The 530,481-nt window shown below is 37.2% G+C and overlaps 6 protein-coding genes and 1 long non-coding RNA gene across 7 annotated transcripts; 4 read left to right on the forward strand and 3 right to left on the reverse strand.

The window, feature by feature from the left end:
- Positions 1-66,928: 66,928 nt before the first annotated feature.
- Positions 66,929-67,807, forward strand: LOC124155050. Its single transcript, XM_046528794.1, has 2 exons — positions 66,929-67,181; positions 67,268-67,807. The coding sequence occupies exons 1-2, from the start codon at positions 67,004-67,006 to the stop codon at positions 67,480-67,482; spliced, it is 393 nt and encodes a 130-aa protein (XP_046384750.1). The 5' UTR covers positions 66,929-67,003; the 3' UTR covers positions 67,483-67,807.
- A 12,381-nt stretch (positions 67,808-80,188) lies between these two features.
- Positions 80,189-100,579, reverse strand: LOC124156075 (probable 18S rRNA (guanine-N(7))-methyltransferase). The gene is made up of 6 exons (XM_046530387.1): positions 100,407-100,579; positions 100,176-100,213; positions 99,912-100,090; positions 92,961-93,154; positions 84,271-84,515; positions 80,189-80,568 (listed from the first exon to the last, which is right to left on the reverse strand). Exons 1-6 carry the CDS (start codon positions 100,443-100,445, stop codon positions 80,424-80,426), a joined length of 840 nt encoding a protein of 279 aa, XP_046386343.1. The 5' UTR covers positions 100,446-100,579; the 3' UTR covers positions 80,189-80,423.
- On the forward strand, positions 85,307-90,021 carry LOC124156077 (hemolymph lipopolysaccharide-binding protein-like). The gene is made up of 3 exons (XM_046530389.1): positions 85,307-86,267; positions 86,922-87,173; positions 89,797-90,021. The coding sequence occupies exons 1-2, from the start codon at positions 85,997-85,999 to the stop codon at positions 87,056-87,058; spliced, it is 408 nt and encodes a 135-aa protein (XP_046386345.1). The 5' UTR covers positions 85,307-85,996; the 3' UTR covers positions 87,059-87,173; positions 89,797-90,021.
- A 49-nt stretch (positions 100,580-100,628) lies between the features above and the next one.
- Positions 100,629-101,918, forward strand: LOC124156076 (dnaJ homolog subfamily C member 30, mitochondrial). The gene is made up of 2 exons (XM_046530388.1): positions 100,629-100,709; positions 100,882-101,918. The coding sequence occupies exon 2, from the start codon at positions 101,023-101,025 to the stop codon at positions 101,665-101,667; it is 645 nt and encodes a 214-aa protein (XP_046386344.1). The 5' UTR covers positions 100,629-100,709; positions 100,882-101,022; the 3' UTR covers positions 101,668-101,918.
- A 20,780-nt stretch (positions 101,919-122,698) lies between these two features.
- Positions 122,699-138,688, forward strand: LOC124156078 (hemolymph lipopolysaccharide-binding protein-like). Its single transcript, XM_046530390.1, has 4 exons — positions 122,699-123,113; positions 129,747-129,776; positions 134,873-135,121; positions 138,436-138,688. The coding sequence occupies exons 1-4, from the start codon at positions 122,837-122,839 to the stop codon at positions 138,591-138,593; spliced, it is 714 nt and encodes a 237-aa protein (XP_046386346.1). The 5' UTR covers positions 122,699-122,836; the 3' UTR covers positions 138,594-138,688.
- A 3,241-nt stretch (positions 138,689-141,929) lies between these two features.
- On the reverse strand, positions 141,930-257,713 carry LOC124156079 (dipeptidase 1-like). The gene is made up of 11 exons (XM_046530391.1): positions 257,559-257,713; positions 163,122-163,392; positions 153,490-153,646; positions 152,494-152,626; positions 151,913-152,063; positions 151,003-151,087; positions 148,322-148,498; positions 146,807-146,891; positions 146,603-146,678; positions 144,062-144,257; positions 141,930-142,416 (listed from the first exon to the last, which is right to left on the reverse strand). The coding sequence occupies exons 2-11, from the start codon at positions 163,373-163,375 to the stop codon at positions 142,243-142,245; spliced, it is 1,488 nt and encodes a 495-aa protein (XP_046386347.1). The 5' UTR covers positions 163,376-163,392; positions 257,559-257,713; the 3' UTR covers positions 141,930-142,242.
- Positions 257,714-257,884: 171 nt separating this feature from the next.
- Positions 257,885-443,722, reverse strand: LOC124156080. The gene is made up of 4 exons (XR_006864263.1): positions 443,394-443,722; positions 365,722-365,871; positions 308,130-309,139; positions 257,885-257,964 (listed from the first exon to the last, which is right to left on the reverse strand). It is a non-coding gene; the product is annotated as an uncharacterized LOC124156080 (long non-coding RNA).
- Positions 443,723-530,481: the final 86,759 nt, after the last annotated feature.

A 530,481-nucleotide genomic window follows, 5' to 3' on the forward strand; every position in this document is an offset into this window, starting at 1 on the left:
GAGAGGGTAATTACTTTCCCGATCTTGGTAAAAAGTATCCTATCGCTCCCTACTTACGACGCATGTCACTTCCTCTCCGCCTTTTGTGGCGTGAAGCTAGAAAAATATCACATGAATGAAACGGCATTACATCACGGATAGATATTCAGCACTGCATAATACAGGGTTCAACGTTTTCCATTTAGATAACTATGCCCTTATATTTCCATTACTTCTTCAACCCTAACTTTTAAAGGTAATCTTAAGAAACTAAGGCCGTTGAATTGCCCATACAATAACAATGTGCTCTCTTTTCGAAGCTTAAATCATGAACACTTTTAATGAATTCAGATGGATGGAGAACGATGGAGATGATGAATGGAGAACACCTCGCCCTTAATGCTACGCCATATTCCATAAGGTCACTCGGATTTTTCGCGATAAATATTGATTCATTAAGAGCATTATTCATTTATTTAGCCATACGTACCGTAGTGGACGCTCTAAATTAATAATAATGGACTATAAATCGAAGAGCATATTGTATCAGATGACTGTTGTTGTAAGAGAATTAAGAGGAGCAAGCTGTAAAGATTGGTCGTAATGCGTATGAAAGTAATGGTTCCGGTATAGCCTTGCTCTCAGTAACTTGACTTAACTTACTACGTAACTGACTTAGGGAGTTGAAAACTTTGGGTGAGCGTCTGTGGGTTGAGCTACAACTTAAAATGACGTAGCAATACGTAGTATACCCCATTTTTAAGAAAAACTAAAATTTATCTTAACATTTACCTATTGCTAGGTAGATAGTTTTATCTATCGAGGCTCATGAAAATTATCGTAAACTTTATCACGATATCACGATTGATTCGCGGTTTGTGCTGCGATTGGTGGAATATCTACCGTGTCATAATCTGATCTGGTTCATATTAAGTCAGGTTACGCCAAGCTATGGTGTGGTGTTTAATTGGGGCAGACGCTTAATTTGGGTTAAGTCTTCCGATGTCAATGTGTCCCGAGTAACCGGAGTGGACTACATATCGGTAAAATGCATTGATACACGGAAGATACCGAGATAACATCAATACCGGATGTGTTGATATGGGTTTCCGCGGAGAGGTTTACTAAGCGCAGCTAGGTTTCTGGGTCGTCCTCCACGTCGATTCATCTTCATGACGACAGTTTCGCCGACGTTGTACAGTGGGTTGAAACCGAAAAGAGCTGGCCAAAAATGATTTTTTTCACTTTTAATTTTGGAAAAAAACACTTATATTTTCTGATTATAGAGTAATCAGTGAACACCTCGCTGACATAAATTTATTTCTAAGAAATTTTCTTCAAGCAGGAAACGTCTGTGAAGTTGATATAAAATCATTTCAAAGTTTTTCCATATTTTTTGACAAAATTTAGTGAAGTATTTTACTGCAGTTGTGTTTGCCTTTAAAATGCCTAAATTTAAAGCATGCCATGATAAATATGAACATTTTTAGACTCCGTTGAAGTGAAAATTTTAATTCAATTCCTAATTTTAGCTACATTTTATTTAACAATTAAAATGCCCTGTTTTTTCAAGTATTTTTAATATAGTGGAGAGGAAAACTTTATGTTTTTCACTTTATGTTTCACACCGCATTATAAAACAAAGTGTCAATTTTAATTACCAAGAGGAAAATCCTGCCCCAACCTGCAAAGCGTTGAAGTGGATGCAAGTTTTTTGTGTTACATAGGGTTTGGTTTTGGCCAGGTGCGCCTGGATTCGCCGATTTGTGGAAGAGTTTCTTCCGGGCTTTGGAAAGATAACTAGAGAGGACAGAGGACTAGACGAAACCAGGGAAGTCAGCTATTCGCTCTCCAACGCCATGAAGATGCCCGCTGCATCGCCGGCGAAACTGTCGTTACGAACATTAATCGACGCGGATGACAACCCGGAAAGCTATCAGTGCCTATTAATATCGGAAACACATCGACTCGTATGAATCCCTGTCGCTTGTATCCATGATATCGCAACGCATAATCTTGCACGGATTCATCTGTGTATTACGCTCCTCACCCGTAGCTTGGTGAGGACGTAAAACGCGGTCGCTCGTAGGAGGAAGTAGATGCCTATCTGCCCGGAGGAATGGCGTGTGATTTCCTCCTCAATGGCCTTTGCAGCCAAGCCTTTCTTTGAGCGCGTGAATATTTATTTTTTCTTATTCATGTCTTTTCTTTTTATTATTCACGTTTCCATCCTTTCCCTATAACGCTGTCTCTTCGGGATTCCCTCTCTCACCTGTACCGTAGCAGCAGGGAGAGAGGGGCGGGCAAAGGAGGGGAGAGGGATGGTTAGCGAGGGGAATATTAAGAGTCGCTTCCGAGAAACGGAATGGAGCCCGCAACACCGATTGTTCTGTGGTCTCGCCGCTGCCGGAGCGAGCCGGGCATTCCCCTCAATTTCGCGGACGAAAAAAAAACACTGTGAGCCTCCGCTCACGAAAATCGCGTATACCACGAATCAATACCCCTCAACATTTCTGTGTTATCGTAATGCATAATCGAAATTGGAAATGGTTTAAGTCGACTGGGAAAGTCAAGGGAATACCAGTAAGTCATTCCGTCCCGGCGCACCGGGTGAAAAAATGACAAAAGTGTGGAATGAGAAGAATCCTCATCCTCTCAGTTGGAATGGGAGATTGAATGGAGCACCGTTGGTAATAATAAGGATTAACTTTTGAGGAGGAGACCGACAGCTAAGGTCAATTGGGCTATAAGGAAAAGTAGGGAGGGAATGGTGGATAGAAACCCGGCGTCGGCATTAAATTGCTCTCAACGATAGGAGCTAAGGGGACCACGGCTTAACGTTCCATCCAACGGACGATGTGTTGTACTTGAAGTGCCCAATACAAGCTTAGCCTACTCTTAACGAAAGGCGCCAAGAGGATCACGGCTTAACGTCCCATCCGATGGACGGAGTGCTGCGCTTGAAGTGTCCTCCACTCAACATTCAAGCAGGGTTCAGGCCGTCTCTGAAAAATCTCTGCCACCGACGGTATTCGAACCCGGGCCTCCTGGGTGGTAAGCCAAATCTCGAGCCACACCAACCTGAACCCCCGTACCGTTGTTAATGATTAATAAAAAGCAATGATCAATTACGTTTGTCTTTATTATTACGGCACAATGTCCAAAATTTTATGTTTAGAGAGGTCATAGGAATTTTAAATCCTTTTAACACGCATTCACAGTAATTTTAAGTCTTTCAACCTCGTTATTTATCGAAAGAATTCAATTTTTTCGCTAATATTACCGTAACAAAATTCCGCCGCGACCGTAGCTACTATACTTCCCGCATCCATTTACACCATATTTATAGCCAGCATTGCCCTCTTATCCAATATAATGTTTTGTATCACCCTAAATAAGTTTCCTCGCATCTCTGAAATACATATTATTAAACAGTGTCATCAATTTATTAATAATCACGAATATTTAGACTTGTGGCCAGCTTTTTTTGTGCACTTTTCCACGGAGAGGCGCGGCGATTGATTCCCTTAAAGAAAATTAATATAACGAGAAGATGCATTCAGAGACTGGTAATAATTATTATAACACGTCACCGACCGGATAAACTCCGTTCAGAAGCACTTACCTCGGCGCAACTGGACCTATTATGAACCAGACTAATTAAATACAAATTACTTCATCCACGCGACAAACCGCGCATAAACTGTGAAATCGATTTTAGAACACTTTCGACAGTTTATAGACATAGGCGATAATTATAGTAATTGACATTACTATCTGCCTATCCAATGGTTACTTTTGGTCGAAATTTGATATTTTCTCAACTAATAACTATTCCAGGTCGAGTTACGTCTTTTGATGCTGTAAACCAGAAGATAATCTTCTCACAATTTCTACTCTATATTTTAGTCAAGTTAAGCTGTTGTGAACGAGGCTAGTGGAAAAGTTCTATAGAAACGCGATACGCTTATTTTGCTTTAAAGTCCTTTAGCGTTCGTGGGAAATGCGAATCAATACTCCTTATCGTTCGAACTTCACAGATATTCGGCGAAAGAGAGTTAAAATGTGATCGCTATGCTTCAAATTTAGCTTATACACGAAAACATTGTATTAAGAACTATTTTTAAAAACTTTCATAAATGATTGTAATATTGTTATAAATTTGATTTTGAATAAAGCCTCAACTGCCAAGACCAGCGGTGCAGCGAGGGGGGTGGTTTTGAGGAATAAACCCCCCCCCCCAGAACTCAGTGAAATTTTAAAATTTAATCCATTTTACTCAATTGGATAAATATTACTCATAGAATAGTGTAAGGATCAATAAATTATCCCTCAGCAAGCCGTTTAATCACCATTTTGAACCATTTATCTTAAACATTTTCTGGGGGAGGGCACCCGCATCTCCCTTTTTCCATACCCCCTGTATTAGTTGCACCTCAAACCCCTCCCCTAGCCTTAATTCCTAGCTGCGCGCCGGGCAAAGACCACCCTTGGCTTTGTGGGAATGGATTAATAATAATAATTGCCTTTATTTCCATATACAAACTTGGTCCTTATAAGCCATATGGCTTGTAAGAAGGTTATAGTTATTCAATACAACATGTGGCACATTGAGAGCATAGCATTTATATTACAAGTTTCAACTTCAACTTTAGGGGATTTTAAACACACCTAAGATAATTTAATATATTTTGTACATTTAAGATTAAAATAAAGAAATTGCAAGTTTACAATATCACTTATTAACCAATCTTTCACTTTTCTTTTAATTTCGGCCAAAGATTCTCTCATGATTATCCAGAATATGAATTTATTCTCTTCATGTTCATTTTTATATCATAAGTTTTCCCTTTTAAGAGCTTTTGAATGGAAAAAATCAGTACTCAATCTGGCACTTGAGTAATCATATATCCAGAATTACAATTAAAATAACTCCATGTATCAGAATCACTTGATATTTGGGTATATTCTGTACCCACGCTAGTAATTCTATCCCACAGTTTTTGACCTCCTTCCCCATATATTTTCCTTAGTAATGGTCGATTAGTTAATGAAAAAATCCAAAAAACTTCATGCGCATGGACAAGAGTGACAAAATAGCTATTCTCATGTGGTAAGTTTATTGTACCATGGACATTTTCATATACAGTCGATCGTTGTTTCGAAACTATAACAAGTGACATCAAAAGAGTACCGAGATGGATAACTACCTCGTAAATCTGTGATGAAACTCAGTCGCACACGTTGGTATTCCCAACAGAGTATATCGATGCCCTCGTTTCCATGAAATGTCCAATACTCTCTTAATCAACACCAAACTGTCAACAAACTTGGTCCCTCAGGTCTCAACTCACTCCAGTCTCTTAACTCTGCTGCGGAAATTACATCGTTACTGCTGATATTGAAAGTGACGAGTTCATAACTTTCTCTCCTCGTCTAATTTCCTGCGCGAAGCTCTATTTAGCTGTTTTAATCTAAAGTTTTCCCCTTTCCGCTTTGGACAGTTAATTCTGCTCGCTGTGTTTGTCGTTGGTTGGTAATTTACTGAAGAAGTAAATGTCTGCCGCGGCCAATTAAACCACGTGGGAGAGGTCAATTAAACCACGAATCTATATCGGTTTGGTATTTTAAAGGAACGCATTAACATTATATTTTTCAGTGATGGTCAGAAAATAGGCAAATGTCGTAATAATTGTCGTAGAATAGGTACATTATAATTCTCCAATATTTTCCGGTAAATATATTTTGTCGTTTATACCTGCATCCATTCCTTTTTTGAAATAGTAATAATAATTGTAATGTTTTTCAGGAATTGAATCTATTGAAGTCACTTTGAATCACTTTGTAATCGCTTTCTATCAGCCATCTTTGTCGAAAATTGCTAGTGGGTAGCGTCTTCATACTGTGCATAAAAGAATAGATGGTAAGCAAGGTGATTGGTTAAAAATTACAGCGAAATGAAGGATGTAAAAATTTCTGTAGATGAAACAGAGTGAATTCAATTTGAATGGCCTTAACGTTATGACGGTGTGTCATCACCATATTGTTTTAATCTCATTTTTTATTGCCATGCGAAAGATATTTATGAAATGCAACGCGGTGTAATAAATAAATGCTTTAAATGAAGTACATAAGTGTAAAGACTGGCAGGAACTGGAAGTAGAAACTACATTGCGAAAAAAAATATACCATCTTAAACACAATATCTAATCACATCAGTTGCTCAAGAAAATCTTCCTAAACCCAAATAAATTGGTGCAGTCACTCGAAAAATAGTCATATATTTAAATATTGTTAGTTCTGGTTTGTAACATTTGTATCTTATTCCAACAAGAAATGACAGGGAATAAGTTACGTAAGTGAAGTCAGGTTAATTTAAGATTATGCTCTTGGCAGCTTTAGCAAATAAAGTGTTAGCATTTCATTGGTTTACTGACTAGGTATTGTTTCAATAGCAATATGTACCCGATGCGGCTTTCTGGGATTATCGCTTTAGCAAAAAAGATATGATAAATGGGGTTTCAAAAGCATAGTGCAATTAATTCGTAGTCAAGTAGGACACACGTACAGTAAGAAGTGAGAGTTTGAATGAAAAAGAGCAGATTAATTTCTTAATAAATATAAACTTGGACTTGAAACATAATAGTTACTACATCAAAGAATAAACTTTATTTTTTTGTGACTAAGCAAGCAGCCAAGGATGATAAGTTACGAGCTATTTAATTTTAGCGGTCCAGACATCGCGATTGAGGTTTTCCCACGATATTTTTATGGATATTGTCATAGTTCCATTATTTTCTTATTCTTTGCCCAAAGCGGCTCAGAGCAATGTTTTCCCGGCGTGGACTTTTAGTGGTTTGTGTCTTTGTCCTTTATCCTTTCTCCTCATTCCAGGCCACAAAATAAATGTACAGCCATTCCCAAAGAGCACTAGTGGCCAAGTGTGGGGAATCATACTGATATGAGGCTTATCTCGGGAGAAAATGACTTTTACCCGTCGAAGTCCGCGCGTCCTCCTTTGTCAGGGCGGCCAATAGTTATCTGTGACCTTAACATTGAACGAGCGACTGGAAAATTTTCGAATTTATCTGTTGTGCTTCTGGAATATCTCTAAAAACTCTAATTCGGTAAAAAATGATAAAGTAATGTAAAGTGTTGCTCTTTTGTATACAGTGAAACCTCTGTTCTCGGAAACCTCTGAGTTAAGGGCAATATTCAACTCCCCGGAAGAAGGATTGTATACAGATACAGATAGAACCTCTTGTATACGAACTTTCCCTATTACGGACACGGACAGTTTTTTGGCACAATTTTTCTATTTTGTCGTCATCGTCATGAGTCTTCTGAACAATATCCCAAAAATTGAGTTTTGTTTAAAATAAAAGTATTTCAATCACAATTTAAATTCCTACACTATAACACTTGAGGAGTAATATTTAGCGAAAAAATGAGGTTTCCTTTAGGTCACCTCCGACTTACGGACACCTCTCAATTACGGACACATTTTAAGGACCGTTAGTGTCCTTATATAAAAGGTTTCACTTTATATTTAAGAGTGACGTATGTAATATATCGTGGTCGGTGGAGAATTTCTCTTTTTGAATTCGATTAAGGAGCTCGAATTTATAAACTTATTTTCATAATACCCTATTTAAAATTGAGAATAAAAATCTGTCTGTCGCAGGCCCATACCCAAACATAGGGAAATCCCTCTACTCAAACTACTTTCAGTAATTCCGTGAGGCATTTTGGGGGGGTGGGGTCAAGCCGATTCTCACCTATTCTCAGGTTGGGGGGGGTGTTAAAAACCATTATTCGCCGACCCCCATTTCTCCACACATGTGAGGTTGGATCCTAGATTTTCAACTGTCCCCGTTGAATCCGAAAAATCGTTGGAATCCAAAGGCTTCTAAATTTTCTACCAACCCCTTACAAACAACCTCAACCAAACGTTTAACCCCCCCCCCCCCTTCATTCACACCATAGAAGAGCAATAGAAGAAAGGCACGGGGTCAACCACCCAGGAGAAGGAGATCATCTGGACGAGGACTCCATCCGGACGACCACAACGCGAAAGATGACAGTGAAGGCGTGCGTGATACCCTCACCCACTATGGAATTTTTCTCTCCCTCCCCACCCTCATCCTCTTCCGAAACCCTATAAAACGAACCTTCCCCAACATCCCTCGCTATCCCCACTTCTCGACTCCCAAACTCCAGCCTCCGCATTGATACCTCCCTTTAAGCACCACGACGTTTATAAGGAAGAACTCTTAATACTTATGTTGCTCTTGACAATGTTGTTTGTTACAACGAAACGCGTCGTGTTATACTAAAATTCAGTTCAAATATTGCAATGTCTAATTTTACTAATTTTTCAATTATCCCTAGGATATCGGTTGGCGGTCTAGGATTTGTAGTATTTGGTGAAATACAATTGGAACAGATATGGAACAATATGATAAGAGACACGGTTTCAGGCGTTATTTTGTGGAATTGCTTCATAATAAAATAAAATAATTTTGTTTTATTCCACACTTTATTTTAATTTTATAATAGCACGACCCGGGTTTCAGCATCTAGTGCTATCATCAGGTGCCCCGGGTCGTGAATTTAAAATTAAAATAAAGTGTGGAATAAACCAAAGTTATTTTATTTTATAATTTGATGTGATTTTCCTAAAGCAAGAGTTCACGGTTGGACATTTTTAAGCATGAGCCAAATAAAATTATCAACACAGAAGGTGGCTATGTTTTGGCGATGTTCATTTTACAAACTATTGTATGTGTCAAAAGAGTGCAAATAATTTATACGCATGTGATTGAAATGTCATAGAATTGATTCTAAGAGAGTCTCCTCATTTACTTTTCCTTTATTGCAACTGATGTCCCTTAGAACGTGTGAAATTATTATTTTTTTTCATAGATTAAGTGTTAGAGAAGTTTTTCATCTACTTTACTTCGTAATTTTTTGTTTATGAATTATTTTTAAAATTAATTTTCGAATTAATAAAACAAACTGATTGAATTTTTTATCAATTCTCATTAATTTTTTTAAAAGGCAGTATTGAAGGGTATTATTTTATTTGGTTAGTATTTCTGAAACTGATGTAATCCGTTCGAATAAGAAAGAACATTTAATGTATTTCAAAATGTATTTCGGTAAAGCTGTGAGGCAGATCATTGATTCGTATGAATAATAAGAACAATAAAAATGTCTCGATTTTCTCTTGAGATTTAAAGAATCACTAACATTAGAATTGGAATGGAACAAAACTGTCAACGTATATCCCACAACATGTCCTCTCCGTTCTGAAAATAACAGCCCCCCCGGAACAAAAAAACTGGTGCATTCCTTGAATTTTTTCGCGGAAAAAGTTAAACTGGAAATGGGACGAGATATAAGTAATTTCTCATCCTCCTAAATGAATATATTTCAAGACCTCAGGAGTGGAAGTTACGTAATGGGAAGTCTGGCCCCTGCGGTCTGAAAATTGACTCAGAAGTCGTGAGGAGTTGAATTTTCCGGGAGCTGTGCAGGTATAACTACTTCCTCGCATCCGTGCGGGTGAAGGTCACCAAATCGTGGTATGTAGAACTGGAAATACCACATTGTGAAATTGTGAGCCATGTCAAAACAAATAGAACGTGGCATCGTAGTCGTTGAATCTTGAGGTAAATTATACTATGGTTTTAGCATAGAATAGTGCACTTTCACGAACCGTTAGTAAGTATATGTTAGTATTTAAAGAGCTCAAAATGTTGTAATGACCAAGAAGGCATGGATTTGTGCGGAAAAATTGGAAATGTCGGATAGCAGGAAAAAAATCTAAGGAAATGTTAAACTATTTATTTAATTTCTTAACATGCCCTTTAGGACTGGGAGTATAATCAACTTTGTAGCATATTTTTATGAGACACTATGTAAAATGAAGGCACTAACGTTCTGCGTTCTTATTTATGAATAACTGATATAATAAAAAATCATATTATTTATAAAAGGTTAGTGTTGTGGAAAAATATTTTGGGGTTTTTAAAATACTTTGAGCAACACTTATGCATTTTTTAAAGATTTTTTTTAAGATAAGTGTTTTCAGATCTTTGATATTCAAAGAAGACTTGGTCACCTTGCCTGAATGCAAAATTCACTCTCGAAAGATTGGAATGTGTAAGATCAATCTTTTTCAAAGGCCTAATCGTTTCTAATAAGCTCAATCGTTTCCTAGGCAAATAAAAGATGATACTGGTTCTCACCAGGTGTTCATCTACGTCCCCAATATCACAGCACTCAAAGTTCCACTTCCATCGATTCAGTTTCAACCAATTATTATTGTTTGCTAGCAGGCATATTAACCATCCATCACCATACTTGAATGAAAATAGTGAAATTCCGTAGAGCCGCAGGGAGAAATTTCTAGTTAAAATAACTTGGATCCAGGTTATATTTTATTACATTTTTTGGCAAAATGTGGACCACCTCGATTTCTGCTCACAATCACTATAACATATAGTAGATGCTAATCTGACTAGATCTACTAAGTTTTTAAGCAATTGATTTTTTTATAATTAAATACAGGGAAAAATTGACCGTGGGACATTAGCTTACCATGATTTCTAAGAAGGTTTCACCAAGATTGGGGTGGTAGTTTTAGCTACATTTTTTCCCCGTGCAACAGACAGAGTTATGAACTGATAATCGTAGCATCATCGTTATCAGATTAGTGTACACATGTGACGTCATGACTTGCAGAGGCACTCGAAATAGTCTTGCGAAATTATCGATTTCCCCTCGACTGATAATGCATTCACTCTGTGGTATGATATAAGAGGAGTGTTTATCTCACCATTGAAATCTTTGTTCAAGCTGAATCCCATACTTCCACCAGTGCTAAGTTCAGATATATGATGAAGTCCATCCCCAACTGCGAACAGTGCCGGTGATCATGGTGTACGAATACGGGTACCGGTCTGATGCTTTCCCGGGGTATGGTGGTTTTAACTAACGGTGCTCGGGTGTTCCACCGGATAGTTTCCTCCATGACTGCCGACGTTTCGGGTACGACATGTAGGAGATTATTCGGTGGAACACCCGAGAAGCCTTATCTACTATCGGGTACTTTTGTCTCCCATTATAGGAGTTCAGCTTTGACACTTTATATTGTCCAGCCTGATGTCCAGTCACTATATAATAGTGACGAGACATTGACCAACTAACACTTAGGGGTCTGGGGGTATGGAATACTCGCCAGGGTAAGCGGGAGTTGAGGGTACCCTCCCCCAGAAATAATTAAGATAAATGATTCAAAATGGTGAGTGTTACGGCTTTCTGCAGGATGAGTTCAACAGATTCAGGCTTCAATTGGTTGACTGACAAAATTCGTGGAAAAGTGCTACGATATTTTATTTATTTAAATATTTCTGAAGGATATTTTATTAATCCTTACTCTAGTCTAAAAGTATTATTAATCCAATTAGGTGAAATGAGTATTATCGCCCAAACCCCCCCCCCCCCCCTCGCTGCGCCACTACTCGAAGGTATGAGTTTTCCTGATTATCCGCAACAGGGAAAACTCGCGGCTAATACGAGCGCTTAATTCAAAGTTTCTGTAGTTAAAAAAAAATGGTGCGATTTTTACCTAAACATCATCAGCAATTTTGGGTCCAAAAATAATTACATCTTAACTGGTAAGTCATATGACTTGAGGGGTGAAAGAGGGGAAAGATGTTGTTATATAAGCAGAAGGGTCATATTAGTGCGATTACGCCCTTACGAGTACAACAAATTAAAATATATGCGATTAATTAAGACATTTCCAGTTTTTTTACGATTGTTTACATTTTAAGACCGGTTATTGTATAAAAACGTGACTTTTCGAACTTTGTGGCTTACCTCGACAATTTCAGACATGAACAGTGTAGAATCGGCTGAAAAAAACTTTTAAAATCACGGCATTTACAGCCGAAATACCGTTAAAAAAAATATAAATTACTTTGGCACCAAAAATAATTAAATCTTAACTGGTAAGTCATATGACTTGAAAGATGGTTGGGTACGGTAGGAGCTCGAGTTGCAGCCACCTCCACGTGGTGAGTTCTGGATCACCCCGACAGCCGGAGTGGCCTCTGTTCTCATGGTGCGCGAAGAGCTGCAAAATTTGGAACACGGAGCCATTTTTTGTAGACGATGTAGCCTGAGCAGTGCGTTGACATTCATAGACTAGATTAGTTCATAGAGATGAGGAGATCCTTACTTTAGCATGGAAGAGAAGAAAGATGTTGGTATATAAGCAGAAGGGTCATATTAGTGCGATTATGCCCATACGAGCACAGAAAATTAAAATATATGCCATTAATTAAGACATTTCCAGTTTTTTACGATTGTTTACATTTTAGGACCCGTTATTGTATAAAAACGTGACTTTTCGACCTTTGTGGCTTACCTCGACAATTTCAGACATGATTAGTGTAGAATCGGCTGGAAAAACTATTAAAAACGCGGCATTTACAGCCGAAATACCGTTTAAAAAACATAAATAACCTTGGCACCACCGCAGGATGCCAACCTACAGGAGAAAATTTTTTCTCTGTTCATTTGGTACCTTGGGCTACATTTTGAAGTATGACGAAGTTTGAATTTCGAAAAAAGTTGATTGATGACCGCCCCCAATCATCAGTAATGTTTGTTCCCGCTGGCATAAGCTATTCGGGGTTAAAATTTCGTGACACAATATTTCTCCACCCAGTATACGCTATAGTTACCTTTTTTCAGTAGCCACAATTAACAAATTGCATGATAGCCTTGATAGTGAAAAAATAAATTTTAATCGACAAGGAACTAAATTTAAGAAACAATAAATAAGTTTCAGGGAACATTGGCAATACATTTTTTTTAGATGAAGAATAAACCCATGCTCTAAGATCTCCTTTACAAATATAAGCAGAGACCAAGAGGAATATTAATTCCTGTCATCTTTTCATGCGTGTATATATTAGGAATATCGTTAAAGTCGTCTCAAAGTGTGGCGTGTTTATGCCTCGTATTCGTTTTTAGATGGGGCTTAACCTTTCGCTTCACATCCATGATTTTACCCACGCCTAGTCCATCTGTTCATGTCGTCATTTGGCCTATTTTTTAATCTAGTGTTTATTTTACTCCACGTGTCAGCTATTTGCTTCTCTCACAGCCTAGCGAGACTTGACTTTTGAGCATCTGTTTGTTTCGTCTATCACTTTTAAGACATCGAACGAGTGACCATAGAAAGCTTATCATTGCATTCTGGCAGTGGGATGGAGAATTTTTGGAATAATTTTCCAGAACTTTCGTAACTAAGATTCCCTTGGGCCTCATTAGGGAGGCTGAATTCTAGAGGACATTTCTGCGTAACCGCATCAATAACTTGGATCAATGGATAAAATACTAAAATGAAGCTTATTTTGTGTATTGTTAAAAATGCCGCAAAAAAGCGTGGGAATCTTGAAAGTTACAAAACAAAATTAAACTTCATTACGTGAAGATTGTTTCATTTATGTGATTTTTTATATATTTTTTTTCTTGCAGTCGGGTCAACCCAGTTTCATTGCAACACAGCAATTGAATTCAGTTAGAATTGCTATTCGTCAATAACTCTTTAGGTTATTAGCTTTGTTTTACTACTCAATGAAATTAACATTTCAATCATCGGGAAAGAAAGAAAAATTATGGAACAAAGAATGAGGGCAATTTGGTCCTTATAGTTTTCAGTTAACATTTTTCAAAGCCATTTAATCCGATCATTGCATAATTATTATTTAAATAACATGATCTGACCTCAATCATAGGATTTATTTGTTAATAACTCAAAAAATGTCCGATTACAAGCCTAAATTGTATTTTTATCGTAATTTTTAAAGTATAATAAATATATCGGTTTTTGGTCAATGGAACGAACATCTACTAGCATTTATCAACATTTTTCTTATTCTAAGACAAGGCCAGTAGAACATGTATAAAAGCTGGTCAAATTACTTGGCCACATCGCGTGGCCTATGGAATTGACGGACATGTGGACTCTAAGAAAGGCAAATCGCGTCCCCGAATGAGTTACGGAGGACAAAATATTGAGGAAGTGAAAAATAAGAAATGCCTATGACATTACATTTTACGGTGAGCAGATGGGAGAGCGGAGTGGAGAGCTACGTTGAACCAATTTTCGGATTGATGACTTATGATGGTGATGATGATGATGGAAGAGTTGTAAATATTGATTTGTTTAATGATAAGTTACTAGGCAGTAAAAATGCATGCTGCCAGACGTGCGGTATCAGAGCGTGTCGTGATCGCGCGACGATCATTCACTCGTTCGGATAAAAAGCTCACGCAGCTGCAGAGATAGTTACCGTCCTTGTTACCGAGACCCCAGAAGTGTTGGTGAGCCTTCCGTTTGTGCAATGCCTTGTAGCATGTTGATTTCATTCTAACAATTAATCTTATGCTTCCTGTTCTATCTGAGCTACTCTTTAGCGTAAAGCAATTGTGCAAAGCTGCACTCATGTGTGTAAAACCACCCATATTTTCTTCTTTGACCATACGGTAGTTTTAATTACGACTTTCAATCTGAAAAATAATTTTGGAGTACAGCTTTCCCGTTCACAAGGCATCTTCAGAGTCAGTGTGAGGTCTGAGTGAGACTATGATATTTTGATAGAAGTAACAAACTTTGCAATTTACTGTGAAATCGTTATTTTTTCTCCTTGCTGAGGACCCCACTTGAATAATACTGTATTAGCACGTATGATGTTTTTTGCGTCATTTACAGTTGTTTTTCTATTCAATCAAGTATTTATAGTTTATTCTTGACATTTTTTCCTCGTTAAAATGCATCACTAAGCCCTATCGTTAAACGTTGAGGGAGTCACTAGTGGGTACAAAGAGGACATCTGCAGAGAGGATAATGCTTTCGCTTTCACATGAACTAGAACCAAGTTCTGGGTCACGGTCCAGCTCAAGGTTATTCCACACAGTTTCGAGTAGCTAAACTGGCGGTGTGACTCCGTAAAATTTCACTAAATCCGCGATAGTGTTCCAAAAGTAGCAGTTGTAGTTGGTAAACAGTCTTCCTTACACTATCATATTATATAACCTTAGCTTTAGAGGATATATTTGATCTCTCTCTCTCGCATCTCTCTCGACCGGTTTTGTTTCGTATTTATTCGCTCAAAATTGCTTGTTACTTACGTTATCATTTTAAAAAATCTCGAGGTGTTTTGATTACACCTTAATCAAAATTGATCACTAACAAAATACAAAACTTGGCAATTGAGATATTACCGAGGTGAGTATTTCAAATTTGAGATAAATGCAAATATGTATAAGAGTTTACTCCTGAAATATTAAAAATGATGGCCAAAATTTCAAACGAATATTTCGTCGTGAAAACTGATTAGTTGAGCGGGAGAAGAACGTCTTCTTAAAGGGACAACATACTGTTAAATTCATAAGAGAGGAGCTTGATATGACCAGGTAGGTGGGTAAAACCACAAGTTTAAGGGGATGGGGGCTTTACTTTGCGTTGTAGTGGGGAATGTAATGAGTGTTAAAGCGATTTCCGCGCGATATTAATCTTCCTTGGAACACGGGCACCAACTGCGCTCTCCAGGAACGACATAGCGAGTTCTTCGCGGCGAAAGCACTTTCCAGAGAACTGCAGCCCATCGGCCAATCGGACTCGTTCAATGGAAGGACGTTAGCGTCTTTCCGGGTTGCCAGCCAAGGTTACGGCTTCTAGCCACGGGTGAATGAGATGTGCTACGCCTGGACTTGGCTTCACGTTGCTTGAATATACAGGGATAGTAGCAGATGTGCTATCAATGTAATTAATCGCTCTAGTGGCCAGGTCGAGCAAATGCATTTGTTTCTTATATTCTATCTTTTTCCCCTCTTCTGGTCGGGGTATTTTGGCCCCGGTTTTCCTTTTCGGTATGAAACTACTTTTATGGCGCTGTATGGATATTTTCCTCATGATAATTTGTATTTTTTGCATGTTTGTAGTGAAGTTGCATGGAAAAATGCATGACCGGTGAGAGCTCGCACCGCCTACTGGCATGTGCATGGATTGCGGACTTTTTTTTTCATTTTACGACTTCGAAGACTATACTCACTCCCTACCAAACGCCATAGAGATGGCTCGTAGGGATTATTATATAGGTCTAGATGTATTCTTCCGCTAAAGCGATTCAGCCTCAGAGGACGTTAAGGCCGTTTTACACGGGGCACGAAATTGGCCAGGTTATAACTGCATTAATTTCTAAAATGACGTGGAATTGCGCGAATGCATGAACGAAATTAGAACAGAGGCTATTTTTCCATCTCACGTCCACGCATTCTCGCATGTGTTATAGCAATTCACCGCTTTACACGACGCGATTTTGACTGCGCCTTCGTACTCACGTCAGATTGTGCAAGTACACGCCCAGGGTAAAACGGCCTTTAGGATTTGCGTGATGATAAAATCAAGCACGTAGCCAGGGAGGGTCCTATCTTAACTGATGTCTGAAGACTAATGTACGTAAAAACTAAAGTTTTTGTACGTAACAACTCGAAGTTTTTTTCTGTTTTCCCTAATTCCTTCCAAAAACTTGTAAAACGTTAGCTATTTAGCAGCAAAAAATTATAGGGAATAGTTCTTAGAATTATTTAAAATCATATCCTTTTTTTAATTTTATTATTTTGATTTCAATTCAATTGTTTTATGGTAAATATTGATTATTATGTACCACGCGGTCATCTGGAAGACATTTTTTGACATTCAAAAATATACATGTAGAAGCATTTCTTACGATTATTTTCTAAAGGTGATCCCAAAAAGATACAAAACCCTCTGAGGTCACCTATTGCTCCCAAAATTAGTTTTGAATATATAAAAATGTTTATAGAACTTAAGAAGTAAGAAATATATTATAAATGAAGAAATATTTCGCGCAGCCAACAAAAAACGCCAGTATTTTTGCGTATGATATGCATAAATGTTTCTACAGATTTGCGGAAGGATGCCACACACAATGTAATTTAATGAGCAAATTCATAATGCGGAATACTAAATAAATGTCGAAAAATATCATGAGAATATGAATCCCGTGATTTGGAGCGAAAAAACAGTCCCTCAACTGCTAGATAATTCTTCACAGGAAACGCTTCGATTACATATTATTATTTGATTAACTCTGCAACGAAACAACCGTGACCCAATTACAATGCAAACAGTAAGATAACTCAAGCAGTGGCCACAAAAGTGAAGAAATTATAAGGTTGGGATTGATATAATTCCTTATCTCAAATACACAAAATTCTACTCGCCCGCCGAACTATAAATGTCTTGTGCAATCTTGAAACAAAAGTGTTTATCTATTCACAACAATTTTAAGCACACTTTTTATAGGGGTGTGTTTTCTTTACAAGTTCAATTTTTTCACAATTTTTGACCTTCCGATCTGTCATCGTTTCTTATAATTCTTTCAGGCGTTAAGATTGAAGTAAAATATTAGAACTGAGAGCAGTAGCATGGATAATTTTGGTTATTTATTTCACTTACCCCGAAAACCGTACAATAAGGCCTTTACATCGGGGTTTTCATCAACAACTTACAACAGACGGTCACACACATCCATGCCTAGAACAAGGGCTACCTATCCTGGCGAGACTCTAACCCGCGACCCTCGGTTTGGTGGCGAGGACTTCTCGCCGCTACCACCGAGGCGTCTGGCACGTATTCAAGTTACGGAATGTAGTTATGTTGCACCTTTTCTGTTTGGAATATTTTTTGTGATGAAACTATTTTGTTTAACAAAAGTTCATAAAAGCAGAAAGTGATTGCAGTTCAATTATCAAACCCTCTCTTAGTCTTTAAGCTCCCTCCGTTCTCAAAAACATTATCAGGGGTAACTTTACTCATGGTGCACCACAATGTCAGACATTTCTTTCAATCACAGCTCGATCCGCGCATAAATTTTGAAATGTAATTTAGAGAAATTGCGATTATTTATCGGTTAGCAAAACTATCCTCCTGTTTGCTGGATAATTTCTGGATAAATTTAAGCTTTCGGCAGCTAATTACTGTCATAATGCGAGTCACAAAATTTAAAGTTATTGTAAAGCAGTAGTAAATAGTTTCGATTTTTTTTACTCCTAATTAATGCCAAGATTAGTCAAATTGTTATGAAAAACGCATTGATTCTTGCATACGACAAAGAATAATTTATGTGTCCCTGAATCTAATACCTTGACGGTGATGCATGGTGGAAAAGAATTTCAACTATACAGCATTCACAATATCTGGCTTTCTACAACGAAAAAAAACTGCATTTGATAGCATGATGGGATAGTTAGTTGATTATATTCAAACCTAATCTTATAATCGAAAAAATTGATTTTTTTATTTTTATCATCGTCTAATTTTTGAATTATTAACATTAATAAAGTTTCCTGTCCTTTAAAAAAAATCGGCCGTGAAAAGTAGTTGACGTTTATCTCCGCTACCTTCCAGCTTTTGTGATGGCTACGAAGAAATTTGTGAGACGCAAACTCATCAAGCGGTGCATCTTTTTCACGAGTTCAACATATATTTGACCGAAAACAAATATTTAAAAACATGTAATAGATTCATCGATTGATAGCCTTCAGCGACTATATAGCCATTTACAAGAAAACAACTCATATTGAGCACGATTTGGTAGCTAATAACTATTTGCTCAGAATGGTTTGTGCAAGGATTTATACTTTATTCCTTTATTGATGTGATTCGTTATCATATGTACCTTTTTGTTACGTAAACTCATGACAAAAGTGTGGTCTAGGGATTTTTGGATGTTAAAATATCCTTTATTTAACAAAACTGAAAACAGCTTAACATCAATATATGAATGTAAATCAAGTGTTCAGACTTCACTTGGTGGAACCAAATAAAGATAAATAAGTGATTTTTTCCGCACTATGTCAATACACGACATAAACAAGCTGAAAAAAAACAAGCTTGCTTTTGCTATCATACTCTATAGAAAAAGTTTGTTGTGTAGATTTCTCGGTAGAATTGGAAGAAAATCGGCAACGTCGATATAAAATGCTGAGTAGTGTGTTTTGAAGTTATTTCAGAGCTCATTCTCGTGTCATTGCCTTCCACTTTGCCCTTGCCTCTAATATATTTCGGTTGAGACGATTGCCCAATGTCTGATATCACTGAGTCCGTTTTTATCACTAAGCTTTCACAAGTGCACTCTCACGAAAAATATTTTTTCATCGCAGACCTATTTACAGGACTTTAAATATTTATTTTAAACGTCCCAAAAACAGCATTTTAGATTTGATTTAATAAACAAATTAACTTTAAAAATAAGCTTTAAAAAATATATATATACAACTAGGCGATAATATTATATATATTGTGATGACTCGAGCAGGGGATAAAAAAAAAAAGAAATAAAATAAAATAAAAGAATATGTTCTGTAGCAATATTTGATTCATTCATCATTATATTAAAAAATTTAGTGTATGTTGTTCGCTTAGTTCAAATAGTGGCCACTACGTCGGCTCTGCCAGTGCCGACTGCAGACGACGTCAAGTGGTTGGGATTATGGGTAGGTGACGACGGATATATAGGGAAACGTCCCCAGGTGACGAGGGAGAAAAAGTGAGACAGTGAGTTGTGAATGAGCAATGCAGGGTGATTCATGCCCAGTTGGTCGCGGACGCAGAGGAGAGAACACCTACAATAGGAAGGAAAGTGGGAAAGGGCCATTTTGGCAGTGGATGACGTCGACGCCGGTTTGAGCGGAAGAAAAGAGGACTTGCCACGAATGAACAAACGCAAGTAGATGTTTGTTCTTGCAGAGTTCCTCTACAAGTTATCCTCACCGGAAAAACGGAAGCGTAAGCACACCACGCCCCAGTCCTTTTTTTTCCCAAAGTGAAACTTTCCAATCCTACGTGAAAGTGTTCCCCAAGTGCGCGATAAATGCTCTCATATTTTCTTCGTGTTATGAAGAAGAACTCATTTGCAATAATCTCTCACTGTCATTCAAGATTCAATTAGTTTTAATTTTCAAGTACTGTTCGTTGAAGAAAAGTAGTATCATTCTCATCAGGGTATTTTTTGTGTGTTTTTGGAAAGTAAAATATATTGTTTCATTGTAATCATCATCATCAGGGTATTTTTTGTGTGTTTTTGGAGGGTAAAAATCTATTGTTTCATTGTAATCATTATCATCAGGGTATTTTTTGTGTGTTTTTTTTGGAAGGTGAAAATATATGTGTAATATGTTAAAGAATGATTTCTCTGGCGTGATCATTCCTTTGCTCGATCTCCTTCCTACCCTATATGTGATGTCGTGTTCCGTCACAATATATACTTATCAGAGGAATTACATTTCCCCATCTTCTTATTAACCACTCCGGTTAAAACTTCCCACTGGTTTTTATAGAATCTGGGTCAATACCAGACATTCAAATAAGACCTATGTGGTGCAAGGCACTGGAAAAACTACGGCGAGAATCATAGAAAACCTCGTAAGTGAACTATTTCTGTCTCTGCTCATATTTACATAGTGGTTCTTTACTCGTTTAAGACATTGTCGTTTGATTTAAGGAGGTTTTTGAATCTTTATATTGGCATTTCCCATTAATTAATTGGTCAAAAATTGTTCATCGGACATACACAATTTTTAAAACTTATTCAGAAAACAAATACACACATTTAATAAGCCAGTCATTGATTTCAAAATCACTACAGCGCATTAATTCGTTGCTTATACTGGCTGAGCGAAATGAAATCTATTCATGGCATTATAACCAGAGTAGATGAGTGATATGAATCTAAAGAAGAGTTAAAAACGCACTCAACAAGTTAGTCCATTGCATTTGCAATGGGGATTGCACTGAATGGAATGAAGCAGTGAAATCGATACCTGGATGCGATAAAACACTGAACATCCGAACTGGGTACCAGTCTATGCACGAAAGTATACAGGTACGTAATCTGAACCAAGACAAAATTAGATAATTCTTCGTTAAAACTTTCGCGGGTACTCGTCGTGTTTCATACTAAACGTTGGACTATGTCGCCGTGTCTTTTATGCGTCCTATGTCCATGTGGTGGCAAAGCCCAATAGTTTTTTATTCTTCTAAAAATTAGTTAAATAGTGAAATATAGTAATCTCCCTGAAATTGAGATAATTCGATAGAACAAGTGGCTATACGTCATTCCATGGTTTCCAGCATCAGCGCAACAATAGAAAGAACAAGAAAATCTCACCTTTTCTGTCGCTGATTAATTATCATCCACTATAAATTTGTAATACAAATAAAAATAGATTGGTGCTTGATGGAATTTACGTGCTCTTGAGTATACATTATCATTAAAAATATGGGTCGCATTGTTTTATAATCTAATAATTAATGTTTCTTTTAGGCTCTATCGATAATTATTTGAGCAAGTGTGAAAGTTATTACAGTGATAAATTTGAAATACGTTTTTGTATTTCTTGATGGTCTAATTAACAATTCAAACGCGCCAATGAATCCATTATTTGGCATGAATCCAATGTCGTGCATAGATTCAGTTATTTTTTCAATCAAAGGAAAATGACGTACCTTTGGTCAGCAAGGAGAAAAAGATTTTTTCGACCGTTATATCTCCGGATATATACACATAAGTTTCTGAACTCTGATAGCGGTAGTACTGCAGCTCTTTTTCAAATGTATTCCGTTAAATAATAATCACGGTACTTTGCCTAGTCAAGTATTGATAATAGAGAAAAGCAATGTAATATGTATTTTTTCGAAAATAATGCAAGGAAATGCCTTTGAAGCTCTCTCAGTGTGCAATTTACGGCAACGAATTACTACGATTCACGGTCTGTTCATGCCCAGTGGTGTAATGAACCTTCACTAGCGTGCTGTCGTGTGAAAGCAGCGGCCAAATAATTCAACCAATTTCAAACAAAATACTCGATGATTTCCGATTTGGAGGCAGTACGTATACCCATCTATATCTACCTCACAAAATGTTAGGACAGTGAATATATCATTGCACAAGATTAAGGATGGAGAAATTTGTTGCTGCATTTAGACTATATTTTACAACGTGTGCAACTAGAACAAGTAAAATTGATTCCTCTTACTATTTGGACGTCTATTCAAGTTTTGAATTCACAGGATAAACACAGTCAATACAAGAGCAAGTTGTACAATTACCTATTTGAATTCAAATGCCATTTATATTTTGTCAAGTTTTGTTCATAAAATTTTGGAAGAGATTGCTAATGAGCTTTTAAATGGACACAATTTCATGCAATTATACTTCTTAAAATCGAATTAATTAATTCTTCCGAATCGTGGACTCAAAGGATTCTTCGGCAAACCCGAATAGTTTATGAGCGCTTGACAGCAATGGGGACGTCATGAGCTTTTTTTGCGCAATTTACTTTAATTTTGGCTCAATTTAGTCTCGTCAGTTCTTTGGATGTTATATTCATAAATACAAAGGTGCATGGCCAGTTAATTTTTTAACCGTAGATTCCTATTGTGAACAGAATATGGAATTCGATTTTTAGAAGCTATTACGGATATTTCCCACCGACTTGTTGGAAGTCAGCTGTGTTGGGTAAAATCTCAAAATGTTTTGTCATTTCAGGATGTACCTGTACTTTGTTTGTGCAAATGGCACTTATCTTCTTCTTGGAGTAAGGATTAACAGAGGGCGAGTGACGTCACTACTTCGGTACCCTACGTACCTCTAACTTCTACATGGCAATGTGATATTGGGTCACGTGACTTGCATGCGATCAGCGATTGGCATACTGTTGTGGTACCAAGAGAAATCATTCAAGTGAAGCTGAGTGACATTTCATTGGTGAGTACATAGTTTTTTAAAAATTAATGTATTTTATTTCATTGTCATAAGTGCCGAATTTTAACTCTAATGTGCAAATATCCAACGTCATATGATAGATATCATTGATAGGTAGAGGTGTAGGTACGAAGACAGCCGCAAAATCAAATTCATGGAGACAGAATACCAGGAAAAGAAATGGATTGTCGCGAGAGAGATTGCGAATCGTTTGCATCATTTCTAGCTGGCAATTAGCCGTGCAACGTCGGCTCGCGGAAATCTTTCCACACTTAGCGTCTCGTGTACAATTAAGTCCTTCCTTGGACTATGCGTGAAGGAAATCACGTGTTTAATTTCCTTTGCGCTTATTAGAATTGAAAAAGGAACAAAAATCTAAGCTCCGAAAAAATATAACGCTCTCTTCAAAGCAAATACCAGGCGAAAGTTCGTTAAGTCTTTACGTCATTGACAAAAATGCGAACAGTGGTATCATTCCACCCAAATAATGTCATGAAACTTGAGGATGGCCGTGTGTTTGGTAAATTCTTAGTGCAATTATTTTGAAAATAAAAAAATAAAACTTTTCTAAGTTTTAAAATATTTTAATTGGAACGACCCGGGTATCTTAAAATAATTACATCTTCAGGTTATATATGGTCATTTAGGTTGTTTCGGTTATGCTACGGAACCCGGATCGTGCCAATTAAAATATATTCAGTGAGCCTAACTAAATTTTATTCTTTTATTTTCCATAAGGCAAACATTTCACAAGGATGAGCCTGAAGAAATCAGCAGTTATTTAGGTGTGCGTTCGTTTAATCTTTACCATTAGTTCATTCTCTTCGCCCACAATGACGGTTACTCCTCATTCATCTTTCTCTCGTTGCATTTTCCCGGTCATCCATCTAGATTTTTACGTCAAATTTACAAGGATTTTTCCATCCGAAAGAAAAATGTACTAAGCTGTTACCGGAAAACTAACTAATTTGTAGAAATTTACATAAAAAATCACCGATCGATCAAAATATAATCTGCTCCACGAGTTTCTTAGCTCTGTATTGGAAATTGTAACTAATTCCTTATTAAAAACAGGTTATAGTAAAAATAGAACGTGAAAATAGCTTGCAAAGACCACGAGTAGCTCAGCCGTACTGTTCAATCTCCATTTCATTAATTTTCGCTTCAAAGATCTCGAAGATCCCCTTCCAATTCCCATATAAGAAATACCATGAAAGTTAAGATCGGTCAATGGTTTTTGTGGTTTTGGACAGAGGAGGTAAATATTTTCTATTGTTTAACCAGAGCACTTCCTTGCTTATTCCTTAAATAGCATTGACACATGGTCTTCCTTTTTAAAAATAATAATTGCCTTTTTTTTTGCATATACAACTTGGTCCTTCAAAGCCTGAAGACTTTTTAGAAGGTTCCATTTATACTACACAGTAGAGTATTGCAACCAAAACATTTGTATTACATTTAAAATTTTATTTTCATATATAAATTTAGTAACAATAATATGATATTAAAATTATTAAGAATTGATTAAACCACAATAGCAGAATTTAATATCGATTATAAATTCCTGGTTATTTAAAGGTGTTTGATGTTCATAGTTTCGCTAAATAACTATTTATATGATACACTGCTAAATAATGAATATTTTTTTCAGAAACTGGCGTACTTTTTGGTATCAAAGTTCGCAGCGTAATATCCAGCGAGCCGTCGAAATTTCTCGTGTCTTTTCCTCTTCCTGCACTCGCTGAGTGAACCTCTTTGTTATCATTAATTCCCACACATTCCAGGGCATCCCCACAATGTAAAAACTTCCTCCTTTGATTCATTTCTCTATCGTGTTGGGTTTCTCGCCATTTCATGGGATCCTAAAAAGCCCCATAAGATATGATGCATCGAAAACTGCTGCGAGTTACAGAAAGCGTTACCGAGATGTTAAACGAATTAGTCTGGTAGCCGCTGGAGACTTGGAGGCTACGCGCTAGGCTTAGATTGCTTGAACAATTGAGAATAGATATCTTTAGTAGAGACATGGAGAGCATCATCTCATAGCCCCGCTATATTTCCTGGACCGACAGAAGCGATAAATTAAGAAAGTTTTTTGCCTAATGGATTGATGAGGGATTTCATATTTTCCCCAAAACCATAAAGGACTTTAATTAATGCTAGTCGTAATTTTGTTTAAGCATGTGTTTTTTTATATATGTCAGGTGTCCTAACACCCCCTGCCACACGCCTTTTTAGGCATCTTGTGGGGTACTATGTAGATGTAGATGAATAAGAGTGTTAACCACAATTTAACCATGTATACCAAGGGACTTAGGAATGTTAACACAGTTTTGCCGTCAGTAAGTGCCACAAACGTGAAAGAATCGTTGAACATAGTTTCCTCTGTGGGTAGAGCATTGTGCACAATGAAATAGTTATGAAGCTGATCAGCTAGTTTTTGATCATAAGTGAAAGTTAAAAGCATTATGAAATACCAGTTGCTCGCTTTTTGCATGCCAATGTAGCATATCGCAATTTTTCGTGGTATTTTGCATCAGTTGCTGGAAAAAATATCTTTTTTGCACTCAGTTTTTTAGTCAAATTAGAGAGAATAAGTTGCTGTATTCTGCTACGAAACTATAATAATTTGAAATGAATGCACTTATTCATTATGAATTGAAATTAGAAATAATGGTTCATTACCGCGTTTCCGTCTAGAAAAAATAAGTTGTAGTATTCTGTTAAAAAAAAGAGTTTGAAAAGAATGCACTCATAAATTTTGAATTGAAATAAGAATTAATGGTTCAGCGGCTACGTTTTCTTTGAAGTGAAGGTGGTGACAAAAATTTAAGTATAGAAGAAATATGGGAATTTCTGTTGGAATGATAACGTTCACTTTTCCGAAAACCATCGTCGACCAACGGGTTATCTCTTGTCTAAGGAGTCCATCACCAATCTCGTAAAAATGTGCTCAATTATAAAACGGACTATCTGTCACACAGGGTTACCATATTCGAGAGTAAAAATCGGCGTTTTCAATCACTCATCGGGTGAAGTTATTTACACTTTACAATAAACGACTGTTAATAAAAGAACGCTATTTTTGGTGCAAGATGAAAATATTTTCGATATAATTGGCCAATGAAAAATTCCTTTCGCATCGGGAAAATGTCGCAGGCGACAAATATTGTTTTGCACTCCAAATTTCGAGATCAGATTTGACAATTAAATGAAAATCGTTCCTAAAGCGAATATAAAGTTTATATATCACGCTTGGCTATTCTCCTATCACTCATACTTATTGATTGCACGTGAAAAACAGCAAAAATTAATTAGGTCTACAATTATATAACCATCAGTGAAAGCAATATGTGACTTATGTGAGTGGTTATTGACCGCAAATAGGGTAGTTTCCTTCATCAAAGAAAACGAAAGTCATTGATTGCGATTCGTTACCCACCATTACTGTATTCATAATATACAAATGATTTCGTTTTAGAAATATCGGTTTAGACGAATGGCAATGGTCCATTTTTATCCTCATTTGAAAAGGGCCAGATTGGCGCCCACGCGATGCCACTCCACGTGACGTAACAGGGACCTAGTTTCTATACGAGAAGATAGGAGTTATACGTCGTCTGAGGTTACCAATGCATGCATGAGGCGCAGAGCTCAGGGAAACATGTCTTAATAATCACTTATTAAAACTGGCTAAGGTCGGAAAGTTTTCTTCATTTGATAAGGTATTAATAATCCTTATTTAAGCCAAGCGCTACCAGCCAGCAGGGTACTCAGCTACCCGCTAGCAGCCTGCGTCGTATCAGCGCTCAACTCGCCTCAAGGTCACCTCACAAGGCGGCAGCGGGAACCAGAAATACGTCACACGGAGAGATTTCCCGACATTCATACTTGCGCGTCGCGTTTTCGCGCGCTAGAAAATTTTCACTTTTCATTTAATCGCGAAAAATAGATATCGTCATTTAAAAATCTAAAATCGTGAAATACGTACTCCAGGAGTAATAATCTTTCGATTTAGGCAATTAAAAATAATAGGAAACCACCCAATTACAACCACGATGTATTTATGCCACATAAGCTCAGGCAGACAGACTCAAAGGAATTCAGGGAAAAATTTGAATCGAGGACTAGTGATGAGTACTAGTCTCGATATTTTAATAGCTTAGGCTATGAGAAAATAACTACCAAATTAAAGATTCAACGACTCTCTTATACAATGTAGATACAGTTTTTTTATAATTTTAATCAATGATCTTATAATTTTGTTGGAAATATCGTAAATTTAATAAATAGCCGAAGACATAAATCAATTCTTTATCTTTCTTAAGATTACTCTTTGACACATTCATTTTATTATTTTCACTCACTAGAATTATTGACTCAAACCTCAAAATTTGACTTGAACTAAATGCTTTTTTTCGCAAACCCTTCATATTTTAATTCTCTGATCTACATTATAAATTCCTTGTTTTGTCTGAATTCTTTGCAGCATATGATTTCTGGTGAGTCCTGTTCCCGGTACATCAATAATCATGAAGGGAATAGCCATATTCACCTTGCACCTCGAAGGCAGGTTTTTTAGGTACCTCGAAGGTAGGTATTTTAGAAGAATCTAAGTGCAAGAGCAACTGCTACCGTAGGAAAGAGTATTTGGCCGCGGTACCCTATCGCCTTCTGTTGGGAAAAGGCGAAATCCGACGCCGGGTTTCTCTACACTCTACTTCCCTACCTTCAACGGTGCTTAAAACCTACGCGATGGATGGCCAAATATCGATTCGAATCCTTTGTATCAGTACCCATTGGGTTATTTTCAAATTTTAGATATAAATACGAAGAAAGTTCTTAACAAGCCATATGACTGGGTAATGAACTTAGTCGAATAAAACTTGATCTTAATACTTGAGGGATTCATAATGTTTGACAAGAAACTTACTTAGTATAACTGCTCCATATGTCACGGCTCACTTCAGTCACATTTAATTATAATAATAAAATGTACCTAATTTAAGGTTGTTTCTTAAAAACTGGCTTCAGATCGGACCATTTATTTTATACATATTCTCTTCGCTAATCACTGTCAATTCCACGAATAATCGGTGCGACCTTTGCCAAAATTATCACTTTGGATGTGCAATATATTTAACCAAGTCCTATTCTATCTATTTCCTGTCCAGCCTAATATATTCAACCGAGTCCGCTTCTATTTATTTCCCATCCAGCACAGCGCATTGTTAATGTTTTTATACCTGTATTGTGCCTCATAAAATATCCAAAACAGAATGTACTATTTTAAGAGTGGGCTACAATAGGCACTATGAACGTCCTGTGTTGATTGTATTCATCCGTCCTCTAAATAGCCTCTTCACAAATAAACTTATCGGTCCGTACTATTCAGCCTTATTTAGCTCATCTGTTGGTCTCCCCTACAAATAGCTATCCGCAAAACAATTTACTGGCTGCATTTGGCAGTTCGCGTTTCGAAGCTCCGTATCCTGGCTAAGTTAAACGAGGGAAACGCAAGAGTTATCCTGTTGATCACTCAGTCGCAGGGAGAGGACATTGCGAAACTTCGTGTACCCATTTTTTCTCGCCTGGCGAAAGCTGTCACCTCCATCCGCGAGCATCACTTTCCCTACTCGGATGGCGGAAATAGAGTTTCCAGCTGCGAAGGGATTAAATCCAGGATGAACCCACTGAAATTTTTTTAAAATGCAGATTATATTTAAGAGTATATGAGAAGCATGAGTTGTATAACTGTGATATTTTAAGTTAATTTTCTGGGTCAATTTTGGTTACCATGGAATATATCTTTTCCTTTTAATTAAGGTGTATACAATGTAACTGGTCACAATTTCCACACAAAGTTTTCAATAACTTTTGGCGAATGATAATATATCATTTTTTTCGTCGTGACTGAAGATGCTGTATATCGCGTGATAAACTTATGTTTGCACTAAACTACGCGTTATTATAACACTTTCGCCTTCTTGGAACCTATTTACCTCGAAGTGCATATTTGGTAATGGTTTTCGCGCAACAGCCACAACTTTATAATCATGGTTTCAGTGACTAAGCCAACCTTGTTGAATCACTATTATTTTGTCATCATCATCATTTCCAGGTGAATTGGGTGAAAATCACAATTAATGTGAATGCTATTTTTCTGTTCTGCAATATTATATTCGGTATAAAAAGTTCTTGTTAAAACTGTAGATCAACATTCTTGATAAATCGTTGCGGAATATGAACGTCGCGATGATATTTTCTGCGCACGAATCTGCACATAAAATTTTAAGTTTTGGTCGTAGGAGGTCTGGGGAAATCAGTCTGAAAAGTGGAGATTTAAAAAAAATTGTTTATATTTTATAGTTTCGAAAGTCTTCAAGAGAATTTAGAAGAGTTTGGCTGCCTTTACGGGAAGGCTCATTGACCTATCCTCAACACTGGAGCAGCTTGCCCAATTTTCTCTGTGGCAATGACGAGATAAAGGAACTTAGCCTTGAATTTCCTGTGAGGCAGACTGGAGTCCTGTTTGCGTTCGATCTGTGTTCATACTCGAGTAGTCGGGCTAAATTTGTTTTCCAAATTAAAATTGGATAGTCAAATTACTCATTCTCGAATGATTCAATGATAACTATCAATAATATTTTGCTTAAGAGGTTTTCCGATATTTTTTGCATATATTAATAATTTACTATCACTTATTTAACCATATATTTTTCTTTCTGACGTTTCGGTTTTAACTACAACCATCAACAGCGCTGTAATAATAACATAAGCATAATGGACGTATTTGCGTATTTAAAAGGAAATATATAAAACTGTGAAAGTGCACAAAACTTATTAGAATACCACACAAAATACCTTCCTACAAATTTTTCTTCTCTCTTCCTCAGGAGGCATTTCAGTTATCGAAGGCATCATGGAAACCGAATCACCGACATGGAATTTATTATAAGGATCTATTCCCACGTAGGCTATCAATTTATAATCAATACCTAGCTAATAACATTTCCAACAATAACCTAGCAATATTAATGGGGTGACGGTGCCGCTGTCGCCTGAGAGAATTTAGGCTACTCCCCCCCTCCTTCAGGCCACACTTCGATCCGGCCTATTTGTGACTAGAATGATCATATATGCTAAATTTATCGGAAGGGTATCTACAATTCCCATCTGCTGTATATCCAAGCACGCTTATTTGCCAAGAATGAGCCACCAGTTTGTGCAGGAGAGGCCTGAAATGCCCATCATTAGTCGCTCAAGTTGAGGTTCGATTCGCTTTCCAGCGAAACGTTTCATCATTGTTTTAATGAGCTTGTTTGCCAATATTTATTTAATATCGATCATGACAGAGCTAGTGATGGGTCAACTGTCGGTCAAAAACGATTTTTCGAGCAATCGATTTTTAATCGAAACGGAAAGCCTATGCCCCGTTCAAATTACGATTGTCCAAGCGATCGTCCTAACGATAGTTGGCCAAACTAGCCGTGTGAATGCATGTCCTGACAATAGTTCACGCAGTTCCGAACGTTGCCACTGTACGATGGTTAGGCGCTGGGAGACCGGAAAAGGAAGCGACAAGAGAAAGACGAAAAGTTCGTGAAGCTCTCTTCGCTCTATTTTTTCGTGGATTTGTCCTGGGTAGGAAGAATATGGGCGGAAGAAAAATTATTCGGTAAATACATGTTGAACACAGTAATATCTTGACCCAGCATACCTCAACAGCTTTGCTAATCGTGAATTTCTCGTTCAATTTAGATGTCAGCACTAGAGTGCAGCACAGGTTTTAACCATCGTTGTTTGAATGCACGATAGTTCCAACGATTGCTGGAACAATCGTAATCTGAACGAGGCACAAGACTTTTCAACAGAAATCGAAATTTGAACGGAAAGACCGATTAATCGAAAAAATAAACGGTTCTTAAAAAAATTGACTTGCACAAAAACATGTTTTTTTATGCGATCAAAAAACATTGCATTTGATACGTGGGAAAAAATCCAAATTTCTACTTAGAATTCGTGCGTGAATTATTAGCAGTAAAAATTTATAAATGCGCGCACATTTAAATTTTAGGATCACCGTTTGGAACCATTCGACATCTTCAAAAGTTTTAAGACTTATCACGTAATTGAGATTCTTTCTTGATGTTCGAAGGCGTGCCTTTTAGTGATGGGCAAAGTCGATCATTTTAGTGATTCAATCATTTTGACTCGAGTCACATAAGTGATTCAATCAATTGATTCAATCACTATGATCGAAAAGACTCAAATGAATCAAGATCGAAAAGACTCAAAGGAATCAAGATCGAAAAGACTCAAAGGAGTCATGATTGAAAAGACTCAAAAGGAATTATGATCGAAAAGACTGAAAAGGAATCAAGATCGAAAAGACTCAATCAATGGATGTAATAAATCACTTTGAATAATCGAATAAATACTGCCTCATCTGCGAAGAGCATTGGTAACGCTGATTGCTATCCATATTATCATTTCATATACTATTTTGATTGTGAATTCCTAGATGAGTAAATTAGATTGCAAAAATGAAGGAAGTAGTGTCATGAAAATATTTGGGAAGGCAAAACTGCCACAGTTTCTTAACACTAATAAAATAATTTCTAACTATAGTTGATCAAAATATAACACAAAATACACCACACACTATGCATGAATCTGATCTGCAGGATAATTTTATGAACGGAACAATAAAATGTAACCAGCTTTAACTTCTACTTCTTAACGTTCTCCTACAGGAGTCATCTTAATATTTTCCTTTTACGTGTATTGGTGATAACTGCTGAAAAACATTTAAGAAAAAGATTACACAAGTATTCAGTTCTTCATAACATAGTATTTAATTTTCTCACAACTATTTCTGCCCTGACGAAAAGAGATCAAGCATCGATCGTTCCAAATTTTGAAACAAACCGGAAACCGAGATGATTGATTTGAAACCGGAAGTCGGAGTGATTGATGATTGATGATCGACTTGTTTAACGAAATGAATCATGAGTCATTTGATTCACCTAGTGATTCAATCTTTTTGATCGAATCGTTCATGATCGACCCATCACTAGTGCCTTTCCAATTTCATCGGCGTTAGAGAATAGTCTATCGCATGGGAAAGATGATATTGTCGTAAGCGGTTTGTGGCGCTGCCTGGACGAAGTGGTCAAGATCGAAGTTGAAAAATTGATTTTGGATCGAAACTCGAAGATGAAGGCTCGATCTCAATTTCATCGATCTTTGTATTTAAAACTCAATTTCCGATTGTGATAGAAATCGATTTTCCCATCAACGTTTGGATCTTGAAAAATTAAGTTGAATGTATTGCGATTTGTCGCCCACATCTCGGGCTCTTTGCGACGAAAAAGCACCGGACTTTACCCTATCGGATATAAGATGTTGACGCTATAAACTCAAGCGAAGTAGACCGCTTCTAAGCTTCTTCTTAGTCATGTGAATTAGCACAACGTGGTTGGTGCGGAAAGAACTTGATATTAACTGGCTGAAAGTTTCTCCCTGAAAGAGTTAACGATGCCATCCAGGACTGTAATGACGTCTTTAACTTATTAAAAGTGGGTGACAGATCTCACGTTTTAATTCTTCAAGCTTACGGGATACTGTCTGAACGTTTAAGAATTTGTTTTGTTTGTATTTTAACATATCTTTCACGTTCATCTGCCGAATTCTTTTGATGTTCTTCGAGCGAACAATCCCAGTCATATGCACATAATACTGCATACCTGATAGATAATCAAATATTACTTAGGGGAAGACCCCTTAGTTCCTAATTTATTTTAGTTAATGTTAGTGATATAAACTCTAGGAAACTTTTCGATTCGTTCGGAATGGAGCGAGAGGCAGCATCAAAAGCCTATCGTCCGCAGCGCCTCTAGGTGGCAGTCGATAAAATTATCGGTGAAATATGGGTATGGAAATCCTAAACATATTTATTCTTATTGAAAAAATGCGGAAATTATATTGAATATTGCAAAGTCAGATGAAAAAAATAATTTTCAAATAATGTTTGTTACCAATGTATCAAAGGGGTTACTCTCGAGCCTACCTGGATGATTTTTCCCCATTCGCCATAAAAATGCGTATTTCAAGGATAACATGGAGTGCAATGAATTTAATGGTCTTAAATTCTTTCAATTTAACGTTAAAGGTGGAAATTTACAACTTGAATTTCGTTTAATTGATGCTAGATGGCGTCGGAGCTCGCAGCCTTTGAATTTACCATCCAATATCTAAAACACTGCCTTCTCTTTACGGGCGTAAAAAAGTGGTCACTTTTTTACATATACAAAGACGTTTTGTAAATATTTTATTTTAATATGTAAATATGAAAAGGTTAGCAAAGATGTTAAGTGAAATGGACCATTACGTAAAACTAGAGATTCCAACCTATCTCAGGATTATTGACCGATGGTAATGATTTCATTTTTATCACAGTATCTTGAAGGTTAAAATTTTATTCCCATTTTAAAGTATCTTTTATCTTAAGACTCGCATGAAAACCGAAACTGGTGGACATCTTTATATGTCTAAAATCGCTTTTAGGTGGTTGAAAGAAGTTGAAAAGGTGTTCACCGGATTCTGAGGGCGCATATTGATTACTGCATCCTTAAAATACTAAGTCTATGTTCCATGGAAGGACAAATGAATATATTATAATTTTGGACTCAATTCCTTTGTAGCATTGAAAGCCTCGAAATAATTTTATCTTACGTTTATATCCTCCTTAAAACATGATTTAACATTCTACTGGTCCGTGACACCCCGGAAATGATAAAAAAAAACAAGTTTTTTCGCTACTACATAAAGTTCTTTGTTTTTTCTTTGGATCTCATGAAACCATATTTCACTTATAATCATTAGAAGAATCATCATGCATATTCATTGGAAGAAGACCATTTAGTTTCTTATCTATTCAAAGGGCTATTTAGATCTTATCCCGAAACACAGCATGTAAAATCTGCGTTGAAGTTGCGGGCCTCGGTGGCGGCGGCGGTGTAAAGTCGTAACCTGCCAAAGAAGAGGTCGCGGGTTCGAGTTGTGGCGAGTCAAACAGGAAGTACAACGCACCGACGCTGATCAGCGCGGGCAACCAGGCGAGCCCGGTCAACGCGGCGAGGCTGCCGCATCAAACCAAAAGCAGTATAGCCAGCGTATATAAGACCAGCGGAGAAGCCACCGCGAGAGGCAGAAATATAAGAGAAGGTGCTAGCAGAACGCTGTGCTAGAGAGAACTGTGCCACCTCAAGTGTAAACCGATTTTTGTACATAATAAAAATCGTACATTGAAAGAGTATTGTTTGCTTGCAACATAGCCTGGCAGCCGACCTTTACAGAGTCCCGTCTGGGTAGGTTTTCCCTATCCAGGGCATGGTTTTTCATGTGCGTTTTTAAATTTATTGTATATCCCGATATGAAATGGCCAATATTAGTTTTGTTTGATTGCTTGGGAATAAAATGTCCTGTATATTTTCGCTTTTATCCTAGGATATCACAAAGTAAACACGTTTGCGAGGTTTCTCACAATTCTGTGCATTATCAAGTAAACGTTTCAGACACTTAAATCGCTATCTCGCCATGGATAAAACTATATAGATATTATGGGTCAGCGGGATTTTTTTATTGGCACGCTTCTTATGACAAGGGTTTCACATTTGCTTGTGATACGGAAGACCTTGGCCCAACAACTTTCAATTTTATCTGATTAGAATTTTACCACCCAACTGCAAAAAAATACAGATTTTGAGCCAGGACATTATCTCGCAGTTTACTCCAACACTCTCTCTCGTACCTACCTTTGTAATTTCTGCGGTGAATCCTATCGGTACGCGTGAGTCAAAGGCATCATAGGAATGCGAGTGACATAAATTAAAGAGAGTTCAATTAAGTGGTATTTTTGCAGTGAACTGCCATAATATTAGTCACGATTAACTGGAAAAACTGCTTCCAATGCCACGCAAGTATTCAATCAAAGCGTTCGATACAATTCGCCATTATCAAGGAAAAATATGCAACGAATGTGTTTTCTAGGTATTTAAGCATTAAAAGTGGAAGCTGTTGCCTGCATTTAATACTGTAAGAACACTGTGGTAATAGCCTTCTTGTTATTTGGCAATGGATGGGGTACTTTAAATTTACTTCCAAACGATAGTGATGAAAAAAGAAAACTGTCGAAAAGGAGGGATTTGCCTTGATTTTTCCACATCAATTGATTTTTCCTCTTAACGGAATTAAAATTGAAGCTATTTTAAGTGCCAGGAAAAAAATTCAAATGGCATCGTAAGTAGGGAATGCTACTTTTCATGAGAATTCTGACGAAGTCGTGAATATCAAAATAATAGTATCCTCGGTATCTCAAAATGGTACCGGATAGAATCTATTTTCATTTATATTACAGCAAAGACTCGCCTTCATTTTGCGGCTTAAATGCAGGTGTTTGACTTTGAGTTCATTTTAGTGAGTTTATTTGTATTGTATATTTGCATATTTATGCGCCTGACATAATGAATAATTGCAAAAACAATCATTAAAAATATTCCACGTTAAATAATACCATTACCACCAATACTTTAATAATGCCGTTGAAACTACGGGTTTTTGCGGGTGCTATCAAACTGAGTGCCTGATAATGAAAATGAAACTTAATTAAATGCTCATGGTAGAGCAAAAACACAGTACAGTTCCACAAACTTTATGTTGCATTCGACTTGTTTCGACGGCTATAGATTCATTATTAAGACAAACATTTCTTTTAGAATTCGTCATGAGAATGACGCTATGGCCGTCGAAACTAGTTGACGGCAACATAAAGTTTGTCGAACTGTACTGTGTGTTTTTTTGTTTTACCATGAATATCTCCTCGTTCCGCCAAGTCACGCCAAAATCAGCTGATTACCTCATTAAATGTGCTCTCATAGTGAATACGTTCCACCACAAATGGTCAAATAGTTATACAACATCATCTCTCGCATCATTTCTATTCGTAAACTGGGGCAGCAAGTGACGACAGTGTGAATTAGATTACAGATGCATTTCTGGCATGAAAATTTCGTTGAAAAAAATTCTTTGATAGCAAATGATATTCTCATCGTTCAAGGGCGGATATTTTTCTTGGGGGGTTCAGTAAGATCTGACTGGCAAGCGGTATTTTCATATGTTAAATTAAAAACAATATGAAACAATTATTCTTCCATAAAGCGTAATTTTAGTATCACCCCCCGCTCAATTATCTCTCCATCCAAACGATTTCTCCTCCGTACTTCCTCTAGAAGTTTCCTCTCCTCGCCCACCATGTCCAGCACGTCGTCGTTCCTCCTCATCTCCGTCCACTTCACCCTCTCCACTCTCCTCCGCACCTACATCCTGTATTTTCTCGCACTACCTCCTCCATTTCCGCGTTTCCGTATCGTTAAGCACTACACCGGATCAAACCCTTAACTAGCCTATTCTTTACACCAAGGGTCTTCAAACCGCGGCCCGCAGGCTAATTTCTTGCGGCCCCTAGAGGCTAAAGAAAATATTTTATCGCGCCGGGCCAGCGAACGAAACTGCGAGGACGCTTGCAACTGCTAGTTACAAGAGATACACTTTGAAATTAGAAAAAGAAAACCAGATATAAAAAAGCAAAGTCAATAATCGCTTTGATTGATTGAGCTTTTTAACCAACAAAGATTATTTCACTTTGAAATTATTTGTTGCTTGTTTTTGTTGATGCCAAGAATAGGGTGGTTTCCTATTATTCTTTTATTGTCTAAATCGAAAGATTATTACTCCTGGAGTACGTATTTCACGCTTTTAGATTTTTAAATGACGATATCTATTTTTCGCAATTAAATGAAAAGTGAAAATTTTCTTGCGCGCGAAAACGCGACGGCTAAGCATGAATGCTGAGAAAATCCCGTGTGACGTTATTCTGGTTCCCGCCGTCGCAAAGTGAGGTGACCTCGGGGCGAGGATGTGTGCGCCGCTGAGATGCAGGCTGCTAGCAGGTAGCAAAGTACCCTGCTTGCAGGTAGCGCTTGGCTTAAATAAGTATTATTAATACCTTATCAAACGAAGAAAACTTTCCGACCTTAGCCAGTTTTAATAGGTGATTATTAAGACATGTTTCCCTGAGCTCTGTGCCTCAGGCATGCATTGGTCATCTCAGATGATGTAAAACTCCACCTACTACTCGTGTAGCATCTAGGTCCCTGTGACGTCACGTAGAGTGGCATCGCATGGGCGCCAATCTGGCCTTTTTCAAATGAGGATAAAATTGACCATTGCCATTCGTCTAAACCGGTATTTCTTAAACCAAATAATTTGCATATTATGAATACAAATGGTGGGTAACGAATCGCAATCAATGTCTTTCGTTTTCTTTGATGAAGGAAACTACCCTATTGTTCGTTTCGGTCCTCCCTGTAAAGTTACGGTACGCAACCATGGAATCCCTCCCGTTTTGGCGGTGTGACGTAGATACACCTTGTGTCTCGTCTCTTCTCTGGGGATCACGAATCGTTTTTCTAACTGCCCATCTGGATCTTTTAAGCGTCTCATTATTGGTCAGAACGATGTGCCGGATTCCTTCTGAGACAATTGAATTCCTTTGACTCGACGAGAGAGTGTGGGCGTCGTTTTAAACGATAGGTACTCCCATAAGTTCGACTCAATTGACGAGGATATTAATCCGAAGGATACCCTATCCATGGCCGTGGGGTAAGACGCGGCTTGCAGTCCTTGCGTTTTTTTTCTTGCGGATGAAATATGGTCTGAAAAAGGTTTGGTAAAAACCTCAGGAGCTGCCCTTGGTTTCTTTAAAAATGATCCAGTAGAAAACTTGAAGGATTTATGACCAGTGTTTCAATTTTTCCGTGCAAATGTACAAATTCAATGTTTCCTCTCAGTAATTGGAGGAAACTGGCACAAGTAGGTATTCCTTAATTTATAAAAAAATGTTCATGCGAAGCTGCATTAAATTTACCTGTTACTGTGCCTCATTTATAATTAAATATTTTATCAAATTCATGGGATTAAATTCTTCTTTTTTTATTTTTACTGCATTTGGTCCTCGAGATATATAATATACACAATTTTCCCGTGTGAGTGTTTCTTTTTTTGTGTCTCTGTGTTTATTGATATTGACTTGAACTATTTATTGTCGATCTGTCAAAGACTAAATCCTTCACGATGATGAGAATGATTGAACTTAAAAATGGTTGAAATTTTTATTCAGCAGCTATAAATGTGTCGAAGGAAAAATTCAGATAAAACTTTTTTCATTTGAAATAACATTCACTTTTTATTATGTAATGTAAGAATGCAAACGAAAATTTGTCTTTTTTTATTTCTCCATTTTTTTTCAATGGGTACACAATGGACATCGAAATTTTTGAGCAGACGCATGAAAAGATATTGTTTTGAATGCGCCTTAAACGAAACAGCAATACTTATTTCTCAAATTATTCTGTCCAGGCTTTGTCGCCAAGCTGCACGGTATTTCTACAGACAAACCTGCATGACATCCGTTGCCCTCTAGGTAAGTTGCAGCGGTTCTCTATAAAATGCCACGAGATCATTTGACTCTTCATGAAATACTTGTCAAAATATTGTCACAAACATGCCAAATTTTACCATCCTTTATAATGTTCGACATAAGTCACAGCTTAAAATTATGAAAATACTGAACCCATTATAACCTATCGTCATTTCCAGTAAAATCAAACATCTTTCATGTGGAAAATATGAAAATTTTCAGGTCAATCACAATCATCAAATAGAGCGTCATATTTTACCATTCCATTTTGGAACGTATATGACCAGTAGTTCATATCTATCTTTTGTACAGTTGATAACACTCAGTGCACACATTTGTAAGTGACGTTTCTTTATGCTGATCAGAAACAACTCTGGGTTAGAAAGTGTTAAAAGCACACTTCAATACCACCTCTTATCAGGAAGAAGACTAGAGTTCGATGTGGCCAAGTTCAGTTGTACCGGGCGTAGTAGAAACGGAATCGTCAGCCATCTGCATGGAGGACAATTCCAGCGTGACCCAAATGGATGAGGCACGCAGAAATACCCGTGGAAACTGAAGGATGGCCACTCACCGAAACCTTATCGGTCGCCTAAAAAAATAAAAGTGGAAGAACGCCCCCGAAAAAAATCATCAAGGCCACCCGCGTAGTATTAAGCGACCAAAAACTCGAAGAGGCGTAATCTTCTCTCCTTCGCTTTGTGTTCTTCGTGGCTCCGGCGATTCCTTTCTCTGACCTTGTCCCCTTTTTGTTATTCCCTCCCCTCGAAAGACAGCAGCAGTGGTAGTCGACAAAAGACAAGCTACGCGCGAATTCGTACCCAGCTGAGGGAGGTGCCGGCCGGCGGCGGGAGAAGGCTTCGTCGACTGCTGGAGTTCTCGCCCTGGTGGAGAGAAAGTGATTTCCTCCTTTCCTTCGTTTGCGAAACCGCATTAGCGCTCCATTCAAACGAAATTGAGTTCGGTCTGTGATGCGCGCGACCCCAATGAATCAGCTGTGTTCTCGGAGCCGTCCCAGTTTCCCCTTTACTAACCCCGATGAGAGATTTCCCAAGGAGAAAGGCAGGAGATCTCTGTATCGTTTTTACCTCCCCTTGTTAACTTGAATTGGTTCTCGGGAAAGTGTGATAAGCTGAGGATTACGACAGGATTCTTTTTTTATAATGAAAATGGAGCCTAAAAAAATATTAGGACGATATTTTTTATTTGGTTTACGTCATGCAAGCATTATGTGATTCTAATCTCCCGATTTTTTTGAATGAATTACCAATTTTTTACATTACGTATATCTACTAGCATCGATAGTTTTCTGCATTTTCCCCATTTAATGTCGCATCAATTAGAATAGCAACAAGCAAGAAATAATATCAACAGTTTGATACGAAGCGTAAGGCTAATGAATATTGCTCATGTTAGGCTGAAATTCATATCTTTTTACACATCATTAGTAATTTATTTTTCTTGTTATGTCCAGAACATAAAGTTTGGCTCTCTCTTTAATCCCGAAAATTTTTATTAGCCTAAACAAAATATAGAAGCCCGAAGTTTTTTCCCTTAGGTTTTCCTGGCTTCAAATTTTATGGCTACCATGAAAGTGCTTTGGGTTTCAATTTGGGTTGAGGTTTCCCACATTTTTCAAAAATATTTTTACCAATGCTAACCTAATTTATTCACTGAGAAAGCAATTTTAGGAATTATTTTCACTCGAATGAATGAATCCACGGCTTTGATGAAAAATGAAACTCCCTACGGATTCATATTTGCGATCTGGATTTGATTATGCATAGGAATGAGCAACTGTATTTCATTTAAGGAAGTCGAAGCAGAGAATGGGAGACGTAACAATGAAAAAAGTTTAGGTAAGCGTCGTTGCGAAAAAATGAGATCTATAAAGGGGATCTTTCTCTACCAACAATGATATAGCAACAGTATAATGAAACAGCACGAGTGTTTGTTTCGCCAGACCACTTTCATTCCATGCAAACAATATCATTGCAAAATATATTCAGTCCGTACGAGGAGTAGTCCTCTAGTGTATGCCATATACTTTTAGGTCAATGATCAATTCTTTTACTACCGAATGTCTGTCTCGAGCGAATTCAATATTCATTTCCTGTTTACTGCTTGAGAATTAATTCAATAGCCGTATTGCGTAAAGATATATATCATGGCATTAAATAACAGTAAATTCTCACCTTTCATCATCTCGTTTAATAGTTTTTGATTTCACTTCTCATTTTTTATCGGTTAAGATGTTACTTTGCATGTTTAGTTTTCAGATTTAAGGATGCTCTAGGAAATAATTTCAAAAGGCGTGGAAGTCGGTCTTGCAGATACTGATTGACTAGCTATTTGAAGCAAAAAAAAGGGATGATATTTGGATTGCAGTCAACAAGAGAATATTTTCAAGGCTTACTAATTTCAAAATGACCCTTTGAAATCATATAAAAAAATTTGGACCTTGTGATTAATATGAAATGTTATGGAAAAATAGAATCTTTTTCAGACTTATTGAATTCATGTGCCAAAAATATTTGAATCTACTCCATGAACTCATGAACATTTAATCATGAACTCTCAACTGAGCATTTTATCGAAACAGAGGATAGGATTTTTTTGGCTCCCCACGTCATGAGTCCGGGTTCAACTCCTGGTTATGTCGGAGATTTTCGGAAGTATCCCAACCCTTGATGTTATAGTTATGCTGAGGTCACTTGAAGTACAGTACTTTACGCTGAAGTGCCGGAAATTATCCTCTAAACCCCTTCGCTCCTATCATTTGAGAGTAGTCTGATGCCGATACCGAGTTTCTCTCCAGCTTTCCTTCCTTACCCTTTCCTCATGGGTCTAATGGCCTAGGCCAGGAGTCTACAAACTTTTCAATGTAAGGTCTATATTATATAATTCTCACATTTATGCGGGCTGAAGAGTTTAAAAAACCAGTAATTTAATTTCTTCAAAAATTGGAGCATAAATTTTGAAATTTTAAAAAATATCCTGTTGAAAAAAATCAGGGTGAACCAAATGGATATTTTCTTTAAGTTTTATACAACCAAATTAGTGTGACGAATGATACTGTTGTTTTGACTTCAAAACTTCATTGAAATCAGGCTCCAAATTAGATGATTCAATTGTAAGAATTGTAAGTAAGCACACAGGTATTCTCCTGGTCTAGGCTGTCAGTCACCTCCTCTTAATACCATTCCATAACATAGCGATACAGGTTGTGGCCTCCATAACTTTCTGTTTTAAAAGACGCCGACTCAGATCTGGCAATACGCCTATGTGAGTGGGCATATGTTGACCTTTGCCATTTGGATTCAATCGTGAGGATGCATCCGCTTCCCTTCGGCTTCAGACGAGAACGTAGCGGATTCACGGGACTCTCAATTCCCAAATATTATCTTCTTCTTATACGTTATAGGGAAATTGGTGCCTTTCGCGTTGAATAGTTTCTTCAAATTTTTCCTCGGTGCCACCGTAATATGTCATTCAATAGAAAAATTAGTTATTTATCACAGCTCGCTTCCTATGACATCAGGAAAAGTTGTGATTCATTGAACTTTGTATTTCGAAAAATATGTTATTGCATGATACTCTCTAAATAATCATGCATAATTTTCCGTTTAACTTACAAACCGGAATTTCCTAGAGTTTACAATAGTCGCCAGTAAAATTGTCACCACTCACGTGAAGAAACTAAACAGAATATCACTTGTTATTGGTTATAGACGTGACAATCCCTTTACTCAGCGTAGATACAAATACTGCGTCACAAATATTTTAAATTGTGATTGGCATAATTTAGCGTATTTTATGTATTTTTTCAGAAATATAACCAGGAAATATGGCAATAATGCTTTTCGATGTTACCAATGACATAAGCCTTAAATTAAGGGGTTGAAGGAATTAAACTATTTAAGTAATAATCAATGGTTAATTTTGTGTATAGCGTAAAAAAATGAATAAATACAAAAACTTTACTCACAATAGAAAGTCATTCATAGATTAAAATTAACGTTTCTAGCGATAATAAGTATCTTTTTTTTAAGAATAAGGTTATTAGTCAGTAAATGTATCGGCAGCGTAAGAATGAATCATGTCCGTAATAGCTGGTGGGACTGGTAATCTTAAGGAGCAGCAATCGGATTTAGTTATGCATCGCTAAAGGCTTCTTGCAAAACGAGTTGAAATATGAATTGAAATCAAGACCTGACATTATAACCGCAACGTGCCACCATTGACTATGACATGCACATGTTTTTACATAACATAAATATGTGAATGACGTCTTTAAGTTTTTTTACGATCCATATGACCCCTGTAAATAATGATATGAAGTAATAAAATGTATATGGTCATAAAAAAAGACTGTCGCAGCTTATGGCCATGCAAATCATATTCCTCTGTTTATATATGATATAAGTCTGTTTATACCTAGTATAAGACTATTATGGAATTACAAGGTCATAGAACTAACGCAAACAGCAGATTATGACACGTAAGTCTGGAAGTCACAGGAATCGCATCCTCTTAGACGTAGCTCCTCTTAGACATTGGTTTGTAATGTGCTGCAAGTTCGTATTGTTATAATTTAATAATAAACTAATATTAATTTTGGTTTATCAATAGCCTTAGCAAGTTTGACCATAATCGAGGTTTATATTCATAAAACACCTGGAAAGAGATTTCATATTTTTGTGTGAGGTAAAAGTTTATTGTGAACTTAATTTAAAATCTACTCGATCTGGGCTTGAAGTGAATGCTGCACCTCACCCGTTTGCATAGCCGTTTTTGATGACTAGTGACTTTGCAAGTTGAGGTTTATGTTTCCGCATTGTTACCAAATGAACGCTCAGACTACATTTATTTATCTAATTTGTGTTTTTAAGAAAAGATTTTTATCAGTAATGTTCAAGACATCATAATGGGTAGTGTCGATGAATATCGTAAATTTATGCTTTTATTCTGCAGATTAATGCCTACAGGGCAGACTAATGCCTACATCCCTTCCACCACTTCCAACCGGTCGCACAGGTGGCATTTCACAGTCGCGTGGCAAAAAAAATGAAGCTCATTACTTTTGGGACAAACCCTGTATATCCCAGACATCTTGAAATGGAATAATATCGCTTGTCACATAAGTTTATCTTGTAATTATGGTAAATGAATGTCAAGCTTGGAGAATAGGAGATGAGCGTTTATGCTCCGGACACTTCCAGCTGAGCGGATTCGTATTGTTGGGCTACTAGATGAGCGGATTTGGTTCGGTGGGCGATTGTTGAGCGTTTTTGTAGTGCGGGTATCGAATGGCAACGCGAGGGAGAAAAGCCAAATGACTGTGGCTCGATCCCCGATCCAGGGTAATATTTTCTAATGGCAATTCATGTTTATAACTCACATAATGTTTGTCAAATGAAAACAGGACTTCGAAGCACATATTCTTCCTCAACCCTACCGTGACTGTCCCAAGAAAACTTACGCGAGCGATGTTTGGGGAATCTCAGCTACCCCATTGGTAATTCATAAATTAAAGGTTGTATTTTAGTATATCCTGTAAGTCAACACCGTGGATCTTTTTTTAATGATATAATATCTTGTTTAATACATTGTAAAAAAATTTCAAAAACAATTTAAGTGTAAAAAAATCATTCGTCGCCCAAATAACGACGAAGTGGTTGAGCTCAAGTACAAAAAAATATCGAAGGGACAAAATAAAAAATTATACAGCAATAACATAATATGGGGTGACTTAGTTACCCTGCACAGTCACGGAAGGGTTATGAGGACCTCTTGTGCTTCGAACTCTTTTCGGGTACGTCATGCCTCCCTTCCGATTTATTGCATTCAACTTTTATCTACGCACTCATATAACATACAAGTTTTTTTCTTCCTGGCAACAGCTAGGTGTGCGGGGTAACTCAGTTAACCCACCAATAAAAATTGAAGTTCTCAAAAACAATTTAAAAGTAAAAAAATCATTCGTCACCTAAATTACGACCAAGTGGTTGAGTTCGAATACAAAAAAAATATCGAAGGGACAAAATAAAAAATTATACAACAATAACATAATTTGGGGTGACTTAGCTACCCCGCACAATCACGGAAGAGTTATCAGGACCTCATGTGCTTCGCACTCTTTTCGCGTACATTATGCCTCCCCTCCGATTCTATCGCCTGCCAGTCACGCTTCCTTCCTCTGCCGTCGTCGGCGCCGACTTCCTAGTCCCTCGAACCTGCTCCGCGGCCTCCGTGCGCACAATAGTCGTGATAGCACCGAAAGAGGGGGAGGGAGGGGGGATGAACCGGGCACCTTTTTCCGGGTCCGGGACACTCCTCTTCTCCCATTGGCTCCGCGCTGCGCCGCTACACCGCCCCCTTCTGACGTACGCCCGTCCTTGGACGGATAGGAAACACGAAGTTGGCTGGAGAAAGCGATTGTAATCTAATAATTATTATCTATTCGATTTCGCAGTAATAGCGAAAAGACGATAGAATGGATGGTCCTCGTCAGTTTCTCTACCATTTTCTAAAATATTTTTCAGACTCGAAATAAAAATAATGATAAAATCACGGATAAAGGTCGTTGTTTTAGTGTAGACTAGGACGTTCATTTTTTCCGCGACTCTTCGGTTGTATGCAATGTCTCGCAGAGACAATGCGTCTGAGGTCTGATATGCGTAGATAAGTGACTTTTATGTATTCATCAAGTATTTTCAAGCATTGTTTGTTAAGCTAGTGAAAGGAAAACTTATCTTATAGAGCCACCTTAAAAATTACTGCATGTGTAAAATCAGTATTTATTAAATTATGAATAAAAGCATTTTCTCTCTTGAAAAAATCAGTGATGTCCGCTGTCACTTGGTTTGACCACTGGATAGTTAAATGATAGAGTTGCGTTTCATGTTCCTCAGTTATGAATTATATTATATGTACTCGGTTCTCGCCAGTTGCCAATATAGATATGATGTAAATATGATTAGTGTTACCTTCAAAGTGATTGTACTATTCAATTATATCTCCTCTTGCCAACAGCGATTTGCACTTTTAAAGTGTCCATTCTCTCGACTCGAGGGACTATTTAATTAAATAAGGATAAAACATGGGACGTGAAACTATGATATGAACCTATTGTAAACATAATATTGAACGCAAAGACGGAAGGAATAGTGTTTTCTTTTGCTCTAGAAGTTTCCCTTGATTCAATCAAGTATAATTTTAAGTAGGAAAAGTCAACGACAGCAATACAGTATTTTTATTATCGTCCAATTCTATAAAATATGTTTGAATTCAATCCCAAACGTATATTACTGTTAAAGGAAACCATCCATCATCATAAGTATGATCGCTACTAAGAGTTAAACTATAATTATCCGCCCATTGGAGTCATGATGCACATCTCATATTTTCTTGCACGTTAACAACTACGAGTCAGTGCAGCGTTGAAATTCAGCTCCATTCCATTTCGTAAGATGGCTCTTTCCAGATCAACCCGTGATGAGGTGTAGCAGTGGCGCCGACTCTATGGGGCCTGAGGGGGCCCGAGCCCCCCCAAAAATTCGTTACAGATGTGAGGAAAAAATGTATATCAGGCTTGTCAATTTTCCCCGGAGTGTCCAGATATCGACATTCCAGTTATCAGGATTCTAGTGTTGATCATATGACTCTTCTAAAATGCTTAAAAAACTTAAAACTTACTACTTATAAAATTTACCGGGGCAAGGTCCCCGGTTTGGGCCCCCCCAATATTTTTTGTAAGTCGGCACCCCTGAGGTGTAGTGTTCTTTTGCTCTAAAAGTAGTGTTTGCTTTCAATATGATAAGACTTGCCAAGTACCTACATTTTTAATGCATCTCTATTTTTTCAGCTTTTCAATGACAAATTCTGGAATTGGGTACAGTGAGTCAAATGAAGCGTCAGCAGCAGTGGCGTATGCCGGGTCTACACTAGTAACTTAAGTGACTACTTAAGTTGGCTCTGTATTTAAGTTGGTAGTGTAGGTGTCACCAGCTTCATTTAAGTACACCCCCACTTAAGTCATCTTAGAACCCAACTTAAATTGCGTAGGCAACTGTTTCCGCACGGTTGAAGCTCTTCATGTGTTGTAAATGGCATATAATACCCATCTCACATCATCCCGTTGATTATGTTCTAAGTTGTGCTGTATTGTATGATTTGGTTATTGAGCGTTCTATTTCGTTAGTTAATTTCTAGTGTTGGGGATATTAATTCGATGAATTTATTTTGCAGTGTTTCTCATCTTATTTTTGGTTTTATTTCCGTGAAAACTAATTGCTATGCCTGTTGCTCACGGTGAAACTCGATTTATAAAACTTAGAAACGTTTTAAGGAATTTTAAGACTGACAATGAGACGACGGCAGAGGATCCGGTAAAACAGTTTATTTTCCATGGTGTCATAATCTAAAATAACGTAAACGAATGCACTCAGTAACTTCCCACACACTGTTATTGAAACTATTGCATAGGGCTTTTATGTTAGTCCTAGGGATGCCGAGGGAGGTAAGATGTGGCGATTTCATTGGACGTGGGAGGAATTAATGGTTGAAATTTAACATCAATGGTTTTAATAAAGCAGTGGAATTTGACTAGCAATAAGTGTTTTTGTTTACGTTATGAATATGTCATTCCACGAAGTCACGCTTAGTAATTCTATATTCCTCTGGCTCCATCACCTCTCGCCATATAGCGTTCCCTCAGGAACTGAAATCGGTCTTTCCTTTTAACCTTCTGAATCCAAAATGGTTAATTCACGGAGTTTGGAAGTTTATTTCAAATAAAAGTCGCTTTGGATCAAAGAATCACTAATTGCTCTCCTAGACCTTCATCTGTCAGCATAACTGTTTCCCGATATAGACAATCACGGTGCTGAAGTCGACTTAAAGCTCAAGTGTAGCTGCCGCACCACATTTAAGATTATATTTAAGTGAAGTCACTTAAGTTAAGTGTGTAGTGTAGACAAGGCAGTAGCTAGGAATTTCGTTCGGGGGAGGTAGGGGGTCCAAAACCATGGGGTAAAATGTTTGAAAAACAGGGTACAAAGTAATGGTTTTAAACTAATTTCAACACTTTTAATAATCGAAAAAACATCATTTGTCAATGAAATATTTTTTAAATTCATGATTTTTCAATTTTTTGTTTTCTTTTATGAAGGAAAATAATTATGTTTTCATATTTCGGAGGGGGCCCCCCTTGCTACGCCACGGATTGAAATCCTAATACTTACATACTGAATTCTTCCATTAGTCCAAAATTCACACAAGTTCTTTTAACTCCCAAAGGCCCGTATCCTTCCTGATCTTCTCTGGGTTCTTGTGCTTTGGTCTTCATCTGAAGACTCTCCTCTCTCGTTCGGCTTTCTTCGAAAATCAAGTGTATTAAGCAAGTACCTCCCGTCGCCTTAAGAATACTTTAATGGAATAAAAAAGAGTATCACCCCCTTGCATTAATTCTAAATTGGTTTTAAATTTTTAAACGTAGCTAAATACTCTTTCGTTGCAAAATGGTTAACATCAACGGTTTTTTTAATAAAGCAGGTTAATATGATAGTTAAACAAATATTTCTGCACAGTACACATATTAGAGCATTTGTTGAAGCTTTTTTGAAGTATAAAGGCGTATCAACTGGAAACTCCATCTTCTGTGGTCGAATCCGAAAGTTAACTTGATTTATGAAACGCGCTTTCGGGGTCAGGCTACACACGTCGGGAGTTGAAAGCCTGCGACTTAATTTTTCTAGTGCACAGGACTTTTTTCTTACAAATTTGCATTTGGCACGGTGAGCCATTATAACATGGGTACTATAAGTGATCTTTTATCTATAGTGGAACCATCCCGCATTGGAATTTCGAGAGCCCATATCGAAGTTAATGAATTTTCTACCATGAAAACTTACAGAAGTTTCATCCCGACTAGTTGGTTGGCATAATAAAGACGGGGATTTACCTTGGATAGTCCGGCTTTCGTCCCCTTGAGATAGACTTCCGATATGTTTTATCTATTTTTGACTTTGACCTCGATAAAGCGCTGTTTTTGTTGAGGCCTCTCAAGGTGCGACAAAGAACTTGTTACGTCCCTGTTCAGGGTGATACTCGCCTCAAACCCGTTGGTACCAGCTACTTAGCTGTGTCCTTCTATTCCGGACCGTCTCAACAATCCTTTTCACTCTTCCAGAAGGGACTGGATCGTACACGGAAAAAAAAGTTTGATTAGAACTATCGATTTCTGATGAAATTTATCAAACATTTGGGTTCATATGGCACATTGAAAAATTCAGTAATAATTACCAAACCAGTTTGATAAATTCAATCAAACTGATTTGGTAATTGTTACCGAAATGGCCACAGCAGTTCGATAAAACGTTCAGAATCGAAAGGATAATAAAACCGATGTAGCGTGCACATGTGAAAGATTGTCTATCCAGAAAACACTGTTCTGATTAAAAATCATAAAATTAGGAGTTTAACTTAAGTTTCTGCAAAAGAAATACAAAAAAAAAGTTGAAAAATAATACGCCTACATGAAGCATTGAGCGTGGGTCCACCGCGTGGTAGCAACGGACTCTAACCACTAGTCTAAATCGGTCGTAAAATTAATCACAACTTCGAAAAAAGTTACCAAACTCAGAATCGTATTAAATTAATTCAGTTATTTTTACCGAACTCTTTCGTGCAATTGACCAAATTATGAAATATCGAAATGTTTGATGAAATATATCGAGAGCGTTTGGTAAAATAAATCAAGTGCCTAATAATTCACATCAAACTTTAAGTGTATTTAACAAAAATACTCCCTATCACACCAGTTTGATAGTTTTAATCAAATCTTTTTTTTCCGTGTAGGAATAAAGGTAACCTTCGAAGAAAGGTGACCTTTTCGAAGAAAAAGTATGATTTACTTCAATGGTGAAATGGACGAATTGTACCATCAGTAACATAGATAAGTACATGAAAGAAAAAAATCAAAATTTATACGTATTGATAATTTGTAGTTTCTACCATTCATTTCGAGGTTTATTAAACTTATTAATTGCACGATAAATCATGAAAAAATAACCTTTTAACCACACTGATAACCAGTGGCGTAGCCAGAGGCGTAGAGGGGCGGGGGGTCCGGACCCCCCCCCCCAAATTTTAAAGGACAGTTATTTTCCTTTATAAAAGAAAACAAAATATTGAAAAATCGTGAATTTAACAAATATTCCTTAAACAAATGAAGTTTTTTTAATCATTAAAAGTGTTAAAATTGGTTTAAAACCCTCTACTTAGTGCCCTGTTTTTCGAAAAATTTCCCCCCTCCTTTCCGACTCCCCCCCCGAACGAAATTCCTGGCAACGCCACTGATTGCAATACTATGAAATCTCAATTCACAGTAAACTATATAGCAAAATTATTTGGTCGGAAGATTAAGTGAGTAAAATTCAGGTGGTTAATTGCGCAGCACATCCACACGGAGACAGTACCAGCCCCGGTAACATGAGCAAATTACCTGTGCAAACAAAATAAAGGACTATTCCAGTTATTCATCATATGTAGTATGTAGACGCAATGGTTGTAATGGTCAAGTGCTACGTAAGCATATATTTTACTCATGCCCTCGCCGCATGTAAGTAAAAATAATCACGAAAAATCCACAGAGAAAAAAATCATTCGCCTGGACGTCATTTTTCTCGGTGGATATTTGAGTGAGGCGGGCGAGATGGCATGGACTGCTGAGCACGTGATGCCACAAGCAGTCAAAATCGTGCGTACAGCGCCACAGCCAGAGAGCAAGGCCTGGACTTAGAACACATTGAGGATTTCGCTATCGAGTAGTTTTAAGTATACCGGGACTACTTTTTTTTAGTAGACAAGGTGATAACTTTTACGGGAGTCTCCCGCAAGCGAAAAATCTACAGGAAAAAATCATTCCCCTGCTGATCTCTGGCTGTGGCGCTGTGCGCATGATTTGGCCTACTTGTGGCATCATATGCTCAGCAGTCCATACCACCTTGTCCGATAGCGTCCACAAATAAAGGCGAACAAGGGAGGGGGGGCGCCATGGTTGCTCAAGTTGTAAGTAAGATTTAAGCATGCAAAAGGTGAATGAAATCAATATTTTAAGGAAACTGTAATGGCTATTTACTAGTTTTTAAAATTATTTGCTTGAAAAAACATATTTTCCTTACAGATATTTGCGATTTTTGCTTCTGGTGAGGTGGGCAGCTGCCTCCTCCTGCCCCTCGCTGGGTACGCCCATGAAGGCGAATGATTTTTTTCTCTGTCGATTTTTCGCACAATTTGTGCATTGCGGGTGACTCCCGTAACAGCTATCAGCGTGGCTAGTCCCGGTATACTTAAAACTAAAAATAATCATTTGCCGAGCTCCAAAATTAAGCAAACTTTTCTACCCCGTAGGTAATACTAGAATGTTGCCAAATTCTCTGCGCAAGATGGTCGTGGCTACATGGATCAAACAATTATTCAAAATGTGTTGCGTTGCCTCAGCTCATTAACACGATGTCTATGAGACAAAAAATGTTTAAAATTATCTCCCCTGCTATCACCTGAAGTATTTCAAATTCCTCCTGAAACACCCTGTATATCAGATTTTCGTTAGCCAAGGCTCAGCTAAATGCTTTGCTGATAAAATATTATATCTTCTGGAGGCAAACATGATATTTCGGAACATGATATTGTTCGGCGCATATATATTTTAGTCATATTACATGCAAGTTTTCCCAGCCGGCAAAGAGGTCATTTTTAGGGTCGAAGCATACTATGTCCTCGTTGAATGACTATGACTAGTGACTTCACTGATGGCTATGATATTTTTTCTAAATGGAGTCTGGATTTAATTTTCATTGAATGGATAATCACAAACTTTTTATTATCAAGCTTAATTGTGTTGTTGTGTGTACTGTTCATTTGCACTGTTGTAATGTGTACTGTTTTTTTTCCAATGTTACGAATATTTTTCCTGCATTTCGATCATTCTCGTAATTGTACCGTTATAAGCATATCAAGTTCTTTTGGGCGAGAGTAATTGGATTCGGAGATAACGCCAAGATTTATCCATTAGCCGTAAACAGAGAGCTCGTGTTCTTATCACTAGTAAGGACATGACTCTCTGAAATGTATCTCAGTCTATGCTACACCCCGATTTAGAATTTTCCTCGAATTCAGGAAGTGGCGAGACTCTCCGCTAAACCATGGAGAGGGATAACACGGGTTGCTATGAGGAAAGTATCACCAACCGGCCGTATAAACAGACTAACTAATAAAGGCTATCTTCCATGATAGTCGTCTTGAATTCCGTGGAAACTTAGGGGCTGATGTAAATTATGTATTTGATTGGCCATGGTAAAGTTTTGCACAATTTTAATTGAGTATCGAATAAACGACGAAAGTAACTTTCTGCTGCGTTGTCATACATTATTAAAGTCGAGGGAATCGGATTTGATGGAGCTGTTTATCGTGTAACGTTGATGTCAAAATTCCTATCGCATACCTCTTTACGGTTGGACCTGGCAAGAGTCGTCTCACGAAATAAAATACAGCTAAATTAAAACTGCATTGCTTCATAATATCACGCAGTTTTTAACCTGTAAGAACATATTTTATGTGCATCATGTTTCTCCTTGGCGTATAATTTTAGTTAAAATTATAATAAAAATCGTACTAGTGATGGCAATTACCACACCACATGCTTTGGCTATCATTTTATCTACTTTGAAAGCCGTATACTTTTTGTTTTCCTTTTAGGAATATCCCCTGAACAATTTTTTTTGGCGGTTAGTTTCATATCTGTTTTGCGCCTTTTCATAGGGGAAATGAATGGTGCCGTAGCTTTCTTAACGTAAAAAAGTTTATCGTCATTCTTTGGTTTTTCATTCATTTTTTGGTCTTATGTTAAAAAAGTTCTAGGTAAACGGTCTACCGTACGTTCGCTGAGAAACGATAATGGAGATATGTTGACAACCAGTTCCGATAAAGCCAATTTATTAAATTCCTACTTCAAGAGCGTGTTCACCGAGCCTTCTGAGAACTCATCCGAGACAGTTGACAATTTCTGCATGCGAAAGATGCCGCCTATTGACATTAGTACGCACGGAATAGAAAATATATTGAAATCGCTCAGTCCAAATGTATCACCTGGTCCAGACGAAATCCCTTCTCGCGTATATAAAGAATAAAGAAATATTTATTGTTCTTGGACCTTTATGGTCCACTAAGAACATACAAGGGCTTACATTCATATTAGAGCTCAGTGCACAGAAGAATAAGATACATGCAAAAAAAATAGAAAATAAATTGTAACAGAATATAGTGGCATATTGGTACAATTACATTTTTTCTTGTAATAGCATTTTAGTGAACATTAGATTTTTAAAAGACATCAGTGATTTTGCGGTTTTGATTGGTTCAGGAATACCATTCCATAGCCTTGACCCAACAACTGAAAATGAATTATCAAATGCAGTGGTTCGATGTTGAGGAACAATTAAAAAATCAGCTGATAATCTAGTTACAACATTGCGATATTTCTCTTTACTCTGAAAAAATTGCATAATGTATTCTGGCTGTTTGCAATTAAAAAGTTTGTATAAAAAAGAGGCAAGCATGTATTGCCTCCTTGTTTTTGCTTTAAGCCATTCTAATTTAGAGAAATAAGGGGATATATGTTCATCTTTTTTAAGATCATAAATGAACCTAACACACATATTTAATTGCCGTTGAATCAGGGTGTTAATCATAGAGAACTAGCCTCAGAAATTGCCCCCGTCTTGCAGTTAATATTCAGTGAATCCATCAAGCAACACAAAGTACTGTACTGAACACAAAGTAGAATGGCTGGAAAATCGCAAATGTAACGCCAATATTAAAAAATGGAGACAAGGAACAGCCATCTAATTATAGATCGATATCTTTAACGTCCATCTCATTCAAAGTCCTTGAACACATCGTAGTCAGCTCGGTAACGAAACACCTAGACGCGCAAAACTTGTTAATGAGAACTCAACATGGATTCAGGAAAAGTAGAACATGCGAAACCAAGTTAGCGCTTTTCACCCACGATATTTTAGTCTCCGGAGAAGACAACATTCCAGTACACGCGATTTTTCTTGATTTAAAAAAAGCATTTGAAAAAGTACCCCGCGGAAAGTTAATAATAAGACTGAAACCTTATGGTCTAGATGAAGATATCATTTCCTGGATAAGAGAACTTTTGAGCGACCGCGTCCAAGAGTAGGTAGTATTAGACGGTGCAGTCTCCAACGAGGTTAGAGTCACTTCTGGCGTCCCTTAGGGTAGTGACATAGGCCCATTACTATTCCTTCTTTATATAAACGACATGGGCGAAGTAAGTTACCGTTATTTGCAGACGACGCTGTAGTTTTCAGATAAATCCGTTCCAGCAAAGATAGAGATGAACTAACGAATGACCTTGCTGCTATCCAAGCGTGGTGCGTTGTATGGCAGTCAGAATTAAATTTTGGAAAAATGCGTCGTAATGCATTTCTGGAAGAAGAATAACGTCCAACAACGTAGCTATTCGGGGCACCCAATTAAAGGCATTTTAATCCGTGAAATATCTAGGAGTTAGATTCAATAATGATATATCGTGGAATAAACATATTCGGGAAATAACCGGTCAAGGTAATCGTAAAATGGGTTTTTTTAAAGAATACATATTACGAAAGTGCGACGAAAAAGTGAGAGAAATTAGCTACTTCTCCTTCGTTAGAGACCCATTTAGAATACGCGGCCAGTGTTTGGGACCCTCATGAAAAAGGCTTAATAACAGAGTTAGAACGCGAAGGTCGTTACGATAGTCTTGTTAGTGTAACTGACCTCTTAGATAAACTCGGATGGGAATCTCTGTCAGACCGTTGATTGAAAAATAGAGTAAACCTTTTAGATAAATTCAAGAGAAGTGTATTTTCTAACGAAGTTAGCCATATCTTACGGACGCCTACATACTACGGAAGATCGGGCTATATAATTAAAATAAGAGAGATAGACTGTAGAGACGACAGATTCAGAATGTCTTTTTTACAACGATCAATAAGAGATTATAACGGCAGCGATAGAACTCATAAATAGATTAGATGACTTGTAGTGTAGCGTAAAACTTAATGCATGTTTCTTAATTTTATTATTATTTCTAACAGCATATGTTAGTATTATTTTTTAGTATGCGTGAAGTTTTTGTACTGTGTGGTGTGTATGTGGGAGTCCAATTGCATGCTGCGTGCTGGTGATTGATCATCCCCTGCCAAACACCCTAGAGGTGGCTCGCAGGGTATTATGTAGATGTAGATTCATTGACATGGGTCCATGCAGTAACTTGTACGATAAATCAAACTTCATCGAATCGGGCATAGATTTCATACTCGATAATCTCGGTTTCCCTACCTTTTCTACCACGATTATAAACATTACTGAGGGCAATGTTCTCACTGAATTTTTTTTTCTTTTTCGGTGAAAAATATTATACTATGCTTGACTGAGGTGCCCCATCATCGGTGTTCGGCCAAACATTCCAGCTTCCGCACTTTCAAAATGCTTACGAATTCAATACAATTGAAAGCGTATTGGACATAAGCCGAGTAAATTTCAATTTAAAAACATCTCCCCTGGACGTTTACCTGGATCACATCAGTAGCTTCGGAGTGCAAACATTCATTCAAAAAGTGGAATACTCCGAAGGTCATTATGCATTCATGAAGCATTTTCCGTCGTTTCTCGTTAATGGGATCGTTGTGAAAATGTCACGTGCTTACAAGATAGCAATCAGTAGCTTGTTTTTATTTAAACTCTTGCGGCTATGGCAATATTTAAATTCAACGACGCACAAACCCTCACCTCTTAAAACTAACAAGCGCATTTCCTGGCGTTACAATTACCATTTTAATCATAAGCCTAAAACTTGGATAAACCTTGCTAATGATATAGTTTCTCATTAGAGTGAAAATAGATAATTTTTTCAGCTGGTGAAAGTTTTTCATTTTTTTCTTTTTTTTTAGAGTTTTTCCTTTCCTTGCAACGAATGACAATTCAACCAGATTTTTCCACCTCATCAGCTGAAACGCATGTCGTGTTTAAAATCGGAAAATTCAAGAATGATGGAGTGGAATTTTTTCCTATTGAAATCAATGCTTGCAATTTTCCACGATTATAAAATTCATTACGGCCTATGTTTCAATGTTACTACGTCATCTTCAAGGTGATGAAGACCACCTTGAAGGTAATCCAGTTAACTTGAAACCGAAGTTGAAATAAATTTTTTAATCGTGGAAAATTGCAAGTATTTATTTCAACCTTCTCTGCAAATCTTTCTCTGAGATTTCCTGTAAATATTTCATGCACTTGGTATTTAGTTTACATGGGATGAGACCTGCAAGGACGATGATGCTAAGCGGATCTGGAAAAATATTAGGCTCATTGCTTGGTAGTTATTTTGCAACGCATTTCTATTTCTACACGGAAATTTATTTACTAGGTACCGTTTAAATCTCCACATCATATATCACGCCGAAGGCGCGTTTCCGCTTTCCTGTTAGACCATGTTTACCATGACCAGTTAGGTAACAGTACAACGTTTTTTGAAACTGATTGAAACACACATTGATACATGATGAAAACAACTGGAAATATTTTGCAATTAGTCCAAATATAAATATATATCTTTTGGAAAAAATAAATCACCTTGATTTAACTTATTCCTTTTCAATATTATTATTAGTTTTGAACGTAGGTTTTCGCAGCGAGGGGCATCGTTGATAATGGCTTCCGGGTGCAGCTGCACCCGGAAGCTATTATTAGTTTTTTTTAAATTTTGATTTATTTTCTTTTAGTGTGTCATTTTTTTCTATTTCATTATTTTTTTTTAATTTTTCGTGGACAATAAACAGCATAGTGCAGTACAATTACAGTAAATTTACTAAAACTAGAAGAAGGAAAGACATAGGATAGACTCGTAAAAGAGTCACTTTATGAGGCAGAAATGTGGTGGAAATCGTAGGATCATAGTTCCAGATGTCTGTAAGAAATGTATGGTTAGTTGCTCTGATTGAAGTGATGATAGTTATATGTACTTAATGCAGGTGCCGTCCTCTTGGTCACGAGGGTGAAAAATGTGTGCTGTCCATTTCTGACACATCCGGAACACAACTTGGCGCCTTTTCTAGGCTAGTTTATTCTTCGAAAGGTGCGCCTAGATGTCCCGGTTAGGTATTCTTTCACCCTGTGGAGCGATGAGGAATTTGCCACCACCTACAGGTCCCGTTCATCGTGATATGGATCCAGACGTCACGCCCGTGAAGCCGTCTTATTAGCGCCGCTGGCGCGGACGAGGTCATCGTGAGAGTGAACAGGGCCTTGGCATTGCCATCCCAATACTTTCTCTCCGTCCTGTCCGCGGTCCCAAAGTGAGCAAACCTATGTTGGCATCTACAAAGCAAGCGTGTACAATGCGAACTATGCGGTGATGAACCAGGTTTCGATCAGGGATGGCAAGTGAAACGAAACGAAAATGTTTCGTTTCAACTCCGGAGGGAAACGAAAATACGAGGTTTATTTTCGTTCCCGCAGCAAATTAAAATCATCAAGGAGTTTAGTTTCGACCCGGAACGAAATTCCCGGGAATGAAACTAAGTTAATCGAAACTCCGCTTATCATAGTTAATTTTCCTTCCCAAAAGTTGAGTGGAGGGGGATCCGCAGTGGCGGATACAGAAAAAACTCGAGGGAGGGGCGCAAAATATATCTTGAGTTACCTTTACTTTTATTCTGATAAAAAATAATCAAGTCGCATGTAGAGTTTGAGACAATTTTAATAAAATTTATTACACACATATAAAATACAATGCCATCTTATGATATAAAAATTTATAATTGTGGTTCTGCAATGTTTGGCAATACGGGCGGCCCCGCAAAGGGGGGGCGCGCGCCCCCTGCGCCCCCCATCTGTATCCGCCACTGGGGGGATGAGAGAGAATAGTTTCGATCCATTACGTCTGACATACGTGTAGAGAGATCAAAACATTCTGCTTAAAAATCGAATGGCCAGTTTGCGTTCACCCTTCTCCCGTTAATAGTAAAAATATGAGTGCCCCGTGCATCTAATGGCGGTAGGCCAAACCTCTACTTCATTCAACTATACCGTACTCGTGTGTGGGTCGACACAAAAATGTTCGTAGGTGAAGCATGTGGTCCCTCCGCTGTAAAGCATTTTCTGCGTTCCATTTAGTTTTGCTCCGAAGTTGTTTTGACTCCGATTTCGTTTCGACCCTGAGTTTAGTTTCCCGGGTTTAGTTCTTTTTCGCTCCGTTTCTGTATTTCGCTCCCGAGAACGAAACTATTGAAATTTTACTGGTTTTTACTTTCGTTTGGTTTCCCTGGTTTCGATCAATCTGAGCCACTAGCTGCCTAGAATACGGGCGTGATTGCTAATAGGGACACGTCCCACTCAAAGTAACTGTATTTCTAGCTGGTTCATATACACTGGTCAGCTTCAACAAAAAATTATTCAATTTAGAATAATTTATTTAGATCTAATTTCGGCTTCTAAATGCGTATAAACAGAGTTTCGAGAATTTATTACCTAAAAAATACCCCCCAAATCCCCGGAATATTTTCTCACCATTCTATAATAGCGGATGAAGCGCATGTATTTTATTAACGTATATTCCCACGTGCCTCGTGCTCTAGTTTAAGAGACACACATTGTTTTTGGACCAGTTAATTCAGCTTAAAAATATTTTCGGACAAGGGTAGATAAAAGAATGATAGCGAGAATTATTAACTGGAAAACAACAAAAGTTACACGTTGTATGTATTGTTGTATGGAACAATATTATTCGAACTTCCTATAGAAATAGCGGAAAAATAACTATTCGAAAATGTAAATAATTATTTCGAGTCATACCTCTGATCGTATTTCCATCGTTACTCCAAGTGCGGTGGAAATTCACTGTCGATTGTCAAATGCTTTATGAATAATAAAGAAAATAAACTTTGTTAAGTTAACTAATATACCTATTTGGAAAAGCGCGACCAGGGTTTCATAATAAAGTTATGATGACTTTATGCTTTATAAATATATAAGTTAACCTAAGTTTATTCTTTCATTTTCTATAATGGAAAGGTTTCACACAGTTAACCCTGAAATCATCAGTAATATTTTCGAATGCTTTGTTATTTTATTTATTTAGTTTTAATTAGTCAATTAATTTAGATATTCCACCGTACGCATTCTCGCCGAAGTTAGAAAATACTAGATTGATAATTTTTCATTTCCTCAACTAACGATGCACGCACCTCTTCCTTTACTTCTTTCATCCCTACAAGATCTTCAAGGATACCTCCGTTGATATAAGTTTTGAAATTTTATTTTACATACGTTTATATGGGATTGTACAATGTAATAAATATCGTTCTCAGTGAGAAAAATCAGGCACGTTTCCCCGGCGTAGACGTCACTCGCCTAAGAGAACAGCCGTAGGTGAAAGCGGCCGCCTCAAATGAACGCAATTGCAGCGTCACCCAAGGCCGAGTAGGCGACAAGGAAGTCATCGTCATGAACATACGACTAGTGGTAGAAAACATTCTTTATTGCAGTTGCGATCTCGAAGACCTATAGAGTGATCAATAAGTAGTCGACAATAATGAAACGGAATATTTTGCTTCGCGTTACCGGCCGCGATCTTTATTATGCTTGCCCCGCTACCGCATTGCATTCGAGCTGACTTATTGCACTCGGTTGGAGTCATTTTATTTCTACGAGTGATCGTATCAAGGTCCTCGGGGTAAATAATATTTCACATGTTAAATCGCATGGTGGGGTGTCCGCGTAACGGTATGGCTCGTCTGAGTCTGACCTGCTTGTATCGAGTGCTAAGATCGTAAGATTGGTTTGCCGCAACTCTCTTCTTCACCTTCTGGCCTTATCGTAGGGACGAATCTACATACATGGGCGTACCCAGCGAGGGGCAGGGAGGGGGCAACTCCCCCTCCCCCCCCTAGAAGCAAAAATCGCATAAATCTTTAAGCAAAATCAGTAATGAATGGAAACGTAAGTGTTCAACAAATTTTCTTTAAACCCACGAAAAATGATATGTATTAGAATAAGATATGTATATAAAATAAAACAATTTTTTCGAGAAAATAATCTCATAAACCAACAAACGCTGTTATAATTTTGTTAAAATTTTGGTTTCATTCACCTTTTCCATGTTAAAATGTCACAACTTGGCGTGCCCCCTACCTAGATAATGGCTTGCCCCCCCTAGTTATGATCCTGGGTACGCCCTTGTATATAATAAGTTTGTAGCTTGTCAGTGTGTCTGGATTTTGCGCAGTCACACTTTAGGGTCTATCTCAGTCGTGCCAAGTGCTACGGGAAGGGGTAAGGTGCGTTCGGCCCTAGGGTAAGTACATACTTACCTTATGGTTCGACGCAGAAATTCTGCACGCACATTTTAGACTTGGTCCCAGCGCTAATGTAGCTCTGGGATAGAGCTGACGTATTTGGTCTAAAATATAAAGGAAAGCCAATGTTATACCCCATTGGAAAAAAACGAATGCTTGCTAAAACCAAATTAAAATTATTTACATTTTTAACGTTTTTCGTTAAAAATTTCGACTTTTCAAGACAAAATGGCGAACAGAAGATATTAACCGATTTTGAAAAAAAACATATCTGAAATACCCACCCGAGTACGCAACTTTTGCCGGGTATTACGATTCGCTCCTAAAAAAAGTGGCAAAACGAGGCACCCTAGCCATCATGTCTTATGATGAGGCCGATTAAGGCGCCCGTCATCGTCTTAGGTTTTTTTTACAAGATCTCTCTACTGACGCCCACTCTTCTTAGCACTTCCTAATCGCTTAATTGATCAATTCATTTTCTCTTCATCATTCTTCGGAGGCACCGCATTTTGTATGCTCCTAGTTTTGATCTCTCTGCTGCTGTTAACGTCGAAGAAACTTACTCTTCAAGAATTTTCAGTACATAGTGAACTTATTTCAGCTTAGTAAAACCACTTGTCTGTTTCCACTTTTATTTAAACCGACCATGGTTTCGGCAACTTGTACCATTATCAAGGTTTGCCACAAGTTGCCGAATCACAAACACAAAGGTGTATCGCAAGTTGCCGAAACCATGGTCGGTTTAAATAAAAGTGTGTGGAAACAGACTAGTGTTTTTACTAAGCTGAATATCAAAGATTTCCACCATATCACGCCGGACACTGTGTCTTTTATTGAACTCATTGCTATCAATTTCCTACTTTCTGCGAGTTTCGGAAAGGACCACGTCGGAAATGCGAATGGATGTTATGACAGATATGATTTTCGGATCTTCTCCCGACTCGAGTACATCTGAGGAAGCCGCTCGAAGTAAAGTATTACTCATGAAGGAGGAAACACGCAGAAATATGACCGGGATTCGATTATTTTCATCTCCATGACAGTATTAAAGCCTTCTGGTAAACCGCTAAACTTCGCCAAGAATGACTCATGCTGCTGGCATTTGAGGAGGCCTCCATGATGATTTTTAGTGCACCCAGGGAAAGGGTGTTTTGAAAACGAGTTGAGAACAAATATTCGCATCGGACTTTAAATGCGTGCAAATATTATTTAAAATTCAGACGCTAGGACGTGCCACTGTTTTCAACGGGTGCAGTGCAATGATGCCTACGCTAATGGGGCATTAGTGACGGATCTTCCTACCCGGTATCTGAAAACGTGGTATCCTAGGGAACTGTAGTATTTTATGTCTAGTCCCCAGAAAATGTGACGAATACTTGGAATTCTACTTCATAATCAGCCCAAACTTTGCTGTACTGACCGGAATCCGGTATTAACTCAAATTAATTTGTCCCCATATTTTATACATGCTTATGAAGTAATCCAGCATAGACTTTGTCGTGACTATTTCGTGAATTTCCTTATTTGAGATTAGCATTCATGCATGAGATTCTTGTTAAAATATCAACCTATCTGAAATCGATTGACGCTATCAGTAATTATTTACTCTGCTATCGAGGAATAAAGGTACCTTTATTCCTCGATAGCAGAGTAAATAATTATGTATATTTTTTTATTTACTTCTGTCATTTACCAGTTGGCTGACAAGGCCAAGGGGTGATTAAGGTAATTGTTTTGAGAGGAGTTTGTCACCAGGGTTACATAACTTTCCGTGGCCCTTACCACTCAGCGGTAATGTATCTACGTATCTGAAGTATGACAGGCTTAGACAAGTGAACTATAGATATTCATCGATTATTTTAAAATAATTTTGGTTTCGGTGGTCAAACTAACTTTCATTGAATAACCATGATAAATATTACCTTATTAATAATTTTTATAATTAATTACCAACCACTCCCTCCCGCTTAATTCGTCACTGCCCAAAAAGCACGATACTATGTAGTCACGATACCACTTATCGAACCAGGATGGAAATTGTAGAGAGATTGAAATGTTCCTGCATCGTTTATTGAGTTCTTCAAATGGCGTATGGGCCTTATAATCACTCATAACTGTATTCATTAGCCATTGGCCGTCCTTACAATCGCCCATACAATTGCCTCCTTCTTACCAAGGTGGCTCTAAGTGTTGCCCATTATCCTCCCGTAAAGGCAACTTTATTTCTGGATCCATTTCTTGATTGCCAAATAGAAAAACATCAATGGAATCAATTAAAAAAATTGTAGAGGTGAGCAGTATAACTTTCAATGGGGCCTAATTATGTTTAATGGAGTATGTTAGTTCACATCCTAAACGTATTCAACGTTTCGACGCACGGCCTGAAGCAGGCGGTTAAGAAAAATTTTATTAACCCTCCATGAATTTATCACTAGGGATTTCTCTATTCCTATAGCTATATTCTGGAATAGAGAAGAGGGTATTCTACAAAAAGAAGAATCAACTTATAGTAGAGAATACAAGGAAACAAATTCGTCTGATGATACATATGGATCGTGTCCCTGAATGGGAGCGAGGCTTGGGCGTTTACATCGGCAGAGATGTTATGAATGGAAAAATACGAAATGTGGTGCAACCGAAACATGATGAAGATTAAATGGATTATAGGAAGCAATGAGGAAGTGCTAAGAAGAGTGGGGGAAAAGAGAAATCTTCTAAAAGTCTTAAAAAGAAGACGTGACGACTTAGTCGGCCTCATCACAGGGCATAATGGCTTCATGAAGACAATTTTCTCGTAGAAGGGCAAGAAATGGTCCGGAATGAGCAATATAGGACATGTTATTGAAATTTAGAAGGGTAAAAATACATCACCATGGAAAGCATAAGAGAGGGAATTGGAGAGCTGGGTCAAACTTATCTTAAGATTGTTTATTGATAATGATGATAATTTATGGAAGTTAAGGTTGGGGTTGGTTACAAAGGGTAACTCTTTGCGGAGAGATGTCGTGGAACAACATATCGAGTGATAAACGAAGATGTCGTATTGCTAAAAATTTTATTTTATCACCTTACAACACATATTTCGATTGCCACCCGTTTTTGAATGAGTACCTTATGATGAATTTGAAGCAAACGAAACACGTGTTGTAAGTTGTCATAACAAAATTAGTGAGCGATACAAGATCTCTGTTTATCACTGGTCACAAAGGATTAGGTATTGGCCGAAATCTCATGTACTGTTTTTGGGTTTATTGCAGGTAAATAAAATAAAGATGTGTGGCCACTGACCGCCGTTTGAGGCGTTCGTTGAAACAGGCGGAAGTTTCATGGCTTATACGGAAAATACTTCTGGTTCCAGGGAAAGGTGGCCACTTGTGGAATTTGGTTGCCGTTTGGGGAGGTTAAACTATAATATGGGTCATCCAACCTCAAATAAACAAACTATTGCTCCTTATGGTATCATATTGTGATGATGAAAATATATTTGGGCCTTTATCCGTCATAAACTGGATACCCCGGGACCATTTTGCGCAAAAAAATCGTGCGATTAATGCCCATTTCGATTTTTTCAAAATTTTGCCAAAAAAAGTGCCTTAAACCATATTTCCTTCTATTTCTCCACCAAATTGTCACAGAGACATGACTTATGGCGTATGACTTTGCGGAAGACATTAAATGTGTAAAAAAATCGGTCAAATTCCAAGAACTTATTATTGATGTATTTCGATGTCCATACTTCGCGAGGAAAAAAATCTATGACGTTAAATACATTGTCCTTCTCAATAAGTGACTCTTCCAGAAGGACGATGAGGGGGGATATCAGTTGTGAGGGTAAGACATGGTAGTCCAGGAAATGAAGCTTATAAAAGTGAAAAACCTTGCAATTTTTTCAAACTGAATCGATTTGCACAAAAATTTGGGATCAGACTAATTATACCCCCTACTTCAAAATCTATATTATGCAAAAGGGCGCTTTTTATTTTTAAGGGGTGAAAACTACCCCTAAAAGATAAAACTTAAAAATGTAAAAAAGAATTTTCAAACTGAATCAATTTGCATAAAAATTTGTGATTATACTAATCTTACCTCCTTCAAAAATATTTTTCAAACCGAATCGATTTGAATAAATATTTGGGATTAGACTAATCATACCCCCTTCATCAAAATCTATATAATGCCGAAGGGCGCCTTTTATTTTTTAGGGGTAAAAACTACCCCTAAAACCTAAAACTTAAAAAAATATTTTTAAAGCTAAATTCGGGTAAAATTTAGTTAAAATAATTTGTATAAATATTGTTTTTTGTTTGGAAAATAATTTTAAGGCGTTTCAACCCATAATAATCAACCCTTATTGGGGGTTAATGTAAAAAAATATTTACCCTAAAAATATAAATTATTTATCACATTGTATCTTTTTATTCACTTTCTTACTCCTTTTATTATGTATTCACGTTTTTCTCTCATGATTTTAATCACAGCACAGAAAAAATATTACAATAGGTTAAACAGAACAAACTTCGTCATGGTAACATAAACAAATAAGTGTATAATTATGTAGACATTACATGAAACACTATCAAACGGAGACGAAAATAAATTTGATTGGTATTTCAAACATAGATCCTTTATTTTTTATGATAGAAAGTTTATTTAAATTGTATTTTGTAGGGTTTTTACTGACTACGAGGTCATGTGAATAAAATTTTTTTCGAGTTTTTAGTTTTGAAAGGGGAGGTATTTAAGGGTTTAAATAAGGTGGAGCTCCCTTGGAAGTAGAGGTTTTAATTATCAATATCTCACCAAATATTTATTGTATAGAAAATTAAAACACACCAAAATATTTGAAAATAAAGAATCTACCATTTATTACTCAAGCATTTTTTTCATATCTCCAGTTTTTTGGAGTTATTTTGAAAAAAGAGCATTTTTAACGAGATTGTATTGAGATTTTCACTTTTTCCTCCAATTTTTTCAAAATTTAGAATTGTAAATTAAGCAAACTTCTAGGATCAATTAAAAATACTTAAATAAAGAAGATTTCTGAAGGGCATTGATCAGTTTTGACTAGTGTGGTAATAAAGAGTTGTTTTCACTGATTTTTTCGTAGAAAAAAGTAGGGACTGATCTCATTTTTAATCATAACTCGCTCAAATTTCATGATAAAAATTTTTTTTCTCATTTTAAGAAAGTTTTTCAAAAACACTTTTAAACAGATTGCATACGATTTCCTCGAAAAATACTTTTATCTCGCTATTTGGTATTGAATCTTTCACATTTAGCGTATGACAAACAATAGATAACCATCAACAAGTTGTAGCTCGGTCCGAATTGGTCGTAAAGGAAATATAAAATAAGATTTTTATTTAATTTTTTACAAGCTACAGTTTTGTAACTAACAATTTTCTAATAAAATTAATACTTTTCTAGTTATTTGCCTATAATCGATTAAAATCATTGATTTTTTCGTCAAAAAACTGTTACTTTCAATCGCAAATAACTCGAAAAATATTAGTTTTACGCAAAAAATGGAAAGAATATTTTATTCTTAGAATTTGTTTTTCTATCGATTTCTGTGGTCAAAATGTAATTAAAATTTTCCACCCCCGAGATGGGGTGGAAACCACCCCCAGGGTAAAAGCGCCCTTCGGCATGATATAGATTTTGATTCTTGGTATATTACCTACTTATTGTGAAAATTTCAAGAAAATCGATTCAGTTTGAAAAACTTGCCAGCCAAAATGCTTCATTTCCTGGACTACGGTGAGTTACCGCGCTGGTTGACGTCAACACTTCTACGTCACTATAGCGATCCGACAGCGCAACTCGCAAAAGCGTTTGTACAAATGGATATCTCTACATGATTTCCACAAAGAGACTATTTATATTTCGTGTGCAATCGGTTACGGGTAGATTCTAACTGTGAAAAAGTTATTCATTTACAAATTGATATTTTTGCGAAAGATTGAAATCGCCAGGCAATTTTGATTTCGAATCATACTGATCTCACAAATCAAGTATACACATTCTTTGAACTCTGCTTTATGATTTCAACCATCTTTTTCTGCGTCCTCCCCGGATATGAAGATGCTATAAATTCATTCCGAGCGAAAGGGTGAGAAGCTATTGCTCTGCGAGGACATTGCTGCATTTGATCACATCCCGTTTCTTTGCTCAGATTATTCAGTACTTGGAGCACTTCATCCGCCTCCATTCCATTTACGCTTACCCAGCTAGAACGAGTGTATTTCCGGCTATTTGTTTTGGAAGTATCGTAAAAAATTTACGCTATGAACCTCTCCGTTTTAAACGGGCGAGATTTAAATAATTCTTGATTTAAACGGAAGCAGTGGCGTGGCGAGGGGGGAGGAGTGCGGGGGGTCCGGACGTCTCCGAAAATCACAATTACTTTAGATCATAAAGGAAAACAAAATATTAAAAATTCATGAATTCACAAAATATTTCCTTGGAAAATGAAGTTTTTTCGATTATGAAAGGTATTAAAATTAGATTAACACTAGAACCGCGGAGGGGGTCAAATTGACCCCTTACGATTTTCAACATGTACATTTCACACTTAATTTTTTTTTCACAAACCTGACATTTTCTGACTTTTAATGAATTGTAGAAAGGCGTATTCGTGCGAAATTCCGACGCTCTAGGACTATTTTTGTGAACACTAGACAACAATATACCTAGAACCGCGGTAGGGGTCATTTTGACCCCTGCTCTGTTGTCGTTCCCGAACTTTATATTTTCGAAGCAGAAATTCACCGCAAGCGTTATTTTCGAAGGTCGAATGTATGGGAATGGCATGGATTACCTCTGTCGTTTCTTATTAGGCCGCAGATAAAGGCAACCTGCCCAGCGGACGCCTGAAAGAATGTGAGAGTCGAGCCGCGTAGAAATGGATCTACGCGAAAATTTCCGGGCACCCCCCTTTCCTCGGCTACCCCCACTCAAGGCTCCTTCCTTCTCCTACCGTGCCTCCCCTACCAGTGTGGCGTCATTGTAGTTGCCAGCTCAATTACATGAATTACAATGTAATACTTCGCAATTCACCCGAATTCATCAGTTTGCGCGGTAGTTCGTCTCGCCTGTTCGATTGTTGCGCTGCATCGCTCAGCGCTGAACGAAGGGCAATACCGTTTCAAGGGTGATACTCCATTCAACGCCCAGCGATGCGTCGGTCAAAGGGATACACCGCAGACCAGGTCGTTCGTATTCTCGAGCAACTTCAGGATGTGCCTGAGGATTGCTCTGAGGCGGAGGATGATCCTGTTGTAGTGTATGACGGCGGCGTTGACGCCGAGGAAGACAGTGAAGAGTCCTTGACTGAAGATTCAAGCGAAGACACTGGTAAGTTTCCTAATTTTTATTTTACTCGCATTCTTTGATAACTGTTACAAATCTATTTCATAAAGCATTTATTTTGTTTGGTACAGGTAATGAAGGTGAGGAGTACGTTCCCTATCAGCCGCCAACCACCCGCACACTACGACGTGTACGTGGTCCCCAAATACAGCCTCCCATGGACCAAGTCGCGTCCACAGTTCCTGCTCGAGGGATGGGGTCGCCCTGGAACTGCCCAGGGCCTCTGCCGTGGTGCTCGGGGCCATCGAGGACGTGGGGGTGGCGATGCTGTAGTCGCACCTGCTGAAGACGACGAGCCGCTTGAGTCTGCTGCTGCCGCTCTCGTGGCCAGGTACGAGGACGAGGTGGTTCTCGCCGGGGGCGAGCTAGTCTTCAATCTTCTTCTTCACTGAGGGTGATGTTCGCTCAGCATGGGATTTGGTGATAACTGCAACTATGCTAAAGCACATGAAGATGTGCACGGAAAATCGGGCTCGTGAAGAAAGTGGGGAGGACTGGTCGGTATCTATGGATGAACTGGAAGCTTTCATTGCAGTTTTGTATGCACGTACGGAGCAAGGAACTTGGAGCTTGACTTGACATTCTTCATTACTGTATGCTTCTCTGCACCAATAAAAGTGTTTCTTTTTTCTTAAATAAATTTACATTTTTCCCCCATCCTCAGCCGAACATATAGTAAAAATGTGAAAAACGCATTATTTGTGCAAGGCAAGTAGCCTATCTAGCGCTTATACCGCCCACATATCATTCAAATTTCATTGTAAATCTCAGATAATTCATTTCACATAGTGCAGTATCCAAAAGAAACCCAAAATACTAAAAATATGGCAAGAAAAGGCGAGGGGTCAAAATGACCCCCTCCGCGGTTCTAGGTATACGAAAAAGTCCGCGGTTCTAGTGTTAAACCCTCTACTTAATGCCCTGATTTTCACAAATTTTTCCCCCTGATTTGGGACCCCCTCAAGCGAAATTCCTGGCTATCCCACTGAACGGAAGACCAATTTATTCTTCATTTTTCCCTCTATATTATTAGCAATCTCAGAGTATGGTAATCATCGTTATTTTACCAGCAAGTAAACAGAATTTGATGTTAACATGTTCAAACAAGTATTACTTTAAAAGCATTTTAAATGATATTAGAAGGATGGGTGAAATTTACGAAAAACAAGCTAGTTGAAATTTTCCTTTTTATAATGTGTTAGAGTAAATATATTTTTCCTGAAGAAATGTTTGAACCATTAGTAAAATTATTTTATATGCTGTACAATATTAAAGCAGTAAACTGCTAAAAGAATTTAAGAGTGGGAATATCGAATTCGTTTCGACGAGTCATCACAAAAACTCTAAACTGTCTACTCAAGATGAGAAGGTGCTTTTAATTTTGAAACATCTTTTTCAATTGAACGTGAGATCCCATTGGTCTAAAAATACTTCATTTTTTATTATATTTTTCCATACGTCAGAAAAATAGAGTAAATGCATTGATTCATGCATCATGATTGAATGAAAAAGACATTGGTGTACTAAGTGTGCAAATCACGATTCTCCCAGTCAGCGTGTATTCTATTCCAGCTATATTCCAGGTAGTTCAGAACGCTCTTACTGAAAATAATCGTTAAAATATACCAACTTAATTGCAATATCCGTAAATGTATCACGAGCGGATTTACAACTATGTTCTGTAGCTCAAGAGTACCGTTCAAATGGCGATTTCGTCGGGTGCGCGGATTGAAAAAGAACTACTTTTTACATCTTTATCAATTACTACACTACTAATAAGCATAATATCATGAAACGTAAAATGACCATTGTAATAGGCGTTTGCTATAACATATGTGAAGTAACTTTTGATATATTGATCGTTTTTGTTGCTATAAAGCCGTAACGCGATGCATTCGAGAATTACCCAGAAATAAGTGTTAAAATTCCGTTTCTGGGTGCATAATGGAATAGTTATCAGCGTAATAATAGTTTTCATACCATAAATGAAAGAGCTTTAGCGTTATGTACTGGGTTTTTTAAATCTAATTAACGATTAGAGTTACTCGTCATCAAACTCGGGTGAAAAAATATTGCAGCGGAAGGAGGGTCGAAGTTTTACGATTGGTTTATAGCCAGTTGCTCGCTTGCGATGACTCCAATACTCTCTCCCACCATTCTGCATCTTGACACCACTGATTTTTTCACCTCCTACATCCCTCGCACATTCAAAGACCTCAGCTGTCGACGAGATCTTTTGTTCTACGCGGAAGAGCCTAGAAAGTTGTTTTCGAAGTCTAGTAACCTTCTTGGAGGCACGCATCGTGACCCTGGAAGAGTGGTCCACCTTGAGGTAGATAAGGGACCATTTATTCCCGCTGTATGGTCTATTCCACTTCTTCAAAGCGTGATTGGGCGGAATATGTAGACGTGAAGTGATTGTGAGCTTCTTTTGTTAGTATTAAAGTATTTCCGGATGACCTTGAGCAATCAAGTAAGGCAGTGGTGGGTTAAGAGGAGGGTGCGGTCATTTCCCTCATAATTTTTTTGGTGGAATTGAATAGATTCCTAGTATTTTTAGATGGCTCTCTAATGTATGTTTTTATTCACCGACTTAACAAGCAATGTTCATAATAATTGATGAATACATAAATGTCACTTATGTACGTATATCAGTACTCATACGTATTGTCGAAATTGGGAAACTGCATGCCCGGAAATGGACTTTGACGCTATACTTACTCTTAAAAATTAGATGAAAGTTAATAAAAAATATCAATTTCGTAAGAAAAAATACCATGAAGAGTGAAAATCCCACACCTTATAAAATTCAATAATTTATTATGCTTCTTTTTCCAATTTTGAGTTTTTTTTTCCTGAAACTTCGATGAATTTTTTAAAAACTAAAATATCCTTTTCGAATAACCATTTCAAAAAATCATCAAATCTCTTTTGTCTTCTGATACATATATTTTATTTATTTTTTATATAACCTCTTTACGCTGTGTTGTAAATAAAGCAACTAACGAAAATTAAGAATTGTACAATCGTAAAAAAAACTTTGGTTCAAGCAATCCGAGTCTTTTTTATTACACTTTTCATATTCGCTTCACGATAGACGCGAGCGTTGTGGGGGCCCCATGAGTCAGGGGCCCTTGGCGATTGTAGACCAGCCGACTTGGCCAGACCGCTCCTGCTTATATCAGTGCTAACAATAAGTAACAACTTCAGGTAATGGATTGAATGAAATTTACGGACAAAGCAATTGATATATTTTAACGATTATTTCGGGTTAAAACGCTCTGAACTACCAGGAACGTATTTGGATTAGATATGCATGATGTTTGGGAGAATCGTGATATTCTCACAGATAACACTAATTTTTTTTCATCTAATAATAAACTTTATTTTTTGAGGAATGCTACAAATATCTATGTACTATAAAAAATTGGATGTCTGTTTGTCTGTCCGCTATACATTTCTATACGGCTGCACGGATTGCAACCAAAGTTATAGTACAGAGGTGCATCTCATGTTCTGGGACCCCGTAGTGCTACTTTCGGTTGCATCTTAAGCGTCCTTTGGGTCGTTTTCTCATCACAGTTTGTTAAATCACGTCACACAACCTCTGCCGTGGGATATCCTACCGGTTTGGCAAACCTCTTGACAGTTCGAAGAGAAAACATGATGCCTATTAATCCTCTCGGTACAAATCTTTTTGCCGTGGCGTGCGTTCACAATACGTTTTCGGTCGATGCATGTACAAAAACACATAACGATGAATGTGGTGGAGTGAGGCATAAGTTGCTCCCGAGCACGGTATACGGTAATCGTTTTTTTCCATTGTTTGCTGTTTAGCGTCTTCTGCTCATCGTCTTACATCAATAGGTTGGTTTCCTATTATTTTTTATTGCATAAATCGAAAGATTATTACTCCTGGAGTACGTATTTCACGCTTTTAGATTTTTAAATTACGATATCTATTTTTCGCGATTAAATGAAAAGTGAAAATTTTCAAGCGCGCGAAAACACGACGGCTATGTATTTGTGCTGGGGAAAACCCCGTGTGACGTCGTTCTGGTTCCCGCTGCCGCAAGTAAGGCGACCTTGGGGCGAGGCTTTGAGCGCTGTTACGACGCAGGATGCTAGCAGGTAGCAGAGTACCCTGCTAGCTGGTAGCGCTTGGCTTGAATAAGGATTATTAATACCTTATAAAACGAAGGAAACTTTCCGACCTTAGGCAGTTTTAATAGGTGATTATTAAGACGTTTCCCTGAGCTCTGTACCTCATGCATGCATTGGCAATCTCAGACGATGTAAAACTCCTATCTGCTCGTGTAGAAAATAGGTCCCTGTGACGTCACGTGGAGTGGCATCGTATGGGCGTCAATCTGGCCTTTTTCAAATGAGGATAAAATTGACCATTGCCATTCGTCTAAACTGGTATTTCTAAAACCAAATAATTAGTATATTTTGAATACACTAGTGGTGGGTAACGAATCGCAATCAATGCGTTTCGTTTTCTTTGATGAAGGAAACTGCCCTATTTTGAGTCAATAGACATTAGGGGGACCAGCCGTTTAGAGTGTTTGTAATGACTCATGAAATCGAATTTGATTTACCTACTCGTAAAATCTTTCAGCAGTTAATTTATTTAATTTTGAATTACATGAATATAATTCATATATGATTCAACATATTCTTCAGAAAAACTACCATCGTAAAATATAGTATCATTTGCACTTTGTTAAAGGGAAAATTTCGAGTTGATTTATTTTAAAATTTCACTCGTATTTTTAATATTAGTAAAATGCTTTTAAATAATGTTTTTCTGAATATATTAACATTAAATTAGCTATTCATTATGTTTATTTCCTATGGTAGAAAACGATACTTAGTATATACTGATTCAGCAATGATTTTGAGGGTTTTCCATAATATAAACTTAAATTAGTTTATTTTAAATGCTACATTCAAAGTGTAAATAATGGGTAATGGATAATCAATAGTTTGATGCCTCACTTATTGACATTTTTCCATTTTAAACAAATAACTTTATAAATCTTACTTAAATGGCTCAGTATAATTTAAATAGTATTCAAGTGTAATGAAAAAAAGGCAACAGCAGTACTAAAAACTTCAACTGGATGTACGAGGTAGGACACCTTTTACCATTACTTATTATAATATCTGTGGAAAAATTTGCGGAAGTGGATGATTTTCGGTAGAAATCATTGTCCTCTATTAGAAAATTCAAACGAAATTTTTTCTTTGTCAAAGTGCGAGCAACCGTTGCACTAAAAAAATTCAAGTAGCTTCTAAATATTGTTCTAACCAGGGACGCAGCTAGGAATTAAGGCTAGGGGGGGTTTTAAGCGGAACAAATTCTGGTGGGTCGGAGGGTTGAGTGGAAACTTCTTACGCTGAGTGGAAATGAATTTTACATAAAATATGTTTTGAATATAAGTGAGTATGTAATAATTTTTTAGTAAATTATTTTTAAATTGAGATTCCTAAATCATTATAAATCAAAATGCATACAGAAAATCAGCATCCCTTTTTTATGCATATTTATCATAAAAAAGAAATATTTTTGTTTTTTGCAAATATATTGGAAGCTTTTTTTGGGTTTGCAAATAGCTGTTATTTAATTGAGAAATTTTCTAACCTTCAGATTCCTTATTAGTCGACGCCTGAAGGATGAGATTCCTCTAGAAAATCACAATGAGAAGCTTTAGAAATCATTATCATTTAAGATCATTTTCATCTGCCACCGATACCGTATGATCGTCTTGTCTTGTTCCTACCTGACTTTAGATCTCCTATGTACGAGGAGAGACCTTCTTAGGCAGCAATTGAGGTTACCGGAATGTAATACTCCTTGTATTTAACTTTCACCTTGGAGAAACAAGCCAAAAATCTCGCAGATTTTGGCCTAGAACACGTCAGTAATGCTTTAAAAAAGGTTTTTTCGAAGCCGGCAATTAGTGCCGTATGTTATGTCAGGAGGAATCCTCGTAATTGATATCATTGGACTTTGTTTACCTTTTCCCTCGCTTTCTATAGCTTTCGTGGTAGTAGACTATGTCCATCGAATGGCTCGTCATATTACACCTCCCCCCACCCCACTTATCCTTTTACCGCTGAATACCACGCCAGCTAATGGAAAAAGAGCATCTGGAAGATGTTTTAGAAGTCGTCTGCCAACAACTACATCTCGCAAAGTCAAGTAGGGCATTCTACAAGGATACCTCCTCAAATGTTATTCTCGCCATGGGGATGCAAGCCACAAATCTCATCATTTTCTCACAAATCTCATCATCATATCATATTTATGAGGAAATAGTACAGTCTTTTATTAGAATAGCATAAATTAGCAAACAAATCAGTGCAGTATAAAATATTTCTTGAATGAAGTTCTTCTGTATAAAAAGGAATAGAAAGAAAAATTAAACTAACTAGTTAACTTCATTTTTGTTTCAGACATGGGACACAAATGATGGGACTTCATGACTTTCAAACACCATGACCTATGAATGAAATGGCTATAAGGGAGTGTTACACTGTCAAACATAATTTTTTTGGGAATATCAACAAAAAATAAGTTATGAAAGATAAAAAAATGATTGTGTATATAATTTCACAATTCAAAACTTTCATAAGAGAGAGGACATAGAATTACAGCTCATTAATTTCTAACAAGACAAATTCCCTGAAACAATTGCAAAGAGTACATATTTCAATACTAGGTCAAAATTAAAGAAAGATTCACATGCCATCAGCAGTATGCAGAAAAATATATGGAGTTAATTTCACTATTAGATCACAATACATACGGGATAGAGAAATTAAAAAATAAAAGAATTCAAAGGAAGCTATTTGGGGTTCTAGCCGGGTGGTCTCTCTCCATTTTGCCGATGTTTCGGAACTCGAGTCTTGTTCCATCCTCAGGGCTGATGAAAGAATGAATTTCAATTTTATTTAATTAATTAAAAGAATTCATTTGAAACATTGAAACCATCTCAGGTTTTCCACCAGTTACCGTAGATTTGCATTTAATAAGATATCCATTTTACCATCATCCAAGCCAGTCCCCTATTCCAAGCATTTGTTTCTTTAGTTAGGAAGATGACCTAGCAATCCCCACTGGCGATGAACCTATGCTTCCCTCTCCCCTTCCCCTCTTTATCAATCATCCTTCCCCGAGTCATCAGGGGTGTTTGCATGTGGGTCTCAAGGCTTGCAGTGTACTGGAGAAGCTATAGGGGGGATTTGATACAATCAAACTTGAGGGAATGGGGTTAATAAAGTTATAGGGATCAAATAAATTAGTAAATACAGTGTAACTTGGTTAGAACGGCATCGGCTGTAACGTCAACTCGGGTTTAACGTCACATTTTATACAGACCAGCCAAAATTGAAAATTTTATGTTGTACGAAAACCCGTTTGTATCGTCAACAAATATTGCGACGCTCGGGTATAGCGTCAAAAATTTTGCAGTTCTTAGGTTGCAAAAGTGGTAGTGTGATTGTATTATGTCCCAAAGTTCATAGAAACCATGTGTAGAAACATCAAAAGCAAAAACAGGTCACAAGCGGGACGTTGAGCTGGTGACGGGATGCAACTCTTTTGTTTAAAGAAGATCACAAATTTTTTTCGACAGTAAAGCAAGATTTTTATTAGGCTATAAAATATTTAATTGTGAATATCATCTTTTAATTGACGTTTTTTATAATACATATTCCAATGTACAAGTTGATTTCAATAAACAGTGTTGTATATAGCAGAACATTTGCGTTTTTACTTAGTCCTTTCACTCAGATTAAAGGCTGCTTTTTTTATAACGTCACTCGGATATAACGTTAAAAATCTTCTGGTCCCTTTGATGACGTTATAACCAAGTTCCACTGTACATCACCTGTATCGGATTAATACTGGCACCCGCTGTTGATATCTTTACTGAGAAGAATGCACAAAGAAAAGAGACATGTGTACCATAGGAAGATACATAATTCTGTTATCTTGAAAAATCAACTATCATCCTCTGACACCACCCTAAATCCAACCACAGTAACCTCTAGATCTAATTTCTCCTAGTCCTTGCTCACTTTCTTTCCTGCAAATATATGAAGCAGCATGGGTGACAGCTAACATTCTTAATATGTACATAATTATTTAAAGGGTACATAATTGTTGACGTGACACTATGAACACTGTATGAACTCAACTGGATGTGTTGAACACCACTAGTCCCCTTGGGCCTTTTGTTACAAGCAGTCTAGGACCATTACTAAGTTTCTATTCTCTTATCCCCTCTCCTAATTGAAGTAAATAACTTAATGAGGTTGAATCATGACTGAACATATGAATGCATCTAATTTTTTGCTAAATAAGCTAAAGGTAATTACAGTGGAACTTGGTTAGTACGTTCCTCCTTAGTACGTTTTCCTCCTTAGTACGGCGATTTCCCTCGGTCCCGGTACCATCCGAACAAAATACAGGTAAAAGAATTTGGTTAGTACGTTTGAAAAAATTGCGCTTTCCTGGTTAGTACGCTCAATTGCTTGCCGTGACGCAACCCGCAATTCGTTCTCTAGTGTCTTCTTAAGGGTCGCAAACGTCTGAATTCATGATTTAATTTATTATTATTAGCCATTTACATTCTTCCATTCATTCCACATCTCTTTCTTCTACCGTAATTTATCCAAATGCATTTCTGAATTCTTGTGACGTGCTGAATAATAAAATGCGGCCATTTTTCGGGAATTTCTGACTATGAAAAACTACAGCCAATAAGAAGCCCCAATTTTCCCCACCCCGACCTCCTCACCTTCTGTTGCCTTTGGAGCGCTTGGGAGTGCCCACTGCTGCGCGTAAAGTTCGTGAGTGGGCAATTGTTGCTATTGCACGAGTTATCATGATGAAGAAATGAGTCTTAACGGTATTAGACAATTCCCACATTATCTAAAGCAGTACTGCTCCATAAACTCGACGTCGTGCGTATTTACTTGACTACTGTTGCGGGAGCAGACGATCCTCTGAATCTCCACGCGAAGCTTAGCTTAAAAATACTTGATCTCGGAACGAAAGCAGACGACATTAGACAAATTTTGAAAGTAAATTTCAACTGTTTAATATAAAATTTTCTTGTAATTACGTCGTAATCTAATAATCTTGCGTGTCATCAGTCGCTATATCGATCGATTTTACAATCGAAATGGTATCATTCCCGAAGCGAATGTCTACGGCTATTGCCGTAATTTGAAAGTCAATATAATTTTGCCCAATTTTTATCATGTTTAAAAAACCAGTCGACTTACTCCGGGTCGTTGTTATATTCTCCGAGTACGCTGTGAGAAAGAAAAATGACTTGTCTGAGCTTCACTCGTCCTCGTTCCGTAAATATATATAGGATAAATCACGGGAGATAGACGCCGTAATCATGAAATCGTCTCCGGGATGTCCATGAAAAATTGCTATTTTTATTCACGTGGTATTGTTTTTCATGGTAGCGCTCATTTCCTTGATTTTAAATGTGAAAAGAGTTCAGGAAGGCGATCCTATGAGAACTACCGATAGTAATTGTAATTATGACGACTTTTTCACTGATTGCAATAACCCCGACTGCTATTATTTACTTTCCTCGTTAGTACGTTTTCCTGGTTAGTACGTTCATTTTTCGTGGTCCCTTCAGAAACGTACTAACCAAGTTCCACTGTACTTTGTGCTTTTCCTACAGCTTAATATATTATTAATTTTTTTTATATGCATAAGCAAGAAGTTGCACTAACAAGAATCTTTTGAAAAAAAAACAAATAAAGGAAATGTGTATCACAATAAAGAAAATCTAGGAATTCCATATTACATATATCGAACTTACAGTGACCTAGTGGAGAATATGAGTGGCTGTGGAATGGGACATCATCCCATGAAACATCACTCACCATTATTTTTTATCAGATTGTTCACTCTCTTTTTATTTCTTTGCGGGTTTCTAAACATCGAAAATTAACTACAAATGGATAATATATTTCTTCTTACTGGCAACAGTAACATTGGGGCAAGTTCACAGTAAATTCACACGAAATAATCATAAAATCCAATTTGAATCTAAACAGAATGATTAATTTGCAGTAAAAAAGCAACTTCTCTCTTCAAGTCCATACATAGGGTGTTTCAGGAGGAATCTAGAATACTTCATGGCGTAGGAGAGAAAATATTAAGTATTTTTTATCCATAAACATGGGCTCACAACTCCTTGCTTACTGAGCTGTGGGAATGCATACATTTTGTTGGATGCACTTTGCAGTTACCATAATAATGCTGCATAATGTGCAATGATGCAGTGCTGTGCAGTAGGTAATAATACAGTGCACTGATGGAAGAGATCTGAAACTTGTGCATATTGTGCTTGAGATATGCGTTACTCCTTATGCTACCCACAAGGAAAATGGTAGCTTATTTCTACAATGAACTCCGAATAATAGTTAACATTATTTAATTGCAAATAATAATAAAAAATATACAAACAAGCATTTATGTAATTGCAAGCATTCTGAAATTCTTGAATGATAAAGAGACTTAAATAGCTACTATTTAACACCTATACGCCATTTATGTTTCATAAGGGTAGAGGTGATTTGTAATTCATCTATACACAATTATTGACATGTTGGTTGTGATCAATCAGAATAAAAATTTATAAACCACTGCAACAAGATAAACAACTCACACGATGGAATCACTTCGGATTGAATTTATGATTCTGTTAAACTCATTTACACGATTTCCAGGCATCAACATTTTTATTACTAGTTTTACAAGTTATATGCTAGTTTTGTTTTTTGTAACTACTGTGTAACTTATTAAATAAGTTTCATATGATTACCTCCATAAGAAAGCATATTTATTTTCTTACTTATTTTTCTCAATGGAAAAATAACTGTAAAAAAAAAGAGCAATTCCAAATACCTACTAACTTCAATAATTTTTTATAGTCAATCATCAAGAATTGTTTATACAGCAAATCCAATGTTATCCGCCATATATTACATACTTGAATAGGCATCCAAATAATTCATTGGTGAAAAATATATTTAGCATCACATTACTCGTACAGTATTGGTAAACTGTAGACAGGAATGGTAATTGCTGCAATAATATTGAATCAATTGATTGCTCAAGTCCTCAATTCCAGGAGATCTTTCAAGAATGCATTGGGGAAAAAGATGAGTCTATCACTTTCCAGCCGTAAACTTATGAAATTCATCATGTCAGATAACATTAAGCCCAAAGTGGGATGAAGGGGATGTCACCCAGAGACAGGAAGTTATACATGCCCTCTCCAACCAAATATGGGCCAACTCACGACTTCTCACTTCAATACTGCGGAAAAATGCTGAAAGAACTTAAAGGGTGGATAAAGAAAACCATTTGTCCAAGGATTGGTTGTGGGAGTCAATGTGTTTGAGCACAGATTCAAGAAAGTGTGGGATTTTTGTAGTCTACTGTCATTCACACATATGGCAAGGGGTGTGTTACACTCACCTGTGTAAAAAGCAGGACAGAAATTGTATAATAGGCGGTAGACTACATTGGAAGAAATGCAAGAAGGTATTGAAGAGGAACTGTTGAGGACTGGGGAAGGGGCAATAAGCGTGGATGATAATTCAGAGAATTTCATAACTATTGTATGAAAAAATTGCCAAGATGGTCACTTCCATGGGACACAATTTGCCTTTTAGGGGATATTGTTCTCCCCAACAATCAGTACAGGATCCTTTCCCTAGATTTGCAAACAAAACAACTGAGAGGAAACTATTATGCAATTCTGTACTCACCTGACCGATGCAGTAACAAGCTCCAGTCCACACAAACCTTGGAATTCTACCAACAGTAATAATAGCTCCTGGTTGGGTAGTACTCATGGCTGTTAGTCTTCATGCCACTGGCAAATCATACACCCAAAGTTGCCAAATAGTTAGAATGCTTTAATAATCAAAATCATGTTAGTTAACGGTCACTATTCCGATATTTCATTAGGTTACCTTTAATTACAAGCAGGGAAAACAAACTAATTTAGGTTCCTAACAAGTACTCACCCCACAAGCATATAAGGCTTATGGATCAAAAAACATAACTAGATTATAAGATACTCATGTGAAAAACCTACTCATTTGTGCTTGTAATATACTTTGTTTCCAGTACATCTAAAATTAATGACTTTTATACTAGTTGGAGATTTGTGAAAACTTGACTAAGTACTCACATAGTTCCGAAATATGCAAACCAAAATCTTAAATACCTACTTTCTGCTCCTATTGATGTTTTACTAATAATGGCAAATCTCACTTGCAAATAAAAAATCACTGCATGTTGCACATAATATTGTCTATATCAGTAAAATTCCTACTTCCTTGAGCATATAAAATTTTCAATAGCATTATATGGTACCATAAAATGGTATTAGAGTGGCGATTCTTAAAATGGATGGAGATTTATTCAAGGTTTAAACTTATTTAACAAACTCTTTTTCACCAATTTACACATTAACCCACAGAATTTAGTGCTCATGGTTGCATTAATAACACAATTAATTCTCACATAACTTTTTTTAAACAACCACGACTATAAGGAAGTTGTTTTCCCCTCTCTGGTTTCAGCCAATAAGCATCATGTTTTATTTATTTCAATGACCAATTCAACATTATGAGAATCTTATTTGTGAAACAATCGTAACTAATCTTTGGAAGAATGAGCCTGAAAAGGGACTGCAATTCATTCAAGAGGAATTAATCCGTCTGCCAACTCCTCACCTAAGTCTCACTTAGCTAAGCTATCATTTCCACATTATTGAAATGCATAACTCAAATGGTCCTTGGATATATCCATGAAAAAATGATCATGGGATTTAGGCTTTCGTAAGATCCTCACTTCTCCAGCTGATTGCCTGAAGAAATTCAAGAGATTATCTTGTGGTTATAGACACATGTATTTATAAATGAACACAACATTATGCTTATTATATATTGCTAAAATTTAATTAACAATAGAAAGTATGTACAATCAAAAGTGATAAAAAATAACCATGATTCAGCCAGCTCTTTCAGGCAACACAGCATATTCACAGGGCATTCTTAAGCCAGCTCACAACTCAATCACACTCCGCAATGCGCATCATCATAAAAAGGTTGATTCACACAGCCAAATTTGCAATGAGCCACCACGTTTTGACCACAGTCGCACTTTTAGAAATGTCCAGGTCTTTTTCGACCTGTATACTTGGTATCTACTCTGGTTGTTTTTCCCTGCCTCCGCCTCCTCTCTTTCTTCTCCAATATCCATGCCCTTGAGTTCTTTAGAGGCTTTCCCCTTGCTTTCTTTACTCTTTCCCTGCAAAGGGAATATAGAGAAAAGCCATACAAATTTCATTACATTACATAGAGGAAACTTATGGCTAAAGTGCTATGATAAAACAATGTTAATTTTTTGCTTCTTTCAGATGAAAAAGCAATTTCGTGGATGGGGCATGCTTTCTAAAGGCCGTTTTACATAGGGCACGTGATTGCACAGGTTAGAACTGTTTTAATTTCTCATTATGGCACGAATGCAAAAGCACAAACGAAATAAGAACAGGAGCTATTTTTCCAACTTACGTCCATGCATTCTCGCATGCTTTCAAGCAATTCCCTGCTTTACCCAAGGCAATTTGGACTGCGCCTTGGTACACACGTTGAATTTTACAATTAAATGCCCCGTGTAAAATGGCCTTTAAATTTGGCTGAATCCATTGATATAAGTTTGAATCTACAGATTCTCAAAATCCATGCAGTACCTTGAGCTCCCATAAATTCTATGAACTCCAGATTTGTTCATAAGTCGAGAGGAATCAAAAAGTGCAGCATAGGTAATTTAAAAGGACACTAATAAAAATTTGGTTATGATTGAATTGCAATAGGATTCTTGATGAACTAAGCATTATGTTTAATATTTGTAATACCATACTCTAATTAAAGCTCTGAGTACATATAAGATTTTCAATAAATTCATGTATTTTAATGCACTTTTCAAAAAGCAAGTTTCACATGCTTCATCGACCAATATCAGAAACTTGCACGATAGAGAAGATGGTGATGAGGATAGGGGTAAGGCTTGATAATAGGAGAATAGAAGGTAGGTAGGGCGAAGATTGGCCGTTACATTCTACCCCACATTTATATATCTGCACCAGCTTTAAGCCAGTCAGTTACCAAAATATATCACTTAGGTGAAGTTGTTAAATTGGCTCTTTAACACACAATTTCAATATCAAGGAGAATCACATGATTCAGAGAATTTTATTGCACTAAAAGAGAGTATAAACAAATTGACTGGTAAAATCAGGCCATCTGTCATTTCATTAGGTGTACCAATTATATTTTACTTTTACCTTTATCACTTTTGCTTAAAAAAAAGATGTTGAAGTTAAGCTGTATCAGCAATGAAGTGCCAAAACTATTTCCTCTTAAATTTTCAGTTTGCATGATATCATCAACCTGAGCCGCAAAGGAATACAGTGGAACCCCGATTTATCGTTCCCGCATTCATCGTTTTCCCGCATTCATCGTTCGCCGCTCCTGGTCCCAAATTAAGTTCCATAAAGACAATGTAATTTTTTCCCGCATCTATCGTTCCCCTAAGTATCGTTTTCCCGCATTTATCGTTTGAAGATCGCGGTCCCGTCGAATAATTTTCCCGCATTCATCGTTTGATAAAAATGAGACGAAGTGTTTACAACGTGTTATTTATGGCTAATCACAACAGACATAGCTTGAATCTTCCCCAGGAGATTGAAATGCAATAGGGAGAAGCAGAGTGCCGTGGGATAGTTACATAAGCGCATTTCCCAAGATCCGGTATCCCCCCCCCCTGGTTGAAGCTTTCTTCTTCTCCGAAATAAAAAAAAGGTCCCAGCTAGAGCAGGGATCGTCTTACGACGACCTTAGCTTCGAAAGAAAATATCAAGCTACTCGAGAACAAAAGAAACCTTTTTCACGCCTCCCCCTCTCTCGACCGCTAACTTTTTTTTAGCGGACTCGCTTCAAAGGTGGAGGTCAACTGCTGCATGAATCACCTATTAGCCCAAAAGGTATCTAAAAATGAATTTCGGCAATTGGTATTATACTTTTATTATATTGAGATATTAGTGATGTGCACGTAATTCAGTAAAGATTGATACCAAACACGACGTATTTCTAACGTTATTTAAGCATTTTAAGCAAGGAAATAGTTGGAATAATACGATGGTGATTTCTGGCTAATACCGATATCCTCGCAGCTGATAGTGAGCTTCACGGAAGTTGATGCGATTTTTTTCGAAAACAATTACGAGTCTGGTTACAATTTACGAGTTATGCTACAAGTTTCACTTGTCTGAGTTGCTAACGAAGCGATGTCTTCTCAGGATATTTTGTTTCTCTCGACTAGCAATCTGAATTCATCTGCTCATCTAGAGCTACGCTACTTATTGTTAGAAATGAGTGGGTAAGTTGCCTTCTCTATAGGATAAAAAATTTAATTGCGCAGTCATATGGTCATGCTTCACCCTCTGCAGTAAGCTCTGCCTACGCCGTACGCGATAGCATTAGTGCCGAACTTCACCTCGTACGAGTGGTTCCGTACTTTCCGGGGTGGGTTGACTTAAAACCAGCGAGTGTTTTCCGTGTGGGTTCAATGGAGTCCGGTTTCATTTTTATTAGTTTTATTCTTATTCGTCTTCCGACCATGGCCCTTCCGAAGATACAAGTGAGAACTTTAAAAGATGGACTCAAAATAATTGATGATGAAGAGAAGAATCCGGGCTAGAATGCGTGAATATTGCAGAACGCCTCGGTTTGTCCGGTAGCACATCACGGCAGGGATGGGGGTAGAGCGAGATCCCTGGTGAAAACAAGAAGTGGGATGAAGCCGAGGATCAGGTGGGCGTGCCGCTGACGATTAACGCCACATTGCCTCAATCATATTAAAAATTTCATTGCTAGAAAGGAACATTTCCAATAATAAACTATTTTTGGCCTTCTTGATCCATCTCATAACCAATCACTGCGACGGCGAAATCAGTTGTTTGAGGCATAAGACGCACATTTCTCGCGTAAATACGTGTACTTGAAATGGAATTTGATGGATAAGAATGTTTACAGTGAAATAGCAGTGAGTGGAGTTCAAAAATTTTTTAGCAAGGCGTCTTGTTCCCTTAGGATATTAGAAAGAGAGATAAGTCGAATCAACAATATGACCTAAGTGTTTCGATAAAGTAATAATATTCCTGTAATCAGCTGAAATCTCGTTTGAATCCATTAATGAATGTCATAATTCGCAAAAATCCAACGGATCCTGGGACATAGGCAACCCGGACAACCATTCCCGCATTTATCGTTTTCCCGCATTCATCGTTCTTTTCATCCATCCCCCTGAAAAACGACTGATCGAGGTTCCACTGTATTTTCGAATGAGAGGCACAAGACATATAACAGTAACCGTGCGATGTATTCTTCACGGTAGTCAGTTAAACCTCTGAATCTCCTGGCAAGTTACAGTTACTCATTCAACGAGAAATATTCACATGACGGTGAGGAAGCATTATTCTACGAATTCAGATGAATTGAATTATTCATCCGAATACTTCAACTTTAAACTGTTTGAGCATCAACTTTAAACAGTAATACACTTTAGTTTTCCTTGCAAAATTTCAAGGCAGGCATCACAATTGGAGCACCATTTTCAGACTAATTATGTTTGTAATCAGTTGCAGCTAGCAAATACAGGTGAAATTGGAACCCTTGGCAAAAGGTTACAAATAGAGAAAGGTAAAACAATGGAGACACCCAGGGAAAGTGCTCATGCTCATTGTGATAATCCAGAATAAGTTTCAAGAGATTAGATTCTACCACTGAAAACAGTAGCCTCTACTTCCATATGTAACACCACATGCAAAGATTTCATCTGCAAACTTTATGGAAGCGCATCTCATTGAACACCTCAACAAAATTCTAACTCCCTATGTAAAAGATAAAAAGCAGACATTGACAGCTCCTTATGGTAAAAAAAATATCAAACCTTTTGTCGGTGAACTGAGCATGTCTCCCAACTTCAGCAGCTGAGTTTCCATCTGTTAGGGCCTGAGGCATAACTTGTGGTCCACCAGTCATCAGAACAAGAAAAAACTTTTTTGCCTTTGTACTATTAGGGTAGTCCACTAGCACACCTCCATGAAATCCTGACCTCATGGCCTGTGAAGTCACCAACTCAATTTGATCACTGTTCTCAGGGTAGAATTGGAATACGGCTCGAGCACTGCGACTCTGCAACCAACATGAAAAAAAATTATCAACCCATTAGCAAAAAAACAGTAATGCACTTCGAATATTTCATAAGCGGTCTCACCCATTTCAGACAGCTTATCTTTGTCAATAAAGGAATAGGCATTGGTAAATTTAATTTTATATACCTGAAGTTCCATCAGGAAATTCACTAATATGTAAAGCATGGGTGTTAAAAATAACAAAAAATTCTCCAGGAATGCTATTGTATTCAAGTACCAAAGATGATTAAACAACCTAATTAATGTACGATATTAGCATTAAAATTTGCAGGTAACCAGTAACTGAAATGCTGGGAAAACCCCGTGTGACATCATTCTGGTTCTCGCAGTCACCATGTAAGGTGACCTTGGGGCGAGGCTTTGAGCGCTGATATGATGCCGGCTGCTAGCAGGTAGCAGAGTACCCTGCTAGCAGGTAGCGCTTGGCTTAAATGAGGATTATTAATATCCTATCAAACAAAGGAAACTTTCCGACCGTAGGCAATTCTAATAGGTGATTATTAAGAGATGTTTCACTGAGCTCTGTGCCTCATGCATGCATTGGTAATCTCAGACAATGTAAAACTCCTATCTATTTCTATAGAAACTAGGTCCCTGTGACGTCAAGTGGAGTGGCATCGCATGGCCGCCAATCTGGAATTTTTCAAATGCAGTTAAAATTGACCATTGCCATTCGTCTAAACCGGTATTTCTAAAACCAAATAATTTGTATATTATGAATACACTAATGGTGGGTAACGAATCGCAATCAATGCCTTCCATTTTCTCTGATGAAGGAAACTACCCTATTGAATCGGTCCACAAAAAAAACTTTCATTTGCCATTTTAATTGATGAATTTGATCAGAACTTCATCTTAACAAAATGTAAATCTATGAATTTGGAATTACATAATGTCCACTTAGAGAAAAAAGGCAGTGCATGACTTCTATGTATTTTTAAAAACATTTTCTTTTTGAATCAGTAGAAAAATGCAAAGGTGCAGCATAAATTAAGGCAATGCTTACAAATGCTTATGAATGCTGTAATGAGGCGTAAAACTTCCTAAAGAGGAGGCTCCTTACCACTAAGAAAGAAAATCAAGACACTCTCGTACGTAATCAACAGCAAAAAAAAATGGATTGACCCTCATTTATCTTAAAGTTGGATAGACACATGACATTCCCATAACTTCTGTTTCATTAATTCTGGCTTATCAAAATTTAAATACGAAAAATGGCCAAAAATTGACATATTTATCCCTGGTGTCACAATATTAATGAGATTATCAGGACCCATTTTACTGATGACCTCAAGTCATAAATTAAGATTGGAAAAAATTGAACACACAGGCGAGCAAGACAAACATTCACTATCTCCATGCAAGGATTTATAAAACCACACTCCTAATTTCATATCAGTCATTTCACCACTTAGTATTTAAGAAACCTGCCCATTTTCAAGATAGCAGCCATCTATTGCAATGGGTACCACGAGGGTGACATTAATAACATTAGTCCTGGTATCAGCATTTGTAGAGAAGGGATCGCAATCAGCAGATCATCAATTGCAATGCAGAGGCTCATCTTTCGGCATCTCCATCAACAGCAAGATTAATCAAACAGGCCATTCCATCACAAGGTATAGCATTAAAAAACCTGAGGTCCCTCAGAGATCCTGGAAGTTGGACTATAACACGTGTGTTGATGACATTGCTGGCTCTCAAGTCTTAACCATTGAAGCAACAATTACAGGTAATCATAGACAAAATAGGAGCATTATAGCCTAGTGCACGGGTCTCAAAACTTTTCAATGCAAGGGCCACACTATATATTTCTGACATTTATGCGGGCCAAAGGAATTACAAAAAAAAAAAAAAAACAAATCAGTGCCAGGAATTCAATTTCCTCAAAAATTAGAATATAAACGTGAAAAAAATTCAAAAATGAACTGTTGCAAAAAATCAGATAAAGTAAATAGATTCCTGCCTTTAGTTATATGAAACCAAATTAGTGTGACGAACAATACTCATTTCGACTTCAAAATTTCATTAAAATCAGGTTCCAGATTAGAAGAGCCAATTGTGTGAATTGCAAGTACCTAATCACACAAGGATTTTTTTGAATGCTTACTAATATTGAAAATGAGACTTTTCATCGTGACTTTGAATAATATATTTAAAGCAATATAATCATTAAGCCAAAAAATTCTTTTCCCATCATCTTACAACCTAAGTCTTGAGGTCCTACGATAGAAAAATAGTAGGACTGAAACTTCATAATATGTAACAAGTTTGGAAAAGTTACACAAATAAAGATCATTCATGTGCATTTATTGATAACAGATAAGTAACCTCGGAAAAACATATCTATAGACTTTTGGGATTTTTCATTTTTTATACATTTCAGCTGCACCTCCCAAACCTGATGATTATGAGTTTTTCCCTGGCATTGGCTACTACAAGTTGTACACAAATCCATCAAACTTCAGCGAGGCTTTATTCAGATGCTCAAAGGATGGTGGCCATCTTGCCATAATTAACTAAGATGCAGAGTATAATGTGTTGGCCAACATGCATCGCCAGCAAACAGAGGCTAATACTTATGCATTCGTTGGATTCCACGATCAAATCACTGAAGGAAAGTACATAACTATTTTTGGTAGGTACCTAGTCATACATTAACCCCAGTAATTTTCTTTATGTTGGTTAACAAAACATCAATATTCATGAAAAACCCGTTACTGTGCATACTTAGATGATATATAAAATATTTTGATGTCAGCATATATGTATGGTAAGTAAGACTTTTTATCCCTTTGAGAGCCAACCAATTTATTTTTGCATTTTTGCTGATTTTGCAGAAGTTTAGGAAAAAAAAACTGTCTCAAAGACAAATGAAAGTAAATATGTACTAAAAAACTCACAGAAAACTTTATAATGGGTGTTTTCACTTTTTTATTTTATAATTTGATGATTTTCAACAAAATATGAGTTCAGAAATAATTTCAACAATGTATTACCTATAATACAGTAATGGGAAGCTAATGATGGGGAGAGACGGCACGAATAATCGGATAACATGGATATTCCAAACTTTCACTTAAATGTCTTGTAAATTGTAGTGTTCATAATTTATGTAAAACAAACAATATTTCATTATATATGCAGTTATTCTGTTATTTAAGAGTGCTTCCCAGACTAATTGAGAGCTTTCTTTGCCAGTTCGCGATCTTTATAGCGGCGATAACATGGTTGTGCTCGTATAATTAATGTTCCATGTAAGGCCTGGTTTTGAAAAACACACATCCGTAGCTGTGAGATCATGGATACAGATAAGTGGTTTGCACGAATGCTTCAAAACCACTGCTCGACGTCGGAAACTACACTGTCAGGAACCACACCAAGTACTCTTGTCTCGCGCAAGTTGTCCAGGTTGCAACCGCTGCATGACGTGCATCCATGATCAAGGAGCGCGGCTTGGAAAACAGGAACACGGTGCTCCTGTGAATGCAGTTAGTACGTGATTGCTTCCGTTTTACGCAGGGGATTCGAATGGAAATAATAAGTCTGGTGTATCCTAGTATTAGTGCTGTGATTACGATTATTTGGCATCCGATTTTCTTTATAAAGATCGTGGAAAAAATTGAGCAATAGTGAAAATCATGCAAGGATAATTCGCAACCTGGATAAACTGCAGCTGGATAATCGGTAGGCTGCTGTAAAATGAACATTGACTTGTAGAAGGAGTGCTATAATCCCCCTGGCAATATTCGCAAGAGAAAGGAGAAGCACAGTAGCACTTATCGGCATTCTCAGAGATAATTAAAAATAAAGTACCTTGAGTAATACCAAGTCAGATTAATCGGAGAGTTTAGAGCTTTCGTTAGTACTCTGATTTTCACTGAAGTCGGTGCAATGAACACAGCAATTTAGGCATTAACCTCAATCTTCAGAATTCAACAATGAAAATTGACTGTGATATTCACCTGACAAATTCATCTCAATTGTTAAAATGAATAACTCTAGAACAGAGAAATTTTTGAAACTCTCGTTCAAATTAAGATAGAGAAACAATTAAAATGTAACTGTAAAGCTAACACATCAATTAAAAGCTAGCGATAAATTAAATGATAGGCTACTTTACCCATTAACAACAGAGAACTTTCCCCTCTAAAAATTCATTTATTTTTGCTAAGAATTAATGGGTGGGCCAATAATGTCCCACTAGCTTCAAACCCATCTTCAGAGATAGATATTATAAATGGTAGACATTATCTAAAATTTCCAAAGAAAAGAATTATTCTGGTTAACAAATTTTATTTAATACTGTGGAGAGGTTTTTATTTTTGATACGAAGTTTAATATTCAGTTATACTTTTAAAAAATTACGATATTTAGCACTTTAAAATTGGAAGTGCTTTGGAAGTAGTGTATACTCATTCATTGAAGCTCATACTCTCAAATCTCAGACTTTAGGTATGCAATATTAAAATTTTTTTGACTTATTTCATCCTTATCTTCTAGGAAGATGATTTAATTTGATTTCAATTAAAAAATAAAGCAGTTTGTTACGCTACACAAACATGCAAGACTATGAGAAAATGCTAAGATAGGTAAAATTTTAATCTCAAATAAGGATTCAAGGTGATAAAGTCTTCTTGGAAAACCTTACAGGAAGATGATGCTGTAAAATTTACTGGTCAGCATATTCATGTGAAAATATATTTTGAAAATCAAGGTGCTTGCAAATGATGGAAAAAGATATGGTTAACAGTCAATGAGAATACACTAAAATTTCTGGTTGAGGACAAGTAAACAGAGTTTAAGAAGCACTCATACTTACCATTTTTTTATACAAGCCATAAGAATCAATGTGAACTTTAAACATCAAGTTAATGCCAAAATACAAATACACAGCATGAGCCTGTAGTTGTCATATCTACCTTAGTGTGACCCTAGCTACAATCACTGCATTAGTCCTGTGTATAGATCAGCCTCTATTCTTTTAAATGAAAATAAGTTTTATGCTCATCACGAAGTGTATTTAAAGATAGAAAAATGTAACACATGACAAATATGATTTGTTCTGAATTGCTTCACAATATACATAATTCATCACTATGGTTGCACATTTGAATTCCTGACTTTAATTCAGTCCCGAAAATTTCTAATGTAAATGAAACTGGAAATTAATGAAAAATTAAACCTTATGTATGGTGTCATGTTATTCAATTTACATTTCTGAATGCTGATATGAGTTTTTTTTTTCGAAAAATACATAGGGGATCCGCTGAGTTCCACTGGTTTTATAAAATGGAATGCCAATGACCCAAATTGTGGTATTAAGGAGAATTGCGGAGGCCTACAGAGAGACGGTTACTTTGTTGACATAGGTTGTGAAGTCAAGATTTCTTTCTTTTGTGAATATGATCTCTCTTGGAGCAATGAATAAAGTGGAATACATGCTGCTGCTCTGCTTCAGTGTGTTTTCTATGTGCTAAACTAAACACATAATTCCTTAGCAAATCATTATATTTTTAGAATTAGAGTACTCCACAAATTCAAGTCCTTGGTATTTTGCATTAAAAAATACATGTATGGGCATTGCAAGAAGCATTTTCTCCAAAAAATGGTCAGCACGAAATGTGTTAAGGCAAAATATGACAGGCACATAGTGTGACTCTTCCCAAGCAACCATTGGGGCAATTTCAGCAACATTATAACCACGTCAAAAGTAACTACATACATCACAGATATCAAAAAACTCTCCATCAGCCCATGCCTCAGATATTTTTTTTACCTTTCCGAAACTACGTAGTCCATAAATCATTATCTTCGAAGGAAAATATCAATCAAGTCACATGAGAACAATGGAAATGTGCTTCATCCCTACCCCATCTCACCTCCTGACCTTTTTTTCATCCCACCAGCTTCAATTCTCCATTTCTGGAGGAAAAATGCTAGGTGAGTGACTTACTGGACCCGAAGATGTTTCGATAGGTTTCAGCAATTGGAAGACGAGCACGAAATCAAAAAAGAATGAGACCAAACGGGACATATTTCTGATAGTGTTTTACGTTTTTTAAGCCCTAATTGATTGGCAGAGATTTTTTAAAGACAACTAGACAATACCAATATTCAGCATTGTCCAAGCAGCACAACTTTCAAAGAAACAAGCATGGCATATGGTGACTTCAGCACCCTCAAACAAAAAGATACAGAGACTGGAAGCACCAACTCCCTATATCACATATCTCACCTGGCTTCGCTTTGAAGGCAACTACGTCACCAAAGCAAGATCTGACTTGTTCGTCCTTTACTCCCTCATTCATAGGCTCATTGTTTGAAATACAGAGGGAGCATGCTCCTGTCCTGCAACTCTCCCTTAATGAGCTTCTGCTTCCCTTCCTCTAGCTGAGCCGTTGTCTCATTGCTCCCAAACTTCGTTGCGCGTGTTGTAAATGTTGTTTTAAACACTGATAATTGTGTTGCTGATTGTGCAGTAGCAATTTAATTTCATGATATACGCCTTTCATTGTGTGGAAACATTTCTATTGAGATAAGGAGAACCAATTATGCCATGTATGTGCAATGTGCCGCGAAACTATTGCGGAGAAGTACAATATCCACCTCACAACAACCGAAGCATTTAAGAGTGAGACACAAGTTATTAAATGATGAGAAATTGACAAAATTTGGGGGAAATGTGTGACGAAAATTTGAATTGAGTCGTAGGTTTATCGGAAGATTTTTCCTACTTTAATTTCCAAACACAAGCATAAATGTTTAGATACTGAGCATGCAAAGATATAAGTGTTTTTAAAATACAGCTTGAAAGCCGATAAAAATGATTTTTAATTAATAAAAATATGAAAAAGTTAACGAAAACCTAAAAAGCATTCCTCTGATTGTATGTATGCAGCAGAAACTTTATTAATTACTTTGTTTTATAGCATGAATTTGAAAATGCATTTGGATCTGAAAATCAAGGAGCCAATCCGGATCTGGATCCGAAAAAAATCTTGGATTCATCCACCCCTAAAAATTAATAGCTTTTTCCCCAAAGTAAAACAGCTAATCATTGTAGTTCCATCTAAATATATATATCATTAACCCATTGGCAAAGAATTCCAGTTCTTTGTTTTTCGTTGATTAAAACATTTTATCAAGGTAGAATTTCCTAAATATTTCTTCAATTAAAAAGCATTCAAAAATCATTGCACTATTTGACCATAAAAGCTACAGAAGGGTCAAGCAGGTTAAGATGGTGAAAAGTGCCCCCCAATATTTTGAGAAATAAAAAATATACACTTAAAGTGCAACAAAAATTATGTACCTATATACCCAAAGTTTCAGGCCTCAACAATGGAAAATAACCCCAGAAAAAATTGAAACACGATTTTTAGTTTTTTAACCATATCTCCAGTTTTTATTTTTGTAAAATCGTTTTCTTGATTTTAAATTGTGTATACTATTATGGTGTACCATTCTGATTTTTTTCAAAATTTTTGAACCGAAAAGTAAACTTTTAAATAAGTTTGAAATTTTCAAAATTAAATTAAAAATTTTAGGAAACAATAGACACGCCGAAAAAATATATGTTGTTACCCTTATCTTAAAGTATAACCCTAATTTTTTTCAGATTTTTAAAATTGGTGGAATGGGGTCAAAAACATGAATAACTGCTTTCTGCCATTTGAATCTATGTATTCCAGGAGGATATTTGATTTGATTGTTGAGAGCAACGATTGTTGATCAGTTTCTAATATTATTGATTAAGAATTAACATTAACATAAACAATACCTATCACACTTAGATTAATCGGAATTATTCTTTTATAACCTTACTGTTAAGCTTTAATTTCCTATTTAATGCGTGAATATGGCAGAAGTTCTGATAATTGAATCGTCTTTTCGAATATACATAAAGGGCGTTATGCACGGGGCAAATCATTCCCCAGGTTAGCATTGAAAAAAATTGTTGAAATTGCAGGAATTAGAGCAGGGGCTATTTTCCCCTCTCGCAGCAGTGCATTCTCTCATGCGTTGTAGTAATTCACTCCTTTATTCGACACATTTTTGACCGCACCTTCGTACATAGGTAAGATTGCACAATGATGCGTCCCGAGTAAAACGGCCTAAGTCACACTAGTATAGAATTTACGGCACATAATATCATTAGGCAAGAGCATGTAATAAATTCCTTAGAAATTACTTCACAAACTAAGCTGTGTCAAGTAACTTTTTAAGTCCGATTATTTCCTTTCAGTGAATGCCACGCCTAACACATAGTGGCAAAAACAATGCAAAATAAAAAATAATAAGTTAATAGGGGCCTCTTGATTTTCTAGCTCAATTAATGAAAGGTAGCATTCTGCCAGCAGATGAATCCCTGTCTTTCTAAGTCAATGGGCAAACTGACACAAGAAATAAAGCACTGACTCACCAAGCATGCATACAGAGACGTGAAGAAACAACCCAATCGCTTTGCTGGATGATGTGATGACTTGTCTGCATTACAAAGCCACTGCAATGCACTCACGCTCACTGCTCCATCAAAAGCTCCAGCTCGAAATGGCACCCCTTGGCCAAGATCACCCAATATCAAGTCGCCTTCCACTTCACGGTCTTTGGCAACATCTATAAGCAGGACAAGAGTGGAATAAGTTTGCTAGTCGTTACTTGAAGGGGGTTCTCATTACCAAATTGGCACCTCGGTGCCATACAATATCATTCAACAAAAATGGGTGTGAGGTCCGATAAGCATAGGCAACTGAATTAGAATATTCATTATTTATTTTTAGACAATATTAAGCCAGTGAAACAATAACTTTCATTGGAGATTAACAAGAAAGATTGCCATCTTTTCAATTTTGCAGAAATTATGGTAGGGGAAGGACTAGGGGCAGATTAAGGGAGGAGGGGCACGACTACCCCCTTGAATCCCACTTAACATTCACTTAACATTCTTCCACTATTGCAGTGGAAGAATGTTAAGTGATTCCTGTTATTCATAAAGTTTCAATTATGAAAATTCATTAAAAATTCAGCACATAAATTTGAAATATGGTGAACATTATGTACATTCCTATACATATTGAAAAAAATATTTTCATTTTAAATCAATTATTTCAGTTTCAATCAGTGGTCATTGAACAATTAACCCACTAAGAAAACAACATTACAACAAATCACCTTTGTTAACCAAAAAACTTATAAATGAGCTCTTATGGCAGTGTCAGAAAGACAATGGAGCTTACAAAAATTTTCTACCTCAGAATATATTCATTTCACAGTTAATTTGAGATGATTTATGGAAAAATAATTATGTCAGCACAGAAAAATGTGCTCCATTGAAGTTATCAATTCTTGAAATTGTAACCAAAAAAAAGGCAAAATATCAGACATACACAGAGATGCATTTTTCTTTCTCGATAGCAATGGTAATTTTTATAATTCATTTCCTATTACCCTAATTTTTTGTAGGTACAGTAAAACCTCTTTGTATCATAATGGAGGGGACCAAAATTTGGGCAATTTGATGTATGGAGGTTCACTATAGAGAGGTTTCAGTGATAGGCTCCATTTTTTCATATCTTTCGGAAATGAAAGGCACTACTGTCTTTTAAACCATTGTATTTATGTGTTTAAACACACATGCATGCATCAGTGGACATACGTATATTTATTATTTAATAATTACAGAAAGCGAGCATTATCACATGATATTTGCCATGATTCGAGGGAAAACTGTGTGAACTCTCTTAATTCAACAGTCACTTAAAATGATTAGGATAGATCCTTTTTTTCTATTAATTTACTGTTAGGTATGCTCTCATATGGAACAAAATGGCCACAACTAATGATTAACATGAAAATTACAGCACATTCAAGGTGTATAAGAAAAAAAAAAAAGGGTTAAACATTTATTGCTGAAAATTTCATTCCATGTACATAATCGCGGCTGCATTAATGGTATATAATTGTCTCGGTATGATTTGCAGAGGTAGTTAGGCCGTCTCGGGGGTGTCTCCTTGGTATGATAAGTGGAGGTTTTACGATATAAAGAGGTTCACTACAAAGAGGTTTGCCTATAAATTTACATGTAAATCTGATGGGACCATAGGAATGGTATGAAGTAAGGAGGTTTATGATGTAAAGAGGTTCACTACATAGAGGTTTTACTGTATTTTCATAGCGAATGTGGATACATCAGAGATTATCTTTTGTGTTGCTTTTACTTGGTGATTCAGGAGTTACTATCCTATATTCAAAGAAAAACATGATTGAAATCATTGTCTTCATTATCTGAAATTGTGCAAATTTACCTTTGAGCCATCCCTTTATTAAGTGAAATTAGACCTTGTGATTAAATTTCCAGCTCTCTGCACAATATCAGCCGAAATAATAAGATGGAATACAGTAAAATTATTCATCATGAAATGTTAAGCACTGCTATTTCCTGTGAACCAAAAATTAAAAGAGACGTGGATAACCAATAAAGTTGAGTATTCATGGTGTTTAGTATAATTATAATATGAATTCCACGTTACTTTTTCCAAGCTCAAGTCAGGGCTTTGATTTGCAATACGTTATATATTTCATTTGTACTAATAAGATATTACAGTGGTATACACTTCCTAACCAGGGTCCATTAAGAAATGGATTTAAATAGACTGAAATACCAGGGTGAAGGAAAAATTCCAAGAATTTGCTGGCCTAGTGAAATTGCAACATGTTAAGTAAAAAATTAAAGCAATTCCTATTTGGTAATTAGGTAGTATAACACGGTAAGATGTACAAAGATAATTATGAAACCATCAGTAATCTAAAATGCTTAACCCTTAAACAGCGGAGTTTTTTTTTCGGAGTTTTATTTTTTTCCGTTAAAAACTGCTTAATTACTGCCCAAGGATTCAGATGAACCCTTAGTTTTAAAATTCTGTTGATTCGTTCTTGCCAGAGGGGGTGTGCCCATATGGGTACGCTAGCCGTTCTGGCCACGGGTCTGCATTCTGCAGAAGAATCGCTCGAACCATCATAATTCTTATTTTTACTGCGTGATACACCATATATTTTTGTATTTACCTATAACACTTCTTTTATTTGGCAATTTGAAGTAATTTTAAATCATTAAACTATATTTTTTCGGTGTAAACATTTTTTTTGGCTGTCCAAAGAACTTAAACTAAAGTATAAAACTCAGATTTGAAAACAGTTATTGAATGAAAAAAAACATGTTATCAATGAGTTTATTAAAAAAATTAGTCCTATATTGCTGGTAGTCTTTGAATACTATATATTGGGTTTTCAATGGCCGAGTATGATAGTCAGAATTTCATTGAAGGCAAAGATCTGGGCTTTTAGCACATTCCATTCTGAGCGCACGCGGGAAGAATATTCTTCATAAGAACATTGGCATCTATGAAACGGGACAAATTGGTTATCACTGCCATCATACCTTATGTCATCAGACTTTCTATAATTAGTTGCACTTGATAGGGAATGTTAAATACGACCACCAGGTCTGGGAAAGGTACATCTTCGTTACAAAAACACTTGTGCAATCTCTCGCCTAAACGCTTACTGGGGTATATTTGCTCCAGAATTTTCCGTACAGATCCAGGCATTTACAATGACAGCATCAAGGAGATAGCTTCATGTGGACCATCACCATTTTTTCCTCTCATAACATTCCTGTACCTGTTGATATTTTGATCCGTGAGATCAGTTCCGCTCATCTATATATTGTAGCTAGAGACCACTGCCTAACTTGTACCATTTTTGAGTTAACACGTGGGAATTTTGTGACCTTTGTGAGTGGGTGTACACATTGGCAAGGTGACTTGACAGTCACTACCAAATAGTCAATTCTATCTAACAACAACAATATTCCCTTTTTTCTCCTGTGCGAAAGCATGGGAGCAGTGGATACCTGTTTTTTCGATCGATGAGATACCTTTGGGTATCCTTTTTCTCAGAACTGTTCCAGTACCCTCATATCCTCAAGATTTTAACTGACTTATAAGAGGAAAGCTAGTAAACCAACTGTCAAAATAAATGGAAAAGATTTATCGCTTGCTCTAGTAAATTGTCCAACATGATAAGCAAATATGAAGAGCATTTACCTACAAATTTATGGTAGTTACTTTTTTCCACAACACTCAGTCCCTGCTATATGCTGAAGTCCACCAAGTAATCTTAAGGAGTATTCAAGCACTATATTTTAAAGCCGAAACTTATAGGCTCACCCCGTATGAACTGTTTGCAGCCATGATTGCCAAAATATTTTATCATGGATTCATCGTGTTTTAGCTCGAGGGTTGGCACATAGTTTTCTAAACAAATGTATTTTATCATATTTATGAATGGCCTAAGTGTGCACATTTTGCCGCTGTTATCGTATTGATTATTATCTGCACAGTAAAAAACCCTCATTATATTTTGCAACCTTGTGAATGGCATTATACACCAGAGTGTTTCGGACATCATCGCCACTCTCCCAAAAATTCTCTCCCTGCAGACAGCAATAACCACTTAGAATAGAATTGAATAGAACAGAGATAAATAAATTGCTTCCGTCATGAACATTTCGGAAACCTTAACTAGGAATTTACCGGAAATTCAGCGAAATTCATTTCGAGGAATATATTCTCAGCGGATGACACGTCATCTTGTGCCTATGCGTACGTCTCAGTCATTTTGCCATCTCCTCCTTCCTTTTCAGGACTAAAACTGACGGAGCTTGTAATGGTTGCTTGTTAACTTTCGTCTTGATTGTCTCCTCGTGACTTACAACCAGCAGCTCGATTCTGTAAATGTGATATGGCCATCACAAGCGGATTTCGTCAACGAATTCACGGCTTTCATGCTGGAGCGATTCTGAAACTTTTTAGTGACGTCACTCTCACAGCCGCGTCCGTGAAAGTATTCACGCCCAAGAGGGCCCGTGGTAGCTTTGTCGCGGCAATGCGCTCCTATTTTTCATTATGAATTTACGCTGTGATTGATAATTATTAGCACATTATTCATTAATTACGATGGTGGCTATTTTATATTGTCACTTCCCATAAATAATATGTATTAAAAACAAATAAAAGAAATGCGTAAAGTTAAATTTACAACCGCGTACTATTTTAATTGATTGGCCTTTATTACGATTGAAGTTGGTGAGAAGTTAAACTTTGCGCTGAGGGTTTGACAATTACCTTATATTTGTGCATCTGCTAGAATGTACAAGTCAAACACTCACAACTTAATAAAAAAATAATAATTTGGAGTAGAACCAATGGTAAAAGTATTGTACGGTATTGAATGTTAACAGATTTATTTAATATTTGTTTTGTAAGTTCAAGCCTTCGATTTGTTTTTATTAAGGAGAATGGAGGCTCTTTACATAGCTCCGCTACTGTTGCATGAGCATCAATGTCAACGGAGGCAATAGATGCACATACTTCAGTGGCAGATGCGCGATATCAACAATCCCTTCGAGATGCGGGAAGAGGATTTAAGAGGTTTGTCCCGCGTATCTCGAGGATTGGCGATGGATATTGTCACTGAGCTCACACCACTATTAATTCGTAGACGTTTAGGTGGCTTGCCGGGGCATGATTTAGTACGTTAAGGTAAACATTAATCATCCATTTCATCTCTTACATGCATTATTGCTGCCGACGTTCAGTAACACGACCAACATGATTCTTTTTTCTGTTGACATAATAGAAATACTAAGACATGTAAACATCTCGTCCTCTAGCAGAAACTTTTAATAATCAACTCGTATTCGCGCCAGAAACATTTTCACCATATAAATCGTGAATAGTGGCATGTGCTTGCACAATCAGACATATATATATGCCCAACAGCGCATTTAAAATTATGTACTGAAATGATGAGAACAGCTCAAACGCAAACGAGAATGAACCATTATTAAATAATAAAATAACACTTATTCTCATTTCGCGTAAGCATTTGCTCCATATTATGAGAAAATTAGTGCTAATTGTGCAATTACGAGCCTGCTACGTGATAATTGGCTTTGATACGCAGCACTTGGCAACATATAAAAGAGGTAATATACAGATGATAGCTATAAACTAATTAAGCAACCGTAACTTATCATTAATAGGTACTTTTAAAAGAAAAGACCTCACTCAAAATCGAGTAAGGAAGTATGATTTACTTTGGGAGTGATTCTTCCACGGCATTGTATATGTTTCTCTATGGTAACTGCAGTTGCAGTTGGCCGCTGAAGTAAGTTTGTGTCGGAGATTCTGATTCGTTCCTCGCATCCGCACAGCTACCAACATAAGAAACTGAATTGATCGTTCGCAATCCATCAAACATTTCACGACACAGGCTCGCAGGATCGCTTGAACGTCTTTCACGGTGAGAGGCGTGAGAACTCCACTGTGGTTCGAAGCACGTGAAGCACAGATATCACAGTTACAGAATCGAGCTGCAGGGATTGGACTTGGTTGGAAAATTTGACCACGAGTTCAATGTGGTCGATGTGATCAGGGTTCAATCTACTTTTTATTGTTTCAAAGTTTTATACGCGATACAAAACGCTTCACCATTAGCTTCATCATTGTATTTATCAAACATCCTTTCCCCTTCCACCATGCCCTTGATTGTTGGGTATGTATACCAGTGGTAGAAAATAGCCCTATCATTCTTCATACTAGACAGTTGAGCAAAGTATAACGCAAGTACAATGAATAAAAGTGTTGAATAGTATAAAATGTACTTCTTTGTACTAAAAATTAATGGAAATATTACAAAAAAATACAGCAAATTATTGAAGTCATTAAAATCGAGTGACATAAGAAAAAAATGAAAGATTGACAAAAAATTAGCGTTTTACATCGAAATTATTTGATAACAGACCCAATAACGACGTTTGTAGCGATGGACACCCGCCAAAAAATACACCCCCGGCTACCGGCTAGCGTGCCCATATGGGATCACCCAAAAATAAATTCAAATTCCTTGTCTCATACAAAAGATACCACATTGCTGGCAAAAGAAACCGATGTTGACAACATTCATTATGAGGATAAGATTAAATACTTAGCCGAGTATAAAAAATAAAAAGGAAAAAAATCGCATTTACTGAAGACACTTCGCCATTTTTTCTCTTTTGCCTTCTCGAACAGAGAGAGTAAGAATACCTATCCTGCCACAGTCAACTACTGGTATAAATGCTGACCGTAAGCACACGGACCGAATAAAGTGATACATTGTAATCATTTTTCGTGAAAACAGCATGCTCTATAATGTTTGGGTCGGAATTTATACGAAATTATTTAGACCACTGCAGCTGTGCCCATATGGGCACGCTAGCCGTTCAAGGGTTAAGTTAAGGTTAATTCATGATAGGAATGAGGGTACTTGCCTAACATTGCTTTCGATATATCCACACCAACCCAAACGTGGCCTTGATCTTCGAGCACACTACCACTAAGGCCCGATCCACAACCAAGGTCCAATAACATGCAGGAAGAATCGTCAGGAAGTGTCAACAGTTCCACAGCTCGTTCGGACATTTGAAGCTGAATATCGATCATTCTTGAACTATAATTGAGAAAAAATTGGGAATGAAAACGTTAAATTAACGATACATGTATACTGTAAGCACATGAGAAATTGATATACTCACTTTTGTGTGTATTTTTTTGCCTCCTCTTCATTATAAAACTGGAATAACAACAAAAACTTGATAAGCTATACCTAAAATACTTACGAAGAAGGGCTGGCACATTACAAGGAAATAGCAACAAAAAAACTAAAGCAGCCTCTAATGAATGTGTCACGTATTGCAGCTTTTTATTTCTACGCAACATCCTTAGGGTTTATCAATCTCATGCTTCCATAACGAGCACATGCTCACCAATTCAGGAGGAGCTTGGTGTTCTGGTCTTCTAGACATACTGAAAGATATGTGTTATCTAGTCTTCAAATTTTTCGAAACACATACAGCACTGCAATACATAAACAAACCCGTTTCCCTTCGTGTTTCTCAAATCTTTTGTAAACTAGTTGTCTCACATCACAGATGCTGTGTCGCGAATCATACTTCTGCTACAAACGCGGTGCGATACGAGCGCTGTCGACGATGAACTACTGACAATTGAGTGACATAAACAATGAGACAACAACAAGCAGGAATGCGAACGCCGCTGTCTTACAGTTAGTAAGTACGATTTTTTATTTTAATCAAATACGGTAGAAATGGGGAGTATTTACATATTACAGGCCGTTAATAATCGGTTAAATTTCTGAAGCATGTTCCCACCATGCGTCATTCATCTTCATATGCCCACCAAAAGACATTCCAACAATCTTCGTCTTTGCTCATTTTTCAGGACCTAAGTGGCTTCAGAATGCGACGACCCTACTTTTTCTCCTGACCTCAAATCATTACGACGCTGTCATCCAGTAGTAATAATGACGAAATGAGATAATCATTTGGAGTAATCCCTTCTTGCCCAGTAATTTGTGCGATCATGTGGAAGCTGCATACTGTAAGGAGGTTGGAGACATCTTGCTTGCATGTGGCAAGATCTATATCTACTGCAGTGATATTGTGTAAGTCGCATTACGATGTGTTGGGATTAACGCCCAAAGCGACACACAGTGACATTAAAGCCGCGTACTACAAGCTCTCCATGGTATATCACCCTGATAAAAATAAGGGTGTTGACGCATCTGCAACTTTCAGGGATATAACTGCTGCTTATGAGGTCCTGGGGAATTACAAACTTAGGAAACTCTATGATAGAGGTCTTCTGCATACAGCTGGAGCTGATCAAGCTGCCCATGTTCATGAAAATCCGGAAGATAGGTTTTACCAATCAAGAGCATCTCGGCATACCGCTCCACCTCCTTCAGGGCAAACTCCGATATATGACTTCGATGAATGGGCTCGTCAACACTACGGCCGGTCTTTTGCCAAGAGAACAGCAGCGAAAGCCAGGTGGATGGAAAGTGAAAGATATAAAGTTGAAAAGGAAGGAGATATACAATCTGAAACCACTATGTACCTAATTTTAACCTCACTTGCATTAGTCATCTTGTTTACGTTTTCCGTTTCTGAGACCCACGATGTTGATCGCTCCAAAGATTTAGCATCCCCCCGTAGTGATACTTGATTGTTGAATATTACCTTGGCAAAACTGATAAGTTAGTATTTATTTTCTGTAAATAAGGGTTGTTAAGCTTGTTAGGATAGATTTGAAGAAGCACACTTAATTTCAATGCTCTGTACGTATGTAAATATGAAGCCTAAAGGTCTTGCAATATCGGGTTAAGTGTTGTTACAGGATATTTTTCCTATGTACTGAAGAAGCATCATATGTCCATTCACGTCTCTGGTTAATGAAAATAAATTATTTTGCTTAAATAATGCCTCTATTTTATCTAATATCATTTCTAAAGAAGTTTATGGCCATATTGTGATCAATATAAACTTGCAACTAATTTTGCCTGGCTGTTGAATAATGTGAAAAATTTAGGCATGTATACGACTCATGTAGCCCAATTTATGAAAGACATAATTATAAATGTAATAATATTCTATTGTGCCAAAATTTATCTAAAATCTTCCTCCATGACATCCAATGAACATTATGATAACATCTTGTGGGCTATAGTTTTTTCCCATTACATTGGCCGAAGTCGCATTGTGTGAAATATCAAGAAAACTCTTCGACATGAATGATGTCATCACCTAGTGGTGGAGATATTTGATTCCTAACCGCTACATACTATGGATACCTAAAGATCTATAATATGCCTATTATGATTTGATGTCTCTTCTCCCAAACCTGGGCCTTACCATCCTATTCAATGTGTTTCTGCACAAGCTGCCTCGCTACAACAGTCAAATAAGGAATATATAAACCATGCACCATCCAGTCATTTGTAAGTCTGCTAACAACTATACTCTCAAGCTTCAAATGTATGTGCTTCAAAACAAATGATGAATGGAAATTTAGAATATGTACAGATTTTTCCATGTCCTAAGAGCAAAATAGAGTTGATGAAGCTGATATAGGTATAAATGTAAAAATAATTTCTAATATTATTTAGGATATTCTTGGCCTCTCAGAATACCCAAGCTTTGAAAGAGCTTAAAATACCTACCCCTCTCCCTCGATTATTAACAACATATGCCCTACCTCTCCTGATACCATCAGTGAAGAACATTTTTCCTTCCCTTCAGTCTGCCCAATATCATTTGCACGTAATCTTCAATATCACCTTCTTCCCCCATACTCCACAGAAAAAAACGTTCTACTCCATCTCTCAAGCTTCCGCTAGCATCAGCTACATTCCGGCCAGCGAGAGTTGTCCAATGACAGCACAAAAAATCATCAAGATCCCCTGAGGATGATCAGCAAATCGCTGCTCGAAACGTCAGGAGAAATGGATGGAATCAACCAGTGGAAAACCCAAGAAATTTTTCTGCACGTGGGATTCTTCGTTTGAGTCCTCGCTCATAGTCCCTTTTGGCTCCTTTCGTCACGGAACCCTTTGGTTAACATACAATGTGGGCGTTTCCCTTTCTTACCTGGTGACCTTGCCCCCTACCCTTCTGGCTGTCATCTGAAAATTCTCGGCAGCCAGACTGTATACTGGACAATCTGGGTATGTTGCCCACTCTCTTCGTTATAGGGAGTTTTAAGGTGTCCCGTACATTATTATCAGATATCCATTGATGATAAATATTTAAAATTCAATTTTCAATGATTCCTCTTTAGCATGAAAAATACTAAATGGCAAGTGACAACATGTGAATTACTTCTCAGCATACCACTTGGTAACTCTATCATTCATTACTCTTCTTTGTGTCCTGAGAAAGAATACTTCAATTTTAACTTAATCGGTGCCATTAAAAGGCTTAAGGGTAACTCAGTTGCTAGGTTAATCATAACAAAATATCCATGAAGTAGTTGTAATCTTAGCACCAACTATGACAAATTTACAGTGTTGCAAATATAATACAAGTATACAAGCAGACATAGGCAAACTTAACCACATGACTCGAGGCAATAATCTAATGGTCAGTGCAGTGCACAACATTTTATTATAAGTTTGTCATTTCTGGCAGCAAAACTGATTAGATAGGGACAGTAAGAATCGGTAATTCTTGCCCCTCTTCTGGCCATACAAATCTGGTCTTCAAGAGTCATTTTGCCAGTAATGAGTTGTGCCAACTGCTTTCATCGATAAAACTGGCTGAGCACAACCTGTCTTAGATGTAGCATTGGTGATGGCTAGTGCAAGCCTCCCATCAGGTGGGTCATATGTTTGAATCCTGCTTATAACTTGAACAACCATGGCTTGCCCCCCCCCCCCCCCCCCCGTTTTGATTCTCGGTACGCCCTAGTTGAGGAGGGTGATAAGTGGTGCATCAAAAGTAACAGGCGTTTTATTTAGATTTTCTATATTTTATTGCACCATCACAAAGCTCCTCTATTACCAAACTTTTCTTTGGGTTAATTACATGGTGCCATGTGAAATAACTTATCAAAAGAAGGAATAATAAGGGGAAAAAAATAATAAATGATACAGCACTACAGAATGTGCTTGTTCTGCCGAGAGGCTGGACATAATTGTAACGAAAATCCACAAGAAACGACAAATGTCAATGCTATAACATTAATTAGGATAATGGAGGGCTTCATAAGTTAAATAAATTAAAATATTTTTCATACACTACATTTTATTATTGTTAAATTAAGATCAATAAACAACATACCTAAGATTGGCAACGTACAAGTTTTTGTAAAATTTTAAACAACCATCAGGCATTTTTTCGAAAATGATAGTATTCTTTAAGAAACCAAACAATCTACTTTGAACTTGTGTATTTCGTGACTGCCTTAGTGCCCTCACTAACTGCATGCTTAGCAAGTTCACCTGGCAAAAGGAGGCGAACTGCTGTCTGAACCTCTCTGCTCGTAATTGTCGATCGTTTGTTGTAATGTGACAGTCTGGAAGCTTCCGCAGCAATTCTTTCAAAAATATCATTCACAAAACTATTCATTATGCTCATAGCCTTGCTTGAAATTCCGGTGTCAGGATGGACTTGTTTCAAGACTTTATAAATATAAATAGCATAACTCTCCTTCCTCCTCCTCTTCTTTTTCTTGTCCCCTTTTGATATATTCTTCTGCGCCTTTCCCGCTTTCTTGGCTGTCACTGTACCTGTCTTGGGAGGCATGGTTCACGACGATTTGCTAACTCTGGAAAAGATTGTATACACGAATCATTTAGTCATAAAGTTTTTTAAATACACGACCACTAACAATAGTGATTCTTGCATAAAATGTGAAAGTAATCGCAAAGTATTTCTTCAAACGAATTCCGTTGTTCGCGAAAGCGCACTGAAGGAATACACAGTTTTTGTCATTCTGTCCAGAATGACAAAAATAAGACTTTCCAGAAATAAGACTGCACGACCGTTACTATAAAAATAACCAAAAAGTAAACTTCTTCCAGTAAGCACTATGAACGAGTAACAAGAGCGTCAGCGAATAAACAACAAATACAGAAAAATCACCACTCAAACAGCAAATCTGAAGACTGTCTAATCAATATTTTCACTGCCGGTGCACCGATAACCTTTCGATAATTATGTCATACTCAAGAGACAACACCCATACTGCAAGCACACAAAATTCAACAGATTACAAAACCTTGCATGTTATAATTTCCTACCGTTTGTAACCCAAGCACGAAGACAAATCGTACAAATTCTGCAAAGTATTCTCTTGATTGTTAAACAGGCGAGGTTGGTGAGGTTCAATGCATTATGGGTATTGAGTTGATACGTTGATACTGTGCATGAGAGTTTCATAGCCAAACGTAACAGAGACTATCTATTTCCCATCATATTGAACAAATTTCCTTTAACTCTCCATTTAAGTATTAAAAATTGTCCCATACATGCATTAGGATAACTCATGCCTCAATAACTGAGACAATCCCAGCGACATTAATTTTCTGTTTTATAGTTACGCGGTTCAGTATGTTCTCATACTTCGCCGCATGATGCGTGTGGGAGTTTTGAAGTTTCGGATTTTCGAACTCAGTAAAGATTCGTCATTCTGCTTCAGATACATTTCTTAAAGTATTAAAATAATGCTTTTAGATAATTATGGATAACTTAAATAAATAAAATGAAATAAATTCAAATTATATACTGCCTGTTTTGAATTTTAAATAATGAAAATTGTGTGCGGTTGCTGCAGAATAGCATTTACAGTTTTAAAATACCCACTGGTAGTATCGCAGGATAAATATATTTGCCAATAATCATAGCAGTAGAGGTTAATAGCAACCTTGACTATATTATTAAATGGGGTAAAACGGGAGTATTTCCTGAAAACATTGTTTCTGAAGCTGCAAGTTTTTGTTTCAAATCTGATCCTTTAATACGCCTCGTCTTCACCTTGGCCTATCGGTAGGTTATATAAAAATCCTTGAGCGATTAAAGTGGAACTCGTGAACAACTTCGTAAAGTCGGATTTCCAATTAATATTAATAATGGCAATTTTTATTGGCGTCAAATTCACCTTAATAGCAATTTGAAACAATTCTTGTTTTTTTTTTTCAGGAAAAAATTACCTTCGGAGAAGTCATACTAATCGACGGGTTAGAAGACCTTAAAAACGTTAGCAAAGGCTATGCAACTCTTCCAGATAGAGATATCCTCCTAGTATTTTAGTTGGAGCCATTGAGTTTTCAAGAAGGTACCCCATTAAATCTATCGTTATCTGTAAGAGAAAATAATAATCTGGCCGTAATGCTACAACTTCGTAAGTTAAGAGAAGAATTAGATTCTACGCCGTCAGTAATATCATCCATTTCTACTGATTAGGAAATGATCTACAGAAAGGTATTTAGGTTATGTTAACCCATGGTTGAATTAGATGTTCGATATATTTGCCTCAGGAAAAAAGTTGAACATCATCCTTCTACTCACTACAAACGGCGCCGAGCAAACATTTACCGAGAACTCGCAGTCGAAGTTTCTTAGAACGGAATGGTATATACCCGAATATCTTAAATCCTGTTTACACGATGCATAAACACACACGAGTTCATGTTTGATTGCATGAATGATTTTTGTGGACCGGAACGTATAACGTGTACAAATTTATGAATCAAATTAGAACAGATTCTATTTTCTGTTCATGCATTTGCACAAGTTGGGTTATTACACGGTCCATTTTGGCGTTCAGACATTTAGTCATTAATCTGTATGAGCTAATGTACCTGGTAAACAGGCCTTGACATGATATTTGACCTATTCAAAAGTAAAGGATGACGCAGCTTCATAGGTCTTTGCCAACCCGCTGCTCCACACACTACATGAATGATGGTTAAATTAATATACCCGTAATAGCAGTTTTGAAGGACTAAGTGGCCTAAAATGTTTAATACCATACCTAGTGTAAGCACTTCGAGATTTAAAATTTTAATAAGAACACGAGGACGAAGTTAACTGCCAGTATTTTATTTATCACTTAACCGACCAGGGTGTTATTTTCAAGGTGACACTGAAAATGACACGAAGTGCCGAAACCATGGTCGTTTAAGTGATAAATAAAATAGTGTGGATATTACCATTTGTGCTTTAATCATGGATATATCATTATTCCACAAAATTAAGCCGGAAACGATTTTATACGTTAACTGCCAGGTTATGTTTTCCAGCGCGATCTATATATTGAAAAAATAATCCGGAAAACGATCCTTATCGCCCATGGATATACAGAAATTGCATTATCTAAATGGCAAACACGCAATTACTTACCGGAAAATTTCCTTCCCTATCCTTGATGAATCACACTTGGAAGCTTCTGGGACTGCCGGCAAATACGACTCCTTCTCACGTTGTCTCAGTCAAACCTGTGCTCCCGCTCCAGTCACAGGTGAGATAACTAGTGAGAGGAACAACGGCACGCGTTTCATGGCCTCGACCAAAACATATCAAGGCTCGCTGGACAACGTTTTCACGAAAAATGTAATACCGTATATCTGGAGCGAGTATATATCTTCGCTGACCTTGCACTTGAAGCAGCGCCAAAGTCGAAGCTGGGATTGAAACGCGATTTCACTGAAGGTAGGAATATAACACCCGCCCCGACAAGAAACATGTGCGTACCCCGCGAGGGGCAGGAGGGGGTACAGAAGCACAAATCGCAAACGTCTTTAAGGAAAATAATACCTTTTCAAACAAATAATTTAAAAACTAATAAAGAGCTGTTACAGTTTCCTTAAAATGCTGATTTCATTCACCTTTTCCATGCTTAAATCTTACCTATAACTTGAATAATCATGGCCTGTCTCCCCCTAGTTGTGATCCTGGGTACGCCCTTGACAAGAAATGGGTGATTATTTCGTATGATATTAATGTGATCGTATTATTTAGCTGTAAAATACCAGTTATATGTTCATACTTAACGATTGTATTGCCATAATTCTCGGGTAAAAAGGTTTTATTAATAAAAAATAAATTTAAAATTCATGGGTCTTAAACATATAAATAACAGCATCGATAGAGAATATCGCGCCAGCCAAGCCTAGGAAATATATAGGGGTAATTAGTTACGAATATTTACCGTGAACTTTGAGTGACGTAAACAACAGAATTTTTTATTGCTATTCCACGGCAGGCGGAATTTTGAACCTCGCCATGTATGTACTTCTCGATACGCCTAAAAAATGCTTAAGGCTAACCGACCGTTAAGGAATGTCAGAATTATTCTCCGAACGTATTAATTAAAAATAATAATTTGAAGTATTTTTTTAGTCCATATGCATTATAATGTAAAGACGCATATGAATCGTTGGTTTTGGTGAGTGCAAAGCGCTAAGGTAGAGCCAAAAATTGGATTGTATTGCATACAGCAGATAAGTTTCTGGATTAATTAGGAAGATTTGGAATTAAGGTTTAACTATATTAAAGCCCCTCAGGATGATTGGCAATCGGAACAGCGATTCCACAAAGCGTTTCCTTTAGTCCACGGCATTGAAGCCGCACTTCGCGTGAAGTTAGCATAGATACATATTTTAGGGGTGGAAGATACAGCTTTTGCACCGTTTTACCTTGGAACTTTAGGTATTTCCAAGAACTCACTACGCTTGCAGGTATTCCCAGAATATAGAAGTTGCCTTATGGGCCTAGAGAGTGTTTTCGCGTTTTTTCACTGGTGACTCCCTCATCCCCTCCAACCCTAATGGTCACAATTCCCAAAATCTACAGCCTCCCAAGTAGTCTAATCTGGCACCGCCCGCTGAGTTTGACGGGATTTCTAATGGAACATCAGTGAACCACCTACCCACTACAAATTGCCCATCAGTGGCGTAACTATGGGGGGATGAGAGGATAGATCCCCCCAAAGCCTCAGAGAAATAATAAAAATATATTTAAAACTAACGATTATTTTTGACGTTTTATAACTGCATCTGTTTGAAGTTCAATTTTTAGTGCCAAAATGATGTAAAATGTATTTCCAGGCATGTTAATTTTCAACCATTTTCTCGGATCTCCCATTACCTGAGGGAGAGGGGGGGTCGCCCCCGGGGCCGTCCCATCCCCCCCTCAAAGCATATTACTAGTTACGTCACTGTTACCCATGATACTACAACCTGCGGCATAGCAAGGGGGCTGCAAGGATTAGGCCCAATTCCACCTCAAAGAAGGCTGATTGCTATTGCCACTTCGGAAGCATTTTAATCGGCTTTCAAAAATGTCCGCGACGAGATGTCAAGTGCAATGCGATCGACTTGTTATTCAATATTTTGTATTATAATGTTTGTAATAGGGTATTTTACTTCATCAAAGAAAACGAAAGGCATTGGTTGCGATTCGTTACCCACCATTAGTGTATTCATAATATACTAATTATTTGGCTTTAGAAATCCAATTTAGACGAATGGCAATGGTCAATTTTAACCTCATTTGAAAAAGGCCAGATTGGCGCCCATGCGATTCCGCTCCACGTGACGTCACAGGGACCTAGTTTCTATACGAGTAGATAGGAGTTTTACATCGTCTGAGATGAGACCAATGCATGCATGAGGCACAGAGCTCAGGGAAACATGTCTTAATAATCACCTATTAAAACTGCCTATGGTCGGAAAGTTTCCTTCGTTTGATAGGGGAATAATAATCCTTATTTAAGCCAACCTGCTAGCAGGGCACTTTGCTACCTGCTAGCAGCCTGCATCGCAGCGGCGCACATAACCTCGCCTCAAGGTCACCTCACACGGCGACATCGGGAACCAGAATGACGTCACGCGGGCTTTTCCCAGCATTCATAAGTCGCCGTCGCGTTTTCGCGCGCTTGAAAATTTTCACTTTTCATTTAATCGCGAAAAATAGATATCGTCGTTCAAAAATCTTAAAGCGTGAAAAGCGTATTCCAGGAGTAATAATCTTCCGATTTAGGTAATAAAAAATAATAGGAAACCACCCTATGCTGTTAGAAATAATAATAAAAATCAGAAAAATGCATTAAGTTTTACATAAGTTAGTAGGCTACACTACAAGTCATATAATCCATTTATGAGTTCTAACGCTGTCGTTATAATCTCCTATGGATCGTATAGTAGTTCCGTATCAGAGTCTTCTCCTTATTCGGCGTTAAATTCAATGGAATTACGATTTTCACACTTTATCATCAGAATAAGCCAAAAAGTATGGTGGAACACGTCATGTGATCTCGGATTTTGCCATTTCAAACATGGTTGCATGCTAAACAGAAGAAAATCGTTTTTGTGCCAAACTTGCTCGTACCGAAGACAGGTTTCTTCGGAAGTGCTAGCAAATTACGATGGGCAACATGAATGCGATACCCTGAGGAAGTGGGTCCCTTAAATTGTATGTACCCGCGACTTTACTGGGAGAACCTAGCTTCTGTTAACATTTTGTCCAAAATTCTAAAGTTAGGAGAATGATAATGAAAAATGATGGCAAAAACGACAAAATTAGATGCTTTATGATCTTTAATAATTACGTGAGGTGATTTTTGCGATTTTTGGACCACCCCTCGCCCTCAGTGAGATATTGTGAGATTTGGCTTGATCCCCCCCTTCCTCTAATCTCACGTGAGATTGTTCTATATGCGAATTTTCCTTGTAAATACGTCTATCATTCATTGCGTTGGATTTATAAAATAAACAATTTGCTTAATTATTTTTATTTAATATTAGTTAAGACTAGTATTTAATATCGTAGTCTATGATCACATTTTACACTATTTCTTGCGGAAAAAAATTACGTGATACTTGCCAGGACCCCTCCTCTCTCCCACGTGAGATTGTGTGAGAATCGGCTTGGCCCCCTCCCCCCCTAAACGCCTCACGTAGTTAACAGATGCCCCCTAAGTTATAGTCTTTTGATTTATGGAGCCGAAGCGTCTTCCTCGTGTGTTTGTGCTCATTTAAAAAGATAATAGGGTAGTTTCCTTCATCAAAGAAAACGAAAGTCGTTGATTGCGATTCGTTACCCACCATTACTGTATTCATAATTTACAAATTATTTCGTTTTAGAAATACCGGTTTAGACGAATGGCAATGGTCCATATTTATCCTCATTTGAAAAGGGCCAGATTGGCGCCCATGCGATGCCACTCCACGTGACGTCACAGGGACCTAGTTTCTATACGAGAAGATAGGAGTTATACATCGTCTGAGGTTACCAATGCATGCATGAGGCGCAGAGCTCAGGGAAACCTGTCTTAATAATCACTTATTAAAACTGGCTAAGGTCCGAAAGTTTTCTTCATTTGATAAGGTATTAAGGGTAGCTGAGTACCCTGCTGGCTGGTAGCCAAGGGCTACCAGCCAGCAGGGTACTCAGCTACCCGCTAGCAGCCTGCGTCGTATCAGCGCTCAACTCGCCTCAAGGTCACCTCACAGGGCGGCAGCGGGAACCAGAAATACGTCACACGGAGAGATTTCCCGGCATTCATTCTTACGCGTTGCGTTTTCGCGCGTTAGAAAATGTTCACTTTTCATTTAGGGTGCGATTCATAGACGACACTGAAATTGCTCACTTAACAAAGTCTCTCTTTACGGTAAAGTGAGACTTTAGCTAAAGTTCGATGCAGAGTCGTTTCAAGGATCTCACTTTATAAGGTGGCACTTTAGCTCCTAAAGTCTCGATCATGCATTGAAATTTTGAGTGTTGGCAATGAACGCTGCGAAAAAGTGAAGAAAAAGATGACACACGATTTTAAATGCGTACTTGTTTACAATTGTTTCTAGCGACTGGGTTTTCGTGTTGTATTTTGCTAAGATTTTATTAAGCTGCATTTTCTCGTTTTCTCATATTATGTGCGAATGTAAATGAATACTGCATCATTGAATGCTTTTCCCCACTACCTTTTTTGTACGTTAATGACTGAGTTAGCTGAATAAAAGCTCACTTTTAATTAGCTTCGTGCATTGCCCTTCGATGTTTCCAGCGATGTAAATATTCAAATTATGATATTTTCACGACATTTTATATGATTAACTGCAAACGGTTGTTAGGACTACATGCTAGGCGAAGTTTGATGGTGTACTTCCATTGAAGGTGGGTGAAATAGTGAAATTCTCTCGCGTTAACTTGAAACTGTACCAATTATTTGAAGATATACCGATCAGTGGTTGTCTCAGTTGGACGCATATTTTGAATGAGGTATGGGTGTTTGCTGAATTCTTTTCTGCTTACCAATATTTTAATTCTTAGAATGTTGAGCTAAGGCGTTATATACTACACTAGAGAAATGGACATTCAAGAATACCCACATCATCAAAACTAATTAATGAATGGCCACACAATGAAACATTTTGAATGTGAGAATGGATTTATATCAATAAATATCTCTTTGTCTGCTTCAAATGATGCCTCGACATATGTGAATACTGTTGTATCCAGGGTGGTAGCCCTGTCCCAAGGATAAGACATGTGAGGACGGGGCACGCCCGGCAGTTGTTGGCGGGACTACGCCATGCGTTGTATCGTGCATAGCCCAGAATTAAAAGTTTATTTCCTAATGGACTCTTGTGTTTTCCTGCAATAGAACAATTTGGCGACGAGGATGGGATATTTGGAGTCCGATACTGTCGTGGGTTATGTGTCGTGTGGTTGAGGCTTTACGTGAGTTTCGGGAAAAAAAAACTGATCGGTCGACCGCGCCTGTGGTACGTGCCATTCTGTATCTTCACGGACCTATTGCCTAAATATGAGTATAGGAGTTTTTGATCAAAGTGTTGAGAGCATCTCGACCTACCTTCTGCGCCTAAACAGCTATATGAGGACATTACGTCCTCCTGTTGAGGATCTCGGCAAGAAGGATTTCTTAATTGGTCACATAGGAGGGGCAGCATTGGAGAAGCTAGCTGTGAATCTTCACCCTCTCACACCGGACCAGCTGACTTACGAACAATTAGTGGAGGAGCTTAAGACCATATTTACACCGGTGCGCTTCTTTCGTGCTGAGAGGCTGATCTTTCAACGTCGTGTTCGTGAACCCAATGAAAGTTTTTCGGAGTATGCCCTGGCGTTAAAGAAGTTGGCTGCCACCTGTGATTTTGGGAACAGTATGGAAGATAGATTAATTGACCAATTTCTGTATGGTCTTAATAGTGAAGAAATAACCACTAAATTGGCTGGCGAAAATGTTCCTTTTAAGAGATTCGTGGCCAAAGCGTGCTATATGGAAGGATCTGCGGAATACGCCAAAAGCACTGGGGATAGTCCTGCCTCAGTTTCGGTAATTAATAAGAGATCTCAACCTCACTGTAAGCCATTATCACCAAAGAACATTGTGAAATGTTTTAATTGTGGAGGGCCTCACTATGCTAACTCATGTGACAAGCCTTTGAAGTGTACCCATTGTGGCAAGGACGGGCATTCAGTGAAATTCTGCCGTCAAAAGAGTAAAGATAAGTTCAAAATGAAAAAGATGGTAAAATCCGTGCTAGAACAGACACCAGAGGAATCTAGTGACGAAGACTGCCACAGGCATGTGGGGTTGTTGCAGTTGCATCAAGTGCAGGGAACCCAACGAAATCGGCGCACGTTGACTGTTCAGATTAATGGTGCACCTGTAACTATGCAAATAGATTCGGCCGCAGATGCATCCTGTGTAGGAGAAGATATTTATAAGAAACATTTAAGCCACTTGAAGTTGACGCCCACCTCTATGTTATACAATTGTTCCAGTGCCCCCTTATCATTACTCGGCGAATGTCAGGTTAATGTTATGTTTGAAGGAATTGAATATGTGTTACCTCTGGTTGTGCACAAAGGGAAGTTTCATTGCTTGATGGGTCTTCCGTGGCTAGAAGTGCTTCCTATAAATTGGTACAGTCTTTTCCCAAAGAAAGCTGTAAATGTGGTTGCCAATGGTAAAACTGTGTTAGAGGATCTTAAGAAAGAGTTCCCTTCTGTATTCTCTGGAAAGCCTGGGCTAATCAAGGGTTATGTCGCCCAGATTGTATTGAAACCAGATTCTGTACCAGTTTTTGTATCTCATAGACAAGTGCCTATTCCATTGCGAGACAAGGTAAGAAAAGAGTTGGAAAAAATGGTTGAACAAGGGATTTTGGAGCCCACGACCAACACACAGTGGGGTACTCCAATTGTAGTGGTCCCGAAATCCAATGGCGAGGTGAGAATCTGTGGGGATTACAGTTGTTCAGTAAACCGTTGTCTGAGTATGGATCATTACCCACTACCACTGATAGACGATTTGTCTTTACTAAAAGGTGAGTGTTTCTGTAAAATTGATCTTTCTCAGGCATATCTACAGTTAGCCGTTGGTAAAGAATCACAATCTATATTAACTTTGAGCACCCATGTAGGTTGTTTTAAAGTAAAGAGAATGCTGTATGGGATAGCTTCTGCGCCCGCTATTTTCCAGCAAACCGTTGAAAAAATCTTACAGGGTATTCCTAACTTATTTGTGTATCTTGATGATATTCTTATTTATGCTGAAAATTGGTGTGACTGTTCCTCTGTTTTAAAACAGGTATTAGGGCGATTGGCCCAACATAACATTGTCATTAACGTACCTAAGTGTGAATTTTTTGTTAACAGAGTCATATTTTTAGGTCATGTGCTAGATTCTCATGGGTTACATGTTGAAGAATCTAAGGTTAAGGCTATTGTGAATATGGGTGCGCCTTCAAATGTGTCTGAGTTGAGTAGTTTCCTAGGAGCTGTCAAATTCTATTATAAATTCCTCCCAGATGCATCTACTTTTATGGAACCCTTAAATAAACTATTGAAGAAAGATTTCCCTTGGTCTTGGGGTAAAGAACAAAAGGAAGCCTTTGCAAAATGTAAGACAGCCCTTAGTAGTAGCCAGGTACTTATTCCTTATTCCCTTAAGTTACCTATTAGACTAACTTGTGATGCCTCTCAAGTTGGGGCTGGGGCAGTTCTATCTCACATTCTCCCTTCAGGGGAAGAGCGCCCAGTGGGCTTTGCCTCAAAAACTTTTACCTCCACCGAACGCAATTATGCTCAAGTGGAGAGAGAGGCTGCAGCAGTAATTTTTGGTGTCACCCATTTTAACAAATTTCTTTGGGGGAGAGAATTTGAACTGGTTACTGACCACAGTTCTCTCACAATAATTTTTGGGTCAAAGACTGGTGTCAAGCCCCTCGCTGCTGCACGTCTTCAGCGTTGGGCAGTATTACTGCATGGCTACAGATTTAAGATTGTGTATAAAAAAGGGATAAATATCCCTCATGCTGATGTTTTAAGCAGACTTCCATTGGCAGATGATACACCAGTGGAGTCTCCTGAAAATGTAATATGTTTAGTTAAGACATTAGGTGTACCTTTGAATGCCCAGTCGATTGTGCTAGCCACAGAAAAAGATCCTGATTTATTAAAAGTACGGATGTACATCCAGCATGGCTGGCCCTCTAAATGTGATGATCTGCGGTTACAACCTTACTTTAAGAGACAGTTAGAACTCTCTATTAATAACCAGTGTGTCACCTATGGTTCGAAAGTTTGTATCCCAAAAGCTCTACAACGTGATGTCTTAAATTTGTTGCATGATCAACACCCAGGAATGAGTAAAATGAAAGCACTTGCTCGTGGTTATGTCTATTGGCCCACTCTTGACCAGGACATTGAAATTATGGTAGCTTCTTGTGAGCCATGTCAACAGGTCCAAAACTCACTTCCTCAAATACCATTTTCTCCTTGGGCATGGCCAAAATCTAAGTGGGAGAGAGTTCATGCCGACTTTTGTTATGTAGAAAATAAGACATTGCTTATTGTGGTAGATGCTTATTCTAAGTGGCCGATTGTTGCAATTATGAAGGAAACAAGTTCTTCTGCAGTAATTGAAAAACTTGAGTCCATGACAGCTGCATATGGGTTGTTTAAAGTGTTTGTCTCCGATAATGGCCCACCTTTTCAGTCCCAAGAAATTAGTGAGTTTCTTACTAGTATGGGTGCCAAACATCTGTTTTCTCCCCCATACTTACCAAGAGCAAATGGTCAGGCAGAGAAAACTGTGCAGCATGTAAAACAGGCTCTAAAGAAATCGGTGCTTGATAAATCATGTGAAGTATTGTCCTTGCAGCGTAGGATTAACAAATTCCTAATGGCTTATCGTACGACGCCACACACTGTAACTAAGATAGAACCTGCAGAGTTATTCCTGGGGAGGAAGCTTAGAACAAAGTTGTCCCTATTAAATCCAATGAGCATTGTGGAAGACCGGGTGACTTCCTGTAATGAGAAGGTGGCCTCCAAACATAGCACTAAATTACCGGAATTGAAAGAGGGTGATACGGTGTGGACACAGGGTGTTAAACACAATGTAAAACAATGGAAACCTGCGACAATAGTAAAGCAAGTGAGTGCCAAGTCCTTTGATGTCTTGTGTGATGGGAAACTAAAAAAAAATGTCTCCCTTCAATTCCTTCGTCCAAGAATTGTGTCCTGTGAAGATAAGAGAAATGAGTTTACCCCACCTGCTAATGTCAATACCGAGGAGGTTGCTAAAATCCCACTTCCCCAAAATGATATTTCCGAGTCAGACAGTCCAGGATCTGCTACCCATGAGAATACTCATGAACCCTTGCCTAGAAGCCCTGTATTGGCTAAGCCTTGTTCTACTCCCTTGAGTCGCCCATCACGAAAAAGGCAGCCACCAAAATATTTGAATGATTTTCTTATGTAATGTATCTTATGTTTCATGTATTTAATTTTCATGTTTGTAAAGGGTTATTTTAGTGGAGGGGAGTTGTTGTATCCAGGGTGGTAGCCCTGTCCCAAGGATAAGACATGTGAGGACGGGGCACGCCCGGCAGTTGTTGGCGGGACTACGCCATGCGTTGTATCGTGCATAGCCCAGAATTAAAAGTTTATTTCCTAATGGACTCTTGTGTTTTCCTGCAATAGAACAAATACCTAACCCGAGTATCCATTCACGAATTTTGTAGTAAAAAATGTCAATGAAGTCTGTGATGCTGTGTAAATGAAATTTCATAACAATCCTACATCCTCGAGAAAACATTGCTTTGCTGCAGATAATATGATTATGAAGGAAAGTATGTTTTAATTTTTTTGCTGCCTTTCATGACGAGATCTTATATCATCATTATAAACATTCAAATGCATAGTCGAAAAAGGAAACAGAAACTCGACTCAATATAGTTTCAAAATCACAGAAACCTGTTAAACGTGATATGGAGGCATACGGCATACATTAAGCTAAATTTGAATAAAAACGCTTAAAATGCAATGCAAGGTATAGAAGCTAGCATTTGGCTGACCAAACGACATGAAAATCAAGTCTTCGCGTACGAAGGCTATTGACGCCAATGTAAACAGAATTTTGCAATCATATTCAAGTATCTTAGGAAAATCATGGAACATAAACGCATAAATAACAGAAGTACTTAACAATTAGCTTGTGTACAAATGCAACATAAATTATGCCAATATGTCCAACCACTTACTGTGTTGTAATTATCACACGACCGATAGTTTAACTTCGAACGTAGCCTACGTTATATACAAAAAATGTTTAGGCCACTTCTGGACAATTATGCTAAAATGAAACGGACACTGTAACATGGAAGAAGTAACAGCACCTGCGTTTAGGAAAATATCACTTTGTCGGAAATTCCTATAATTTTGAAAACATTATTCCGTGAAAAATACCAAAACATAAAGGCCAAAATTAAATAAATATGGTAAATGTTAGCATAATCACGAAAAGAGAACTAATTTTGACAAAAATCGCGTCTGTTTCAAATGTTCGCCATTCATTCCCATACGAATTTTGTTCTCAAAACAGCGCCAGCGGCGACAACTGGAACTAACTCCAGACATGCTCATTCTGCCCGTTTACAGCCCACGTTGGACGGCCTTATGAATAACGTAGGCTACGCTTCGAAACATAAGAAATGGATCATCTCCATCAATACCGACACGATATATTTTCAGGGAAAAGACATATATTACGTGTCTGGTTATTTCTTCAAACATGCCACTCTGCTGCTGTGTTCTCACCAAAAAATTAGTTCCTATTCATTTCCGTAACCCAAATATCTTCATATTTCAACTTCAATAACAGCCGGTGCCGCCATATTTATTTATCCGTAAAGGACACTTTAGCCCTAAAGTGAGCTCCGGTTGGGCACTTTACGGTAAAGTGACGATTCGGCCATTTTTCTTCTAAAGTGGCGTTTATGAAACGGAAAAAGCAGACTTTAGCCCGGCTAAAGTATACTTTAGCCTAAAGTGCCGTCTATGAATCGCACCCTTAATTGCGAAAAATAGATATCGTGGATATCGTCATTTAAAAATCTGAAAGCGTGAAATGCGTACTCCAGGAGTAATAATCTTTCGATTTAGGCAATAAAAAAATAATAGGAAACCACCCTATTCAATGCAGTACTTCACTTTTTCCCGGGGAATGGTGGGAGAAAATTCTTCTCGAGATTTCATCCGGGTAATCTCCTCAATCTCTGACAGCGTTATCCAGAAGTTAACCCTGTTAGTGCTATCCTTCTTCCCGGGCTACTGACGAGAAATTCGGAGGGTATTTCCATGAAATGTAGTAGCTAGGAAAAAAAAAACAATACAAAGCTATTTTATTACATATCCATAAGCGTTTTTTTATTATTGAGGTTAAAATGGTTAATATTGACGAAATGTTTTTACGTGTACCAAAAAATATATATCAATGTAATAAGTTATAGCAAATTAAATAATGTACAACGTAAGAGCCGATATATCGGCCTGCCGCACTAAAAGGGTCAAGTGAATTAGGTGGGGAACCGCTGGAGACTCGGAGGCTGCGCGCTAGGCTTATATTACATTAACTATTGAGAATGGATATCTTTAAGAGCGACACGGAGAACATAATACTGGAGACCCACAATATTTCCAGGTCCGCAGAAGCGATAAATTAAAAGATATATTTTGCCGAACGGATAGATATGCGAATTCCTTTTTCCCCCGAACCAAAGAGGATTTTAATAAATGCTAATCGTAATTTCGCATTTCCTTTTTATGTGTAAACGGTTGGTGTCCTAACACCCCCTGCCACACGCCTTTTAGGCGGCTTGCGGGGTAGTATGTATATGTAGATGAATCTCCATCGCTGCCGACATTTCAATGAAATTCTTTTCCATCATCATCAGGGCCAATGCCGGCCCTGATGTCTTTTTTCTATTCTTCCCAAAGAAATATTTCTTAAGTTTTTCCTGGATGCACACAGTTACTTATACCACTTTTTTATACATAAGAGCGCGACCCGGGTTTCGATGAATAATCAACATCATCGGGCGCTAATTATGATTAATGATGATGATGATTATTCATTGAAACCCGGGTCGCGCTCTTATATATATATAAAAGTGGTATAAGTAATTGTGTACATCCAGGAAAAACTTATAATGGAATAGCACAAGGTTAACCAAGAATTAGTGAATATTAATATTTCTTAAGTTTGTGACAGGTGGATTTGGCTAATAAATCCAATGCTCCGTGAAAGCCAAGCTATGTCACTATCTCAAACGCTTGCCAGTTAATTCTCTACGCATAAATTTCCCTCAATTTCATAATTACATTTTATGAGAAGTATAACAAGCCATTGCAAAACAGACAATTTACTTTCAAAAAAGATGCTACTAAACAAAATAAAAAGTAGTAATATTAACCTTGCGCGCCCCACACCCATAACTGGCCCGAGCCACGATGATACGTAATCTTAAAGTAATAATTTTAATCAACCAAAAATTGATCTGCGAGGATTCATTAGCATTATCAAATATTTATTTTGTATTTTATAACGATTACAACTCAAGTTTTCAGCCGCTAGTGTCTGTAGAGACAATTGTATTGGAAACCGGCGGATAAAATTACCTCCAGTCACCGTTTTCGGTTCTAGTGATCTCAGCTAGTATATATGATGGTTAAATAGCATTATCATCAGGAAAGATGTTTTTCGATTCCTAAGAAACGCGATCGTTTCTTTTTTCTTGTTTTGGATTCAAGGGCAAATTAAGACCGTTGTTTTGAAGGGGCGGTTCATTACTTTCCACAGCGTCTACATCTACATCTACATCTACATAATACCCCGCAAGCCGCCTAAAAGGCGTGTGGCAGGGGGTGTTAGGACACCAGCCGTTTACAGCTATTAAAAAAAAAAGAAGAAGTGCTCTAACGAGGTTGGGACAAGCGTTTATTAAAGTCCTTTATTGTTCGGGGGAAAAACGAATTCTTATATCTATCCGTTCGGCTAAAAATCTCTCTTAATTTATCGCTTCTGTCGGACCTGGAAATATAGTGTGGCTCTAAGATTATGTTCTCTGTGTCGCTCTTAAATATATCCATTCTCAATTGCTCAAGCAATCTAAGCCTAGCGCGCAGCCTCCGAGTCTCCAACGGCTCCCAGCCTAATTCGCTTAACATCTGGGTAACACTGTCTGTACGCCCGTAGCGGTTTTTGACGAAACGCGCAGCCTTCCTTTGTATCTTATTCAGCTCGCGGATTAAGTCTTTCTGCACTGGATCCCATACACTCGCTGCGTATTCAAGGTGCGGTCGGACGAGAGCGAAATAGCACCTTTCTTTTACTTTCTCATCCGAAAATCTTCCCACAATACGCTTGACGTATCCTAATTTCTTCAGGGCTATGCCGCAAATATTCTTTATATGAGTTCCCCACGTGAGGTTCGAGGTTATCGTAACTCCCAGGTACTTCACTTCGTCTGTTGCCTTTATGTTAATGCCATCCACTGCATAAACATTGTTAGTGTTGGACGAATTCCGCAAAAAATGTACCGCCATGCATTTGCTCAGATTAAGTTCGAGTCCCCACTCTTGACTCCACAATTGAACGTTGTTTAAGTCCGATGATAGATTTCCATAGTCAGAGTGATCACTAATTTCGCGGTAGATGACAGCGTCGTCAGCAATCGTGGTGATATGCAATGTCCTTAAGAGATAATGCGACTGTGGTCTGATTTCTGTTGACAAGTGGCTTTTAGGTAATTTTTTAAAACTTTTTCGCGTTCAACCGACACAAACTGGGATAAGATTTCAGCTGGATGCTCTATCGTTCATATACCGCGGTCTGTCAGCATATCGCTACTTTTTACACCGTATGTGTGGGACCGTTGAATCGGGGAGTGACCGTTCACTCAACGGTAGTATCGACTAAACGCAGCCACTGTCTAGACGATGAAATAGACTTTAATTTGAGAGTAACTTTGAAGATTAAAAATTTTTATTTTTTTTTCAAAAATTATGGGAGAACATTCTATATGAGATACGAAGGATTTGGAAGGATGTGGATGGAGCGAGTACTTAGCGGGGAGGGGATGTTGAAAAGGGTATTAGAGGGGAGAATGAGGGACGGTTTAAGCGGTAAGCAAAGTACGCGGCCGCGTAGGGCGCCAACCAAAAGGGGGCGCCAAAGCGCTCAGTACTAATCCTACTACCTTTCAGGTTATTTTTGAGGGGGCAGCAGGAATGTTGTTTGCTTATATGACTATGATTAGAAATAGGACTAGAACCGGCCCTGGGTAGAATATTAGGTAAACGAGTATTAGGAAAATACTAGGTACTTTTAGATGGAACGAAAGGGAGTAGGCCTTAGGCCTAACATAAGAGAGTACAGTGAATTGAAGAGGCAAGTACATGTGGAAAGGGAGGCTACCAAAACCCTTCTTAAGAACTCCATGGATACCTACCTTAGTCGTTTGAGTACTTAAAAAAAAATTATTATTATGGGGGAAGGGGATGGGTCCACCCCCCTCCTTTAATTTTTGGCGTAGATTTTTCGCTTTGCTTAATAGTTCAGGGCGACACGTGGGAGAAAGGCTTTCGGCCCCTCTTGCCGGCCCTTCGCCCCTTCCCCCCTCCACTCCCGGCATCGGCCCGCGAACGGAAAAGCTAAACAAGAACAATTTTAGCGGAAATATCTCTAAAAATGTTGACAATCCCTTTTTTATTTAAAAACGCCAAAAATTAGAAAAAGGCGTGGCGCATGATTAAAGTTCAATATGCACTGCATTTATGAAAGTCATTTTTCCGGAAAGTTTATAGCAAACAAAATTACAGTGCGACGAGCGCGCATGAATCACGCTCTACTGGGCTTTTATGACGTCTTAACTATTCAAAAATTTCCTATCGTCAAGAAAATTTTAATGATATACCTGAATAAGGTATGCAATTGTCAGCATCGGCCTATATATCAAGTCTGAAACTTTTACCTCGAGGAGGTTAACTTCGGCAAATTTTCACAAAGGTATAATGTCTATTCTCTGAAAATGTCACGATAATATCTCAAGTTTCAAACTAGTAATGCGGCGTAAGGCAAAAAGACAAAATACGATCGACGGAGAGGGAGTGATGCGTTTTCTTATTTTTAAACACAAGGCTCTACCAAACTCCCTATTTTTTTGAATAAACGGGAATTATTTCCTGTTCCATTTTAGAAATCCCGACAACTATCATACAAATAAGAAAAAGAAAATTACGCTGCCGCAAAAACACCCTGTGGGATTTCCCTCTCCGTTTTTCAGGGACGATTAATCTTTGTCACGTCAAAAGATACAGTGATTGGTACATAAAAAATGACAGAGGTCAGCGCTTGATGACATTTAAGTCGCGACAGCCGAGTTGGGGTTGTTTCCTGCTGCTAATAATCGAAGAGGCTGATAGAGATCAGTATTCCTATTTATATGAAGACGACTTTTGGTCAATGCTAGTCATATCGTTCCTTGAGTTTCACTGAAAATATCTTTGACTAACAATTTTCAGAAATGATTCCCGATAGAGTACAAATATTTTGTGCTGCATGTATGCTGCTATCACTGCAGCATTGTACAGCCAGTCCAATCGATACATCGTCCTCACATTTGAACAAGACATTGCGACTGTCCATATCAAGCATGAAGAACAAGACAGGACATTGGTTTGCACTTTTTTCAGTCGACTCCAACGCCACAAGAATAGCCACCAATTGGAATGCAGATTTGGACATTAACACCAAAGTGGAAGAAAAAATGCAATTCATGCATGCTCTAGGTGTTTATGCAGGTAAGTAATATTTTGCTATATATATCATAAAATTAGTAGTACTCATTTATTCATTCAGTGATGCAACCAAAAAGTTGATTTGAATGAGTGGTGCTCTCCAGTGGCGCAGCAAGGGGGGGGGAGAGTTTGGGCGATACAAAACATCAAACTATTCACAGAACTGAGTTGGAAAGTGTGTAGGTCGAAAGGGTGGCAGATGCACAGTGCACAGTGGTATAATTTTCTCTCGGATTAGCAATACTGTAGTGCAGTATTAGTTGCGCCTAAAATCCCCCCTAGCCTTAATTCATAGCTGCGCCCCTCGTGCTCTCCAGTGGTGAATCTAAGAGGGCTATGGCCTCCATATGGGGTCAAAACCCATACTAGATAAAATCGAAATTTTTGGAGGTTGCTACTTTGTACAAAAGTATTTAGTTATATTTTTCCATATATATTTAACTACTTTAATGAATTGAAACACAAATTAGCTTTGAACTTTGGGCCTATTTTACACGCTTTTGGTGTGTTAAAATCCAGTGGCAGATCCAGAGAGGGGCAGATCTTAAGTATCCAATTTATATACTAGATAGAATGGTAATTTTGTTTGGACCTCCACTACTGCTAAGAGATTACCCCACTTATCCCCACTTGTCTCTATCCAGGATCCGCCACTGGTGCTCTCGACCTTTATTTAATATAATAAATTAATTATTTGACCAATTAATTGACAATTTACAAGGACCTGTATCAATATATTCATGGTCAGTTCAAGTGAACTTATTAAAGTGGGGTTGAAGGGCTGAATAAGGATTCTTTACTCCCATTTTATTTTACATGAAGTGCAGTTTGTATTTTGATCCTGAAATAATCACTCAATCCACTTAAATCATATGAAATCATATTAGATAGTGACAACAACAAAGAAGGAACTTTTTCTGAAACCAATTTACCAAGTAATATGAGTACCTTCAGGGGGACACCTTATGTCTCTGGTAAAAAATTATTGGCCAACTACAATTATGCTCTGAGTGTAACTGTTGGGGTCATTTAATATTTTACCTACCATGGCTAAAGCAATAGACGAATCAAATCTGTCTTACTCTATCTGATTTATAGTCACACTATCTTTGATGTCACATTGCTGCTGATATGTTTGGTGGATAAATGATCTTGACACTGGACATACTATCTCTTACTTTAAAAATAGAATACCTGGGGATACAGGCATTAAAAACAAATGCCACCAAGGGAACAGCTCAGAAACTAAAATATGAATCAATGTTCTTTGGGTGTGCCCACAAGAGTGTTAACCCTAGTAGCACAAGAAATGTTGAGCATATGCTCAGATTATGTCAGGGAAATATGTTTTGCACACAACATTAGCATATGCTGAAAATATGTTCAGCAGATGTTTAAAACCACATGTTTTCAACATATGCTCGAAATATTTCCAGCATATGTTCAGACGATGTGTTGAGCATATGTTCATAGAAATATGCTGCACATGTGTTCAACAAAATATTTTGAGCATATATACGTAGACATATGCTCCACATGTGTTCAACGAAATATGTTGATCATATTTCAAGAAAATATCTATGCGTTCTGAGAAATATTTCGTCAACAAATCAGCGATCAGGATTCGAATACTGCATGCTAGTTTTATAATTAATGTAAAGGAATATATCTAGTTCTAGTTTATTCTAATTCAAGTATATCAATTCATAATTTTAACCAAGGCCCTGATTAAAATAATTGAAGAGCGAGACGCATGCGTCGACGTTGTTGTGTGTGTTCATGTTGCTATGATTTCATTGCTCAAATCGCACGTTGTTTACGTTACTTTATACCACTTTATACAAGAGGAGAGAGCCCAGTTACCTCGGAATCATCTAGAAGCATGAAATGTAAGTACATTGGTAGAAAAATATATGAAATTACTATTTTACAATTAGTGCTAACTGTTCTTGTGTGATATCGTAAAAGTTCTCAATCGCTGTTTATGAGCGGATAAATGTATGATATTACTATTTTAGTTCTAACTGTTCTTGTGTGGTATGGTAAAAGTTCTCAATGGCTATTTATGAACCAATTGTGGTCGTAAATGCCGTATTAAGTTATTCCTGCCCAATGTAAATACTTGGATCGAATATGATGCATGTAACCGAGTGAGTGCGAAAATGTTCGATCAAAATCAATCATAGCCACAATAAAATGTGAAGGAAGTAATAAATTCTTGGTCAAGGCTTAGAGCCTGTTCTAATTTCGTTTGTGAATCTATTCATGAACTCTTTTTTTGTTCATGCTAATATTGTAACAAGGTCATAAAATTATGATAACAGCACCATTTCATGAATGCTAAACTAATCGCTGGATGATGAATTAGCCCTCTCTTTCATGGTATCATTTTGAGGCATAATTAACTAATTTGTAACCAAGTATCATTAACGAACTTATTTTGTGAATAACTGTCGCAGCGAAGTGCTAACAGTAAACATGAGTAGTCTCGACTAGGAATCATGTTAACACAGTTGCACTCTGATATGAGGGAACGAAACAAAGAATTGGCATGGGTAACCCATGGGGATGGCTCAAAAGGAGTGCATGATACGCACTATCGTTAGTTTTTCCATCAGATTACTAAAAATTTACTTTAGCACTTAGGCGATTCACTCAGAAGTAAGGGGACAAAAATAATCGAGTTTATTTGCAGTATCTACAGTATTCCTGTGGTTCGTGCCTCAAATACTAACCAAATCTGGCATATATATTGCTTGGGTTTCACGGATTTCAAGACATACACCATATGCCCATTGGTATTTATAATTTCATGGACAATTAGAGACCAAAGTCACATAATGTGTATCTTAAGCGATTTTTTATGGAATATAAGGCTTCACATTATAGTGGAATTAAATTTAATGTTGTCAATTGAACCAAACGTTTGTTCTGTTAAACATGATACTCTCAGGTTCATCATAATTTTCTTGCTTTCCATATTTCATTACATATTTTAAGCAATGCAAAATCTGTTAATGAGAAATGTCTGTTTAGTCATGCAAAAAAATGACATTTTTATTTTTTGAAGAACTTCACCCTCTTGCATGGAAATGAATCGGTGTCTTAAAATGTTCATGACCTCACTAATCTATTAGTATTATCTTCATCTAGCTCTCAATAATTGTATTATGTTGATGGACTTACATGGAAATGTATTGTAGGATTATTGATATTTAAGACCAATGTATATACACTAGCTGACATGAATAACTTTTACATTACATATTGTGTGAACTTATGATGCAATACTTCCCTTACTGCTGCTTCCTCTCCTTAGTCAGTCTCATGCAAATTTTAAATTTTGCAACTTAATGTTAATTTACCATTCATGAAAGATGTCAATATTCACCATTTTCAGGTTAAAGAAGTAATAATTTTTTGCTGTTTAGTGCTTGTTTAGTGGATAAATATTGATTTCTGTTTATTTTAATCTACAGATGCTCTCCACTCTTGTCTTATGTTTAGCAGTGCTGATAAATGTGCCTTTCTTGAGTTAACTGGGGAGTGGCTACGATGGTCGTGCTGCCTGAAGAAGACTGAGAGAAATCAAGGAAAAGAATAGGATTGAAATATTCGTTCATAATGTTAAATGCTTATGTTTTTTTATTAGAATAAATCTACTTCATTATCAAATTGCAGAACTATGTCATACTTGATTCTCCTATTATATCCTATGTAATCCATTATCTACCAATTGATTACATATTCCGTAGGAGCTCCATCAAAGGATAAAGTGGCAGTAGACTTTAATAATTACAAATAATTTGGGCTAAAGCATTATAGTGGCTCATGATACCACCTATGTATCAATATTCTTATTAATGTTACTAAAACATGCCTTAGCCCTTTTCCTTGTTCGTTCAATCTTTCGTACGTTGTAATCTAGCAGTGTGGAGTGTAATGCTTTCAGATGCACATGTGCAGTGGAGCTGGTGAGAGCTGTACGATGACAGGGCTAAAGAGGATGTTGAAGGGTTAGACAACATGATAATCAGTACCATCAATGCTTTATTCTGTCGAATGCTTATCATTTATAAATTTTAAATTAAAATTGGCGATTTCAAATCCTTGACCAAATTTAGTTGTATTAATGATTAAACATTTTCAATTTAAAGTGCTAATCTGATAACTTGAGTGAATGCAATGTGTAGGTCTGACATCATGCCCTAAGTCCACAGTGAAAGGCAGGAGCGGTAAAAAGGAGAGAATTTGTGCATCTATAGGTATTGCAAGGTTGTAAGGGAATACTTTTCATAAGGGGGATAAATGGATGCAACCTCACCCTAGTGAAAATCTCCATAGGATTTCTTTTTCCTTTAGTAATTTGACAATGGGAAATGATTGTTCCTATAGGAAAATTTTAGGTTCCTATGGGAAAATAAAATTTTCCTGTAGGAACATAAAAATTTCCTATAGAAACAAATGTTTCCCATTGTCAAATTACTATTGGAAAAAAAATCCTGTAGATATTTTCACTAGGGTATGCTGAGCATATTTTGGGAGAATGATGGGCATATGTTAAAAACATATGTTGGGCATAATTGGATACCATGCTGAGCATATGTTACAAACATATGTTGAGCATAAGTGGGTAATATGCTGAGCATATGTTAAAAACATATGTTGAGCATGTGTGGAAAACATGCTGAGCATATGTTGAAAACTTGTGTTGAACATATGTTGAGCATATGCCTTGCCGGACATTTACATATGCTCAGCATGTGCTCAAATTATGTTGAACACATCTTACATATGTGTTGAAAATGCCCTGAGCATACTCTGAACACAAATTGTGCTACTAGGGAAGCAACCAGCTCATGGGTTTACCCAGCAAGGAGGAAGAGGAGGGGGGTGCATCCCCTTTAGAAGCAAAAAAAGCTAATATGTAGTTGTAATAAATAATAATGTGCTCCTATGAATAATTAAAATTTTAATGAAAAATATAGGTCTCATTCAGCTATTTCATGCTGAAATGAATACTACAACCAAAGCGACCATGGATTACTCCCTCCCCCCTCCCAAATTTATGATCTTGCATATGTCCTTGTATTAGCCCCCGAAATTTGCTTTCACAAAATACTTTGTAGTATTATTTGAGAACCGATCTCCTCTAACCTAGCTCTACCATGTAAAGAGCATATGAAGAGGATTCTGAAGCAGGCAAGAAGAAAAAAAAAAAAAAAAAAAAAATTTCTAAGAAGGCGATTGGTGGTATGCGGGTTGCCTATATGTACTGTTATTTTGTAGTCATTTCACACGCATCATTAAATCATGCATGTCATTGAATCAGCTATACATTTAGTTTGTGCAATGATTAAAGTTAAATTAATTGTTGGTTACTCACAAGCATTTTGAAATGTAACCATATTGAAAAATGGAGTGTCATAGGATAGGTGGCTACGGACTATAGTGATCTTCTCAACAGATGTATTGCGGGTAGTAGTCACAAGGATAAACATTTTGGAGAGAGGCTGAAGTTCACAAGGCCTCTCTGACTATAGGGCTCTTCTAAATAGCTTACATTCATAAAAACACAAGTCACTCCTCAATGGCCTGCAATCATCATTAATTCATTTAAACCTAGTCCAGTGGCCTTTATTTGTACATGAAAATAAGATTTTAAAACTTTAACCAGGTAAAAATGCCTGTTTTTTTGTAGAATATAAATTAATGGCTCATTTCATTATTACTCATCCCTGAAAAACTTACATCTCTCGCTATCAGCGGCCTTCTGCTAAAGAGGCCACTTTCCTTCAATCTGTTCCAAGGCCATTTAAACTTTCAGCTGCGGTAGCTAGATTGCAAGTCTTCTCGAATTGGTGCAGCAAATTTTTTTAGTGGCTTTTTTTCCACTGGAAGGGGTTGTGAAAGTTAAAGACCATTGCTAGCCCCTCTTGATCCTATTCGTGAGGGCTCCTGGGGTTAACCCCACCCACTAAGGGATGGGTTTGTGGAAAACTAGATAATTTGGTGAAATGTTTTCATCAACCAAAATATAAAAGGAAGTATAGGAACCATATGAAGTTTTTTTTGTAATTTTTTGTTAACATTGATACCAAACATCATGGAAATTGGTTAATATTTACTCACATTATTTCAAACTCTTCTATGCATCTAACTTATTACCCCCTGTCTCCAGAGCACATTGAGGGGATAGTGGAAGTTCAGGCTAGCACGTAGATGGAATTGATTGAAACCAATAACTAGAATGGGAGGCTTTCATTTGAGTTAGAAAGGAGGGTTGCCCATTTTCCCATTCATGAAAGAATGAGTTTGCAACATAAAGATGAGAAGGGGCTAGCAGAGCAGGGAAGAAGAGGAGCTCAAACATTATTCCAGTAGTCACCTGTACTCTCCTAGATAAACGTTTCCCACAGCTGAAGACAGGTGTCACTGCAAGTGCAATTGCATTTATAAATTACTTTTAACCATGAATTTACACTATTATAAAAGTAAATAATTATGCAACCTTGTTCATACAATTTGGTAATCATGATTTTTAATTTTAACTTGCATGTATTTGTGGCACCTTTTTGTATTATTTCTTCATCAGTGCAGCATGAAATGATTTAAATTTTTTTTTACTTTCCCCAGAAGCACCACATGGATTTCATGCAAACCAAGGTAAGCATATATGTACCTAAATTTCAAAGGCAAAGAACTATTTAGATTTGATAATGCCATCCCAGTGAGAAATGGGTGGTGGAATCCACGTGGAACCCACGTGGAATCCACGTTGACTCGTGGATATTTGGTGGTGGTGGATATTGAGTGGTTGGACCCACGTGGAATCCACGTTGATTTCAAGTGGATTTGTGGTGATTAGCATAAAATGTTAAACAGAATATATAATTTGTGGAACTTAACTCTCTGGTGATATTGCGTCATTTATCATCCTGAAACCACGCTAGTTATGTGAAAATGTATCGCACATTCTATTTTTATATAATTCGTGGAAAGGCAGCAATGAGAGCACATGAAAAATCGTAGACACATATATACCCAGTGAGAAATGGGTGGTGGAATCCACGTGGAACCCACGTGGAACCCACGTGGAATCCACGTTGAGTGGTGGATATTTGGTGGTGGTGGATATTGAGTGGTTGGAACCACGTGGAATCCACGTTGATTTCAAGTGGATTTGTGGTGATTATCATAAAATGTTAAACAGAATTTCTAATTTGTGGAACTTAACTCTCTGGTGATATTGCGTCATTTATCATCCTGAAACCACGCTAGTTATGTGAAAATGTATCACACATTCTATTTTTATATAATTCGTGGAAAGGCAGCCATGAGAGCACATGAAAAATCGTAGACACATATATAGAAGGTTTAGATATAGAGTGGTTGAGGTTTTAATGGTTTTAGGACAGCACCAACTGCTGTTTTAATTTTTCCACCAAATTTCCACGTGGGTTCCACGTTGATTCCACGACCAAAAACACGTGGTATCCACGTTAATTCTCCACGTGGGTTCCACGTGGATTCCACCACCCATTTCTCACTGGGTAGAAGGTTTAGATATAGAGTGGTTGAGGTTTTAATGGTTTTAGGACAGCACCTACTGCTGTTTTAATTTTTCCACCAAATTTCCACGTGGGTTCCACGTTGATTCCACGACCAAAAACACGTGGTATCCACGTTACATCTCCACGTGGGTTCCACGTGGATTCCACCACCCATTTCTCACTGGGATGGAGAGAGATATTTCATGAAATACTAGGAATCAACAGTAGATATATATGATCAAATTCAATTTTATTAGGAGTCACAACATGAGTGCAATTTCAATAGCAAATAATAGAGATTTGGGTAAGCCCAAAAGTCTTATTTAATCCTAAAACTGTCAATTTTGATATCAACAAGGTAATTACTATTCACAAGTGTCTTGAGCTTTCCCCAAGTGGTTTTCCCTGGTTTGAGATTTCCCTTTTGTGCAGAAGCCTTGTGGAGGGAAATTCTTCCACGTTACGAGTCCTTCGAAAATTTTTTGCACTCCCCCGTACGAAGCTCTCTTGCGTCGACGGAAGGCAGGGAAGGACCCGTCCCAAAATTGGGACCCATCTCAGTGGGACACTGATCCTTTTCCTCGGCTGCTGTCCAAGTCTATCTTCCAATTAAAAGACTCCTTCAAAGTACGAGTCCATGGTCAACTGAGTGAAATGGCTGTCTTTTATGTAAACAAATATTCGTTCTCCCCATCGATTTTTTAAATATGTATTTAAAATAAATTCCATGCATTCTTCTGAGGATGAAGAAATTTTAACCAAAGTTCTAGTGTTCATATTGTAGAATTTAATATACATATTTCCGTTCTATTTAGTATGTTTCTGTGCATATTTAACTATCTCTCCCTTTCAAAGAAACGCCGGGGAAAATTTCGAATACTTAAACAACTCACGGACACGTGACCCAAAAATGTTCCCTCAACCCTCCCCAACCCGCTAGAAGAATTCAAGTACTAAAATACTAAAATGCTGGAACTCCATTTGAAATTTCCATGCAATTAGTGAAAAAAGAAGAATTCATTTCTAATGTTAGATTTCTAAAGTAAGCAACAAATATTTTTTTTAGAAAAAAAACACTGTAAATAGCTGCAGTTGACCGCATCAAGAGGATAAGAAAGGGTTCTGTGCAGCCGAGGAAGGGCCTGGGCTCCCGAAAAGCTGGGTCTCGTGGTGCGGTCATGTACCTGGGTGTATTGTTTCTGCTGCGGTCTCTTTCCTCCACCCCACACCGCACATACGCGGCTTTCATTCATTTGTGTCAGAAAATTTAAGCCACAAATGTGTGGCTTTTGTTTTTTTTGCAAAGAAAATCCTTGCTGCAAATGTGCGGCATTTGGTGCGAAAGGGTTAAGTTAACACCAGGAGGACGGGAGTTTCGCGCTACCAAGAAGGACGGCTGGGGGTCATTTGACCCCTAAAATGTATTTTTGGAATAAAACGCCTAATTTTCAACCAATATTCAGTTTAATCGTATAAATTGTTGAATCAGTTAATTAAAAACACTATTTAACATTATTTAATATTATTCCCATCGTCAAAAGTTAATAACAAGTATTTTAAAGAATCATGAATTAAATCGTATGTAGTAGTCGATTTTAAATCAAATAATGAAAATACATACTCTCAATACAAAAGTTGTGTTACATGTTTAAACAATAGGGGCTTACAAAATTTGCATTAAAATTTTTAAAACTTATTAATTGAAGTAATAACTTGCTAAGAAACTTATTACTTTGTTGTAAATCTCAGAGAGACAGTATTTTTTCAGCGCTGTTTCCACAAAATATTTTTTGTGCTGAATGCGTTTATTGGACGATTTATTCATCTACATCTAAATCTACACACTAACCCGCAAGCCGCTTAAAAGCATGTGGCAGGGGGTGTTAGGACACCAGCCATTTGCACATGAAAAGGAATTTGGAAAATGGAAAGGAAATTGGTGCAATGATTCAATTTCATGGTATTTGGCACCTTTTTCTTTTTTGTGCCCGTGGAGATATGGCTGTTGGATTTGGAGACGTGTAAATAAATTGGTACATGCTATCCATCATATCTACTCCCGCTTTGTTTTTATTATGAAATAGGATGGTCTCTGGTATTCTTTTATTCGTTTCGGAAATAGTGTCGTCTGAGATCATGCTGGTGAGTGAAATTTACATTATTGTTCTAGTTTGCCTGATTCTACGTAAGAGTATGGCCTAAGGTATTTTTGAACACTCGCGTTGAATGGATTACATGGCTATTTTAGGGGTCATGGATATTTATGCGTCACGCCTGTTTTTTTCAGATCGTCCATGCAAGAGAAGTTTTCCATTTTTTTATGACTTCCTGTCAGCTGCATGGATGGAAAATAATTGTTACAAGTTACAATTATTCCTGAATTCTTGTATGTTACTGTCACTTTAGTAATTATTTATTTCCCCAACGCTTGATTTGATGGCCAATCATCATCTTTGCCACAATATGGAAATTCATTTAGGCAGTATTTTCATTTCACATGATCTGTCAAAAACCAGTACTCGATTCCAAATTTGTCTGGTTTATTTGGAATTTACCTCATAAAAGGACAGCTGTATTTTGTTGGATAGAGCTGTGCATTTGCTATCACGCCAAAGTCGCCATCGGATTCACTATCTTGGACTTCGTCGTTTCATCACACGCAGATGTTGATGGATTGGTCAGAATGTCCTTGAACTTGTGTTTACAATTCACTTCCAGACTGATCTTCAATATTCCCAACAGCTATTTGAATCGCGACGATTCTCTTGATATATTTCTCGACTTCTTACTTTCTTCCTCAACTCACTACTGATATGCATGCAAAAAAATCTACAAACGAAAGCAAATTATGGTAGAATCTTCTCCAGTTGCATTGGAGGTATAGAGAGCTAAAGAGCATTAGAAATTCATACAAAAGGACAACATTTTCAAAAGTAACGCTAATTGCCGTTCGAAAGGCAGGGACTCAACCGCCAACCGTATCCTGATTAGTATATTCCAGGAACTTGCAGTAATGCTTCTTCTCCAACCTACGTGCGGATTCCAAGGGTAGGATTTACAGTAGAATTTTACAGTCCACCCAATTCCTCCGCTCTCTCAAAAAGAGACAGGATTTTTCCTCAGGACGCAGCGTGCAGTCAACCCACCCCAAACCCCGACGGGGTCAGGCAGCACTAATGCTGGACACACGGCAAAGGGGCTAGGTCAAGTGACAGTGCCGTCAGGCCAGAAAAATGAAAGTTATTCGTAAACCTGACGAGTCGATATTGAAAATAATGTCTCTAAGAGCTCTGAATCTTGGACGACGGAAAACAATTCTTGGGATACGTGACGATTTTCCGGTGTGGGTAATACAATAATCATTGAACGATAAATAAAACAAAATTAAAATATCACAATTACATGAATTTACGCAAATCAAGGATTGAAAAGGTTTTATTTCCCTTTTCTGCCCAAAAAATATCGAAAGATTGTGCACAACAAGTCGCTATGCCTAGGTTTTCGAATACAGATAGGAGCCCTTGGGACGAAACTGGCATTGAACCGGGTACTTCCAGATTCAAAATGAAGCAAATCATCTACCACACTAGCCTCTTGCTACTTATATGATATACATGGCACTAAAGTGCCCACGGGCAAGAAAAGAGCGCGAAAACCAGTTGTGGGTCAAATGACCCCTAGCCGTCCTTCTAGGTATAACACATCCTAAAAATTTAAAACAAAACATTATTGTTGAATTTTCACTAATTTATCAAAATATAGACCAAAATGAACAAAGTCAAATAAAAAGTTTCAAAATTTAAAAAAATATTTTAATTGGAGAAAAATAAATTTGAATTCTGAAAATGGGTCAAATGACCCCTGCTGTCCTTCTTGTGTTAAACAATACACATTTGGCTATAAGTGTAAAAATTGGAAATAAGCCAAAGAATGAATTGTCAATATGATAAGAAGGGACTGAGGGATCAGGTAGGAAAAAAAATGATTTGTACCACTGATTTTTCCCCATAGCTTCCCATGAATGTGAACATTCCTTTATTAGACTCCTGTTAAAGGCTGGGTAAATACAAAGTGAATGAAGTAGACATGGTAGTGCGCTCAAAATTCTTCATGATTTTAAAAACTTGGATCAAACGCAATTTTCTTATCTCAAAATCATTTCTGAGAATTTACAAATGACTCTCTCTGCTAAAACCTTTTGTCTTCCAGTTCCAGCTCGATACACACTTTATCCTGGTGTTGGCTACTATAAAATGTACAACCTTACAACAACTCATCTTTCATTCACGGAAGCATTTTATAACTGCTCATATGATGGTGGACACATGGCAATAATAAATTCTGAGGCAGAAGCAAATTTATTTAAGAGTTTCTGGAAAAAATTTCCGACTGGAGGGAGCTTTGTGTACCTGGGCTTCAATGACCTTCATAAAGCAGGAGAATTCAGAACAATATTAGGTAAGTATTTAGCTACGTTTATGTATCATACCATACGTGAGATTTAAGAAGTTAATATATTGATTACTGTTAATCATTTAATTAAATAATTGCTATTTCAAAGCATTGATTTTTTATTGGCTAAATAAAACTACATTCAGTTAATTTTAAAAGAGCAAACATAAAGAGGGGAAAGTAGAATAGAGCTAAGCAATGGAATGAATAATCCCATTCCAAGACATTGAAACATTGACCACAAAAATTTAGGAGTGCACCCTTATGAGAAAAAATCAAAACAGCTTGAAGACAATGTTTTCTAGGCATGCATGTGTACTGGGTCCTGGTCACTTTCAATAGCTTAATGAAATTGATATTTTCATATCTGGAATGAAGTCTGCAGGCATGAAGTTGAGGGAAGTGGGTCTCTTACAGAGATGGGAGAAGTACCAGGAAAATGTAATGGGCCTCAGGTAGGTATAGTTAATTTTAAAAACTTGTTGCTACTTTAGGTACTGGTTACAATTAAAAAAAGTAACTATGCAGTTACTCTTAAAAATATAGTTATGAGGGGGTACCCAAAAATAAGCGGAGAGAAATCGCTGTGCACGTCGCTCTTATATTTTGGGCTTCTCCCACTACATGGTTCTTATTTCATCATTTCTGAGTCAGTATGCAAAATGGCGTGGATTTGACGGTTGTTGCAAGCCACTGTGACAGTTTACCTTCGAAGAGTTTTTTGACCTCTTCGATTTTTTAAATAGCTGATATTCGAGAACATCATGAAGTGTTGAAATTTTGCTCTCTACTTGGCAAAATTGAGTCTGACACATTATATTGTTGTCTACAGCTTGTAAAGAACAGGCTTTAAAAATAACTCAAGTGTATGAGTGGTATTAGCAATTCAAACATTGCAACATGTCAATCGAAGACATTCAATGCCCGGACCGGCCTTCCAGGTCCAGAACTGATCAAAATGTGGAAAAAAACTCTTACCCTTGTGTACGAGGATAAGAAGGAATACTATTGATGGACTCACTGAAAAATTTGGTCATTTGTGGAGCTCATTACAGAGAATTTTAGCTGAAGATTAGCAATTGAAATGAATCGCGTAAAAATTCATTCCCAACTTATTGCCTCCTGATCAAAAGCGGCACGTGTTGCTGATTGTCGTGACTTGAGTTTTTGGTAAAAAATTGCATGATACTACCTCCTCGCCCACCCTACTTACCAGATCTTGCACCCTTAGAGTTCCTTTTGTTCAACTGGATGAAAATGGTGATGAAAGGGAAATTTTTTGTTCACATTATGGAGGTGAAAATGAAATTGAAGGTGGCACTGCAAAGCATCGGAAACGATGAGTACCAAAGGTGTTTCGAGTGGTGGAAAAAGCATTTTAACCAATGCATCAGTATAAATGGAGATTACTTCGAAGGTCCATATGTTTGTGAGACAAAATATTAAATCTTGAATTTTTTGAAGATTAATTGTCTGGTTATTTTTGGGTACCCTATTGAACCATTACTTTTTGGTTAGATTTTTAAAATGAAACATGAGGTATAATGACCTCTAGGGGCGCAGCTAGGAATTTAGGCTGTGGGGGGTTTAGGTGGAACTAATACCGGGGTGTATGGGGGTATGGAATACCCACCAGGATAAGTGGTAGATGCGAGATAATAAATTGTGGAATTTTAAGATACATAAATGGTTCAAAATGGTGAGTTTTACAGCTTTCTGAGGGATATTTTATTAATCCTTACAAAATTCTATTAGTAATATTAATCCAATTCAGTAAAATGGATTAAACTTAAAATTTCTCTGAGCTCCCCAAAACCCCCCCTCGCAGCGCAACTGATAACCACAATTGGATGAGTTTTGTTTAATAATTTAAAAATCTTTCCTTTGTATTGAAAATAATTCCTTCTTAATCCACAGCGTTACATTCTTGCATTGTCTTACATAGTGGGAGGTCAGAGTTAAAAATGGTATAAATTGTCGATGAGTACCTAATACTTGAAGGGTTCCTATGATTACACCCAGTGGTGTAACTAGGAATGTGCTTTGGGGAGGGTTGCGGGGCAACCCGACCGCCCCCCTCAGGCAACTCAGGTGTGGGGGTTAGTCACCGGTCAGTATTCGCTGTGACCATAGGCGGATCTAGGGGGGGGGGCACGGGGGCACGTGCCCCCCCCAGACCCTTAAAAATATGCAAGATTTTCAATAAGGTCCCACTATCATTGCGTTCGTTTTGTATTACGAGGTATCTTTATAGGCCCCCCCCCCCCCCCAGAACAAAATCCTGGATACGGCCTTGTTTGTGCCCCCCCCAGAAAGAAATCCTGGATCCGCCCCTGGCTGTGACTGGTCTCACTGCCATGGTATTATTAAATGACCTTTAGCTCTAAGCAGATGCAGTTGTTATATGTCAAAACTAGGTAATAGTTTATATATTTTTATTATTTCTCTATGAGATTTTGGGGGGATCTATCCCCTCATCACCCCTCCCATAGTTATGCCACTTTTTACACCAGTTCATTTTTTCTTACCATTTGGGCTGCAACTACAGTGTTCATTACCTTACTTTAAGAAAGTTATGCTTCTAGGGACACGGTTTCCAGTTATATTAAAAAAAATGTATCCATTATAAGTAAAACATAAATGAAATGTAATCGTTACTGGAAACCAGGGCCAACCTTGAGGGGGAGCAGACTGCACCAGGCCACAGAGTTAAAGGGGTTAATTCTCCTCATGGGAGGGGGCCTCACGCCCAAACTCTACCTCGGGCCACAAGAAGTCTGTGGTAGGCCCTGCTGATAACTAAGTTGCTTTTACTCATTTACTTTGCAACTCTGGTCCCCTAAATACCTGTAATGTATTAGTAGAGAAGTGAAAAAATCGTCCTGGAGGTGAACTCAAGTATAAATTTGAGGGGGAAATAATCCCATTCCAGTATCACAATACATATATACCTAACCCTTCACTGCAATTTGTATAATATATGATTATATGATTCATTAAACATAATGCTGATTATTTCTGAAGGACACAATTCTTCCTCTCCAATGCATGGTGTATCAGATATGATACAGTAAGCAAGGCCGTATCCAGGATTTTGTTCTGGGGGGGGGGGGGGGGTATAATACTGTTATCTATAGTGATAATGCTTCTGTGGAGCTCAGCAGTGGCTCTAGCATGTGTTATACGAGTGGGCCTTACCTTGAGTTGAGTGGATAGACACAAAGGACAAAATATAGTTTATTGTGTATTTATTAATAATGATGTATGTATTTATTGAAATACGTATTTATTTTATTGCAAATTTTTGTCTATTTATGCAGGACAAACCTTGGAAGAATCTGGTTACAACAAGTGGGGACCAAACGAGCCTAGTGGGAAATCACTCTGTGGATTCTTTGATGAAAATGCATTGCATCGTGTAATGAGCTGCACAAGCAAGAGACCATTTTTGTGTGAATATCCTCATCCTGAACTATAATAAATGTCACTAAAATAACATCAGAATTAAAGCCTCTTTAAAGACCATAATGGCCGATAAAAAATGTATATCAGTGGTATTCACGATCTTAGTTCTGTTCATTCCAAATACTTAATTTTTTTATTTGCTAATTTGCAATGGAGGATACCATACAAAAAAGCCGATTAAGAAGACAGCTCTTACACTTCAATAAGTAACACAGTGTGCGAATATTAATGTATACAGACATGCCTCAACATGGTGGTAACCCAGAGACCATGAGAGTAGGTATGCACCTACTGCTTGCTTATTGTGGAAGTCTTAGCAAGAAAAATCAATCTACCAATCAATGTAACTGCATCTTATAATAAGACGAATAATTTATGCACACTGCCATTCAGGTTAAAAATAAATTATTCTGTCTACACCCAGTGAGAAATGGGTGGTGGAATCCACGTGGAACCCACGTGGACAATTAACGTGGATACCACATGTTTTTGGTCGTGGAATCAACGTGGAACCCACGTGGAAATTTGGTGGAAAAATTAAAACAGCAGTTGGTGCTGTCCTAAAACCATTAAAACCTCAACCACTCTATATCTAAACCTTCTATATATGTGTCTACGATTTTTCATGTGCTCTCATGGCTGCCTTTCCACGAATTATATAAAAATAGAATGTGCGATACATTTTCACATAACTAGCGTGGTTTCAGGATGATAAATGACGCAATGTCACCAGAGAGTTAAGTTCCACAAATTAGAAATTCTGTTTAACGTTTTATGATAATCACCACAAATCCATTTGAAATCAACGTGGATTCCACGTGGGTCCAACCACTCAATATCCACCACCACCAAATATCCACCACTCAACGTGGATTCCACCACCCATTTCTCACTGGGCAGATCAGCGCAAAATTTTTTGGCAGAAAAATTTCAATCTTCTCAGTTTTAAATGGAGAAAATTTTTAAAAACTAAAAGTTTATTTTTTATGCCAATAATTATTGCATTTTCCCTCTTTCTAAAAGATTGAGATCAAATAGGAAAATGGGAAGCATAAATTTTTTCCATAGAAGACAAATTACATATATGTTGGTAGTTACTTTTTTATCTTTCCAAATCTTAATAATTTTGTCATTCTTTTACTAATAATATAGAAATACAGAACACACTCAATTATCTGTGTTAATGAATAAATGACAAGCGTGGGTAGTAAAAAAATCAGTCTGGAGGCCAAAGATCCATTGCATTCAGCACTAGTTTAAGATTTGCTAATATTACTTTTTATGCCAATCATTATTGCATTTTCCCTCTTTCTAAAAGGTTGAGATCAAATATAAAAATGAGAAGCATTAATGTGAGTAGCATTTTGAAAAGCAACTAATCAAACTTTACTGGACAGCGTATTTTATTTTATGATGATAAGGAATGTTTTTAATGGTGAACATATTTTTCTTAGGAGGTTAAATCTTAATTTAACATAAGTTTATAAGACTACTATGTATAAACTTACCTTTACAGCAAACGGCAGTAGAATGACAAAGAGTATACGGTAAAGAACAGATTCCATCAGCATATGAAAATGTCTCCAGTATAAAGTATGATTTGGGATTCAACGCATCACGAATGTTTCTTATTTAACCCTTCCGTGACTGTGCCTAGAAAACTTACACCAGTGGCGGATACAGATGGGGGGCGCGCGCCCCTCCCTTGCGGGTCCGGCCGTATTGGCAAACATGGCAGAACCACGATTGTGACTTTTTTATATCATAAGATGGCATTGTCTTATATATGTGTATAATTACATTAATTAAAATTTTATTTTACTCTGCCTGTGACTTGATTATTTTTTATTGCGATATCGCGATAAAAAGTAAAGGCAACTCAATATATCTTTTGCGCCCCCCCCCTTGAGTGTTTTCTGTATCCGCCCCTGACTTACACAAACGACTGTGACCGGTCCCTGGGCATACCCAGCAAGGGGTAACTGCCCCCCCTAGAAGCAAAAATCGCTAAAGTCTTCGAGGAAAATCAGACTGAATTTAATCAAAAGTTTTCAACAATTTTTCTTTAATATTAGTTTAAGACATGTAATTAAAATGTTTTTATTAAGCAAATAATTTTAAAATCTAATAAAGCACTGTTATAATAGCCTTAAAATATTGGTTTCATTGATCTTTTCCATGCTAAATGTAAAATGTTACAGCTTGAACAATCATGGCTTACCCTACCCCTCCCCCCCTACCCCCAACACCCCCGTGGTGGCTGGTGGTAATTTATCCAGGGTGTGCATTAGAGCAGATACAGGATGATTAATTTCTATTATACTAATTGTAATCTATGGGCATCATATTTCGTCGTTATAGAATACATAGCAAGCAAAGGCATACCACTGGTACATTCTACCCTTAAAACTGCAAGGACAGAAATAATATGAGCATGCTAATGAAAACAATTTTTCTAACCACACTTTTACAAGTGATGGTAGGTGAAATTTATTCTCCTTTCCTTCTTACGAGCAAACTTCTCTATCACCTTGTCATTGAAACCTTCGATACTATACTGGAACTTTTTTTCATTTGAAAACATTGCCAAAGCAGTGAGCCTGTCCTTGTGCATCTGGCTACGTGAGACATCCGGGCACTGGAGACTTTTCCGAAGTCCTCGTGCATGTAAATTATTTCAAGCTCAGTTTTCAAGCTCAATTTTCAAATGACCCGTAGGTTTTTGAAGTTAGCAGAGATTTGTGTTGTTTAAAACAAATCCACCAATTTTTGTGATGTAAAGAATTTGTGTTCTAAAAACTGTTAATAATAGATCTGGCTTTCATATATCAAAATTCCAAGTTATTGAAATGAAAACTATGAGAATACCAAGCAGGGCAACTTGATTTTACGTGCAAAAAACGGGTATTTTTTTAGAAAAAGTGAAGTACAAGAAATACTTTGGTGCAAAAAATTTGTTTAAGTAAATGATCCAATGTAGAAATAAATTCTCTTTCATATGCTTTTTGTTACATTGAAATTGATTGCCTCGTTTGGATGATAGAGCTCCTTAAACTTGGGAGTCTTGCTTATTATTTTACAGACAGTAGGTTCCTGGGTGCAGGTAGTGTAGGCAGCAGAAGGATTTATCCTTCCCAATGTAAAGGAATAGTTATCTTTCATAATTCATTCATCTTTGGGTGTGCACTTGCTAACATGCGTATATGCGTGCGCCGCCACTGCCCCCCCCTTCCTAGTTTTGATCCTGGGTATGCTCTCGGCACAGTCATGGGCTCTCTCAGGTACCCCATTTATAATTACAGTTATGGAAGGGTTAAACTTTCAAGAGATGTGGAAATGAGCAGCTCAATCAATAATTTTTTATTTATTTAACAACTGTTGAAAAAGGTCAACAAATGTATCTGTATGAAAAGCTTGCTGTAAACATTATTTCAATATTAATCATATCTATTTTGACTCACTTGTTCTCAGTCAATAACAGTCTATTATCATAATTCATGTGCTATTCTTTGTATAAATACTACAAATCTGAGATCAACTTGAATAGGGCATATTTTAGAAAAAGACTGGTTAAGCTCATTTGTAGGAGCTTTTTCAACTTTTGACTTCGTATGCGGCGCCCACAAGGCAATATTATATTTGTCTTCATGTAGATATGATTATCAAGGGAGTGCCCACTGGGCATCTGGAACTTGAGGAACAGACGTATTGGTCCGATGGCCATTCTCAGGCAGCATAGAAATAGAAGAGATACATTGAGCTCTCCCCTCCAGAAGAGCTTCTGGCAAAGCTTCCTCTGATTCAAGGACAGACTTTTCTCTCCATCGTGTCTTGATCTGAAATGAAACGTTTAACTATGTATTTAATCCATAACCCAATCACCCTTAGGATACCATTTATTTAACAAAGTACTTCATTTCATACCATGTAGGAAAAAAGGAACATTCAAGATAGCATCTACTTTGCTCTTAAAAATAAATATGTATTGAGCTTATTATGGCAATACATTTATTATTTGTGACTTGAAGCTGTTTTCCTTTTTCTGGATATTTTGACAAACAGCCAGAAATATATAATGTCCTTGTATGCTTGATAGAGAATCATTGCACAATTTTGACAATTAAAATAAAGTAGAAAACTTCTAATCTCATATAATAAGCACAAAAGAATTTACCATCTCATAATTCAGTTCTATCAATTAACATAATTTTCATGATCACAAATTATGAAAATACCCAAAATGAAATGGTAAAGCTTGAGGTACCGACATTGTTGAGGTATCAGTCCCAAAGCCCCATTTTTATAGTTAAACTTTTCACATACAGTAAAACTCCCAAACAATTTTGATACAACTGTGAAAATGGTAACTTCATTGCATAAGTTTTTCCTGCATGGAAGTGCTCTGCAGGCTGAGTCATTCCAGCATGAGTAAAGAGCTGAAGTAAATTGATGAGGTAAGTCACAACTATAGAAACTGCAGTGGACTCATGTAGAAAGGTTTTTTGTGAGAAGATAATAAATTCTGACTGCTCTAACAAATAAAGCATGTCCATAATGTATGAAGCCCCTTGTATTGCTAACTCACTGATGGAACAATGATCACTTCCAGAAGTGCTGGAGAGATAATATTTTGCATGGGGGTAACAGACCAAAATTGATTTTGAGGAAAATTCCGGAAACCCTGAATTTCCCCACCCTTACCCTAAAAAAAATTCAAAGAAGCACAACTTCTCATTTTTCCATGTACACCTCAGACGTCCTGTGTATACAGGGGATATCTCACTACAGTAGAAGATCTGTAATCCAAAAATCTAAATAATGGAATTATCAAAACAATGGAATGTTTCCGGAGTTTTTCCAAATTTCTATTTTTTTAAGTTCCATAGCCAAAAATACGGCTAGCTAGTTTTCTATTTTCTATTCTAGTTTTCATGAACAAAACTGATTGAACATTGTTAGAGCTGTCAGTGTCTTAAAACAGATGATAATGCCATTACGTTTGAAACAGCTGAAAGTACAAAACATATCTGGTTCTGAGGCAATTTCGTTATAAGTAGGACTCCTTACAGTATCCCTTCATAGAAAGCCTGATTTTTTACTCGGCAAAAAAGCCTATTTTGATTTGGAATAGCTTTCACTTTGTTTAAAGAGGGACTTTGTTACAATCGGGTTCCACTTTAATCACATGGTAAAATAATTTGTTAGCCAAAAATTTTTCATCTGAGAGTTTGTTTTCCTTACTTTAGCCCATATGTGAACTTATTTACATGGAGGTTTTATAAATATAGTGGTTTGTTATGGGAGGCTTTTCTCAATGCATGATGTGTGGGATGGGCCTGGGACTATGACTGCTTATCGTAAAATTTTCCTATTTTGAGGTTAATTTTATTGGAGTTTTACTGTATTTAGTCCATACCATGAATAATTTAGCACTTAACACTACCATTCACTACTTATCACTACAACCGTAATTCCAATTACCTCCTCTACAGCAGTAAGAACACGAAGAAAATTCAGCCCTGCTAATTTCTTCACATCATTTTCATCCCAATGAGGTGCACTTGATGACGATGGCGTTTTTGAGGTAGGCTTTGTAGTAGGATGAGTTGAAGTAGGGTTGATTAGGCGTGCAAATAGATGAGGATAACGGGACACATCTTCAAGCCCAGCTGGAGTGCTGCAGAGAAAGATGGGTAGCTCAAAATGATCCAGAATATAGTCATGCATATTCAATTAATTTGCCATTGGTCATCAACTTAAGTTCTACTTGATGAGTTCAAGAGGTGATTACCACCACCAATGAGGTTTCCTCTTACAATAGAAATTTCAGTAGCAAAATTTCAACAATCATCGGCATAACTAGAAATATGCTTTGGGGTGTGGGGGGGACGAAGGAGTCTTGGGGACGATCCCACTTCCACCCTCCCCCAGACAACGAGAAAATTTTTGAAAACTGACATGCCTAGAAATACATTTTACACCATTTTGGAACTTAAAATTTGGATTTCACTCGTAATTCTGTGGGAAATCATTGCAGCAGGAAAAAATTAGTATACAGTACATTACCGATTATTCGGGCTAATGATGGGGAGAGACGGCACGAATAATCGGAAAACACGGATCAGCCAAACTTTTACATAAATGTCTTGCTATGCTCATAACTAACCTAAAAACATGATATATTATTTATACAGTTATTCTGTTATTTAAGAGTGCTTTCTGGACTCATTTGACGACTCTAGGAACTCAAACTCAGTTCCCATACCAAAGGTTGCAGCTTGCACTCCTCAGTAATAGGGTGGTTTCCTTCATCGAAGAGAACGAAATGCATTGATTGCGATTCCTTACCCACTATTAGTGTATTCAGAATATACAAATTATTTGGTTTTAGAAATTCCAGTTTAGACGAATGGCAACGGTCAATTTTAACCTCATTTGAAAAAGGCCAGATTGGTGCCCATGCAATTCCACTCCACGTGACGTCACAGGGACCTAGTTTCTATACGAGTAGATAGGAGTTTTACATTGTCTGAGATTACTAATGCATGCATGAGGAACAGAGCTCAGGGAAACATCTCTTAATAATGACTTATTAAAGTTGTCTAAGGTCGGAAAGTTTCCTTTGTTTGATAGGGGAATAATAATCCCTATTTAAGCCAAGCGCTACCTGCTAGCAGGGTACTCAGCTACCTGCTAGGAGCCTGCGTCGTATCAGCGCTCAAGCCTCGCCCCAAGGCCACCTCGCACACCGACAGTTGGAACCAGAAATACATCACACGGACTTTTCCCATCATTCATACTTAGCCATCGAGTTTCCGTGCGCTTGAAAATTTTCACTTTTCGTTTGATCGTGAAAAATAGATATCGTCATTCGAAAATCTAAGAGCGTGAAATGCGCACTCCAGGAGTAATAATCTTTTGATTTAGGCAATAAAAAATAATAGGAAACCACCCTATTATGCAGTTATTACATTTTTTACAGCTGTTTACTCAGTTCTATTGGGGATGGTGCCATAGTGCAGGGTAGCGCTCTGGGTTGTAGAATGGACTGTGGGGGACTATCCCTCAGAAAGGTTAAAGACTCCCGGATATTTGCTTCGAACAATGGGCAAAACTTTGCTTAACCATTTCGCTATGAATGATGAAAATATGCAGCAGAACGTTTCTTGATCCGGGTGACGGAAGCCGCAAATTTTCGTTGGAGATATTTCCATGCAGGAGAACAAATGCCGAAAATGTACATTTCCTTAGTCTCCCCCTTTTATGAGGGTCGTGGGTTTGCGAAGTCTTAGTCTCAGGACCCAAAAAAGCAGGAATTAGGCCATACCATAGAGTAAGTATATATACTTACTCTATGGCCATACCCTCGAAATCCCAGAGCAGGCACAAGGACCCCCACTCTTATATTACACCTCTTTGTGGTAAGGGTCATTCAATTGTTCATTCAGTCAGTTTTCGAAATAAATACTTGTTCCTTTCTCAAAAAATATGAACTAAGAATTGAATTATTTATCTTTTGAGCAGAGTTTACAATTTTTAAATGAAATTGTTTGATAAATATTAACTTTTATCTTAATTTTAGAATTAACATCAACATGAAAATTACTGCTGCATTAAATGCATTGATATCAACTGTAGGGTTAAATTTGACGATTCTCAGTGGAATTCAATTCAAAGTATGCAATTTACGTGCAAGCAACAATTATGTATATAGCTAATTCACATAAACAAAGCATGATTGACCGTGACCCAATGCCGCTGGTAGGGTTAGAAACCCCAAAAGGAGGGATCACAACTACCCTCAGAGTCTGAGATTATGTGGAGTGCCTGCTAGAAAGGGTCGAGAAAGGTTGGTGCTGAGAGTGTGTGATTATCTGCGAAACCCTTCTTAATGAATGTCCTGCAAAAATGCTCCATACAGAGGGGACAGAAGAGTCTCTTTGGCCTCAGTACAGCAGTCGTGTTAAGGAGAGAACTCCACCATCTCAAAAGGGTTAAGGTGCTATTTCTTAGGAAACTTACAGGTCTATTCCATCAAAACCTGCTCCTATTCCAACATGATCAACTCCAGCAACAGACCTGACGTGGTTAATGTGGGCTGAAAATAAAGAGTGTTAGATTAGAGGTAATTAAGGATTTTGATAATGCAAACTTTTATAAGTCCAAGTAAGTAACATAAAGAAAACATGAAAAAGACATAGCACAGAAAATTATATTATATCTTACCTATGACATCATCCATAGTTGAAGTTTCATTACAGGTTAAAAAATGCGAATAAAAACTTATCATCACAACTCCCCCATTTTTGGCCTGCAACAAGAAAATGACGCATTTGTATCAAATAAGCTATACATTATATTATTAAGATATACATTATATATTACACTATACATTTTAATATCAAATTGAATCCAAAACAGACAAAAACGTGACATAATTTGACAATAAGATTGAAAATATAGAATTGACCTTGCATTCAGCCAATTCCACGGGTGCCAAATAAAGCGTTACATAAATGTATGTACTATAGTTAGTGAAATTTTCCATTTTCAATTTGTAGGCAACCCATGTGTATTATAAAGAACAGGATTTGTAATCTATACTATGTATTTGTAATAATTTTTTGCCTTGGCACCAAAAAAATATACATTCAAATTTTATTTTCTCCTACCAAAAAAAAAAAATTACATATTTACATTTTTGTCATTGTATAAGGTACTTTGCGGCATCAGGAGATGATGCCCAAATTTAATATTTTTTCCTGTTCTTACATATCGCAAATTTCCTGAGCTAAAACAATATTTGTAACTTGAGTTTTTTTGCATCACCCTATTCAATAGTGGTAAGGTGGATTTTGCACTTACTCGCAATAATTTTACACCTCAATGCATGCGCATGGCATACATCGAGTTCTTTTTATCTCAATAAAATTTTTTCCACACAATGGAAGACATTTTTATCAGTAGAGCATTAAATTAAAATGTAACACCATTAACAATGTTTAGAATGAGCCAATTCCATCAGTTCCATATGTCCAATCTGGACATGGCCATACAGAACTGATGCAGATGTCTATCAGGCCTTAGACACAGCCCATAAGGACAACTATGTGGAACAGAAGACTTGAACAAATTCCATGTGGCCAATCTGGATGGTTTTTCAAATAGCATGCCCACATCAACCACTAATCATTGATTTTTCCCATTATTATCATTCATGGTAAGTAAACATTTGTCAGCACAAGTTTTATTTTATAGAAATAACTAAGAAATACCTATATAAAGAAAGATATAAAGAAAGACTGCAATAAATATTAATTCAATGTAGGGATGTAATTTGCCTGACCTCAACCAAATAAAAGTGGCTCTGAAAGCTCTGAGAATTTGTACTATTGTATGAATCCAGCTCAAGAACTAAGTACTCTAATACCAAAAACTATACATATTAGTCCATAAGGGACTTGGTGTGGAACAATGTGGAAGGTTGGCAACTGAGGGGTGTCCACATTGTTTTCATCAACCACATTAACCACATGATTTTTTCTCAACAGCCATTTCATCCTTTAGACTTTTAATGTGGAACGTTTTAACCAGAGGGACCTTTCTTTTAGTACCTATCATTTTATTTTTTTGGTACTCAAACCACTAAAAAGAGAAATTTATGCCAGCATCAGACAGAACTAACAGTGGAAATTGGGCATCTAGTACATAGATTGGACATAATGGTTGACCAACACTCACCACTAGCTTGAGAATCTCATCCGGTAAGTTGCGAGGTGATGGGCAGAGAGCATGACTTGCAGTATGCGAAAAAACCACAGGGGCTTGAGAGACTGATAGCACCTCCTTCATTGTAGAGAAAGATGTATGTGCCAGGTCCACAATTATACCTAGGCGATTCATCTCATGCACCACAACCTACACTTCACCATCAAGGAGAGATCCATACAAAAATGAGAGATAGCAGTCAAGTTAAAAACATGAATCTCAGCACTAAGCCCCTAGTGATATATGTAAAATTGACAAATAAAATCATTCTTCATTATTTATTTTGATAAAAAAACAATCTGCAATATCTATAAGTAATTATTAGTGGTCCTCAATTAATAGTGACTCCTATAGTAGTCATTCCAACAATGTAATTAACTTATGCATTTATTAGTGAACAAAGTAAGTAAGCACAAATTTTAGCATTTCTGACAAAAAAATTGCCAGACCAACCAAAATTTTACTCTCTAATCACTCTCTTGCATGTATCAACTTTTTACAGATATTACTGATTTTTTTATTAAACCATTTGGGGGAAGCTCAAGGAAGTTAAAAAAACATGGTGAAAAATTTATACATTTTACCTAGCTCAAAAAGCAACTTTTCTGACATGCTTTTAGAAGCCTGATAAAATTTTTCATGATCACTCCTTCTGTGTAACCCAATATCGCCTACTCATACTGCCTTCAGCCTTACTATGTAGTATGTTAATTCTGACTAGGTATTTAAAGTAACATATAATACTCTTTGCATTTCCCTAGGTTAAGAGTCAATGGAGGATGTGTTAAGAGTAGGAGTGTCCCTAATATATTCCAATACCGGTATTCAACTACCCAGATAGTAATCGAATACCTAGGCAGGTTCCTGAATATCCATGTATGTTCCTATATACCCATATAGGTTCCTGAGTTTTTGGGGAAGAACACGACTCCTCAGCTCAATGCTTGAACACCTAGGTGAATACCTTCTAGAAGGGGATATTTCTTGAGGCAAATGCCCCCGTGGGCACTGAGTTACCTTGACAAATACAGCAAGGGAGTCTGCAAGAATACTGTCATTACTCTCAACCAACTGAGCAGGTAGCATAACACAGGCTATATTTTTTCCTTCTATGGGGAGCTCAAAATTCAGAGAAATTACCTGAATGCTTTTTTTTTTTTTTTTGTTTTTAAAGATTTAGCTGAATTTTTATTTAACCGTGCCATTCTCCGAAGACTGGATGCAACCTAGTAGTGGTGGTCTGCCAAGTGATGCCTTATTTTGCAGTCTCTAATTGTGTATGATTTGATAGTTGTAGTGTATTATCATGAAAGATTGTGATTTGACATAATCATTTGTGGAACAGTACATACCTATATGGGTTCTCTCCAAACAGATTTGTTGAACCAGTGAAGGAACCAAAATGGAATCTTTAACGTTCATGCACTACAACTTTCTCATCACTGGGAACAAGGAATTGCAAAATAAGACGGCACTTGGCATGTAAACATAACTGGGCAGTATACAGTCTTTGGAGGTCAGTATGCTTAAATTCTAATTCAAGAAAATAGGGTAATCTTACTGGATTTTGAGCTTCCCAGAGAGAGAAAAACAAAGGTTCATTAAAGGTACCTATGCAGCCCAATGAGAGCAATGACAGTATTATTGCAGACACACTTACTGATCTCTTTACGCATTATGATTCAATGTATTTTATGCTTTAATTTATGCATTTTCTCATGGTCTAATGCATGTATTCTTTGAGTGCTCACAAGGCCATTTGCCTCCTGAAATATCCTCCTCAGGTCGGTAGATATTTGCCTGAGCATTCAGTTATTCAGCTGAGAAGTCATTTTCTTATCCAAGATCCCAGAAAACTACCTTGGTACTTAGTAGCCTTCATGGTTACTCAGGCATCTACCTAGGTATTTGAATACCACCTTGGTACTTGAATACCACTATTCAAATACATTTGGCATATGCCTATTAAGAGTGATATTAATGGAGGCTTTAAGTGATGGAATGATGCGATGGCATGAGAAAAAATGTACTAAAACTGGGATTTTTGGCATGATGGGTGGCAGAATGGTGAGAGCTTAGTAAAAGTCAAATGGCTTGATTACAAATAAGAGTAGAAATACATAAAAATTAATGGAGCACTTGATAAGGGGACTATAATAACAAGGTAGTATAACAAAATGATTCTTATATAGTTATTAGTGTCACAGAATAGATACATCAGCAAGTTAATCAGCCATCAAAAACATAATATGGCAACATCAACAAAAAATTCTAAAAATCTCTCCAGGTAAAGTTATTTCATAAGAGCACCCATCCAATTTGATTCCATTGGAGTGACAAATATCAATCAGCAAATATGGTTGGTATGGTTGGGTCTGGGTATCAGTCACTACAAACTACCCATACCATTGGTGAGTGAGTTTTTGCTATTGTGGGATGGAGATGCTAGTTCCTTTCCCAACCTAAACTTCCATTACAGTTCAATCTGGTAACCAGAAAATTACATGAAGAACACATTGTGTTTGGCTCAAACACTTTATCTGAGTTTGAACCAAATATATAAAGAGCTTCTAGATGAAGTCAAAGACACCTTCACTAGGCATCTATGTCCCCAACTGAATTTATTATAATGCAATAAATAAATAGTGCTGTACCTTGCCAAATTCCGAAAGGCCTGGTTGGTGGTCTTCAGGAAGGGAACCAAATGCCTTCACCTCTCCAGCTGATGAGCAATCTGCCCTGCCATGGAGATGTTCATTAACTCATTGATCTGGGAATGATAATTGCCCATGGGAAAGCTACTTTGCTACCTACTATTAAGCAACAAGCTAATCACCCAAGAAATCAGTTATTTTCGTTAATCAGAATTGTCAAAAATTCAATGAAAATTCATTTCATCCACTTGATATTAAGAATAAAATGTAAGAAGAAAAATGTTCCTCAGAGATTTTGTTCAGGATAAGCCACCACTACTGCGTGAGAATTTAGAAAAACTGGAATCAATTCCATAGTGAACAAACAAAACAAACAAGTATTCATACCACAAATATATGAGAGGTACATTTTAAGAGACACAATAAAATATATACACAGTCCTTTTGAATAGGTATCAAGGCTTACTAATATTTAAATACATTATTTAGTTGCAAATATATCTACTAGTGAGAAATCAGATATAAAAATGTCAACAACTAAAGGAATGGCAGTATAATGCATTTTCCATGCAAGGCAATCCCATATCACAATGCTTCACACTCAATAACAATGCTACAACCAATACATAAATTCAGTTCATGAGGAGCTGGCTCCATTGATGAATACATCTAATTTTATGGGGATATAATGTGTTCAGCAAGTTACTGCGAGTTGATATCCGAATATTACTGGTGAATATAACATTTTTGAGAATTAGCTTAAAAATAGAAGACTGTAGGTTATGTTACCACTTAAAAAAGCTGATGCAAAATTGAATAAATATCTCTTAAAGACCAAATGCCTTGACATTTGAAGGCATTTGACCTATAGCAGCTAAAGGCAATGTAAGAACATAAAATTGTGACTCACCATGGCGTATTGCATGCATGGGTAAGAGTGAGGAGACGAACTCCCAAATCATGGAATGAACGAAGAATTGCTAAACTGTTGCCAATTGCATGGCCGCCTTCTATTCCGAGAAGACTTGCTATCTTTCCCATTCGATGAGCCTCCCACACCTCTGAAAAAATATATATAAAATCACTTTCCACGTCTCATACCACAAATTTTTGAAGGTAACAAGTAGCATTAAGAATGTGTAGATATAAGTGATGGTGAGGGGAGAAGATTCAGAAAGAAATATGGTTCAACAAAAAACGATTAGATTCTGAACAAATATGAGTATGCCTTTAAGGGGCTATGAAGAAAGAATTGTTACAAGAATGAAAAATTCTCACATCTATCTGGATTCAAGCATAGGCAACACCACAAATATAGCCAGTACATATGTAGTATTGCTATCCTACCAATAGTATAGCCTACATCATGACTCTCAGAAAGAATCCATTTAAATAATTTTAATTCTCCAACTCCTCTGTGATTGAATTTCAATCATAATAATAAGAACTGAGATTAATCATTTCCAAAAACTAAAAATACATTCAACAAACCTGAAGTGGTTGTTACAAACTGAAGATGCTGAGAATGAATGCGAACGAGTCGGCGAATAACATCAATTTGCTCCAAGGCTATTTGAACTGCATCCATATGCTGTGCCCTACACGGAACAAATGCAGACCACAGCTGAAATGGAAAAAGTATAGAAAACTATTTAAAACAGAAATGGGGAGTTTATATTCTCTGATGTAAGACATTGATGCATAGAATTCTCAACATATATTTGATAATGAAGAATTCCATGAATGTGACTGATTTAGATGGAAAATAAATTAAGTAAGTTGCAATACCTAATGAGAAGTGATTTTTATATGCATTAGAGGAGCTTGAATGAAAAGTATGTAGGCTATGTGAGAGTGAAATCGAAATTTAAATATGAATTCCAATATCCAGCCATATATACTCAAACTGAAATGATGGCATAATATGTTTACTTCTTCAAAAGGAAAAGGAAATGATGCACTAACTGTGCTCAAAGAGAATATCTTTATTGATTCAATATATAATCAAAAGAAGCAAATGTAATACATTTAATATCTGAATAGCAAGTTGGTAAAGTAAGCACAAACCTTCAAAGGAATTAGGAAAAAAATAGGAGAGGAAAATGTAATATTTAATTATTATAATATACAATTTTTTTAAAGAATGAGGAATGGCTAAAACTGGTCATAAGATGATAGTGAAATTATTGCACAATTGAAATACGAACTTTAATTTTATCTGCTAATAATTAAATTGAAGCACTGAAACTGTAATCCCAAAAAATTGCATTGAATTGCAACTTTTTGGGACTTCAGGATGCAGAAAAATTCTGACAGAAAATTTATAAATCTTATTTAGCAATAAAACTAAAAAAATGTTGGAGAGAAATATTGGGTGATTGTAAAGGCAGGTTATAATTAAAATGAATATAAATTTCTCTCATAAAATTGAGAATTTCCTTTACATTTTTTACTTAATAACATTAATTTCTCCTCCATAATGATTACCTGAGCTCCGACCATTCCTTCACGCATTCGTGGAAGATCGGTTTGTGACCAATTGCTGCGTGCCCAGGGCTCAACCTTGCGCAAATCCGTGGCAAAGTCGAAGTTGAGGATTTGATTGCGCAGGAAGGTGCGAACATTCCAGGCTGCATCATTATGACTTTTGAGGGAAAAAATGAGAGAGAAACAGATAGAGATTTAAGAATAAGGAAAATTTTGCCAAAAGATTGTGATAGTTTATACAGCTTACCATCAAAGGAATCACGCAAAAATAGAAAGATATATACAATGGACAACTTTGTCCTTAGCTATGTCATTAATGGGAGTAACCAGTGACTTTGTACAGTTATATGTGGACCTAGGAATAAAGTTTCTAAATTTAAGGCTTTATTAAGCAGTTTATAAATAAAGCAGTCACATAAATATAACTGCTTATAGTCCAGGAAATGAAGCATTTTGGCTTGCAATTTTTTCAAACTGAATCGATTTTCTTGAAATTTTCATAATAAGTAGGGAATATACCAAGAATGAAAATCTATATCATGCCGACGGGCGCTTTTACCCTGGGGGTGGTTTCCACCCCATCTCGGGGGTGGAAATTTTTAATTATATTTTGACCACAGGAATCGATAGAAAAATACATTCTAAGAATAAAATGTTATTTCAATTTTTTGCGTAAAATAAATATTTTTCAAGTTATTTGCGATTGAAAGTAACAGTTTTTTGACGAAAAAATCAACGATTTTAATCGATTATAGGCAAATAACTTGAAAAGTATTTATTTTATTAGGAAATTGTGAATTACAAAATTGTAGCTTGTAAAAAATTTAATAAAAATCTTATTTTAGATTTCCTTTATGACCAATTCGGACCGAGCTACAACTTGTTGATGGTTATCTATTGTTTGTCATACGCTAAATTTGAAAGATTCAATACTAAATAGCGGGAAAAATGTAATTTTCGAGGAAACATTATGTAATATATTTTAAAGTGTTTTTAAAAAACTTTCTTATAATGACAAAAAATATTTTTTATCATGAAATTTGAGCGAGTAATGATTAAAAATAAGATCAGTCCCTACTTTTTTGTACGAAAAAATCAGTGAAAACAACTCCTTATTACCACGCTAGACAAAATTAATCAATGCCCTTCAGTATTTCTCTTTATTTAAGTATTGTTAATTGATCCTAGAAGTTTTTTTAATTTACAACTCTAAATTTTGAAAAAATTGAAGGAAAAAGTGAAAAGTCATTTTTTACAATTTCGTTAAAAATGCTCTTTTTTTCAAAATAACTCCAAAAAAGCTGGAGATATGAAAAAAATGCACGAGTGATAAATTGTAGCTCCTTTATTTTCAAATATTTTGGTGTGTTTAAATTTTCTATATAATAAATATTTGGTGAGATATTGATAATTAAAACCTCTATTTCCAAGGGAGCTCCACCTTATTTAAACCCTTAAATCCCTCCCCTTTCAAAATTAATGACTCGAAAAAAATTTAATTCGCATGATCTTGTAGTCAGTAAAAACCCTACAAAATACAATTTATATGAACTTTCTATCATAAAAAATAAAGGAGCTATGTTTGAAATACCAATCAAATTTATTTTCGAAAAATTCGAAATCCACAATTCAGAGCATAATATTCCTCATAATCAGCATATTCTTCGTGTATTTTACGTTATAAGCTAACGATACACTCAAATTTGCTACAAAATAAACACACATACCCATAAGATGTATATATACATACACATATGTGAGTATGTGTGCTCTCGCTCACAGTGACCTGTGAGCATGCATGTGGTGGGAAGACTGGAAGCCATACAGTCTCCGTTTGATTGTGTTTCATGTAATGTCTACATAAATTTACATTTATTTGTTTATGTTACCATTACGAAGTTTGTTCTGTTTATCCTATTGTTATACCTTTTCTGTGCTGTGATTAAAATCATGAGAGAAAAAAGTGAATACATAATGAAAGGAGTAAGAAAGTGAATAACAAGATACAATGTGATACATAATTTTTATTTTTAGGGTAAATAATTTTTTTTGCATTAACCCCCAGTAAGGGTTGATGATTATGGGTTGAAACGCCTTAAAATTCTTTTCCAAACAAAAAAAATAATTATGCAAATAATTTAAACTAAATTTTACCCGTATTTAGCTTTAAAATATAATTTTTTAAGTTCCAACTTTTAGGGGTAGTTTTCACCCCTAAAAAATTAAACGCGCCCTTCGGCATAGTATAGATTTTGAAGAAGGGGGTATGATTAGTCTAATCTCAAATATTTTTGCAAATCAATTCGGTTTGAAAAACATTTTTAAAGGAGGTATGATTAGTATAAACACAAATTTTTATGCAAATCGATTCAGTTTGAAAATTCTTTTTTACATTAACCCCCAATAAGGGTTGATTATTATGGGTTGAAACACCTTAAAATTATTTTTCAAACATAAAAAAATAATTATACATATAATTTGAACTAAATTTTACACGTATTTAGCATTAAAAAATAACTTTTTAAGTTTCAGCTTTTAGGGGTAGTTTTCACCCCTAAAAAATAAAACGCGCCCTTCGGCATAATATAGATTTTGAAGATCGGGGTATGATTAGTCTAATCCGAAATATTATTGCAAATCGATTCGGTTTGAAAAACATTTTTAAAGGAGGTATGATTAGTATAAACACAAATTTTTATGCAAATCGATTCAGTTTGAAAATTCTTTTTTACATTAACCCCCAATAAGGGTTGATTATTATGGGTTGAAACACCTTAAAATTATTTTTCAAACATAAAAAAATAATTATACATATAATTTGAACTAAATTTTACACGTATTTAGCTTTAAAAAATAATTTTTTAAGTTACAGCTTTTAGGGGTAGATTTCACCCCTAAAAAATAAAAAGCGCCCTTCGGCATAATATAGAATTTGAAGTAGGGGGTATAATTAGTCTAATCCCAAATTTTGGTGCAAATCGATTCAGTTTGAAAAAATTGCAAGGTTTTTCACTTTTATGAGCTTCATTTCCTGGACTATTATGTTTTTTTGTGAGATGTTTCTTTTGTCAATTGTTAGAGGTTCATCATTTATGAAAAACTATCTTGCTTTCACGTGCATATGAAAATTTGATGACTTTCATTGGCACCAAGAGTTTTATGTTTATTTTATATTTTAAATACTTGTTTAGTGTATGATTCTTGAAATCCTCTGGTTTTCAAATTTAATTAGTATATTTTTATACACTAAGATAAAATATTTTCTCTACAATCTCATTTAACTTTTTCAGTAAACAGTAAATTTTGATCTTAAAGAACCACATGGCTCAAATGAAAATTTATGCATTCCTATCTACTGTTGGGATGAATAAATGATGTGATGAAAAATATGTTTAACCAAATTAAATAAGCATAATGCATAAACTGCAACATCATCTACCACTAAAAATGGATTCCATTTTGTTAAGCTCAAGGCAAGTGATAGAGACATATTGTGATAGCTTTTCGGTTGGCATGTTCTAAAATGTTTTGACCAATTAGAACACCACCAACACCACTCATTAATTTTTTAATTTTCAGTAGTTCTTTGATCCAAGATTTTGAAAACATTTTAGAGAATGCCTATTATCAAATTAAGTGCAAAGTGTTCAATTCCACCTATGTTAATGTCGACTTAATGAGCGTTTGAAATATTCTGGATGCTGACAATCCACTTTAGAAATTTCAATTAATATTATAAATTATACTAATACTCATACTGAATCACTTCCTTATTATATGTTCTTGCCATTAGCCAGAAGCCGAAACATAGACATATGTAATTGCACTTTCAGAATAAAGAAAAAGGAGGGGAATCGATTAATGATGACCTATGTTGGATGATAATTTTTTCGTTTTTACGAAATTTCGTTATTATTCGTATTAAGAAAAAATGAATAAAAATGATTGAGACGGGAGGGAGACTATTGAAACTATACAAAATTAGTGATCGTTTTTTTCATTGATGATCTTTTAAATTCCTCAGATTTTTGAGAGTTATATGGAGATAATTTTTAGAACATTTGGAGGTTATCAATAGCATTGATTGTTATCTGCCTACCAGGCTGCCACGCTCCCATCCATACATAAAGTGTGACTAAATTGACTCCCTGAGCTGTCTGGTGGATCCTGTGCAATCAACCACCATGCATTCCGTATGACGTTTGAGGGAAGCATACCACGAAGGATAAATGAGTCTTGGATCCATTTACTTGTGGAGAAAGAATAAAAAGGTTCCACTCCTGGTGACCACGAGAGGAATGTTTGAGTTTTACAAATAAAAAATAATACTTATAGTCGATAAAAAGAATAAAATTTCCCATTGCGGTGTTTTGGTCAAATATCGTCGTCATCTGCGGAGAGGAGAATTTTAAGACATCAAACTGAGGAGAAACATGCGTAAAATTATTCTAGTCATATCTGAGCCTTTTCCAGTAACGTTTTGATACATTTTCCGATTATCCTACCAGTAAACGACCGTATTATACAAGATAAAGAAAAATTGTCACGACCTTTTAACCCAGGATAGCTGATGCAAGTAGGAACCAAAATTACTAATGATGTTTTGGTCGAAAATGCACCAAAACGCACAAACTACAGAAAAAGCAAAGGGAATACCTGAATAAGAGGGTGAAAAGTCCCCCCTCCGGGATTTTTCCCGTGCTCAGGGCACGCAATTCAAATAGGAATAAACTCCTCACACTTCCAAATTCTTCCACTTAGAAATTTTCAAATCGACGCCATTTCTCCTTGTCTCGCTGTAAATTCTTGAAAACAAGCGGAAATCTGCTCCACTAAAATGCTTTCGAATGCCGCAAACCGCATTAAAAAAATAAGCTTTTCAGTCCGAGATTTCTAAAAACACTGAAATTCGTATTTTTGAGCTAGCTTGCCCTGGTGGGCCTCTAGCAAGCTGGAAGTGTGGGGTGGTTGGTCCTATTTGATCTCAAATAGTATGCCCTGAGTACAGGAAAAATCTCGGAGGGGGGACTTTTCACCCTCTTATTCAGCTGTGCCCTTTGTGCCAAGCGCTCCGATCGGCCATGAGTTGGCCCTATTGCCGGACGCTTTGGGTACATCGCCAATTCGCGATCTCCGGCAGGCTAAGTATTTGAAGTCATAAGTTGTCCAGAGTAGTGATGGGTCGCTCGCGATCGATTCGTTGAAAAGGATCGAATCACCATATGAATCAAAAGACTCGTGATTCTTTTCTCGTAAGCAAGTCGATTAACAATCAGTCCCACTTCCGGAAATAAGTTCCGGGACATCTGAGGGAATTTGAAGGTTTTTACTTGCTTGAAATTTGGAAAACGCTCAGGAATTGATCGAGAAATAGAATGCCACAATAGTGATATCGTGTATCGGTTCCTGATTTAGAAGTAACGGTTATGCGATTTTCAATATGTGTAACGTCGATTGTGCTGATCATGAAGGATAGAACCTCTATTGTGGTGACCACCGAATCCTTCGAATCTCAAAATAGAAACTCCCATCGAGAAATGTTTTTTATAAATGAGGGCCCATAGTCATATAGATAAATAAGATTTAATGTAAAAACTCAAAATTGTAACTGTCAGCAGCGTGAATATGCATCTTAGGTTTGGTAACAAAATCTATGCATTAAATAATTATCAATACCTTAATTTAAAATAACCTATAAATTTGAAAAGTGCATTCATCACATCTTAGAGCATGTAATTGAAAGCACTGCGTAGAATATGATAATTTATATTTATTATATGATATTATAACGATTAAAAAAAATCAAAATCTAGCGTTTTTAATCAACCAGTTAATTACAGTGGCGTAATAATGGGGGGTGGGGGTGGATGAGGGGATATCTCCTCCCACCCCAAAGCCCCAGAGAAATAAAAAATATTTAAAGCTATTGTCTAGTTTTGACAAGTAATAACTACATTTACTTAGAGTTAAATCTTTAGTGGCAAAATGATGTAAACATGTATTTTCAAGCATGTGATTTTTCAAAAATTTACCTTCTCTTCCCCCCCCCCCCCCCCACCCCGTCACTACCTCCGGCCATTCCAATCCCCCCTAAGCATGTTCATTGTTACCCCACCGAGTTAATACGTATATACCAGGCCCATGATGATCGAGAACGAGAATCGTGAAGGGGAACGGTGAATCCCACATGAGAGAAGAATCATGATTCTTCTATGATTGAATCATTCAAGTGAATTGGATCAAAATGATTGAATCAGCAAAATGAACGACTCGCCCCATCTATAGTCCAGAGGATCTAGCGACAGGGCAATTTGACGGCCCATCGGAGCGCTTGGCCCAAAGTTTTTATAGTTTAAAAATGGTGAATTTTCGCTCTAAATATCATTAGTCATTTTGGTACTGGCATTAGCTACCCAGGGTTCATATTTCGTGACAAAATGTTTCTCCACCCAATATGGTACGAATACATGTGCGATAGTATAGATAGCCCTAAAGGTTCTCATGTTTTCGAATGCAATAATTTTCATGCAATTTTCTGTTCTCTTCCAATGCATTGAATACCCAGTAACATACATTTTCTAACATTCACAGTGGTATGAAAAGTTTTTAAAGAGAGTACGTACCTACGAATCGGTGCAGCCCATGATCAGGTGCTGACAAACATCATTGATTCAAAAATAAAAGTTGTTAAATTCCACACAATATTCAATAAAACTACCGATTTCAATCATTGAAGGTCATTATCAAGAGGTAACAGACCTGATTTAGAACTTGGTAATGACCTGAAAAGATCGAAAGTGGTAGAGTTTTAATAAATACTGTGTGGAATATAACAGCGTTTCTTTTTGAACGTATCACGTCACCATTCCATTAAGTGAACTCGCGAACCATTGATTTGATGCTGACAACATCACTCCTTCTTTAGGGCAGTCGTGTAGAAACAGCTCTTTTCTCCCTCACGTCCGTGGGATATTTTTGGGATCCCCTGATCTCTTCTTTTTATTTCGACCACCTCCTCCTTTTAATTTAGCGTCCGTTGGCAAAAATCCCTGAAGTCTTAGCGAGGGCGTAGAGATAAGACGGGACGCGATGAGGGGTTTGGGTTGTTAAGGGATGGCTCTCAACTTTATTTTTAAAGATATATTTTTTTCCGAATTCAATAAAGGGCGTCCTCCTTTTTCAATCGCCCCACCTTCTTCTCTTTCCTCCCGTCCTTATCTGACGCTGGCAAATTGGTAACCTCTCAAGTTGGGGTTACCGGAATAAAAAGGCCATAGTGTTCTCCTCGTGTGCCCTCGTGGTCTGAATGGGGATGGATGGAGACAATACTTTTTTTTTGTTTCTTCAGAGTGTTTTCTTCCGGCCGAAGATCTACTTTTTAAGCAGGTCGTGAATGGAGAGAAAAAGGGTTCACCCTTGGATCTATTTTGTCCATCCTAGGGACACAGCCATTTTGATTCCGTTTCCATAATAAAAATGAAAAAAAATTATCGAAAAATAAGTTAGGTCAATCTATTTCCTTAGCTTTGTAACACTTACTGTGCGTAAAAATGTTGCGTGAATTCTGGCTGATGGAAAAGACTATTAATGAAAACGGATTCTTAAGAATAGAAATCAAATTTAGAATGTAATAAATCTCAAACATTAAACGGAAATGCATGCACTAATTGCAATAATGCAATAATGCAACATGCAATAATGCATGCATCATGCACTAATTTGCTGTAGATATTCGTGGAAAACATTTTTTTTATCGTTCTTGTACCTCTTAAGTCTGAATGGTTAGAGATAAACATTTAGTATCTTCCACGTATTTTTCTTACTGAAGATCTACCTTTCAAGCGGGTCGTGGGTTATGTGGATCGCCGCCTGCGTTACCGTAAAATAATGCATTTCATTTCTATGACTGACCTAACTCCCTTGTATTTAAATGGGAAATTACGTAAAATTTTATCAAAAGAATGGAGTATTTGAGGAGAAAAATTGTCGTATATGATCGAGATGATTCATTTCTCACGTCGCAATCTCATCTAAATCGTATGAGGTGAGAGAAAAAAATCTAAAATTTGCACGATTTATCATGAATGCAAATGGAGTGCAATTCCAGTGGTTTTCCTTAAGATGGATTGGTCAGAGTTCGGCGATGGTGCTGAATTTAGTGACGTCAATCCATGATTTTCAATCAACAATCGTTAGTCATAAAATCGATGTCAAATTACAAAATCAATGCTATCAATTGAAAGTCGTCAGCAGAAAACTTCCACTTCTTCGACTTTCAATTAGCAGGCATTGCATTCTTGCAAAATCTCCACCGCGAAGAGGGACGCCTGCCAAATACGCGACATATAAAACGTTCATGACGTATCCGTTGCTGTTTAAAGGCGGGGGCGATTGGAATCGCCAATATCTCTACTACTGTGCCTCAGAAATAATCGATTGAGTTCGAAAACACTTCAGGGAGTCTAGACGTGCAACGTTTAGAAATATTTTGCTAAAACTGATGCATGTGACTTATATGATCTTTTGGATATGTCCACCTTAACATTAAATACAACCGAGGTTACTGGCGATAACCGCTCACGGCAGAATTTTAGCCATTGCTACGGGAACATTTGAAGTAGTAAAGAAACGAGTAGAACTAGCGGGTGTTTTTAAAAATTAATTTCAAATGATACAGAAAGGTTAGAGCTTTAATTTATCAGTGAAATTAAGCTACCAGCAATGAACTCAGACAATAGTTCCGAAGCTTTAGGTAATTTTACTGCTGTGAAGATGTTATTTCATCAGTGCCCACAAAGAAACTATGCGTGCGGAAATAATTAGAGAACATTTGCATGTGCACTTTCATGGGATAATATTCCTCAACTTTGGAGGTGGAAGAAAAGAGTGAATCAAGGTGAAGGCAAGTTATTCAGGAATTAAGTTACGGAGAAAACAAAAAATGAAGATAAAAATACGCTAAAGACAGGAATCACCAAGTCTTGAGACACCAGTAAACAGTCTTCAACCTTGGCTGGGAAAAACAAGGGTGACAAGTATGAAGTTAAGTGGACCGAACAAATGTTAGGAACACTAATCCAAGCGCAGCCACTAAGTTCTGCGACGTAAACAGTTCATGAAGGAGAGTGAAGGTTGGCAGGAATGAAATTAAGGGGAGCAAACAGATGACGATCGCACGACGACACCACCTCCCCGAAGCGGGAAACCACAAAGTTCTGCGGAATCCGTAAAAAAATCCTAAACTTTACCGGAGAAGAAAACAGCAGATAGACATGAGGCATTCGGGATGGCTAACTTCATGTCTATCTCCAGAATATCTCATGTCTGCAAAAACAAAGGATTTGGGCCCTCACGCGTCGACGTCGAGAACCACCAAGTTCTGCGCACTAGTAAACAATTTCTGTGGATAGGGGCAGATTCTAAAGTGAACGGGGATGAAAGTGAAGGTAAGAGTGGGCATGGATGAAGTTTTGGGGAAACCGCACAGGGCACGGGAACACTTACCCGTCGAAGTCGAGAACCATCAAGTTCTGCGACGCCGGTAAACAATCCTCGAGTGTAGAGGAGGACATTCCTTGGGGAAGGGAGGGTGAAGGTAGAGAGAGAGAGCAGAAGTATAGAGGGGCACTCACCCGTCGACGAGTGGCACTTCGGAGAGGATCCTGCGCACGAGAGCCAGCCGATCCTCCGGCGACGCGAATGGCGAGGGGGCGGTGGGCGGGGGCGCCGGGGGAAGGAGGTCCGGCGGCGAGGGGGGCGCTGGCGCGGGAGGCGGCGAGGGCGAGGGCTCGGACGAGGGCCCGCGGAGGGCCAGCGGCACCCCTAGCGCGATGCCCAGCGCCGTCACCATGAGCACGAGCAGGATGGCGAGGCAGGCGTTCTGCATGCTCAGCTCGACGACCACTGGCGAGCGGAAGAGACGGGGAGCAGGAAGGGAGAAAAAGAGGAGAAAAAAATTCATTAATATATTAGGATGACGTCATGCGGGGAACCACTCAAAACCCCACATACCCAACCCACGCAAGGTGTATCTATATGGCCGGAGCTGTTTCAGCGATATAGTCTCCATGAATAGAGATTTCGTTTCTCGCCACGTACTTTATTTAGAAATCGTTAGTCAAGTAAATCGATAACTTAGCCGTCTTCACTCAGCTTTTATAGCCTTTTGTAAATTTGAAAAGTAATTCTCAAGTTGGTCCCGGGAGAAGGACGCTGAATTTACAAGTTAAATAATTATACATTGTCAATTTATTTTTCTATCGCGGGCTAAGTGAATGTAAAATACAAGGACAGGGTCAGAGTCTCCTTTCATTACTATTTCTGAAATTTTGGATTTTAAGAAAGTTTTCGACCCGATACCTCACAAAGAACTTTTATACACAGTTAAGTCATGTAGGTTTAACGAAACTGTAGAAAACTGGGTACGCGACTTCCTGAGCAGTCGTAAGCAAAAAGTACTCCTTGACGGAATTAGCTCTGATGCAGTTTAAGTGACATCAGGTGTCGGACAAGGAAGTGTAATCGGCCCCCATTTGTTCATCATTGACCTCTGTTCCCGAATTAACTGTAAAATACATCACTTGCCCTTACAAATGAAACTCGCATGAAAAAACTTTTTCAACGATAAATAAACAAGATGTGGAGGCTTTGTAAGCGTAAAGTGCTAAAAATAAGGCTATTTTTCAACAACAATTTTTTCGTGTCCTTTCACGTAGTACATATTTTTTTGTCCCTTTACCGAATACTAATTGCATGTGACGGTGGGTATCATCTAACACCTCAACTAGGATATTACAGCTGTTAATTTGTTAACCTCCTATATAGTTGGGCCAGAGTGGATTTAAATGATCTCACTTTTAACCTTACGTGGGTATTTCTCGAATTTTCAAGATGAAGTGTTGGCACATTAGTTATCCTTCTTCCTTAACAAAAAATCAAGTCATCTGTACTTCGTCTAAATAAAAAATAAACATATAAGCTATATTGGGAGTTTTTTTTAAGCATTTACCATTTTTAAATTAATAATAATAATAATTAAAAATGTAACAATATCTTCGACTACTGAGGTTTTCATACTTACATCAAAGACTAAAATGAATGAAATCGTTATTTCGCGCCCTTCCTTTACTTCATGTGAGAACAAAAACAGCAAAAATATCCGTATTTTATTCTTCTATGCAAAATGAGAACGTTAACACGTGTATTTGTAATTACGTTGGAAGAAATTTCTAAAGATGTGAAAACGCTTCCTAATCGAATCATTGAATCGACCCTTGGCGGCGTTGTTATTCATTGACAATTTTTGACATTACTTTACCAAGTATCCATATTTATATGTTACTTAAGGCATGGGTGATTTTGGATGTGGCTAGTCAATTTAAAAATGCTTTTTTTGGGAAAAAAGTAAGGGGGATATCATTACAGATGTTATATTACCTTTCGGTAGTGAATCGGAAGTTTTGGTGACCAAAGTAATTTTATGATGTCTGTATGCTGTTTCTGAAGAAGAATTTCAAAGTTAGGCATTTACTCCTTTATATAAATTTGAAATTAAATATGACGATGGAAATTCGCCTTCTCGTACTGAATTTGTGCTCGTCTGATTAAAAAGGATTAGTAACTTCCCCAGACATAAATTTGAATAGAAATTTTGCCAATAAATTCTGAATCAATCAATTCTGCTGAATAATTTACAAGATTCATTATGGATAGAATGAAGACTTTATTTTTCGGAAATTTCATTCGCTTTAATTGGAAATGAACACCCTTGATTAGCAATTTACTGGAATCCTGAAAATGTCAGGCTAAAAAGCTGCTAACTTCACGTCCTTCTACTAGCAGTTTCAAAAAATTTTCAACATTCTACCTCGCCAGTCTAACTTACTTTAATCTTGTTTCAGTCCACCAAATTCTTTCTACTCCCCTAAAACAAACCACGGGGCCGGAAAACACCCGACCACAACCAACGGCTGGAGAATTCTCTGCGCCCGAGATTATAAAAAAAAAAAAACTTGGGATTTATAAAAATATAAAATTTGAGATGCGAATGCAGCGCCACTACCGACGTTGGGGATGGGGAAGTTTTATTTTATTAATTCCCCATTGGGATTAATTCCATTCGAATATTATTATTTTTGAAATCGCTCAGGACAAGTGGATCAATGGAGTCGATTGAACGTGGAATTGTTTTCAACGCGTCTGGGAACAAGCCCGCGAGATAAAATACATAAAGCAAAATACATAGAGAATCCATTAACTTCCTCAGTTTTTATGAGCAAGAGCCATCTGCTATCCTCACCGTGTATAATTTCCATTCAGTAACATATTGAAATGTATGATTGGTAAAATAATTCTCAAATGTTGAGGAATTTGGTTTCCCGGACAGAATGATGTTAAATGTGTAAACTATTGGAAAATTTCTTAGTCAGCTGTAATTTCTTCCTCGATTTACCTTGATTAACCCGTTAACGCCTAGCGGTACCAAATGGTACCAGTTGATAGTGCAGTGCTAAACGTACATTTTTTGTCATTTATCGTAATTTATTAGGGGTTTTAAGAGTTTTAAATTCATTAAAATATTTTCAATAATATTTTCCGAAAAGTTTGCAATTTTAAAGATGTAATTAAAGCATTTAGAGCCGTTTGAAAATTGGGAATTATCAACTAGCCCAAAAAAACGGAATTTTTAGAGCAAAAATTTCGATTTTCTTTGCCTACGACTTATCTACTAGTAATACAAAAGTTATATTATGAAATTATGATTGTTATAACATGTATATCTCAGATAAAGTATATTTTTTTGATGTTAGCTTAAAATTTGGGATGTTATGGTACAAAACATTTTGGTGGCACCATATGGTACCGCTAGGCGTTACTGTTAGTGGTAATAGAATAAATTTTGCACCTAATGGCTCAGAATTTCATTGAAATTTAGATACATGGTTACAACAAAAATCGTGCAAACTTTTTAATCCAGGCGTTACCGGGTTAACCTCAATGAACAGCATTTTAAGGAAAGTATTTTATAGCCATAATAAATAAAATAGCTGAGAATTGTCGCATTTTTAATGGCATAAAATAAATAAATTACGAAATGGATAGATTTTGGGAGGAGTTTATATAAAATTCCTAAGTTTTACTTTCACTCATTTTCACCGCATGTCGAAGTAATTTTGCGTTTTCTCACCGTTCAAATTATTTTAAAATTTTGTCGAACGGTTTGATCTCGTATAAACAGGTGAAAATGCTAGAGAAATTAATTCAAAATTGTTTACTTCGTAGGTACGCGTCAACTTATTTATTTATGAATTCGGTTTGAATTTGAATAAAATCGACACTGGCCGAATTTCATTTGACCTGGTTGAGGTTTAAAGTTTTCATCAACGCTAGTTCAACTCCGTTAGATGACTTTTTACGAGAGATTTTAATTCATAAATACACAATCGACAAAATTATGATAGTAGGTGTAGTTAATCACTCAACTTTATTAAAATTGAGAAAATAGGCGATACCACGCTCGATGATATACGATACTAAAAGTATTATTTTTTCATCGAAAGTAAATTTTAGAATGATTCATTAAATTCTAACCCATTTCATTTAGCCTGATTAAAGCTATAAAGTTCTACTACCGAGAAAGAGATGCTTCTTCACAAATAAGAAGATAACTGGCGTAACTTAGCGGGATTTATAATTGATGTTGAATGAAAACTAAAAAAAGTAAAAAGATTGTTGGTTCAACAGAAAATGTTTCTTATTCTTATTTGTTGTTACCCACAACCAAACAAAGGGTTGCATTTTTCTACTCCCGCAAGATTTATTATTAATAAAGTGGAGAAATTATATTGAGGAGATTCGATTCGCTTTAAGACGAAGTGAACCCCTTCACTAGAATTACTTGTATCCTTAAAAAATATGAGGCTAAAAATCCGATAGCTTCTTACCCTTCATATAGCAGCGTGAAAACATGTCGCAACATTCTAACTCGTCATTCTAACTTACTTTTATCTCTTTATTTTAATTACAAAAGCCATTGAGCGCTCTATCAGAGTATCCGAGGGCACGGAACGAGTGGGCTCCAAGGGGATGAGATTGTGGTTGGGTAGAGATATCCCAGTTCCACCTCTCTACCTCTTGGTTTACTCACTTTCTTTTCTCATCTCTTGAGAAATATCCAAGACTGAGGGCTTCGCCGGTGGAGTAGGAAATCTCATATATTCACTCCCTCCCCTCTCAATCCGTGCCTCTTTCACACTCTTTCAACATTTCCCCTTCCCCATCTCCTTCAAGGCTTCTTTTTCTCGCGAAAACATAGGCATTTCCCTCACTGGGAAAGCAAATTAAAGGAAAAGTTCAGCGGGAAAGAAAATGAAACCACATTCTATGCTCAATAGACTGTGATGAAGCCTTGAGGTATCTCGTGGCTGAAATGACCCTCGGGAAGACACGGTAAATACCTACACCAAGGAACATATGAAGAGTTGACCTTTCTCTCTTCTTTTCCCTGCCACAACCCTCCCTGAGACAGAGGAAAAAGGTGGTTCACGTTAATTCACTACCTAACAATAAAGTTTCCCAATGACACTCGTGTGAAAGATTGAGCCATCGCGCCGAATTAGAGCGCACGCATATCACGTTTCAGATGTTTTGTTTATCGATGAGCACGAAGAAAATGACTAATGAGGCTAAGAGGTGGAGTGTTAGTAAAGATATTATTTAGCTGGATATATAATTGAAACATTAAAGCTTACCTTGGTGAGTAGTAAAGGCACTAGAAATACTACTAAAATATGGCGTTTGTATGAATGACAATGAAAGATAACGATGTAAATAATGGAGTTGCGCAACAGTGGAAACTATTAAAAGAGTTGTGGTAGTGGAAAATCAGGTAGATGTTGAAAAAATAATATGATCCGTGAAAGGAGTAGAAGTTACAAAAAAACGTCTGAGGTAATAGCAGGAGCTACAAAAAAGTTGGCATTGATGTGGAAAGAGCAGAAGTAGTTGTAGCAACAACAGAGAACTTAAAAAAGCAGAATCTGCAAAAATAAATGAGCAGCAAAAAAAGCAGTCGTATAGATAAGAGTACTAGCTGATACAATAAATAGCTCAGTGAAAAGAGCCATAGTTGCGAAATAGAGTAAGAATAGATGGAGAAGTGACAGTTATTGGAACTTTAAAAGAGATGGAATTTCGGAAGGAGTAGAAATAGTAACAATAACAGGAACTGACGGGATGAGAAGCCAAGTGGTACAAGTGATTTTTGTTCTCGACAGAGTTAAGTGCAGAAATTGATAGAATACGTATACAAAAACTTTGTGGTCATAGGATACGAGTGAGTCTCTTTTCTGCGCTGAAATTTAGTGGAAAATAAAATGCAATACAAAGTATCTAATTGATCTCATTTTTTTTCTTTACATAACTCTGTTTAGAAAAAAAATCACTTGCACCCAGTGGCTTCTTATCCCCTCATTTGAGATCAGAATTTTTTGTCGTGGAAAGAGCAGGAATCGTGAAAAGAGCAGTCGTCATCAAAAGAGCAAGTGTGGAGGACATGGAAGGAGTTGTGATGGCAGCAGGAGCAGTGAGAGGGAAAGACACAACGGCCGAGAGCTCTCCTTACTCCTTTAACCACCACATTCCTCCCTCTCTCCCTTTTGGGCCGAAACTCCCCTCTTCCACGGTCAGGAAAGACTCTGTCTCGTGTTTTGGAGAGATAATTAAGCTCTCTCCAGTGGGTGGAAAGGGAGAATCCTCTTTATGAAAATAGAGGAAACTGAGAAATGGAACGAGACGGGTGGAGAAACGACGAGGATTAAAAGTAAGAATGATGGAAGGATACGACGAATGACCGAAATGAATGCGCTGCAGGGAAAGTAAAGAAAATAACCCACCTAAGTATTTCATATTCGTAATTTAAAATACAAGATAGTTTTCGATGGTCCACTATAGGTTTGCAATAGCACCGACTCATTAATAGAGTTGAATTAATTAAATAAATTTTAGTTAAATACAGCGTTAATAAATTTTTTTCAAAGTGTACAAAACACAAGGGAATATAAATTAGGAATTAGCTGCTACATTTTTGCTAAAAAATCTTTTGCAGTCCATTTTTGTCCAAAGAAACTGATACAAAGTTAAAGATTCTGTCATAAAAATAAGCTAACACCTATGCGATGGGATTTGCTGAAAATTATAATTATGAAAAGCTAAATAAAGAAAGGACAACAAAATTCGTGTCTTAAAATATTTCTTTTCTAATTTCAATAATTATGAGCAGCTTTCACTTCTGCGATTTGGGCAAATAAAAAGCGATTTTTGCCGTTGTATTCGCATAAGAGCTATTTTCAATGGTTATCAGGAATTAAATAAATCAGCGATGCAGGTACCTATTAGTCGAAAGGAAAAATAAGGGTATTTGAAAATATCAAAGAACCATACACTTTTATATTTTTAACGATTACTATTAGACTGCAAAAGGCAATGAAAACTCATCGAACTAGACAAACACTGTATGATCATGGTTAAATATTTAAAATTTCCAATCTGCAGTATTTTAGTCAGAAGTGTAGGATACAGCCATGAAAATGTATGGGTAAATCTAAAAGCACCATGATTCAAGAATTAAAACCACTTTGATTTCTTGGTTGCTACTATCCAGAAACTTTGCCCGCATATGAAAACTGTCCCTTTTGTTAAGTATGTTGATGTACATTACATAAGATAGCCACACCGCCCGCTTTAAATGATAATAATTAAATTCTAACACCAAGATTTGTACAATTTGCAAATTTGTATAGTAAATGAGCCTTCACGCAAGTTTACAAAAATAACATTCTCGGAGGGCATGCAATAGTAATACAAAGGATAAAAGAATGAAACCATCTCAATATAAATTTTCCACTGGGATAGTAAAACGGAAACTGCATATTCCAAGGCATAGAAATCATCATCAGGTGCCAAAGATAATCAGTTTTCACCAAGCTAAAGTTCGTACATTGCAGTAATTGGCGTTTTCGGGGATTAAAAATAAAAATAAGATTAGTATTCAGACTATGTATTTTATTTTTTAAAATAAAATTATTTAACTAGTACTATGATTTTTTCCTTCCAATATCAAAAGTACAATTTAAGGTATAAAATCGTTTCCGGCTTAATTTTGTGGAATAATGATATATCCATGATTAAAGCACAAATGGTAATATCCACACTATTTTATTTATCACTTAACCGACTATGGTTCGACACTTGGTGTAATTTTCAAGGTAATCCAACAAAAATTTGTGAATTAATTTTAATTTTTTAAAAATTTTTGTTGGATTACCTTGAAAATGACACCAAGGGCCGGTTTTATAATGTCTAGTTAAGTTTTTTCGGAGCATGAAAATCAGAGTTAACAATATCTTCCACTTGAAGTCACCTGTTAAACTAACCGTAATCCTGAACTACTTTTCACTACATTAACTTTAAAATACCTTTAAGTTAAGGTTACGACAGTATCATGTTCTGGTTAACGCTAGCTAGGCATTATTAAAATGGCCCCAAGTGTCGAAACCATGGTCGGTTAAGTGATAAATAAAATAGTGTGGATATTACCATTTGTGATTTAATCATGGACAATTTAAGGCGATGAGGAAGTCGACTGAATAACTATGCTATACCGGAAAGAAAAATACTTTTTCCATCCTGGATTTACATATCACAGCTAGGCATATTCAAGGAGCATAGGCATATTCTCCGGGAAAAGTAATGCGAACGCGGCACGTAAAAATTTGAACAAAGACAGGTAGCAGAGGGAAAGGGAGGGAGAATGCAAGAGACCCTCTCAATTGGATGCCCGGGGAGGAAATAAATATTAAAGAAGCGCGAGCACATCGCGCCGGGCAGTGCGGCTAGATGGAGAACAAAGAAAAAAATAAGTGCCGCGGGAACAAAAGATAAAAGAAAAGGACTCATTTACACGATCGAAAATCAACAAGCATGGCTAGATAAGGAGGTAGATTGAATATCTCGCAGCTGCGAGAAAAATATAAGTTACATACCGCGAATCTGAGAATTCGTTCGCAGCTATGAGAAACTACGATCCGTGAGCATTAGAATAAAATTGCTACCATTAAAGTATTCTAGCAGTCAAGGTAGGCCGGCGAGAAGCATTATGCGTATTAACTTATACTTAATATTTCCACCCTTTTACATGGAATCATCTAATTCAAAATTGTTCACACTAATTTAAATAACAGTTACGCCCAATCCCTTTTGTTTGCTTCATAAACTCTTTTCAAGTACTCAATTTTCACGATTATCTTATATTCTTCTTCTATTATGGTTTTAATCATTTCTTCCTCTCTCCATACTCATTCCATTCCAAATTTTTCAATTTGATTCAAGTTTTCTTAAGGTGCTAGAGAAAAAGATATCATGCTCATGAGTGGATTCAAACACGGCTTTAAAACGCTATGATTTTTGGCACCACTCTAGACTTCGACATTGATAAGGAATTGGAAATTTATCACAATGAAAGCGCCCTCTTTATATTTTTGCTTTTCATGGAAACGTCTATAGCCTCTCCCACTCACTGCTCCTGCTGCCGTCACAACTCCTTCCATGTTCTCCACACTTGCTCTTTTGATGACGACTGCTCTTTTCTCGATTCCTGCTCTTTTCACTACAGATATTCTTTTCCCAAATGAGGAGATAAGGAGCCAAGGGGTACAGGTAATTTTTTTTCTAAACAGAGTTAGGCAAAGAAAAAAAATACCCATTCAGCAGTGCATTTGATTTTCCGCTTAATTTCAGCTCAGAACAGAGACTCAATCGTATCCCATGAAAACCAAGCTTTTATATTTATTCTTTTCATGTATAATATCAATTTTGTAAGCATTTTCCATCTCAGATATATGTTGAGAATGACTTGCAAAAATACCACCTACTATTGTCGCTCCCATAGAATATAAGACATGTTATTTTTGTTTCCCACTTTTTAACACCTTTCTGGCCGATACATTTGAGGATTTACGTAACGATACATACTTTGATAAAATCAAATGATTGCTAATTGTATTGTGTAACGATATCATACCCTACCTATTTAACCATAAGGAAAGGTTTTTCGACAACCAACTTATGCAATTCCCAATGAATAAAAAAAATCGAAAATTTCGGGTTAATGTGAGAGCGTAAAAAATTATCACGACGCAGAGAGAATATCGTCCCAATTGAAATTCATGGCGTTGTGATAGGAAAAAAATCCCAATCAAATGTCACAATAGACTAATTACTCGATAACATCATGTCCAAATATATGTATTAATATATCATCGGAAAACATTTTATTTGTAAAATAAAACAAATTACTTACCATAATTTAAGAAATAAAATTTAAAACATTAATAATGGAAACAGACAAAGAGTTCATAGTTAATGGATACATAAAAACAATTCTAACAAAGTTTTGTTCAATCTCATGCCGAATTATTTAATTTGGATGGATTTTTGTCGGTTTTAAAAATCTCATTAAAGTTAACCACTATGCGACAGCAGCGACATATCAAATTACAGTGATAAAAACTGAGATCCTAATCTGATCAACATCAGAGACCATTGGGAATTTGAAAACTTAGTTGAACAGTTGAAATATTCCAACCGTAATTACTTGGTACAATTCATTTACAAAATGTTAACAACAGCCATTTCTTAGAGTATCTGCATGGAATTGGCTACTAGTCTTCTTCGTATGAAAATGATGAGGTAGGAAGGAAGTAAACGCTGGAAGCATAGGTAAAAATAATGAATAAGTTCAATGAAATAAACTTTATCTTTTCAATGGATAAATTTTAAAGGGTAAAAAACATTACCGAAAAATGCATTGAAGCATACCTTCCCAGCTCAAGTACAGCATAAAATAGTATCACGAAGACAAGAGAATGATATGTTTGAATCACTTATTTAAGAGAAAAAATGAAATTCCTAAACCCGCCTAGCCTAGTGAAGTCACTGTCTCTTCCAAATTAAAATCGAGAGTCCACGGTGCAATGGCCATTATGCATAGATGGCGACCGATGGAGGCCTTTACACGCATAATTGAACTTCATTTCTGGGGAAAAAACAATCGGGCTCGAAATAAAATCTTCAATTATTTTTTTCTGTAGGCATTTTAAGGCACTCAGTTTTACATTTCAGTCACACTCGGAAATGCATGAAAGCAATTAAGCCAATTTGCTGATGCAAGTCGGATGCGTTTTATTGGATTTAATTAAAAACTGTCCAGACATATAAAGGTGATGGATAACGAATGGAGTATTTTCAACCACTCTGCATGTAACCTTTGAAATAGGGAAGAAACCTTTGAATTAGGAAAACTCTAACTTTTTTTCTTCGAAAGAGATTAAGTTCGTGAGCAGATGCTAATCAAAGTGCACAAAAAACTAGCATCTTTATTTGCAATGGAACTTAGCAGGAATTAACAGAGTAGAAAATAAAAGAAATAAAAATACCATGGAATAAGGTTTGCATTTCACAAAGTAACACCACAAAGGCAAGCACAACAAGTTAATTCAGGACTCTTAGAATTTTATGGAATTTAATTTCACGGATAACGATCGATGAAACAAATTAAGATGATTGCAACACTCATGTATCCTTTGAATTATTTTCTAATCAACAATATCCCAGGAAATTTTGCGCTCACTTTTGTGAAATTGAATGACAATCGAAACTGATATCGTTTGAAGCGTCAAAGCGAAATGATTTATAAGGTACGTTTATGAAACATTTTTTAAAGTCGAGCCAGTGAAAACATTCACGTCTGCACATATATTATTTTGTCGATACATTAATGGCTGTCGCATATCCATTCCCGTACAACTGCTATTTAAAGTGAAGGTAGCTACTAATTGTTTCGAACTTTATTAGTATTTCAATTAAAACTCTTAAAGATGAATACGATGTCAAAAATATTTCAAATTTACATTTATCAAAAAGAAGGAGCATGAATAGCAGATATTCTTTTCCAACTATCTGATACGTTAACCTTATAAGACGCTTATACCATTGCCTCATCGGGATATTACAAGCCATGAAACACGACAAGATTAGGGTGTATACCGAATGAATAAAAAAATAGCATGGATGTAGACATTTTACATGAAGATTTTAGCACGGAACTACAAACGAAACACCCAAACTGAATAACGCAGCGATAGGTAAAATAAGCTAAAGATTTAGAAAATTTATCTGGCAGTGATAAAATGTTTCAAAATGTAAAAGAAATGTTTCTTCGAATCAAAATTTCAAATATTAAACATTTAATTATAAATCACTACGATAGAAAATATATCCAATAGATGCCGCGATAGGTGTTAACATTTATTAAAAGAGCGTGTTCCCTATTTTCTGGCAATAGTAACTAATACATTAAGTTATTATTACTAAGTATTATGTTGAACATGCCAGCTTGGATGTGCATGGAGCATTGAAAACTTTGCTAAGCTTTGTTAGTATATTAAATCACTTAAAGTAAATCCAATTCCCTTGCTCAATTAAAAAAAATGAATTAATCGACTAGGATAAACGGAAAAGTGTATGATAATTAGGTTAAAAGTTACCGAACAAAGTTTTCATCCTTTGGTACTGGACGGATAAAATTAGAAAAAAAGGCGAACAAGTACCGCAGAATGAGAGGCAGGACAGACATTAAAATGCAAAGAATTTGTATACAAAGGAGAGGAGAGAGGATGGCTTATCCCATCACTAATTCAAGAAAGAAGTTGTGAGAGATATTTTACGAGATAGCCCAAGGAAGACAAAGAGGAAAAATACAAGTCCATGGGGCTGCAGCGGTAAGTAGAAAGGATCCTGAAGAAAAAAGGAATTGGTATGGGAGAGTATCAAACAGAAAGTAGTAGTTAGGCAAGAGAAAGGTGGATTTGCCGCATAGTGAGATACAATAGTAACATGGAAAACACAATGGGAGGATAAATTGATAGAAAATTCCCCAGAGGAAGATCAAGGGACAAGTTCTTAAGGCATATGAAGAAGGATACGAAGAAAGATTTTCACAAAATTTTAACTGAAACACGACCATGGTTTCAATACAGAACAACTGATTTACTTAGAACTTGCTGTATGATAATTGCATACTAGAGAAGCCTTGGGAGAGAGGATAGAAATCAATTCTAGAGCGACTGAACTCCCTTAACGGTTATCCTCTCCGAGGGTTGACCCAGACATATGCCTGAGATCTTAGGATAGGGTAATGATTAACGACCACCCCTTCAGTCAAATGCCAAATACAAAGCGCGGGGCATGGCATTGTTTGGCGACTGGACCGAATTCTCCTTCTATAATGCAGGCTAGCCGAACTTACTCAATGACTGATATCAGAGGAAGCAGATGGCGCATACGCAAGTACTAGAGTACCCAATTTTTCCACATTAATAACTATTTTCGCAATAGGCTCAGCCAATGTGTTATAGGAAGTAAGGATGGGGAAATTTCTAATTACGAGAGGACTTTTCAAGGAGAAATGCCTACTCTTAGAATATGCTAATGATATACACGAGTAAGGGTAAATGAAAAGCTCAATGATATTTCGTTACCCCGAATTAAGTATCAGTCCATTCGTTTGGGCATCCGAACACCTACACAAATATACGGTTAAGTGGCGGTATTCTCCCTGACACTCGTGTTGCATTCATCGAGGTGATATAGTATTCAATGAGAAGTTCAAGTATCTTTAAAAATCTGGAGGGTTTCGTCTTGATATTCATGAAAACTAATGAGTGTGATATGTTTCAATTCTACCGCGTGCACGGTGATGAAATTTACATTGATAGCCGTTGAAAAATTTTCCCCGATCCCGGCATCGAACCACGGGCGTTTGACATCCTTTGACCTTGGTGAAGAGCCTAGTCTCATTTCATAGAGCCTTGAAAATTGGTAAATTGCCATGGAATTAAGGAAGCTGGATAGGATAGTGGCCCACGGGAAAGAGGTTAGGAGAAATAGCGAACAAAAATAGTGTTTAGGTGAACTAGAGCAGCCCAGGTAGCAAAGGCCAAATAAGGATAGGACAAAACCACAAATTAATTACTGTAGCTCGGACCAAAATAGTAAAAAATTATTGAAAAAAAGATAATCATTATAAACCGAAGATTAAAAATGCATCACTGCAAAGAAAGTTTTGGAAAATTTTCTATCTTCTTTAGTTTTCTAGTACTTATGAAAGTAGTTTTGACGAACTGCCAGTAAAAACTCTTACTAGTTTTTTGGGTTTTAATTTAGTTAATCTCAGAAGCACATTATATGTATGTTTTACGGAGCCACTTCTGTGTATATTCACTACTTGATATAATAATAATTTCATACGGAATTTAATGGGATATTTTCATTCTATCAGAGTTTTTTCTCCTGAGGAACAGTTGGAACAATGCTTGTGATCGTAGACGAAAAAAGATGTCCAGTACGGAAGGTTTTCCAATCTCTGCGGAAATATTTTCGCACAAGAGACCAGCAAATAGGCACACTGTTGAATGAAACCTGTCCCTGTCTCTCGTTCACGGTCCACGCACGTTGCTATCAATAATGTTTAGACACCGTAAATAAATGGATATCGTTTCTATTTGCTCAAAAAGAGAAAAACTGAAGTTTCAAAAAGGCATAAAGAGTAACAAGTTGATTTATACTTTCCTTATGATGTTTGGAGATTATATGAAAAACGAAATAGAGTTGAGTCAGCAAAGCTTTCTACAGAGTTTGAGTAATTGATGTTTTCAATCGAGAGTTGCCGGCTTTTCAGTCAATAATGACATTTTTTGACATTTATTCAGTAAATAATTGGATGATATTGATACAGGAACCACCGGTTTGACATTGTGTCTTTAAATCAAAGGACAAATCGTATGAAAACTTTACCGGTTCATTTTGAGCAAACATGAGAAAGGCTACAAAAATAAACTAGAGATTATGAATTATGAAATATAGAGCAGAAAAGAGCCGAGTCTTTCATGTCTTTACGTATAAAATGTTAAAAACTCTCGAAGTTAAATTCCTTATACTGTACCTACACACAAAAACCTTGAGTTCCTCTCATTAGGCATTCATTATAATCGGAAATCGTAGAAATAATAGATAAGTATATTTACAAAAGAATAGTAATATCATAAATAATATTTTATGCATTTAACATTATTTAATAATATAAATATGGAAAATTTATAAAACTACACGAAATATATACGTTAACAATTTTAGCCTGAAAATCCTTACAAAATTTTAATTTCAACAGATCAACAACACGAAATATTATATGCCAGAATTTTTCCCAGACATTCCTTTGATTAAACCTGGTTTAAGTTCCTCTTCAATGTTTCGCATTTTGAAATATAAGAGAAGAAAGGTAGAATTATATCTCCAATTATACCCTGCAGAAGATACTCGGAACAGCTCTCCATTCATGAAGATGTCAGTAAAAAGTGGGGTGATCGAGATATTACGCTTTGAATTGCGAACAAGAGCCGAATACATTAGAAAAAGAACGAAACGAAGCATGCCAGACACTCTTCACTAAAAAAAAGTCAAGGGATAAAACGATTCAGTCCTGAAGAGTTAAGGCGCGTGGATTTGGCACGTTAAGCTTCTTATTTTCATTTCTTCAAGCATATGAGATTAATAAATAACACTCCGACAGCACCAAAGCCGCTAGTAAAATTTCGATACCGCAACTACCCCATTGGGTCAAAGGAGTTTTAATGGAGGGACGTGGGAACACGCAGGACACTCACGTACTGGGGAGCTGATAGGAGTTTGTTTTCTGGGAACTAATCAGAGTTCAACGGTTGACGACATAAATTTTGTACTTTATGCTTGACGTTCGATACTGAGTACTGTAATGACCTCCCTACATTTTCTCCACCTCTCACCGACTTCCGTTCGTCGCTCGCTGTTGATGACTCGCAATCCCACGGTAGAAGCGACCGCTCACCTCAAGGGATGGGTCGGCATGGGTCGACATGCACGAGGCGACGATGGTTGGACGATCGGGAGGCGCGTGGAGGAGGCGGCAGTCGGTTGGTAGAGCGGAATAAAGCATGTCGTAGAATGTACTATTGACTCCTTAATTCATCATCCAGTTCCCTTAATGCGTCTCCGACGAACTCCCAATAGTCAATCGATTTACAGTCGTTATTCATTTTACAGTAACATAGATGGAATCCGAAACATTCTCATAGGGCCATAGCTGCAGAGAATACGCAAACAAATTACAGTGAGGGGCGCTTTGGATCAAAAATAGATTAACTTATTTATCTTTTAAAAAATTGTTCGTTACAGCCGCGCTGAAAATATTTAGCTGAGACGGGCTGTATAAATGGAGAGGAAATCTTTCGTACCGGAGACCACCTATTTAATCAGTATATCGTCGAATAGTTACATCTACCGCTGATAGAATTCATTGATAATGATGACAGATTCTAGGCGCGTATAGACTGAATTATTTTTAATTAGATTGCGATAACATCTCTATCATCGCCTTATTTGTCACTGTCGGTATTTTCTCAACTTTTCAATGGCATGTTTTTATGTTAAAATTCTGTTAAGTTCATATTAAATCTTCACATATTTGTATCAGCAACCCTTATTCAAATGATTTACTTTTATATTTGTCTCTAAGGGTTCCTTCAGATTTTGTTGAATTTTTCTAACAGTATCGCCAGAAGAATTTTCTCCGTTAAATGCGCTCTTTCTCACCTTCCAAATAGCCTTAGCCTATTTTTTTACACGCTTTTTGTTAAGACGCTGCGTCAGCTTGCCTGTATCATCGATGGAATCTTTTGATTTTTTTACCCACTTTCCATTGTCGAATCAGTTTGAAATTTTGCACACTTTCTTGCCAATAGTCAGACACATGAAATTTTTTCCATCGCGCTCTGATTAGTTTACTAAATATGCAAATAGAAAAATAGTTTTAAAGTGTATTCCATAGATGGCGTTAATTATATTTTTTAGAAAAAAATTTCGTTAAAAGCTGTAGTTTAATCTATTAAATCATTCACCACTAAAAAATGAGAAAATAAAATTAAAATAAAATAGTTAAAAGACACGATTTTTCCAAAAAGAGAATAAATTGCACTAAAATTAAAATAAAGCTTTTCGTCAATCAAAAATAATGAGAGGGCTCTTATTAGGTTTAGACATTAATATTGCGTGCCATTCCTGATTCTAAAATCATGCTCTTCGCCTTCATTAACTTTCTCCAAATGTAAATTTTACTTGACTGCTTTACGATAACAGTATATATACCACCTTCTTGACGTACATTCCCAACTAACGGGCCAGCTCTCGTCATTAGTGATGGGCAAAGTCGATCATTTTAGTGATTCAATCATTTTGACTCGAGTCACATCAGTGATTCAATCAATTGATTCAATCATAATGATCGAAAAGACTCATATGAATCAAGATCGAAAAGACTCAAAGGAATGATTGAAAAGACTCAAAGGAATAAAGATCGAAAAGACTCAAAGGAATCATGATCGAAAAGACTCAAAAGGAATCAAGGTCGAAAAGACTCGACCAATGGGTGTAATAAATCACTTTGAATAATCGAATAAATACTGCCTCATCTGCGAAGAGCATTGGTAACGCTGATTGCTATCCATATTATCATTTCATATACTATTTTGATTGTGAATTCCTAGATGAGTAAATTAGATTGCAAAAATGAAGGAAGTAGTGTCATGAAAACATTTGGGAAGGCAAAACTGCCACAGTTTCTTAACAATAATAGAATAATTTCTAACTATGTATCTCAAAATATAACACAAAATACACCACACACTATGCATGAATCTAATCTGCAGGATAATTTTATGAACGGCACAATAGAATGTTAACAGCTTTAACTTCTACTTCTTAACGTTCTCCTACAAGAGTCATCTTTCCTTTTACGTGTATTTGTGTTATTAATATTGATAACTGCTGGAAAACATATAAGAAAAAGATTACACAAGTATTCAGTTCTTTATAACATAGTATTTAATTTTCTCACAACTATTTCTGCCCTGTCGAAAAGAGACCAAGCATCGATCGTTCCAAATTTTGAAATAAACCGGAAACCGGGATGATTGGTATGAAACCGGAAGTCGGAGTGATTGATGATTGATGATCGACTTGTTTAACGAAATGAATCATGAGTCATTTGATTCACCTATTGATTCAATCTTTTTGATCGAATCGTTCATGATCGACCCATCACTACTCGTCATTGAATAACGTCACTACTAATATCGTCCTTCAATTATACCTATAAAGAATTTGTTGTAGCATTATTTAGTGACTTATTATTCTTTTTTTTGGAGTAAATTGTGCAAAAATATTCATTAGGTAAAATATTATATATATATTAATATAATCGCAATATGATTTGACTGATGACATCTCCGCAGTGGTAATACTTGCACAGTCTAAGTTAATAACTGGAAAGAACAGAAGACAGAGATAGTCGCTAACCAATTTCAATAGCTTTTACATTATTATAATTGAAATGAAAGAGATATTATCAAATATTATCGATTGGATCGCTGGTATCTCTTCAAAGGAAATATGTGCACGTATAAGTTAGCTTAACTTCTAGTTATGAAATCATAATACTCGAGTGTCACCGTCTAAATTTGAAGAAATTAAATGAAATCCATTCTTAACGAAAATATTAACAATGGTTGCCTTTCAATCTCTACCTCTATCCAAAAGTAAATTCCTCACAAATTTTCGGATACGGCGCGAGCCGAAACACAATCGGGGGACCTACAATTTTAGCGTGGAGACGGCTTTCCCAGCGTTGTATACGGTTCGACACGTTGGTTGTCACGATGGCTGGACGTTTACCTCTATGACCTTTGTCCTCCATATTAACCCTGGAAGTCAATTAATGGATAATACGAGTATTAGGACAATACCATTGACTTGGGCACCCTTTAAAACCCATGGATCGACACCTTTGTTGGTATACTATTCTTTTTGCCACCCTTATGACCTTGAATGTGATCTAACTTGGTCGAGGATTGATTTTTCGTAAATAAAAGTGTTATTTTCAGTTTTCTCGTGTCCGATAACCTAATAATTAACATTTTGGTAAATGAAATTCAGACTATTTTCTATCTCATTTTTTTTTAACATTGAATGAAACCCCATAAGGCAAATTAAAATTTTTGGTTTGAACCCACATTGTGAGATCGAAATTGTAAAAGTTTGCTTATACTCAACAAAACTTAGAACCATTCTCCATAAGTATGCCGATTTTCAGGAATGTTGCTCGATGCGAAGTTACTAAAATTAGAGGTCAAAAATGACACACGACCTGTAGTCTGTACATACGAGCATTGAGGGAGCGGAGACAAATCGGAGAGCGCCATGCGGGCGTAAATAGAATTTGCCGGGGCGGCATACAAATGGACGGTCATGATCTTAATGGATGATTCAACATCCCCGTATTCATCTCGCGACCATATGCCCCGGATCGCCGTGGGAAATCGAGCCAACCGCTTGCTTCATTACACGGGCCACGGTTTTCGGGGTGAAGGCTGGTTATTTGGCGGCGGGAGGTAGTGGAGAGGGTAAGTGCACGGAGGGGCACTTCATTTACAAATGCCATCAGGAAATAAGAGAGGAAATATTAATGATGTTATTAAAAATATGGCATTTTAGGAATTATGGCACAGGCAAGTACCGCAAGGCTGGAGTACCTTACTAAATAGTATTTACCCGCGGCCTAGTTAAGTAAACTAAATGAGGACTGCTTTTATCATCATATGATCATAATATCATTTTTAGCAAAGAGCGGTATTTTTTAAGGCCGAGGCAAAGTTGATATTCGATCAAAAATGAAAATAGAAATTGTATGATCTTCAAAACAGAGTTTCCGTACTTGGAGAAATGAAATAAGCAACATGAATTTATATCCATTCAAGTTGCCTCAGGAATAAACGCACTCTAATTGAAAAATGCCCAGTAGTTACTCGGTAAAACCTTAGAATTTCAATTTTCACTTGTAATATCCTACTGTTCTTTCTATTTTTGATAATTAACTAGTTATTTATCTCTGCGTACGAATTATCATAAATAGCACAACTGTTGAGTAGCTGGGTAAAATTAATTTCACATGAAAGAGAGTCCTTATGAAACACATTTTACTAAGAAATCTATCACTATGTCAGTGAATCAACCCAAATTGGTTTTGAATTCAGTGAAACGAAGATTAAGAGTGATATTGACCCAGCAATTTTGTGCATGCGTAATCATCGTTTTGCATTGGTAAATGAAGAGCAAACTTAGTGCATGTCCACAGTAATTTTATTTGGTACGACGCGTTTCAGCGACCTTACTTCGCTATCATCAGGTACAAAACGATAGCGAAGTAAGGTCGCTGAAACGCGTCGTACCAAATAAAATTACTGTGGACATGCACTAAGTTTGCTCTTCATTTACCATTGTATCATTATGTTCCACAACATCTCGCCGAACACCGTTGAATACATCGTTTTGCATTCTTGACTTGTCAGTCAACATGCTTTATCAACAGAATCCAATGTAAGGTTGCTGACAAATAATGTCATTTTTTCCCACTCGACCACAGAAAGCATATTGTGAAACTCGTTCTAAACAAATAACCTTACAAAGGTCTTGATTTTCCAGCGCGATTATCAAAATTCTTATCCTTCCATTTCTCCCGACTTTAAATAACTAGCCTAAGTGGTCTCATCCAAATATGGCCACCAAATTAATCTGCATTCACACGAAATTTACTATCGAGCTCATTCTTCCCCAATTAATTCTTGAACTATCATTAATAAAATCTTTGCCTCTAGTTCCTCCGTTCATCATCTTACTAATAATGAAATGTTGTTTCTTGTGATGAAATATTATTTGAAGAAATAATAAGGATTTACTTCAAAGTATAGCTATTTATTTCACTGCAAAGTCTCTACAAAAATCAAGACCTGAGCTGCATAACACCACTTCAAATTTTAATAAAAAATATATCTATTCGAGAGATAGGGTACCATTATGAAACTTGGAATTACCGTTTTAGCATGATAATCATTTAAAGCATTTAATTTTTAATTAGTATTCATTAAAAATTTAAAAAATTCTATAGCTTTTATATTTTTATAATTGAAATTAAAAAATACCAACTAATTCGCTGGAATCGGATAACATCAACATTTCAATTTCAGGTTTATGACGCAATGTAGCCTAATACTGAGAATAAAAGCTAAGCGTTGCAAGTATCATTTCCAATTGAAAACTTCCCGCACACACTCCGAGGTGTAATTTTTTCTTTTACCATCACATTCACGCCCAAAAAGTAAAGCATCAATGTCATTATTGAACTATCATGAATATCATTTTGATAGGTTTAGCTAAAAAGTTAGTAACTTTTCTGTATCAATTAAGGGCACTTATTCGCTTCGTTAACGTTTATTGTCTCCCCGGGCATTCGATTGAGAGGGTCTCTCGTTTCTTCCTCCTCTCCTTTCTGTCACTCTTTTGCTTTTTACGCACCAAATGAGTAAGAAAATGTTCCATTGAATTGAAAAATTGCATCTGCTGACACCACAGAGTCATATTATCTTTCACACAGGATACATAATGAAGCACTAATTATTTATGCAAAACTTTAACCTTTGATCATTTCAAAATTAGTGGGAAATGACAGAGTGTGATAAAATATTTACCATGGATACTTATCGCGGATGACATTGATGCGAAGCAAATTATTCCGGGGATGTTGAGGCTAATTCTGCCCAAGTAAGAAATTATGCATGTGACTCATGCAAGCTACAAGCTCAGAATTCAGATCGCGTGCCAAAACCATTCAGCCCGAGCTTTTGCTGAGGCTTACCAGGGTTTTTGAGCCAATGGTGCTTCACTGTGGGTCATGCAGCGACTACTATCCATACAAAAAGTCAAGCTACCTGACAATGAAGAATTTTATCTCGGTCACTTGTTCTTTCAACACAAATAAATTGATACAAAATAAAATGTATTCTTCCATCTTAAAATATTAATTAGTTGTTCAAATAACTAAATTTATGATTCAAAAAGTTTCCAACTTATGAAAAATTCACGATTTCTATCCCTTTCTAGATAATTATCAATTATAACTTAGGAAAGCTATATTTTTTAAAGCCAAATAGCATTATTTTCGTTGAAAAAGGCGTTGTCATAAAAATATAAAAGCCACTCATTTTAGTTTGCTCTACTATGTAGATTAATAAGTTACAGTCCAAAGATACCATAAATATTCGATTATCCCAATTTCTATTGTTAGGACATTGTCTTTACACGCACAAAAAAATGCAGACTCCCAAATCAAAGAAAATAGGAAGATTTGTGAAACTACTATCGCGAGGGCTAAGTTCGATTCTGCCTTTCGTGTTGAACTAATGCTCTAGTTCGTCACCAGTATTTGAAATTAAGAACTGATATATTTGACAAAGATATAGAGGATGCATAAAGCAAGCCGCCAGCTTCAATATATTGGTTAATTCTAAGCAAATGAAATCACAGTTGACGAAAGACCAGGGTTAGAGATACATATTTTCCTAGACAAGAGTCCAGTAAGAATTAAAGTTTACCTATTACTTTAATACGATATATATACGATATACGGAATATTGTAAGCAAATCATCATCATCAAGTGGTTTTCTGCCCATAATCAGGTCCCCAGCACCAATGCTGCTTCAACCTCCAAAGTCTGCAGGCATCCGCAGTCTCCCAGTCATCCGCATTGGTTTCTACATGGTTAAAACTTAGATAACAAAGATTTTATGCATATAGGCCATGACTATAACTTAAAAATAGCATTTATATTTCTTAATCTGGAGAGGTTCTTTTTGTTTGATCCACAAACAACTATGTGCATCGTTACGATGCATGGAAGCGATAAAAAAGGCACCGCAGAGTTAATTAAATTTGGGAAGAGGGAAAATACACTCTTTCACTGCGTCAGTAGTGTTTAAATCAAAATTTTTGCGTAGTATCACGCTAAACATAAATCGATTATTTCATATTTTACACGTATGGAGTCAATAGTCTTATTTTCTCCCTTCTTCACGCATTACAACGACTCATCTCTGCCACCTAATACCCACAGTAGGAAAAAAAATTCCCCACTCACCCGAAGTGGGCCAAAACAAACCATTCTGATGAGAAAGCAAGCTATACAAATTTAAATGGCAGATACCAGATTTGATGAAGTACAATGCATAATTTTTATGCTAGATTAATTATTAATTTACGTGACCGATAAATCCTATTTGATTCACAACTTCCTAATGACTTGCTAGTAGAGTTGGAGCACTCATGAGGGAAAACAGGAGATAAAACTATATACTAAGTGATTATGGAGGTGATTTCAAAACAAATTTTCTCTAATTACCACATTCACACTATCTATTATCCTGTTTTATATAATATTGAGAAATTCGATCTAACTAATGGATATATATCATACACTATACATTTTACGGAGTATCCCATCTCATAAATCTTCGGAAAAAATCTCCAAGTAGCTAGTATAATACTAGTGACGTGTAGTATCTACCTGAGATAGATTCATGGAGAATAGGGAAAAAAGCGAAAAATCTGGACTTCGAAACGTGAAAGCAAACAAAAACGAGATAAATACGGAGGTTGGAACAGCAGCCTATAACTGTGGGCATTTTCAGAAAGTGATTATGCAACCAAGAAACGCGAGCCGAAATTCTCAAATATTTAGTCCACTGGGTTTAATTTACATAATGCTATGACAACCTGCTTAATATTCGAGTTGGGACTCTCATACAGAAAATCAGGAAGAAAATTTTATCCCGACTGATAATGGATGGGTTTTCAAAACAGAAGGCAACAATACTTTGCACACGTTCTTATATTCCCTCAAGATGCTTCCCAGGGCTTATTTAAATTATATATATATTCTTCACTAAGCGTGATACATATCAACTAACCTCAAAACATAGACGAAGAGGACTCCTCTACGGAAAAAAACCTTGTTCAGTACCGCGTTGATATGGATTCACTGAATAAAGAAAAAAAAACAAAAATGATACATAATGAGAGGATAAAGCGGCGGCGCTATATCTAGACTGTGGAAAAGAATTTTTATCCATCTGAGAGTTTTCAATCATATTTTTGTCACTCAGAGTTCGACTTCTATCATCCTAAAACGCACAGCACACTGATTGAGTAGGAGCAATTGTAAGGAAAAGCAGGCAGGTTAATATTCCATCTGACTATGGAAGTGTTTTTAAAACAAAAGGCTGAAATATCTTGGAAATATTCTTTTATTCCCTCCAGATGCTCCCCAGAACATATGAGGACCCTAGAAACCGACGAATACGACCGCAATTTTTATAATAATTTTGGAGGTAAGTGCAGATAATGGTTGATGGGGTCACACAATAGTTGGTTGATGGGGGTGGCAACTGGAAGGGATTGCAAAGGATACAAGTGAATCACTTGTTTCCCTTTTCCAAAACAGAACTGTGTACCCCACAAACTATCATCTGCACTTATCTCCAAAATTATAAAAATTGCACTTGCACCCCTTGTCTTCTATGATCCTCATATTAATGTCATCCATATTCGTGTCTTCGCAGAATAAATATCGTCACTTCAGCATAGAGAATGAACGGGAGGACCCATCTACGAGTAAAATCGAAGTGGCCAGTACCAATAGGTACCGTGTACCGATTAAACGTAATACCACGTTGAAGCACATTCATGGAATGCGGGGAAAAACAAGCAATGCAATTCATGTGAGGGCGAAATTCAAAGTAATGAGAAGAACGAGCGGCGAAGCCAAATCTGGACTACGGAAACGAGAAAGATCTCAGTAAAGGGGACGGGGAAGTTAGAACTGCAGACTACAGCTGTAGGCATTGTCAGCAGGTGATTATTCAACCAAAGGACCTCGAACTTCTCCCTCTTCCACACCGAATTAGGACGGCATGACCACACACTCGATTCAATTCAACGCTTTCAACGAGGCCATCGCATTAAAAAAAAAAAAACTATTCGCTCGAGTGTATACACACACGCGGACACACAAATCCGTCGCGGGTCCGCGCTCAAAACATCGTGCGGCTGAAGCGGCGGAAAATAAAATTTTGCGACCCAAAACGTTTTTGATCGCTTGCCCCAGGTTAATTAGGTCGGAAAGATAATGCTTTAGTGGGACCGGATAAATTGCCAAACTCCAACCTACCCCACCCATCAAGTGAGCGATATTTTTCCCTTCACATTCTGTGCATTCAATAATATTTTTTTTTTAGCCCTTACGGACGTCGTCATCATACAAAATCCTCGTGAAAACATAAAATTCGTTCCAATGACGTCGAAAAGAGGTGGTATTCATAGGGATAATTTTAAAGCGACAGGCATAGTATGTTTTTAAGGGAAAACCAAAAAACACAAAATTTGGGGTAGCTATACTATGCAGAGGTAAGAAATTTCCAAGTACACTTTGGTACACCGGTACATTTCTTACGTTAATCCTTAATCCCTCTCCACAATAAGAGCAGCTTCTCAAATGCATGGTTGTATGCCAAATTATTACTAATGAGCCATTCAATACATGAATGTTTCCGAAGGAAGGCCGATCAATGAATAGGAAAACCTATACTAGTGGCGAAAGAACTTTTGATCAATAAATTACCACGGCCGGAGAATCGCATCATAATGAAATAATGTCTTTGTGTATTAATCACTAATTCCGATAGGTTTGAAATCTCAGATATGAAAGCGAGTCAATTTTTTCCTATCAATAGATGTCATTTTTTAAAGAGTTGTCAAATTTATAATGCTGACAATATTTCGCAGAAAGGTGTTAACTTTTTAATGAAGGAAAAAGTTATTATAAATAATGCATTTTCATTTTTTTGAATAAAATCACAATTTTCAGATTAAAAAAAAATAAATACATGATCGATTGTAAATGATTAAATAATTATACTGCACCGATCGCCACAAAACAGAATGCAATTGAATGTCTTATTTACTGCAAATGGATTGAATATAATATATGCGGTCCAATTTTAAGCACTTCAGCTGAGTTGAGTGTTTCCTCAAAACATTAAATGTCAGAGTAAATAAATTTAAATTAAATTAATCTCACCGTACAACAAAAGTCCTTCACGTACCCCAAAAATCTTACAAAGTATAGCAGTAAGGGCTAATAAAAATGTATATTTGAAACTTTATTAGTTTTTCCCAATGGCCATTTTTTTAAATAATGGCCATAAAAGATATTCTAATACAAAACAAATTTCTCCAACCGCATGCCGCGATTTCATACGCGCACAGACTATATCCGCCGATATTAATTTCCGGAATTTAAATCGGAGTTGGTGAGAGACATATGGCAATGATGCGTGCTATCGATTGACGAAACAGTTCAGGGCAAATATCGACTGGATGAATGTTTTTTTCCTTTTCTCTTGGCTAAAGCTTATTTTTCTCCCAGGGATTCTTCCAACAGATAAATCTAATTGCCAAAGTTTTACTGGGTCAAAATACTGAGCTTCCATTTCTGCGATCATTGACCAACTCGCCACACAAGTCCCTGCGGAAGGGAGACATGGAAATCTATAACGCATCACTGATTGCATCAAATGACACGTTAAACACTTAAAACTCAAACATAGGGCAATAGGGCATTGAAAACTAATCAACCCTTAAAAATATAAAATAACTCATGTTATCACTGCATCAACTAGCATAGTAGACAAGGAATTATTCAAATTTATATCTGGCATATAGGTACTCAGATAATCAATCTCGCATTCATACATCAGACAATCTTTCATAAAAATATACCTCTTGGTTTACAAGGGATGTCTCTAGTTTAAATAAAAGTAAAGTTATGAAAAAAATATTACTATAAAACTGATGTAATATAATTTTCAAAGTGGGAAAATTCCTATTAAAATTGCTAGTATCCTGCGAGTTCCCCTTTAACTACAGTATAAAACATTCACTTAGGTTTTGGTAAACTGTAATAGTGTCTAATTCTCAGCAAAAATATCAAAAAAGCCATATAAAATAGTATTCCTGGAAAAATGGTTCGCTCCGGAACGCTGAATATTTGGAGGTATGTTTCAGAAAAAGTTGGGCATTTGGTATGATTTCGTGTCTAACGAACTTGAACGAGAAGGTGATAAAAATCGAAGGCTTAAAATGTAATTTTAAGCCTTCGATTTTTTGCCTCAAGTAATCTGTAACTCGATTTGAAGACATTAAGGCGACGATGAAGGTGCATTTCAAATATATATACAACAATATCTAATTTTCGTAGCGTTTTGCCTTTACGACTCATCATATCACAAAGTTTAATTTTAATTTTTGAATTACTACAGCAAATATGATATAAGGGATATGTATGGGATAAATACTAGGTGAGCCAAAATCAGCAGCAAAAGAATGAACAACATGGTGGACTGTAATATATGCTTTGGGTCATTATTTACACATTGGATCATTTTCTGCACCCACTGGCTTGAATCACTCAGTGAATTTATTTTTATTATAAAAATATTCATAGAGCACAAAAATTACTATGGGGGCACGAGGAATCTTAAAAATTTTTATAGATTACAAAAATAAGTCTATGACAACATTGAAAAACTTGAATAACTTGAAATGAAGATATTTTTTTTAGATAAACTTGATTATTAATTTAATTTTATCCGCGACTGGCATTATTATCGCTTGCCAGGATGAACCTTAAAATGCAATAAAATATTTCTGCGACTTATGAGAGCCTTATTCTCGGCAAAACTCTTCAAAAGTAATGAAACATCCGGGATATAAAAAATACCTCCACATTAAACCCGCTTCCACACATCACCCAAATTATACAACCCAATAAGTTTATCCATACAATACCTCACTTCCTATACTTTAAAAATGATAACCAGCATAATGAAATGGAAATTATATAATCATAAAAAGGGTGATAATTACCTCTTCAATCATCTGACGAGCAGATAAAAGTCGCGTTTAAGAAGTAAAATAAATATTTTGAAAAGGATTTCTCTAAGATATAAATAAAGAGTACTAGAAAAAATAAGAAGACGCTCGTTCACGTGGAAAAAGAAATTCCATTCAAAAACACTGTTTGTAATAAAAACAATTGGAGCAGTTGATAGGACGCACAAAGGTCAGAAGAAAATATGGTTTGAAATGTAACTGTATCATGATCACTGAATACCAAGGACAACCTCTCGAGAATTATGTAATGTATTTAGAATACAAATAACATATAATTGCTCACTACTATATTAGTTTCAATATTTATGACTACACAATAGTGTTTCAGACACAATTAAGATCAATTCAATAGCACCTGTTTTGAGCTGGTAAGGCTGGTAAGGCTAAGCACCCACATAAACACACTGGATTAGCTACTACAATTAGGGCTACATTGATGAGCAGATAAAGAGAACAAGTGAGGAATAAAACGATCAATTAAAATCCACATCTGATTAAAAACGTATAAAAATGTATCAAAGAAAACTCTTTATTTTCTCTCAAAATTATTTCTACTAAACGTTCCATTCATTCACCTCAGTATGCTGAGTCACTATCTCAATTCTTGAGGATTTGTAAGTGCGCGCGATAAGAAAGCACGGGAGATGGATTGTGCTACTGAAGTGAACTCGCTCGAGAGGAGCTCTTATTTTAAAACTCCGCCGAGTGTAACCGAGGCCGCTTTTCAACATGCGACCCGGTATCCCCGCTTCACTGGAGTGAGCACTCGATGGAGCAATGCACCTTACCCAACCGTTTCATTTTATTCGAGTGAATTATTCACGCTCAGAATTCAGAGACGCGAAAAATGTGCCAAAAATCGGGAGCGGCACAAGTCCTAGGGAGGCAGTAGTATCTTGAAGATGCACAGAAGCCACAAAAAATACTATTGTACCGAGATAGCAGGACCAATAGGTGTACCTACACACTCAGGGTTCCCACTCTAACTAAATCATAAAATTCACGGTTTTTTTCCAGGTTTTCACGGTCTAAATTGCGTCAAATTCACGGTCTGTTGATAAGCCATTTTTGGAAGAAATATTGATCACATAAAAAATCACTGGCCGCACGTTAACTAAAAATATAGCAAACGCGATAAACGCCCGGAATGCAAAACGCAGCAATGAAAGTTCTCTTATGACGTCGCCTATCGTTAGCAAAATTTAGGGCCGGCTAAGGGCTGTGAGTGAGAAAATGGAGGGTAACAGGGAAGTGAAGAGGTGCCTGATTTCGCGCCAGGGTTAATGATCACTTTGGCTAAAGGTTGTCCAATCACAGCCTTAAGGTCTGTGTGTCGTCATGATTCGCGGACCAATATTTGAGTTTCGAATATACGTGTGCAGATAAATGCATGGACAGTATCTGCGAGTGACTGACCTTTTGATCCGTCAATCGTACACCTAAAATCAAGTTTGAGAGGTTTTTAAGGTTTTACGACGAATTTCACGGCTATTTCCAGTTTTTTTTTCACGGTAGGCGAAATTCACGGCTTATTCACGGTTGAGTGGGAACCCTGACACTCAAACAATTCTCACCTACATACTTCGAGAATCCTTTTCGGGCCATTCACATGAATGGAGTAGCCATTTTAGACGAGATTGACATCATAATGGGTTCCCATGGCGATGGGTGATCCATCCGTCAGACCTACTCGGGTGAAACCTGGTGTGTTTAGAGTGAATTGAACGTAAGGCTGTATCGAACGATTGGGAACAAGTCAATTCCTTGCTCACGGTTTTTGGTGCATTTAATATTTAATTTAAAAAGAGGGTGGTAAGAGTTGTGACTCGGGCCCCAATTACGGCTCCTTCCTTCCCCATGGGGATCGGGTTGGTGTGGTAACTAGAGTGTTGGCTTCCCACCCGGTGGGCCCGGGTTCAAATCCCGGCAGTGGCAAAGAATTTTCAGAGACTTCCCGATCCCTGCATTTCAAGCGTAACACTCCGTCTGTCGGATGGGACGTTAAGCCGTGGTCCCCTTGGCGCCTTTCGTTAAGAGCAGGCTAATGCCGACGCCGGGTGGGTTTCTCTCCACCCTTCCTTCCATACCCTAACCTCATCGCGCAAATCACCTCAGCTGTCGGTCGCCTCCTCCAAGAACCACACCATACCATACATTCTTTCCCCATATTTGAGAGGATGAATATTTTACCCTTGAGGCACTTATACATCTATAAGGTTTTAAGAATATTCTATAACCGTGGAGGAGAAAAAGTAAAACCCAGAATTTATAATCTAAGATCAAATTCAAAACATTACATTCCAAAATCAAATAAAAATTATTTAGAAGATCATTCATTTCTTTAGGCCCTAAAATGTAATAGATTGGTCATTTGAAATCAAGAAAATTATGTTTTGTATTAATTTTGTGAGTCAGCAAAACTACAGTGTGTTACGTAGGTTCTTGTGTTATGCAGCTCATATCTTAAAAGAGCGACTTTTGAAGGGTCGGTTATCCTCAAACAGGAATTATCCTAAGGGGGACCTAATGGTCCTTGTTTTATGTAAACATTTTTGTATTACTCAAGCTCTGTATATTATACAAGGAATAAATTTCAATTTCAAATTGTAACAATAATAATGACATGCAATACAAAATTTGAGGTTTACCGGCTCCAATGTTAGACATCTTTACACAGAGAGAAATTGATAACGGTTTTTATGGACAGTATCCAGATAAAATTAATCGCTAATACACTCGTAAAGTATCCAGACAAATTTATACTGCACAACGAAACAAGTATTCCAAATCGATGAATTGCACACAAGTAAAAGTCTCGCAGTGCTATAGTACCATTCTGCGAGCCGAAAAACATATGACAATAGAATATTAGAACGCTTTAAATATAGATTATAAAGGGTCTGATAGAGGTAAAATATATAAAGGCTATAATAAAATGCGCTTTCAGAGCTGATTTTCCAATCTGATTTGTATTTGCTAATCATTAAGGCCAGGATTAAAACATTGTTGCTTGGAAGTTGTAATCTTTTAGAAGAATCTTGAACCCTGATTTGGATGTTACAGCCAAATAACAAAATAAATAAATAAAAATATTTCAATAAATCATTCAATAATAAAAAACCAGCAAAATATAGTCTGCATTCCAACTGGGAGGTAAATCGTAGCACCCAGGGAACTTGGCGTCAAGTACCTCCAAGATTGACTTTCTCTCCGCCCTTCTCTTTCTCCCCAGCCCTCAGTAGAATAAGTGAGCTGAGCCGTCAATCACGTTCTCAAAATAATTAGCCGATCAACCGCAACCTCTAAATACTAGTATACAAGTAGCGACTGACCTAAAGCAATGAGGCGCTAATAAATTAGAAGAAAGATTGCCCCAATCTATCCGCTGAGAGACGAAAAACCAACCAGTATACAATCCATGTTCCACAATGCATATTACTGACAGGTGTACAATTGAAAGAGTTTGTAAATTTAAAATTAACATTATGAGTAGGTGTATACTTATCCTGATTTTTTTCCATTTCCATTCCTTTCCGAGAGGAATTTTTTGTATCAATTAAATTGCAACGCATTCATTCACCAAAAATAATACTTAGCAAATTTTGTGACAGCGACTATATATTAACGAACGTTAACCCATATGTTATTTAAATCCACATTTGGGGGATAACTTGACTCATTATGGATCAGACCAATTGTCTCACGAGAGTCAAAACTATCTTCCTTGCTACTTATTAATTTCAACTATAACTTTTCTCAACTAGTGTCTATCTTAAGGCAAGTTACCCCATTTTAAGTTTTAGTGAACTAATAGACGCTCTATTTTAAGTTTTTAACCCCAAACACGCGGGAACATAAGTCACTTTAATTTTATGAGAACAAGGATTGAATCGCAGCAAAAAGCGTGAAAAAATACCACATGCATTGCATTTTACCAGTAAACGATTCACCCAGTGTCTCCGAAAGGAGTTCCACTCCTGAGAAAAGAGTTTCAAGAAGCAATCGATATTTTCAAGCAGCTTGCTCTCATTAGGTCACCAGTAAGATATTTATCCTAGATGCCAGAATTATTTCTACAAAAGATTGCCATGCGATAGGTGGATAAAATTTTCATAAAAATGATTGCAGCAATTGGAGCCATGTTTTTTTTATTTTTTCTGGGTAACCAAGGAACAATATGCAAACACTCGTACGCAAAGGGATTAAGTGCATCTCTCATCTTTTTTAGGATTCTTTAGGGGTTAAAAGAGATTACTGGAGTATTTCAAGAACAATAACGCAGATATTGGTAACTCAAAACTCATGCATAAGAGTCTGGATGTAGCTAGTCTGTCTTTAACGAGATAGAAGTTAACACGGAAACACGCATAAACAATGCCATATTGATCCGACGCGACTAAAGAAAAAATTGAGCTGAATGCAATAAATAACCATACGTATAAGAAAGAATTGACTCCCATCAAACGAGATTTATTACGTAAAATTTAATGTGAAGTTACAAAAACCTTTCAGCCTGACTCTCTTCAGTAATTTTCGCCATCGAATATTTGCCACAATGAAACTTTTATCACACGAGTTTAGAAAAACCCACAATCTCGTTACAAAAAGTAAAGAAAATATGATAATCCGATAAAAAAATCATTTAAATCGTAAAATAAAACATACATTAATAAAACGTAACAATCCATTGATTAGATAGGTAAGTCTGAAGTACGTTAGGAACACATAGGAAAAAAAGGTTATTATCTCTTCCTCTTCCTGATAAAGAAAACATTGATGGGATTTTTCAGAGGAAGTTATGCAGAATTAACGAAGAAAATTGAAAACAAGATGGATGAATTAAAAGTAGGATAGGATCACACGTGTAAATGTAATATTCTCTTGCTTTTTCCGGTATTTTGTTTTAGATTTTCCTCGCAGTGGAAAATATAATTGAGGAATGATCGGTTAGCAGCCCTCTGAATATTTGCCATCAGTGAAAGAAAAATATACGATTGCAATGGAAAAAAATGTAGTTGAACGCCCGAAATGTTCATTCCGTATATTCACGGTGCCAACAAATAATAAAATCCTTCCAAAAATGTCATTCCACTTAAAGCAAGATGAGAAAAACAGAAACAATCAGGAGTTGAAGGTAAATAATGAATGAATCCCCCTATTCCTCCAATATCTTGGCAATCCATTAAATTATGAATTATAACTCCCGAACACATAAAAGAGCCTTGAAAAGAGCTTACGGTCGTCAAAAATACGTTTCTCTCGGATGCGTCACGCCCGAGCTGAATAGATAGGGTGGACGACATAACAAGAGACTGACGGAGCAGATGAAAATAGAAAAATCTCGGGGAAGAAAGGGAGTGAGTGACGAAAAATGAATTTTTAGAAAGAGAAAAAATGTCCATTTCGTTGCAAGTTAGCGGTTAAGCGTGCTCGACGGATTATCGACATCGACATTATTTTTTTCTCTTTTTCTCTACACTCGTCCTTTTAATTTTTGCCGGCCGGCTGTATCCTCCGCATGCCTTCCCTACGTTACCAATCTCTCATAAAACCAGAATCGATGGCCACGTTATTCATTGGCCAGAATCTCTTTCTTCCTTTAAGTAGGATGGCGTTCTGCTAGTATATGCATTGCTTAGACCTCCATCTACTAACAACACTTTTGGAAAATTTGTCCATTATAATGGGCATAGACGAGAAATGTTCTCTGCATGAAAAATAGCCTTAAGTTTTGACATGCATGGTCATAAGATAGATAGGAAGTTGAGCAACACATAAAACAATTTAGGTATAAATAATCTAACGAGTACAATAATAAATTTTATGAAGAGGTGTCCGGTATGCTATAAATCATCGGTCATACATCTCATATCCTTCATAAACTTCGTTTGAATAAATGATAAAGGGGTAATTCATGATGTCTTGTTTCATCTAATCTCTTAAAGAAAAAGAACCTCCTTATTAATTTCATTTTTTTATGATTTAAGTTAATTCTCTGCATGTCGAAACCAGGATTGATCTAGAAAGATTCCATGGATTATGAATACCATCCTAGTGATATAGCTTCAAAAATACGGAAAAATATGCTCACATATGTTATATACTCCCTTACTAGTTTATCAAAAGAAAAATACTCGAACACCTAAAAGATAGATAGGTCACCTATAATTAGTTTGAAACGAAAACCATAAGCCTTTACCCTAATAAACTGTAAGAGGTTCCTGACTATATAGTTTCATTTTTATTTACTAATTTCATACAGCTTTTATATTTATTTGAACGATTCGCTTACATAAAATCGTACAATAAACTATTTATTTCAAAGTAGGCATTATTTATAATTCCAAGGACAAAAATACAGTTCTATACGTTATAAAATAGACGGGTAGGGTAAAAATTGCACCCGATGAAACAAGGATTGTTAATATTAGCCTGATTCATAAAAACAAATTATCATTGCTAATAAAGAGTCAATAAACATGTCACGACAGTTCTATGGTATGAAAGAAACAATTGCAAGGTAATACCAACGGAACCATGATGGGTAAAAATTGAAGATTGGAGGGAAACCCGGCAGTGGCATTAGCCTTCTATTATTGAAAGATACTATGAGGACTATCACGACTTAACGACAATCAGAGTACAAACATTTAGTTACAAGTAGCTACTATGCAGAGCATCCAACCAGGGTACAGGCCAAGCAGCCACGTTACCTTCGAAAAATTTCTGTCGCTGTTGCGTTTTGTACCAGAACTGGAGGCATGGAAGGTTAGTATTATTGCCACCACAAATACCCGAGGAGAGACAGTTGAACCTTTTCAGTTAAGATACCAGTTGAAATGGCCTCGATCTTTTGAAGGTTCTAACTACCCTTTTGGAACATTTGTCCATCATAATGGACGTAGAAGAAAAATGTTTTCTGCATAAAAAATTGCCTTTGGCGTGTATGGAATGGTGTAAAATGGCATGTATGTTCATCAGATCATAATTAAAATAAATAAGAAAATAAATTATAGAAACGTAAGGGAGTGTGATTGTAAAAAATAGAATGATACGTAAGGTCTGTTATTATCTAGTAAAATTGGACATTGCATATTTCCACTGAGTTTTATTTTGACACTACGTGTTTCGTTGCTACAAACAACAACGAAACAACAGCAAAACAACGAAAGGCTTAGTGGTAGTATAAAACTCAGTGAAAATATTTCAATATTGTCCAATTTTACTAGTATTAAGAATTTCCACCACATCGTGCCTCACATAATGCAAGACATAAGGTCTGATATTGTGGGGCTTTGGTAAGAAGCAGGAGGATCAAATGCTTTCGTCATGTTAGAAGAAGAGAAGAAGACAGAATTGTGACTGGTGCTCTAACAGCCTCCAGCAGACGCTTATCGACTCGGCTTGCGGGGCAGCATATTTATGTAGATTTACAAAGAGTATGGAAAGGACATCTGGATGGAAAGCGCCCACCTGGGAGGCCAACATTAAGATGGGTTTACCAAACAGCAATTGAAGTGGTGTAATTGAGATGGCGGGGAACAAGAGACTTTGGAGATGGTTAGTTGACGAGGCCAAAAATAAGCTAGTATTTAAGTGCCCAGAGGAGATAGAGATAGCCAAATAATACTAAAAATAAGCTATATCCAAAACATAAATATAAGCTGACTCACTCAAGAAGGTCTCACGCAATGCTTCATTACCTGAGCGTTCCTAAGATAAAAACTTTTTGACTATAAGGGTTGATGAAGGAGTTTAAAATGGAAAGGCTGGTTGGCATGAAAGGTTGCTATCGAGTTATTGGAATGAGTGAGGGAGTGGGAGCCATTGAGGAGATTATATGAGTAGGGATAGGATGAAACTGATAACCACTCGAGATCAAAGAGTAGGTTGGGGGAGACGGACTAGGGTTTCATTTCGCGTGGGATCTTCCAACGATCCACTCGAACCCAGACACCCAAACACCCCTCGGGATTTCTTTGCCTCAGACTCATTCAGAAAAACCATCCGCCAGATGGATACTTGAAGCTACTGTGCTACTTTGTGCCGAGGCCTGATTCACAACAACTTGGCCGAACTAAGAGGTTGTAAACTTCAGAAGAGAGTCTATTGGCTAAAAAAAACTAGGAATAGCGTTTACTCAACTTCGAATAGTCATTACTTGAGAATAAAAATAACCCCTCTTGAAGAAAACCAGCAGCATGGAGGGAAGTTATATCTATCGACAGTTATATGAATTTCCAAGTGCTCTCTTCTTTTATGATTAATAGACGGTCTAAGCTGTGACTGATTGAATATTTCACCAAGAAGTCTAGGTGAGATTAAGTCATATTACGCCAATTTAGATATTTGTAAACGGGAATTTACGGTGGGCATTAGCAGCATCCAGCAAATGTCCAAATAACGGATATCCGATGAATTCATAGAATGAAATATGGAGGAATGGATAAAAATGTACCAATGAATAACTTATTAGTGTTAATCAATATGGAGTATAGCATAAAAATAGCAAAATTATGACCGTTAGGAGAACTTAGCGAGGGGTTACAAAGCCCTAAGGTTAAAAGCGACGTTCATAGAAAACAATAGTGCAGCATCTCGATAAAATAACGAAAAATTATCTAAGGCTAGATCGATTTTGAAGTAGAGCGAAATTATTTGACTGTATATTTGTGTATTTTCATCGCTCATCTTCCATTTTTGTCAACTTACGCCATGAGTCACAGACTTAGATATTGGAATGAAGAAAACTGAGTACTAGCGAAATAAGCTCTTGACAAGTCAAGATGACGAGGGAAAAAATGAACTCAAGTTTTGCAGCCAGCAAGTTACAGTTAGTTCTGATAAACTGCGCTAAGAGCGAGTGTATTTTTATTAATAAACATCCATAGCTGACGATCAAATTATGGTCAAGAATTTAAATAAATTTTTCACTAACTTTTTCTACGTGTTGGCCTTAATCTTCAGTAAAATCTCAACAATTAGAATCAATTGTGAACAGATATATTTAAAAATAAAAATTTATTCTTTTCCGGCAAAGATTAGCTACGATGGAAACTTAAATTATAACCTGAAGTCTGCAGATTATTTTCACATCTTTTGTTATAGGATGATTTTCTACAACAGAATTCTCTGGAAGACCAAAGAAAACATGAAAGGTATCATATATTTGAAAATAAAATGAATGAACTAGGTAAAAGAAAAAATTCTTCTAAATTCGATGTTACCGAAAGAAAAAAAATGAAAAGTTGAAAGTAATGCTAACTAAATAAAGGCTATAACGGTGAAGTTAGTGAACTACTTATTTAATTTTATTGCTCTGTTTTGTGCGGAATATAAACTAATACATATTAATTTATAGTATAATGCTTTAACCAAATTGCTGTAATTATCTGACTCGCTTCACAACGATATTAGAAGGCGCATAATAGTCTCCAGCAATTACCTCTTATTCCTCCTCACACCTGGGCCTTCCAGCTTCCTGAGTGCAAACGCACAAAATTATGTCTCCCTTGTTTGTTTATCCACCGAATTCGTTTCAGTGACCATAAAATTAAACGAGTCCTCTCTCTTCCAATTTTGCTGATTCAGTGAAAAATATAGCGGTTAGAGATGTAAAAGGGAAGCGTAGACTTCATTAACTGTATCATCAAATGCATAGGAAGTTACTTGATTTTCGGCGAGCGCAATATGCTAACATTCAAAGAATACCTTAAAAATTAATTAAAATTACGGACTTTATTTTGTGAGTTTTGCATAAAGAAGCCCTATTCAATTTAACCAAGCAGCGAAGATATAACAAGGGTAAGTTTGGTTACTAATTAATATGTACTAGTTTATATTACGAACAAAACAGAGCAATAATATCAAATAAGTAGTTCGCTAAGTAATTTTGTGCCATTGCACTTAATATAATTTAATCCCGTTCAATCTATTACAGCAATTATAATTGAAATTTTCGAGAAGGATGATTGGAGGAAACTCTTCCATCATCATTTCAAAAACCGGAATGATCATATGCAAGAATTGAAAACTGACTGGATATTAGGTCAAAAAAGGCATATTAGTATTAATTATAACAAAAAGCATCACCAAGTTCCACCATACTGGATTTTATTGATATCTTCCAGCATTATTTTTACCTCTTAAGTGTTGTATGATAGCTGGGGTCACGAGGGAAGGTGGTATTAATGGAAACCTATCTCCTAAATTCGGAATTGGATGTTTTTAAACCGGAATTTGAATCATCTACGGCCCAAACCAAAAATCGTGATTATTAATCAATATTTATTCTTATTAATACATTTTATTTCATTATATTTGATATTATTTATTCTATAGCAAAGTATAAACTATAAACCCGAAACAACAATCGCGCTCAGAAATTCAAGGATACAAGAATACTTTTGAACTCTCTCCATGCGTTCATATTCTAGGCTCATGCACACGTGACACATGAAATATACTGATTCAGTTTAATAAAATTGACTCGGCATATAATATGCAGGAAAATTCAAAATTAAATAGCACAGCTTTAGAATCAACAATCGATATTTTATACTCAAGAGAATGAATATAAATAAATTAATATAGAAACAATTAAATGATTCAACCTATTAGTAGTATGCATAGAGACTCCACTGGTATGTTTATTTCGGGTGTAAATTTACGCTCTGCTCCGTAAGACGCATCCACAGGCGTGTGGCGGGGGTATTACAACACCAGTCGTTGATAAAAAAGAATAAAAAAAGGCAATGGGGATACGCGACCTGAATGCCAACTATTCATTAAAGTCCATTTTAAATAAGGGACAAACGAATTCCATACGAACCTATCCAAAATATCTCTCTATATAACCCAAAATATCTATTTTAATATACCTTTAAGTTGAGCTTAGATATATGGTGGGGTTCTAAGATGATGTTATAACTGCCACTCTAAATGGTATCTATTCTTATCTGCTCAAGCAATCTAAGTCGACAGTGTAGTCTCCGAGTCTCTATCGGCTCCTATCATAATTGCCGTAAATGATGTTTTCACGCTTCCAGTTTTCTCGTCGAGATATATTTCAACCCTTCATTGTGAATAGGCGTAAAACTCATTCCTCATCCTCCCTCAGCCTCATCCGTCCCGCCAAACAAATCCGTGTGTAATGGCCCATCAATTCCGGAACATGATTTTAATGAAATTTTGTCAAAACGACAGTATTATTCGTCTTACGAAGTTGACTGCATTAAATTAAAGGCTGTAATCTATGTAGTTTACCCTGATTTTTTTCCAAAAATATTTTTTAATTTTTCCTTGTATATAATATAATTTTTGTGGAAATTAAAGTAATGACGCTTATTTATTTTTGTTTTTTATTCCTTGGGGTCGCATAAATGTGGGAAATATATAATGTGGCCCTTAGATTGAAAAGTTTGAAAACCCCTGATCTTGACGAAGCCCTACGGCGGCGTTGCAATTTCACCCACAGTCTCGACGAAAGAAAAGGCAACAGTAGTAAAAAGGGACACAGACCACAGAGGTAGCTCTAATAAAGGCGATGGAAGATGATTCACAGTCAAAAGGCCGAAGCGAGGAGAGGTTGATGAAATTGGCACTTGAAAGGCAACGGGGAGAGATGAAATGAAAAATTGGAAAAACCGTTCATCCAATAATTTCATTTTTGAGCCAATAAACCTCTCTATCATCCATGCATCCCCGTTTATCTCTTTCTCAACGCACTTTATCCGTTTCCAAGTCCCTTTATCGCTCATCGATCCGCAGCGCGTTGCGGAGAATAAATCAATTTCACGAACGCAAATCCCGCTTTCTCCAAGTGTATGGCTCAGTATATTCTGATCCGGACGAAGTAAAAACACGTTTAGACTATTTTCACCGATCCTGAAAACATTCCGGTGATAGAGCTGTTTGAATGAGAGGTGGTGGAAAAAGATGTTTGACGATTACATTTCCGATTTTACCTGCAAATACATACTTATTTCAAAAGTAGAAAGCGTTCATCATGTTTTGCAGTGTGATATATTTTTTAACCTGTTGCGTTAACGCAAGTACAACTCATAATATATTCCAGAGCTGTTTGAGTAAAAGTGACGGAAAAAGAAGCCCGACGAAAATATTTCCAATTTTACCGATAAATACTTAAAACTGTAAAGCGTTCACATGATTTGCAGTGTGATTCATTTCTAACCTGTTGCGTTCACGCTGGTGAAATTCACAATATTTACCTAGGGAAAAATCCCCTCGACCAGGAATAGAACCACAGACCTTTGGTTTACCAAAAGCCTAAGGTGCTTGGTACGGTATAGGATAATTTTTTGCCTCGGCAAGGTTGCAATAAGTATCCTACAATTTGAATGAACTCGTTATATTTGCATTCATATTTAATTCCTCTCAGCCCAGAATCTAAGTAAATCAGACTCTATATAAGTAAAAAAATCACAAATATACAAGAAAATACTGTTCAAAGTGGTGAATATAGACATGCCATAATTTGAAAAAAAAACATCATTGGGAATGGTAAACTTTACAATTACAACAAAATGTAATACATCTGAATTGAAGATAAAATCAGGATCCTTTCATTCCAGTCATCTCACCTCAATTACTAAAAGTCAATATAGAAACTCTTCAAAAGGAAAGATCAGAGGTGATTACAGGGAAGTGCTATCACTAAACTAAAGTACGCAATTCAGGGAATGCGATTTATGCTGCAATATGAGGAAGAAATGCACTACAACAATTCATGTTCAGTTCAGTCCATTCTCTTACTGCACTAAAAAATGAATCAGAGAAACTGTTTAGTGCCGAAAGCATAATAATACGCAATGAGGATAGTCGCACTCCACATTGGCAACTTAAACTGACATTTACGTAGATGGATACGGGAAATTCCCAATTGTCCTCATTTAAAGCTTATGAAACTCAATTAAGCAAAATAGGTGGCGAAAATCGACAGGTAGGTATACTGCTAAAAGGGTTATACGTTTTTCAAACCAATATGCAATGCATTGGGACACTCAGCAGTCGAATTCGGCAATTTCGCTCGCCATTCCCAGAAACAAACGCAGTCCCGAAATAATTTCACGGGAAGCATGAGCGAGTATGCTCGAGTAACCATCGAATGCAACCTAAAGTGTTTCTCTCACTCGCCGCCAGAGGCTTAACGATCGGCCGTTTTCATAAACGTGGCACCATTAGACCCATGAAGTGCCGCAAAGTCGTTTCAAACAATTCAACCGCGATGCGTTCTACTCTTCATACAGTCCATTAACAAGCACGGCCGCGCCAATAATGCGCTTCTCTCGAGTGCTTACATCCTTTTTTCCGCTTGAATCATGAAGAGGTTGTAGAATGGGGCAATATGAAACTTTTCATCCACGAAAACCGACCGACTCCGGCAAAATCGAAAGCTACAATACATGGTGATTTCACTGTTTTTTTAGTCGGAATGAATCGCTTATTACTCATTTCTTTCGATACCGTAAACGTGGGCTACAATGACCCTGGGGTCCTTCTAGAACCCAAACTCAGAAAAAAATACAGCGCACTCTGGTTACTTCTGGAAACAGGTTTTCCAACTGATTTCAGCAGTTTCCATCTTTGGACCTTTCCACCCAGTTCCAGTATCAAGCTTTTAGTGATGTATTCCAAGCACTTCAATTGCTCACCACTTGAAGCAGCACTAGAATGCTTCCTTTTCTGTGTGGAACCACGCGTTTTTTGTGTTCTTTAACTATTGTTTGTGAAAACAGCTCTATATCTGCTACAAGTCTGGTAAGTATCGATTTATAATCACAGTGCAAAAGCTAAGGCATTGGTACAGTTGAAATTTTAATTACTAATGAGGTGTTTATGTCAACATTTCATAATAGCAACAGGTCTCCCACCGTCAAAATTAAGACTTATTCTAACCCAACTTTATTCTGGGCCAAAGTAGGTTGCATTTTCGCAAAATACCCCCGATATAAATCCTTTAAATGAATATTGTGTTACCTTCATAGCAGCATTAAAAAACCTAGGTTATTTGAACACGTAAGGGTAAAGAGTGTCATACAAATTAAGTATGACGAAGGGTGAGGATGTCTAGCCCAGGGGCGGATTAAGAGGGAGGTGGGGGTGCAGTGGCCGCCCCGCCCGTATTTTCTCGAAAAATATAAAAGATAGTAATTTTAAAGCTGCCTCTCCAGCTGCCTGTTAAGTTTTTAATCCAGCAAGAAACAATCAATATTTAAAAATAATTGGCGAATATCCAAAAGCCACTTGTCGCATACCACGCATATTAAAACTCAGGTGCATTATCGCTTCGAGATGTTGCATACCACCAATGCGCGGCGATAATGTAATGAACCATCCCCTCTAAAAATAATCTTAATTCGCCTCTGGTGGAGTCGAACCTCACCCAATCTCGCGTGGAGCATAGGTCATGTTTTTTTCCGCAAGAAATAGAATATATGCTAGAAGTATTTATCTTTTTGCTGTTCGATTCTTTCGCTATAATTACAGTCTTCGTTATTAGCACTCATTAATGGCTACTCTTTCATATCCATTACTTGTTTTAAATAAAAATAATTAGATAGAAATTTTTGTAACGTATCCAACTCAATACAGTGCAGAAAAACTTATTTACACTAAAAATAAACATTTTCAAAATTATCACGTGAAACTAGGACGTAAAGATGGGGCCAAAACAAACCTATAGATATCTCACCAAGGTATTAGGGGGCTAAAAATCGTCTCAAATCATGAACGGGTGCCCCCTACTTGGGCTCCTCTTGTCCGCTCTAAGACGGATTAAGCTAAGGTAAGATTAAGTCCGCTCTTAAAAGTTATCCGCTCTACCTGGAAGCTAGTGGCACTAGCATAACATCTAATACAGGCTCATGCGTGGACTTCTGTTAATTCATAAAAACTCATAACTACCATTGTATCTTCATACTGAATGGCACCTGGTCCCCGGAAAGCCGATTTACATAAGGTAATAGTAAAAATTAGGCTCAGAACTCTGGGGCGTTTATGAAAAATATAGAAGCCATGGAGAGGAGGATGGAGGCCTATAAGCCATATATCGGCTGTTTTAGAACTATCAGAAAACCAATTCAAAAGTGACCAACGCAAAAAAATAACTTTAAATACACAAGTAATGATATTTTATCATTTACGATATTCAATAGTGTGATACAAAGAATCCTTACTCAATATTTACCAGGGAATTAAAAAAGCACGGTAGTGAAGTAGCAAAGAAATTAAAAAAGGAACATTTAAAATCCACTCCGCTATAAATTTCTTCAGATGCACTACTTTTTCATAGCGTGGGATGGTTAAAATCTTTAAATGAATGAAACTAAAGAACGTTCCATCGATGAAAGCTGCACTAATTTAAAAGTTTCTATTCAAATTATTCACATTAAACCTTGAAAATCTTGTGTCGATGAAAATATAAAATTTCTAAAACGTTTTGAAATTTTTTGCCCGACGTTCTGAATTGCTTTTAAAAATGAAAAGATATTTCAAACGGTTCGGTGATCACTTTAAGTATCAAAAGGAGGCTAATTTCAGGCCGCGCAAGTCCTTTTAGCAAGATGGATCGATTCTTCTTCATTTTATTGCAAAAATCCTCTTCAAATGTGTAAAATCCTGAAGTTTGAAATACGCTGCCAAGGGGCTTTGAATTTTTAATGATTTATGCTCAAACCTTTGGAATAACTTAACGAACAGATTCCAAGAGTGTCTCATCCTCTCTATACGCTAAACGAGCGACATTTTTTTTCCGACGCCAGATGCCGTCAGTCAAGTTTCCCGCGCTTCCTCATTTTTTTATTTTTGAAGTGAAAGACGCATAGCATCGCGAACACTCACCGCGGATGGAGAGTGAAAGCGGATATAAAAATAAAGCAAGCGAACGCGCAATAAAATAAAAAAATAAAAGCAATTGCGAACTGCAGCTGTCTAGTCACCATTCCTGTCCCGAGGCGTGTGATATTTCTCCAGAAAATCCTCTCTAAAAAATGCGACGCGCCATATTTTTTTAAACTGAGTCAATGATTTTAGGTATCTTTATACCTGCAGGGTCGTTTTCCCTCATAAGTGTATTTATTAGCTCATAAAAACCTTAACCGTACTCTTCTTTCATTTTATAACAGAACTCGACATCTTCAGTCGTTTACTACGGCAAAAGCAGAGACGAGAGTGATCAAAAACAACTTTTCCTTTTAAACAATTCGAGGGAATTAAACCGAAAATTAATAAAAATATACTAAGAGATCGTAGCTAAAATTGTTGGTAGCAGAGCCATTTAAGTACATATATAATCAATGAATGGAGATGTTTTTAAATTAGAGGACTGCAATGATTTAAAATCAGACAGTTTTATCCTTCCCAAAAAAATCCGAAAAGACGCGGCAGGGTATGGTGGGTTTATATAATTTCTCAGGTCGATAAAATAGTGTTTATTATGTCGAACCCTATATAGAGCTTGAAGCTTACGAAGAAAAATGGATATTTTGTAAAATAATGTAATGTGGAAACGGCTCAGTAGTCTTTATAAATGTGGAAATTGAATAAAACTGATAAAATACATATATTTTCCACACATTCATTGAACAAAATACGGTGTGGTACAATACGTGAAATGCGAGTAACAAAGAGAGGCATATTGGATTTTATTTTCATAATTTGAGTACCGTCACAGGAGCAAAAATTGGCATCAGATTGTGAACATTACGTATTAGACAGATGTTTGCATTTTGGGCTGAAAGTGATGGGGATTCGGTGGCAAACGCTGGCCTGACAAAGGAATAACATCTGGGAGAACCTCACTCGGCAGCCGAATCGTGCACTCCCAGCTAATTTTATTTCTCTGGGAACCGTCGGTAGAGGCTGCTTGAGAACAACAGTGGAGTAAAAATGCAACGGGATCCAATACCAGATTGCTTCCTATGGGTCGAGTTCACAGTTTCATTAAAGTATGCCAACAGAGCTCTCCAGCCAGATTATCATTTAGCGCGACACAGCAGGAGAACTCATGCAATATGTACACGTATCCTCTCAGCTCTTCCCCTGGGTTCGACCGCGATACCCCTTGTCCCGGCAGAGGAGCCCCCTGCTACTGCGGCGGCGGCGACCGCAGAAGGACCCAGTGCCCACAATCCTGGACGTGGGAGGCGCCTAATCCCTCCTCGATCGCCGGACTCCCACTTGCTGACATCCCCGTCTCTAACTTCGTTCCAATTTCAGATCGCTCGGGTCGGCAAGGTTGAGGCTTAAACCTTTCTAACCCGAAGCTGCTTCTGGGAGAAATTACATTTCAAGACTTCCTATTCTAAAAATGTGTAAATTTTCCACTCAACCATAGTTATTGTGGTAGCTACATATATATTGCCATTAAAATTTACAGTACAAAAGAAAACGCAGTTTGAATCATTCCTGAAAAGAGCTGAATATGTGTATATTTTGATGCTTATTATAAAAGTGGGTGGTGAAAAACTTGAGCAGGTTGAGCAGTTCAACTATTTAGGCAGTACGTTAGAGGAAAACGGATACATTAGTAAGGAGATTAGGAAGAGAATTGCATTAGCAAAGGAGGCGTTCATGAACAGGAGGGAGCTTCTGAGAGGATCGTTATGTAAAAGTTTAAAGAAAAGGTTAGTGAAGTGTTTGATCTGGAGTGTAGCACTCTACGGTGCGGAAACGTGGACATTGAGGAAAGAAGACGAGAGAAGATTTGAGACATTCGAGATGTGGGTATGGAGAAGAATGGAGAGGGTGAAATGGAAGGAGAGGAAAAGGAACGACGAAGTGCTGGATATGGTTGGCAAGGAGAGGTAGCTTTTAGATGAGGTACGGAGGAGACAGAATTTATGGATGGAGCGAATAATTAGCGGGGAGGGGATGTTGAAAATGGTGTTAGAGGGTAGAATGTTGGGGAAACGAGGGAGGGGAAGGAATAGGGTTTTTAGAAAAATGGAAAGGAAGTAGGCCTTACAGTGAATTGAAGAAGACAGCGCTGGAAGGATAGGGAGTCTCCCAAATCACTTCATTAGTACTCCATGGAAACCTACCTTAATCGGCAGAATACTGAAATAATAATAATTAGAAAAAACATTGGGTTATAATTAGAGATGTGCGAGTAGTACTTTTTGATCTCGAGTCGAGTTGAAAACTACTCGCAGGTATCGAGTCGAGTCGAGTTATGTTAATTTATGGACTAAGCAATACAACAAGGCATGCTCCAACATATTCTCTTTTTTCAATCCCCTGATATATTTTCCATTCTGATTGATTATCCTGATGTAAAAAGGAAAAAATAATGAGGAACGTTGATGCTTATTGTCTCAGAATTAGGAGATGAATGGAAGTTAATGTGTCTTAAACAGTGTAAATGTACCAGCTACTCGACTCGACTCGAATTTTCGAGTACCCGCACATCCCTAGTTATAATGGTAAAAACATGATCCCGAGCGTAATTAAAATACGCAGATTGTGTTTTTTTAAACAATCAAATACAGCCAAGTTGGTATTAATTGGTTGAAGCTCTCGCGGGTAGTAGTAGCTGTTGGTGATGTAGGATCCTGCACGGAAATTATGCAAAAATAAAATGATAACTCATACAACCTCTCCCTTTTCAAACCTTCTTCCCCTCCTGAACCATTATTAATACCTTTTTTTATGATATTTCATGGAGTTTAGGTTTTGTTATGATATTTCCATGAAATATCATAAAAAGTTATTAAACAAGGTCAAGAATAGAAGAGGAAAAGTAATAATAATACTAATTATTAATACCCTCCACTATCCCTATTTCTTAAGAAGTGACTATAAACGGTCACGAAACGTGGGGCAACAAACCAAATAAGTACGCGGGGAGCATCCGAAAAAACATCACCAACAGCTCAATTGTTGGTGATTTTTATATTGGGAATTGTGTCTTGGAGTATTGCTCAAATACAAGGCTTGCCTATTAATCTTCAGCCATTTTTCACTCATTTATTAGGTCATCGTCCGGGTTGTTTTCCATAATCTGAATACTGGAGCTCTGAACACTTTCTTATGGAATAGATAATATGCATCCTAGTATATGATGCCTGAATATTAATAAGTTAAATTTTCGTCTGACCAAAACTCCATGGCGTAAGTCAAGAACAACTCAAAATATAAATTTTCACAGTCCTTCGCCATCATATGGACGAACACTTTCTCTACACATTCTACTCTCCCCCATAAAATATCTACACGATTTGGCACGTTAGTTCCGGGATTAATAACTTCGCAAATCCTATGATTCGCGTGTTACATATTTGGTATTTGGGCTGTAAATCTTTGCGATTGGTTCGGTGGCAATTGAATAATTCTGGACTAGTTGAGTAAGAGTTTCCGGGATAATCACAAAAAAGTCGAGGAAAGTTTTTCTTCAAGCTACTTTCTTTTCTATTGGAGCAAATGTACCGCTTGTAGCGGTAGTTAGAGAATAAGATCCGGTGACAAACTAAATCGCTCAGAGTTATAAAAGCGGTCAGAAAATAGCTGTCAATTCAAACATAGTTTTCAAATAGTTTTCACAATAATCTCGGATGCATATTAGCATTTTATCGTAAGTTATTCATACCACATTTTCTGAAATGAAAGAAAAAAGTGGTCTGTAATCACCATTTAAAACTATAGGTTTTCAAGAAGAAAATAGCGTAAGCAATCAAAATTCCCATTAAACGCAATGCACACTTCACAAATTTCGAAGATTTCATATTTTTGCTATACTTTGCGTAATCAGCTCATTAAATTGATGCCTTCCTGAACAATTTGAAAAAAAAGGAATGTTTGTATTTTTGTAAACTATCACCTCAACAGCTTCTCAGATGAACTGGCAGTGAAACGGAGTAGGGGAGGTATTTTGCTGTACACTCGTGAGCTAAGAGTATGGCCAGAGACCCACTTCACAAATGTAACATGCATTTATTAATTAGTTTTCCCACCGTAACGAACTCATTTCTTCTATAGCTAAATGATAAACAACATCCGTCAATCACCTCAGGATATGGTTTTTTTCCGTGTAGTTAAAACCGCATCTACGAGTTTTTAGCCAGTAAAAACAGACTAATAGGATTTTGGGGAGCATGTGCTGACCGGAGTTGGTGACACCAGAGACTTGAACCATGGAACCTATGGCAGAGTTACGGAAATATATTAAATCACGAATCTAGACAAAACTCAATGCGTAGAAAAATGTAGCTAACAAACTATGGAATTAGGTACTGCTGAATATCAAGGTATAAAAATCAGGGAATTGGGTTTCACACCAGTCATCGTCACAAGCGGTCACTTTAAACCACTAGCCCTTTTAAATGGTCCAATGAATTGCAGTAATAACAGACAAGTCCTTACTATCTTTCGCGCAGATTCAGAAAAGAGATTACAAATGACACCCTCCTCCCACTGTTTTCGTGTATTTAGGATACCGACTGCGTCCACTTTCAATAAGATTGTTTAACCTTTCTGTCTTGAACTTTTGCCCCTAACCTTCTAAAAAGGCAACCTTTGCCATTTGTTTTCCGCTCACTTGGAGTTTTCGAATTTGCTAGACATACAGAATCACTTCTGCTTTCCCTAACGACAAATGAAAACCTCAGAGGTAATATTTAGGCATATGGTCATTCGGTATTTAACTCTACACTAGAACGGCTGGCACATTATGAGTGAGATGGCAGGTATAAAACGTTTCAGGCTTAACTTGGTGGACGTTCGAAATATCCATGATATAAACACAAATAGTAATTTCCACGCTTTCATAAAAAACTCAAATACCGACAATGGTTTCAACATGTTATGTCATTTTCAAAGTTTTTTCCATGGTTAAGAGTTGAGTTTTGAATGAAAGTGTGGAAATTGTCATTTGTGTTTTTACCATGGAATGGCAGAAAATGATCTTTGAAAGGTAATACTAATGAAAAGAAGCAGTGATAAAAGCATATTACAGTGGAGGTTAAAAAAAAAACAAATCAATGGAATAGCTTGCACACCTAAGCTTGAAACATTTTTGACAAAGCAAAGACAATAAGAACTTTATTGTATTGATAAATATATCACATAACCTGATATTGTTTAAGGTTAAAAATACACTGAATCACCGGCGCCGTAGATTTTTCAGCAATGAAAACATCCCCTGAGCAAAAATAAGGTTATGGAACAAGGTCTTAAGATTAGATTGAAAAAATGGACACTCCTGACTAAAATTGATTGTTGAAATAATTTTATGACTGTACTTTAGTAGTGATAACTTTTTCACGCATACATTTTAAAATAATAATCTCGGAATTCATCGAGTGCACCATAGATTCATATATAGTTATCTATAAAAATTGTTTCTGCGAAGAAAATTCTTGAGCGATTGCCTAATATTATGGCGTTGTAAAAAATAAATAATGTCATAGGCTTATAAGAATTACTGCGGTAAATATTTTATGCAAAAAACATGCTTCAAAGAGCTCACTAGCTCCTTTTAAAATGGAGTAATGAATTGCAGTAATAACAGAAAATTCCTAATTCAGTGAGCTAATTTAATTACATTTCGTCTTTGAGCATACAACCAATGCTTCGAAGCGGAATATCTAGAATCTTTTTATCCAACCTTCACTCAATTTAATGTCAGGTGAAAAGCAACCCTCAAACGTATCGCTAGAAGGGACACACTACGTACGATCTAGGAATAAAAAAATCAGAATAGGTTGAAGAGGCTTATTGAAATGAAATAGCATTCATTCTGAAAAAAAAACAATCATCTTTCCTCCGACCACGATTTTTCAATGAAAATTCCCTCACGTTTTTGACCCTAGGGCTCTCGCCAACTATTTAAGAATGTACCGATCTCTTTTCTTTGGGGTTCACCTTCCCAAACACTGCAGCTAATTAATGGTCTGAATAGTTCCCGAATCATCTTCAATGAAACCAAATTATACATCACCTCACTGAAACAATGAAGGGTACACAAATGGACCCTTCCAACTGTATTGCCCAGCTCTGAATCCATCCGCTATTCAACCTTTTTGCGAGAAGGGCAAAAAAATTGAATATTTTTCTTTCACCGGCCTACTCCTTACTCCCTTTGAACATGCTTTTTTAAAATTAATCCGACGGACGGGCATTCAGGATTCAGTCGACCCGAAAAGATGCGCTCGCCTAAGCCCTCATCTCATCCTCATTTTACTCGAGACCAGACGCTTGTTCCCCGCCTGATATCCTTTTTCTACCTAACATGCTGCAAGCTTCTGTAAGTCTGATTTTTTCCCCTTCTTTCCCCTTTCACCGAGATGGTGGAATCACGCTTTTTATATCAGCGGGAAATATTTCTTCGCGTGGGTCTCCCCGTAGTCGAAATATTTGATGATAATAAGTGGGCCAATGCGCGAGGCCTAAGAAGTCTGCATAGATATATCAAGTACAGGAGATTAAAAATATCTTAGTTGACCCAATGCAAGCCAAGATGTGAAAAATCGGTTGAAAAAGGCTATCTATTTGGAATTAATGCCGTATTCTGAGAGGAAGCCTTCAGTCGGTCATGTACGAATGTCTATCGAAAAACGTAGCACAGACAAATTTTATATCAAATTAATTAAACCTGGACTTTACATTCATTATCTTTTCTATTTTAAAGAACGGGTTATACCTGAGTTATATTAAATATGACTGCTAACAATCGATTTATCACAAATTTCTCATTACGAAAAATCGCAAACACACAGAAAGATCGATAAATAACCGGAATATTATATTTAAAATAAATGAAGAATTACCTGGCATCCAAATCTTTCCTCCGCCGAAACAATTCTTCTCATTCATTTATAAAATCCATTGGGTAATCGCCAGGTAAAGAGAGAACTAACTTATGAAAAACAATAGGGGAAAAGTTTCATGTGTTTCATGTGGATATAATTACTCTCATAAAGCAGTTTTATAAAGAAATTTACATAATGCCAAAGAATACACAAGGCTTGAATAGGAAAAAGTGAGGGGAATTATAGAGTAATCGCAGAAGGATGGCAAGTATTATGCATTTCAATTTGAATAGATAGGCGGAGACTAATAACACAATAATAAAACTGGAAAACAAAAAGAATTTAAGCCTTGAGTCCTGAATTTTCCATCATAGTGATTGCAATTATGAAATACACTGATTTTTTTCTCTTCGTCAGAAAAAAATTCTTTTGTTCCTGCGTCCATTTTTATAGCCAACTTCTCAAAATCGTATTTTCATTGCTTGTTCCAAAATAACATACCATCAAACCATTGATTTTTTGTTTATACCTTTTTGATAGCCATTTAACTGGAGAAAATTTCCTTATGCATCACATATATCAGTTCCTGTATAATTTCAATAGCTGTCTAATCCATCCATAGCTCGCACAACAGAAAGTCATCTATTATTGGTATAAAATGAGGTCTCATTGACTAAGGATTCTTGAAATTTAGTACAAAAATTATTTATTCATAAAATTATTTCACGGAATTATAAGAATGAGCGTTCCCATTGAGTATTCCAGATTTAATAGTCCGCACCTGTTGTAGTATACCCAAATGGACCTGACTTGAAGCTATTTTAACCTTCAGATTTCCTTCGTTCGCCTAAACGTGTGAATGAACGCCGGCTACCTCCAATAAAAAAAATCTGACGACCCTTAAACCTAACCTAGGAGGAATGTTTGTTCTTGAGATTTCGCATTAATCTCGTCCGTCCTACCTCTTCTTTCTCTTGGTATTTTTGACTTCCCTCTTTTTACCGCCTCCCTCGGCTTTATTTTGCTGAGGTAAAAGAAGATTTTGGGGTCATTTTTATACTCCCTGCATCCGCCATGGGGTCCGTTACCAATATTTTTTCTCTTTATTTTCGAGCGATTTCCCCTTGAAGTTGCCGATTTGTCGACTGCTAACCTGTGCCTAAGTAAATCTTAAGTTGGGAAAAATAATAGATATTTTGCAAAAACTCGCAGATTTTCTTCCGGAATAAAAAAATTTAGTTTAAAGAAACAATTATTGCATCGAACGATAGTAAATCGTTTTTTCTCAAGTTTTGTTTAAAAAATAGGTTATAAAAGAGATATATATGCATCTTATAAGGTGCATCGTTTGAGATGTCAAAATGTACGATTCCTTCTGGTAAATGATTTGTAGAAAAAGGCTGAATGAGTATACATATTGATATGATCTTTAGAGGATGATTCTTTCTTTAGATGATTCATAATAGGTGGTAACCAGATGACGTTGGTCCGTTATTAGCTCTCATAAAACACCAAGTGTAAGTCATGAATGTTAACTCTCTCTTGACTCATTGGCAAACTCCTGGCAAAAGATACGCACACGTGAATGAAAATTATTCTTTTATCGTCAAACGAAAAAAAGGCAGCAAAAGCACTTATTTTGGTTCTTGAGTCATGCCAAAAACAAAATTGAACGTAAATTGGAGATAAAATGCTCTGAATAGATTTAAGTGCTGGAAAATACGTTGTTTTAACTAATCCAAGTGAATTATATCAATACATCTTTCGCAAAGATCATTGCACGTGCATTAAAACTTTATTATAACAAAGCCGCCTTCGAGTACTCATTGGACGAAATTTAATATTTCCCCTTGGGCTTAAATACCATATATGGAGATACCAACACCTTCACACGAGATATTTTCCATCGCACTTCCTGAATGGCTAAAAAATTATAACATATTCGCAATTAACGAATTTTTGTGTGATTTTGTTACTTTGATCGGTTTCAAAACTCTCTTGAGAGAGTAAAAACCTCTTTAGGCCGTGTTATCGTCAATTAAGTCTAGAGTTTTGTGTAACGTTAGAGGAAAACCTAACGATATCCTGGACAAGCTTTTCAGACTGCATTAATTTTAACCAGCGGAATGAAATTATTCACGATAAAATATCCCAAGTTCAAAAATATCATAGCACGGTAGAAAAAGCTCACCGGATGATTAAAAATAGAAGGACGATTAATGACTGGTAGTGAAAGCGTGCACGTGTGCTATAATTAAGATAGAAGGGTACTATCACTAGACAAGATGAAATCATATCAGATGAGATCCGGACATTTTACCATCGTAATGACACCTGCTGCTAGAGTGAAGAGCCATCTCAGTATGCATAAAAAGTGGTTTATGCTTAAAACTTATTCTCTCGTAAAAAAATCTTGCAGCGTGGTGATATGTTTCAGGTGCGAAGCACCTTTACCATTAATGTAAGCAAATGCTAAGGGCATCTTTCATTGAAATCACTTCTGATTTAATGGCACGTGAAGATATTAGAAAATTTCATTCGTATTTTATATCTACGAAATGCATGATTTTCGAAAAATAGGCATAAGAGAACACTAAAGGAAAACAGACTAAATAGTAAACTAAATTGAAATATGTACGTCGATGAAGTTCATGCGATCAAGGAAACTGCCTTAAGCTTATTTAAACATAGCAGTCTTCAATCAATTGAAGGGATTGGTAATTTGACCATTTTGGATCAGTTTAAAATGTTTATGATAAGAGTGGCAATACTAATTACGGGAGTAATAACTTAGATACGAATAAATACAGAAAAGAAGACGGTATGGGGGATAAATGCGTCAGGTTTTTTTTCGTGATTTAAATTAACCAACAATTTATTATGGGTAAGAGAAAAACTAACAATGGGCAGCTGTTCAGTAGAAAGAAACATAAGTTAAGGGAGAGAAATCTAGTATAGTAATGATATGGAACTTACATTTCACTAATATGCAATGTACTTTGCCCTCAAGCGGAGATTGCAACAGAGATTTTTGCTAAGGCTTGGAACGATAGATTCTTCATTTTCCTTAAAGTCTAGCAAGAGTCATGAATGCTAGCTACCCTCTCGACTCATCGACAAACTTCTGGCGAAAGACTAGCGCACATAAACAAAAATATTATTTTATGGCCAAAGAAAAAAAACTCTAAAGGCACTTGCTTCGGTTTTTAAAGGATGGTAAAAAATAATATTGAACCCTGAGATTGAGAGAATATGCCCTGGTCAGAACAGAGTGTTCGAAGAATGGTTTTATTTTCCCACCAAAAACATAATAAAAAGATACTAAGTGATATTTTTTTCGGAAGACAAAAGAACATTTCTTATTTAGGTGCCTCCACCAACGCAAAAACGTCGCCATTAGCATGCGCAAACTATGAATACCTTCCGTGCGTACCTCTCATCTTCGTTTCCACTCCGCTTTCCTCCACTCATCGGATCTCCCGCCTACTCTTAACTTTCCCCACTTTCACTACGCCTCAACTTTTCGCTCTGCTCCTTGGCCGAGGATTCCCTCCCGTCTCCTCAAACTGAGTTGCCAAATCTACTCCGGAGACGTGGCAACAAGCATGTAAAGGGTGATAATATGATCAACTGCCAACGTAGGCGACGTACTGGTGAAACAGATTCACTAAATCGTGAATCCCGGGTAACACATGTGATATTGTAGAGTGGAAACTGAAAAGTAGGTAACCGAATAGATCATTAGTTTACGCATACAACCAAGTTGCAAGCACATAAAGATTTTAGTGGGAGGAGATATCTTGAAAAATGCTTATCACCAAATACAAAGAACTTAATGTTTGCAGTTCCTTTTTTTCGAAGTTCACCAGCAATTTGAGACTTTATTTCGCAATCGAATGAAGTCTAATATGAATGAATATACTCCCTGTAAATTCGCTACGTATACTCTGAAGTAACGTGTACTTACAAGAAAAGCAAGGAAAGGATATATTTATTGATAGATTTTGTAAAAGTACGCGCTAGATCAATTTATAAGCATTGATACAAGTACATATTGAAATATACCAAACTAATATATAGAAAATAATCCTTGAAAAATCAATTTGATTAAATGGAAGTACGCGGGTATTTAGTAGTACATAATGAGCGAAATAGTGATTTTTCTCACAATCAATCAATATAATGACAGCAATAATTAATTGCAAAAATAAGGAATACAAAAAGAATAAGGCAGTCCAAACAATTTTTACGAACCTAGGTCACCGAATACATGTATTTGAAAAATCAATGGGCTACCCACCAATTATGACCCACTTGCTTTGGGAGAACAGCTCATTGTTAAAAATAAAGTAAAAAATATCAATTTTTTAGCCTTAGGGCCTGAAGGGGCTAAAAGTTAAAGCATTCCTTATTGATAGGGAGTTATTCTAAAGCAAGAAAATTGTATAAGCGTTTGAGAGAGAATAACTCCAAGGTAAATTTAAAATGGTTGGAAGAAAATTACTTTGATTTTCTACAAAACACACACTTTATTGCCGACTAGTTTCGGTACACTGTACCATTTTCAAGACTAGTGGTGCACATAAGATTTTGCCGGGATATATACTCTGTGGTCGGGTGATTGGAGGGGAAGGGGACGCATATCACATACGCAAGGGGACGCATAATCACCCGACCACAGAGTATATATCCCGGCAAAATCTTATGTGTATCACTAGCCTTGAAAATGGTACAGTGTACCGAAACTAGTCGGTAATAAAGTGTGTTTTGTAGAAAAGAAAAGTAATTTTCTTCCAAACATGTAATGAAATTCTACAAAATAAAGGCCTCCACAATTCAGTGCATAAATTTAAAATGCTATTTTCGATGGATTTCCAAAATATTAAATTTACTGTTAAGGAAAAACTCAAAGTTGGAATGCAAAACACGCTTTGGTAACTCAAAATATATGCCTTCACCCAAAGATACGACAGCTGAAGGACTCGAGATGTGTTGAAGCTCAACAAATCTGGCAACCCCGCATTAACAGCCTCAACCTTTACGTGACTGTTTTCGTTCTCCCCACCTCCTCGCCGACCTTCCAACTCTTTCGCCCGGAGATGACCGAGAACTCAAGGGTCCTCAGATGCCAACGCAACTCCTCTCACCTGCTACCCTCAAGACTTTTTAACGACAACCTCTTCTCTCGAAAGGGCAGCGTATTAAGACGCTCCTTTTCTGCGAGTGCAAGGTCTTCATTCCTTTTAGTATTCAACTCGCCCCCTCTTACCCATGACCCCGTCATAACATTTCCATGCCACCCTCTTCAGTTCAGCAGCAGAGGAGGAGAACACGAGGGAAATGGATCGCCTGCTTCGTTGGAATGGCTAGACTACCCTGGAGGTGCATCATAGTAATAAAGCAATGGTCATGGGGAATATACCCGTAGCATGGGGATGCATGCGAGTTACTTTACTCTTTCTGTAATGCCTAGTACAGATTACAATTTTTCCAGCAATCGTTGGAACTATCGTGCATTCACACAACGATGGCTAAAACCTGTGCTGACCTCTAGTGCTGACAATTATGAACTAGAAATTGACGGTTAGAAAAGCTGTTGAGGTATGCAGGGTCAAGATATTAATGTGTTCAACGAGTATTTAACGAATAATTTTTCTTCCGCCCATATTCTTCCTTGCTTGGACAAATCCCTGAAAAAATTGAGTGACAAAGGAAGCTTCACGAACATTTCGTCTTTTTCTTGCCGCTTCCTTTTCCGGTCTCCCAGCGCCTAACCATCGTAAAGTGGCAACGCTCGAAACTACGGTAACTATTGTCAAGACATGCATTCACACTGCTAGTTCAGCCAACTATCTTTAATACGATCGCTCGGACAATCGTGATCTGGACGAGGCGTAAGGGTTTACTTAGAAAGACTCCACGGCCAAATTCTTTACATTTTTACTTCTCCTCAGTATCCTATTCTCTTCGCTATACCAAAAATCGGCTATCAATTTATCATGTATTTCGTTCAAACCTTCCGCAATCAACTCAATGCATGTATTCAATTATTTTCAAGTGCAGTAATTAATAACAATGTTTACTGCTTTTGAAATTATTTTATAAAATTTGAGAGACTTAAGCGTGCAATACATCATTCAGAGTTTTTCCTGAAATACAACTTTTCTATTCAAAATTCACGTAACCATCTAAGTTAAGCGAAAAATGTCAACATGTTGACTCTATAAAGGGTTTTAAATTGAAAGAGCTTGTTCTAATATAATCAAACTTATTGAGTAATACCTACTAATTAAAGTGATGATATGTTAGGCAAGGCATATATATTTAGCCGATGGAAGAGATTTCAAGAGAGCAAAATAAAACCATAAACTCTAAGTTAATAAATTTTTCAAAACAAGATTAAACTTTAATTTTGTTTAAAATAATGTTGAAATATATTTATCTTAAATTTATTGAAATCTTCCCTATCTTTATACGCTACTTGAATATTATTAGCCTCCAAAGTAAAAAAAATATATGCTTACATTGACCATTAGCTGTATTTGCTACCTATCATGAATATATGTATAAAATGCAGTATTGCTAAAAATAATCATATATGGAAGTCATGAATCAAATTATACCTCAAATTGATAGCTTATAAAACGTTTAACGGAATCATTCACGAGATTTCCCGTAAATTGCACGTTAATCCAGGCTAAAAGAAGACTTAACGCTGCGATGGAATAACGGATAGTAGTATTATCAATTTCGTAATTAGAAATGGCTTTTTGAAATCATACATTGCAAAATCGATCCCACTGTTACAGTTTTTGATGGATAATGAAAGTTATTATATTTAAAGGCCTGAGGATCGAAGGACATTTTACATGGAATTTTAACTCCTAAGAACTAGGAAGAGAGAGCTCAAATTATAATTAAGTGAAAATAATAAAGAATCTTTACAATGGTCAATTATAAACGGAATTCAACCATTTTTTAATTACTGGGTCGCTTCATTTTAACAAGAAACGCTGCGCAACTCGATTTCTTCACTCATTCGACACGTTAAGTTGCCCAAAAAATAACGAAAAAAACTAAATCGCAAGTTTTCACAAGTATTCATTGAAAAGTTGTGGAATGCTACATTTTCGATGTTTTAAGACACTAGTGAGGTATAATTGACTGATTAAAGACCATAAATCTATTTTAATGTAGATACAGTATAAAATAAACTCTTTTATGAAAAGAGAATAAATAGAGCTGCATTAAGATAACCAATGGTCTTGCAATGAAAACAAGTATGCCGAGGTCCTTAAGAACAAGACACGAGCTTTTCAGATTACAGAGAATTGCGCGACAATTTATCCATTTACGGGCCCATTTCAAAACGACTAATTTGTAATTTTAATCTCGAAAAAATTCTCGAGGGCTCGGGTCTAAAATATGAAACCAGCTTCCATCCAAAAGACTGACTGTTTTTCGTTACTATATATTTCAATGAAAATTATACTTAGCATTGAATTGAAAAAAAAAGTTATAATGCAAACGCCTGCTGCACGACCAAACTTTTCTCCATGCTACTAATCAGACCAGAGAAAAAAGGGAAGGGCTACTAGTTAGTAAAAAGGAAATGGAATAGTGCGAAGGATTCTTTTTAACACCCTTTCGTTCGAAAATAAATTATGCAGTTAAATTATTTTTGGGGGGTAAATAATTAAAATAATGTTGCAAATACGTAAATGCTAGGGGATATGATAATTTATTGTCAGGCTGAGGCAAGTAATAGAATAATTCTCTCTTTGCAAGATCTGTAATGAAAAGAAATAGGAGAACAAGCAATAAAAAATAATCCTTCCCTTCGGACTCGGGAATTTACCTTCTTGCTCTAACGAGCGGGCTTTGGGTGTGAGGGAAATATTCGTCTTTTGAGGAATAAGCCTGGGCGAATGCGGAATAGAGACGGTTAATTAATCGCCTCGCAAATTCTCTCCGGGGACGCAAACATTGGTTTCCGGGCAAGCGATTAGGATCCACTGGCAGGCAGGGCGAGGGAGACCCGTTCCACCGCCGGGAAATTTAATTATTCGGACCCGAGAGTGAGGGACAAAACCGATTCGAGTAAATTGGTGCCGCCGCGAGTCTTCAGTATGATGCCCGGTCTGGACAGACAGAAAGAGAGGCAGGAAAGACGGTGAAAGACCCCAAGTTTGTTTGACGCAAACGGACCAGTGCGGGAGATCCATTCAAATAACCCCTTTCGTCCGGAAGTGAATGCAAGGTAAATTAAATTAAAATGAGCATAAGGTAAGAGAAATCTATGGTCTATCCGAATTTTAGATACCTACTGTTTCAGAGCTCATGTATACTCAGTTCTGCTGAAAAAACCAACGTGCATCGAGGATATGGTTCAATAGGTTCGATACGGAGTATATAAAAAAAAAAAATATATAATATATAATATATATATATATATATATATATATATATAAATTTTCCCCTCTCTTCCACGGATCACGTATAAGAGACCACCTAACCTCAGCACCATCTTCAAAGCCACCCGCCCCCTTCAAAAATTGAATTCAGCCCCCACTACCCCACCCTCACCGTGCAACCGTCCTAGATGTAAAACCTGTAAAATTCTCTCTCCACCCCCAGCCTCTTTCCTCTCCAAACTAAAATTCCTCCCGATATCTCCTTCCACCACCTGTACCTCCACAAACATCATATACCTCCTTCAATGCAACTTCTGCCCCGCTTTTTATATAGGCCTATGCACTACCCCTCTCAATCTCAGAATTAACAATCATCGCGCCTCCTGTTGTCCATCTTCCCCCCACTCCTCTCTACCAGTTCCCACACATTGTCTTTCACATGATTCCATTTTCAATCAATGCTACAAAGTATCCATTATTGCCTCCCTCCCTCCCACCGACTCCGCCCTCAACCTCCACACCCTCGAATTGGCGTGCATTTGGCACTTTCAAGCCAATAGTTTCCCGGGTTTGAACGTTGCATCCTAACCCCTATTCCTAACTCCCCCCTCCCCATACACCTCTCCCCTTACCCCTCTTTTTCCTTTTTCCAACCCTCTCCTTTCCTCACCATTCATTCTTCAGCTGACGAAGAAGCCGGAAGTGCTTCGATAGCTTCAAGTTTATTTATCCAATGTGAGTGTTTCTTTTTTGTGTCTCTGTGTGTATTGACATTAACTTAAATTATTTATATTACGTGCTACGTGCATTTCGGATTTTCCAATACATTGTGTATATATATATATATATATATATGTTTAACAGTAGATATATGGGAGAAACAATGACTCTTCTTGGAAAAACTAAAAAAAAATTGATTTGGTACTCATTTAATTTCTATGTAGAAACAAAGAGACCAATTCAAGAGATCCTTTCAAACACAACCATCATCCTGGGCCAGTATTTCTTTACGTATACGAATAATTGTTTTTCAATACAATATTTCATTGTAAATTACACCTATTGGAAAATTGGAATTGGAAAATATTATAATTATTACCTCTGATCTATGACCAAGTGCTCTCAATACCAGACTAGGTAAGAAGTAGTTCAGATCGCTAGTTATATAAAAGGATACGGACCAATGAGAAGGATCCTTTTAAAACCCCATTTATTCGAAAATGACTGAATAATAAATTATTTTAGGGGGAAAAATAAAATAATTTTAAACACATATGTTGGGGAATATGTTAGGTTTTTCATCAAAATGAACGAGGTAAGAGAAATCAATATTGTCTAGGCTAAATTCGATATATATTTCTAGCCCGCCAATTAAGAGCTCGTTAGCCATCTGTTATACTGAATTTAATCAAAGATATGGATCAAAATATTCGTGACGGAGTAATTAAAGCCAAACTTAAGGGTCGAATCCTGAAAATCTTGCAGAGTAATGGTACCTAATAATAATAATAAAAAATGCATACTGAAAGATAATTTTACATCCAATAAATATTTGCTTAAGGTTCAGGCCAAGGAAAAGAGATAAGAACACGTATATGTTAGGGGTTATGATAGGTTATTCATTAAATAAAATTATTATCATTCCCAAAAATTCGAAAAAACGCAAGCACTTTAGATGGAAGGTATTAGGCAAAATTAATACAATAAGTAGTGAGATGAATTTCTTAGCCCAGTTAATCAAGAATCATCATAACTTAAAGACATTCCGGCATCTTAGCGAAAGTACAGAGAATATGCATTGAAAATTAGCATTGAAGCATATGACCTCATTATATAATTGAATGAGGAAATATAATTTTGTCCAGGTAAGGGAAAAAAGAGGAAACTTAAATTTTCTCCACCACTGAAGTAGGCATTTCTCATCCCATTTTATTACCCCTTAGAGCCAGCGAATAATATATTCTCGAGGGACTTGAACATTTCTGGTAAAGGAAGCTTTTACTGTCTACTTCTGTGTATTCAAAGGGCAATTTATCCGCGAAATGATGCTCACCGCATAATTCTGCACGTTTGTGAATCTTTGAGCCATTGTGATAACAGGCCATTTCATGACCATTAAGGCTGACTTTCTGCTAAGACTCAAAACCAACCGTGATATCCATTTGCTTCCCGAAAAATCTTTAAAAAAAGTGAAAAAATAAATTTTCTCATTACTTAGCATATCTTTTGAAAAATTTGCTTAGTTAAACAATCATACCTTTCATCTAGAATAAAAAAAAATAATGGTAACTTTCTCGAGTTATTAGCTAAAGTATTATACCGCAGTTCTTTTAAAACTTAATAGCATGCAACATAATTACAAATATTTTAATTACGAATTTAATATTTTTTTACGAAGGAATACATTTTTATTAAAATTTTTCATTGTCACAATGATATCTCCTTCATCCATCCAAAAAACTTTTCTTTTTGAAAATATTTATCGTTATTTACTCTTCGTAACAATAATTTCGCTGAAGATTTTTAAACGCACGATAAACCACAGAAATTCACTCCATTCTTCATCCTTGTATGTCCTCAGTCCGCACAAACGCTTAACACCATTAACTGTAAGTAACAGAGCTGAAAGGAAATTACATAAGCATAATTCATGATGTATAAGCTGATGGAGACGTTTGGCCCTGCTGAGGGTAGCACGTTCTCCATAGGTCTATGAGTTAGCTATTAACTGATGATGTTATTTTTTCACTAATAGTTACAGATACCTCATAGTGTTTTCCTTACATCTGCTATTTCAAAAAATATTTACATGGTATGCTGCCCCTTGGATAATAGATAGGGTTACAAAGTAAAATATTGTCTGGGCAATATTCACAATTGCAGTCATATATGAAGTTGTATGCAATTCAAAATGATATTACAGGTCCGAAAAATAAAATGTTAAGCTAGCACGATATGTTAGCGACACGTTTCACTTCTTCGCGTCAAAACCCAAGTGGTGAATTCGATTTACCGGGAATAAAGCCACAATAACACCCAATGTCATCATCACCACCTCCTAGTTAACGGGATATTGAAATTTGATACCCGCTTGACGTCGTATGTTTGCGTTGACATCAAAAGCCAATGTATGCACGCCTTCGAAAGATTGATTCCACGCTTAAGTCCTGGGTTTCTGTCGGCCGTCTGATCAACTGGTAATTTATTCCAAGAAATTGATCCCGAATGAAATTATGACCTCCGCCTGTGGTGTCACATTGGTTATTTACGCGCGTGGTCCCGGACTATTATCGGCAAACTTCACTCGCACACCGGTTTTCAAACATAAATAACGATTCCCTGCTCGTGTGTTCGGATGCAGTAACTCGCGAAGGATATAGGGGTGTAGAAGTGGATTTACGATTGGGGAGTAAGGTATCTTTTTATGAAACAAATGTGGTAACCGATACTCAAATGAATTATAATAACAAAGGAAAATCAGATATACGAAAAGCTGATTTCATATACCGAATCATCAAATCACTGATAAAGTATTAGATAATCATGCGGTGCAACAAACATTTCTGCATTAACTTAAACTCTGAAGACTTAAAATTAAATTGTTTTCATGAAAACTATACAAATGAGCTGCAAAGACATACCTAAAGGACTGGTAACACGGTGCATTAAGATGAACGAGTTAATGTCTAAATGTATGAACGATTTGAGGGTTTCGGAATGGAAAATTCTCGATCGTGTCAAAAAATGTATAACAAATTCTATTTTCTGCACCTATAGGTATTCGCAGTCATTGGTTGATTACACGGTACATTTTTTAGTTCATTCACGCGTTCATGCATTTAGATAACTCAAACTAAAATTTCCAATATCTTTAAAAATTACTGAAAGCCAGGACAGCAATATGATAAAGGAATATCTTTACTCATCCTTTTCCCCTATTGTGGCGTCCGTTTTAAAATTCACCCCTTCCTCCGTTAGGTAACTAGGTAACAATAATAAGATAGATACATCATAATTCACACCTGAAGATGATGATTACTCATTGAATCTCTCGGTCGCGTTATGTAAAAAAAACTAGTGGTATGAGTAAAAGTGAAATATCCAAGAAACCTAATAATAGAATACCACCCAGTGGAGAAAGAGTTAGTGAATTATGGAGCCATGACCAAAAAAAACTTTTAAAGGCCACTAATCCTAACTTCTTATCAAAATCTATACCTCATTCTCACATAAAAATCACGCATAAAGTGCAGGACAGGTGAATTAGATACACCAGGCGTTACACTGTGAGGCCTCAAATATACCCTTCTCACTAGGCTAAAAATATGCCTATAATATCACTCACTCGGTGGCTTAACCCGAAAATAGGTTTTTTGGTTTACGTATGCTACCGTAAGCTAATACTATCTGAAAAAAACATAAAAATGGTCACTCGATATTGATTTTCATACTAAAGGAGCGAAAAATTGAATTTTTGAAAAATTGAAAAATTGAATGAATTGATCAATGCATGAAATAATGTTTTATAAATTTCGAAATCTGTATCATGTCAAGTGATCTAAATATATGTAGAGAAACATTATGGAAACGAAACTCGAGAAAAGCTGTTTGGAAAATACTTGCGGACTTTGCTGATTATGCCTTTGCTCGTAGTGTACCAAGGTTAGCAGAAAGGAAGCTAATTAACTTCATTATCGATATGCAATAGTTACCTAAGCTAAAAATGCAAATCAATCCAAACCATTGAATAAATTGAAATAAACCATTGATAAATTAATGAAACCATTATTGAATGTAGAGATTTATTGGTAACTGACGTGAATTGAAATTAAATTGAATTAGCGTTCGCTAGATCCAAAATAATTAATGAAATATTAATAAAATGTAAATAAAACATATTTTTGCAGACAATTAGAAGGGAATTAAAAGTCTTTATACACATCTTACACCATTTGATGAAGGAATCAGCACACACCGGCCACATAATATGCTTATTAATTTCGGCATGCAAAATAAATCACCTATGATAGGAGTTTGTTCTAACTGTGACGAAAACTAAAATTATTCAAGTTTTAAGTTAATGGATAAATATTTGCAAGTAGTGAAAACCGCAAAAAATATACTTTAATCCGTTGCGCAACAATTCTTAAAATGCATGGCCAAACGCAACTTTTAACTGCGCGAGTGAAAATAATGTGTAATATCTCAAAGTGTCGATCAAAACCATGAACTGTTTATTTTTCCCCTTTAACGTGACGTAAATTTAACAAACAAAATAATTGCATCAACTTAGCATTATTTAGGTTTTGAAATTATTGAGTTCTTGTTAACCCGATAACGCCTAGCGTATCGTACCGTATGGTACCAGTAGGTAGTGAAATAAAAAACGAACTTTTTTTGTTATTTATTGTAATTTGTTTGTAATTTTGAGAGTTTTAAACTGATGAGCATATTTATAATTATGTTTTTCAGAATAATTTGCTTTTTTAAGCAAGATTTGAAATTTTTTGGTTGAAAATGAATCTTTCTCCATGTGAAAAAAAGAAAATATTCAACGTTTTTGGCATCAAAGTGTGAAATTACTCATTTTTATTTAATTTAGATTTTTTAACCCCTTAAGGGCCTACCGGTACCACATTGTACCAGGATGTATCTTATAGACTATTAGTGCTAAAATTATAAAATTTGCATCCAATTAAAGAGTATTTAATTGATTTTAAAATTGAATATTACGAAATAGTTTGGATGACATTTTTAATTCAGGCGTTACCGGGTTAAGTTTGTGACCCTCAACTTCCCTATGAAACACTTGAAAGCATCTTACGTCGTTAGTTACGACGATCACCGCAGGCGCCTGCACCAAAACAATTTGTGTGAGATTAAAAATTCTATCCGCGTAGATTCAGCTCTAAGCAGATGTCTGACGAATAGAGGCGTTGAGGCGTCGCCGTGTATTTGCAGCCACGCCACGCTTTTATCGGCTGGATGAGCCTGAATCGAGTGAGGGTTCCCTTAGCGAGTTAGCAGTTTCATCCCCGAAATTTAAGCTATCAGTGTTTGGAATTACGTTGTACAGAGATGCGATTAACGAGCTGCTGAGGTCTGGATCGAGGATTACTAATCTCCACTCATTCTATTAACGCTTCCCTTGAATTGCAAACCGCACAGTGGTTATAGTTCAGGAATACGTCTCCAAAACTCCGAAAGCAGAATTTACTTACAATAAAATAACATTTCTGAGCAGACTGCATATAAAATACAGTTAAGTTTTTTTATTTCATTTTTCAGAAAAATACGTTAAAAGACAAGACTCATTATAGTGGCCTTATATTTTACAAAACATGCCAACAGCTTCCAATGACTACCATTATTTTCAGTGGATTTTACCTGTATAAGGTGAATTTAACACAAAAATTCATTTGAATGCATGATAAACTGAATGATAAACACTTATTGCTAACTAGACAGGTTCTAAAATGGTCGAGTTTAATTTTTAATTCAATTCGTTGCAAGTTCGTCATCCTCGTAGGTACCACAAGAGTTTGTAATACATTAGAGGATTTATCAAGCAGCATTATTGTAATTATTTATTCCAGCTTATTCTACCGAATTGTATTTCATACTAATATTGAATTTCTCATTTTGAACAAGATCCAACTTTCGAAAAGTCGAACTTATATTCTTGCGTAATATTTTCCATAATATTGACGAAGTATTTTGATTGTTAGAATTACTTGGCTGATGGGATCAGAATTCATTACCATCAAATAAAAGCAACGCACGGCATCCCAAGTACAAAGGGCAGTCAACTAAAACTTTGAGCAATGAACGGCAATAGATACGTGAAAAATATGAAATGGACACTTTAAGTTAAGTACTGTGACAATTAGGTCACCGGTTGTTCATCCTCATCACTCCTTCTATAATTATTTCCTATATTCAAAAGAGTGAAACAGCTTCAAATCATATTTTTCTACATTTTCACATCCTTCTTTCCCCATTAATTATAGAACACCTCCCTTTAGACTGCAGCTGTTTGACTCTCTTTCCTTTAATCGACTAGACAGTTTCGCACTTGGGCGGGGATGGTTAGAAATGCGTAAGAATGACGTAATCCCTTTGATCTGCGAGGCAAACGAGAAACCAGAAAGGGGAAGCGGTATGCGTGAGCATTTAAGACTCTCTCGCAGGCCATTTCTCTTGCAAGTGCGAATTCTCCGTGGCAGAGGGATGGAGCCGGATAAGAGCGGCGAGTGGGTAGGATTAAGTTCGAAGTGAGTTATTTTAATCGCAACCCTTCTCAATCTACCAATCATTGCTTCGCTTAAATCTTTTCTGTACTTTAATTACATTAATGAATTTTATGGGGCACTATAAAACTCGCAAGTACAATTATTGATTAGAGTTACCCTGAAAAGGGCATGTTATTAAATGGATGCGCATTAGGGACCTTCGTTTTGCAATTTTTCGTTTCTAGGAGCAAACGTAGTACCGTATAACGAACGTAGATAGGTATTACAAACATGATGTTTTTACTAATCGGTTAATACCTTCCGTCCGCCATCTTGCCCTAAAATTTCGAAACGTCTCACGAAAAATGTTAAAATCATAAATTATTTAAATTTTGTGCACCCTTGTTTTGCGATTTGATGTAGCTTAGGACATTGATTGATATTTTTGATCAAATATGTGTGCTAGGATGAGGCCTAGCTTAAACATTGTAGTTTTTTTAGGACTAGCACACTTCCTTACAATTAGGTATTATTTTAAATAATTATTGGTGGTGAAATAGAAACTATGTCACAGTAAAGTGGTAAATGTACACAATGAATGATGATAAAGCCTGGCCTAATGGCCTATGATAAAGCCTTCTTTTTTTGGTAATGAATTATTGTTCCCCAATTTGGTTAATGTCGGATACCACCTTCCGACTTTTTTGTTGCAAAAATTGTAAAATACAGAAACCCAAGGCACCTACAAATGCAGCTTTATCCTCTTTATCCCTCCCCAATGTCTGCTGTCTTCTACTTCAATCAGGCAGAAAATTCAGTCACAACACCCTAATTTCCATCTTGACAACCTTGATATTGTTTCCTTCCTCAATATTAAAGTAATTTCCCGCCGCATCCGTTCAAACTCCCTAATCCACATGCCAATACCCAGGCTATCAGTAAATTAGTATCAGTATCAAGTTAAGCGCTCTTTATTCCACCGAATTTCCATTCTCATAGTTTTTATCTCCACTGACATTGATCCCTTTTTGTAATCAAATAAAAATTTCACTGAATTGGCATCCTCTCTTTTTATGCAAAATGACCATATAACTTGCCAAGCACAGAAATTGTGGCCACCGTAATTGGTATTTTGTTTTTTCTTTGTCTTGTTACTTTTGATTTTCAATTGGAATTAGCATCTTTATTTCATTTTTATTGCTGTTAGTCCACTTTAAATTGGCATTCTTGCTGTATGTGTACTATTTTCTTTGAAATAAAAATAGTGAGAATAATTGAACAAGGAAATTTCTAAAACCTTGAGTTTGTACTCCAGCATTCCCTTTACTTTCAAAAGACAAGTATATGTGCGAGATTTGAAGTAGCAGAATCTAGAATTTGGCTTGGAATAAGGGAAAATTGAGGATATGTCCTCCTTTCATTCCCGTTCCTTAGCAGAACTCCTCCGTCCCCCATATCAACTCCCGGAGTCCCCATTACCGTCGCCGGTGTCCCTCTCCGCCAATTTGCCACCCTGGCAATCCCTTCCCTTCCCCCAACCCACCCCTGGACCCACTCATCTTTTTCACCTCGCAACTTTGGACCCTGGAGCTCCGCTCCTAAATTTCCCGTCGCACCTCCGTTGCTTTCGGAACCCAACCCTTATCGCCTTTTATTTTTATCGCCGCGGACATCTTTCTCCCCCGATTCTCCTCAGCCCTCTTTATGGCCCTCTCCGGGATTTTATCCTTCTCTCCTGCCCTTCCTCATTCGTTCGTGTCCTCTGCCACGCACTGCCCTGTGATCATCAAGGACCAGTACCAACGGAGGCACTCAGTTAAGATGTTTCCAAGTAGTTTTCCTGACACTTTTTTACGTATTTCTTGTAGGCCCTTGCCTAAGCAATTTATAAAGACTTAGATTTTGCGCATGCTTTTTTATGGTGGTGAGGTATGGACGATAACATAAAATTAGGAAAATTCAAGGGAATAGTTTTATATCCCAATTTTCCTATTTTCCCCAATTTTCTCAAGACCCAGGGGTTGGCCCTTTTTTGGGCCACCGGAACACCGGGACGTATCCAAGTGCGCCCTCCAGCCTGGATATCTTTGGCGCCCTCATTTTCCGAAACTGACAAATTCTACAATCAGAATACCAGCATTGATCAGTTAACTTGACTTCAATGATATCTCTCTTAACAGATAAATTAACACCGTCATGAGTAAACGAAACAATAATTTTAAGTAATATAATTCATTCAGGATCATTCCGGTAGTCCACTCTGCATAGTACGGGCGCCCTCTGTCCATGGCCGTCTACCGCCCAAGGAAGGGGTTCCCCCCCAGGGGTTAATCAACTGGGGTGGTCAGGGCATCGCTTCCCTCAAGTACAAGAATCATTTCCCCATCTACGATTCTAGTAGTTTTTGTGCTCGGACAATGCGTGTCACTTTTTACGGTAAGAGTACTTCATATCATGGGAATTATTTGGGAAAAAAACAACACGTTGTAAGGTTCACTTACGGATTTTAATGGGTAATGCCCGAGTTTCCCAACATACTCACATTATCAGGCGACTAATGATAAATAAATTACTATTCATATAGTAATTAATAGCAAATTCGGGAATAGACGGAAGGGAGTAAGGAAAAATAAAAGTGGGGAGCTGAGGAGTAAAGGTTGGAGGGGCAAAAGAAGTAGCGCCTGGATATCTGGATTTTCGCGCGGGAAGGAATTTTCAAAAGAACCATGTCTTCGTATCTTCTATTTTCCGTTACGGTAAGATTTCACATTGTAAAGCCAGAGGTTATCATTTATACTTATGGATACTTTACATGAAGTAATTCAAAGTAAAATGACCTGGTCTATTGCGTGCAAAAACATTTAGAATGTAGATTTTCAGCCTCCTAACTAGAATTAATTATTTTTCATATATTGTGTTAGTTTTCCCTCTTGATGTTTTTAGAAGATATTGCAATGCGCAGGAGTGATGACATATATTTTTTTCAAGTTAATAATTGCTATTTTTTTTTAGATATTCAAGATCAAAACTTGAAGTAAATGGCCCTAGAATTTTAAAATGTAGATACGCAGGACTACTGTCATAAAAATAAAACGCTATAATAGGGAAGTGCACTAATTTTTTTTTATCGCTGAATTTGAAAGTTTAGCCTAAAAAAGAAACATTAGTATAGTCACTTTTATTTTCTGCATCTGGGGTATGCACTTTAAAACTTTTTGAAAGTCGGAAAATTTCATGTTGCGCTGAAACACAGTGCTTCCATCTTGATTGAGATGTGACGTCACAAGGCAGTAGTCACCAGTGGAGTATCGCTGTATTCCGTCGCCTTCTTTAGCGCGGCGAGAGTTTCCGGGAATCGGTGGAGTTTGCTTCCTAAAAATGTCGTCTAGTACCGAAAACATGAATTCAAAATAGAATTATAAATGATTTTTTGTTCCAAATTTCATCTCGACGTCGAAACAAAAGCCTGGAGAAGATATTCATTCCCGTGCCTTAAGCACAAGCTATACGGAATAAATGGTTCAAGGCTGCTCCTGACTCTTACCTATCGATGATATTCTGTTTTGAAGATCATTTGAAGGTATTGTAAGATCGAATTGATATTTATATTATAATAATTTACTTAATAGGTACCTCAGTCACATCAGAAAGTGTGTTGAGTCAAAATATAGCATCTTCCGCGTAGACCTACGTAATTTATAAACTGAAGGTAGTTTGGTTAAAGAATTATGGCGCGACTGTTATTTTACACGACCGGGCAAAATGCGTACTTTGCCCATGATGTGTGCATATACGATAACAAACGATTTTTGTTAAAGTTAATCTTTATTTGTTGAAATTAGTACATTTATAGGTGATACAGATATAAAGGTACACGGCAGGTCGCGCGGCGTAATTTGTACTCCAATGGTGACGGGTTCATCTTGCTGATCTAAAAAATTAGCTACAATACCTCGAACTTTGAAAACTCGCATTTTGGGCAGTCAAAGTACATTGTAAGAATACACGAGACCATTATAGCCCAGAATGTACGTACAATGTCGAAATACTTGGTTTTCAAAGATTGACGTATTTTATACGCCAGCGCGCCCGGTCCTGGGTTATCAACTTTTATTTCATCCTATTTGTTAGTTGCAATTATATTTCAGAATGGTTCTTTTAGCACTGCTACTGAGGTAAACTGGTAGGTACTGAGTACAAGGTACTGAGGTATGTACTGAGTAAGTAAACTCCCTTTGGAGTAATGTGAATTACAAGTGTTCGAGATATATGGCATTTTATATTCGCTTTGTGTTCTTATTAATTATGCCTGTACGCATGTTGTTGCTTGCCGCGAGCCTTTAATGGTATGTGCTCTTGCAAGAGTGGTTTTCATTTTTAATGTGGAAGTTGGTCAGTATAAGCAAAGAAAAAATTTACATTTTAGCGCACACCAACCCTTGTAGTCATCGTATCTCGGCGTTTGTAATGGCACTGCTAAAATACCTAAACGCCATAATGACGATAAAAAAATTGTTTCGTGTCAATGATTGCTGCAATTATAATAAATGATAAACTAGACACCGTATGATCACAATGAAGGCAACAAAAAATAATGCCAAGACGTAGACTTGAACCACGGTCCTTCGGGTATCATCTTTCCTTTGACTCGGGACGCTACGACTACCCCAACCGACCCATTACGAAATTGCGGATATTTTGGATTTATATATATAACTTGTAAAAAGTAACGCATGAAAATTAATTAATTACAGCCTAACTAACGCCCTAATTGAAAAAGATGCAGCAAGGTACGCGGTCTCCGCTTGTTAGCCTTAACGTCTCGCATTTCTATGGAGCGTTGAACCTGTCCTCCTTATTCAAAAATTCAGTAACCATAAATACATCAAAGTTTGGTATACCATTTATAAATCGTTGGAATTTTCCTTCTCCCAACCAAGATAATCTTTTCTTGAACCCATCCTGGACAGCGAACCATTGCAACAACCAGCCAGCTCGGAAATAAGGCTAACATCCCACGATTCTAGTAGCGAAGGGCGAACGTTCCGGCCGGCGTGAATACATACGCAACGAATAAGTCTTGCAGCAAACGTCTGAAATAGGTTTATTAGTTTGACTCGGTTCTTACAAAAGAAGTTTTGGCATGATAAACGGCATTGTGCCAAAATATACCTAGCGAAAAATAAATGCCATCATGCATTTATTAAAGATTCAATGTGCTATTCGTACTACTCTTTCCAAACTTGAAGTTGACACGTAAATGAATATTAATATATTACGCAATGATGAAGTCGTTTACTCAAAAGAGAAGCAGCCACATATATAATCTGAAGATATTTTATGACAGCAAAAAACGGATACCCTCAAATTCTGTAATTTTTCTATGCAATAATAGTGGTAGAACTAAACGGTGTAGAAGCTGCCTTCTGCTACTGCCTTGTGACGTCACGGCCAATATTCAACATGGACACCCGTTTTAGCGGCCTTTGAATTTTTCCATATTTCAGACGGTCATCTCGAATCAAGTATTCACTATTAGGATTTAAACTGTGGTTTTACGACATTATGTTATTCTGAGCTCTAATTTAAAAAATGTGTTTGGTGCATTTGAAACACTAGTGCACTTCCCTATTATTTCATTTTCTATACTAAATTACGAGTCAAGTTACTCTTTATTAGTTAAAAACAGATTAATGCCGCTATTTGTCTACAAAAACACTCAACATTCACAAAAAAAACCTAAAATAGGAGCGCTATATCTTTACTTTTAATCGCTATTTTACCCTGCTAATTGGCATTATTTCATTACTTCAAAGAGTCACCAAATACGGGAAATTAGTAAGGAATCGGAATATACCGCGTTTATTGTCCTGCTTAATTAAAATGTAATGACCGATATTAGGCGTGACAAGCTGAGTTCTCATTAATTTACTCTATAAACGTTTCTCAAATGGCAACAGAAACCTATTAATTTCAAGGATCTTGAATCACTTTCTGATAGAGTCCTAGCAGCACCGACACAGCACAAGGCAGCTTCATCCCGGGCTCGGGGACTGAGTGACATTGTAGACCAACTATCAATAATTCCCAGAAATCAAACACTAATTCTCCCTACAAGTGCGCTTCAAGCACGCAGATGCTCTCTAAAATTTGACCCATAGTGGTTCAACGTAAATTTGCGAAAAGGCATTAACATCACATTTTACACGTTGGATAGTTCACAATTGCAATTCTTCGAGTTCTCAGCCAATCAGTAAAACCATACTGTATGCCATTAATCTTCGGAAGGTGAGAATTAGCAAGCGATAAATACCATGGGTCCTTAAAAATTAAAATTAAACTTCCAGCTTCACTCAAATAACTGGTCAAAATTTAAATTTATACGTACAATGGAATAAGATTGGTGACTAAATGCAATTTCGACCCAAATATAAAAGAATGTTTCGCATAACCATGTGTCTTCATTAACAATTCAGATGATTTTAATATATCGCGGAAGGACTACTTTGTAGTAATGTTAAGCAAGGATGAAGAATAAAATAGTACATAGCCGCCATCAACTTAAATTATGAAATTTTCTCTGAATTTCTATGAGCAGAAACACTTCACGAGCTGCGACAAAAAGTAACACTTTCGGTACCGGTTCAGAGAGGGTGCATAAATCAATATTGATTATATCGAAAATATCGGGAACATATGCCCCTTTTTATGGACGCACGGTTACCATCCCCGGGCCATTGCCAGTTGATTATCACCATGGAAGGAAGGATGCTATTCTTCATGGGCGGGATGCAGCTTTTCTGTCGAGCACCACAATGATGTGGGTGGGGAAATGAGGACACAAGGAAGTCGTGGGATGCATCATGTAACCCCATTCTCGCATCGCTCCCGGCACGCGATTGACGCCGAGTGTCAAATGTGCGCGATCAGGGAAATTTACATCGTCCATATACGACAGCCGCGATTTTAAGCCATCGCCTGATAGGCCCGGGTCAACGTATTAAGCTCCATCAATGGGGTTTGATGCGAAAGACACAATTTATGCAGTGAGAGTTGCAATCTCCATGTTCTAACGCCTGTCTGTACAACCATCGTTCTTGGTTCCATTAACTACATCCAAAAATATCACAATATTACATTAAGTTTAATTTAGACCTCGGTTGCTAAGCCAAATAATGGCAAGTGACGCAATATTCCACTTTCTACGAAGTAAATAGGATACTTTTATTTTTAAATACAATCGAATTGATCTTATTTATCAAGTTAATGGGCATCGAAAGCAAATACATAAATTAAGAACACGATTCTTTGAGTCTTGATGTATTGGTAAATAGACTTTCGAATATCTTATTAAACTGATTAATTAAAAGAGCCTTTACAGCCAGTAAGTAGAGATTGCTGGCGCATTGTACGATGTGAGATAAGGGATTGAGATTATTCAAAATAATAAATTTATTATTTACAATATATTTACATTTAATTTTGAAACAGCAACCCTCTTAAGGGGTCTAAAATATACCATTGCGTACTTAGGTAGTAGCCTTCTTATTACCCGCAATGGATCGCGTTAAACATAGCTTCAAAAATACCAATGGCGCATGGCAAGTGAAAATACCAGCCACACCGTGAGAAAGAGCTGAAAAAAAATATCCCCCTACATCGCGGACGTTTCTTGCGTCACCGCTGCATCCTCGTCCCTTTGGAAACTCTCTTGAACGAATCATCGGGGGTGTCGAAGTTTCATTCCCTGGAATGGTGCGAGGTAGTTTGAGTCTCCGAGGCGTCGCGTTAGGGAGGGAGCAGTAAATCATCACCGCGTTCGGAGAAGAGAAAGAGAGAGAGAGAGAGAGCCTGCATGAAATCTTGAAGACTGCCTATTTCAGTTCCCTCATCTGGGTCAATGCATTCCGCATCGACCTGAAATTTCACAGGCAAATAAAACGTCCCCTTACTTTAAAGGGGTAGGATCGATATCTATGTGCCGTAGTGATGTGCATCATAAAATTGAGGCCAACAATTCAAGTCTGCAAAAAAGTTTATCAAAGTCTCTTACGTTTCATTGGAGGTTTAGAACCCATTTCTGCCACAAAAAAGAGTTCAGCACTTGGTCATATTTACCAAAATTGATTTTCTATGTTATGATGCACAAGGTCATTTCGTACATTTGAAATCGGCAGAAGTAATATCATAAGCAGAAGTAATAGTAAGTAGGAAAAGGAAAATTCTATATCAGCAAAAAAGATTTTTCACCTGATTTCACTAGAAACTTTAAGGAAAATTTTACTTTGTTATGTGCCCCAATAACAAATTAATTTAAGTGCCGTCGCGTCGTTATTAAAACAGAGTATAAAAGTGGCCAAAACGTTTTAGTGCTCACAATTTACCCACTTCAAAAGTTAATAATTTCGAATAAATAAATAACATAATTTTTCAAGCTGAAGTCATTTTATCCATCACTTTTTAACGACGGTAGCCGACGGTTAAATAAAAATTCATCAATTTTCAAAGCGGAAAAATATAAATGGGCTTTTAATTTTGTAATTTTTTTACCATAGAGAAATTAATTTAGCCTATGATAAGTGTTACAGAAATGATAGAGAAATTTTTGTTTACACATGGTGAAAAGGGCATTATTTCGAATATGAATTATGAAGAGCCTTTTTGAAACAATTAGCATATTTTTCGAGATTAAAAGCACATGAAAATGAATAGGTTAATTCTTATTAAACGCAATTACCGGATCGTCTTGAAATAAAATCCCTAAGAATGACTAAAATTCTCCTTTTCGTGAACACGAAGACGATGGAAAACCGATTTCTTCAACCAGTACTCTTTGGGAGGAAGACTGATGTATGTCAACAAGACAGAAAGGGTCCCAATGCCTTATCAAGCGTTTCTTGTGGCTAGTAGCAGTAGCTAGTAGGAGGAGGAGGGCGTCATCCCAGCCGTGGAAGACAAACATGATGTTACCCAAAAGGATTCATCCACCGATGCCATTCCTAAGCCCTCCAGCGTCTGCCGCTATTAACATACGCCTGCTCAGTTTCAACTCCAAAACTTCGTCCTCACGGGATGTTCAGCGGGAGAGACATCGATTACCATTACATGACATGACTAGAAGAAGTTCCCATTAAGTCCCAAGGAGGGTAAGTTTCCCACAATAGGGAAGTCATCCCAGGAGAAGAAAATGCTAGTCCTTATCGGAAAGAAAGAGTAGCACGATGTATAGGGTGATTAGCACTGTCTGCTCCGAATTCAATAGATATTGCAGGCACGATACCAACGAGTAGCATTCATGCACACAGAAAAAATGCTACAGGTGAAGCTGTAGTTAATTCCACATTCATGACAAAAACTGGCAAACAAATTACTTTTTCACAGCCATAAAATTCTTTTGACTATAGATATCATATGAGTCATTCTCCCATAATAGAATAAAATGTGTCCACCGACCGCCATAAAAACTAATAATATTGAAACAAATCTAAACTGGCTTGTTATTCTATGCACCCTTTTACTACTTTTAGCGAGAAATTAGTAAAGAAAGTATTTCCCAAATTTAATGCCCACAGACTATGATTTGTCATGTCCGAGAACAGTCCCATATTCATTTTTGAAGAGGTGTTTATTGCAAAAACAACCTTTAATAAATAATGTATCATTATACAAGTTACAACATTATAAACATTCCAAAACAGTCTATTTGGGTTGCTTTTATTTCATTACATTAATTATAAAAAACATCGTACCCAAAATAGTAATATCCGTGGACACACAGGGAAAGGGGGGATAATTCATAGGGAATGGTGGCAGCCCTGAACAACTACTGTGTAGAGAAAAAGATTGTCAGCTATATTGGGTTGTTTGAGTTTATACTTAGTTTAGTGAATATTTTAATTCTGGAAGATAAAATTAATTTAAGTTTGTTGAAAGAGCTAAGATCATCAGTCATTTCCGCGGACAAATAAAAAAAGGTAATTCTGCACCTTTTAGTAATTACAATTAAGATTTCTTTTACGGCTATAAGATGCAAGATCAATGTAGTAAGGGCACTGTCCTAACCTATTGCTTGCCCCTTAATTTAGTTATTATGGCTCATGGAAATCATCGTGTCCGTGGACATCATATGCATGAACTCTGCAGTCCGTGAACTGAACTCTGCAGTCCACGGGCATGACAGATGGTAAAGAACATGATCTGATACACTATGAATAATTACAGAATATCCAATGGCAAATAAAACATTTTCTCGTGAGTAAACAAATAATATTCCTCTTCGGTCGAGTCCGTGCACATACATCATGTTCGCAGAAAAATGATTAATTTCCGTAGACAACACAAAAGTAAAAACAAAAAAAACAGAGTAAATATTACTAACGATTGCCACACATCATTAGATTGTAAGAATGGAAAACTGAAATTATAATGGTGTGCAATTTTAGTTCTTATATAAACAAATTTTGGTGAATGAAACACATATGTTTACAATATACAGTCATTTTGTTTTTAAATTGCACACCATTTCTCTCTCAGAGGTGCGAATGGTTAAGCTTGGAAATATAATTTTAGAGTTTTCTTTCCTTGAAACGCTGTTAGTGAACCTAGGGCAAAGAATGAGGCTTAGGTGTATTATTAAGGAATAGCTTATATGTTTAGCACCAATAATGTTACAAATTCCAAGCCATTTTCTAAGCTTTTATCAAGTAAAATTCCTTCCAAAAACATATAAGTTATCGATAAAAACCATTTGTTTCTTAGATAAGCGGAAAAGAGAATGTTTTAAGAGTTGGTGGGGAGATCAATTTAAAAAATATGATACTTGCTCACAAAATAAAATAACTTTTTCGATTTCACGTATTTTATTTCGCACGACCAATTTCGTTCCGCTGCGGCATCATCTCGATGAAGTCACTTAGTTTAATAAGTATATTTCATACCTACTGCTAATTCATCATGTTTGGATGGCCACTTTTTTCAGTACATCAAACTTTCTATGGAATTATAAAAAAATTTAGTCTCAGCGCAATTAGATCTTTTTAGCCTGAAAGTTCACAAATTGAAACTGGGAAAACTCAGCACGATTAAAATAATTTTGCCTCAAAAAATGTATAAAGCTTTTTCAATTTTTCGATGGGCTATTTCTTTCTATTGATAAATTCTGCCTATAACGTCTAGATATGTTTTAATCACCCACAGATCAATAAAACAAAAAAACAAATTAATATATATAACTTTAGCTTATTGTAATGTTTTTATTTCTGGATCAATTCCTATAGTCATCAGTTCACTGTGCAATTCGACCTTGTTCTTCTGCTAATTGTAGACGATTTTGGATAGATAAACCGATATGCACTACAAAAAGGAATCATTGTAAATAGATTAATATTTTTCCTTCCTACTGCGCCCTCATTGGATGGTCAGTATTATTTCCGCCTCTGCTTCACCCCACAATAATTTCTCTCCACCTTTCCACCCGCGACAATAAATCCGACCACCACTTAATTTCCATTCGACAACCAAACCCTACCCAGCGAACCGCGCTCGCTGTAATTCAACCCATCCTTCCCATTCAGGGAGCAGCTCACATCCCTCGAAGCAATATCTCCTCTTCCACACCTCCCTTCGCCTACCCTCATCGGTTGCCTTAAACCACCTAAACTATTCATGCAGCCATTTACTGGAAACGAGAGAACCCCTGCATCTTAAAATTAGACCTCCGTTGGCATTGCGAGTTTCCCCCTCACCGCACTCTGGGGGTAAACGCGATGCGATTTCTTTTGTTTTACATTATTAACCAGAAGCGTAGTTATGATAAAGGTTCGATTATTTTTTATAAACTCAAAAAAAAAAAAAAACGTTTTGATACCACTAGATGACTACTTATGCTCCAGTCTCTGTTACAGTACTTTCCGTAAGATAGTAAACGTCTTAGCGGAGTGGTATGTAAAAGGTATTAAAAATTCATTGTTTTTCGCAGATTCGCAGACGGAGATTCCGCATATCGATAAAACAAATTTAAATATCAGCGTATATCGAATGATATCACTGCATAACATGATTTTTATCTCTGGAAATTCTGAAGCGTTAAATCACGTATGATATTAAAGATTACCATTGGTAATCTTTTGCATTGGTCCCTATAATTTCATTTTTGATCTTTGCGGATTTCAAGGCACCACGGGCTTTAATGAAAAATAATAAGTGAATGAATAATACGTATTAGATTCAACTATATGAGGGAATATCAATAAATGAAATTTCATTACGAGAAGTTCAAAAATTTAGATCAGAATAATAAACAGGCATAAGAAAAAAGTAACTAAATCATTGAAGGCCAGAGTTGAACCGTTTGAATTGACGCAAACGGCGGAGGATTACTTCCACAATACAGAAATCTTTGACGCTGCAGAACGACGTCAAGAGCATACGCCAGGAAAAGGACTTTGGCACCTGCCCGAGGCGACAGATAGCTAAGGGAGTCCTATGCTGTATTCGAACAAGAATAAAAGGCTCATACTTGGGACGAGCATTCCCATATGCCCGGTCAATTTGGATTTCATCAAAATCTAACACTATTCATCAAAAACTACTTTTCCGCTCAATAGCAGGTTCCAAACACCCTTAGGTTTCCTTACATCTTCTATTTAACCTCACCTCAAACATCTATAGCCTTCTTCTTCCTCTTTTCTCCTTCAATTGTTCCTCGACGGCTGTATTTAAAATCCCCTTCCCTCCTGAAATGTGTCTCATTCAATTTCCCTTTCTCTTTTGTAAAGTACTCAATAATGTTCTTTCCTCCCCAACTCTTTCCAGTACCTACTCATTCCTCACTTTACCCACCAAATTCACTCTCTCCAGCCACTTTCACACCCACTTCTCAAAAGCGTAGATCGCCTATCCTATGCCTATCCTATCTTCTTCCCAATGTCTACATTTCGCAACCTTACAACACAAAAAATCACGCATAAAATTTCATCAGTCTCTTCCTCACCTCTAGGTCCGTGCTGCTACTTAACATAACTCTATCAAATGCGGTAAAAAGTATAAAGGCCGGTTTACACGATACATTAACATGTACGAGTTAATGTCGGTTTGCATGTCTGATTTTTGTGAACCGGAACGGAACATGTACGAATGCATGAACCAAATTAGAACAGGATCTATTTTCTATACATGCATTCGCACAAGTTGGGTGGTTACGCGGTGCAATTTCGCGTCCATTCAAGCATTATTACATTTAGATATTAACTCGTACGTGTTAGTATACCGTGTAAACAAACTTTTGTTAACTAAAGTTCATACAAAAGTCACGGAAGAATCGGCACTGTTCATGTCTTCTCGGAGACTGGTTCTCGAATCTCTGTCCCAGATATAACCTCCTTTTTCATTCTTTCACACATCCCACGGACCGACTTCCTTGTCTTAATCCTCCCATCTCGAATTCCACCCTCCATTTCTCTCCTCCGACTCAAACTCCTCCCTCCCCACCCTCGCAATCTCATCTCGTAGATCTTCCCTTCACTAATTTTCCCACCTCTCACAGCGGCCATCAAACTCGTCTTTTCACCATCACTTTTTTCTCTCTCTTCTGCGGACTTGGCCGCGGGGCAAACCAAGGAAAAAGAAACAAGGCCTGTCGAGCAGGAGAAAAAAAAGCAACTCAAGAGAAGGGAATTGGACCTCTGAGGATGGGCAAAGTCGGGGATTTGAGTGCGCTGGATTGGAGAAGAGAGAAAAGGACGACAGATGGAACAGATGATAGGAATCGGGCGGACAAACGATTTCATTCGGACGTAACCGAGACCGAACATTGCGCATAAAAAATCGAAAAGACATATTTCCAAAAAAAGAGAGAAAAACTGGAGTGAAGCACGGTAGGGTTTATGCACCAGGAAAAAATATAGCGAGGGAAGACAACGCCGAATCTATTAAGGAAAAATTCAAATGATAGCTAAAAAGATACACAATACTTGTTGGATTGGTTCTTCAAAGCTGAAAAAATTTCTCCTCTATTTCTCCTCGCAGAGACATCATATACATTTATTAGAAAATTAAACCTGATGTTATTGGACAAAATTCATTTGTTTCCAACAGATAAGGTAAATTTGACTGATTAAATGTGCACGAAATGAAAACGGTTTTAACTTTAGGCCTGATAAGAGCAGACAACCGCATTAAATAAGTACTAAAATAGTAGAAATACATATTTTAAATCTAAATAAATGGAGAAAAAGTATTGGAAAATTTGAGTAATTTAAGAGAGGAAAGACAAATATTAATGGAAATAATTGTAAATATAAATAAATCAAAATATTTAGGGAATCGGGAGGAAGAAAGGATTATTCCAGGAATATCAGTGGAAGCCATCACCTTACGGTGGAATGCATTACGCAGCTCTCACATTTACACTCCATTAAAAACTTACTGATGATGAGATCAACGTGTCTTTCATATAATCACTCGAACAAAGAAATAATTACTGTCTCCAACGACTCCTGCCAGGTAAACACCCGGATACACCGTCGTTATGGCTACATCGACCATTTCAGAAAATCTCTTGACGAAGAGTAAACGAGCATATGATGGATGATAAAAAATTCGAGATAAAATTTTATCATCAAAGGTTCCCTAGGTAAAGTACAGGGAATGCATACAGAATGCTTGGAATATAAATGCTGGGGAAGTTTGTATTAAGAAATGGTTTATAATATTTCATATACCACATCACTCACTAACCCTTAAAATAACTTTATAATGGTATTTTATACGACTTCAGAAATATAGAAGTACAAATTTCCCATCTTAGCGTATATCCAATTGCACATTTTTCGGAAGATGTCAGCCATCACAGGAAAATTTAAAATGTTAAATATGAAAAATTTAGGTGTCACACAGCGTAATTACCTAATTAAATTCAGCATTTTCAAATAAATCCAAACATTTTGCGGCATTAAATTATGTCTTATTCAATTTGAAAAATTTTCCACGTGGCTTAAATAAATTAAACGTTTTCGCTTAAATTAGTGACTGATAACAGTAAACCATATGCTCATACTCGCTATTGCTCGATGGGGGGGGGGGGGGGGGGAGGGAGGGGGTGTCTGCCTCCGCAGACCCCTCTAGAAAGACCTGCGGCCTGTTATGGTCACTATGGAAGGTCATATACTTTTTGTCTGCCATTTTTTACTGGAGGATCGTTTACTTTTCAGTTGGCTAGATTAGATATAAACAATATTTTCACTTTCAAGTAAAACGAGCGTATGGTAAGTAGGTTACAATATAAAAATAAATTTTTACAAAAGAGAAACGTTTTTCTGAGGGACTCAAAACATAAAATAGATTTCTACGTGCCAGACAAACTCTCTATATTATTCAATTCAAATAAAAAAAAGTTGAGAGCATATTCCACTGTAACACTTAATTCATACTTAATATCTTAACATAACGACTTTACGAAATACAATGAACTCCAGTAAACTATATTTTAATTGATAAAGCATTACATAAAGTAAGTAAATACTACAAAAAGTATAGTTAAAAATACAAGTTTCTGATAAATTTTCCTGGGGTTTCAGACAATTATAGAGGGGTTCGTCATAAGACTTTTTGTCATGCCTTGTCTCGTTCACCCCAAACATTTGTATGAGTGAGTGAGTGGTCGCAAGTTGGCTTTATAGTATATAGATTTAATGTTTTCACACTCAGTAAATGTAAGTTATTTACATACTTCACCAAGGATTATCTTGATGACCACAGAATATTTTCACCACTTTTCCAACGAAAATATATTTCTCATTCGTCGGTTAAACTCGTTTCTCACATATCGACGGTTGTTTGGAAATACTAATGCTTAAAAGCTCAGCGTACATCCTCGGAAATTTCTGCGAACAATTGAAATCGATTAGCGACGCACGAATTCTATATCCCTCAGCCCTCAGAAACGCAAACTTCGATAATTGTTCACTCGAAGCCTACCAGCTCACGGTAATCGTTTCTCCAAATGGATGGATCCGTTTGCCTAAGCGTTCATCTGGATCGGATGCTGTCATCAACATCGCACGCTTTTTAAAAATAATAGCGATAGGAACGAGAAAATGCATTGGAAACGAGGAGTGATCTTTGTAGCGTAACGCAGCCGAAGACACATCGAGGCGTGATCGAATAAAAGGGGCGAAAATATCGAAGTGTAAATAAAACATAAGCACCTATAAAACTCTGCGGAAATCGTGTTGAAATTATATCTGGCCATATTTGTCTATTTTTATCACAATAAAAAGAAACTGAATCGCACTGCAGAACAAACTTGTTGATGTTTCGGAGTCTAAAATACGTTTCACGTTTCAGGGCTTAGCGGATACACGCAATACTTTTTTTAACTTTTATCTCATCAATCACACGCAGATGACGCAAAATTCGAACGTACCAAAGGAGTCATATCCTTGAGGTCCGATAACTTAGCAACCGGTAAAGTATAGTGGGTTGCGTCACATTTCCTAACGCTGAACATTCGACACCACGTCCTCAGGATGGTTCTCCAGGATTACGGTACACATTTTACAATTAAACACTTTATTTCAGATTCGCCCCTACACTGGTATTTTAGAAAGTGTAAAAGCTATGATAAAATTTAAAACTAGTTAATCGTTAAATTTCGCCCAACAAAGCACAAGAAACATCGATAAACTACTATTTGAACTTAAAACCTGTGAGCCTGTTATAGCGTTCGTGTATTTGCAGTAAAAAAAAGTTCACGGTTCAATTTTCTGTTTACGGGAATTTTTTCCTTGAAGTTATTGTACTGAAATAGTTTTAAGATATTAGCAAAAGTACTGAAACTTTGAAACGAATGTATGATGTGACAAACGAGCCACCTAATTAAAATTGTAAAAAAATTATCTTATATTTATCATTTCGATTAGTCAATCGATTTTTTCAAAGATACAAACAATGAAAATCGCTCAGACAGTTGACCTTTAATAAAATGAAGTATAAAAGTTAATTACGTATGCAATATATGCATATATTACAGCGTTTTGGGGGTTATCGAACATAGTGAAGTGCATCGAATAGTAGGTTGCCACGTTTATTGAGGAAGGAAATTTTCACTCAATCATCACCTTCATCAGTCGAAAGGAATAAAATAAATTTGAACGTAGAGAAATAAAAAACATATAGGGTTACACGAAATCTTGGAAAACATGAGTCATCTTGATTTCGCAGACTCAGCATCAGACTCAAAAGAATAAGAAGAAAAGAACTAGCTGCCAAAATCAAAGAATAATTGTTATAATTCGAAATCAAATTTTCTTACAAATTTAATGCGGATTGCGATTCAGCCAATCATGTGTAACCGCGTCAACAAAAAATACATAAAAATGAAAAGAGTACTACTCAAAGCCCAAAAAACCATTTCATTTTTTTGTACTTAGTCACAACTCAGTCTCTTAAGGCGGATGTAAATTACTATCACTAACGTACGTATTGCCATCACAAGAAGTCTTATCACGGAAGCGAAAATAAATCGTGCAGAGCAAAAAGCTTTCGCTTAGCCAAGTGAGATTTTGTAATACCCCCATTTTCGCGCAAGAGGAGCATTTATTTTTTCGGCAATGGCTTCCGGATTTCACAGCCAGCACATTCATCGGTTAGACGATATGGACTTTCATGGGTAACGGCTTTCTCAACCGATGTGTGAGAAGGGATGAAGTAATAAAAAAACTCTCGTAGGTAGCATTAACAATACCCATATGATCCAGATAATGATAATAACTTCTTTAAAAGCCAGAGTCGTTAACTTCTCGTAAGCCAGTAAAAAGTAACCAAGGCCACACGTCCATTTTCATACTCAACCGTTATGTACCTTCAGCACGCCATCAAGCTACCGCTATCAACGAAATTCCTCATCATCTTGCAACCTATCACTTTCCTTCGTTCCATCCAGGAGTCCCGCCTTGAGGCAGCAGCGTTCATCAATCAACTCTCACCGGTCGACCACGAGCTCGTCTCGGGCATTATATCTCAAGGTTTTAAAAACAAGAAAAGGTGAAGAATGCGGGTAGAGAAAATAAAACGTCCCGGTGAACGTCACAGACCTCTTCAATTTTACTTTCACTGCCTTATCTCTTTCCATTGCAGCTACTGGGAACTTTTCCAATACTTAATATTCTTCCAAATAGCTTTTGTGCGGAAAGGTACCCATCAAAAGCTAAGGGTAGCTATAGTATTTTTTAGTCAAAAATCTAATATTCGGTGGTCGGCATATCATAATATTTTAGATTACTAAATAAGTTAAACAATTCAAAAATATAATCTTATTTATGACCATAAGATGTTGGCATCATATCATAAAATGATTTTAAACTAATGACGGCAACGATAGAATTATACGAAAAAGGTAGGTATGTCTGATATATAGCTGTCAACAATCCTTGTAATGGGCAGGCAAAGTTTTATGCTGATAAACTTAAAAGGACGGTCGAAGTTTTACAGCTTTAAGGAGATGCACCTTCTCACGCAATGGGAGTTGGGAGAAAAATAAAGAGCTAGGTTCATTTCATTCCGAATTTAGCCTGTGGAAATTTTTATTTAATACCTAGGATTTTATTATAATTTTTTTCTCGTTCCTCTCGGCTTCTTAGTATCTTTTAGAAAGAAAGGCAACCTCTTCTCGATAGTATAATTTCCTTTCATCTTAACTTATACTAAAATCACGAGATTAATAATCTCTTTTCACACTACTTCCAGTTTGATCAATGCATCGTGAAAAGTGAAAACACGTAGCTAGAATTGTTACAATAGTCCTTGAGAGTTCTGAACACTCTCTCGGGGAATCCATAGAGGTCAGTCAAGGATTCACATTGAAAGGGGGAACCTGCTAGTCAGAGGAGATGAAAGTAATTACAGGGTAGCCTTGCATCGGCAATATTGCGGAAATACACCCAAGTTGACGGGAAGGCGAGGTGCGGTTGAGCACGGAGGTGATTATATATCTCACGGCTAAGGATTGCCTTAAATAAAGCTTAATGCTAATTAGAAGTTATGTTTTTCATTTTGCTTCCAGCTTTCAAATTTCACGTAGTACGCAAGAAAAAAATTCTAACCTCAATTAATTGCGTCATTTATTGCATTGAGTCAAGAACTACACTTGCGTCGCTTCAGTATTTAAATTCATCAGCGCATAGAGCATCTTCCAAGGCAATAGAAACTATAGATTTAGCAATTATCCCCACAATACACCATCGTTCCCTGTTTTTATAGCATATAAAATATCAGTAAATATAATAGCAGTGAATAAAATACACTATGTGAATTAACAAGGCACTTAAAATGATTATCACTTTCTAATGTTCTTTTGATAATTTTTAGTTCCTTTAAATATATTTAAGTTACTGTAGGAGATAAAGGATGGTAAACTATTTCATCTGCTATGTTAATTGCTTTCAACATAATATGCTGAGAATGTTATCAATACCAAATAATTTTAATATTTGAAGCCATGTCAAGTGTAGGTCAATACAATTCCCGATAAGTATATATATTTTGTATTTATTATTAGCAGCAGAAAAAGATATTATTAATAGCATCAACTAAGGACACATTGAGGTTCTTGATTTAGTATTCATTGTTAATTTAATTGATACTAAAATTCAGGAGAACGAAATAAGTTGAATTAAATCTCATGCCATTTTACGACACTGAATTTCATTGGTCCTATTTAACCTTGGTAACTTCCAGATTGATGTAGATGACCGAAAAGTTACAATCTTGCGGCGAGGAACTGGCTGATGAGTTGGTATTCGATTGTAAAATAAGAGTTCGGTATTACAGTTCACCATAAATTGGTTTTTAGTAATTTTTATGTATCAACTCTGATTTAATAAAAATGTGACCTGGTACACTTAAATATTTTTTATTTCTAGCAGTTGTGAGCAGCAGTTTCAAAAGGAAGTACAGAACTGAATAGAATTTTTTTCAGAGTAAAACAGAAATGCTCAGGTGAATTAAAATCACCGACGATCTTTCCCATGAATAGTTCTGGTCATAATTTTCAATCCTTCACAAAAGATTGAAGAATTTTCTCCAACGTACTTGCGGAGTCGGATAGAATTTGGGGAGAAAATCCTTCGGTAAACCCACGCGTATTGCTTTTGGAGTGCTGCCGATATTCATCGTACGATCCGATGTGATATGCGTGATCCCGACAAGGCAGTTGCCCGTTTGATATCAAGCGAGAGAGGGAGAAAGGAAGATTCAGAGGGGGGACCGATCCACATAAAAGTAAAGCCAAGCCGTGGGAGAAAAGTTGAGATCGAATGGTAATTCTTATCTTTGGGTCCACCCACGTCACCTTTGGTATATTCCGACCGAAGACTGCGATCGAAAAACAAAAACTCACCCCGATCCTTATCCCCCTTCATCCTTTTTCGAGACCACTGAGGTTGATAACGCAACTTTGTTTTTTTTTCATGCCTCCACATTGTTTTTTTTCACAGGGTAAGGAAGAAAATGGGACAGTGAGCGCGGCGGTAAAGGTTGAAAAATGTCGGTAGCTGTGTGTGGCGGCAGAGTCGACTCAAATTTCCGCCGAGAATAAAATTCAGGTCACTAACAATCAAAAAAGCGGGACACTTTGGTGTTTGGGAAATTTTCGTGAGAAAAAAATATTTATTCTCCGCAGAGGGATATCTCCAAAAATATCACACGTTTCTATAGAAACTTTCAAAAAGTTGCCATCATCTCCAAAGGAGGGCGCCCGATTGATTGTGAAAAAGGAAACTTTTGTAATCATCAGGATATGTCTCTTTAAAATTTGTTTTCAAGGCGAAGGCACGGAGAATAGGGAATGATTGAAGTAAAACATGGTTAAGGAAATACAAGGACTCTGACAGGACGATGACAGAGCACTGATGGGAGAGAAACAAGTAATTACAAAATAAAAACATATTTCTTTAATAAATATTTCAAATAAACAGAGGGATAAAATAAACGCTGATGCTGAAATTAAAGCAGTAAAATTAGAAAATTTCATGGATAATTAACTTTAGCCTAAATGTAATAATACACTATACACATAAATTCAAATAAACACACTCGATTTGTTTGAATAATCATAATATAGCGGGAGCGGCATAAAACAAGCAGGAAGAACGTGACTTTATTTTACCAAACACATTACTTTTTAATGCTTTTAAGGAAAGTTTTGAAGTGAGAAATTTTTAAAGGAGAAAAAGGACTTATTGCACGAAGTTTCTTATTAGAAAAGATATCACATACGGGTATCCGATAAAAATCCATCTCATCAAATAGCAAGTTTCCCAATCGCATTGACCTAAATATACAACCACGCACACAGATGAATCATCGAATTTTGAAAGCGTACTTCGAAAGACCTCCCATGTGTGCATGAGGCAAGCGAGCTAGGAACGAAGTAAATACGTAGGGTAGCATATATAGAATCGATAAAAGGCACACGTGAAATCAAGACTCATCCCGGGGGGAAGATGGTATTTTTCATAATCAAAATGCGTTAAAAATCTCCACGTTTCATGATGAAAGCACTACCAATCGATGCAAAAGGTATATCTGTGTTTACTAAAAAAATCTTTCTTCTAATTCGTACTGCGGAGTGTGCTAGACGTTGAGTGGAGGTATGTGTTTTTGTTGAGGTAGATGGATAGAGAGAGGGCGCTTGAATAAATACGTAGTCACCTGTACACACTCAACAAATCCTTCTTGGCGCACTCCTCTGCTCACATTTTATTTTTTTCACATCCCATTTGATTGACAGCGATGTCGATTTTTTCTCTCTATCCCAGAGACCCTTTTTCACGATTCCGAATGGAAATCCGAACGACGAACTTTCGGAAGGCAAAATACGGTCGGAAGTGGAGCAGATTCTTAGGCGCCTCATGGTAAACAGCCCGCATAACCACGACATGGTAATCTTTTCGGGATGAAGAGACTTTTAACCATGTGTTGATATTCATTTGAATAGTCTAATTTATCGTAAATTGAGGTGACCTCAGGAGACAAAGTCCCAGTTTAATTTTAATCACTAAATAAATTTGGGAAAAATTGAACCCTAAATGGTCTCCGTAAGTATGAACGGTTCTTTTGATGGTTGAACATTTTCTGAGACCATAACCGCTGGATAACCTTTAGGATCATCATAGACGAACCAAAGTTGAAATATTTAAGGTATTTTAATCTAAACTGAATTAATACGTGGAATTAATCAAAGTGGTGGAGTGAAGAAAAAACACAGATATGATTGGAAGAATGACACAGAACGAAGAGGTAGGACATGAAAAAAAGAGAAATATACACAATCAGTTTGCTTACAATTTGATTACATTTGCAAAAAATGTCTCTGGAGAAATGGGCTACATGGTGATAAGACCTCTTGCAAAAAATACCAGAGGAATGATCGTTAAGAGAGCGGGCAACAACCCATTGATCAGAGCGTGATCATCCTGACAGCCACTCCAAAATCCAAATAGGATACCATTCATAAACCACAATAATTACAATAAAATATAATAAGTGATATAAAATAATCTATGCTGGTGGGGTATTTATATAATGGGAAATATCCGGAAATTAAAAAATACTATTTAAAATAAAACGATATTATTTATTATATACATTTCCAACAGACGTATCGTGAGTACCGATATCCTTAGTATACTGATCACCACGAACATACTGATACTCTCAGTATTCAAATTAAAAATTTTCTAATAATGTTTATCTAACCTAAACAAACCTCTAATTTCAACTAATTAATAATAAATTTGGCACCCCTTGAACCGCTTCTGGCGACAGATCAATACGTGTATAGCTAAGGGTGGAAATATGGTCCTCCATTTTCTTTTTTTAATATAACTTCTTTTTAATTTTATTACTAGCCGCTGAATAGTCATAATGAACGTTTCACTGGCATGAATTACACCAGTTCCGGAAATTTAATGTTAATTTTGTCATATTTTAGAATAATAAAATTTTCATAGGTAAGCTCGCATTTGTTGTAAGATTACATTCAGTGCCGGTAATATGGGCCACAGGGCATTTTATGCGAAAAAAAACAATGAAATTGAAAAAACCTATTTATTGACATTTTAAAAGAAAAGATGGGAGCTAATGCAGAACAGGGAGTGGATAAAAGACTTTGGGCGGGAATGGAAAGAGAAGGATGGGAATCCAGTCTGGAAAACCGACCCCAGGTGCATTTATTCCGGTCGACACGGGGGATGAATAATGGAAAGTTAAGGCGTCGAGCATCCATTGCTTCTCCGATGCCGGGATGGGAACGAGGAAGAGCGAGCAAGGGTGGCGGGCAGTTAGTCATGAGCACGTCGGGTGCGAGGGATGGAGACAGCGGCACATGCTTAGGTGATGCGCCTTTGGTCGCCCAAGCTTTATCGCGCGGCCAGGTGTGAGACACTGGGGGTGAATATTTGAAAAGAGCGGCGGCGGCTCGCGCAAAGTAGGGCACGCATCCTGTTTTCTTGAAACACATCCTGGAAAAAGGGATGCTTGCCGTCAATTCGTGAAAGAAGCCACTTCAAAAACATAAAAAATATTCATGGGTTGATACCGAAAATTTGAAAAACCATCATTTCACTGGCGTGGGGGAGATTATTATTTGAATTTAAATACTATTCTTTAATTTCCGGATATTTCCCATTTTATGAATAACTTCCCCAACCAGCATATATTATTTTATATCGCTCATTGTATTTTGTGGTAATCACTGTGGTTTAAGAATGGTATCTGATTTGGATTATGGAATGGCTGTCACGATGAGACCACTAATAACTTCACGCTCTGATCAATAGGCTGTTGCCCGCTTTTTAACAATCATTCCTCTGGTATTTTTTGCAAGTTAATGAGAGATTGGATATCCACATAAACCTCCGAAAAATAATAAAATTATTTAAAACTATTGTCTAGTTTGGACACATGATAGCTGCATCTGCTTAAAGTCCAATGTTAAGTGCCAAATTGATGTAAAATGTATTTCCAGTCATTTCATTTCTCAAAAATGTTACCAGTTTTTGTCTAGGGGGGCAGGGGTCCCCACCCAAAGTCATCCCATCCCCTCCAAGTCATATTCCTAGTTATGCCACTGCATCCTTTCAGAATAATCAAGCTCATAAAAAAGCAAAATTAATTTTAAAATTTAGCAAATATTTTGGTTATAAAGTACGTTAGAGACAGAGAAAACCACCTCTCATCGAGATTTATACACCGACACATCTATCCTGGAAAAGGGGTACATACTCGGCATCAATTTGTAAATGAAGCTTCTTCAAAAACATTTTAAAAAACTCATAGGTTGATACCGAAATTTTGAAATAACATCCATTCTTAATAATCAATCTCATGAAAAAACAAAGTTAATTTGAGTATTCAGCAAATATTTTGGCTATAAAATACGTTAGAGACAGAGTAAAACTCCGCTAATCGAGAATAATACACCAATACACCTTTTAATACGCAAACATTCAAAACAAAAGTTAATCTTTCCTGCTACATAAGAGCATAATTCAGTAGTAAACTATACACAAAAAATGATCTTGTGGAGCTGTTGTTCAGTATTAGTTATTTGTCTCAGATTATGCCAAAAAGAATCAGAGGCGATTTTTTTTCTTCTATTTTATTATTTTTGATTAAAATGTTTTTAATTTTATTGGTTTACAAAGGTGTTATAAATGAGAGTTTATTAATTAAGAGTTGTGGATTTTTAACGCATATCTACACTTAGATTGATGGGAAATAGGAATTTTTCATAGGAGCTAGACATACACCATTATTTACTCAATGATTGCTAACAGGGAGCACAGAAGAGATTAGTGACTTTTTTGAGACTCATATGAGGAAGTCAGAGCAAAATTTTCCCTAATACCATGGCAGAGATTGCTGTTATTCCGTAAATAGATTTAATTCTACTTTGCTTTCTATTACCCATTATATGGTTGAATTCTGTTCTGTAACAATCATTTCAGGGCAACCTAAAGATGAAATAACAACACAGGTCAATAATTTACGGGAATGAGATATTGTGATGCATAATTAACCGAACAAATTAGATAACTGACGAATTCCACGAAGCTGGCGGGAATTCTGGCGGGAAGCTGGCGGGAATTCATTAACAACTCTCAGTTGTACATGGAAATCGATCAGTAATTGGGAGTTAAATGAATTAAAGAGCAGAGAGAACATTTTTATGAAAGTTGGAACATGTACGCATGCAACTATAACACAAAGGATAGTTTTCATGTCATATACATTAAAAAATTACTATTCCCCCAATTCAAAATCATTCACTTTGCAACTACCTCTATCTTTCGGATGTTTCTTTGCACTATAAAAATAAAATATATTACTCTCGTCAATTCCAGAAAACAGTACTAAAGATTACTTAACTTGAAGCAACATGCAAACTCGTTTTATAGATACGGAATTTCACGATTAACGAAGCGAAATAATGCAGTAACAAAGACCTGTCGCTTGGAAGTTGCTTTAGCCCAGAAAATCCCTTGACACATGCCAAAGCAGCCCGTAGGCTGCTGCATCCTCATTGCTCAAGAGAAATTCCTTCAGAATGCTGAAAGCATTCATCCTATTACTTAGGAATGCCTTGCCACCTGCTGCAATGCGGATATCTCATTTCTCTGACGTCTAAACTCTGTGCGGTACTGTTGCAGATTCTATAGAAATGAGTAAATAATATTTATTGAAGTAGAATTGACTAACATAAACTAATAAATGGTGATAATATGGATAAAGAGACGTAAAAAGAGACAAATATGATAAGTATATTGCCTGAAATGCATGGGCATCATGTCTTATAAAGGAAAAAAGTATGCTCGAGATTAGGAAAAGTAACATCTAATAAATCCAAGAATTGTAGAAGAATTTGACTTCTAATGGCAACAAAAGCGTAACCAAAATACGACTCAAGAGAGAAGAGGATTATTTAAACGCAGGTACTCAGGTTTAAATTTAAATTTTTATGTATTCCAGAAGTTCTAAAACATGCAAAATTATACAAGAGCAGACAGTATAAGAGCAGCAATCACCAATACATGCTTACACTAATTCACGACCTCATATCTAGGAAAGCATTCATATAGGTATAATTATTCCCTATTTCCATTGTTGTTTCGATTTTTAAGATTTGTTTTAGATTTGTAGGGCCTTTGGCACCATAAACCTTCACGTTCACTGCTGGTAATGAGACTTAATGTGACAAGTGCTTAAGCCATATTACGATCTTACTTGAAATCAATCGATTCTATGACTTTTTCGATTCGCCTCTCATTTTTTTTATTTACATCTATGATTTCGATTTATTTGATTCCTGATGCTTATATTTCAACCTGAGTTATAAATGTTAAGGAAAAGCATTTTCAATCAAGATAAACAAAACGTAAACATACCCACATCTAAAAGTAAAAGTATATGGTATAGTTGTCGGAGAATCACCAATCTTCCCTGGCACGGAAAAATCAGATGGGGAAGATCATTTGGTCTGAGGTTATTCAATCTTGCTCGCATGCGCAGAATCTGAGAATCGTTTTTTATATGTACACAGAGATTTGCGGCAAACCACCATGAAAAACGTCTTTAATATTATTATAGTCGTTTCTATTAGTTTATCCTGTTGAAAGTATCACTTAAAAGTACATTGTTTATTCTGTAAGTTACTAATATATACATATTTTTTTTAATTGGACGTAGGAATTAATCCTTCAGGTGGTATTATTTGACTTCCTACACTCAGCAATTGAAAGAATCCCTCGGGTTAGGAAGAAAGTGAGAACGAAATCATTTTACCCAACCTATCCATGAAACTAAAAAACATTAGGTGAAACGTGAACAAAGGACTATGATTCAGACTCACAAAATAGCGCTTCAGATTCAACGGACGCTGTATACCATCTTACTAAATGTATAAAATGATATTACGTCCGTTAATAGCAGTTCCTTTCATATTTCAAGTTAAAATTTCGATTATTCACCATAATAGACTATTATTAACCTAAGATAATCTTAAATTTTTACCCTTAGCAATTAGAAAAAGACTTCGGGTTCAGAAGCTGAATAAATGAAATCGTATTAGAAGGGAAAAGTAATGAAGGAAACCGATACCAATTGGATGCAAGGAAAACAGAGACCTATTTTTCAGGCAGTGAAAATTGAGCTTCATCTTTCCAAAGGTTAATGTATGCCATCTCATTAGCAGTCTCAACTGGCATGTCATCACGGCTGTTGTGTAACTACACTATAAACCAATCTCTCTCCCGGGCCGATTGCGACCCGCCGGCTAATTTCTTGAGGACCCTAGAGGCCAAAGCAAATATTGCATCGTGCCAAACAATCTAAAATATATATCGACACACTCGTCAAAAATAAAAAGTGACAAAAATCGCATTGATTGATTGAAATTTCTAACCAATAAAGATTATTGCCCTTTGAAATTATGTTTTTTTTTCAAATTGATATGGTGGTAAAGTGACATGGAGCATTGTAGCCCTTCGCACGATGTGAAATCGATTTTTGGCCCTTGAATTAAAAGAAAAGGTTGAGGACCCCTGCTCTAAACCATGAAAAACCTTTAACCTCTACCTTCATTTACTTACACCAACCCACTATTTGAAACATGGTAAGCTTTAATAGGTCGCTGTAGGTATGCGATCTAAATAATGTGTCAAATGACATTGCCTCTTTTGATCAATTATTTTTCTTAATTTTTCGAGTTAAAATTTACACTTACCGTCATATCGTGTTAAATTTCTCCAATATAAGTCAGAAGAACCCTTTTGGCTAAAAAATACGTGAATTAAGTCTTTTTACGCAGACAATTCATAAATGAGGCTAAATGAATTGAGTGCAAAGTAAAGAGACGACTGCTTAACAGGAAGTTACCATTGTGTTTGAGCATCTAAAGGTTGCTACATACCATGTAATTAAGTTCTTTGAATGACAATAAATCTGCTCTGTTAATGACAGTCATTTTCATAATTCAAGTCAAAATTTATGCTTGAGCTCAAATGATCTTAAATTTATATCGTAAGCAGTAATAAAAACCCACGGGTTAAGAAGCTAAATTAATAAAACCGTTTGTGAGAGTGAGTTGTTAGTCATAAAGGACACTTATACCTACTAGGCCCAAGAAAAATAGAGAAACATTCGTCGTTCATGTTTCTCGTCATGTCGTTCACCTCGGAAATGGCACAAAATGTTGAAACCATGGTCGGTCGTTGAGTGTTATATTAAATAATGTGGAAATTATAATTTGATTTTTTATCATGGATTTGGCGTTCAGTCAAAATTGCGCTTGAGCTTTCAAAAGGTTGCTGCATACGATCTTATCAAATTTTTCGAATGACATTACTTCTGTTGATAAGTTTTTTTTTCAAATTTCGAGTTAAAACTTATACTTCAGGTCATATCGTATTAAAATTCTCCCATTTAAAATCGGAAGAACCTTTTAGGCTTCAAATACTGCCTGACCGATATATATCTTTACTTTGGCAATCCATGAATGAGACTGAGTGTCAGATTAGGTGTGAGGTGTATGGAGGAGCATTATTCAGGCACTCACCCTTGTCGGGGTCTCGGACTTCGTCGAGCGATGTGCTGTCCGTGCTGTCGCCCGCCGTGCCCCCGCTGCTAGTCACCGCACTGCTGCTCACCGATCCCGCCACGATCGCCGCCGCCGCCGCAGACGGACCTCCGCCCCCCGCCGCCGCCCCACCACCCTCCCGCCCCCGGCTCCTGCCCCACGTCCACCCCCAGCCGCCCCCGCTCGCCCCGCACACGCTGATCGGCTCCTCCCTCGGCGCCCCCACCACCACCACCCCACCGCCCTCCGGCACCGCCTCCAGCCCCCTGGCCCCTCGGCCGACGGCACCGCCGCCGCGCCGCGGCATCATCACGCGCCCCCCGCCCCTTGCAGACACGCCGTTGCACCGCACGCCTCCCGCTGGCCTTGGTCCCCCACACGGCCTCTGTGAAGATTGCAAGAGAGATGGAACGTCAAATGCAGGCACGATGCGAGGGAGTCACAAAACTGAATAAGTCTATAATGGATGTCGGCCTCTGTGGCGGCTGGGTTAAGTCCTCGCCTGCCAAACAGGAGGTCGCGGGTTCGATCTACAAACACCCAGTGGACATCTACAATAACATTTTTATCTATTAATATAATTAACTGGCAGTATGTTACCTAATATAGTTAAGAGTTCTCGCGATCGCCACCGGGTCAGGAACTCCATAACTGCCGACGTTTCGATGTCCGACTCGGTCATCGTCCTCAGGGCTGTGAGTCGAAACGTCGGCAGTTATGGAGTTCCTGACCCGGAGGCGATCCTGAGAACTCTTCACTAAGTCTATTCGCCGGGAAAGCACGAAATCTTTCTTCATGTTACGGAGTGTTCGTTCGCCCAAGCGTAATCGATGAACTTTAGAATATACTTCAATGTAAATGGGCATTATGTGCTGTTTTCGGTGGTATGGGAATTAAAATAAAATAAAAGGAAAAAAAAACTTTGTTGAGCTCCACAGCACATTTTTAATGGACGACCAGGTCTCGACGTAGTGCGTTATCATCAGGTGCATATCGTATACAATGTCAGTGTTCACTTATATATAACCTATACCTTAGAGGTGAACGGGTCAAAAAGTAGAGGAAGTAATGTGAAGGGATTAGGGTGTTGGTTTTGGGAAGGACGCTGAAAAGAGAATTGGATTAAATCAAATATTATACTGCTCAAACATACGCGTATGACCTTTTGCCCTTTTCTGTTGTGTAACACAGCCTCCATTATCCCTCCAGAAACGGAATTGTGATTGCTTTTCATTAATATTGCTTCAGGATGCTTACATAAAATGAAAATTCTTCATGAGAAAAGATGTTGAAAACTTTAGCGGGTGTTGCATGACTTTCTAATAGTTCTTCTTCCTTGCTAACATAATGACGTGGGTTATCCCAGAAGCATTAGTAAGTCAAAATTCAAATGAGAGAAGTACATGAAATTAAAAAAAAAAGTTTTCATAGACGTCTATTAATGACCTGAAAGTGACGCATAAAGATTTGAACTTTGTTGCACCTTAACGATTAATAATAGTGGATGCCTAATTTTTTTATCATTTAATATAATTACCTGGCAGCGTTCTACATCGCCTCGTCAAATACCGTTGGAAATTCATTAGGGACTCTTGACTTGCCATGGATAGCAAACGAGTAACAGAATGAAAACAGACGTCATGCTTAAGGTGGATTATGTCATTCTTTGAAATTGGACAGCCATGGCATATTTACCATATTTACATGTAGATCTATACGTATTCACAGCGTTTAACGCTTGTCAAAGGGAGTAAAGTCGATTTTTCTCCCTAAAAATCAGCGTTTTTTTCCTCTCGTATTATAAAGTTATTCCTTCAGGTCCACAAATAACGCTGTTTGCCTCCAAATGTGTTACGAGATGATGTAGTGATGGCGTTATACATCAGATAAGACAGCACAATGTGTGAAGAGAGAAAGAAAAAAAATGTGCATTCATTCGAACATGTGTGTATGGCATGTCCATCTGTATAAATGTTGCTAGAGAGCCGGTGAGAAGGAGCCTTACATTTACGTGTTCTTAAAATGTATTCACCGAGTTTTGGTACAGGTTTAAGAGAGTTCAACGATGGCGCTTTCTGAAGTGAGGTACTTTTCCCCTCGATTCATTTCAGAGCGGTGCAATTGGGGTCTACTGAGTTTAGGATTGTTGAATGCACATGACTAAGCTCAAGCCCACGGAGTACGTTCACCAGTTTGCAGATGGTGGGTCGACCACTAGATACGAAGCTCAGCTGTGATACAGTCAAGTTTACTCGTAGAGTTATCACTCGTTGGCAATAATTCACGGCGTTCTGAGGGAGTTTTGGCCTATCTTTGAATAAGGTAAGCCATTTAAATGATAACGAAACCGATGAAAAAGCCGTGACTGGGTGACGGAAGGACGCAAAATATTAAGTTAGCCAACACATTAAAGAGTAGGCAGCAGCTATTTTTCAAGTGATTAAAAGCGGTAGATCTGCAGAAATGTCAAAATTTACTTTACTGGCTGTTGTACTACAGTGTGGAGGGCAAGAGAAAACCACCACATAATTTCCTCGAGGAATCGCAGCTATTTCTACGAATAAATGAATGGAGAGCTGCGTCAAACAAATCTTAATATTGAAGAATTAATCTTAATACTGATTTAAATAATAATATTGATGATGATTCATGACTTTCTGATGCATAAAGCTAAAAGGTAAGGTGCATGAAAAAAACTGAAAAACGTTTATCTGCTTTAATTTTATAGATAAGAAATTAATGAGATGTTGGGAAAGGCTATCGGGCTCAAAATAAGTCAGGGTTTTGCATGGTCAGGAGACACGAGAATCGTACATGCATTCAAACATGTAGGGACTCGGCGATCGGGAGGAATGTTATCGGAGCGCCACGCCGGTTGGGACGAGCATGTTATTCGAGAGCCAGGGGAGAAGACCATCACATTTACGTGTCCATACAACGTATTCGCAGCGCTTTGGTAAGGGCCGAGGGAGCAGAATTCGACAACTGCGCTCATTAAAATGAGGTGTTATTTTCCGCTGGTTTCAATGGTCCTTTCCTTTAAAATATACAATGGTGCACTCAGGAGATGTATAGATACTCGGAGAATTTTTAAAATCTCAGTATAAAATAACACTTAATATTACTATACACTCACATATGGTGCATCAAAGCACCATACATTAAACAAAAACACATCAAAACTTGAAGAAGTTTTAAATTATTGATATATAATAATTTTTAATACTGAAATGTACTAAAACATGAAACACCAAAGCTCCATACATTAAACAAAAAAGTATTGAAACTTAGAGAACTTTTAAAATATTGATATATATATATTAATACTTAATATTGAAATATACTTGCATATGGTGCACCAAAGCTCCATATATTGGACAAAAAAGAATTGAAACGGTAACAAGTTTTAAAATATTGAAACTTTCTCCTCAATATGCCAAATATAATGGCGGCTACATAATATGAAGGAATACTGTAAAGCCTGTCTACAGGCACACGTCCAATGCTTCAATTGCCGAGATGATTATTTCGAACAGTTACCAAATACGTACTAAATATACATTGATCAAATAAGATGTTATTAATTACTGAGTCTTCCATTCATTAACCATCGCAGGTTGAAAAATAACACAGCAAGGTATGGTCGAACAATTAGGTATACTATTTGAGACGCAGGGGAGATGATAATCATATTTGTGAGTTCATACAACCTATTCACGTTTTAGTGTGGGTTGAAGAGAGTTTGATAGAAGGATTTAAAGTTTATAACGTAACTAAAAAGATTGACTTTTTATCCTAAGAAAATGCATCACCGGAGAGTGATCTATCAATAGAGAGGATTGTTAAAAAGGGGAGAGAAATAAGTTAGGGAAGACAATCGAGGCTATAATTGTGTTCGGGGCGTTCCATAAATGGTCAAATATTATCCCATTGGATGCATTTACCAATACCCAGATATAATTTCAAACATTATTTGCAACTTAGAATACATCTACAAATAGTTTAGCTAACCGCGTGTATACGAAATGACATTTCAACTAGGTAGCGAGAATTTTAAAATAAAATACTTGAAACAATAGTCTATAACTTATATTTTGCACACTTCTCCAACTGAAATTACCGGAAAACTAATAAATGTCGAAAGTTAAATTAAAAAAAGCCCTAAGTGTATTTTTGGAATTCAATGGGTTCTGTTTAGACTGAAAGCATCTTCATTGCAGTAGAAGTAAAATAAACCCAAATCCCAAAATCAAATTTTCGTATGTAAAAGCACCTTGCACGTGAGGTAACGATCGAAAGAAAAAAAACCGCATTAGTATGGTTAATTGAATAAAATTGATGTTTTCCCGAAGAAAAATATTTGAGATGTAAAAGATACTTTAACAATTGAAATAGCAAAAATGTGAAGACTTAATTAATTACCTGCATCAAATACTATTCTGATCGTAAAACCATAGAGATCTTAATATACCTCCATGTTCTTTAGTGGATATGCGTGGTGGGGTTGTGGGTAGAATACTTGGATGCTCATTGAAGGTCCTGGGTTCAAATCTCTGGTAAATTCACACGTCCGTGACTTAGTTCGGGGTAAGTTCTACCATAATATATCCAAACCAACCTTTGGCTCAACTCACTGAGAGAGTGAATATTCTTCAAACCGGTTTGAATGACAATAAATAGCGTAGAAATTTATAATATTTTTCATTTCTCCCTCCCACGTCAAAGTTGTCAAAGAATATGCGTGAACATCCCGGGAAAGTGGAGTTTATTATTTTTTCTCGTAAGGTAAGAGCATGACAAACGGGTAAAAAACCAACACTTACATTCCGCCTTCTCACCACCCCGGAACCTTCTCTATTCCGCCGCCTCCAACACCTCTGGACTCGAACACTCACGAAGGCCCGTCAGGAGGAATGTGGCGGTATGCGTTACACGGGAGAGGAATCGAGAACACGAGCCAATGCCTCTTGAGCGAGTGACGCAGGAGATGGCACTCCTGCAAGTGTAATACCTCGCTCCGGAAGCGGGGATAAATCCCCCCTTTCCCTGACCCCTTGAGCCCGACGACGTGCTTTGACAAGACCACACCAATGTACACGTCCAATGAGATATGCCGACACGCATGCGCATTACTTATTGAATGCACACCAGAAGCCGATAGAAACTGATGCAATATTACTAACGTGTCAAAGAGAGATGGTAGCGGAAAAACAGTCGCCCATTAATCATTTATGATCGATATGGATACAATGATCCCTTTCATAGAATTGTGGATAGGAGCATCAAAGAGTGGATAACACCTTACGTGTATCAATGATATTTTAAGGTAAGAAAAAAACAAGCATCGAAGGGCTTTCCTTTTGTTTTATTTGACCGCTTTTTGCCACCTCGACCACATGTTCAGTGGAATGCAGCATCCCTAATCCCAGTGACGCAGCCACGGGGGGGGGGGGTTCCGGGTTACAACCCCCCTTTAGCCTTTAAAGAGGCGCCAAAAACGAACAAGACGTTCTCAATAAATAACTTTCAATAAATACTCGCACGAACTTAGTGTTTTTGAGTCCTAAAAATAGTGTTTTAAACATAAAAAAAATTCCAAATATTCCGGGGGAAGACCCCCATTTGACCTGGGGTGTATTTCATACACTCCGTAAGAGTCCCGAAATCTCCGGTAAATCTCCCCATTTAAAAATTTCTAGATACGCCACTCACTAAACCGTAGTTTACTACAATGATGTGATAACTTATGGCGATGATAGTTACGTTAATTTCCGAGTGAAAAAATCCCCAGGATCGGGAATCGAACCACGGACCTTTGGATTTCCGGGTCCCTGCCCAGACCAGTACCCTACCCAAGGTAAATTTTCCTGACAGCTGTAGAGGGTCATGGTAATTCCATGGCCCAAGGGAACTTTTTAAATGGGCAAATCACGAACATTTCTTCCACCACCAGATTTGAATCCAAGGCTCACAGGATCTCTAGCCAATCCTCTAGTCAGCGTGCCAACCGGAATCCTGTCCTCTTGAATGGTATGTGTAGTGCGGGCGATGAAATGAATAGGAAAGAAAATGATTGAAGCAGTCGGATTGTGGCATTAAAGAAATATTAGGTAACTCAATGGATCCACGGCTGGGTGATGGGAGAGTACTAAGAAAAATGGGAGAAAAGAGAAGTTCAGCAAAATTCTAATGAAGAGACAGAACAACTAATTCAGCCACATCATCAGACATGATGGTTTGATATTGGCAATTGCCGAATGTCATTTGGACGTAAAGAGCGTGAAAGGAAGACCCAGTATGAAAATAACGGTGGACGATGTGAAAGAAAATTTCTATCTAAGGTGGAAGAGATTACTTTTCTCATTCGGGAACTGAGTGAAAATATGTATAAATCCAAACTTAAGGCAAATGACCGGTGATAAAATAGAGTTATAAAGCTGGTTTCAATGCTCATAACTATATTTAATTAGAAATACTTCTAGATGCAGAATATATTAGAAAGATTTTTGGAGCAAAGTGACAAAAGTATCCTTTAAAAAACTGCTAAGCGGAAATTCATTAATTAAACTGGTTATCCTAAACAATATTATGAAATATATAGAGTAGATTTTCATGCGTGGGTTGCTGCGGCTTCATGATGACGCCAAAACCCGGGTTTTCCAGCGGCGTCTGTCGATTTTGATGGACTAAAGCTTCAAAAGCCATTCTATTCTCGTCTTCAGGTCGAACGATAAGCCCAGAGTCGGACCTCGAAACATCGACAGGAATGGGGTTTCTAACTTGGTGGGAATTCTGAGAGAAGTTTACCCGCACTATTCACCGGGAAAACATCAAATCTTTCTCAGGTTGAGTTGGCTACCATTTCGCAGAGAATTAAAAATTAATACAGACGTGGAAGACCTCGGCTCCTTACGAAAACGATACGCTCTAAGTGCTTACGTCTTTCCCTCGAGAACAGTCAATAAATAGAAATTATAGGTATTTGGTGGAAAATAAAAAGTTGGTATAAATGCATCCTGAACAAATTATTACATTTAAATTTTAATTGCTGCAATTTTTATGACTGCAATATTATAGATAAAAATTAATATTAATTTGACCACCGATTCCTTACATACCTAAAAATCAATTTATCAAAGTTGTCAATCTGTTACTAAAGAGCGTCAACTCCTTAAAAACGATAAAGTTAGGGTGGAAAAAAGCCACGATATTTATGACAATGTATGACAAGAAAACTGAAAATTTCTTTCTAGAATAGTAAGAAATTTTTAACACGTCACGGATCTGGAAACTAATGATAAAACTCCCTGGAAAAGAAAAAAAAGAAATGTCGCTTAGTGAATTAGTGAAGAAATGAACGACCACCCCTCTTCACGAGCAGAGACGTACTTAAGTACTCGCCTGTTTCCCTAGTGAATGGCATATACATAGAAACTACCACAGGTATGTGGTGCATTGTCAATCTGTCATTTAAAAGCGTTAATTTATTACAAATGGTATGATAAGAATAGGAAAAACCAAGGTATTCGGCAGAGTATAACAAGATGCCTGGAAAGTTTTTTCTAGAGGAGCAAGAAATCTTACGTCACGCCAAGGAATGGTATTATTCCCTGGGAAGGAAAAAAAAAGTTGTACTTCGTGAACTGGCGAAGAAGTGAACGACCAACCCTTCTCACGAGACATCCTTAAGTACTCGCCTCTTTCCCTAGTGAACGGTCTATATATAGAAACTATTACTGGTATTCGGTGCAAGGTGCAAATCATCGGAGAGGAGAGGAGATACCCTAGGGGATCCGCTACGTGAGGCGACGAGGCGGGGGGAAGGTGTGCGGGCACGAGATGATGTAGGGGAATGCCCCAGAGGGACTACTCAAGTTGCCGGACCCGCGGACCGACTGGAAGTCGTCCAAATATATCCATTTTTTTATTTCCCCGGTGCAAACCTAGATCGCTCGCGGTGTTTATGCCGCGATCCTCCTCATTTCCGTCTCCCCTAGGGGAAACGTTTCGGAGGCCGAGTTCCCGGCGGGACGCCGTGCGGGAAGCGAAACGAACATCAACCTGCTTTGGTACAGACACACACGAACTCAAACGTGCAAACACGTTCCCACCACCCACGTGTAAATTCGTATTCCTTTTTTCATCCTCTCTCTCTCCCAGTCGAGGAAATTAATTACCCGAGAGTGGTGGTGGGAGAAAAGGGGAATGGCATTCGTTTTCTCGAGCTGACGAATGATGATGTGCTCCAGCACGGTCCTCGGTCGAAACTTGAGTCTCGGAATGAAATTTAGAGACTTTAAGATGCCCCATGAGATCAAGGACGTCATCTGAAAATGAGTGGCAGAAGATTCCATCGACAAATTTGCTTGAAATGAAATTTTTTAGGAAAAATGGGGCAAAATCTCTAACAAAGCATTTAAGAATCATTTGCGAATTTAAAAAGGAATTTCTCCGTCAAAGAGAAAGAAAGAAAAGGAAATATTTTTACCTTTTCAGTGGAATTAAGCTCTTCCTTTGATTATCGGCGAGAGCCTAGCTCCCTCTGGTTTCACTTTTGATCCCCAGGGCAAAATAATAATCACTTTTTATTTAAAATATTAAAGCATGACTTATAAGGAAGCCTTACTTAGGCAGAAATAAAATACGTGCCAGATGAGGTTGGGTATTACATTGCCTCCAAGTCGTATTAAATTGGAGAGTATTCCCCGGTATAACATTTAAGGCTGCACGCTATGACGCCCAAGTTTTTTTTAAGAATCGTATTCCCATTCTATGGAACGTGGCGTGCATTTCATTTCTTTAAGTTGGTGAACTTCGCATTGGGGTTGAACGACGATCAAAGAGCAAAAATATTCAATTTACAAAACAGGAGAAACCCTGCTCGTTAACTTCCAGACAGCTTGCCACCCTAATCCAAACTATACTTTACTTCACACTCTAAATTGTCTCCAGTCTCCACAAGAGTTTTCAGAACGTTCTGCCAAGGGTGATCAAAGTTATGGAAAGGAAGAGTTCAAAGAATTTCAAATTAGTTTGATAGAAATATTAGTTTACCTATAGATATTAAATGGATGCAAGCGATACTAATATTTAATGGAATTTCCGTGCGCTAAACATGGTAAATGAATTAACTTTGTACTTTCTACCCAGCTTTAAAATAACCCCGAATGATTTCTAATCGACTAAACGCCTTAATCAAGAGGGAAGCCGACCTGTGGTTATAAAGTTGCGTGGAAAGTACAAAGTTGTTTCATTTACCATGCTTAACGTAATATATACGTATTAACGGATGAAGAATTATAGAATCTTCTGAAACAGAGGCAATTTCTAAGCATCAAAATGTCTATGTCAAAAAAAAGCTATTCACTTCCTAATGAATTGGAAACAGTGTTAGATGTGGTACTTTGCTGACATATAGTAAGTGCTTAGGATTAGGATTCGTCAAGCGTACTGAGGGAAGTTTTTCGGATGAGAAAGTATAAGAAAGGTGCTATTTCGCACTCGTCCGACCGCACCTTGAATATGCAGCGAGCGTATGGGATCCGGCGCAGACAGACTTAATCCGCGAACTAAATAAAATACAAAGGAAGGCTGCGCGTTTCGCCAAAAACTGCTACGGGCGTACAGACAGCTTTACCCAGATGTTAAGCAAATTAGGCTGTGAGCCGCTGGAGACTCGGAAGCTGCGCACTAGGCTTAGATAGCTTGAACAATTGAGAATGAATATCTTTAAGAGCGACACGGAGAATATAATATTAGAGACACACTATATTTCCAGGTCCGATAGAAGTGATAAATTAAGAGAGTTGTTTAGTCGAACGGATGGATATGGAAATTCGTTTTTCCCCCGAAACATAAAGGACTTTAATAAACGCAAGTCCCAACTTCGTTAGAGCACTTCATTTTTATGTGTAAACGACTGGTATCATGGCACCCCCTACCACACGCCTTTTAGGCGGCTTGCGGGGTATTATGTAGATGTAGATGCTTAATTTCGGCTATAATATGCTATTTCAGGGAAAATTTGGTACTATAATTCGGTACTGAGCCGGGAGTTTAAAAATTGAATCTATTTTTTTTTTTAATATTGGTAAGAGATGATTCATAAATGTAACTCTTTTTGCAATGAGAAAAACTCTCTTTGTAAAATGCAATAATTTTTTTTTAATCGGAAGGTTTCGGGGAACGGGGGGAGTGAATTATGGGGGGATCTTATATTTGAAAATCATGTGTGGATTAGATGTGTGGGTAAGTGTTCCGGTACCTAAAATTCAGAAATTAAGCACCGTAATGTAGCGCAAGTTGTTCGGGTGGTGATGCATCGAAATAGCCAATTTAAACGACACGTAAACTCACCCGATGCGATTTCTTGACATGAAAACATGCGACCTGCATTAAAACACGAATGTGGACGTTTTACTTCGTCTCTTTTTATTTGTAATGCGGATAGGGATCATGTTAGCACGAGAGTCGTGACCTCTCACCGATGCCGTTTCGATTTGCACTGAAAAAAAAAACGCACGGTCATCGCAATTCCCAGTAGTATAGGGCGATATAGGAGTTGCAATGGAGCACTCGGGTCATCCGCCATCTCTAATATTTTCCCGTGAAATGCGCCCCTCTGTAACGAGGGAATTCCCTATGCGTAAATACTAGGGTCAAACACGAATGCTTACATTTTGGGCTGGTAAAAATTTCAATTAGATTTAGGAAATATATTTGAAGTTCATCAGTGGTGGTAGTGATTTAAACTAAATGCGCTATTTAAATAGCAGAATTCTGTGTGTATGTAAATGAGTTCTAAGCTCTAAATATATGCTCGTGCATGCGATTTAGTTTGCTTCCCTTGTAAGTGATTAAAGAGGAAATTACATTAGATTTTATTCTATTTTACAATGTATGTAACATTAAAGAATGGAATGCATGGTAAAAAAATACAATGGTGAGTGAATTCCTTTTCAAATGGATCATATAAACCCATTTCATTATTCTTTCACTGACTTAGTGGAGACCACTTATTCAACTTCGACACTTATTCCGCTGGAATATTTTACATGTCTACAGCATAATACAAATCATTTAATGCGCAGAAATTTTTTAAGAGACTGATTCTAACAAAATTCTTGCATTTTGAAGATTTTAAGAGTAAAATATACGTACGATTTAAATTTTACATCTACAATTCATTTGTCATTTTATTTAAGTAGCAGTAGCAATTTTAACAAAAAAAACAAACAACGGTGCATTATAGAATACAAGAACTGTATTGATACAAGAAATAAGTATCTATCAGTAATAAATAACTTGTACAGCCGACATAGCTCACTCTGCTTCCAAGTGATACTCCTGGAATTGGAATTACAAGTCTCACGATTTCTGCACAAGTTGGAGATATAGAGAACTAAGAGTGGGTACGATTGGCTTGCATGTTGACTCGATTTCCATGATCTGTATCTAGACAAGTTTTCATGCTTTGAGTGAGGCCCAGGAAAACACATCGATCGATCACAAAGCATCATCTTTCCCAATAAACTCGTCCAGCACCAATATCATGATGGTTCCCATTGACTATTTGTGCTCCAAATGGCAATGAATATACGGAAACCAATGATGGATGGACAGTTTTTGCTACTATCCCCTTGTGGCATGATGTGAAGAATACGCCTCCATCACTCCAGGCGGGGATTTTGAGGGAGGCGCAGGAATGCATTGAGAAAATCAACTCGTAGAGAAAATTATGCACGAAAATAATTTGTGCTATGCAAAATTAGCAACGTTGGTGCTCAGTTATAAATAGCGATAGTAAAAGAAAGACCGTGAGTATACGAGACATCTCGTAATAATGGCTTGTTCCTTCACAGAAGATACAGTGGAATCAGGAACCATCGAGATGAATAGTATATCCTCTATTAAGACATTTTAATCATATAATAATTATTTACAATGGTTGCTTAATCCTCAAAATATTAGCAATCCAAATTTATTCATCAATTATATTATTATTAATATCAACTATACTTAATACTACTTCTATCAACTATATATTAATACTTGCTTATATTGCTATTTAAGCTATCATTATTATTTTATTATTTATGCATTCATTATTATTATGCTATCATTATTGATCAATTAGAATTGGCTGCTGATTTAAAATAAGCCCGTTTTCGAAAAAGAGTGCTGAATGATTTACTGCGGATGATAGAATGTATTTAAAACTCCTCATCCCCGAACTTGCTTTCTAGCTGAAAACCAACTTCAGCATTTACGTAAGTGCAACAAAGTGAAAATAAATATGATAAAATTAGATCATTTAGAGATAGAAGCACAATTTTCTTCGGACTCAAGTGTGCAAAGCTTTTAGAAATACATGGAATGCTACGAATCCACAATGTGGCTATCATATCCAAATCCCAAAGAGAATTTCATCCGGTCCCGCGGCGTGGAATGAGAGAAAAGGGACGGAAACTAATAATTTTTCGGATTAATCATGGATATCGACCACCTAAGAGCCATCCATACGCTTCCGCCTCCTCGACAGAAGTCAACTCGACAAAGGAAAGGAGTTTGGCGTAAACATCATCTCGCCTCGGGAGTATATCAAGCGGCATCGCGGTAACAAAACAGCCTCGTGGTTCCCAGGGTCCTGTGCGACTTATGCAGTTCGGAAATGTCATGAGGGGGTGGTAAAGGAGCAGAGTAAGGGGATGAATGGGGGAGGAATGAAAGGCACTCATTTGCAAAGATGAATAATTAAAGTGGATGAGATTCTCTTTGCGTAGAAATTGGAAGAGGACTCAGGGATCGCAGCAGGTCAGGAAATCAGGAATCTCGGGTTTCTGATCAAAGCGTCGCACAGTGGGCTGAAATCGAAAAAAGCTGGACAAAACCTGAAAATCGATTTTTTTGAGTGCGGAAATTGAAACTTTGCACAGATGTTGTCAATACATTTGTGCATTTTTTGACGCAAACCGTTTTTCATAGGTAAATTTTTTAAACAAATTACTTGGCATCAAAGGTGTACAAATTTCGTAAAAATTGCCCTCATTGAATTTTTTTCGAAATTCAGCATGTTAAAACTAATGCCACACCTTTTGTAATAATCGAATAGAAACAAAAATTTACAATATTATTATGCAATTCATTATTGTTAATTCTTGGCAACTTTCACGATTCAGTTGCATTACTTGTGGCCGATACGATACAAAATGGCGGACCCTGTTTTTCGTTGAAATTTTGCGTTCGTGTAGGATTATAAAAAAAGGATCACCGAGTTACCTCGAGATATTAACACCACTTATACACCAAAACCTATAGAATATGATCTAAACCTATAGACGCGTCGATCCGAAAACCCTGAGATTGGGCACATATTATTTCGGGAATTTGAATGAAGCTTCTTCATAAATGTTCCTAAACGTTTTTTCAAAAGTTATTATGAAATTTCCGGTTTCACGATGATGCTCAAAAGGTATTTTGGTGAACTCAGAGATACATATATCAAAGCACTAAAATAACCTAGCATTGTTGGTTTCAGTTAAGAGTTTACCCAAAATAATGAGGTGTAAAATGTGAGAGGGCTATTGAATAATTAGTTTAAAAACATTTATGGAGCACTTTATGTTGCCTTGCGTTCAAGTAAGGATGGAGCTTATTAGAGGATCGTCATGTAAGAGTTTAAAGAATAGGCTAGTGCAGTGTCTTATGTGAAGTGGTGCGCTTTACGGTGCGGAAACGTGGACACTTAGGATAGAGGACGAGAGAAGACCGGAGGCGTTCGAAATGTAGTTGTGCAGAAGAGTGGAGAAGGTGAAGTGGAAAGAGAGGGGGAGGTACAAAGAAGTGCTGTATATGGTGGGTGAGGAGAGGCAGCTTCTATATGAGATGCGGAGGATGCATAAGGTATGGATGACGGGAGTGCTTAGTGGGGTGGGGACGTTAAAACAGTGTTAGAGGATAGAATGCTACGGAAACGAGGTAGAGGAAGGAAGAGAAATGGAACTTTAGAAAGAATGAAAGGGAGGAGGCCTTGTTTTGAATTGATGAGGGAAGTACATGAAAGAAGGGGAGGCTGCCATAATCATCTTAAGTATTCCGTAGAAACCTACCTTAATAGGTGGAATACTTTGATAAAAAATGTTGCCTTAACGCAGCAACCTATAGGAAAATGTGAAAACATAGGACAATTGGCATGCCCTCGGAAATAATTTCGAGGTAACAAACTTTTCAGCATACAGATATCCAACATCATGTCATTGGAACAGCGCGTTTTTAAATAAGAATTAAGTACATGAAATACAGCCCTTGAAAATGTAAAGGGCCTTAACTTCCTCCACCAGTTGCATAAGTGAGAAAGTGTACGTACTGGAATCCAAAAACCACCCAAAATGCATATAGAAATTTAAAGTTTTAATATTTCCTCATCCTAGTTCAATTCATGTATTAATTCTGAATTTTTTACTCTTTTACATCTTTCTTTAGCCCAAATTTTTTCCATTTCGTCGTATGATGTTAGTTTGAATACTTAGCACCTTCATTTATCAATAAATGAAATGCTTTACGGAAATACAGCGTCTTTTTCACATTCGTAGCACTGGAAGTTTCAAAGCACGTTCTATTTGCACATTCAAGAGCACCCTGATATGCCTTTGATGAGGGTGAAGTAAACATTAGAATGCCGCAGTGAGGGTCAAAAATCACATGGCATAGATCTCTGAAGAGAGGAAGTGAGAGGCAACAAATATATATAAATGATGAAGCACTATTAGAAAATATCTTCAGTCAGGCTGACATTATAACTCAGACTAGACGTGATTACATATATCTCATTTGAACGGTGCCATAATTCAGGTGAAGAAGCACTTATTTTCGATATTATAAATATCTTTTCCAAGAATCATATTTAAAGAATACAATGAAATTTTTTAAAAATATGATAAGTATGTATTTCATATAGCACATATGTCGAGTTATATTTTTCCCAATGATAAACCTGGGGATTATCTGTTCAACGACCTTCACCGAACGAACAAAACGTACTAAGGTAATGTTCAATTAAAAAAATTAAGTAAGAGGGATCCAGGCTCACAGAGCTTTCCAAAACAGTTCTTATGAAAAAAGTGATTTAATTATTAGTACAGTAACGAAAAAGTCTGAAAGCTATTTCAAAGCATTTACCAACAATGCCAAAATGAGATTTATTAAAACGCTAGCACACCTAGGTTAGCATCGTATCAAAGTTAAAAGCATCCTCTCATGGCGTATAGACGTATAGAAAAAAAGAGACAACAAAGAGTACAAATGTAATAAAGTCTATAGCAATTGAAAAACACAGGTTTTGTATTTTTTATGGGTTTAATAAGCCGAATAAATGTAAAGAAATGACAGAAATAAATACTGCCAAGTTACTAAGAGAAATAGTACGCTGAGAAAAAAGCTCATAGTACTGACAGCAATCATTAATTACCAACTAGAATATAATAAAATATGTAAAAAAAATCGATTGAGTTTTACATAGCTATTATATATCACTGAGGCTATGAAAATAAATTTAAGGATGGAAAACCCCTAACTATTTTTTCTACAACTACTAGGGCCATTTAAACCATGTTCAAAACCGCGCCATTAAATTCTTTAGTGATGTTCCTGTATTATACGACCATTCTAGTTTGTAGTTTACAGAAGCCTCGCACGTTTCTCTTAATATCATTGAGGGTAGATAAAACCCGCATTCTCGGAGAGCATATCTGACTGCATTCCGCAGATATATAAGCAGGAAGCAAACGAATGGGCTCGGAAGTTGCATTTTTTGCCTATTCCGGAAAAGGAAATCCGACAAAACCTCCGAGAATATTTCAAAAAGTTTATTCCAGCTCAAGGATCGCGGCGCTAGACAAGTCGCATTTCCCTCGGGAAGAGAATTACGTCTCTTGAACGTTTTATTGCATATATTGCCCGGAATTGGAGGAGGTAGGTAAAACGCCCAGATCCAAGGAGTTAGAAACCTCACTTCCTTCTCCGTTCCGGGAAAAGTGTCTTGCAAACGTAGCCGCAAGATTCCCTCGGTGACGTCAAGTCAAGGTACTAGACAAGCAATTTCACATACATTGTGGGTCATCTTTGCAATTCAGGCAAAAGAAAACAACCACCCCGAGAAGACTCACGTGCGTGTATAAAAAAAAATTCTTTCGGAATATTTTTCGCTGCTAGCACTTGAATCAGCATAAAATACCCGGAGGGAAACAGCTAGCAAAGAAATGATCAACGTGCCATTGAATTTATTCTGAATCCATTAACTAACGATATAAAACACGCTGTTCTGATAGCACGAAGTAATCAGTTGTAAAACCGTGGTAAATTCTTTTCAAGGAAAGGAGATGCATGTGAGACATACCGAAGTATTCCAAACTTTGTTCTCAGTCTGATTATAGATAGGTACGTGACTTTGAAAACTCGAAGGCGCTTTCCGCCAAGTACCGCCCCGCATTGTTGATTTACCAAAGAACCAAACTGACTTTGAGTGATTTAAATTTTTAATAAATAATAATTTCGTTAGTATATTGCTAATAATCATTAAATGTTGTATACTGGCATAAGATCCTACATTCTTATTATTACTTTAGTCATAGATGTAAAGAAATTTCCTTAGGGAGTGCATCTATACCGGACTTAGCTTTATATAAAAGCCTAATCTTCTCATAGAATTTTGAGGGTGACTTCTCTTAAGATCGCAAAAACGTGTTTCTGATTCAATTCCGAAGTTGATATTTTTAGAGGGCAATGTTCACGCATAGCTTCTTACCTATAGTTTTCAAATTATCACGTTGAATATGTATTAATTATATTTTGATATCTCTTTTGATACGAATATATTATTTAATATAAAATTTTAGACGGATATTAAATTTACTCTTCTATAATTTTTAGACCCCAGCCACCTTTGAAGAGAAGAACTCTGTCACAAAACTTTTATTTCTATCTACCCACGCGTGTAATGAAATATATAATTTTTCTCATACCCATTCCTCCCAATATCGTGCTCTTTCAAGAATTAAAAAAAAAAATTCCATTACAAATTTCAATGCCTACCACTATTGAAAAAGGAAGCAACGGATAAAATTTCGCCAGATGATACCAGAGACGTGGTATTCCAATTTCCTCTTTTTCCGCGCGACCTTACGCGGCGCTGAGCTCTAAACGGCCCGACGAATCAACTCGCTCCGGTGGGAATGAAGAGAAACGGGAAACGAAGCCGCGTACACAGGACGGCTCAATGTACTCCTCGACAGAGTTCCTCTCCGAGGTGGAGACACGAAATATTCGGGATGAGTTGCAAGAGTGCCCCATACTAAACTATTCCTTTCTGTCATCTCTATGTTCTCATCCTCAACCATTCCCCCTGAAAACCCATCGCACGACTTCGCACAGCTGAGGGGATCATCACTCCATAAAAAATAGGGCGATGTGAATATTTTTTTACGATTGAAAAAACAAAATAAAGTTTTAGCCATTTACACTTAGAACTGCTCTGATTTTTAGGCTTGACTCTGGTGAACTTTCAAATCACATCTTCTGAAAAAGATTACTTGCTAATTAATGAGCAACCCTCAGAATTAACACAACCTCATGAAAAATTTTTACGGTGAGTATTAATTTACTCTGAATATCAAAATGAGATAACTAAGGGAAACCTCAGTTTTAACCTTCTCATACTCCTTAAACTTATCAAAATATTAGCAATCGCGATTTATAGTGAAAAACTAATGCAGATATTTATATATAATATAGCACAAAATAGGTTACATGCTAACGCAGAAGAATTTTATCTGAACGATAAATTTGGATAAATAATGGGCAAGTTGAACATCCAAACACTTCATTAACTAAGTAAAGATGTTAATGCTATCGATACTTAATGAAGAAAACATGGGATATCTTCAGTTATCTAACCTCACCCTCCTAGTACTTACGACTCAATCATGAAAAACATGGCAATGAAACAACAAAGAAGTCAAGGTTTGCAAGTCAAAGTTCTAGCTTTTTTAAATTTAAACAGCAAAATATATTCGTATTAAAGTATTAGTAAAAATTGGCTAAAAATATTTTTTCAACATTTTTCTGAAAGTCACCGCTTACTAGCTCCTCAATGAACAACACTTAGACAAAAAACAGTCTCAAGACTAATTTACCGAAAAGGAGTAAGTATATGAAATTGAGATATCACAGGGAGGATAACTAACTAGTAAGGAGTATGAGATAAAATAACCTCTTCGTCTCATGCTCCTTACTCTTCTCAATCATCAAAAGAATGGCAATGACAATTTTCAGAAACAATTTAATGGTTAAAAGGCAAGACCTAATTTCTTTCACCGAGCACAACTAAGGCACAGAACTTTCCCATAATTTGATGAATTTTTTATTCACACAGTGATTCATATGGCGTAATTAAATCAAAATGGGAGAAAAAATTCTTACATTCTTTCACAACATCAGAAACATGAGCGTATAAAAAATGTGCTCATGGACCTATAAATGCAAACTAAGTCAACAGAGGAAATAATTACAGCTATCAACCATTTGAGAAGCAAATAAGAAAAATTAGATGCAATTAGAAATAAACTGCTGCGACAGGATAAAAATATGTACCGTCCCGATTAATCAGGGAAATGTCACGAGGCATAAAATAATTAAAAAGAAAAAACTATCAACTGAAAAATTTAACCTGCTCTCATTTAATCTCAAAGGCATAAGGTACACTGATACTCAACGGCGGTAATTTTATCACGAAAGTAGAGAAGTCTTATAAGCTTCTTCAAACGGTCTCACGGGACACAGCTGGCGAGTGTTTAATTAGGGATCTCTTAGCGTTGAGAGAATCCTTCTGCAAGCTTTCCCTTCGTTCGAATTTCGTGTATCCATTGAAAGAGCGAGAGTCACGAGTAACGGCATTAAAGCCACAGACTTCTGAGTTATGTTTTAATTAATACTTACCCGTAGATGTTTTTAAAGATAGCATACAGAAATACTTGTTCGGATACCTAACGATTTTCAAAACAGAGCACATCTGCAAGCATACAGGCGGGATAAAATTGCCTGCAGCTCCCGGAAAAATACAGTGAAACAAAAACTGTGACTAAAACAATGTAACCGAGAGAGTAAACAAAATTCAAACCAGCCGATGCTTTTCCTGGATGTCTGACGGTTTTGCAATAACTGCTTTTGTTCCTAAATGTTTACATGAACAGAAATTCTTCTCCATTAAAATCCCTACTTTAATGAGTGTAATGCAGTAAAGAATAATCAACATGCAATGGAGCAGAATAATTGATAGAAGTCATGAAATGCAAGTGCAATGAGAAGCCCATTACAGAAATGCTAACATGAATCTATGACCCAATGGGCGATTGACCCATTAAGCCCAAACACTGTATAAATGTAAGGAGCACAAGAACCGAGAGATGGATGGAACCGAATTTTAATCCGTTTATGAATTTAAATATGAATCATAAATGTAGGTTTCCTATGGCTGGAAAGATTTCAGCCTGAAGTTAATGCAAGTAGAAATTGACACAAGTTTTTTTTAATTAGAGATATTGGTGGGAAGAAGTAAATTTGAGAGGAATATACCATAGCGCTCGCGGCTGAGCTTAAAGCCACCGAGTGCGTCCACCGGGTTGCGGATGGTGGGTCGACCTTTAGATATAGAGGTTAGCTGCGAGATAAGCGAGTTCTCTCGTCGAATAAGCAGTCGTGGACAAAAAGCGGCGGTATTCTGAGGGGGTTTTGGGCTACCCTTGGGTAAGGTAGGCCATTAAAAAAAAAACAAAACCTGTGAAGATACCGTGACTTGGCGACTGGGGGCCGCCAATAATTATGCCTCTAATCACCCGGGGGAGAGGGCAGCAGCTCTTCTTCACATGTGCGAAGGTGGAGACCATACTGGTCGGTACAGCGACACACATTCCACTACGGGCGTGGTTACATTTACTTTAACGGCTGTAGTACTGCGATGTGGAAGGCAAGGGGAAACCACCACATTATCATCCCGAGGAGTCGCAGCTACTTCACTCAATTTATATAATGACATGATGGAATTCTCTCGGGTAAAATATTCCGGAGGTAAACTAGTCCCCCATTCGGATCTCCGGGCGGGGACTACTCGAGAGGGTACATCGGTCAAACGAGATAGAATGTTACGGATAGGAACATGGAACGTCAGATCACTTCGTACCTGCGGTAAGCTAGAGAACTTGGAGGTGGAGATGCGAAGAATGAACCTCGATGTATTAGGCATCAGCGAAATGAAGTGGCCCCAGGAAGGTGACTTTTGGAGTGGAAGCTACAGAATGATACACACGGGATCGCTAAATGGTAATGCTGGCGTAGGCATAATGCTTAGAAAGAGCGCCGGGATGTGTGTTAAAAGCTACCTGCAGTTTAATGAAAGGATAGTAATGGTGAAGATAGATACTAAACCCGTAGCTACTGTAGTGGTACAGGTTTACATGCCTACGTCAGATTATGAAGACGAAGAAGTAGAAGATGTCTACCAAGATCTAGCGGAAGTTATCAAGCAGGTAAGAGGGGAAGAAAATCTTATTATTTTAGGGGACTGGAACGCTGTCGTCGGCGAAGGTCAAGACGGAATAATAACTGGGAAATATGGGTTGGGTAACCGAAATGAAAGAGGAGAAAGGCTACTTGAATTCTGCACGGAGCACAGGCTAGTGGTTGCCAACACTTTATTCAAAAATCCCCTGCGAAGAAGATACACGTGGAAGATGCCAGGAGACCGTAGAAGATTCCAAATCGACTACATTCTAGTGAAACAAAGATTCAGGAACCAGGTGAAGGACTGCAAAAGCTATCCAGGGGCAGATATCGATAGTGACCATAACCTAGTTATGATGAAATGCCACCTTAAATTTAAAAAGTTGAAGAAAGCCGTGAAAAACATATGGCAGGTTGAAAAATTGAGGGAGGTTCAGCATCAACTGGCTTTTAAAGAGGCTGTAGAAAATAAAATAGGGGAGGATCCGACCAACAAACCAATGGAAGAGAGTTGGAAAACCATTAGAAGTGGTCTGCAGGCGGCAGCTGAGGAAGTTCTTGGTAAAAGAAGAGTCGTTATGAAAAAACCATGGATCACGCAGGAAGTATTAGATCTCATTGAAGAAAGAAGAAAATACAAGGCTGCGAAAACAGAGGAACGAAATATGTCGTAAAGCGCGGAAGGCTAGAGAAACGTGGATGAAAAGCATTTGCGAAGACGTGCAAAACAATCTTAAACATGGAAAAGTAGAGGCCGCTTATAGGATAGTGAGGAACCACTTTAAGGAAAGGGGTAAGATGTAATACCCTTAGGGACAAAAACGGAGAACTATTGATTGAAAACGAAGAAAAAGGGAAGAGATGGAAGGAATATCTGGAAGATTTGTACAAAGGAAGTCGCCTCAGAACGAATTCTATCGAAAACGAGAGGGAAGTGGATGCCGATGACATGGGAGCCCCAATTTTAAGATCGGAATTTGATGCGGCTGTAAGAGACCTCAGGATAAATAAAGCGTCGGGCATTGATGACATTCCTGCAGAACTAATCAAAAATTCAGGAGAGAAGACGTTGAACCAGCTATACAAAATCATTAGTGAAATGTATACGACAGGTGAGATACCAAAGGATTTCGAGAGGAACATTATAATCCCTATTCCTATACCATAGCGAGTACAAAGAAAGATGCTTTAACGGGCATGAATGCAACAAAAGAATGATGTTCCACATGACAATACGACTTCACGCAATCTATTGTATACGATACGTAAGTGAGGTAAGATGTCAGAAGGAATTTGGAGATTGGTGACAAAAGATGCGTTAGTGCCTGCTGAAAGAATATTAAAATGCGTCCAAGTAAGGCCCAACATATAAAACATTAGAAAACTGCCTATGGTATGAAACTATGAAAGACATATAGGTATAATGAAATTAAAAGTTTTGAAAAGGCACGGATTTTGGTAGTAATCGGCAACTAATTAAGGTGTAAATTAAATTTTAAAGAGGTTGATGGCCCAAATGTAGCCTAGAAAATCTCTCTCAGATCTCTCAGGTCTCTCAGATCACCAGAAATTAGTTGCATTTAAAAATGAGTTAAGCTTGCCGTGTAAATAATCATAATGTAACAAATCTAACCATTAGTGGAAAACCTTATGACAGATAGCTCTAATATGATAGCTTTTACGTTTTTGCAAAAAATAGGCTTTATTTATGCTGATTATTATTTGACGGTCAAAAAAGGAAAGAGTTGTTTGGCAGAAGAAAATCTAAAAATCATAATAAAATGCAATAATATATGGAACTGAGGAACATATTTTTTCGTGGTGCATGTTTTCAGTCGTTCATTCACAAAGAATGTCTAGTCATCTACTAATGTAACTAGAGTTCATTGCATAATTAATTTAAAAGATAATTGCGAAAAAACTAACCTCAGCACTTTAATGGCATCTAGAAGCTTTCTACAATGTTTAAATATTAATAATCGACGAAACGCAAATATTAAATGCGATGAATGAACGCTGAAGTAAGCTGAAATGGTAGAGTCATATGTAAATCAACCAGAAAAGGGTGAAAAAATCAGGCCTGGAGGCAGCTCTCGGACGGATTAAGTTTTTGCGAATAAATTAGCGGCCAACGAGACGAAGCTGCGTTCGTTACGGAGAGGCGACACGGAAGTCAACGGCCCAAAAGCAAGCGAGCGCATCGGTGATACCGAACGAGAAAGAGGTCGAAGGGAGTGAAAGGGATATGACGGATTCCTCCTCGAGAAACTGAGACAGGACTACGAAATACGGCAAAGAAGCGAAAATGAAAAGATTGAAAAAGTGAAATTCCGGGGAAAAGAAAAAAACACAGGATGGTTGGGAAACAAAAAAAAAAACCACACGGGCTAGGTGGCAGTCCAATGCACTCACTGGCGTCGGAATGCAGGCCACGGTGAAAAGGCTGCGACACGGTGAGCAGACCGTGGATGCATTTAAAACAGCATCAGTGGCACAGTGGGGAGGAGGGGAGGGCAAGTAAAGGTTCCCTCAAGGCAGCAAAAATACGTTTACGGCAGTCAAAATACGTATCTCAAACTATATTGATACTCGTCAGAGGAGTATATCTAGCCTGTTGTCAAAAAAATTATAAACCTATCACTCCTAATAAGGATTAGTTATGTTTAAATCAATTATTATGTTACCTATAGCCTATAATATTACTAGGTATTACACATTAGTAATTGCAATGACATTTTTATAGCAAAAACCTATTTTTATCTCCTGTCACAGTTTTTTGACACCAGCATTCTTGAAAGTGAAGGAATTCATTAGGTACCAATTTTTTTCTCTCTCGATTTTCACACTTAAAAATGAAATATATAATATGATATTGATTCTATCACGGCAAGTGGTGGCTGTGAATGTTTCTCGAACTTCCCGCCGGGTTAGGTACTCCATTTCTACCGAAATACATTTTCATCGAAACGTCGGCATAAATTGAGTGCATAACGCGGTGGGAAGCCCAACAGGCATTCACTAAAATATATAATGCTTTTCATACGCAACGGGCTCATAAAATGATTGCTAGACATTTTTTATGATGATAAGTGGACCACAGGTGTATCTAAAATGCCATCGCAGTTACAGACGGGTAAGATTTCATGACATGGATTGAAGTGTGGAAATATATGTACCTTCAGTCTTCGAGTAAATATGAAGGTGCTTACTTTCTTCGGCTTCCCTTTTCTCGGAATAAGTAGTTGTACCGAGAAATAGAGGATAATATTTATCGGTACTAGGCAAGAAATTTATTATAAAGGATATAGATCGTTTAGGAAATAAAATCATATCCATCGTATTAATATGGGTTGGCAAGTTTTTTTCCGGGTATTACCAAAATACACTAACTTTAGATAGCTTGATCAATTTAGAGCAGACACGTTTCAAGGTAACACGGAGAACATGAACGCAGACCCGCACCTTACATTAAGATCCGACATCCTCGATATAATAAGAGAAATCTTTTGCTTAGGGGATAGGGATGGAATTGTATTTTCCTCACAAAAGTGTAGTACTTTAATAAACACTAGATTGAGCTCATGAAGTGAAATCTGTAATAATAAGCAACAAAGATTTTAGTATTCTCGAGAAGCCCAACAGCTGGTGTCCAAACACCAATCGACACATAATCATTGCCACGATCTATTAGATATATTTCGCACACGTGATCATGATTTAAATCCTTCATTGGCCACCTTTGGAGATGGAAGTTTATGAAGGAGGAGTGTAAATAAGATAAAATAATAGTTTCAATAATGATAAGGTATACATTAGGAATAACTCTTTTTCTTCAAAATGTAAAATTAATTTTTTTTTCACCAGGCTTCCGGAAAACTATGACATGTATCTAGAACATCTTATGGGTAACAGCTGGAGGTAGAAAAATATGTCGTCAAAGCTGGATGACCTGTTTCTATTCATTCATCGATATACGAAAGTAAAATTTTTTCAGGCCAACTCTGAGCTCAAATATACTCTCCCCCTGAAAAATCCTCCTATCGTAATCGAAGGAGAATTTTAAAACGCGGGGCACCCGAGGGACATGCGAGAGAGGGAAGTAAAAGCCTCTCTTGGCGGCATGGCCAAGGACAAGGAGAAAGAGAAAGTGGAAGGATATTGGAAGGAGGAAGAGAGAGAAAATTAGGCGGGTGTATGAACTGCGAAAGGAAAAGGAGGAGTCAGGAGGAGAAAAGGATCAAAAACGAAGAGAGAGAGAGATGAAAGAAAAAAAACAAACCGTGGGATGAATAATAAATCCTTCCACTTAAGGAAGCGCGAGTTGAACGGTAAGGTAGATGGCGTGTGAGAGCTCTTTTGCGGAGGGAAAACTTGGGAAGCGGGAAAGAAGACAAGACGCGCAAACGTTAGGAGTGAGATGCCTGGAATGTTCCGTGATTTCTGAGAGGAGTCTGCCGGGAGAGAAGGGAATTGCATTAAAACGACGGATAAATATCCAGCCCTGGGCGAGATTGAGACGATGAAGTTTCCTCTTCCGGATAAACATTTGAATAAATAAATCCAAGGAAGCGTGCGCTGCGTAAACATTTTTGATTGAAAAAAATTATTTTAAGGAAGCTGGAATCACAAATGAAATTGGAGAAAGATTTTTTAGGCAAGACAGGAATTCTTTGAAAGCAACACGGCGGAGAACCCTTAAGTGAGTCAACAACATCCGACTTAAAAGAATTGGATAACGCTTTCCATTAAGATAAATAATATATAATAAACATCGCTCATACTACATCAAAATTGTTGAAATCATCATATTAGACAAACCAAGTAAAGCTAAAAGGACACCTGTAATTGCAAGTATACAATATGTTTACAATATTTAGGTGGATTAAATAATGTAAATAAGAGAAAAGAGAGACAAAGTGGAAACAAGGGCGCATTTTTGAGGAAACAAAAATTCAAGATGATTCCACGATCAGTGCCAGAACCAAGGTCAATAAACAAAGATGCCAAAGTTGGATGGCCTATTCATTACATTCGTCGATAAGCAAAAATAAAAATTTGAGCTTTTTAATGAAATTTAAAAGATTCGAAAAGCTAGCTTCGTTTTTTTAAATTAAAATTGTTACTCATCGTTTTAATTAGAATTTTATTTATAAAATCATGCCCGGCAAATAATTTTAAAATACATTTAGAACAAAATTCATTCAGGTATCATATGACTGAATGCAACAGAAGCACCTCACATTTTATACAGGGATAATGAAGAAAAATAAAGATTGAAACTTATACGGCTATCAGGTAGTTAAACGCATAGTTTTCAGTGACATCCATGAGAAGTAAACTGCATCAGTAGGGTAAAAGATGCCTTTATCATAAACAGTAGAAAAATTAGCAAGCAAGGAAAAGTCATTTATAAGGGCAATGATACCAATTTCCTTAACCCTCAGTTTCTTTTCAGGCAAGCCAAGCAACATTAAGCCTGATTGGCCTTCCTCAAATGTGTTTGCCAGGATTGCATAAATATTTTCAGAACTTAATAGAGAATATACTTCATAAACAGATTTCTTATTTCGATTATCAGCTAAACTAAACAAATTTTTCCAACAAATATTCTCACGAATTTCTTTCATAAGTGTAGCACAATCATTAAAAGTGACAGCTAACTAAAATGGGATCCCACAAATTTAATGAGAACTCTATAATACATTACAACAGATAGATCCATTTTATTAACGTGAGACGGAATGCTGATTAACTTATGATTAGATCTCAAATCCTAAGTCAAATTCTAAGTAAAGCCTCGCAAAATCATCCAGGTGGTTCATTTTTGTTCACAGAGCAAGCACAAAAAAATCGAACCTAAAACCTACCTCATACGACTTAAAACTGACTCTTAGGAGGCAAAATATTATTCTAGACAATGCCATCCATTATGCCGAGTGTAGCAGAATGTTTGACCAACTTAGCGGATGTATATACGGGCCACGGGAAGGAGTTTTAAATGGTAGTGGCGCGGAGACGAAAAGTGTGCGGACGAGTGAAGGCTGTAAATGGAACGAAGTGAGTTTCACGTTCATTCTCTCACTCACGAAAAACGAAAATAAAAAACGACAGTGAGTTGAATGCCATATTACTTCTCATCTCTTACTCTTCTTTCCATACGAGAAGCAAGGAATGAGACGGTGGAGGAAACGGGTGTCTGAAGGGAAATGGGAACGGCGAGGAAAAGGCGGGGAGGGAACTCACGGTCTGAGGTTGGTGGAAAAAAATATGGGTTTACCGCCAGAAAATTACGCCTCACGTCTATTTCCAAAAGCGAGAATCGTCACAGGCAAGTTCCCAAATGTATTAGGAAGCTAAATAAAAATGGAAATAATAAATTTTTGGCCAAAAATATGCTACCAATGTAATTATGACTCTTTGTTGTAATTTATTATTGAAACTGTTCATAAATCATTTCAGAAAAGTTCCCAAATGCGCTAGAAAGCTAGCTTAAATTGAAATATTTGTCAAAAATGCTCACAATCATTAATATCTCTAAAACGTTAAGAAAATTTTATCATTAGTCTTGGAAAACAATAAGCGTTGGAAGCACAGTATCGAGTTTCGATAACGGCTGATGACTTCGCCAGCTTCTTACAACTAATTATTACCTAAGATGAAAGAAAGAATACTATAGCGTATCTTTATTCAAGGCTTCAAAGATGGAATAACATTAACTTTAGTACAGAGTTACTGGGACTAAGATAAGAGTGAGAGACTTTTTGCTACACAATTCGAATAATTACAACCCCTTTAATGGAAATGACACTCGGCTCTTTTGATTTTGTTGCTACGCTGTTGCTTTCATGGAAAATCCTGAATTAGCACAAAAAAATTCACGTGAGCTGTTAATATGCCTCAGCAATCTGCACTCTCGAGAGATTGCTGAAAAAGGTTATTACAATAGAAACGAATGTAGAAAGTTCAGAAACCTTCCTTAAAAGAATATTACAATTACGGCAATTTTTCACAAAATAATTGGAGAGCTACTGATTGAGAACGTTTGGTTATGGATTTCCAAGCAGTAGCATTAAAAAATGCGAGATGTAAATGGCATTGATAAACATTGATAACGACAATCAGTAGCTCAATCCGTACCTGAGAGCCCTGTCATGGATGAATACCAAGGCAGTACCAACCCACATATTACGCATTACAGTGGAAGGCACATATTTCACTCTTTGACGTCTCAAATAATCCCCAGGAGACAACCACTACCGATATTCTGCACACTTTTCGAATCAGGAGGATTCCATCTTATTTTTTTATTTACCTCTCACGCAATCGAATATTTCGATTCGCGGATATTTTCACGATTTTTCTTTTCGGAAGAGACAAAAAAAACTGCTCCCGGGGACCTCCCCATCCCGTAGATGCCAAGTGGGAACGATATTGGGATGGATGAGGAGATGATTCGGCTCCGGAGTAATGATGAGTGAGTTAGAGACGGTGATATGAAGTCTCGACGGCGCATGGGACGAGACGAGGTGGGCCGAAAGAAAAAGGATATTTATTTTTTATTTTTCGGTGGGTGGTAAAAAGGAAAGGAAACGGGGAGTCGAGAAATACGAGAAAAAGAAGCATGTCAACTCGAAAAAAAAGAGGAGGATATGACCGGGTAGACTACCCAATCCCCCAATGACTCGCTCTTTCCGGAAAAGGATAAAAAAGGCGAGGGGGAAAAAGAGGAAGAGAAAAATGGGACGTAGACGAGGAAGAGCTTCCTGGGTTGGGAGGGAGATCAAAATGAGCACTGAGAAGGTGTACGTTGGATAAGAGAAGAACGGGCAAAAAACGGAATTTCATCATCAGCCATGATGAAATTATGTTTTAAACTGAGAAATCTAATGATACCAATTAAATCGAAACTTGAAGCTTTTACGTGAGGGAAGGGCTCCATATTAATAATGAAAAACACTTCGTTACTTCCAAAAAATTCACAGAGTTTCTATTTTAATACCCGTTTCGGCTATTACACCATTTTCAAATACCGGATTCCGGTAATAAAATAGAAACTGTGTGAATTTTGTGGAAGTAACAAAGTGTTTTTCATTATTAATACCAATGATACCAGTTTGTTGTAATTTATATTTGAGAGTGTTCATACATTATTTCAGAATCTTTTAGTGACGATTTAGCACCTGGTTTTTCCCGGCGATCAATGACGGTGAAGATTTCTCGGATCTAGCACTAGGTAAGGTCCTCCGTATCTCCTTCCGACGTTTCCATGTGCAACTCGCCCATCGAAACGTCGGTAATCTTCGCTGTCAAATTTGAGCCATTATTAGTTATTCATTTCATCACATTACGATACACTTTTATCAATCAACAAAATAAAAGATTCAAGGGTACCTCATAAATTGCTTCATATCTTCGAGGAAGAGTACATAAAAGCTTAAAATGGTTAAATGATTTCTTACCAGTCGAAAGTACAATATATACTTTAACTTGTCACAAGACTATAAAATTAATATTTTTAATTGCAAGTCATGATTACTCCCACCGATAAATATTAACGAGGCGACTTAAAAAAATAATTTTTAGTATTTATCTCTTTGAAATTAAATATTTAGATTTGAGAATGGATAAGGATACAACAAGAAAGACAAACTCCCATTTTGTGACCATACACCACACATATTAACTGTTTGCAAATGGTTACAATCTTGTTCAAAAAGCATAAAACAAATGTTTACCTTAATAAGTAAGTATAAATTCACTATCTCAACTGCGTGATATGTGGCTAAATTAATTTGTTAAGTTCGTAGATTCCAATTCAAAAGAGCAATGTTTACTTTCGTTCGTAAATATGTACATGCAAAGCCTTAAGAAAATGCGGTCAATGTGTATGAAAAGTTAGATGTATTTCCTTTAATGCGTGGTCGCGGCGGAGGAAAACAAGAGCAAGAACCCCACGAAGGGCACCGGAAGTGGCGGCGGTGAGCGGGAATGAGCGTAAGGTTAGGGAAACGGCGAAGAACTTATTCAACTTCCGAGGAAGCCGCTTTCTTTGTTGTCCATCTATTCGTTCCGCCGCCGTCCCTTGTCAAGGCTTCGTTTCCCTTTGTGTTCAACCGCTTCCCTTCTCTCAACTCACTTCCATCTTTCCCCAAAGGAGTGTAAAATACGCGCTCAAAATGCATGACCCTCCTCCTCCAACCATCTCAGCATACGATTCTCTGAGCTCGCGAGATTGTTCTCCACCTCCTACCCCTTACCGCCTGGGTTCCGAGGTGATGTCGGAAGGAAATCCGAATGGTGTCATTGAAAACTGCATTGTCTTATTATTGTACTTTTAACTATTTAATATATTTTAAATAAATCCAATATATGTTTTTATTAAGAGCAATATCCAGGAAGTAGGTTGCACTTTAAAATATCTAGTAAAATGTCTCTATTTTTCTCGCTATCTCTTATTCATTTTTTCTTAGAAAAGATCGATTGAATGTATAGTATATAATAACTTCTAAAGTCGGATATTTTGGCTCATAAGGTTTATGATGCTTATTATTGCATCATATTTTTTGTTTAAAAAAAATTATTTTCGATCTAAAAAGTTATAGTTTTGTATTTTTTTGTATTCTCTTGCATGCTCTTATTTTTACTCTTATTGTAGTTACATTTTCTTCACATGATAATTCCTTTTTCGCCACGTTTAAAATTTATAATGTATAATAAATTAAAATTTTTGGTGACTAGCATTGCATCTAAATTTAAGGCTGGTAGCTTCCACAGTGGTGTAAACCACTGAAGCTACCCAAAGCTCCTTCATTTTTTGTTACCAGAGTTGTAAATTTGAGGCATTTGGAGTAATCAATTTATTATTATAAATAATCATAGTGTTTATTTGGTTTTCTTTACTATACTTATCCGCTGATCTCCAAATTTTTTCCAGGCCACGAGTCACATATTTCTTAGTTTCACTGGTTTTGAAAGGTTAACTTGAAAGTACTCGACACAAAAAAAGGTTTGATGCAAGAAAAAGATAAATTTTTCTTTGCCTAATAAGTTATTTTTACAAGGCTCATGTCGCAATCACTTTTTATAAATGGGACATAATAAATTCAAAACGATCCGTCAGAGGTAATGATTAATTGTAATTAGGTGTCCTGCACAACAGCGTGAATATTCCTGGCGACATTCTTGGATCCAAGATCGATTGGGATATAATTTTTTCAATGTAATATGAGCCACTGAAACGTAACCACTCGTAACAGTTACTACTTAAGATAGGTCTCAAGCTTGAAAAATTCCCTGAAAATCTAAGTAATCATTGAGTGTATGCGGTGATCAATCATTGCCACAGACGCATCAGGAAAGAATTTTCGCCAAACAATACTGCAAAAACAGATTTTCTAAGCTAAGTAAATCATACTACCACCCATTTCTAATTATGAGATCCTTATGTGTAGCAAAAACACTGAAAATGGCTGAGAAAAGGGACATCTTGTTCAATAAGCAAGTTTTGAGGAGTCATTTATCATTGCTCAAGTTAAATTTCATTGTCTTATCAAGTTTTGCATTGATTTATTAGAACTGTATATTCTATGGGGCATATTTAATGCCTTAAAAGTATTAACTTGTAATATAAGATATCACGATCAGTCGAAAGGCTAACGTTAACTGTTAAACTATGTTTGCTAAAACGCAGAATAAATAATTCCAAGTATCAGGTATATAATAAAATAATAATACCTTGACTCTGGCCTATAAATATTTAAATCCTTTGACCGTAATTTTTCTAAGTACAATCATTCTAAATTAGCCATGAAAAAAACGATATTACTGGTATACACCCTATGATTGCAACGAATTCATGATGAAACCTTAATAATAAACCCCATATTGTTAACAAGGAAGATTGAAAATGAATCGTTTCTGCCATCCAGCTTTCTGGCCCTCTTTTTTAAAACTCAGCACTTCACCCTATTTCAGATAAAATGGGACCTTTCAACCGTATTGCCTTTTTCTTTATTCTTATGGGAAACTATTGACATCATTCACGGAACGTTAACCAATCTCCAACAACCCACTCACCTTAACTTTTACTGAGAGCGGAGATTTCGAGGTGATCCAGGGACTGAAAGAGGATGGAATTGAACGAGACACCCCCATAACGATGGAATATAAGGGTATACTAAAGTGCAATCACATTACGGTGGCATCTACGAGAGGCATCAAGCTTTCCATTACCCATAAGGACTCTTTTGGGAAGGTCGAGCATTATATATGATCAATAGAATTTATTATACTATCCATCGCACTCCACGTCAAAGTGGCCGTTTGACGGACTTGATGTTCACTCGATTCATTGAAGTTCTACTAATGGACAAGACACTTTACTCACGAAGTCATAATCTCAGCAAGCTTGCCAAATCGTTATTGGACAATATTAGATCTTGAGGATCTTTTCACATTTTTTCGCGTGGAACTTAGGATTTCCGATGTATTGAGCACAATTTACTCTAAAGCAGCAGCCATACGTAGGAATAATTAGCCGACAAGATAAATTATGATAATAAAACACACAGACCACATTCTTAAGTACTAATATAGGAGTTCATTATCAACCTTAAACATATTTCGATTAAAAACGGTTGGATTCATCAAATATTTGTCAATTTTTCGTAAATAATTGTGCTATTAGATATTAACTACCTACGCGTAAATGTATTACATAAACTTTTTTCGATTTTCAATGCGTTACTCAAAAACAGGAATGGTAAATAGGATGAGAAAAAACTCTACATTTTTCTACAGATTTTAAAACATGAATCGATAACATTTTATCAAGAGGTAGTCTTGTAAAGACCTCAACATAACTAAGGGTAGGCTCAAACTGATGCCGATTTTACCGAACTCATTAGAACTCATTACAGCTAAAATCATTTACACGTAATCTTCAGCATGACATTTCATCAAATGCCTGTTTTTTTACTGATTTTCAAAACTGAAATTACGCAATTTACAAAGTAATTAAAATGAATTACCTTCAAGGGATCCTCCATGCAATACTTTGACTTTATTTATCCTTAAATTACTCTCAAGGTCTGGCTGCCGAGGCCAGGGGTCATAACCTTAATCCCTCTCATCCTTAAGAGTCAGCAGAGTCGAGTGGGACAGAATAAGATTTCGAGTCACTGTCGCGCTCTCTCCTTCTCACCTTCCGTGTTGAAGCTCCTCGTCCACACCCGACCGTCTACTTTCTCCATATTTTATCCAGTTCACTGCACCCCCCCCTGCCAAAATGAATACTGTTGGTTTCCAAATACCCCTAATTAAGCACACTATGATATCGAATTTAATTTCACGCCCCCAGCTAAATACCTAGTTATTTCGTCATTGGCTACTTACTTTGCGGACCACAACAATTAGAAAAATAAGAGTCGCACAAAAATTGCACAGTAATATAATAATCACCATTTCCTAGAGGATATTGAGCCAGTCTATTGAATTTTTAAACTCTACTTTTTTTAGGAGACCTACAACATAGGCCTTATTTTTCCATTCGCTAGCTATTAAGAGAAACACATTAACAGCCTTAGATGTTAGTTAGCTAGCCATAAACAGAAACGATACGTTTAGAAAGCGAAAAATATAACGGCTCAATGGATTACTTTGTGTTCTCTGATCGTTTTCAAGGGTTTTGTTTAAGCCGAATAAATTCCTATTTTCACGCGGCCTACAAAAGCAAAAAATTATTTTTAAAATTCCCATTGGTGAGAATTATTCTTCACGCCATCTTTTTGACATTGCCCCTTCACCTTCCTGTCAGTATTTTCCACCTATCCTCCAGTTCACTGCACTCCCCGACCAGTTCTCCGCTCCGAAGGGAATAGGCTCTATACCAAACGCGAACGTGCTCTGAGCCGACAGCCCGGAGTGCTCTCGCAGAGAACCGGAATCGCTTGGCACTGTGTGAGGATGCACTCGGCAAGTTGGGTGGTGCATGGCGACCGCAAATGGAGTGTAATTTCCGCGATGAACTCTTAGCAAGTGGTGCTCGTCCCGCGCTCTTAACTCACGCGTCCCTACCTTCCTCAACACCTCGCTCACTTCCTCTGGAGGGCCTTGTGAAAAGTTGACGCGGCGGCGAGGTGAAATAATGGCTAAATAATAATGGCTTAGCTGAAATACGCAAGAGTGTTATTCACAAAAAAACGCGACTCACTGAGAAGAATGAAGACCAACACACCAATTGTGCGAAAAATCCACAGAGAAAAAATCGTTCGCCGTGACCGGGATTCGGACCCGGATCCCTCAATATCCGTCCGAGTATTCAGCCAGTTAAGGTACCGACGCAACATTCTCCCCAATGGAAATTTGTGGATTATACCGGACAAAGTGGTATGGACTGATGAGAATATTATGCGACTAGAAGTCCAAATCGTGCGCATTGCGCCACAACCGGAGAGTAAAGCCCGAACTTTGAACACAAAGATGTGTTCCCTCTGGATGAATTTAAGTGCATTTAATTAATTTGTGAATTGAGGGTGACTCCGTAAAGTTATCACCGTGACTAGTCCCGGTTTACTTAATTTACACCAATTATTAGCGGTATCTTAGCACTAGAAGAGCCGGATAATTTAAACGTTTTTCTCTTCCTTCTCCTATGGTTTAAAATTATTGGTATTTCGTGACTAAGAATGAATTTTTGTCATCCAATCACACGCAAAAAATTTTAATATCTGCAGCATTAATCATGAAATAATTACTGGTAATCTAAACGAGCCGGAGCGATCATTTCCACCGCTATCGTTAATTTTCTGCCTATTATTCGTGTCATTTAAAACCAGATTGATTAGCATTATGAGTAGCAATCGCGTTAACAGGTTGAATTTAAAACTGATTTTCTGCATGTTTCTATGCAATTTATTTTTTTATTTAATTCTATATTGTTATAGAGCAAATTTTTGCGTTCAAGTTGAAAACTAGATGGCATAAAACTTTATTTATTGATTGAAAATATGGATAATTTGAGTTAAAAATAAAATAATCGTACTTCAAAATACAGTATAAGAAATAAATTATTTACACACACTATTAAAACAAGAGACAACACCTACAGGTCAAAATGACCGCTGCTGACGCTTTTGGGTATGGGACTACGCTTCTAGTGATAACTGGTTTGGCCAAGAGCGAATTACAGAGGGAATCGTACTTCAAAATGACCAGCCAACAGTGAAAATTTGGATGACTCACCACTAGCCGAGTTTTAACTAGCAATGATTCCATTACACATTTTTTCGACTCCGGTTCCAATTTCGATTCTTGTAAAATTGATTCCCGATTCCGATTCCATCGATTCTTATTCAAACTAACAGGTGGGATATTGATTTGTCGTCAGCATTGCTGTCCTTAAAAATATGCATAAAATGGAATAAATTACAAAGACAATTTAGTGGACCAAAAGTATAGTTATTAAAAATAGCGAATTACTATGTTAGTAATATATCCATAGCTTTAGCAAAATAATTAACACTCTAATGTTTCAGACATAAATTGTGTTCTGGATAATTCACATAATTACGCATCAAGGTCTAAAAGCTATCGGATTACCGAAAAACTTGTTCCTTACGATGCATAAAGTTAAGATGCATAAATACTTGCGGATTGTCAGAAAATGTTTACGCTTAGAACAAAAAGACGAGAGTACTTAGTGCTATCCGTACCTTTTCGAAACCAGCAAGAATACCGTGGGAAAAGATATAATGATAAACATTTATTATCGTGGACTCATTGGTCCTTTAGACATTGGCAAATGAACAACCAAAATAATAGTAATAAATATAGTATATTAATTAGATCACCTTCGCCGGCTACATCGAAATATGGATACCGAAATTTTTCTCCACCCGATCGCTACCGATGCACTCGGAGGCTTTTATCTGCTCCGCTCTTTTGCCAGCGGTAATTCGACCATTTCGCTCACGTCTCTTTTGTCCTGGATTCGACGATTGGGGTAGGGGCTTCACTCCGTTTGCCTATAAAGAATCCACGAAAACCGATTTCTGCAGCCCTCGAAGATTTTCAGAAAGCGTCTTTCAATCCATTTCGACGCGATGGTCATCATCCTGAGGAAGTGTTACGAGGCGAAAACGAAGATTGCTGGCCTCAATTTTGCAAGGAGGGCAGAGAAACAAAAAACAAACACACGAGACTCTTTTCTTCCAGAAAATATCTCGACCCTCTTCCCGATCTTTCATTTCTTACCCTCCACACTCCACTTACGGCCTCTGGAAGATCTTCTCCTCCATCAACGTTTGTTTAGCGATGGAAAAAAGGCATTCGCAACGATTCTACATTTTTCAAATCAATAGTTCGCGAGTTCATTTCTTGAAATAGTGACATGAAGGACTCAAAAACGAACTTTTTTATATTCCACGCAGTATTTCTTTAAAAAATCTACTTACCGGTTTCGAACAATTAAGGTCATTATCAGGAGGCAACAAAACTTCTTTCGAAAGAAAGGTTTTTAATAATCACTGCGTGAAAATAAAACAAACTCTATTTTCCAATCAATCTACATTTTTCGTCAAATTGAAATTTTTGCATTTTATACGACAGACATCCTGGAAACAAATTTACTAATATAAATTATGCGCAAAATCCCTCATACCTCCCATCAGCGCGAAAAGTGAAGCTCATAGCCCTGTTTACCTCACCCTAACGTGGCATATTTTGAGACGGACTAGTAATAACTGAAATACTTAACCAATCACGTCCCAGACCTTGCATCAAATGCAAATTAATTTCATAGGTCATTCAACAGTTGATATGATACTGGATAAACATAACTTTCTTCCTTGATACTGGATAATTCCATGAGAAATGTTTATTTTTCTCAAAAAATGCCTATTCTAACTTCCATAGTTTCCAGTTGTTATGTAACCGCACATCCTCATCTTAAGTATTCAACTCCATTACATCACCAAATTAAGCCGAAAACGAGCACGAGGATGAAATAATATCTATATGCATCTAAGCGTGATAATTCATATCCATCTTTCTAACGTAACTTTCCATGGGACTGGATGTGTAACAGTTTGGCAGAAAAGATATTTTTCCTGGGAAAGTTGCTGATAATTGGCTGCTCATATCCCTACAAGAATAGGGATATTAAATTTTATTAATCCTTCTCTCGACTGCAGCTAGCTTCTTCTACATTACTCCTCAGAACTAGCGCAGCGTGAAAGTATTGCCAATGATTCCCCATCTACTTTACTGTAAGAGCCACATAAATGTACGCGATTGTGTTTATCAAAAGTCTCCCATTGAATCTAACAATAAGAAAAATTTATTTTATTTTATCAATCGAAATTGATGGTAGCTAGGATATCGTACTTGCTTCGTTACAACCAGTAAACAAATTTGTGCAAATAAAGTATCTCAAAACTTAGGTCGCTTCTTTCGCATTTATGTGCAATTGACTTATTATTTTAATTTTATTATTGGAAATAAAATATTGTAACAATCTTTCGTGCCTTCATGATTCTAATTATTGTAACCATTATTATTAATAGCCCTGATGACATACATCGAAAAGTTGGCAAACGATTTTACATAATATTCTCAGCCATATATACCGAGACGTTATTCATCATTAAATTATTGAGGTCAAGAAAAAGATATCGATTTAACATTGAGCGTACCGAGTGGGGGGCAGGAGGGGTCAGCAGCCCCCCCTAGAAGCAAAAATTGCAAAAGTCTCTAGGAAAAATCAGGATTGGATTGAAATTTTTTCATCAAATTTTCTTCAAACCAACGAAATATGATTTTAGTACAATTTAGTAACAAAAATTAATTTATTTTACAAGTAATTAATTATTGAAACTAATAAAGCGCTGTTATAATTTTCTTAAAATGCTATTTTATTCACCTTTTCCATGCTAAAATGTTACCCCCAAGTTTTGATCCTGGTTACGCCCTTGGATTTAAAGCTAATAATTACATAAACCTACGATTTAGAAGGATAAATAAAGTTTTAAATTAATTCACAATTTCAAATCTTTCATTGCACATTTGAGAAAAAAGCTAAAACTTTCACTTGTTTCCCTAGCAATCTATCACTTTTCCTTTCTCTCCTCCTGTCCACACCACAATACGAGGCCATTCCCAGCCGCATCCTCTATTTATAGCGTCCTCTGCAGCATTCTCAGCCACCGCCGACACCCCTTCAAAAATCCATCACTTCAAAAACGAAAAAAGAAAATAAAGAGTACCTCGCTCCCCCTTTAACCTCCTTTGTCTCGCCAAACTCCTCTTCTGTCCCCTTTCCACGCCATCGACACTTCCAATCCTCTCATAATGTCTACTTTTAGAGTTTCGATCAAAATCGAGGCCTCGAATCGAAGCTTTGGGGACATTGGGGGTGTTGGAAAGGGATGGGATTGCGTTGAAGTCGTGACCGAAAAACAAATAGGAGAAGTGGTTGCAGCATTATGAGACGGAACATTTGAATTGGACAAATGAATCAGTTGGTACTATTCCTAAGCGAGTTATTACCATTAAATCTTTCAATTTTAAATCAATGATATACTAATCAATCTATTGATAACCAAGATCAAGTGCTGAAACTGACTGAGCGCTGAGTGTTTAGGATGAAATTAATACTTTTATTAGTCTATGTCGTTTGAATATGTTTGCAAAGTAAGTTTATTAAGAGAGGTAAAAACAAAATAATATGATGTAATTATTCCATATTCTTCATAATGTCACTAACAAGATGTAAGATACTTCATGAAATACTAACTTTATGCAGGGGAATTTCAATATCAAAGGAAAATAAGAATGCAGGTGCTGAAATAATATGGAATATTATGACAGTTCAAATGGGAAGACTAACATTTCCAAATGTTACTGAAAACAGGGTCTCAAGGAATGGTCAGAAATACATAATTCGGTTTCTAAAAACTTTTAACTATTCCTGAACTAATTTAGCCATCATAAATACTTTTACAATTAATATTTTATTCAAAATTAGATAACAAGTAAATGTATTATGGCTGGAAGGGTTGTCCTTCAAGACTCTGCCGACTAAGCCGATATTTTCTACATTGTCATAAGTGTAGGCCGTTAAGCTGGAGTACAGCATAGAAACTGATCTAGAAGATAGAAAGACTAAAAATTTTGGAGAAACAAAGAGCTGCCGAAAACTTTCTCTTTTGTTTAATTTGGTTGGGTCCAAAGTGTTATTCGAAGTAATATGGAGAGGGCGGGAGGGATTGCTAAGGATTGATTCATTGGATAAATAGTTGATTTACAACAGAAAAACACGAATAATTATTTTTTAACGAAGTGTTGTAGTTTACTTTTCACTATTCTATCACTGTGTGAATATTTACATTTCCCAGGAATTTGTTTGAATAATATTTTATTTTAACGGCAGTTAAATGTCCTTATTTATATTCCATCAGCCAAAAAACACCATTTACTTTCAGAATAATTCTGATTTGTAAACAAGCCGCGTTTAATATTCACTCATTACTACATGACTGCCATCATAAAATAATAAACATTCTTTAGCCTCGAGTATTGTCTTTTCTATCCTTACTGCTACACACAGTACTTCAAAGGCTACATGAAAAAATAAAAAATAAAAACGCAGTCCTTTCGTTCACAGAATCTGAGATTTTATTCGAATAATCCTTCGGATACACAGCATTAGGAGGTATTTTGTTCATCCCTTTTTGATAATTGCAGGACAGCTAGGAGTCATTTCTAGCCAAAATCGTTTTATAAAATGAAATGTCCGTTTTATTCTAATGCACTGCCTAATCTTTGTAATTAAAAAATAAGAATTTATGGTGTTGCAAGATTCGATATACATTATTTTATACAGGCTAAACATATTATTGCTACCTCTAAAATTATTAATTCATCTTTTAATTTCCTCCATTAAGATATGAAAAATTACCGTTTCCCGTCAAATTTTTCCATTTCCTGGTCTATCAATCAATTAATCCATTATATCATCCGCCAAAAATAGAATTATGATGGATTAAAATACACCCTTGTGCCTTTCCTAAGAAAATAAATAAAAATAATTCTATTTGAGGGAGAGCTGACATGAGTTGGAAAAAAAGTAAAAGGAACAGTGGACATAGGGATATATAAGGGACTGAGGTAAAAGAAAAAAAGGCTCACGATTCTATTCAGCGTTTTCGCCTCCTTCCCCAGCATCTTATTTCTCCCGGGAAGGAAATCAACGGCGCGGTTGGCCAGAAACGGGCGAGGAGGCAAGGGGGTGGCATCTTGGAGAGGTCGGATTGGAAGAATGCTTCGTGCTTGCTTATTCCCCTCCACTTGGCCCGTGAGGACTTTGGTATTTTCAGAGAAGTGCTCCCTTGGGGTCGAGGATAAGAGAGAGCGGAGAAAGGCGGGAGGGTATAAGTGGGGTCCGGGCGGAGACTGGGGCGAGGAGGACGTGGCACGAAAAACTGATTGATTAGCCGCTACCTACGTCGACGAATTCAACCGCCCACCTCTCTCAGCTCACGCCCCCGCTTCTTCTGAAGAATACGAAATCAAATGGTAAAGGCCTCCTGGACGATGACGGCGATGAGTCCAGGATGCAATGAAATCTCCAAAGGGAGTCGATTTTGCTCACATCTGCATCGACTAGAAGTGGCCATAGAGCAGTGGGCGGGAATCGAAAAAAACTAATCAAAACCATAAATTTGTACTAGATATGTTTATGGAAAGAATGGTTCAGTCTGGTAATATAATATCAGAGGATTAAGGAACTATGTCTATTTAAATATTTGATTTATCCCGATAATCATCAGGAGCCGTTGAAAATTAGAAAGAATAGTAAGAAGAGTTGAAATCGGAATATTGGTTAAAAAAACAAGTTTTTACTTTCGCTCGTGAGTCGTTAAGTTTGTTTTCCATAGCTTTTAAAGCTGGGATATTAATGTTCCATTTCTTCCGAAAACCTCAAAAAAGAGATCAGTTCTAATCATATCCGACCATACCTTTTGTCTCGCCTCAGCCCTAGTTCGAAAAACAGTACCAAGTCCCCGTGATGTACGTTTATTCTTTAAGAAAATATGCTTTAAAATTTATGGGAAAATAGTGACGAAACTCCGTGCCACCTAGGTTGCACGACAACAAATCACACTACTAGCCGCTGTGAAGCGCCAATAATTCGTATGCTCAACCACGATGTTCACCTTTTTAATGTACCGCTGAAGTTTTTCTCTGACCATAATCTAATTTCTCTAACATTTCCCTGATTTCCCTTACCGGTATGAATCCTGCGTGCGTTAACCTCCAGAAGAAAAGAAAAACATTTAGGAGCCTGCCGTAAGATAGTTGTCCTTCAAAGTCCGACCGAGGTTTTATTTTAGTCCTGATTGCGCGATGCAAAAACGATTCCTCTGCCGTCACTTCAGAGCTAAACTCTGATGTAATGCTTTCTGTTAGATCTGAAAATGTGGGGCTAAGCTCATATTTTTCTTCTTTTGACCAACAACTTGCGATCTTACGTGGTTACCGGAATTATTCAGGGTTGTTACCCTTCACTACTTCCCGGCCAACTGTGATTTGATAAAATAATGTTGTTGTACCCAGGTATTTAAATGTGTCCATTCTCAATTTATCACAAAAACATTGTAATTTACAACAAATGCTCAATAGTAAAATATGCAACTGATAAAAAATAGATAAATAAGTAACTAGATACTAAGGTTTTGTCATGAATATCTTTGAACATTAAATTGAAACCATTAGGATTCAACAAATGTTTTTATATTTATTTTCCAATTTCCCCATCTTAGCTATTAATAAATAAATCATTTTTTTAAATTGTATATGATGAATACGCATACTCTTTTAGACTTGCATGAGGTGATGGCGAAATATTAATAAGAATGCATAAAAATACACTTTTAAGTGCGTTAAAATCAGTGGCATAGCCAGGAATTTCGTTCGGGGGGGAGGTGGGGGGGTCCAAAACTAGGGGGGAAAATTTTTGAAAAATAGGATACTAGGTAATGGGTTTTAAACTAATTTGAACACTTTTCACAATCAACAAAACTTCATTTGTTAAAAAAATACTTTGTAAATTCATGTTTTTTCAATAATTTGTTTTCTTTTATTAAGGAAAATAATTGTACTTTTATATTGCGGGGGTGGGGGTCCGGACCCCGTACCCCCCTGGCTACGCCACTGGTTAAAATGTTAATTTCTAACGCAAGGGATTCAAAACTTAATTGATTTTTAACCTGACAGAAACTTAATCTGGTTAATATCGAATTAAAAAAGAAATGATACGGTTTCGATCGATTGAACCCACGCCGCAGTCATATCTATGGTAATAAAGAAATGTAGGCATCGGGCCGCTAATACGAAAAGTCTTTCTCACCCTTTGACAGCGACTTTTGTTCACGGGATGGACTACTAATCGCTTGGAAAGGCATCGAACCGAAAAAATAAAGTGAAAGCCATTGATGCGAAAGTGTAGAACCAATGAAATTGGGTAGCAAGTAATGATATTTAGATCTGAAATCGATACCGTCATCTGCGATGACACCGCACTGCGATGACTGGTTAATCAATTTAAGAGGATTATGATAAATCGATTGGGAAGTTAATTAAACGGTCAAAAATGGATGTGTCAGAGAGGATATTGCTAGCTACGGCTTTCAAACCCATCAGGACAAAAAATATGGCATGAAGGCAATCTTTCCCTTCAATACGCTGTCCACCAGGTAACAAGGTTTTGGCATTAAATCAGACTTTGATACCGTTTAAAGTTGATGAATTGAGCACCACCAACTCAATAATAGCAAATACCATTTTAAATTCACTCATTCCCGGCGTCCACAATCTATACTTGCCTGAAACTTACCTATAATTTGATCAGTTATCAGAAATTATCGTTGACGAATCTGATTCTTCAGACTCTTTAAATTTCTTCTCTTTTCGCCAAAATAGTGACGGAAATAGAATAATTAATACCAAATTTGAAAGTTTTTAAAATACACGGTTACACTTTCCGCCCTACATAACCAAGACATATGAATAAACTGGCACTAAGTCACACATTAGGACAGTCAGTACCTACATAACGATTTCAATCATTCTATGAGAGCTTCGTTGAACATCGGAAAAATGAATAAAACCTTTTTTGATAACATACCTGGGTCATTCTTATGAGAATGTACACTTTTCAAAGTTTAATTATAAAGAAAAAATGTTACTCAACAGGTTTTCAATTAATTACTTAAATAACAATCCTGTTGCAAGATGTCTTCCAATAAGCGATCGTAATTTTCTATAAAAATTAACCATTTTATAAATTGAATCGATTGTTTTCTTTACGGAGTACGCAAAAATATAAAGAGGTATATAATTTGAGGCAACAGAGCATCCGAATGAAAAGACAATTATTATAATTTTAGACAAGACACATAGCCTATCATACAAAGTTTAGAATAATATTAAGGCTTATGGTTATATTTAACAAACTTTGGAAATGAGAAAATATTGCTAAGAAATTACTTCTTCTACAATAAATTTTTTTTAAAGTTTTTAACATTCTGTTTTTAACTAGAATAATCATCTAAAAATTATGAATAAGACCATCACCAAGAGCAGTCCAAACGGAAAAATATTAAGTTTAAATCATTTTTGTTTATTGAATACATAAAAAAATCAAACAAAAAAGAAAAGGAGGATCAAAAACTACACAAATATCCTCAAAACCAACTTTTTTCCCTCCCCTCTGGAGGTGTAGACTAATGTTGCCCTGTTTTTTTCATAAAGTAGACTGTGAAGCCACCACGATCGTCTATCGACAAATCAAAAACGGCCACAAGTACCTAAATGAAGCCAATTCCTAGATGGTAAAAACAGTTTTTTTTAATGACAACAATAATGAAGGTATTTATGTTATCGATTCCTATTTCATTATTTCTTGTTATGAATCACTGTTATGTAAAGCTAAAGCATTGGATAAGACATATATCCTCCATTACAGTAGTGCATTCCCCGTTAAAACTAGCCTGAAAGTTAACTTGTTTTTGGAAAGGGTGGAAAGAACGAACGTATTTAGATAGAATGCTCGTATACGTTCCATTACCGCAGGATTCCATTAAAATATTCTTAAAACATTAGTAATATATTGAAGTTTCTTTGACCCCTCAAATTACATTTAAATATAAATATATTGTTGAATTAAAAGCATGGGACATATAACGAGGGTACACAAGTATACCTTGGTACATAAATTAAAACGGTCGCAAAGTATAATATAACAAAAAAACTGAATCAGACTGATTAAATGACAAACCTTATGTCTTGACATTAGGAAAGGACATTCTAATACGCACTAGACATTAAAGGCAACATAAAGTTTAGAATGACTCACCTACATTCAAGTAACTAAGGAATGATTGAATTAAAGAAATAGCATAAATATTCATCAAAAATACCTCAAAGAGCTTTAAGTGCACCAGAAAAAGCTATGTTGGCTCATCATCCAAAATAATTTAAATCAATGGGTTAGAAAATTACTAATAAAAATATTAATAAATATCAAAATAGCGTTTATAATTCGCCTAGGCAATGCCGAAAATCCTGCCGAAAAAAATTAAATTTAACACCGGTTTTTTATTGTAACCACGATCTGGCAGCTGATATCATTGATTAACTCACCTTGAGGAAAATGCAGTTGATACACTGCTGAGGATGATTGAAACGTGTGTAAAGGGAAATAATACCCTCCTGCAAACACTACCGTGGATCTGTTAGTTAGTTAGTTAGAAGCAGCATACAGAAGCAAAGGGAACCCATTAAGAAAGCCTACTTCAATCTATATCTTGTCTTTTACGACCTTGGTAGGTGATTAGTGTCTTCACGTTTCCAATTCCATCACGAAGCCTTCTACAAACGAAGCATGTAAGCTCACTGGAAATTTACCTCATTTCCTCCTCACAAGGCAAGAACATAGTATTTCAATGAAACTGGTATTTTATGAGGGACAAAACATTTATTCCGCTAAAAGCACCAAGCAGAATTAAAAAAAGTAGGATAAACAGAAGTAAAACGAGAAACAAATATGGAAAGCATTATTTGCAATTCCAGCTCGATTTTTTAGTCAATTAGGGTATACATACGCGTAAAGCACACGTAATTATATTCTTTAGCTTTCCAATTTCTGTAGAGAATTCATTTCCCTTTGGAGAAGTCAATCGAACAGCTTTTGATTAGGTATAGTAAATAATAAAATGAAAACAATTTAATGTACTGAAGTTATTTTATGGCCAAAGTCGCTAAATATTTAAAGAGAAATACCAAAAATAACCTTTACACAAGAGACCTTACTTTCGAATGAATATATTCCTTTTTCATTTTAATGTCATCACTGTAACTATAGTTATGGCTTTCATCGAAATTGAGTTTTTCAGTAAGACTGGCTCTTCCTTCGCTCTTTCACCATTAAGAAGCGCGAAAGTGGATCCCTCATTTAATTATATAAACTGTTTGGCTTCCCATTTTATATTACTAACCATAGATGCGTGTATATTATAGTGCAAATTACTTAATTTTATAATACTATTCGGCATAAAAAAAGAGTCTTCTAAGTAAATCTAAGGGTTTTAATTGAACATTGATGGAGATCCATGGATTCACACACATTTATTTATATCATTTTCATTGGAGTCTAACTATACCAATTGTTAAAATTACGTATCATTTTAAACCATGTGGAATGCATAAAATTTCTATTGTATAATGACTGAAGCAAATATAACCTCTTAAATTATTGGCATCGCTTAAGCGGACTACCATTAAGATATCGTACGTATTCTTCATGCATCCATAAGTTATATTAACGGCTTTTTTATGTTTAAGACATCCCTAGTCATGTAATACATCGACCAACAGCATTTCCTTGATGAAGCATGAAGCCCATCTTGACTTGAGACCAAAGAGAAGATAACGCAACGGCAGAGAAAAGTAGAAACTGAAAACCCTCTTGAGGATGCCATAAAATTAAGAGCCCCTTCGGGAGCCGAAAATGTCTAGTGGCAACGTAAGTGAGTTAAATCGATTTTTGATTCCACGATCCCCTTCCGTTAAATCGATGTACGACGTCAGTTACAAACTCGAGGTGATGAAAAACGCCGAAAATTAACCATGGAGATTGCAGGGAGTCGAATAGGTGGCAATGACAGTAATCTATTGGTTTCCGAAACTGAAATTGGCGAACTGAATTTGAGAGACGAGACTTGATGTATTTAAAACAGCGCCTCGTTAAGTATTTTACCGAATACTTGTGGACTTGAACATTAATTATCTAGGTAATATTACACGGGATGACCAAAAAGAAGGATATAATATATACCGCTTCATAGAAGTGTAAATGGATCAATGATTTTTCCTCAAAATTGTATATTTAACGTAAAACATTTTTTTGGCTTATTCCATCACTAAATATTTCCTTCTGGGCAAAAAAAGGGTCTGAAATATGACCGAGGATATTGCCTTTAAAATTATAACTGGGACTGCATAAAAATGGAAGATGGGACCTTTGTAGTTGTCCGATGTGAATGGCCTAACGCGTACGACAAATTCTATGCCGTGACGAATTTTACCCAATTTGTCGTATTATATGAATATTTTACTCCGGAGGCACTCGTTTGAATATGTGACTTAATGAAAAAGGTTAATAAAGTATGATTGCAAGAATGCCGCGAAAATGTTGACCGATAAGACGTAAGGGGAGGCCTATAATTTATTCTAGGCGATGACACTGATCGTTTAAGCCGTGTCACAATTTTATTTAGAAAACTGGCCATTTAAATTCAATATTATGTGTAAAGCCTTAATTTTCTTAATCTTAAAATTCTGCCCTAACAAATTGGGGATATACTATATTATAATGATGCAATTAGATTGCGTGTGGTGCTAATGACCTTACCCGTCGACGCACCCGTAACCCAAAACTTACTGTTACTTGAATCACATCTTGTTGGCATGTCGGCTAATTACTGTACTGAGAATAAACGAGGGAATAGAAATACAGTGGGAGCACAATAGGCTGGTATTTGAGAACTTCAGACGGCACCACGCTACTTTTTAAAACGAATTAGACTGCCCCATTTTTCTACTGATACCGTCAAACTTCAACTCACGTACAAGGTCTCAAAACGTATCTTGTTCGTTTGTCGTGGACTTACGGTACTAAGATTTAACAGAAGGACAGTAGGATCATGGTAGGTAGGTATTTGGGGACTTCAGACAGCACTGAGTAGACTTTTGAAAGCTTGAAGATTAGGAAATGAGGCGAGCACAAGAGAAGAGGGGTCTCTCCCCCACTGCTATCCTCATCATTCGCTCCCACCCTATATCACTTCCAGGTCCCCAAACCCTACCTGCCCGCTCAAACCCCACCACCCTCCTCTCCCCATCTCCTCTTAATCTCCTCCGCGACCTTCCTCTTTTGCTCCCTCATAATGCGAGGTTAAAAACCTCTCCAAGCCGTAAGAGAGAGAGAGGCGAATTTATAACCCCGACCCCAGCATAGTGTGCGCTCGGCAACGATGACATCAATCTCCACTTAGACAAACTCATCTCTACCTTGGCGGTGTGGGATGGGGAGGCCTTCTCGACTCTTGCTGATTGGTTGGTTCGATTTCCCGCTGGGGAAATATCGCCCGGCTAATGGCATCGTGCTCATCGGGATCGAAAAGAATGGGTTTTGAGCCAAGAACAGACGCGGGTCTTGGATGTTTAATAAGTTTCCGCACATTTTTTTAAAAGTGGCTGAGGGGGAAGAAAATGAGGATGAAGACAAAAATTCAAATGGGAATATTTGAATAGGATGCTCCACAAAGTTGCTCTCTAACCGAGCCATTAGCCGTTATGCCCTCAGTTTGATTCAGCTAAGCTTTTAGGAGTAATGTAAGATATCAGATACTCCCGGCGTATAAGGCACAGATGAGATTCTCGGGATCTCCACCGGGTAATTGGCTGCATGTCTCCCGGCATTTCGAAGAACGTCTTGTTCTTCATCCTGAGGTGATCTTATGAATGCCGTCTCTCAAGGTGGTCCCATATGTGTACACCCCATCCATGGGCCAGATGTAATCTAATTGGGTCTGGATCACACCTAACCCAGAACCACCGAACCACCTTGACAGTTGGTATTCAGAAGATCCCCTGAAAATTAAAAACAAGTCATTCTTCGAAACGTCGGGAGACAAGCATACTATTACCCTGTGAAAAACGCGAGAATCCTTTCTGTACCTAGGAATAATTTTCGCTAGCTGAAAGAAATAGATTTTTCCAACCAAAAATTGGTAAGCTATCATAAAGATGAAAACAAATTAATAATTATCTATGCCATGTGCGATATCAATCGAGTAAATTGTATTTTTATCAAAACGGAGGTACTTTTCACCAGTGATACAAAGTAGATACGTATGAGGATGCTGAAAGCTATTCTTCGAGAAAAAAGGGAAATAAATAAATTTTATATTACCTTGACCCAAATTTTCATCTAATTGCGTAAAATACCGTCAGCGTACAATAGCCAATAATCAAAGTTTAAAATAATCTTGAGAATGATTATAATTTTCAGTTAAATATATTATTTTTGATATAAATAAAACTTTTCCCTAGTTGCATTTATTTAACTCATTATGTTTCAATCTTGCAATTAATTTATAAGAGAATGCGATAGGTTCATTTACCCCGATCCTGCCATTAAAATATTTTAAAGTACCGTGGACCACGTGATATTTCTAAATTCCTGAGAAACTTTTGAATCTATCCATAAATTATTAGTCCTTTTTAGAGTCATCTTGCGAAATTACTGAGTTTAACACCAACACTTTGGTTTCTTTCAGATTTTTATTTTCCCTGAACAGATCAATTAATCTTTCAAACCGTGAATTAAATGGCTCTTTTCCAAACGTCCGTCTCATGAAGTGCTTAGCGCTGTAAATCAGCAATTAAAAGAAAAATTTATTTCATTTAGCCGTCGAAAATTAATAACACGAGTCGAAGCGGAGCAAATGAGATCATAATATATGCTTATGCCTTTTTTAACAGCTGAAAACTTCCGTCCATCCATCACACTCACCATTGATCGAACAGTTTTCTTATATTTAGATCATCAATCATTGCATTGAGCTCAAGATCCTCTTACACAAAAGCAATGTTTTTGACATTCTAGGGGTATCGTTCGTCTTGTGTTCTCTCATCATGTAAATGCAAAAGCAAAATTTAGAAACAATATGCACCTAAGCAAAAAATTAATTTTTAATGAAAAGAACTGAGCATGAATGACATGCCAACCTCCATATTGTATATTGATGATGCAGAACTATAATAATGAGAACAATCAGCTACCGTGTAGTAGGGGACAAATAAGTGAGAAACTAGGCCACGATAGAAGTAATATGATATCGTGCAACGCGTGTGAATCGAGCACATTGTTAGCTAGATTCTTCTCTTTGACTTTTAATTATACCGCTCCACCAGTTTCGAAAGGAAGGATAATTGCAACTTGATGGGATAATTACTCCTGTGGGATACCTCGCTCGTACGATATATTAACGGTTCCATAAATCAGAGCCTGACGCCATAAATCTACACCGTAGACCTATAAGTCTTCCGAGCAAGGCAACTCTTGGTGAGTAGAGCCGTTTTGTTTGCCTGTTGCGCATCAGGGTAGTTATCACAAAGTTCTCGAGGGGATGGAACCTAAAGCAGATATTCCTAAGGAATAAAAATAATTTTGCATGAGCTTCGGCGAAGCATCATTCACCCTTAATTCGTGCAGAATTTTGCCATGCAAAATTTTTATACATGCATTTCACGACTTCTATTAGCCATTTTGCGATTGTTTATTTTTTAATTCATTCGATAAATTCGGATTCAATATTGTTCAATCTTACAGAGTAAAAAATGTGATGATATGGTCACATGCTGAACTCCATCCATATTGTAGATAAGTTAACCGAGGATTGTGAGAACAAGTTATTATTGAGTAGGGGAGAAGAAAAAATAGAGGAGGAATTGATAATTTGTATTCCTATGAGACAAAAGCAGTTGTCATCAAATAAACATAGCTAACTATTTTCAGAAATATGCTAAACCCAGATTCACAAGCCTGAAGGAAATATTAATAGAAAAGGTATTGGGATATATTAGACTGTCAATTTGAAAGTAATGATTGAAACTAAGAAATTCAGCAGAATATAAACATCCAGTGTTAAAAATGCAAAAAAAACCTTGATATAATTATTGAATTGAATATTTACTTAAGCCACCGAAAGAATGATGGGATATTAAGATTCTACCCCTTGGGCAATTTTCTTTCGCCCTTGAATGACAAAAAACAAAAATATTTTTTAAAAATATGGAAGTAAATTGTCTTTTCATATCAAACACAATAAGAAACCTGAAACCTCAGAATTTAGGAAGAAATCAGCATAGTCACAGGAAAGAAACTGCTAATGCACTACAGATAAGGCTCCCCGGATAGAATGACGACGAAAAACAGTAATCTTCAGAAAGACTTCAGTAAAATTATGCATGTGAAACTAAATAAATCGTCTTACGCAGTGTAAGAAAACGTGGAAGGAGATAGCCTTACATGATTTTGGCGAGAGAAATCTTTGTAAAAGGCTATATTTATATTCGCTTCGCAATCGTGGAAACTTTATGAAAAAAGGGGACTCTAACGCAATTCCTTGCCATAAAATAAGTTCATGACTATTCCCTCTTTAACCTGGGTGTAAGGCCATTTGTCAAGAGATAACATTCGTTTACGCTAAATCGAAAAATATACAAGGCAGTAAAAAAAAATACTCAAGGCTATTTCACATAGTACCTTGAACTCCGCTGGAATGCAGCGAGTCACAGCTGGAGAGAAAATAGGGTGGAGAAGGCGAGTGCCCTGGTATTATGCGAGCAGAAAATAAAACACTCCGAGAAACTCACCTGGTAATCCAGATAGTTGCCGTATCCCATGTGGTCGCAGGTGCATGTGCAATTCTCAATGTGCCTCCGAATGTCGTACTCCACGTCCCAGTCCGCTTCTCCGTCTCCCATCACACCCCGCTCCTCGTCCGCTATTCTCACAGGCATCCTGCTTCGGCTCTCTACACACCTCGAACGAAAAGCGTAGCAGTGGGCCGATATTCTCTCGCGGGACGAGAGGTAGACGGGAAAACCAATAAATCCACCCCTTTGTGACCTACTGTAAGCTCACACAGAGACGACCTGACACGGTGGGGGATGAATTAAGACACTTTCTCAGCGAAACACCGCGATGAATTTGACCGCACCCCCGCACTAAAATCTTGCTGGAGGCGCGGAAAAATACGTGGAAAGGCTAGGCCCTTGTCAGTTATCTTGCCACGATACTCCAGTCCCCGACAGCCCGACGTGCGGAGTGAAATCACTTGCGAGCCTCGTCGAAGGCACAGGCGAAGTCTTCGGGAGACATTGCGAGGCAGTGGATGGTTTTGGCTGGCTTGGATAAGGCAGTTACCGCACAGGAGTCGGGAGCACTGGGAAGAAGGTCACGGGAAGGCGCCACTACGGGGGACAAGGCCTCACCTCGCGGTCCCCGCACGACTCCAAACCCGGGCGGGCGTCCGCTGTGACGGCCTACCATGACGTCTTCCCCTCCTGGAGCGTCCAATAAGGTGTTGGGATCAAAATCTCACGGTGAGCACTGGTTTTTCTCACAGCTGGAATGACTGGGATATATATACTCTCTGGGCGGTGGCTTGGGCTATTATATACTGCGAGCCTCTCTAGACACGTGCGTGATGATTCTGCTCCACCTCCAAGAGTGATGCGTTCAGTTTCACATCCATCTTGAATTGACGAAGAAAGAGATTAATGATGGATTATTAAACTGCAGGGGAGTCTTCAATAGAACACAAATTGGTCTCTTCCTTCCTGCTCTGTCCGCTTCAAGGCTAATGCATCTCGGGGAAACCCTGAAAATAGAAATGAAATGTTAAAGTAATGAATCGAGCAAATATTCAAATTATCCTAATGGCCGCATTCACATTTCAAATTTCATAAAAAACGAGAGTAAAATTTAAGATTTTATTTAAAAGCCATAAATCAGATTATATTTACCATGTTTTAGGTTTCCAGGAAAAGAACTATGTCAATCCAATAAACAATTACAAATGTTAATACAAAAGAAATGTAGAAATCAGAGCCAAAAACGAAGAATTCCACTGGAGAAACTACTGATTTACTTTAGTATTGCCGTTTTTAAATAAATAAGTGAAACAATCAGCATTTCCATTCTTCACAAATTGCCTCCGTTTGAGAGCCATATAAGAAGGATCGGTATGCATAATGGACAGGCTACGGATTTAGGACGTAGGGAGAGAAGCTTGATCTCATTACTACCATTTTCTTAAAGGCAGATGGGAAGGGATGTGTGATATATCTTCCGCGTTCTATTAACGGATAGAGTACTGAAATCACAGTTTCACTCCTAAGTATCCTACTAAGGTCCTCTTTTGACAAAGTTAGACATATTTTGATCCCATGGTGCCCACGCTTTGCCTCCTACCCTACCCTCCACACCTTTTGGGCATGCTTAACCCAATGGGTCACAATGCCTCTTGGTGCAGAGAAAAATATGATGCACATGAAACATGCAACACAGACGTGCAGTTTTCACTACACCAAAACTTTAACATTGGCTCCCAAATGTTAGTTTCAGCAGCTTTTTCCAAGTGAATTATTATTATTAAAGTATTTTACCGATTAAGGTAGGTTTCCATGGAGTACTTGAGAAGAATTCTGGGATCCTCCCTAACCATCAACCACTTCCCTCGCAATTCACAATGAGGCCTACTCTCTTTCATTCCATCTAAAAATCCTATTCTTTTTCTTCCTCTCCCTCGTTTTCCTAACATTCTAACCTCTAACACAATTTTCAATATCCCCTCCCCGCTAAGTACTCGCTCCTTCGATACCTTCTGCCTCCTCCGTATCTCATCTAAAAGCTGCCTCTCCTCACCCACCATGTCCAGTACTTTTACAAGTGAATAGAGCAGATGGTAAATTGAGTGTAAAACATGAATTAAGTACATACTGCCCAAGGCCAGTCATCGCATTGTTACAGAGATGAACATGCCTCACTCCATTTACTCTTTCATACGTTACAGAAAATACTCAATGAGTCACATTAATACTGTTTTCGCAGTCAAAGTTGGGAATAGGTTTTTGAATATCGATGCTTTTCACATTAATTTCGAACGTAGTAGATAAAAGGTCCACGGCATAAAATGTGGACGAAGTTAGATGGGTAGTTTGGAAGTAATGGCTAGAAGGAAAATTAGGGTAGATTAGGGTAAGGATTAGTGGGTACGATAGCTCACGAAAAGAAGACACATGCATCAACAGCGTTATGGGAAGATGGTAATATGCTATTCAGCCAATCATTGCCGATAAAAGTGGAAGAAAACCACCTGTCTCGTAAAATTAAGGGTGGATGGCGATATTTGGTGGAACTGTGCAACACACTAATATTATATATTCCACAATATTTTTTAATGCCCTAACTCAGGTTCCAAAACTTTACAATATATCATACCTTTGAGAATGATATAGCGTGTAGTGTCGAAAGTTAGGTCAGATCATTAAGAAGTAAGTGGAACATGCAATATTTGTGTATCTGTGAATATGTTTCCCGATCTCGTCATGGGCGGAGCAACATTACCTCGAGAAATCATCATATAACATGATACAAAATTAATTTTTCACTAAAAAATGCTTTTCGTGTAGATTACATAGGTCTACTCTACGTGAGTCATCATTAATGAATCAAAATGTAGGAAGTGAGTGGCTGAGAAAGAGCGACTGACGAGAAAAAGAATTCTCGTATTTTTCTCCCATTACCCTCCTCTGTATTTCCACCTCCTTTCTTTCCACTCCAAATTCTCCTCAGTTTGGCGCTCAAGACCACAGTTTTGTCCCTGCTTTCTCATCCACCTCTCACATACCCTTCCCATCCGAGACCTCACTCCCCATCCTAACCACACCAGTCCCCCGCTATATAACCTTCCCTTACATCCCCCCTTGGAACTAAAACTTTCCTTCCTTGCCTGAAAGGAGGGATGGGTGGGTAGGGTGAAAAGCGACTTGGAAGGCTGGAACCGCGAAGTAGAACGTGGACAAAAGTAGAATAGATGTGTAGTGGGGGAGTCAGGGCATGAAAATACAGGGCAAAAATAAGAGAGACGGAAAGTGTGCAAAAACTCTGAGGAGACACAAAGACCTAAATTAGTACAGGAAAAATAGCAGTCCCTCATTCATTCCATCAATGCTAATAAAAGCAAACGAGAACTACCTGTCCCGTCATTGGCGAAGCAAGACTTTCTCAAGAACTAAGATGGAGTGGACCTCTCCCTCATAGTGCCTGGAATTTGACTTTTAGATCGCAAGCTAATGAACTTTAAGGCATACGAAAAAATGTTGCATATTCTAATGAACCAATATGAACATGAAATGCATAGTACTTGTACTTCCGGTATGAATTAATTACAAATTTTACACTTCAAGCGAACTGCCCATGCTACATCATTTACAGAAACACCAGTTGACTGAAACGCCGATGTGAAAAAAGCAATTCAATGATTATTTCCAGATAACCCGTCGAACAGGAGTAATTTCTCGGCCAAAATCGATTGACTTTAAGAAAATACGCGTTTAATTCTCAAATACTTTCAATGGGTAATAATGCGATATAAAATAATTTATATTTAAATTAAGCACACTTTATGTCTACTCAGGCTCTCCTGAAGGTAAAAATGTTTTCTCAAATTTCGACACATGTGGAGTTTGAACTGATTGTTTGACTTGCAACTCTTGTCCAATGCGCAGCAGGACAATATAATTTAAAATTTGTTTTCCTCTGATTGGGAAATGCTTTTCCTCAGCCATTTAAAAGATTTAGAGAGAAAAATCTAATTTATTTATAATACAATTAATCGTTATAGACGAGTAAGGATATGCTTAATTTCATCAAAGCAGTTTTCATACTCGCTGCCGTGTGATGGTCTTTTCACAGTGAATAACTTAGAACAAGAAAAGGTTTAAGCAACAGTGACTCAATATTAAACACGTAAACATATATACAGATAGAACACTAAATTTAACTACCGCTCAAGCGATCCATCATTAACCTTCTGAAATATTATCTATCCCTTGATCAAAGCGAGTAAATTGAAAAAGCACACATTTACTGCAGGGTTAAAAAACTATTTTCTTTTACGAATTACTGCTTCCTAAATCACGTTAAACTTCAACAAATATCACTCTAGATTACGAGGAAATAAAAGTACATCCACCTCATCAGGCGTAGATAGGATTAATTAATCAAACCAACTTTGAGCAGTTCTGGAAATAACATGTAAAACATTCAAGGGCTACATCGTCAGGACGGAAGATACTAAAATTTGTTGCAAAAATGGCCTAAACTTTGCAGCCCTTACAGACTAGGTGACACTATTAATTGCCAAAAATACGGAAATAATAATTATTATCTATGTATTCTATCTTTTAACTACGTTAAAATGTAGAAAATCAACTCGGCCTTTACCCTAAACTCAAGTTTAACTTCCCTCTTAGCTTACTGGAAGGACTAGTCCCTTTCATTCTGTCTATTAATCAAATTCTCTCCCACCCCCTTTCACGCTTGCCTAACATTATACCATCTATATGGATTTTATCATCACTTCCCCCTCATAACTCACTCCATCATATATAACCTTGACACAAAATGCTGTTGGCAGAGGTTGTGAGGTGAGATTAAATATAAAATTCAGAATCATATAAGTATAATAAATCTGGGCATGGTATCTTATTTTGTCAGAAAAGAGGTGATAAAAAATTGAATACAGTGATTCTTATTGGAGGAACAGGGATTGGTTGGCTACGGTTGGTGAACACAAACGCCAACAAACAAAGGATTCAGCATCGTTGGATTTCAGGCAATGACGAGATGTCAGGAACAGATGTAAAGGGCAAAATTAATGGCATCGTGGAAACGGATGTCGAAATGAATTATGCCGAGAATGCATGGGAAGATGCAAACTCTGAGTATATTCTTATATGAAATCGTGAACACTGACTCTGCCAAGCTTTTGGGGATAAAAAATAATCAGGGTGAGTAAACCAGTATTCGAATCGATTAGGGACAATAACTCATCGTCAAACTCTGTAACACCATGCCAAAAGCCCTTTCCCACGCTGCACGACTCTTAAATCGATAGACAGATGGTCTTTAATCCAATCCATTTTGCTTGGTGAAAAATAGACTACTTGCATAAAAAACTCTGCCAAAAAAATTGAATCTCAAGTTACCGAAAAATATTTTATTCATATGGAGATAATAAAAGAGGCGAAAAAAGGTGAACCATTACCATCCTATACCATCAGCAACTATAATACTTGAGGGGTTGAGAAGCCAAGGGGTACAAGTGATGTTTTCTCTAAACAGAGTGAGGTGCAGAAATTGCTATGAGAAATGTGCAAAAACGGTACGAGTGAGTGTTTGCTCTGAGCTGACATCGATTGGAAAACCAAATGTACTACAGAATATCTGATTGACTCCTTTGTTTTCTTTACCTACTTTCTGTGCCTAACTTTGTTTAGAGAAAAAATCACTTATACCTCTTGGATTATCACCCCCTCGTTTGTAAATCGCAGAACAGGCAAAAAGTACTGAAAAACTCTGAAGTTCAAAATTTGGCTAATATATATTTCAGCATGTGTTTTACAATTTTTTTCAGTTTCTCATCTATATTTCATATTAATTTGCGTAGCTCCATAAGAAATCATCAGTTAGTTCAGTCTATCATTTGATGCAGCAAATAACTGTGCAATAAATTGTTTACATTGCGTAGAAATATGGCACGCGCAGCAACGAAAGGATTCTACCATGCAGACTCCTCTCAAGATTCAAATGTCATACTTTTCTATATGTCGGTCTGCGTAAACTCAATCACCAACAATCTGACATGCGAATGAAAATGATCATGTTTACACGGATAAAAAAATAAACGGGATCATAAATAACTGTTTGCTTCTATGCGTTGCTACGGATTAAATAAACAAGATAGGTATCGTAGATGAAATCTTTTTGAAAAATTCTTCCATCTGAAACGGTGATTCGTTCGGCAGCTTCAGTGCATTATAATTCAAGTTCAACCAATCCATCTTCGAAACCATGATACATCATTTTATTTAGCCGCGGTTGATGCCACAGTGAAATTAAAAAGGAGCTGCAAACATATACCGTTTCCAAATGCACGTACAGTCTATTGCGTTATTAATAACGGACGTTTTATAGCAAGCTATAAATATTTATCGACAAAATTTAAAAGAAATCGTTCACTTATGAAATTCAGTTCAAATATTGAGTGAAGGTAGTGAAGGGATATTAAATTTAGGTAAAATTTGGGTGTTTTTTTTTGCAAATGACAAAATAAAGAAGAAAAAATAATCGCATGGGTATATATTCAGGAACTGGAAACCTTCTTTTGGCCGAGGAAAAAAGTCAAAGAAGAGAAGAGATAGGGAGAAAAAAAAGGCAATTCGAAGAGAATGAGATACTCAGAGAAGAAACCACTAGATGTGGTCTGTTAACACACAACGAGAGAAAAAGATAGGTGGAGCTTAATGAGGAGGGAAGGGCATGAGAAGTTGGAGCAAACGGAATAGTTAGGGGACGGGAGAGAAGAAGATTGGAGGGGGGATGGAGGGGTTTAAAGGCCAGAAAACCTCCCTCCCGCATCCCCAGTCGATCCAGCTCCTCCTCATAAATACGACTCCAGCTGCCTACGCCCGCACCCGGCCGCAGCGGGCCCGCGACCCCCGTCATCCCAAAACGATTTTACCCTCAAGCAGGAACGCCACTTGGACTAGCGTGCTGCTCGCAACTAGCCTCGTGGTTTTCTTCCCCAAATCAACACTCAATACATACATCATGAGAGGGTATGAGAAGCCAACGGGCACAAATGTTTTCTTGTCTCAAAAGAGTTAGGTGCATAAATTAAGCAAAGAAATCAAACGAGATGAACTAGATATTTAGCAGTGCATTTGATTTTCCTCTCGTAGTCAGCACTGTACAGAGACTCACTCGTATGCTTTTGAGCATCAATTTTTGTACATTTATTTTTATCAATTTCTATACCAAACTCTGTTTAGAAAACAAATCACTTGTACCCTTTGGCTTCCCACCCCCTCATTATTACTCAATATGGCAACTAAAGTTGTTTACCATAAATAAACGAAATGCTGTTTAAACTGAGAAATATAGCGCTCCTGCCTTAGGAATGTCCGAGAGTTTCAATTCATTGCCAAGGCAAGAAAATCCTTGATCGTGAAGTTGTATTTCTGAGCTACTACGTGAGCCACTCATTTTTTCGTGCAAAAAGAATCATTCATCCAAACCTAATATTGAAAAATAGCATGAATGAATAAACTGCCACCCAATTCGTACCGACCGACCACCACGAAACTTGTCCAACCGCTTTCAACGCACATTCATCCCCCTCAAGGGCACACTCATTGACTTACTGAAAGGTTAATAACAATAATACTTTTGTCTTTTATTTTCAGGCGAATTTAGGACAGCATTGTCTTCTCTTACAATTAACTTGGTTAACAATCACAAACATCCATGCCCTAGATGGTGGACAATCCACCCAGGCGGGATTCGAACCCGCGAGCTCTATGTTAGCAGTCGAGGACTTTACCCCTGCGCCACCGAGGCCGACCAAGGTTGGGTTGAATAAATAAATTTCTAGTAATTTAACCTTCCGGCATGCATAAAAGTGTTTTAGTTTAATATTGGAAGAACTCTCAGGAAAGAATACACTATAATTACCATTGCAATATCGCAGAAAGACCGTTCCCTGCCTTCATTGGACTCGACCAAACACCCCTCCGTTGAGTTCCCTCCGCCTAACCTTTACAAACGTCCCTTTCCGAAATCCCGTGCAAAAGCCACTCCCGCTGCCAAACATTCTCCATCCACACTTCGCGGGAGAAATATTTGCTCACGCGCTCTAATTACTACTCAGCGCGGCCCGAATTTCGACGACCTCGCCACCTCTTTGGCTCGGGGTTTGGCACACAACGTGTTCCGGGAGAGAGAGGAGAGGAGGGAGGTCTATCAATGGTCAACCCGGGACGTAAATTATCGGGCGAGTGACGCGACAGGCTGCGTACAGCACAATGAGCCTCGTTAAAAGGAGCTACGATGAACGTGATTTTGCCCCGCTGGTTCGATAGCAAGCGCAGAAAATCAGGTTGGGGACCCATACGAGAAGCATGCGAGGGATGCACCAAATAATAGAGGAAATGCAGACGGTAACTACGTAGAGATAATCGGATTTGAGGGAAAAAATTAAAACGATACACGCATAACCATATCAGTTACTTCAGGTAAATAAATAAGATAATTTGCCCAAGCACAAATAAAATCATGTGTATGTCTGAAAACCGACACGTGTGTTGTCGAGAGTGAGAGGAGGGAAAAAGCGGATAAGAACAATGGCGAAGGTGAATAAAGTGATGTTTCACCGAATGAGTGCAAAATTAACGTCCCGTAATTTATATCAACGATATATTTAATTAACGCTAAAAATAAACATACACGGGAAAATTATTTAGGGTGGCAAATACACCTATGTAAGTATGGTTGAGGGTTGTTATAGCTCGATGGAGGTAGCAAGGTGTTAGGTATTTGACGGAGGTAGGTATTAATAATAATAATAATAATAAATTGACTTTATTGGGGGAGATTGATACTAGTAAGTCCCATCTTCCATCTAACCCCTAATGTTCAAGTGGACTAAACGCGCGTTCATCAAAAGATACACTATATTTACGGCAACAAGTTGGCGAAAAAAACATTTTCTACGGCATGTAGAGCCATATTGATCCATATGCGTCTCATTAATACATTGAACTTGCCTCGATAATGCCATTAAATTGCATGAAATATTCTCGGATAACAGAGGATGAGGGACGAGGTGTTCCTGGAACGGATGGTCATTTTTTCAACATTTTTTTCTCTCCGCATTTACGGTGGCTGAGTGAAATCATCGGCAAGCACATTAATATGCAAGCTCTCGAGGAGTTTCCGGGAAACACTTCGCTGCAGGAGCTCACAAAAACATCATTCCGTCATCTCTTGTCCGCTCGCCATACCCCGTAGACCTACAGGGCACTGCGTCGTTTTTCCGCCTTGGCCAGCAATTCGTTCCTCCAACCCCAAGCACCAATCACCATTCTCCATTCCGCACAAACTCTTCTTTGCATAAATTTACCACTGATTTTCCTCCCTTTAGCCCTTCCGGCTATCTCTTGCTCGAATTCCCCTCAAGACTACTCCCGTCCTCAATTTCCCAAAGCCTACTCTTCCACCTTTTGGCATGAATCTCTCCAGGATTCGTCCATGGCTCAGCCTTTTAATTCTTTCATCCTTCCCATGTGTGAACCTGTGACTTCTTAATATGAATTCTTTTCCCTATATAGAAGTCAACGTTTTCCGAACAGATATCGTAGACTAGCATATAAAATGATAAAAAAAAGATATCGTACTGTCTACTTAACACTTTGAAGCCCAAGTCCGTGTATACCTCGGGATGTATATTTTCAAATAGAAGTCTGTTTTGAACTATTTAGCCTCTTTCTTTAGCTATCTGGTCTTCTTGTATGGAAGACACTGTCATTTATCGGCTCCTAAATATAATTTTTTCGGATCAGGAAATCATTCTATAAAAAAACATGAACCCTGGTTTTTTAATGAATACGTGAGAAACCCATAAACATGAAAATACGACGGGCTGCAAGGTGCTAATTTAATTTCACAAAACTTTCCAAAATTTATTTCTACTAATCGGCAAACAACACATACGTAGTAGAGTTCGTAATCAAAATAAGTAGACTGTACAATATCTTTGTGCATCATTCTCCCAAGAACTTTGAGACAATATAGTACCCGGTACACGCCCCAACCCACAGGACCGACCTCGAATCACGGCAGCGGCTGAGATAACTCAGGGGGACCCATAACCCTGTCAGTGTGTTTTGTGGATAACAATGAAAAATGGGTGCATACGACGCGAATATAGATATGGCGATACCTGTAAAACCAACCTTCAGGTCGAAAATGTAGATAATATCATGAGGTCACCTCATTTTAAAAACCTGTACCGAGTTAGATCGATCGTGGACTAATTAACTCTGTGCAATCGTAATTTTCCTCTCATTTTAATTACTTCCTTCAACCGGTTTATTCTTAAATCACACGGCATTCTTAGTAACTGCCCGGATGATTCCTGCATCAATCCCCCACCATCTGCACGCATCTTAGCAGGGTCCCTACAGCTCTACAAAGGAAGACAAGTTCATCATCATCACTGGTCAACAATCCTAGGATTGGTTTGACGCAGCTCTCCACTCTATTCTCCTATCAGCTAATCTTTTCACAGAAGAAGTTATCAACCAGATTACCTTAGCGAGGTCACTACAGCCCCGCAAAGGATACTTCTGGGTAGTGTGTATGGTCTGTGGTGGTCCTTGGCGGGGAAGAAACATTTCCGTAAACCACCACAGAAGTGAGAGTGTCTAATAACCTGGAATCCTTAGGAGAGACCATACAGCTCAACCATGGGTGCCAAGTTACCACCCAAGATCACCTTAGCAAGGTCCGATAGCCTTGCGAAGGTCTCGGGGGTGTGTGCTTATGTCTGTGGTAGTCTCTGGCGTGGAAGTAATTACCGTAAACTGCCATAGCAGGGCATTCTGGTGAAGTGTATTTGTTGTCTTATTCCTCTGACGAGTGGTGTCCATATTTTTACGGCCATTTGAGAACCCGCTCTTGCATCATCTATTAATATTGTTGTTCAAAAAAGATCTGATACTTTCCCGGCGTACGATGTGAAGGCTGCCCAGGTGCTCCACCGGGTAATCTCCTCCATAGCTGCCGACGTTTCGGGGTACGAGTCGTACTCCGACCTCAGAGCTGAAGTGTAGAACTGAATTCTCTGGTTCCCCATCCTTTACGTACCCCGAAACGTCGGCAGCTATGAAGGAGATCACCCGGTGAAACACCCGAGAAGCCTTCACTATCAATATTAATGTTTGCCTCTCTGACCAGGTTTAACCCTAATACGGGCAAGGTGAGTCTCTTGGACTCATCGCATCACATATTTGAGAATTTAATTGTTATTGAAATGTCAGCATGTTGTAAATTTTTTACTTCTTCTAATTGTATATTTCCTATAAATTAGAATAATTCAAACTTCTTTCGGAATTAAAGTAACTTAGAAATAATTTTTTCCCCTGAATTCCCACAAATCCGGGCAAGGTGAGTCTGTTTGCACGAAATGTAAAAAGTATAATGCATTTTACAAATATTTGGTTTTAATTGTCAAAATAACGTAAAATTATCGCTATGTACGTGTAACGATAAATATTTGGTGTTTTATGCAGTGAAAACAGAAGGAATTAGTCAAAAGGGTCCACTGTACTCGCTGTTTGACTATGTATGAAATTAATAAGTATTGTAAAACTTTTGTTGAACAAAAAATAATCAATTTTATGTTAAATGATTCTATAGTGCACAATATGTACAAATTGATGCGAAAAGTAGTATTTTTCACTGTTTAGTAGTTTAAATTAAAAGTATAAGTTAAAAGAGTCCATTGGACTCACCTTGCCCGATTACGTCAGAAAAATATGTTGCCCGTATTAGGGTTAAAGCAAAAGCCTTACAGCCAGGCCCCATCATCTTCAAACTTCACAATCTACGAGCCTTATCGCAGCTGGATCACTACCTTATCCACCCACTCCCCCCTCACACATGCGCTATCCATTGGTTCCATCCTATTCACGCATCAGCGGTGCGACGCCCCCCTCTCCCACGCCCTTCTCACAAAGTGCCGCACCACGCTCGGCGAATCCATCGTGCCGAACACTTCCCCTCCGAAACTCCGCCAAAACTTCCCTCAGTTCCGCATCCTCCGCTTCCTCCTCTCTTCCAAGGCATGCACTCTGGCACCCTTCCAAATCGCTTACCTTGCTCCTCTCCCCAAACCGCATCCCCCTTTTCCTTTACCGATATTTGAGTCGCCTCTTCTCCTCACGCCTCCATCATCTGCGCGCATCTTTGGTTTGTGCGTTACCTGAAATACCTTTCTACTTTAGAGGAGGTTTCCAGTCCAGATAGATACAAGGATCTTTTCCAATTACAGTCCTTCATTAAAAATCGTATGAAAACTGCTGTTATTTTTTTCAGCTTATATTGCAGTCGCTCTTTCCGAGTTTCAGCTTATCTTAACGTTAGAGCTCACCTCAAACTGAACCGTGGGAGAATAAATATCACACATTCGGGGCATTGGGTACCCCTGGAATTTATCATTATAGTTGTGATATGTAATGAACCGCCCAGGATTATGTGGTCAGATTGTAAAAAAGTATATAAAGTAAAAAGGCGCACACCCTTTAGTTCATAGTTCAATGCTCTACCCACTAAAATACAACCATAGTGGTGACAACAAAAGATTAAATGACAACCTCCGATAATACATACATAAATGCATACTAAGATTGCAATTTAATACTCAAAGCTATGACTTCCTCATTAGCGGATCCATAAACGAAGTAAATTACGTGCTTTAATTAGAAAAGAGAAAATAACTTTTCGGGGTGAAATCACTTAGGAGCACCCCCACAGGTTCCTAACTCCTGGTATAGCAACTATTTTCTGAGGCAGATAAGGAAAACTGCTATAACTTCGGGTCCGTAATTGTACAGAATGCAAATGGCTTTCAAAATATTTATTTCTACAGTTAAATATCCATTTTGAAATTTCTATGAATACACACGAAGATATGCGAATAAAAGTATTTCATGTGCACTACTAGTTCGCTGAAAGAAAGCTCGTCAATATCATTACGAGATTTCTTAACTTGGCCTTAATTTGACAATGTTTGACGCAACGCTGTGAAAACCAAGGATGCCAAGTGGAACGAAACGAAAATGTTTGGTTCCGATCCGGAGGGAAACGAAAATACGAAGCCAAAGTTTAGTTTCGTACCTGCACGAAATTAAAATCACCAAGGAGTTTAGTTTCTACCTGGGACGAAACTTTACTCCCGGGAATGAAACTAAATTTACTCCGATGGTCATAGTTATGTTTCGATCCCAGAAGTTGAGTGGAGGGGGAAAAGAGGGAATGGTTTCGATCCATAACGTTTGACATACGTGTAGAGAGATTAAAGCTTTGTGCTTAAAAATTAAATGGACGGTTTGCGTTCACCGCTCTCATGTTAGTGGTAAAAATATGAGTGCCCCATGCATCTAATGGCGGTAGGCCGAATCTCTACTTTATTCAACCATACTTTGTACTCGGTGCATGGGTTGAAACTAAACTGTTCGCAGGTGAAGCACGTGGTAACTCTCGTGCGAAAAATTATCTGCGTTCCGTTTCGTCCCAGAGTTTTAGTTTGGTTTCAACCCGAAGTAATTTTGACTCCGATTTCGTTTCGACCCTGAGTTTTGCTCCCCGAGTCAAAATCCATTTCGTTTCTTTCCTGCATTTAACCGGTTTTGACTTTCGTTTAGTTTTGATTACCATCCCTACTTGAAAGTCAACCACCGCCTCTTCCAAGAGCATTACTCAAGAGGACTCCTAGGTGCAGTCTTTAATAAGACGAATTATTCATTTAAAATGTAAGTTATTATCTTAAGCTTTAAGGGTTAAGGAAGAGACCCTTATAAACATTTGCCTGCATATCAACTTTGAAAATTGTGATTAAATAATGCTTTGAGCTGCTTTGGGGTTGAGAGAATATTCAATAATAATGGAACAGCCCCTAACAGCCGAAATCAATCATGTTGAATAATTTTATTCATCATTATTATTTTTACAATTTTGCCTCAAAATTTTCTCAGATGTAAAATTTTTGTGGACAAGATGCTAATAAATGTTGACTTTGATGCATGCTGATAATTTCAACATAAAAAAGTAAATTTTAAACAAACATGCATTACGAAAAGAAAATATACGACCGACCGAGAGGGAGCGATGCATTTTCTTAACTTTCACATGGAGGTTACGGAGGGGAACACAAAAAACATTGCTTAAAGTCAAATGGAACCAGAGTTAGTTCAAGGCCTCCGCTATCCACTAATTCAGTTGGAAAGCAAGAAGCCCCACCAAGGTCAAACCAATGAATTCATCACTCTGTCACAAGGACTAAAAGGTATGAATGGCGTGAAGAAAAACGACCTCTGCGCCAGATTTAAGGACGTGGAGCGGAAATTATCACGTAATCCGCCCGAAAGTTGATGCGAATCCATTAAGGAAGCCGAGGAAAACAACCGGAGTGAATCACGTGATGGAGGGAACAAACACGCGCTCGGAGATAATCACTCGTCGATCCAGACGGAGGAGCCATCGGTAACAGCGATGTGGAGCATCTTCGAACAGCGCCCTCTCCACGCATGATGAAACGCTCAGAGAGAAAGGGCACTCGAAAGCGTCGGACGAAATCACGAGAAACCCCCACGTCTACACAGTGGCGGATCCAGGATAGGTACAAGTGAGGGGCTAAGTGGGGGGGTCCTCCAAGCACAGGGCCGGCCTTAGGGCGGGGCGACCGGGGCGACGGCCCCGGGCCCGGCGCTTTGGGGGGCCCCGCGTTCGTGAAAAAAAAATTAAAATATACGATAGTTTTGAATCAAGGTATCATAACGGCGTAATTACGAAGTCTGAATTTGGGAGGGGAACACATACTTAGCCAGAGAGTGGTAGGGATTCAAAATGATCGAGTTTGTAGATGGGGTATAGAGTTTAATATTTTAAGTGAAGGGCCCCGCACTGAAGGTTCGCCCCTAGCCCCGCACCTGCTAGGGCCGGCCCTGTCCCAGCATTAGTGGGGGCCCGAACAAAATTACCATTCTATCTATTGAAAATCGGATACCCAAGGCTGGGGGGTGAACAATAGCCCCACATAGCCCCTCTCTGGCTTGTAGGCTTGTAACGTACCAAAAGCGTGTAAAATAGGCCGTAAGTTTAGAGATAATTCGTATTTCAATTCGTTAAAGTAGGTAATTATATCAGAAAATATAACTAAATACTTTTGTACAAAGTGGCAACCTCCAAAAATTTCGATTTTATCTAGTGCGTATTTCGATCCTACAAGCCCATAGAACTTAGAGCCTGGAAGCTACCGTTCGCGTAAATGGCAAGGGGTCATTTACTCGAAATGAACTAGGCAGATATTTTCTTTATGATATTATCATATATTTGAAATGAGCATGTAGAATTTATAAAAATGCAACCCCGAGGATACGTGAACATGAATGACAGGGGTTACAAATCACAATGCATGCACAATTCATTCTGTAAAAGTAAATTACTTTCACGATAGACACGTCCACAAGTTTCTAACTTTAAGGTCCATTTACATTGAAAATTATTTGGATAAGTACAAGGACTTCCGACATAAATCGTGGATGCATAATTTTTTTTCTGAAATATGCTTGCAGAAGTGTATTGTATAAATCAAACGGCAATCAAATATTAAAAATTGTGGAATATTTTCCTGAACTGCAATGAGCTCAGACAAAAATATCCTGAACATAAAAATTATAAGCGTCAATCCTCATAAAGGATACAAAGAACCTAAGCAGCGATATGCTAGTTTTTCGAGGAGTATTGTTAAATAATCATTCTTCAAAAAATTACCTACAAATCTCCATTCTGTATGGTACGTTGGAAAAATGAAATCTTGGGCGCTTCCTTTCTCGAATCCATTTCCCTAATTTTGTGATCGCCATCTAATCAGTCTCATAAGTGTGGGAGGTGACGGTAATGACCGCATCATCGCTTGCACACGCACATTTGCACGAACGCTGCGTTACAATATCTCGCCACCTGACGACCAGACCCCTGGCAACCGTTAGCTTCAAAGTGGTGCGGAAAGAAGGGTCGAACTTGAAGGGGATGAAGGAAATAAATGGCTTACAAGTTCACCTTCCCCTGGGAAAAATCTGACCCAATCAATCTTCTCGAATCAACCACACCCCTATCCCTTTCCTCAGAATTTCTCACTCTTTCTCATGGGACGAAGGTTTCTCAGACTACCTTCCTCTCGCGGGGTTATTCCCTGAATGAACACCGTTGTTGAATGTAAAGTCAAAAGCAGTGGTATAACTAGGCACACGATAAAGGATTAACCCATGAAAGGAGAGAAATATAAAAATGTAACTTCTCTCAAAGCTCCTCTCATTAACAGGTTAACTGCCGAGGGTTTTTTTTAAATATGTCCCCTTAGGCCAAGTTAATATTTAAATGTGTTTATTGTGACTAATAGAGTTGAGCAATATTAAATTGCACATAACATTAATTTTTTCATTATAATGATAAATTTAATTAGCGGACACCGGTGTCCGCCACGGCGTCGGAGTCACGACCACCAACTTATGCACTCGGGGATATCTACAAATTTACGAAAATATGGCAATAACTTCATTTGTAGTGCAGTAAAACTTTGCTAATGAAAAAATAAATTGCACGTAACATTATTTTTTCTATCTAATGATAAATTTAATTAGCGGACACCGGTGTCCGCCACGGTGTCAGCGTCACGACCACCAACTTATGCGCTGGCGGATACCTATAAATTTACGAAAATACGGCAATTACTTCATTTGTAGTGCAGTAAAATATTCGTAGTGATAAATAACACCTACATTCATTTTATATTCAGTATTACACTTCTTAGTAGCAGTTTTCTCTCCAGTCCGCCCCCCCTCCGCGGACACAGCTGTCCTCCGCGGAGCTAACTTTGTCTCCTTCCCTAGCGTATACTCAAGTCCGTTCCTGCCAGTAGGCGCTGCACAGACACTAAACAACAAGTTATACCAGGAGACCCTCCTTCCTTCTACATGTAGTGCTATTATGTTTATGACGGAGAACTCTTTTATTCGACTAATGTAAAACATTGTGTGGAACTTCATATCACATCATCAACACAATGTATCCCTTTCTACTTGTTGAAGGAATACGTAGCATTATATATAGGGCGCTTTTATGTCTTGAGACGACAGAACGTTTCGAAAGATCAGTGCTGTCACAGTGACATGAAAAGAGGCTACATTTTCTTCTATAATACGATTAGTAGAAGAAATGTGAAGAGTGCTCGGTGCCACTTTGTGCGTCCTGCGCTGAATTCTACTTTGGTGCGTCATCGTCCTTTTGGTAAGTTTGGTTTACATATTTAGTTGCATTTTTCTACTTTTTGGTTCACTGAATATTTTCATAATCTTTTTCATTATATAAGAAATGTTGAACCAAAATCTACTTTTATCATTAGTGATTCCACATGGATAAATTCACCCCGCGGACCAGATTCATTGTTGAAGCGGCTAAGAGGAAATACTTAGAAGAGTCATCTGATTCTGAAAGTGTAACGGGAAATGATGAATATATCCCTTCCAGTGATGAGGACATCAGAGTGAACTCTTCAAGCGACGATTCCTTGCAGGATGGACAATTTCTACGAGGGGCAACCTCCGATACAACCGACGGAGAGCTAAGTGAGAGTGAAAATGTGCAGCTAAATAGACCGGTGCCCTCATCACCAAATGCGTCATCTGACTTTTGGACTGAACCAGTGAAAAATCATCCGAATTTTCAGTTTACGGCGCAGAGTGGATTGAGTGCTGTAGTTGCAGATATGAGTAATCCTTCCCCTTTTGGAATATTTTCTAACATTATAGACAATGAAATTCTCGAAATGATAGTGGAACAAACTAATATTTATGCCAATCAAGTGAAAGGTCTGACTACTTCTAGAAAATCTCGTGTGGTAGATTGGAAACCGACAACTCTTCACGAGATCAAAAAGCTCTTTGGGATTCTGATTTATATGGGTGTGGTAAAAATGCCAAAACTTTCTGACTACTGGAATAAAAACTTCATATATCGTAATGATGTAGCACCTTCTCACATGAGCAGAAATCGTTTTGAACTCTTGTTACGGATGTTGCACTTCTCCAATAATGAAGAAAATTCAAACGAAGACCGTTTGCATAAAATTCAACCACTCTTGGATAAAATCATTTGTAATTATCAGGAATTATATACACCTGGGGAAATTTTATGCGTTGACGAATCAATTATTCCATTTCAAGGCAGGTTAGCATTAAAACAGTACATTCCTCAAAAAAGGCATAAGTACGGTGTCAAAATTTTTAAATTGTGCTCTGGTAAGGGCTATGTATGGAATATGAAAATTTATGCAGGACGTGAGCGCGATGCCAGGCGATCTGTTCCAACAGCTGTAGTTATGCAGCTCTCCGAGAAGTTACTAGATGCTGGCAGAACGATTGTTACAGACAATTATTACACGAGCTTAGAGTTGGCCAATTCACTTCTTGATCGTAGGACACATTTACTAGGTACCCTGCGTAAAAATCGGAGGGGAATACCCAAAGATGTAACGGCCAAAAAACTTAAGAAAGGGGAAATAGTAGTCAAAGAAAATCAAAGAGGTGTGTCAATAATGAAGTGGAAAGATAAACGCGATGTTTTGCTATTGTCAACATGCCACTCAAACGAGATGGAGGAAGTGGAAAAATATAGGTCAAGGGTTTTGAAACCAGTAGCTATCCTGAAGTATAATGAGGGGAAATCATCCATAGACCTTTCTGATCAACTTTCCTCTTATTCAACGCCATTGCGTCGGTCTTTGAAATGGTACAGAAAAGTAGCGTTAGAACTATTATTAGGGACTTCTGTGGTGAATGCTTATTTCATTTTCAACCAAATTTGTGGCAGTAAGATGCAGATAGTAAAATTCAGGGAAAACCTTATCGGATCGCTTTTGGGAAATGAGTCACAGGGCGATAGATCTCCGACCAGTCTTACATTACCACAAACATCACGGAAAAGAATGGCTACTCATTCATTCAAAAAGGAGGAAGGAGGTGCGCGAATCAATCGGAAATATTGCCGAGGATGCTACGAAAAGAAACAACTTGGGGAAGTTGAAAAAAACAAAGTGAAAAAAGTCACTACCTACTGTGATGACTGCCCTAAAAAGCCACGGTTCTGTTTGGATTGCTTTCATAAACATCATCTGTAAAAATATGAATAATTGTCCATTATTGCAATAAAAAGTGATTATTTGAAAAGGATATATATTATTTATTTCACCTTTCTGATATTTCAGGAGCAAGGGAAAGTAAGAATAAATGTCGGTGAGAGGAGGGCTCTAAAGACCTACAAAATTACTGCGGTAAAGTTAATTTGAATTATAAGGTAAAGCTGGGAAAGATTTTGTTATCCTTCTCTTCAATTTCTTTTTATAGATGTGTTTACCAGTTGAAACTATCTGAAGGATGCAAAACACTGAGTAGAAAATATAATTCGTCTCCTAAAGAAGATATATATTCTTTCTCAATTAAATCTGAAAGCATACTATAGTATGCTTTCAGATTTAATGTATATATAGCAGCCCTGGATTACGAACAAAGAGTAAGTACTCCCTGCTCATACAACATCGTAGTTTATGAAACATTTAACACGGAAAAAGCGTCTCCGGAAGTTTTCTTCGAGGGATAACGGCTTCCAATGTGCCAACCGGTATAAAAAAATACGTAAGTAACATTCAAGACAGCAAAAAAATTTTTATAAACAATTAGCAAAAACCAAAGGAGTGACAGTTTAGCTGAGGCCGTTGCGGAAAAGATATCTATGCAAAAGTACGTAAATGGCGGTCACCCGGCGCACGAAGACGGACTTTTTTCCGCGGACACCGGTGACCGCCACGGCGGGAGAAGAAGATACCACAGCGGACACCGGTGTCCGCCACGGCAGTCAACCTGTTAATTAAATCCTCTACAACTTATATGAACGGGTGAGAAGTCAAGGGGTACAAGTGATTTCTTTTTTCTAGACAGAGTTAGGTACAGAAATTAGGTATGGGTAACAAACGAGATCAAATAGATGTTTGGTAGTGCATTTGATATTAGCACAGAAAAGAGACACCATCGTATCTCTTGGCAACCAATTTTTTATGTATTTCCTTTAACAATTAACTTTACCTAACTATATTACATTCCATTTTCGGGTGTACGTGTGCGTGCTTAGTATTTAATTTGACGTTTCGTTTCTCCAGCTCGTCAGGAGACTCACGTCGTCGAGACGTCATCGTAATCTCCCGACGACGTTCCCAGCAGGAAGAACGAAACGTCAAATTAAATAATAAGCACGCAGACGTACACCCGAAAATGGAATGTAATAGCGCATCAAATCAGTGCAGAAACCTTAGCATCAAAATTTGCTAAACTCTGTTGAGAAAAAAATCACTTGTACCCCTTGGCTTCTCACCACCTCCTATATGATACGAATTTTAGCAATTGAAACAAAAACGTACTCATCTATAACATAAAAAGAAAGAAATAAAGTAAACCTTAGAACCAACACTAATATGTTTTCCTATGCTATCTTTATTGCATTTTTCAATTTGACGCCATAAATATTTAGTACCTGTAAGAAACGTGTTAATGGGAGTAATGGCTATGATTAGTATAAGAGAACGTTTTGAAGCTTGAAATCAGCCCTTCATATGGATTCTCTCGCCAAACTAATCCTAATGATGAGAAAAATGTACAAAAATGAAAACGCAATGAATTGGGAATACACGTTGATGGAGGGAAATAAAACAAATAAAGTGAGACCACGGTCGCTAACATTAAATTTTAATTGGAATCATCGTGTATGAAAATATTTATCGCTTGAATGACTTGCACAAAAGTCGCCACTCGTGTCGCCAACAGACAAATTGATCCGAGTGTCACGGGATTATAAGGTGTAATTAAGGGTATTATCCGAAATTTATACACATGATGATGTTACCTATCAACCTCATTACTTTTCAGTGCTATTCCTCGCAATGAAAAATATTACACTGCAAAATATAGGATTAAAGTGGATCGCATTGCACTCATCACCGCGCCGCGGACATTTTTGAAAATCGATTAAAATGCGACCGAAGTGGCTACAGAAATCGGCCTTCTATGGGATGGATTTGGGCCTCCTCTATGCAGACCCCTTTGCTCAGACCTTACACAGCTGGTTTGAGCTTGAGCATTTTCGAACAATAGAAGCAGCAGAGTCTTCACGAAGTAGTAAATCATCACTGCTCCCGGGCCCGAAAAGTCATTTGAATTTAAAAATAAAACACGGGAAATTAAATAGACTTTCATTTACTTAAGTAAACTCGAAATATTGTTCTATAATAATTAATAGTTTCACTAATTTTCGCGGGCACCAGGTCCACGAAATAACTTTACAATATTTTACATTTTTAGAATTTATACATTCATAAAAGAAAAATAATAATGAATAACAAATCAAACAAATGTATCCTGTGCTGACCGCCGGTAGAATGAAGAAATTTCGATTAAACAATATTTTAAGCGAAAGAGAAAAGATCAAACTGTATATATTATAATATAAATATACATATAACAGACTAACTACAAAAAAAATTAAATTGGCAATTCATTATGACTATAGTGTCAAACAAAAAATGTGTTGTAATGCAAACAAACTTAATCAACCATTTATTCAAATGCTTATCAATAAATAATTAATTAAGTTATACATGAGAACAAACGAGTGAACCTCGACATCACGTTATTGAGCCAGTAGCCAGTAATAATAGCATATGATTTTTAATAACAGTATGGCAACGAAATGTTGATGAATGCCGTAGTCAATGGCCACAACACAATTATTTGTACATTAACATCAAACCGTGGAATATTAACTAATATTCGCCCTCTTTAAACAGCGAAAAACTAATTAATTTTTCGTCAACTATAGAACCCATTTAAGGCTGTGTATGTTTAGGGCCAAGCAGGATAACATAGTAAAATAGGCCCCGAAGCATATTGAAATTAAAATAAGGCACCACTTGTAGGGAATAAAAAAAAAGTTACTCCACCATTTTTTGGCCTAGGCCAATTATCGCTTCAGGCCAATTGAATGTGAAAAGGTTTTCTGAAATTATCTTCGCTACAAATTAAGACATTGAGACAATTGAAAACCGTATTAAAAAACCCTAACAAGAAGCATATGCATAATTGTTAATGTTGGCGATTTAACTTTTGGCTAAGGCTTATTATTAAAGAATTTTCCTCCTTCAATTTCAGTGGAAAAAAAATCTAAAAATTATTTAACGAGTACTCATGTGTTCTTCACTTCTCTTGCCTTTTTCAGATTTTTGAAATCGGCAGAAAATGGAAGTAAAAAGTAAAAACCCGTAGCTTATTGCATAAAACCATTGTCTTCACGGTAAAGCATCCCTGCAGTTGGTGAGTCGAAAATGCTGATACTGATGGGTCACATAACCACTAAAATGGCTAACGATTAGAGAGAATACATATTTCACACCCATTTCTACATGCAGATACCAGTCTGGTTTCAATGAATGAATCGTTCAAATTGAATGATTAATTCTTGAACGATTGTATGGATAAATTGAATGAATCAATTCACGACCCTCGTTCTAAATAATTTTTAAAGAATCTAGTCGTCCGTGTTTCATGAATAATTGTTGATTCAGAATGAATCAGAAGAAAAGCTAGTAGTTGATTCTCGAAAATCAATCGTAGTTCATTGACTTTCTTAAATACCTGGACCACAATTCCATAAATCAGTTATGATTGTAATTAATTTATCGTCCTCGCCAATTTCGATAAAATTGCGGTATTATAATTACCATTTTGATTCACCAAAGATATTAACTTTCGAATCAATGCGTATAGTTTTCTCAATGATTGTTGAGTTATATTTGAACAGAGTTCATTTTGTTCAAGTGATTCTTTTTGAGTGATTTGAATGATCGATTCATTCACATGAACTGAATCGCATGAATCCAATCACGTAAATGAATCCATATTCCCACCTCTACTTCCTACGGAATAAGGGAATATTGAAGGCCACAGTCAAAGAGCGCATCATTAAGATCCAACTCCTTTGCCTCAGTGTCGCCTGACCCATCCCAAGCGCCACTTCTTGTCACCATCCTCCTCAGCGCATCCAATAGCCATTCAGACCCACCCTTACCCCTGCCCCAGCATCCAAGGACCCGAAAATCTGTCTCTGCCATTTCCATAGCAACCATTTTCTTTCCCACAGCCCAGACAACCCAGGCCTCTCCGCTCGGCTTTCCCAACGACCGTTCTTCGGCTTCGCTTAATTTTTCCTCATCCCCGATGGCCTTGAATGGGAAGTGAGTTGTCTGTTGTCCTGCTCCATCCGGAAACTCTCAAGGCGACAGACGAAAGGGGGGCTTGCAGGCTTGTTTTTCGGAAATAACGGGAGTTGGTGATAGAAGGGTCGTATATTATGGTGTCAAGATGCGTTAGGCGCTAAGAATTTCACAGCATTTAAAAGACTGAGAAGCAATGGTTCTGCAAATATTGACCATGGATACTAAATGTTATTATTTGACATGTATTACATGTATAAAAAGAGAATACGGTACACATATGTTCAGTTTTAACAGAGATAAATTGGTGCTTATGTTTTTAAATGAACGTAAAAATATTTGGAAATTTGAATACCTCGCTCAAACATGGTCCACAGGCCATAATTCCAGACGACTCAAAAATTTTGTCCGTGGATGACAACACTATTCGATTACCTCTTAATGCGAGGAATTTCCAGAATTGTAAGTTAACTTACAAAACACAAGATACTAGGGAAACCCTGACGATGATCACCGTCAAAAATTCATTCGAAAGCAAACCGAAATATTTTGTAGTTCGGGGATCAAAGAGGTAGGAGGAAAGCTTTCGCATTTCAAAATGGTAAGTAGGTACACGCTGCATCTGATGGCGTAAGGGACTAAAGACCCCACTTAGTGGAAACGTATCGATCAAATTCCATTGTGTCGTCCAATACTTGGCAATAAAATTTTTGTTGTCTCTATAAAAAAATCTATCTTTCTTAAAAATTCAGTCAAAACTATAAAATAATTGAAAAAAATACGTGATGGTTATCAGAAATTTTTAATTCGAGTCGGCTAATATTTAAAAACCATCACCATTTAGGAGACGTGCTCACCACTAAGAATGCTTATTAATTTGATTCGTGAATGGCAGAGCGGCAGTATTTCTGCACTGAATTATTTTAGCATCAGCGGAAGTAACTGTAGCGTTCACGTCATGGTCTTGCTCTCGCTATTAAATTCAGAAGGCAGCACCGCTCAGATTGAACAGAAGCAGGGCTTCTGGAGCAATTATTAAATGAAACGTTATACAGCGTAGATATAACGGGGTTTCGGATAATGAGTGCAATCCACTATATTGACTCGAAAACGTAAAGTAGGAGATAAGAAATTGACCCCTGTTAATTATCAAGAGACGCATCGAGCAGAGATATCATGTTTCCTATATTCTCATGGATAGAGATAAATTTAGAAATACATTGTGCGTCTGCGTTATGATATATTACATATATTACTTATAACATATTATAACACACAATGCATTTCTAAATTTAATTCTATAATGATATAAATACCAGGAGACCCTAAACAAGTTTGGATCTCTTCAGTATATCTTTCATTTAATCATTTGAAAAAAAAACACGTGAAATTTATCAGTATTGAATGGCACTAAAGTTCTAAAAGCTAAATTTGTTTTGACGTTATCACATTATCATATTACTTCCACGGTCTAATTTAATCGCAATTATATACAGTCATATTTTGCAGAAGTGGAAAATATACGAAACAGGTGAATTTTAAATATAATTGTGAGAGGCTAAAATGATATTAATTATTGAGACAACTGTGGTATTTTCCACACTTATTTAATCTTACCGAACCGGTTTCAATGCTTACGCATCATTCTCAAGAGTTGTCTAACCTAAGAGCAATAAGCCTGGTATTAATATTGAAGGTAGGTGTCGGTGATGTAAAAAATGCAGTAGGAAAGGGGGTGAGGGGTTAAGTTGGGTACTCATTTGCGAAATGTCTATTCAGGGTCATTGGATAAGGTTTTCAAGGAAGGAGGAGGGACTCAGAGAAGTAACTCAGGAGGGTACCAACGATGACGTCACCTTTCCTTAAGGTGAGAGTCCCTCCTCCTCCCTTGAAAACCTTATCCAATGACCGTGAATAGACATCCCGCAAATGAGTACCCAACCTCAACCCTCCGCCCCATTCCTACTGCAATTTTTACATCACCTACACCTACCTTCAATATTAATACCAGGCTTTCTACTATTTGGTTAGACAGCTCTTGAGAATGATGCGTAACCATTGAAACCGGTTGAGTAAATTTTCAAAAGTGTGGAAAATTACTACAGTTGCGTCAATAATTACTATCTCTGCACTTCCACAAAGTCAACTCGTCGACAATCTGTCTAAGTTGTAACAAGTCTAAAAGGCTATGAGGCTATAAGAATCCATGGTTAACACGCGAGAAACGATATTTTCAGAGCCCCCTTAATTATTAGGTCTGCACACTATATTTACCTGGTGCCTACGGTACCTGGTACTCGAAAAAATCGTAGAGTCATTGGTGAACGAAACGAAAGATGAAGGAACCATGTAACTTATTATGTACACCGTGTTTATCAGTCCCTATTCAATTCCTTTGATACACACAATGGATCTAATGTACCTGTTATCGCGATCTTCCGAAATATTCGTAAGACTAACGAAGAAAGACGCACTTGGTGTGAATTTTGGTGCATTTGGGGCGTGAAAGAGGCGGGCGGGGAGGGGACGCGAGCGGCCTTCACCCAAAATCCATTTAGACACAGCTGTCGGACAATACCGGAATAGAAGTGTATATCCTAAGTTCCCACACCTTATAGCCACTCGAGAGGCGTCTTCATAGACCGCAGGCTCCGTTCGCAGATCTAAAAATATTTCATCACTTCTCTAAAAGTTGGTAACATCGATTTGTTTAACGCCGACGAGGCGCCAAATAAGGGACAAGTCGTCTCACTACGCACCGTTTTTTACCTTCTACCATCTTCCGAATTATATTATCAAAGATAAACGCCCTCCTAGCAGCTCACGCGAGATGAATTTTGCTGCATTCGAGGCATGGGAGGGGGAGATCCGAGCGGGGAGGGGACGGGATCGGCTAGCAGCTCTTGTATTTGCGACGCTGCGCGGGCGTGGTAATATTTTCTTCGCGGGCGCGGACTCAAATTAGGCATTTTGTGGCTAAACGATGGCAGATACGTCAAAATGCACTAAATTTTGGACTAAAAGGAGAGTAACTCGGCAAAATCTATAGGGAATGACCATAAAATTTTATATTTTTCGAATTTTGACCTTCCCCCCCTAAATTGCATATGAGCGAGGGTCAGGGGTTCAAGTAGAGGTCTCAAATTTTTCAGGCCTTATTTTTGATCGGTCCCACAACTTTTTTTCATTGGGCCAGATGGATTTGAAAAAAATTGATTTTTGCGATCCGCCCGGGCGCGCCCTACTGTATACCCAAGACAAAACCGTATTCATGGTAACTTGAAAGTGCATGTAAAAATGCTTGCGTTGCCATAGATCAGTAACTAAGGATATGCGACCACATATTTACAATACAAAATGCTTAAAATTGTCTCCCCTACCACCTCCTGAAGAATTACAGATTCCTGCTAAAATACCCTATATAACACAGCAGAAATGAAACTACATTAGCATAATTCATAATTTATAAGCTGATGTAGACATGGAGGTTGGCTCTGGTGAAGGTAACACGTTTTCCATGGGCCAACGTAGGTTTAGTCAGGAATTTACAGATGATTATGTATTTTAACACCGAGGAATCTCAGCAATTCGAATGGATGTATACAAAACGCTCACGGACTCAAAACTATCTCATTTTACAGGGAACAAAAATCCCAAGTCCTAACTTAATAGGACTAGGGAGCTAAAATTTGAGCTAGCTTAAAGACTCACGGCAGAGCGCTGAGTTTTCTCGCGTGTTTATTTTTGAGCCGGGTCAAAAATGCCTCCCCACACCAGTTGAGGGTAAAGAGGATGAGGGGTAGAGAATAGGGGTCACGGGATGCGAAAGGGTGGACGCGGAGGGGTCAAGTGGGGGGCAAAAAGGCCCCCCCCACGCACGACGGAACGAGATGACTCGGTTAGGGAATGTTTACATGCTTTTTTTGACCCTTCCCACTCCGAGGCTTTGAAGAGGGCCCGGCCGCCAGAGCCGCGTTGACCGGGAACGCTGAGCTAATCGCGCGGTGGCCGAGGGGACCGCAAGATGATTTGTCACTCTATTTTTATCCCTTCTCCCACAGCCTCTGTCACAGGAGAGACAGGGGCAGCGAGAGAGAGAGAGAGAACTTAATTCGATAAATAACATGCAAATACGGGCTGGGCTCAAATAGAGTTCGTTTTATATTTACATGACGAAAGGAGATAATTATTTTCTTCTGCGACAGACAGCATTGTTCTCTGCTGACCATACGAAAAATTTATTTATCAAGGATATCATGTTCGCTCGATTAAAAATTACTTAATGCGTCGATTAGTGCTAAATAAACACAAATAAGCACGTTGCTATAATAGAAAATATCTGATAAATTGATTTTCAAAATATTAATAATATGCCGGCTGATTTAATGTTGGTTTAATGGCGTGAGATCGTACTAATAAAAGTGCAAAGTCAGTTATGAGCGCATTCATCGCATTTAAAAGAAACGTTCATGCAAAACGTTGATTTTTTTTATTTTGTTCATAGCACAGCCTCAAATTATGCCAGATGCACTCAGAAACAGTGTATATATCTAAAGTCTATAAAATAGAGGTACTGTTTTCACGTGAAGAAGTTCCAATTGGCTATGAGCAAATTTAAAGGTTAAATACTTTATAATATATTTAATAAAAAGAAAATTTTCAATATGTATTACCTGCATTAAATATACGTTAAAAATACGTGATGAATTTCTCACATACTTTTCAATAATGCATTTGATACAAATGCCTCAAGAAAGGGGAATATGACTTAAGAGATAAAATAAAACAACGGCGCAGATCAGCGCGGAATCAATAGTTCAACAGAGAAAAAGATTCTCAGTTCAGGAAAATTAACGGAGCCAGAAGGAAAAAACATTAAGAATCTAATAAAATTCAAGGTATATTTTTAGAATATTGCGACTACTTTCCCAGCTAATCGCTGAATTCGCGATTTTTTATCAAACCGCTTTATCCCCTACCGTTGAACGTACTAATCGTAAGTACAACGGTTACTGTTGAACTAATTTGATTCTCTTTACTATTAATATAATTAAAAGTTAATTCAAATTCATAGGTCTGAGTTGGTATTTTACATCATCAAGATCACAACAAAAGAAACAGCTCGCCCAGAAAATATTTGTACGAACAGTTCAAGGATTTCAAACTGCACTCTTACGCTGTGAGGCAGTAGGTACATTTTTAGAATTTTTCTACGGAATTCCCCATTTTTCACACCATTCCTCTTCCTTTAGGTACCTGAAATTCCCGCATACCTCCCGACTAGTTCCCTCCAACCACCCTTGCACGCGTCCGACTCACCTAACTCAATGTCCTGGGACACATTAATCCAGCCGCTTGATGCGGAAGGGTAAAAGGAATGGAACAATTGAAGAGAGACATTACTGACGCTGGACGGGACCCAAGACGGTCTCGGACAATTGAATTCCTCGCTGACGATGGTCGCGATGCACGACGGATTCTTGGGCCGACGGACGAGGTAAAGGAGGAGGGGATGGCCTGTGCAAAAGTCTACTCTCCTTCCGTACCGGAAATGCGGGAGTGAATTCCACGTGAGGGAGCAAATATAATGTTGCTGCTGAAAATTTAATTTTCAATCTGCAGGGCGAGGGGTCAAGTAATGTCTCGTGCGCGAAGAATTCTTTATTTTACGGCACGCGGCCAATTTAAAATCGTTTGGATGGAGAACGGCGTTTCTTCCTTTTTTCGGCCCGGCCGGGGCTGCTTCGTGGAATTCTTCTCGCGTGATCTCGAAAGCAAATGTCCATGGAAAGGGCCACGGTGTGGGGAAAATAATTTCCACTCGCGCAATAGAAATGCAAGAAGGAGATCGTGCCGAGTGTTGTGCCGAGAGATCTATGTAATTAACTCTCCGGAAAATAATGCAGCGAGAAGGGTGAATTGGAAGAAATTTACAAGTGAAAAGAAAGACTATAATTCTGATGAAAAAAAGGTCTCGAAGTATTAAATAGTAGTCAAATCAAATATATTATTCAGGTACAATGAGATGTAACCTGAGCAAGATGTTGAAATGTTCTCTAAAGAATAAATTTCTTTCTTGCGTAAGTTTTTTACGCATATAAGACCTAATATGTAATAAAAATTTTTTCCTAACGTCGATCCCAGAGCAGAGATGGGTTATAACACACATAAAATGAAATTAATAATTTCTTTCTCATTTCTCTTACATATGCATTCAAGGAAAGGAAAAGGATTTATTGCTAAGTAATTTATTATTTAGAAATATTTTAAAAGCTAGCGATAAGTAGGGAACGCAGGATAAAAAATTAGATAAGAGTAGCATTATAAAGATAATGCATTATGCCCAATACAAAGCAAATTACAGAAAATACCAGAAACTTTCGATGAGTTATCCATTTGAAGCTATTGGAAATGAAATGTAAATAAAGACTGAACTAGTTGATAATAAAACAACTAAAACAATATTACTTATGGAAAAAAAGAAAAGACTTCGCAAAATTTTGCCAAAAGGTATATGAAACCTCACATTTTACCTTGGCATAAAAGAATTGAATTTGAGGAACAAAAACTTTACATGGTAGTAGGAATGGAGGGTAAGACTGTTTATTACGTACGCTTTAAATTATAAATCATATTGAATGATTAATCCCTAAATATCCAGACAAAAACGATACTTGGAAATACCAAACAGCCAGATAATATTAAAAAATAATGTTAATGATCATTTAACGCAACTATTACCTACAACTTCATAGGGACATGATAATATTTGATTACCTACGTACGCTCTGAAATAATCAAATAATAATTCCAAGCTTATAACGCTGAATACACGAACTCCTCCAAGAGATCGAAAAAAATACCTCCAGTGATGCAAACACGCTGATTTAAAAACATCTCTTCGCAATCTCGGGAATTATAGTCCTACGGTAAATATCTCATGCTTTTGTTTACTCGCACAGATTTACGAGACTTGAATTACATCAGAATGCACTATTTACCGTCTTCTCAAGAAAAATACGCAGGGGATTTAAGAGCATTATTAGGATTAAAAATGTATCTTCCTCCGTCTACCGTGCAAAGCTTTCACGTATATGCCCTTTTCCTTCACGTACTCATAGGCCTTGAGCAACAGTCTCCTTACACCCAAGCAAAGCTATGGGAAGGTGGAAGAAAATTTTATAATTCAACAAAACGCCGGAAGGCGTGAAGAAAGATATGGTAAGGAAACATTAACTTTTCTTCATTCACCAAAGAAGAGAACTTGGAGGGATAAATTCCCATCTAGCTTGTACAAGCTTAAATAATAGGACTTCCGGATTGGTCACAGCAGTTACATGAGAAGGAACTGCTACGGGGGCTAATGTTCGTATAAATGGATAGAACCTGAAGGAATGCCGACATGGATTTTGGAATGCGAGGATACGGACGCTGGGAACACATTCAAGGGAAGGAGCCGATTGCGAAGATTAAGGGAATGGAGGAAGATACGCCCTTATAGGGACTCCAACAATGTGAGATGCAATGCAACGGCCGAGTACAGACGAACAGACAGTGTAAAGCGCAGACGAGGCTGCCATAAATCCATTTCTTAACAGCCGTAACCCTTCCCAAAATGTAATTACTTGCAATGTCTTCACCTCTTGACGGAATAATCTCCCTTCCCTTAACGAGGGACTACTTACTTTGAGACAAGTGCGAACGCGTCAAGTTCTGTTATCACCGAGAGCATCTGGAATGCTTTTCGCCTGTTCTAAACGCGACGTTTCTGAGGGACTCAAGTTCTCAAACTAGTGTCGTTAACTTCAAGAGACTGCCGCAAATGGTTTTCTAGTCAAAAAACTAACTGCAAATCCGCCGACACAGCAATACTTTGCTGTCTTCAGTTTTCTTCTGAAGTTACTGCTCCCCGTTGTGGCCGTGATATCAATGAGTTGGAAACAATTCATATGGAGGTAGGGCCCCAAAAATTAGATTCTACTAAAAAAAAACATTTTGCTACATTGATTGGCTTTTTAGTCAAGGTTTTACGCATGAATTTCTTGCATAGAAAACTGATGAAGATGCATATCACATACGACGAATGTTATATGTTGCATAATAATAGGTTAACTATTGTGTATCGATATGGAATGAAATGTGTATGATGGTATCGAAAAGTCCTAGGAAAGAATTCATTTCTAAAGACGAAGCGAAGGCTGCATTTTAAACTTTTCACAATAATTTAAATCTCATCATTTGTTATTTTAAATATTGATATATATATTTAAAATTGATATTTTATATTTATAAATTATATTAAAAATTGAAAATTAAATATATGTTCATAATAGCTTAAAATTTGCTTTGATAAGTTGACGGAATCGCATACGAACTAAGGCACAATTAATTGCTTCAAGGATATCGCTACCGGTGAATAGTCAATTTACAAGCATAATGCCTTTTCAAACAACTAAAATCTCTACAATTTTATTGATACAGCTGAGACTAAAGATTGAATATAAAAAATAATCTAAACTACGAACTCTCAAGAAGCGTATTTCAATCAGAAGATTGGAGATCACAACAAAATATATAACAGTTGTGACTGACTAAACCATAAATAAGTACATATATAGCCAATCAACGCCAGTCCAACATAATGTACCTGCCTACAGGAGCGGATCCAGGATTATTTTTTCTGGGGTGGGCATAAGGGTCTGACAGGCACACGATCTTCTCAAACTTGAGATAAAAAAACAAGATAAAACAATTTCTTTACGAAATATTCTATTTATTTTAATATGAAAGTTATTAATATGAAATTAAACGATTGAGGCTCCGTAATGCACAAAAAAGGAATGTAATGATAACCGTATTAAAAACTTTGTCTATTTTTTAAGAGTCTGAAGGGGGCACGTGCCCCCGTGACCCCCTAAATTCGCCTATGCCTACGCATAACATACATAAGGATGATAAGAGTAAGTAGTGTAATGCAGACATGAAATATCAATTATATGGTAAACCTTGTGAAACTGCAAAAGCTGTTGATCACAATAACCGTGATTCTGATGTAAATGGAAGTAAAACAGGAAAAAATAATCCAAAACGTAATAATGTGACTTTCCTAAGAATATTTAAGAACTGTGACATTAATACCCTCAATCAATTTTTTAAAAATTGCATCTAGCCAAATTCAAAGGGTAAAAATAGATTGATGATTCAAAATTCTCTTCACATAGTAATTTCAAGGAATTTCTGTAATAAATTTATCTCTGTAATACTCGACATGTCACAAGCTTTCTGGAATTTTTTATGCTTATAAATATTCATTAATAATCAATAGCATCCAAAATTTTAATGATTCTGGCGCTTTTTTAAAATATCAAAATATATTATGTTTAATTCAATTTTGGAAAATATAAAAAGGGCTGAAATATTTCGACGAGAGGCATTGTTATACAATTCCATTTCTTTCAAAAGCAGTTAAGTCATGCATTTCGTTTCTTTGAATAATTTATCCATGTCAGTCAGTATTATTTACGCAGAAGTGATTTTCTTTCAGTTCTCCTCACACGAACTCTTGGCCCCGAAGATTCAGAGGAATTGTGGAAGGGATTTTTTTGAAAGGAAATGCATTCATTTGATACTTGTAACCTCCGTATGATGTCGCTAGTATTTGTCTAAAAAAAAGTGATCAAATAAAAGTTGGTTCTGAGCGAAGGAATGGTGCATGCGCAATAATATGTAACTCAATATTTAAATTTCTACCAAGAATTACGCTGAACTACTTCCGGGTGAAGAAAAAACTTACTAATTAGAGAATTAAATATAAACTACAACAAACACATTTTAAATATTTCGAGGCTAATGATTAAACAAGTTTAGAGGGGAAGTTATTTATGTTACAGTGACTAGCGCCAGGTTTTACTCTCTTCACACATTTACAACATAATGAATTTGCCAGAGTTGGAATAACTATACGCCAAAGATGGTCATAGGAAATAACAAACACCTAGCCAAGAATTAAAACACACTAAAATCTAGATTTTCACATTATGACGCTGAATATGAAATAAAATGGATAATAAGTCTAAATGACCCCAAATTTGCATAGACGGTATAATGTACGGATAAATCGGTGGGAATTGCTTATGCTGCGTATATTTAAGAAGATAAAAGGCTCATAAACAAAGAAAAATGAATAAGCTCGAAGAAAAATCGAACCTATTCCATACATACGACGGCATATTAATCGGCAAATGACGAAAAATTCATTCAATGGAGCACCATAAATAGTCTTAATGTCTGTATTCAAACCTTTTCATATCAGTCCTAGATAAATGATTTCGGAATATTCGGTGAATTAGGTTAAATGTCGCACGTTTCCCTCGATATTGTTACTCAAGGAAACTTTCGGAAGTAAATGAGAGCAAATTCGTCATAACATAAAGGTAATATATATTGCTCTACGTTTTCGCCACGATCACGGCTGCGATGTCCTTGCATTTGGGTAGGTGCATCAAAACCCCTAGTGTTGAACGGCAAACAAGAAAAAAAACTAATCTCGAAACTTCAGCAGACACGTAAACCAGAGCACCGGAGGCGTGGGCGTTAATTCCGATAAGAATCTCCGCGGAAGTGCAAAAACTTCGGATGTGCATATGGCAGGGGAAGAAATTTGCATCCCTTTGAGTCGTCGACGTGGCTGGGGTGCTGCCCACCAGACGCGAGAGAGCTCGACAGAACAAATATTTTTCGAAGGAGGATAGTAAAATAAGGAAGAATAAAAAAAATACATTTTTTTAACCGAAGTCCCCCAAGACAAAAGAGAGCCATGCACGAGAAAAGAATGAACCCAAGGCTGCTTTGTCGCGAGGACGGAAGTAGGCATTGGAGAGTAGGAGGTTAGTGGTGTTCGGGGGAGGTTGAAAGAAAGGGGAGCAGGCGAGCCATTGAGGGAAGGGACATGAGACATCCCTCCCACTTAGTCACGTTAAAGTATGTAAAGGAGATGCCACTGGGTTGGCCGGGGGAGAAACAAAGGCATGAAGAGGCTGCGAGAAGAGGGTTTATCATAGGGGGAAAATGGAGGACACGCGGATTGACAAAGGAGCAGTGACGTCTTCTTCCCACGACCCTTCCTTGGCTCTATTTAACGGTGAGGGGTTGCTGACCTCCCGCGGACTTAGCAGACTCTCCTCCGCTAGACTTATGTGGCATATCCCAGAGGTCAAAGCGTCACCTTAATTTCGAAACTATACTAGTTTTGACTACTCATAAATTGGAATTTAGTTGAGATTGTTTCGATTTTAAAATAAACTTGAGAGCATAATCTAACGGTGAGTCTCACTGCAATGGACTTGGCAGTATATCCTTCGATCGACTCATGTAGCAGATACCAGATGCCAAAGAATCACCTTATTTTCATTGCTAAACTACTCATAGACAAGGAATTTCCTTAAGATGGTATCGACTCTCAAAATCAACTAGAGAACATCTAACGCTGAGTCTCACCGAAATTTAGTCAGCAGTCTATCCTTCGCTAGACTTATGTGGCATATCCTAGATGTCAAAGTATCGTCTTATTTTTTTAACAAACTATTTTTTACCAATCATTGGAATTTATTTGAGATTTTTTCGACTTTAAAAATAAACTAGAGAGCTTAATCTAACCACCGGCCTCAGAGGCGGCGGGTAATAGTCTTAGCCAACAAAATAAGAGGTCGTGGGTTTGGGTTCAAATGGTTGTTCGTGCAGGTGTGATTATTGAATTATAAAAGGTCAATATGTGATATTTCCGGTGGTATGGGAATAAATAATAAATACAATAACAAAGAGCCACAATCAACGGATACAGCCTTTTTAATAATGCTTTGATGACCCTCAAACGCTAAAAAGCAATTTAACAATGTAAATTTCAATAATTTTACGACCCATAAAACACACACTATGCATAGAAAACTAGAACCATTATCAACAAAATGTTAAGAGCGAAGAAAATTTGGTATTTTCAATTGGTAGCTTGGACTTATTTCACTATGCTTTTAAATAAGAGCATGATTGTGAGTTTTTCAATTACACAGTAAGGGCTATGTCGGCCAGCCAGGAAGTAAAGTTTTTTGGTCAAAATCATTAAGTCATTAAGATAACTTATAACGCTGCACTTGTATCAATTGTTTACGCGAGACAGGCAACTCTTAGTGGACACAACAATCACTTACAGGCACAGATCATAATCCTATTTCGTAAAATTGCACTTAAGGTAAATTGATCTTGTATCAAATAAATAATGTTAAAAAAGTGAAAAATAGTCAGTGAAATTGCCGTTTAAGTACATTTGAGACAGTAGTAAAAGAATTTTCAATGAAAATAGAGCAGGTTATCATGCTCAACAATTTTGTTCTACTTGAAAAATGAACGTCATCATTTTCATCAGAATCTCTTATCCTCCTTGACCCTGCCGTACTCTATACAATACATCGTCTCTGCTAATTAATCGGTAACGTTGTTTGTTAACATCTAACTAACCGGAAAACATGCAATTTAGATAAAAAAGAACGGCATATGTCCCAGGACTGGGGAGGTTATGTTAACATTGTATTTCGAGATTTATGCCTCAATGCCTGATAAAACATTGAAGCAGCAGTTTAGGATGGTACATACGGCGATTTTCAAGGACTTTTATTAAGCAAACGGAAGATATAAACATAATCCCAGAACTTTTGCGGACTCTTCAATGGGTGCGGCCCCCTGGTATTGAACGTGGCGATGCGTGCAATAGTTTTTTTTCTGTCGAAGCAGAAAGAGAGAAAAAACAGAGGAAAAGGAAAGAGATGACACATCGCAGCTGACTGAAAACATTGAGGTTGACGGGAGAGCGCGGAAAAAATACAGATCGAAAATGAGAGGTGGTTCGTACACAGCGGTTTTAGGGCAGTCCAAATCAAAAACAAAGGCACAGCAACCGATATGTTTTCCTCAAGCATCTTCCTCGGCCCACGCTCATTCTTATGGAACTGGTAACCACCAAATCCTATCTAAATAATTTAGAAATGAATTTCCGCAAGCGTAAAGTGGTCGTTTAGTTAGGAAAATATGCTATCTAATTTAAAATGGGAGACGAAAATAATAAGAGCAGTAGATCCTTGGATACAGTAGATTGACATTTCACGCATCATTCATATTACTGCTAATATTTACGAGGCATTAGTGGCGAATATAAAATTTGCTTCCCATGCTTTCTTTAACTATATAGAGGTTAATTTGCGTGTTTGACAGTGAATTGGTTCAAACGCTTAGTTTGCTACTACTGCAACAAATCTAATTCTTTCATTCCAATTAACATATTTTCAAAAGAAATGCATTTTTATGAACTAAATATGAATACACAAATTGAAATAACATTTTCAGAGGGGAAACATAATTCTTTCATCTGCTCCAAGCATCTCTACACGTCCAAATCTTGCAAAAATGATATACACTAGGAACATATTGCGTGAAATTACAAAGAATTTTATCATTGAGAAATTTCTAAAATCACTTCACAAGATATTTATTTATGTTAGGAATGGTGTTAAGAACAATAAGTGGAGCAAGATAGCCCCGTGAATGGAGCCCCGGAGGTATCTTCCAAAGGGTCCAGAGTACAGTTTCCGGTGACACTTTTTGACCTCCTCTACATAAAACCTTGGATTTGTGACGTGACCCAGGGAAAAGAATTGCCCCGAACTACCATCGTCGAAAACGTGTCGTTGCATCAGAAATGACGGCGTCACACCTTTCAGCAAAATTCGTTCCTCTCAATTAGTACAATTGGATTATTTTCCAAAAGAATAGCATCCCATTTATTTTCATCAATCTCCATCTCAAAAACAAAAAAAAAAAACTTGGCAACACAACATTTACATAAATTGGATGTCTTCCAACGTAACCCAACCACTACATAAAAAACAGCAACATAAAAGACCTTGTAGCCAGGCATTGTAATACTCATAAGGCTGCGGTTTAATAAGGGGTGCGCTCTACTCCCACTTATACTTAAATAATTTACTGAATAGTTAGTGCATTAATGGGTGAACTAACCCTGGTATCCCATATTTTTTCCAAAAAAACTGTTGTCACATTTATATATGATTATTCCCTGGATATTTTGATTCCCAGTTTTTCCAAATGATGAGTTTGTGAATCTCTCAATATTTAACTACACTTAAGCACTGACCTACCGCAACAACAGATTATGCATTAAAAGTTTCGAGCTCTCACTCATATTTCATACTTAGCAGACTGCGTATAAAAGGTCACTTCACACTTTGAATTCAACCTTCAACACACCTTCAACAGTTCAATTTTGCTACGGAGTACTCCTCGACGATAAGAAACCCAAAAATGTCACCTCTAATTTACAAACTGTCAAGTTCATCGATATACGGCGACATTTTCGGTTTGTTTTTATAAAATATTATGAAGATCACGCCCTCCGTAAAAAAATGTTTATTCCTAAGACGGGAACAACTTTCTACGTTTCGTTGACGTGCCTATTTGCAGGTATTTTTTAAGCATAGGGGAAGGGGGGAAGATTGAAGAGACCAGCTGTGCTTCTATAGTCTTTCGAGAGCGGAAGGCAGCGATAACGGAGATGTAGCGAGGAAAGGGTTAGGGAGTGCGGGCGAGGACGGGGAAAGGAGGGCGCAAGGGGGCGTGGGAGGGAAGTCTCGTCGAGAAAATAAAAAGAGGGTATCGTATGTTTTTAGAGAGCTCTCTCACTTTCCATCCTCTCTTTCCTTCAGTCCCCTCCCTCCTTCCGATTGGTGAGGCCAATCTGGTGAATTAGGAGCACAATACCTTCACATCTCCTTCAACTCCCCAGGTATATGAATATGGAAGGGTTTGAAATGTATCATAATTTTAGAATATCACTGCGGTAACTAATTTCCGAATGTAATTTACCACCTTGGGCTTAAATTCTTAAAAGATCAGCTTAGGCATTTTTGAAGGAACATTTTCGACAATGTTATTATTGTTATTAATTTATTAATCCAAATTATGAAAAACATTAAATTGATTGCTATTATTATTTCAACATAATGAAAAATATTACTTCAAAGTTGTGAAATTATTTTTGTACTTTTTTAAAACCTTGTACAAAATCATGCAAAGTATGTGATTATTCCATTTCAATACATTATTTTTGTTACTATAATCATTATTACAATATTATTATGACTATTATCATCATCATAATCATCCTTTAGTGTACCCGACAAGATCCACTAACTTTCGGTATCATCAGTATACATATAGCTATCGCAGGAATAGAAGGATCATCAACTTTGCTATTTCCACATAGTAATTTATTGAGACCGACCATGGTTTCATTACAGAGTAACATTATCAAGGTGAAAAATGCAGGTAAATTGACGGTATACATAGCAGAAGGTTGGGTAGGGAAATTTCCGGGAGCCGTTGGTTAGGGGGAGGTAGGGGTTGAGTTTGGAGTTAGGTTAGGCGTCACTGTGGGTGGGGTGGAAAATTGTTGATCCTTCTATTCCTGCGATTATAGATTTCCACCAAGTTACGCCCGCTGCTATTAAAATGTACATAAAGTTTCAACGTGGCATTTAAAAGGTAGAGCAAAGAGTTAATAATATAATTAATAACTTAATTAAAACCATAAATAATGGATAAATTTAAAAATCCTATCCCAAAAGAATATAAAATCAGGGGTTAAAGTGAATTTAGATCAAGGTTTATAGCATGAAAATTTTATGCCAACATTTCTGAAGAAATTTGATGCGCTTTCCCTATCTAAGAATGTGTCACCTTAAGAGTACGAAGTCGTACGATCTAAATGGGCAATCGTTGCAGTTATAGGACTGTTTCTGAAGTCTGGAAAGCAGAGAATTGAACAGCAGAATTTAATTGCATAGCCAAAGAGTTGACACTTTTTCCAATCCACCAGTGCTTGCATTTGTGGGTGGTCTCTGGGGAATCAGGCAAAGGAAGAAAAAAAAAGCCAGCAGTGTTGCTACGGCAATCTTGGAGTTCTGCACCAAAGATTGCTCTCGGACAGGGCCTTTCTAGCATTTTTCCCCACTTAGTAAGGAAAGGAAGAGGAAGGGTTCAATCATGGTAGTGAAATAGAACTTGGTGAATTCAAAAGATTTCATTTCATAAACAGAACGGCCGGTTTCGGCTGAAAGCCAATCTTCAGACCAGATGAAATTAAATAAAGGCCAATTCAAAGATACTGAATGCACTGAAGTATTTTTATGGCATAAACTTACGTACGTGCATTTTTTCAATGAAATCACTAAATCCGTCGCATATTGTCAGTGTAACGATAAAACAATGGAGGTCCTCAAAATTTGGAAGAACCTTGCTTTACGTCTAGTTCGACTGACGATTTATTTGAAATGTGACACAGATTAAGTGCACGCTTTTTAAATGCATAATTTCGCCGATTTTTTCTATGCACTAACATGTATTTACACTTTACTCGCTATAATCCACGATATTTTATACCTACATTGGCTCTGTCGTGGACCTTGAATGGCTTGGCGCTGATGCTGTTTACAGAGATTCCCACTCGTAAATTATTCTGACTCGACGTAATGAGGAATCCACTTTTCGATCGATACCCCAGAACGGATTGATACCGTCAAGTGAGGGTTTACTGCAGTTAAATTGGAAAGAAAATTATCAAGGACATTAAAAACTTTACTTTTATAGGATGCTAACATGTATTGAATCATATGTTGACAGTGTTGTTGGTGAGAAGATACACCATTCCAATCTTTAAAGGAGGAAGATTTTTTTAGCATATGGGGATTACAAATCGTTGACCAATATATGACCAAATTCCATTGTATTACTATCTTATCCTCAGGTATGGCCACTCACTATACCTGAGGAGTAATGCAATAGAACTTGGTGACTTAAACACAGATTGAATTTGTCTAAACCGTTTTATTCAGCTAGTTCATTTACAGCCTGAGATGTTATCTCTTTTCCACCCTTGATAACTATTCTTATGGAACCAATACGAGTTCTTCCATTGCTGTTCTAAATGATCAGTTCTGAAATGCACGAAAAAAGCTGAAGTTACGCCTGTAAAGTTTACTTTAAAAATTCTTTGGGCACAGTCTGTACCTTTATACTTCAGGCCGGAACTCACACACCAAAAAGCCATTGTAGTTAGGCCCACGGGAAACACCTTGAACGCCATAGGAGTTTATAAAGCTAAGCGTTGTGGAAGGTTAGTACGACGCTCTCGGAAGCGGCGATTTAAGCGTCTAGTGCCCCAGGCTTGCGCTCCGTCTCCTGCCGGACAAAACCCCCCGCCCGATCGAGTTGGCAACTACGCGTGCGACCTATCTCCGCGAGCCAATTCAACCCCGATCTCCCTTCCCTCACGTAACGTACAGCCTCGAGAGACACTCTCCCCCCCTCCCCTCCCTCCTCTCATAACCCTGAGTGGAAGGAACGCAAAGTAGCGGAGAAGGCGGGATAAGAAACCGGTGAATTCTACGCAGGGAGAAAAGAAGAGAGACTGTGTGAGGGCGAGAGAATGGCAAATGAGGAAGGGAGAGAAAAGGAAGGTGGTTGGTTGGTTGGGAGCTGTGAAGGAGATAGCCGTGAGATGAGGGAACTTCGAGAGAGACGAGGAGGAATTGAATAGGATGGGGGTGCGGACGATACCATCGCGTTGCAAGGGGTGTGCTTCCTCTCCGCCACAATGGTGCGCTATTCACCAATGTCCCCTTCTTCGTTCCTTTATCATCATCTTTCAACGCCCACGTCGAGAAAAATAGGCAAAAGAGATACGTTTTGCTTACTTCAGGTACGCAGTCACCTTCACTACGCGATATTATGTTGTATTTTTCCGCCGGACTGTAATCGAAGCAATGTCTTCGTTTAAGGGTTTCCACTGCGTCGTTCTTTTCTGAAAGTGGTGTAATCTAAAGTTGTGTGACGGCTCAATGGCTAAAAAAGTCACTGAAAAAAATCAAGAGGGCCAGGGGAAAACCTCAAAACGCTACAATGTTATTCTCACCCATACATACAAAAATTCTCATTTTTATTTATCTAGGTAATCTCAGAACGTCGTACTAACCTTAGCTTTATAGCTCCACAACGCTTAGCTTTATAAACTCCTATGGCGTTCAAGGTGCTTCCCATGAGCCTAACTACAATGGCTTTTTGTGACACAGGATGCATTAGAATGACATTTTTCAATTCCCACAGCACAACTGAGTTCAGGGTGAGCTCTACCCTCATGCATGATACCGACGTCAAGGGAGCTCTAGATGACCGCCATGTAAATAATTAAATGACCCTTAAGTAAAGGAAGTATGATCATTTACATTATACAAGTGCTGTCTTTAGTTAGAAGGAATGTTTACGAAGTGTTATTGAAATAAGGTTAAGCATCCATAAGAAGATAATTAATACTCGTGCCTTTCACATAACAGTATGTAGAAATAAGCTATGATAATTAGAAATAAAGGGTGTAGAAAAGCTATTTAAAATTATAAAATAAAAAGGTCAAATACAGAGGGCAATTACCAAATCTCACAGGTAATTTTCCCTTGTCATTAATGACATTGAACATCGCGCTTCAACATAGTTGCTTCACAATCTAAACTCCATCAAGGAAAAAGCTCATGAAGAGCGATCATCAACGCCTGAATTGAGATCGAGATAGACAATTTTACGGAGAGGTAGGCAATTTTACGGAAATAAACAGTTGAGGAAAGAAGTAGAATGAACATTAACCTCTCAAGAATAGAATAAATTAACGGCAAATAATGCCGTGAAGAAAGTAGGCGGGGCTCTGGAAGCATAATTTCCGCGCAGTTTATTGCGTTGATTTACGACCAATTTACACCCGGATTAGCTACTAATACGGGAGACGGATGGCAATGGCCTCGTTCACGTGGAGAGCGACCTCTTCCATCGCCCTGCATGGCATCCGTTCCTACCTCCTTCGCAACGGAATGGTGCCACGACTATAAGGATGGGACAGGTTAAGTTTCTTTTCTCTCAGACCTGCCTCCAGGCAGAAGGGTATGTATGAGAAACTGCCATTAACGAGAGCGTGCGCCATAACCGGACGGGAGCGGGTGGGTAAGCGTTACCTTTAGGTCTTTACAAGGCATCCTCCCCTTTTTATTACCCCAACAAGAAGAGTATATATCCATATCTCAGTCAACATTAATGAAATTTTTACCAATTTTATAGACTTAAAGTTTACTAATAGAGAATAAATGGCAAATGCTAATTCAAACGTGAAAGGGTCTATCCGGTTAGCATTGGTGAAAAGTGCCCACAGATGTTTTGAAAATAAAAAATATGCACTTAAAGTGCATCAAAAATTATGTGTTTCCCCAAAGTTTCAGGCCCTAACATCGGAATTTAACCTCAAAAAAATTAAAACAAGATTTTTCATTTTTTAACCATATATCCAGTTTTTATTTTTGTAAAATCGTTTTATTGATTTTAAAATGTATATACTATTACGTTCCACCATTCTGATTTTTTTCAAATTTTTTTGACCGGAAACCAAACTTTTACATAAGTTAGAAATTTTCAAAATTAAATTTAAAAAATTAGGAAACATTTAGACACGCCGAAAAAAATATATTTTGTTACCCCTACATCAAAGTACAATCGTATTTTTTTCAGATTTTTAAAATTGGTGGAGCACTGTCAAAAAATGAATAACTGCTTTGCGCCATTTGCATCTATGTATTCCAGGAGGATATTTAATTTGATTGTTGTGAGCAACGATTGTTGATCAGTTTGTAATATTATTGATTAAGAATAAAGATTAACTTACACAATGCCTATCACACTTATATTAATAGTAATTATTGGTTTTAACCGTACTGTTAAGCTTTAAGTTCGTCTTCAAACTTCGAGAAATACAACGTCGGCCGAAAATGATTTTTTTCATATCTCCTGACTCTAATGAATAGTAGGCCTTCATCGGGCTTTGGAGCTTAGATGCCCTCTCAGGCATACACAAAGATTATGCATGAGATTTGGTATAATCATGGGATGTAATTACATTAAAAACAATTTGTAATGAAAACTTTAAAGTTTGAATCAATGGGATTACTGAGTTGAAAATTGTCAAACGACAACACATGTAAGGAGCAGTTATAGGAAAACGGCTTTGGGGGAATTTTGGTAGTCCATTAATGAATCAAATATTGCATATAAAAGAAGAGAGATAATGAAAAATTAACCCGTCAATTATATCGCACAGAAGAAATGTTAATACACGCATTCATGAAATAAAAACATGTGGTAAAAATACATTTTTTTCTATCACATTTCGTGATTTTGGGGTCCTAAAGTACCCCATAACACCAGGGAAGGGTTAACTTGGTATTTAGAGGAGGCGACCGACACTTGAGGTCATTTGCAACATGAGGAAAAGTTATGGGAGGAATAGTGGAGAGAAACCCTTCGTTGGCATTAGCCAGCTCTAAACGAAAGGCACTAAGGGGACCACGTATTAACGTCCCATCCGACGGATTAAGTGTTGCGTCCTCCATATAATATTCCAGTAGGTAACGGGCAGTTTCTGAAAATTCTCTTCCATCGCTGGGATTTGAACCCGATCCCACAGGATGGGAAGCCAAAACTCTATCCACCACTCCAACCATTCTCCACGGAAGGGGTCAAGAGACGGGGCAGAGGGAGAGGAAAAATGGGAGGGGAAGATATGGATTTAATTGTACTCCAAAAGGCATTCGTCAGTTCCCCTCTCTATACAGTCCATCCAGACGTGCTGGATACAATGATAAAATTATAATTTTGTTTCAATGTTTAAAAATAAAGTTTCCTCCGACCATGATATTAGTTAATTCCACACGGTTATCCTTTTTGATGTCTCTCATTGAATGCTAAAATAATCTTCGCTCTAATCCAGTGTGCCATCGGCATTAATGCTCTCAACATGACATAAGTGATTTCAGTTGAACAAAAGATCTCCGTGTATACGATGCTTTATATTTTGGTACATTATAATTTTAATGCAACCTATTGCACGCTTTGTGAGCATGGTAGGTCAACTTCATACACCGAAGGGCTAAATTTAGCAAGAAAAAATCATTCTAAGTGATTAGGATTCAAGTATATATCCCCCGAATACCGATCAGAGATATGACAAGGTACGTCACCTTTTTTATCTTTCAACTTTACTTCTAATTTGATTGATTAACTATTGATTCTAAACTTTGATGAAACCATTTATTTACATCACCAATTTTCGTACATTTCGCATTAATTGAAAAACATTAACATAATTATTAATTTTTATCTACTAAAACCCCTCGGGAATTAGCTAATATAATGGTCCATTATTTCTTATGCCTATAAAGCGGAGGCTATGGCGGTTGGTGGTATAAAGCGTTCCTATGATTTAACTCACAGGTAACGTCATAATTAATCAAGATCACATCATTAGTTTAATTAGAATGACTATCTTTCCAAAAATGCTACAATGATCTTGAAAGTGCCTATTTTGCGATCGCAGTGAAAAAAAAGTTTCCTGCGCAGTAACGCAAGTATTTAAACTCGTTCTCATACTTAAAATATTTAAAGAAAGAGATAGACCATTTAAGACAGTGCATTTGAAAGAATTTTTTTCTCCAAATCCACAGAGAGTAGCTGAGTGCCTCTCCTTAAATGGTAAGTGCTGTTAATTTACTTCACGCTCAATATCTTTAAAAGTCTTGAAGATAAATATAAAATTTTAAAGAAGGAATTAAAGGGAAAAATGCTATAAATTGCTGAAAAAGATATCCAATGCACGTCACATTTTCCCTGGCAATTGCTACTCTAAAACCAAGAGAAACATGTAAAAATAGTGCAGAAGAAAATTTTCAAAAAAAAAAAAAGAAGCAAGACATTGAATATTAATATTCATTGTGGCACTTAAATTTCGCTGCAAGAGACTTAATTCATGACCTTAAATTCAATTAAATTTGGTTCAAAGAGACAATCAAGGGAGTGATGTGAGTAATGGTATTTTCTTAACGGGAGAAGGGAAAAATATCATGCGAAAACTACTCCGAATCCTTTGAAGAAATTAAACCGTTAGCATTCGAGTAAATTCATTGATATGCGGGATATAAGAGAACATCTTTATCATTCTGTTCCATTATTTTTTTCCTATACACCGACGAAGAAGATGCGAATAGAGTTCATTAAATAAATGGTCATTCTCTTAATTTTTTACTACCAGGAGAAATTACTACCGCTCTACAGGTACAGCAGCCGCATAAAAGTCAATTTATCGCTTTGTTGAACAGAAAACAACACGTTTTTCCGTAATGAAGAATTTTATTCTCCATGAAAGACAAAATTAAGCGTTGAAGACTCACAATAAGAGTTCTATTTTACGACATTTTTTCTTAAAGAACCCTAGTTTTTTAAAACCAAAATTGAGACCTGTAGTCAATAGTTAAGTGGTACACCATGGATTAATACTAGCATTGCGCAGAACGCTACTAGAAAAGTTCTCTCCATTAGCATTCCGTCTGAACTGGTCTTAAAAAGGAGATCCTTCCTTCCCACCCTTCACTACTTGTCAGGGAGAGAGACAAAAATTACTCCCTTTACAAGTGTCGCAAAAGGTAACAAGGGAGGAATTTCCTTCTTAACTTGTCATTTTATCTTCCAACTACTACCTTGGACCCTGTCATTACGTCAAAGAGAGATGAGGAGAGAGCTTCAAATGAACTCAAATAGCTCACTAAATTATCGTGGATTCATTGGTAATTTTATGATAGAAATTGAAAAATGTTAAGAGATTTTCGGATGCCTTCTGTGAATCTTAAATCCTAAACAAAGGCGGTGAAGAAATTTCCTTACGGTTTCCTGACTCAATGTGGAATCATCGAAGAGGTAAGATGAGGAAGGATTATGAACTTGGAAATGAAGTCAAGCGGAAAATAACCATTGGAATTTTTCGCCCCTGAAAAATTTTTGCAAAAGATTTCTCTCTAAAGATAGATATTTTATTAATATTATATCACAGTAGTGGATTCCTTTTACTTGTTACAGAAAATACTGAAGTTTTACCAGTATTCGTGGCGCGTTAAAACCTTACTCGGTAAAGGGTTTATGGTTTTTGAAAAAAAGGGTTCATGGTTTCTGAACAAAAAACATATCCAAAAGTTAAGCCAGAAACTACTGGGAAAATATGTTAACTTCAAAGCAGAAAGTAGGGTAGTGTTCAAAAGGAGAAACAATATTTAAATTGTTTTCGAATTGCAAGTTTCGAAGAAACTAAAATAAGAATGTAAATTTTAATTACTAATTCAGCAAATAAACTCCGAATGTTCAGTTATTTTTACACTACAAATAATACCTAAATATGTTTTCTTTCCTGCCATCCGATAGGGAAGACGCGATTTAACTCGGTAAGAGGCCTTTCCGGCCACCAACGTCGTGAATTCATGATTTTCTAGAGGAAGCTTAACCGTGGAGATACCTTGAATAGCTAAATAACCGATCATCAGAGAAACATTATTGGGAAGACAGCATTTTTCCTGCCTTGTAATGACTTCCTTAATAAGTATACAACCACGGCAGTATTAGCATTCACCACGATCATAGTGTAATGAATTTCTTTTAATTTTTTAATGTTCACAATTCCTCAATGTATTTTCCTTTTTATTCTCTTTAAAAATAAATTCTCTCTGTACTTATATTTTACACTGTCCGAGTGTTAATAACGCGACAAACTATGTACATTTTTTAAATTCCTAAAATAATACTACCTGAATTAAAAGAATGCATTCATTCACTCCGTCTTACATCTTAAAAGTTCTAAATATTTGCGCATTTTCCCTGTCACATTATTTTTTTGCTGTAGGTTCTTAAAGATAAATTTTACAATGCGTGAACAATGTCATCAATGTTATTTTTATTAATTTGGCACCAAGTTAATGAAAAGGTTAAAAACAAAATTGAATGGCTGATGAGTAAAATTCATATACAGTTGAAAAATTAAGTCTCACTACATTATGCGAAAGAAAATTAAATATCTGTTCAGAATAACTTTTGTAACTATACCACGTATTATGCGTGAGATTCTTCAAAGATGTATAGGGTGTTCCAAGTAAAAACGAAAGTCTTCAAATGATTCACCTAAGCATAACCTCCTCTACAAGTAAAGGTCCTTAAAATACCAGTGTTTAAGAAGTTGTTCTCTCTTTATCAGAGGTCGATGTGATCACAAAAATACAAAAGTTGAATTATTAATTATATAAAATTAATTGCATAATTTTATAAGTCATTTACGAGCGGATTTTACTCAGGAACTCGACAGTCTTTTTAACGTAAAACCCAACTTACTATGTTACTACCTCAGTAATGTTTGCCGACAGGAAAAACATCATAAGGAAAAACCATAAGATAAAAGGCAGTTGAAATGATTTCCCGTCAAAGGCCACATAAGTGTGAGGACTCCAAATGAGCTTTTACACTCCCATTTGATAATTTTTACGCAGTAATTTATTCTCTTTATCATGTAGAAACTTATGAGGAATGAAATTAACGTTGAGATCAGCTGATCTGGAAAAAATTATTTACAATACTAAACCATTTCTATGAAAAAGCGACAATTATCAGGATGCTATGAATTCTTTAGCAAAATGGATGGACGCTAATTGCCACCATCAGGAGAAAATGCTTTTCAAATAATTAACTGGTGAAAAGAAAACTTTGAAACACTCTATCTCCTTCAACGAGTCATTTCTCGAGACAAAGGAGAAAATAGTTCATTATTCATCAGGTTTCCGCTTGCCACATCAAAGGAGCACCAGATATAAATCATAAAAATTTTTACAAATACATCAAAAATCTGACAGGTAATTAACATTACACATTTCCTAATGCTTTACTGTTTTCCACTGAAAAAGCGGTTCATTGAAGAATTTAGCATATCGAGAGAAATTGGAATTGCATCAAGGAACCCAAAGAAGAAGCACTGACGGATCGATACACTCAAGAGTAACACGGAAGTGATACTCCAATTATATGTACTCAACACCGGGCACAAAAGCCAAAAATATTGAAACATAATTTTTGGCAATGTATTTGCAAACAAAGTATAAAGGGGTTTTCCATGCATTATGGTTAATTCAAAATTAAAACGATATAAAAATTATAACCAAACACTAATTTTTTTTCACAAGCCTAATAAATAAAAATTGAATTCCTGGATCAAAAAGTTGAGTGCACGGGCATTTGACAGTAAAAACAAACAGTTCCTTTATTTTGAGAAGAATATCCCTCATTAATGAACGAATTATGATTATATTCGAGATCTTCGAATATTAATTTGACGCCTTCAATTTACTATAATATACAAATTAAACGTGCATGTTCACTTAAACGAGACATATACCTTTTTTATTGCTAATAAGCTTAAGTAAACGAAATGGCTTATTTTATGGATGGAACTATACTTCATTATTCTTAATACCATTATAAATATGATACAGTTACGTAAATAATTATTTACTTACGCATAAATACGATACCAGATTTTTCGATACTAAAAATTATCCACTGAGGCATCAATAATGACCCGTTATTCACTGGGTTGTTTCAACAGTAAATCAATTTCACCATACTTAACTGGCCCGTCCCACTTCTCCGAATGCCGAGAGTACCACTGCAAGTGAGCTAATGCGATGCTTTTAAGAGAGCTTTCAATGTTTTCTCCACACACGGGCAGTTTCGCATCCTGCAACCCCGACTCTTTTCACAGCCATCGGTGATTAGCACTACGGGGACGTGTTGGGAACTCGGCCGCGCGTGCTATCCCGTCGCACCGTGGTGGGAATTCAACGTTTTTGGGAAGTTACGGTGAATGACTGAGGCGAGGTTCGACGTGACGGAAAGTTAAATGGAAGGGGATCTTTCACGGCACGGAGAGTTCTTGGAGAGTGTTCTAGAGCCATCCCAAAGTTGACTATCCAACTTTTTCCCGCATTGCAAAACTTTCGATTTGCCCGGCCTTACCGGACGTTTTATTTTTACTTTTTAGGTCATTCATGTTCAGAGTGCATAATGTGCTTTTCTGGCGATGGCTACGCTTTCACATATCTTAAGGGACGTGGATCGCTTCCTCAAAAAGACAAGGATGGGAAAATAAGCAGCATGTGGTCAGGTCCAGTTTAAGGGACGGTATAAAATATCGAAAATTAGATGATGGGGTACATCAGACTTTAAGATACATTAAATGAATCATGAGATGATTCATTACAAAAAATACGTGCAATTAGATAAGCTAAAACGTTAGTATGAAATGACTACTCATACCAGAGAAAGCGAATCGTACACCAATCCGAGAACATAAAAAAGTGAACGGCATGCTAAAATCACATGAATTCATGACAAAATATTGCAAAATTGTACCGGATTTTTGGAGTAAAACTTCCGAAATAGCCTCGTTCGAGCTCCAAAGAGAAGCTATATTTGAGTTTACTATTATTTGAGCTGGAAAAACAAGGATTCTGAACTCAGAAGAAACATGGATAAAGGAAGCTAAGGACCTTATCTACATCCAGCGAGTCAGCCACAGGTAGCAATAATAAATATTCATGGGTAAACAAATAATCGGCATTAAAGTGTAAATTTGGCTTCTTCATCATACATCTATTTTCCTAACGAACCTAAATAGCTTTTTCATTGAATTTTTGGTACTAAATAAATTATGAAGCAGGTGTTTTTCTATATCCAATAGCCGGTCCCTAATAACAGCCTCATTGCATAACCCAAATATGTAATAAAACTGTCTGGAAATGGATTCCATTTTAACCGATAGCAATAGAGTTAAAACCCTGAAGAGTGTTAACTAATCAAAGCATAAATGTAATCGATGAAGGCAACTGTTGTTTTTTCCATTAGGAATATTAAAATACATGTAAATATTCCAGGTTAAAATTGAACGTGAGTAATAATTAAGATAATTTCCAGTGAGAAAAATGTTGTTTGCTTCATCACCTACAAAAGAATATTTCACTTCCCTCTATAGAGGGAAAAAATCCTAGTCTCCCTTAAATGAAAACAATTGTATCAATTCAAACGCAAAACCCTACGTACAGTTTTGATTTATAATAATATCTATAAATCCTTTCTCGCCGTTCTCAAAAGAGGGCCGAAGAGAAGTCTGACGCTTCGCCAACTGGACGCCATTCTCTTCCTAGCCAGCGACCAGCCCCTTTGTGTCCATTTCGCATGACTCTGGAGACTTGGTCGTCTCGGTTCAACAAGTTCAACGCGCGACCTTAATGGCTCCGGACACCGTGGATGTGGGAGGGGGGGGGACGAGAAAGAGGTTGAGAGTGGAGCGGGAATTGAGATAAAAAACGACCGGTCAGCATTGGGAGTAAGAGGGTTGCGTGAACCGGAGAGGGAGAGTTTCCGAGATTTCAGGAAGCAAAATGCCAACCGATTCACGCTTAAGAGAACCCTCTCGCATTTGCCTCTCTGGATACATAATATACAGTTATTCGTGTTTTTGACCCAGTTCCACCAATTTTAAAAATCTGAAAAACATTAGGAATATATGTTGTTACCCCTATCTGAACGTATATTTTTTCGGCGTGTCTATTGTTTCCTAAAATTTTTAATTTAATTTTGAACATTTCAAACTTATGCAAAAGTTTAGCTTTCGGTTCAAAAATTCTGAAAACAATCAGAATGGTAGACAATAATAGTATACACAATTTAAAATCAAGAAAACGATTTTATAAAAATAAAAACCGAAAATATTGTTAAAAAAACTAAATATCGTGTTTCAATTTTTTCTGGGATTCTTTTCCATTGTTGAGGCCTGAAACTTTGGGTAAACATATAATTTTGGATACACTTTAATTGTATATTTTTTATTTCTCAAAATATCGGGGGGCACTTTTCACCATCTTAACCCGCTAGACCCTTTTACCTTGCCTCATATACAGGGTGGAGAAAAATTATTGTACCACGAAATGTTTACTCTGGATAGTCGACTAAAATTATGAATGATGTTCAGGTCGAAAACGCACCATTTTTAAGCAACTGAAACTTTGAGCCAAGCGCTTTGATTTTCTGCGAGTTTTCCCTGTTGCCGGATGCCTAAGATACATCGCTATCTCTGGCAGACAAATAATTCGAAGCCATGAGTTAGTGTTTGAGGGTAATTTTTATTTCTACGCAATAAAATGAGCTTAAAAAATTAAAACTGAAGTCACCAAACCCTCAAAATATACCTAAAATTATTTTTTCGAGTTCAGTCTAGGGTCTTAATAACACTCACTTTATGAGACGAATAATATGGTAGTGTGCATGACATTGAAACTTGAAACAGGATCTCAAAACCTATTTCAAACTCTTGAAACAAAAACGAGGTTTTTGACCATTGGACGGATAAAACAGATTATAGGAGATACAAAGTGCTAATCCCATGTAAAAGATTCCGTGATACGTTTGGATCTTGCCAAAGAAAGAGATTGTGAAAGTATGTAGAAAACGTCAGGATAGAGGAGCTTTAGAGAATAGGAGGCATTTTTGACCCAGAAGCATGGAATTTCTGTCAAGAGTTTGTACCAGAAATGAGAATCAATCTTCAAATTGGACTTATAAAAAAATAGGTTCTACTAGATGTATTGTGCTAATTACATGCAATATGTCCGGTGATACGATATGAGTCTTACGAGAGGAAGAGATTTTTTTAAATCTCAGTAAAATAACGCCACGATTAATCAACAACGCTTCAACGTCGTCGTCACGCGGGTGGAGACAAGCCGAGAGAAGGGAAGGGTTGTTTAGGCGCGTTGGGTTGGTGATGACGAGGTCAAGGAGGAAGCGACTATAATGAGCGGAGACGTCGTCAAAACATGCTTACTCTTCCCAACCACCCCCTTTGTACTCCCCCACTTTTCACCCTCCACCCCCAAGGGACGACGGAATGGAATCAAAGGGCGGGAAGTTGGGATGGCTGGAAAAGGTCAGAGGACGGCCATAGGGCAGGAGACGGCTTTTCGTGCGCGGAAAGTGAATGGAAAGATGAAGGAAGTTTTAATCTTGAGGCTTGAAGCGAAGGAGGTAATAATAGGTACCTAACTAAAGATAGCGTAGACTAAAGAAACCTTGAAGTAATAGTTCGTTTTCTAAAAGTATGTAAAATTATAAATGAGCCAATGTCGATGAAAGAAAAGAGTAAACGCAGGATGTAATAATATCTCATTAACGAGAACGTAGACTAAAGAGCTCTTTATATCGTTTATTTTCTAAAATTATATAGAAGTGTACATAAGGTAAGGTCGATGAAAAAGAAGAGTAAAAATTAGCATGTAATAATACCTCACTTAGGAGAACGTCTAGACCTAAGAGCTCTCGAAATAATAGTTTATTTTCTACAATTATGTACAATTATATGTACATGGATCAATATAATTGAATAACTTATTTAAAAAACTAAATTATGAAAATTAATGAATAATTATTCCCAATTTATCAATTAAATTGAATTAATGAAGCCTATGTACTGGTACCAGAAAAAATAATCAAAGAAATTCCACCCTAAATCGAAGAGATTACGGCAAATAATGGAATAATCTTATGAAACGAGGGAGTGAAATAGTTAACGCTAGGATTACTTTGTTCTCACTCACCCAGTGATACAACTCGAAGGCTGGTTCGGATAAGTGAGGGTAGAGCTTACCCCAGACTGAGCCAAAGGAGCGTGATTAACAAAAATTAAGAGTAGGAGGGCCAACGCCTTTCTCTGATCCATTTCGAGGAACTTGTACTGGAGTGTTCGAATGCTTCATCCAGGATTTGAACCAGGCAACCCTTTATCAGCAAACCAACCTCTCTTACCACCAGGCTACAACGTTACCCTTCGTTTTACTGCCACCAGAAAACAATTCAAGGAAATTTCATCCGAAATCGAATAAATTACAGCAAATAATGGAACAATCACATTACCAACACGAGAGGGTAAAATACCACATTAAAGAGGACGTAGTCTTTCCAGCACTAACAATTCCTCAAAATATTCAAATATTAGATTAAATAACTCTACCTAAAATAAAATGAAATGAAACCAAAATCAAATTATTAAAGTTTCATGACCGGCTCAGATTGTGAGTATCTACGCACCATGAATTCTATGTCTATTAATTCCTTGTTCTCCTTTAGGACGCAGTAGGTTGTCCTTTGACTTTCTTAGAGGGGGAGTAGTTAAAAACATTGATCTGCTTGGGTTTATCCTAATCTTAATATTTGAATTTTTGTAAGATCTAATTTATCGTTAAGGCCTAGAGAAAGATATCAAATATATTACGCCTAAGCTACTAAATAACAGAAGTTTTTCTAGTTACACGCCTATTTTAGGGCATATACAGGTGAAGTTTGTCAACATTAACCTATATCTCAAATATGAAAAGTTCATCCGCGAGAAAGTACCGAGTTAAAATATTATATCTATTTATACATACCTACTAATACTATCAACGCGGTTATCTTCTGAAACTTGGTTGAAAGTTGGCAGCATAAGTGTTAAAGGAGTAATTTAAAAACTAAGGAAAGAGGTCACAAGGACAGAATAATATTTAATGCGCACTTCTACTCCATAATTACGCTAATTGTGAGCCCTGTCGTGTGTGATGCATATGAACCCATGATATATTGTTGATAAAATAAGCCTTGAGTTTTTCGAAGAAAGAAATGAAACTACAAAAATGACTTTGTTAAAGTTTTAAGACCTTAAAGTTTAAAAATATTAGTAATAACGGTCATTGATAAAAATTTACTCGCCTCATTTGTGTACTGGCTTATAGTTAAGACGATGATCGCATTATCCAAAATAATTACAAAAGAGGAATGAATAGTTGAGAGAATGTAAAGGGGATTTCGTTGGTATAAGGAGAGGGAAGACAACAACAAAGGCAGGTGAGAATGGGAGATGACAAAAGGCAGAGAAAGGCGCGGGAGGCGTAATTTTTTGAGAGGCTCTCTTGTCGTGGGAGGATTGTTTCAGGAGGGAGGGTTTTTTTTCAACGAGGCATGTGCTCCAGTTTTGAACGAGGCCAGCGGGACGAAGAAACGAAGGAGAAAGGGAATAAGAAGGAAAGAGAAGACGGACGCGAGGCCAAAAAGAGCATCAGATGGAAGGTTGGAGGTATTCATTTCCCGTGGATGGCGGCACAGTTTGCCATAATGGCGATGCTATGGATGGAGTCAGAAAGGGGTAAAATGGGTAAGTTAGGATAGGGGGGTTCCCCATTTACGTCAATTCGCCGGCGTAAAATACCAGATATCGACAATTTCGTCCCTCGCTTCACATGAAATAAATAAGAACTTTGACCAGATGGAGGGCTTGCAGGCCAAAAAAATGAGGTAGGGGACTGGTATATTTTTCTCCCCCCATGGCCGCGAGGAGATAAATTAATACGCACCAATTTCCGGCCAAATTCGGCCTTCATACAGGTTTTCGACCAAAGTGTGCATGAAGGGTGAGTCAAATAAGCGTTCTCTTAGGTTAGTGACACAGGTTATTATTAAAGAATTTTCGCATTAAAGAAACTAAGGAGTCATTTGTGCTATACATATGCATTGAAAACAATAAAATATAAATCAATATCCTAATCAAAATCATTCAAAGAAAAAATTCTCTGAAGCAATATCTGAATATTTCAACGGTTTTTCATGAAGTTCCTCAGCGGAGCTTGCGCACATTACCTCGTAATAGGGAATACACGGGATATAAAAAGTGGTACCGTAATTTCCACCTTATAATTTTATCTATACACAATTCAACCTATTGGTAAGTTTGCTAAAAGTACATAATCATTCAAATCAATAACGAGGTATACGGAATATAAAGGATCCACTAAAAGTCCACGAGCTAGGAGAAGACATTTAGATTTTACTCCGGGATATTTTAAGCAAGATAATTTTGCCGCAGTTTGTTCAGCTGCGATCAAAAATCCTTAATTAAATTAAGTAGAGCATAATGCGAAAGACCTCGAACGTCGAAACATGCAAAATGAAATATTTCGACCGCTTTTCCCCAGCGGCCAAATGCCCTGCCGGACCTGAGTCATAAATAAAAGACAAGAGCGCCGAGCAAGGGAGGAATACGAACAAACATTCAAGCGGTCGGAATGTATTCCTCCATCCCCTCTGGAGAGGATGAGGAGCGGTACGTTTTCGCAACCCTGCGGCTCAAAATCCTTCGTGGAAAGAGAAATGGCTGTATAACCTGCGCACGGAGAGAGAAAAGGCGAATGTAGAGACAGGAAAAACTCTATAAAACTATTTGGAAGAGGAAATGAGCATAAAAAATGAAGTTTTTGTGAATAGTGGCTGCAAAAAAAAAATTCTAGTAAACTTTCTCAGTAAAAATTAGAACTGCATATTGATTTGAGGATATGCGACTCAAACTTTGTTAAATGTTTATTTCAGTTCGAAGGTAATCAAGTGCTCGGCTCTAACGGCTAATGAGATACTTACTGATTGAGGTGAGGGCATACGCAACGGCTTCTACATAGAGAAATTGGAATATATTGGCATATTTTCGGAAGAGGAATGAAAAATCTTACAGCGAACAACTTCTCCGTTTCTAAACTTTATTAGATCGCATTCGTGCAGAATTGAGGTGAGTCTTTCAAGTAAAAACAAAGAAGAAAAAAAGGTGGCTTGGAGAGGAGACGCTGTTCCATATAAAGCTATCCTATGCGTTGAACTAGTCCTCTGTCGGCTTGCTAAACGAAGAGCATTGAATTGGACGGCTCCCTAAAATTCCTGATATCGCACTGTGGAATGAGCAACGGGATTATTTACAGTTCCTAGCAACTAGGTAGGAACACATCGTACACTCATATCAAGCCAAGAGAAGAGTAACAGTTAACTTCATACACCTCAAAAACACGTGATACCCTTACAATATACATCTTCCATAAGACCACTGATTGGTTGACACTATGGAGAGAGCTGTAAGGATTGTAGCGATATGACAATGATTGCGAATTTACGTATTAAAAATTTAAATTTAGAATTCAACCTTTCATTTAATTTTTCTAAGATTACCGCTAACATTGAAAAAACGCCTAATTCCTGGAGCCACGTGAATTCAACCTTGGCCTCTGTTTCCGTCCACTACTAGGCAGCCTTGTTCAGCGCTTTTGTTTATATTTACTTTGAGGTCATGTAATTATCTTTGGTTCTAACAGTTACAAACACTGTAATAATTTATTAAAGTATACCGGGACTAGCCACGGTGATAACTTTTTACGGAGTCACCCGCAATGCACAAATAGTGCGAAAAATCATTCGCCTTCACTGGGATTCGAACAGGGGAGAATAACGCCTCGGAACGAATTTCCACAGGGGAGAATGACGCCTCGGTAGCTTTACTGGCTAAAGCACTCGGCCGGAAATCGAGGGATCCGGATTCGAATCCCGGTCAAGGCGAATGATTTTTTCCTCTGTGGATTTTTCACACTGTAATAATTACTCTTCACATTAACGAGTCTTGGTCCTTGAATCAGGTGGTACTTGTGGTATTTTCATAGCATTTTTGTGCTTGAGAGGCCCATACGTGACCATTCTGTTCAAATTTAAGGGGTTAAAGATTATGACTAGCTGAAGTTAATCGTTGACTTTTTCCAAGTCTAATTTTACGTGATTATATGATAAGGAAATCATAAAATAATTATTTTGAAAATAATACGCTGATTCTATATATATTAGCGTTAATAAAATACTTATAAAAGATGGCACGACGCTAATTCTACCAAGGAAATTCTCCATTATTGAAATCAAACATTACCTTTCGCCTTAATTTACGAAAGAAAATGTCCGATAAAATGCAGAGTAAATACCTAAACTGCAGTAAATTAAGGTTTTAAGAGGAAAATTTACGACAACCAGGATATGGTGGGTAAGCTAGTGTAGTCTGAACTACAGTGATAGTGAAAATTAATGAGGAGAGCGATCATGTAGAATATTCGAAAGGAAAAAGGATTCTGGGAGGTGAAAAAGTATTTCGGAGAAGTGGCATACTTAGCCAAGTCGCAAAATATCATAAAAAAGTCATCTCAACTACTGCGACGTTAAGCACTAAACAAAAACCTACACATTAATTGTTCAAATACTTCTGTACCTAATTTTAATGAAATTCATTTGATCAAGCGCAGGAAAGTTGGAGTAATTTATTTTAGTTAGCTGTAAAATAATGAAATACTTACCAATTTTGAAGTCTAAATCTCTGTGTCATTCAAGGAGCGACTGCTAATAAATTTCACTGCATAGATCAGTAACAAAAAGCTTGTTCTCCTTTCAATCCCAGCTTCAAGTTAGATCAGAATGCAGCACAGCAAACTTGTGAATTTTGCGACCTGGAAGAGGAAACAGCTACTTTGTAAAATTCAGTCGGAATAAGAGAAAGGGTACAAACGATTTTTACCAGCAACTGCCTTGTCACAGGAATGATACACGACAGCTTCCGCATTTTTCGGTTAGTAGTATTCCAGTTTCTAGACCAATAAATTATTTCCAGGGCATCATGAGGACCGCAGAATACCTCTAGAGTCAATAAATGGCCACATTCTCATGGTAAAAATGTACATTCAAAACTTAAACGACATCATAGTGGATAGTAAAAAAATGTGAATAAAAAATGACCTTGGGTCTTACCTTATACTGCGATACCTTAAATTTTTCTTTATTCCTAGGGATTGAAATGGATGAGACAGCAGAAACGGGAATAAAAGTATCGCTTGGCTCAAAAGAAAGGGGGAAAGCAAATTCTTCAAAAGCAAATGAAATCCAAAGCGAAAAATAAATTATGATTTAAAGAGAATTCAAGGAAAAAGCAACAGAAATGGGAAGGTGACAGGCTAAAATGGGTAAGAAAAGACTAAATGCAATCCAAAGCGAACGGATACATTCAGAATAACAGAAAACAAAGATGGTCGTGTTATTTCGTCTCAAGCCTTTATTTCAGTGAGAATAAATGAAAAACATAATCTTTATGAAAGAAAGCGCGCATACGAGTAAAATTACAGCTAAGTTAGGACAGTAGAATTCTCATCAGGAATTAATCATCTCCAGATATCGAGAAGAAACTGATGTTGTTCAAAAGAATGCAGACTTTGAATATGAGGAAGGGATCGAAATGTATGTAACTTAATAAGGAAAATAAAAACACAACAGAGATAAATCTGAAATTATTTCCTCAAGGGTATGGAATTATAATACCTTAATGAAAATACCTGGAATTAAAAAACAAACACCCCTTTCACCAGGCCTAAAATGTCGTATATTCTGACATCATGTCAAAATATGTTTTGAATTTGCCAGTACAATTACGAGTAATAGAAAAATAAAAAGAAAAGTCTCTGTAAAATAATTTGAAAATTTGAATTTTGAATTTGTGTGATAGCTCTATGCAGCTTTTAGGAAAATCAATCTATTTTTAAAAGAATTTGCAAACGTAAATTTTTAAGTTTCGTTAATCCAACAATAATTCACCGAAAAACCGCCGGCTATCTTCCCGCTAAAATTTAACCGAGATCGAAAAAAATCTCGCTCTCCAGAAAAGTAATAGTGCGTTCTAAATAAATCATAAGACGATTAGACGAAGCAATTCATAAAAAAAACAACAAGAAAGAAAATACGAAAAGAGAAAATACCAGGAGAGCCCCAGGAATGATGCGGAATGAAACTACGATAAATAAAATTTAGTACATCATCCCAGAAGACCTTATGAGAGACACTTAACAAATGCTTCCATGTTCCCTTCCAATTACGGTGCGGATCCGCGGAAGAGTGGCGAGAAAGGAGGGGCAAGAGCGGAGAATGAGAAGCGGAAGAAGATGATTCCGAGAACGGAAAGTTGGAGTAAGAGGATTCTTGAGGGAAAGGTGAAAAGAAGAGAAAGGCAGAGAGAAAGGGAAGATGAAAGTCACGGAGAAAGAGATATTCGCGGGAAGAAAGGAGCGAAGTGAAGAGCCGAGACGTTGGGCATAGGATGGAAAGGGAAAAGATTCCAACGAGAGAGGGAGGGAGGATTCTACCCCAAGATTCAGAGCCACGAAAAAGGTTAACGAAAGAATCATGAAAGGAAAGGTAAGGAAATGATGTGATACTGTTCAATTACAATGTGTAAAAATTGAGGTATGTAGCAGTAGCAATAAAAGAAGACAAAAACTTGACTAAAAAAATAGCTTTTATGGATCAACCGAAGCGTTAAAGTAAAAATAAAAGAATAGACTGGGGACATCTGAAATTTGACTCTATCTCACTGATTAAATGACATTGTTCAGCTTATGAGTAAATATGGAACACATTAAATTAATTCATTGATTTCAACTATCATGAATATTATTAATTATTTCATTTCCAAATTCGGCCAGAGGGACGCATGACTCCAGCTAATACAGTTTATGAGCGACACTTCACAAACGCTTCCATGTTCCCTTCCAATTACGTCACGGGTCCGCAGAGGAGTGGCGAGAAAGAGCGGAAAATGAGAAGCGGAAGAGGATTACTACCGAGAACGGAAAGTTGGAGGGTTCTAGAGGGGAAGGTGGAAAGAAGGGAAAGGTGGAGAATGGAAAGGGAAGAAAGTCACGGAGGAAAAGAGAGAAATGGTCGCGGGAAGAGATAGAGGAGCGAAGTGGCCGAGACGTTGGACACGGGACGGAAAAAAGAAAAGATTCTTCCGTCGAGAGAGAGAGGAAGAGAGAGCAAGACGCCAAAAGCCCTGCAGCTTCCCGGCCGCAATTGCTCTTGACGCCTCTCCCGCCCCCTGCTGCTCTCTTGCACGCACTCCACAAACAGTTCCAACAAACTCTCTCTTCCCCGCCAGCCAACCCCTCCTTAACGTCCTCAAGACGCCGTCGTAAAGTCAGTCCTCTCCGGATTCTTTGGTCACCACCTTCCTTCCCCCTCCTCTCTCTCTCTCATAGCCTTCCCACCTTCCCCATTCATCTTTCGCGACAAAAGGCCTTTTCCTCCACCCTCCTCCCGGGCCACCACGAACAAGAAACTGCATGCTTTCCGGCTATCAAAGGACGTTTAATGTCTGCGGAGTGGGGGGGAAAAGACCCTGCGGTGGAAAGACCCGGCGTCGAAAACTACGCTCGGCCGGTTAAAATCGCAGAACGCAGCCAGAAACCACGGTGGATAATATAGGGGGAAGGACAGAGTTCATTCACCCTAGTAAAAATGTGTGATTTCTTTTAAGGTAAAGTATATACAAAATCAAGGCTGAGGAAAATTTTTAAGTTGTGCATGGAAGTGGGAAAGGTCTGAAGATATAGGTTTTAGATTACCAAGAAGAAAAATGCAATTGCTTTCAATGGCTCATGAAGTGATACACTGCGTATACCGGCTACTGATATTTCCTGCTATAACGGTATGAAGTGAGATGTGGCTCTAACTCATGATTCAGAGCCACAAAATAATTTAAGGAAAGAATAATGAAAGGTAAAGTAAGGAATTATTGCAACTCTCTTCCCTTACAAAGTGCAAAATTTGAGGTATAGAGCAATAAATTAAGACAAAAAACTACACAAAAAACATAGCTTTTTCTAGCATTGCCTGGTTATTGAAATGATAAGTATTTATTGATATGTAATAGAAAGAATAAAATAGTTTCACATACGGGAAAATGTATTGTATCTCTATCGTTGAAAATATGAGTACAGAAGCGATGGTTACATATGGAAAATAGCGTATTCAAGTCGAGACCATAGGTCAACTTCGGCATTAAAGTAAAACAAAATTTAAGTAACGAGAAGGTAAACCTGAAGTTTGCACTTATCTAGCTGATTAAATGGCATCGTTTATTGTATTAAAAATGAATAAAAATGGAGCATAAAAAATTAGTTTTGAGCAATCTTTTGAATCGTAGAATGACTTCATTTCCAACTTTGGCCATAGGGACGAATAACTGCAGCCTATACATATAGTAAATAAACCTTCATTGGCAAAACGTTTGAAAATGAATACGTAGTAATATTCAACGTAACAAACAAATATTAAGGGTGACCTTGAGACCTTGTATAAAAATGCCACCATACTAACATATTTGCTCAACAGAAATCCCTTATAGCATATCATCAAACTGCAAAGTAAGTGAGGAAATTAAAAAAAATATATATGACTTTCCGGTAAAAAAATACATGTATGACTGAACAAGATAAATTCCAGGGTAATTTCTTTTTTAAAATACTCCCACAAACATTCAAATTTGTTGCGACAAACAAGTGAATACAACCTTTTTTCTTTTTTATAGAATCTCTAAATCTAAAAGCCTCGGCATCACAAAAACCCACTTTACTCGAAGCCGCACCTGAATCGCTTTTTATGGTACCTATTACTTAATTTAGTCTTCGCTTGTTTCCCGCTCTAATTAGAATGGCAAAGGTGCAACAGTATAGGGAAGGCGCAAAATCTGCCTTCCCCATTAGCGCTACTGTCCTATGGGACACCAAGGGTGCCAGGTGAGAAATAAAAATATAACACGGAGAAAAAATAGACAGGAAAGAAAAACAGGTATAAATAGCGATTCGAAAGATAAAATACAAAAGAGGAGGCCGAAAGGCAACGCACTCCTTTTGGTGCAGCATATATGTAATTTTCATAATTCACATAATTTTCTGTCATTCTGTCTTTACTCATTTCATTTCAAAATTACTGCAAATTCAGTCTGTATTTAGAAGATTCTACGATGGACAAGTCTGTCCTCGATTCAAAGGAGGATCAATGCAGTTGGCCATTAGAGCTTTAAGCGATTATACCATCAAGAACCTCATTCTTCCCTGAACACACTGCTGAATTCCTTACGGCATGCCGCGGCAGTAGAATAGGTACAGGATCACATCACCCTCCTGATATATAAGGACACATACAGGTTAAAACTTCACGGAACCCCAGGAAATGAACGTCCCACTTCATAGTTGCAAGAGACATTGAAAAGACTTATAAGTACTGTAAAAAATCTGAATGGACGATGAAAAATGTATTGGTTGGCAAATTAAATCTGCAATCGTACCAATTGAATTGATTGAATTAATTAAAGGAGTGAATAACATTAGCACCTAGGGATAGTATTTATTAGTTGGGGAAATAGGACGGGTGAAAAAGTATTTTTATAGAATGACATTCGCAGAAGACGGCCAAAGCAATTAATGCCATCAGCAGTGAATGAATCTCTGCCCTAAGGATGACCCTGGACTTTCACGTTGAGCCGTCGGAAGATCCATTAAAAAACGTGTTACAGTATTACCGTATAAGAAGAGTTGCAGATAAGGTAATGAAGAATTGACCACACTCAAAGCAAAAACTGGCGGACTAACAGCTCCAAATTAAAGCTAAGCTAGTAGTGGATATAACTTTTGGCTAAATATGAGTGCTTCAACGAAGGAACTAATTAAACTTTAATACGGTATACAAAATCTAAAGATGTTCTCATCGGAGGGCTATTATAAAAGTTGCAACATCCTGATCTCAATGTGAGACCAAAAATAAGTGACGTTATGAAATTTCTGAGAGGAAAAGCGCAGCAATTCGCATTGAAGCGAAATTGGTTTAAGCACTGGCCAAGGAGTACGTTAATGGAATTTCCTCACTTCATCAAAGCTATGAGATGAATTATAAAGGCGAAATATAACGCATTCTATGCTAAATATTCAGGCACATTGATGAGTCACAAATATCATAAACCAATTTTTATTATTCCATAGCTGTGCCGGGTAAATTGAAACATACTAGTTCGACCGGTGGTCAAAGCGAATCATGATTTCCCAGAAAAATACTCATTTTCAACTTGTTTTCGCGGGTGACACCATTAATTCACGCAGGAGGCTACTTCGCGATTGCTTTTTTATGTACCCTGAACCTATTTCTTCGAATAAACTGCGCATGCGAGTGTTGTCATATTACTCTTGTTCCCCGTTTAACCACCCTCTTAAATTCATTGGCGCTCCACCCCCTCCCATTCTGTCTCAAGCACTCTCGCTACCCGTCACTCCAAACCCTTTCTCACCGGTTACCCTTACGCTCCAGAGCATCCTCTAAAAACCCTTAACCCTGCGGACACCCCACCCCACCGTACAAACTCCCAACCCCTAACCCCACCCCATGCCTCCACCATCCATTCCAGTCGATGAAAATAAATTGTGAACCGTCGCGAGGGTTTAATTAAAGCTGCCGCCGTTCCTTCACATCCCCCAACCCCCATACAAGCCAATATCTTTTCCCTCCCTTGCACCTCATACCCCTCTCCATCCCCTTCCACTCCCGCTTTCCCCTTTACCCTCAGGAACGGGAAACCTCAGTGGCCTCCCCATCCACATTGTAACTTGTAAACTACTCACACCACGCCTTCGCGCTGCGACCACTCTAACGTCTTCCCGACCATGGGGAATTGTTCAACTCCCAGGAATGCGAGACGCCATCTTTATTCTTGAAAGGAGACCGAAAACAGGCGACTTTTGAACCCTCGAGCCAGCTTAGAAAACTGAGATCCTTCTTTACGGATCCGTTTTTATGATTTCCATGAAAATGCTTAATCTCTCATTGGTGACATTGAGTTATAACACGATTTAAAAATTTTAAAATCTGTTGATAACATTGATTTAAAACCAAAGGTCGTCCCTAATAGGTGAAGGCACTTGAATTTCGAATAGGTGAGCTTACCACAGGCTTACAATTAGATAGAGGGATATATCCTACAGACTTTTAGGGTGGGGGGGGCTTATTCCTACAGCTCGTTTCTGGGTCATCTGGTCGGTTAAGTCAAACTGCAAGGGAGTATATAGTATACAACAAGGATGATACTCGCCACGAAAAAAATATTTAGCTTAGATAGGATTGGAACCCGGATCTACCGATTGGCGGCCAGGTATGCTACTAGCTACGCCATTCTATACAGAACTTTGTATCTGAAGGTTTAACTGAGGATTTGGACCCGGGGTCTCTCGATTTGAAGCCAAGCTACCTACGCACTGAGATATCATGCTTCCCTCACAATTAAAAATAGAATCGAATAAATTAAATAAAACTAACTCTGGAAGGAAATTTTTGGATTGAATATGTGTGAGGGAAAACGGGAAAATTAACTGTGCCCTAATGGCATTTTCAAGCTTCCTACATCATTCATCTATTCTGCACACACTCAAATGTGATGAGACATTCTCATAGCAAAAACCTGGAACAGCATCATCTTTACCAAATCGAGAGCCAAGACCAGACTCTTGACTTGTCCAGCCAATCCGTGAATAGTGCACTAATCTCCCTTATTTTATATCGTTTAACTAATATAATGCCCCAGTGGGAAACATTTGGTTAAACGAGGGAAAATGCTTACCGAGGGGAAATATGATGAGACAATGAATCCAGGATTACCTTATTAGGAATGAAAATACGGGGAAGAAATTATGGCAGTCCCTTTTTACCAGCATTGAGCTCCTATCACTTGTCAGTGGTGTCAAACAGTCAACATCTGCTGAATATTTGAATAATCATAGATACCGGGTGGCTATACGGGAGTTACCATCATCTTCCTACTTTGTAGAGATTTCCAAGATTTACTTTTACCGATGATTGCTTTGATCTGAGATACCCAAATCCTCTAGTGGAGAGCTGCTTCAAACCAATCTTAGGATTTTTGACTATTGACGAAGAACTATGATGATGAAGTGAATTCATCTTTCCATATGCAGAAAATTTTTATCTGTAAGTTCACACATGTATGAAAATACGTGTTCCTTAAAGTTTGAGGTGAAAAAATTACTCGTGAGATTCAGCCACAGGAAAAGAAGGAAATTTAGAATTCCAAATTTACTTTTATCGATGATTTTTCCGATCTGATACATCCAAATATCCTCAATAATGATATTTTATGCCGTCAAGTTACTTGTCTTTTAGAACGAGCAGAACCCGTTAACGTTCGATAGCATTTTCCCTATAGGCACAAGAATCGGCTATGCGGATTTACCAAGTTCTATCCGGATATTCTGCAGAAAATGAGCAGATGTGATCTCTAGCTGTGTGTCACTTGCGTAAATGCCGCTCCGCTTGCGCATATACAGGCTGAGTAGATGCGGGCAAAACCTCACGGCGCCGCACCCGATAAAATGAAAGCATCATCGTCCGGGGTGGGAAGCGAGCGGAATCTGGATCGAGTTCAATGAGCGTGACTCTCGGCCTCGTGTCCTCAGAACGTGTAACCAAGTTAATTACGACGGCAGTCCGACGTGAAGGGAGTTCCTTCACCCCTTCATTTCCTTGAACGTGTCTCCTCGGGACGTCTAGAACGATAAAGAAAATTAAAGTCGCGCCTACCAGCATTAAAACTAAACATTTGCATATTACGCTTCGATATCGTAGTATCGGTTGGAATCGATTTGGGCATGACCCGATTCCATAGATTCCGTGAATAGGAATACTTTATTATTATTGCCGTCCTCGGTGGCGGCGGGGTAACGTCCTCGCCTGCCAAACAAGAGGTCGCGGGTTCGAGTCCCGCCTGGGTAGGTTTACCCTGTCCAGGGCATGATTGTTCGTGTACGTTTACTTGTTAAAGTTGTTGAATACCCCGATGTAAAATGGCCAATATGAGCTGTATTCGGTGGCTCGATAATAATAATAAAAAAAAAAGATTACTGATATTTCAACCAGTTCGATTCGCTTTTGGAACGGTGACATCGGATTCCACTCAACCATTTAATCACATGAAGATGCGTATCACATTCCAGTCCTTAAAAATCATTTGGATTAAAATATACATCATCTTTTTAGGCAATTTCTTTACCCGTATCCGTCCAGAAAACTTTCTGATTGCGATTGTAAAAATATATAGGTACGTTGCCCCTGTGGTCGTTTTTAGTAATCCTGTGAAATATTTTAGTAATGAATCAACTTGTTTCTTCAGAATCACCCGTAGCCATATACCTGCACTTGATGGTAAAGAGATTAGGGTCTGATATTATTAAAAGTCTTCGAGTGACCTTGATAGAAAGGATGTATCCGCAGGGCAGGGCAATCTTATTTCTGGACGGAGAAATGGTTAAATAATCTTTAAAATGCCATTTACTCTTTACCTTTATAATACCTGATGTACTTTGAGGAAGAGATGAATTTTAAAACGGACGCAAGAATAGGGGAAAAGGAGGGGTATATTCGTTTTCAATTCTGTCACAGTATTCAAAGTTACTACTACTATTAGTTACTATTACTATTTCCCCTATTCTGGCGTCCGTTTCAAATTCATCTCTTCCCACGTCAGGCAACTAGGTAACAATAATAAGATAAATGCACCATAACTGACGCCTAAAGATGATGATTACTCATCGAAACTCAGGTCGCGTTATGTGAAAACAAGTGGTTTAAGTAAGAGTGAAATATCCAAGAAATCTTACAATGGAATACCGTTTAGTGAAGAATGAGTTATGGAAATTTTGTAGCTCTACGGCTACGATCGGCGGAAATAAATAAAAAAATACGGTGGGTGGAAATAGGTTAGTCTCAAACTAACGTGTCTCTTTGGCTTTTCAGGCACTCTAAAAAAATTGATCTGGTTCATTAATTTGTTAAATAAATATTACTATGTGTAATTTAACGCCAAAAAGAAATCCGCCATTAAAAAAAATTTACCATGAGCCAATTATTAAGAATTTCCATCAGCCAATATTCTGATGAAATACCGGTTAAAACTAGCGATCAATAAATGTCTTTTGCTTTAGCTCCAATTCATTTAGCTGATAACCTATGGGTCATTCAAATAATGCAAGGAAAATCGATCGGAGGCACACAGCACAATGAAACGGCACTATCCCTTTAATTGAAGGACTTAATGGGATGTGACAGACGGCACATAGGAGGGAACTGTAACCGACTCTCTAACTGGCATACATGAACAGCACAACTGCATACGCTATTTGGCACTAGTTACGCCAGCGATCAAATTGAACTTGAAATTGAAGATAACGGCTGCAGACGAACTCAAACTAGTGGCAGTCAAAGGAGGAGAAACGCCGTAAATTGGGTATCAGAAGATCGTTACAGAGCACGTTGCGGTCCGTGGTATTCAAGACACTGTCCATTCTCGGAACGATTTCGGCACAGGATCACCATGTGGTGGAAACTGAAGTTAATTATTTATAGAAAAACCTGCCCCCATCGCTTTATGGAGTGGCAGAATATACTTTTCAAGTTTGGTTCGTCATTTAAAAAGATAAAATCGTTAGGAATGGCTTCAAAACTAAATATTACTAAATTGGAGATCAACCTTATAATTGGATAGAAAAAAGCCAATAACCTAGGAGAAGAGAACCTTCCAATACAATGTGATATCTCCAGGTACCTACCAATGCTTCCTTATTATTACAAATTTGAACATTTAACTCGGAAAAGTGAATAAATACTACAATTGAGGGGGTGATGAGCCGATGGGTACCAGTTTTGTTCTTTCTAAAGAGAGTTATGTAAAAAAATGGTTAATAGATATCCACAAAAATTGGTGGCCAAGGGATACGAGTGATTCTCGGCTCTGTGCTGATATCGAGAGGAAAATCAAATGTAATACTAAATATCCAGTTGATGTCGTTTGTTTTATCTGTGAAATTTGTGCTCCTAACTCTGTAAAAAAAAAATCACTGTAACTTAGGCTTCTAACCTCCCTCCCAAATTCATGTTGTTGTATATAAAGAAAACAAGATAAAAATCAAGTTAAATGTAAAAATATAAATCAAAAGTATTGCTAAACGCAATTGAAAAATACAGTAAGTACGTAATATGAAATTTTGGCCAAGCACCGAGTAAGAACATAATTAAAGTGATGGGGAAAAGGGGAGTTAGACGTGAAATTAATAATAGAAGCAACCTTAAACAATGATGTAAGACCGGTATAAATAAAATTCATGTCAAAAAACACGACAAATGTGAGAAATCCAGCTTGAAAGTTTTATAAAAATGCAAATACATCGCTTCAATCCACACAAAATATCTTTTTGAGTAAAAAACATTTAGAAGAAGAAAGAAGCCACAAAAAAGCCTCAAAAAGAGGATTCCAAGCGGAAGAAGCCTCAAAAAAACAATTAGTTATAACGAAGGTCCAAAATGGAAATTTAACGCAACTGCCATGTTTCCTTGCTTAGTCACGACATCGCAATTCGCTTCGGAAAATTAATCCCCACATTGTAGCTACCAATCAAAGCGCTCGCCGGTCGTACAAAAATCTACATCTAACTATGATTCTCCATTAAAGCTTGTCACGTTTCAGAAATTTTTCAATAGGCGTAAGAGTTTTTGAGCTCGCTTCATGGAAAGCGCTGGGTCGATGACCAAGGGGATGAGATGGAAAGCGCAGGCATTTGCTCCCCTCACCCTCATTCCGCCGAGCAGATATTTCTGCGGAGGACTTTTTAATCTACACCGACTAGATTGCTGTCACGTTTTCCATCCCCACTGATACTTCATACTTCGCTTTTTTTCCCCTCCCATTTCCATGCTCCCCACCATTTCCTCTTTCGCCCCTGCATTGCACAGTTTCCTCTTGTAAAAACCATCCACATTTCACCATTCTCTCCGCATCTCAACGTTCAATTCTTCATGCAGTGATTAAAATTATATCAGACCTTGTAGGTCCGATATTTGCGGTCACGCGATATCCATTATTAATTTTGCTTAAGTGTCGAAACGAACGGAAGACCAATGAATCAAGTAATCAAGAATCAAGGTGTTTAATGTAAATGGTTTCATTGAAGCGAAGTCAACGCAATTGTTAACAAGTTAGTCATTATTCGTTATAGTAAAAACGTAGCTCATTTTACCGGGAAAATATTTATGCTTTAATTTTTAAATAAATTCTAGGGTGAAAACGAAATTATCAATTCGACTAAAACATACTACGTTTAATCGCTACGGCATACCAATTTTCTGAGAGTACTTCTCAAATCCCACAAAGTTCAGTTCTTCATGCAGTGATTATAATCATATCGGAATTTGTAGGTCCGATACTTGAGATTACGTGACGTCCATTATTAAATTTGATGGAACGGAAAAGCAATGAATCAGTTATTAAAGGGGTTTTAATTAGTTTTGTTCAGAAGTTAGTCATTAATTGTTATGGTGAACAGAGGTAATTTGTAACGGAAAAATATTTATACTTAATTTTTTTAAATGAACCTCAGAATGGATACGAAATTACCAATTTTACTAATACATTCGTTTAATCTCCGCAGCATACCAAGTTTGTGAGAGTAGGTACCATACCCTCCGCTTCTCAAAGCCCGACCACCACGTTCAGTCCTTCATGCATCTATTAAAATTATGTCGGAATTTTTAGGTCAGATATTTGCGATTACGAGACGTCCATTATTAATTTTGCTTAAGTGTAGAAGACAGCGGATGACCAATGAATCAGGTATTAAAAGGGTTTGAATGAAAATCTTCTCATCGAAACGAAGAATGCTTCAGTCAACGGCATTGGCTGCGTTTACAAGTTAGTCATTATTCGTAATAATGAACTTCGAAATGATGATTCAGAGATCTTTACTACCGGGAAAATGATTATGCTTAACTTTTAAGTAAAGACTAGGATAATACAACATTACCAATTCGAATAATACATACGTTTCATCGCTGCAGCATACCAAGTTTCTGAGAGCACGATACCATCCGATTCTCAAAGTCCACCTACCACGTTTAATTCTGCGATTAAAATCATGCTGGAATGTGTAGGTCCGCTGTTTGCGGTCGCGCGTAATCCATTATTAATTTTGCTTAAACGTCAAAGAGAACGGAAGACCAATGAATCAGGTATTAAAGTCATTTAAAGGGGATACGAGGCGATAGAAAATAAAGGAAGACGATGAGCATTTCAATTCGTAAAGGGCTTTTGGGTGAATAGGCTCGTTAGAGCTCAAATTTCAGAAAAGAGCCTCCATGGAATATTAGTACCCTCTACCCTGCAACGATAAAACATATGTTTTAGTCAAACTGTTAATTTTGTATCCATCTGAAATGTGCATACTAGCCCGCAAGCTGCCTATTAGGCGTGCGGCGGGGGGTGTTAGCACACCAGGCATCATACATATAAAAAGCAAATGCTCAACAAAATTGAGACTGGCATTCATTAAAGGCCTTTATGGCTCAGGGAGAAAAGAATTCCCATATATTACCGTTCGGCAAAATATCTCTCCTAATTTATCGCTTCTGTTGGATCTTGAAATATAGTGTGGCTCTAAAGTGATGTTCTCCGTGTTGCTCCTAAAGATATCAATTCACAACTGTTCTTCAGGGTGAGTCTTGGCTTCCGGGCGTTCCTCCGCGTTTAGATGTCCATAAGTGACACGGACACGGTCACTTATGGATATATAAACGCGGAGGAACGCCCGGAAGCCAAGACTCATATGAAGAAACTCCGCGGAAACCTCAGATCAAACTTGTTCTTCAGGGCTTATCCGCAAAATTTACTTACGTGAGTGCCCCGCGGGAGGTTCGAAGTTATCGTAACTCTCAGGCACTTCAATTCGTCCGTTGCCTTTATTTTAATATCATCCACAGCATAAACGTGGTGCTAGTTTTTAATTAAAAAAATTAAGCATAAATATTTTCCCAGCACAAATGAGGTCTGATTATCATTGTGAATAATGAATAAATTGTAAACAAAGCCAATGCTGTTGACACTAGCATTCTTTGCTTGACTACCCCCGCTGAAACCATTGCATTATTTTCATTCGATTGCTAAAGAAATGAATGCACTGGCAATCCACCGGTTGAATACCTCTTATAGTTCACAAGGGAACATGAATATTGGTCATTGAGCTAAAAATTCATTTGGAGTTTCGTATCGGAGAATGGGAGAAAAATGATAGATTTATTAGTTTTCATCCATACGTCCGGATGAACTCGAATTTCGAAACGGGAGGGCTTTACGAACGTAAATAATGAATAAATATTTCCCATTCAAATTCTCTCCACTGCCGACTCCTATTACTGTGTATCTAAATACGTGGCCAACGTAGCGAGAAAAAGGCACTCAAGTCTTTTTTTTTTCAAACAAATTCCGGAAGCTACTAGACCAAGCATCCAAAATAATAAAAACAATGGCAAGTGCAAAATATAAAAATAACTGATTAGATGGCTATGGGCCATTACATTACAAGCACCTAACTTGAAAACAGATATCCAGCAGAAAACTTATAATTAATACCTTAATTTATTTTATCTCACTCTATTTAACAAAAACTGTAACTCTTTGATAGCTATACATTGATATGACATAATTAGCGAAAAAGAGTTTGTGTATATAGTGTGAAAAATACGCCCTTTTCTATGATAATTGGGAAAATACCGGTAACTAGTAATACATGACTCTCGCCGGGGTAATAAAATTAATAAGATGTAATGTAAATTAAAAAATACTAGAAACCTGCAAAGCAATTTATATGTTTTAGTCGGAATATGACTTATCCAAGTCAAAATAAAATCCAATGTCACTCTGAGAAAAATATTAACTCAAACAGAATTTTCTGTGCCGCATCAGCAATTATGGTGCAATAAACACATAAGCACAAAATTTTGGGCATATTTAAATCATAGTTTTGGAAAAATAGAACTCGCAAGCCTTAAGAACGGTAGGAATCAAAGTGTGTTAAACAAACTGTACAGGAATAACTGCTATGTTTGAATAATCACTTACATAGCGGTTACTGAAAACATACCATTTCCCTATATACGGAGAAGTAGTGCTAAAAAATCCTAAAGGCAGGATCATGTGGGTTTGAGGAAAAAAGTAAAATATTTGAAAGCTAAATAAAGACAGATTTGGAGAGAGAATTAGATGGAAAAGAGAAAATGAGCGGGAAAGACCGCAAAAACATGCCAAATCACGTGAATAGGAATGCAGAGAAAGACCCAAATAGAGAAACGCGGGTGACAATGATGAATCGTGATGAGAATGGAATATAAAGGGAACAGGGAAGAAAAAAAATTATATAGGAAGAACAGGGAAGGGTACGAAGGGAGGAAGCTACCAGACGAAACAAAAGAATAAGCATCGGAAAAATGAACAATAGAAGCAAAAGCGATGCTGAGAAGAGCGATTTCAGAATCCTTAAGAAAGAGGTTAGCATACAAAAAAATCGACCCCCATGGCAAACTCCCCTCGACCTACCATTCAAAACATCAGGAAACATTCCGCAAAAAATATTTCAAAAGACAACAGTTAAAATCGAGCAAGGATTGAAAAACGGTTGCGTAAAGCATGGAAGATAAATGTGATGCTTTGATTATAAAAGAAAAGGGAGGTTTGACCGAGAATTTTCATTTAAACTGGACTTATATCGATGAGAAATTCTTTAAATTTGAGTACAGGGAAGATGAAATGATTTAAAATAAAGTAAAATGCAGCATGGAGGTGAAAGAGCATGACGCAAAAATGTAGGATTTGTATGAACTAAAAGTATATCATAAAATGGATTAAATGGAAATTAGATGGAGAGAATCAAATTGAAATACTGAAAAAGACTTAGATTCGAGAATTCTCTTGCTAGGTGAGCTAAAATTATAATGGCTAAATGTTTGAACCGAAGGCTAAAAGAATCGACACAACAATTTTACAAATAAAGAGCACTATCTATAATTTGGCAACCACAACATAGCAATCTTAGGAAATTGGGAAAAATAAATTAAATTATAATAGGTTTGAGGTAAAGATAGTTCTGGAATAAAAGCGAGTAAATAAAAAAGACGACAATAACTTCAAAAGCCTTGTAAAAATAGAATAAGAGTAACAAAATATGAGCCAGATACCACCTTAAGAAATTAGAAAAAAAAAAGAAAAAATCATGTAAGAGATAATTCGAGGGACAACAATAACAATTATATTTTAAATGTTTTTCGATAAAAGTAGGGCAAAATATTCTTCAGCTAAAGAGGAAGGTTAAGGAGAACAATGAAGATATCAAATAATAAAAGGTATACAAAAATAAATGATACAGAAAAAGATGAAGAAACTGTCTCAAAAGAAGGTATCGACTATGTGTTTTTTTTCTGGAAAAGAGTTTAGGTCACAAAAATAATAAGAAACATGGAAGGAAGCCGGGAGAACATGATGATTCACCGATTTGAATAGGAAAAAGCAGTCGGAAAAAACCATCGAACAAAAAATTCTTCAGCGATACGACGAGGGTAGAAGCCAGACGTAAAAAAGGGACAATAAAGGCTATGAAAAAATAACACACGAGGAGGGTGAAAGGGCGAAGTAATAATAAAGAAATGAGGAGACGTTTTGCAGAGTTTCTTGGAAGGAGGTTGCAAAACGGAAAAGTCTTCGTTCGAGAACGTGTGCATTTCGGTAAACTTTCGCACTCGGTCTTACAGAAAAAAAAGAACGAGAAGAAAAGAACTGTTAAAAAAATGAAAGGGAGAAAAAAACAGCGTCCTCGAAAATTACTCGGTCGTTCATCTCCTCTCCGACGATCCTTGGCGAGAATCCAATCGAACGCAAAAGAGGCAGGCAGGCAGACAGACAGATGTGTGTGTGCCCCATACGGTGGGCGAGTGAGGTTTGCATGTGTTCCCCGTGTGCTCGCTACCGATGTCCCCTCTCTCCATGCACTCACTGGTCAGATCTACCTCTCGTTCTCACCACTCGCAACGAACATGTGTAAAGACGGTGTGATTCGAAAAGTGTCACGCAGTCTATATCTACATCTACATACTACCTCGAAAGGGCCGCAGTAGGCGTGTGGCGGGGGGTGTAAAGACACCAGCAGTTTGCACATGAATAGAAAATGCTTTAAAGAAATTATTTAGTCCTTCATCGCAAAGGGGTAAAATAGATTCTCATATCTACCCGTTTGGCACAATGTTCCCCTTCATTTATCGCTTCTTTCGAAACTGGAAACACAGGGGTCTAGATATAAAATATAGCATAATCTGTCTATATTAATTTAATATAGTATAATTCATCTATATGCATAATATAGTATAATCTACTTACATATAGACGTGTAGCGGAGGTATTAGGACATCAGCCGTTTACAAATAAAATTATGATACTCAACCGAAAATATGCCAAGCATTTATTAAAGATTTTACCGTGCGGGGGAAAAACGGATTCCCATACCTATCCGTTGTAAAATATCTATTTTAATCTATCTTTTCTTTCGGACCTGTAAATTTAAAGGAGGCTACATCTACATACTTGTACTACCCGCGAGCCGCCTCATCTGGCGTATGTAAGGGGTATTAGAACACCAGCCCTTTAAACATAAAAAGAAAACCCTCAAACGAAATTACGCTTAGCATTTATTAAAGCTTTTTATTTTTTGGGGGAAGAATGTATTCTCATACCTACTCGTTGGGAAAAATATCTCTCTTAAGTTATTGCTTCTGTCGGACCTGGAAATGTAGTGAAATTCTAGTATGATATTCTCCGTGTCACACTTAAAAATACCCGTCTCAATTCCCAAACAATCTAAGCCTAGCGCGTAGCCTCCGAGTCTTTAGCGCCTCCCAACTTAATTTGTTTAACATCTGTGTACCAATTTCTGAACAATAGTATCAGTTTTCGCGGAATATTTAACATATTGTAATATATTATATTATTTATTATTATATAGTCTATAATTATATGCCAAAGGCTTTATGTTATCTCAAATCTTTGGCCGATATTAAAAGAAAAGTGAAAGATTGGTTATTAAGTGATATTGTAAACTTGTAATTTTTTTTATTTTAATCTTAAATATACAAAATACATTAAATTATCATAGTTTTGTTTAAAAGCCCCTAAAGTTGAAGTTGAAACTTGTGTACTATAAATGCTATGCTCTCAATGTGCCACATGTTGTATTGAATAACTGGAACCTTCTGACAAGCCATAAGGCTTAGAAGGACCAAGTTTGTGTAAGCAAATAAAGGCAATAAATGTTTTCTTCCAATGTTTTTCTTCCATAATATTTTTTTAACAATTTGACAATTTTTGACGAATTTCACGGAAATATATGTCCCAAAAATGAGCAAATAAAAAATGACGCACATATTACATGTGTCACCTAAATCCTTTATACCTCAGCAAATTTAAGTGACGATCAAGGCTCAAAAAATGTACGTGGAATACTCATCATTGACGCAAGGAGAGGAAATTTTCATTCCACTCATTTATTTAATTTTTTTTTGGTCGTATTTTTTTTTCTCAATTCCTATCCGAGCCCCTATCTTCCTTTCTCCTCAGCCACGGCTAAGAATAACCGTCGTGAACACCACGTACACGGATCGTTGATTCGAAAAATGTAGGAGGGGGGAGGGGAAAAACTATTTGCAGGCGCATGCAAGAAGGCAGTCGCGCATACCAAAATAGTTCTGTAACAACGGACGGTTGGTACAGAGTTGAGTAAAGAATAGGAAGAAAAAAACCTTTTTTTTATTTTGCTTTCGGTCGTCGACCCATTTCTTGCCCATTCAGTTGGCAACGACCCATTACACTCATTCAAATGCTGGTCTCGGCGGAAAATATATTTTCTTTACATAGACCTACTTTCATCATAGCCAAGAAGATGAGCACAGGATCCTGAAGATATGCACTCTTTTGCTTCATTTTCAATACACCAGTTGAAACAAAATACCGTGGGCGAAACCCCTAAGGTTTGCTCAACCATACATTCAATATACTACAACGCTAAATATTTGCATACATATAATGGCTAGATACACAAGAATTAAGGAAGATACCCGAAATATTATTAGCATAAGTATGTGTACCAAACGCTGACGTAGATACATTAGCCTATAGAGAATTGGCAGTTTTCCTCCCGATTAGATATAAACTGTTCCCCCATCACAACAGAAATAGTGTCACGATTTACTGAGGCATTCCTTATGAAAAGTATGAGAGGCTGCCGCAGAAAACCAGCCGTGAAGTGATATCTGTGAAGTGATAAGTGAAAAAAAGCAGTGAAGTAATATCTCGTATAAAAAAAGGTTGATAATATTTGAAATCATGAGAAAAGGCATTTCATCCTTAAATGTATGCACGTTCTCAATACAAGTAAGCACTACCTGCTCATTGGTCCAGGATACATGAAGTAAGAGCGAGTCATCATTTGGCCCTAACATTTCGATATACAAGGTGAAGAAAAATTGTCACGAAATTTTAATACTGGATAACTGATGCCGGTTGTCATCATTAGTCAACGATCCCAAGATTGGTTTTAAGCAGCTCTCCATTCCTCTCTCCTACCCGCTAGCCTTTTCAAAGCGACGTATTTCTTCTCTTTTACATCATTTATAACCTTATATACCTTATAACTGATGCCGGTGGGAGCAAAAATTACTGACGATGTTTCGGTCGAAAACGAACCATTTTTAAACTACAGAAACTTTAAGCCAAGCGCTCCGATTGCCCGAGAGCTTGCCCTCTTGCCAGATGTCTTAGATTCATCGCGATCTCCGGCAGACAAAGCATTCGAAGTCACGAGTTGTTCTTAGCATGCCGCAACTGGGCAATCTCGCAGCCGATCGGAGAGCTTGGCTCAAAGTTTCTGTAGTTTAAAAATGGAGCGTTTTCTGCATAAACATCAACATATAGGTAATATTTATTCCTACTGGCATCAGCTATCCGGGGTTAAAATTTTGTTCATTGACACAATTTATCTCCACTCTTACATATAAGTGGTATTCAAGAGATGATAATGCAAATAAATCATGTCCGTATTTACGGACGTCACAATATTATGGGACGCATTTATTCCATTTTGTTTGGTAAGCACTGTTCAATGTTTTACTTGATGGAGGAATAAGCACTGAAATATTCCTAAGTAGAGGCGTTTTCTTTAAAATACGGGATAGAATACGGGTGAAAGGTTACTTCAGAATGAGTATTATTTCGGAATATCTTGCAGCCACAAAGAATGGGAGATAACATTGAGAAAGGAAGTAATGCTAGATTTTAGTCGGACAACTAAATTTTCGGGAATGATTATCCAAGCAAACGATCCCTTCATGATGCCATGAGTGACGAATTAATGAACACAAATCATTAATTACCGTAAAATTCTAATTTAGGAAAACGCCCGCACCAAAAGGGATGAACGACCTTTGCGACGAATTGTAACAAAACTTCATATTTATTTGCATGTAAAACCTAATTTCATTAAACAATATATATCACAAGAGATGTCCAAAAATTTATAAAAATTACTAGATACAAGCCTCTTGGGGTAGTAATTTAGGTATCACTCTAATTTCGATAGAAAAAGCCGATACGAACGTAATTACTAACCCAACTTTTTTCGTATCCACCATCAATAAAAAAGAAAATAAAATTAAACATTTAGCAGCACGATTGCTATGATTTAGTTTCAACTATTTTCTTTAAATCGTCGTAGAAAAAGGATTCGCAAAGGGTGTTTGCCCAAAGGATTTCGGATGAAAATGTAAAAGATAGGAGCTACTTCGTCAAGCCGTACCTTACATACGCGTATCGGATCCAGTTTAGAAACATTTCACCCGTCAACTTAATACTATGCAAAGGAAAACTGCGCGATGTGTCAAGCACTGACAAGAGCGGAGAGAGAGCTTTACAAAGATTTTGCAAAATAAGGCTGCGACTAATGGGGTGGCCAGGGTGGAGGTCCGGGGAGTCCAGACCCCTCTCCCTCCCACCCAAAAAATAAAAATATAATTACTTCGCTGTAGAAAATATTACAAAATATCGAAACATCATGATTTTCCAAAATTTTTCTTTGAAAAACGAAGTTTTTCGAATATCAAAAGTGATAAAGCTAGTTTGAAACCCTCTACTTAGAACCCTGTTATACAAAAACTTTTTCTCCTTCTTTTGGATTCCCCCCCTTGAACAAAATTTCTGGCTTCCCCACTGGCTGCGACTGCTAGAGACTCGGAGGCTACGTGCTAGATTTTGATTGCCTGTGCAAGGAATAACCGAAATATTTCGGATCGACACGGAGAACATCATCTTAAAATCTCGATAGATGTTTCTAGGTCGGACGGTAACGATAAAATAAGAGAGATATTTTGTCGATCAGATGGGTAAGGGAATCATTTTCTTCCAATAAAAATCAGTGAATTCACTTAATGCTAGTTATAATTCACTGTCAGTAGTGTAGTGCCAATATCAGTGGGTCTTATTATCAATAGCTCCAACGCGTCATTTCATTTCTTTGCTTGTATGCGACTGGTGTCTTAACATCCCCCACCACACGCCTATTGATGCGGCTTGAGGAGTAGTATGTACATGTAATGCTAATGTAAAAGATTAGTTAATTTGACCGGGTATTGCTTTTTGATCACGCAAGAGGACAACGGGGAAAAATGAAGTTGGCACCTGTTGGGCAAGTTTTGAAAGTAACAATATTTATTGAATTGAATAAAATATGTAATGAACGAAACAAAATGTCTTTTTCTACTAAGAATATATTCACGTTTTTACTGATTACTTACTCTGATACAGGTGAGGTATGGATATAATCCATGCGTTCAGAAAGCATGACTTTATTGATCAGATTATATGCTACTAATAAGAGAAACAGGAGTATTTTTATCGAACAGATCTTGAGCAGTAACATCTGGTGAATAAAATTGAGGTAAAAAACACGTAAAAACATACTAACGGATGTACCTCCAATTGAAGCAGATTCATCAGTGATAAGAATAATAGCTTGTTTTTTGAAGGTGGTGACTGAGAGTAAGGGCATCTGCGACAGTGAGCTAACAATATGAAGGTAAAATGGATTTATTCTGCTTTCATCAAAAAGACTATGGAAGGCGAGCGTCTCATTCGAAGGATTGGATTCTTAGATGATGCGTCCTGAAAACAACTCCCTCGTAGAGATAAGAATTTACTCTTTAACACGTCCGCCTTCACTGAGATTCCAGCCCAAGTCCTAAATATTCGGATGCAACTCACTCTACTCTCAATGCTATGAAATAAGAAAAATTACATAAATATATTACGCCAAAATAATTTCTTAAAAAAATTTGATGCCCCCTCTAATTATAACTATAATTTTTTCTAATGGTCTTCTTTCCTGAACAAAAAGTATTTTCATAACTGCATATACCTGTGTATCTATATACAGAGTATTTAGGTGGAATTTTCAATAATTCAGAAGGTGGTAGGGAGTACCATTTATAGCGTTTTTGCCCATTAAATTAAGGTCGCGACTTCTTGGTTACCGAGCAATCACAATTTGTTTTAAATTCACTTAAAGGTGGCAGTCTTTGAGATTAATTAAACGAGATGTTTGAGCGACTATCAGCAATGTTATTGCGCAATTTTATCCATTTTGAAATTAATTTTTTCAAGTAATTATGATTGCAAGTTTTTGGAAAACCTTAATAATTTAATGTCCTTAAAAATCCCGATTATGGAAGAATGTAAAAAGACTAGATACCTAATCAAGAAAAATCTTTTTGATGGAACCTGCTACAAACAAAAAACTGTTTACGTTACCATAGCTCAGTAACTTAGGAGATGCCATCCCATGTCTGTGGATATAAATGCTTAAAATTGTCTCCCCAACTACATCCTAAAGTACTGCAAATTCCTCCTGAAACACTATATAGCTATCAAAAGCACTCTGGCTACTTTTCCAACCTGATTTGCTGAGAAACAGATGAGAGAGATAAAAGCCTAGATGGAAGAAAGATCAAAAAGAGCCAATTGGTCAGAGTAAATATTAGAAAATTCCTTATAAAAACAAAGGAATAAGATTGAGGAAAAGCTAGAGAGGGCCGGTTATAGTATCCAACTCGTCTGGCGCCCTGTCCCCATGTATCGACGGCAGTTAATTCCGACCGCCAGAGTTTCGCATCATCTGATGGGCGATTCGCTCGCCAACAAACGTTTCTCAATCTGGGATGGGCGGGTAAAGACAAAATGACCGCCGAATAGGTTTGGGGGGTGGGAAGTTGGGGGTGAGGGACAGAGAGGATGGAAGGGGGAGGTGAACAGGGTAGGGGTGACAACCGCGATCAATTCTCCAACCCCCTGGGATTAATGTCCTCTCCGCAGAGACCGGGTCAAATCCTCCAACCCTATATGGCCAACCAAGCACCTCCCCACACCCTTACAACCGTTCGCCGTCCTCCCTCCAAGGACACACTGTCCTCCCAGAGTTCCAACCCCGCTCACCCACTGTTTCACTGAACTATTCCTCGACCACAGCCACCTTCACCCTTGGTAGAAGAGGGAAGGTCTTGCAAAATGGGTGAGAACATTGCCCTATGGCTTAGAGATGGGATCGGGGCAAATTCGACTGGTTGAATCTAAGCCATGGTACTGGAATACTGGCAGAGAGCGTCTTATGTCATTTAAATATGTAGTATCTGTAAAATATGATTTTTTTAAATATTGCGTTCAACGTTTATTGAAGCATTATGCTCAGTTTTGGTATATGCTCATTATGTTCATGCTTGTAATACTGGCATTTTATTCTATTGGGTAGCATTTAAATTGTTCAAAGGGAAAATGAAAATAAATGGAAACGATATTTCGACGTTTTATGGAATGAAAATATGTATCATTCATGCACAAAGTAAAAAGTAAAATATGCTATTATAGTTTGTAATCAGCCTACAGCAGGCCCTAAGACATTTGTTGCAATGTCTCGAGATACTTTTGCCTAAGGAAGGGCTAAATAATTAAGCAATTCCCTGCGTAAATACGATGATCGCATGCACTGACATCTGTGTAGGGTCAACAATATTCTCATTGCCGTATAGTCTTTTATATTGACTATGCTACCTCCTCGGGTTTCTCAAATAAAGTAGGCCTTTACCAAAATTGTCCTCTCAATGTTTCATCTACTAAGGTGCACTCTGCCCAAATCACAATATATATATTTATTCATCCCATTAAAACCATTCATCTTGTGCTCAAAGACCCCTAATTCAAAACATTGTAGAACAACCACGGGTATTAAAGTAGCCAATAAACACACGCTTAAGAATATCAGTCTACCACGAATACAGATCAGTATGAGAGCTCAAGCAGTGGATTTCCCATCTCAGAACGCGTTTTTTACTCATGGATACGCTTCCATTGACAAAAAAGCCCCTTTTACATAGAATGAAATATATATTATATTTTCATGTGTCAGAAAAAATGCGGAATCTACAGAGAAATACTAATCCACCGTAATAACACCTAATGGTTACCCTTATTGCCTACCTTAGTCACTTCTAAAACCATACTTTATCGCTAGTATTTTTAAAGCACTGTCCCCTGAAGCAAATTCAAAAGCTACGAGGTTATCAGGTAAAAGTCATTGAGGAAAAGAAAAATACTTCTATGCTAACTTCTAATCGTAATGTTTTTAATAATTAATATTAGAATCATGCCTATTACTATTTCAAGATCAAACATCTTTCCCAACAAACGTCTGGTAATGCTCATTAATAACAAACTTCCAAACACCTTTTTTGTATTCATTCGCACACATTTTTTCCGCCACTGACAAGGAAGTGATAATTTATAAGTTACAGATCAAAAGTAAAAATTTTAATAGCTTTAAGTTTCAAAAATGTTTATTTTGTCAAAAAAGTACAGTCACAATGCTATATTTACACCAAATAACGCTTAAATATATCAATTTCGTTATTCTTATCGTCACTTTAACTCAATAACCTAATCTTATATCTTTTAATCAAATAAATTACGTTTATTTTAGAAATAGCGTACGGAATCTGGCCTAGGTTTGGGCTTCTGAATGTCCATTTCACCTTTCCGTTCGAGCGTAAAGGAAAACGATTGCGGGAATGTGTGATGGTGAATAAAGATGGAGGAGCAGTGGCCATAGCCTCAGTTTGAGCGAGGTTTGGTCGGCCGCCGTCTGGGGTATTACTCCACCGAGATGCGAAAGGATTGACGGGGTGTGGTATAGGGGAGTTTTGGTATGGGATATGTGGGAGGGATGGGGGAAAATTCTGGGGGAAGAGTAGAGGAGGATGAAAAATGGACGAGCGGGGGATCGTCCCTTGTGGGACACCGTTCGTCCCACTGTCCACTGCTGGGATGGAAGGGGATATCCAGAGTGTTGTGTACCCCTCATATATATGGTGAGTATATTCTTCTTCCTCTATGGTACGCGATTTTATTTTATTTCCTTCATGACCCTTTCATGTTTTTTACGCAATCAAGATCTCAGATACCGATAAACCTCAATTATAACAGTTTTATTCGGCATAAATAAAGCTTTGAGAACCTGAGAGGATTGTCACCTGGTTTGAGAGAACTTAACTGAACTTGAAAAAGTTAAAAGTGATATTTTAAAAAAATGAAAATTTTATCATAAAATTGGCATGTAATGGCAGCAAAGTCGGTCGAGAGTCATGTAAAATATCGAAAGCTCTCTTGAAGGTATTCAAAATTTAGCGTACGGTCCGAGCTAAGATTGGTGATTATTTTCAAATATAGGTCCAACCCATAATAAGTAAAGTTACGCCAAGTTAAGCTCTTGTGAATTTACAGTTTAGTCACGCCAAGTTAGGTTATTGAGGATTTACAGTTCTTCGCGGAGTAGGTACGTATAATTAAATAAATAAAAAGAGTATTGAATAAAGACGATTTATTCGTGATGATCTTTTTATGATAAACAGGGTAGTGAATATCTGTTTTTAAATTATATAGATAGCAATATTTAACACAGAGTACGAAAGATATTGGCTAAACATACTAAAACACCACTAATTTTTTCGGATTTCGTGCAATGTACCTTGCAGATATCATAAAATTACAGTAGGAATGGTCAAGTAAAAAGATTAAAGACCACGAGATAAATATTAAAACTCACATCTGAATTATAACTGCCGGGCATTATGAAAATCGAAAAATACATTCCATGGATTACAGAACCCCCTAGGACGATTGATAACACTATTTACTATTTTATTTTTAACTTTTATTCTGTCTCCCTCGCATTCATTCGCATCATTAGCCTTACAAATGTTTTCAGCTCTTCATTGCAGTTCCCAGTTTTTTCCATACTGCTACGTGGTCTAGGTATGAAAGCATGTATGATGGTGCTTCCGTAGTCGAGGCTCCATACACTGCATTGGAAATGCTAGGTTAACCTAATGCTATTATCACGAATAGCCTGAGAACATATTTTTAAAAGAGCCAGCACTACAGGAGAAAGTATGGGTCCAATTCGAATAAAATATGGATTGTACAATTCACGCATTGCAAGCATAGAAGTGTGTTTCTACACCCATCCAACGCAATTCTACAAAGGCAATGGTTGAATGGGAGACGAAGTGTAGAGGTACAATTACGAGACTTGGATGGCGTGGGGATTTAGAAATTCCATGGAAAACGACAAATGCGTCGTGGAAACAAAAGGGGCTTGAAGGACGGAATTTAACGGATGGATGTAGAGATGAGAAAATGAAGGGACCAGAACTTACTGCCGTTGTTGAAGTGCGATAGCTCTTAAACTCATCTCCACCATAAGAGTGCTCCACGTGCTCCATGTGCTCCACGAGCCTATGCATAACGGTCAAAAACCCCTACCTCAGAACGTCAAGCTCTTCTTTTGCTAAAGTAGAAGAGCTTCACGTTTCGATGTCAACTGACATGCAAGTTGAAGAACTCTTTTTGGTTTACTTTTGTTGTTTAAGTTTACTTTTGCTGTTGGTAATGATCATAATGTACAAGGTTCATATTGGCTCACTATTTGCTTCACAAGGATACCTAATAATGTTACTATGAATATTGGTGGCTTGGAGAGTTTTCCTTCTTCTGATATTTTGTGTTATAAAACTATTCAAATGAATAATTTTCAATCTTATCAAAAGGAGCATTGTACTACTGTTTCCTCGAATGTATTAACCTCTAAGAGGTGTATGAGATTTAAACCTGAAGATCGTTTAATTGTTTTTTGTAAAAGTAATTTAACTCCAGATTCTGCGGATGGTCAACCAATATATTTCTATAAATTTCACAGTAATTCACAATCAAAAGCAAATTCCTGCCTTTACAGGGAACTCATAATCTGTAGAACATCCAAAAGAGGCTAAAAAACAATATTTTTGGTCATGAAAGTATTTCCATTAAAATCTGAAATGGGGGACTAGAAGTTATGACTGATACGAAATCTTACGACCGTTTAGGAATAACACTAAATTTATCAATGAAACTAACTCAATGTGATTTAGGAACTTACTGAATCCCTACCATCAGCGAAACAAAAATCAATGTTTGACAACAGAGGTAGGGATACGTATGAAAGGTATTGAATTTCATTCACTGATGACGATACTTTTATTTTAATAAAGAAGTACAATTGTTGAGACTGCCATACACGAGATCCTTTTCCTTTGCGTCTAATGTAATATTTATTTCTTTGATAAATACACTTCCTGGTAAAATACAAAATTTCAGGAACCGCAATTTTGAGTACATTCCCAAACTATGGATAAATAATTAAAAATAAGTTACATACGGGTGTATGCCGCGTGTCGTGATGGAGATAGCCCCGACGTTTCGCGACCGACTGCTGGTCACTTTTTCAAGGGAATAATGAAATATTTATTAATCTCCATCACGACACGCGGCATACACCCGTATGTGACTTATTTTTAATCATCATGAGCCGCGAATCCTTCAATCAAGAAATATGGATAAAATACTCTTTCATAAATGGCCAAACAACTTGGTATTTAACCTTTCTGCATCAATATCTCCATAACATTGAAAAAAAGTTGACCACTCGAGAAAAAGTAGAATGGCAACTTGGAGAGGCAAGGGAACCCATGCCCTGGCGGAAAGATTTGAGGATGTTACGCTCCAGTCCATCGGGAACAATTCAAAGAGAAACACTCAAGTTAGGGAAGTCGTGACGAAGAGGAAATGCGAGAGCTGGAAAGGAATAAAGCGGAGAATTGTTGGTAGCGATTTCGAGGCGACGGGAATTTGGCGTAAGGGACGACCCTATAGAAGGAAGGGATTGTTTCCGACTGGCCACAAATTGAGACGGAGGACGCCTCTTTCCAAATCGAAGAGGTCGGATTGGGCAGACAAGAGGAAGAGAGGCTGCTGCCTCTGTGACATCTCTTTTTCTTTTCCCTACTCTTTAGAGATACAAAAAATGATGAGACTTGTGGTGTGTGGACGGTAGCAATCGGTCCAAATCTGGTTTCATGATTGAGGAAAAAAGCGAGATTTAGAGAGATCTCGTGAATTTAAGGATATCCGTTCATCTTGGACATTCATAAAATCAAATGATAGGTCTATGAGTTTTCATGCTCTTTCTCTCACCATCTTAGAATTTCTGAGACCGAATACCAACTTATTCTCTCGAATATTAAAAAAAATAAAGTCAATCCCATGTATTCCTTTGTGTACCATCAATTGAATAAGCATCGATTACAAACTTGCAATATTTTAACCTTACGGGATAACTTTCCAAGATCCACGCGGGAAACATTTTATAATAAAAATTAATTATAATAAATATATTTTGTTAAATAAAAGTTATCGAAGTATATACCCGTTATTTTTCTTTTAAGTAGCGCTGTTGTCATAGAAAAGTAATATTCACTCTATTTGTAATAAAAATTATGCTTGTTTCGGGATTAAAATATTATATTTGATATCAACTCCATTCGGTACAAAAAATGATGCTTAAATAACGGATAGACGTCTCCGCATCAAAATAATGCATTTCTTAAAAAAATAAAATGAATCTTCTCCGTAACTCAGGCGGACGCGTGACGCTAAACTACCGTCTCCCTGACGTTTCTTATTTTTTTTGTGGAATAACTTCTCTTAAAACCTCCAAATTGGTATTACTTTGATGAAAAACATTTTACTGAAGTGACTAATATCAATTTATTAAATAGGTATTCATTAAAAATTACGTTAGCACACCCATATTTACTAAGATTTCCTATGGAGATGTAGTACCTAATGGGTAAAATTTGCGGAAAATTATTGAATTACGCATAAATTTGGAGCGTAATTTATTGCTATTATATTTTCGAAACCGATGCTAATATTGCTAAGTTTACATGGACAACGAACAAATTTGACTCTGCTGTCAAGCACGGAACTTGACAGCAGAGTTCTTTCACATATAAATAAGAATTTTTATTATCACGGAATAATTAATAGTGTTGGTAAAATTATTTATTTACCTTTTTCTCAGAAGCCAAAAATCAACTATCACCATTACACAACTATCGATAATTTTGAAGAATATCAAAATAATTAGCACACGTAAAATATAGGCCCATTTACGAGAAAAATAAATAAAAATGATCATTTTTGACCCGATATGTTCAAAATCTACCGAGCAATTAGCAGTGTTAAAACTCTATTATCAATTCACATTATACTCGTTGGGTACCGCAAATATAAAAATAAAAAACATAAAGCAAAGAATAATATCTTGGATAACTGAAGATTTTTATTACCCTCGTCCAAGCCTCAACTCCTTTCTATGAGAGTTATGAACTTATGAGAGTAAAAGCTGTGCACCGTTACACACATGAAAGAAAATATTTAGAGAAACTCATCATACAAAGAACCCCGCTATAAAAATGGGTACGTGAAAATAAACTCTAAACAGTCTCTTGGAATTCTAGCCTCATACAAATACTCACTAACTCAAAAAATACGCATTAAAAATGCGTCCCAAAGCTCTATGGAAAGGCTGGAAATATATACCTATCTAAGGAAAATTCCAAGGCCTTGTATTTCCTAATTGAGTTTACCCCAGCAATGTTCAGGTATCAGAAAAACTCTGCCACCGGCCACCTTTTGTTTCTCCTGTAGGTCGACGTATGAGATTAGCTGCGTCAAACCCTTCTTTTGTTGCGTTTTAATCCATAATTTGGACAGGTTTTCCAGTGAATTCACCCAATTTGCTATCATAGTTTAACGTTGACAAAAAAAGCCTTTATCTTTTTCGCTGCAAATGAGACCAAAGTGACCGTGTCATTGAATTGAACGAATGACGGCCCCGGGAAACTTTATTTTTATCTTCTGAGACAAATATACTCTTAATGGTAACAACGCAATTTTGTACAACAACAACAAGGTAAACTGTTTACAACAAAGCAAATGTGGTATAACGTGAGATCAATAACTCAAAAGATAGAAACGATTGATTTCACCTGAAAAATAAAAAAAAAAACAATTGCAGTTAGTGCGATGAATGCCTGGCGTGAAGAAATGACTTCTATAGGTGCACAATGCATCTTAATTTCACTCAGAAAATATTTAGTGGCACTGTCCAAATAATTGCTCAAATATTGATTAAATTTATTTCAGATAAAACAAATCAAATATGCAGGGTAAAAGATTTTTCCCATGAATCGCTGCAATGGGGAAAGAAGCACATGAATTTTCAGAGTTTCGCTGATTGTTACGCATAAGCTTTCCCAAAATAAGTCCCGCCGCGTGAGAAACGATAAAACATCAAAGGCTGGCTTAGAGCAATAGAATATCAACGACAATGTTTCAATGACAAGCTCCAAGCAAAGCGAGAAAGGCTTTGGGCCTGGAAAGCGTGGCAAAAAGTTATAAAAACCGCTTATTTCAGAAAGTTTAACAAGCATCAACAGGGGGCGACGCCAGACAGTTTTATTTGTCGCGGCACACTTCCTCGTTGCTTTTTGAGCCTTGTGGGCAATTAGCAGAGGCAGAGAGAGAGTCACTTCTTTTCAATCGGCTTCACCACGAAGCCTGGCCAGCGAGAGAGCACAAAAGGCAATGCAAGCCAGACTCCACGAGAATGGAGATGTCCACTTAATGCACGTAATAAAAGATAGAGCGATTAAATTTCCGTCCTGTTTTCTTTACGAGTGAAGCTCGTTTGTGTGACCCAGAAGGGCTGGAAGAAAAATATAATGTCCACCGAGGAAGAAGTATGGCAGAGAGAACGGACACATGAATTAAGAAGGCGTGGGAGAGAGGCATGAGGGTAGCAAAGAAAGGGGGGTATGGGCGAGAAAGAACAAGGGTCGGCTGACCAAGTTAAAAAATTTACGTGGAAAAAAATGTGGAAAACAGGTCGCCTGGGAGTTACTAAAGGGCAGTCACCTTATTCAGAGAAAATTCGCAAATTGGTGCATCGCATTCTCTCACAGAAGGAATGGTAGGAAGTGTCGAAGCAGAGAGTAAACTGATTTAGGCCAAGGTGAAATTACTGAAAGCATAGGCTTTAAAATTTGGGATAAGATGATTACAATTAAATCGGGATGAGAAATCAGCAGATTCTATTCTAAAATAAATTAACCACTTTTACCAATAAAAAATCTCGCGTGATATCTTCTAAAGCCTTCTGTGCGTAGTGCTATTCATTCATCGATATGACTTATTTTTGATTCGTACAATTTATTATGAGAAATGCATTATATTCGTTTAAAAATAAAGGTATTTATACTTAAATTTTCTTAATATGTATTAAAATTTTATTTCATAAAATACACAATATAAAGAATTACAATGCAAAGCGATGAAAACATTTCCATTGACTTTATATAATAGACAGGAAAAAAACACTAAAATTTTCACTAGCAAATACAATTCTCTTAATTCTACCGTAAATTATTCTCTTAACTTGTTCACAAACATTCAAATTCACCAATCGCGGAATAATTCACATTTTTAAAGATACCATGACCACCTTACTTTCGCGGTGGGAAAATACTCAGAGCAACGACGCCTAATGTATAATGAGATGCGCCCATGAATGCATTTTCTCGGTTTTCACGATATTTCAGTTTCCAAAATGGTCCGCTAAATTTGGAGTATTTAATATAAAATCAATGCCAATACTCATGATAACTCTATCTCAACAGTTTCAAGCCTAGTTCAGGAGTTGATCACAAATGAAATAAGAGAAATATTCACTCCAGCCAACTTGGATAGGAGGTGGCTTGTTTATATTAGCTTTGTGTTATTCACGGAATGTAATGTAAAACCGGTGAAAGGGGTTTCTCGATAGTGTGACTTCTGCCATTTAAGTAGGAAAACAAGAAGGATCCTATATCCACAGCGTCAGCTTGGCACTCTATGCAAGCAAAACACCAGGCCTCTTCAAGTAGTAAACAACAACAAGCAATGCTTCGTCTATCTTTCTATTAGAAAAATTCTCGTTAATAGAAATTCTAATGCCGATAAAGATGAGCAATATTATATATATTTCTCATGTCGGAATATTATTCCATGATCGTTAAATCACTCAATACTGACTGTAAAGGACGTAATTAAAAGTTCTTATGCCTAAAATTGCAATGTCTGTAGATCTTCATTCATAATTTATTTAAGTGAATAATTAAATGAGAGGCACATCGATAAACAGGGTAAAGTATCCAAAATTATTTGCTTAGATCCTAGAATCCCACGAACAACCCAATGATTCGAGACTGACATACGAAATATTTCCATACGGTTGATATTTATTTAAACTTTGCGGTCCCTTTGTTTTTCATTTGCGTCTACGGTTAATGTTACTAACCACGCTATTTTAGATTCACGCAGGTTATAAAATTTAACACTCTAACCAAATAATTTTAATAACCCTTCGGATTTTAGGTGGTGGTTGCTCATTAAAATCAATTTCTTTGAAGAAATCTAAAAGGTAATCAGAGATGAAAGGAATGACGCCAATGATACCGAATGTTACGGGATGGGCCGAAATAAAAACTGTTTTCAAGATCAATGATTGACGCGGAGTGTCTTTTAAGGACCAGTCGGTGAGCTGCAATTGAGCTACGCTGTTAACCAATAGAACTAATTTTTGCCGAGGACGCAGAAAAGATTACAAACCCTCCGTTAGTCGCGTCACATTTTGCATCGCTATTTGTGGCGTGTCTCACAGACATCATTTTGGAATGGTTAAACAAAATGCATGAAAGCAGAAATAACTGTTTTAACTACAAATAATCATTCATTGAATATTTAATTTTATTTTGCAATTTGTTGTCCATTCATAAAACAGAGATGCAAAATTATGATGTACATATTTTTATTAATAAAAGAGTGAATACTAGTTATTTTAACGTTTCTGAGTTTCAGATTTTCTTTCATCGAAATTATACCAACATGTTTAATATTGACAGTAAACGCAAGCATATTTTTCACAGTTTCACAGCGAATATTTTACTAGTAACCCAACAAATAATTTCGACTACAGGGGGAATTATTGATTTTGGAGACATTTGATATTGACATCGGGTTCAGTTGAACTTGAACTGAAAATATGAGATTGGAAAGTTATTATTCGATGCAGCCATAAAATTGTTACGTATATGTTTACATTTAATGTTGTTCATCTACATAAATGTAATATATAAATAAGGCCACCATAAACGTATGAAGCAGAGGGGAAAACGGTGTATTACACGCCAAAGTCCACTCAAATTATGTGAGAACCGTAGTAAATTCTTCGCAATAATTCAGGTATTAAATTGATTACAATAAAAAAAATCGTAGCAATAAGACGCATATCCTAATTTAATGATTTAGATAGTTGTTAGTTTAAATTATAATCGCATTTAAAAACTTTGCGATGAATATCACGAAGCTATTAGCATATAACTAATAGAAACTTAAGTCGTCGAGTGATGTGTACCAGACTCCAAAACCAAAAAATATCAAAATTTATTCCATGAATGCGTCAAATTATAATCATATTGGTGACTACTTGGGAATCATAAAATAATGAGATACAAGGAATATGAGTTTCCTAACTATGAAAATACGATGTGAGCAAAGAAATGAAAATGGCCTAGCGTCTGGTAGATGCAACGCGACCAATAACTTATTAAATAATAAAATTACTACAATAATAAAACTATTGAAAAATGGTATGCACCAATTTTACACGGCCAAATTCACACAGACATGAGGAACATAAAAAACTCTTTGATAAAGAAAAAATTAAGAACCGCAATGATTAAAAGCAGCTTCGAAGGGCGCACGTTCAGCATATATTTCCCTATGACGACAGTGATTTATTCTCCGAAACACCCGCGCGATAAGGAGTAATAATGAATTTTACCTCGGAGGGAAAAAATAAAATTGAGGAAATGGTTAATTAATTGCAAACAACGCGCTTGTTTAAGTTTAAAAAAATCCCAATTGATAGTAGACCGTGATTTTTCCATGATGGCACTTAAACATTAATTTACGAACTGGACTAATAGCCATCAATAACAAAATCATCCATAGAGGACATTATCTCTGTTTGCAGGCTTAAAACTGTGGCATTGGTCTAATGTGCACATATCAAAGTGGTACAACCGAAATCACAGAATGATGGATAGCCAACATAGAGAAGTCTGCAAAGGCTATATATTATTTTCTAGACTTGGATAATTTGGGTCACACAAGTCAGGGTTGCTAAAAAGTATTATGTTCAATGAACGTAAATCTCTTTTACGTATTTGAAAACAGAGTGAAGCCCCAGCAATATTCCTGAAACAGTTAACATTTATTAAAATCTTAATACTTGTAGGTGATTATAGGGTATGCTTTGGGTAAACTCTGTAATTTAATGGTAGAATTCGTAAAGTTTGACCGTTAGTTCCTTGAAAATTCGATACAGTTTACACAAATGACTAAACATTAGCCAAAATTCATAAGGTAGTCGAGTTAATGGAAAGCACTACTTTGCATGAAATCATTGCAGAACTGATCACGATGCATGTCATATATACTGAAGTGAATTTCACTTGTAATGGTTCCTTTGGAATAGAGGTAGAAAACATAATGCACCATTTAAAATAAATAGGTGTAAATTACATACGCTGTCGAAGATTAAGATTATTTAAAAAAACAGAAATGCAATTAAACAGAAGAAAAGAAAATCGGTAAACGGATGATAAAATCTGAAGCTTAGTTAAGGTCATTGATACTATTATAAATCTCTATATATGCATTTTGTCACACTTAGCCCCATTATTCGTTTGGAATGTTCTAACTTTCTTAATACAATGACCAAAAATGTCCATCATTTGTAGAAAAGCATAGAAAATGAATTTACACAAAACATTGATGTGAAAAAAGCAGCCCACATGGCTGGAGTTTAAATCATATGGAGCCAAAGAAGTACTCTATATTCAAGTATGGGTATAATTATATTACGGCAACTTATATCCCTTTAATAAAAACATTTGGCGACAGAATATAACATTTGTCACTAAATTTCAACTAAGCTACGCATTTAAAGTAGTTAATAATTTTACCACAAGGCACACTGTTGTTTATGAAAGATTACGCTTTTAAAAAATTATTGAGGATTAAAAATATCACTTGAGAAGACCATAAAAATTAACGTTTGACCGTGGTGGATACAAAATACACACTGAAGTACGAGAGTAATGAATATTGGAGTGGAGAAATATAACGTGCTTACATACATGTAGAGCAATAACGGATCCGTCAATATTCAATCTAATCACTCGCTGTAGAGATGGATTAAATCGAAATTGCTCCTGACCCAATGATTGGACACTAATTGATAAGAAACGGCACTTATGGGGTACAGAGAATGCTTACAAGAAAATTCCTATTTACATCCCTCATCCGAAAGTTCGTCCCTGAAGATAATTCAGCTAAATAACGTTGACCCCGATGATTCCAAAGTTGCCCGTTGTTGGCGCCCTCAACTCTCGGACTTCCTCTTTCTCTCCCCCGACCACTTAAAACAACCATCCAACCATAGGAAGGAAAAAAGAAAAGGAGAATCCCGTTCAAACGGGATGATTTTAACGAGACTTCCTCAAAGAAGGAGGAGAAATAAATGGTAAGAGGAGAGAGAGGAAAAAAAATAATAATACAAGGCTGGGATGTGGAAAAATGTTCGGGAGTCGAGCGAATAAAAGAAGAAAAGAGGAAAAAGGTGGAAGAGCAGAAACACTTTCCCGAAAAAAAAGAAAATTCACGACTCTCTTTTATGTATTTCTTTTATACACATCGTCGAGGGTTCTTTTTTTTATTAAAGGACGGAAGAGAGGAAAGAAAGGGACAAGGGGGAAAAACCAGGAAAGGAAAGCTGATGGGATCTCTCGGAGCATATTCACTGCAGGGAAGGCCCGCTGGCTGCATCGTTCCAATCTATTGGCCGTCTGGACAGAGCGGAGAGAGAATTGAAAGAATTGGCATTGCTCGCTCGGTTGAGCTCAAGAACCCCATGATGTCCTCGTATGACCCATATAAATTTGTCACCAGGGACTTTAGGATAGAGAGTACTAAGTTAATGACGAAGCAGCTTACGTAAGCAGTGGCGTGAATTCTCGAGTGAAATTGTTTTCCCTTTCCGACGGCCAAGTGCTGAGGGAGAACTTTAAGTGGTCCTCTTGTACCACCAACACTCAGAAAATTCGGTATTAGATAATTTCTGCTTCTTTGATGGTCCAAAATGGATATAAATGTCAATCATAAAGCAATAAATGACCACGGTGCTATGCTATGCATTGAGCACTTCCCAACTATTTTAGTGAAATAAATAAAAATATGAACCACATGACAATCGAAACCCAATTCTGTCACATAAGCCATTAGTTTGGCTGTAAGGTTATACTATTATATGCTGTTGTACCAATCTATTTTTATCAATATACAAAAAATATTTACTGATGTAATGGTAATGATGATAACTAAGCTATTAAAATTATTATTTCACGATGTGTGAATATATGTATTTTGAACACATTCTTAAGCTTATTCTTACACTTGAATTCGATCGCTTTGTCCGCGATGACGGAGATATAGCCAAGGTATTTATCTTAATAATCCTAAAGCAGGTTTTGACACTAGCCTGGTTTGGAGGAAGGCTGCTAACTATAAAGGCGGACAAATTGAGCGATTCACCGCCACATAGCATCCAAGTAGGAATCAGGTCTCCTGTGAGATTTCCTCTATAGAAGTATGACACTTGAGCCACCAAATGGGAAGCTAAATACCCCACAAACCCGGTACCGGAAAATCATCCTATTTTAAAAATTCAAACCAAAAACTTTGGTAAGTACTAAAAATAATTTAAATAACCTTACGTCAGGCCTTTAAACAACAGCTATAAAATAATTTAAATAATAATCTTAATTTAGGCTTTTGAACAACAACTTTACTGCATCTAGAGTATTACACCTCGCAGGTGCTACAGCCACAATTTCCATTGCGGAGAACGTCTCCGGCCTGTTTATGGTACTCTAAGGATAAGTTGAATGGGGAAAGCAAATGGTGCTGGAGTAGAAGGAGGAGGGTGGGGAAAAGAGATGGTCCGACATTTGAAATAGGAGGAGGAGGTCGAGGGAAACAGCAGATGGCGCGTTTTTGGAAATAAAAATCCCTCAAACCTGCACGCGTGAGAGCGTGTTTTGTTTGTACGATTGCAAGACGGCGCGCGAGAGCTTACTTATGCTGTTGCGGGGAAGAAAGGAGAAGGTTTTGGGACGGGTGGTGGGGAGAGAAAGAGAAGAGAAATGAAGTTATTACTGGCGGCACAAAAGGGCCCAATGGGGCGAAATGCGGGGAGCAACTGGTGATTACGCTGACAGCGGTTTCGAGCGAAGAATAAAATGAAATTTTTTGAGGCATTCTCCGAGAGGCATGAGGGAAAATGCCTTGCAACGGGTTACACACACATGAGAAGAAATGAGTACAAGGGGCAATTTATTGCCACACTCCGGCTGGCTCTGGATGACAAACCCCGAATTCATTGTTGAAATGAATAAACCTTAGCCTTAAGTTTATAAAACACATTTTAGGTTTATACGTTATTAAAATTTCACTTACATATGAATTTTTGCGATAAATATATTTAAAGTGCATTCCATAAAACATTTATAAACGTCTTTTAAAAGAATCATCAATACCATTTTTAGATGATTCTGAAAATAAGATTAAGTATTTAATTTAGCCACACCCCACTCAAAAAAGCACTATCTGGCACTAACATTTAACAATCAACCGTACGTGACCATCAATGCCAAGGATATGAAAACCTACCTAGAAAAAGGAATGCCTAACGGTATTGCCATTCTCTTCCGTCAAGTATTATAATCGATATGACTACTTCGCAGCCAAAAATATAATCAGTATTTTATCAATCACTATAGGCTTGAGACTGACATGACGAATTATTTGCCGTTAAAATCAATGTCTCCTGAGATCACATCATACCGCAGCCAAGAAGACGATTTTTTTTATTCTCCATATCAGCCTCGTAAAATGTTACAAGCAAAACCCTCATTCCTGAAACGTTCCTAATTACAAATTCCTCCCATAAAATATTTCGATATAAGCTTCTACCGAAGTCATATCTTCATGCTACCCTGAAGGTAAACGGGTACAGGACAAGGCGTTTAATTTATCCGGTGTTCAAATATGAGAAACATTCAAAGGAAGATGATGATTCTTTCTGCCAAAGGACGCTTCAATTTAAACTTATCTTCAAGATAGTGTAACACGGTTTAGTTTGGACTAAAACATAGATAAAAACAAAAAACTAAACCTATCGTAATTTACACAGAGATATTCTGGCTAATTTAGCGTTTGGCATCACTAAATAGTTATTTATACAAATAAATAATAAAAAGTTCTATCTTTAACAACGTAAGACGTCAAAAAAGACTATCACGGCAACAGAGTGCATGACGAAGATAAAGCTTTCAAAGAAAAATGCTGTTCATTACAACAGCATGGTGGAGTACTACAAACTATACGACCAATTCCTATGAAATATTCAAGATTTCGATATGCGGTGCTTCCCTGGTGTAACAAACAAAAAGCAAAACCCAAATTCAATCATTAGGGTTTTAAAAACAACCCTAAATGTTCGAGGCTACAATAACTATAGAAAATTGGAGCAACTTAAACCTTAAATAAGAGCAAATCCATACTCCGAATAACACGTCACGAATTAGCAGGATGCTACTACTGAGCTACGGAAGCACGAAGCAATCCAGTTTAATAAAAATATGCCGAAGTAAATACATGCAGCAACCAAATTATATTTGAGAAAAATACTTTTCACACCTTCACTAATTAATTTACAAAACTTTCTCTCGCAATGAAATGTGAGCGAAGTTTAGCACACAATATTTCATTTAAAAAATTGCAATTGATTTTATTTTTGAAATTGAATTTATTTTACGCTTGGAATTTGCATAAAAATCGAATTGCATAAAAAAATAATTCGTGAAAAAGATGTCAAAATGTATTTTTTTAAATGGACTTTTTCAGCAAGACAGCGTCGTTTGTGAAGTAATAACGTCTCCCTTCCAAAAGAGGCAATATAGGTTCTCAAATTCCATATCAATCTCACCACTAACGTTCGAGAATGTCCTCGTAAAGATGAGACCTAAGATTACTTCAGAAGAAGGGGAGGAGGAAGAGGTCACATTGTGATCTAAGGAGGGAAAGAAGAATATGGGATATAGAGCTCGGTAGGGAGCCCGCGATTTTATGGATTGTGGAAATTAGTAAAAAATGGTAAACCTTCTGAAAACATGACTGACACTATAAAGGCCTGGAAATAAAAAAATAATGAAAAGAGTAACGAAAGTTTTATTGAGAAATGAGAAGCTACCCATATACCGTTGAGTTATAATGGCTATTATCTAGGAAAGAGTTAAACGCCCACCTTGGGCGGCAATGCCAACTCGCTGCGACTTAAATCATTTTTAATCAGTTTTTGTTTTCACCAAGCTCTTGGCTTAGGTAGGGGAATGATAAATGGCCACTTTAATGGCGGCTTACTAGTCAAAATGCCACACACGTATAGACACAGTATAGAGCAATAAATTGAGGTGAAGGTTTTGCGTGACGAATGTTTTGATAAAGTAATGAAAGCCATGAATAATGCATCCAAACTGGTCGTTAATCAAATAGAGACATACGCTTATGCTCATTGGCATTTGACTTCAGAGGCTCTGAATTATTTGCTCTCTAAAATTGACAAGGATAGCAACGTATAGCAACGTCGCATAACGCAGCGAAATTTTTACACACAAATCACACTCCTGAGCAAACAATTATCACACAAACTAGTAAAAAATAAATTTACCTTATTAAAAGCAGTTCTGCGATAACATACTCATAAATTTCTCGTCAACTTATGCGTAAAATCTATTCATTCACTATAGACAAAACTTTTGAGTTCCATTTTATATATCAACAGGTATGCTTGGGTCAAGATTCCTGTGAATTCTAATATTTCCCGCGACACATTACGGGCCGCTTTTGCCTGATTTACGATAACCATAAGTTGATACAGTCTTTAACCTTACCCAGAGGTGGTTGGAAGTCTCGGTTAGCTTCTGTTTAAAATCAGAAATAAGTCCCGGTTAGATTCTGTTTACGATCAGACATCTTGCTAACTAGAGCTTTCATTCGCCTGAAGGCTGAATCATCTCATGGTTAACGCAAACCAGACATTATAAAACCGGGTGTGTTAGCCGGTATGTATAAACTAATGTTAAACCTAATGGAAAAAAGCGTGTGTTAGACAAGGTGGGTAAAATTTAACGAATTTGAAATTGGATATCTGTTAGGGGTAAGAACAATGATCAACTTAAGGATGGAAGGCGATACTTGGTGGAACTTGGTGACAGGAAACATAATAAATCATCTTAAACATCTTAACCCCCCCTCCCTGTTATATATAAGCTCGCAAATTTGTGTATATTCACCTTGATAATGACACAGTGTACTGTCGAAACCTGGGTCGGTTATTAAATCTTCTGTGGAACATACAAAAGTGTATCTTTATTATGTTTCCTGTAAGAACAATGATTCATCATTTAGATACGTAGGTATGTGTGAAAAGGTTCCGGAAAATATATAAACCAATACGCTCGAAAACAACGGGAATATTGCATGTGTACCTATACATAATATAGCTGCATGCGGTGGAAAAATTGGCGGAATAAAATGGATCGTGAAAACGGGTCGGGTCGGTGGAAAATGCGATACCAGCAGCGGCGTGAGACTTCCGGACGAAGTGGAGTGAAAAAATGCGAGGACGTGCACAAAAAAAAGAGCACGGCGAAGGAAAACAGAGGAAATATAGGCGCGAGGATGCGAAAGGAAACGGGAAAAAGTGCGAGAAAGAAGAAAGGAGGGAAGGAATAGAAAAGGACGAATAGAAAAAAGCCAAGAGAAGGCGAAGCCGTAACGAGCCACCCGTTGCCGCCAGTCGGCCTCTTCAGATATCCTGTTCTTTCGTGCGAACAATACTCAGGGAGAGGGGGAGATGGAGTTAACGTAGTGAGGAGGAAGCTGGATAAGGGTTGGATACCGTGGAGGGATCGCGAAAGAGGAAATGGAAAGAAGAGCGAATGTGGGGCCTTAAAATGTGAGGCGGAACGAAGGGTAAGAAAGGTAAGAAGAGAAGCCCCAAAAAGGATTCCGGCGAAGAGAAAAGCGAGTGAAACGATTGGAGGATGAGAATCAACTGCTGATGGGCTGATAAGAATATTTTTCCGATTGAAATCGATGCCGACGTTCTCATGCCGATATTCGTGGACGAGCTCACTTTGTGGAAGACTAAGTATGTATTCGACGTGGGCAGGTGTATAAAAAAGTGAATTTTCGTCGATTTAACAGCTAAAATTTGGACTTACACTAAAATAAGCAGGAATTAAACGTCCAATGTCATCCCGCATTGGATATTATCACGTATTCATTATATATTATGAAGTTATGAGTTATCCGATGGGATCGGGTTGGTGTGGTGGCTAGAGTGTTGGCTTCCCACCCGTCGGGCTCGGGTTCGAATCCTGGCAGTGGCAGAGAATTTTCAAATTTTCGATCCCTGCTGAAATGTTGTGTGGAGGACATTTCAAGCGCAGCACTCCGTCCGTCGGATGGGACGTGAAGACGTGGTCCCCTTGGCGCCTTTCGTTAGCAGCAGGCTAATGCCGACGCCGGGTTTCTCTCCACCCTTCCTTCCATACACTTCCCTCATGGCGCAAATGACCTCAGCTGTCGGTCGCCTACTCCAAATACCATACCATGCGTTATCCGATATGAAGTAATCAAATATTTTACTCTCTGCAAACCGGTTTTTAAGGTCAAAAATGCGCCGATGAGAGGAAAATGGAGATCACACGTAAAGTATCTGGGCAGTGCGCCTGATGACGACCGCGGAGGGACCAACCTGGTAAAGGCAAGACAAATTTCAGTGAAAATCTGCACAATATTTGAGTTTTACCTTCCATGAATTTTCTCGATTTTGAGGCTGATATCATTTATTCGGTCAGGTTTTGTATTTGGGAAATTGATTCAGCCTCAGCAAAACCATATAAATTATATGAATCAGTTTTCAACGCAGCCCTAGTTTCAGTATTCCAACTTCACGTCCTTCCTACTTATTTTATTTATCGAAAAAAAAAATATTTTACGTGTTAATGATCTTTCCAGTCAACGACGACATGCACTGATGATCCACAGAAATACCCCATACCGGAAATCACGATTAACTTTAGGTTTCTCTGATTGAACTAAGCGGAAGAAAAATGAGAAGACGAGTACACATAGGATTCTGAATGGAGGAAAAAGAGTGAAACGATTGAGGGAGAATAATCAACTACTGATTACCTGATACAAATTCCCGATTAAAAGGGAAGCAGATGCAACATCATGGAAGAGCCCAAGTCGTGGGAAATCAAATGCACACTCCTGACGCATACAGACGTCCACAAACGTCAGTTTTGGTATTTGATAACTTATTTACTGTATTAGAAATTACAAAAAAATGAAGCTTCTATTAAAAGGATACATAGTCTCGCTATACCGGTCATTTTCGTGACGCATTTTTCTTTTAAAACTTTTGTATACAATCATATTTTTAGAATTCAGGCGATAGGTTTGGAAGTGATCCATAATTTTGCTTGAAAATATGAAGGAAAAGTTTAGTTTTGTTTACCATTAAGGCATGGATAGATATATTTTACATTTCATATGGGTGGCGAATAAAATAAAATAACCTTTTTCGCTATTATAGATTTATAATACAAAAGTACCATCTGTTTTGATTGCTTTAGTTCGAAAAAATCATAATACCACTGGTCAAAAGGGTTTAATACTTTCTGTAAACGCAATTTTTGTCGCTTTCATTCGTGAAAAAAATTTCTTGAAATGACTATTTTTCACTCAAATAAGGCATTTATTATAATAGAAAAATATCTCCTTGCACTGCAAACCAGAAATATTTCCGTATTATTCTGATCCGAAGATGGAAGATCATGGCAGATGAAACATGTTATTTTAGATTGGAAAAAAATAAAAAAGCTTGAACTAAAAGTTGAATAAAAGTTTCAGCAATCTTTTTGCTACGTACAATTTGATTTTAGATTAAAACACAAAATTTTCAGTATCACCACCATCGATCAACAATCCCAAGGATAGTCTGACGCAGCTCAGCACTCTGTTCACTAACCTGCTAATATTTTCAAGCTAGTATTTTTTTATATCCTTTTCAACTTGATCGATACTCCGAAAGCTACAAAGTTTACACAACACTTTCCATCTAACCCATCTTGAAAAGCAGCCATGATCACTTTGACAAGATAATCCTCAACTAAATAGTTTAGCCAGTTTAAAATGCACTAAAGTTTCTATAACTATTATAAAGCACACACTTTGGCCAAATTAATCACCTTACAATGAAAAATGAGGTTTATAAAAACATAATGATGAAAGTATAACAGATGCCTCGCAGAAGACAATTTAAGAAAGGATTTTAGTGAGACACAAGCGTAAATGATACGACTGAATCTAAATAAACCCGTTTCCTTCCAGTCCTAACACCTTGCACAGTAATATTTCATTTTTGACAACTCGATTCTTTTAGGCATTAAAATGCATTAATATTTGGGAATGGTCACATACATGAATACTAGAAAAGCTCTAAATGTTTATGACTCAGGTTCTAAAGCAAGCCGTACGCCGGAATGTGGCCGAGATACTGGGCCATTTTATCGTCGCTGATGTGATTTCGAAGCCGATTTCCAAGCGGTGGTGCCGGCATTAACATTCTTTATACGGCAGAGGTAGGTTGGAACAAAATGTCATGCTCCATTCGGAAGATTTCATATTTTTGCTTAAAATATTCTCCACGTGGAAATATTTGGTGAGGACAGGGGCGGAATTAGGGGGGAGTATTTACTGCCACCCTCAAATTTTATGTAAAATATTTTAATTTTATTAGTTTAACAGTTTTTGTAGCCTTTTAAAGGAGAAATGGGAGTGAATATGAAAATTCATTGGCCACAAGTCCCAAACGCGAGAGAAGTTTGAGCTGTATTTAGCGTAGAGCGAAGCACTTGCTGCAGTAAAACCGTCTCTCGCACCTGCGGGGTATTCTATACTAACCAGACCCAGGTCATGAGCCCCCCCTTCAAATTTGATAGTGAATCCGCCCTTTGGTGACGAAAAAACATTATTGAAAACTTTACAACAAAGAAATTGAAATTAGATCGGGTATATTTTAAGAGAGAAGGGGGTTTTAAATACAGCAGTCCTGAGATCTATGGAAGGAGAAAAGAGAAGAGAAAGGCGAAGGCGGAAGATGACGTACGAAGTGAGATTAAAAGGAAGGTACAAAGAAAACCAAGGAGAAGGCCACGGACAGGAGAAGGTGGAGACAACTTAGGCGTTTGGAACATGCCAGTGGGCAGAAAACCAGTTGACGATGAGGGAACTTAACAGAGACTGAGGTTCCGCTATGGTGGTATGGTATTTGGAGGAGGCGACCGACAGCTAAGGTCATTTGTACCATGAGGGAAGGGTGTGGAAGGAAGGGTGGAGAGAAACCCGGCGTCGGCGTTAGCCTGCCCTTAACGAAAGGCGCCAAGGGGACCACGGCTTAACGTCCCATCCGACGGACGGAGTGTTGCGCTTGAAATGTCCTCCACACAACATTCAAGCAGGGATCGGGCAGTCTCTGAAAATTCTCTGCCGGGATTTGAATCCGAGCCCGCTGGGTGGGAAGCCAACACTCTAGCCACCACACCAACCCGATCCCCCGACTGAGGTTCCTCAGAAAAGTTTACCACTTACGGGATAGAACTCGGACCCAAGGGATGTAAATAATGCCGTATCAGTACCATCCTCTTATTCATGATCATTTCAGCAGCATGTATGCGTGGATAATAAAATAGGCATTGTTGCAATTTAAAGTAAATGGCGTAATAACTCTCCGTTGGCATCCGTACGAATTAATCAAACACCAAGTGTAAAAATATGAGGAAAGAAAATAAGCACATAGAGAGACTAATGATTTATAAACTAACACTAAGAAATATCTCTGCTGTAGAGCATAATCAAAGAATTCCAATCTTAAGAATATCTACTCCGAAACAGGTTGACTAAAAGTACTCTTAGAGATGCATTGTAAAAAAATCAGGAATAAGGTTTTCAATTGTCTCGGCAGCGGGTAGCATATACGAGCCAAGGTGAAATCGATACACTAGGGAGCGAAGCATCAACATCTTACCGGAGAAATAAGACGAAGGAAGGGAAGGGAAAATGGTATTGAGTTAACCTGAGAAGGAACGAAAGCGAGAGGTGAATATGATCGCGGGGATAAAAGCGGAGTGAAGCGAGAAAAAAAGAAGAAGAGGATAAAGCACGTGGGGAGGGAGATAAAAAATAACAAGAGACAGACGCATGTAATCCGAGAACAATACGATCGGGAGAGAGAGGAGTGAGATAGGGGAATACAATAAAAAAAATACCCGTGGAACGAGTGCGCCCTCGATTCTCGCGCCTCTACTACTACACAAGTTGTCTGATCGTTGCTGTTACCCTACCGCTCTTCACGAGTAGGTATCCCTTGAGTAGAACTCGCATTCGTCCCATTTTTTCCCCGAGCAGTTTCTTCTACGATAAAAATGTCCTGGTTTCATTACGCAAGACCCGCTTTTCACAAAGATTTCCGCAAAACTTTGAAAAAAAAATCCACCGCTTTTTTAAATTAATGCCTCCCACAGTGCTAAAAAACACAAATCGCTATTGTTTCTATACGCAGTAATACACTCATAAAATTAAAACTGAAAGAAGGGTCTCCGAAGGGTTGAAAAATTTGGCACCACTCGTCACACAAAAACCGGAAAACCCTTCTGTGATAGTTTACGGGAATATTACTTCTTCGTTGGGAACCACCACAGCCGCATACGCAACGAGACCATACAGAAGGTGGTCCCTGACGAGAAAGTTATATACCCGTTATCTACCATAAGAGAGTTTTCTGGTTGGTTTGACAAGCGGTGCTAAATTTTACGGCCCTCGAAGACCCTTTCTTTAACTACTTATCTATAGAGGCCGTAGAGCTCATTTCTCGCTAACTTGATCACGGTTTAATATTTCCCATAGCCTTTTTGAACTATTGAGCAACACATTTGCATCAATAATACTGACAAAACTAGGGTTAAAGTAAAAATTTAAATCAATTTGATATGAATTGGTAGTAAACGTTAGAGAAAGGGAAACTTGCAACTGAGAGATAACACATTTTTGAGTCTCACAAATTGCTGTTCTTGCGTCGCCTAAATCCTTATGATTTCTATAAAATTAAATAAATAAAGAAATAAAACGTGGGCAGATGCTGATTATTTTTGTAGACAATAAAAGTTCAAACTGAGATGCTTAGAAGAATATTTAATGTGAATGGTTTGCTCACTAGCACTTACTGCAGTTTCGCTTAAACCGCACGATTGTAATTCGTATAATTGTTTTTGTGAGGTATCGTGTAGAAAGCTTTCTAAAAATATAGAAATAATGCTCCAGCTTGTCAATTTGATTAACCGAAAATATTTACACGCAATGTAAAACTCCTCAATCAAAAACAGCAGGCATTCTAAATATATATATGCAGCTGGCATGATTGTAAATAAGAGGGTGATACTGATGAGTCATTATTTCCAATCCTTATGTCCATTGATAAAAAACAATGGTAATTTCCACATTTTAATTCAAAATTCAACTACCAACCATGGTTTCAACATATCATGCCATTTTTCAGCATATACTGTCATAAAAATGAAATAATATGAGGAAATCATGGTCGGTAGTTGAGTTTTGAATTGAAGTGTAGTAATTACCATTGTATTTTATCATGGATGTATCGTAATTCCACCAAATTGTGCCTGAAACGATTTTATACTTAAGTATGTCCGTGTTCTAATCCCAAAAGTGGGAACATTTTCTTAGGATCCTCAGTCTCTGTAAATTTTACTCACCATCAACTTTTACATCAACATCAACAACTGCCAGTTGTAGAAACATGTAGAAACAATGGGACCTGCCAGTAGGCTTTCGGCCGACTGGCAGGTCCCATTTATTTATTTTAAAGAAATTATATTGATCTCTGAATTTAAAAAAATTTATTTTAATAAATTTTCCTTATGCCCGGCTCATAGGTGATCCGTAATGACAACCTCATTCTTGGATTGATGGTGAAGTAGTAGAGTGGTAGAGGAGAGGCGAAAGAAAGAAAGACCGAGGAAAATAGAGAGAGAGAGAAGTAGGAGGAACTCCATCTCCAACTCACTACACACACACCGACAGCAAATGGCACACATTCTTAGCCTCGCACTCTCCCGCGAGATATCCCGCGTAAAAGAGTCAAGAGAGAAGGACTCCCACGAGAGATCGCGAACGGGAAAACGGAGGAAAGTTAGCGGACGACGGAGAAATTCTTCATTATTTTCACCTCTTCCCTCTTTCGCTCCCGGAAGAATTTATCTTTTTTTTTTACTGAATTTATTTCCTGCGAGCTACTTTTACTCTCTCTTCACTCGCAGGGGTCAAGGAAAAAAGGAAGGGAGAAAAAGTTTCAACGAGGAATTTTGCGCGGAAAAAAATAAAAGGTGGACACTCGAATGGACCAGTCAATGTCACTCGCCTTGGGGCGTTTACTATACTACGAGTACGTATTTTAGCGCTTTAACCTGACGATGAGTAGAATAAAGGGATCATAGAGGCAACAATGCAGGTGCCCCACGGGTTTTGGCTTTCAGTAGCATTTTTTCTGGTGCCTATCGATTCTATGAACAATTTAGTCAAAAATCATCAGCTTGTACTTCTATTTGTGGATTTTCCGGTTGTTTGATGATAATTCTACATTTTTACCCTATAAATGTTTGGTCTCTATATTAATCTCATTATCTGTACATTTTCCAGCTATTAGTTCATAAAATTTTAAGATTTTCAACAAGTTATATGATTTACAACAAGTGGGAATTCGTTTTCCCCAAATAATAATGAAATTAAATTAATGCCTTAATGCTGGGCGGAACTTCGCTAGGGAATTTCCGATTACTTGTTTAAGGGTGGTGTCCTAAAACCCTTCGCAACGCACCGATTGAGGCGGCTTGCGGGGTCGTATGTAGATGTGCCTGTAGCTCATATAATGAATTGGTTACGTGGGATTGCGTGAGCAGCCGCACTATATATCACGAGAATGAAGAGGCGGTAAGAAGAAACCAAGAATAGCAGTATACGCAAGAAAGCTAGTTAGAAATCACATGAGATCAATCAGGAATTATTTTTCTCATTTATTTATTCCAAATATTTCTCTGCACGAGGAAATTATACATATTGTAGAAAAAAATTAGTAAGTCAATTTAAAACAATGCGGAAGCATTCCATGATTTGCAAGTCGAAAAATCGCTACGTAGAACTAACTGGCATCATAACCCATAAACATCAAAAGAAGCATAACAGGCTACGAGACTCAAAGCTGCAAATGGAAACTTATGCATAAATAGCACGGAACGGGTTGATCCCAACATAAAATCTTGAAGTTACTCAAATAAATTAAAAATGTTTAATTAAAAAGAAGAATCGAGAAAAAATGGGGATAGCCAGAAAAAAAACTTTCTTCTCTCCAAAATATATCCCCTTTTTCGCTTTCGATGGATCACTGCATCAAGTCTCCACTGTTCGTAGATCCTTTTTGTTCCCTTGAGAGTCCAAGAGTTTCAAATCAACCTACCGCTTTTCGATTGCTGCACTAAATTTGTTAATATAACCAGTTGTGGTGCCTGTTTATCCCGCCAACGCATTCAAACCAACGGATAATTATATCGCCTGCCAACCTCTGCCTCTGCACAAAAATAAAACAGGGGCAAAGACAAATGGGGCCACGGCAAGAAAATATTTTATCCATTCTATTTTACCGCTGTAATGAGCAGTCAACGTAGAGCCAAAATCGTTCAGTCAAACTATGTATACCTTGATATATGCCCCTCACATAGACCGGTGGTATGTAAAATGCTTTCACGATGTACCTTAAATTTGCAGGGCGGTTTATTCTTAGTGGCCCGCGAATAAAAAAAATATTGTTCACGTCAGTGCCAACAATAATGACCATATTAGATAGCAGCAAGCCATTTATATTATCAGAATCTAACAAGCAATAGTATTAGTAATCGTGAAAAACGACCAATGTTGGGCATCCTCCAATTCTAAAACTCTAATATATACTCTATGCATATTTAAATTCTATTGACGATGATTGACATTCAAAGCTTCGAAAATATATTAGGAATTCAAATTCCGCCAAAATTATAATTACCATTCTAACTCTGAAGTCAAAATCACTCGTGATCTAACGCTGCTGCAAGTAAGTGGATTATAAAACCTTTCCCTCCAAGGTTAAGATATTTTTCACAATTTAAGATTGAAAATTGACCAAACGGTCACAAGAATAAAATTGGCAGAGAACTGTTCAAGTATGCTTGGAAAGGTGTTCCTATACTTTTTTCAGCACTCAAATAAAGTAAAGCGCTCAAAAATAACCACAATCGAAGCTTTGAATTGCAAAAAGATAACCTAGGAAGGAGAGATTTAATAAGTTATTACCAGCCAATTTTCGGCTTATTGGTGAGGTTTTCCATAGATTACTTTATTCACATTTTCCTTTGATGTATTTTATTTTACCGAGTATTACACATCTTTATATTAAATCCTCTTAGGTAAGGCTGTTTAAAGCCAACGTTTCTGACTGCCGAGCTGGGTACACGCCTGGTTTTTATACATGACTAACTATTTCAACGATATATGTGATTCTATAGTGTCTCTTGGAGGTGAGTCCCTAATGGAACTACATGCACTAAAAACAACGAGATTAAATTGCAATATATATGACGACAACTGGAGGACATGGCAGGCAAATTAAAGGCCAAACCCGAGAAGATTTTATCATTAGCATTCGCCGGAAAGCTTACGGTATTTTATCAAATTTTATGATGAACAAAATCAATTAATACACCAAAAAGGTAATGTAAAATACCTTTTGATTTCAATGAGCACGAACATGTACTTCAACCTTGTCACCGCAATTAAACTCTGTGTCCTCAAAACAAAGAGATTAATTTAATATATATATGAAGAAAAATGGAGAATTTGGTTAGCAAATTAAAGGCTGAAAGCTCAAAATAAATATAATATGTATGCACACGAAAAAAATCATTTCCATTGAGTACAGAGGTAGTTAAAAGCATGACCCAGGTAACACTACAGCAAAGAGAACGGACGAACCGCTAATATAGTAAACATTTGGGTAATGAAAGTTCTTTTTCGGCAGCATGATGGCAGGAAAAGGTTATTAGTTACGATTTCTATAACGTTTGAGACACCTGACTTCCGCAAAAATATAAAAGCATTACGTTGACAGCTTGCTGTGGTCAATATTTGACGTTTTATTTCATTCAAACTCTCCAAGCTAATATGATCAACATGTGGATAGCGAAATTTCATTTTCGAGGGATGATGACAGGAAAGCGTTATAATTTGCGAGTAGCTTTTTGACAAGGTGCTAACATACTTCCGCAAAATGTCAATCCATTACGATGACAGCTTGCTGTAGTCAATATTAAACACTTTGTTTCGTTCATACACACCAGAATATTCAGTAAATTTACGTATTTCAAAATTGTGGGCAAAATATAAAACTTCACAGGCAGGAAAATAAACAAGCCTGGGAACTAGAACGGGCTTCTCGTCTCGAGGGACAACAAAAAGAGGCAAGGTTTTTGGGGCACACTTGTCTCGTACCTCAAACCAGAGAGGAGGTAAATTTCGGGTTATATATTGACCCCAGAGGATTTAGCCCTTTAAGAGCCAGAGGCGGCTTCCTATAAAAAAGTAAAAGGGAGAATTATTTCCAATCGCATTTACTCCTTTTCTCTCACATATACGTGCGAAAAAAATCTAGAAAATAAATATTTTTGGAGAAAGGAATTTTGGTCGAAATATTTTTGCTTTCAAAAATGAAATTCTCCTAACGTAAAAAACCATTCATGGCTATCACAGACATGCTTATTAATGATTTAAACTTATAACAATTGTAATGAGTGCTGAAATTGATTATAATAATTATGAGACATGATGGTCTGATGAAAACAGTTGTATAAGGAGAGGAGGATGGGAAGAAGGGCAAGGGATGGCCCCCAATGAGTTACATAGGACAGGTTATAAAGGAAGTAAAAGAGAAAATATACGTCGCTATGGCTATAAAAAGGCTGGCGGAAAGAAGAGAGGAATGGAGAACTGCGTCTTCTCGGTCCACACTAATCTTAGATATGGTATGGTATTTGTAGGAGGCGACCGACATATCGCGACAGCTGATGCCATTTGTGCCACTAGGGAAGGGTAAGGAAGGAAGGATGGAAGGAAACCCGGCGTCGGCATAAGTCGCCACTGTTAACGAAAGGAGCCAAGGGGCCACGGCTTAACGTCCCATCCGACGGATGGAGTGTTTCGCTTGAAATGTTCTCCACAGACCACTCAAACAGGGATCGGATAGCCTCAGAAAATTCTCTGCCACCGCCGGGATTTGAACCCGAGCCCTCGGGGTGGGAATCTAACACAATAGCTACCACACCAACCCGATCCAATTAATTAATCTTTGGATTTGGTTCAATTCCTGATCCAGGGGAATTTTTTCTCGTGAACATTCATGTGCATGACTTTTCTTGTCGAGAGGGTAGATGATTACGGACTTTCCCACTTCCCTCTGGCCCACTTATACTCCAAACATTATACTGCATTTATAGTGCATGATAACCTAGATCAACAAATGTCAACCAGTGCTTCTCACAGTGGAACATTTCATTCGGTCAATATTACGTTCAGATTTTGGAATAAATGGTAGATTTCTTCTCATAGAAAAACATAGTACCCTAATTCTAATTGAGGTGATTACTGCAAATACTTTTATTTTGCCATTCTGAATATGGGTTCGCTCTAATGAATGTAGGAGAGTATGTGTTATTCACGGATTCTAGACAACCTGAGCGGTGTCGTGACCATATTTTTCATAGAGAGTTACAACATCCACGTTCACAGTGGCCGTAGGGAAAAATTCCGGTAAAACAGAGGAAATTGGGTAAATACTTAATGCTATTTCGAGCGCAACCAAATGAATTACCACCGCAACTGGTGGGTGCAAGACTAATTACTGCGGTTCATCGGTTTTCCTGCACTAAAAGCTTCCGAGTCGGAAATGCATATTAATAATTCGTATTCCGACGCAAAAACCGAGCAATAAGTTAAAAGTTAGCTGCCGAGATCAATCGCATTTTCACCAGAAATCGGCAACGAATCCGTACAGAAAAGTAAGAACGCAACACGACATGATTTTTCATGGCCTACATAACCTCATGAAAAAGAAACGAACATATCAACGGCGCACGATAAAAAAATGAAACATAGAAATCCTGATTTATTCATCAACACCAGAGCGAATTGCAAAACAGAATGCAAAAACACGATATGTAAATTAAGAACATTGTGATTCCACATTTTAAAATATTGTCAAAACTCGACATTAAGTCAGACAGTGAAGGTGCTGTTCGAAAAACGAGTAAATTATCCTGATGGTAAATTTTCAAAATAAATGGAAATCCTTGGGAACATCGATTAAATGAGAACGACTACACATACGTAAGAAATACATGTCAACTCAGAGATCATTCAACTTTGCCTTATTTTTATCAATTTTTCCTCGAGGAAAATTTAGGTGATACGCGGGAAAACTAGCTTATGGCATCAAAAACTGCAAACTGCGTATTTTTTAAAATAGTTTTGTAATATTACAATTTTCGGCCCAAAATCTACAACTACTAGACTGAAAACGCGCAAGCTATCATTAAATCAAGTTAAGATGAAGCAATCATATTCAATTCTTGGCAGATATAGCAAAAGTTGTTTTATTTGCGATTTTTTAATATAGCCCTACAATATTTTAACATTGTAAACGAGAATAAAATTAAATTTACCATTCTTTGATACGATAACATAAAAAGAGTGACTTAAGATACTGATAAAAAGTTTAATAGTTTATACGCTCAATAAAGTGGCATACAGTTAAACATAAGGTAGGTAATGCGCTATTGTAATTTTTCTGACTATGTTATGCTATCGGATTGTTTTCTAATTGTAAAAGCAAGCTAAATTTTTCTTCCTGTAAAGTCTTTAGGGTCCCCGACAATAAACGTATATTATTACTACTCGGAGTTCTTTTTCTTTCACACGCTTTGGCCTCAGCAGACGTGATGAGAAGGAATGCTTTATATCAGATAAATCAAAACTCTATGGATGTGTGCAACAAATTCTTAGGCATTTTTGTCAATCTCAAGTTATGATAACAGAAGAATGAAATTTCTGTGTATACTTTTGGGAACTCTCTAACACAGTGATTCTGGTAGACGGTTAGTTATTATTACAAAGGAAAATTATGTAATGCGACAGACAACTATGGGATTCGGAGGATTAATTAAACAGTATAATTTATTTTTCACCTACTGCAGTTCTTGGAAGTTAGCTAAGCCGGCTTGCAAGTTGAGTGGGAAAAAAAGTTCCAATGGGATGGTGGGTCCGCACAAGATTAAAGGGCAGAGAATTCATAACGAAAGGAGAACACCTGGATTCCGCCATATATCAATTTTATCGTCTCTTAACACACGCGTCTAAAGTGGGGCATTCACTTGACGAGGGGAATGTAAATCACGTCGCGGTTCTGAGGTGGACCCCGCACCGTTAAAATGTTAAATTCTCTCGAGGTAGCGGCGTAAAGTCTTAGTATTTGGGATAGAAGAAAGGCCTGTTGGAACATCGAGCAGAAAAATATAGCTTTGTAACTTAGCATAATATAATCCCAAAGCACAAACTCCAACGTCCTCAAGTATACCAGACCAGCAATTTTCTCAAGTCTAACCCCGACGAATTTTTCGTGCTCAGTCTCCTTGTTAGCAGAATAGTTGAAATTTTAGGATAACAGAGGATGTTACTAGCCCATAACCGGTACAGTATGTGAGCACCAGACTAATTTATGAAATTAAGCCAAAGAAAAAGAAATATCACCATATATGAATGATGTATATTGTAAATACATTTGTGTAGCCATTATTTTGGCATTATATTTTTCAATTCACCTTGATAGTTAATTCTAATGACTGAATATATTTTTATTATGATAATAGTGTTCTTATAGGTGAACTCTTTAGGCGATCTACAGCTATCGTGGTTACTGAACTTCATGTTTACCTTGGTTCGGCTTCACGATGGCTTTGAAATTTGAAAGCTACCTTTTCTTGCGTAATAAGCGATTTTGAAATCTGGAATAAATTTTATCCTTTATTATACCAAAAAAAATCATGTTGAAGAAAAATGAATTTTCCTGAAAATGTTGCTCCGTTGATGATAGTGTCTGCATAAAGGAATTTTTGGGACCCCTCAGTAGTCCTCTTTTATCAATCAAGTTTACCAGACTATGGGTCTGTGACAGCAGAATAATGGAATCATCACGAATACGAACAAAATTATGCTCCCAGAAATGAGAACAACAATGATACTTTTAAAGCTGATGCCATAAGCTGTAAGTTTTATAAATATTTTAATTAGACAAGGAAAAAGGCAAAGAAGGACCATCATCAGTTATACTGTCTCAGTCAATGTCATACCTTGTGATGTAGTTAATCATATCCCATAAATGGGTTGTAAGCTTTGTACACACATATATTTTTATGAGGTAAAGAAGAACAGCTTCAAATATTACGAAGCGATTCATGAAAGTACGTGTCTGAAGTGACTGATTACTACAGAAATCCTTCACGTGAAATATCTACTACTTCAGGCTATTCAAAGTACCTAGTGGAAATGAACATTTCATTGAGTCATAACAGGATTTTAACGGCTTGAAAATTTTAGGAAAATATACTTGCGATCCAATTAATGCATTTCTAGAAAATTTAATAAAAAATAAATTTGACCTTTTTAATTTTCTAATTTTAAAGGCGATTTTATGTTGCTGCTTGAAAATCACATTAGAAAAAAATCACGGTATCATAATTTTGCTATAACAGTGGACAATAAATATGTCGTTTCTCATGATTTTTTCCAGTGACTTCACTATTTCCTGTTGTTTAATCTTTATTTCTCATTCCATCTTCTCTTTTTCCTATATAAATCTCTCCTGTTCCTATTCGCCTCGTAACCTAAGATAGATAGGAAAACCAAGAATTGGTCCACGCTTATGTGAAAAGCGTCACGAATCCCATTGCTACTCCGCCATCAATGAGATGATGCAGGACCTTGGAAGAGGTTTACGGCAACCAGGTGGTCACTCCACAGAATCCAGAGCTTCAAGAGCAGAGGAGACGTGTAGAGAGGGATACTGCGGAAGATGGGACGGAGGGAAGTTTCTTTCCGCGAGATGTGATTGTGTGCGGGCGACAGCGGTGGCCCGAGGCCGGCTTTCCCACAGAGAGCACCGTCTCAGGAGATTCCACAGAGACGTCGCGGTTCACGGTCAGCTAAGTCTCGCTCGGATGTAGGTATAGGATGACCGCTGCGATGTACTTAGTGATCTACCGTGGCTCGCCAAATATAGGTCGGCTATAGTAGACGGGATACAACTATCAAAATGATCGGTTGTTTCAAATACTTATCAGCTCGCACAGTGACTAACATATCGATATTAGGAACAAAATAAACTTTACCAGCACAAGCAGGTATGCATTAAACAGCGGAAACTGTATAAGATAAACTGCATTGGAAATACCAAATGAAGAAAGAAGTGACTAAGATAAGAACAGGGGAAAGACAGGAGGCAATGAAGGCACTGCGTTGGCTAGGCCGAGTTCCATCTAGGAAACACATGTAAAATTAAGCTATCGTACATTCCACCACGAATTTTGAAGAAAAATAAACTCTTTCAATTACCGAAAACCTCTCGAGTGCCTATGGTTTAATTATAAAACAATTACACATGATAGATTATAAATATATGCAAATATGGAAAATAAAAGAATCAAACTTTGTTAGTTTCAACTGTGTATTAACTAAATTACGTTAAAACTAGGCTCGCAATCTTAGGTTAAAACTAAGTTCAGTTCACCAAATAAGTGAACCTAACTAAATTTTATTCTTTCATTAATTATTAAATCAATATAAAAAAGCCTGAACAACAGAACAGTTGACTTTCCTAGTTTTTTGATAGTTTTTTCAGCGGTATATCGCCTTGGACTACTCCTAATTTCGAATAAGTCTTTCATTGGGGGTTCGACCGTGATATCACGGCATCTTTCATGCACCCGACCGAACTGCCCATCTCCTAGCAACGAACATTATCGTGCGTCTGCAGACCCACTCCCAGTTCGAGCGGAACCCACCCAACCACCTTACAACGGATCAACGGATGCCACCCGCGGTGGAGCTCATCCGGCCCACCGCCTGCACATCAAGGCCACTTCCATCTCCCATCACTCACATGGGCGAGCCTTCCCTTTTGAGGGACTGCCCCGCCGCCGCCGGCCACGGCTTATGGGGGTGGAGGGACAACAAGGCACCATCGAGGCTTGATCACCGGCAAATATCCACCAAACAGTCCAGTGGTTGAATTACACAATGAGACCCTATATACAATGGATATATGTGGCGCGTTTTTTTAGTAAGTACCGTTTTTGAAAATTAAGAAAATTCAGCCAACTTTTTGTAACGATTTTATTTGTACATTAAAGCCCATACTTTTATTATCTACTCAAACCATCTTTCTTATGAAGGCACTCATCGCATCGAAAAACAAGTTTTTTTGTATTCCGTCGTCATAGAAGATTGCCACCTGCGTTGATAGCCACTGCAAAACTGTTTTTTTTTACACTTTCATCGTCATCACGGCGTTGACCGCCTACATATTTCTTCTGATGAAAAAAAAACTATGACTATGTATGTAGTATGACTGTGGGGTGGAATATATATATGTATCCAAATCTCGTGAATAACTTCCGTGGAGGGAATATCATTCGGCCGAAGGGAGAAATTTTTCACTTTATAAAACTATTAAATTTCCTCCTACTTAACAAAAATACATTAGAAAGATTGAGATAGTTTTACAATACGTTTGACTCACCATGAAATCGGCGTACAATACGATCAGACCTTATGCACACTATTTTGTATCTCAAATTTCGATAATCCGATAGTTATATTTCCACTTGTTTACATACGTTTTAATTGTAAACAAAAAAATCTTAACAAAGTCAATCAAACATGCACTGATACTCTCTGAACTGACTTTTCTTTGGAATAATGAAAATTATGTAATAATGCGATGCAATAAAACACAGTAAAGCAAGACATCTTTAAGTCATTGTGAGGTTGTGAGAAAAGTGGAAAATCTCGACCAAAGAGAGGAAAGTTTCTAATAAATGCTAACCAGAAAACCTAGCGCAATATTGTGCATTCCCGAGCATAAACTACTTGAAAAAAGGAAACAATTTCTTTGCGAGAGCATAATAGAGCAAATCCGCATCTTCAGGCTGAAAGAAGTAAATCCCAACTTGGGAAAACATTTGTGAAGCAGAGTGTAGGTTACTGCATGCTACCTTCCACCGCCTTAATGGCTTACCGTCTTAATGAGTTACACTGGGTGAGACTGCAACAGGATCAAAGTAGTAGCATGAAATATTCTTCCTGCAACGGAAACGCCGTGCCATAGGAGTGCCATGGATAAGTCCAGGAGGAATGGTGCATCGTACCTGCGCACTGCTGTCATCTACGCGGTTTAGCAATTCGTAAAATATACGTACGCAAAATATTTTCACGGAACATACCTTATCAAATCTTTGCCCTAATCTTATGAAATCGCAAATATTTACGTGGATGAAAATATATTTGGATTATTTAACCGATTGAAATGATTATTTATACATGTAAAGTCGCTGAAATTTTTAAATGAAAGGTGGGTGACAACTTTCGATTTTTTTCATTGTAAGTTAAGAAAAAATAGCTGAACAAGGAGGTCTTTTAAAATCGTCGACATTTATTTTTCCCTTCCATTTCCTGATTCTTGTGTTAAATTGCGATTTCGGGTTGAAGTGAAGGAACCCATTTATGCGTTAACTATAACCGATGAAAACATAGATGTGAAGCATCCAAGTTAAGGTGAACAATTCTTTTATGAAGAAAATTTTTGTCGGAAATGTACAAATTTGCATCGTGGACCGAAAAAGTATATTATCGCACAAATAGTCAGGCAGATTATTTTCAACTGGAGAAAAATTACTAAAAAGTGTCTACATTATAATTGACTTCTCGAATCTAGAATAAAGAGAGAATCCACAGACAGTTATCCCAAACTATTCCAGAACCCAGGACCATTCAGATTAAATGAAATGAGGACTTTTTAATAATTTATTTAATTATTCAAAAACAGTCGATAAGAAATTAGTATTGAATATAAAACTTATAATCTGAAGACTTAACAGATACAAACTATTTAAAAAAACTGAAAATAAGCTAAAATAACGATTCAGAAAAAGATTAGTTTTTGAAGCTGCCTCAAGAATGATCCGAAGGGCAATGAGGAATCCAGGAAAGGGCAGGTACACGAAATTATGTTGAAAGAGGAAGGAAGTCTGTAAAAAAGTGGTCTCTGGGAGAGAGAAAAACTGAATTTTGTTAGGAGTAGTATGTGGTTATTACGAAAGGCGCGGATGGGAATATGGAGTGAAAATAATGGGAGTATTTCAGAGGATCGGAATTATTTTATTTGTATGAATAATCAGGAATTAAAAAAAAATTACATCCCAATAATAATGACAATTGGACAGATATCAATAAAAATTCTAATTTAAATGTTAAATTGTATGACTAGGAGTGGCATTTAGAAGAAGGGTTAAAAGTACTAAGCTCATTGACTCTTCGAATCAGGAATGTGAGAATCCACAATTAGTTATCCTATACCAACGTAATTATAGGTCTGAGGATCTTTTAGCTCAAAATAAAATGCTAATATAAATGCTAAAATAAATTCTTCGAATAGCTAACCAGTGATTTCAGAAGTTTAGGCCCGGCTTTTAGTGATTAATGCACAGGTATATTTAACCCTAGAAGGGCACACTGGGGTCCAGTGGACCCCAGGAGTTTTTTTCTTTGCTGTAACTTTTGTAATGCACAAAATATTGAAAGCTCATACCAATGTAAATTTCCTTTCATATCTTAGTAAAAGTTTCATGTGTGTGGTGATTTTTTCAACGCGCTTATTGCTTTATAATTTAATGTTGAAAATGGTCTGGGGTCCATTGGACCCCAGTGTGCACTTCATGAAATTTTTTTGAAATTGCAAAAAAAAAAATTAACACATTTGTTTATTGCTTTTTTTGCTGCAAATACATTTGTTATAATAGTATTTATACGTTTATAGTAATTAAAATGTCATTTATCATTTTTTATCACTTTGGGATATTTGAGGACATCAACTTTTTTTGTGAAATATCTTGGTTTCCTCTTTTGCAAATAATTTAGGAACTTCGGAGTGAAAGACGTACCAACAAACTTCAATGGAATTGATTGTAAGGCAATAGTTTTGAACATATATTACTCATAATAGTAAACTATTCATCAAACATTGACATTTGAAATCATTTGGAGATCGAAAGAGAGAGCGAAATTTGGTTTCGGATGTGCCTGGATCAAAAGGAGCAGCGCGCGACGTCAAAACTCCCCGGCAAGCTTGGGAATTACTTTTGGATAGCGCTTTACGAAATAAAATAATGACGCACACAATTGAGGAAATACAACGGCAGCATCAAAATGTCACAATTCCTCAATCGTACCACAGTGATGTAGATGTTGAGGAGATTGAGGCTTTTTTTGGACTTCCATATTTTTCTGGGGTGCAGAAGACGTGCCACACAAATTTGTATGAACTGTGGTCAACTGAGTTTGGATCTACGTTGTATCAATGCACCATGTCTCTTCACCGATTCCTGTTTTTGCTGTCAACCTTGCGTTTTGATGATAAAAACACGAGAATGCAGCGCAGAACGATCGATAAATTTGCGCCACTTCGTAAAATTTGGGAAGGGTTTGTAGATAATTGCAAGAAATGTTACACTCCTCATGAGTATTGTACAGTAGATGAACAACTTCTCGGTTTTTGAGGCCGTTGCCCCTTTCGGATATATATGAAAGGAAAGCCAGGTAAGTATGGCATAAAAATTGTAATGACGAATGATGCAAAAACGTTTTACATGGTAAATGCCTATCCTTACATAGGAAAAGTAGTTACCAATCCAGATGAAACTGTTCCGACATATTATGTACGGACATTGTCAACACAAATTCATGGCACGAATAGAAATATTACGTGCGACAATCGGTTCACTTTTGTTGAGCTTGTAAAGAAGATGCTAAAAGATTATTCAATAACGATGGTGGGCACCATTCGTAAAAACAAGCGTCAAATTCCAGTGGATTTTACAAGAAGCTGTTGTTCAATCTTCACGATTTGCCTTTGATCCTGACATGGCCCTGGTGTCTTTCACACCGAAAAGAAATAAAATAGCGCCTTTGTTGTCATCTTTTCATTTGGATGAAGCTATAAATGAAGACAATGGAAAGCCCGAGAGTATTTGCATGTATAATGCCACTAAAGGAGGAACAGACACATTTGACCAACTGTGTCATGAATATACAACAGCCAGAAAAACCCTTCGATGGCCAATGCGGATTTTCTATGGCATGCTAGACCAAGCTGGTATAAACGCAATGGTTCTTTAATCTCATATTGATAGTAATGAAAAAATAAATCGGAGAAAATTTTTGAAAAACTTGGCTTTGTCACTCATCAAACCTTATTTGCATCAACGGATTTTGAAAAAAAACCTGCGTTCTTCAATCAGGAATACTATTACGGAAATTTTAAAAATTGAAACATCAGTAATTGATAAACCTGAAATCCTTCACAGCAAAATACGATGCAGCTCATGCCCAAGGAATAGAGACAAAAAAACAAGAATTATTTGCTCATCGTGTCGCGCTCCGATGTGTGACGAGCACCGAAGTTATCTGTGTACTACCTGTACTGGAGTGAGAAATTAACAGCAAAGCATTTTTTTCTAAAAATTTATATTTTACCTGTAAAATAAATAATAGCAATGTGCATTTTGGAGCAATAGGAAGTCCTAATGAAATTTGTGAAAAAAAAAATAAAAAAATACACTGGAAAATTTTGTTGTTTTCAATTGTTAAAATTAATACGTTTTATGGAAAGAAAAAATATGAAACATTTTTTTTACATGATCTACACAATGTAATACTTAAGCTGTTAAAACTATTTGTCTGTACATCTAAAGCATTCGTAAGAGTAAATAAAAGTAGGATTGGTGACTTTCTTAAAGAATTTTTATGTCTTTAGAATGAAAAATATTGTTTTACTTTCATTTTAATATGTTTAAATAACTTATATTTACATATTTGTGTAAGAAACACTTCTATTATTGATATTTACTATATTAATAGTAAAAAAATATCAGGGGGTTGAAATTAAAAAATTTTAAAGTTATGGGGTCCGCTGGACCCCAGTGTGCACTTTATGATTGAAAAAATAAGTGTGCACTTCTAGGGTTAAAAAAATAATAATTTAAATGGTAAATGGCAATTCTAGGGGTGGCTTTATAAGTAGGATTAAGAGTACAAAGCTCATTCCATTAAATATAAGCTTTAATTCGAATCCAACCACTCCACACAAAGTTCTCCTTTCATCACCCTTGGGACCACCGTGTCACGAGGCCATTGCTCACTATGTGCATCCCGTAACGTGTAACTCGTTTGCCACCCATCCCTGGCCACACACCAATGTACCAGCTTGACGCAGTGAAAAAAAACGATCTTTTTATTCCATCTGCATTTCTGGGAAATTTCATGGACCCGTTCGCGGAAATGAGAGGAAGAAGTGTAATGGGCACGATTTCTTTTTTTTTCTTTTTTTTTACGACGGCCGTAAAGTGAAAATAAGTCACGCGAATCCGACAATGCACGGCCGTCTAATAAAAAAAAATTGACGACATAACTGCGGAATAACCGCGGGGATCTACTCTTCCCGAGCAAAATAAATCATGAGAGAGTGTAAGGAAGAGAGGTGGTACAATATGACGTACTGGAGTGTAACATTCATTCCACAGATAACTCTCCACTAGGTATAGCGAGGGGATGTGAAGCTATTTTCCAGGCAATCTTATTCCAAATTCAATTGGTAACAGCCTAAATGGTAAATTGGTAAAAAGCCGAAGTACAAGAATGTAAAATTTCTTCCTGAGCGAATATATATTTTTTTAAAGATGAAAGTTATTAATCAATATTTAACGTAACGCATATTGATAACACAAAGCTATAGTGAATCGTTAATATATTTTCAACCGAGGATATTTAAGAAAATAATACCTAAGTTTTCACTGAAATTAATAATCATAAGGTTAATTTAGCACTGCCTCCGTCTCAGCCATTCAAACAGCTAACTTTTTTATGTGTAAGGACGCATAGAGTATCTTTTAATTATTTATCTCAATTAACCCCGAAAACAATCAACAATCACATACATCCATGTCTTCGAAGGGGCACCAATCCAGACGGGACTTGAACCCGTGACCTTCAGAATGGTAGGCGAGGACTTATCCTCGCCGCCACCGCGGTTGACAAACATTAGGAAAAAGCTGTATAACTTATTTGGGTAATTCTTTTGATGTGAAGGAAATAAGGGACCGCATTAGACTCATTGCCTACACGTAGCAACCAATTGCCGCATGTTTTTGCCTTAGGCCATTGTAAAAAGCGATCATGCTAATCAATACGACTTTGTATATTAAGCAGACCACATTTAAGGGAAAACATCCATCGCAGTCAGAGATGCGCAAGGCTTCATTAAATGCTGCTTCGTAACAACCCTCTCTTATATGTAAGACTATCTTAATTAAGAGCAATTTTTTCAGCGCTCATCAAGTTAATTCCGTGGGAATATTATATAAGTAAAACTATATAGTATTGATAACGAAATATGTAAATTAATTGTCATAAAAAGATTAAATTGTCGTAAAAAGATTGTCATTTTAGGGTACTCCACACGGCTGGATCGGTGGTACGACATCGAAGTGGCTGCGTTCACTCATACTAAATTTAACTTTTATACAGCGATAAAGCATATGGAAAAATGTTATTGGCAGCGAAAAAAATTTTATTTAATTATTTAATTTTTTTCTTGGAAAATAAGATGGAGAAAAAATATTTTTGGCACTCAGCTACACAGCATTAGAAATATTTTATAATACTGCATTGTTACTAATGAATAAAATAGCATTAGAGATATATCACATTCATTTAAAAGCTATTGTTAATAATCAAAAATAAATTATCTTAAAGGCCATTACAGCATTTTTAGCGGAAAAAAACTAAGAGCGAAATCCATTCAACCATGATAGCATATAAAAGACTTGTTACGTAAAAATGGGCTTGCAAACAACGTGCAGTTCTGAAAAACTAGGGCAAGAGATTTTTATTTTTAGGATAATTCAGTGTTAAGCTAAGAATGCGCATAAAATTCTGCGACATTGAATGACAAAGTAGCAAAAAAATGCGCATGATCCCAGACGCGCGTCAACTCTGTCACGCTCGTGGGCTCACAGTCAGTCCAACTAGATCGAGCAACAGCGACTCACCATTATCCGTTCATGCATGAGCAAGTCACCATAGAATTATATGAATAAAAATATTTCCGGGATATATACAAACATAGTTCTTCAAGGAAGAAATAATACAGAAGTGGAAAAAAAATTCACTGCGCAGGCTCTTTGATTTCTCCAAATATTTCAAAAGCGAATTTTATTAATTAACATCTCACTTCAAACGGCCGAGAAAAAATATTTGCGAAAATTCTGATGACATTATTTAAGGTTATATTGAGAGCGATACATAATATACATTCTATTAATCAGACAGATTTCTTAAGCAATTTTTTTCATCATACTTCACATAATTAGGCTATCCCTCAGCTTTTAAGCCTGGTTTTTGTCTCGCACATCTTGAATGTTCTGGATATGCCAAACAGGCAATGTAAGTCGAAAAGGTTACAAAACACCAATCTCTGTAAACTATGACCTCAAGTGACTAATTTGTAGCAATATAGGAGGTAAATTCAATCCGAGTGCTAGATGAACGGCTATGGATTGCGTTTTCCTCCGAAGGAATAAGTTTTTTTTTTAATTTCGACAACGTTCATTACGGTTATTGAGATTTCAGAAGATAATTTCATGGAAACCGTTTTACTTGAAGGAATGATTTCGTAAGCAACATTGATCTGATTGAAAAGCAAATGCTGACAAGGATTTAATCAATATATTATAAAAATTTCCTGAACTTCAGGGCATTATTTAGTTGCAAGGATAGGAATTAAGCATTTAGCCTATCGAAAAACATTTAAAAAGTCGAAAGAGCGTTCACGATTGAACGAAGTTCACGATTGATGATTATTGATTATGAATTGACCACCCATAATAATAATAAAAACAATAATATCATCTTTACTTCACAAGCGAATTTAAGACTAGAAAATCCTCTCTTACAATTAACTTGTTTGACAATCACATACATCCATGCCCTGGATGATTGTCAAACCACCCAGGCGGGATTCGAACCCGCGACCTCTAGGTTAGCAGTCGAGGACATTACCCCGGCGCCACCGAGGCCGCTAAGACCCATGAGGTTCCAGATAAGACAAGTTACACAAATTTCAGTTTTTGTTAACTTTTGAGAACTTTTTGGCTTTAATGCACAATTTTTGACGACAAGCCACAAGGAATTCAATGTCGGTGGCCAAATAGAGGTGATGAAAGCTGGTAGACTGGAGCGTAAAAGCGAGATTATTAGCATGTTTACCTGCCAAGCCCATGACACCACATTCTACTCAAACTCGCGGCTGGGTTCATTCCCGTCGCCTTGAGCAGGCGAAATCCGATGCTCACCCGTCGCCAAGAAAGGCACGTCAATCAACACTACCCGACAGCACACCGCGGTGAAACGTCAAGTTTTATGACCTCGAGGTGCTTCCCGTGCGGAATGCTAGCTTTCATGGGGATGCTGTGTTATTTTATTCACTAGTTTCACTTGCAGGCGTTGTATTTCCCTCTGTCTATGAAAGAAGAGAGGGTACGGACGAAATTAAGGCCAATGCAATGGCCTAGAATGGGATTAGACGGGTTATACGACCACGTAAAAGAGCTCAGCAATGGCTAAACAAGAAAAATTAATTTCTCAAAAAGGGGCCCCGATGAAAAGTGCCCGTCAGTACATAAAACACGTCTACACGCCACATACCGGAAGAAAAACAGTGGCTGATAGGAGATTATTTGGTGGTTTTGCGCAGTACTATACTTTTAATGTAAATTTTTGGACAAGTACATCATCATGAAAATTATTCCAAAGCCTCAATGCGTAGATCTTCGTACATGCGATATTAATTGAAATATTTTAAACATAATAACTATAACGCAGTATTTTAAGGTTAACTTCAAGCTCATCCTAACGAATAGCAGCAGAGTTTATCAAACAGGAATCAATCATTAAGAGATGTGAACTAACTTCAACGACATGAAAATCGGTACATAAGAGAACTTGCAACATCTTATTTTTAAGAATTTTCTCCTTTTTAAGAAGAAACCGAAGTCATTAAACAACGAATTTCAACCGCAATGGCACACAGCAAGTGCATTCAACGAAGAATTGAATTTTTCAAACCACTGAGCTTTTTGTGCACAGAAAATTTCTCCAAAGCATATATAGGCAAGCATGAAAGCAAGGATAAGAAAAGCTATGACGGCAAAGCTAACCCTTCAGGATTTCCTTCGTAGATTTCCTTCTCTCAAGATAGTGGGTTTCACTTAGTACCTACTTATTTAGTGATACTTAGTGCCTTTTTTCAACAATATTTTCAGTTTTGACTGTATTTAGTTTAGAAATTTGTTTATTTTGATTAATCTTAACTGCTACATGGAAAAAGCAACACAGCCATGCGCAAGGGTGCAATGTTATTCACGCCAAGTTTGTTATTTGAAATCTGAAATTTGCTTCGGTGGAAGATGGCTTGAAGCAAAACTGGTAGTATACCTGACCGGCAATCAGGAGGTCCGGGTTTGAATTCCGGCTAATACAAAATGATTTTATCCTGGGAGATTTCACTCTCAGTGTAAATTGATTTGCCTCACCAACATTATTTCATTTTTGGCACTATGCATAATTATAAAATAAGCATTTATCACAAAAGTAAGTTAGTAAATCGTCTTCATAATTATTGCTTCCCGCTGGTTAACTCTAATTCGAGAATGGCATTCTTAACAGTCTAATTAATGCTTACTACTCAAACGCTCACTTAGGGAAAAGCTGTAACTATTCCCATGCTAAAATACGAGATTGATTATGCGAGAAAGCAATTTAATAATATAATAAAATAAATTTAATCGGTAACATTAGCTCAAAATAAACTCTCATTATCAGGAAAAGTATTTGTGATATTAACAGTTACTGCAAGGATAAATCAAACCAATGGGTCTAGCAGGTTAAGCTGGAGAAAAGTGCCCCCAGATATTTTGAAAAATAAAAAAATACTCTTAAAGTGAATCCAAAACTATATGTTTCCCCATAGTTTCAGGCCTCAACAATGTAAAATAACTCCAAAAATATGAAACACGAATTTTAGTTTTTAACCATATCTCCGGTTTTCATTTCTGTAAAATCGTTTTCTTGATTTTAAAGTGTATCTACCATCATCCTATCTATTTACGTTCTATCATCCTGATGTTTTTTTCAAAATATTTTGACCGAAAACTAAACTTTTACATGTTTGAAATTTTCATAATCAAATAAAAATTTTTTGGAAACAATAGACACGCCGAAAAAAATATATGTTGGTACCTATACCTCGAAGTATATTTCTAATTTTTTTCAGATTTTTAAAATTGGTGGAACACGGTCAAAAACACGAATAACTGCTTTGCGCTATTGGCATCTTTGATTTCCAATGTGATTTGATTGCTGAGAGCAACGATTGTTGATCAGTTTCTAATATTATTGATTAAGAATTAACATTAACATAAACAATGCCTATCACAAATATATTAATCGTAATTATTGTTTATAACCATGCTGGCACAGACTATTTAAACAAGAAGTTTAAAAAAGACGGAAAGTTTCAGTTTTAACCGCTCACCTTTCCCACCCCGTGTTCATTTTATCCTCACATTTCCCTCTTTGACACCCCATTCCGTCTCAACTCCAAAGTATTCTTCGTTTTCTCAACAAGTATATTTTTTCATTCCCATCTCACCCCATCCTACCTTCGACTTCCATTATTAGGAATCCATCTCTACCACCGTTCTCCTTCCTATCTATCTTTTCCGCCTCTTTCCTTTGTGCATAATATCTTTTTTTTTCGCGTTCCCCTCAAGCTCACATCTAAACGTGACAGGTTGGAGATGCCATGGAGGCGATCATTTTTTTTCTGCTGCTTTTGAATGTTGAAAGGAAAGCGTCGGAGAAAAAGAGATGACAGGAATCGATCGGGTGCCATGCCATGATTTCTTTTTCTTTCTTATTTTCGTTTCTCCTACTCCGACGTATTTCCTCGCTTGTTGTAGCGGGGTTGAAATTCGTGAGGGTGAACGGATGGAATGAAAAGGTTTCTTACGATGCACTTATGTTCGCGTTATTTCGATTCTTTTTTTTTTTTGCTCTTTTAAGTGATTCGCCTCCACTTGAGCATGGGTATTCTTCGTGCACGGTGACGTTAACACCTCTTTGATTTTTTTCGTCATATTTCCATCTCAAGGCGGAGATGCGCCCGGGGGGGGGGTTAGATTTGAAGACACGTCATCACTCTTCCGAAATGCATTCCTCACGGATAGACGCCCGCACCGACGTTAGATTACCAGGCAGCTGAGGGAAGCGTCCAAAATATTTTATCCCATCATAATCCCGTCTCGTGCCGCTTCTTGAAGAATGCACGCCAATAATCGTCAGCCCATAGTGAAATTGTATCAATTTTGAAGGAAATTTTCAAAAGGTAATGAATGCATATTTAATATGATTTTTCAACTGAAATGGTTCATATTTGCTGCGTACCAGGAAGTTTTATTACCAATTATTTTTTCCTTGCTGCCAATCATTTTAGGGAATGTATGAAATTTATTATTTTACATTCGATTATTACATTTATGAACTGATGTTATACATTGCAACATAAATTTATTATTTATATTATTATTCCATCGCCTTTGCATCTCCAACCTATCACGCTTAGGTGTGAGCTAGAGGGAAACGCAAAAAAAATATACACTGAGGAAAGAGGTAGAAAAGATGAATAGGAAGGAGGCCCGTGGTAGATACAGATTCCTAATGTACATACGTCATTATTCGTCAACCCATGGGGAAATTGCATCACTTTGCAAGGAAAATTTCAGAGTGCAAAGGCTGTAACTTTTTATATTGTTTCTCATCTGAAACTGTTGATATTTGCTGCTCATCCGAAGCTCTTCTTATGTATTAGTTCTTCCTGCCATTTTACAGTTTCCTTGAATACCGAATCAGTTGATTGTGAAAAAGATGTTCTAGATAGTGCTAGTAAAAGGAGGGGAAAAGCGTGGGCGGAGAGTCATGGAGAAGGGTAGGAAAGAGGCATTTAAATAGATAGATGAATTTAATTTACTTCATAAAGATTGGAATTATTAAATATCCTCGAAACTGGCTTTTCTATTTATTGGGTAATCACCTGCGATGTTGAGAATAAGTGATCAGCCGCCAAGAGTTCGACTCAGAGAATTTAATATTTGTATAGGTTTGGCATTCAGATTTTCCTGCCTTCAAAAGTTTTCTTTCAAGCCAAATGTTAGCAGAATTTTGTAAAGTTCTATTTTTGTTGAAGATAAAATATTCTGTTTTATTTTTCTCAAATGCGATTGGACTATATGTTTTCGGATAAATACATTAAATCTCTCTCCAATATCTTTTAAAAATGTAAATCACGAAAGATACGACACCCTAATGTCCTAAAGAACCTTATTTAGAAGCTCGAATAGCCTTTTTCGAATATATTCACTGGGAAAGCATCAGATTTTACTAAACCTTATTCAACCGTTTCTTGTTTTGAATTTCGCCAAGAGAGGAACTTCGCGAGACATTGAGCCGCAAACTTCCAAATACAATTTTCTCCACAGATTCAGCGAAAAATCAGATAGGACACTTTTAAAATTTATGTCAATTAATTTATTTTTTATAAGGATAATTACACAGCAAAATTCGAATATAACTGATTATTCTCTGCCAAAATTCCAACCTTTAAATTCGAAATCCAGCTTGGCCAATGACTTTTCACATGCATAAAGTTTTGCGAGGAGTTGAACTTGTGGCTAAGTAACGCAAGTGATATCAACAGGATAAAATATATCCTCCTCCTGAAGTCACAGTAAGAATTTCTGACTCATCAACTCAATTTACAGGACGCTGAATATTGCCTCACCATTTTCTCCTAAAATAAAATGTTCTATGGTAATCCCATTCCAAATTTGCAAATCCAAAATCGAATGCAACAATATCTAAGTATAACGCATTAGTACAGTCCAGTATCGCAGCTGACCACCAAACGTATTTCTGGGCATAAAATCACCAACTGAGAGAACACAGTGTAGCGGGCGGCCGGCCGGCCCCTAGTCGCAGGAGCTCCTACGGAAGAAGCCGTTAGGTGGGAGTGTGAAGACACTCTACAAAGGGACAGGGAGAAGGGGCTTTGGCCCCATGCGGCCCCATGTAAAACGAAAGAATAAAGAAGGCATTTGAGTTTGAGACCTCTAAGCGAGTGTATCGTGATTTCTTAGTATCCTTCTTCCGCGAAACGGCGCTACAATAGAATTAAATTTACCCCTGAGTCTTATCAAGAGCGATTTATGCAGAGACATACATATCTGTCTTTCTCCATCACCGCGAAAATAGCACAGTGAAAACGTTTTTTTTTTATTGGGAAGTTTTAAACTAATAACAATGACGACCAAAAACTTCCATGATGCATAGAGGGAGCCTTTCCCGGCGGACTTGGACTCAAGAACTTCGGCGAAATATGCGAGGACGTTACCCTACTGAATAAACCACTAGTCCTGTAAACATAACTAATTGTAAGCCTTCATGAATTGGACATAGTGCTGGGCTCATAGCCGAGAAATATAAGCGGCTTATGCTGGGGCTAAAATAATTCAGCCCATAATAAAATATTAGCAGGAAAGATTAATTTCGTATTTTTTCATAAAAGTGTTAGAAATTCGCATTATTTTAATAGCAAACCCATTACCAATGACCACGTTTATCTCCTAGATTCCCCAACCCTTGAAATCCCAAGGATAATCGAAAATAAATCCTCTTTACAACGGTAACTGTGTATTCAGATGCTGCAGTGCAGTGAAATATGTTGACCCGAATAAAGCATTATAATTTTGAGTGGAATTTGCAGAGCTTCATTACTTTTCCGTTCAAAAAGCGTACATTCACTTTTAAAAGTATATTTAAGGTACATTACATATTCTTATAGTTGATGACAAATTTCACAACAATAACCACAATAACACAACCAGGAACACAACAATAATGGGAACCAGGGATATGAATAAATAAATAAATACCGTAAGAGTAAACCCCTGAAGACGATGGCAGACTCAGCCATTGAAATTTTGAGAGAATTAACCCAATACCACACCCGGTGGGAATCCCGAGAAATTTTTCATCAATCTATACGCCGAGAAAACCTAAAATTTTACATATTCTTATAATGTTTTTCCTTTCATCGGTTAGGGCTTGCTACAATTACCTCCAAGACATGAGTGTGGAATCATTCTCAAACTGCAGGGGGCATGAAAATTGCTGCAAGCGCAGGAAAAAAATATAATTCTTCCCCAGATATCCTTCAATATGACAGTATGCTAGACTCATCTCGGAGGAAAATGCCTGCCCTAGCGAGCGTTGACTGAGGGGCAAAAGGGCTTTAGGGCACGCGGGATAAAAAAAGGCTGGGGGACGTGTTCTGAAGGAGAAGGACGGGCCGTGGGGATGAATCGTGTGTGGGAGGGTGGCAGGGGATGCTTTTGAGGGGGGGGGGGAGGTAGGGTGACGAGACCAGGCAGTGTAAACAACGGAAGTGACTCTGTTGGGAATGGAAAATTGGTTTCCACGGCATGGGACGAGGGATTCAAGGGGGAGGCTGGGACGTTGGACCGTAGGAGAAGGTGGTATGGAAATTCTTTGTAGAGAGATGTATGGAGAAAACGCAGGAGCGCTGAACTGGTCGGGTAGCGAGAGAGAAAAAGAGAGAGAATTCTTCCGGAATCTTTGAATCCTTTTTCGTATTCCTCAAATTTTAGCCTCTGTGAAGAAAAGTCCTGGAATAAATCGCATCAGTCATCTACCACAAATTTGCACTCTTATAACATAACATCATGTACTTATGATACATACTTCATTCAATATTTGCTAATACAGAAAAAGCAACAATTTGAATCCCATAGCATATTACGGTAGCATATGGTAAGTAATATCTATAGCTGATAGATACCAAACGTCTCCGAAGCAGGTCGTTTAGATACAAAATCTAATTTTGAAAAGTAAGAAAGCATTTATTCCATCAGCGCAAATGGGACTTAGAAAAGAGGAGTCATAAATCTGCCATTATATAAAGCTGATGCCTGCTGTGGAAAACTTCCTCCATGTTCATTTGCTCGGCTTCGTTCTTGCTCAAATATGCTCAATTTTATAAAAAAAGAATATTCGAGATTAAATTCGATAAGTAGGTACTATTTTTCTAATATGGGTAGGATAATTTGGGAGTAGAATAATTAAAGTATACGATAAGTACTATTTTTTCTAATTTGGATAGGATAATGTGGGAGTAGAATAAGTAAAGTATACAAGCATAGTATTGATCGAATGCGGAAAACAAATATCAATTTTCTCAGAGATTACCAATCGGTGATTGAAATTACTCTAACATTTAGCACCATATGTTTCTGCTCTAACGGTGGCGGGATTAAAGTTGCCGGCTAATTCTGTCGTCGGGATTTTGAGTCCCGCCAGAGTGGGTTTTACACCACTATGGGTATTCATTGCTACGGTTGATTTTCAAACTACTGTTTATTCATGATGATATAGACTTAGAAGATGGAGACATGTACATATTATATTACCACGGCATTCTACAGGACATTGATTTAAGAAATGGTAGTAGTATCATGGGTTTTACAGACGTTTTACTGTGAGACTAAGATGTCGATCTAATAAGGCTAAAATTTAATTTCTGATCTAGGTCGCTTTATTTTTGTAGAAATTCTGTTAATATGTAGTACTATATTCATACCTTTTATAAGCATAAAGCTTTATTACCAACTTTAACCTTAAAATAACTAATTTCTTCGGGACACAACAACAATTCTGAGATCAAATTATTAGCTGATTTTATATCTAAAATTAAATAGGGGATAATATTTAAAAGTGGTTATCCTCTTGCTGCAGGTCCAACCTGATTTTCCATTCAAACAGAAAAATCTTCACGGAACGAGAGAAATTAAGACGCTCAGATATAAAAAGCGATCAAAAAACTCAAGAAAAGGGTAAGAAATTCAGCAATAAGAAACTCAACTTCAAAAAACTCTAGATAAACTCAAGGATAAACATAATAAACAAACAAACCCTTAGAACGAATGCGCATTAACATTGTAAATTCGTAAGATCCACAATCGTATATTAGTTGATCACTCATTGATCATTCCTCTGAAAAAATTTTCACTGAAGACGCTTTACACCAAAACAATTTCCACTGTCTATGGACAGGCTGTTTTGAAAATAGATAGATGTATGTATTGGATGCAAATCTTTCATGCTTGAATATACGTGAATTTTGGCTTAGTCAAAGCTTATCCGAAGAAAATCCGAAGAATTTGGTCTTCAGATACTAAATCATGATCTCTCTGCAGAGGAGGGTGATATGGAAATTCTGCCTTTGTGTACACCGCAGAAAGCGAATGGGATACCAATGAACGGGCGCGTGGAAGACGAGGTTGCTGACATCCTCGGAAGGCGGCACCTGCGTTGTTGTGCTCGCGTGACGGTTATTTTCTCCAAAAAGAAGGCCAGAGGGATGAGCCACGGAGAGATGCCGCAGATGGATTTCTTTAGGAGGTTCATCCGCCCAGGGCACAACCACCAACAGAGGCCTTTATTCACGTAGCCTCAAACAAAAACATATTCTTAAGACAACTTCGATGAAGCGTACTCACTGTGTGTAAGGGAATGTGCGGGATTGTCAGTGTAGCGGAAACTAATCATGGAACAAACAAAAAAGTAGCGACAAAAGAAACGAAACTCTTACATTTAGCAACTTATACCTGAAGCTGCAGAAAAATATTATTCATAAACAAGGTTCTTCAACAATTTTTGGATTAAAACGTTACGGTTACTGTTTCCGATACAGATTGATTGTTAATGATAATTTAAAGTCACAAATAAACTTTCAATGACACCCCAGCCTGAAAATAATAGATGCCAAAATGAAATCAGGGTGGTCAATAGTATACTTTTCAATGATTAAGTGAGTGAAAACTAATTATTGAGGGATTGAGGAAAAGGAGGAATTAATTGGGTGGAATAATTGGGAAATAATAAACAATACTCTCAAAAAGGGCACCAAAAGTAAATAAAAAATTTGTTTATTTAGGTCTCCAAATATGTAATGCTCATTATACTAATCGAATTTAATTTGAAAAATGATAACATCAGAGAGACTATTTTTAGTTTAAATGACTACTACTACATAAAATGAATGGCTGGAAAATCGGGAATAAATCTGAAAACGACGACCATAATGCCAAAGAGGAGATGCTCAAAATGGAAAAGGTAACAGGTCACTTTAAGGACTATGCGATAAAAGAGCACGTAGACTCGCAGAGGGGGGGGAGAGAAATTTTTCAGGTAATAAAGGAATCATGATGAGGCATCAAGACCCAATAAAAACGCAGAGTTTCCAAATTCATGGGTTCCAATCGACAGACGGATTACCTGCCCCTCCCAAGAAGAATCAATTGGCATTTTTTGATGTAAATTCTCTGACCCTGACGGGATGAGACCGGAATCTGCCTATCATCAAAGCAGTATCGCAAAGAAAGAAGCTAGATTGGCACACATGGTAAAATTAGTTCAGAGTGCGTTTGATTAATTGTTAATTTGAAATAAAAAATTGTACTACCACAAAGGAATGAACTTAGTTCTTTTAAAAGAGTACGCTTCAGTTACCTAATAATAAACAAAAATCGTCGGAATCACGAAATAAAATTCTCCGGAAGTCGTACATAGGGTTTTTCTGTTTCCTGCTACGAAATTATAATATAAGAGTCATCATTAGATTGATAAATATTTTTTTTGATGTAAGCAATGAATGAATACCATTTCTTCTGTATTGTAGAGTATGACCAAAATCGAGCCGTTGGCCAAGTCCATTGAGAGAAAAATAAATAAGAAAAAATACCTGCAAAGGCTCAAGAGAAAATTTCTTTAATCGTATTAGATTGAGAACCGAGAAACAAATCGCTTCATAAATACGAATCTCGGCACAGTTTCATGAAACACATACAATGACCTGCGGAAAGAAGTATCACTTGAGCCGTCCGAAAAAAAACTCCTGAAACAGAAACTAAAGTGAACAAATCCATCCGGCATAACGTTGAAAACGCAGACTATGCGTTTTAATCGTCGGGGCGAGGAGGAACACAGGTAGGGACGCGGAAGGACCAGGGTGTTGCTGGGCCCACGGGACTGGGCTCGCGTAGATGACAGGGGTCAGCGAACTTCCAAGTAAATAAAGATGAGGAAGAAAAAAATTGATTAAAAAAATTTAACTCGCGAAAAAAAAGGGAACGCGATAAAAGGGACTGTAAAAAGGGACTTCTAAACTACGGAAACGGAGGTTTTTGGTGGGAGCCATGGAGCAGAGAGTTTTCCGGGCGTCAGCGATTAAACACAATTGGTTAGGAGTTCCCATAGGACTTAGACTGAGAGAGAGTGAATGCGGGCCATTCGAGTGTTTGGAAAGAAGTGAGAGGAGATAGAGAACGACGTGTTAGGCTTTCGGCTTCGAAGAAGAGAAGGGGAATACAGAAGGGAAGGACAAGGATTAACCGCAAAGTAATATAGGGGTTGTGAATGAGAGAGAGGTGCTACGGGAGAATTTTGAAAATAAAATGGATCGACCAAGTGAGTGCCTAATGTGGATGGCCTAGTAGGAGTGGACGAAAAGAGCTATATTTTGAAAACCTTGAGATTTTTACGAGATAATTTAATCGGCCACATCATGAGGAATCTGATGGAGAAAAACGTCGATGGTCAAATATACAGGAAGAAAAGAAAGCTGCCAAGTTGATATACACTGAACAAATTATGGAGGATACCTAATGAGAATAATTACGTAAATATTATAAGGTTATAGTACAAGAATTACCATGAGAAAAAATTCCCCTGGACCGGGAATCGAACCACGCACCTTTGGTTTTCCGGGCCACTGCGCAGACAATTACGCTATCCAGGTTCTTTAATTCCCATGTCAATTAAATAACCTGGATAACTAAATAACCTGGATTAATTCACAGTGGCCCGGAAATCCAAAGGTCCGTGGTTCGATTCCCGGTCCAGGGGAATTTTTTCTCATGGCAGTTCTTGTATATGTCACCGCCGTTCACGCGGCAGGGTTAGAAATATTACACATTATAAGGTTAGCTAATGAGAGAGCAGAGTGCATAACTGATCTAAACAATATTCAGATTGTTAACTAATGATAATGTTCAAGACTTACTAATATAAACTGCATCAAGGAAAAAAAGGATTCCTAAAATCCTAAAAGGGGAGTGACAGATTTACTTAAGGTAATGAATGTAATAGATGATAAATCACATCAAGTTTTTCAAGCCTCATAAAATCATCAATCAAATACATCGATGATATCTTGTGTCGACTCCACACACGTCGTGGGGGTTATTTCCTATTTATTTCACACTTCTTAAACAGTGTGAAGCTAGTTACGAGAATAAAATATAAAAAATCGTTCCAGATGTGGTAAGATAATTTTATTGCAAAATATGCTCTCCTGAGGATAGAAATTGTTGTGAAACAATTATTTCACTAATTATAAATATTCCAAAATTCTAAAAAAATTCCACATTCCAAAACAGATATGATGTGGAAAGGCAGCTAAGAACGTTAGCATAGATAACATACGTCCTCCGTGCTATAGGAGAATAGGTCTAAACGGACCGAGAAAAGCAGGAAATCAGAGAACGCGCCAAGAGAGGAAGGGAACGTAAGTGGGCGGTAGACAGGCTTTACGGTGATCGTGGCTCATCGTAGCCCTTGCAAGGTCCGACCTCAGCTCTCAAAAAAAGACGAAATTCACTAAAGGTATTCTTACAATATGTATCAGCGACGCAATGGTCAATATCCAGCAACACTGGGCACTGAAAACGTTGCATTGAACACTGAAATGAATAAAATACTGACGTAAATGGTAATATATTATAATCTCTCGCAGATTCTTTAAAACTTAATTTTCCAAAAAAAAGGGTAATTAATAAATTCATACTTTCTTATTCATATTATTTACACAAAATATCAACAGTTTGCTATTTTTGTTTAATTGGAGTAACAAACACACAGGGAAGGAAACATTGAATCACCGTTAGCGATAAAACTTTGTAATCAGAAACTGAAGTTCCGAAGGATGAATACTTGGAATACCTTTCAGGGGTTGAGGTAAGCTGATACGTAGTTTTCAAGTGATAAAATATGATAGGATGTAGTACCCAGGTGAAATTTCAAAAATTTTGCGTTATATCATAAGTATTGGAAGTAAAACCGTATGAATAAAAAGTGATACGAGGGTATAGAAAAGGATTACACAAAAAGGAGGAATAAATTGAAATGCAAAAAATAAATATTTCCAATGTTAAATATTAGGCAATTGATCGTTTAGAAGTTGACATAATGAGTTCATGAATCGTCGCAATTAGTAGACGATACACCGTATTAATTACCTAAATAAGGTTAAAATAAGATACAATGGGTTTAACAAGTATTTTCATCTTTCTAAAAATTTCATTTTTTCTCAAATGAATATTAAAAAAATATTCAGCGCAACTTAATTATGGGCTAAGCCAGCCCGATTCCGTAAACATTTTCATTAGTTATCAATTAAGAAAGCGATTTTATTATTAGGCGGTTCAATGAAGTTCCTGAACGTACATTCCGACACCTTAAATCGACACAAACCTTAAAATTTGGTTTTTCTGCTCAAAACTGTAACTTTCTCGACTTGAAATTGTTACATTTTGGGGTGAAATTGCTTTGCTATAACACAAGAAATAACAAAATCTTAAAAGAAAAGCCTTGAAAAGCTACGCTCACGGGCTTCCTGAGGCACTCGCAGGGCAAATTTCCTGTCAAAATTTTACACACCGGTATTCAAACTCACGTCTCGCCCACTATGTAGCATGCAAGGAATTAATCGACAAAAGAAATATTCACCGAAATAACTGCAAGCCAGGAGGAGGAGGAGGTGGATGACTCCACTGGAGCAACAAGGGGCCAGGTACACAGCCGATGCGGCAGCGAGGGATGACGACTCCTCTCGCCGGCGTCCCGTCCTTGTCCCTCCCGGCAACCCTCGCGGCCAACGCACCGTCAAAACGGCCCCAAAACTACGAGTCCAACCTCCGCACACCTTTCCCTCCAACACTCTCCTAAGTACCTTCTCTCCCCCCTCGCGACCAAGTCCCACTAAAACAACCACCCCCAAGGCCCCCCACCTCCGCCTCCCGGCAACGCGGGGGCCACACCACCCTCAAAAACTTCGTCCTCCTCTCTCCGCACGGGAAAGCTCCTGCGACCCACTGCGAGCGCAGACTGAACAGCCTTCCGCCCTTTCGCAGCCGAACACGGGGATGGCCTTCCCCTCCGATACCGCCACGCTCTGCCTCCACAACCCCCGCTGCCTACCCCTCCAGGCCAAGGGGGAAAAACACGTGCCCCACCGCGCTGCTATGATGCAACTCCGCTCCTATTCCCTCCCCCCGGGCCAAAACAGCCCTGCGCAATGGGGCCCGCGCGCGTCCCCGTAGCCCGCCTTTTACTCCTAACCTACTACTATATCCTCCTACTTGCGTCCCGCCTGTAACCCTTCTCCCCTACGAGTCGGTCTCTTTTTGCCTACTCCCAAAACCACCTCCCCTCCTCCAATTCCACCCTCCGCAACGCTTTTATCACCTCCTCCTCCACGCCGCAGCTCCCTCTCTGTCCGCTGCAAAAGCATCCCTACCCCTCTCTAACACGATCTCGAATTCCGAGCTCACCTACTGACATACAGATTCGCCTCGTCCCCTCCGGGCGATCCCCTTGCGTCCACCGTGGAAACAATTCCTATGCGGACCCTCGAGTCAATATCGTCAGATATGGAGAAATTTTTTTTTTGTTCCCACGGATTTTCCAAATGTTTTCACAACTCAGGGCTTCCATTGTTTACAGTCTGATTGCCTTTGCGGTTGACTTTAGTAAAATCTCTCAGCCTATTTGAGCGGTGCGTTGTTCGGCACAAAAAGGTCTGTTTCGGGTAAATGGATATTTAAAAATAAGTGTTTCAGGAAAAGGGATTATCAAATATAAATACATTTCTTAGATTCAATGGTATGGATAGGAAGCATAAAAAATACCTTATTGACATAGTGAAGGGATCAGATGTGGTGGTTAGAGTCCTGGCTTTCCACTCTTTGGGTCAAGATTCAAATCCCTGGGCTGGCGAAGATTTTTTTTTAGAGATTGCCTTGAACTTTCTGATCGAGTTATCCAAACATTACTTTCCGAACCAACTTAAGTTAAGTGATCTCTTGTCCCTATAAGTGATCTCTCTGAGAGAGAGAGAGAGAACTTAAGTGATCTCTATCTTGCCTTACTAATACTGTACAATTTTTATATTCCTCACAGTTCTTTTGATCGCATCAATGTTACTGTCCTCGTACAATCAGTATGACCTCCAATAAAATCCCTTGGAACCAAAGCTCAAACGGCTCTGTTCTCATTAGCTCTCTCTCCCCTTCAATCTCGAACTCTAAACTCACCTACTGACCTAGATGGATTGCAGAACTAGCGCCCATGACCTGCTACAATTGAAGCTGCGTGCTGAGGAGAAATGGACGCTTATTTCACTTCGGATAAAACCATGTTATTCTGGGTTCACGACTCTATTGGCGTTGAGTGGTTTAAAACTTTTAATTCACATTATTAAAATACCTAGCTCATTTTAGCGCCTCCTTTGAATGTCAACGCAGGAAATATAATTCTAGACCATAAAAGTTCTTATCTTTTATGAGCAAACGAACTTCCCTCCACATCAGCTTTAAATAGTGCCCAATGATTATGCATGTCTGCGAATGGAAATGTAGCATGCTCACATGCTCCTTCGAAAGGAGCATTAAAGACAATGCTTCATGATCTAATGGAGCTGAAGCTATTCCCAAAAGGCAGTATCATTATCTTGGTAGTCTGAATTGAACTTACTGAAGATGTTTTCTTGCCTGTGGAATGGGAGAGAGTCAAGCACGTGGTCTACTGGGTCAGTTTAGACTTCGTGAATGTTTATTATGTTCTAGAAGAGCAAAGAAAAGAAATTAAATATCATGTTCTGCTCTGGAAATAAATATCTTTTTATCAAAATATTCCGGCTTCTCCGGTTTTAAAGAAATCATAGTGAGACTTCACTGCAAAAAAAACAATAACCCATAAAAATAATCTATACCAATAATACAAAAATGTAAGTTTTAAGAAGTCGAAAGGAACACACATAAGTAAGTTTAGATCACAAAAAAAAACAAAAAATGGTTAGCAAACTGTAATTCTGGTTTCCACATAACAGTACAATCTTTCTTTAAATAGGCTTGATTGGATTGTGATTCTTTGATATCTAGCGGTAGGGAGTTCCAGAATCTATTTTTTTATAGGATAGTATTTCTCAAATAAAAAAGGGATTGGCTCACCTAAAATAGCCACACAAGATGAAAAAGGAAAGTAAATGCGAATAAGCAACGAAATCATATTTAATACGCCCATTTTATTAAATAAGATAAAGGACCGTAAATTCGGTATTTACCCAATTCAAGGCTTATATTAGGGGAACACAAGTTTAACAGGCGCATTCGTATCATTAGATTTTCAGGAAATTCACGCGGGTCGTACCTGGATTTTTGCCCCCGAGAAGAAAGAAAGCTTTTCCCAAAATTGATGTTATTACCTCGAGTGCCAGAGGAATAGCTGTGGGGAGAAACGGTTAGGGAGAAATGAGGAGGAAGAGGCTCCTCTCTGTTGGCAGGCGAGTTCGGAATGCGAGAGGTGCGAACAGTTGGGTTATCACCGTGGCGTGTAGCGGAAGGAGAGGAGTTACCAACGCTGAAAGCGGGTCTAATTCGATATCATCAAGTGCGAGAGTATTACGAAGGAAGTATGTCATATATTTCATTCATTTCAAACTTCACTGCAAGAAAACAACAACCCAACAAAATATTCAATACCAATAATACAAAAATGTAAGTTTTAAGAAGTCGAAAGGAAGACTTATAGAAGTAAGTTTCGATCACAACAAAAATAAAAATGGCTAACAAACTGAAATTCTGGTTTCCACATAACAGTACAATCTTTCTTTATATGCTTGAAGGGATTGAGATTCTTTGATATCTAGCGGTAAGGAGTTCCAGAATCTATTTTTTTATAGGATAGAGTTTCTCAAATAAAAAAGGGACTGTACAGCACGTCTGAGTATTGCATACATGGATGTAATGTTCAAATCGTAAAAAATATAACAGCGTAGTTTATATAATATTACTGAGTTTTAAACTATTATTTTTCTTCATTTGGTTTTTCGATATAATTTTCAACCAAATATCGCATAAACTTATAGTTTATCCCAGTTGCTACGATGACTTTTTCAAATATCATAATGTTATTCTGGATTTTGCATACAAATAACATCATTCTCCGCAGTTATTTTTAATACTTGAGTCACTTCATAACTTAAAGAGAAATATGATAATTTATTAATGCTTCAAAAATTAAGATGGCGCCCGTTAATACACGTACGAAGTCATCATAAAATTTTGATGAGATATGCTGACAGAGCTTTGATATAAAATATTGCATATCAAAATATACGCACAATTATAGAGTGAAAAATATCTAGAGTGCCAAAACCACTATTCCGTCATGCATACTGACCTTAAAATCATTCAAATTTTGAATCATCAGATAAACGCAACGTGAAATTAATTAACTTTCCATGAAAGACTAAAAGTTATTTATTGCAAGATAAATATTTCCAAAACATCGAGTTAAAAATATGTTTCTCATTTCTCGTTTGGCTTCTCACGCTCTAGCGAATATCAACACGTATCGTTTACTGTCCTAAATATTCCATGAGTGGGTGAGGCGAGATAAATATGTTCGTATATTTTTTTTATTCTTTCTGACCTGGATTTATTTTGCTTGTTGTTATTTGTAACTGGTTTTTTTATAACATATTTTTCACTAATTATTATACCTCGAGTTGTGATATGTGAAACCAGCAAGGTTGTCTGTTCCAGCCAGTAATTCTTTCGGCTCTCCTGTCTTCGTTTCTTCGTTGTTTTTAACGTCCTCGTGCAGGTATTATATTTCTTAGCTATAGTTTCTTCCGTCACGCACATGAATATCTTCATTTATGTTCTATTTCTCTAAAATTCTCCAATCCACCATTAGTATCACCTTCGATTTGAGCCATGCCTTCGCCGTATTGGTGAAAGATTTCTATCTATAACTTATCTATTTTCACACAATTATCTACCTTTTTTAAGTTCGTTCATTGTTAGAACTTATAATCAGGATTCAATTATATTGCTCTCTTAATCAACCCTAAATAAAGAAGTTCTAGGAGATCCTCTTTAGTTACTAAAAATTGGAAACCTCATGGAATTTACTCCAAGGCTTACGAGGCACAAACAATGTATTAAATAAAAATCTGTGAAATGAGGGATGGTCGCCGAACGAAAACGAAGCAAAGGGAAAAAAATTGATTTCCGGTGGAAAGTTTTAGAATAGTGACACTTTTTCAATCACATATGCAAATCCACCGTAATATAAGGTGAAACAAATTGTCATTATAGACAAACAAAACATAAGAAACGACTACGGGAAAAAGAACTGATTACAACGGAAGATAGATTTCTCAGCAACACTAACTTAGTTAATTAATCGATTTATTTGCATCCCCATCATCAATTCTTTTCGTTATTTCCACATTCCTAATCTTATTCCTAGCATTAAGGTAAGTCCGGGTGAGATGCCCCACCGGGAGAGATGCCCCGATTGTGGTAGTTTTAAAAATAAACATCCGATTGCTCTGCTGGTGGTGTCCGTTAATTAGTTTGACAGCTAATATCAAGCCTCAAAAGTTTCGCGGAGATTCGTTATTTTTTACGATACTTTAGAACATCATTTCAAGTGAGACTCCAAATTTTCCACTCTCTTATAAGGTAGAGCATAATGGTTATGGTCGGCATCAGTTAAAATGTTTGAATACTTTGAATTAAGGAGTGAAAACTTGTAGCAGCATGTTTATCAAATGTCCAAAAGCAGTGACAAGTCATCTTAGACCATGTGTTGGCCCGCTGGCTGTAAGGGCAACTCTCCCGTACTGAAAGGAGAGACGCCCCACCTCTACTCGGGAGAGATGCCCCAGTGCTACCTTAAGGTATAGATGCCCTACCTGTATTGTTTTCAAGTAATTATAACCAATACGATAGAAGCAGAGGCTGATGTATCGGGGGAATCTTCGGGGGGGGATGACTTTAATAAATATGTGGGGGGGGCCATGCCCCCCCCCCTTGGGTATCCAATTTACACTAGATAGAATGGTAATTTTCCGACCCCCACTACTGCTAGAATTTTTAACCACACTTAGCTCCCCTTGTCCTTATCCTGGATCCGCCACTGGTTAGAAGTAATTAGTAAGTACGTCAATGGAAGAGTGCTAAAATGAAAAGTGCCTCCTAATTTTTTAATTGCTTTGATACAGTCTAATTTGTGGAGATGGGTATGGAGACTTTCTCCAATATTATCGAATCAGTTTATTAGAGCTTTTTATGATAAACCCCTTACAATCTTAGCCCATGACTTATTGCTTAAAGCATAAAAAAATCAGAAAGGCCACCTAGGCTACAAAATAAATAATGATAGAACGATTCGCAACAGATTCATCATCATCTTCTAAAGGAAATCACTTGTTGCAGCAGGCACATCTCTCTTCTCAGCACTGCCTCCTCCTGACCAGCGTAATATATAAATCCCATCTCCATTAGTGACTGACTAAGTCGTTCGTTTAGGTGATGTCAATCATCGCTCACTATTCACTTGAGTGATTCAATCGATTGTTTAAAAAAAATTTCACTTTAGATCATGCCGAAGAGCAATTTAAACAACCTTTCATGAGACTGAGAGCAGGTGATAGCGGAATAAGTGAGGCTGCGAGGTACTTCTAGTCCCCTCTTGGACTCTTCACCGATGCAGGAAGAGGGTAATGCAAGCAAAAATTTCTTTGGGTCCATTTGGCATGCAGCAGGAAAAGCGACTTGTCAGTCATAATCAACGCCTGGAAAAATCTGGGTTTGCTCCTGATTGAGACACTAGGATATCAATAGCCTATCAGTTTGCTGAAAAACGAGTCCTTCAATGCAGAACTGAAGGTGTCGGGTTATGACTGGCTTAATTCATTTTTAAGAAAAATTAGTGCTAGGCAGTCTTAAGGGTTGTCAGCTGGTAGAGGTGAAGGTATAAATAGAGAAAGTGTTACTTACTTTACTAAAATACTCTCAGAATTATTTCAGGAGAATGATTTCGTTACCAGGCCGGCCGAAGTCTACAAAATGAACGAGTGTGGTTGTCGGCTAAATAACGTCCTAGGGAAGATTTTATCCACAAAAGGTGCTAAAGATGTTCAGATTCTGACATCTACGGAGAGAGGAAAAAACAGCACTGTGATTTCGTGCTGCAACGCTGAAGACCAAGTTCTTCCTCCGGCATTAATTTTCAAAGGCCGGAAAAGGAATTTACAGAGTCTGAATGGACTCCCACCAAGTTCTGGTTTCAGGGAGATTGACATATTTCCTATGGACCCATCAACAATACCTTAACATTATTCAACATAAGTTATGGAATAATAGCGATAGAAACCCAAAGCTCTTAGCGACTGTCCGGAGTACATGACCCTAGTTCAATGCCTGGAACACCAGGCATTGAACTAGGCTCCAGAGAAAAAAATCGAGAGAGGCCTTTAAGCAACTTTTAAGTCGTCAAAAGATCATTAGAATTCAAAAATGGCACCTAAAAAATTGTTGAATCAAATATCACCATTCCCACCTTCGAAATAAATTCGAGAAAATTGAGACATACAGCGAAAGTACTGACGTTCGGCGAATATGTAAAATAAGGAAAGATAAGTACGAGGAGTAAAAAATAAAACGTTTCCAAAATAGCAAATTCGGAAAAGAATAAGGAAAAACTGATCATTGACGATGACCAGGACAGATTTTTGGAATGTGAGGATAACTATTTTACCACAAAATTAACAGTAAACTTGATCAAATGTTCGATTGCGATTATTGGCTGCACGAATCACGCACAATTTACGGAAATCTCTGCAAAAAAGCGTGGAACCAAACTGATCGAGGAAAAAAAAGACGAGCAATTTTTAAACAATTTTAAATTAGGTAAGAAGCTCCTGTAAAATATTATTTCTTTTGTTGTCGTTCATTAGTTCATACGAGTTTCAGTGCAATATTTAAAGAATATTTTCACTGGAATCATGCAATTCTGAACAATACTTTTACAAACGTTGATTCAAAATGTGTTTAAATGTTATATTACTACCATAAGTTTACGTTAATTTGAATGTGTTATTATAAAACAGGTTTAATTCTGATTGCATTCAGCTAGAGCTGCATGGGGCATCTCTCCCGAGGAGGTGGGGCGTCTCACCCGGACAGTTTTGAGAGATGGCAAAATGCATATTTATGGAAAAGTTTAAATATTTTGGGGTTAATATTTTTTAATCAAAATTTGCTGGTATATAGTTAATAATCAATAAATGTTGTATTATATCGTGAAGTCCTACATTCTTACTACTACCTCAGTCATAGATATGAATACATTTCCTTAGGTGGGGCATCTCTACCGGACTTCCCTTATGCTATATTTACAGCTATACATTGGGTATTGAATTTTCCTGCATGACATCAAAGACTATACAAATGTGCTTTGAGGAACGAGAGCATTTTTTTGGCAAATGCGACGACGCGATGGAATTTGGAATTCTTCTCGAGTCCCACTATTTTTTTTGGCCGAGTTTGAGGAAACGAAACTTTAATCGTCGGATCTTAGTGTTCCCTTTGCTCTCCATCGATGCAAGCTTTCATCGCATCAAACCGCAATCCATTGGATTCGTTTAGAGAGAGCGCAGTGCACATACAATTTATCTTTTTTGGGGGTGCCGAAAAAAAAAGGTTGAAACGCTCTCGACAATGGGCCTCGCCGCCTCGTGCAAGCCGTATCATTCGCGGGCGGGCGGTAGGAGAAGTGTGATCCGACACCCAGGGAAACGATGCATTGAAAGGCACACAATGCCTCTCGCGGTTGGAACGGGTCTTGGAGGGATCTTGAAGACCTCTTGTGTGAGCGGGCGGCTCGTGTACAGATTTCCTAAGACGTCAAGTTTTTCGGAAGGGGGGAGCAGTAGCGGTAGATAGCACCCCTGCCCTTTCTTTCTTTTTCCCCGAAAAACGTCGATCGCGTTTGTGTGCTGCTGCCGGTGAAAACTTTGCTGAAGGAGATGGAGTGGGTGACGTGAGGAATTGGGACGTCTTGGAGTAGGGAAGGGGTCGGTACGGTTTGGTCATGGATTGGAAAGGGGAGACGAGGGAGGAGTGGTGTTGTGGTAGACCCCCTGTGAAAAGGAGCGAGGGAATTGGGTGAGAGAAATGGCAGGACCTGGGGAGGTTATCACCCAGGGAACGAAGGAAGTTTTCCAGTGAGCTTGCGGGAGGATCAGGGCCACGATACGAGGAATTCAGAGGGTAATTACTATTTACTTCGGAGAAACGTACTAATAACATAGGTACGATGTTAGCAAAAGCAAAATACGGAATAAAATTTTCGTCACAAATTTTAATTTTTTGTCTATGTCATTTTTTTTACTTCCACTGTGTTTTTTTTCTATTCCCTACAAGAAAATAGAAAAATACGCTTCATGAGAGGAACTATTGCGAAATTAAAATTCACAGTTTCGCGTTCTACTTCGTTGAAAATTTTGTGTAAACAGGAGCAACACTTTCGCGACGAAAAAAGATTTACGAGATAAATGAATCGTTTTCCTTATTTTTTTATTTCAAAGTGCATGTTTTCTCATCTAAAGAATGAATAAAAAATAGCCCTTTAAAAGAGGTACTGTTTCCAAATAAAAATTCACCGTTTCACGCTCTACGCTTTAGAATTGCTTCCTACTATCATTAACCTGATGCCATTAATTGGTTAACTCACTGTCCAAAAAATTGCGAACAAAATTTTAGAATAGTAGAAAATATTTTTGAAAAGGATAATAAATAAATATATAATAAATGAAATTTGGATGGAGGGAGTACCTGTCACACTGAATTATCATTGCAAGAAAGTGAGTAATGTAAGCTTCCACTTTTGATTTTTTTCATATAAAGAGTCCTTTTCACTTCACATTTCCTTTTTGACTTCAAGGTCCCCCGTGGCCTTCAGGCCACTTGTAAAATAAACGATTAATAGTCAATGGTTGAAAGACTAAGTTCAGCTGAGGCAATTAGCAGTTATTTTGATGGTCCTAGATTAATCATCCCCTTATAAGAAAGCCTAGCTAGTCACGAAATACATATTTATACTATCTTATTCCTTACAATATAAAGTAATGCAAATACAGCAAGATTTTCAATTGAAAGTGCTCCAGTAAAAAATAAAAATTAAACAACTAAGCTAATTACAATCACAAATCCAACAGTAACATAAAAACTACAAACCAATTACAGTTGTCACAACGCGTATAGTTTATGTAAAACCTTCCTTTGGAATGAGGTGATCATGTTAGAACCAGTCTTTCACCCTCTTCCGCTAAAGCCGCTTTCTGATTACGCGATTTTTAAAAGGAAATAAAGTTTTGCACGGTACTGCATTCAAGCCGAAAACGTTAGCACTAGGAACTCATGACAGGTTTCATGCTGCATTCTTGGCTTCTGTGCACAAATATTCGGAACACTCCTCCATGCCTTTCATTTTTACATCACCTAACTTCATCTAACAGCGACATTACAAGGCCACCTAGCTCCGTCACCTGTCTGCCATCCCTATTCAAGGCTTTTAATCCCGCTTCTATCGCACGAGTAAAGATGGTTGACGGTTTGGGAAACTTTTCCGGCATGTGACCTGCCAATTATCCGGCGATCCCGATGACAAGGGCCAACTGTCATCTCGGGACCGTACAAGCAGGTTTCCTAAAAGTTTCACGTGGAGCTAAGATGTTACTCAATATATTTTAACCTCACTCTGAAATCTAAGGAACATTCTGAATTTTAAAGGGATAAAGAAATTTGATTAGATCGATCAGTTCAATCACCAGGGCACTTAAAGTTAAAATTTAGAAAGCCGCGTTCGTGGCTGGGTAAGGTGAATGAAAAGACCTACGTTATACTCCCAAAAATAAATTGGTCGTCAAACGCGGGAGAATAAAAAGAACTAAGAAAAATAAAATAATGCTTAAAAATATTTACTTATACCTTGACTAAAATTTTTTTTAGCATTGTCAATGAATTATTATAAATTCATAATTCACTAAAAAGCTTCACCCATTGAATGTTGCCCGCATTATTCCTATTAATGAAATATATATAGTTAAGTTTAATTAGTCACCTATATAGAGGTTGTTTTCATGTGGACGACAATCATCGGATTTCATCATAAACAGAGGGAACAAATAAAATATAAGCCAAGGAAGTATTACCATAAGAAAAACAAAGGATTCATACATTTAAGGAATCGCTTAAAATTTCCGTAAACTAATAAGTTAATAGGGATTAAATATAATTATGAATTATAGCCAAGCATTTGAATTGATGAGACTTATCCCACCAATTAACACATGGAACATGTTTTCCGACCCTATTAAATGACAGTTACCACTCACAAGTCTACTATACACAAGGTATTATCAACTTCTTCATTGCAATGCCTTAGTCATGTATATTGAACATCGAAGAAGATTAAAAATGTTATTTCAGTGAGTGAAATTTCAGCGTATAACTATGTTACATAATTTTGTTTTCGTCTTGCTCTTTATCTTTAAGGCTGTGTTCTCCAAGTCATTTAGCGCCTATACTTCTTTCGGTATGCCTTCCTGCGGTATTTGCAATTCAGCCGCCCGGCGTGATCAAAATTTTATCTGTAGCAAATTTAAGTCTTCTTTTCATGCAGCCTGCGTCTTTATACTCAGCTTGGACGTCTAAGGTCTATGAAAGGCGTGAGAATGCGACTCGCGCACACCCTTGAAACCCCAATTGAGCATCACCTGAGGTGGCGCAGGGCTGGTGCAAAGGCTTTCAAATTCATTGCCTCGCCATATTTCTACAGATCGAATAAATCAATTTTTCATTTCCTTACCCACCAAAGGAAGCACATATTCAGTACCTGCCTTAAATTACGATGATTTTTATGTCCCATTTGATGATAACAATTTATTTGGTCAATACATAATCTTTGAGTGTGCTTTAAAGTTCCTTAAGTTTTCTAACGCGAACTCCCCAGGACACGGCATAATTTCAACGACGTTTGTTCACAATGCCACATATAATCTAATTCCAAATACACTCAAAATTTTCAACCATTCTTAGCTTGTGGGAAAATCCCATTTTTATGTATAATCAGTAAACCTGAAAATCACTTTTACAAAGGGCCTATTTCAATTCCCTGTGGCTTATCAAAAACACGGGTGATAATTGATCATAAAAAAGTCGCTGAACTCCTCAAATTGCACGATAAAGATCCTTATCATTCTGGCTTCCGTAAAGTCTTCAGCGACAAGACTGCCTTGCTGAAAGTCACGCACGACATTCGCCTTGCCAACAACAAATTGATTACAGTAATGGCTTTATTTGACTTCAGCAAGGCCTTCGATCGAGTTAACCATTGCCTGCTCTTGCACAAGCTGAAATCCCTCAACTTCTCTACTTCCGCCCTAAACTAGTTCTATTAATAATCGACGGGCAGAACTCAAGCAGTTACAGGCCAGGGTAGTAAGACCCGTCCTCGCACCCTTTAATTGTTAGTATACTTGTACATGCAATGGCTTATTAACTCCTGGGTACGATTTATTTTTGTCTTACGCAAAGAATAACATCTCTCCACGTTTTCCAGTGATTTGCTCTTGACTTGATTGGCTCTCCATTGCCTAAGGAATTGATTTTTTGCCTAGAATTATTGTTTTCTCCATATTACAAAACTTAACTCCAGCAGACCCGAATGACCTATTGTTCCCCGCAAGAGAGTTATTTCGATGTCCATGCGATATAATTTCGAACTACTCCAAATAATTCAAGACTATACATGATTCAATGTATATTTCAACTCTTTTCAACTTACTGCTTCTGGATTCTGGAACTCACCACTGATAATTATAAATCTCTACCCCATCCATCTCTTGAAGAAAAATAATGCTGCCATTTGTGGACCTGAATTTAAGTTTTTTTCCAACATTTTTCCTTTTTTGGTGCTGTTGAAGCATTGAATTCGTATGAACTTTCGTTTCGATTTCTTTAAATCGTAAAATTTATATTTTTGTATCTCTGATGATGAATATTTTGTTTTGATGTTGCCAAAACATTTTATTCTTGTGAGTGTTTCTTAAGATTTTTTTAAAACCTAAAAAAAACAATTTTTTGTATCACTGATATTGAATATTTTGTTAAAATGATATTGTTTCTCTGGTAAATATATAATTTCTTTTCTTTGCTCTTACAGGTTACCAAAGAGCTTAAATAAACATTCATTTGTGATTTTAAAGATTGAGGTGAATCTTTCGGGGAATTTGGTAGAGTTGCGAAAAAGTCGTCTACACAGAGTTTTAGCCCAAAATTCTGTATTTAAGTGAGTACCTTGATAAAAGGGGTAATTATTAGATTGGCAATAATGCCATTTCATTATGATAACTTAGTTGCTTCTAAAGCTTGAGCTTTTCCCATTGGTCTATATACCGAAACAAATTAATCACACAGTGTCGTAAACAGACGAATTATATGTGCAGAGGGGCTTCCTGACAAGAAGTTATTTATTCCAAAAAACTACCAGCCAGACACATCTTCATTGACTATGACGCAGTTAATACTTAAGATACTAGAATTATGGTCAATGAAGAATGAAGAGAGAAAGAGTATTGATTAAAAACGTTTGTTTCGGTTTCAGAAAAATACGACTCAGACCCAATGGTCAATTTGAGCTCCCTCGCCAAACACCTAGAGACGGAAATCTTCATTATATTTTGTAATGGAGATTGTGCTCCTCAACCCACTCTCGAAGGAATAGAATATACGTTTTATTCGTAACACCAAAGTCAAATTGACTTTCATGCTTTCTTTTCATACGACATCACCTAATTAATGAAACCGTTCCTTTCATCATTACGCCGAGACTCGCATAACCGGAAAACCGCACTTTTGTTTAATTTCTGCATCGCAGAGTTAATGAGGCCTTTGCTGCGGCCTCGATGTTTTCAGAGCACTTCTGTTCGTAGCACTATTTTGAACCACTATTAAAAAGTAAAATACGGTATGATGATTTATGGCTGCAAATCTCAATACATATATCATTACCAAAGATCCATCATTATTTTCCAATTGATCTTGGGCGTTGAATTAATTCCATTGCCCAAAGAAACATACGCTTATTATTAATTTCCCTTTTTGATTACCATATGGAGAGATACTCATTATTGTGCGGGCAGAGTTGCAAAGACGGGTCTACCCATGAAGTTAATTTATACCATGGCTCATTTTTACACTGAACCCAAATTGTGCAAAAAATCCACAGAGAAAAAAATCATTCGCCTTGCCCGGTATAGTCCACAAATTTCCAAAGGATTCGGCTGGAATACGAGGGATCCGGGTTCGAATCCCGGGCAACGCGAACTGTAGATTGTTCGTACAATAAGTGGATTGCGGGCGACTCCGTGAAGTTATCACCGTTGCTAGTCCCGGCACACTTAAATTATTGAACCCACAATTGGAAGATTATGAAGAGAAAATCGTTGAAGAGGAGCTTTTACAACAGCAATAGTTATGAAATGAAAAAATGCATAAAATTTCGTATCTGCGCAATAAGAGCCACTTTTGCCGTCAATCCACACAACAATTCGAACGTAATTCCACATCACTAAAACGTTATCAGTAACATACCGGAATAACAGAGATATAACAGCTCCAATGTTATAGAAATGCGTAGCATGTAAGGACTCTGCAAGTAACTGGGAACCAAGAAAATTCTGTAATCTCATAGCACGTTATAAAATCTCAATTTTTAGTGACAGGAAATCCGATTCAAAGACATAATTCGTTGCTCTGCTTGCGCCACGAAAAGGAATCCGATTGGATATTAGCCATTTCCTATAAATCAGAAAAAAATTACTCTTAAATGGAAATGAGCTTAATAATAAGGCAATATGCTTGCTAGGGAACACCAAGCTAGAGGATAAATTACGTGAAGAGAAATTTTATAAACATCACATCAAGCTACCTTAAGAATCTGCAGAGAAAATAAAACTTGAGGAAAGTAAAAGAAGGCTCGGCAATAAGTTTCACTCAGTGATTTATCCCAAAGATTGGTTCAGATAGTTCAGGCTAGAGCTCACCGAGGACTAAACCATGGGAATGCGAATTCCTTACATCCAGAGAACGGGATTTAGTACTTTCCCTTGGCCCAACTCAAACTTCGTACGGGGGATTGTCCGCAAGTTTCACCGGCGATTTTATTTCCATTTTTTAGTATTCCAGCATGCAGAAAAAAAATCACATCAAGCTATCTCAAGACTGCAGAAAGAAAATTAAATTTAAGGAAAGTAAGACAGGGATATAACTTTCACTCAGGGATTTATCCGAAAGGTTCAGATAGTTGAGGTTATAGGTCACCACGGATTGAACCACGGGAATGCAAAGTACACACAGTCAGAGTACGGGATACAGCTCCTTCCCTTGGCTCATCTCAAACTTCCAAGGATATTTGTGCGGGGAGTGTCCGCATGTTTCACCGGCCGTGGCGATACGTTTATTACCATTTTTTTACATTTTCCCTGCATGCAGAAAAAAATCCACAGCTTCCATCCTCTATTGAGTACCTACGGATGCAGCATTGCTTCCACCTCCGTGATTTTTCAAACTCTCCGTTGAGTCCCTTGCTCGCACGTACTCGATGAAGCCTCCCAAACTCCGCCGTACCCTTTTCAGGATCGCCCCACTTTCTTCCTGCATACCCTCATTTCGTCCGTCCTTCGACCACGCAACGACACCAAACTCTAACCTTCCCATCATCCCAACCTGATCCAGTAAACTCCGCAGGCCCAAAAACCACCCTCTTACCAACACGCTACCCAATCCGGCCTTTTCCCATCATGCCACTCGATCGGTCCTTAATCCCATTCAACCACCCTCACCTTTTGCACTAATCCATTACCACAATTCCACCTTACACTGACCCCCTTCCACCCACCATAGGGTGTGCCCCTGGGTAAAAAAACAACCCCAGATTTCACTTTGACGTACTCTTTCCTCTCTGCTCTCTCTCAAGTAAAAACTCTTCTTATCTCAATGGTTATGGTAAGTGAATGGTGAAAAAACAACTCTAGATCTCACTTTGACTTACCCCCTATGCTTCCTCGCATGTAAAAACTCTTCTTGCCTCCTTGGGTGTGGTAAGTAAATTCTGGATAGCAGTATGAAAAGGGTTGATTTGCGTTTTCGAATTTCTTCCTCATAATAATCCTAAAGCTGCTTAAATAAGCGTGAGGAGTAGGACCAGCCGTTAACTTGAATAAGATTAGTCAAACATTTTTAATTTTGAAATATGGTAGCATTTCACATGATTAAGCCAGAAATACCTCAAAAAGAGAGATGTGTTGCCGAACGGATAGGTTAAAGTAGTCGTTTCCCCCTAACAATAATGGACTCCAATTAATCGACTCTTTCCCTCCAGTAAACACTATTCTTGACTCCCTGGGCGTGGTAAGTGAATCTTGAATATCAGCATGAAAAATGTCGTCGAGGAATGATTTGCGTTTTCAAATTTCATGAACGAAAAATAGACCAACAAATAGATTAACAAAAAAGGTACGCGTGCGGAGATATTTGACTGCCAATGCTCTCCCAAGCATTAATTCGAGTCCATTATTGTTCGGAGGAAAAACTTCATAAACCTATCCTATCTCTTTTCAAGAGATGTGTTGCCGAATGTATATTTTAAATGTGAATATATAAAATAGTGTGTATTTCGGGCTTAATCTCCCGTAATTCAACCATAAAAAGATACACCTAGATATCGCACTGTCCACTTAACTTTGTGAAATTATAATTAAGAGGACAATACCATTTCTCTGTGTACCATTTAACATGCTGTTCCGCGATATCTCACCGGAAAAAGTTGACTTGTTGACAGTCCCAACATGTTTAAGCATTAAAATTTACTAACAATTTTCCACAAATGCTTTAATTGCACGAATGATTTAAATACATTTTGCATTATGTTCACGTGGCACATGAATACAAGAGAAAATTTATTGAAACCGGTCGTGACATTAAAGTAACTGTGGTAAATTTCAAAATATTAGTAGCTATCCCAATAAATCTAATTCTTGCATGCATCATATAGTTTCTAGCGGCTTCAAGCTTCATTCGGTAAAACTTTCCGTTCGCTTTTAGAAATTTTTGACGATTTTGCCACCTTTTCTTTATATTTTTTAAAAATTAAGTCCACGAATTAAATATTTCTGCGCTGGAACCCATGTTCTTTTTAAATTCTCTGTGCTGATAAATTAAAGCGCTATTATTGTATGGAAGACCCCAGATGTTTTTAAGTATAGAGTTCACGGGCAACCTACCGTATAATCTGATAAAATATAACATTTTTGGCTCTTTTGTGGCTTTGTTTGGATGGTACCTGATCACATATAGATCACAGCTTATCTACGCATAAAATAGCTTGTCAAATTCTGATCGGATTTCACCAACGCTCATTGCATTTTCACTAAGTAAACCAGCACTCTTCCCTCCACTGCAATCCATCCTCAACTTCCCCCATCTTCGAATTTCCATCTCACCACCTCCTTCCTCCGAAGCCTCAAAATAAAGGAGGACCTCAGATCGCGCTCCAACCTTCCCGCTGGCTTCCGTTCTCTTTCCAACCACTTCCCCGCCGTTACCGCATCCCTCTTCCCTACCACCACACGTGCGGTGGCGGGTACCTCGCGCGTGCTTTGAACTCATCTCTCTCTTTTCCAATCCACATCTAAGACCCTTCAATCTTCCCTTCCTTTCTCCTTGCCAAACCAAGCATTCATTCTCGACTGATCTCTCGACGAGTGCTTATGAGGGACAGCGTGTATTATGCTCGTTACTAGAGTGTACTGCATTTGCGAACGCGAGCGAACTAAAAAAAATAATGACAAAAATATCAATATCTACTACGCAAGCACTCGATCGGTTCATACCTCAATTCACTCATTGATCCTATCAGAGGGTTTCTTTGGATAGGTGAGAGTAAGGCTCGACCGAGAGAGCAACGGACGTGTAATATCATTCATTCCAGGAAGGGGAGCGGTTTCTTCCCATGGCCACTGTACACATCGATGATTATGTATGGTGGTGTTGAACCCGGGATTTGAACCCGGATCCCGCTGACCAGTGAGCAAATACTCTATAACCATTAGAATGTATCTAAGTGATAAGCCAATGCCTATTTAAGTATTAATATAAAACTATATACATATGTAATCAAAACTTGGAAATTTTCCGTCAACACATCGCATAATAAGCCCAATCAAATGTTTGATCTGCGTTTATAACGTTGATAATGTTGGGATTAATAAGGATCAAGTTTATCATTAATGTTCAGTTGCATTCATTTCCTTATGGATATATCTGTCCTATGTATTGCTTGCATCGATAGCTGCCAAGTGATATGCATAAAACATGTAAATAATACCAGTCATTATTAATAATCAGTTACAAATAGTAATGGAAGTTATATCGACCATCTTCCACTTTCTTAGCATAAGAGCAAGGGTCAATATGTTAAATAATTGATCACAAATGTCGGCCGGCACGGCTTCTGTGGCGGCGGGGAAAAGTCCACGTCTGCCAAACCGAAGGTCACTTGTTAGAGTCATGTCTGCGTATGTTGTCCCTATCCTGGTCATGAATTCCTATGTAGTTGATGTACGTTATTTGTTACCTTGTTACAGAATCCCAACCTGAAAGGTCAATATTGTTCTGTTTTCGGATTATTGAAATAAATGAACCAATAGATAAAAAAATTGGCTCTGGCCATAAAAACCTCCATCTTTGTAAGTATAATGATTTTAATCCAGATTAAATAAATATAATTATCATTTATATAATGACTTTACTGTAATATGGGTGCCATGGTGGACAGTATTTTTGGGATCAACGACTCAGCCATCACGGATGGAATACATAAATATTAATAAATATTATAAAATATGTTGCTACTATAATCACAGATATGCTATCATTGGTGCTGGATAAATTAGTAATTAAGCCATAGTTTGAAATAGGAATTAAAAACAAAGCTGTAAGATACAAGCTTTTACTTTAAAAATCTTTTCTTAAGAATCAAAGAGCGACGAAGCCTTCTCCAATATCTTGAATGGGTTATAAGTCTCCTTTCCCCCTATGATTAGAAACCCTCATTTCTCGAACTCATCATTATTCCTGTCCGCACACGAAACCCTTGAACCCTCGCACTCCACCTCTTCCTCCTCGATGCTGCAGGAATATGCTCGCAACCAAGAATTCTTTACTGAATTCGGTGCTGGGCATATGTAATCTATGGGTGGCAGAAACCATAGCTTTTCGCTATTACAGCAAAGGAAAGCAGTAAATATACTGCCTTTAAAGCAGAGCGAAACCCGTTTTGCATTTTCACATTGAGGGAGGCATCGCAAGGAAGTTAAAAGGTTGAAGGTAACTGGAGCGTTAAATAAATCCTAAGTAGCTTAAATAATCATATAATAAGTGGGCATTTGCAGAGAAACTCGCGTAAGGAATAGTCAATAAACGATACTAAGCCACCATCAAATCACCAACCCCACTTTCACGAATAAAGTCAATCGCTTTAGGCAACGGATACTTGGAAACTATACTGGCTTTCTCCAATTGAAGGTTAACACATAAAATAGTGTATGTTAACATGGCTAAGAGACAGATATTCCACGCTTACAAAATCAGATAAAATCGCAGCTATTAAAGAAAAAGATTTGAAAGCAATTTCTTATTTAAACTATTCGGAATACCACATCAACCGGGAACGATAACTACTGGTTCAATTATCTAAATTGCAGTTTTAGCATAAATTAGTCGTTGCCGTCTGAATGTTTCATTTTAAACTTTATCTTGTGCGAAGTGGTATTTTCTGTGGCGTGAAGTTGGCCAGCATCGCTCTCCGCAGGGCAAGGTGATCGACAGACCCATCGGTCGCAGGGAGTGAGGTGATCCCTAAGAGGGCTTCCATCTCTCTTACTCTAGGCCCAGCTTTCCGCGAACTGTGATCCTCATATCCCATTCGGAGGAATGGCAACAGAAAGCAGAGGTGGCACGGATGAAAGAGAAGATTTTGCGGGGTACCTAAAGGGAGACAGATGACCAAAACCATGGCACTCTGGCTATGAATGGCTTTCAGAGAAATTCAGAGAAAATTGGTAGGATTGAAAGTTCGCAGAGAATCCTTTACGATCCGCTGGAAAAATAACCTATCTATAGAGGGTGTAAAACCGGCTAACTAACTGATTTAATTCCAAGGTTAGTTCTGAACAGGTGAGGGTAGAGCTCACCCAGATTAAGCCACTGGCTTGTGTAATTCACAAATTCAGGTCAGAAGAACTAGATATTTCCCTATACTACTTCGCAATTCGAGGATTTTTGAGTGGTGTGCCTCTACGCTTCCCCGAGACACGGAACCCTATGGTCAGTAACCGTGCGATCTATCAGCGAAAGCAAGTAATAACTTAACTGATGAAATATTATGAATGTGATTGATTAAACACATAGCATAATTAAAGGTGCCACATGGAAATCAAAAGAAAACATTTCAAATTGGAAGAGTTTTTTACAATTAACTCAATAAAATAGCTTTCCTATTGCAATTTCAAATTCTATCAAATAAAATTCACGTGTACACCCTTAAGTGAAACATTTTCACCAATTAATAAAATATGGAACAAAGTTTCATATTATTATCAGTAATAGGTTCAGCCAATCCTGATTAAGATCCAATTGAGAGTTCTTCTATTCTTTATCTTTGCCAATTGCAACAATGCCTCAGTATTTGTACGGATTTACTCAAGGGATTTCTCAAGTAACTAATAATCTTCACGACATTAATTACATAGCACTAGCAAGAGAAAGAAAAAAGAAGGATGAATTGGCCGAACACTCACCAAAACTGTAGTCGAGCCTGTCAATGCATTGTTAATCGAGCTAGAGACAGTATCTTCAACATCTCCAACCTTTAACCACACAGTGTTTCTTCTGAAATATTCTGAAAACGGATTACATAAAAGAGCATAAAGATGATTTTCGTATCTAATTACGATGTGTGAAATTCATAATCAAGTACATTCAATGAAATAAATATACAACTCTAAACATTGAATCGAATTGAATACAATGAATATCATTTATCAAATGAATGCACGAAAAGCAATTCTTACATTGTTCATTCATTCACTGACCACCGTTGTATCCACTGAGTATGGTGATTAGATATTTCAGTTTGCATAAATTGTAAACCTATACAATTTAAGAATAATTACTTACGGAAAAACGTGTATACGCAGAATTAAAACTATGCACCATATTATCATTCGGGAAATCACATAGTCAGGTAATGAAATTCTTGGATCTTGGACTCGTCCATGACTTAAAGATAGTTACCAGGTAAACTTGAAGAGTAGGAGGGGTTATAAAGAAGCCGGGAATCGAGAAGAACAAGGGACTGAAAAAGGATAAAGACGTTCAGGGGTTCATCACGAAGATGGAGGGACGGGTATCCTCCCAGGGGGGGTTAAAGCGATGGATGGTAAACAAGGAGAAGGAGAGAGCGTGAGAAAGAGAGGGAAAATTGGGCCAAATAGGTACGGGGACGCCTCGGGTAGTTTTGCTTTCTGATGCAAAGATGGAAAATCTCCCCGTCACCGTGCCATCTATCTCCCGGCCTTTCATCTTCCATTCCCACTCGCTTTCATCCTCCCAAACCTTACCAGTATCAATTGGCCTCGAATTTTTTCATACATTTTCTCTGAGATATCATTCTTCATTATAGGAAACTTCATAAAAGCCTCTATTTTATTGTAAAAAGTATCTCTCGGTTTATTTTTAAACCTTTATCAGGGCTTGAAATGAAAATGAGTATTTGATTTTTATACGCTAAAAGCTATTACGACAATTTTTACGATAATATAATAAAAACAAATTCAGTTGTAAATCAACAAAAAAAACAACAATTAATTTTATTTAACGTCCATAAATTGCTAATTTTACAAATAATTTTTTTCTTTCTTACTATATTATTGTAAAACCATTTTTATAACCTTGTATTTTATGCATGAAAATAATGTTCTTACACATTTTCTTTTCAATGCATGATGGAGGTTTGAAAATATACCAAAACTCCGGTAAAAATTGAATTTCGCACATAATCAAGTATATTATTTAGAATATAACTGCATTGGATTGCATTTACAGCTAATTTATTTCGAAAAGCGGCCTATGAGATAGAATCTAGGGCTAGATGGGTAGGAATTCATTACATGTATGTGCACAAGCAAACAAAAAAGAAAAACATAGAGATCCATGTATTCGTGGTGATGGGCTGCTCTTGTGGCTTCCTACTCTGTGGGTCCGGTTTCAAATTCAGGCGATATCTGAGTATTGTGATCGAATTCCCCAACCATGATTTAGAGATTTGTGCTGGGAATATCAAGCACAACCTTACGTCCGTCTAATAGGACGTTAAGCTGACATCTTTCGATACAAACAGTCTAACGCCGACTCTGAGTTGCTCTCAACCCTTCTTTCCCTACTCTTTTCTTTAAGCAAAAATGGCCTCATCTGTCGGTCACCTCCTCCAAATACTACACGATGCCATCAATTTAATTGTTCAATGCTACTCAGTGAATGCCTCAGTGACTGATACTCCACCTAAAAAAGCAAAATAACCTCAGCAAGATACCCTCAGCTGGATAACTGCACTGCTCTGAGAAAAATCAATGGCATTATAAAACTATAGTACCTCAGATGTAATGAACCCACCGAGAGCGTTATGAATATCCATTATTTATACATTTCCAAGTAAAATATGATGTTGACACCTTATGGGCACCTTGAAGCGTGTTCCACAGTCTATAAAAGCTCTCAATGAGTGAAAATAATTGAATAGTTTTATTAGACGCCAAAATTATTCCTTCGAATAAAGGTGCTATGGTTTTAATAAATGTATACAACATTACTTTTATTGAATTACTAATGTTCATTACAAACAATTGGGGCGTAAATTATTATCTCTTCCGTAATATTTAAGGCACACGAGCATTATATTAGAAATACAAATTACCAGATAGATAAGTCGGGACGTTAATTTTCTTCGAGATCACCAAGGTCTACCGTCCGTCTTTTGCGTCTTAAAATCCCAATCCCCTAAAATACAACGCACCAGCGCAGTCCTACGAGCGTCCTGTCGCTCTCGACGGAATGGCGCAACGATTTATCGTTTTTGGATAGGCAAACTGTATTCCGAGGGTGAAATTTTTCGCTTGATGCATACGATGTTGGAAACGATACGCGAGCCTATGCTAGAAAATCCGTGTATAATAATCAACGAAGGGAAATTCGAAAACTCTTTAGGAAAGGTTCGACAGTATAACATATTTCTTTAGTTCAACCCTCAGCAGTACATCTACGTTGTATACTATTATTCATTTTAAGCTATTTTGGGCAATGGGAGAGCATTTAAATCATAATATACAGGCATTTTTAGCATGTGTGAGTGAAGCTATGGTGGAAGAATTGCTTGAAGCATTTTTTCCTGTCACATCTACTAAGTCTCATGGCAGCTAATTAGAAGTAATAAAAAATGGTAAAAATTACTACTTAATAAGTGAACAGTTTATAAATTATTATTAACGACAATATCAAATGACAATACTACTGTTTTTCTGGACTAAGCGACACAACTCATCTAATAAATCATTAAAATATTGAAATGGCAGAAAATATAAATGATATTGAGCTCATATTTTCATTTATATCCACAGTGATAAATTATAATTAACTAAGAAGTTGCAACAATATCTATCCTTAGCAAAAATAATTAAATTTTCATTACTTTTAAACTTTGATAATCAATTTCTAATATCCACACACCTAAGCAGTACTTTAGTTACTTTTCAACTTAATAAACCGCTGCAAACTGCAAAAAAAATAGTATGCTCTTGTTTCTTGGGCCATACAATTAAAAATTTTGAAGTGTGAGATGCATCATAGACCCAAACAAATAAAACAATGTTAAACAGAAAACTTGATTACCGTATAACGTGACCACCACAGAACAAATTCCAAATTACAAACATGTCTGGTTCAAGCCAACACATAGAGGTGTACTTGGGATTTCAAGGACCAAAGTGCCTGACAGCCCCACGATTCGCCAGGGGGACATCTGGCCACTGTGACACAGTCAGCGTAATGATTTACACGATTGAATTGAAATTACTAGTGGTGACCTTTTTGCAACGACGACTCAGGTTATTATCCTGCGTCCTGCGCCGAAGGCGTTCCAGAGTTATCAACCATTAAGGATACCATATGGCTTCAACATCAAACAAATCTAGAGTAATACTCCCCTAGCCTGATCCATTATTAAACTTCGCGACCAAGAACTACCGAGAAAAATGTGTATGGTCGACATTTACTTCCACGATTTATTTACTCTATTTTGTCTCAGTCGTTTTCATTCGCACACCTTGCATAAAGATACATCATTGCTTTCTGTAGAGTCCACTGGTAACTTTGAAATATTCATCATTAAAACGCTAAATCTCCTTCGCATCATTGTTTTATAGCTATGGTTATATTAGCCTACATTAGCTTCATAAAAGTTTTATTTATACTCACCTATAAGTCATAAATAATGAATCTCTCACAGAAAACTCACGTCAAGGGTCATTTACCTTTGAGTTTCTCAGTAGTTGTGGCCTTGATTAGTCAAAATTCTTTGATAGCTTGGTCTCCATTCACCTTCATGCTCAACGGAATACTTGGATGCTATGATTATAAGTCTGCCAATACCTTGATGAGGCTGAGAAAATAATGTTATTAGTCACTCCTGAAAAAAACCTGAGGTTATAAATACATTAGGATCAACAAACATCAATTCCAAGGTGTCAGCCACATTCTTGTGCACCAGCATTTTAAGATATCTATTTAATTTATCCATTTGCTTTCAAGTACTATTTCCGAAAAAATAATAATCATTTTCATTCCTATTTCTATTTGTAGGCAGTTTGCACACATAGTGAAAAGCTAAACTTGGTTGATTTCAGGAAGTTGTGCTGCACTTGATAATGTCAGGTACATCAAAACTAGGGTGAATGGTTCACCTCTAAGCGAACTTCGCGAAAAATATTTATCCGGTGTACCTGAAGGCTGTTACTTTGGCAGTAGAATACATCATGTTATTATCACAGATTCTAAGTCAGCCAGCTCTGATGATAGCTGATTCACATTCAGTTATCCAGTTTCACAAATTTAAGCCACTCTATGTTGAAAGATTTCAGTCTCAGCGGTTGGTATCTGTCCATACCAAGCAATTTACCGAACGAAACGAAAAATCGACCGAACGGTCTTCGATTTCCTCCCTCGGAAAACTCATAAAAAGAAATTCGCGAGAGGTAAAATCTTTCGCCTTCACTGCAGTTCCCTCACTCCATCAAAAAACTTTCGAGGTGTAGGAGGACCACGCCATCCTTATGTTCCCCGCCACCCATCATCCGAAACCATACCCCACCTCCGAATCGATCTTAATCATAAAACCATTTCCCGCCGCACCGGTTATAAACGTTGAAAAATGACTCCCCGGCCGAACAATCAATCAAAATATTTTTCCACGAGGAATAAATAGAGGAAAAACAAAAGGGGACTCTCAAGAGATCAAAATTTCCGATAGGGAACCGGGTGTAGAGAATTGGCAAAATAGATATAAAAAATTATCCATCCCGGTGTCACGTGAAAAATATAAATATATACCGAAAACATTAAATCCGCTCAACACGTGCCGCCTCATCCATTCCCAACTTCTTAATTTGTATGTTTGCAAAACAAATACTGAATAGAGGTGATGAAATTAATGTTTGTATGCCGAATGAGGATCAAAGATAGTAAAAATATGAGTGTTACAAGTAACCAGAGCACCGAGCCCAACGACCACTTCCCCCTTCACGCGAAAATTTCTCACTCAATATTTAACGTAATTATATACAGCTCAATTTTTCTGTACTTCTAACCAAAAATCACCATGGACAAAATGAATCACCACGTAGTAAATCAAATTTTTTATTTCTAAGAGTAAAATTAACTAAAACAGATTAATTTCACTACGTAGGCAAGATAAAAAAATCCTTTAAACATAGTAGGATTGCAGCCTCTCCGTGCGATTTTAATTATTAGATTCTTCTTATATAGACATACGGAATGGGTAAAAGTTTTTCTCGAGATAAACGGGAACCAAGGTGACACGGAAGTTGGACATTGTAACAATCAGGTCACAAAGCAAATATACAATTCCATAAATTTTGAGGAACGTCAGAACTACTACAGAGGGCTCATTGAAAAAGTAAACCTATTACAGATCATTGTTAATATTATCTTTCGCGCGGCCCAAAATTGAACTTCTACTCAAACCCCTTCCACCTCGCGCATCTAGTTTTAATATTTGACCACCAAAAGCGGGTTCCAAAGAAGTACTAATCGATATGAGTACACTTACTGCAAAACCCAAATGTATCAAGCGGTCATTTAACAGAATATATCACGACTGATGAGATATGAAGTTTTGATTCGTCGGTAGCTATTTTTTCTTCATATAAGTTCTTCAAGCTTAGAATTTCCAAAGGACCATTAGTGTAAAAATAAAAAAACTTGTCCCGCAGAGTTGTTTCCTTTCACATTCAAGGGAACTTGTATATACCAGAGTCATAATTGCAATTATCTTGAGAAAATAGGAAACAAAATATATTCAAGATATGTATTATACATACAATTTACATATTCCCCCGCAAAATGTCTCAATAGCGTGAGGCGGGAAATTCTAGGATACAGCCATTAAGCTACTCGACAATTCTTTAAAAAAAGTTATGAGCGCATTGTGAGAGAGATTTGGTTACCTTATTTCGATCGATCATTTCTAAAAGCCCATTGTTGCAACAGGTAAAGCGATTTCCTATACATATCCGTTTGGAAAAGTTTCTTTTACAATTTATCGCTCCTGTAGTACCAACGTTATATAGAGTGGTCCTACAAAGATGTCATTCGTACCACAAATAATTCCAATTATGCCCGGAAAGATAAGATGTCTTAATAAAGCCAGCTATGAACCTAGCCTCCGGTATCCAGTGGCTTCCATCCAAATTCTTTAAGAAGCTCTGGTCGGTCGAAGCAGTTTTCATTTAATCACACAATTTTCTTTGTATTTTAGTCAGTTCACGGATCAAATCTTCCTTCTCTGCATCCCATATGCTTGCTGCGTAAACGAGGTGCGACCGAGCGAGTGCGAATCAGCATCAAACTTTGACCTTTTCACCCGAGAACCTTCCCATAGCACGTTTTTTTTCTGAAGCCTAGTTTAGGGCTCTGCCTCAGGTATTTCTCATGAGTATTCCCCACTAACGGCTTGAAGTGTCGTAACTCTCCATATATTTCACTTCATCTGAATCCTTCACTTTGTTGCATCCAGAAATTTACTTCCGAGTATATGTAGTCATTATTCACGCATGTACTTTGACCAGGACCGATAAGAGGATTTCAAATTCGAAATCTTCACAAATTTTGCAATACATGACGGAATCTTCAAAACAATTATCCAATTTTACAGCTAATTCGAGAGCAGAATTCATTTTTATTTGTAACGAACAAAAGGGGACCTTAAATCGTATGATGATGTTTCCTAACTTGTATTGAGATCCGATTCATTTAGGGGTCGATTTCATACTGCCTTGCTAGCATTAACCGAAACATGATAATGTCATAACCTAAACATAATTTTTAAAAGTCAAAGTAATGAAAATTAGTTCAGGATAACGGTTAGTTAAAGATAGCCTCAAATAGAAAGCATAGATAACTCTGATTTTTAGTCTTCAATAAAAACTTAACTAGATATTATAAAACCGGCTCTTAAACTTTGATAAATAATCGTTCATAAATCCATTTGATCCGGCAAAAAAATTGTTCATAATTTCCAGCGGAAAAAAGTCCCCCCCATCGAGGAATCGAACCCCGGTCTCCCGCGAAGAAGGTGGAGATACTTATCACCATACTAAAGAGTTGAAATAATGCGCAAGAATCATCAATGGAATGCGAGCGATTATGGGGGATATTTAAATTAATAATCAGCCACAGCTATGCATGAATCAATATCGTCTATTTAGTCATAACGGAACGAGTATGAAAGGGGGAAAAGATGAATTTAAGTATGAACAGGAGAGTAGCCTACCCCGAGAAATCATAACTCTTCCATAAACTGGATTGAGCCGCTAGGTTTAGTGCCAGAGGTATGGGCCAAGAGGTCAAGGGTGCTCCTCTTACGGTAGTTTCCGCACCCAACCTGCTCCCATCTGCATTATTAGCGCTCTCCGGGACCTGCGTATTCAAACGTTCCACCGCCACCCTAGCTACTGCCCATCTCACTCCAGCAAAAACTCGGCGCAAGAATTATTTTACGCCTTCAATGGATAAAGTCGGTCTTGGGCGATGATCTGTGGAGTGAGACGCACAGCATTCGACAGCGAAGAGAAAACTTCTCCTTCGTATTGAAGGCTATTACATCCAGACCCCACAAACTAAGGAGGTGCCACATTTACTGAAGGCTATAATATATTTAAACTGAAAACGATCAGATAGAGTAACAAGTCTTGGCAGTTGACGAGTCGTTTTTTTTCCTTATTAAAAACTCAAGAGGAGAGCTACGTAGATCACAGGTAAATCACAGACCTACTCTTTATAAATGGCTATGTTTTCAGATCTTTGACAGTATTTATTCACAGCCATATCTATTACAGAGTAAATGAAAATATAGATAAGGGTTTTCCTTATAAAGGATTTGAACTGAAAAATTCAACTTAAGGAGCTCCCATTCATAAAACAGCTCTATCGCCGCAATCTCCCGCAACATCATTGATTGAACACCAACGCGAAGTCAATATTTAAAATCCAGGCGAATTCTTATGGACTTTATAATTTTATGTGCTCCCCAAGGCTATCCAAGGTTCCCTAAAGTGAATAGAAATCTCTAAAATCACTTCTAAAATTTTCTTCTTAGATGTATGATCCACGTATTGGTGCCTGACGACTCTCTAGGGAATTTAGAGGATACGGCAGTCTGTTTGAAAAGTAGTGGAAAGAACGATACTCTCAGAGTTTCGCACACTAGTTCTCAACCTAAGAAATATCAATACGCCAATGGTCCAATAAAGAAATGTAAATTACCAATCAGTCATAAAAATGAGGTATATGATTACGACGAAACATAAATAGGTATTTCAAATGCGTTATATTCGTCAATCAAATCTCTTTAGAAACAACATCACGAAACGCATAATCATTTCAGACGTTGGCTCTATTCCTTCTGCTACTACTATCACGTCCACAACAACTGTTATTTAACGTTAATAGCTAAAATGATAAAAAAATATTCAAGTGAAGTACAAAATATGTCGACGAACGTATTCAAGATCGATATCAACTCAACTCTTTAGTATATAACTTATTACTCAATATTTCAGCGTACTGAAATGAGTTTCGCTATTTATAATGGCGCTATACATTTCAATCCAAAAAATGAATAAAATTTAAACGGGGGCAGTTTTCAATTCACTCGAGGTTACTCGGAAATAAAACCGTTGGCATAATCTCCCCTTCATCCATATAAAAACCAATCGGAAGGCAACCTCCGCCATCAAAAGTGACATCGAGAGCCCTCTGTAAAATAGCGGATGGGTCATAAAAACAGCCCAAACCGAAGAAGACGCGTTATAGGTCGAACCCACAGCCCCCACACCATTCATAACCTGTTCATACACGACATAACTCGTATTACGACCGAAGGTGAATTTCTCCTCCGTATTGGAAACCGCCCATTATCACGGGTTCATCGCCGTGGGTATTTTATTGAGCGCTATACGAGGGTTCGAATGATCAAACAAACCCACGCGATGAGGTCGCAGCCACCTCCGAAAACCCCTTAACTTGACTCCAGGGCATCACCTCACCTCGTCCGGGCGGTGAAAGACGAATCTCTCCATCTTCCCGCCAACACACAACCCCCAGGGCTACCTCCAGTCGCCTCCGGGAAGGAGCTGGCGGGAGATTGCAGGGGGAGGTGGGGTTGCGGGATTGGTTAGGGTCCAGAGAGGCCGTCCGTGGTGTGGCTTTATACCGGAAGGAGGTGTGAGAGCGGAGCTGAGGGATTGGCCGAGCTGGTTTCACCTTGCTTTGAGGACTATCGATACACATCGATTGATACACAGGAATTGGATTTTTTTGTACTTACTCAGGCATGATGTTCGTAAATTCTTTTCAGTGTTGTACGAATGAGTGATAGTAGCAACATTGAACACATGACTTCGTTCCGACAAAAAAATATACGCCGACATAGCCAAACTGGCTTCGCCTGGCTTGAGAGCTATCGATACACGTCGGTCGATACCGATTATTGGGGCCACTCATGATACTATCCAATCTGAATGTCAGTTGTCTAGTATCGGAGTTGGTTTTGGTGATGACTTGTTAACACGTTGCGTACGGCAGGGTGTTTATCCTTTGCACTCCTCTGAAAGGGAAGGTAATTACACCCGAACAGATTATACGCACTCTTCTCTTTAAAGTTCGATTTTTTTTCTTTTTTTATTATTTCTAACGGAATTTTATGCACTTACTAAGGTATGATGTTCGTAATACTTTTAGGTGTTATGCAAATGCAGAAAAGAAGTAAATTCGAAAAAACCACTTTTTTAAACAAAAAAAATACATTGAGGCATTTTAAAAATGTACAACTTATTCAAAATTATATTATTAATGATAGTTGCCCATTGCATATGAAAAAAAAACAATAATTAAATAAAAATAGCAAAACAAAAGGATTCGAGGGTAAAAACGGGAATTTTCGTTACCTATTCGTCTTAATGCATAGCTCAGGAAAAACGACGATTCTCGTTATCCGTACGCATCGTTTTAAGTTTACGCAATACTCCCGATCGACAGATCTTCTTTATTACTAAACGTTATAAACTCTCGCTATCATTTCGAAAGTTCAAAGTACATTATGAAGACCTTCATTAGAATTTTCCTTTACCTTTAATATTAAAATTTTAATTTTTCTGAGGAGCGTTTTTTATATCTTATAAACATGCAAATCTTGATATGAATGTACCTACGCCCTAAAATAAGAACTTGATATCATATGTTTTAAAATGGTTATGTATAAAATATATATAATGGTTATGTATAATAATATAAATAATAGTATTTGGTCACATAAAGGCAGAATAAATAGCGGGATTAATGTGCTCAAGCTCATTTGAGTGATTTCTACATCTTTAAAATAATGCACCATCTACGAATTGGTATTAACAATAACGATATCGCCAAGCTTTTTATTTTTTCGACTTTTCCATAAATTTATAAAAAAACATTTCTTTAGCGCGGTAATAATAACTGGGGATTTATCACTAATTTTCATCTACACGGCCGTTTTCTGGCTAAGAAAGTGATAAAATATTTGCTATAGCCGGCTAATACGAGGGCAATGACCCGATGGGAAACCAAGAAACCTTCTTTATTCTTCTATTAGATATTCTCTCATGCGAAAGAGAGTGGTGGTAAGTCCGTGGTGGGCAATGAAAAAATAAAAATATGAAGTAAAGTAATGGCTTAAACTAAAATCTAAGAATTAAACTAGAATATATCGATTTAGTTTCAAATTCTAGGTCAGCTCTCAAATAAAGTAGTAAACACCCCAATTTTTTAAAGGCATTAATGCAATAGAATACCTTTGGGCATCAAAGTCTAGATATGAAATATAAATATAAGCATCCCAATTTTAAAATTTGACAACGTTAGATCAATTCCATTGCCTTCGATTTCAAAATTAAACCTACAAGTAAAAAAAGACATGATTATCTTCTATCCCACCACTATTTTAACTCATAAGTTTTACCAAATCCAAAGATCTTTCATGGTCTTCATTTCGGTATGTCTTTCAATATGTGGTACGAGTAGGGAAATATTATTCTTGAATAATTAGTGGAATTTATTATTCTCCCCAGCGTGAACAGTGCACTATTTTCAATCATCTCCCACAGTCCACTCCCACAACCATTGACTCTCCCCATCCGCAATGTTTCATAAATCCGGACTTATTCCGTTGAAATTCTTCAAATTGATTTTTTCAATCGATTAAAAACAATCATCTTCCAACCTCACCTTTTTACGGTGACAAATAATTTGTAATCATTAGCAAGCGGAGTATCGGTACTAAAAAGAATCGCATGCATAGGTATCGGTCCAGGTCTCGATGAGATGGTAACGGTAAGGTGGTGGAGTGGATTTTGAGGAGTGGGTGGGGTTTGCAAAGGTTGGTCGAAGCAGGAGGGGCCATTGTGGGTTAAGAGATTGCGGTTTTCGAAGGGACGGCCGGAGGGTTGGAGTGGTGGCGACTGGGGAAGGATAAAGAGGAAGGTGCGGGAAGTGAATAGGAGACGAGAGACTGAAGCCGGAGGATATATGTACGATCGAGTGTAAGAAGATTGAGGCAGGAAGAAAGAAAGGGAAGGAGATAACAGAGTAGTAGAAAATGAAGGAACTGTGAGCGAGGAAACGAGGAGTGAATGGAAAATGAAGGTGATGCCAGCATTACCCTCTTCAGACCAAAGGTACACACACGAGCTCCTCCACATCTTTATTATTATAATCCTTCAAATTATTGTCGTTTAAACCCTCCGCTGCACTTCATTGTGCCTTTTAGTACATGATTCTGCCACTACACGCCACATGTACTTTGTTTTGCATTCGTGAAAAATGATGGATGACACAACGGCAAGCAAAATGAGGGTACATCGTCAATATGTATCGAGGGATCCGGGTTCGAATCCCAGTCAAGGCGAATGATTTTTCCTCTGTGGATTTTTCGCACTATTTTTTCATCAAGCTATGTATTCAGCTGTTTAAAACTAATAAATAATGTTTATAAAGATTATTTAATTGAAATTAATGAATGATAATAAAGTATTCTCGATGAAATGGGGTATGGTCAAGACTGATGAAAGAAGAGAAATAAAATATCAGAGATATGTTAAAACCAAAAAAGCAAATTCATTCATTAAAAGCATGGAGGAACCATAACGAATGATAATTACAATAGTGTAAGATAATTGAGAAGCAGAGCAACCTTAAATATGGCTTCAGAAATCAAGAATTCATGAAATGACCCATTGATAAAAGCAAGTTATTTCCTTCAAATTCTCCTAAAACTAATTCAGTGCATTGTAATTCAACCCTCAGCATTTGTAATTGGAAATTGATAGAAATATCATGTGTACCGCAGAATTTTTTCCATCATTACAATGATATTGACGGCTTTTATTAGAAGCAACCTTCAGCGGAAGAAAAAAAAACAAATGTAAATGACACTGGTGAAAATTAAGATTTCCCTACGGTCGAACGAGTTATGGAGGAGTTAAGGGAAGGAAGAAAAGTAAATGACGTCACAAGCTCTGCCGAGCGTGTCACTGCTCTTCAGTCATTCTGCGGCCTCGTGCATGGGCATCGTGTGGTTCGCTTTTCTTTTATCCCTTACCTTAATGTAAGGATCACATTGATCGAGCAAATGGGTCAGATTCTTGATGACGTCACCGACTCATGAAAATAATGCAACTACTCATGCGTTTTATTATTCTACACTCATGAGCGAGTTGCTAAATTGAAGAGATTATTTTTTTGACTTGACCTTCCCTTCCCTTCCATCTACCGTCTTTGCATTAATGAGTTACGATTTTTCGTCTGAGTTAACGACGCCATTGGTGGTTGACGTACTACGACCAATCTGTGAGAACGCTGGAAAATGGGTGCATTTTGAATGAAACGACTTTGGATGAGATTGGAATCGGGCCGCAAAATCATGTCTAATATAAGGACACCTCCATTATTTAGATGTGGGATCAACCAATACCAGGGCTATAGAGTAGAGTCATTTTCACCAAGCTGCCAATGAAATAGGTAATCGTGTCACCACAATCAGTCTTCGAGGTTTTCGGGCCATTAATTTTCCGCGTAGTATACAGACCATGTAATTTTAATTGGTATTTGTAATAGCAGAGCTGTATTTGGGAATAAAATTTAGGCGGTACTCCCTAAAATTTGCCAACAGCTTAACATGTATAATAAATTCAGCCGCGATTGAAATGTCAAACTCTAACTCTTATATTAGTTCAAAGTTGTGCCAGGAGATAACTCTCAACAAGTAATTAATCATTTCCCGATTTTTCTTTCTGAAATCCATTAGACAATTTACAGTAGGGCTATTTTTTACAGATTTTAAAAGGTAGTTTAACCGGTACGGTACCGGTTATAGCGAGTTTGGATTTTAGGGAGCAAGCCGTAACGGCTCGTGCCGGCCCAACTACAGCACTGAGTAATAGAAAGGAGAGGCTGAAGAAAATACTGCCGAGTATATAATGGAAATAAATACCGATTATAATATTTCTTGCTACAATGGTTCAAAATTAAAAAAATACGAAACTTTTTTTACTTGATATTGCGAATCTAGCAATATAGCCCCTTTTTAGATGAAATGAGATGAGTATGTCCAGAGCCATTTTATCATATTCCACCAGTGACTCGCAAGCATGTACGTAAATTAGGAAAACATTTAAAATAGGAATGGTCCCGTATAGTTTGTGCAAATTCAATGGGATGTTAAAGGTTAACACAGCATTACATAACTTTACCAAGCGAACAAGGAAATATCACTAAAATATTAATAACGCTCAGTAAGATGGGATGTTACGTGGGAGTTGTAATTTCACCGGAATGAATTTTTGGCGTGGGAGGCCTGAGGAAAAGGTCGATGTGGCATTTTGGTACGCCAGGTACAGGGTAGGGGAGTCGCGTGAGTTGAGAAATTAATTTATATTCCGATTAAACTAATGACTCGACTCGCGCACTGCAAATGGCCTAAACAACTGAGTAGGACGAAATAGCCTGGCTTGTTTTAAACGCAGTAAAGTTAATTGTAATACTGTATGAAAAATATGTGTCTCAAAACGGAAAATAATTTTCGGAAACCAATCGCATTCTAAAAAGGCGAAAAATGAACTGGAGGGTAGGAGGTATCCAAAACCTTGCGAAAACACTTATCAGGAGAAAATATGCTAAGTTAAATTATAAAGAGCCATTTTAATTGCATAAAAGAGAGTAAATCTATTGAAAACATCAGTAATGTCGAATAAAAGGAATATAGCCGCATTGGTCAAGTTGAACTCTGCTCTAACTCTGAAATTGCTCCCACGCAAGCTTCTCCTCCAGCCAAAGGTTGGACAAGCATTCCCTCCGCTATCTGTGCTTACATGAAACTAAAATAAAACGATCTTTCTGAGAGAAACCGTAGAAGTTGGACATTTTCGACATAGTTCACGCAACTGACAACATAGCCCGAAAGTCATCACGGTAGTTGAAGTACATCACGGTAGTTGAAGTACATCACGGTAATTGAAATGAAAGTCAAAACTCGCTTTGAGAAGAAAGATTCAAAGCAACGAAGTAAATAAATCCACAATGCCGATTTGAAATTGATTATGATTTTCACCAATACTTCATTTTCAGAGATTATAAGCCAGTGATTTTCCCCATTGCTAATTCAGCTGCAATATCAGATAACATTAGTTTCTTTAATCAATTTAAGTTGGCCATTATTTCCATTAGGCATAACCCACTTCGCTAAAACATGAAAGTAAAGGTAAGTAGGAGATAAATTTGCCGTCCAAAGTATGTATATTGTGACTATGAAAGCTCTAAATACGGAATTTTAACTGCCAAAGTAATCGATAACAGTTACCTTTATAACAATCAATTTTCAAATACTAACAAAAAACATGATTCATTCCGCATTACTTTTAAATTACTTTTTATCTATTTACATTAATTTTATTACCATTTAATGTCGCTTTCCATCAAAAATAAAATTTTTCATACGTTACAACACTCAGCGTGAGATTACAAATTACATGTAACTAAAGTCTGTACTCATTAATTATTCAAATCCGTGCAAAGAAAGCGCGAATTCATTTGAAGTTTTAAGCTCAGAAATCTTTTGATACATGGCAATTTATATCCCTAAACTCCAATAAAATAAACTTATTACAAACATACAATAATAATATAGGAAATAAGGATGTTAGATTTTTCTACGGGGCTTTCTGGAAAATCTTTCATAACTTACGATAGTAGAGATAGTTTGAAATGTCTGGGAAAGGCTAACCTCACGCTTCTGACACCGTATTCAAAGCAAATAGAGGGTGGTTTTCAAATTCAATTAGCCAAAATATATTAGTGACAATGGATTTGAGCAATTATTACAAATGGCAGGAATCAGAAGTGAATTTCTATGCAACAGTTATCAAGTAAGCGAATAAAATATGACCTTAATTTATTAGCATACAAATTTTAACCTAGCATTTGCAATTGTTGTAATCATAGAGAAAACCTTAAATGACTATAGCTGATGATTTAATTAATGGCAAACATTCATTTCAAGCCTATTTCCTCTCAAAACCTTTGTATGAAAGATCCATAGATGTATTTTTCTGATCGATGGGTGATAAATGGTAGCGTAAGACGGGAAATAAATTGCCTGTCACACCTGGATCACCTTCCTCTACAATTGGATTCTGGGGTACAGGCTATCAACGGTCCAGAAGGAAAACCCTCCCCAACACCCCATAACACCACCATTCCGAATTCGTTGCTAATCCCTATTCTCACGGCATCTAATCGCGGGAGACGTTCCGAGTGAGCTGCCTCAATACTCTCCGTGGAATCGAGAGCATAGCTATCCGCGGCTATCCGAGCCCAATTCTTCAGCGCTCAGACGGGGTCAATGGCCCCAAAATTTCTAACAGCCGGGCGTTAGAAGGCAGGGATCATCGAACAAAATCTTTCATTTCATCTGAAAATGTTTAAATTGACGCTTCGATTACAACCCAAAAACGAACACGGCATGGATATAATAACACTGGGGCATTAATTAAGAACGTATTGATATCGTTGCCATGTTTTTAGTTAAAAGGGCGCAGTGACGATTGATTGGTTAATTTCGAAATTTTACAGATTCCAGATCTTACAGAAGAAAAGGAATATCTCAAATGGCCGTATAGATCTCCCTGCTCGTCCACCTTGCAAAGTCGAAAAATTTTTGCTGCGTTGGTGTGCGGGAAGGGGGAGAAATTCACCGCAGGGACCAAACACCAGCCTCTCAACCGGAAGGCCCACACCACACACACACTCACACACTCACTCACTCAAACATACACAGCAAGATCCTTTGTGGGGGCTGTAGGGACCTCCGCTAAGGATTCTTGCTCCACAGAAAACTGGGAATCTTCACAGGATGGGCCTGTTAAAGACAGCCAGTGATCCGTGGAAACACATTCATTCAATAATCAGTCACTCACCTGTGGATGGCTTCAAAGTACCGGGAGAAAAGGATTTGCTCAAAAAGAGCGTCGTCGGTGGGGTTCGGCAAGGGGACGAGGAAAACACACACGTATACGTATTTCGGCTACAAAGTAGCCCTCTTCAGCGTGCTGAAGGAAGAACCAAAGTCACTTGCAACTCAAGGCTGAAAGTGAAGGGGACGGGAGGACAACCAAAATTTTTTTCCATCTTCTAACATGACATTTTCAACAGTTAAAATTTAAAAACTTTTTCCAAAATTTTCCATATTTGAACATTTGCCAATTCTCAACGACCGTTAAAAATTTCCCTCAAGTTCTTCACTCCCCCCCTTCCCTTAGTCCCTTCCCTTCCTTAGTCCTCCCTCCCCCCTTCTCCCTACTCTCTCCTTCACTTTAACCTCTCCCCCCCTCTTCCTTACCCCAGTACGCCACTAGCCAATCACTTCACTCCCCTCCCCCGTTCCCCTCGAACCCCTTTTTGCCATAGGTTCCCATCTTCCGTTTAACACCCAATACTGTTTTCTTCCTCCCCCCCCTAGCCCCTCCATCTTCAACCCTCTCCCCTTCTTATTCTTAGTTATATCTTTTGGTTGTCCTCCCGTCCCCTTCACTTTCAGCCTTGAGTTGCAAGTGACTTTGGTTCTTCCTTCAGCACGCTGAAGAGGGCTACTTTGTAGCCGAAATACGTATACGTGTGTGTTTTCCTCGTCCCCTTGCCGAACCCCACCGACGACGCTCTTTTTGAGCAAATCCTTTTCTCCCGGTACTTTGAAGCCATCCACAGGTGAGTGACTGATTATTGAATGAATGTGTTTCCACGGATCACTGGCTGTCTTTAACAGGCCCATCCTGTGAAGATTCCCAGTTTTCTGTGGAGCAAGAATCCTTAGCGGAGGTCCCTACAGCCCCCACAAAGGATCTTGCTGTGTATGTTTGAGTGAGTGAGTGTGTGAGTGTGTGTGTGGTGTGGGCCTTCCGGTTGAGAGGCTGGTGTTTGGTCCCTGCGGTGAATTTCTCCCCCTTCCCGCACACCAACGCAGCAAAAATTTTTCGACTTTGCAAGGTGGACGAGCAGGGAGATCTATACGGCCATTTGAGATATTCCTTTTCTTCTGTAATCCATTGAGGCCGTAGAAGCTCAAATATCCATTTTTCCATTTCCCAGATCTTACAGTTTCATTCCTATTCGGATACCAAAAACGCATAAAAAAATGTATAAAAAAACTTAAGATGATTCGGCTGAGAAATAAAGCTATTTCTATTGTTGTAAAACTTTCAACGCTAAGGTTTCCAGAGCTGAATGAATTTAAACAATGAAAATACCTAAAGTTCCCGTGAATAGTCTTAATAAATAAAATAATCCTTTCTCCAATAACGATGTTATTTTAAATTTTCTCCCACGAAAATCCCGCCATACAGTCCACATTACTTCTAGTTAAATTTAAGAGGACGCAACAACTCCCATTAGTCCAGTCACATTTTAATTTTTTTTCGCAGAATTAGTACGTACGTTGCATGTTTAAAACTTAGAGTTCATATTGAATAGACTGTTCTTTTAGTACACCCTTTTCTTCATGTGCATCTCAAGTTTAAAAACATTACACCGGAGAAAATTTAATATGCAGGCCTGTGCATAAACAGATCTACTGCACAGACTCTGAAGATTTAAATCATCATTATTATCATTTATAGTAGTCATACGCGTAATATATAATGACAAAAGATTGGTCGAGATGGAGTCATGCGTCCTTCAAAGAGGTTTTTCCGCATTAGAAGCTGTTATTAGCGTTTAAGAATCAAATGTCCGGATTGTAGTTTAGATGGTTTTTTTAATGATTGCAAACATGGTATAAATATTTACCATAAGTTATAATTTCTCGAGCATTAAATACTAACATTAGTATTTTCGATCATTAAAGGTAACCACCTATTCCATTGAGCATAAGGCACTTAGCTAAAACATGGGTAAGTAATAGTATAAAACCCGTCCATAGTATTGATAATGCAACAATAAAAGTTCTAAATACGAAATTTATCTGCTAGGGCCATGGCTAAAAGTTAATTTTAAATAAATATTTTAATTAATAATAATAATTTCTGTTTTATTCATTCTAACTGCATTATAACATATTACTTTTTATTATTTTACATTTATTTTCATACCGTACATGACTTATAACTACTCAAGTACTCAATGCCACCAGCAGTGCACAAAGTTGGAAATTTTCTGTATTCAGAATATTTTTTATTGACTTTTCCTATTCCTCGTAATTCTAGGCGTGGAATAGAAGAATCGTGACATCGAAATACTCTCGTTTGACGATCTCTAATAATAATCCACTGGAGAAGTTCTTTGAGAGACTGGGATGGTGTGAGGCACGAAGGGTGGACTACCTTCACAGAAAAGAGAGGCCGGGGATCTCACGAAGCGGAGGAGGACTTACGGGAAGAGGAGAAAGTGGATAAGGAGGTGGGTTTGGGAAAGACGAGGATTATGAGGTGAGCACCAATCCCGGAGACAGAAAAACCATGGATTTAGGCAACGGAAAACAAGGCCGAAACTTCTTTAATTAAATTGATTGATTACACGAATGTTGGCTATAGTGGACAAAGATTGAATTTCTTTCCCCTTGCCGTAAGAATAATTTCCATCGAAAAGTTAAAAAATAACTATTTACGGCTATACAAAGTTTAGCAACTATGCCAAGCCATATTATTTCACTTTTCTGAGGAAAATGAGACCACAATTTCGCTAATGGACACTTATCATACTCATTACTTAAAGGCGCAAAATATTTTTTCCGTCAAAGAATAGACTTATTTGCGCATAGACAGTGGAAATAAATATGGAAGTTACTAAGGTAATTTTCACCACTTAATTACATTAGTAGTGGCGATAGCTTATATTTGTAAAACACCAACTGCTTGAGGGTCGCAACATAGTAATTTCAACATGAAGAGCACAGCTATCTTAGTTAACGTGCATTTCCTCACAGCGCCATAATTTCCTTTTGCCATTTATCCCATCAAGATCGCTACCTTCCGCACATAATCTATTTATGACCACTTCAAACTCAACGACGGTAATATTCCACGGAAGAAAGCTTGAATTTAATGGAATAGCAGGAGGAAAGTCCTCATTTCACGACAGGTTAGTGTGCTCCGTTAGTGTGACATTTAGTAGTGCTCCGTTACTCGCATTATAACAAGTTTTTCGCGTGATTTCCTTACCTGAAGCAAAGATGAAACAAATATCCTGAAAATGTAATTTAAAATACTTATCTGCGACATCAACTTTGAACTTTTATTTCTCAAGAAACCAAAGACAAGTTTACAAAACACTTCATTTCTAACTTTTTGTGATATTTCCGGATAAAATTTGCTCCTACTTGGACGATTTTCGACTTGGATGCTAAATTATTATCATGACAGTAACTTCTTCTCTTATTACTAAGTCTTAGACACTAATTAAATGTTGTGAAAATAATAATATGAAAGTCTCTTTAAATATTTCACATTCAAACTATGAAATATCCCTATGCTTTAAAACTGAAGGAATAAAAAGCACACAAAACCAACGCTGTTAAGCTATGGATATGAAGAAAAATTGTGTTACTTCGAACTTTGGTGGACCATTTAATTTCCCGTCCATGAAAAGTAAACATGAGAAAGGGATAAGAAAGCTAAGAAAGGAAAATTTCCGATCCTCCTCAATTACAGGCACGTTATCGATAAAGAGTTGCAATATCGCAAGACCGCATATTTTGCTCTCTCCACGATACAAAACTTTTTTGGGATGACAGACCGCTTAAGTGGGTAATGCCCTGGTTTCATTAACCGCTGAAGTTGCACCCCGGCTGTCTCCCAATCTCGACTTGCCGCTAATACCTTCGACCGACCCGGCCTCAGACATCCCTCAAGCACACGTGATACTTGACTCGAGGTCTCGTAAGGGGCTCACCCAAGAGGCAATCAGCTGCCTCAGCAGAAAAAAAAGGCCAGAACTTTCCCCCGTCTCCCACTTGCTCCAAAAACTTTCTCTCTTGAAGATCTATCACATTTTAATTCCGCAACTTTATAAGAAGTCCGACCGGAGGGAATTTAAGGCCTTTATAGAGTTTCCTTTATTTTTTCTCTGACTAATATTCATCAACACAGACTAATAACTAATGAGTGAAATGGGAGGAAGAGAAGACGAGGAGAGAAAGAAGAGAAAACGAAAGCTCAGTGAAAAGAATACATTTATTAAGAGGAAGTAGCATTGATTTTTATAAATTATCACTAATCAGGAGGGAGCTACCACAACTTACTTCATGCGGGCTGCAGGATAACATCATAAATTAGTATTTTCTCGAAAGAGCCAAGGCTACTTTAGACTACAATCTAAGAAATGTTACGCGCAATTATTCGCTAAATGAAATTGATTCTCGACTCGAGTTTTAAAGTAAATTCACAATTATCAAAAAATATAATTTTTTATAAAATCCTGGAGAGAAATGAACTTTTGTAACATTTCTTGCCCTTCAAAAATTACGCATTCGTACGTTTTTATCTGACCCATGCAGATCTGGCGACTCAAATACTCGGTGAAAAATTAATGACTTGGACAAATGAAGAATTAACAATGACCTTACGATAATGCTGTCGCAGCAGCATTTTTTAAAATTCTTCGGCCGTTTTTTACTCAGCTTCAGCATAAAAAGTACATACTCTTCCCTCAGTAACAATCTACATGAGTTTCCAAAAATAAACAAGGAAAGAGGAAGTGAACATCTATGCAGAAGGAAATTATATTTGCCCTAAAGCCGAAAACACATTGCGATAACTGCATATGTTTTTTTTATTTACATCCATATCACTAGAACAAATCTACGTCATGTAATTATACGCGAGATTTCAACCTATGAGGAACAAAAAAAAACATTTAAAAGAGCAGAATTTCTTTCTTCATTTTCCATTCCTCGCTTGAAACAATGATTTGCTTTGAGCACGAAAAGATGAATCAAAAACAGCTTCCATAATTTTTGGAGAGATATTTTCATTAAAACCTGTCTTAGATTGCTAAACAATATCACTGGAAAAAAAACAAATTTGAGTATACACTTTAAACAAGATGAACATTTCTCCACAAATATTTTAAGAGAAAACTAATGCTATCACCACTTTTTATGCGTGATCTTTAAATCAAAGGCGTCAAGTAGAACGACGAAAATCGGATCGATATTCCCGATGGGTGAAAAGTGATACCCTCAAGGATTTTTGAGATTTTAAATAAATATTTTTCCGAGTTCTACGACATTAATTAATGTAATCTGGACCAAAAAATGAAGGTGTCACGAAATAGCTACATATATTGCATTGTGGAATGTGTGCATCATTAAATAATTCACCCATGTATGGAAGCCACATCATTTGGAATGATAACAGGTATTTACAAATTTTCCACTCATATTTTCACGCTGTTATCGAAAAAACTCACACCAAACCTTTCAACTTCTAGTATTAATACAATAATGTGGATAATTCTTATTAACCCATAAGGATTTGAGTTGGGTTTGTATGATCCAAGAGGTTTTTTTAATGAATAAAACTTGTATTGAGTGAATAATATTTTTACAATTTGCATCAAATGTAGCCTCATAAAGTACTTTTCACTTTCATTCCATGCCATTTTTGTGTTTTAAGTTTCGTTATGTACACGCATATCTACTGGATAAACAGTGTAAAATGCATTGATTAGTTTCAGTTTCTTATTACTAAACATAAAAGTTTGTGATGTATTATAATTTAGCATTTTGACCCCACGTCAATGCTTGCGTCTTGAAAATTAATGCTGCACGGCTCGATGCTAGCGTTTGTAATCAATTTTGATTTACGAAGATAGTACTTCCTTATTACCCGTAAAGATTTGAATTAGACCACTGAATCTTTTGGGAAAAAATATTATTTGATTTAAAGAGTGCCGGTTTTCATTAATGCAATCCATATTTATTTCCAAACATTCCATCATAAATACTCAAAAGGTTTTAGTTTATAAACTTCTTATTACTAAAAATAGATGTTATTATGATGTATTATAATTTACCGCTTTGACCCCACGTGAATATTTGCGTCTTGAAAAGTATTGCTATACGGCTATAGTTCAAAGTCTAGTTCAATGTGGCCCGACGCGAGTAGTTTCGTAACTTAATCTTATGCGACTAATTAAGGGTTAAGAAATGGTAGACCAACCACTACTATTGTTTCTATTGATATACTTATTCCGCTGAGGCTGTGTGCTCCTTCAAGGGAGATATGCACACCCGGAAACGGGCGTCAACCGCGCGGCTCGATCGCAATCCCGTGGCAAGTCACGCGCTCGACGACCGCAAATGTGGCACGGGATAACTGCCCCCAACCCCTCAACGTGCGATTGATCCGGACGAGTACATTGCTGAGGATGGAAGTTTCTCGAGAGGCCGCAAACAAGGGGAGCGGAAGGAAGAGGCCCACAAGTGGAGGGAAGTCACGAAGGGACGATCGAAGGGTGAAAGAAGAAGAAAAAGAAGGGGGTTAGGATTGGCAGCGAGGTGACGGGAGGACGAAGATGGGACAAAGAAAAGTATGGATGCAAGGATATTTATGTGGAAATGGTAAATACTCCGCTGATAGAGTAAAAATCACCAAACATCACACCCTTCCATACTTTCAGTTGTGCTGGAATAATTGACTTGAGCCTTTAACTGGCTTCAAAGAAGAGTTTAAAAGAAATAAAAATCCGAATAGCAAGTGAAGGGGTGAAAACTTTAGGGGTGCAAGAGATGTATTTTCCAAATAGAGTTAGGTGCAGAAATTTATAGTAGAACGTATCATAACCTTGGTTGTCAAGGGATAGGAGTGAGTCTCTATTCTGTGATGACATCGAGTGGAAAATCGAGTGCACTACTAAATATCTTGTTGATTTTTTTCTTTTTCCCCTAATTACTGTACTTAACTGTGTTTAGAAAAACAGATCACTTTAACCCCGAGGATTCTCACTACCTCAAATAAAATTGCAAAAAGATCTACGAAACAGGATTTTTGAGCGAATCGATTGCTGTGTAAATTTATTAAATTCGTGCTACCGATACAAATGGACTAATTTTCCACTCCTCCTCACCATCATTGCAGCAGTATTATTCGAAGGAAATTGTATTTTGGGAATTATAATCGACGACATTCTTATATTCACTAAAAAGACATAACACTACCCTCACGAAACAGATTCTGTGTTGTGATGATCCTTTGAAAGAGCAAGGCCAACGGTTAAAATGACTGATTCCACGCTGGATTTTTTTTTAATTACAGACAAGGATTTAAAACATAACCAATGGAGCATTTCAACTCAGAGAAGTGTGTGTTGCATGTACCAAAGGATATTATAAGGTTTGAGGGTAGTCTATGCTCAAGGATGTTAAATCTAAATCATATTCTGAAGCACCTTAACCCTTCCTAACCCAGAGCTGCTTCTGGAGGAAGTTAAATTTCAAGACTTCTCATTTGAAATATGAAAATTTTTTACTCATTCATATTTATTGTGGAAGCTACATATTTTGGCATTGAACTTTACAGCACAAAAGAACAAGTAGTTTGGTTATTTGTTGAACACGGCTGAAAAAAAAATTAGAAGCAGCATTGAGTTATAATGGGTAAAACAATTTGCGCAATTCCTAAAACAATCATTACTAAGGGATCAAATAATTCCAAGTTCACCGTGGAAAAATGTATACACTAAGTGAGTGGATTTCGCAGTTAATGAGTTAATTCCCACTCTAAAACACATAAATATAAGGGGATGCTACTATGACGTCTCTACGATATATGCATCCGCGGGTTGAAGGTTTTCGGAGTAGCAAATACACTTCAATTCTTCTCCTGAAACGACAGAAAACTCATGCTACTTAAAATGAGATCAACAAAAAGCTGATAGTAAAAGACCCTTTCACTGTGTAACCATCTGCCGAGCTCCGGTTACTATTAAAGGTATAATGTGGACTAAAAAAAACAGATCGGGTCGCATTACGAAATTGAGAAGACAAATTTCCCTCAGCTAGTGGCTAAAAGAGTCATCAAATGCGACAAGTACAGCATCAACACCCCTATAAACTGTTTTTTGCCGAAAGGTCAATTAATCGCCCCATCTGGGTCCCCTAAACGGTCCACAACAACATGACAAGTTGATTACTCACACACAATCATCAATTTAGCATTGGATATTGCAACGTTTCCAGCCAAGAGCGGACCAATCGCTCAAGACAAATTCAGTTTGACAGCAACTTCGTCTCACTTGGGTATCAACGCAAGCATTCAGACGATAAACTCCTCATTTTTCAAAGCAATTTCCTCATTAATTTAAGCCAAATTTGCACTGAAACCTATTTACTAGTGACGCGCAACATTATTTGGTACCTTTAAAAGTGATTTCTATGGATAAAACGACACAAGAAGCTACGAATGCAAAGATATCGCAACAGGTAACATTCGGTAATTGAGGAATGCCGCTGATTTATACCTCATCTTTGAGAATAGTATAGAGAATGAATAGTTTGCGACTAAAGATAAAAAAAAGTACATGAATCAATTACAACCTCTTGTGGAAAGGTATTTATACAAACAAATTTATTTTTGCGATCCAAATGCATTGAATACATAGAATAAAATAAATCTGCAACGAACTTCAAGCACCAAATAGTCCATGATTTTAAGCATGCATAATTTTGCAGAATGATATAGTAGACGTCAATAGGTAGGAATAAATTTATCAAAAATATTACTCTGAAGATCGTTCAGGTAAATGACAGCAAACTTAAGCCTTAAACAATATATTTTAAGCAAATTATAATTTTCACTTTCGGTGTAAATAAAGCTTTGTGTCAATGGGGGGCAGTCATTAGCACCTTTCCTGGTAGAATTTAGAGGTTAGAAAATAAATTGTGAGGAAACGAAGATAAATAACTCCTTAGCCGTTCAGCCCGGTCAGAGTGACGAGATAACGTGGAAATAAAATCCTCTCCGGACTTCAGGGAAAAGGAAGAGAAAGGAGCAAATTAAGGGTGAAGGAGACGAAAGGGAAAAAGGGTGAGACCCTTAGAATGGATCCAATTTCTTATTGCCCGGCATCAGTAATTAACACCAAGCCATGAAATGAAAGCTTAATTTAATGGCTTTCAATTACTAGTTTTAGAATCATGAAAATTCAAAATTAGAGTACACTCCCCACTGGATGCGAATAATTCTAAGTATACCGGTCACAAGAACACATGAAACCCGAGCTAAATAATTTTCAGAATTAACAGGTTCTACAGATAGCATGAATGTCAGACAGCGCAAAGGTAATTATAGATGAAAATCATTGCGGAAATTTCACTGATTAAAGGCACCAGCCTTGACCATGACTTGTTCCTTTCGAAACTGGACTTCGATATTTTCTAAGAACTTTGAGAAACTACGAAAGATACCAAATAAATAATAGCTTCACTAAAATGTAGTATTTTCAGTCTATGAACATTATGTTGGGCCTTTAATTCAATTGTCTGCAGTTATTAATTTTTGGGGCCATAAAAATAAAAATAGATGCATCTTTACCTAAGTAGATAATTAGAATGCACATAATACTGATTGTACCGGTTACAAAAATGCTTGAAGCCAGGGCAAAGTAATTTTTTTTAATCAAAAAGAGGTAAGGCGGATAGCATGATTGTCATACAACCCATAATTACTAATGGAGCAATCATTGTGGGAAGTAATCAGACTAAAACACCAGCCTTGACCAAGACTTAATCCTTTCTAAACTGGAGTTCGACATTTTCCAAAGAACATAAGGTAACCCCGGACGGCAAAAAAAAATATTTTTTCCCGAGCCCCAATACCATTCCTGCTGATTTATATGTAAAATGACCTCGTGAGTCCGAATATGACATCCGTTTTTTTCCATCCCCATTTTTGGAGGATACCCCCCTCCAATTTTTTTAACACTTTAATTGAGACTAATCGATACCTCCACTGCAAAAACGCTCAAAAAACGCCCACCGAATAAAAACCGCTCATTTAGTAGCCCACAACACAAGTGCTCTCGGCTGGCAGTATTCGGAACATAAACGCTCACCTCCGGTTCTCCGAGCTTCGGAGCTGAGCGTTTGTGCTCCGACAACTGCCAGCTGAGCGTATTCGTATTGTTGAGCTACTAGATGAGCGAATTTGATCGTAGCCACCATTTTCTCTCGGCGGCTACGCTCTGATTCGGTGGGCGATTGTTGAACGTTTTTGCAGTGGAGATATCGTAATCGTATGAAACTTATTAAAGTCGTAAGTATAGTAAGAAAGAAAAAGCTTTACCGGAACCTTAATAACTATTATAATCTGAAAATGAAAAATCATAACTGAAAAATCCTCGGAACCCAAGATGACTAAAACCATGTATTCACGCGTCGTTGGCTAAGTCAGGACTAGGTACTATTCTTACCAAATACCCAAATCAGTGTAATTGTTGAACCACTGATTGAGTGATTAGTGCTGAAGAGACACACCACCGATATTGTGGGAGGATAAATCTGTGGATCAATCAAAAGTAAGAAAGCAAAAAGGAAAGAGGCGAAGATGGCCAAGAAAGAAAAAGGGTCGACACTGAGCGCCTTGACCGCTCCCTCACTTCTCATGTGGACATGTCGCTTATCGGGAAGAAAAAGCACCTTTGGGGGGTGGCAGCAGTCGTTCTTGCTCAGGAATTCCTGGGGTGGAGATGATTCTGAGGAACATCATCAAAATGACACTGCTCAGCTCGGAAGACATCAGGGGAAATCGCATGGAAGACGGGCAAAGGGACGATGTTCCTGTGACACCGAGCACTATGAGCGGTGAGGTGATATATTGGCGCAGAGAAAAACATTTTCTTGAACGAATTGACGAAAAATGAGTTTATTTATTCGTTAAAATCAAAATCAAATTTACGAAACAACGAAAATATGCATCCCAATGTGGGCTTATACCGGATGGAGAAACATTATGTCTCAAAAATTAAACCCCGGATAGCTGATGATATAATGAACCAAAATTGTTAATGATTTGGTCGGATGACTCAAGATTTCGAATGCTTTACTTGCCAGGTATCGCGATGTGTCCAAAGCATCCGGCAACAGGGTAAACTCACGGCCAATCGGAGCGCTTGGATCAAAGTTTCTGTAGTTTAAGAAGTATTCGGGCTAAACGAGATCGTTTGCCGTTGCTACCAGTATTGACTTTTACTCCTAACATAATCAGCCTAAAAATTCCTCTCTACCATCATCCTCCGATGATAACCAAGAAATTCTATCGTGGTTCTTGGGAAACAATCCCCAACTGTCTTCTCTAAGCTCTAATTTTGAAACAAAATCCTTTCTTCTGTCACAACTTCTTCTAATTCAATCTAATTAATGTCCAGGTTGAAGGGCAAATTTCAAATACTTTTACAAACTTTTGTTCCACACAATTTTAATCTGCATTAATAATTTACGCGTCTAAGTTTCTTTCATATGAATTATCTTCCTTCTAATTATAGGTTTTTAATTAGTTCTGTTCTTGTCTCTAATTATCTCCTAGATTAAAATTTTATACCTCATCTAGTCCATAGCAATTACGGTATACCCGTAAAGGAAAAATGACATAATTAAAAAAATAATCAATTTTCGCAATAGCAATTTCTGTTGTGAATTCAAAATGAAAATAAAACATGATGTTCAACTGATAATTGACATCACAAAGAAATGTCCAAAAATTGTTTTCATTGATTGTAAATTACTTTCAATCATCAGTTTCAAGTTTCCTTTTTCAAGCAAACAACATCTAATATAGCCAACGGTACACATGCGCCATTGTTTAAACTTCTTTAAGTCAACTGGCAGGTTGGGGTGAGTTTTACTGTTTGATGCTCTCTTTTGCACGGTCATTTCGAGATTTATAGCCAAACATCATTAGTAATTTTGGTCCCTTCTGACATCAGCTACGCAGGGGTAATATGTCGTGACAATTTTTTTCCAACCTCTATAATATCTAGGTATCCGTGAATCCAGATAAACGCTGCAACGAATAATGCTGCATTTGAGTTTGCAGCACGGTATTTTCAATTAAAAAATAAAACAACCTACGATGAATTGAAAAAGTAAAAAATCATAGTCACGGTTTCACCCTCGTTACGTGTTCATAAAAAAAGAGAGTGCAAGTTAGATAATTCTGAATGCTGAGTGAAGTATGTTTGATGAATACTTGGTACACTTGGTATATTTGAACATTGGGTGGTTGAATTAAATCATTATTTTTTATCATCAGTAGCGATAGCGGGCTTTGGCGGTGGATTTTCATATTTAATTGGCGACCTTAATTTAAAACAAAATCCAAATATGATGTCATTTTATTTTTTCAGTCGAATATAAAACCTTTCTAAAGGCGCTATAATTAAAGCGACAATAAATTTAATGTTTCAATTAAAATATGCACCGCATACACCCTTTTTACGTACGTAAAAACGAAACCCGGATATTAACTTGGGTCTAAAATAAGGATCCTTTGTAGATAAGTACTTAAAGGAAGATGAAAAATACTTCCAAATATTAATTAAAGAATATCAATCTTAACTCTAACTTTAAAAAATTCATGAAGTCAAATATAAATTATGAATACAGTCGAGCATATGATTCGCGTTAGCACAATGTTAGAGTATATCCTGTAATTCTGTGAATGAATAGGCAATATAATGGACGTTATAAGTAGAAAAAATTTTACCTATAACTAATTGCATAGGCATCTCTAAAATACATTTAGTAATAGTAACGGGAGGTTAGATAGGCGATGGTATGAGCTGCAAATGAAACTCAAAATTCTTGCTCATTTCAATGCATGACATGAGAATGAATAGTTATTCAAAGCTGAGTATCCACTCGATATTGTGAATATGCATATTTTAATTTGAAACCTAATAAATTATAAAGGTTACTTTTTTATGGTTAGGGTACATATTTCCACTTTTTTAACACCATGACTTTAAGCAATGAAACAATTACCAAACTTCAAGCAGCTTGGAAAAAATATTAAACAAATTTTATGTATGATCCTAGGAAAATATTTATTTTGGATTTCAAACTTCCGCTACAACGAATGTGTTTTCCTATTATTACGCCTAAAAAAATGGCTACACAAATATAAATTACATCAATAGAAGTAGCACAGTTTCGAATATAAAATTAACTATCGATGAGCAAAAATATACTGAAAAAAAGACATCCAATCGGCTTAAAATGACACGAGGAGAATAATATTGAAGCAGTCATGAAAATGTATTTTCAAGGGTTAATATTTCCTCTGCAAAAAGATAAAGGAAAATTTCATCATTATGCAGAGTAGAACACGCTCGGAGTGGCTTCACTGATAACCTCCAAATGCAGGGAAAACCATATTCGTGGCTGCATCCATTACGTATATTTCCTTTACATCCATTCATAAAGGTTATCCACTACTGCAAATGCGTTAAAAGCACGCTGAGTAATCAAAAGAAACGAAAAAATACAAAATAGGACCATACATGGCCGTTGGAGCATTTTTATTCCGTACAATGTCACTCCTGTGAAAAGCTAACGAATATGAAGCTCCCAAATAATAATGACATTGTCATTAACTATGATTTTGCTAAAGAAGAGGTCATCGCAAGGGCCTGACCGCAACTCCTAATTCCTGGGTACATTACCAGAAACAACATTGACGGGAATTCAGAAATAATGATTTACGCATAATCAATACGCAAAAACAATCGAGAATAATTTACTATTTTCTATATTTTTCTTTTGATTGCACATTATTCTTAGCAAAAAGTTTGATTTGAATTGCACAATACGTTTCATTTTACATAGAAATGTTATGTTTGGCCCAATGGGAAACCATCGCTAGTCTTCCCTCCAATTTTTGCAAATGAGATATACCCAACGATTCTTACTATAGCAAATATCTGTTTGATCATATCATGATCTGTTAATTTAAAAGGTATGTTGGTAAGGCATTTCATATCTGGATTAATATTAGTCGTTCTCCTACTAGCTTATCAAGGATAGCCTCATGCTTGGGTTATTTCAACTCGCGCGTTTAAATTATCAGAAGACCCAGAGTAAAAATAATGACCAGAAATGAAAGCCGTAAAAATAGTAAGAGTCTTTTATTTTTGATAAAAAAAATTAAGTGTAAGAAGAAGTACAGTTATTTTTACTGCTGCTTGAAATTTTTCAAATAAATGTAATTTTCTAGATAAACCCAACAAATACATAGAATATGCTCGACTAAAATATCATAAAGCGTCGCGAAAGTATCCTTATAGGTAAATAATTATAAACTAAGTGTACTTAATTGCATCACAGAATTAATTACTATTGAGGCCATAAAAATAGCCTAACTATAAGAAACCAGGTGCGTTGAGCAGTCGATTTATAAAATTTAATATCACTTTTCATGAGACAATTCTACAGAGAATTCGAAAAATACCCAAATGAAAGTCTCAGGTAACGACGTGGAGTGTTTTTGCCGGAAAATATGTTGTGAAGATTGGGAACTGTCACGCCGTAAGGATTGAGAAACAGATTCTTTCGCTTGAGTCTAAATGAAATGATGTGAGATGGGGTTGGTCAACGAGGATTGGTGGAGGTAAAAGACCTCCTGAAAGGATGACAGCCTAAGAAGAGACGGGCAGGAGTCGTAGTTGGAGGAAGATAAACGGGCATGGAGAAGGACGAGAGAGTTGGAAACCAAAGTCGAAAAAGAGATGTGGAGGAAGTGATAAAGAGGAGGATATGCTGGGTAAAGTGTCAGTGCAATACCTCCGAAGATAAATGTTCTTTTCTTTAAGGTTTTTTTTAAGCTTAAGTCTTTTCCTTACGGATATTAGTGTAAGAAACTCTGTCTTTGACATTAGCATGAAGTTTTTAATATATTTGTAGAAAACGTAAAAGATGAAACTCTTTCCAGAAGAGATTTTATAAATGTGTCCTTCAGCCGGTTAATGGAAAGAATGCTACAAATGTTTCAAAAATCGAAATCATCTATTACTATTTTTTGAAGGAATGTATTTCAAAACAAATATATATATACTCTCATTATTCCGATGGTACTTGAAATTTTCGTTATTTAACTAACAAAAGTTGAATTTTCCATCAATAATGAAATTTCGTTACCATCAAGAAGAATTTTGACGGCAACAACAGGTAGAGCTAGCCTTCAGACAACTCGCTAAAAATCATTGTTTCTTCACACCCGATAAGTCCAGTGATCTCATGACGACAGAACAATTAGCAATTAAATGAGACATAAAGTAAGGAGTGTTCCAGTGCTACCCTCTATGTTTCAGAAGGTATTCACATTTTACGGTGAATGCGATTAGTGTGGCTCAATTTTACACTGTATTTAACTTATAATTTAGTAATAAATGGCTGTTCAACGTAGGTATCGATTTGTAGCAGAAGAAGGATGGTCTGCTCTATTGAAAATATGGAGCACAAAATAGGGATACGCTTACAAAGATGCTTCCATTATTCCTCAAAGAACTGCCAACTCCCTTCCCACTATCAGTGCTGAATCGAACGACGAATGAATCGAATAGGCGGAGGTATGAGCTTTGTAAGGGGAGAGAGGACAGGAGGAGTGGAGAGGGAAATTTACGACGCGTGGAGACGCATGAAAACCTAATCCTCTTCTCCGCACACCGCCGCCCTGTAAGCGAATTCATGTTGAGAGTGATCCGCCGGATTTCAGCGAAGGAAACTCTAGCCATAATAACTTCTCTCTCACATTTCTGCTACACGTACAGTAAGTTATTATATGCCGCCAAAGCTTAGAAGATTATGCACCTACTCCACGCGTAACTCGTAAGCTTTGCGACATCAACGATAGCGGAGACAACCGTGGTTGATTTTCTTAACACTTAAGCAATTATATGGTGGGTCCCGTAATGGGTGCATATTCATCACAGTAATTGCCCAGCAGTTCACAGCTAGGAATAACAATTATTACAGGGTGAATTAAGATTTTCAATTTGCAGACTTTATTAGTATTGAAAAGCACGTATGCCACTCCTTCCCACAGAAACGTTTATCTTTGTTTATACACTGGTTTTATTTGATTAAAAACAACCCTCTGATAAGAGTCAAAATTACAGCGGGGAACACTAAAATTTCCAGCTCTAGATTTTTATACCCCTCATTAGGAAAAATGTCACTTCTCCTGGCATTAAAAGCTATTGAGTTTTACACTGCATTTTCAATGCTGAGGTTGTATTGGAGGAAGGGAAATAAGATTGCACAAATAATAAGAGGGAGGCACTTATTAACATATATTTTTACCTCAAATCACTTAAGTCTTGGAATAAAAAATACCACGAATAGCAAAACACCTAATTGTGGGTACTGATTGAACTACAAGGTACATAAAGCACATGCTTACCTTAAAAAGCGGACAACATGGCACCAAGAAAAGTTACGACATAAGGTGACCGAAGAAAATTTCTGAAAATTCCCATTAGAAGCTTTTCATTCTCTGAGATACTACGTGATGACACTTTATACATGCGACCACATAAAATATCAATGCTACATTTCCAAGGCTTACATAGGATCACCTAACATTTCATTGTTTATATTTCAAAACTTAAATTATGACTTCTGACCTATGCTTTATTTTTTTTCAGTGAAATTCGAAGTAATTCTATCAACATTAAAAAAACACCTGCAGATATCATGAACTCATCATGAGAGACAACAAAAGGTTTAATTACAGAATAAATTATGCGCCAGCACAATTCAAATCCATACTTACGCGGTAGAACCTATGAGAAAAATGAATAGGTGGTACTCCCAACAGGCAAAATTGTCAAACCACGGCTCGAAAAGCAATTTCCTTCGAATAAGCGCAAGAACCACAGAGCGCGTCATAATTCTGCCGCATCGGAATGAGAAATACTCATAAAGTGAGACCGCGAGGGAGTCGTGTCGTCAATTAGATAGTGGTGACTGCGATACCAAAAGCCATATATCGTACTCAGACATTTCACAGCTTTCACACACAGTTTCGAATACAATTTCGACGATTTCTGAGATAAGAATTAGTATACCGAAGCATTTTTAAGACTGCCATAAATTCTTTTTTGCTACGCAATAATACTCCGAAAAAAAAACATCCAACTTGATGGTGCGGAATGTACGACACTATCCCGTAGTTCCAAAAACGTGTAAAAATATTTTCCTAGATGCAAGAAAAAAGGAGGCCTGACATGCATATTCACAGCGAAATTAAACTGAATTAAATCTGACCTCATCGATTTCATTTGAAGCAATTAGCTGCGTACTTGCATGAAATCGGTTCAAAGTCAAAATCTCTTCTTAATATTATAATATCTTGTATAATTTATCAGAAAACTTATTCATCTATAAAAATTTTAGCAAAGACAAGATATAAGGAAGGCAAAGGGAAGGAAAGTATCTCCTGTGGAATTTTTGCTTTTCATAGTGCAGTTGTGGTAAAGACACGCTGCTGGCTATCCCATGGTTATTTCCTTTCGTTACCACTGAAAAAAAACACGAAAATAAATCACAGTGATGCATGTTAACCCCAAGCGTTGAAGTACCCATACATATAAAACTACTTCTACGGAAAGAATTTTATTTGAAAAAGCAAAGAATTTTTTATGCAGTTTCACCAGCAAACAAGCTACCGCAAAAGTAAGGTTGATGGCACAATACATAACCCTGCCGAATAGTGATTGGAATATCAGCCCCCTCTTATCCAAAATTGCCTTCTTTTCAGAGGCAAAATTCAGGATTTTCGAGTTTATATGGCATACCTACATTACGGTTGTCAGCAGGAAAAAAACAACTTTTGGTGATATTTGTTATATTTTCAATGAAAGCCTTGACCTTTGAATAATAAGTCCTTACTAATCCTCACGTTCACGGAAGACACTTAACTTTCACCTTAAGGAAGTTAGTAAATTTCCTAAATAAAGACTGATATTTTTAAACTCGAGTCGGAAGGGTCAAGTAGTATTCGATCAACCTGAACTTTACCTTGTTTACTTATGAAAATGCGCCAAAAAATTACCCTTATTTGCAAATCAGAAAAAAAATATTTTTGGCCACCCCTACTGTTAGGTAAGTAAATACTACGAATACAAAGGGCAACAAATAATTTGCATCGATGAAAGTGCATAATGAGCAGGGCTGAGAAAAAAGTAATTGCTTAGTTATTTACTGATAGAAAACTGATGGAACTAGGCCAAAAATTTATCCGCATTAGCATATAAAAACACATTTTGGCCCCACCCAATTGGAAGGCAATACAAATAGAAAGGAAAATAATTTTTTTGTAGAGAGGAATGCGCATAACGAGCAGGGTTGAAGAAAAAATAAACTAAATAATCATTAACTGATTGACGTTTACAGATGAAACCACGAAAAAAATACCCACATTTGCAAATTTAAAAAAATATTTTTTCTCCACCTTTATTGCTTAGTACTAGGAAAAAAATGGCCAATAAATAATTTTTATAGAGAACGGCGCTCCAGTGAGCAGGGTTTAAGATAAAAATGAATCAAATTTTATAAGAAGCAAAAGAGGAAAAGGGACGGAGTTAGACAAGGCAGTCTTTGATGGAAGGAGAAGAATTCCAAGGGAAGGGAAAGCTGGACCAGGAAGGAGGAAGACTGTCCACCGATGTTTCAATTGGATTCCGGATTGGCTTTGGAGGGATAAGAAGAGTGCGAGGCAGCACAGGTGGGAGGACCTCAAGAGGTGTGGACGACCGAGCCTCCCAGCTGCGATATATATTTTTTTCCATCCATTCCCACGGCTATCTTTTCCTCTCGCTTTATTATCTTCTTCCCTATTCCTCTCTCCCCACGAAGGCGGAAGTCTCGCTGCGCTGAAGGCCTTCCATATACACTCCGGGGATTGGGAAAAAGAATCTGTCGGAGAAGACACAGCACTTGTCACGCCATCCTATATAGGAACGGCATCCTTCGCAACCTCCTCGCCGTCACACCTGAAAGGACGCTTCGATGTATTCCTCCTTTTTTCCATATAAATCTCAGTTTCATGCTTCGACTTGAGGATATTCATGATGGATATAAAATAGACGCTTGGTTTTCCCGCGTCGTGATTTTATATTCACCGCTAGGAAATGTATTTCCATGAGCCTGTGAGTTACTCTCTCACTGCGATGTATAACCAGGGTTGTTACCGTTATCATGGTATATATCACATCAATTTTCTATTGGCATGCTTTTAATTTTTTTCCACTAAGTCGTACTATCACCGACCCATACATTTGAGACAAAGATCCTTAAGTTTCAACCGCATTCAACCAGAAATCAGCTTCAACGTGTTGGAACCATATTCTCAAAATATATGCCTTAAAATTTTATTTCTTTATGGAACATATTTGGTTGAATTAAACACCACTAGGGAGCCAGTTTTTTCCTATGTATGTAATTTTGAATCCGCTCCGCGCCTCGCCAAAAGCCTCATATGTTAGACGCTCTTTTACAGTCCTAACTGGTCAATTCATCCAAATATTAGATATTATAACTATCGGCAAAATATCCCGAGTGACTAAGTAAAAGAAATAGGGGTCGAAGAAAAATATAGTACACTGAGAAACAAAGGGAGAAATATAACCCAAATGGTCATAAATTCCTGAATTAAGCTATGATTGACTTCATTTTTATGGCAAATTTTTCACTTTAAACTGTATAACCAAGATACTTTATCACCAACGAGTGGTAACTACTACAAATACTGCATCGATTGCTTGACTTTCAAATTTTTAACAAATATTTATGATAATTCTAATAGCCACTAAGTAGCCGCAAGAATTACAAATAAGCATTTGATTTTTTGAATTTATCTTTCCTATCACATCAATGGTCTTCCATATATAATTTGACGTGGAGGCTTAGATTGGAAATAATAAGTTGGTAAGTGGCGACCGATAAAGTCGCTAATTAAATGTTATAAACACATCAAATGAAGAGTTGTAGGTTAATAAAAACATCAGCAAAGGCATCACAAGCTCATTTAAAGCATATGTTTTGCAAAACACTAATTAAGATATGACTCGCAATGAAGTAAGGCTCAGCATCTTAAATTTAACCGCATAAATACAATACTTAGAATCCATATTCTATTCTTTGTCCCAACCTTCTCCGTTGCAAGGGACTTGTTTCAATGCAGCGAAGACGAAAGCTTAACAGCTCAGTAGCTCCCACCAAAAAATAACTCCGGCGCGAAGTACGCCAATACGATGGTGAACTACCTCATTCTCGTCCGTAAACCCGATGAGCGCGGTGGGAACGAGTCAACTCCAAGACGCCGCACCCTCGTATCATTCCCCCGCGAGATGGGAGATCCGCGTGGAACTCGGCGTATCCCCTCGCTCACAATACGCAATCAAGGGATCTTGGCAGCTCCTGATTGAGGAAAACCCAATCTCCTGCATACGACGCGGCTTGTGGGATTAAGGCTTTGGGTCCGTGTAAACAAACCGCCGATGCGCACACACGAGATCATTGAAGCCACGCTGTCTCCTAGCCACGGTGGGAACAAGTGTTGTGAGGGAAAAATACTGACAGAATAAACTTTGCCTTCCGTCAATACATTCAACGATAAGCAATGCAAGCAAGGAGGAAACTTTCATTCTACAGTGAGTATCATTGCATGAATAAATTGCTGAGATTACCTTCTATTAAGCTAACTTGATGCCACTACGCTAGAAAATAAAATAATACTCATACAGTGACGACCCTACTACGACACGCACAGAAGCTACACGAATAAGCCTGAATTCCACAGAAACCAAGGAGATTTTTTTCTCACATATCATTCATTAAAGATAATCATCAGCGCCAAAACAGCTTTTTGCAAATTCATTATTTACAAATTTTCTATCTAGTATTTTTCAGTGTTACCATGCATGCACCTGCACCCATTTATCAGATTAGAGCATTTCAAGATATGTTTACAGCTTTAATCATCATCATCATCACTGGTCAACAATCCTAGGATTGGTTTGACGCAGCTCTCCACTCAGTTCTCCTATCAGCTAATCTTTTCACACCTACGTTTTTCTTCTCTTTCACATCTCTCCTTACTTGTTCCATATATTTTGTTCGGGGTCTTCCTTTTCCATTCTTGCCTTCCACTTGTCCTTCGACGATTGTCTTCATCAGGCCATCATGTCTCAATATGTGGCCTATAAGGTTGTTCCGTCTTCTTATTAAGGTGTTCATGAGGCTTCTCTTCTCTCCTACCCTTCTTAGGACTTCCTCGTTACTAACTCGGTCGATCCATTTGATTTTCATCATTCTTCTGTAGCACCACATTTCAAAGGCCTCTATCCTTGCTTTCTCCGCTGCGGTCATTGTCCATGCCTCACTTCCGTATAGGAGCATACTCCAGATTAATAACAAGGCAAAACAATTACTTAGAATGAATTTAACCAAATGTAACATTTGACTTTCTGCGCGAGTATAATAAATAAGCAATAGTATGCCAGGAAGAGATTGGAACTGAGATGAAATCAAGTAAAAAAGTAGTCAACTAGAATTAGATAAACGTGTCAGTCCAAAATTCTAGATTATAAGGTAATAAACCACAAAAAAACACTTTTTCTTAAGCAAGACCAGAAAGAAATAAAAGAAACCGGGAAATATGAGAGCGAATAATTAATTAAAAATAAGATCTTAATACTGTACCATGCGAAGTATTTTACGGTCTTTAGTGTGAAAGCAAATTTTTCTCACTTTGACGGTTATCATGTGGCATGCCTGATACAAATGCGAACAGTAAATAATTTCTACGATATCTAGTACATTGAAATAAGACCACAGTTGATAGCTCAACAGAGTGAACAAATTTCTCCAAAGAAACCTAGACTACTAAAGAGGGGAAAGTGTTCCATTCCATTGCAAATGTAATATTAAAGCAGCGATACAATTTAATGTAATGAACAACCCTCAACAATGGACGGTCAATGAGTGCATGTAAGCATTTATATTTTTACAATATATTTCAGGCAAAGATAACCCCAAAACTAGATTCACCAGGATGGAATATACAAGAGGGAATGGAACATCTCCTACAAAACATGATATCAATGGCATTCAAAAAAAATTAAATGCCAGATTGCTTTGTTTATCGAGGTTACAACTGTTTTTGCCGTCCATCAAGACGTCATAGGCCCCAGTTAACACCGAAATGACCGTTAACATACCCCTTCCCTCGGAGGGGTTTCCATCAATCTCTTTGATATTCCCTTTGTGGTCAAACCCTTGGTGACATCGTAGAGTTTGGACTTCCCTTAATCGATCCGAAGGGTCTAAATTTGAGGAGATTTGAAGTGGAGAACTTTCCCTTCTCCCATGTTGCCATGTCGTATGATGCGAACACGGAAAGGGCAGGACTCTACCCTGTGAAGGAAGGTTTAATAGCCTCCCTGCGTGCCAGTATTGTTTTTGCCACACGCCGACACAGATGGCGTAACAATAAAAATCCTCAAGGAGGGAAGGTTGATGGGATACGGGCGAGCGACATCACAATACGACTTTCCACAGTAAATGCGCCTATCGATTTACGAATACAAAATATAACGTTTTACGGAATATTTGACACTTAAGCGTTCTTATTTCATTTAAATTGAGTATTTTTAATATTAATTGTAAATAAATGTATTAAAATATTTAATAACTAAAATTACTCCAAATATTTTTCTGCAACGATACATCTAAAAACTTAGAAATTATGCCATGTTAATTCTTGCATTTTTATCCCTTTCAAAATAAAGTGTAAACATTGTTGATTACACTACAGATACCAAAAATGAGGTCTGTAATAACACCGAAAGTTAGTTTTACGCAGGAATTAATACCAAGTAAAGCATTCACACTTGTATCTCATTCAAATGGAATGCCAACAATATTTCCAATATTCTTTATGTTTACCCAAACCGATTCGAAATACGTCTCCAAAGTAACCTAAAACGTAGCAATAATTCAAATTTTTTGTCACACGTGATACAATACAAAACACGGGAGGGTATCCAACGGTGGCAGAACTCAACGAACGGCGTTAAAATTTCGCTTTTTCAATTTATGAAAACTCAACCTTTTTATGATATCATGATTTTAACACTTTTTACGAACAATTTCCTTAAATGTCATATTTCCCACCACATTTATCATTTTTTCATTCTATGACATTAGAATATTAGTCAAATAAGAAGAGGGTGCATGAGCAGTTATGTTGAATTATAAATCCAACCTCACGTTACTTGAACTTTTCTTTGTTATCTCTGTATTTGAAAGCAAAATCTTTCATCAAAATTTGCGGTCAAATCCCCCTGACAATGAAAAGTTAACGGAGAGCCAAAAGGCTATGGGTACCGCCTGAGTCAAATTTTGAACCAAAGATATCATTTAAAATCAAAATTACCAATGGAAATTAAATTAAAAACTTTTGAGAAATGAAAGCAACAATAAAGTTTTTTAAACTTTGTTATTCGTACTACATGCGACTAGGAGAGGGCATCACATACCGTAAAACGGCCTGACTTTACCCCAAGCGGCCTGACTTTTCCCCACCCCGTAAACAATGTTTCATTTCATAGAAATAGATACTATGTTGTCGATTGGGAGGGGTTTTTTATTTTTCTTGGATTCTTTGGCAACACTGCAAGACATAAAAAGGTTTTTCCAGTAGTCTTGCATGTTATAGTGAAGGGTGCTGTTGATTTTGTGAGGAGGGTGTTTTTGTGGTACCAAAGTTTTTATGTAAAAAGTTGCTGATTGTCGGCCTCCTAGACGATTCCAGAAGGTGATTTTTGTATATTTTACTCAAAATTTACCATAGATCCGCTGCATAAATCATATTTTTGTTCACATCGATCACGAGGAATTATATTAGCAAGTTTCTGGGACAACGTACCTTTTCAGAGAAATCCGGAATGACTTTACCCCAGACATATTCTTGGGGAAAAGTCACATAGTTTCTCATTACATGGGAATGTTCAATGTTTTATCGTAAAATTACTGTTGAATTTGAGTTTTCTGTTTTCCTTTCCCTTCCCATGTCCTTACACTTTATTTTCGTTCATATTTGGTGTAAGTAGTAAAATTCCCTCTAAATATAAAAGAAAGCCAGGAGCCTAGTCTTAAAGCTGATACTTTCTAACATATAAACTCTTTAAATACTCCTATGATGTTTCATTTCTCTAAAAATCTTTTCTTGAGTGTATTACAATAGGAATAAAATGTTGGGGAAAAGTCACCCGATTCCCGCCTGACTTTGCTCCAACGACATTAAAAAACAAAAAAGAATATTTTTAATACTTTACTGATCTAAAAAGGTGATTTTCAGTAACTGTAAAATATCAACAATCTAACCTGAAAGAAATAAAAAATTTAAAAAAATATTTCAAGCAATTTAAACAAAAAATAAACTGAGGAGTCAAAATATTTGGGGCAAAGTCAGGCCGTTTTACGGTACGTAATATTTCCAACTTAAACAGAAAGGGCTTAAAAAAATAAAATTCAACGAAATTCATTTCACATCTTAAAGCGAACCTTAACCTGATCATACATCTTTCAAATTCAGGATAGACTTTTTTTATAACGTTGTCAAGTTTTACCACGACGACACTGTTGGCAAAAGAACCCTGAGATATAAGTTTAATGTTTTCGAAAAATTCATATCATACGAGACTTTATCACAAATAATGCAAGCTTTGTTACGTTATTCCATCTTATGCCACATATCCGTCCCTGGTATTTTGAACAAAGGAAAATATAAATTTGATCAAAGCTGGTGACAGGAAAAAACTCATCCCTTCTTCTCTCAGCGAAGGAGAGTGCAGATGATATCAACGAAATTCATATTTTGACATACTTTATTGGACGGAGTGGATGGGACATGCTGATAATACTTTCATTATGCATCTGCGTTGATTGCCGAAACGCCCCAACGGCAAAATCCTAGAAAATTCGCCCTATTTCTAAGAGATGACCATTAAAAATTTGCAATGGCATACAATGAAACGTTAAAAGCAGATTGTACAGAAGCTTAATACTTCCGTAGAAGAGCGAGATCGACATAGGATGACTGCTGGCATCCAGAAACCATAATAATCATCCAGAGCAGGTTATTCAAAGCTGATCATATGCCACAGTGAAACAATAAGTATTACTCTTAATCAGGGAGAGTTTAAGGTACTTCTAGCAAAAGAAGAAGAAATCATCGTATTAGAACTGTCAGATAACCAACACTGCTATTTACATAAGAAGAGGATCATGTTATTTTCCATCGAATAATCAGTAAATAATACAAAATAAAAAAATGCATAAAAAACAATGTTTTTATCGAGAATTAAAAAGGAATTCAAGTAAACTTTCGTTCCATCAATTTTTCAATGAGTTTTGTTGCAAACAAATTTTTTTTGTTATGACTCTTATCATTCTCGCTGCCATCAAAATCCGATGGCAGTGCTGCCATCGGATTTTGATGGCAAGTTACGAACAAATCACCACATTTAATTTTCAATTGTGAATACAAATCGAGATACAATTAAAATCACGATGAAAATAGAAAACTGCATTGTCTTATGGTTCTGAGTTATCCTGGATATTTTATCTTGATAGTGGAAAGTGGGTAAAAATTGAGTTGCAAGATTTGACCAGGAAAAGATGACAAACAACAAAGCGAGTTTATAAAAACATTTTAAAGTACGCTAGGTCTGATCCAAATATGTTATATTTACTGGGCATCGCACTGCTGTTTACAGTAAACCTTTTCTCGCTACCTCTTGTCGGATTTGGAATGAGATACCAAATTATGTCAAAATTATATACCTGTCAAAACCTTTAAACCATTATGATTATTTACTACCACGATATTTGCATAAGTTGCTCTTATTTTTTTCAAATTTGTGTTCTAGTTATTATAATTCATTTTTTTGATGTAGGGTTTTTTTCTTTGGTTAAGAATACGTGAATTTTTGTTTGGGTTTACATCAAATCCGGCTTGGAAAATAGCTCAATTTGCCTTTTTTTTTAACTATATTTCGTGCATTTGCAATGATCAGTTATGTTATGGAATAGTATATAATTTATCATTGATATCATTCGGAAATATACTGTATTTATTGTAATATGCTAGCAAAATGAAATTTATTTATGTAAGTAATTTAATATTCTTTTTATTCTTAAGGAATTTTTCCTGAACAATAAATATTTTTCTATCTGTTTATCTGTCCATCTAAAATATTGTACTTTCCACTGACTATTGCACCATGAAGTTTAAGAAAATAACTGCTTATGCTGAAATGCAATGTCTTCATGAACGCTTCCATTCCTTTACTTCTGAATATCCCACATTTTACTTCAGTATCATTGTTTAAAAGGTCAATTCTAAAAAAAAACTATCAACATACACAAATTTTTTAACCAAAGGAATTGAAAATATTGGTCAGAAATAAAGAGTGGAGAAAATTTCTGGTTTTGTTGCGGCCCAGATGTCGGTACGCTGAGCAATTAGTGACTGAAGCACTCGTTTTTAAAATAGGCATAGATTTATGGAGAGTAATATAGAGACATATGTTTTTTCAAGCATTCACATCGAACTTTATCTGAAAATTAGAGCTATAGCCCAGCATTTCTAATAATTAATACCCTCTTGAAAACATGAAATATCTAATTATAAGATACAGGAATGGAATATGTGACTGCAGAAAAATAGCAACGGAGGCTGATATCCATACAATATATTTTTCATTACGCACGCAAATCTCGTTATTGGAACATTTTGAAATTTATATTGATCGTAACCACTAAATATACCAATAAACATACTTTTCTCGTCCTACAGGAAAGGTCATCCTTAATGCGCATTCAAAAGGACCTGGGGTTTCAAGCTGACATCTCACAAAGCATCCAATGTTATATAACCTCCCAACTCGAAAGAAAAAATAATATTATTCATTAATGCATGCCAAAATTAATAATATTTAATATAAAATTCATTAATGACTCTTTATTTTAATTGAATCAATAATTTAACGCAGAATATAGCCACACACATTTTTTACCGGTCAATAATATCACAAGGCAAAGGAAACTTTTATTTCCGAAATGAAATATGAAAAACAAAGTTTTTTCTTGAATAATTATGGCATGATTAATTGAATCAACCTAAATGATAATCAATCATTTCTTTTGCTAAAAATCATTACCTATTTACCTCAGAAATAATTATTTAGATTTTTTCATGCATTATCCTTAATATTGAGAGCCTAATCGAACCACTACCGTAATAGAGAGAGAGGAAGACCGTGCTAAAACATATCGTTATTCATTTGCTTATTGCGAAAAAAGGGAATACAGCGAGAACACCATAACCTGCATTATAATCTCGTAATTAACTTTAATTCTGGCTTTATATTTATAGCATTAATTACTACTTTATATTAATAAATAGAATTACTTTTTTGCCTCCCAACATTAGAAAAATTTATTTCACGAAGTCAATAACGTTTACGTTTAACGTTAACGTTTTTAAACCATTGATGTGAGTTTTAGCAAATGCACACATAATAACCAACAGCTAGTAAATAAAAAATACTGTGTTCTCAGAGTGCCATATTGATTCTGCTACATTCTTAACTTCCGCAATGTTCTTTTTCATTTCTTCTCAAAGAAAATATGAATGAAAGTTCTGATTCTCAAACAAACCAGAAACTATTATTCATAAATTTCCACAAGCCAGCCAATACGGAGAATTTTGATATAAATTAGCAGAATAAATATCAGCAAGCATTAATATTTTATTGCATCCTGGCCATAACAAAATAAGTTATACCTGTAAGTCCTCAAAAGACACTCAACTTATTCATGAATGCGAAAAACTTGATTGTTAGCTTAATAAAGGAACAGCAGGTAAAGGTTAAACATAATAGATGATTAAGCATTAATGTAATTTGTAATTAATATTTTAAAATTTAATTTTAACACATTAGTTTAAGGGATATATATTACCTTTTACCTACGAATTTTGGATCAAAAAATATAAAAAATCATCCATTCCGATATTTCAATGAAATGAAAGTAATTATATTATATTGTGTTATACATTAATAGACAAGTATTTTTACTAACCAGGCCTTATATTCAGTAACTCCTCGGGAGGTGATAAGACTGTGTGAAAATAAAAAGTAAATTAACGGTGCTTCATCAATATAATCATTCGGCCGCAAAATTATTTTTTTAAATACTTGTTTATATTACCCTCCATTCTTCCAACGAATATGAATGGTATAAATGTTAAAATATTTATAAAAAGAGATTATAAAGTCAAATTTGTAATTATTTACTAAAACTGGAGACTTTGGTACGGATTTAATGGAAAGACCTGCACAGCTGATATGCAATTTCATCCGTAGCGCTAACTAAAGAAAGAAACAATCCAGTGGCCTACAATACTGCTGTCTCGACCATAAAACGCGGAGTTTTATGATGATCAGGACTCGAGAATGCGGCTAAACTTAATTCTTGTTCGTTTCATCCACATCACCAAAAAATCTCTCCTTTCTTACACAGCCCATCTTAAATGAAAAGAAGTCATTGAAATTTTTTCGAGAAGCTAGCAAAATAATTACACAGCGGCCTTTCATGGGATTTTTAAAGGAAGAAATACGCAGCCTTGGCACTCACCACCACACAAAGGTCGTAAAACTAACTCACGCCCGTTCTTCTCTCTCTCCCGAAAAGCCTCCCCATGATTAGGATACGGGAGCGCACGGGTTGGGTTACATTGGTACGCGAACCGGGTAGCAAAAACAAAAGGCAACCGTAACGTGAGGAAGATGGAGGATCTAGGAGTCGTAACGCAAGAGGCAACACGGCGAAATGACGTGAAGTGTCGCGAGGGATGCGAGTTGGACCAGATGACTTCAATCACTCGCGTCGATCGTAAGCCCGCGGACGTGAGTAGGAATGTTTTCCTGCGTATTACGGCTGTCCGGCATTCCTGCGACCATTCCGCGCGCCGTGCCGCCATCCGACGGGGACGGTTAGTGCCGTAGCAGCGAGAGCACGATTGAAAAATGGCGAGCATTAAAACACTCTCGCACGAGCGAGGCGTCAGCAGAGCGCGCTGAAAATCAGGTCACGAGCGCCCGGCGACTGGAATTCCCTCTCGCGGGCAAATGGAGGGAATGATCCAGTTCAATCCTCCCACTCCAACAAACCATCTCGAATCAGCCCGCACCCCTACCCCAAAACTTAGCTCCCGGAAGCGTAGATGTCGCGTCGAGCTAGCTAGCTGCCCGCCAGGTGGCGCGCGGGCGGTCGGCGCTGCGGCGGCCACACGGTTAATGCAATAATGGTGGACAAAAGAGGTACCGCGTTGCCGCGACAAAGCGTCTGTTTGTTGGTGCGCATGAGAGAGAGAGAGAGGAAGGTGTCGCGAGTAGGAGTGGAAATGCAAGTCCGACGGACCGAAATAAACTTAATTAACTCGAGATTTCAAATTGCATCGTTACCTACGTGCTAATGATATGCCCGTGTAACTCCCTTTATCCTCACCTTGCCTAATGCATTTGGGCCTTCCAGTCCATTTCTCCGGCCCGCTAGAGGCGGTTCACACCGAAATGAAACTGAGCGACGCAAACGAATTATCACAAGCGAAACATCACTCGAGCATGAAGACGATCACAGCAGGTCATGAATATTTACGATGATTCGGTAGATTTCCGCTTTCAGCGGTTTTTAAAATCGTGTTGTGACGTCCAAGTGAACCTAACCTCCTTCATAAACAGAAGACGGACAGTAAATGTCCAATTAATTTGTATAATATTTACGGAAATGTCTCAAGAACGTTTTTCTGAACAAATTGGTAATGTAGATGAATGACTCTTAGTTTCTGAAAGGATCTGGTTTGAACGGTAGATATCCTTGGAAAAGTTTCTCACGTTCTTGATTTTCAATGAAAATGACTGTTAAGTCGCGACATAAAATATACCCTTGTCGTTAATATTTCACAACGGCGCGACAGGTAATCTCCTCAGATTCCATGGATAACAATTCCTTCGCCTTAGGTTTAACGCTTCAAATTTTAGGGTCATTCACCGCATACACATGAACAAAGCACAAAAATAGCTTTAGAGGGAAGGAATAACAGATTTTGTATTTAATTGTAATAGTGAAAATAGTGAAAAAAAGGCGATAAATTTGCTGAAGTAGCAATAGTAATTGCATTTTTTATTCCTTCATGTGACTTGTGCTAGTCATTTTCATCGACTACCTAGAAAATTCTCGACTTATGTTTCAAAAGTCCCAATTCAGTCGCGGGATTATCATGAAGCCAATATTCTCAATATATTTTTACATAAAATAGTCATTAAATTATGAATAAGTCAGTGCTTTAAACTTTAAACCTATAAAAAAATCAATTCTGAAGGTAGTACCGAAAATAATTGCGATAAAATGCGTAACTTCAATTCAAGTCATATTTTGCGCACACAGCGAAGAGTACTTAGTATTTGTCTCTTTGGGTGCCCAAGTACTGGACAATGATTATTAATCACACTTATTTCAAGTACTCATCAAAATTTGTACAAGGTTTACAAGTGCGCTCAATTGGTGGTCAACGCCATATGAAATGAAATATAACGTCAATTGCGATTATTCTTGCCAATTAGCACGAGAATTAACGTCTAAAACTAAACTTCTCCTAAATCCCACAGTAAAATTGTATTCACTATAATGATGAGTAATTAACAACATCTACGAATATACAGATTAAATTCTACATCCCAAAAAGTTCTCTTCAACAAGTATAATGGAGGAGGCGAAGTTTACTTAACCCCTTGCTATGGTATATTCCTTATCGGGTAGCTTTAACCTAGACAATAGTTTGTGGGAACATAAAGCCTGCTAAGAATAACAATGATAGTGTGTACTTAATAAATATAATAGCAAAGCTCGTATGCATAGTAAATTTTACAGCTATCACAATTAAGGCAAGAAAAGCGGCCATATCACCTTCTTCTGTCTGCTGCAGAACAATCAATACGAAAGAGTTTATCGAGAGCTTTAAAGCGGATCCAATATTTTATTTGTTTTATATGTACCAGGTTTATCGGAAATAACTAATTCTTATGAAAAAAATATAATTCGCCCATTTCTTTTTTGCATTCAGGTCCTCAGGGGAAAAATGTCTCGAGCGAGTGAACTAAATTGCGCTTGCAATTGGAAAAACGATAAGAACACGAGCGGGACGAGTCGAAGAGTTCCTTCACTCAAGTTACACGGAGAATTTCCATCTCCCAACATCTGAGCACAGAGTATTTTGGATCGAACGAGAGATAATTGGCCACTTTTACACTTCCCTCCTCGAAGATCTCTGTTCCAACCAGTCGACACTCACGACCCAAAAATATCCGCGAACTCCTATGCAACGTATGTACTTTCGTGCCGTGTATGCCTCCATTCCAAGGAACTTCCATTTGATACCCTCGTTTGCTTCCTTGCCACTCCAAGTTGCCGCATTTCGGAAGCGATTCTCTCAAGAGTTTACGGAACGAAATCAAATGTGGAGCAAAAGGCACTAAGCACCTACTGTCGTAAGACACGTAACAACACGGTCGATCGAAATTCCAAGGGATCGTGGATATAGGTGGCATATTGTTCCATGGTTCAGTGACCGATACATATCGCATGACTTTTTCATTAATAAATATTGATATAAAAATAATATTTTTTGCTTAATCGATATTACTCGACCTTGCTAAATTATTGTACAGTAAACTTCTGTCCAGAAATACAAAATACAGTATGCATAAAATCATAATGCAGCCAGAAATTTGTACACATATATTTAACCTACATCTCGAGTTTACATCTGTCTTCCTTAGTTAGTTAACAGGTTTCAGTCCTTTGGAAATAAACTACCACTGAAAAATAACCACTGAAAGGAAGGGCAATACCAGATTCCGCAATTATTAATTGGTGCGAGCCGTTTCGATACAAAGTATCATGATCATGCACTTATTACAGATATCATTTTCATATTAATACGTCTGAAATAATTAATTTTTGAGCTAAATTAAACGAGAGCTTTGAACGAGTAAAATGAATACTATAGCGCAATCTCATCCATCCATTAATTTTTCCTGGAAATTATATTCGTCCAGCATTAATCATTTTATGCCCTTTAAAATCGTGAGTAGGTACTAAATAAAATGCAGAAAAAGCTGGATAACCAAGAAAAACCGTTTTCATGGTAACTGCAAAGTGCATCCAAAAAATGTTTGCTTTGCCATTGCTCAGTAACAAAGGAGTTGCAAGGAGGTGCGTTCTCAATATCAGTTTTTCCGAGAACCCGTCGGTCATAGCAATTATTTTGATGGTGTTTAACTCCTTTCTGTCCGTGTTCGATAAAGGTATTATAAGTAATCTGTGAAGAATTTATTGAAGGGCTGACATGAAATTACTTCTGAAGATTGACATGAAGCCAACCTTTTAATTTTGGTTATCAGTTATAACATATTCCTCGTTTTTCGAACCTAAAAACCTTATAGACATGTTTATTCCAATCATACTCGAACTAATAACACAAGAAGTGCGCCAACAGACTTATATTTTCCCTTACAAAGAACCAACAAATACAATTTCTCCTTCTTAGTCAAATTATAAAATGGCGGAATACCCTCCCAGATAATCTAAGGTGGAGCAAGAATAAACTGACACTTACATCGGCACATTCTACAAACATAGTTTAGTAATATAGCTCTAAAATTGCTTAAATTCGTCATGTTGCAGTTTCTTTGCCTCGTTCTTCGTAGTCATACGATTTTTTCTCTGAGGTTCATCATTATCCTATTATTTATTTAGTTATCCTATCGTTACTTTGTTTATCATACTCACCTCAATTTCTTGTCCAATGTATTTCCTTATATTTATCATATATTTGGAATAGTGAGTTTTCTCAACGAGGTATCAGGAGTAGAGACATATATTATTATTATTATTATTAGTACAACCCATTCTTCTGAATACGCGATAAGAATTTTCAACACAAATATTTAGGCAAGGGTGCCAAGGGTTTAGGAAAGTGGTGTAAAACTAACTTTAGCTACAGTACGATGATATTTAAATAATAAAATAGACTAGTATATTTTATTCTGGGTCACTGAGGTAGGAATGAACTAGTTTTTGCACTATCCAGAATTTTTTTTCCTCAAGGGAGCCTAAATGGAACAGAAGAGAGCGTAATCAATTTCCATAAAAAAATCAGGTAGCTGCGTACTATAAAAGATACCAGCACAAGAATTCCTAGAAGCGCATAACGTGAACACTAGATTAAATTGTACTAAGAGAATAAATTCATGCGAGCAGAATAGCGCGCGGAACTACCGCGATCTTGCGTTGCATATTTAATTGAGGGCGAAAAAATTTAAATGGTCGGATTAAATAGGTGGCTGAATGCAATACTTATTTTTTTTTCTTGAATAATTCGAAAAAAAATTCGCGCCGCAAAACGTAGGTGGCTGGGGGATAAAAGAATATAAAGAGGATAAATGCAATTATTCAGTTAATAAATTCTATTAACCACTGCCGCAATAGCTCTTGAGCCCATTCTTTGTTTCAAAAAATAATTTTGCAAGGTATTGAACGCGCGCGGAGATATGCAAATATAAATTTAATAAAATGTTATTTCAATGAAATAGAAATTGAAAGAATAAAACAATTACAACGAAATACATGGAATCCTAGGCACTACTACGCTACGACTTAAAACTGTCAAGGTAGTATACTTGTGATCATTGCTCGAGGAAAAGATATTAGGTAAAAGACATGCAAAAAATGGAAGAAATCATACAAAAGAAGATGCTCCAGAATTAGAGTTGGGCTATCTTCACATATTAGGGCAGAAATTTAAGCTATTTCCTTTTTCCTAAACCATCTCACCGTGTATTTAGAATGGAAACACTTAAACCAAGATGAATTGAAAGTCTATAATTGTGGAATCGAAATTTGCCTTAGGTAAGAATAAATTTTGTGGTACTGATAAACAAATTAAAATTTGCTGTTTCCTCGATCATGCAGCAATTTTTGTTAAAAATTAGAATAAATACAATTTTAAAACGATATCACCATATGAGCAGAAACATAATTTCAGTGAACGTTAACCGGTCCTTAACTTGCAAAGACGCATAGCACAAGTTGTCAATCAGACGAAATTTTGACTTTATTATCTTAAATCCCACACTTTTTTAATTACTGTCTGAGCGCAATAATATTCTCACATACATTTTTGTTAAGTTAAGATTACTTCATATGGGAAGATACCATTGGATGAAGACACATAATGAAAATTCAATTGTTTACAAGAAATATAGACATTTAATTCTAGCACTATAAGTAGCATAGAATAATGAGTGATTCTTCTGTCTGTATCTAAAAATAAATTGATAACCAAGCGAATATTAAAACAAATCAAGGAGTGGTAACAAATACACTTTAATCATTGCACCCAGAAACCGGTATCGGATTCGATTAATAAGTAGAAAATGAAACTAAGTAAACTCTCAATCACGAATATTGTTGTTTATATCATAGTCTAAGATCAACAAAGTGGAACTTAGGGGACCAAACAGGCAAGCGAGTTTAAGGTTTCCGGGATATTTCTTGATAAGAGGCAGAATACCTTGGAGGCACGTTTTATAAATGTTCTAAATATTCCGCGCTGCTCGGGTTATTACTATTCCCCAGCTCTTGTTGGTCCTCGGCACCTGAATTCTTCCTACTCCCTTCCCATCCTCTACCAATCGCCTCCACATTTAATTTACATTTTTATCTTACCCATTCTCCCCAACCTACCACACCATCTTCCCTTTTCCCCTTCCATAAGGTCCCGCATCCCACCTCACCCTTTCCTCGCATTCCGGCCGAAACACAACGCAATGGCGACCCGCAGCGATTTCATTTGTTCGCAAAAACTCGTGGACGTTCGTGAGCTTCCCCTCTTCATACCATACCGAATGCTCCCTTGTCTTTCCTCCCTCCATATTCCCCACCCCCCTCCCCCGTACGCTTCGCATTTAAAAACAGGTAATGCGGAACCCTCCTGCGCCATTTCCTACGCCCGGGATTTGCGATTCCTAGTAGTGGTGGAGGCAAGAGAGAGAGAGAGAGCGGGGCCAACATATGTCACACAACTTGCCCTAGTTATCCCCGAACTAAGGGGGAGTTTGTTCCAGAAAGGAGAGAAATGCAGAATGTTGGTCATCAAGGTGGAAATGCAGGTGTGGCGATGGAGTGGAAATCATTTAGTGCACGAAAGTCTTCTGTTAAGAAGAAAATTAAATTACTTAGGAGGTTACGCCAATATCTAAGAACACATGGGAATCTATCCTATCCATTAAATAGAATTAGAAGACAGCTCTACCATAAACAATATAATTTTTCTATATTTATAAATTCCGGGAACAAACAAACACCCATTCATATCGGCTGTAAAGTTGCAAATAAAAGAAGCTACGTAATCCGGGGAGTTTTTCTTCCATTATATGTATAACTGAAATATCAAGGTAAAAGAGAAAAATTTACAAAACTAGTTAAATATGTGATGAAAAAACCGTAAAATCCAAGACCGCTATCTATACATCTTTCAGAGAATTAAGAAAGGAGCCATAGTTAGGGGTTAAGATAACATTTTTACCGTGAGAAGCGTAAATTCTTAATACCAGTAACATTGGTGGATTTTTATAGTCCCGGCCGAAGTATTTTTATTCGTTTATAATACGCACGCAAGGTCATTTCTTTAAAAACACTAGCTTGTTAAAAAAAACTAACATCTTTTCTCAAGTTTCCCGATTTGCTACTCGTAAATTGTAAAACATTGGAACCATAACCACTATGGCACGCGATGAAAATAAACATAAACATGAACATAAACGCGATGAACATAAACTCGTACCGAAAAGCACAATTTGAATGGCACTGCAAAAGGGAATGAAAATAAATAAATATTATAAGGGAATAATAATGACAAGTGATCTCAAAATAAGCAATACCGATACGAAAAGATGGGCATTTTGATCTGAGATTGGCGATAACATGTACATAATTGTAAAACGTCATTTAATACCGTATGAATCCACTCCAAAATATAGGAGTGTCTCGAATCGTATGTAGAGTAATTTCCTGTATAATTAAAATACCTCTAAAGATGATCGGATCTTAAATAAAAAATTGTTTCCATGTGCTTCAATTTTAAAACCTTGCATACGCTTACTCAAAAATGTTAACAAATATATCTTTACTGCTAGTCAGGTCCACAAACTTGATATCAAAGGAAATGTATTCAACCCAAAAATACGTATTTCAAATCTGGCAAAAATAATCATTACAAGAGGCAGGTGTAAGATAACAGAACCTAAATTGAGGAGGAGATAATACGAAAAAATAATGAGTATCTATCTAACGTTAAAAATACAGTTTTTCTGCGTGATTCATTTGAAATTTTTAATATTTAATATAATGGAGCCGCTTAATTCCACACTTTTATTTCGAACGTTTCAGCACATAGTTCTGGAAGGTCTTTATTAAAATGGAATGATGTATTGAAACTTAGGTCGGTTGAAATAAAATAGTTTATAAATCATCCTCAGTGATTTTGGTATGCTAAATACCTCACGTTCTTTTAATATGAGACTCTCAACAGCCTAAGTGAATAGCGAAATCACCTTGTTAAGATGGACTTATTCTCCTAAGCCTAAGTTTATGTTCTGTTGTTTAAATATATTAGAAAAAGATCCCAAAAATGCAATAAATAGTGAATAAACCACTCATGCTGTTGAAAGAATTTAATTCCCCAAGGCCTTACTGTGGCTGATAAGCTAGAGTACTGCCTTGAGGAATTTTATTCGTTCAAATATTATACGGTGGTAGATCGTTCCTTCATTTATTAACCTCTTATGCGATCACGAGGTGATTTTTCTCTCGATTTCCCTCATCTATTGATCATATTCAAGACAGGTTAGATGCTTTTAAAATCGTGATTTACGTGAAAAAAAGGCTGTATCTACACGTCAGAATTAATATTAACTCATACTCGAGGCTTTCTATCAAATGTTTTGTAAATTAAGTGCTCGAAGCCGTCTATGATCAACAGAGCAATCACTCAACGAGTAGACCTAACATTAGTTTGACACAATTCCACGCTCTATCACCCGGCCAGTTAGGCTCTTCTCGCCACGAAGTCTATTTCCTATGGGATGCAACTGGCGCACCTGCTGGCTTCGGCTAGATTGCATGTTCCCCCGCGAAGCCCGCATAATCTCGTGACTTCAACGGATACGATAGGAACTGACATTATAGGAGATTGCCTGTCACCCAATCAATCAAAGAGTATAAAATTGGATGGGATAATTATTATTGAATGTTCCAATATGAAATTTGAATCTCGGAAAATGAAATTATCCATATCATGAAAAAATAATTCAAAATTTAAGTAAGCAAAGGAAGCCGAATTGAGAAGTAGCAAAAATTGTTTATCAGAGAACAGAAGAATACTCAAAAGCGAAAGGCTTAATTTGAAGGAGAGGGTCACCTAATGCACAAGGGTCAAAAAAGATAAAATAGCCTCCACATATTTTGGGAAAGGAATTTCATGACATTTTTCCTCAAAATTTGACTTTTTTTTTTTAAACATTTCCCTTTATGCAGTACGTGACAAGAAGGTAGAAAACTTTTTTTGTCAAGAAAAGTTGAGAAAATGCATCAATATTATCTTTATTCGTCACATCAATTCTCAAATTCGTGAAAAGAAGATACAACGAGCAAAAATATTTGTTTTCGTGTAGTTGGAGCATGTAACTAGGGTGTCAAAATTAACCCTCTTCTGAAATTTTAAAGTGCGGTTGAAATTTTTGGTGTACTTACTGATAATACAATTTTAAAAAAAATCAGATTAGAGGCCGAATCGTGGCTGAACTTTTGTGTCTATTTTTTTCTAAATTGCATACTTTGCAGGGACGACCCTAGGATTTTCCATGTATCTACGGTAGACATTGCAGATATCAGCTGCGAAATAATTATTTGGTTACATATGTTACCGTTCCCGATGAGAATATTAATTTTGAACAGGTTGAAAATTGTATGTTGTCAATTTATCTCAACCACAACCTCCTCAACCACAATATTCCCTTAGTAGAAAAATATTTCCATGCGACGAGTCACAATTAGTCACTGCAGTCTTTCAAGTTTAAACCAGCAGGTGTTACCTTCAGAATAAAGTCTCTGATATAAAAAATACCCTTTTATGCAGAGATATTGAGAAGATAAAAGTTTTATAAAATTATTACTAGCCTTACCTTTCAGCCTGAGACCACCTCTCAGGATTCATGTACTAAAGTCTTAGCCAGTTCCTGCATTTTCGAAGAATGATTGAGAATTACTCATAAAAAATCGCATAAGAAGATGTTTGCAAGGAGTTATGAATCTCGTAAGAAAAATATGCACGATCAAGTTTATTTTATCTTTGGTTCGTTTTTTAATGGGGCTACATAAAAAAATTATTCGCAATGGCAATTTAAAAAAATATTTACCAACCTATTGCGAGACCGATGGATCGATTAATCGATCTCAACCCTTCTTCAATTTTCCACTAACGCCTTGACGTCACACTACGGTTTTCCAAACCTGTTTTTTAATGCCCTTATATTTATATGTTCGCCACTTTCTTGAGTCCTGTAACATCCCTGAAATTACCTACTGTCCCACTAATTACGAATTCTAATGAACAGATAACATCCGTCTCTATAGTTTAGGCTTAAAAAGAGAGACAACCTTAAGCATTGAGCAACCTTCTGCTAAAATTGAACTCGAAGTGCGTCATTTCTTTAAAAATGGGGCTAAGGTATATTTATCACAAATCATCTTTAAATTAGCCTAATAATAGTAATTATCGGAAAGTATCATCACATGAGTTCCTGCATTTACAAGCTGTAAGAAATAATACTATCGGAAAATGTGTATGAAAAATATTTCGCAATAGCTTTTAAATTATGATTACTATAAGTGTTGGAGAATATATTTAGCAATAAAAAGGACGCACATCACTTCAGAAGTAAGAAGTTAATTAGACTCTCGTCATCGATCATGATCCCCATCTTCCTTTTTATTAAAGAGTCACAATCAGCCCCCTCACAGCTTTTGGTCACAACCGAGGTGTATTAGCCAATTGGGTTATGATCACACAGTCCAGCAGATACAAAATATGCCTACAAAATGTGCCCACATAAAAAGCGTAAAAATGCTTTCCTATGTCCTAACATAACGGAACTATTAGTCCGTAAACGTTATAAGTTAAAGTCTCGTTGACAAAAGCTGCTAAATTAGGAGATTCCATTCGGTTAGAGTGAAATAAAGGATTGTATTCATCGAAGACATGACGGAGTGGAGCATCAAAACAGTCTTCCCAGAGAAATTTACATTTATTGTACATGAATTTCACCGGGAAAAAAGACTTGTAATCTATTCATTCATTTAGGCTGGAATAAATGAATTCCCAATCCAATAATACCTTGAGGCTGGCACTTTCAAGTTATCTCTTCATGGTTTCCTCATTTTGAACACGATATCTTAAAACTAATCAGTTGCGCATGTTTCAGTTATTCCCGTTTCCGCCACATTCATTTAACTTCCTTCGGTCGATAAGTACCACAACGTAGATTCAATATAGACAACCATTTTCAGTACACTTCACTCAGCTCTCTCAGCATTTTCCGATAATTATGTCAACCGTTAAGGGAGAAGAAAATCTAAATCGCTGCACCACAGAAGGCCTCCGCGCCTTAAGCTTTTGAAAGACTAATCACGCTATTATTTCACCTACTTTTTATGCATCAAGTCCTGACGCATATTTTACGTAGGCCATTAAAGAGTACTCGTAAAATATTTTTCACTCATATTAGCCGATAATATTCCTTTTTAAGCTTATCATGCTGATTCTTTCCGCCTACTAACTAATATCATTATATTCATTTGACTACATTTTTGAAGACGATTTGGTATAAATCGATCGTAGCTTCATTTTTAGGGAAATGACGTACTTTGAGTTCGAACTAAGTTGAATTACTCACTACTGAATATCAATGGCGGTGTTGGCCACAATTTTCAACTCTATTAAGTTATTTCCTGGATATAGACAGTTACTTATACCACTTATTTTATAAGAGCGCGACCCGGGTTTCAATGAGTAATCATCATCATCAGGCGCTAATTATAATTTGTTTATCTTGTTGTTAATCTTGTTGTTGCCTAGTTACTTGATGAATTTTAAAACGGACGCCAGAATAGGTGAAAAGGATGGGTAGAGGTATTCATTTATAAGGGTACTAACTTGATTTTCAATAATTTTTAAAATTTCTAACTGTTCCCTAGAATCCAGTTCTCGGCGGTCATTGCAAAAATTTAAAATTTTCATTTTAAAGTCGCTTCTGTGGCAGTTACATATTAAGTGCTTAGCAAAATTACTCTTTTCATCTTTATTATGTTTGTAAGCACTTAAATGTTCTTTTTTCTAATTTCAAAACTTCTTCCTGTCTGTCCCACGTATACACCATTGCAATCGCTGCATTTCAAAGAATAAACTTTACATCTATCCAATCGGTCTATATGGTCCTTGCATTTAACGATCAGTCTCCTTAAGGTGGAATAAGGTCGCGCTCTTATAAAATAAGTGGTATAAGTAACTGTCTATATCCAGGAAATAATGGAATACCACATAGTTAACCAAGAGTTAGTGAATTCTATTAAGTTAACTAGAAACAAAATTCTTAAGAAAAATCAATCATTAAAGTGGCATTCATTTACTCTAACAGCAGTTCTGTTTTCCCCAGTTTTGTAGCATATTATCCCATAACATATTATTTCAAATAATGTGACTCCCACACCAATGTTAGCAAAACTTGGGTGGGAAGATGATTGGAACTAGAAGTTACATTCCATTTAAGGCCATTTTTTATTCCTTACACTATTCGAGAAAGCTATTTCAAGTAGCGTACCCTCATTCTTGCCGGGCCTTCATTCGATCCAACGAGTCCTTGCTTGTTTTTTCCCACCAAATCCAAATGTTTACCACCATCTGATGATGGTTTCATGATTTTTTCCGCTCTTTTTTTTATTATTTGGAGAAAAGAAATCCGTGCAAGAACCAAACCCTGGGGAACTCACCTTCATCCAAACGGTGATTTCTTCCCCGCGTTTATCGACTCTCGACCCCCTTGTTTTCCCTGCCCCTCCCGTTATCCCCGCTTTGTGGACCGAGCCCATTAAAGATCTCCCTCCCGATCCCTTCGGCCCCGACCTAATCGCCCAATTCCTCGCACATCGGAGGAGAGAGGAAGCTTTACCATCGATTGGGAGACAACCGACACCGGCTACTCTCCTTCACGCCCAGCGTTGAGACTCGGTTCTCTTTACTTTGGGGGATGGTGTAAGGCGCACTAATCATCTCCCATCCTCGCCGCGCGTGATGAGTCCATCTGCTACCTGTCTCTCTTCCCCGACCCCTTCCTCCCTCCTGCCAACCCCCCCCCCCCCTCCTTCCGCTCCAGTCTTCCGACCGTCTTCTTAACGAGGCCTCGAGAGATGCCAGCGCTCCTATCTTTTCCGTGGTCGTCTTTTTCCCCATACTCCATGGTTTAGTATCGCATATTTTCTTCTGCCCTTCGTTCTCACAACGTAGGTATTGTATTCCCTATATGGTTCCTTTTTTCAAAGTTGCTGAATTTTCCCGTGGAGAGGAAAAAACACCGGGTAGAGATTTTAAGTACAGGTACTTAGATTAACCTTCACTCCATTACAATGCTTCTCCACTGGGCCCTTTCATCACATTCCTCGACCCTTAGCTCTGATAACCTGGTATATGTCTTAAAAGTATACATACTTTTTAAAAAGTCGTTGAATATCCCTAATGTGAAAGAAAAACTCGGAGTAATGATTTTTTGTTTGAGTACCTAGCTTTGATTGACCCATATTCCGTTAATATTTCTCAAATTTACCCTATTATTTTAACTCGATTTTGACTTCATTATACCTTTTCATCCGCTTTTCAGAAACAATCTAATTTTTATCTTTCGAATACCGTTACTATTGTTAGAGTTTCTGAATGTTACCTGCTATTATAGAGTAAAATTGTCAGCAATGATTTATAGAGCACATGTTGTAACGTAGTAACCCATACCGGAGGCAATGCATTACAGAAAGTGATAATACTAAGTAATCTTATCTATTGCTTCGATATGTGGGCAAAAAATGTGAATAAAAATACGTATTGTAAATCATTGTTCTTTTTATTAGATACCTCAATGCTAACGACGTCATCCAGTAGCATGCAGATAGCATAAATATGATGGGCGAATGAAATTAAACAGTATTAAACCGAAGAGACTTATGAATCTAGACTAATGAATTTCTGAAATTGAGGCGATGATGACTTGATTTACGCAATTCAATCAAACTGTCAGTATAGCTCCAATTAAAAGGCACTCAACTATCGCTGTTCTGAATTATATTGAAAAGCAAATATCCGAACAAGGCCATCAAACCATAGCTGGCCTAGTCTACCTTCAAACATAAAAGACCCTTAACTTAGGCATCTACTCATCTAGGTAACGACTCTAAAAAAAAGAATGGTCGTTTTTGTTTAATCCTTGACGAGATGGCAGATCCGCATGGCTACAGGCATATACGAAGTCGAAATATGTGTATTAGCAAAACAATGAAACGAAGTTGATATCAATTGAGACAATGAGCCTTGCCGATAAATATCTCATTTAAATCCACTCCAACGCCAATGACACAATGTAAGGGTATGATCATTTTCATTCAATGCGAACTTCGTATATTAGTTTACATTTAGATATAACGAGACATTCAACTCCCAAGATGTAATGCCAAAAATACTAGGAATGTCTGCAGCCTTACATACGCTGTCTCAAAATACAAAGGCATAAAGTAAAAATTTGGCAAATTTATGATACGTAGGCGCATAATTTAATTAATATTTTCAGAATACAATACATATGACTGATATGCTATACTTCACAAACCTGAGAGGGCCAGCAAAACAAGGTAAGCACACTTGATTTAGTATATTCACTCAAAAAATCATATTCATCAAGTTTAATCCTAGACCTCTACTAAACAAATGCGCCGTAAATGGTGGATATAAATAAATTCAAATCCCTGAGGATAACATCTTCGTGGATCGGAAGATTTAAATCTAACAGTAGTGGAATGATTAACTATAATCTGCTAGAGTCATTCCGCTTTGGGGACTTTGGACTCCAAACTTTGACAAACATAGCGCCGGGGGCTTCGCCAAAAATGACATTAAACGCAATCCTTCATCATCCGCGATTCCTCTGCGGAATAGCTCAGGGCAGCTTGTGAGCATTACACCCATGAAAAGGATGCATTGCGGGATAAACCTAGTTTGGAAGCACAATCAGTCATCATCTTAACGGACAGGCTGCCATGAGACCGAAAATAGAACGAGGGGTTTTCAAGCTAGGGAGAGGTGTATTTACACTGTCGCCACGGCTTAACTTTCATGATTTAATTCTTAACTAATGATTTAATCTGAAACCTCATTTTCGAAAAACAGACAAAATAATTTTCTTACACATCAAAAAGCTAGTTTTCTCCATGCATTGGATACAGCAAAGTTACTCCAAGTAATGCCATTATATAAATTTATGCTAGCTTATTACTACATAATCGTGAGGACTGTAAATTTAAAACATGTAAACATAAAAATCTATGCGGAAGAGTATAATATTACCTTCTCCGTATCTGTATGATGTACCTACTAACTCAGGGGGTAAATAATAGGTACGATAAAAAAGTCACTTTTAACCCTTTGCGGTCCAACGTCAAGGCTTACTCGACAGACCTAGGGCTAGCATCAGACCCAATGACAATTTTAGCTCGACATCACAAGGCACTGCGACTATACAAGGGCTCAAGGGATTATACAGTGTTTCAAGAGATATCACACATTGAAAATTTTCCAAGAATAAACTCTTTGACATGGATATTAATTCCAGTGAGTTTTTACTATAAACAATAAAATAAGAGAATTTAGAGGGCAACATTCAATAGTCAATTACTTCTTTTTTTCTAAAAATTATTTTGAAAAAAATACTTTAATAAAAATATTGGACCGGAAAGGGTTATCATAAAATATTTTATATTTTAATTTGTTTTCCTTTACACAGTACGCATCAATTCTCCTAAAAATTTAAATTTTGATTTTTATCATGGATTTCTATCGCAAAGCTTATAATAAATGCATTCGGTCCAAATTTCTGTGCTAATTAGCTCCGAAAGCTGATAAAATAGGCTCAACTCTCGATCCATGCAATTTTTTCCAAGCGTGAACAAATATAAAGTATTTCATAGTAGTATTTTATACTCTCATACACAATTTTATCTCTAGAAAAAATAAGTTTATTTCTTTTGTATTGATAAAACTACTCCAATTTTATTGAGATATTCAGCTGATATTTTCCATATTTATTGTGATAACAAGATTTTATGTGCACTGCGGCTGCTACAGGCTTAGATATTGCAAGCTAATGAGCATAATGACGCTTGTATAACCAAGGCTACCGGAATACTGGCAGAATCATCTACATTGAGATTCTGTATTTATATTTGAACATTTGCGCATGTTCCCACTACATTAAGCTTTCATAGAGATCCGCAATTCAGTTCATTACGGCTAATCATAATAACTGCGTCATTACTAAAGTCGAGGAAAATTGACGCACAAATATTTGATATGGCCGAGCAATACTCCAAAATCCAGACTATAAAAATCACCCATAAAAATTAGCAAATTACACCCAAATTTTATTGCTTTTTATGTGCAAAACGGAGGTATATATTACTAATCCTTGATACGGTACTTTCCCGATATAAAATACAATTACTATTCAATGGCAGTTGCATTTTCAATTCACCGAGATAAAAAATTATTTTTTCTGTAATTAGAGATCACTCTTCAGCAAGGGCATAGGATGAAATGTGCTATTTTTTTAACAACTTGACGACAGAACGGAATAACGAAAACAAAACAGTAATGCCATTCCAACAACAAAATAGGGCACTAAATAGATATAATCATAGTTCATTCAAAATTAATGCATAGCAATACAGGTTTATCAGGTCATTGAAATTATACTATGGGCGTTCAATAAATTATGACTTGATGAGAACTATGATACAAGGAGGAGGATTTTACGCAAAATATCCCTTATAAATGAGATGACAAACAGTGGGAGGTGAGAAAATTTCTATATAAAAACAAATATAAATCCCTCATCAAATAAGTATCAAAAACACAATCAGAAAAGTTAAAAAAAAAAAACAGCAATGGCGTATTGAAATCCTACATCCAATTTTATGCAAGCAAGGAAACAAATACGGAAAAATGAAATGGAGTAAATGAAGAACACCATAACGGTGTAGGAATTGTTGATCTAAACGCCAAATTTAATATCACTAATTAAATCTGCAGCGTCATAAATTGATATAGCTCAAATTGATTTTGGAAAATAGTTTGCTCTCGGACATATTTTACATTTGAATGGCCAGATTTTGCTCGACGAAGTGGAAGATTCTTTTTTTCGGAAATACGAATTAATGACGAATTTAATAGCTCTCCATCCCAAATAATGGTAGTTTTTTTATCAAATTTCATGAACCACCTGAACACTGGGTAACATTCACCGGGTAAACTCTGAAGGATAATAAAATAGATACCGATCATGAGAAATGAATGTGGATTAAACATGACGAAAAAAACATCAGGAAAAACTATAGAATACGGATTCTAGATTTTCAAATTATAAATAGCCTAAATACTTATTTTTGTTTCGTTTGCAGATTTTTAGAATTTCTTAGTGGTGTTGTATTCCGAAAATACAACCTGAATGACTGCGGTTCACCATGCTGTTCTGGGACCCATTGGTGTACAAAGCCTACATTTTTTGTAGACTTCCTTCGACTATAACCATGTTTATGCTGTGGTTATTATTAACATAAAGGCAACAGACGAAGTGAAGTACCTGGGAGTTACTATAACCTCGAACCTCTCGTGGGGAAAACACATAAGGAATATTTGCGGCATAGCCCCGAAGAAATTAGGATTCGTCAAGCGTATTGTGGGAAGATTTTCGAATGAAAAAGTAAAAGAAAGGTGCTATTTCGCACTCATCCGACCGCACCCTGAATATGCAGCGGTGTATGGTATCCGATGCAGAAAGACTTAATCCGCGAACTGAATAAAATACAAAGGAAGGCTGTAGGGTTCGTCAAAAATTGCTACTGGCGTACAGAAAGCGTTACCCAGATGTTTGGCGAACTAGGCTGGTAGCCGCTGGAGACTCGGAGGCTGCGCGCTAGGCTTAGTTATTTGAACAATTGAGAATGAATATCTTTTAGAGTGACACTGTAACATAACATAAACAAGCCACCATATTGTTTTTATATAATTTAAAACTGACAATGGTAGTGAGGGATTGTTGTGAAGGAAAAGGGGAGTTGTGTATAGAGATTTGAAGGAGGCAGACGTGTTTAAAGGAAGGATCGGGATAAGGACTAAGAAAGGTGGCGGTGTAGCAGAGAAAGGAAGAGAAAGCAGAGAAGGGGAGGCGCCTACGAGAGGAGAAGAGAGCGGGAGGAGAGGACTATAGCGGAACTCAGGATCCACTCTGATGCAGTTCATGGCGGTGGTTCAGAAGAGTGGTGGTGGTAGATATAAATGGAATTGTGATAAAATGGTGGCTTTTGATGTTGGTTTTATGCTCTAATTTTCAAAATATAGAGTTTGTTTCGAAGTGTATTGGAATTATTTGTTTATAAAGCAGCGAAGATTATAAAAAGTTACAACACGGAGCACAATATTCCACGCGAGAAAGTAGGAAATAATATTTCTTGGTTAAAATTTTCAACCAATCAATGCGATTTTTGACATTGTTTATTTTTGACGAGTGTGTCGATATTTGGTTTTATTTTTGAAGCTGCGATACAATATTTTCTTTAGCCTCTAGGGGTCGCAAGAATCTAGCCAAGGAACCACATGCGTCGAAGATTAGTGCGACAAGAATACGCTTGGCACAACAAAATGCATTTAGAAACCATATTTTTCCATCGCTCAGCGTTCGCTTCCGCTACCCATACCCTCCTATGAATACAGCATAAGATACAAAGGCATAGAGACACATTTTGAGATAAAAAACGATATGGTAGAAGCAGGGAAATTTATACAAGCCATTATATTCAGCTGCGCACATTTGAACATATAGAGACAAAGGCGGATTTTGGGGGGAGCACAGGGCACGTACCCCCCCAGACGCTTAAAAAATAGGCAAGAAATTTAATACGGTTATCATTAAGTTCGTTTTATTTTGTGCATTACGGAGTCTCAACCATCTAATTAATATTAATAATTTTCATATAAAAAAGATAATATTTTCTACAGTAATTTTTGTTTTTAATCTCAAGTATGATAATATCTGTCAGACCCTTGTGCCCCTTCCGGAAATAATTCTGGAACCGCCCCTTTGTAGAGAAATAATAGAAAATATAACACACTCTATATTTCATTTCTTTATATTCCACCCAAGTGCCAATTGCAACGTATCGAATTTCCTGAATTAATATCAGCCGTAACGGAGCACAAGAAATGTAAGGATAGGCAACAAACTGAATTACTCTCAAGGATTTGTTGGAAATGTTTACATAAACTTTGCCACAGACTGGACTTCTAGTTGCCGCGGCCGCATTACTTTTATTATTCGAGATTTCTATAAAATGTCACATATTTGCCGAAAGGAAAAAAATATCCCAGGTCTCGAATAAGTTACCTTACCCCAACCGCGTTTAAGTGGTACCCTTAAATTCACTTACGTGCGGTAGCAGAGAGTTCTCAAATGATTACTCGAATCTATCAGTCATTACACCTGGCGACGTAAAGCCGTAAATACTTACTAAAGTCGTAATCTTAAAATGAGCCTATATTACCGTCTTCTACTATTTCCACAATTAATCAGATACAAATGTTACTCATTGTGACCTACATCCATAGTAAACGCATACGTAATGTTTCTATATGCAAATAACTTTTTTTAAATTTTCGGGTTGAAATCTAATGTACCGTTGATTAAATTGAGTATGAATGTCCCTATCCAAGTTCATCAGAAGATATAGGGCAAAATTATTAACGAGGAGCTTAATGGGTAGAATTGTGAGGATAGCACAGCAATAAGAACGCGTTTCTGGATAGAAAAAGGACTTTTGGATGAAGATGTAGATCACTTAATGCTATTGTCAAGTTGGCAAGTCATAAATACCCCAAATATACTACGACTATCTGTATAGAATAAGTATATCTATACTTACCCTATGCTACCTATATTTTAAAAAACAGACTCCCATCCAACTGGTAAACTTAGTCCTCACTAACATTTCCCAGGGAGTTGATCAGGAAGCGCGAAGCTACCATCCAAGAGCTTTTAACTCGTTTTGAGTGCGAGACATGATTTCACAACCATTAGTGCCCCACCATACGGAATAATCAAGAGACAGGAGGGGAGTGAGACGATTGAGGGGGGAGAATATACTGTTAAGGGAAGGGAGAAGGAAATATGAGAGGAAATAAAGGAACATCGTCTCTAGGAACGAAGCGGGCGAGGGACTGTATGGGTTGAGAGACGCGGAAGAATGAAGGACGAGGAGAAGAAAATATTGAAAAAAGCAAACTAGCGAGACGTCTTCAGCGTTTCCACGAGTATCACAATAGGATCCTCAAGTGTGCCTCCAACTGTGTTGTTACCCACCGTGCATTTAAATGGGTTAACTAAAGTCGCCAATAATAATAATATGTCTTTATTCGGGAGAGGTTGATAAAGAAGTATATGTGGAAATTTGTGTCGGAAAAAAATATTTTTATTTGTGGGAAAAAACATGAGAATAGGAGAGCAGTATCCCTCAGCGAAAAAACCCACAGTAGGAAAACGCCCACACAAGAAGGGGGGCGTGAAAAACCTGCGAAACCTACTGAGTGAAAAATAATGTCATGTTACTCGCAAAATACAACATAGTCAATGAGGTACATAGTATACGCAAGTATTACACATGGAAGTAAGACATGAAATATAACATACATAATCGCGTCACTGACGGACAATGTGATCCCAAATTCACGGGGAAATATTGTATAATTAGTGGTGTTGATCAAAATGTATATACATTATGATGTGATCTATCAAATGCACACTTCTTGATGCTATTCCTCGTTATTAAAAACATAAGGTGTGCTGCAAAATAACGGAAAAAAGTGGATCGCATTGTACTCATCGCCGCGCCGCGGACATATTTGAAAACCGATTAAAATGCGACCAAGGTGGCAACGGAAATCAGCCTTCTATGGGATGGATTTGGGGCTCCTCAATGCAGTTTCCTTGAGCGTTTCAGACGGGTCTTTTAAAGATAGGCAGGGGGAAGGAGGATGAGTGGGTATTACTTCTCTATGTACTCAGTACGAGCGCGCGCAGGAGAGACTGCGAGTCGATCCCAGTCCTTTCCGTCAATATACATATACTCCCTCCCCCACCCTGGGCTATCTTCCGATTCCTTAAGGGGTTCGTTCGTCGCCTCCATGATCCGGACTCAAATAGATGGAATTGGCATGCGGTTGACGGAGGAAGAAATTAATCGTATATTTCCTCGCTCGCGAGCGGAATTAGTCCCAAGGGACCATCCCTCTTTGTTCGGAGCAGAGATGGAGTAGTTTTGGGGGCCTACTTATGGGCCATCCACACTAAAATTCCCACGCCATGGAGATGCTATACTCCGACCCCAACGGCAAATATTTGGTAAATCCTTTCACACATCTTCAGCGATCGTTGAATTCATCTACATTTAAGCAGTACAGCGAATAAATCCTAAAAGAGGTTTCAGTGAGAAGCATCAGGAGGCCAATTATTAAAGACAGAGAAAAGTAAAAAATAGAGCCACGAAGAGCAAGGGTATAGGCGGATTTAGAGGGGCACGGGGCACGTGTCCCCCGAGTAATTCCACCTATTTACCCCCCCCCCCCCCCCGGCACTAAAAAAAATAGACAAGG

The sequence above is a fragment of the Ischnura elegans genome, chromosome 3 (genome assembly GCF_921293095.1).
Source record: "Ischnura elegans chromosome 3, ioIscEleg1.1, whole genome shotgun sequence".
In the NCBI taxonomy this organism is placed as follows: domain Eukaryota; kingdom Metazoa; phylum Arthropoda; class Insecta; order Odonata; family Coenagrionidae; genus Ischnura; species Ischnura elegans.

Excerpts from the sequence above, each read along its gene's own strand:
- LOC124155050 (XM_046528794.1), top strand. The coding sequence starts at position 67,004 with ATGCGTCGGTCAAAGGGATACACCGCAGACCAGGTCGTTCGTATTCTC. Across the intron at positions 67,182-67,267 it reads AGATTCAAGCGAAGACACTG|GTAATGAAGGTGAGGAGTAC; the intron begins GTAAGTTTCCTA and ends TGTTTGGTACAG.
- LOC124156077 (XM_046530389.1), top strand. The coding sequence starts at position 85,997 with ATGGGTACCACGAGGGTGACATTAATAACATTAGTCCTGGTATCAGCA. Across the intron at positions 86,268-86,921 it reads CATTGAAGCAACAATTACAG|CTGCACCTCCCAAACCTGAT; the intron begins GTAATCATAGAC and ends TATACATTTCAG.
- LOC124156075 (XM_046530387.1), bottom strand. The coding sequence starts at position 100,445 with ATGTCTAGAAGACCAGAACACCAAGCTCCTCCTGAATTG. Across the intron at positions 100,214-100,406 it reads ACCAAGCTCCTCCTGAATTG|TTTTATAATGAAGAGGAGGC; the intron begins GTGAGCATGTGC and ends TTGTTATTCCAG. Across the intron at positions 93,155-99,911 it reads TATATCGAAAGCAATGTTAG|ATGTTGCCAAAGACCGTGAA; the intron begins GCAAGTACCCTC and ends TCCTGCTTATAG.
- LOC124156076 (XM_046530388.1), top strand. The coding sequence starts at position 101,023 with ATGTGGAAGCTGCATACTGTAAGGAGGTTGGAGACATCTTGCTTGCAT.
- LOC124156078 (XM_046530390.1), top strand. The coding sequence starts at position 122,837 with ATGATTCCCGATAGAGTACAAATATTTTGTGCTGCATGTATGCTGCTA. Across the intron at positions 129,777-134,872 it reads TGGATTTCATGCAAACCAAG|TTCCAGCTCGATACACACTT; the intron begins GTAAGCATATAT and ends TTTGTCTTCCAG. Across the intron at positions 135,122-138,435 it reads AGAATTCAGAACAATATTAG|GACAAACCTTGGAAGAATCT; the intron begins GTAAGTATTTAG and ends CTATTTATGCAG.
- LOC124156079 (XM_046530391.1), bottom strand. The coding sequence starts at position 163,375 with ATGCAGAACGCCTGCCTCGCCATCCTGCTCGTGCTCATGGTGACGGCG. Across the intron at positions 148,499-151,002 it reads GCCTTTCGGAATTTGGCAAG|GTTGTGGTGCATGAGATGAA; the intron begins GTACAGCACTAT and ends GGTGAAGTGTAG. Across the intron at positions 146,892-148,321 it reads ATGAGATTCTCAAGCTAGTG|GCCAAAAATGGGGGAGTTGT; the intron begins GTGAGTGTTGGT and ends TTCTTGTTGCAG.